Source organism: Chrysoperla carnea, chromosome 4 (genome assembly GCF_905475395.1).
Source record: "Chrysoperla carnea chromosome 4, inChrCarn1.1, whole genome shotgun sequence".
NCBI classification, from domain to species: Eukaryota; Metazoa; Arthropoda; class Insecta; order Neuroptera; family Chrysopidae; genus Chrysoperla; species Chrysoperla carnea.
The window spans coordinates 37,581,607-38,158,322 of record NC_058340.1 but is presented as its reverse complement, the minus strand read 5'-3'; the positions used below and the strand labels follow the sequence as shown (position 1 = coordinate 38,158,322).

The window sequence follows — 576,716 nt, the reverse complement described above, 5'->3', positions numbered from 1 at the left end:
ATAACAGTCGTGAACTTAGTCAAATAATACAAAATCTGGTTTATGTTGACACTACCAGAGTTTTAAAATAACCAGAATAGTTTGTTAGTGTAAATAATTTTAAATAATTACAAATAAAAATTTGTTTTATTAAACAAAGTCTCTTACAACTCTATCCAAAATTATAATTTATTAAATAATTCCCAAATAACATATATCGAACATCCCACTTCTTTTTACATTAACAATTATATACCAATTAAAAATATGTAATTACTAGCGGCCCCGACGGACGTTGTCCCGTAAAAACGTAACTCCAATTCATGAATACCTATACTACGTTTAGCCTGTCCGCTAAACCCATCCCGCTAAACCCCAATTTAACTCCTATTTATTGGACTGGCCTGACCTTCGACCTTTGGCCTGACCTTTGATAGTAGAGCTCGCTGCGCTCGCATATGGCTCTAATAAATGCCTATTGACAATACCTGAATACTATTAAAAATACATAGTACACATAGTATACATAATATGATATGATTTATATGCGCTCCCACCATTTAATGAAATTTCATTTTTTTGGTACGGAGCCCTCAAAAACAGTTGTAGTGGACCGAATGGTAAATCTAAACCATTCTCCAATCCTCTTGAACTCACACAAAAAATTTCATCGAAATCGGTCCAGCCGTCTAGGAGGAGTTCAGTCACATACACACACACACAAGAAATATATATATTAAGATTTTATACTCTGGAAGTCTTAAAATTATTGAATATTAAAAAGCGTGTGTATATCAAAATGTGGTGGATGTGGTGGTAAAGAAAAAGGAAAGTTTCTAAAATCAGTTTGGATAATCAATTTTCACAATATTTTCTTGTGTTAGTTTTTCTGCGAGTTAAAACTCTCATATAAATATATAAAATATTAGTGTCGAGTATATGAACTGGCAGGCACATGGACAAAAAGCGACTTATAAAATACCTTTTTCGGTCCTCGCGTAGTTTATTAATTTCAGTCCTTGTAATTTTTGGTAGACGGCGGTTAAACGAAAAAAATTGTTCGACACATACACCGACTGACATTTTTTTATAGTTTATTATCTTAAAATATTAATAGTACTCTCAACGAGGGTATGGCCTAGTGATCAGGAGGCCTGCTCCTCATGCAGAAGGTTGTCAGGTCGACAACCATCCACGTTAATAGATTTTTTTAACAGAGTTCCTACTGAATGTCCACGTCACCTCTTGGTTTTTTTCGTAACTGTTTGTGCCTATGATTCTTCCACATGCTATTATAATTAGTATGAAAGGAACGGCCTATTAATAATCTACTCTAATGCTATATTATATGCGAAAAATATTACAAGGAGGAATAAAAACACACAAACCGGTTATCATGTGAGTAATAAGCAAGTATTTTAATTGTTTCCAATAAACGTTTATCTGTTGAAATTAACTTACCTTATTATCAAGAAATATTATGTTAATTGAAACAAAAATTGAAACACTTTTTCATTAAGTATCCATTTACCAAAGACACAAATAAATATTTACATAAACTTAAACCTAAGATAAACTTCTGATTCTATTGAGGCATTGAATTTATACAATGTGTCCACCATTAGAGATAACAATAGACTAACTACAGTGTTTTGGAGTAATTGTAGAGAGCTGTAATTTGTGACTACTTTTTGGTTTGACTTAATTTTTTTGAGAAAATTTAAGAATGAATACTGCTACTTTGTTGACAACGTAAAGTCAGCATACTTATTAGTAGTGATTATTTCAGTTTTTTATATTTTTTAAATTCTTTTGTAAAATGGATAAGTTTTTTTCATTGAACTTTTTTACAAGACTTTCTTTTATTAATATAAAAGTTTTAAAAAGAATTGTTTTGTTATACTATGTACATGAAATATATCAAGGTATACTAAGTTTAGTCCCAAGTTTGCAACGCTTAAAAATATTAATACTATTAACAAAATTTTGGTATAGATATTCATAAAATCACCTAATTTGTCCATTTCCGGTTGTCTGTCTGCCTGTCTGTCGTCTATCTGTCCGTCTGTCATCACGATTTCTCAAAAACGAAAAAAGATATCAAGCTGAAATTTTTATAGCGTGCTATAAATGAGCAACATAGGTCAATTGGGTCTTGGGTCCGTAGGACCCATCTTGTAAACTGTTAGAGATAGAACAAAAGTTCAAATGCAAAAATATTCCTTATAAAAAAATACACAACTTTTGTTTGAAACATTTTTTCGTAAACATCACTGTTTACCCATGAGAGCGCAAATTAAGCGCAAATTGTATAGTATGTATTATATGGGAATATCAGTTATATATGTGTGACATGTATGTGTGTGTAATGTGACTCAGTCAATTGTTTTTTTTCACTTGTTTGTTTACTAAATTTGCTTTTTTACAAGTTTACTTTTTTTCAATTCTCTTAAATTTATATTAAAGTTTGTAATTTCCAGAGACGGTTGGCGAAGCAACTTATCCATTGTCGGAAGTACTTTCATTCTTCTCGCAAATATTTGCAATGCGCCTATTTAAAACAAATTGAACTAAAATATTTTTAAAAAAATGATATTGAGTTATGTTACCTCTGTCGGTGGAAACACGGTATATATAAAATGTACTTTCATGTACGTAAGCATAATAATATTGTTGTAATTTCACTATGCTATTACATACAATATCATTGTTTCTAAAAGAAAGCTCTGTATACATGTTAGTAAAAACAAAAGCTTTTTGTAAACAACGTTCCATGACGGTTGAAATCTTCTTGTTAGGTAATATAATTTTATATTGTTTAAGATTAGTGCGTAAGTAGTACGAACAAAAACGAAAGGATTTTATTTTTAGTGTTGTAAAAGACTGATGACGTGAATATACATTAACGAATAAACGAAGTACAATATTGAATACTTCTATCGTCATTTATTTCAGTTTTGTAAGATTCCCAGTTTTCTCCACCGTGTGCATAATTTTCCACAATCATCGTTATATATTTTTTTTTTATATCAAAACGTTGAGCAAAAATTTAGTATCAATATAGACCATGAGACAGAAAAGGCGCTTTGTAAAATTATTAAATGAACATTATAACTTCATATATAAACTAACCACTTTCGGATACTATAACCACTTGATAACATTAATGATTATTAATTAGGTCAGCAAAAGTGAACCATATACGTATTCAAATTCATATGAATGTTCAACGCATGTATGCACTCAAAAACATAAATAATTAAGTATGGCATGTTCGAGGTGCTAGTGAAGCTCATCGGTGCAGCATTTTAGTCGAACAAAATATTTTATTGTTTAATAATTATAAATGTTTCCAAGTGGGTAATGTGTCACACAAATTTGCTGCTGAGTTTTTTCAGATCGGTAGCCTAAATATGACGTTATCATGCTCATTTGAAAACGCAGCACTTTCGAAAAAAAAGTCATAGAGAGCTTGGTGGACAAAAAAGGAAGCCGCTCACGAAGTTTCAAGCATGTATTAATTATTTAACAAAACATTCTTTCTGTTTCCCACAATCTAAAAAAATAAATTCAAAGTAAAAATTTTGAAAAAAAAATGACACTAGCTTTTTTATTCCATAACTCATTTCTGAATATGCATGAAGTTTTCACAAAAAATCAGAGAATCGTCCCCGATTTTCGAACGGTCCCAGCCAATACTACAATAAATGCTTGATCATCAAAATTTGAATACTACATATCAATTCTTATCAAATTTAGAAAAAAAAATTTAACCGATTTGCGAGTATTTCAACGAAAAGATAAAATTTCGTACTCAATCTCTTTCTTGCTCGAATAAATGTTTCGAATACATATTGTTTGATTTTATGCGAGAAAATTCTTTCTAATTTAAAGTTTTCACGTATATTTATCAGTTATGAACAACAATCAACTTTTGCATTGCAATTATTTTCTAAAATCCTTCGATTTCGAGTTATTGTGCTGTTCCGATATTTTTTATCATGCAGTAGTTTGATAATATATATTATTCAGTCATATACCTTGATTATTCATCAGATAATTTTTCTATTAAAACTGTTTAGTCATTTGTTGTTGATGGGAACAATATATTGAATGCATCTACATCGTATTATTTTTATGAGACCATAATTATTACTCCAGGTTAGTTTTGATACCCTGTGTGTATGAAATATATATCAAGGTATACTAAGTTTAGTTCCAAGTTTGTAACGCTTAGAATATTGATGCTACGAATAAAATTTTTCTATGGGCGTTTATAAAAACACTGTATTAGTCCATTTCCATTTGCGTGACTGTCTGTCTGTCGTCTGTCCGTCTGTCATCACGATAACTCAAAAACGGAAAAAACTTTCAAGCTCAAATTTTTATTAGTGCTTAGGATGTAAAAAGTGAGGTCGAGTTCGTAAATGAGCAACATAGGTAAATTGGGTCTTGGGTCCGTTGAACCCATCTTGAAACTAGTTAGAGATAGAACAGAAGTTTAAATGTAAAAAATGTTTCTTATAAAAAAATAAACAACTTTTGTTTAAAACATTTTTTCGTAAAAGTCACTGTTAACTTATGAGGGCGCAAATAAGGAGCAAAATGAATAGTATGTATTATATGAGAATATCAGTTATGTATGTATGATAGGTATGTATGTGTAATATTCCAGTGTAATCTGCACTGTCCTACAAGATATTTGATCAGCTAACTCAGTCAACTGTTTGTTTTCACTTGTTTAAATATGATATCCACTCTGCAGAAGTCATTAGGTTCATTTTGATCGATCTAAAATGTATTTGATTCTAGTACCAAAGGCAACATGTATAACATTTTTATTTGTATCATTACATTTTAACATGCAGAAATTGTTCTATACATATCGTTATACATATACATATGAGTCGTTCTGCTTTTGATACATATTTTCGATATCAAACTAAAATTATCAAATACATTCCTTTAAATTAGATAGTAAGGTATTTCATGTGAGTGTGACTCTTATGGTTCACAACATTAATTTCCCGGATGAGGAAAACAACCTTTCATAACGAACACTACAATATTCATTATTTTAAAACAATAAGTAAAGTAGGTCAGAAGAGAAAAACACGCTTTTTAGGGAAGAATTACGGGGATCAATACCCGAATCATACAAATTTTTTAAATGCTATTCAAATTCATAATATTCAATAAAATTATCTTCCTCTTTTCGATAAAAAGTTTTATTTTTCTCTTTCCCCTTTCGATTAAAAAGCAGGTATGATCAAATGAACAAGATCTCCGATACTCGAGAAGAATCAAGAATCTCGAAATATGGTACAAATAATTAAGAGTACATCCCTTGAAGGCAGTCAAAGATAGAAGAAGAATTGCCACCCACCTGAATTTTGCTTTAGATGTCATTGAAAATATAATATATTTTCCTCTAGTGGCTACATCTCGAAACAACAGCCATGGGGATCGATCAAGGAGGTCTTTCACTGAGGTTGGATTTTGATTTTGCCTAGACCAAAATTTGGATTCAATCTTTAACTTGATAGTTTACATTGCTCAACAGCTTACACAACTGTGGAAGTGAGATATATTTAGACAAGGCAAACATATTATGAAAACGACTTGATCGTTCAGAAGTTACATGATTACAAACAGGCATACCGACGATTATAAGAATTTATAAAGATATAATGTATTTTCTGTATAAATCTTATAAACTTTACTTCAACTTAAGAACATATATCTCGGTTATAAGCTCTTCATATTCACTATATATCCACAAGACATGTATTGTACGATAATTTATTCGTATAAGAAACGATTGTAATACTTAACAAATCTGAACAAATATCGGGTGAACGTGATGCGGTTTACATAGAAAACGGTAGTCCTTCAGATAAATATTATCCTTAAAACTTCTTATCGTTTGTGGAATAGTCAAAAGTTTGTTCTTGAACTTAATATTATATTCAATTTTAACATAAATCTTATCAGGTAATGAGCATTTTGTAATTTACTTGCATCAACGTATTGATTATACCATGGTTCAATTATTCTAGTCCTGTATCCGAGTACTTTTTTCCAAGTCTCTTATAATTGGCAAATGGTCACAAAAAATTAGCTCTTAATGTCTTGGAGAGAAAGAGTACTCGAATGCAAGACTATTCTCATGTTACATTAAAAACGTTCTTTTTAAGGAAGTAAAACCGAAATGCCACCTAAAAATTCGATGACGTTCGATGACAAGTGAAAAATTTATAACTTTTCTTATGCATTTTTTATTATTTATACAGGAAAGATTGATAATGTGGCCAGAACTTTAAACTACGGCTAAAGAATTAATTTTCTCAACTGTCAAACTAAGCTTTATCAATACTTAGAAGAAAACAATAACATAGAATTTCCACTTTATTACAGATACCAGATTTGGACTTGGTGTTTTTGACATTTGACGAAAATCCTGAACGTATGTATTTATCCACCAGATGTTAAAAATCAATATAATTTCTTTGTACGATCATGAACTTTAATGTAAAATGTACACAATAGGACATTACTGACATCATCAACACACTACTGGTTTATTATATCCAACTTGTACATATTGTTTCAAAGTTAAAACTATTAAACACGTGGAAAGCCCTAACAGGAATTGACTGATGTACAGAATTGTTACATATCTCTAGTAGAAAACTTTTGTGAGTCGAATGACCTGAGGATGTTCGTTGATGTACATGCAATGCTATTGTTATGGAAATATTATACTCTGCTCTTACAATAAGTTATTTTGATATATAAAATCTCTGTTCATAGAACAATACAGGGTGTTTCTCTAATAAGAAAACTTCAGAAAGATATTTCTTAATTGGCATATTTTCATCCGGAATCATTCTTTAGCTCTTAGCTACTAACTTGAAAGCTATTTACAGTAGAAAAACTTGATTCAACCTAGAAGTGGATAATCAAAAAGTTTTTTTTGTACTCCTTTTTATATTTTAATGATTAAATTTTAAATAAACAGCCTGTAAATATTGGATTCTTTTATCAAAATTGGAACAAAAAATTGTTATCTATTTTCAAGATAAAAATTTCATTTAAGATTCACAAGAGGACGTAAATACATTAATTCATGTACCCCTTCATCAAATTTTTCAGTTTTATTCATTGAAAGAAGTTATTATAGTAACGTCAACCCTGATCTTTGAAACTGGTTTGACATACTTTAGAAAAAATTTTCTTCTTGTAATTGTCATGAAATACTCTATATACTACTTTATAGATAAGAATTTCCTGGTAGAAATGGATTAAAATTTTCTTGTTTATTTACTGATGAAACAAAATACGTTGAGTTTTAAAATAATCACCAAAATAAAATACTCAGCTTCTGACCTGTAACCGAAAACATCACGTACAATGCGTAACTCTATTGGCTCAAAATATACTACTTTGATGGCACAAGTAAAATTCATTTTCTCAAAACATCCGCCGTTTATTGCAGTTGCGTTTTTTGAGTTATTAAAGTTATTTTTTTATGATTTCAATATTAAACGGATTTTGAGAAGATTAGAGTTCAGAATAAATTTTCCGCTTGTTATATCATATTAATTATTCTCAAATCTTGATAATTTCTACCTTTCTAGAAATTGCTTCAGGAATTATGTAAAATAAACCACTCCGTGCTTATTTTCATGAGCTAACTTTGAACATAGGTAGTACGTTTAATAGCAATATAACATTAGATTATTTCTTAGCCAAAAAACCTAATAAAAAACAAGTGAAAATAAACAATTGACAGAGTTAATTGTTGAAATACCATGCATAGACAGTGTTGATGACTCTGCCACATTACACATACATACATGTCGCACATACATAACTGCTATTCCCATAATTACATACTATACAATTTACGCCTAATTTGCGCCCTCACGCGGAAACAGTGATGTTAACGAAAAAATGTTTCAAACAAACTTGGTTAACTTTTTATAAGGAATATTTTTGACCTTTAACCTTTTTTCTATTTCTAACGGTTTACAAGATGAGTCCTACGGACCCAAGACCCAATTGACGTATGTTGCTCATTTACGAACTTGACCTCACTTTTTACGTTTTCAGTACTCTTTAAAAATTTCAGTTTGATATCTTTTTTCGTTTTAGAGTAATCGTGATGACAGGCAGCCAGGCAGACGACAGACGACAAACAACCAGAAATGGACTAATTAGGTGATTTTATGAACACCTATACCAAAATTTTTTACTTAGCATCAATATTTTTAAGCGATACAAACTTGGGACTAAACTTAATATACCCTACATATTACATATATGCATGGTATAAAAACTTGGGACTAAACTTAATATACCCTACATATTACATATATGCATGGTATAAAAACTTGGGACTAAACTTAATATACGTTACATATTACATATATGCATGGTATAAAGATGTTATCCATACTGTTAAGAAAATTTTCTTTTCTAGTACAATGACAACCGCAAACGTGGAATCACTGCATGTTTTCTTTTAACATAGTTTTAGGTATAAGGTTGGTTTTATCCTTAGATACACTTGAGTAACTTGAGAAATTATTTCCTGTATTTTACAAAAGATAAACTAAAACAATTGAAGTGCCTTGCTTTTTGTGAATAAACATTTTTCTCTTCGTATACAAAAGAAAAACTTATTGAAATAAAAAAGTCGATTAAAAACTGAATTACCCTTATATAGTGCTTAAGTTTTTTGAACCTTCTTTTAAATGTAAAAGGTTAAAACATGTTTATTATACATAAAATAAACTTCATATTCTATTCAATCTGTTAAAAATCATCGAATTTTTTTTGAAATATTTGCAACCATTCAAATATCTGCGTGGATGTAGTCCTAAAGCAACATTCACACGATTAATTTCTGTATATAATAAATGCGAAAGTAAGCATGTTTGTTTGTTTGTTTGCTTGTTACGCTTTCACGCTAAAACTAGCGAATGGTTTTTAATGAAACTGTACAGCAATATAGCTCATACTTCAGAATAACACATAAGATATAATTTATAAAGATATATTAATAAAAAAATAATAATTAATTTAATTTTACATTACCAAAAATTCCAGATTTCTGTAAAAATAGTCAATATAAAATATTTCACGGCCATCTTTTCTTATATACTAAATGAATAATTACGGTTCATGAAATTTAGTAAAAAGTCAACTCGTATTCTTTACTGGTGAGAGATAGAAAGAAGACTATTTTAAATTATTAAGAGAGATTTCTCTTATAAAGAAACTAATATTTTTTGTTTGTAATAATTCGGTAGAAATTAGAAAAAAAGAAAGTTGTACTATCGGCGTAGTAGGTGAAAAACTGAAAAAATCCGAAAATTTGGAGCACATTTTTTTTTTTTTTGCTTGCTAAACCAAATGCTGCTTTACATCGCGTATTATACAAATATAAAATAACTATAATTTGGTTAGATTTTCTACAGTCGCATAATTTTCAAATTTGGGTACGCCTAAAATTGAAACGATTAGAAAAGTTCTGAATAGACATTAAGTTGGTTAAAAAGTTTAATGAAATTAATCAATTCATATGAATTTAGTGCTATAGATGTGACCATTGAAGTTGCAAATACAGTTAAAACATTATTTAAAAAAAAAAAAAAATGGGTAAAACTTTCAATATCGATGCAGATTATATAGAAAGTATACCAATTGTTGAGGTATGTACACATGTTATGTTCTCTTGAACATACGGGAGATCTGCTTAAATATAGCTCCAAGATTTGTAAATATATTATTATATGGTAAGGTTTATAACATGAAAATACACAAATACGAAATATTACTTTGATTCTACCCAAAGGAATTTCATAAGTATTTTGATTAATATTGTGTAAAGAATATTGACTTGGCATTTTCTAAATTGGTTTTCTTTACCTGAACCTAATTTATTTTTATCATAAAGCATGTTCTTCATTCCTTTGTGTAAATGTAATTTTTTTATTTGCTTATTAAAAAAACATGATTCTCAATGATGTAAAGAACATACAAGTAAGTCAATTTCCAGTCTGGAATTTATGACACTTTTAGAAAAATCCAGATTTTAGCTCGAACGGAGTATTCGGATATTTCCTTGCATTGCCCTATACTATTTTAATTTCTTCATATAGAGGTATTGTTGAATTTTTTAGATACCCCCACAGAAAGGCTAGGTCAATCTAGTGCCCAATTCCATCTGTTTGAGACTGTTCGTTCAAAAAACATTTGTTCTACTTTTAAGTCGAATTATTATTAGTTGCTTCTGCGAGGTTCCACAAAAACGGAATTAAATTTTCACAGTCTGACAGAGAGCAAAACAATCTCTACGTTGCAGAAAAGTTAAAAAACAGTTTTTTCACATTTGTCCTAAGAATTTGAGTATCAATATACCTAACCTAAGGAATAGAGTATCAAAAATTTTGTCAATGTAGGTGTGAAAAAAGAAAAGAAAATTTAAACGTGTAAATTGAGTGAAGGATTTTGTTAATATGCTATAAAAGGGATTGCATGAATGAATGATGAACGACTTTTTAATTTATTTTTACTTTCATTCGAGAAAAATTAAAATCCATTAATTTTGTACGAACCTATTACGTATAGTCTGCATGCCCACACCATAAAAACTTACTGAAAATATCATCATAAAGGCTTTGTATATATGTTAATTATGTCCTGTTAGACATCTTTTCACAAAAGAAAATTATCGGTCGTTATTTTTCACGGGTGGCCTCAAATTGACGGATATCCGTTTTTTTTATTGCTTTTCTAACATGATAAACGGAAAAATCATTTATCCTGAAATAAAATGCAATAACGGGGTGTTAGTTGACCGATGACTATCGGTAAACGTCCTGTTTTATTGTATGTTCTAGTTGTCATTATTTCACGCTTCCAACTCGGCAACGAAAATTTTCTCATGTAAATGCTACCCAACAAGTTCCTACGGTTATGGTATCTGTAAATTTTTTAGGCGTAAGCCTGAGGACTAATACCTCTACAGTCTTATTTATTTACTCGTTAGTAATTAAAGGTATATCAATTTCTTCTTTTCACTTGAAAATAAATAATAAATACACAAAATAAGTACTTTCTAATATAACAAAATTTTAATTATAAAATGTTTTATCATATTTATTTTCGAGAAATTGAAAAATTTTCTCATTATCTGTGTCTAAAGAAATTTTAATTGATTTTGAATTACGACATCAAAAAGAAAACAAGACAATTTTTTACACGCATTAAAATCAATTTATGTAGACAAATAGTCATTAAAATTTGCTTGTGTATGCTAATAATTTTCTCATTATTCTTCTCTTGATTAATGAACATAAACAACTATTTGATCTTACAACACATGCCTTGTTTTGAATCGTTGTAATCTCTATTTGTTAGAAAAGAAATAAAATTCAGTACAAAAAATAACACGAAAATGTAAAAAAAAAAAAAATTTTGTATAAAAAACTATTCAGGATATAATTATTATTAGGCATATATGTTTCTATAGAAGTCTTTTACTTAATATATTTTGCGCTAATTTTGTCCCAGAAGAAATCGGACATTTACGGTTTTGCATTCATTATATTAAAAACTATTTTGTTTTTAAAATATGAACAATTTACTGGAATTAGAAAGTAATTTGTAATTTTTCAAACACTGTACTTTTCAAAACTGAATAACTTATTTAAAATCTATATATATAAAATTCTTTGTCTTGAATGACTGACGGATCATTGTACAGCCTAAACCGCTGATCGTACGGACCTGAAACTTTCAGAGTATGTTCTTTGTATGACGTAGGCTTCAAATAAGAAAGGATTTTCCAAAATTCACCCCCTAAGAGGTAAAAAGGGGATGCAAATTTTGTATATGGAAAACCCATGTTAATAATTTTATAGACAAATATAGATCAACGTATGCATGTTTGGTCGATCTTCACCCATCTGCTAACACGAATAGACATATATTTTACGAAATTTCATTGATTTTTTAACACTCCTGTTTCATTTTTTTATAACGAAAGGTGTTCATGGCTATTTTTAATGAAATTAATTTTAACCAATTTTTCCATGAGGGTTTTTTACAGGCAAGCCTATACCATTATGATTTTCGTAATTAAATTATCTTTTTTCTGATATCAATTTGGATTGGTTAATAGATCGATGTAGTTGCCTATATAGGCTTACACCTGTTCATTTGGTATCAACAGTTGTGCAACGATCTGTTAACCATGGTGGTTTTGGCTTGCTTTCATGGCCAAAATATAGTCCAAAGTTAATTAAAAATTTTATTTTCTCATCTGATTATCAGATGGGTGAAGATCATCCATAGACCGTTTCTTGCATTGAAGGTATTTTTTAAAATTTATCCCGTTAGGGGTTCAAAATAGGGATGAAAGGTTGCATGAAACTTTATCAATTTCGAAGTTAGAATTGCAAAGAATGATATATGAGCTCATTATTCAAAAGAACAGTTTACTATTTTCGAAAAATTCATGGTTCAAGGAGCTAAAATAGGAGGAAAAAGTTGATTGAAACTTTTTTAGGGTATCATTGTAAAAAATTTATGTGCTCATGGTTTGAGAAAAAAGCATACTGTATCACACTTTTATTTCATTCTTTAAAAGAGCACAGCGAAATACGTCATCGAATGCTGCCTTAGTTTCTAACGGGATGTAAGGTGACCTTAAGGGAGCGGACTAAGCGGAAACAAGCGGGTTGAAGGGTAAAATTTGGGTCTTCAAAGTTGACATTGTGTATGTTGCAGTATATAGAGGGGATAAGTAAAAGAACGGTTGGACCTCTAAATGAATCGACGATTCACTAAATGAATCATTATCACAAGCGATAGAGAAAAGTATTTCTGTATCACTTTTTTATTTCATTCTTTAAAGGAGCACAGCGAACTCCATGGACTAATTCCACGTTGTTTTCCAAGGGGGTGTAAGTAAAGTCTGTTCTCTTAGTCTCTTAAATTTCTTATCTAAATGAATCAACGATTTATTAAATGAATCATTTATGCAATATGTTGAAATGAATCATTAACACGAGCGAAGCCGTGGGCAAAAGGTAGTTTAAAATAAATAAAGTAAAAAGGTTGTCCATCGGCTTTTTGAAAACTTGAAGCAATATTTTTTTATATGAGCTACCTACGCATATCAGCAATATTTAAAAAAAATTTTAGTTAATATTATACTGTAGTAAAACAATCAAACCTGAAATTTATTTAAAAATAACATAGAGTAAATCCTGTTTAAGGACATTTTTCCTAGAAATTTGTTACTAAGCTGACTAGAAACCTATTTTTGTACAAGAAAAACAGAAAATACCTACACAGATCGTTTAACAGATAAAATAATAACATTGAGCTGATTAAAGAAGGTAAAAATGTTTCATTTATTTTTATGAAAAGTATATATTTTTGTATAACAACCTAAGGATCATAATTTTGTATAATATTTCAGTAAAATATTTATTCAACCATACAAATTTCTATATTATTCTATTTGTTACCTGTTTTTTCAAGCGAATTGTTCATTAAGCTTAAATTGAGTGCACACTCAATTGTACAATATGAAGTTAAATTTCATTATGTTATGTAGTGGAACGTGAGCTTATAACGAACAGTTTCTACGATTGCTCTTGTCAATCATTTGGAGGAATGGTAAAGATATGTTTGGCAATAAAAAGTTTGGTTTTTATCGCAGTTCGAATGACGATTTGATGAGTATCGATTTTTTTTTTAATTTTAGTGTTTTTGAAGGCATAGTTTTATCGTTGACAATATAATACAGAGTTAACAATATCCGGCACTTTAAAACTGTCTAAAAGATTGAAAAATAGAGTATAAAAAAAAGAATTATTCAATCCAAAAGATTTGTTAACCTTTTGATAGATTTTCTGCGTTGTTTGTAAATATTGGGTTGTTAAAAGTTTTTTTAAATGTATACGGCAAACAAAAAAAATCCCTGATTGTCTGTATCTTTGAGACGTAGTATTTTTTACGTGGGTACGTTTACGTATAAGAGGATACTATACTAACCGACTTCGTTCACTTATGTAGTAAAAAGAAAACTTGGTCGATATAGAGGTTCTTATGGCTCTTTCTTATACTTATCGAATTAATTTACTTATGCACCAACAGTTGACGTTTGAAAATATGCACCTGTTTACGAAACAACCTTCTGTTAAAACCAAAGAGGTTATATATAACATATAGAGGCTGAAAAGCATAGGAAACGCAATAAGTGAACTCTTTGTCTCTCAGCCTGACAAAGCGCTAGAATAAATATTATGAATTTTTGTATAAACACGTGCATGTATTTCATAAAGGTAATAAGACAGACGAAGGCAGATGTAGTTTTTCATAAATTTACTTTTTGTATAAATTTTTAACTTTTCTTCGCTACTAAACTTACCTTTATCAATCCTTCAAATGACAGGCAACAAGGATCATGGAATTTTTGCATCATTATGGGCTTACAGTCTATTATATCAAAATATCATTAAAAAAAAACAAAAATGTATAAAACATGGTACATGGGTGTTTCTAATTTTACTAAAATTTAACAAAATACACATTTGAAATACAATCTATTTATTTGTATCATATCTTTTCATAATAAAATTTTAGTAAACAGTAAACAAAATGTTCGACATCGCTCGTAAATAAGTTACATGCTAGCTTAATAATAATAATTCACATTTTTCCTCACACGCTGAAAATAGTTTCTATATTCAAGTATGCATGTGAAATGGACTTCGCAAAAGTAAAAAAAAAAAAAAAAAAAAAAAAAAAACGGTTTTCTTGCTATTAAGAAAAGTTGAAAAGTTACGTCCAATGGAAAAGTTATAGATCTCAATAAAACCTATTGATTGTCGTCTGCTAAGTCCGATTTAGATGAGAAGATGCCGAGAAAATTTGAAAAATAAGCGAAAATAGTCGTTTTTACATTGTTGACCAAACTTTAGTTTTTTTTAGCTGTGTATTACTTACTCTTCAAGTAGTACGAGGGCCAAGGCAAACTTAGTCTTGTGGTTGAAATTATTTTTACCTTATTTTCAACTTTGATGATGAACTTTATTATAACTGTATGAATGTAGACGAAGTAAGCAGGAAATTTTTCGAAAAATGCCTTGGTTTTCGAAATATTGAAAACTAAATAATTTAATTTTTGTCTTACGTTGTCTAAGTTGAAAATTTAAATTTTTTTTAAATTTGTGTCCCCACTACCGTAATCATACACCCTTAATAAGTCGGGCGAAAAGCATTGTTTTTCAATAATTTATTAAGGCTTAAGAATTTAAATATTTTTTGTTTTTTAATTTCCACCGACTAGTTTTGGAGAAATCTATGAAAATATATCCATATACTGTTTTCCCCTAAGACCAATGTTTAATATGCCTTATACTTTTTAAGTCGGTTATTTATTTAATTTATTGGGCAACCTTCCATAAAATTTTCAAAATTGATTTTTACTTAGTCCAACTTCAACTCCAACAATAAAAAAATCAACCCTTTTATCCAAAAGTGTCTTTGTTCACATAAAATACAATTTCTTAATAAGAGCTTGCTTGAACTTTATAACACAATAATATTATTTTGAATTGTACAAATAAATAGAAAATAAATACGTAATATTAAAATAAATTTACTGAAAATTTTAATGAATTTATAACCTATGTAAATATAATAAATTGACGTCTTTAGATGCCTTGCTACATAATTATATTCAATTTAATATGACTACGTTAGCGCATTATAAAATGTTATTAACCCTTGAGATGATACACATTCACTCTGAATGACGTAAGTCAAATAAATTATACCATCGAATGTCGAATGTCGAATTATTCAGATTATTTACGAGTAGAGGATATCAGGTTCGAAAATAATAATGTAACTAAAAACAATTGAGTTGTTGGGTGGAATTAGAGGACCGAGATGCAAGTTTGCTTATGCTCTGTTTGCTCCGATTTAGATTCCTTAGTGCTTTTTAAATTCTTGTAGCACTTACCTACATATTAAAAATATTTATCCTAGTAGCGAATTTTAGAAGGAAATGGACCTATTGCTTTTGTACTGATAATGGAATTTTGGAAAAATGCTTCAAATGTTCATCGAACCTACCTAAATTTGAAGAAATTTTCCCAATTTTCCATCATCAGTACAAAAGCAATAGCATCATTTCCTTCGAAAATACGCTAATAGGATAAATATTTTTAATATATTTACTTTACTTTGAATACATGGAATGCATCTATACATATTTTAATGAATATTTTTTGTAAATAAACGGTATTCAGTCAGTTGAAAACTTTTAACGGTTAACGTTCATATATAAATATAAGATATAATTTTTGAAGGATAACAAACCAAGATACGAACCTAAATAAATTATATAAGACTAGTGTTAACGCAGCTCCTACGCTTTGCATTTTGTATGAGCATTTTTTAGGAATATAAAAAATCGAACGCCTGATAACCTCCATCAACAAATTCAAATTCTGGATTAATGGATTATATTCAGGGATTCACATCCGATTTTTATTCATAAAAATATTTTAACTTTCGTTGGTAAAGTATTTCTGTCCAATGAACAAAATTGACATTTTTTCTAATCTTCACATAAATATTTTCCACATTTTGTCCAGCATACAGACAGCCTTATACTTGCGATTATGATTTACAGCTCTAGTTTTACGTAAAGAAATAAAATTTTGAAGTATCTACAGTAGAAAATGTATCCAATTTCAATATATTTTACGATTGACCAAAACACATTACGCATTTTATGAAGTCGCCATCATCGCTTTTGTTCAAAAATTGCCCATTCCTTACAACAATATGAATTTTACAATTTTATTAAAACAACTGACAACATTAGAAAATCGTATTGTCCGAGAATCCCCCATTCTGGCTTCATAGAAATTCTGGCAGTATACGTAGTCTTGATGTATTGAAAATAGATATAATTGTTTTATCAATTTTCTCGAAATAATAGTATGTTATTTACAATCACCAAGAAGAGTCAAACTTTTTCCAATAAAAAGGTCAATATATAATATTAATATTCAACCTTTTAAGATGATCCTAAGAAAACTTCTTTGTTTAAAGAAAATATAAACTTATACGTATAGAGGTAAAAATAACATTTAATTTGATCAAAGATGAATTCACTTTATAATATCATTTCTATTTTATACACGTATTTACGTTGTAAATATTCAAATTTGATTTAAGCGTTTGAAAGTACAAAAAAATACTTTCGTGAATTAACGTAAATATCTTTGGACGAAGAAATAGAATTTACAATAAAATATTTAATTTAATATGCAAATCTGGAATGGTTTTATAGGCCCTGAAATGTTTGTATAGGCATCTGAAGCTGGGTGAGTTATTCTCGTCGTCACAACAAATTAATAATAAGTGGTTGTGATGGGTTGGTGTAGTGCATGGTATATGCATGATGGAAGTGCACTCAGCCTTTCCAAATTATCGAGGAGCTGATAACTGAAATTATAAAAAGAGAAGGTAGTAAAACACATATATGGAATCACAATGGGCCCTATGGCCTGAGTGTGTCTCTCGTGGACAGCCAATTTAACCTTACCAAACCTATAAGAACAAAATTTGACAGTTTATCAAGTTTTGTAATCGTTTTATCCCTATCTTAATATATATATTTCTTGTGTGCGTGTGTATGTAATTGAACTCCTCCTAGACGGCTGGACCGATTTTGATGAAATTTTTTGTGTGTGTTCGTGGAGATTCGAGAATGGTTTAGATTTACAATTTGGTCCAGTACAACTGTTTTTGAGGGCTCCGTACCAAAAAAATGAAATTTTATTAAATGGTGGGAGCGCATATAAATCATATCACATTATGTATACTATGTGTACTATGTATTTTTAATAGTATTCAGGTATTGTCAATAGGCATTTATTAGAGCCATATGCGAGCGCAGCGAGCTCTACTATCAAAGGTCAGGCCAAAGGTCGAAGGTCAGGCCAGTCCAATAAATAGGAGTTAAATTGGGGTTTAGCGGGATGGGTTTAGCGGACAGGCTAAACGTAGTATAGGTATACATGAATTGGAGTTACGTTTTTACGGGACAACGTCCGTCGGGGCCGCTAGTATATTATAAATATGAAAGTAAGGATGTTTGTTTGTTACGCTTTCACGCAAAAATTACCGAATGGATTTGAATAAAACTGTACAACAATATAGCTCATACATCAGAATAACACATGAGCTATAATTTATAAAAATAATTTTTTTTTTTAAATTCGATTTAAAAAAATTTTATTCGATTTAAAAAAATTAAATCGAATCTGGCATTGCTCCATCTAGGATCATCATTTTGGATAAATTAAAGATTTGTGTAAACATTTAAAATGGTAAATGTAAAACAATTCATGGTTATCTTTTCTGATATATTCAATGAATGACGAGTATTTTACATTTAACAAAATTTAAAAATGTGCATAAATTTTATGTGTGAAACAATCCCTTCGAGTGTTATCGAAGGGGGATAAGAGAGATCAAGTGAGGTGGAAGCTATAATACGGTGGTTTTGATTTAATGCAATCATAATAATCTATATGCAAATGCTATTTATTGGTAAGCACCTGGGCATAGATAAATAGATTAAACTATAAATAGTCCAAATCAGGTTTTGCTAAGAAAAGTTGAAAATTCCATCCGTAATGTTCGTCTTAAATCTAGGACAATAAAGGAGAAACAGGTGAAGGAGGCTTAAAGGTTAGTCAGGTGAAAAGAGCTTAACGATGGAGGAGAGTGAAGGGCAAAAAGAAATATTGCATTATAATATTTATTTGTAAAGTTGAAATAGTGCTGCGAGGTCAACGTGTAATGTCTAGTTATACATAAATAAATAAATGTTAGTAGTAATATAATTATCATATCACATGCCAGACAAACGACTACATAAATTAAATACAATTATAATAATAACAAGTATACATAATTAATTATGAAATGAAAATGTCACTTTTATATGACTGACCAATACACAGATTTTATATTATACTCATTTCTAAATCTACATAATTATGCTTTTATTTATAATAAATTTAGTTGGATTGACGTAATTCAAATTTTATAAATTATAATAATATGGATATAATGTTGGGGAATTTATCCTACGTCTGTCAGATCATCATATTATCTGTTTACAATGGCAATTAAAATTTATTAGACATAAAAACATTTCATACAACATACATTTCATATAAAGATATTCATACAACCAAGTTTACGCTACCAAATGTAAGAATCAATGCTTATCAAGTAGTCTATAGAGCTTCAGCATACATAGTCATTGATCAAAATATCTATAAAAATTGGTATGTAGCTTAATTTTGCTTAGCCTTACAACAACGAAAATTCTTGTAAATGGGGCGTTCTCTTTCACGTGACTTGAATAGTTTGCTATACCTTTTTTTAGTCTATAAGGAAGATCATTGAGTAGCAAATATACAAATAGTTTTAAACGGCACTAAATTCATTAAGGGGTATGAGAATTGTCTGCGGAAGTAATCGAAAAATTCCCGAATCACGTGCAAAAAAACGCCCTACTTATAAGAATTGTCGCAGATAAAAAATTGGCTCGGCTAAGCATTCACACTCCATATAAAGTTTTACACGTGTATTGATGACAATATAGGCTGATGGGCACAGGGACTAATAACAACATACATTCTTAAATTTGAAATAGTGAATAGTCACCACAAAATAGTGATTTTTTTCAACTTATCCAAAAGCAGTATTTGTTGAAGAGGCTCGAAAGAGTGAAAGTAATCTTAATACTTTGTTCTCAAATTCAAAAACGCGAAGAGTAATAGCAATAAACTTTGCAATCGAAATGAATGGTAATTGAAAATAGGAAACAGTTCTATAATAGGAAGCTCTACCCAGTTATGGAAAATAAACGATCTATAATAATGATATATTATCTTCCAAGCAATTTAGACCTTGAAACTTCCAAGACCTAAAACCTGAGATGGATTTTTTGAATAACAAGGATACAAGCAAATGTAATTTTATTTTAAAATTCTTTTTGTTTCATTTTTACTTCACAAAACTTTATTCTTCTTCGAATATAACACATTTTACATTTTCCTGTTATTTCCCGTTAATATAACTTACATAGCTATACATTCAAAGAGTTGTTTTAAATATATGAAATGCACAAATATCAAGTCACGACTTTGAAACATTTATGTACTTGAGGCCTTTGATAATAAATTGGTGGTAAAATAACAAAGTATAACCTTACCCCAACCATTTTATAATGTTCATGAAACATAAATAGTTTCTTTCTTAGGAATATACCTTACCCATTTTGAAAACATTTTATTCCTACAAAAGAAAATGTTGTACTTCGTAGTAAATTGGTTAATGAAATTTAATTATATTTTAGATTATACAGAAAGTTTTTTAAATATTGAAAGTCATTTTATGATAAAAATATTGATAAGAAATGCGAAAATAAAGCGAAAAAAATTTTCTTCAGTTCATTAAAAAATAAACTTTATAACTTTTATTTAAAACTTTTTCTATTCATTTTTTTTTTACCTTTTCCAAATAAATAACTTTTTAAACTTTTTTTTGTTTTACGTGGCTACGTAATAAAGTTTTTCATAATAGAAAATAAAACTTCTATTCCATTTTCTTTGCCAAAAAACTTTCATGACTGCCAATATGTAGTACGCAAGCAACAAATTTTAGTAATTTTTAATTTTAAAAAATGGAAATACTGATCGTAGTTAATTTGGGTATACATTTTAATAAAATAACTCAACTCAATTCCATCGTTGATGTTGAAACCTTTGACCAGTGGTGGATTTACACTAGGGGCAGTCGGGGCTAGTGCCCAGGGCGGCAAATTTTCTAGGGCGGCAAAATTTGGAATGTGAGAAAATATTTTCTATACAATATATAATTAACTAATTCTTTTAAATAAACATTTTATTTTTCAAGAAATATAATTTATGCATTATGTATCAAATCAAAACTTTGTATATTATAATATAGGAAATTTAAGTGAAAACTATTAAAATAGTTTAATTAATTTATTTCCATAAAGGTTTGCAAAAATAAAATTTGATATTTTTATTTTCTGGAATTGATAAATTAATATAGTTTTTTTGAAGAATTAAAAATATTTTCAAATTATGTATGTCTTTTTGATAACAGAAACTTTAATTGATCAATGAATTTTCCTAAAATTGGAGAATTATCAAATAATACTAATTAATTTTAATTTAAAAGGACAGTAATAATAATATGTAATACATAATAAATTTTCTGCAATTAATTAGTTATTCTAATTTTTTAAAAATAAGGTATCAAAACTATTAAAATAAAATTTCAGTCATAGGGCGGCATTTTCTAAAGTGCCCCAGGGCGGCAGAAATTTAAATCCGGCCCTGCCTATGACTCCACGCATTTTATTGCAGTCTGGTCTGTTACTATTGCTTAAGGTAGTATTATCGGTAATAGACTTTGCATTCAGAATTTAATGAAACTTGACATAGTTGTCGTTTGTTATATCATAATTAACCAGTTAAATCTTTAGGAGCTTTCAGACAACTGAAAAAAATATATTTTAAAGATATTTTAACATAAATCCTTATGAGAAATCACAGATTTTATTTTAAAAATTTCTAAAAATTGAACTGGTTAATTATGATATAATAATGGACAACTATGCCAAGTTTCATTAAATTCTGAATGCAAAGTCTATTACCGATAGTAATACCTTAAAAGCCAACAATATTTACATGGTTAATTTTTCTCATCGCTTGTCTCGGTTAAAGTAATGGCAAATGCGCAACAAGAACCTTTCCTAAACAAAAATTATTCAGTATTAGAGCTACTACATCCCATATGCTTCATATGAAATATTCAGTATTTCGTGGTTTATTTTGAGCATGATTATAAGAACACGTGATGACGCATTTTATATAATATCGAAATTTGTGTGTTGTTTTGTCAAAATTATAATGTAATTATTATTATAATATAATGTTTACAAATTATTAAATTACAAGTTAAATAAACAAAATCACAAATCTATATACTACATATTATATATAGTTATGTATTAGCCTTTGTATAGTAGTGTATATTTTGATAACAAGCTTTGGCGACGTTCGTATAAAGACCATGTGCCCATATGAAATCGCAATTCTATGATTATTTTTAACTATTTTATTTAGATAGCGAGTGAGCATCCATTTCGTCAATTGAATTGACTTTCACTGAAAATAAAGCTTACTTTACTATACTGAAAGCATGGGAGAGGTCACACGAATGTTTATGAAAATGTTAAAATGACGATCTTCAGTATCCTCTAATACTGAGTATATATTTATATATATATATATATATATATATATATATATATATATATATATATATATATATATATATATATATACTAGCAGTCCCAGCCACGTGTTGCTGTGGCATAGCATTGTAGTAAAATATTCAAGGGGAACAGTAGGAAGACATCAGTGATGAAGACTGTACACTGTACACGTAGCCGGCTATGCTAACACCAAAAATTGAAAAAGTAAGAACAATTGAATTTCACTGTATTTCGTTTACTACAAAATAAATTTAGGTTATACCTTAGCCTCAGCAAAACATGGTAGTTATCTTATATGAAACGTTTGTACTTCTAACACAGCACTATCTATTGAATACATACTTAATCCAGTCAACAGATATCGCCATCGGTTAGAATCGTTTGGAGCTAACAGATAATGGTGACTATGAAATAATAGACAAATAAGGTTCAGTAGTTTAGGAGTCCATAGCCGACAAACAGTGTGACATATAATTTTTATATATAAAGATAATGCGTGTAAATTTTGATATTGAAGATATAAAAATGGTGGTTGGTTCGACCATATCGCGGCTTAGACCCAATAGAAGTTTGTATTCCATTTTAAAAGATTGCTGTTTCGAGATCACAATGTCTCCTTCTTCTTTTATTTTACAAAGTCATTAAAAAATGGAATGCTATTCATTTAATCCTTTCGATAGTTGAAAATTTTCCAATCCGCCATTATATACTCATTTTTCTTTATTGCTAAGATTGCCTTTTTTAATCCTACAAATGGCACACAAAAATAAATATAAAAATTTCGTTTCAAATTAAGCCTTTGGTCGAATACTACGTTGTTTATATTCAAAACATTGAGCATACGTGTATGTTTATTCATAGCGTTAATATGAACTATTTGTAAATAATACTAATAATGAAGAACTTATTATTGATGATTATAAATGCGTATTTTCTTGTTCCTTAATTACAAATTCAATTATTAATGAATAATAGAATATGGAGTCTATTTGAATCAACTACTATTTAGAAGAATTGATTCATCATATTCACTTAAGTTTTTAATAAAAGTTTTTATTTTCAGTAATAGTCAGATTTTTAATTTCAGAATATTTTTCATGAAGTAGATTTTAAATTGCAACAGAGAATAGTTGTTGTCATGGTTTGAATTTTTTTTAACATTATTTTAATGTAAATAGTACGTCGAACTGCAGGAAGAATTAATTTTCTTAAAATATAATGCAAAGCGTTCTTCTTGAGATTGAGATGAAACAAATTAATTGTCTTGAAAACTTTCCTACATTCGAGACTACATTGTACACAGAATACTCTATACATATAAAATGCATTGCCCTGAATGATTGACTGGCGGATCAATGCACAACCTAAAAGGCTGATCTTAAAGACCTGAAACTTGAAGGATGTGTTCTTTGTTGACGTATATGCATCCGATAAGAAAGGATTTTCCGAAATTCGTGAAAAGAAAGATAAAAACTTGAGACATGAATATAATAATTTTAGATAATTATACATTTAGGATAATTAAGTTCAATACTTATGTTCCTTTCTCTTATCAGTACCTCCTTTTTGAAGCTATAAAGTGTATGGTACATAAATATTGATCGTGATTGCGTTTTAAAGTGGAAATTTTATGATTGTCTAGGCCTGCCTAGGCCTTACAGTGCATTCAAAGCTTGGTAATTAAGAACATTTTGGCTTTTATCGATCTGCTTTAATTTTAAATTGTTTTTAATTGAAATATTTGAAACATTTAATAGTATTTATGAAGAAATAAATGATGCCTATTCAAGCCCATTCAATTATACAGCCAATAAATTCATTTGTAAGAAATCAAACAGTGTCTACGATAAGCCTCAAAAAAAAACTTTCAATGTTTGAGTATTGCCTACATGTAAACATAATAAATCAAGAACGAATGTGCTACATGCAATAATCAAAATAATATACAAAATAATGATCTTATTGCAAAGAAAATATTAAAAGTCAATAACAACTCATAAATAATTCAAAAAGGATGTTTATCTGCTATTTGTTGCCATAAAATATAAATTTTTAAACCATTATAATATAAAATACAAATTCGTATAATTTTATAGTATAACTGGTATATATTTTATATTTAAAATATATCATCTTGAGTTAATGATGTACTTATACTTACCAAAATATTAAGTCACATATTTCTATTATTTTCAAATATTAAAGTTGAGTGTTTTAATAAACTTATATTATTTATATCATATTTAATATTTAATATAATAATATTTAAGATAATGTTGACTTTTGTAATAAAAAGTAGATATGCCGACGATTCAACCGATTCAAGATATTAATGAAACAAATTTCATAATAACAGCATTAACTGACATAGACAGTAGAAAAACAAGTGAAATCCAACAATTAACTGAGTTATATGTTGAAAATGTCCTGTATAGACAGTGTTGATTCTGCAATCGTTTGTTTGTTTGTGTCATGTAAGTAAAAAAAGATAGCCACTCTAATACACAAAGTAATAAGTGTATCTGGTTAGTCTTCAAAGTACCTAATAAACTGAAGACTCTGGGGTTCTTTCCGTCTGTTTTTTAGAGAATTGGTGCAGATAAGTTTGAACATAAAGAAAAATATTTTTTTTGCTATATATATCAAAGATATTAGTAATATAATACGATAAAAAGGGCTGGAAAAATTAACCCTTTTCAATACTGAAAATTTCTACTCCAAGTTCGATAAAGTTTTACTTTGGGCCTCTATTATAACTTCAATTTCTTTTATAACCAAACCTAATACCGCCAGAAGAAGCCTCAAATTTTAATAAAATAATATGTAAGTTCATTAAATTTTCTTTTAGTAAAAACATAATCACTCAATCCCCTTTATTAAAATTGATAAAGGGGCAGCATCGAATTTGTTTACCAATGAAAAACACTGATAAAAAAAAGTTTAATATACTTTATTGACGAAACACTTAAATGATAAAATCAATTAAAGGAATTTGGGTTAAACTAATATTTTAGTTTGATTAATTTTATGTATTTGAACTTAACATTTCACGCTATCATGTCAATAACTCTGTATTCTTCTACAAAATTATTATACGTGCAGGTAACAAATTATTTCACGTAACTATATACACGTAGAAATATACCAAGGTAAAAAAGTTTAGTCCCAAGTTTGTAACTTAAAAATATTGATGCCATGAACAAAATTTTGGTATAGGTGTTCATAAAATCAAATAATTAGTTCATCTATCTGTCGTCTGTTGTCTGTCCGTCTGTCATCACGATTACTCAAAAACGAAAAGAGATATCAAGCTGTAATTTTTATAGCATGCTGAAAACGTAAAAAGTGAGGTCGAGGTCGTAAATGAGCAACACAGGTCAATTAGATCTTGGGTCCATAGGACTCATCTTGTAAGAGATAGAACAAAAGTTTAAATGTAATAAATGTTCTTTATAAAAAAAAAACAACAACTTTTGTTTGAAACATATTTTCGTAAACATCACTGTTTACCCGTGAGGGCGCCAATTAGGCGGAAATTTTATAATATGTACTATTCTTGATTATCAGTTACGTATGTGTCAGATGTTTGTATGTGTATGTGATAATGAAATCAACACTGACTATGCATGGTATTTCAACAATTAACTAAGTCAATTGTTTGTTTTCACTTGTTTTTAATTCACATTTACAAAGAAATAAAAAAATGAAAAAAAAAATTAATTGCAATTTCAAACAAAAGGTTGATCATTTGAAAGTCTCGATCAATTCCAAATGCTTGTTGACTTTTAGGTGAATACAAACACTGTATCGATGCTATTTGAGCAAAAAATAACAGATTGATTGATTTCTTATGCGAGAAAAAAAATACGTTAAAAAAACGTGTCACAAATGATTCAATCATAAAAATTCCATGATTGAATCATTTTCAAGCTTATCGTGCTGGCTACTGTCGACAAATAGACCCACGGTCTAAAAATGTATCGCTTAGTAAAAAATAGGCTGTAGAAAAAATATTAAAATAAAATTTTTTTCTTTATATAATTTGTATATCATGTCTGTAACAAAATTGCCCATAAATAAAACGAAAGTCAATTTTTGCATTATTTATATATTATTTATCCAGCCTGTTTTAATCACAGGTACCGCACTGCGTAATTTCGGATGGATCGGGTTAGATTTATTAAAATTTACATTTGATAGAGACAAGTAATCTGCCACAGAATATTAGTACTTAAAATCTTCATGAAAAACCGTTTTTTATATATTATTATTGAAAAATATAATAAAAAAAATCCATTACATCCCTCCAAGGATTATTTATTATTTGCTTCTGATACCCACTTGTATGAAAAGCATATTATTTTTTTAGAAAACTTCATAAATTTTTTTCCTTTTTTTTTTTAGGTAAGCAGTAGTATAATACCGTTCAAATTCAACTTTGAATAGAGAAAAGAGAACCGATCTTTTATCATAACATCCGTACGTAACGTATATTTTTCATTTCCTGTATGTATAAGTAGTATTGTTTTATCAAAAGAGTCTATATAAAATTTATTTTGTGTTATGAGTAGCACTTGAAATTTTCTGTTGAAGTTAATAAAATAAAATTTTGTATTTTTGTTTTGTTTTGTTCAGAACTTTGTTTAAATTTAAAAATAATTTCTTTTTTGATATTACATGGCAAATTAAATTATTCCCATGACTTGTTTACATTAAAAAATTTCCAATAGCTAATTCAAGTTTTAAGAATCTAAGTATTTTATTATTATTGAAAACTAAAAGTTAAGACAGAAAATTACTTTTTATTACCTCCATATTAATGCTGCTAGCGTTGTTAGAATTGCTTCCTTCCGCTGTAAAGTTAATTCAAGAGTGTTTAAAAAGTATCCGAACTTTAATTGTGAAAATACGTTAAAATTAATTTATATTTATTTTCTCAAAATTATCCCCTGTTTATTTTCCTGACGAAAGAAGTGATGAAAAATAATTAATTAAGCAATTTGAGTGTTTATTGACATCAAAAACAAGAACAAGGAAGAAGGTGACTTAGACTTTTATTTTGAATCTTCCTTGTCAAAATTTAAAATAAACGGGCATAAATTTTCCCACTGCAAACATGTAATAGGGAATCGGACTAAATTTTTTTTATCACTTCATATGAAGAATTCTCACTTCGAGGATAGAATTGGAACTAAAATGGAAATATATAATAGAAAACTTAATTATTAAAAAAAATTTAATAAAATTATTTTTTGGGGCAAGCTCTTATTGTACTAAAAAGTAGAAAATAATTACATTTTCTATAAGTCATTCAACATGACCAAATAATCGCGCATGAGTAACTAATTATTTCCATCTTTTTATTAGTAAAATAAATGCTTGTGCTATAAAACTTATTTTAAAATTGCGCTATAAAACTAAGAAGTCAATTTAGTATTACTTTTCATTTTGGATTAACTTGAAAATTTGCGCATGTTACAATGTCCAATGATACTATAAGAAATTAATACTTTTATTCCAGTATCCTAAAAAAGAACTCCAGTAGTAATTTTACATTATTATATTAATAATATATTGAATATAAATAGTACTCTCAACGATTAGATGGTGTTGCTATCTGGTCGAAACCAATCCCCGCCAACAAAATGTCTTAAATAATACTTTGGTACTGCAGATATTAAACATCGCACATAAAGTAAGTACTAGAAACTATTCTATAACACGTTTTTCATTCAATTTTTATAATACATGTATCAACTAGAAATTATTTTCAATATAGAAAGTTTTGAAAAACTGGCAATTGAAATTATAGTTTTCGTTTCATCATAATATCTACCCACAGTACTATTATTTACTTAGCATTCCAATTTCAAACATACTTTAAAACATTGTCTATTCATTAATAAAACAGTAAAAATGAAAACAAGATTTTATGTGTCATAAAATGTTAAAAAATTAATCTTAATTTGTTGATAATTTTTTATGACAAACAAAACAAAGTTAAAAACGTAAATTAATTCATTCGTTTATACATTCTTTCTTTCGCAAATACGTCATAAATGCTTTTAAAAGGTAAATTATAATAAAAATTCTGTAAATGTTAACACAAGCGTTTTTTAAGAGAGTATGTTTATATTCTATTCAAGAATTCTATAGCTTTGTTCCTTAGTCGCAGTCCTCAGTGTATTAGTCATAATTTTTATTGCTTGCCAAACTTGTAAAACTGCTTTCGAAATGCTCAAGCAGAGAGTAGAAATGTTTTATTTTTGTAAGAAATGTGAGAATAGAATTGAAATGCAAAAGTATTATTTACTGTGGCTTCAAAAGTTCGTCTACGTCTCCCGATAAGAGAAATTTTAACTAGGTGTCAATATTGAAACAAGGAGGAAATTATTTTGTACTGTAATACATAGGTTTATTATTACAATATAATAATAAACCTTGACACTGTTTTTTCTGAAAGATAAAAATATAATGATTCTCTACATTTTTCTTTCTTTGTTTTATGTGTTTGTAATTATAAGAAAAATTATTATAATGGAAAATTACGAATATAAAATTGTGTAAATAAAGAATTTTTGTTTACTTTTATCAAAAATTTTAAAAACAAAGTAATAATTATTATATGGAAGGCAAAATGTTTCTTTTTCATCTTTTATCATAAGTATAACGTTGTAGGTGTAATAAACCTACGCAGTTTAAAATGTATTTAAACAATTCTGAATCAAAAAAAATTATTCTAGCTTATAAAATATATGTCCAACTGATAAGGACTGAAAATATACTAATTTTTTTTTCTTCGTGAAAATAGGAATCAATAATTTCTTCTAAACAATTTTAAACTTATTAAAATTATTATTAACTCAAATATTAAAACGAACTAAAAAATTATTCGAGTATTTTTACTTTTCAGTTCGTTTTAAAAAATGACATCTTTTTTTTTCTAATAAATATCAAAAAATGGTGGAAGCGAAGCGAAGAAAGAAGTTATTTAGTTTTTCAACGTTTTCTTCCATACTATCCATAATATTTTTTATTTCCTTAAAGTATCATCCGATTAACATTTGATCTGTCGTTTTCAACTCTACATTCTATTGGAAAGTACCTTAATTTTTGTTTTTTTTTCTGTCCACGCACAGAAAAGAAACTAAAACGCATGAACAATTCAATAACTGACGAAAGTGAGTTATATTGCTTAAATAAAAATTGATTTTGAAATAGAAAATATAGGTAAAAAAAATCAAATGAAAATTAAAGAAAATAAATCGCACTCCGGTGAATTTTCTTTGCTTATTCAAACTTTCACAAAACATGGTTAGTATAATGATAAATACGATGATACTAGTAAATAAATAGAAAAAGACTCAATAGGTTTCTTAGGTTCATGAACCACGAGGTTTATTATTTAAGACCTCGATAAAATTTTAAAACTCGAAATACTAAAATTTCGATTTTACGGTTGTAAAGCAATTTTTCTCAAATCACAAACGTCTTGGTATTAAACAAATATTGAACCCTTGATGTATTCACATCCAGACAGCATTATTACATCTCGACATTTTGATACAAATATAATACACAGAATTTACAATACATAGTGATAAATCACAAAATAAATATTGTTCTAAAAAATAAAAATAAAACGAACAAGGCAAACACTGAAAAAAGTTGGCCAAGTGTGTGTGTATAACAAGCAGAAAAGTGTTTCAACATCGTTAACATTATTTAAAGAAGCAACATCAATATTTCAGAAATGGTAGCTCTCAAAATATTTAGCTAATGTGAGTCCAGCTTCTTCCCTAATTAACATATCAAGTTCAAAATAATTTTTTCGTTAAAAATCTTTATCGAGTAATACCTTTGACACTTTTTCCAGATACGTAAAAAACATGGGTTTAAAGTTGGAAGGTAGGAGACATACAATTTTTGCATTCTTTTGAACTTCGTACTTGGAGCTTAGTTCATTTGAGATGAAAATTTATTTGATTGAAACTTATTCTTCTTATTATTATTCTTCTGTGAAAGAGAATTCCAATGATATACTATTTACCAAATTTTACAACTAATGCGAAAGGTACAAAGGCTTGAAGTTTTTTAAAGTTTGATTTTTGTAACACAGACGGATTTTGCGAAATTATAAGGGTTCCATCTTTGATGACGGAACCCTAAAAGCAGGCGAATAAAAAAAATGTAAGATAAAAACAACATCTACAATAAATTTTTTTTAACATAAACTGTTAGAATATCAAACTACTGACGAAGAATATATAAGATACCACCATCTCCTTCACCACCAAGATGAAATTCAAAAGATATGTGATTTGACGTGCACACCAAAAATTTGTTTCATAACTTCCGTTAATATTATATGCGGGATGCATTTTAAAAGAGTATTAAACATGTTCTGAGATTACTTCTGTTAACCCACAAATTTAATCAGAACCTGACATCTAGCAGGGACATAAGACTTACAATAGTTCAAGAAATTATTTTTTAGCCTAGTCTATTCGGCAGGAATAGACATTAAGGTTTGAGCAAAAAAAACCCAGCAAAGAAAACAAGCTGTCAATTGAAAAACGTATTTTTATCTAAACGCCATGTTTGCAATATGTATGTACAATGAATAGACAAGCGCTGTTTTATATGAAGATACAAAACTATTTCATTTTTCTTACTAGAACAATGCTAATGTTTTTTACTTACTTTTTTTAGCCTGACCTGCAAATGTGTATGAATTTAAAGGAATCTTTCAACGCAATATTCCTTCGTCTAAAAGTTAGGGAACTACCGATTTGGTAATGAAATCCAGGCGGTATTATTTTGCAGTTTGCTTTGATAATTAAGTAAAAGATTTGATAATTTTATAAAATTTTCGTGTATGAGTGTTTTTTGGAGTAAACGTTTATAGAAATTATTCTTCTTATATATAGTTTTTGCAAAGTAATGTATTTCTACAAAAACTACATGACATGAATTAATACTTCGTTTAAACCAAATATGTAGGTACTAAAAATGACACTTAAGATATGATAAATGAATTTATTGAATAATCTTTGAATTTTCATACAAAATAAGTATAGTGAGAGTCGTTTTAAACGTAATCAAACTTCTTTCTGTTTGTTACAAAATTATGATTGACAAAAAGATATGATTATTTCTTCACCTTTATTTTATTAAAAAAATTAATTATTAAAATTAAAAAAGCCGTTGAGAATACGGATTGAGATAGATTTCGCTTCGAATAATTCAGAATGATATTTTCTTTTTATGGTTATTAGTTCATCATTGATCTTATCGATTTTTCTCCGCAAAACCAAAAATAAATTTAAAAAAAAAGCAATTTTATTATTTCCATATTAACATACGGGTTTAAATTTTATTCAGGTTAAAATTACATATGGAATTTAAGAACAATAAAAATTCTAAACTTTTAGAATGACAAATCGTATAATCCATAATTTCTAGATTTCTTTTAAGTCAGGGCAGTTCTGAATGAAACTTAAATTTATTGATGAAACATTTTCGATAATCAATAATGAAAGACATCATACCCGACTCTTACTGTTTTTTCGTTTTTATTACAAAAATAAATTGCTTTTCCAATGGAAGTGCCCTATATCCTAGATAGAAAAGTATTTCAGATCATTTTTATACCAATATCATCGCGACATTTTGACATGATATTACTTATATGATACACACAGTATATTTTATAAATTTATTTTTATTAAACATTTTTTTGTTGTTGCTATTTTCAAAAAAAATTTAAACATATGTATCGCACTATATAAAAAATGTCTTATATACAACTAAACAATTTACTGTTTATAGGTGATAATGGTGTCTGTATTTTCGTTTCTCATACTTTCATAAGCATTTTTTAAATATTAAACTTTTACAGATGCTTCTAGACAAATCAATAAGAGACTATCGAATCCTATATATGTTCCCGCAAGGCAGTAGTTTTTTCGCATTTATACAGATTCTCTTAGGAGTATATTTTTGTCGACCTTCTTCATAAAATAATAAACTGCCTGCTTATTCAAGTTAATTGAAGTTAATAAAAATATTTTTATTGAAGTTAATAAAAATAAAGTTGAAGTTGTGACTGGATGCTCAGAAAAAAGAATATTGTAGGGTTTTCAATGTTTCAAGAGAGAACTTGCATTAATTTGTTTTTAAATGAATTCGTATATAAATGAAAGAATAATTCATCTTAAGTATATTTAAGTAATTTTTTTTTTAAATTATTATTTTCATTTTGTTATTAATTATCAATAAAAAAGGAGTTATATTTTTGAATAAAAGAAACGGTAGTGACATATTTGCATCCGTGGAGGCTGCGAGCCAATCAGAAACACGCTAAATTTTTCAGTTTGTTACAATGGAAAACTACGTTTAATTAGACAAACCATATTTATAATTCTACATGTTATTTTATCATTTCTCTGTGTGGTAGCGTTGCTAAAACGATGTAATGTTAGTATTCCTTCAATATAGTATACTGATACAGCATGGCGTTCACACCGATACTGACACCCATAAAAATTTTCTTACCGCTTAGCTAGACAGAAAATATGCTTGACGGTCACATTTTTAAGAGTTTATTATCATACAGTTTTAATAGTATTTTTAATGCCTATGGTCTTGTGGTTGTGGTGCTCGCTCCTCATACGCAAGGTCGTCAGATTGAAAACTATCAACGTCTATAGCTTGCTAACATGAAAATGGCGGTAAAATGAAGAATTGGCATGCTACCTAAATTTAAGTTTCTAAAAGCGTTTATAAAAAATTGTTAAATATGTGAATATTTTTCTTTAAAAGTATATTTGCTTCTAAGAGTGTAAAATATTAAAAACTAAAATCTATGTTTTTCAGCATCATTTTATATTTATATTATTATTATTATATGGCTATTTAAATATAAAATAATAATGTATTCATTCATTTATATTAAATTATCTGAATAAAATTTTATATTTTTGAATAAAATTGGAATAGATATACAAAAATTTGCATTTTCCTATGATATAAAAATGAAATATGTGACGTTAGTTACTATAATATGTTGTGCTTATTATAAAAACTGACATAGATAGCGCTTGACTTCCTTGTATGTCGCAAACACTAATTCAGCAAGGGGCAAAAAGAATAATTCTTTGAAAATAAACAAAATTGAGATTTTTTTGGTACTGCTACCTATGTAGCAATATCAAAAAGACATTCGAAAAAAAAAGATGTTATAATAGTACCAAATACTAAAATTTTATATTTTACGACTTAAATAAGCTGTTTCTCAGTGATTTTACGTTCTAAGGTAGGTCAAATACAGAAAACTGTTTCAAAGAATTGAAACAAATATCTTATTTTAAACGTGGAACATAAGATACGATTTTTACAGTTAAGATTACATGATTTCTTTGTAAGTATTTCGATATTTTCTTCGATAAAAATTTTGGGGTATTTTAACCCTCGACTAAAGAGAGGGATGTTATACATACAATCATTCTTTTTGTTTCTTACTGTCTAGAATCTTCATATAACAACTAGCTAACAGATAGCGCTTGTTGAGAAACTAGAGAATGTATCGAGAGTATCTATATTTGAACCGTGGCACCACATCCTATCTTATACATACAAAAATAAATCCTATATATGGTGGTTCTGCCATTTCAGTTTTAATAAAGAGAGCTCTTTTCAAAATAAACAAGTAAATTTAATTCTAGTAAATAGTTATTATATAACTTTGTTGTTAATAAATAAATGGATTTCAAACTACTCAAATAATAAGGTAAAATGATGTACCTGAAATTAAAAGATTCATTCGCAGTTTCCCAGCGTATATTAATATTTACTGAACAGCATTTGTATTGGCATGATGTTACTAAATCAGAATGTAGGTAGGCTTAAAGCTGATAATCAATCTAGTTTTCTTGGGTGAGGGGGCATTGGGGTGTGAGGAAGCATGGTCCTGTGTATCCATGTTTTTATGAATTTAATTCTCAAAGAAGGGTTGAAGAATTACAGTGCTACAAACAAAGACATTTTTCACTGTTATATTTAAAGAATAATCGACAGCCACGTGTACTTTGTCAGAAGTTAAAACTCTAGAATAAATTTTTTTTTTGGATTTTTAAAATTACTATTTAAATAAAATTTCATAATGAGAAAATTAAAATCATTAACATATCAGCTAAATCCGGCTGCGTTTTGCTGTGGCTTTCGTCACTCGTATGACTTGCATTCTTTTTCATAACGATTGAAACCATGGCGAGCATCAAACTAGAATCTACTCCTATCTATTATAATTAAATTTTGGGGATAAAGAAGCACTTCAAAAATTGCCTTAAAACACAAAAAAAGTAAATTTTCACCCTAGGTACTACACCTTCTGCTATCATGTTGTATTATTCAACTACACAATCCATGTGTTGTGCCGTCGTATTTAAAAAGGATGATTTCTTAGAATTACTACTGCATAAAATTTAAGCTGGAAATGTGAAAACAGGTGTTAGGTGAATCTTGAATAGGAAATATTTAATGTAAAACAGATAGTTTTAAAAGCTTACGTGTATTTACATGTTTATAACAAGAAGAAGACTAAAACTTTTCGAAAGATGTTATCATTTAAGTTGACTTTAAATAGATCTAAAATATCATTAACCACTCTAGCGTTCCGATACTAATATTTTTTTCGCTGAATTTTATTTGGATTAATTTCTTACCTAGGATTTTCCTACGCAATCGTGATCGTTTTGTTGTACAACGGAAAATTTTTTTGACTTGCTTCTCTAATACTCGCAATATTATCAAAATTAACAAGCCGTGAAGTGGGTCTGATGCGACCCTTGAAGTTTACATAAATTCCTAGTATAATAAAGAGTTAAAAACAAAATAGAACTTCGACTGACTCGAAACGAATCAACCGAATGTCATGAGAACTTTTCGATTCATATGCCCGTTAATTTGCTGACCAAGAACGTAAGTACACACTCACAAACATACTGCTTCAAATTGGTGCCAATGTCTTGTCCTGATCATGAAACATAAAGATATGTAGAAATTTCAATTTCGAAAATCGGATCCATTACAATAACTTACTGGGAAGTTCAAAACAGGAGGGTGTTTTTTTCCATGCCTTCATTTGTGAATAAAATAATGTATGAAGGTGGATTTTTAACCTCTTAAAAAATTTCGTCTATTCGTCTTGATTATTTATAACTGGCACTTAAAGCCAGAAAATTTTGTAACTAATACCGAAAAATGGAGTGTAAAAGGTTTAAAGAACGAATGTTTACTACTTTGGTAAAAGTTGACAGCTCAGAAATTATGAAGCAATATGATTATCCCCATTCAACAAGATCTTGTAAAATAATTACATGAAATATGACTTGTTGTATTTGTTTAAATTTTTATTTTGAACCTTGTAAAGTTATTTACCCAAGGTCATTCGTTAATAAAACGTTCACAAGTATATTTTTCTTTTAAAATTATTTTTAAAAAACTTTTTCAAAATAATCCAACAATTCCTTTCAACTTTACCAATTCAATAATATATACTTAATTAAAAAGTTGAACGAATTTATTTTTCTATTTTAAAGCTTGCATTTCTAACACACTTATTATTTGCATTTAGAGCACGTAGTTCTGAAAGATAGAGATTTTTGTACAGTCACTAAAACTAAAGATTAACTTGTAATGATGAATTTTTCTGCGAATGAAGGAAAAACTTTTCATAAGGTTATTTGTAAAATTATTTAAAAACGGACAGAGAGAACTAGTATTAATTTTTTTTACCTTAAGTTTATATATAAATGAAATATAAATGAAATAATAATTCATCTAAGTATATGTAAGTTTTTTTTTAAAATTTATAATTCCATTTGTAATTAATTATTAATAAAAAGAGTTATATTTTTAAATAAAAAAAAGGTAGTAACGTATTTACATCCGTGCAGGCTATGAGAAAATGTGAATCACGCAAAATTAACATTTTTCTGTTTGTTTCTATGGAAAATTGATTTTATTTAGACAAACCCTTTATCATTCTGCAAGGATGTGTTGACGTCACTGGCGTTTGAATTTATAGTTTTATACTTTTGTTTTACCTTTAATGGCTAATTTACGAACTCTTTTTTAACGTCCTGCGTGTTTACGGATACACAGGCGGACATACGGACACACAGACATTGAGGCGAACAACCGGAAGTGGGTTTTATGAACACCTGTATTACAATTTTGTTCGAAACATCAATATTTTAAAGCGTTGCAAACTTAGTGTACCTTGGTATAATTCAAAACTAAACAATTAGAAATTAACAAAAAAAAAAAAAAAAAAAAATGTATTTTTAATAATCCAAAAGTTAAAACAGATGAATCAAACATTATTTCTTATTATAAAAGCGACAAATATACATAGAAAAGTACTTGAGAACAATTTTGTGCTAACTCAAATTAAAAGCATTTATCTCCTTGTAAACAAATTGTTTAGTGTATGAGTGTATAATTATAATCCTTCTTTTCAAATTCACATTTTCAATCAGTATGAACAAAAGACTAGTATTTATCTATGTTGAAAGGAAATAAGAATTCAGTAAGTACTTTTCATTAAAACAGTTATATCTACCTTGAGTTAGAAATGGTGTTATCTCTTTCAATTCTTATTGCATATTAATTCATGTATAAATAATATCAATTGATAAATTCTCAATGTTATTTGGAAAATATTTCATTGCCGGTAGCTATATGTTACCCGACTGTCAAGGAGTGGCTATATTTTTCGCGGTTATTTTGTATGTATGTATATTTGTTTGTAAATTTCTTTATTACCTTGTATCTTCTAAACGACTCAATGGATTTAAAAATTTAGGGTATCCTTATAATTTTATCAAAAAAGTGTTCTTAGGTAGGTGTTTGAAAAACAATACGAAATGGCGGATTTTTGGAGCGAAATAGTAATAAAATTTACCAAATAAATCGAATAAGGTATTAAATAAAGGAAACTAAGAGAGGATTACAAAAATATATATAAGTTTTAAATTTAATCAGGAATAATAAATTGGTTAAAAAGTTTGGTCCTCAGTGGATAAATAATGTTTTTTAATATTAATTTTTATTTGAATTTTCAGTATTACATAATAATAAAAATTTTTTGATAAAAAAATTTTAATTATTTGATGCCAATACTATTTTGTCGAATAATAAATCAAGTTTTGGATATAAAATCATATACTGTACTACCTACCTCATTATTTTTCAAATAATTGGAATAAAAATTGAACAAATCTGTGTTACTGTTTTATCAAAATATGACTAATTAAAAATTTTTATGTCAAAATATTTTCATATTTTTGTTTTTTTTAATTAAATCATCTCGACCTGATAATTCTATTCAAGCTTTCTGTCTTGGAGTTACTGAATAGCTGTCTAATTAAAAAATGTTCATTTATTCTATTAATCCGATTAATTAAAAATGTAATTAACAATTGAAATTTGGTATGTGGATGTCTATTGTATTTTTCTGATTGATTAATAAGTAAGATAGACCGTTTGTCCGTTCGAGACCGTGTGACGGTGTTTTGTTTTTTTTAGTTTCGATAAAATTCAATATACAAGGTATATTTGATCCTAAAAAATACAAAATTCCGGTTCATTTGATAGTTAAACGAGTAGTTTTCGAAATCATTTAAAAAAACTTAACGTAATCGATATCTCGGCAACTGGCAACGTAGTAATCAAATATGTTATTTTAGGGGAGAGAAACAGGCTCTAGAATATCGCCATTTAGGATCTTAATAAGTATTTTAGAAAGTAAGTTATGTATCTTAGTAGGTATCTTACAAAGTAAGTTAAGTATCTTGGAAAGTACCCGTTCAATTAATAACTCAATCGGATTTTTGTATTTTTTTCGAAATTATCTTAAAAACTCATGTCAAATTCTGGGCAAAATATTTTGTGATTCTTCGAATGATTACAATAGGAACCTATCTCATAAAAAAATCGCTGAAGGGGAAAATTTGTTATTTTCGATTTTGATAAAACTTAGTGTATAAGGTAATTCGAAATTCAAAAATCCGGTTCCTTTAGCGATTTTACAAACAGTTTATGCGATTTCATTCAAAATGTCTGTACGAAAAAACAATATCTCGAAATTCAGTTTATTCAATAATTGCATCAGAAATTTCTGGAATATGTCTTCTTGATACAATCGCTCTAGAATTTCGGTTCTATAGGCATTTTAAGCTATATCCTGAAATTACTCGTTCCATTGGCTAATAAATCGTATTTTTGAAAATATTGATTTAGATTATATCCCCCAACCGAGTAATTTTTGAAATTTTTTGAGCTTTTTAGCTGTATCTCGTTCAATCAATAAATTTAAAGGATTTTTGTATTTTTTTTAGGTACAAATTACCCTAAAAATTGCCTTAAATGGAAAAAAATTTAGCCTATGCAAAATATCATATGCCTTCTATAACTGAATACGAATAACTTTTCCAGTAAATAGCATCATTTACTTTTCTTATTTAAAAAAACAATTATTTATTTTATTTAGCAGAAAAAGTCAAAACTTTAAAATTCTTATCTGATTTGATTGCGAGCTTCATATGAGTATGCCTATGATTGGATCAATAGCTAGTACGGAAATGTTGAATGGCTATCCACATGGAATATTTCCTTTTTGTATTTACCGATGATAAATACCTACCTAGTGTGTTTACTAAAATAAACATGTCTTTCTCAAACATAAACAAATTTTATTGTGAAACAACAAAATAGCTGAGTAAAATTAATTGAATATTGTATGTATACGGACATATTAAATTATTGTTTGCATTCGTGTACATAACATACGGTAAGGAGAGTGGGGTGTTGTACCATGGGGACAATGATCACATTTCAGTATTTTTAAATACATTATTACTATCTAAACACGAGTTTACTTAGTTGTAGGTAAAGGACCGCTTGGATGGTTGTTTTTCTCCGTAATATAGATAGTGTTATAAGTTTGACTGCTATGTGTGTGTGTCTGTGTGTTTGTCTGTCTGTGGCATCGTAGCGCCTAAACGGATGAAGCAATTTTAATTTTTTTGGTTTTATACCCGAAAAAACTAAAAAATTGGCGATGATCATCAAAATCAATTAAGTTTGGGAAAGGTATAACTTATAATTTTAACATATAAATAATTACTATGGAAATGAATGGTCAAATAAACCTGGCTCCAATCATTTCGAAAAGTGAAATGGTAAAATATTTAAGTAATTCAAAGCAATAATTCAAAAGAACATAATCAACTCAAATAATTCAATTTCAATTAAAATATTTCCAAAAATTTGTCCCAAAAAATGATTGTTCTATAAGTTTCCTTTTCATCTTATCTGATGTCCTTGACCATCACTTTGATATTGATTTAAGAAGAAGTGTTATAAGTTTAAAGTGTTTATCTGTGCGTCTGTGTGTTTCTCAATGGCATCGTAGCCCCTAAACGGTGGCAAATAAATCATATTTGTTGGGGGTTGTTTAAATTTTGTAAATTTCACTTGTTTAAATCGCATTCTACCTAATTGATATTCCACTGCTTGTTGATATTCCATATTTCTGTTTCAAACCTAACGTTAAATATTGAAGGAGTAAAGTATTAAAGTTTGAAAAGAAGGACTGTCAGCAAGAAAATATTTCAAATATTGTTTTTTTAAATCACTTTAAAAATATATATGGAAACGTAGGAATTGTGTTTGAAGGTACAACAATCTCCCATTTATAACATACTGTTAGTAAGGTTAGTATAATCACTAATATAATACAATGGGTATTATATTTATAATTATTGTACAGTGGTCCCTATAACGTTGAATATATATCATTGACCATTTTGTCAACTTTAATCTCTAAGTACACATTAAAAACATTGATCACTAAACTCTACCTAATTTACAACAAGAGGCTCAATGTGCCTTTCTTGGGACGTCAAATGATTAAGTATGTAACACTAAAGGTTATCAGTATTCATCTATTTGTTAAACATAAGTCTTTATATATATCCTCTTGTCCTGCATAATTTTGTTAAATTATTATATTACACAATTTATCTTTCTAGTCTGTTTACAATGAAATTTGAAAAGAAAAATGATATTGAGATTTGTTGGTACTAAATTTTTTTAATTGAAATTTTTTTTTTATCGGATCCTGTCTAAATTTGATAGAAGAAAAACTGGCATCATTTCACTCCATGAGCTGACGCACTTCGGACCTCATTCTACGTTTCAAATGCTATTAGAGCTAGCATCGCTACGAGAAAAGTTGATTTCAAGACGAATGGATTTTAAAGTGTTTTCTTGATGAAATATGATAAGGATGATCTACATCGTCAAACAACCTTCAAAAATTACTACTAATGATTTTAAAGTCATTATAAGAAAAAGTTTCTTTTTCATCTTTTAACCCAGTATAAACCATAATTTCCAGTCAGTTTTACTTGTGCTAGTATCGCACCAGATATAAAACAAAAACAGACAAATATATCGCCTTGCGTGGCGTGTTGCGAAGATTAAAACTTGTGTAAGAACAAGATTAAAGTACAAGTCTAAGTGTCAAAGACACAGATAATTCAGTATCATTTAAGCCTTGCTTTTACTCATTACTATTACTCCTTACTAAGCTACCGACATTAGAAATCGACAATTTATTGTTGCCCTGAAGTTTCAAACTAGTTTCTGCTTTCCTTTACGCTAGATGGTCCACAGTTGCTTCGAGTAAAGAAAATTCAAAATAACTACTCTCAAAATCGTTTATGGTTGTTGCCAAAAGTTTGTCAAATACTCCCTTAAATTGAGACATTTTGAAATTCGCAAACTTAAACTGTACCTGCCCAGTTAAACAACCCAACAAACAGGGAGTGAATCTTTAATGCTATAGTTTTTCATCGAGTTTTATCATTATCATATACTTTTACAAACAGAATATAAAAAATATTGGGAAAATACGCCGTTCTTGCTGGAGCACTCTTTATTCAACTAAAAAGCCTCATGAATCTTCTATAAAAAGTTTTAAACTATAGTCATGTTTGTATATTTACGTTGTTGTTTTATAAGAATATATGATACACTTCCTAGACTATTCATTTTTAAAACCTTTTAACTGCATATTTATGCAACGACTCATATAAATAAATGTACTATCACTATTTTTTTTTTAAAGTTGAAGACAAATAAATAAATTATATGGCCTACACTTCTGTTATCCTCTTTAAACAATGCAGAAACATAAATTTCTTACAACATTTTATTCTGGTGGATGTCATATAAATAAACTTTTCACAAAATGAAAATAATTTTACTTAGTTTGAAAACAATTTTAGGTATACAGAATGTTCGATTTACATCTAGGCATATAAATATCACGAGTATGACAAAATACATGCGTTAAGCAATGCATCTAAGTAAGAGGTATTAGATACATGTGTTCTATATGCGTTGAGATAGCTGTAAGATACTTGGGCAATGGGAGTTTCTTAGTTATATAGATGAACTACCAAGAATTGTTTTACAAAAATAAGGAAAAATTATTTAATTGCTTATATATTTTATGCTTATCAATCGATTTTAATTTTGATTTTAGATCTTGTCATCTATTCTCGCTCTTTTACGAATGATACATTGAAATTGACACCAGGACAAAGGCTATAAATGTATACAAACTAACATTTTCAAATATAAATTACCGAAAATAAATGGCTGTATAAGTTCCGTAGAAATATAATTAAATAAATAAATAAATATATTGAGATTTCAAAAAATGAATTTTGGTCTTAATATGTGTTTGTTATCGATATGAAAAACTGTTTTTGCAAATTTAGGGAAAATAATCCATTTGTTAGTTTAAGTCTAATTTGACGTTGTAAAATTATTTGGAACTTTTAAATTATTATTTTTATAAATATATATTTTTTAAATTTTACTTCAACAATAAATTTTTCAGATTCAACAGTGAATCTATTGCGAAACACTCCATAATAAAAAAACAAACCTTCACCCAAAAAGCAATATAACTTTTTTATCGTTACTGGATTTCTGAGTAGGTATATTATAAAATTTATATATGTTATACAAGTCTATTAAAAAATATGAACAATCCATTAAAAAAATATAAATATTCTATGCTCGTACTATGTAGAACAACTATATAACTATTATGTCGTTAAAAAGAAATCTTTCTCCACTTTAACGTAGTGTAAGTAACGTCCTTTTAATATACCATTAGTAATTTATAAGTGTTATTTTTTCCTTTTTGAAGACTTAAACTTACAAAATCAATTTTATTTATATAAAAACTTTATATATCATACAGGGTTGTCCAACATTATTTAAAAAGATGTAACCACTTAGTTAGGGAAATTTGTATTTTAAAAATATAATATTTTATATTATAATAACTTATCCCAATATAATATATTCGTCTTATATTATATTCTTGAAATACATTACCCTCCCATTCAAGTCATAACATCTCTTTGGAAAATGTGTCCCTCCCATTTACGTGGTGACATGTTTTCAACAGAATGTGTCCCATTTACCTGGTAACATCTTAAATGGATATAAATATTATCAAAGATAGTAAATGATAACTCTAGGATATTTCAAAATAAATTTCGATTTTGCCCCAATTTCCTAGAGATTTTTTGTATTATATAAATAAGTATTTCGACTACTAATTAGCCATCATCAGCATGAATTATCTAATCGTAATTACTCTTATTGTGTATGTTATTCGTTGCCAAATTGGTGGGGTTCTGCACATTGATATTTTCGTGTACCAACAATTTATACCTTTCGAGGTATCTGTCAAATTGTAATATTACTGACGTCAACCAATTAGATGACTAGTGCTTGGCCAAGTCGCATGATCCTTATGCGCAATGATATTCGAGTATTTTTTGACGTTTAAAATAATAAATTACAAAATCAAACTTAAATTAAAAATTATAAATAAATCATTAAAGTAAATAATCTGTTATTTCCACAATCCATCACCAATTCTAGAAATTTAACTTTGATTTTGCAATTTTTATTAAATCCGTTATCCCTCTTTTGTTTTGATGGATTTTGTGTGATATTATTCGTATAAAAATTCTTATTTTTAGTATTGTCAAATTTTGTCATATTCCATTTTGTGTTACATTCTCTGAATCAAAGAAGACAAGACTCAAAGTGTGATAAAACAAGAAGAGATACCATACAGACGATTCCCTGACGCGTGATGTCTATTTTTCTTTTCAAGTTTCGTGGATAGTTTATAGAACTTCTATTCATTGGATTGTATACATGAGGCTATCTAAAACTCATTTGAAAACATTTTCATGGTGCGTGAGATATTATCAATATCTTCGGGTTAACGGTTCGGTTTTTCATAAAATCCAATTTTTGAGTTATCAACTCCTAAAAACCGTGATAAATATCATATTTCCAGGCAGACTCGTAGCAAAATAACTATGGCTTTATTTTGTAACAAAATGTCTGATGATACTGATAATAAAAGTGATTTTATAAAATTTTCCCATTAAAAATGTGAACTCTATGTTTCAGAATACAATCAGAATGAAACAAATGACAATTAGTGGCCGCCTCCAATAATTATCGTTTATCAAGTATAAAAAGTAATTGACAACATCAATTAACCATTTATTGTATACATATGCATTTCATTTTATTTCATATAAAACTTTATGTACCTATCATCTGAAATATATATAAATTATACACTGCGAATATAAATCGAAAACCATAATTATTGGTTGACGATTCGTTACTGTACGTGAGCACAGAGAATGTCACAGAATCTACGGTTTAAAAAATAATTTGTTGTTAAATTTTATGTCAATGATTTAATGTTTGAAAAAAAAAATTCTGCCAGAGTACTGCATACAAATTATAAAAAGAAGGTTTGGGCGGTGAATAAATTCGTTTATAGTAGAACAGAGCTAGCGTCGAAAGTAGCAATTTTGAAAATTAGAATAAGTGTGGACACTCGTAGTATGTAGACTATTTGAATGGGTGAAAACTTTATTTAGGCTATTTTTTGTAAAGCTGAATAAACCATTATGGTTTAAATATAGTAATTAGCGATTAGACAATCAATCAAAATACTTTACTGATTTTTACGTGCAGAACAGTTAAAATTAAATAAATAACCAACTTATAAACCTTTTTCAAAAAGTGAACCAGTATTCATGGATGATATGCTTAAAAATTTTTTTAAGATATATTGTTTTCAAAAATATTAAGGATTTCCGAGCGCCAGAGCAATTACGGATAAAAGACATGATTTTTTTATATATGAAGTTGGACTAGGTTAGGTTAGGTTATACTGGCTGACCACGAAGGACACACTTAGGCTATACAGCCCATTTTGATACCATATATTTGTTTTACCACCTTTCCGCTGATAACTTCATTTATCAGCTGCTCAATTTCAGAGGCTGAGTGCACTTTCTTCAGGCACTACACCAGCCCATCACAACTAGTAATTAAATTAATTTTTTGCGACGGCGGGAATCGAGGCCGTTACCCTAAGCATACTGCGGACGGATTTGGTTACGCCTTAACCAACTGAGGTAATAGGGTGACAAAGGCGAAGTTAGACTAAGTCTTAATCCATTCTGAAAATATTAGGGGATGTTGCCAGATTATTTAAATAAATAAATAACTTCAAAAGTAGACATATTTTTTATTTAGCATTGGTTTTGTGGTAAAACGGTAGATGCTTGATTTAAATTAAAGTTAAAATCTTAATAAATTATTGAATGATGTATGAGCACGAGAGAGGGGACATAAATTTGAAAAAATATATATGTTCTATGTTGGTGGTGAAATTTATTATAACTTGACAGTATAAGAAGAAAAGGAAGATTAAAATTATTCGATATTTGGAGTAATTTTCAAAATATCGAAAATTGTAAATTTTGTTACATTCATGAAGTTCGCAAACAAAGTTGAAAATAAGGTACAAATAATTTCAACCCATAGTCTAAAATTGCCTTGGAGCTCGTACTACCTTAAATGTACATGACTCTTTTGAGATGAGGGTCATTTTCGTTATAAATTTTTATTTTTCAGATATCATTGTCCATATTTGACGAAAATATGTTTGATAATATTCATTTTTGTAACATGCTGTGATTTTCAATAGTACAATACGGTTCATTTCATTCGTTACAGTTCATAGAGTCGATACACAATTCACAGAAATAAATGTGGCGTCGATATAATTATATTTATATTTTAGAAACAATGGTATCGTCTATACTATAATTACACCAAAATTTATTCATTCATTATAATTTATTTAAATTCTGAGAAAAATTTATTTTTCCAAAGAATTGTTGATAATAAATGAAAAGTGAAAACAATCAATTGACTAAGTGAGTTCTGAAAATACCATGTACAAACAGTGTTAAGTACGGAATCGTTTGTTTTTTCACGTCATATAAGTAAAAAAGAGATAGCCACTCTTAGATAGCGAAGCATATGGACATGTAACACACACATGATTGATATTCCGATATAATACATACTATATTATTTACGCCCTAACGCGTTAACAATGGTGTGTCTGACTACACCAAAAGCCACCAAATTACCCACGAGTAATATACACAATAGGAGTAACTACGATTAGTTAATTCATACTGATTATGACTACTTGGTAGTCGAAATACGTATTTATATAATACAAAAAATTGCTCTACGAAATATCGAAATTTATTTCGAAATATTGCTAGAGTTTAATATCTTTGATAATATTTATATTTAAACATTTTTTCTATTACGGTTTACAAGATGGGTCCTACCCAATTGACCCATGTTGCTCATTTACGAACTCAACCTCTCTTTTTTCGTCCTAAATACGCTGTAAAAATGTCACTTGATATCTTTTTTCGTTTTTCAATTGTCTTATTGTCAGACAGACAGACGGACAAACAGACAACCGAAGAAAATGAACTAACTGGGTGATTTTATGAACATCTATACCAAAATTTTGTCCGTAGCATTAATATTATAAAGCGTTACAAACTTGATATAAAACTTTGTTATTGCATTTAATATCTTTTGGTAATTTCTGAAATAGTTTATGACCTGTATAGAGAGAAGTTTATAAAAAAAAAAACGTTCGCAAAATCAAATAATTTTTTATGTTCGTGTATCATATTTTGAAAATTGGTTTTTGACAAACTGAAGTAACTTGATGTTTCCAATATTGTAATGCCAAAACATTGTTGACCTAATTTCAACCTCTATTGAAATTTAAAAATAAACAAAGTGGTTCCCAGTTTTCTATTTTCCATAATTTTATTTCAAAGGACTGATATGAATTCACGAACAATTTTAAAACTGTATAAAACAATAGTTTTAACTGAAAATTATTTAAAATAGTTCATTAACCAAAAGAGATCTTACAATGTAGAAAACATATTCACTAAAAAGGTGGGCATTTTAATAGCTAATACCTTTGAAAATCCAAATTTATTTAAATCTCTAGAGATTTACAAATAGCTGTAAGTCCAACAAGAATATTATAACAATAATGAAAATTAAATCGTAAATTCCCTAAATATGTCTGCATAGAGTACGTAAGTTATTTTCTAGACTTTATACACATAAAGATAAAATATGTCATATTTTATGGTAGAATATTATACTATTAAAACAACTACCTTACTAACCCTTGAAGCATTTTTAGCACAGAACCATCTGGCTACTTTGTAAAATGTTGTACGCTACTATAATAAACATAATTCTATTGAAGGTTCGCTGCGAAAAAACATCTCCATCTGTTTGTAAACGCAGGCTCACGTTGGCAGATTTATATTACAATTTGATAGCTTTCGAGATTATTATTCACGCACAAACAAAATTTATATTATAAACAAGTGAAAACAAACAATTGACTGAGTTAGTTGTTGAAATACCATGTATAGACAGTGTTGATTACGATGTCACATTACACATACATACGCATAATTTGCATAATTTGCGCCTTCACGGGTAAACAGTGATGTGTACAAAAAAATGTTTCAAACAAAAGTTGTTGTTTTATTTTTTATAAGGAACATTTTTTTAATTCAAACTTTTGTTCTATCTTTACCGGTTTACAAGATGGGTCCTACGGACCCAAGACCCAATTGACCTATGTTGCTCATTTACGAACTTGGCCTCACTTTTTACGTCCTCAGCATGCTATAAAAATTTCTGCTTGATATCTCTTTGCGTTTCAGACAGACGACAGGCAGGCAGGCAGACAACCGGAAATGGATTAATTATGTGATTTTATGAACAGCTATATCAAAATTTTGTTGGTAGCATCAATATTTTTAAGCGTTACCAACTTGGGACTAAACTTAATATACCATGTATATTTCATATATATAAATGTTTAATCTGTGACGAATGACTAGCGAGAACCATTTAGCTATAACAAGACGTTTTTGTTTTGGAGAAGCCAATCTCATATTTTGATTTGATTCGGAAAGCTACTCTATTAGACCGATACTAGAATTAAAGGTTTCTACAAAAACGGGTGATATACATTTTTATCAATATATAGTTAGTTGTAATATATAAAGTATCAATATATAATTAAAAATATAATAGAGTTATCAAATACAACGTAAGCTCAAAAGTATTAAAAATTTGTGTCAACCGACACGCTACCTCCAATGAAATATCCAATGAGAGTGTTCTTAGCTATGTTTCAAGTGCGAGTTAAGAGTTCTCGAAAAAACTAAAAAATTGGCGACGATCTTCAAAATCGATTTAGTTTGGAAAAGGCATGACGTATAATTTTAACATATAAATAATTACTAAGGAAATAAATGGTCAAATAAATAGTTCGTTTTGAAAAGTGAAATGGTAAAGTAATTAGGTAGGTAATAAAAACAATAATTCAAAAGAACAAACTCAACTTAAATATTTCAATTTCAATTAAAATATTTCCAAAAAAATTTGTCCCAAAAAATGATCGCTCTCTAAGTATTTTTTTAATCTCATCTTTTGTCCTTGACCATCACTTTGATATTGATTCAAGAAGGAATGTTATAAGTTTAAAGTGTTTTCGTGTGTTTCCTAGCGACATCGTAGCCCTTAAACGGTCGAACCGCCTTGATTGAGAACATTTTATAGCTAAGTTTCCAAAAATCGGTTTACAAGGAATAAATCGCATTTGTCGGAGGTTGATTAAATTTTGTAAATTTCACTTGTTTAATACTTTTTTTCTTTCAACGAGTAATTTTTTTTATATAATAATAAAAGGACATTTTAATTTGTAAATATAATTGTTTTATGTATAAATATGTTAATGTATAATTTGTTTTTGCCACGAACTATAATTGTCTGTAGGTTACTAATTTTATTATTTACTCGGAACAATAATTAAAAACAGGTGACGTTTTTATTCATGTTTAAATGGTGTAGTTACAATATTTTTTTGAAATAATATTAATTATTTAGTTAGTAAATTTGAAAACATACATGGAATAATTAACCACAAGTATTTTAGATTCTTGATTGTAGCCTAAAAGAAAACAGCAGTAAATTACGATTTAAAATAAAAAAATGGCATATGCAGTTTTAGGAGAGCATCTGTAACAACTAATATGTTTTCCTAATGAAGTTTTGAGTGTTATATGTCTAGAGTATTAGTAGAGTATGCTTTCCTAATAAATTAATCATGGATTTTGATCAAGGAATAAGGAAGATAAAGGTAAGGCAGATAAAAACTTGCGACTATAATATATAAGATATATGATTTATATGCGCTTCCACCATTTAATGAAATTTAATTTTTTTGGTGCCGACCTTTCAAAAGCTGTTGTAGCTGACCAAATAGTAAATCTAAACCATCATCGGAACCACTTGAACACACACATAATATTTCTTCAAAATCGCTCCGCCCGCTTAGGTATTGGTTGTGTTTTTTTTTTAATTACACGATATTTCCGTTAATTATGAACCAATATAAATTATTTTTTATGATCTTAAAATGGAGAGAGCGCTTACATGTGCTTCTGGGTCAATGAAAGAACAAAATCCACTTTAAAGGCAGATGGGAAGAGAACAAAAATAAGGAATGGAATTTTTGGAAAAATATTCTAATTTTAGGTATTTGTACTGTGTGCATTAATCGTTTAAATGTACAAAACACATTTTTTCCCCCAAAAAGAGAGCTTTCTTGAACTAATTGTACAAAAAAGAAACTAATATTTTCCAATAATAATCTTTGCTAGAAATGGCTTTATTGGCGTCCACATCGATAGAATTATCCTGGGTCCGTAGGATTTTGTAAACCGCAGAACAAAAGCTTAAATGTAAAAAAATGTTTCTTATAAAAAAATTAAAAACTTTTGTTTGAAACATTTTTTCGTAAACATCGCTGTTTACCCGTGAGAGCGCAAATTAGGAGCAAATTATATAGTATGTATTATATGGGAATATCAGATAAGTGTGTACGTATGTATGATGTTTGGTTATCTTTCTTTACTTATATACCGTAAAAAAACAAACTTTTACGAAATCAACAACACCTTTACATGGTATTTCAACAATTAACCCAGTCAATTGTTTGTTTTCACTTTTTTGTGCAATTTTTTGTTATATTTTTATAAAATAAAAAAAAAATAAAAAAATTAAATAATAAAAATTAAAATATGAATCAAATTCTAGGATATTATAACTCTCACGAATCTTTTAATATATGATTAAGCACGTAAGTAGAATATACGTATACATTTATAAAATGAACTTAATATTAGGTATAATATTGACATTAAATTTTGTATTAAGTATGATCACATGAACATGAACAGAGCAAGCACAACAACACCATACTTATAATTAAATAAAACCGCATTTCACTATAAGCTTAAAGTCGACAATCAACAATTTTGGTTTATAACAACTCAATTGTCAATTAAGTTTGTAGGTAGTATAAACGTGCCATGTTTTACTATCATTACTTTAGTGAACTGTTTTAAAGGGTGGTTTTGTTGTTACTTAGTAAAAGACAGGATGATTTGTCATTCTTTATATAAATTTGATGTGAAGCACGTAACGAGTTGTTAAAACAGTAACGATACCATTTTGTACTTAGGAAAAAGTGGTCTAGAATGATTCCTCGTGGTAAAGTGATCCATCGTTGTTTTAAGTGAATTATTAAAGCTTTTTAGTATATTTATCGATAGATGGTTTCCACCAGATCAAATTAATCTTTGAACAAAGACTTATGGTGATGCAAAAGCTAATTTTTGTTTCGTAGCAAAAATATTAATTTTACTGCTTATGATTTATGTTAAGACAAATTTCAACGTAAAAGTGTTAGTTTTTGCCGGCTGGTTGTTTTACTCTTGTCATTTGTTGACTTTTAATAATATTATAACACATTTTGTTAGGCGTATAATAAATTTTACGGTCAGTTTTTATGCCGATAATCAAATATGTCGTTGCGGGTAAAACGATCCCTGTTTTGTGTGCAAAAATATAATAGGTAAAATGATCTTCCATCATGTAATGGTTCTTGCATGTGTTGTTTTAGATGATTTTACCATTGATTTTTGTTTTTGTACTAATCGTTGATGCAATGTAAAAGAATAGTTAATATTTTTTGTGAACTGTTTGGTAAAAAATATGATGGGGTCCAATATTGTAACATTTAAATAAAAAAACCCAAAATATCTTCTGGTTGCACATATTTGGAATAAATTACATTTTTTCTTAATGTAAAAAATAGGATAAGAAAATGATATATACGATTTTTATCATTATTAGCACATTCCAAGAAAATAATTATATAGACGACAAAATTCTAAAAAGAATATTCCTTGACAACTTTTGGACCTAATGCACGTTTTATGATAGGACGCTCTATTGATTTTCGTTTTAAGAAATTTTCAAACATTATTAGTGAAATTGAAATTTTAATAAAAAGCAAAGTTTTTGCATATATTGCTAAGGTACTTGTTAATATAGATTTAATAAAGTTGAACAGAAAAGAGAGAAGTTTCATCAGTGAAGAAAATGTGACTAAAAAAGGACTGACCGAAAAAAGTAACTCTAAAAAGTAACTTAAGATATTTTGCAGAGAATTGAGAAAAATATAAATGAATGGATCTCTGTCATGTTTAAAATAGAAGCAACTGCCATTCATAAAAATTGGATTTCGCGAAAAAACCAGACAATTACTATTTCATAGCATCACCAAAAAAGCTTCCAACCAATCCTTTAAATAAACAAGCCGAGGGTATGGTCTCGAGGGACCCTTGTGGTCTATATGAATAACTTCCCAGCAAAATAAATAGTTATAAAAAAAATTCGACCGATTCGAAACGACTCAACCGAATGTTATGAAATTCATTCATTCGAATCATTTTGTCGTTTATACGCTTCGATTGACACCTCCAAGAAGTCATATCACGTTTTGTTCTCGCGATATCCATGATGAAAAAAAAAAACACACACACACACACACATATCTTCTCCAAACTGGTATTAAAGCCTCGCCCTAACCATGAAACGTAAATATATGTTGAAAATTTCGATTTTTAATATATGTCTTCAGAAATTACCATTTCACATTTCATTTTCGAAAATTTTTACAATAACTTCCTATACTGGGAAGGTTTATAAAAACGAGTAACATCGAGACAACATACAACATTCATAGAATAATCGACTTAAGAGATCATTATATACCATTTTCAACCTCCTTATAAGACATAAAACACATTATTCATTAAAACTTCTAGTCTATAAAATCTTCAATTAAACTTCAAGTAAGAAATAATATCTTTATGTACTAACCCAATATTTCTACAAAATTCTATACTTATTACAAATAACATCCCAGTTGTTGCTTTTATTACAAGGGTCAACCACAAAATAAAAAATAACGTTGCGAACTGAACAATTTCTTTTTAAAATAATAATTGTATATTATATCTTATTAGTTGAAATCCCTATATATAATAAATGTGAAAGTAAGGATGTTTGTTTGTTTCTTACGCTTTCACTAAAAACTAGCGAATGTAAATATCAGAATATATAGTTCATGTGTTATGTGTCTGATGTATGAGCTAGTTTTTGAGTGAAAGCGTATCAAACAAACAAACCTTACTTTCACATTTATTATATATAGGGATTTCAACTAAGATATGTATATATATTGACATTTTACGGCCAAATCTATTATCATCATTTGAAACCATAAATTACAGATTTCTAAAAAAATTTATAACAGTAAATGTCAAACATTTCATGACCTTCTTTTCTGATATACTGAATGAAATATGACTATTTTACACTTTAAAAAATCGAAAATTGTGCAAATATTTTAGCTGCGTAAAACAAATCCTTCGAGTGTTATGGAAAAGGAATAAGTGAGAATAAGAGAGCTGGAGGCTATAAAGCGATGGTTTTTACTTTTAAGCCCAATGAAACGGATGAGTATCAAGCCAGTATACCATAAATAAATGCATTGCCATGTACATGTACAAGAAGATAAATTTATTTATTAATACATATAAACAAATACTTTTTATAATAAAAATAATATCCACAAAAAATAAAAAATATATAAAATATACGCGTATGAAAATAATATTTAAAACTTATTCGAAGTTAAAATATTTTTTATCATATAATTTTGGTAATACAGAATTAATTTATTTGTACCTCTACGACAAATATATGCTCGTTAATAGTATGAAATAAAAATTCCTATTCACAATATTAAACCAAAATTTTAATCAGCTGTATCTCTTCAAAAAATAAACTTTAATAGCTCCACTTGTTGCAATATTCCTAACCCTTTCTGCATTGTACGAAGGATTGAATGGGCGAGAAATAAATAAATTTTATATGAAGTTTGGAAGCGTTAGAAAATGTTAAATCATTTATTTTACAACAAATGAAACAATAACTTCAAGCAATGTTAACACTTCTGAATTTAATATCCTGTGACTTCCGAAATTACCATTGCACTGAAATGTTCTATATTATTCAAAAACATAAACTACCTTCCTTCTTTAAACCCATGTTTTAAAATATCTGCACTTTTTTTTCTTGAGAACCAAACTTAATTTACTGATAGATAATACCAACTGTTGTATTAATGTCGGTATAAGAAAATTCATGAAGAAATTAAATAAAGAGGGAACTGTGAGGAATAAAATTTTTTTTTCTACTTAAGCCGAAGAATATCACTATGTTCTCACCTAACTCATTTTTCTTAAACTCTGCTTGCTTGAAAAATGAATTTTCGAAGTAATAAACTGATATCTGGAAAATTCACCAACATTTAATATTATTTATTCAATAACTAGAGCGATACCCACCCGCTTTGCTGGTTTTAAAAGTAAATATTCATAAAGATTGCTCCCTCTTATCCCTTTTCTATAATACTCGAAATAATGGTAGGGATTGTTTTACACAGGTAAAATATATTATTTTTTTAGATGACTAATAGTAATTATTCATTGAGTATATCAGAGAAGATGGCCTTGAAATATTTTATATTGACTATTTTTACAGAAATCTGTAATTTATGGTAATTTCAAATGTCAAATTAAATTACATTTTTATACCATGCATATATGAAATATACATAGTATATTAAGTTAAGTCCCAAGTTTGTAACGCTTAAAAATAATGATGCTAGGAAAAAAATTTTGTCATAGGTGTTCATAGAATCGCCTAATTAGTCCATTTCCGGTTGTCCGTCCGTCCGTCCGTCCGTCCGTCTGTGGTCACGATAACTCAAAAACGAAAAAAGATATCGAGCTGAAATTTTTACAGCGTACTCAGGACGTAAAAAGTGAGGTCAAGTTCGTAAATGAGCATCATAGGACAATTGGGTCTTGGGTCCGTAGGACCCATCTTGTACACCGTTAGAGATAGAACAAAAGTTTAAATGTAAACATTGTTCCTTATCAAAAATTAAACAACTTTTGTTTGAAACATTTTTCGTAAACATCACTGTTTACCCGTGAGGGCGCCAATTAGGCGGAAATTTTATAATATGTGTACAAACTATACACTAAATGTCGGTCGGTAATGCAGAAACCTATAAAGTCATTTACATATGTACTATACTTTATTAGTTATGTATGTGTCACATGTTTGTATGTGTTACGTGATAAAGAAATCAACACTGACTATGCATGGTATTTCAACAATTAACTCAGTCAATTGTTTGTTTTCACTTGTTTTATTTTTTTTTTTAATTGTTTTTTTAATATATCTTTATAAATTATAGTGCATGTGTTATTCTGATATATCAGCTATATTTTTGCACAGTTTCGTTAAAAATCATTCGCTAGTTAAAGCGTGAAGGCGTAACAAACAAACAAACATGCTTACTTTCGCATTTATAATATATAGAGATTACTTCTATCAAAAAAGTAAATTCCTATAAACAATTACTTTTGGGAGTTAACGTTAATCGATTTCTAGATTAAAATTAATGGCGACTTTCATAAAGAAATCATTTTTCATAAAGAAATTAATTGGTGATAGTATTGATTTTAAAATGATTTTTAACCATTTTTAAATTTTTAACCATTTCAGTTTCATCATTATTAGAGAATATATCACGTAGTAAATAAATAAAAATATATGGGAGAGATATTATTTTTTAAGTTGTTACCAATACTACTAGATTTTATACGATGAAATTTATACCTTCATAAGTTTTGTTGTGCTTCAATGAGCTTTTGTAACATGCTAGGACTACTTAAATTTAATATCGAAAGATCCAAGATTAGTGTTTTTTCTTCGGAAAATTAACTTTCTTTCTTCTTGTGTGTTTTGAAGTAGTTGTGTCAAAGTGTCAACTCAATATAGAAAAGCAAACTCAGTTCACTGTTTGTCATACTTGCCATGTGAATTTATTATTTATGATTATATATTACTGCACTGCATCGTATCCTATGTATCACGTGAAGACAGAATTACGTCTCATGCTGCTCATGTAATGCATAACTGTAAATGAGGAAGTATTGCTTCCTTATTATGTTATTGTTTGCAGCAACCAAATGTCTGTATCATAATTAAAACTATTTTTAACCCCCGAACTAAAAAAAGGGGTGTTATAAATTTGATCGCTATGTGTGTGTGTCTGTCTGTGGCATCGTAGCGCCTAAACAGATGAACTGATTTTGACTTTTATGATTTTGTTTGAAAGGTAATTTAACGGGGAGTGTTCTTAGTGTTCCATACCAAGTGCGAATTTAGTGTTCCATACCCGAAAATACTAAATATAGGCGATGATCATCCAAATCGGCTCAGTTTGGAAAAGTCTCTAAATACGACAATTTAATGGAGAGTGTTCTTAGATATGTTTCAAATGTGAGTTTAGGGTTCCGTACCCGAAAAATTTGTCTGGGGTTTTTTAAATTTTGTAAATTTCACTTGTTTTAAAGTAAAACTAATAACAGAAATTTGTAGGATTGTTTTCATGCTGAAAACTTAACTTTTTTTCAAAAATTTGAATAAATATCCTAATTTAGACACATGGTTTACATATTTCTTGTTCTTCAAATTTAAGAGCGAAGTGATTACGATATCGTTACTTTTTGGGGCTCTGTTCAAATTGGTAACTGTTATTTTTTCATAATATTGAAGTCTTATAAAGAAGTTTTTTTCATAAGGAAACAAATCGATTACCTATTATTTTACTACAATTGGTATGGGAAAACGGATTTAATGTAGTGTATCTACGATGTATTGAAATATATGTAGAATTGTTATTTGAATCGAATACGTGCCTAATTCCATTCATTGCAAAATATACTATCGAAGAGGAATTTAGGTATTATTTATGATCCATTAAATTATTGAAAATCATGTAGATATAACAATTTTAAATCACAATAACAATCACGTCATGTATGTTCATAAAATTTGTCATTTAAATAACCATAAGCAAACAAATTTATGTGTTCTATTACATATAAAACGGATGTCTATTTACCTGTCTGTTTGTTTCTCAAAATTACTAACCTGATTTGTATTTTGTAAAACTGATATATGGGGTAAGCCATTTAACTTGAGGCCAAGCTGTAAGTATCTACTTCGCAAAAAAAAAAGGTTAAACACAAAAAAATATAGAACATTTAACATTTTTTAGAAAACAAATACATTCAACAGAGATCTAAAATATAATATAATTTTTTTATAACAAATTATAGAATTTTTAATGAAAAATTTTAATTTTCTATTAAAATAAGCAAGAATAGATACCCTAAATGATCTTAAAAATGACCCTACAATACAAAAAAAGCTGGTATTTATGAAAATATTACCATAAAAATTTTCTATTTTTTGCACTGTTATTCTTTGGCATGGTGTATTTTTTTATCTTCTTCAAAAAAACCTTGCTTCGGCAGTACATATACTAAAATTGGAACGATACAAAGTAGATTAGCATGTATGACTCGCAAAATCGTGAAGCGTTTCACATTTTTTTGAGCCTAAATGGCCGAGCGGTCTTAGGCGTTAGACTTTGACTGTTTGTCTATTTAGACTTAGGTTGCGGGTTCGAATCCAGGCAGTAGCAGTGTGAATCATTAAAATTAATGAGGGCGGAAGAATTGATCACATTGTCGTCGCTTGGATAAGAACGAAGTAACCGAATCCACCCACATCAAAATGTAGTTATACATATGTATGTAGTTAAGTAAATACAGATTAACAAATAATGCTGTGGGTGGCCTCTGTTGTAGGCGTATATGTCAAATAAACGGAGGTAAAACCCTTTTTTTTTGTTGGTGTATTTTTTTGAGAGTTTCAATATTAAACAACTAGCGATAAAAACAGCTGAACCATGGTTAACGTATTTATAGAAGTGAAAACACCTCTAGAGGCGTTATACTAAATTTAATTTATATGCAATAAATAATATTCGATAGGGCAAAATCTTATGGATTCGCCTCATCAACATGCTATGAATATAGCTACATGTATAACACCGTAACCTAAGAAATTAAAACTATTTCACTCGAATAACAAATAAGTGATTCTGATCTAAATAACTTCAGATTACTGATCATAGATGGCGTTTTTCTAATTAATTAAAATAATTTTTTATACACACGTTAATAATTTCAATATACAAACTATGAAATTTTAATAATTCATACGATCGTTATTTTCAAAAAATAAATTTAAAAAAAAAACAAAAAACAAGGTTATTCAAAAGTTTTAAGCTTCCATCAATAATTCTTATAACTAACTGATCTTTTTTTAAATAGATATTTTTTTGGTTACCCTTGCTAAGTATTTACTATCAATTCCAAACATTGTATAGGAAGACAATTTCACAAGAGGCTACTTTGATTATAAAACTATGCCATGGAATAAAACAAGGTCTGGTACAAAAACATAATTTTAAGGATAAGGTTTGAGCTTTGTACAAAATAATACTCTTCTAAAAATACACTTTGTTTTTATCAAGCTGTGAAAATAAATTTTTTTAAATTAAATATGCGGTCGCGTCTGTTTATGACATAACATATCTTCAATTACAATACTTGTGAGTTTGTGTGTAAAACAAAAAGTGTTAACTTCATTATAAAATATCATGTTTGAAAAAAGTACCACACTATTGTTTGAAATTTTTTTTTCTCTTTTTATTATTCAGAAATACTATTTGCCATTTGTTGTTCCTACGTAAAAACGTATGACAGTTGTTTGTATCTACCACAGTGGAAATTGCATCTATGCAATATTTAAAATATTTACAAATTATTTCACAGTAACTTTATTTACACCTTTTTCTAAAGGAAACATTTTTTCTCTTACTTATTCCAAACCAACTAAAGACAAATTTGTTTATAAAAAAGTTAGCCAAGGGGGCTATCGATCAAAGTGTAAACTTTAAAATAGCTTGAATATAATTTGGAAAATCACCTCATTCCACTGCCTTAATATTCCCAGAAAGAGTTATGGTATTAAATAAGGTCTTATTTTTTATCTTTCATTGTTTCAGAGAACCCTTATGCAAAATATTTTATGTCCCTAGCTTTTCTTCGCAACCGTAAGGGATAGATGATCTCCGTTTGATAGAACGATTCAATTTTTAGTTTTTATTTTATTCAAGGTTTATGATGCCAAATTTGACAACCAAATTTGTGAGAAATTTTATTTCATCGATTTACCCTTTAAGATTATTTAATGGAGATGGTATAAAATTAAGCACTATACAGAAATATCAAATTCTTCTTGCATTTCTTAAATCCAAAATTTGATGATTGTTTAATCTTGTTTTCCGGGACTAGATTACAACAACGACTATTTAATCTTTTTGCAAAAATGAAAATAAACGTTAAAAAAGACAACAAGAGATTTTTAACAAGCTTTTAAAAGAAATTGTTATTCAACTATACTTCATACAACACTATGTTTTAACAGCAAAGTGTAATCAAACTTAGTAATTATTTTTTTTATATCAGTAGTAGCAAAAATGCAGCTTGTATTTTGTCATTTAAAACTTTAATTGATAAGTCATGATCTCTTACTACATTCGAGAATCTTATAAAGAAATCTTTTGACGAAATGCACCCCGAAAATGTCATTTAATATTTTTTTTCACTACTTCATGAATATGTGTTAATTTCAAAAGAAAATTTAAAAAATAATCATATTATCGTCCTGAAAAACTAGGGTAATCTTGTTCCTTAGAAAGTTGTGACTCATTATGCATTTATGAAGGATTCGTTTCCAAGGTGGAAAGTATAGTCTTAAAGAAAGAGCATGTCTTAAATTGCATCCTTCTGTATAAATATTCGTATGTGATTTTAACTTTTGAAGGTTAACCTCAGTTGCAGAAATTCACCACGAAGATGTCTATTCACCGTAAAGTCTCCGCGAGTATGCCTCCTTCATCGGTGTATTAGAAACTATTCTTTTCAATTGGTCAACGAGTACTAGCAAAATTGTTTAAAAAAAATAGTTTTTCATGACGAAATCAAGTATCCACAAAATGTATTTAGACAACCATTAAGTGAAATGGTAAGTTTCCTTTAAATGATTTTCAAACAGAATACTATTTACCATTTTCTCTCATAAAAAGAGGATTTTACTAAAAGATAAAATTTTTTTTTATATATAACATAAAAAAATATATAAAAAAATTTAATAGTTTTCAATCCAAGAAACATATTCATATGTGTGTACTATGGATATTTTAACGACCCTTTTTTCATTTTCATTTTTTTGTTTTCAAACAGTAATGATGGAAAATACAATAAAAAAAATGTTCTGTATTATTCTAAAATCCAAGTGAAGGGCACTCCTAAAGCATGTTGAGTTTTTTGTTGAAGGTAGGCATTTAAATTAATTTTTAGTTTTCAAATAAAAGTTAATACAGTAATCGCTTCATTAAGTTTTTCCATTCATGTTTTACTTTTTTGTAATGAGAATCATAATTACTTGAAATAAAATACATTAAAACGAAAGGACGCATTACTTTTTAATCGACGAAAAACGAGAAAGACTCTGAATTCAATCCGTACATATTGTTTTAATGTATGATCACGCATAGCCTTTTATAGAGTAATCCGGTTTCAATACTCTTTTTTATGAAATAACTAGAGTGATACGCACCCGCTTCGCTGGGTTTAAAAGTAAAGATGAATAAAGATTGCTCCCGTTTAACCCTTTTCTATAACACTCGAAATAATGCTGGGGATTGTTTTACACAGGTAAAATATTTTATTTCTTTAAATGTATAATAGTAATTATTCATAGAGTATATCAGAGAAGATGGCCTTGAAGTATTTTATATTGACTATTTTTACAGAAATCTGTAATTTATGGTAATTTCAAATGTCAAATTAAATTACATTTTTTTATTTTTTTTAAAAATATATCTTTATAAATTATATCTCATGTGTTATTCTGATATGTCAGCTATATTGCTGTACAGTTTTATTAAGACCATTCGCTAGTTTAAACGTGAAAGCGTAACAAACAAACAAACATGCCCACTTTCACATTTATAATATATAGAGATGTAGAATAATTTCACCCCCAAAGGTAGACAAATAGCAACTGATTGGTTTTCATCTGCTGAAATTTCCACTTAGCCTAATAATTGTTTCATTAAGATCGGTTGAGTAGTTTTTATGATATGGACCAATATGTGAACACGACATTGTTTATTACGTACGAAGCTACGTAATTAACTTTAACTAAAAAATAAAAATATTTTGCAAAAAGTAGATGTTTTATGAGTCGGTTTCAGCCAAGGGAACAACTTTGAATAGTTTGCTACATTAGCTTGGCTGACACTGACTCCAAAAATAACAATAATTTTAACCACATTATATTATCGTTATTTTTTAACTTTTTAGTGCACATTAATTTGTTTTGGAAAAGTTTTCTTTTGGAGTCGGTTTTCTTTTAGTTAAAAGTTTTTTGATATAATGTGATTTTTAGTGAATCTGAAGTACACTAACTAATTTGTCACTAAAAAAGAATCATCGAAATCGGTTGCCGTGATATTGAGTTATTCATCCTCTTGTCGTGCATACTTAATACAAATTTATGACTTTTATGGTTTTCTCATGGATGCCGTTGTCAGAACTGGACCTAAATTAAATGGTACTATACGGGAAGAACCAGTTTTCAAATAGATAAACAATCATCAAAATCGGTTCACCCAGTTGAAATTTCTGAGGTAACACACATTAAAAAATACAGTCGAATTGATAACTCCTTCTTTTTTGTTTGAAGTCGGTTAAAAAGTTTTAATATAGTGTAATAAGAAGATTTTTTTGTACGGGGACACTAAAAAATTTAGAATTAAATAAATATTTATAAAAATGAAATGACTGCGTTAAATAAAATATGAAAAGGTAGAAAAAAACTAGAGTGATTTATACAACGCCTTTAACAGTCGGGGCCCGTCATTGGAAAGTTGGAAAGTTTTCAACCCGGCTAGATTTTATTAAATGATTCATTCGAATTTTAGACATAAACGAAAATAACATAATAAATATTTCATAATTATTAAACTATTCATAAATTTGAATATTTTATTATTAATGATCTGTTTTTCATATAGTTTTAACAGCAATTAATAATAGATAGATATATACTCCATAAATTGTTTATTATGTTATGCTAATTTATTAAATTTATGGATTTATAATACATGATGGAATGTGTCTGTAAACATTATATATTAAATATAAATAGATATTTATTTGAAACACGCGTGTGACCAAATTATGTTACAAGTTCATTTATAAAATAATGAAAATGTGCACCCAAATTATTTTCATTTTAAATAATTTCGTTTAAAATAAATTATGTAGATAATGTGTTTATCTCATTCTTTGATTTAACCTAAAATGTCAAATATATGATATTGCGAAATTTCACACTATTTTGAGTAAACAAACGCACATTTAAACGTTTAATTATTTTCAATCAATAGTCAACGACCGTTATATTATTTATTTTTATACCATGCATATATATAATATGCAAGGTATACTAAGTTTAGTCCCAAGTTTGTAACGCTTAAAGATATTGAAGCTACGAACAAAATTTTGGTATATGTGTTCATAAAATCACCTAATTAGTCCATTTTTGGCTGTCCGTCTGTGGGCACGATAACTCAAAAACGAAAAAAAATATCAAGTTGAAATTGTTACAGCGTACTCAGGACGTAAAAATTGAGGTCGAGTTCGTAAATGAGCAACATAGGTCAATTGGGTCTTGACCTATGGGTTCGTAGGACCAATTAAGTAAACCGATAGAGATAGAACAAAAGTTTAAATGTAAAATATGTTCCTTATCAAAAAATAAAAAGACTTTTGTTTGAAACATTTTTTCGTAAAAATCACTGTTTACCCGTGAGGGCGCAATTTAGGCGTAAATTGTATAGTATGTATTATATAAATTGTATACGAATGTGCAATGTGATATAGTAATCAACACTATTTATGCATGGTATTTCAACAATTAACTCTGTCAATTGTTTGTTTTCACTTGTTAATAGTAATCATGCCTCAAATAAGAAGGAATATTTTTTAATATACAGAGAAGAAAAATCGTTTCATCCGTTTAGGACCTATACGATGACACATATAGTAGTTTTTTCTTACACAATTTCCTTTTTTTTTGTCAATATGCCAAAAACATTCTGTAAAAAACTAGCCAAATCTCGATGGAGCTGCTTGTTTATCTCTAAAAAGTAATGAAATTTAGACAAAGTCGTGCCAAGTCTAAGGTTCCTTACTGCGATTTCTTTATTATTATACTTAATGTTGTGTGACTTGGCCGTGGACGTTGGCGTGGTCTCAGATTATTATAGTTAATGTTGTGTGACTTGGCTGTTGAAGGATATACAAGGGTACAAAACCAGATGCTCCATGACGCCATTGCACCAATCTGAAACCACGTCAACGTCCACGGTCAAGTCACACAACATTAACTATAATAATAAAGAAATCGCAGTAATTAAGGAACCCTAGACTTGCCACGACTTTGTCTAGATTTCAATAATTTTTAGAAAAAAAGCAGCTCCATCGAGACTTGGCTAGTTTTTTACAGAATGTTTTTTGTGGGATTTCACTTCTTTTTGTAGAAACGGGGGCATATTGATTTATTTTTTCAGGGTCACCAGGTACTCCAGATCTTCGATTATCCTAGTTTTTATAGTATTACCTTAATGTGGCCATTAAACCCTAACTCTCTACCAAATTTCAGCTCTCTGAGCTAATAGGAAGTACTAGTTCTATTCTGATGATCATGACCTACAGACTTGAAATTATGGATTTTAGAATGTGATTATATCTTACTGGATGACGAAAATTTCTGCGTTCTGGTCTTATCCAGAAATTCTCAAATAAGGGCCTGAAAATGCGGCGAAATGGTTCCTTGACTTGACGTGGCAACTGCCGTGCCCCCGATACGATTGATAAAATTTGATGATAAACTACTATAATTTGGCTAACGATTGGTGTATTTTTAAACGTAATTTAAATAGTATACCTGCACTATTGTTAATTATCTTAATGGGCCAACTGTGTTTCAAAAGGAACACCCACTCTAAGCAGATTTGTGAGTTTTGTTTGTAAGGAAACTTGATATAAATTTATTGCCGTTAGCGTGAAACGTATCAAATTTAAATTATCGTTCCATACATCAACAATGATTATATGAAATGCAGTGATGTACGAAATTAGAGTAACATATAGTCCGAATAAATCAGACATTTGGCCATAAAAATTCTGAAACGAGCATTCTCGTAAAAATGTAATTTTTTTATTTTAAAAATAATTTTAGTATTATTTAAACTTCAAAATGACGGGACAATTCTCAAAAAAGACTATAATGCATCCTAAAAAATTTAATATAGGGTTTTTTACTCAAATATGTTGAATATACATATTTTTATCATTTTCTTCTCACGATTTTTATTCGATGGGTACTGACTTTACATGGGGACGTTTTCGAATTTAAAGAAAATACACTAATAATTTATTGCTAATCTGCTTGGACTAATGTACAACACATCACATCTGGTGAAAATGCATTTAGAAAATGAAGTTAACTCTACAGTGCTCTATAATGATGCTTACTTATCTAAAATATGTTTACGTTTTCCAAGAATAATTAACATGTTAAATTTCTAACGATAATTTATCTCGAATGTAAGTAACACCATCACATAAAGCTCTTGCGTTAAATCAGCCTGTTCAGCAAATTGTTCTTTTTTTTAACATTTAAATATTTAACAGTCAAATACAAAATTGTTAATGTTCTTTTAATAAAGAAAACTTTTAGCACAAAGAAAACCGACTTCAAAAGAACAACTTTTCTAAAACAAATTAATATACATTAAAAATTAAAAAAAAAACGATAATATAATGTAGTTAAAATTATTGTTATTTTTGGAGTCGATGTCAGCCAAGGAAACAACTCTGTCAGAACAGTTTGCTACCTTAGCTTGGCTGACACCTACTCCAAAAATAACAATAATTTTAACTACATTATATTATCGTTATTTTTTTTACTTTTTAGTGCATATTAATTTGTTTTAGAAAAGTTTTTCTTTTGAAGTCGGTTTTCTTTTTGTTAAAAGTTTTTTTATTTTGTGATTTTTAGTGAGTCTGTAGTACACTAACTAATTTGTCACTAAAAAAAAGAATAATCGAAATCGGTTGGCGTGATATTGAGTTATTCGTCCTCTTGTCGTGCATACTTAATTCAAATTTAAGACTTTCATGGTCTCCTCATGCCGTTGTCAGAACTAGGCTAAAATAAAAAGGGACCACACGGAAAGCACCAGCTTTCAAATAGATAAAGAATCATCAAAATCGGTTTATATAGCCGAAAGTTTAGAGGTAACTTAAAAAAAAAACCAGACGAATTGATAACCTCCTCCTTTTTTGTTTGAAGTCGGTAAAAAATTGAAACTTTTCGAAATATTATAAAAGTAGGGGCATGTGATGCTAATGGACAGTAGACACTTCTTAGGGGCATTTTATACGAATGGACAGATAAATTTATAGAAGCAAAATGTAATTTTTGAAAAAAAACATTGAGTTTCGCGAAAAAGAAAATAAAATCCTGCAACCATCGATTCAAAAATATCGAAAATTAGATAACTAGTAGGTATTTAGTTAAGATTTTCGAGTATTTAGTGACCCAACCTTATTAGTCACGTACTTGGCTTGAAATAGTTTGGTAATTAAAAATTAGTACGTGTTTTATAAATTTTGTTGTTTATAATTTTATATTAGATCCCCAAATTTTAAAAAGTTTCTTATATTTGTCAAAGAGCACTAAAAATAATTCCATGAAAACAATATATTCCCGAAAATCGGTTTTAAATGCGATTTGATGAATGACTGAATGTTTTTGTAAATAAAAAATGATTGTATTTATTATTAAAAAATGAAATCATTTAGAAAGATTTTCATTATTCAATTTTCCAATCAGAAATGTTTTCAATTTTGTGGATTTGAAGGAAATTGAAAACAGAAATAGTTTCTCATAAAAAAAAAAGGTAAAACAAATTGATTCACCTAGAGGCGCATAGATTTAAATAAAGATAAAATAGTTGTGTGAACTTAACAATTCAATATCCGTTTACAATTGTATTCGTTTTTATATTTTTTCGTCTTTCAATCAATAAGAGTCAATATTCTATTAAGGGACTGTCTATCGGGTGATGTTACTTTTATACAAACAGCTGTTGGGTTGCGAGCTCGTGAACACGATATTTTCAAGACGTAAAAATATTTTTGTAAGAAAATTCAGATTTTATTTATCAGGTATCCATTTTTTTCAACAAAGAAAGTTTTTTGATTTTTTATCCCCAAAATCACCGTCATTTAAGTTAAAATTTCTTGTTTTTAATAATTTCAATCTTTAAGATAACATGTTTATTTGGCTGATTGAAGTTAAATGATTTAACTTCAGTCAGCCAAATAAACATGTTATCTTAAAGATTGAAATTATTAAAAACAAGAAATTTTAATACACACTTATCGGGTAATATTGTAAAAACTGTAAGTTAACAAAATACAAATATAGATAATTACACAAGAAAAATGTACAAAGGTAAATTTACAAAACTTAAAAAACGCCCAACAATTTTTCGGGTACAGAACCTTAAACTCGCCCTTGAAGCATATATAAGTACACTCTCCATTAAATTACCTTTTAATTAAAGCATTTTGAAGATCGTTGCCAGGTTTTTCGTGTACGGAACCCTAAAATCGCACCCTAAACCCTAAACATAGCTAAGAATATTCTCCGTTAAATTACCCTTCAAACGAAACCAAAAAAATTGAAATCGGTTGATTCGTTTAGGCGCTACGATTCCACAGACAGTCACACACACTGACATACACAAATAGCGGTCAAACTTATAACACCCCTTCAATTCTCTTGAACAATTCTTTGAAAATCTACATAACGTTGATGTGAGATGTTGCTGTTCTTAACCGAGTAGCTTTTTTTACTCGTGGAAAAAATTTGTGGTATATAGACCCTCCTGTTTTCTGGAATCTTCAAGAATTTTCGAAAAAGCAAAGGCAACATTTTTTTTAAATAATCTGTGAATTATTAAGTATTAAGTATCAGTCAGGGATTTCTACAGTAAAATGTGTGGCAAAAAATATTTTGTAAAATATTATATTCATGATATAGTTTCTATGAAAAAGAAAGTGATAACAAACCTGACAAGCTATTATTTGATTTATAACTTGTAACGATACAACATGAGGTTTATAATAATTCTTCACAACAAAGAAAAAGACAATTTAGAAAGAAACATGTAAAACCCGTAGGGTCTTTAAAACACACTTTACTCAATCTTGTGGGAGGTAGTCAACGCCATGTAATTTTATGTATTTATTTATTTCGTATACTGATATCTCTCATCAAATTAGATTTGTATTTTATCTTTTCAATGTCTATTGTAGTTTGCTGTTCCACAGAGTCTTCCATTTAATATTTACTTTGTAAATAAAACAAGTAATTTATAGGTTTATTTGTTTACATAATCAATATCTTGTGTCAAATCGTTGTTTATTATTCATATATCTTTCGCATCCTAAATTTTATACTTACACGCGCTAGAAATATATAGATCTTCGTTCACAGAACTTTATTAAATGGCGAAGTATTAATGTTGCGAAAATTTTTATTTAATAATATTTAATAATAAATTTAAAGAAATGCCCGAAATAAAAGTAAGTCTGATTGATTCCATCGTTGCTCCTAAATCGAATACGGAATCCTTAACTCGCAGTTGAAACATAGCTCAGCGCACTGTCGCAAATTACCTTGAAAAAAACAAAAAATCTAAGTTCACCCGCTTAAGAGCTACGATACCACAGAAAGACACACTAATTCGTTAAAAATATAACACCTCACTTTTGAAACATATTTAAAATGCTTCTCTCTGATCATCTTTGATGGTAAAAAACGTGAATTACGATCTACACACTTTTAAGCAAAACATAATATTTAAGCATACAAAATAGATATTTCAATGGCCGATAATTGCTACACTTTCCATTTCCTCTCAAAACATAATTTCGAAATTAACCCTCTTAAAAGATAATTTCGAATAAACTGAAACACAATAATTTCTGAATTTAAAAAAAATTGTGTAGTTTGTTAGTAAATTTTCAGGGTATTAACTAAAATCTATGAAATTCTTAATCAAAAATTATTTTCTATATTTTAACTCATTAGGTGATGATTTTCCGAAAGCCTTTTAACTGTCTATTTATTCCTACTGAATATCCTCCTCCTGAATATCCTATTCAACTTGAAAACCCTATTTAAAGCAGCCTTTAGTGTAAAAAAATACAATATGAGTGTTATGTATATCCTTTCTTTGTCACAATAGGATCTCCCTCCGTCAAAATATTAAAGCAAAAAATATCATATTAAATTAAATCAACAAAATACAGAAACTTCTTTTAAAAGCCTTAACAAAATTGGTGTATCCGTTTTTGAGAATAGCGAAAGCTTATATTAAAAAAATAAGTTTGTATTATTTGAACATTTATTCAGTTATTTAGATATTTATTAAACCCAGAATATTCAAATTATTGCAATAATCAAATATTAATTAATGATTAACATTTAACAATCAAGACAACATGAATAATCCTGTGAATGACACCTATACTGACCATCATAGCAATTAATTACAAAAGTATCCTTTGTCAATCAAGCTTGGATACAAATTATCTAAGCTGCCCAATATCATTGTTGTTAATTAACATCATTAGTTGGTGTTTACATACTATTAGAAAAGGAATTGTTACCGAAACACATAGCTCTGACATTCATACAAAATATAAATATTTTTGTCTCCAGAGAAATAAATCACTTGACTGAAAGCCACAATACATTACGCTAAAATTATATTTATTCACAGAGAAAAGGCTTCTGTTTTATATACATTTTCAATTGCATGTTTCTCTTCTCTTTCAAATATATTGATTAAAAATGCTGAAATACTTTTAATTCTCTGTAAAATCATTTTTAATTAACTAGACTTACACTCTCCAGTTCAACTTTATACAATTTTAGATTTAATCGAGAATAATGAATAGAACAAGGATCAGTTGTTTTAAAAATATGTACGATTACTCTAGCAGTTCATGAAACGAATATTATAGCTACAATGTCACATTATAGACGTGGAATCAAATGAAATTCAAAAGGCTACAAAAAGGATAACGAATATAACAAGGAGAACACATTCAAGTAAACGAACTGATCAAAAATCAACCTGCAAAGAAAGCACAACTTTTGGCATAAATAATGGATAGTATTCTACCAGCTAATAAAGCAAAAATGTTGGAAGGTGTGCCTTTATGATTGAAATGCTTGACAAATACGGAAGTTGTCATGGAGCTTTTAACTATCAAAACGGTAAAGACCATTTCCTGAATCTCGATGACTCAGTTCAGTTCTCTCTTAGTTCAATTTTATGATAATTGAGTACGAATCTATTCTAGGCTCTTAGGATAATGGTTGCATTCAGATGAACTGAGAGTTCAGTGTCGCACGATTAGTACTAGCATCCGAGCACTACCGATTGCTAAGTTTAATTAGTTGCGCCGTATAATTTATCTAATACTTCATTTAAAAACTATTAAAATTATATTTGGGAACTAAACATATTAGAATAAAAAGTAAGCTCCAGATAAATGTTTTAAAATTCTAGAATTTCAGTACTCCTTAATTGTATTTGTGGATTTTATTTACAAAACTATGTAAAATGAGTGATACCTACATTATTAGACATGCAGAGTCAGTGTAAATATGTAGTTATAATAAAATTAAATACTTCTAGACGTAATAAAATCAAGACCAGATTGCAGAAGATTCAATTGCCGCGTCGGCAATCAATGAATATTTGCAAACTATTTTGTTGTTTCATAATTTGTTACTTGAAGTTTAAAACAATTCATTTTGAAATGACATCGTAAAAGACTGAAAAGTTCCTAAATTATTTTCTAGCCACTTAGTGTTAGAATTTTAAATGACATTTTATTAAACAAATATAAGAATAATTTTTATTTTGAAAAAAAAACTTTTCCGTTGCACCCCTATATTTCTAAAACGTATTGATTCGTAGGTAACAACTTTGCATTTCTTTGAAATGGAAGTATAGATTTTTTATAGCAGATAATTCTTCATCAATACACTTTGCCATAACGCATTAGACATCATTACATATACTGTAGTCACCTGGTAAGTTTTGCTCTCCAAAGTGCCAAAGTGAGGAAAAAAAAAGTCCCATATTTACCATTTTCTAGAATGATTTTTTTCGAACAGGCGGTTGACTCTAAAAATAAATTGTATGCCGAGAAAGATAGTGACTTTTTTTTTCACCTAGATTTTGTTTGATTTTTTTTTTCTATTATCGGTACTTAATAGACTTTTTAGGCCGAAGAATGTAGTTATTGAAAAAAATAAAAAATGTTCTTGTTGATTTAGCTCATTTAAAAAAAAATATCATGCATTTTAATTTTGGTAAATACTTCTGAGCAAACTTCAGGTCTCGAAACAGTGGTTAAGTTTTTAGGTTGTAAAAGAAGGCCACGACATGACTTTTGTCTTCGGCTGTTTTATTTTCTTAGCTGGTACCGGAGATATTGGGCCTACCGAAATTGGGACAAGAAAAAATCAAACAGCTAGTAGTTCAGCTAAAAGTGTACACATCTCTATTGTTTTTAGGCGCCGGCAATCAAGCTCCTTTGTAACTTTATTATATAAACCTTGATAAATACCATAATTTTGTAGCATTAATAAAATAGCTTATATAAAGCAAAACAGTAATTATTTATGTGGTTGAAAATCTGACCCAATTTTTCGGTCGTTGAGAATGAAATGTGCTTTATTAACCCTTTATCGTGGAAGATTCTATTGGAGAAAATTGTTTCTCTTGCTTTGTAATAAATGAATTAGTTTAAAATTCACTGTAAAAGAATTCACGAGTAAATAATGTACATTTTCTAAAATGTTGAACCCAACATCGAACAACTCTGGAATTGAATTTTATTCACATTTTTTGTACCCAATTTTTCATGCAAGAGACATTACTACGATCAGTTTCTGAACGAACAAGTGAAATTCACAAAAATTAAAAAATCCCCGACAAATGCGATTTATTCCTTGTCAACCGATTTTTAGAAACTTATAAAATGTTCTCAATCAAGTCGGTTCGACCGTTTATGGGCTACGATGTCACTGAGAAACACGCAAACGCACAGATAAACACTTTAAACTTATAACACCCCTTTTTAAATCAATATCAAAGTGATGGTCAAGGACATCAAATGAGATGAAAAGGATATTTAGAGAGCTATCATTTTTTGGGACAAATTTTTGAAAATATTTTAATTGAAATTGAAATATTTGAGTTGACTCTGTTCTTTTGAATTATTGTTTTGAATTACCTAATTATTTTACCATTTCACTTGTCGAAGTGAATTGAGTCAGGTTTATTTGACCATTCATTTCAATAGTAATTATTTATATATTAAAATTATATGTCATGCCTTTTTCCAAACTGAAGCGATTTTGAATATCCAATTTTTTAGTTTTTAGGGTACCGAAGCCGAAGCTCGCACTTGAAACATAGCTAAGAACACTCTCCGTTAAATAACCTTTCAAGTGCAACTGTTTCATCCGTTCAGGCGCAACGATGCCACAGACAGACAAACACACAGACATACACACATAGTGGTCAAACTTATAACACCCGTGTTTTTAATTCGGGGGTTAAAAATGTAAAAGATCGCGCATAGAATTGTATAAGATACATATAATTTTATTTCTATAAAATCAAAATCCAAGTTCTGAAAAGAGATCAAAGTCTTGAAAATTCAAAAAATACAATATGTATTAAAATAAATATTAACCATTTTAAGAATAATGAAAAATCAAATCATTCTTCATTGTTTTAAGAAAAAAGATAGTTGGTCATTATGGTTCTACTATCGTTAGTTTCTTTCACATGATTATTGTTTTTTGCTAATCTTATCTTCTTAAATTAAATCTGTTTAAATATTTCACAAAACAATGTTAAATTTATAAAACTTTATTTCAATAGATAAATATAATGAACTCGGGTAATAAAGGGTTAGTTTTCTTTATAAATGAGATTTTCGAATGTCCAATAGACATTCGATACAGAATATAGTTGTAACATATTATTATTGTTTTATAATAAATAATTATTACGATGGTTGTGAATATCGATGGTTTACATATTATCCCGTGGGACTTTATTATATTTACAAAATATCTATTATATCTATAGTATTCAATTGAACACTAAAGATCGGATTCAGAATAATAATAATTTGCCTAAAGTGAATTATTTTGTTTGTTGAAATATTAATTAATATTTCTCTGAATGTGTTGTTAATAAATAAATAGTTTACATATAATATTGACAGACCAAATCTATTTATAGAATAATAATCAAAATTTGTTTTCATAAGGTTTAATTACGATAAATTATCTGAATTATTGTCAATAATATGAAATAATATTTTGATATTAACTAACATTCGAAGTGCAATTCTTTCAAATAGCTATATCTCCGTTAAACATCATTTGATCTAGATCACTCGCATCTCTCTCAAGTAGAATATCAAATGTTAATAATATTTCCTTTTTTAAAATAGCGACTAAAACATAACTATTCGAAAAATCGCTCGAATGTTTGTTATTGTGATTGTTTTATGTGTAGACATAGGATTTCGTAATGTTTATGTCAAAATTATCTTAAAAATTAATATAAATGATAACGACAATGCGCAGTTTTGAGTCGCTTTTTAACGTCGGGATCATTAACGACTACTAGTTACAAAATATAATGGATTAAATCTTATTTAATAAATAATTGATTAATTCTTATTTAATAAATTTACACTTTTAAAACGGGAGATGGCTTGACATTGCCCCAGATTATTGAATTATTATTTTCTTATTGTTTGACAGACCCACGATTCTTCTTTGCTGTTGGAGGGTTTTTTCACATCCCACCATTATATGTAGGACGGTCAGTATGGCGCCACAATTTATGTTAAGATGCCAAATTACATTTTTATAAGTAGTTTTTGAGATAAGTAATAGGCTCTCAGAAATTTGAAAATGTTTGTAATAAATTATAGACACGAAACCTTAGTTCTTTAATGTAGTTAATGCCATCAGCGTTTTGAAATGGCTCCCACGGCATCACTTCATAACTTTTATGATCGTCTTTATCCATCCAGTATATTGGATATTATTCAATATCTATGCAAATATTACAACAACCAAATGATTGCAATAAGCCGTGGTGATTATGTCCTTTGGAGACAGACCATCTTGAACCATCAATTTTAAGCAAGCCAAGAAATTAAAATTTTCTAGGCCCAAGATAAGTTCCTGGTCATACACATTTTCTCAAAAGAAAATATTGTTAAATATGACCTTGAAAACAGCCTCTAAAATTTCGAAGCGTTCTGAAATGACTATCAAGAACAGTAATTCGCTATTTTTTATAGATTATGATCTTGATATATTCATAGTATTCTCAATGAGGTATTGTGTTCTTGTGGCTACAGTGCCCGCCCGAATCGGGAAGACCATCATGTGAAAGCCCATTCATGTCAAAGGTTTTAAATTTTAATTTACAAAAATTCAATTTTTTTAAATAAATATAAATACATAAATTATAGCGAGCAAATACTTTCCACCGGGTATCCTACGACACTTCTCACTCTGTTTTATGTCGATTTTTGAAATGAGAACAATAACTCTCTATAAGAAAGTTAATAAACAAACATGGTATAGTGCATTACTGCATTTAAATAATAAAAACAACATCATTTCAGAGTTATTTTTCCAATAACCATAAAAACAAACATTTTTAATAGACAAACTCAAAGGTTTATTAAAAAAAAAACAACCGTGTATATAGCTTTTATAATAGACTCATTAAAATGCATAAAAATAAAACTCTAAAATTCAAATAAAAAATATACTGTAATAAAATGTAAACTAATATATACTATACAGTTAATACTTTATTAATAATGTTATTTTAATAAAAATAATTTAATCATATAAATGTACAGGAGATTCAAGAAATATAGAAGAAAGTTCGCTATATCGTCTTACCATTTAATTCTAACAACTTTCAATCAAACTTCAATCAAAAAAGGAGAACGTTATCAATTCGACTGTATTTTTTTAATTATTTTATATGTGTTACCTCAGAACTTTCGACTGGGTGAACCGATTTTGATGATTCCTTATCTATTTGAAAGCTGGTACTTTCCGTGTGGTCCCATTTTCATTTCATGGTCCAGTTCTGACAACGGAATATAATGTAGTTAAAATTATTGTTATTTTTGGAAATGTCACTAAAGTGTTTAGTTTTAGTAATATGGTTTTGGTATAAAACATTTTGGTAACAACCTTTATATCACTAAATATATTTTAGACAAAAAATTATAAATCTTTTTTTACATTTTCTCAGTGCCGATTTTGTGACGCACATTGAACCCAGTCTGAATAATTTCGCTACCCCAATTTATTCAGTACTTTAAGCTAAGGACTTCCAAAAATTATTGTGAAATACAAAGTAAATCTTAAAAATTTATTCGTAAATAAAATTTACAAAAATGTCGTTTAGAATATTTTCTAAACTCTATGTATACAAATTTCTATGTTTATTACCGTTGGGACTATAATTCTACGTGTATTCTAATTCGTAATTGTATATAATAATAATGTTTGTTAGTACAAATTTTATTATAAAATATAATTTCAATAATTTTATAAGTTTGTCTATATATATTCGAAATTTATGCACGTACAGGATGTACTATAAGCATTGCGAAATTTCTTTGACTTGACCGGGAATAATAAAAAAAGTTATTATTATAAATTATAATAAATAAAACATATTTTCAGGCCCATTTTGATTAAAAATAGTTTTCTAACAAAAATATAACGATAGTAAGAAACCAGTCCTTAACTGCGCTATTCATTGCGCTCGCTATTCGAACTTCATAAAAAAATATAATAACACATTATTCTCCTTTCCTACTGACTTGAATCTTTGATATTTCTTTAACTCCTCTCGACCTAAAATCCCATCCCATAAATAATTACCATAAAAACAATTTTAGAACTTTCAGGAATAGACGTTTACAATAGCGATGCGCTATAGAAAATACTATAATCTAAATGTTTTATTTTTTTATTTAATTTTTTAAATGAAAAAACATCTTTAGCCGCATTGATCCATTTTATTTTCATAGTTTTTAATTATTGGAGAAAAATTCTAGTTTGCTGGTCACCACGGAAGCGATATGCTTAACACGTTAATTAGTAATTTTCTAAAACGTAAGCAAAAATAACTAATAAGAGGATGAAAGCGCTACGTAGCTTTAACTTCTTTCAGAAATTATAAGTATATATGTTTAATTTTATGTTGTTAAGTTCCTGTTATTATTTTAATTAATAAAGTAGTTTTTGCTAAAAAAACGGCCAGTCGCTGAAGTTAAACAACATTAGGTACAATCAGAAGACTGGGTAACCACTTGAAAACATTGTGTGCTATTGCGTTTTTATTACTTATAATAGTTTTTGAAAGCTATCGTATATCGTATATATAAAAATTTGACTTTTGTATGTATATGGTCGCAAAACTCGAAAGGTTTTTTTTTGCATTTATTTTGTATTTGTAAGAGCGAATTTTTTTGTAGTAATATTACATAAATATTAAGAGTATTTCAATATTTTGCGAGATTTTCGTTTTTTATTTTATAAAATGACCGAAATACTACTAGACTTAATTAGATAAACACTCGGTATATCATTTATAAAATTATCTAAATACTGAATATAGAACAGGTACATACATTTACTTTATTGATAATGTAGTTTATTTTGTAATATTATATTGTAATGTTTATTAGTTAATTAATATCATAATCATCATTTGCCAAATGAAATTTATTTAAATAACAAATAAACATTAAATTTTATAACCACACATACATATTATAAGCACTTTTAATAAATACTCATTCATTATAAAATAATAATAAACTTTATTGATATGCCAATTGGCTAATCAAAGTGATACATTATATAACTTAAACACAAAAAATATAAATAAACTAAAAGATAACACAGCACACACAAAGAAAAAAACATCATGAAGCATATCTATAACATAAAAATGAATCGCAGAATGTGTTGCTAAACGCAAATCTTGAGAGTAGCTGAATCGATTTCGCTAATTCTTTTTTTATAATATTCATTGAAGTACGAGGATGGATCTTACGGAGAAAAAAATTAAAAAAATTGCCTGAAAAATTCTTAAAACAACACTTTTCTATATTCAATTTGAACTTTAAAACCATAACATAAATTTTAAGTGTTAGTAGAGGGGTTCTGGGAAAGCAAATCAATTGAATGACGTTAGTATCGTATAAATATTAATGTCAATATTTATCAATATTTATACTGTTGTTACATTACTAGAAAACAAATTGTCTATGGTTAAATGTAAATTGTCTGTGGTAAAATGTCAATTGAAATGTAAACGTCTCTTTACTGTGCATCTATAATATTACTAAATCTAAAAGCTACAAATTCCTATAAAATTAAAAAAGTGTTGTGCTGTTAGGTGGTACGAAGGTCGCCGGGTCAGCTAGTAAATTATAAAAATTTTAAACTTAATCGCATGTCAGAAATATATGAATAAAATGAAATCTGGTCACAAGTACAACGAGGCAGAATGAAATTCAAAGATATTCTGAGCGCTTGTTCAAGATGAAGCGTAAATATCTAAATACTACTTTAAGATCTACAATTTTCTTAGCATCCAAAATCAGTTTTGTATAATTCAACCCGCGATTATAAATATCGTTCCTTTCTTTTCCTACTGTCCCATAGCACTCCTCTATAAGATATTCGACCGTTTCACTTCCATTACACAAAACACAAATCCTCTCCCTGCTTCGATTTTTTCTTATTTTCCCGAGCAAACCAGTTCATTCTGGAAATAGCAAATGTTCTTCTTACATCCCTGTCTGTTAAATTTATATGCATTGCTCCACTCTCATAGTGATTCAATTATGAATATAAATCCAATGAAATTTTATTCCTCACATCCAGTAGCATTTCCTTCAGAAACTACTGATGCACTTTATTTATTTATTTAAATAATCGGGCAACACTCTTCCTAAAATTTTCATAATTAATTAAGATATAGTCTAACTTCATATAAAATAAAATCAAACCATTTATCTAAAATTGCCCTAGCGCTCTTAATATTAGCAATTGTATGAAACAAACAACATTTTTTTTTTTCCCATTCACGGCATATAATTGAGCTTAACCAAATGAAACAAACCAATCAAAAACAAATACATTTTAATAAACACATAAAAAGTTCGATTTAATTAAAAAATATTCTATTCAAAGTTTGAAAATGAATTGAAAAGATATTTTCAATAAAAAATATTTCAATAAACTTTAACTTATTGAGAAAAAACATTACGTGTGTTTAATCCTTAAAACAGCAACAGCTTTTGTTCCTTTAAATATAATATACTATACTAGCTCGACCCGTGGGAAATTAGGCAATGCAATACGCGCGGCTAAAAACAGGCTAGAGATAAGGGATACTAAATATCAATAATAATTTATATATAAATATGATTTACAAATTACATAATAAGCAAAATTGAATCTTAACAATATTTCTCCAGCATGTTTTTTTATTAAGTGGTACACTTTTATACCGAGAGTCTATTTTTCTTAACCAGCCCGACAACCTTGAAAATAAGAGGTGAATGATTGAGTTTGATAAAGGAATACAGAAGATCTCACTTGCACAGGAAAAACAGGCTAGGGAAATAATATATAAGATTTACAAATTTTAACACAAATTTACGATGAAAAATAATAAATATCAAAAAAAACTTTGTATCTCACATTGTGCTTTTCCCACGTTTCTTTCAAAAACTTTTCATAAATTTTATGTAAAATCTATCTACGCATTATTTCATAATTTATTATATAATTCCTAAAATACATGGAGGATTATCATTTCTAAATAATTAGTTAACACGAATTGATAAGTAAAATATATAATAAATGTTTCCCTCTTATTTAAGCTTACCATTCCAACACTGAGGGAACTAAAATAATTGTTACATACATAAATTATTGGAAATTTACAAAAATTTCTAGTCTATTTCACTAATTCTGAATCAGAAAAATTCATTTAAAAAAAAGTTAATTATTATAATAGAATCTCTGATGCCCGGTTCACTTCGAGATATAACGTATTGAAATGTTTTCTAAAAAGTATGGCCATTCATATCAACATAAAGCCATTTATATCAACATAAATAAATGACGTATTCACATTGTTATCCCTGTATATTATAAATGTGAAAATTAGGTTGTTTTTTGTTTGTAAGTTTGTATGTTTGTTTGTTTAATTGATTATTTGTTTGTTACGCTTTCACGCAAATACTACTGAATGGATTTGAATGGAGCTTAACAATAATATAGCACTGACATGAGACTAACATATGAGCTATAATTTATAAAGATATATTTAAAAAAACTTAAATTTGTCTTTTACATTTCTTTGCGCCATCTATGAACGCCATCATTTTTAAGGTAAATTAAAGATTTCTGTAAAAATGGTAAACAAGATACAATTTAAGGTCATTGGTTCTGATATACTTAATGAATTAAGATTATTTTTTATCTAAAAAATAAATTAAAAACTGTACATATTTTTTACACGTGTAAAACAGTTAATATCCCTATTTCCAGTGTTATGGATGGGGGATAAGTAAGAGCAAGGGAAGTGAAGGCTATAGTGCGTGGTTCTTTACTTTTAATCCCGGCGAAGCGGGTGGGTAACAAACTAGTCTGTAATAAAACAAAATATTATATTGTTTTAAATAGTTTAAGAATTTAATATGTAAAATGCATTTCAAGTATTTGATATTAAAATGTCATAAACAATGGAATTACAATATTGTATTTTGTTCCTATTGAAGTTCGTTGGATGGTTGCATAGCAATTGTATTGAACTAAATATGTATATTAAACTAACATTTACAGAAATATATTAAATTTATTAAGGTTGCTCTTATGCAAATAAACTTTTCTGTTGGTTTATGGCTACCATTCATTTAGATTTGAAAAAAAGCGGTCTAGGTGCGACCCGAAAGGTCCACAAGACTAACTTCTCAGTGGAAAGGATAAAAAATTTCATATGTTTAAATATTTATAATTTTTTTGTAAAATTTTTTTCATTTTTTCGTGGACCCCCAGCGGAAGCTTCGTCTCCTGCACCCCCCATGACGTTAAAACTATATATAAATGATAAGTGATAATAGTGACAATTATACAATTTTTCATTCGGTACAAAAAACGGCTTGACCGGCTGAATCCTAAAAACCTAAGGGCTAAGTTACATAATTATGCGTTAAATGAAACTGGTCCCATGCCAATATCATCATTTGTTCTCGAGATACATACATACATACATGCATACATACATACATACATACATACATACATACATACATACATACATACATACATACATACATACCAGGCAGCTCTCTGTTACTACGCCTGATATAGTGATATCTCACCCAAGATTGTCGACTGTCGAGATCCGAGTTTGTATAATCGTACTAATTTAAGTGATTTGTTTTTGCACATAGAATACATATTTTTTATTTTACATTACTATTTATTTTCTCTTCTTTCAATATACATATAAACTTTTAAAAATACCTACATAAATTTTTACTGCAATGGTTTTAATAAGCCGATGGCGATTTTCAAACATTTGAATTTACATACACATAAGTATAATAATTCAAATAATAATTCTTCCCCTTTGTGTTTTCTAAAAAGGTCTGGAAATATAAATATAATATTTACATTTTTTTAGGATTCCGCAAAATATTTTCATTCAATATATTTGAGTTTAATACATATGTAGTTTTGTAGATATTAAAAAAATCAAATAAATATAGTCACGTATAAGTGACTCGTACAAATAATTATTTTTTACTTTTGAGTACAATAACAGCTTATCCTTCAATTAATAGTTTTTATTTAAATTTTTAATTTAAAAGTAAAAAATTTGGGCATATCAAATATGGTAGAAGTAATGGCAAAATCAGGTTATGTTTACCTTAAAATTGCATGGCCAACCGACTTTCCATATATTATTCCTAAACTTCTCAGCAAACCTTTTTATTCCATACCCATATCATGGAAGTGCATAAAAAATTAGTATTATCTACGCCCGTGAGAAAAGTACTTTTCTCACTCAGTATGAGTGGGAAAATAGTTTATTATCGTCCTAGTGTGATAATGAATCACGGTGTTAGATAATTAATTGTGTTTTCGAATCTGGCACAGGAGCACTTATTTCCGTTTTTCCATGGTCTACCCTAAGAAGTAAATCCTCGAATTTAAATAAGGGCATCAAAACGAAAGGCGGCTTTACACTTAAAAATGTAAAATTATTTATATATCAGATATATTTGGTGGCACTACACAAATTAAATATTTGATATATAGATAAAGTTTCATTTTTATTGAGCGCACGTATATATTGTATTGTATATATAAGAAATCCTACGGGATTTATATCAGATTCTTTATCAAACAAAATAGACCTTTAGGATATCATCGATTAATAATTCAATACAAGTAAATAAAATTAACTAGCTCTGTAGACAACAATGCATTCAATAAACAATATCCGTAATACGAGAGAACATGACTGTCAAAGATTTTTTTTCCTATTCGAACCATTAGATTGTTCAATATAATGTTTAGAATCAGGAATTATACCCAGAAACATAAATACATACAAACCTTTATTTACAACATACTAATAAAAAAAATGAACTCTTTCATTTCGTGTAGATATTTATTTTTATTTCTATTTTAATTATATTCAGACAAAATAAAACCACATCAAAAAAGCAAATTATTAAAAACGAAATATTACAATATTATGTGTATATTTTCAATATATTTTATATTAGGTGCCAACCAAATACGATTTTCGAAATAATTCAGGGAATATTCATGAAATTTAAATTTGGTTCAAATATTTTTCTTATGTAACTTTAATGACTGGACATTTAAACTAAACCATTCTTTTAGTAATTAATATCTTTTGAACTACTTAAAATTAATGAATAAAAGTACAAAAGCAGTGAGAGCATTTAAAAATTTCTAATTTTAAAACGAAAATTCAAATTTTTATACGGACGTGACATCATAGTACGGGCTTGTAAAATTTGTTGACATACTGTATGATATTAATTACTTACATTTTATATGGTATTTTATTAAATTATACTATTCTACGACTATTATTAGAAAACTTAATAATAACGAGTGTAAATTCTGTGTTGTAAGTTCATTTTTTTTAAGTGTAAATTATACCTTGAACTGTCACCAATTGACAGATCACATACTTATACGTCATCAACAGAGAGTGCCAAAAAACTGCGTTTAAATATCTCAAAATTATAATGTATTTTAAATATTTTTTTACACTTAAATACAGCATTTTTAAGCGGTATTTATATTTTTTAATTTGTTATAACGGTGTAAACAATGAATTAAAAATATTTAAAAAAAAAATTTTTTTTTCTCGTATTTCAAAACGCAACCCTATTCGCGGTCGAAATATATTAAGCACTAAATATTTGTATTAATTTCCTTTAACGTAAAAGAATTAATTTTTTTTCATATGAAACAATAAATGTTCTAGTGGAAGTGCCAAAGGCATTAAATTTTGAAAAATTTCCAAAATTTAACTTCATAACATTGGTGCATATACTAGACTTTGATCTAGTTATTTTTACAAAAATGGTAGTTGGTTTGTTACATAAACCACAGACATTTGATTGACAATTTTTGATTGCACATGAAGGAACTTGATGAAATATTTTACCAACCAAAGAGTTAGAGATTAGTTTTTGTTAAAGGATTTTCATTACTAGTCTACAATATTTAATAACGAAAAATAATATTTTTTCTCTTAGGAAACTTAATTATACTAAAATATAAGACCAGGAAGTATAAGTATCATCGTTTACTAGTAGGTACTATTTCCGGCGAATTTGAGACGCCATCATACTTCTTCGTAATTCACGTTTCTGTCAACGGATCGGTGCTGCGTATGTGTATCTAGAAGTCAATTAATACACATCATCGATAAAACCGACCAGTACTCGAAAAAATTATAACGAATATTTCTATAATGGTTATTTGGAAGCTTCTCAAATTTTTCAGCCTCTTTGTAAATCTCCGTTAAGATTTCTGAAGAATTTTCCTTTTAAAGAAAAAAATAATAAATTTTTTTTTTTTTGTTTCTTTCAAAAAACTTATTGTACGTCCGGTTATTACTACGTCAACATGTATAGACATTTTAATGAGATAAATATGATTATAAAATTAAATCAGCTATATTCTCATAACTGAATTAAGCCCGTTTTGTTTTTTGTTCAGGTATAGTTTTTGAATAAGTATTATGATTGTCCATTCACGTACAAGCTATTAAGGAAACAATACATGTATTATAATCCAACAATTAATTCGATAAATTGAATTTACGTAAACATATGTTTGATTAAACTCTGTTGTGTGTTTCTGAACAATTCAAATTGTACTGCAGTTATTAACAACATTAATTACAATAATACCCAGTATATCTCTTTCTATATTAGATAACTATACAAACGTATTTAATAGAGATGTGCCGACTATGACTTTGGCCATCTAGTCGATTAGTCGGTTGGAAAATGTCCAACCAGTTGGCCAATCCGAACACAGTTCCGGGGATATTCGAAAATTTCTATGACGCTTCCTATACAGCTTAAATCGCAACCACCGTCTGTGAGCATGTTGGCTTACTTCGCGTTGTTTCTTTATTTATGATTTTGCACGGGTCTGAGCACTGTTTTTGTGCAAACATAAAGACTTCTCTAAATAAGAAAGTCATGCATGGATTTTTTTTACCAACCGGACAATGATTCGCATAACGTCAAGCCGAAGAGTCCGCGCTCTTTGCCGAATAGTCACGGGCAACGAAAGTGACCGGAGAGTCGGTACATCACTAGTATTTTACGATAATTATTGTGATACCGAATCTTTTTCAAAATCAGTCAAGAAAGAGAATTCAGGTAATTACAAAACTGCCATTCAATCGTATTAGTTTGTATTCATAAATATTGTTTTAGAGGTTTAACCGAATCAGTCGATAATCAGTATAATGCTATTATCTATTTTAAGAATCTCATGCGTATTTCTCAATATAAAATTCTCAACGTATTTCATATTATATTGTATCGAATTATTTTAAAGTAGCTATATATTCAGGTGTTTTTTTTTTTAACTTGGCATAAGTTTAAACTAGAAAAATTAGTTTTAAAGAAATATGCTTCAAACAAAAATGTTGCGTGAATACGAGCACATTAAGTACAAAAATTAAATTCGAACTGGTTTTGTAGGTACAACGGAATCAGGGAAAGTTAAAAATATGAGATTGCAGCCGTTTTCTTGAGATTTTGAGGTTATTTTATGTTCATGCTTCGATAGCAGGCAAAGTCGATGCAGAAATTCAATAAACAATTCATTTTCTTGTTTGTCTCAATCCGATCAATAGAAGCAGAGATATTCGAGAAAATTTTATCAAAGAAAACAATGTTCAGATAAAACCGCGTGCAGAAGTTTGCGTGAATCGTTTTGGAAAATTCCTTTACTGTATTTTTTACAACAAAAAAAACCTATTAAAAAAAATTATCCATTTTCAAAAATTTATCGATTTCTTTATCAAAGTCCGATAGATTTATTCAAAATTTCGAAGTAATTAGACTATAAAATATTCAGTTTTATTTTGCTTAAGTTGTTTGCTTAAATTTTTAAAAACTAGTTGTTTTATGCGATCAGGTTTATGTTGATATTTTCAATCATATGTATATAACAGAATCGTAACTGAACAAAGAAACATTTTTAGAAAAAATATATGCATGAAAAAACATAGTTGCTCGAAAAAAATATTAGAAATATAATTCCTAATAAAAAGATATTTCCTAATTAATTATTTATTTGTTTCAGGATACCTCTGTTTCCAAAGTAGGTAAGATTATTTAAAATATATAAAAAAAACAATAATAAAATTAATGATTTGAGTTTACAAGAGCAATTTTAATTATTACAAATTAATATTTCTCTTTTAACAATAAGATATACAGACAAACTTCGGGGCTTGCTATGGGCTCCCCATTAAGTCCGCCCTTAGTCGACTTATTTATAGAAAAGTTTGAGAATCAAATACTCGTCTCACATAAAGCCAATCAACACACTCGTATCGTTATGTTGATGATATTATTGTATGTTTTGATGGTACTCAGAGACAATTGGAAACTTTTTTGGATATGACCAATACGTTCAACAAAAAGATGTATTTAAATTTACCTTGGAAGTTGAAAGCGAACATCAAATTAATTTTCTGGACTTAAATATTAAAAAATTCAACAACAAACTGGAATTTAACGTTTACTGGAAATCTACTTTTACTGATACCATGATCCACAAATGTTCGGTTCATCCCATAAACCATAAATTGGCAGCTTACCAGTCAATGGTAAATATAGCGCACTTAATATATCTTTATCCACTTCCAATTTCCTCAAGGAAATTAACACATTAAAGGCTATAGCCTCTTATAATGGTTGTGATCCGGGCATAGTGGATAACATGGTACGTAAAATAAGAAGAGCTATTACTTTAAAAAATTCAATTCCAGAGTCCAGAAATATTAATAAAGAAAATATCAAGTTGATAACGTATTTTGGTGAATCATACGAAAGGGTCTCCAATATTCTGAGAAAACAAGATATAAATACAGCATTCAAACTCCCGGTAAAATTGGGTAACCTCCTTATTAACAACAAGGACAAATTGGACAAAAAACAAAAATCAGGAGTTTACAAACTGTCGTGTGCTCAATGTCCTTCTAGTTGCGTGGGGCAATCTGGAAGATCTTTTGAGGTCAGAAAATCGGAACACTTACGCTCTTTCAGATTGAAACGGACAGATTCGGCATTTGCTAACCATTTGTTAGAAAATAACCACAAACCAAGTACTTCACGTTGCGAAAAAAAGGCTTAGACTTGATGTGTTGGAGGGTTTAGAGATCCATAAGCATAAAAATGGATCAAACATCCTTTTAAACGAACAAATTGAGTGCTTTCCATTAAAACTATTTTCTCTGATCTAATTTCATTTTAATCATTATTATTTACTTAATTTTTAAACTAAAACAGTTTATATATCTTTTGTAGTAAATCCATTGATAAATATTTTCAAAAAATTTTTATTTTTATAATCATATAACTCATTCAATGAAGGTGTATTTTACACTTTTATTGAATGTTTAAAGAATTCATGTTACATAATTGATTTTCGGTTAAAACTTGCCTTCAAGATATTTTTTGTGACGTATTTTGTTTTTAATATGTACGATTAAAAATTTTGATATAAATAGGGGTCACCTACCACTGCACCTACTTGAATATTCATAATATTGTTTTCGACAATGGATTAATTAGCCGAAATATGTTTAAATAAAAAATAAACATAAAGTGGAATTTGCAAATTAAATACAATAAAATAAAATTTTTGAAAAATTCAATTGTAAAAAGTTTTAATTTTTTCCAAAAAATTGTTAAATATGGACTTCCACAATATGAACTAAAGCTCACAACAATTAATTAAATATTACAAATACTTTTCTTATTGAGAAAGTTATACTTAGAAGAGCCAGAAGTACATTTATTCCATTATGAAAATTAATGATAATAAAATTGTAGAAAAACGAATAAAATAATATATGGAAAAACAATAAAATAAAATATGGAATAATGAAGAAAAAAATTTTCCATTTGTAAAAACAAAGAGAATATTTTATATGTAAAGCTACAGAAATAATAACGCTTTAGTAATTTTATTTGAACATGTTTATTTAAACTCTGATGTACTTTTATCAGCGTGCATAGTTAGTGAAGTCTTATTGTATGTAAAATATGAAAAACTTTTGCATTCGATTTTTCTCAATATGATGCAATATATTGTATCAATACTAGAATTCTAGTTAATATTTATTACTAGGAAACTTATTGTGAATGTATCCTTTATTCAAGAAAAACCTAAACGAAGAGATGTAAAGCCCACTTTCATATCCTGGTACCTACGTGAATTTCTTTTATAAGCTTAATATAAACTAAAGTGGAATATACTTGATATTTTAATAAATTGTTAACTTCCGTGTGAAGGTCAAGGTTCATACGTTAATTCAAGGCACGTCTCTTTGTTTTGGTCTAAACAAATTGCTATGTTATTTAATTTAATTTTGTATTATTTAGTGTGTGTTACCAAATAGCACAAAATTAAATTGTACACTTTGATAGAAATACGAAATAACGTAAAAATTAAATAAAATAACTTAGAATTCTTTATAACTTCATGGCTCTAATTGTCATATTTTAACGTGTAACTCGGTTATTAAAACAACAAACTTTTCCTCTTCGATAGTATGAAATTTCGTCACTACTATTTTGTCATAATCAGAAACTTTCAAAATGTTCGTTAGGTTATTCAATCCTAATGCAAACACTCTATCGCTTTCTGTTCCTCTGGTACCAATTCACAATCCATAAGTGAATGTTGTCCAGATTTTAGCCCACCACCTAAAACACACATCTTGTTTCCTAATGAATTTCGAACATTGTTCTAGCTCTAAGTGTTTATAGGTATGGTGCGCCATTTTCTGAAGTATACATACTTTAGAGTTCACTTCGTCTCACACTTTTTTAAATAGTATTCCTGCACTTGTTTTTTATTCTTGTGTTTGTCCACCTGTCGCAATTTTCAGAGGTCATTTCCACAACATTCAATTGTTCTTTTATATTTATTTCTAACCCACAAGCAAGACCTGCTTGTTGTAATTATGAGTTGCCATTTTAATTCTTCCATAGTAAGTCAAAAATAGTGAGATAAAATGAAAAACTAGAACACCGCTGTTGCATGATGATTTTGCTATCCCTAATATTTCTTTATAAAATTTATTACAAAATACTTTTCATATTCAATTTTTTGTGCTCCCCAAATTTGGCTACCATACGATAGAATGGGTATAATCAGCTCATTAAATAACATCAGAATAATCTTAATCGGTAAGTTTTTGAGTTTATAGATATACTTTCTCATAGATATGAGTGCTTGTTTCGATTTAAGTATCATTTGCTGTTGATGAAATTTCCAGCTACCATTATGTGATAAAAATACTCCTAAGTATTTAAATTTATTAACTATTTCGATTTCCCTATCTCCAATGAAAAACTATATTTTGCTGATCCTGCTTCCTTTGCTTATGATTAACATTTTGGTTTTCTGAAAAAATTGATTGAAAATGCTAACTCTAAACTCCAAGCCCGTCTAGAAGCTTTTCTGACAACTTCCACGTCAATTTGACACTTATACCCATATGATTTTTTTTACAAGAAAACACCAAAATGTGGTCTTTTAGTATTTAAATTTATTAACTATTTCGATTTCCCTATCTCCAATGAAAAACTGTTTTGCTGATCCTGCTTCCTTTGCTTATGATTAATATTTTGGTTTTCAGAAAAAATTTATTGAAAATGCTAACTCTAAACTCCAAGCCCGTCTAGAAGCTTTTCTGACAACTTCCACGTCAATTTGACAGTTATACCCATATGATTTTTTTTTACAAGAAACACCAAAATGGGGTCTTAGAAGTAAAAATTCTAAGCAAACCTGTACGTGAATGTGTATGCACTGCCAACTTCCATATGAACTTTGCAGTGCATATATCTATTATAGTGGAAAAATCGGAAATTCGTCAAGCTTAAAACGAAACGATAAGAACGAAAACTTTGTAGTTCATGTCATGTTTGACTAGGTTCTCTTCATATCGATGTATAAAGTATGAAATTTTTTCACCCATATTACCATGTTATTCCCCCCTCCCATTTTTGGGGTATCACTTAAAAAGGATACTATAATTACACAGAAAATGATAATGTGTTCAATTGAGTATAAATAGTCTTTTCTCTCTTACCAACAGCTAACAATTGTAAATATTAAATTAAGTGATAAAATTTTATAAAAACAATGTTAAAGTACTCTCAACCAAATAACTTTTCCTATTTGCATGATTATAATATAATATTAATAATTGTTATACTTACTTTATTATTATTATTATTATTTGTTTTTTATGATACTTAAAATAAAACGAAGAAGACTAAAAATATACGTTTCTAGAATTCTAGAACGAGAAAGTATTTCCATTTAGTTAGTAATAAATGCAAATACCTACCTATCTATAGCGCCTTTCTTTGTTCATATGAAGAGCAATTAAATGATTATAATAATTTTATTTTATTTTATTTTAATTTTTTTTGCTCTTAGGGAAGGTGGAGTGTCTAAAATTAATACATTCATTTATTTTTAAAGCATTTTTTAAGTATCATTGTGAAAATTTTTCTATTATTCTTAATAATAAACAAACTATCGATAAAAACGTGTTAATCATGAGAGGTACACAGTGCGTGGCCAATCAAACAAGATGGCCACACCCTAATATACCTAGAATCATCCCTCCAAAAGTTACTAGAGTCCAAAAATTACTTAATCCTAACGGAAGTCTGCATTACTCGGCAGTAAAATGTTGATTTAATTTCTCGTTCAGGGTGGCAAAAATGAAACTACAAATGCACAATACTTAGATGATTCCAAATTTCTGTTTCAGTTATATATTCGAATAGACAGTGAATTTCTAGACAGTACCTAATAATTGTGTAGCAATTTAGAACTTTCAAGGGCACGAAAAGAGTTCAAATAAGCAAATAAAATTAACGCCAACTTGTAGAATAACTAAAAAAACAACTTACTATTTACTGTCTAATTTGTTTTTGACTTTATATGACGAAAATTGTTATTCAAAAATTTGCTCAAAATTTTTTATATAAATAAAAGCCACATGTTACAATTTTCTCAAAGTTTCGACACTAACAGAAAGCTACCTGTAACAATATTCTCAAATCTTTGGGATAAAATTCGAAACATTTAACAATTTTATCAAATAAAAGTGGAATGCAAAATGAAAGTTTCACAAGGTAACTTATTTTTGTCTTTGGCAATTAACCATCATTATGGACTTCCACAAATTGAAGCTCTCAACAATCAATCTTATAAGGGCATTTTATATAGCATTTCTTGTACACTCACAAAGTATGAGATTTGGTACATTCACAGAATTTAGTTCCTTCGAATAATTTATAACTTTAAGTATATTTCATCAATCACTTCCAACTTAACTTGGAAGTTGTTGGAATAACTTGGCCTCAATTTGAATATTTACTGGGATCGATAGATATTAAAAATAATTTACAGAAAATCATCGGTGTAACACCCTATTAGCTGACTTAGAACCCATGAAAAAAGTTATAAAATTCCAAAAGATAAAATCTAACGGCTTTATCGTTACGAAATTGAATTATAAAAGATGATTTATTTATAGAATAAAACATGAATAAATTTTCATTTTTAAACGATGGAAGTAATAATATGACTTATTACAAGGAATCCTTTTGAATTTTAGTGTAAATATTAATAATTCATTATGTAAATGAAGTAAGAACCAAACCTCTTATACCACAAAACTTTTTACTCTTGTATGTTGTATACATTTTAATTATACCAGAAAAATGAGAAAACTCGTTTATTTATTCTTTAAAAATATAACAATTTGATCATTATTATATTTTTAATTTCATTTAGGAAATAAAGTAACATAATCATATACTTTTTAACAATCTTATTTTCTTTGAATTCAGGCCACGGCATATTTGTAAAACATAGAAAATATGGAATCAATAATGTACTGAAAGCAATTTCAAAAGAATTTTAAACAATAAAAATCTAGAGTATTTGTCCGTAAAGCTGACCGTTTACGAATTATATAGAGCTTTAAGCAAAAACCAATAGCAATTTTCAAAACTGAAAAACACTATTTTACAAATATCAAACAAACTTGCCGAAGACATGTAGCCTTGCAATAGCCTGTAATAAAAACTTTCTGTCGTGTTTGAATTCTCTCGTGTTTGGTCGGTATTTATATTCGTTTGACCTCTCGTAGCTTCTAAACTACTTATCGAAGTTGGAAATATGAGGTACCGTTATAAGAGTCTTGTTGATTTTTCTCCGGTTATAGGCTATGTAACGTCACATTAAATTGAATATAACACCCTCTGGAAAACATAAAGTCATCAACTAGATAAAAAATTTAATAATACCGTATCTTAAATAAAAATGTAGGTGTAATCAATGGGTCTAAAATCCAATAATTGACTTCAACGACTGGAGTATTTATTTATAATTTTAAGCAATAAGCATCAATTTGAAGTCAATAAAAATTCATTCTAATTGTTTACTCAGATTTAAAAAAAAAATTCAATTATCGCTTGCAGACAAACAGTTTACGAAGAATTGTTAAATGAAGCTAATCTCTTTTTATGTCAGGCTCTCAACGTGATGGTATAGTACTTCCATAAAAACATAGCATAAAATCAATCCAATAAAATTTCTACAAATTAAAGTCATTATTTTATGAATAATGAAAATATGTTCGTCTACTTACTGTTAGTTTCTGTTATCGTTTAGATATAAAGTACCAAAGAAAAAACATCGTACTATATCTGCTACTCCTTGTGTATTTTTCTTTGAAAAATTGCGAGTAAAGTAAATTTTTAAGGTTTGATTCTCTTTTAATATTTGAACACTTAGGAAACATGAAAATCAAGTTTAATCGGTCAATTTGAAACTTTATCCACTTTATAACCCAATATACCCTTTCAAGCCTAGTTGATGGGTTAATCTCTATTTGAAGTAATACCACAAATAATCGTAATAGTTTCATCTTTAGTTTACGATGGTGAACACTGCAAAACAGAAGCTTGACAAGATTGGAACGGAAATTTTAGAAATCTTAAAGAGTAAGGTTTTTTATATCGGTAATACCTGAACTTAAAAACTTGACTCTTATAAGATATTATCCCCACTCCTGTCTACTGATGACACCATTACTCCCGATTAGCAGTAAATAAGAATGGGTGAATTGGGAAAAGCTGGGACAATAGTTTTGAACGATCAAGGAAACTAAATTAAATTTGCCTTTATTTATTTGTGGTGTGATTTTAAAGCCTACCATGACCGATGAAAATTTCGATACATTTTTATTATGGAAGGCTTTTACTTAGCAAGACTAAAATATAAGAAAATCAATTATAGTTTAAAAACTGAAAAACGTTCTTTATTGCATAAAAAAGTGAATAATATTTTTTTTTCGGGTGTTTTCATTCCTGTTTTGAAAAGTTTTTTAAAAACAGTCTGTAACTATAAAATTATCATGAAAAAGTAAAGAATTAAAACATTTTTGTTATAAAACTTATACATAACCTTTCAATTTTTATCAACAACAAAAATTTGGTTCAAAATCCCAATTAAAATTATTATCCACTTATTAGTTTGATGAAGCGCTTTTTTTTAATAATCGTTTATCAAACCATTGTTGGTCAATGATTCCTACAAGGTTATGCGTAGCTTTATCTACAAACGATTGTGATTACGTTACTTATATTTAAGTATATGTCTGATCAATTGTAACATTTTTTGCTCTTTTAACTCTGATCAGGCCCGGATTTAGAAATTAGCCGCCCCTAGGCAGTTGCCAAAATTGCCGCCCCTCCGCCACCCTTGAAATTTCTTAAATGGTGGAATTAGTTTGTTTTATTCAATAGAATGCATTTTTCTGAAAGCAAATATTTTATTTAATTATAATCAGTAGCCTTATAATAATGAGGTATATGACTTAATGTCATTCAACAATACCATTATTTATGCTATTGTCTTTTGTACAAAAATTACTGCTTATTGGCCCAAATTTAGCTTATTGGCAGCACACGTATTGTTGACAATGAATTAACACAATGAATTCTCGACCGCCAATGTTCGTAAATAATCACAGAGGAGGTTATGTTTTATTTCACAACACGTATAGGAGAAATCAACATGATTATATAGAAACTTATCGAATATTCGATATTAAGTCAGTGTCGATCTCTATAAATCGATTTTTTTCTCGATTCAGACATTTTCCACTTTTGATGTTGGTACGCGTGCCAACAAACCAGGCGGGAAATTCAATTCCCGCGAATTGAACAAGTTTTCGAAGTTTTCGCTAAAATTTGCCGCCCCTCAATTCTTGACGCTGTAGGCGACTGCCTACAATGCCTGCATGGTAAATCCGGGCCTGACTCTGATGAAAAACACACTAGGGTGGTAATGAAGATGGGTACCTACACTAAAAATACCTCTGACTTGAAAAATACCTTAGATTGTTTCGAGTAATAATATTAATAGACAGTGGGTATATTCTTATTTGACCATCAGAGTACATAAATCAAAGACTAACCAACCAACCAACCAACGATAGAGTATACACAATTAGGTATACTGTTTTGATCTGTTTGTTCGACATTAGATAGGTGTTTGTTCTAAATTTCCCGTAAGTTGTTTAATGAGAGGATATGATACCTAGAGCAGCTCTAGCTGCTTGAATAAATAAACTCACTAAAACCGAAAACTCAGGGGATTTCACAATTAGAACAATATTTACCTTAAATTATACATTTCCTATCTCAAAATAATAATAATGTATAATAAATAATACCACAAATTTATATTAGAATCAAAATCAAATTTATAGGGCTGTTTTTTAACTCGCTTATATGCGGATAAGAAACAATTATAAAATGGTACAATTTTGACTTACTTCTAATTGTCTGATTAAGCTTGAAGCATATATTATCATACATATCAAGATCCGATGACAAAACAATAATTTAATAATTCTATCCTAGTATCCTAATCAGGATCACCACGGTAAACGATTTTGTCTATATTTATTTAGCAATAATATACATGGTCGAAACTCATTCACGTTAATTGAATTTTCTAATAGGGCTTTTCAGTTAAAAATTCTTTTGTATTGGACAGATGTAAATCAAGTAAAAACATATCACATATCTTTCATCTTTGTAAAAAAGAGCTGTTTGATGAAGGTAAAATATATTCGTTTTTTGACAACTGTCCGAAACAAAAGCAAATCGATAATAAGGCCTATTGTATTTTGCTACTCAAAAAGAACAAAATTTATAATTTTGCAAGACTAAAATATAACAAAAAATAAATATCGAATTGTCAGTCAAAGAATCTATTTTTCGAGCGATTTTTGAATCGATTTTCGAAAAGGACAAGATATTTACAGAAGAAGTACGTGTACGGTTATGTTCGTACGTACGTACGTACATACGTCCGTAGTCATTTTTTTCTTCGTCGATATTGCGGGAGCAAATAATAATATCGACTTCGTTGAGGTGTCGATCGAAGCCTCTTAACAGCAATATGATCCGAAAATAATTTCATAACATTCAGTTTAGTCGTTTCGAATCGGGCTAGTTTTTTAAAAAATGTTTTCCTCATCGATTTCGCACGAAAAAATGATATGAACTTCGTTGAAGTGTCCATTGAAGCATATTAACCTTAAGTGGACCTCAAGATTCGCACCAGACCATACCCACGTCTTGTTTATTATAAAATTGGGAAAGATCTTCTTGCCACATGAAACCTCTTTAACAAAATGTTTCCAAAATGATATACGGCAAGAAAAACATGCAGACAAAAGTTCATACATCTCATTAAATATTTTCTCAAAATATGTAATCATTTCTCGCCTTTTGAAAGAAACCCTGAATACATACAGTGGATGATGATTAATACCAGAGTTTTTTTACATCTCTTGTCCCAAAAATTATACAAACATCCTTCTTTTATGATAAAAGACAATTGTACCTAATTTATTCTGTTTTAGAAGATTATGTCTAAGTAATATACTTATAATATGTATATACTATATTATTATCATTTATAATACAATCTTATGATCCTTCAAGGATTCATGTAGACAAATAATATCAAAACTTGGTCCTTTGATACATACATAAATAGAACACACATACATTTATTAATAAATGCTTTTAACAATGTCTGCCTGTGTCTTCTAAAACAAGTCTTTCTTGGCATTATGGTGATGAAGTAATAAGGCACTTTATAAGGCCTATATAATGTAGGTTATAATTGAATCTTGATAATATGCTCTAGTAGATATTTCAATTGTATGTTGCTTTGTTATCAGAATGTAAATTCTTTGTTTATTATTTCGTATAAATTTGCGTATGAAAAATATATTTTAGGAAGATGGATTTATGCAGAGAATCTCAAAAATGAGATGATATATGGAGTGTACAAAATATGGAGCGTATATATGGAGTGTACAAAATACAAACTAGACTAGTAACCCACTCTGTGTATTCAATACTTAAGATTAATAGATGTAATTATAATGAAAAATTGGCAGGAACTTCCATTCGGACGTCATTTATTTCAATAGGGTACTTTCAGTAGTGAAAAATAAATTATAAAATTTGATAAAAATTAAAATTTATGTAGAAATATACTTAAAAATTCTGATTTTGAGTCATAAAAGCACATATTTTTTTTATTATAATAAAATCAAAAGTGGTAATTTTAAATCTGTATATCACATAACCTAAAACTCCAGTAAAAATCCGATTTTTGAATTTTTTGTATCAAAATTACCTTATATAACACTTAATACCTTATTGTTTTAATACCTTAAAACAATAATTCTAGCAAACTCCGATAGTTTTCATTCTTAAATAGTGCGAAAAATAACAACTTAACACAATTTGAATTGAAATGGCCATCTATTATAACCAACGATAAAAAACTCAAAACTGAAAAAAATAGATAAACGCCGAACGGATTTTTAAAATTCATTTCAAATTAAAATCAATTGACTACAATGCTCTTGCTTTATAAGTAACAAAAGAAATTTCAAAACAGAAAACAGATTTATGTGACTCGGAAATGTTTCCTCATTTTTAAAGGCTAACAAAAGATGTTCTCTGATCTCAAAAACATTTCAAATCAAAGTGCACTCTCCAAGAATATTTTCATATTACGTAAAAATAAAATAAAATTGCAAAAATTGATAATAATGGCGAACTAACTGGAACCCAACCTATACCTAGTGTCAGATACCGGTCCTTAAACCTTTTCATTCCAATTACGATTCATAATTTTCTCGAATAGACAGTTATAAGTTGAATAAAGATACAAGACATTTGATACTCATTCTATCACATTACTTTTTTTGACAAAATGTCGGAAACAAATGGTAATCACTTTTAAAATGAAAAAGTCTATTAAGTTACGGTAAAAAAACGTTTTCTTTAAATCAAAAGATCGCAAAGGTTGTACCAACTTTGGTTAACTTTTAAGAGTATATTCGGCGAGAATATTCCGTGAGAGTGTGTATCGACTACCGCGGCTGACTTAAACGAGTATGTGGGGTAAGATTTTGAGGGGAGTTAGCAAAAAATCATTATATACATAAATACAAACTAAGTTCTACCGTACAAAGAAAATTATATAAAGTTTGTGCTGGGTATGTAATTTGATAAAATTAATTAAGACATAAAACTTGATACACTAACATTGTCTATAAAGCTATCTAAAATATTTATATCCATCTGATTCCAAAAAAATCATAAAATATTATTCTATGATTAACCAGTTTTATAATATAATTCACAAAAAACACGCAGTCCTGTGTGATATGGGTTTAACGACGCTAAATAACATAAAAGAGGTAAAAGATTTATTATAATAATATAATAACGATATCTTCCATTTATTATCCATGTATATAATTTTAATATCCGAAAAAATATCAGAGAAACAGAATAAATCTTAATTAAAACCAGAACTTATAAAATTTTTAGTATAAGGATTATGTTTTATCATTATTATGAAATATAAGGGACTCTTGTGCGTAAATATTTAATATATATATAACAACATGTACTTATTAATTTTCCATAGAGAAGTTATTGTAAGTACTACAGTAGGGAATCTCTGTGTCACAAAAAATGCACAGATTACATGTGATACTATTTGTAATCCGTGCATTTTTGTGACACTGAGATACAATTGAAATGTTTATAACATGACTAAGCTAACAGTACAGTACGAATCGGCGCATAAGTACAAGAAACTATTCAACTTTAATTTCTTTACACGATTTTCTTCAGATTGTTGCTTAATAAAATTGCGAAAATTATATAGTATGCCTTGGGAAAAACATTTTAACGTTATTAGGACAATTTAGAACAAAAGTGGTCTCTTACAATTTTTCTCTAAAACTAATAGTTTCACAGATAAATTTCAGAGATTAATTATATAAAGTTCGAAAAAATTGCGACATTAGCCACTTTCAATCCTTAAAAACAATATGAAAAACCAAAAATTTTAATGTTTTTGTCACATTTTTTTCGAACTTTAAATAATTAATATCTCTGAAACTATTAGTTTTAGGGAAAATTTGTAAGAAGCCTTTTTTGTTCTAAATTGTCCAATCAACCTTTTAAATTATTTTCCCTAGAATCTAGAATCGTATAAAAAAATTGAGCTGGTAAAGTTGTTTGTACTCTACTATAAGGCTTTATTTTTATATTTTTGGTTTATATTCTTAGTTTTACATGCTTTATAGCTTTTTTCACTCTTGGTCTTGTCTCTTCATTCTTCCCAAACACTATTTTAAGTATTAGAAACTTTTGGATAGTATCCAAATGTTGATGAAGCGAGTATTTTGTTATATATCTAAAAGAATGTTTTATGAGAGAAATCGTATGTATAAAAATTGCTCTTACATAAACACTTATAGTGTTTACATATGTAATGTATATCCTGTTAAATTAACTTAATGTTAAATAAATATACTTAGAAATAGTTTCATTATTATAAAAATTATAAAACTAAAATTATAATTATTAGAATATAATTGAATGAATTCTTTATTTTTTGTATTAGTTCAGTAAAATAATACATTGTGGTATGCAAAAGGTCGGGTAGTTTTGATTTTTTCCTATGTTGTTAGTGTTAGGCCCATGACTTAAAATTCAAATTTTCCACCTCGGGGTGCCAAGGCGCGCCGCGGGGCGCGCCACTTTTTAATGAAATATCGAAAATTTGACCATTCCTAAGTGAAATCTCGCGAACGGTTTATTTTACAGAAAATATTATTTTAATAAATTAAAGGGTAATAAATTTGTGACAGTTTAAGCCCAACACCAGGTTTGTAGCGTAAATAATGGCTGAAATACAAACCTTCAAAATAAACCAATTTTTCAAAGATTTGTGAAAATCGTGATTTTTTAAAAATATTTCCACAATATAATTGTTTAAATCAAACGCCGTATAAATTAATTGTGTATGTTAGTTTATTTGCTATAAAAGAATAAAAGAAAGTATTAATAAAATTACGAAAGAAAGAATGAAAAGTGTGTTTGTAGGAGTTATATATTAACATTTTTTTATCAATGAATGTCCTATTTAGTTAAAACAATACAGTACACTTTGGAAGTATTTGTTACAAATAACGATAACAGTATCTATTTAAAGTTTTCGCATTTTTGATGGGCCAGGATGGAAATGCTCAAGCTCTGCCTGATGCTCCTTGTTCTCTTCATCCAGTGGAAAATTTAACTCTCCTATATCTTCATGTTTAGAGTTATTTATTGACGCCAGCATGTCGTCTTCGTCTTCAAAGCTCCCCTCAAACGGATTTATTTCCGAAACGTTTTCGCAAGATTCTCCTAGAGAACAGGTGCATAGAGAAGAACATATAAGACCAGCTTTACGGCAACCACATGAGTTCTTGCACGCTTTCTTACAATTGCAAGATATCATTTTAAGAAGGGATTCAGGAGCTTCATCTCTGTCCATTTTGAGGGGAGAGAGCCCAAATCTGGTAGATACCCAGCCCCATTCAAGAGGGTTTTTCTCTTGACCTAGCCACTTCTGTATCTTAAAAATGATACTTTTAAGCAATAACCATGCACGAACATTCAGATCATTTTAAACAACAAATCTGACAATAACATGACAATAGAATTAATTTGTTTTAACTAAACTACTAACACTCAGCTGATCAATTAATAATGCAGGTTTACCAACCTATATCATTGATCCCAATTATCTTAGTTAATTTATTTTGAAGATCTATAATTCAGCCATTATTTACGCTACAAACCTGGTGTTGGGCTTAAACTGTCACAAATTTATTACCCTTTAATTTATTAAAATAATATTTTCTCTAAAATAAACCGTTCGCGAGATTTCACTTAGGAATGGTCAAATTTTCGATATTTCATTAAAAAGTGGCGCGCCCCGCGGCGCGCCTTGGCACCCCGAGGTGGAAAACTTGGATTTTAAGTCATGGGCTCAACACTAACAACATATCCAAAAATCAAAACTACCCGACCTTTTGCACAGCAACCCCATATTTTCATACATATTTACTGGATTATATAGTATAGATTTTGAGTTAATGAATTCATTGAAAATGATAATTTCATAAAAGTTGTACAATTCGTAAGGGGTAGGGGTAAGGGAATTTGTAGGGGTTTTCTTAAGGGGGCCATTTTAACTCTCATGGATTAAAACATCTCAAAAATATCAATATCTTCAAGAATACGACACTGCCTAATGAGGTAGTGATGTAGTTATATAGAATACAGTTAGTTTCTCAGTATATTGTAAAATATCTATATAAATATTGAAATTTGTATCATCATGTCTTGATCGATTATCTAAACGGTGATCAGGTTCGATGGCGAATTAAAAAAAGACCAGTAAAAACTGTGTTCTTTTCGTTGTAATAATATTTTTAACTAGCAGATACCCGTCCGCTTCGCTTGGGGCAATTTTTCCTTTAAAAACAAAGACTATCCCTATATAGCTCTTACTTATCTTCCCTTTTGTTCACAATTTTATAGATTTTAATTTTTTGGTGGTTTTGGACCTATGATACTCGCTAACATTGTAATTTTCTATAGTTCCAATCATTAAATGAACCTGATTTTTATACTTTTTGGATCAAAATTACCCCTTCCACTGAGTTTCATCAAAATCCAAAACAAAATTTTACCCCTTCAAAAAAATTGCGAAAAATCGAGAATTTTTTTTATCTCCAATTTCGATAAAACTCAGTTTATAAGGTAATTTTGACTCAAAAAGTTTAAAAATGGGGTACATTTGATAACTGGTCGAATCTTTTTTGAGATACGGGCTAAAATCGACAAAATGATATCTTAAAAACTCTGCATTCACTCATTGAATTAACCCGATTTTTATACTTTTTGGATCAAAATTACCCCATCCACTGAGTTTCATCAAATTCCTAAATAAAAATATTTTTTGCGGTTTTCTCGCTTCCCTTAAAAAAAATGCAAAAAATTGAGAAATTTTTTTCTATCTCCAATTTCGATAAAACTCAGTATATAAAGTACTTTTGACTCAAAAAGTACAAAAATCGGATGCATTTGATGACTTGTCGAATAGTTTTTGAGATACGAACTCAAATCTCTCATCTGTATCGTTCGATTTTGCTTATTATATAAATTATCGAAAAAATTGTCTTTCAGAATTGTGAATTTTCGTTGTGATATTTTAAATTATGCTGTTTAGAAAGAAATAAATTTCAATGTAAATTACGATTCCAAGAAATCTTTCCTTACTATAGTTGTTAAGATTATACAGAGTTTATTTAATATATTTGTTTGGACAATAAAAGATGCTGAAGGTTTTATATCATTTTACAAATATATACATTTTCTTGTTAACAGAATACAATAAAGCAAAATATTGTTATGTATCTATTTTGTTATATTGAATTAATCATAACGAATTTGTATTTTCGAATAAATTGAATTGTAGAATTTCTGATTAAGATACTTGTAAAAATTTCATGAATTTCTTGGAAAAATTATGTCATATAGATGACAATTACACAAAATAATTCTACAATCGCAACTTCCAGTGGTGAGGAACAAATCAAGTGTCGAAGCTCTTGGAAGAAAAAATTAAAAGTATTTGCGAAACCTCCGTACTAATAATTATTGTTAAGTCTTTCTAGAAACAGTCTGAAAACAAATGCAATAACTCGTTTTATATATATTTCAAATAAGTATTTTCTCAATTAATATATATTGAGTTTTCAATATTTAATTATTTTTAATAATACAATTAATCTTTGTTAAATAATTAAAGAATAGTTATATTTTTATACCCTGTATATATGTAATATAAATCAAGGTATACTTAGTTTAGTCCTAAGTTTGTATCGCTTAAAAATATTGATGCTATGAACAAAATTTTGGTATAGGTGTTCATAAAATCAACTATTTCCGGTTGTCTGTCTGTCTATCTGTGATCAAGATATCTCAAAAACGGAAAGAAATATCAAGTTGAAATTTTTATAGCGTGCTCAGGACGTAAGAAATGAGGCTAAGTTCGTAAATAAGCAACATAGGTAAAATGAATCTTGGGTCCGTAGGACCAATCTTGTAAACCGTAACAGATAGAACAATAGTTTGAAACATTTTTTTGTAAACGTCTTTGTTTATCCGTGGGGCGCAAATTAGGACACAATTTTAATGTACATATTCTCCAAAACTATAATATACGGGGAGTTGAAAATTTGCAGGTAGCTTCAACTCGTGATCTTATGAAATATTCTCGAAAAAACGAAAACAAATATATACTTTCGAAAATTTCGAAAACCAAATGAAAAAAAAAAAATAATACAAACAAACATTGAGATTCAACACTTTCTCTACATGGTATTTCAAAAATAAACTCAGTCAATTGTTTGTTTTCACTTGTTTATGTTTATATCATTTTTAACTATTAAAAATATTATTTACACCTATCATAATGAAAAGGCATAATAATATTAAAAAAGTTTTTATTTATAAAGTTTATTCGCAACAAAAAGTATAAAAAAGATTTTATATTTTAATTTATTTTATATGGTTTTTATTATATTTTGAAAATGTTTTGAAAATATGTGCAGGATATGTAAAGAAGTTTTGAAAAAATGGGTTTCGATCCACTACTTTAACTAAAGAATTTTATGGACGCATATATAATTGTATGGATTGCATTACAATTGAAAATTTAATATTATTGTCTCACAAATTTAAATTGATAATTATGATAATTTACATTTGAAAAATAATATTTGTGCAATTTGATTTCTTATTTTCACAATTTGCAAAAAGTTTAATTAATTAGTGCTTTTCAATAATTTTAATTTGGCATTTTCTATAACATTAACAGGTAAAGAACTGCAAATTAGTCATAACAGCCCCCTTTATCGCCAAAATTTTTCACTGGAAGCGCTGGCATCGATTTTATTCTCCCTACCATGACTACACATACAACGAATACGGATTAACCAATTTTTTCTTTCTGAAAAAAACTAAAAGGTAATTTGTTCGGGAGTGGTCTTAGCCATGTTTCAAATGTTTTCAAAAGAGTTTAGAATTTCTAACTGGATAACCATTAGAAAAGAGATGATGATCTTCTAACGGATGACCAGATTTTCTGGAGACATAGCTAAGAGCACTTTCGCTCAAATTACCTTTCGAATAAATATAGATTCAAAAATCAGTTCATCCGTTTAGAAGTTGCGATGCCATTAACGAATGAATTTGATCTCATTCTATGTTGGAGGCTTCTTTCAATTTTCAGTTTATTATACCATGTATATGAATTATATCAAGGTATACTATGTGTAGTCCCAAGTTTGTAACGCTTAAAAATATTGATGCTATGAACAAAATTTTGGTATGGGTGTTTATAAAATCACCTAATTAGTCCATTTTCGGTTGTCTGTTCATCTCTCTGTAAAAAATATTCCTTTTAAAAAAATAACTAACTTTTGTTTGAAATATTTTTTGGTAAACACCACTGTTTTCCCGTGAGGGCGCAAATTAGGCGTAAATTGTAGAGTACGTATTATATGGAAATATCAATTATGTATGTGTGACATGTATGTATGTGTAATGTGATAGAGTAATCAACACTGTACATGCATGGTATTTCAACAATTTACTCAGTCAACTGTTTGTTTTCACTTGTATGTTATTAAATTTTGTAAATTTCACTTATTCTATTACCAGTAGCAATAGTTATATTAGTTGAAAACTGTTATTCTGTTATATTTTTCCAAAAAAATGAAAAACACCATAAATATATGAAAATATATACAAACATTGTATATCCATAATAATATAGTTCATACTAAACATCAAATTGTGACGCGTTCCAATGTTACTGGTTGCTAAGTGACAACACCTCAGAAATATTGTGTACCCATAACGACCGATGCATATTTATTTATTTATTTCATACGTCATATTTTAACCTATATCATAACGGGTGTGTCACATAAAGTGTCACATACATATTCAATTATTTTAGACCCATGAAAAAAATAAAAATCGATATTTATTTCTATATCTACTATTCTTTGTTAATATCACAAATTGCGGTTATTATTGTTAGGTTAGGTTAAAGGATTTGTTGCGCTTAAACTCACTGCCAGTGAAATACACTGCTTGAAAACCAAAGATCCATGAACTCCATTTCTACAATTTAAGGTCCGTTAATATTAAAAACGTTTCGCCTTAAGATAGAGCGTTTCTACGTAACTACTCCGATGGTATTGCATACAACATCTGTATTTATCAAAGGCCGCATTGATTGGACTATATAGCAATCCAAGCCATTTTTTATTGTTGATCGATGGAAGTAGTGACTCTTAAGATGTTCACTATTTGCTTTGCCATAGAGTTTGTTTTCACATTACTGCAACTGGGAATCCAGCAAATACAACTTTGTTCTATTTGATGAATGACTGACTGATAAATAAGCACTCAATGTGACAGTCGTAAACAAGCTTCGATAGTAAGAAAATAGTGGTTCACTACGGAATTTAATTCAATCATAAACTTGAACAGTATAATTGTAAATAATTACGGTTTCTGAATATCCATTTATTTATTAAACGGAGTTTAAGCCTGTTATCGTTGTTCTATTTTTACCCACGAAAAATTTTTTCCAAATAAAACAATTTATGGATTTCGTTACTGCCACTTTATCCATTGTAGATAGCGACGTTTTTAATTGATATTTTTGTTAATTTGTCTGATTGCCTTATTTTTTTGCCACTGTTTGTACCATTTTTTCGTTGTAACAATCTGTCAACTCTGATGTTGAAAGCTTATAACTCCTGAGCTTTACTTTTGCCACGTTTTATGTAATACACCTTGTTTTTCTCTAGATATTGTCCTTCCATTATTAGTTATATTTATTTAGCTGGCATTATAAATAACGTACAGTTCTGCTATAATTACTATAATGTTGTTTGTTTATCTACAATGAGTCTTTATTATATTTCTAATACTCAGTGGCTATTCCAATGAAAAATAAAATTTATGAGACGCAGAAAATTATTAGTCGCCCACACAGTTCAGCAAAAAATAATTTTTATATAAGCTACTCATTGTTGTTTAACCGATAACAAGAAAACTAACAGTTGGAAAAAATCCAATGACCTTGATGCATTCTTATCACTGCGCCTTAAAATCGTTGCATTATGCGCGTCTTCTTGAACTCCAGCTTTCTGTTTTTGAGATTTTGCTTCCTACCATATTTGATACTCGAGCTGTGTAGTTTGATGACCAAAATGTTGCAGAAGTATATGAGGAAATGTAATATTTTCCTCCAAAAATTATGGGACAAATCAAGATCCTCTTTTCAAAGTAATTCGTACACTGATAGTATTCAACATAAGAGTAAAGGCAAAATGAGGGAGAGTTGCCATAATCGTGTGATTTTACCTTGTAGAGTTTGTTTATTTAATTAATAAACGTTGAAATTTTTTCAAATGATAGAGTATCAAATTAAAGTATTGATTTCTCGCTACGTTTCCGAGCAAAACAAGGAACTCATTACTCTCCTAAATGGTACTGGGGTATTTTGCACAAGGAACTGAATAACCTCCAAAATCGAAATTTTGTTGATAATAAATAAAGTAAATAATACAGAGTAATACAAACAAAATTGGATTAAAATTGTAATTATTATTAATATATTCATTGTTCGTTAATAGGTAACAAAAAGTACCATATTGGGTATTTTGATAAACCATGTATGTAATTCTACTAAATTTGGATCATACTTTTCAAATTTGTGATCAAAACTAACCTAGCTCTAATAGGTTTCAAGCAAGTCGAGTCCTGTTGCTGGAATTAAGCACATAAGTGATAGCAAGGGAAAAATTTAATTTTGCTCTATCACATCCAAATTTAATCCAATTTCGATAAACCAAGTATGTATCCCTACTAAATTTGGATCAAACTATCAAAATTTGTGAGCAAAATTAAGCTAGCTCTAATAGGTTTCCAGAATGTGGAATCCTGGTCCCGGAATTAAACACATAAGTGATAATTAGCGAAAAACTAGCATGGCAGTTGGGAAGAATGACCCAATATTAGTGGGTTGCAACAAAATTCCAATAAGATCGGATCAAATGTGCCTGTGGTATCAAAAACATCGAATTTTTTTAACTTTATGACGTCTTTAGAATCCAAAAAATTTAATTTTACTCTATCACATCCAAATTTTATACAATTTTGATAAACCAAGTATGTAATCCTACTAAATTTGGGCCCTGTTCCTGGAATTTAGCACATTAGCGATAGCTAGCAAAAACTTTTCATCACAGCTGAAAAGAATGACCCAAAATTAGTGTGTATCAAACAAAATTCCAATAAAATCGGATCAAATTTGCCTGTATTATCAAAAAAATCTAATTATTTAACTTAATGACATCATCAGAATCAGAATAAATTAATGATCGCCTTTTACATGATTCTAACTTTTTGTTTTACGTATAAAACACACGTTTTGTTCTGCGCCTCTATTTCTTGGTGGCAGTTGCCTTCTTTGCCACGCTCTAGTTACGGACCTGGCTATAGAGCAGAAAATAATACGTACAGGTATATAAAGAATAATCAAGAAGGTAATCAATGAGTCCACAAACATCAAACCAAACAAAATAATATTTTGAAAAACTCAATAAAATAATAAAAATATAAATTATACGAAAATATTTGATCTTTCGTCGATGTCAATGGTATTTTATTGATAATAATAAATTATTTATAAAAGAAAATATATGTATCTGACTGCTTTTGATAGGCAATTTGATTTTACGCACCAAAGTTTTTTTTTATTGCGTTCGAGAATTAAATTTATGATTTTGTTTCATTGGATATAAAAATAAACTTGCACTGTTTTATTTGCGTTATCATGTCTTTCACCTTAAGTAAAAAACTCGTGAGCAGCAAAGTACCATCTCTAAGGTCATATCTGTCCTTGTTGGATGCTGTTTATTGATATGGGTTTTTTGAATTTTTAAGTATTTAGCCCGATAAAATAAAAAGAGTGAAAGGTAAGCAAAACGCACTTCCCTAACATAAACTTAATTTCCAGATATATTGTTAATTTTCCAACTAATTTTGATGGGACTATAGAAGGGGGAGGGGGTTGATAATTTAGAAAGAAAGTAATTGTAGGGACTGGGAAATTGTCAACCCCAAAAGGCACTGTCTTGGCCATTAGTTAGCTCAATCTCAAATTTTCATTATTAATGTAGATGAAACTCAAGAACATTATCTAAAGGTCTATAAATACGAGCGCCAAGGCAGGCTTATACTTGTGGTTGAAATTATTTGTACTTTATTTTCAACTTAACCCTGCTACCGTGCTCATACATCCTTAATTAGTCAGACACAATTTAATTTACCGACTAGTTTTGGAGATATCTATGAAAACATATCATCCATCTACCGTTTCCCAATAAGGCCAATTTTAAATATGCCTACTTTTGAAGTCATTTATATATTTAAATAATCGGGTAACCGCCCTAAAATTTTCAAAATTGATTTAAACTTCCAACTTCATATAAAAAAAAATCAATCCTTCTGTCTAAAAGTGCCCTGGCGCTCTTACATCCTTAACTATGAATGCTCAATTTATTTGTTATCCACCAAGTTCACTCGCAAATCCCTTCTCATTTTAATCAACATTAAAATACTTTCCAAGCCTATGGAAACAAAGGTGAGAGAGGGAGGCACCCAAATGTGTCACTTTCTTCAATATTGTTTAGTAGTAGCGAATTATAAATGTATCGAATCATCCAAGTCGCCCGTTAGAATAATTATGTTGGTAATTGGTAAAAAATTGGTTATTACACAGATAATTTAGTAACTAAAAACTTCATTATTTATGTGACAGTACAATGGGCCTTGAAAAAATATTTGTTTTGAGTTTTGAGTTATTTAAATAGAAAAAATATATATCAAAAAAAGGTTAAATTCTGTTTATTTTCAAACAACATTTCGTCTCGTCGTAATATTACTATGTAAAATATTGGTTTTATCGCAAAATATTCAGCATCCCTATAACTTACTGATTTTATTTCAAAAGACTACCCCCATATTTTGATAAAAAGTAGATTTTTTTATATACAGTGTGTCCAATTAAATCAACACCATATGGAAAACTTTTCTATTATTTTTTTTATGCGAAAAAGTTATTCTTGATAAAAAGTCCTGCGTGGCCTAAAACGCAAAATAAAATAATCAGATATCAACTTGATGTATTCGTATCCGAGGTGTAGAAGTACTTCTGTTTTTTATAATATCGAGAATCTTTATTATGAAAAATTAATTCTAATTGAAAACTACAGTCAAATATTCTTTATTATCCATATACAGATCGGTATTTAACCTATAAGATGCATTGAAAATTGTCTACAAGTCAATATGTAGAAATAAATTATCAATGGCATAGACTACAAGACCATGCTAAAATTTTTCGGATGAAGTGACCCACCATTAATCATATAGTAAAAGATGCTCCTATATGTAAAAGTAAGTTTAAACACCATGGGGTCAGTTTTGCGCGGTACAGGTGAGTACCATCAAATATGTACGGCATTGGTGGATACTAAATCTGCATAGGCATTCGAAGCGAATTATATAAATACCGTACAGAAATAAATACGGTACCGAAAGTTTAAAAAAACTTTTTGATATCCCGTCCATTTCCGTAGCCCTACGTGATTTATTTATGTACGCCATTTATGTATTTCGCTTCGAATGCTCCTGCAAAGTAAGCATTCAGCAACGCCGTATATATTTGATGGTGCTCTGGATATCTGTTTATTTGGTTATGCGTTTTAGGCCATGCTAGACTTTTTATTAAGAATAACTAACTAATGGTGCTGACTTATTTGGACACACTGTATATTTCCTTTCAAAACTGATATATAAAAATACTTAGGTATAACGACTTACAAATAAAAATATCCCTCTTAATAATATATTTGTTTATTTCTAAAAATATTATCTGTTTTCTTATTAGGAGTTCATTACGGATTTTATATCGAACAAAAAATAACAATAATTTCAGGTAAAAAACATATACAGAAAGGCACAAAAATGGAAATACATTTAACAGTGGGTAGTTTTAGAAAAGCTTTTATAAAATCATCGTAAAATAAATTCAGATTAATTAAGACAATATTTCAAATATTCCGTTTCAAAATGACTATTTTTTCGTTTTCGTATATACATGAAGTGTACTAATTAAGGTAGTCGAATTGAGAGCGCAAACAAGAGCTCTAAACTATCTCTAGAGCCTACCTTTCGATTTAGTTCGATTCATTAGTTTATGCATGATTGCGAAACAGACAGGCGGACAGACAGAGTTACTTTCGCATTTATAATATTAGTAATGATTATTTTACAAAACGTGCTTTGGGGCTCGTATTTTAGATAATTGACCTTTAGAATAATATTGTTCTTCAGTAACTATTTTACATCTCTAATTGTAATGAGTAAAAATTAGAAACGTACATTATAAGAGTTGCACTCACGTCAACGGAATGTTGTGAAGGTAATTTTAGTTGAAGGATAACTTCAAATAAAGCACGAGTAGGTACAATGTAAAAAGGTTTACAAAAAAACAGTTAAATAAAAGTTGTATATGAATAGAGAGTTAGAAAAATCATAACAATTTCTATTTAAACACATAACGTGTAGGTAATATAATTCCCTTTTACCGGATCGAATTGTAATGATTTCATTCAGAAGTATTTAGATATTTATTTCTACATACAAATATTGGTACTTGTAGTTTAAAACATACACGTGTACGAGGACAACTTGTTTCTGTTCCAAGTGCTTTTGTTGTAAAAATCATGCTGTGTATATAAATAGCAAACTGTGGTCTATGTGGCTCCTAGAGGCTAACCATTAACTTTCTAATTCGTGCATTCAGATTTTAATGTTTTTATTTATGACACAAATTTCAAATTTTATGTTTGCAATTTTCCCCAAAATCGTTCGTGTACATTATTACAATTTAAGGACGAAAAATTACTGAATGAAAATATCTGAAGCTTCATTTTAAATTTTTAGGGTGGATTCTGTTAGAACTTGGAAAAGTTTGACGAAAATTTAGTGTAAAATTTTGTGATATATACCATAGGTTTTTGATGTCAAAAATAAATAACATAACAAATGAAACAAACAATTGACTGAGTAAATTGTTGAAAAACCATGTATAGGCAGTGTTGATTACCCTGCCACATCACTCATGCATACATGTCACACATATATAACTTATATTCACATATAATACATATTATACAATTTGCGCATAATTTACGCTACGAAAATGTTTCAAACAAAAGTTGTTTATTTTTTTATAAAGAACAGTTTTTACATTTTGTTCTATCTCTAACGGTTTTCAAGACCCAATTGACCTATGTTGCTCATTTACGAACTCGACTTCAATTTTATGCCCTAAGCACGCTATAAAAATTTTCGTTTGATTTTCCTTTTTGAGTTATCGTGATGACAGATTGACAGACAGACAGACAACCAAAAATGGTCTAAATAGTTGATTTTATGAACACCTGTGACACTTTTGTTTTGTTCACTGGCAGATATATGTATACACAATTGTGTAAACATATGTGAAGATATCGTAAAGTCGTTTATTTCGATTTTTAGGTTGAAAACAGAAACTTTCTGCCAGAAAGTAAATAGATTCAATTCAAGAAACATATATTACTTGTTACTAAGATATAGATAGAGTGTTTAGATAACTTTTACATCATAACAAACGAACTATAACAAAAACATTAAAACGTTAAAATTTTGTTTTGCTTGTTACCTTAGTATTATTCTTCTATGACTACTAGAACGTAAAATATTGTCTTCTACTTCTACTGAGCCCTCTTTGTAAATATATTTTTATTCTAGAAATATGAACTAATATAAACACTTGAAATTGAAATGTGGAAATAGTATTACAACACAATAAAGACCATGTTGCTACTAACAATTCTAGCGTAGCAAAGATTGTCAGAAAACAAAAAGAAAAACAGTTGATATACTGTAAATTTTTTGCAATAAATTTTATTTTTGTAATACCTCTTTCACACTTTTACAAAGAAGCATGAAGTTGGTTGAGGAACGAGAACGTGGAGGTAATACTTGTAATGTCTCCTACCCTCACCTCTCTTTGTTCGACTTCAAAGAAAACACGAAACCTCTTTCTGCTATTGTGGCTTGAATACAACATTGGTTCTCAAAAATTTTGTTATAATGCACATGAAGCTACCCAAACAGTTGATACTAAAGTTCTATCAAACCAAAATATCACTGCGAAAGAGATATATTTTATGTGTACTCTCATATACGCTCTCTCTTGCTCAGTGCCATTTTGGTTTGATAGAACTATAGGTCGGCGTCTTTGCCATAGCAATGAGAGATTTGTGAAGTAAGGCGATAATGTGGTACTGAGTGCTTCAGATCCGCTATCTTTGGTCCGGATGCTCCACTAAATCTGTGGAAAATCTAATCAATTTTATAGCTTGCGAATCATAGCCAACGATTCCTTTTTTGTTCTTTTTTTAGATAACCAATTTATCATTTAGTATAAAAATTGATCGTCAGATTTCGCATAAAAACCACCGGTTGTGAAGAAACCGTCCGGTTCTATGTGGCAGGAAAGGACAATAATTCTATTGAAAATATAAAATTTGATTTTATTATTCATTATTTTCGCTATCTGACAAATCGTTTGTCGTTTGATTAAGTATTCATAGAAAAATACATTTTTTTATTAGAAATTTTATTTATGTTCTATATATATAAAAATTCAGAATAAGTATGAACATTTACTTATTCATGTGCATGCAAGGGCTTAAGCAGGATATTTCAAGTATTATTGAGAATAATATATTTATTGAATTTCATTCGATTGTATAAATCTGTTCAATATTTTTACTATATCCGATTTTCATATCAAAATCCATTCACAACGAATTTTTCTTCCTAAATATTAAATATAATATAAGAAAAAAAAGGACAAAATATTATTCTGAGACTATCTGAGTTTAACATGCATGTATTATGTATCATCTAGGTATGTTGTTGGTTCAGTAATATGAGTGTAGTCGACGAGTTGCAATTTTTATTTACATTTTTATGCAACGGAAAATAATATTTACATTTCTGATACTATAAGGTTACGTTTCATAAATAAAATATTTAAAAAATATTACTTACATTTAGTAGGGGAGCCGATCGTATAATAAACTCTCCCTGAAAATAAATAGATGGAGTAATTTCAGCAGAATTAAGAATCTGATGACAGAAAATGGACTATTTATTCAAATCATATTCACGTCTAAAAATAAATTTCAAAGTTAGTTTTAATAGCGCTAAACCGTGCCAGTACGTATTTAAGGACCTAAAAATGCTACTGGATTAAACTTACTTTAATTGATATCTTCAACACTAAAGAATTAAACATAAAAAATGTAAGAAACCTTTCATTAAAAAAATTTTAAAATATCGGTGGAAAATGAAAGAAAATTCTAGACTACTTACTTGTTTTATCGACATCAGTACAACATTACCTGGCACATAAAAAAAATCAAAACTTAGATATTTTAATAGGAGCTCAGTCAGTATAGATTAGATTTCCAAATGTTATTATCTTTCAGAATATCTTCGAAGCAAACATTACTTCTGTTTAAAACGCGATAAAACATGTAGGTATTCATTTAAAAATTGGTTGAAATTTTTTCAACCCAGAAGTGTTTACTACGATTGGTTCTTGAACTATAACGATCTATAAATAAAATATTGAAAACAAGTTTCCAAATATTGTGAATGTTTATTAAGCGATAATAAATGTGCAATACCCGGTGATAATTGAACATTTCCCAGTAGAGTCTTAAAATAATTTATAAGAACACAGAAACAATAGAAGTAATATCACTAACCTCTGTGTTCGTGTGTTGTTGCTCAAGTTTATTTTCTCATCAATCTAACTGATTTGGTCTTCTTTTTCACTGTTCAACTTTCCAATAAAATATTCCCATTCTAACTCTCTGTGTCATATCAGAGGTATTTTTAATCATTACTCTTTCAAAAACACAGTTTTATTATACTAGCAATACATCTTAGTTCAAGCGAGAGTGTTTGCTAACTTAGACAACCAGCCCCAAATAGATGGTAACAATCAGACCAAAATCGAAAAAAATGTTTACTCTAGAAATATATACTATCAATTGACTTTTCTTTGTCCCTTCAAAATCTATGAGTACCAGTCCTGGCTTGTTTTTTAGTTGATTATCTCCTCGTATGCGATACACTGACGTACCCGTGAGACTTCATACCCTACTCTTCTCTATCTCAGTGGAATCATCAAATCGTCTTCATTCTTCTATTTCTTAAGAATATAACATGATTTCCAAATAAACACGTATTGTAATGTGTAATGTATACGAAAAAAATCTGCGCTTTAGGCCTGTCACAAAGAAATGCTTTTATTTCATTGTAGAAGATAGATATTGGAGCACCAGGTATCCAAGGCTTTCAAAGATAGAATGTTTATGATCTGCTGAAGAAGGTTGGATTTAATTTTCATTAAAATAAACTCGTGCAAATATTCATCGATTAAATTCAACGATAGTTGTAGATATTCATATCTTATTTTTACAAAAACTTCAATGTGAATTTTCACCAAGAGTGTTTTTTTTTTAATTCATGTGTAAACGTTTACCATTCTCTAGATATGTAGAACACTTTACTTATTTACGTATTGATTGGTATTAGAACGAGATTACCAGTAGTAAATATTTATATCACAGAGTGACCTAATTTTTTTGAATACTTAGTGCAGTATACTTCGTATTTTAATTAAAAACTGCATCTTGTTTCACGAAGAAAAAATGTTTACAATTGTTTTGCTAATAGGAAAAAAACTCTATGCTAAAACTAATGTAGAAAAAATATGACTTCCTTGGACACTTGCATGAATTAGTCAAAATTTATTTACGAATAGATAAAAAGGAATTTTTTATTGAAAATCGAAAATTCTATACATTGTATAAGGAAGTACCTACACAAAAAGAGATACAGAGCTATATTCTTATTAAAAGTTTTCAAAAGGAAACGGTTAAGGTAGTTTGGTCAGGCAAGCAAAATGTTAAGAAATCTTCAAAACTTTTAATATAAATAATTAAATTCTAATGCACACGCTGTTAAAATTTGAATTAAATATGACCTTTTTAAGTGAAGGGGAGTTTTGACAACAAACTAATATTTCGTTGAATATATCGAATCATAAAAAAAATGAAAATTATTCATCTTTTACCTTTCAGAAAATATTAAATTCAATATTACATTTAGAGTATTTTTTTTAATGGAGGATTGCATGTGTGTCTATTCATCCTACTAAATATGTTCTTTTCTTAATTGTATTGTATTCATTAGTAGTAGTAATACTACAGTAAGCAATAAAAAATTTGGTAGTAACCTATAGTTTTATACATATGTACGTATAGCAAGGGTAATAAGCCAATTATCTTTGACTACAGTGCTGGAAAAAAAAACGTTAATGGTTTCTAACTGATACGAAATATCGAAATTTTAAATATCCACTATTCACAAACAAGTACAAAAGTACAGATGCACAACTCCATGTTACAACACTTTTTGAAGTCATTGAAATGCATACGATTATATCCTTTTAATAAACGTCAGGTCGAATCTAGTCAAAAAGAACTTGCAATGCGTAAAAAGAATATTTCCGTTGGAAACTACTAAGCGATTTTTTACAATGCTTTCTTCTGACAGGGACTGATTTCCGTTGATTTTGTCATCAATACGAGTTCTATGTGCATGGGAAAATCTCTGTCTCTTTCAACCGACATCATCACATGGAAAGAATTGGTCTCCACTCAAGCGAAATAAATATTATTTTAGATGATAGGCTTCTAGAGCATCTTTGAAGCGAAGGAGGTACAATTGATCAAACTGGCCGTAGTACAAACGTTCGTCTCAGACTTACTCCTAACCCAAACATAATTTAATCTACAATGCTCCTTTAACTTTTACAGAGAAGTAAGAATATTTCAATGTTTATAATAATTATGCTAGCGTAAAAAATTAATAATAAAAAAACCAACGATACACTAATTAACCAACGAATCGTTTCTAAAAAAAGTTCTAGGTATAAATGTGAGTACTGTATGATGTTATTCGGACAATGTCGAATATTGATTTCTATAACTATTGCGTTCATGAAAAAATCGGTAGATAATTACATTTACTGTTTGTTTACATATTTTAAAACGACTAAAATTATTCTTGAAATATTTACGTTTATCTAATTGCAAGTGAACACAAACCAATTTATTCCGTAAATATTTTTGACTTGATAAACTTATTTCTCACTTGTTTTGAATCACTCAGATACTTTTATCTTTAGAATATTACAAAATTCTTTTTGTTTTGAACTCATTAAAACTAATTATGAGAAGAAGGTGTATTATTACATTCCCCCAATTATTTTATTCAGTGAACCATATTTTTTGTACTTTCGAGAGAAATATTATTGATGACACTATTGGATATTTAACATTTACACACATATCACAAACAAAATGTAAGTTTAGATATAATGTTTTTCGAGTTTGACAAAGCGAAAAATAACATTACAGAAATTATTTTAAAATTATAGTCAAGTAAACAAGTTCAAATTGATGATATATAGAAATAATGATCGTAAAAATACGTGTGATAGCTCGTTGGATTCGGAATGATGTCTAGAAAAAATGCTGTAAGCATTTTTTAGCACAAAAAAAGTTGTAAAACAATTAAAATTAAACACAAAAAGACCTATTTTCAGCTGTTGTTGATAAATTCTCATACCGTAGTTTTATTATTATTATTATTATTATTATTATTTATTTTCACCATAAGATACAAACGTACATAGGTATAGTCAACATGAAAAGTAGCTCACGTTTAAATTTTGGCATGCTCTCTATGTTTTTTAACTCTCCGGGAAGCTTATTGTACAATTCACTTCCAATAATTTCCGGGGAGTTTTTGAACTTTTGCAATCTATAGTTTGCAATGTGCAAATCATTATTATGACGAGTGTTATAATCATGTATTTCATTTCTAAGTTATAGATTTTGAAAATGATTAACAAATGATTCTCGATATTCAACCACTCATGAAGTTTCGTAAGAGTGTTAGTCAGGAAATCATACCCCCTTCTTTACTGTAGACCACTACTTAAGAAAACCAATAATAATAATAATTATGTTGGTTTAAAAAAATACTTTTATAAATATTTTCGTCAACCAAAGTATCCAAAGAAAAGAAATTATTGTTAAAATATGGCAGGTTATTCAGAATACGTTCACAATCTGTTCCTCAACTAATTAATGTCCAACAATATTAAATAAAGCACATGGATTAAAAGACCAAATACATCTTTTACTATTTTTATACTTGTATATAAAACGGAATATTTTATGTATGTTAGTTAGTAATACTCGACTATCGCAAACTTTTTTGGATGGTGATGTAAATGAAACCCTGTTCATGTTAATTTTACCATCTAGTTTTTGGTTACATAACATTATAAATATAATTAATTTAGAGCCCAGGAGCAGGCAGTTAAGTACGCAAATTATAAATTTAGACTCGGGAACGGTGACAAATTTCACTCAACTTTTTTATTTTCTTGCTCCTCATGTCTCTGAGAATTAAAAAAAAAAAAGTAATTATTATCGACAAAAAATTTGAGAATGAATCGATTTTGTTGAAATTTTTAATTGCTGTAGAAATAGCGACAATCGATGAACGTAGGGTCAGTAAGTTCACTTTCATACCTTAAACTCATTCTTTCCCGGTGCTTTTAGGTAAGTACTCAAATTAATTACTACATTAAGCAGCTCAATACAATTGTTGTACACTGCAAAAATTAAAACGAATTTTTTGAAATGATAATCACGCGGCTGCTTCTCAAATATTTCGACAATAACGAGATATAACGATAAAATTATCTTGTGAAATATGTCACTATCTCCCAGTCCATAAACAAACTGTAGAAATACGTTTATCTGAATAAACACCATACAGGAATAATATAAATTGGAAATAATTATTAAGGTACGCATCTTCTTATTTTTTGTTACATTCGAAAACTGTAGATAGAAGATAGGATATAATTTAATTGAACAAACATGTAAATTAGTAACATTAAAATAATTATTGTCCAAATGCATGTTGTGCTTCGAAAATTCCGAAAATAATAGGTAATTTTAAAATAATGAAACCTTATGGTTATGTAGTTTTTTTTTTGGGATAATTACGAAAACAAAGATTATATGATTACTTTTGATTTTGATTAAGTTAAACAAAAAATAAAAAATTTTGTCTACCCGAAGAAAGTGGTTGGAATACCTTTTTTTAATTAATATATTGTAATGTTTAACCCCCCACAGGTTCGATAGAATAAAAACATTATCTACTTAAATTATTTGAAAGCTTTGATATATTGTTAATGTTTATTGCAAAGGCACATAATTATTCCACGCTAAATAAATTTAATTCATTTTTTCTAAAAATATTATTATTCACAACCAATTTATTTGATAATAATTCGACAAAAATTCCTAGAACTATACTGTTATACCTGCCGCCCACATTACTATCCGTAGAAAACTATTGTTTTCACAGCACCTATAAGCATGTATGTCATTTCCATTGAAACAACGTTCTATTTTTGTTATTCGCAGAAAGCTGCCTTGGCTATCAAGGTTTAATTTTATTCTTTCTAGTAACGACCTTCACAGCCACCCACAATACCAGACTCAGACAATATTTTGACTTCGGATTATGAATGTTTAAGCCATTATCTTATAAGTATAATTAATTTCGTTTTAATTTTCAGAAGCTGTATCCCAAAAGCTTGTATATTTTGTAAAGATTTTTTCCAAAGTATCGCCTGGAAACACAAGCACATTAAATTCCAAAATTATTAGTGAGAAATAGCATTTTTGTTTATATCAATAACTGTTTGGAAATTGATATAAATTATAATTCGCGGGAAGAAATTCGAACTGTTTTAAAAAGCGCTCAAAACTGACAGTTGAATAGTTACATTCATTCATTCAAACATAAAAATTTTGAACACCCAAACTATTTCATCGAAAGCATGTCGAAATCATTAAAATATATTTAAAATAAAAGCAAACCACCATAAGTATGGAAAATACATCATTAAAAATTCATTTTGTCGGCTGATTTATGCGTAGTCATGCGAATTCTTAAATATAGATGATTATCACAAAAATGAAAAACATTTGGCTAACAGAGCAAGCAGGAAGCACAGAATATGATAATGATAGTTGAATTTTTTGATGTAATGTCATATTTCATAAATAATGATAGTAAAAGAATGTTTGATATTATTCTTCTAACATAAAAAATATCGCGTCATGGTGTATGTTTTCGCACTCTGCCGAAACGGCTCGCCCGATTTTATTGAAAGCTTTTTTGTACCTCCCCAACCTAGGAGCTAAGTGGATGGGAGAGTGTTGCCTTGGTGTGTTAAAAAAATCCGTCATTTTTGAATCCACTACTTAACCGATTTTAAAATTATTTCGCCTAATGTATCCTTTATTTTTAGCAAGCCAATGTCAAGACTATATTTTTATTAAAAAATGTTAAATGCTCAAATGGAAAACTTTTATTATTTCATATAAAATAAAAACTTTTTTGTAGGTTTGTTTTTATCTTTCGAAAAACACATATGAAAACAGATAATTTTTTCATGCTCTTACTTTTTAGTTGTGGCAAATAACAACTTTCCGAGTAAAATTGGAAAATATTTACTATCGAAATCGGAGGTGACAAAAATTTCAACGCGTACTTCTTGAAAAAATCGACATGAATACGAAAATATTTTTGTTTCGATCGAAATCCGATGAAAGAATTTTGACCTACTTTAATTGTAACTACTTTGACAAGCTTAGATGAATGAATCTAATTCTAAGCAATGAATTTAGCTGCCCAGACCTAAATGTTATAATTTTTTTTCAAAGTGAATGTGCGCATATTCAAAATTTTTCATCTCATAAAATACATTTACGTGTTTACTGAACATTTGATGGAACAATACTGAAAAATTTTTCATCTTTAATGGAAAATTTCTATTTACAAACTCATTGAATTTAATAGACAAAGCTTTTTTTAAATTATATAAAATTAATAGCTTATACAAATATTTAAAGAAAAGAAAGAATATAATCGTTTTAAAATCCATTAATAGTACAAAGACATATTATTGCAATGGGAAAACGTATAATAGTCATGAAAATAAGCTTGCAAAAACAGAAATCGAACAAACTTGCTTAAAACTACTTCTTCGTCTTTTTAAATTATTGGTATTTTTTACTATTTAGATGCGGTGAAAGTATGACCTTATAACTGTACAAAACACAGCTATTTTAATTTAAAATAATGATAGGCACTAATGAAGATTACCGGAAGAAAAGAAAATTATTAATACGTCAGCTTAGCCCGGTTACGTTTCAATGTGTTCACGGTTTTTCAGTTGTTTTGAAATAATCGTTCCAGCAACAACTGTTGGGTGCAAAATATAAATGAGCACCCTTGGATATAAATGTAACGATCTGTCAAAATTTCAAATAAATCAATCTACTACTTTTCGAGTTTTGAAGCCATCGATATTCAGAAGCCAAATTTTTATATGCAAGATTCTATATCTTATATATAAATTTTTATATATAAGATACAAAGAGTATAAAAAACTATTACAAATAATATAAAGACGACAGCACACAATGTCCTTCCACTAAAGTACTGACTGAGCAAACAATCCTCCATTCAAGTACTGGCTATGCCCAATGTCAGTGGCCGGTCGTGATTTAATATTACCTTACCTTATGAATACTTTTTCCGACAATATAACATTAAAACCACGATATGGGCTGATAAAGGATTGAAACTTCTTGGACATCATAACAATCACATAGAAATCTCTATGATGCCATAATAGAGGATAATCCTAATGTCGAATTGGCCATATTACCCATAAAAATGTTAAACTAGACTACCATTACAAAATTTTAAAGTGAAATTTAAATTATAAAACGAAGAAGTTATAAGCAATCAAGATGAACAATCTTTGATTTGGCATTAAATGTTAATTATTCTGTTCAAAAATTTTACTATTATTTATAAACTATTTTGAACTTTGTTCTAGACTGCAAAACGTTTTTTGAATGCATAACAAACAAAATGAAGTGTTAGTAAGTACGAGTAAATAAATTCGGTATTGCTCCAATTCGTTCTGTTTTCACTAATTTTCTTTACTATAAAATGAAAAACGTATATAATATAGTAAAATGTTCATTGCTAATATGGGTAGAACATTAATAATAGCAATAATAGTAAATTACTTAAATCTATACGGGTTTGAATAATGGACATTTGTAAACATCAATTTTTTTTTTATTTGTTAATAAAGTAAACAGCTTTTTGTAAATATTACAGATCTGTATGTATTCTTTCTTAAACGACATAATGTATTATTTATATAACTGCACTTAATTTTTCTACTACGGATAGTTCATCAGGACCATTTCATTTAATTGAATAGCATATACACAACTAGTGCCGTAAATTTTCGACAGCACGCGAGAGTAAAGCTAAAAGTACAAAGGATGTGAATACTTTTAACAATCGTGTATGCAATAGCTGAAGCTCTCCTTACAAATTTTCTAAAATTATCAGTTCCACATGTAAATAAAGCTGCAGCAAAACGACAATAACATATTTTTACTTTAGAAGGCGCTTGTTATCTACATTTGAGCGTTAAAAACTTGGCGATTGGCGATCTTTATCTGTAACATCTGTACAAAAAATTGCAAGAATTAGGCTCAAATTTCTGTTTTGTATGTCATGTTACCCAATTTGAGGTCAAAATTGATAAGCATTCCGTTTTATAGTTAAAAAATGATTTTGTTTCAACTTTGTGTAATTTTTTAGAAAAATGTAATATTTTGTTCTACATATTTTGTAGAAAATTCTGTGGTAAAATTCTTTATAATGTTATTTACTATCATATTAAATCAGAATATTCCAAATTATATGGCCTGGAAGTTTTATTTCTGGAATACTAACCTACATAAATTCAATATAATAATAAGTGATTCATTTCAAGATACTTTTTCTAAACTAAAAACAACATATATACTAAAAATACATATATACATTTTTAAACAAAATTTTCTGGTTATCTTTGTTTAGTTTGGAGGCACATTTTTGACTTAAGAAATTTGTCAACAAATAAAATGTCGTATTTGATCTGAAAATCCATCTGAAGAGATTCAAGACCTACATCCAGACAAAATAAAGCCTTAATCTGGATTATTATATGAGCCGGTGAAATATTCGAAACACATTTCTTCAAAAACGAAAAATCTTAACTGTCAATAGCTACCGTTATCGTGCCATGATGAAAAACATTTTCTTGAAATTGAAGTCCGTGATCTCCGGCTCAGTTAGTACCAGCAAGACGGCGTGACTTATCATACAAGATGTGAAACCTTTTTTACGAGATCAATGGCTTTTTTAAGAGAAAAATTTATGGTGAGAACATTACTTGCATTATTCGCCAAATACCACTCAAAATTATCGGACGCATCATCGAAAATTGTAACTACAAAATGCGCTATGTTAACCGTAGTTACGGACATCATTTGAAAAACATAATTTAAAAAAAATAAACGTCAAGAACGGTTCTACAAATATCGTCAAGAACGGTTCTACAAATAACATCAAGAACGGTTCTATAAAAGTACCTACAAATGAATCACCCATTTAAACCAAGAAAATGAATAAATTCAAATAATATTCTAGTATGTATAATAAATATATAAAGATTACTCATGTCTACGTGTTATCTCGTTTTTACTATGACCTACGTAAAAAAACCAAGATCATAGAATGAGAGTTGTGTACAAACTGGTACATAATGTAGATCTTGTATCTATTAAAACGTAAAATTATCATTTTTTCAATTCTGCCACGATCGGCGCTAAAAATATTCGACTATTAACTAAAATAAGAAGAAACTTTCTAGAGATTGGCGTGAATAATATATCCAGACATGTGTTTTCTAAATTGCTAACTTAGCCAATCGTTTACTTAAATGAACGTCGCGGTATTCACTTTTATTTTTTCGATTTGATTTATCTACTAAAATGCGAAAATTCCATGTTTTCTTACAAAACCAGATGTTCATTTCTACGTAAGAGCGTAGAGCTAAAGCCTTGAACCTGGAGCATATCAGAAATCATGGTCTAGGTTTTGGTATTGCAAGTATTTCGATATCAAGACGAAGACTGCAAGATCAGCATAGAATAACTTACAAACATAGGAAAAAATAATTCTTGAGAAAGTGAATTGTGTTTTCTTATTACCGCAGAGAGTGTAGAGCTAATGTGGATTTGATAGTAATACTCTACGGTACATCTTCCGTTCTATGAAATCTCGTTCATCCTGCTCGCAATTACCACCGCCGATGCCATGTCCACGCTAGTCGGTTTTTGCTGGAATATGAGTAATGGTATACTTTATGGGTCTTTTTGCTTCGCTCACTATTGTATAAAAGTGTGTATATGGTTTAATATGTAAGATTTGGTTTGCTTGCAAAATATCATATAATAACTATTGACAAAGACTTGATTATTTCAAGTTACTCGGCGTACAGTATTAACTGACTGTAAAGATTTTTTATGTAGGTACATGAAGCTTTTGCTACGTAAGGAAAGAAAATAATAGAAAATATTTTTACCTTAAATACAACCAGACACCTCGAATATCGAATATTTCTCATAGGGTTTACCATAAAAGCATTGAAGATTTATTTTAAGGTTGTCATGTTTCTTTTCTATTTTATATTTTTTTGAAAATGTGTTTATCAGGTATTTTACGAACCCATAAAGTTTTACGATAGTCTTTTTAAATCGTTTTAAGCCTTATGCGAATCTAAAAACATAAATATATAAAAAAAGTAAATCCAGTAACTAAAAATAATTATTATTTAGTATTTTTGTGGTTTTCTTTCATGCTGTTTTAGAAAATAATCTAAAACTTTTTATCAGTGATTTGGGTGAAAATCATGTCATGTATTGGTATAAATATTCTATGGTGTGTATATAACATTGTTTCAGAGACGGTGCCTCGATGGTACTATCTGCAGAGAAAAGGAAGATGGTTTTTCCTCCTTCAAAAAATTTTTCATAAAAAGCTTGAAAACCATGCATTAACTGTAACTTAGAATTTACTGTAAGTAGAAAAAAGTACCAAGTAACAACGCGTAATTAACACACAGCAAACGTTTTCAATAAATAAAGACAAGAAAATATGTTGTTCTCTTTATAATAATTATATCAGCTTCATTTTTTTGTCGCTGCGATTTATTTCGATGTGATGTCGAGTAATTAAAAAAAAAAAAAAAAAAAAAAAACTGCATAAAATCGGCGGTTTCGTAGAAAGTCGTTTAATTATGAAAGTGTGTATAATTGAAAGTCAGTTAGAGCTTTTGATAATTATTTTTAGTTACCCCAATAAAATTGAAGCTGTCTATGATGGTAAAGGAAGAAAATTATCACCCTGCTAGGATGGGCTAAAAGAGACTGCCTGAGTTCATTGAATATTCATAACAAAAAGCATCGTTGAATCAGCATCCATCATTATTTTGGCACTTACCATCCGTACTATATAACTATAAATTTTAAATATATCTTGAAATTATTTAAGTTCAACGATTTCTATAAATAATATTAAAGTAAAACCGTTAGATGACGGTACACATTATATAATGTAAAATATATTTCGAAACAATTAGAATCGCTTGCAGACACTTTTCAAGATACATAAATGATTTCAATAGAAATACTTTCCAGAGCAATAGCTTCGCTTTAGAATGATTAATAACATTATTAAATTCACATATCGTTCGTTGAACTTAGCTAATGCTACTGCATACATGTTATTTAAAATAACAAATTGTAAACCCTTAATAAAGTCATAAATTTTGTGGAAGTGTAAGAAACTTTACTATATAAAGTCGACATACTTTTCTATATATAGTCGACAAACTAGACTATCAATATTATTTTTCTATCTTATGTAAGAGAAATAACGACAATGAATAACAGTATTAACAACTATACGCAGTGAACTGCGGTGCTGTTACATTGATAAAGTATAGGAGAAAGTGTTGTACCTAGATCAAAATTGACATTTATTTGTTTTGAAGGCCATTCAATAAAATATCACAATAGAAATGCCTGTAGCTCGATCTCTGTTTGTAGTACTGTTATTCTTCAACATTGTTTTTTCTGTGAGAAGTTTATTATCAAACAACTATCGACAAATAAGTAAGAACCAGGGTAGGTAAATGAGGTGTGAATCATGGTATAATATCATAATAAACGCGCACATCCTAATGAAGGCGCTCTCTCCAGCATGTTATTGTTACAGTTCGCTCTAGGGAACGGCACTATATACTCGTTTCTCTTACAGGAATCCACTACCCTGAGAATCTAGGAAGATGTTATTAATGACTGGGGATAAATGACACTTCTTTTTCCCACTTCTACTTCGCTTAACTGAACTTGAAAACTCAGAAAACGCAAGAATATAGTTATTGTAAAATTTAATGCAAACATATATCAATGGTGTATTATTTTGTTAGATTCTAGGATCATTATCTTGCTCATTTGAAACTTTACTTCAAAATTTAACGATTGTTTAAAACTGCAATTGTTTATCTTGAAAATATACAGTCAGAAGAGTTAAAAAAATTTCAACACAAAACCGTGTTTACTTTGAGCCTTCAGCCTACTTGTATTCTCATAAAATACCGTCATATCAATCCAAATACGGCCAATAAATATCAATATCTGTCAAAAAACTAGAGAATTATTCTATATTCTATTCCAGGTACTACATTTTCCCCTATATGTAGAACATGAGAAAATATAAGAAAGTTGCAACGAAATGGCATTTGCACATTCAACTGTTTTTCTTATTCAATTTCTGGTTCCTGTAGAATATGTAAGTAATAAAATTCGATGAGAATGTCACAATGTGGCTGTGTAAAATTTACAGTATTAGACCGTGTGCCCATGATGAAACGTTTCCATGAGGTTTTCATGTTCTTGAATCGCAGTTAAGCCATTCAGTTTTTTAACTAACGAAATAACATTTATCAATCCACAAAAAGGAGAAACAAAAAAAAAACAAAAAAAGTACACCTCTTTAAGCTATTTTACTCAATTTTAAAGAAAAATACGAAATTTTTTGTAACATTTTCGTAACGAAAGATACGTTTTTCAAATCAAATTTCTATGTTTTTTTTTATTTTGTAGACTTGATGCACAACTATCTGACCGGAAACGACTCAAAGAGTAAAACTTAGTTTCTATTAGAATCTACTCATCAAAAAACACATACTGTTCTCTTTGCTGAAATATAATTTTAATCGACTCTTTGGTTAGTTAAAAGTGAACATTAAAGAATAACAGCAATCGAATAGGGTATTCTAACACAAAATTTAGAAAAGGTTATTTGTTATAGAAAAACCAATCGAATAATATGTCGAAACTTTTTATTATTTAATCAAACAATAGCCCGTAAATCCACAGAACATCCATTTATCTTTGCAATGCAATACAATAATCAAATTTCGTTAAATATATCAATTTTATTGCCTCAAATATTTTTTCTTTTTCCTTTTTAGGGAAAAATAATAATAAAAAAAACATTATAACAAATAAAGATGGCAATAAATTTAATTATGAAGACAAACTTATGGATTTATGCTAGTTTGCTTACAAAGAAATGTTTTGGTAGAAAAAAACAGGCTCTAAGCTCATCTTATAAAAGAAAATTGGATGATTCTTTTTGTCTGAGTTTAAAGTAGAAAAGAATGGGCTCTATAGCTAAAGTTTGTTCTTCGTGAACAGACAATATATCCTAACCTAACCTAATGTAAAAAAGCAAATAATTATTAACAGCGGCTCATGAGTTAAATCTATGATAATCGAATTTTTATATTATTTTCACCTTTTGCATGCGACAAAATAAGTTCTTGACCAAACAATACACTAACAAAAGTGGTCGGTAGTTTGAAACTGTTGTAAGGGAGGAAAAGTAGGGTGTAAAAAAATAGTTATCTACATGTGTTGTCAACGATTTTCTCGTAAACGCATACAAAAAAAACTAAAAAACGTGAAAAATTACTTTGACACTGAGCGCATGATGACAATTTGCATATTCTTCATTACCTAGGTTACCTTTGTCAATCCTCAAGAAAGCAGTCAAAAATCACAATATTTGTACACCATTTTGAATATAAGTAAAAAATAAATTTATAGGAAATTTCATTAGATTTTGCGTGGCTTAATGGTTACAAGCGCAAAAAAATATTAAAAAAAACTTTTGCTTCCTAAATTAATATATTCTAAATTGTTTATGGTAGGGGCAAGTAAATAAGTAAATATTTAAATACTACTGTAAAATTTTTAACTAGAAATAATTAACCTTATCTAATCCAAATTTACAAATTTTAAAAAAACGCCAAAAGAATCTAGAAAACCTCTTTAAAACTTGGGTATTTTCATTGTATTGAACCTAAAAAAAACACTAGGAAATTAAAACAATCATTTTATTAACATTTAAATATTCTACCCTTCTTCTTGCTCCTACACAGCAAGAAGATTAATGCGCATAATTGAAAGATATTGTCTCAAAAGAAATGACACACAATTATAGAGTTTTTTGGGTTCAGAAATACTTCCAGTTTTCTTGCTGAATTATTACAATTAATATGAAAAACTGCATCTGGATATCTTCAGTAGATTGTGTACGACACGGGCACAGAAAGAGTACATGCCATGTTTGTATCATAAATTACTTCATAATAAAATTTTAAATAGTTTTTCTGTTTGTGTTTTTTATTTTATGGCTTGGGCAAAACTTTTCCGTCATCATAATCTTATAAATTATTCAGTCGATTATGACAACTCTTACAGCTAAACAACTAAACTTTTAACAACTAAACGAGAAGAATAGATAATCACTTGATTTGAGTAAAACACACAACAATTTTCGAATTAAAATGTTTAATATAAACCATTAAATATAATGACATTTATCAAGAGAATATGAAAGTATGGCATTCTCTCTCAAGAGAAATGATAATTTGCTATAAACATTAAATAAACCCTTATAATTTTTATTAACCAAGGATATGGCGTCTATCAAAGAAAAATTTATATATGTTTTAATGACTAAAGTATTTACTACAACATAATAGATGTATAATACGTAATTATTTATTTTACTTGTTATTGTGAGAAGAAAGATAACACCCTCGAGATTTTTATACCATGTATATGAAATATATACATGGTATATTGAATTTATTATACCATGTATATGAAATATATACTATACCATGTATTAAGTTTAGTTCCAAGTTTGTAACGCTTGAAAATATATGCTACCAACAAAATTTTGTTACAGGTGTTCATAAAATCACCTAACTAGTCCGTTTTCGATTGTCTGTCCGTTTGTCTGTCAACACGGTAACTCAAAATCTAAAAAAGATATCGGGTTGAAATTAAGCGTGCTTAAGACGTAAAAAGTAAGGTTGAGTTTATAAATGAGCAACAAAGGTCAGTTGGGTCTTGTATCCGTTGGACCCATCTTGTAAACCGTTTGAAATAGAACAAAAGTTTAAATGTAAAAAATGTTCCTTATAAACAAATAAACAACTTTTGTTTGAAACATTTTTTCGTAAACATTACTGTTTACCCACGAGGGAAGGAATAGGGTGCCAAATTTTTAGTATGTATTATATGGGAATATCCGTTACATGATATCTATCTTTATTTACATGATGTAAAAAAAAAATGATTGGGTCATCAACACTGTCTATATATGGTATTTCAACAATTAACTCAGTCAATTGTTTGTTTTCACTGGTTTTCGTTTATTTTTATTTTCATTTTTTTGATAAAGGTTGATGTGGTTTATTTTAAGTTATTTTGAAGTATCATTTTTTTTTTTTTTAGTTAAAAGGCAAGTAATTTATTTTTTCTTATCTTTGTTATAATGACAACATTATTTGACAAAAGCATAATAAGTTTTTATGGTGGTTAGAAAGAATTGCTATTCTAAATTGGTGTTAATGATGTAATGAAAATATATCTGACCTCATTTGAATCAAACCCCTAGAGAACAGTTAATTTTGTATTTTTTCCTTTGATATTGAACTTGAATGTTTGTATTATTGAACTCCCGATGAAAGAGAAATGTTATTCAATCGGTGTAGAGAATTATAACTTCAACCATATATGAGCTAAATTCAACTGGTTTGAAGGTAATGTAATTTACCGTTTTAAGGAAATCGATTGACGATTTTACAATTTTTAAATCTTCTTTTTTAATTGTGCAGGATCTTTCAAAAATTTTAGAGTCTGAAATTTTGAGACCCGCTTGTCACGGCAGTACCCAAAAACTTTGTCGACTAAAAATTCTTTCATAAACGGTGTCCTCACTTTCTGTGAATTTAGCAAATTTGCAACTGAGCAAGCTACTAGCACTTAATGAATTATATATTAAGGACGATATTCAGATAATTAATTGATTAAATAAAAAATGGAAAATAGTCTTTTTTGTGACATTCAACAAAGCAAAGTATCCTTTTAATTTATCGGAATATTTGTCTACTTTTTTTTTTTAATTTTTTAAAAAATTGTTTTCAGTAGTTATATAAATTTATTAAGTTATAGTTAAGTTTGACGTAAAGTTGTGTAGTCTCTTCAACAACACTGCATTTTATCTAATAAAATCATGTATATGCAATCCTTTCATAACTAATAAAAAACTTTCCTTGTTCATACGGCTTTTTTCTTCATAATATCTTTTAAAGTACTCAAGCTTCAAGTTCGTACTTCATAAGAGACACGAAAGATGATAAAAGAGATACTTTTTTTATACAAAAAAAATTTAAAGGAAAAAAATTATAATCATATCTTAGTGATGTAACTTATATATGCGAAGAATAATAAATAGTTGTCTTTTTACTATAATTTAAAACTAAAGGAAACTGTAGAAAATTCTTTTTAATCATCCCAGTATTGAAATCCCGGAAAATTCTTATAATCGATCCGAAAATCCAAATCAAAATTGCCACCATATCTTTACGTTCCATGACTGTGTGTACGCTTTTGTGTGAGTATTTCAAAATATTTTTTTGTTCAATATTTTTGGTTAATGAAAAGTGATAGGACCCTCAGCTTTGCGCTAATAATTGCGTATTAATATGAAAATGTACTGAAAAGATTAAAAAACGTGCAACGGTAAGAAATTTTTTGTGGATATCACTATGTCAGAATCAGTGTGAACGCCATACTGAGAGAATGCCTGTTTTGAGAATTATGGTAACATTAGCAATATTTATAGCGGGCGAGTCAATGCAGTATATGCCCTTTCCAACACTGCAATATTTAATCGAGCAATTCTGGTATATATACATATATATAGGGGTAAGTTTTTAGATAACGTCGTTTTCCTTTTATCTCGAGCACTTAAAACTCGGAAATGGCTCCAACGATTTTCATGAAATTTATTATGTAGTGGTTTTCGAAAACAAAAAATAACGAGCAAAGCTCGGCTATCCAGGTACTATTACTCATACTAACATAGATACCACATGTATTTTAGGAGTCTTATTCGATCTATATTTTCAAATTTTTAAACTACAGTCCATCCCGCTTTTACGTGACGAGGTTGTTAGATTATTTTTTTCTGAGTACAACAATTTTTTTTGATATTCTTGTGAAATAGCGCAATCTATATGTTTACAACTTCTTATATTATGTAGCAGTGTTAAGGACATACATAATACACTACAATTTTATCAAAACGATACATGTGGTATAACATTTAATAAATGATTCTACAATCAAAAATAACTCAGTTTATTCTAGTATTACAGTATTTGCTTCATAAATAGACTTCGAAGATGGTATTCGGGAAAATGAATGCAAAAACACCGTATCCGTAGAAAACAATTATTGACGTTTTGTCCACGTTAACATCGTTACTTTTCTCCAAAAATTATTCAAATCTCGACAAAAAAACGAATGGTAAACTTTTTAAACTGTCCCAAATATATTATTTACGCGTCACAACTTCCAAAGTATATATATTTACGCTACGTACTGTGGTGTTTACAATTAACCCGATAATATAAATAATCCATCATTATAAACAACCCGACGATAAGTTTATTCATCGGTTCACACACATGCAGTACTATCTTAAAAAAAAGTGTAATTTTGAAATAATATAGCATTATCTAGAATTCTAGACAAGTCTAAAAAGAAATAATCAATATCGTTTTAAATTACTTAAACAAAGATAGAAAACATATACCAGTAAAATATATGCAATAGAACATGACAGTTCTAGAATTTGCTAGACTGTACGGTAGCAATTGATTGTAACTGTATAAACAGCGCACAATGTGCGATACTGGGGAAGGTAATAATACAGACTCTTCAAGTTAACTGCAGAAGGAGTCAAGTTTTATCATCTAACAGAATAAAATTAAAATAAATTGTGAATTATATTTTATTTGTATGTAGTTAAAAAACTTCACAATAAAAATTCGTGAAAAGACAGTTCATTTTTTCATTACACAAATTTTATTACGTTAAGCCCGCTACAGTACTTATAAAAGGTTCTGATGACGTATATAGAGCGAGAGTCTTTTCCTATCCTAAGATCCTTTGCAAAACTATATTATTCCATAACATTGCGTTTATTTCTTCTGACACTGACATAGGAACAATTTTATACGATTTTGGAGGGTCACTGTAAAAGTTCTTCAGCTGGACAGTTTTTAAAACTGTTGTATAGTAGTCTATTTTTTCTTCATTTATGTTTCGTAACAGTGTCCGAGCTTTATAAAATGGTCATCGTTAACTCACTAATTGGGGAAATTTATCCCTGTGCGTGCTCTTCTCAACGTGCAGATCTACCATAAAGTGAAGAAGAGCCAAGACAAGGCTACGGTAGCATACAGAGTATTTTTATTCCTTTAAAAAAAAGCTAAAATAATACTGAGTTTATTATTTAAAATTTTCATTATAGCCGCAAGTCTATCATTAACTTTGTAGATTTTTGACTCATCACTAATATATTGTATATATATGACACTCAAACAACGAAACAAATAATCAATGGGGATAACTTTATTTTTCCATTGAATAACCCTGTGTTTTTCTAAAAGTCATCATACTCGGATACCTTTAGATGTTACATGTTCCTTAATGCTTCATGATCTTCTATAGAAAAAGGGCTTCACTTCCCTTGATTAATTTTATTTGAAGAATTCTATTTTATATACATACGTAATGCAAGTGATGTTGTATATTCGATAAGTTAGTTGTGACCCTATTCACGCAATGTTTATTATATTGACAGTTCAATTGACAGCTCTTTTATGCTTCACATCTTTCACATTACTTACTACGAATTCTATACTCTACAACAGCTCCTTGTTGGATAGCAGTTTACTTCATCATCAGTTTTACTTTTTTATGGTTTTTTTCTTCTTTCCTTTTCATATAACATACTATTTTTTGTTACGTGTGCATGTTATTATTATCAACAACATTCGTTTTCTTTGTCATTTAAGATCACTTACTATGACCATTTTCAAAATAATCGCAAACCTTCATCAAATGACTAAGTGATTTGTTATCAATTCGAAACAAATTGAGCTTTACAAATTTTTTAATGGCTATCACACTTTTTTGAAAAATTTGTTCTATTTTACAACTATAATTAGCCATTAAAATAATCAATTCCAGCAATAATCAAGGTGTATTTCCTTCCTTTTTGTATAGCCTTAAGCCAACTGTAGAAATTTTTCCTATTCAAAATCTGCTTTGTAATACATAAAACGAAAAATTTTCATAATAATGTTACAATTTTCATCAATGTACTGATTCGAAAAATGGTAGTAAATCCTCTTTGACTCCTCCGATCGTCACAGTTTGAAAAGCGCGTTGGAATTTTAGATTGAGGATTGTAACCATCTTTAAGATTGCTGGTGCGAATATTCTTGGAAAATAGGGCACTCATTTCTAAAAGTTATGTAAGCTATGGCATGGGCCAGCTATGAGTCCTTCAACTAAAGACTAAATTTAAAAGCTTTGCGAAGAGATGATAATGTAATTCAAATAATTTTCTTCTCAGATATATGCCATGTGTCTGCCACGTATATAACAGAACGGCCCTTTTCGAAATAGAGTTAGATTAGGGTGTAGAAATCTGAGAAAAAAGTGGAACCTGACCGCCTGGAAGCAACGGTAAGTCAAAGCATCCATTTTTTATAAACGGAGAAAAATAGTGGCAGGCAAAACTTTATGGCGGTTTTGGCGGAGTGGTTGAAGTAAATGGGAAAATGTAGACCCTTACCGGATAAACTCAAGAATATAATTCGAACTAGTTCAAGTAAAAAACCCATTTGTGATTTTATTATTCACATACAATTGGCTTGGTATTATTATTCTACATTATTTTTGATTTGAATAAAAAAAAAATTGAAATTACAAACGAAAAACTACCAGTAAATGTTCGATTTACATCTGTGTATCTATCTATATACAAATATATGTTTTGGTAATTTTTCCGGATGAATAACTAAACACATGTGTCACACTTGTTTATCGAATGGCCGTCAATGAATGACACTATGTTATGAACTAGCATACATGTAAATGTATGTAAAATAAATATTTATTCATGTTGAACAATTTTATATCTGACTTTAATCTTAATCATATTTTACCATTTCAACCTAAAATTTACCAGCCTCTTTTTATTTTGTTTATGAATTGATTTTTTTTTTCATGAATTTGAGGTTTTGCGTTACATTTTTATTACATTTCGAATTGTTACATTGGTAAATCGCAAAAAATTAACAGGATTGAAAAGCGTCGGATTATTAACAAACTAACGAAAGATGAATTTTGAAAATTCACATACTTATATTTAAATTTGGTACGTACCCCATAAAAAATTGCAAAAAAATGAGAAATTTTTTTTATCTCCAATTTCGATAAAACTCAGTATATAAGGTAATTTTGACTCCAAAAGTACAAAAATCCGGTGCATATAATAACTGGTCGAATAGTTTTTGAGATACAGACTAAAATCGATCCAAATATTGCGATATCTCGGAAACTTAGCATCCAATCATTAAATTAATCTAATTTTTATACTTTTTGGATCAAAATTACCAAATTTTTTGTGCGATTTTCTCAATTTTATCAAAGGGGTACATTATAGTAAATAATAAACGACGCGGTGTGGCGGTACAGTATTGCCAACTTTAACTGTATTTTGAGTAACCTAATGAAACTCGCGATCAATGAGCGAACATAATGTCGTTCAATTTGCAAAAACTGGAATGTAATAAATTGCTTTCAACTCTGATAATATCAACGATGTGACACAAAACTTTTATAGGTAATTTAATTTTTTCCTAGAAGAAATAAAATTGCATGTACTAGTTTTGTCTTAGAAAATTATTTCATACAACCTACAATAGAATACCTTATCCGTTTCTTATTTATTCTTTTTAAAGGCTTGTAAAATTTCATCTGACATTCTAAATATAATAGAAAAATTCTTCTTCTATTAACGAACAAAGCTTGTTGTATATTATTATAACAAGTTATATATTGCTATTGTAAGACTATTACATGAAACGTCATAAAATAAAGTCCAAAAACTTAAACCCCGACTCACTTACAAAATCTTGCTCTTAAAATTATGAAAACTAAAAAATATTTTCGTCTGAAATTGTTATGATCAGTAAAATCGTCATTACAGTCGGGGTACCTCTAAGATTAAACAATTTTCCACAGAACGGAAAAGAGGTTTCCCGACTGTAATGATGATTATACTGATCGTAACAATTTCAGATGAAAATATTTTCTTATTTTCATACTTTTAAGAGCGAGATTTTGTAAGTGAGTCAGGGTTTTAGTTTAGTTATAGCTTTTCGTATTTACTATGCGTTTTAATTTTAGCTTTTCATTTGTAAGCTTGGATTTTCCTACTTAAACCAAAACGGACATTTGTCAAAAAAATGGTCAACAACCTTCCCATGTATAAAATGTTTATTAAAGTAATAATCCAGAGCCCACTCCCAAAAATCTTACTGATTTTTTATCGTTCCCCAAAATTTCCAATTGAAATATATCCATGTTTTGTTTTTTAGTATTACAGGTATTACAGGTAGATCGAATAGCAAATGAAAGATGAGTTTGTCCAATTTTCAATAGAACAGAGCGGAGCGACTGTTGACTGACATTTTAATTATTTACATTTTCTCAGTGTTGATTAACGAACACTTGGTGATCATCTTGAAAAATCTACCTCTACCAGAACTTTTTTTATGTAAGACGCAGACTCCATGGATATATAAACAACATAGTATATACAAAGTCTTAATACTCATATAATGCAAATTTGAAATCTTGATAGTGAATTTTTTTGGGCTAGGCCTGTGTACTATAAACATTTTAATGTGAAAAAGATCATATTTTGTAAAATATAAAAATATATAAAAAAAATACACCATCTTATTCTTTATTTTGTTTATAAATCTTTTTCGTCATTCGCGTATATGGGCTAAGATATCGTTACCAAAATTGACATGTCAATATTAAAGAGAAAGATTGTCATACATTTAGTATTATGTTGGTTTTATAAAATATATCTACATAAATACAACTTGGAAAGCTTTAATGTCAGTCACTCAGATTTTATATAAATCTTCATCGGATGGTCGATAAAAACGATATAAACTATAATCAGTAATAATGTTTCTACATATAAAACAGTTCATAGTTTTTAGGGTATTTTAAAAAAATTAAGCTACCTTTGGTCACTCGTACCCAGTTTTTTATCGTTATTGTAGCACTGTAATCGCATGGAAATTTGTACAGATGTTCGATATTGCTAACGTATAAACGTTGGCCTCTGTATCGGTTAGAATAATCATGCCATCGTTTGATTGGCGTAATTTGTAATTGCAGGCAGTACCCTAAGAAATGAAGTAGTCGAGTCTCAGACCAGAGTCTTATCATAATTGATATTATTAAATTTAACCGACTCATGTTTGAATTTCTTATTTTATTTTTTGTTCTTTAGGTTTAAATTATTTCAGTTCGATTACATACTTGGAACCACGATTTTAGGCATGTTGGGTTTCTTCGGCATTGAAAATGTTTGAAATGTCTCAAAACAAGGTTCAAAAACAATAAATTAACCTTCGCTCTCTATACAGCATTCAAAGAATACAACAATTGCAGTCGGCGGAATTGATTGAAAAACTTTTAGTTACCTAGGTAACCTACATGTCGGTTTTTGGTGTCGTATTTTGTTGTTGGAATTATTTTGGTTTTACCTCCCAACAGCAAACAAATCATAATGTGCGATAGTTCCCACAAACAGCTTTGCTTTGTGAGTGTACCATTGAGAGAGAGGGATAATTTTTTATTAGATAGTTAATACCTATATTGGCAAAGTTCTAGTAATTATTTCTGTTAAAACACTTGTTTTCAGAACCAAACATTATATAAAAATACATAGTCGTTTTTAAAGACCACCCGGTCAGTACACGAATTGTAAATTGTTCCAAGAGAAGAAAAAAACAATGTTTTAATAATGAGTTTATGAGAGGGTTGAGTTAATAAGTGAAATAAAATGGGGTTTTAAACAGGGCAAAAAAAAACCACCACCATGTTTTGTTAACAATGTTGTCATTCATAAGATTCATAAGATACATTTTTTTTTATAAAAAAAAAGTGATGAATTTTCATCAATCTAATTGTGTATTATGACATGAAAAAACACATCATAAATTTTTTTTGTTGTTGTCAATTTTCATCCTCTTAAAATAGCCTAGCAACGTTAAGGATATTATATTTTAAAATAGATGGCAAAAATAGGCTCTTTAAAAAATAACTTAATGTATAAAAAAATGGAAATTTATAAATAAAAATGTGTGAAATATAGGTGAAGACATTAATTACGTTATAAATTTAAATATTTGCCGACCTTTTATCTCTAAGGTGACAAAAATATTCATTTTATAATAATTAATGAAGATGTTTTATTTTTTGTGTAATATAGGCTGTAAGAAAAATAAATTTCATATATTTTAATAAATGCATACAAGCTTAATATCCACAAATTAAGTTGAATATGAATTTCTGTTTCGTGAAATAATCATGCCGGATTGATCCAACATATTTTAGATTACAATTTCAAGCCACAACAACTTATTTTGATCACATTACAAATAAACCATAGAGAAACAATTAAAATTAGATAAATTGTTATGAAGTAATTAGAAATTGAGCAGACAAGTGAAAGATTTTAAAAATGCTCAAATATTTCCAAAATGCCTTTGTACCATCTTAAAATACATTAAATATCATTTAAGAAAATTATTAATATTTACATTTTATGAATTATTTAAATTAACTGTTAACGTTACTATCTTTAACACTATAAAGTGTTAGAAAAGTCAAATAATGTTTTGCAGTAAGAAAGTACGGAAAATACATAGAAAAATTTATTATCTGATTTGTTTGTAAAAACACATCTCTTTGTCAGAACAAACGTTTTTAAACATCACACTTTATACACATATTTAAGTTGTTACCTGCTTATAAAAAAATAAAAAATTTCCCACACATTTTTAAAATAAAATCAGAGACAATTATATTCTTCTAAGGTTAGTAAATTCTTTTTTAAATATGTTTGTTAAACGAATCATTATGTCTATTAAAATATCCCTAATTAATGTATGATAGAAACCAAATTCAAATTAATTAATTTACCTTTAATTACTCTATATTCTGTATTTTTAGTCTCTTTTAGTCTCAAGGTTAACTTTACATCGTGGTTTTCTACTCATAGGGTCTGTGGCGGATTTGCCAAAAGGTTCTGAAACCCAATTTAAGCCTATTATAGTAGTTTTTATTAAAACTCGTAATAATTTTCCCAATAGAAAGGTGAAAATATCAACACCCTAAATATTGACCAATAATTTTTCAACGAGAGTTTCATCACGTATATCACAATATCCATCAAATATGTAACAATATTGTACATTTTTCATTTATTCATCAAATATTTATTTAGTTTTGTTTTTTGATCTTTTTGGTAAATTTAATTTCCTATTTCATATTTACTAGCTCCCATTTTTAAAATCGACACGTTATATACACCACAAAACAATATCCGACATGATATATTTCATTTATGTGGAAACACTTATCGATTTTCTTAACACGAATTGGTTTTGTGTGAAGTGTTGTTGAAATAATATATGTTGAGACTATTATAAATGTGATAATGCCTCGCGTCGCGTAATTACATTTCCGCCATTTATTCGAACCCAGGTGGGTAAAGTTATTTTTGATAATAACTGAATTTTAAAGCAATTATTGTCAACAGATTGAGCGAAAATTTTAGTGTACGACAACAACATTTTTTTTATTGTATATTATCTCCAAATATTAATAGAATTCTCAATGAGAACAGGGTCTTGTCGTTAAGGTGCTCGATTCTCATACAAAAGTCCAAGACCACTCACATCAATAGCTTTTTTTTTCGATTTACAATTTTATTACCATTACTTCTACTGGTACTTGTTATTCAATAATATATAATTTATAGCTAAAATAACATAGTTTCTATCGGGTTCCCCACTATACCTCTCGCTCCTTTTTTTATGGTAAGCTTTACCTGATTTTGTAAACGCTTCCACCATATTTGATATAGATACATAATAGGTGCTGCGAATCATCCCTCGCCTCACGTGGACAACAAATCGCCTCAAACTTAATACAAAGCTTGGCCCATAAAAAGTATTTTTATCAAAAAATGTTCTATGCCAAGCTTTATTATCTTGCTTTTAGTTCACAGACATATTTATATTTAATCTTGAATACTAATAATAAATAAATTTAAAAAGTTTCTCTATAGAATTGAATTTCGAGTATTTGAACTACAATTACTTGAAGGTTAGTCTGTTAACTTTTTGTAATACAAACTTTATCGTATCGATAATTTAATGTATTAGAAAGTAGATTTAGTTCTGCTTCATATTTTATCGGTCAAATTTTGTAAAATTCAATTGTTATCACATCGTTTATGATAACTAATTCTAAGGAAATTTTTGTTGATTTAGCCGATGATAAGAAGTCGAGAAAAACTAATTTAGGAAAAAGGGTGAGCTAAAAATGAGAATTAAAATCAACCATTTAGGAAAAATGGCATAGAGGAACATTATTTTGAAAGTTTCTTCATCTTCATTATACCATGTATATATGAAATATACATAGTATTATAAGTTTAGTCCCAAGTTTGTAACGCCTTAAAATATTGATGCTACAAAAAAAAAATTGGTATAGGTGTTCATAAAATCACCTAATTAATCCATTTCCGATTGTCCGTCCGTCCGTCCGGCCGTCCGTCCGGCCGTCCGTCCGTCCGTCTGTGGTCACGATTACTCAAAAACGAAAAGAGATATCAAGCTGAAATTTTTACAGCGTGTTTAGGACGTAAAAAGTGAGGTCAAGTTCGTAAATGAGCAACATGGGTCAATTGGGTCATGGGTCCGTAGTACCCATCTTGTAAACCGTTAGAGATAGAATAAAAGTTTAAATGTAAAAAATGTTCCTTACCAAAAAATAAACAACTTTTGTTTGAAACATTTTTTTGTTAACATCACTGTTTACCCACGAGGGCGTTTATTAGGTACAAATTTTATAGTATGTATTAATATCAAAGTGAGTATCTTTTGTTATTTACGTGACGTCAAAAAAACAAACGAGTGCGCATCAACACTTGCGCATTATATGAGAATATCAGTTAAATATGTCAGATATGTATGAATGTGCAATGTGACAGAGTTATCAACACTGCCTATACATGGTATTTCAACAATTAACTCAGTCAATTGTTTGTTTTCACTTGTTTCGTTTATGAAATTAGAACTACGGTTCTCCATTATTATAATTAATAAAATAAATAAAATGAACACTAACATTTTTTTAAATATAAAAATGTCTCTATACGTAGCGTCTGATGCCATTCTTTATATGTATAATAATTGAATACTCTACCACAACGAAAACGAATAAAAATCAGATAACATCAAGTTTATTGTACAGAATACAATCGCGTTTGAAAAGTACACACCAGTAAAAGCACATGTTTGTGTGTGCACTTAGCTTTTCAACATTTTCCATACATTCTTCGGCAAAATCTATTCTTAATTTCAAACTAATATAAAACACATCGAATAAAATGAGAAAGTTTCTGTCACTAATTGTCTCTACAAAACTAAATGGAATTATTGAGATGTCATGTCAGTATGAAAGATTCATACATGTTGTTTAGATATAAATGGCTTTATAAACTTATTTTATGTGGAATGTGAAGTACTAAAGCTGTTACAAAAACATTTTTCCCCAAGCTCTCTTAACACTATACAATTTTTGTAGTTATTTGGCTTCGTTTCTAATTGACATTTTATTACAGAATGTAGTTAATTGTGCAAATTTTTCATTGATGCAATAAATAAAAAGTGGAAGCGCAATTAAATTATGTAATCTATTATATCAAACTATATATTATGTGTTTTTTTGCGCTCCCACCATATTTATCAACTAACTTTTGACATAAAAGTTATATTGAATTTTCGAAAGTATTATAGTTGGAATGGATCATTAAAGATTAATAAGTACAAAATTTTGAGTCGAATGTCGAAGTGCGAATTTAAGGTTCCGTACCTGAGAAAACTAAAAATTGCCGATGAACATCCAAATCGGCTCAGTTTGTAAAAATCTTTAAAGAGAAAGGCAATTTAATGGAGAGTGATTTTAGATATGTTTCAAACGCGAGTTTATAAATTTTGTAAATTTCACTTGTTATTTGGGTAGATTCGAAGTTAACAGTTGGTCATTCTGTACAATTACACTCTGTATCGCCTTTACACAAAGCATATATACTACGATGTGTGGTTTTTTTTTGCACAGGGTATATGTGTGGTTTTTTTTTGCACAGGGTATACATTAAATTGATTATACAATGTAGACAATGTAATGAATATGTTATTCGTAATGTGTATTGTGGCATCAATAGTAATAATTAATTTCACTTATATATACCAATGAACCCTTTATATTCGAACATTTACATAATAATGTGTTCTTTTAACTTTAAAATAATACTGTACTAATTACAAATAACCTTCGTCTGTCCTCACTAACTATAGAAAAATAAAAAATAAACGATCGCTTGAATGTAACAGAGAAAGCTTGTAGAACTTATAATTAGACCATTGGTCTTCATTTAAGTTTGACGTCTGAATAATGCCATCGGCACTCCTTTTTTAGATTATTTTTTAAATACGGACACGAGAACAATGACTATCACTATCGATGACTTATCACTATCTTAGATCTTGGTATCTTGCTTAATCTTTTATATGTTTTCCTAAAAGATGAGCAGGATTTTACCTAACAACATAAGCAATAGTAGGTATATAGGAGATACCTTCCCCTTGTGGTGTGTACTTTATTGTCTTTTTTCTATCAGAACTGCTATTCTTGCTGGTCCAATCATACCGCCATTTAAATCCCATCACTTCTCGATTGTCGTTAAAATAATCTGTTTTTTCAATAACGATAAGTTTTAACAGATATCATAAAAATTTTAACTTACGAACATTTGATTGTTAGTAGTATTTCGTATAAAGTATTGATTATTTAATGAAAAATCGGGAAAATGGTAGCTTTAAAAGGTGGTACAATAGCCAGATCTAATCCATATTATTCATAAAAATAAATAATAAAATTAATTAATTAATTATATGTCATACATAGCTTCATGAAATAAAAATGTTATCTTATCTTGATTCTACTCAAGTGACTGAATAACTAATATGTTTCAAACTAGTAAATGGAAAGGTGTTAAAGTTATAGCAATAAATTATTCAACAGTAAAAGTTTTTCTTGTAAAAGTTTAAAGTTTATTGTATCCAGACATACTCTATGATCCATATGGTCACAGCATTTAAAATGTATAGACAAGAATAAATTTGACCATTGCCTTCAAGAATAAGTTTTATCACATCTGTGTTTTATGTATCAAATAGGAAAAATTCTTTATGTTAGACATTCTTGGATACAAAAATGATTGTTGGACAATGGTGAAATTCAAAGTTGGCATGTTGCTTTGAATTTTAATCAGTCATTGTGTCTTTAATATAAACATCTTCGAAAATATTATTAAATTTTTGTATACGTAGCATATTTTTTTTAATTTTGCAAAAACTAGATAAAATATGCCTTTAACGAAATAAAAATTTTTGTCAATGTTCTTTAGTTTAGTAATTAAAAAAAATTATTTGCTTAGTAATGAAATTGAAATTTGTATCAGTCAAGTTGTAGAAAATAAAATTTACTAAAATGGATTATTATTTATTTGAGGATTGAAAGAGAAAATTAAGCCCGCCACTTGAAATGAACTATATTACTCATCCGGAATATGTATTGCCTAGTCGAGCAATGAAAGCACGACATTTATTATATATAACTCTCTGCTTCCGTGACCAAATAACATCTTACTGTACTTGATCGACAACGTAGCACTATGAGGATGGTGGTAGTTGACGCATAGCCTTAATTCGTTAATTTTAAAACTTTCATGTAACATATTTTTATATTTATTAATAGTTGATTTCTCTCTGTTTCAGATTTTTGGAAACAGCGCTTTAAAAACAAACGAAGAAAATAAAGCATGTTATGTAGAAAGGAAAAATTTATGTTATTATTTACTCACAAATATCTAAAAAATATTTTTCTAAATGCATATAAAAATGGAAATGTTTTATTAAATTTCCAGTACCAAACGAAGATAGAAAGACGAACAGTGTTGTCTAATATAATAAGTAAAGAAAATTATACTTTTATGTAATAATTATACCTAAAAAAATATGTGAAAAAAGTATAAATTTCTCTCCACATAAATTTCAAGTAGTAAATTAATTTTAATGAAATAAAATAATTTACAACTAAGAAATAATAATGAAAATAACAATTTTTTTAAAATACTGCAGAGCCCCAGTATTTTCATTAAATTATAATTCTATCTTCGTTTGTTATTGTTTTAACTCTTTTTAATTCTATATTTTTTCTTCATTTAATTAAAAAATGTTTGTGGAATATTAAAAAATTTATAATATGCGTATAAAAAATTATGACGAAAAAATAATTAGAATATGTTTTTGTTTCAAATCATTTTTTTGTTTGGAGGATATTATTTTAAATTTCTTTAACAGATGTGCTCAAAATATAAATTCACTGTTTATACAGACTGAATTTTTAAAAAATTGAACCTCTCTAAAAGCATTTTTAAAGTATCACCTTTTTAATCGATAGATGAACTATGAAAAAAACACAAAGAAAAAATTATTTCAAACCGTTCATTTACTAGATTGCAGTTGATAAAGTGATAGGTAACTTATAACATAAAGAGTTTTGTACAAATAAATTTTTACGAACTGAGTTACAGAAATTTTTTTGGGAATACAAGCAAACAATAAGATTGCATTATTGCCACATATAATACATACTACACAATTTGCATCTCACGAGTAAATAGTGATGTTTACAAAAAAAGGTTTCAAACAAAAGTTGTTTATTTTTTATAGAAAACATTTTTTACATTTAAAATTTTGTTTCTATCTCTAACGGTTTATAATGTACAAGACCCAATTAACCTGACCTATGTTACTTTACACTTACGAATGCGACCACCCTTTTTACGTCCTAAGAACACTTGAAAAATTTCATCTTAATATTTTTTTTAAATTTTTGAGTTATCGTGTTGTTAGACAAACAGACGGACGGACGCAAAGACAGACAGTCGGAAAAGGACTAATTAGGTGCTTTTATGAACATCTATACGAAAATTTTGTTCGTAGCATCAATATTTTTAAGCCTTACAAACTTGGGACTAAACTTAGTATATCTTGATCAATATTACATATATATACATGGTATAATTAATTTCATAATTTTACCCGTGATATGTTCACTATATCTGAATTAGTTGGTTGTGACATAACATGCAGCCAAGTCTCCGTTTCTATATAAATTTTTAGCTTCTCTATCTGAAAAAATACGCTTTTTCTACCACCCATTTGTGCCAAAAATACGGAAATGGAGACTTGTGTTTAAATATTTTTATTGTATCCTCATCATACATCATAGTTATTTAATTAATGGGTGGTAGTAACTAAACTATTTCAGGTAAAGAATCAAAACATACCTTGGCAACTTTTCTCCTAAAAATTTTATTCAGAATTGTACTACAAGAACTCGATTATTACGAAACAATCTTTATACATTCGCAAAGCTTTCATACAACAATAAAATATAAATAAAGTTTTCCATCGTTTTTTGCTCTCAGGCAGGTTCATTATTTTTTTAATCGTCAGTATTTCGCAAATTTATAATGACACAATAATTCATGTATATTAATGAATCATTTTCATTGTGAAACGGATTAGTATACGATTACATTCTACTTAAAATCCATACAGATTTATCCAGACATTAAAACTTGATAATCCAGATTTTTTTCTAGTGAAACATTCTATCAATTTTTTTTTAATTATGAAAATGGATAGCTAATAAATGAAATTTAATTACTTATTTCCTTTCACCCTTCAAAACTAATAATTTTTTTATAAAAAAAAATTTAAGTTTAATAATAATGTATTAAATAAAAATCTGTGCCAGACATTTTAATTATATTATTTATAATATATCGTAAAATAAATATAATCTGTATTTTTATAAAAATATTAAACAATATTATTGATTTTAAATAACTTCAAAATACATTTATATGAATGTATTTATTTGTATTATATATTATAAATATATTTAACTGATAAAAATATTAAATATAATATAAAATTTACGCTTATATATTTACTTAAAAAATATGTATATTATATCTTTAAATTAAACAAATTATCTAGATAAATAATTATGTATATTGTATAATGTATTATTATTATTATATGTTTGTTAATCAATAGGAAATATAAATAAATTATAATATGCTTTTATTGTTAGGAAAATGTTAGACGATGCCTTATATTTTCGAAACTTAACAATTGATGTTAAAATATTTGAATTCAATTAGTGATATGTATAATTTAAAAATGGAAATATTTATAAAAAAAAATTAAAAAACAATTACTTTAATTTTGAAAAATTATTTTCAAAATTGAAGAAATCATATATTTGTTAATTACTTTAAAGGATTTATATGAGATTAATTTTGTTGTTGATTTTTAAAGAATATAAAATACATTTATAAAATATAAAGAAAATTTGTTACAAGGGAGTTGACTAAAAAAAATATATAAAAACTTGGAGAGAAAATATTTTTTCTCAATTATCAGGGACGCATCTTCAATTCAGAATTTGATTTAAAAATTATTTTCATTATTGAAATGTAAAATCTACAATCCAGGCTTTATCTAAAATCTGACATTGATTTTTTCCCAGAATACATTAATAAAAATAATCGTCGTAACAATAAGGAAAAAATGTTAATACTAAAAATCTTTGATATTAGAAAAACCTAAACTAAAAGAAAATTATAAGAATTTATAATTAGTTCCACCAACATCATGAGTTCCATCTCTTCATGAAGATTAAGAATGCGTAGCACAACAAAAATTAGCTCGAATTGACATCGTGGACATCACCAGCCATTGTCCCAAAGGGGTAAAATTGGTGAACAGATTAAATTTATAGATGTAAGATATAGCACACTTTTGAATTCGATAAATTGGTCGGTACTTATATACGATATATCTTACTATAAATATTTTTAGTTAGATATATCACATTTGGTTATATTGCTTTCAATCTTTAGATGGGAGGGCAGTTACCCCTTCTTTATCCTGGTTTTATATAATAAACGCTTCCAAGACATCCAAATTATCTTAAATTAACATGTGGAAACAGGCAGCATAATATTTTTTTGATCCTGTTGTATATTGTAATAAATCTATTCTTTTTCGATTTAAATATTTTATGTTTGAAGATTAAAGTATTTGTCTTTGTAAAATATTGTAAAAATAGTGTACTACATCATACAGCAGTGGTATGTACGTATAGATATGCTTAGCACACTCAAAAAGTATTAATTTTAACATGATTTTTACTCGACTGTCAATTTATCACGTATTCTGTATGATAATAGCATGATAATAAGCATCTATAATTCTGTATATAATAGACATCTCTCTTACACTACTTACACTCTAAATATAATTGTTTTTATTATACAACAAATTTAAATACCTTTGAGTAAATATCTCAAGAATGAAGCGGTCAATAGTTTTGATTTTTTTTTTAAACTCACATGCACAAATTCATGAATGTTCAGTTAGTTTTTTGAAAATATCTTAAATCTAGTTTTTTTTCTAGAATTAAAAAACTTCTTAAAAACACAACAAAACGCAACCTTTTCTATGCTCTCCATGTTAATTATCCTAACTTTAATTGTATTTAACTCGAGTTAGAGACGGTCAATCGACAAATTTTTTTGATTAATGTATTATTATATTCCTAATAACTATACACAAATTTAGAATTTTCTGTCGATATGCCCATAGAAAGACAACTACCTAAAGTGAATATACTGACTGCAGCCAGGAACATTTAATTAAAAAAAAATGTTCACGTATCACGATATATTTAAATATTGATAGATTCGAAATGAAATTGTATAAAACGTCAGTCTTTGAACAATAGAACAAAAAAATCACAATATTCATATAGAAATATTTTTTAATCAATATGGAAATATTTGACGTTGTAACCATTTATTGTTATGCAATGAACATGACATAAAAACTAATGTTTAATTATTTCTCACAATAATACATACTTTTGAATACAGGCAAAAATGTCAAATTTTTAGGTACGCAGGGAAAGCCGTTTAAATCGTTCCAGTTTTCAGTTACAGACTTAAATATTTAGTTATAATTATAGACTCAAATATTTAGCTAAGAATAACAGCTATGAGTACAAAAATAAATATGCATATCAAAGTGTAGTACTTCGACCACCATTCACAAAAAATTTGCATTTGAACCAATTTCAATCACCACATTACCAAAAGAAAAAAATCAAACCCTTAAAAAAGCGTTAAAAAAAGGTAAAAAAAGTATTGAATTATAGATTAGAATATTAAAAATTTTTCTAATGTTATTAACTTGTTGACTCTGTTATATACTAATTTTATTTATGAACATTCTTTGCTAATGTCATTTCTCTTTAAGCGGCTTCAGGTGCTAATTGGATATAGTTGAAGCCAGAATAGCATTAAATTCTATAAGAGAAACTCTTCGTGAGTTTATGTAATTCTTAATTATACTATGCATTAATGCTGAACTAATTTTCTTATATAAAACCTGTAGAGAGTATGTCTGGGACTACTTAATTTAGTAATCAATGATTGTTGATTTAATGAAACAAACGCTTATTGGTGAATGAATATACATTGTAGGACTCATTTTCAATAATACATGAATTTATGTAGTTTTATTTCATTTTTAAAATTATTAAGTTAATGATGGCTATTACATGGGCTAATGAGCAAATTATGATTTATTATTATATGAATTTTTGTTATTAATTAGGTACAAACAGCGGTGGTTTTGTAAAATATTATTAATTGATTCTGAAAATTGTTAATAATCTACTTATCAGCAGTCAGACCAATACAAAGCCTACGCCAACAACACTATGACGTAGGGGCGATCATGTTATTAAATTTTCTTAAAGCCTATTTATTTGAATTTTTTTCGGGTAATCTTAGCGTATTTAATAATTCTTGAAAAATGGTTGATAAATAAAATCTAAACTAAATTTTGTCTACAATTTTGAAGAAAGTATAATTTTCTGGAACCAAAAAAAGTTTTTAAAAATAGAAGAAGGATTTAAACTAGTTTTATGGAAGAAGTGCCTCCCTTGTTTTCAAATGTGTGTTGCTTTCGATTATTATATTTCGGTAATTTTGTAAATATTTAAAAAAAAAAATCGTTAAATTTTTTGTTATTTTATAGTAAACTACCTTCCAACAATTTTTCTGCAAATTATTGTATAATTAGATAAGAAATGTATTTTTTAAAATGATAGGTTTTTGTTTTTTTTAAATTTACTGATTATGTTCGAAAGTTTCTTAAAATATATAAAATTTGTACATATTAAATAAATAATTTTAAGAAAATCACAATATTGGACAATGGACGGAAAAATATATGTATTCTTATAAATTAAATACCATAAATTAATACATATATATAAAAAAATAATATTACTTAATAAAATATATTAACAATAAGTCAATGTATAAGAAAAAAATACTAGCAAATGTAAACGCATAATAATTTAAGTATCTACGAACAATTATATTTGAATAAAACGTCTTTTGAAATTATTACCTTCATAGTTAATTGGAATAAACAGATACTTTTACTGAGCGATATTAGATATGTTTACTCTACCATATATTTTTGATTTAGATTTTTAATTGTAAAACGTATATCAAAATATAGTGGAAACGATGGGAAAAAAAAGCAACGCTTCCACAATATTTATAACATTTTATTGTGATGATATACTTTACACTTACGATATAATTTCCCGTTCTCTATCTTACCGAGGAAAACCTTAATTTTCAAATTCAATTTGCGTGGAACGGTCACGTAAGTAATTCAAAAACAGAAACATGACATACATTTTAATGCTTGTGTTGAATGTTGGTCATAGTTGTGGTCTTTAACGAAAGATTTTCCATCAATTCCATGCATTGAATTTTTAGATACTTAAATAAGTCTTATTTCATTTTCTTTAAAAATTTAAAAATATATTTTATTTGCCACAATAAAAAATTATTTTAAAATAATTATTATTTACTTTTTCACTTTTTATATTACCATTTTTTTAAAACTAAAAAAAATTAACAAAAATATCGTAATTATTATCTCCTTTTTCGCGTTTTAATTAATTTTTTCTTAAATAAAAAATATCATTTTTCATTCAATTAACGGCCATAATTAAAGAAAGATAATATTATAAATACATTTTCTAAAATCAATTCATTATGATCAGTGCCGCATTTACCATTTAGGCAGACTAGGCGGCCCTCTAGATTCGTCCATCAAGCAGAAACAAACTTCGATCTACAATGCTGCAAGGTCAGTTCAACTCTTTAGTTTTTTGAATAATTAAAGAAATTGATCTTATATTACCTTATATTTATTATATTGATCTTACATATATTATATTATATATTATTATAAAATTTAAATTATGTGTTGTATAAAGTAATAATAAATTTAAAAAGCATTTATTTTGATTGAATTAGTCATTAATTGGAACTGATTTTTTAAATTTACAAATTTACTCCTTTTAAAAATTTATAATTTTAAATTTATAAAAATCCGGGCAAAAACAATTGTAAATACGGCACTGATTAATTCAGTAACCAATTAATAATTTAATAAACAACTACTCATTACAAAAATTATAAACTATATTATTATTTTAATATTATTATTTAATTATATAACATGACTCTAGAAATATAAAATTGGTATATAGGGTGTATAATTAATGTTTCAAAAATAATTTAGTATGTACCCCCTTGCATAAATCTGCATGTGCTTGTCTATAGAATTAAAAATAAACGCTCATAAATAGCATATGAACACAAGAATATTAAAATTTTTTTACCAAATATCTTGATAATGAAAGAACTGTCTTTCATCAAAGTTTTATAAGAAATATTTTTTAAATACATTTTTAATATTTTCAAAACGAAACCTTTGCTTAATCTATTATTCATATCCAACGATTTGAACAGAGATAATTGTCTAAAATTTCGTAAGAATTTTAAGATTTGAAAGTGTGCTACTTCAAATTTTAAAGTAACTTTGTTACTCAACCTATCTGTCTGCCTGATTCCTAAGGCTAATTTTGTTGGAATTTGGTACGGGAAGAGTGAAAAGATTATAAGAGATCGAAAAATCGTATTACTTAAATGGATCTAAAAACTGAGATTATTGACTTAAACTTGAAACTAAAATAATTTAAGCGTCTATCTGTATGATTCTTGTAATTTATATTTATTTCCTGAGACATATTTAAAGTTTTTTTTAGTTTTTTAAGCGGAATCTCTTGAAAATTATGAGGGCGTAACGGGGTCAAAAGCACACGGTGAGAGATATGCAAATGAGTTAAGTAAGTATATTCTGTGTTGTACTTCAAGTGGGCGGCTAACGGCTAGTATTATTAATAGAAATGAATAAAAATATAAATACAAAATCTAAAACATTATCCATGTTGATAATACCTAGATTGATTATGAATATTAGTAATATTATTATTATTACTCATTCATTACAACGTTCAGAGAGAGTTGTGGGTGAAATGCATGGGATAACAAACATAATATTTACTATAAATGGATTTGTTGTCAGTTCTGTGTTACACTACATAACCATTCATTGTCATATTTAATTAAATTTCATTAGTTACTTATTTCTATATTAAAAAAATAACATAACATGTCACACACAGTTTATGGTAGAGAAGTATGCGATTTTGAAAACGTTGTAAGAAGTAATTCTATAAAGTTTTCCAAATTATCTTTCTACCACCAAAAAAACTTCAAACAAAAAACTATTTAAGAAAATTATTTATAATTTTTTAAGTTAATTCAGTTTAATGCCTTATAACTTTCAGCTCTAATAAGATGACGTAGATATGTCTTGGTTTAGACATTTTTGCAGAAGAATGATGAAGTTATTCACCACATACGTCAGTATTCCCATTGGGATTTGAACTACTTCTTATAGGATCGACTGTTTCAAAGCTTTAATATTGTTTTAATAAAACTTTTTTACAGGTAAGCGCAGTACTATCACCAACTGATTTCCATTACAATTACCAACATCTAGTTAAAAACACAACTAATTTTCTTCAGATAGTTTAAGGTGGTAAAAGTATCTATAATTAGGAAAATTTGATAAGATTTAATTTTGCAGCGTTTTCAAAATTGCACACTTTACTGTCGCACTCTGTACATCCTACATCATATTTTATTTATAATATTGTATGAAAATGTTATTTATTTATGTGGGATAAAGCACATTATAAAAATAATTTCCATTTATTTATTTACCTGAAATAACTAACAACCATATAAATTATATATAATAATTGATTTTTATTAATAAATATTATAATAAAAATCTTGGTAAATTTAATTTCCTACAATGGATAATATAATAACATGAATCTGTCAAAAACTAAACATGTTTAAAAGGACATTAAAATATATTACATTTCATTTTAAACGTTGACAACTATTCTAATGAGTATACGTTATGTGATTCTAAAATATATTATCTGGTCTGTAACGGAATTTGTATAATTTAAAATGTAGCTCATATTTAAATAAAAGTTTAAATCTAGAACAAAAATGCCGCTGGATTCTTACTCTGGAAATTCACTTGAATTTTCTAACTAAATAATAAAATGAACAGAAAATTAATCAAAGTTTATAATACGAAAATATACAAATATTTTGAGTTAATAAGTGCAATTACATTTTTCCATTAATGTGAAAATTAAACTTTTCCTTTTTTTTATGATATTTTTACCAAAAGAGATAAAGAACTGAAAATTGCAGAACACATGTAAATCGGATGATAGTGAAATATTTTGACATAGTAAATAATAGAAATAAGCTCTACTATGTAAAACGTATATTGATTTTTCTTACCTGCGCTTCCACCATATTTTGATATATACATACGCTTTCAATTAAAAATTGAACTAAAAGATTCTTTTTAATATTGAATAACTCAATAATTATAATTTTTATGAGCTGGTTGTATTATTATCAGTCTTCTCTACAGATTCTGATAACCTCTTCAAGATGTTACTTCGAAAATAAAAAGGTTAGTCTTTGTTGAATCTCTAAATTCAATTTTACATGACTGCTAATTTTCTATTTGTTAAAAAATTTATTTAAAGTTTTATCTCAATATGAAAAATAGTTTTATATTATATAAAATTCATATTCAAAATATCATCATTTGCTGATCCAATTAATTATGAAAGTAATAGAAATAATAGCTAATACAGTTTTAATTCAATTAACTCCAAATTACCATTAAAAATAATAATTTGCGATTAAAATAAATTAAAATAATAAAACCAATGAAATTACCAACCCACAAATATTAAATTAAATTTTATTTCTAAAATACTATTTGATTTTTAAATCTTTTTATTAATTTATTTATACTTTTTTTTTGTAATGAGGCCTAAAAATGTTAATCGAACTAATAAATTATATAAAACTCTCTTTTTAATGAATCAAAAATTTTGTACACATTTCTAAAGTTACGAATAATAACTTAGATATAATAAGAATTAACATTAGTAAATAAGTAGTTATTAATCAATCAAATCTTCCTAATTAATAAAAATATCAATATAAATTAATAAATGTTTCTGACAGATTAAAAAATTTATAGGTACGAAATGAAAAGTTAATTTTTGCTTTAATTTCATAGAAAATCAATTGTAATCAAATGTAAAACCTGATAATAAATGTGTTTATGTATAGTTTTAAATAACCAATGTATACCTGCAAGAAAATAAAAAGAAATCAAACAAAAACTTTATGTATTACTAACTCATAATTCATGAATAAATAAATATAATAATATTAAAAAAAAAAATTATTATATTAAAAAAGGAATAAAAGTATGTATTTAAAGAAATATATGTATTTATTTATCCCAATCCATTCCTTGTTTTGGTCTAGACCCAAACGCAGTATTTGACATTCAATGCATAATTTTTTCGAGGCTGTTGTTAGAGAGAGATTTGTCATACAAGGCTCTCCTTTTTAGGAGGCCTCAAAATTTTTTAATTACGAGTGAGGTTTAAAATTATTGAATATTCATGGGAAACTATCAAAAAATAGAAATAAAATATTTAAAAATCTTCTCCGACACGCAAAATTCGTCATCCAATTCCTGTCAAAGTGTAGTTTTCAAAGAGTCGTACATTCGACTCTCTGCTTTCTTGAGTGTCAAGACTAACCAGATTTTTGCACTTTTGGAACAATTTTCCTTATCGCGCTAGATAAGAAAACCACGCACTGAAGCTATAATAAAAAAAAAATTCCCGTAACCAACCGGCTTACACTATTTTTATGGTTTATTATCTGGATATATTATTAGTATTCTCAATGAGGCCGTGGTCTTGTAATTATGGTTCCGGTTCCTCCTTTTTGACAGGCTTTGGACTATTTCGCTCCTGGTTTGACAGGCTATGTCGCTTTAAAATATTTAAAGTATACGTGCCGTAAATCAACTTCGTTTCAGAAATGTTGTTGGAAATAAAAGAGTAGGGCCTATGTATGGCGTACTAATGGCACGCGTGCCATTAATGGAACACAACACAAAATGAACGCGGCATTCATCACAAAGTTCTCTGTTCAGCGCGAGAGATCGTAAGATCGCGTGCTCGTTGTTTATTTAAGTTACAATTCCTGGAATACAATTGCTTATGTTTGTTTACTCTTGGTATAGTAGTCAATTTCGTTGAGGCAACTACATTTTAAAGTACTCTGCCGTGACTCAATTTGATAAACTTAACTTTTCCCAATTCGATTGCGTGAAAATTGAAGAATTTGAAATACAGCTTATTGATTTCTAGTCTAGTTCAATATGAAAGAACTGGAAAGATTGACAAGGAATATAAGTAAAAATGCCAATAATAAAATTTTTGAAACATGGAATTCTTTACCAGGCACATTTAACTGGTTATTATTTTCCCAATTATCACGAACTTAAAATTATTTCTAAGCACGTCTACGACCTCATTAAACATTACAGAAAAAATCACACATTGATACAAAAATAAATTAATTAATTAGAATAAGGTTTAATTTTACTTATAATTTTATAATTATCGTTATATTTTTCTGGAATAAGAATAATAGTATAAAAAATATAAAGGATGTGAACAATAGATTCACGAAGACTCGCGAAAAACAACAACCACCACGGTCTCCAACACTATAAATCCGGCCCTGACTTCAGTCACTGTCCCCTCTCCCCCCAAAATTTAACTCTAGACTCACGCCTAGTACGTATTTGCCTGAAATAATCTTGTCGATTGCTACCTAAGAGCATTAACATATTATTTCATAGATACATCAAAATTGCAATGATGGATTATTACTTTCAAATTCAATACACACTATAGCTACAGAGTATGAATATCTGATTGAAATACGTCAAGTGCAATCATGATGGACCTCGAGGTTGCATTTATTGAATATTGAATAAAATAGTTCATAATTATTCCACTAGAAAATATTTATAGAGGCGAATATTATATATTTACATAACAATTAAAATATTGTAATATATTCAATAAATAAAACAACTACACAGGTCCGTAACTAGGGCGTGGTTATGGAGGCACCCGCCACCGGTGCATAAAAATAGAGGAACAATTTTGAGCCATTCTTTTCAGCTGCTATGTCAGTTTTTCGCTAGCTATCACTTATGTGCTTAATTCCGCAACCAGAACTCCACATTCTTGAAACCTATTAGAGCTAGGTTAATTTTGATGACAAATTTGAAAAGTATGAACCAAATGTAGTAAGGTTTATCAAAATTGGATAAAATTTGGATGTGATAGAGCAAAATATAATTTTTTGGATTCTGATGACGTCATAAAAAAAATATTTATTCTAGACAGAGTGATAACAAATATAATTTACTGAATCAGAAAGTTTATATAGGTACAGGTTTCCCAAACGTCATATACGTACAATTTAGTTTCTTAGGACGTAGAGTTTTCAATTAACAAAACCATTTCAATTATTTAAATGTACTATAAATTTTCTTTCTGATCTATTTTCGTATAATATTTTAATAATGGCTGGCTAGACAAGTTAAGATTATTAAATTTATCTTTTGTAAAATACGTAAAAGGAATATTAAAACTTTGAATAATATGTAAATTAATGTAGAGAATCATATCAATCATAAAAATAGAATAATGCAAATAAGTTGTCTGTCAACAAGTGTGTGAAACAGTGTACAGATGTAATAAACTTTTATTATTTTATACCATAGAAGTAGACAACCGTAATGTGGGCATTACATTGGCTGCGTTTGGCAGAAAAAAGCGTTTGAGAGCGCTTACTAGCGCTGAAAAACAAACTGTCAAGTTTTCGGCCAGGACATGTTTGCTAACTTCAGTTGCGCTGACATATTCTTCATCATTCACAACATTATTTAATATATTATTCATTATTGGTAATTTTTTAATATGAATAATTTACAAACATATATTTAAATTAGGTTAGGTTCCCCGGTTAAAGCTAACTTAGCGTCCTAGAGGAATATAGCCAATCGCCATTTTGCTTACAAGCGCTTCCTAGTGCTTTTTTCTGCCAAACGCAGCCATTATGTGGCCATCCAAAAGGGTAACATAACCTCTTTGCTTTATACAAACATCTTTTAGTACAGTGAAAATTTTTTGTAGTTTTTTTATGAATAATTTTGTTGACTTTTTATACCATGTATATATGAAATATATCAAGGTATACTAGTTTAAAGTTTAGTTCCAAGTTTGTAGGTTTTCATAAAATCATCTAATAAGCCCATTTGCTGTTGTCTGTCCGTCTGTCAACACGATAACTCATAAACAAAAAAAGATATAAAGCTAAAATTTTCATAGCGTGCTCAGGTCGTAAAAAGTGAGGTCGTAAATAAGCAACATAGGTCAACTATGTCTCGATTTTATGCAATTTTTTTAAGGGGTACCCCTTAGAAAAAATGGAAAAAATCAGCAAAAAGTTTTTATTTCCGATTTCGATAAAACTCTATATATAAGGTAATCTTGACCCAAAAAATACAAAAATCGGGTTTATGTATCGATTGGATGCACAGTTTCTGAGAAAATCGCTCTTTGTGTCCAATTTTGGATTATATCTCAACAGCTAAGTATCCAATCATTAAATAAACCCGATTTTTTTATTTTTTGGGTCAAAATTATCTTAAATAATTAAATATTATTTAAATAATTTTATCGATATCGAAGGCAAATAAATTTGAAATTTTCTCAAGGGATACCCTTAGAAAAAATCGGGAAAAATGTTTTTGTTATATTACTGAAACAGGAATGATTTTAATTCATGCAGATAAAAGGAAACGTTTTTTTACATTAAAAAGCATGTTATACAAAAAATTTAATATTTATTGCTATATCAATGTGTGTCGAGCACTACAAACTCAAATACTTCGCACCAATTTGGCTATTATGTTATTAACAATCATGTGTAAAAACACTTAAACAATAGACTAAGTAAATATAATGGAAAATTATTATCCTGAAGAACAATTAGTGGTTTTACTGACTTAGAATATTACATTTCTTCGTTTAGTTTCAAAACAAATCTACCATAAAGTAAAGTGGTATATGTATGGATTACCATGAGAGTGTTTTAGGACGCTTCAATATATCTATCATTATCGTTTGAAAGCTTTATGTTCAAAGATGCATTTGTAGGTCAATAAAGTTAGCAGGGAAAACTAGAAATTAGTATTTTATATTCCAAACGCATAATGTCACAGAAGTTTGGAGTAATTACAGTCGACCCTAGTAGCGCAGTTGGTTAAATCGTAACCAAATCCATGTAACGCATGGTATATGCATGACGGTGGTGTACTCAGCCTCTGAAAATAATTGAGGAGCTGATAAATGAAATTATCAATGGAAAAGTGGTAAAACATAGAATGGTATCACAATGAGCCCTATGGCCTTAATGTGTCTCTTGAGCACAACCATTATAACCTAACCTAACTATCAAAAAACATAAAAATCACGCTCACTTGGCGATTAGATGATTATTTTTATTGATATATCCAGAATTAGTAATAAATAGCCGATTTTCGCGGAGAATTTTATGACGATATCTCAAAAGAGAAGGTTCCGAGATACCGGCTAAATTCGTTTCCGATGGGTATTAAATTAATATTCCTGTAATATCTTGATATTAATAAATATGTACTTCAATCCCTAAATCTATCAGATTTTTATGTCGTCCACTTATTTAATATAATTATTAAGGTCCACCATAAAACTTATCTGATTTTACTATTAGAGGGGTAAAGTAAAAGTTTTCGAGATATATCCATACTCACTGCGAGATAAAAACCTAATATCGCACAAAGTTTTAGGCGATAATATCTATCGTTAAATGAATCCGACTTTTTTTTTGAGCTCTAAATTATCCCTCGTACTAACCAAGTTTTATAAAATTCGGAAACAAATTTTTTTTTTTGAAAGTTAATTTTTTTAGATTAATTTTATCCCAATTCTGTTGGTTGAATCTTCTTTTACCGAACTAAAGTTTATTTACCATGAATACAGGTATATGTATCTATTTATGTATTGAAAGTAAGACCTTCATATAAAGTGCATTCGCCCATAATCACATGGATAGATTGTCGATAATAGTAAACCCATAAACTTTACTATCACGCAATAAGTGTCATATTTTACCATGAGTGGCATTAGTGACTCTCTAAAATGCAAAGAATCTTTACAGAGTATGTGTTATGTGTATTGTAGTTAAGTTTCCATTATATTATATTATGAACTATAATTTTCGAATATATTTTTACACGTTAATAATATCCTCCGAAAGAATCATCACAAAATTGATTATTTTTGATATTTTTAAAATTAGTAGGTAGGTACAGTAAATCCAAATATTATTTTCGCCAATTTTGTCAAAAATGACTACAATGAAGTGGTGAAGATAAACTTTAGCGTTAATATAAAGTAAAGTATAATACCCCAATAATTAAAAGATTTTGAAAGAAAAATTTTTTCTTTCTCCGGCTGTCATGAAATCATCGTTTTGGATCAGCTTCTCGCAATATCATCTTCACAGAGCTCAAATTTAAATTCCAATAAATGGATTTTAAGTGTGAAAATCCATCATCTTGAAATAGACAGACAAAACATTTTTTAATAAAAATTCAATTTAATAGGTTCTCCCATATTTTATGAAAGAATAATTTTGGATTGGGAAAATTTGTGCAGAATTACAATTTTTGTTACCTTAAACCCCGACGCTCTTACAAAATCGTACTCTTAAAAGTATGAAAACAAGAAAAAATTTTCATATGAAATTGTAATGATAAATAAAATCGTCATTACAGTCGGGGACCTCTTTTCGGTCCTGTGGAAAACTGGTTACTCTTCGAGATCCCCCGACTGTAATGAAGATTTTATTTATCATTACAATTTCAGATGAAAATTTTTTCTTGTTTTCATACTTTTAAGAGCACGATTTTGTAAGAGCGTCGGGGTTTTAGTTTTTGAGCTTTATTTTATTTAAACTATTTTGGGGTTATAGTTTCGTGACAAAGTATTACAATACATATAGTTTTGAAAAGTGCTAATTACGCCCTATAATCGGATACCAAACACGCTATCATTAAATCGAAATTCGTTTTTCGATTATAACTTTCATAACTTCCTCTAGAGGGCGCCATATTCAATTTAATGTGACGTCACATAGCCTATAACCATCTGGCAATCAAAACACTTCTAACTATACCTCATTTGTCAAATTATGATAAATAGTTTAGAAGCTGGGTGGGAACAGACGAAAATACATACACTTTAAACTATTTTGCGGTGAATATTTCGTGATAAAGTATAGCAATATATATATTTTTAAAAAGTGCCAATTACGCTCTTTAATTTGATAGTTGATACCAATCACGCTATCATTTAATCGAAATTCGTTTTTCGATCATAACTTTATGTCCTCTAAAGGGCGTCATATTCAATTTAATTTTGACGCCACATAGCCTATAACCAGCGGGCAATCAAGACGCTTCTAACGATACCTCATTTGCATAATTGTGATAAGTAATTTAGAAGCTGGGTGGGAACAGATGAACATACATACATATGTACCAAACACATAGCCCACGCCATTGTATAGTCGGGGTAAAAACTTAAGTTACATTTTAATATTTAGTTATTAGAAAACATAAGTTACAAAAGTTACATTTTTAAATTTTTTTTATAGCGCTACCATCTCATAGAAAAAAGCTAAACTATATAATAAAGAGTTCGTTTCTTGTCTCATGCTTGTAAACACAAGTAAGAATCTCGCAACCAATTATCGAAGCTTTGACTTAGTTCCAATAGATAGCAGCACTTTCAAGACAACTGTCAAACTGTCAACATATAAGACAACCATAAATATGACTATTTATAAATAATCAACTTATTACAAATAATATAAATTATTGAAAATATAAATTATCAGAAACAAATTGTGGCTCAGAAAGGAGAATGATCATGACAAAAGTGCAAAAAATAATTCCACCTATAACAATGTTGGACAAACGTATCACAAATGTACATTGTACAGAAATAGGTTGTAATGGTATATTCAAATCGAAATCAAATTTAAATATGCATTTATTACGACACCATAAAAAAGAAATATTACAACCAATTGACAAAGAAATTAAGATGGAATATCATTGTCCTGTTGAGAATTGTATGTATAATATAAATCGTGATCAGTATTTTAACAAATTTAAACTTTTAAAGCAACATTATTTAAAAGTACACTGTTCTAAAGAAATAATCTGTACTAAATGCAATAAAGCATTCACTACAGCTGTAAATATGAAAGAGCATGAAAAATATTGCGGGATCGAGTTTTATTGTTTAAGCTGTTCAAATAAATATACATCATACGAAGCGCTACGTACTCACACTAAGCGTAAAGGACATGGTTTTAAAGAAAAGAAAGCATATTTGGATAAAATGCAAACTCCATCAACACCTGATAAAACAACAATTTTATATACTGATAGAATACTTTTACCAAAAATAGAAACGAAATCAAGCAATGAAATTGGTATTCAAACAGATTTCAATTGTTGTAAATTTAAACAAAAACGAATTTTACTACGAAAACGAAGTATATCGTCTCAAACAAATGAAAATCGTTTAAAAACAATTGAAACTCAAACGTCTGGTGACCATATATTAAAACGAGCCATGGAACAAGCGGACATACCTCTTCTAATAACAAAACGTATGAATAATCAAGATATGCACACACAAACAACTACGATAACTGCGGAAAAAGCAACTGAACCTTTATTAACACAAAATACATTACTAGCTAATTCAAATACTACATTTGTAGATGGTTCAAATCATTCTACATGTTATTCGTTAACTGTCGATGCAAATTTAGAAGATTTATGGAATGATTCGGGCACTCAAACAAGCCCACAACAAAATGTATTTGATAACATTACTCAATCTCAACGGAACGACAATTATTTAGCAAGTAATTGTTTTATGGGAAATTATGAAATCGATCAAGAAACTATTAATGAGAATAAATTTTGTACTATAGAAACACAAACTGATATGAATTCATTATTTAATGAAAATTCATTGTATCCATTTTCAAATATGTGTACACAAACGGCGAATACAACTTTATTGGATTTAGAGTTAAATGATATTGAAACTCAAACTGCTTGGCCTATTTATCGAGACGATTATCTTGTGTCAACAGAAACTCAAACATCTAGTTTTGTTACAGAATTTAATCATACAGAAACACAAACCGATTTGGGTTTGTCACCTTTAGATGTTTCTTGACAGGAAGAAGAATTTGATTTTATGTTTTTATTCGATTTGGTTGGCTCGGCAGATAAGTAAATTAATTTAATCGATATTATATAGCGATCTTTATTAATGTTATTTATATTTTAATGTTGTTAATTAAATGTTATTTTTGTTTTGCTGGAATTAACTAAATATAAAGTCTTTCTTCGTAAAATGAGTCGAAAATGATATTTTTTAATGTTACTTTTGAACTTTTGTACTCCAATTTCAGTTAAATCAAGTTTTGTAGCCATATCAAACTTTTCATATTAAGAAGCAGGCGCTTTATTTGCTTTTTAATAACTGACTTATGCTTTCAGGAAAAAGATTGTTCTTAAATTACGTATTGAATAACATGCCAATCTCTGTCTTTACTAATTTCGTTGAAGTTTTTTATGATCAATTCAGAGTTGTTCTCTTGGCTGACACCGACTCCAAAAATAACAATAATTTTAACTACATTATATTATCGTTATTTTTTTACTTTTTAGTGCATATTAATTTATTTTGGAAAAGTTTTTCTTTTGAAGTCAATTTTCTTTTTGTTAAAGGTTTTTTTTTTTTTATTTTTTTTTATTTTGTAATTTTTAGTGAGTCTGAAGTTCACTAACTAATTTGTCAATAAAAAAAGAATCATCGAAATCGGTTGGTGTGATATTGAGTTATTCGTCCTCTTGTCGTGCATACTTAATGCAAATTTAAGATTTTTGTGGTTTTCTCATGTATACCGTTGTCAGAACTGGACCAAAATGAAATGGGACCACACGAGAAGCGCCAGCTTTCAAATAGATAAAGAATTATCAAAATCGGTTCACTCATTTAAAAGTTCTGAAGTAACAAACATTTAAAAACAAACAACAAAAAATACAGTCGAATTGATAACCTCCTCCGTTTTTGTTTGTCGGTTAAAAATAAAATCATCATAAAAACTTCAGTTACTTTTTTAAAATAACAAAAATATTTTTGTCGTCTTGTTCATTTCATTTAACACGAAAAAAAATATTGATTTTGGTGCCTCAATAATAATGGCTTTCGTTAAGTAAAATTCAAATTACTCTATCTATATCTGCTTGTCGTTCATCGGTCAAATTAGGTTACACCGTACCTTATATTTTACAATATTTTAGACAGCTTGAATTTCGATACCTTATCATGTAACAATGTTCGAATAACCATCAATTATTAAATAGCATCATACCATTATTTATATATTCTTGATTACTTTCAATATTATTACAAAAAGGGGTCAAAGAACGTCATCCGCTTTTTCGTTTATGTCTTTTAATAGAGCACATTGAAATTTAATGAATGATTAATTTCAACGAGAAAAATTTATATATTTTTGACAATTTAAGCATTTATACCTATTTTAAATATTATTAGTTTATTTTCTACAGTTCATTAAATGCATAAAAGAACGAGAGGCCTATTTAGCAAAAATTTAATGTGATATCAAGGTAGACGTAGTCCGATACTATGATCAATAAAGCATCGGTACTGTTTCTGTATTTCGATAGTTCAAAAAAATGAATGGAATATTCTAGTTAATTTTTAAATGAAACTTTTATCTTTACTTTTACAAATTTTTCTACCTTATTTATTTATTTTTATTAAACTATAGTGCATATACTCGAACATAATCTATTTTGAAATTTGCGTTATCATTTGAATTTAAGTTCCATGTTGGTAACCAATTATTTCGACCATTCCAAAAGTCACGTGCAGCCTAAAATACAAAATAACGTAGAACTATTTTTAAAATTATAATTTTGATCGTTCTTACCGTTGGTGAAGTATTACTCCATGGTTTTCCATTTGGATTTGATACTCCATCCGGGAAAAATCCATTTGTACCACCTACAGCTAAATTGATAATAAGATAAAATTGTTGATCAAAAGGTGCCATTTTTGATGCACCAGACCATGGGTTTTGTATTCCAGAGTTTTGGAAACCACCTAATTCCCAAAATCCTCCACCAGGAGGTGCCACAGTACCAACTAATTCATTATCGTAGTAAAATTTAAGAGAATCTAGAAATGATTATCCAAATTGACTAACCTTTGATAATTAAAAATTTTTGATTTAACTTACCTGGCGACCATTCTAGTTTATAATCATGGAACGTATCGTAATACCCATTATTTGAATTTTTTTCGAAATGTGCATTCAAAAAACCATTATGATTTGGATCTGGTCCAAAATGTAAAGTGGATGAGACTTGTTGAGCTCCAATTTGGTTACCATTTTGTGATAGTTGTAAATTACCGCGTGACTCGAGTAAATCAATTTCACCTGATGTTGGCCAACCCCCGTAAGCATTGTATCGTGGCATTAACCATATAGCTGGCCAAAGCCAATCACCTTGTGGTGTTTTTGCTCTTATTTCAATTCTTCCGTATCTAAAACTGAATGTATCAACAGTTCGAATACGTGCTGATTTTATTGGATTTAATATATTATCGCCGTTTCCAGATCGAATACATCCATAAAATGCCGCATTTGTGCATCTGTTTAGTAGTTTAAAAAATAATCGATTATTTGAAAAAAGGCATTATTTTATTAACTTACTGATCAGCTGGAGCTCCACCGTTAAGATCGATTGTTCCACTAGTTAAAAATCCTTCACCATATTGTTCGGATAACAAAGTAGGATGAATATTAAGAGCGCCATCTTTAACAAAACTATTTGAACGGTTATTTGTATACCATTGAAATTCCCAATTCTGCAAAATAGCGATTGTTATTGACATTTTGTCTCTCGAGAAGCTCTAAAGAAACTTACTCCACCTCCGGCTAATGTGTTTTCATGTTCCCATTTTTCAAAGTCAAGAGTATCAAATTCGTCACTAAATATTAATTGGCCGGAACATATTTGTGCAGGTTTCAGAGTACCACTTACAGTAGTTTCTGTTGGATTACATTCATCGGTAGCTGTTTTGAAAAAAAATAAAGATATATTTAAAGAATTCAATGTCTATTGAAAGTATTTTCTTTACCAATTGTTGGATTTACAGAGGATGTCGTTTTTGGATTCGTTTTCTCTGCCGATTGATTAGGTACTTTATAAGTTTGAATAATACTTGGATATCCACGGACTCCACTACCATCATTGTGTTCCACATATACCCAATAATATAAAATATCACCAGGTGTAAGTGGTGTGGAATTGTCAGTAAATACCCATCTACTCTTTGTTGCTGATCTAATGTCCTGCGAAAATGATCCGGCTTCCGCTGATCTAAGTGCTGTGTTTATTTTTCCATGGAACGCAAATAATACAATACCTTGTTCATCTACAAGAATATATGAGAATTGACTAAATTTAAGCAAATATTACATATATTAAAGTATAGAAATATTCTACAGTCTAATTTGTTAGAAATTTTTTCATTTCCCATTTTATTTATGCCCAATCTGCCCATTTTATATTTTTGATTTTTTTAAAATAAAGCGAGCATCAGACCTTAGACGATTGATTGAATTTATTCGATTCAACTGTGGGATCCAATACAAAATGTCATTATTCTACAATTTGAATTGTATGTGTTTTTATCGAAAAATGCAGATTCCGGTAGACTCACCGAGCGGTGAGTTTTAATTTAAAATGAACTAATTTTAAAATTTTATTCACACACTTTTTGCACCCGCATTATTGGTATAGTTGATCGGGCAATAAAATGAAATTCAACAACAATGTCTTTGAAAATTAAAAAAATAGTATTACCTAAGTTAGATTAAAACAATTATTTACCTGGAATTGAAACTTCAAAGCCTTTTGGCTGTAATACTTTAACACTCACTTCTGGTATTTGAAATGCGGCATTAGAAATATGCCCAACACTAAGCGCAACGATTAATAATGTAATAGATAACATTTTCAATTTTGAAATACCATAAAAAAAACGTTGCAAGAACTATTTATACCTACACATCAAATTTATACAATTGTATCAATAAAATCGTGAAATATTAACAAATGAAATCATTCATTAAACAATAGCAGATATTGAAAATAAAATACATAAATTATAAAATTATAATAATATTCAAGTTCATTTACAACTAAAAAAAAGTTTATAATTAAACAGGTTTTTATGTTTGAATTTAGATATATTAAAATTGGCTATATTTAAAACAAAAAACCCAATTCATTCAATCATTTATTCAACCAATAAAAAACTTTATCAATATCATTTTTACGAATAAATTATATGCATCAAAAACTGTTATTAAAGAATGCTGTGGATATACCTAGGTAAATTTCAGAATATGGTAAGTACCGAGTAATTTTTTAAATTAAAAACAGGACGTAGCAGTTTTGTTATCACGAACAATTAAAATTATTTTATTGTTTGTTTACAGAAAGCGGAAATGGGTAAACAAATAAGGAACATTATGTTGAAAATTTTTTGATAATAAAGAGAATGTTTATGCTCATAGATAAAATAATTTATATGTCTATGGTTTATTCCTTTAATATATGTCTATGGTTTATCTTTTATGCAAGGTGCTTAGTGCTTTACGATATTACCTACAGTGAATTATACCTACACTTAAATACGATGATGAGCTTTCAACGGATTTATAAATTTTAAGATCTCGTGAATCCAAAACCAAAGAAAGTTATTTTCAATCCTTTTGATAGTTTCATATTTCGGCAATTTTTTATACCCTGTATATGTAATATAAATCAAGTTATATTAAGTTTAATCCTCAGTTAGTTTGTAACGCTTGAAAGTATTGATGAACAAAATTTACGCCTGTAATCCCTTGAAAGAAATTAGGCAATACATAAGATTGATCGCAAAGTTCTCTCATACTATTCATACTATTGGAGTTATATTTCATATACTTATTCCATGTCGAAAAAAACCTGTACGACATACGGCACAAACCGAGCAGATTTGTTTTATATTTTTGAATTCTAAATTCTTTGAAACGTAAAATGCTAAATTCCCGATGAGGAAGGTTTTTTGCGCATGTGATAAGTTAATTCAAAACACCTTCCTATTATTGTTATTTCCAAAAATGAAAACGGAAAACTAAAATCAATAAAATCGTTGTAACTTTGCAAAAATTACAACTAATTCCCAAATTGTAAACAAACGTAAATTGATAAACAAGAGAAAACAAACAATTGACTGAATTAATTGTTGAAATACCATGCATAGTCAGTGTTGATTTCTTTATCACATAACAACATACATGTGACCAGTGGCGGATTTACCAGCAGGCTGAGTAGGCTGGAGCCTAGGGCGGCAAATTTTAAGGGGCGGCAAATTTAGTTCATAAATTTTTTATTTCGATTGACAAAATTTAGAAAAAATTATAATACACACACAAAATACGACTACCTCCGATCGACTTTAAGTCAAGAAAAGCTAAACGCTTTAGCTCTCTTGTGTAATCTTCTTGTGTAAATAGTATTGTAATGCTTTTATAATTTGACTTGAATTATAATACTAACAAATAATTAAGAAAGGATATATTTATTGTGTTGTTTTGTAACTGTAAGTGTAATAATAAATATTTATCAACGTTCGCCAAATCTAGATTTTTTGTGTAAGCTTTATTCCTATTACATAAGTATTGTATAGTTTTAACACATACCTTAACTTACTTTAAAATTGGTACATGTTTGAGATATTTTTTGCATAAAATATTGTTTTTTGATAATTCTTTGCTCTAAAAATAATCAAGGATCTAACACGGTACCATAGTTCTCGATGATACTAACCATACGGGAAAAGTTGATGTAATGAGGATAATGGAGCACAAATCATAAAGTTGCAATTTTATTGATAGATAATTGATATGATTGTGAACTAAGATATCAAAATTTAGAGGCGGCAAAAATTGAATAGCCTACGGGCGGCAAATCTCTAAATCCGCCACTGCATGTGACACATACATTAACTAATTGGCGCCCTCACGGATAAACAGTGATGTTTACAAAAAAATGTTTCAAGCAAAACATTGTTGTTTATTTTTCTATAAGGAACATTTTTTACATTTAAACTTTTGTTCTATCTCTAACGGTTTACAAGATGGATCCTACGGACCCAAGACTCAATTGACCTATGATGCTCATTTACGAACTCGACCTCACTTTTTACGTCCTGAGTACGCTGTAAAAATTTCAGCTCGATATCTTTTTTCGTTTTTGAGTTATCGTGTCCACAGACGGACGGACAACCGGAAATTTGCTAATTAGGTGATTCTATGAACACCTATAGCAAAATTTTGTGCGTGGCATCAATATTTTTAAGCGTTACAAACTTGGGACTAAACTTAGTATACCTTGCATATTACATATATGCATGGTATAACAGGTAGCTCCATTTACTATGATGTTTCATAATATTTGCGTTTTATATGTTAAACATTTGTTGTATTTTAATTTCAAGGTTAAAATTAATAAACTATCAATAATTATTTACACAATTGTAGACAATTATTGTAACTATAGGTACAATATTATCTAGCATAGTCAAAGAGGTGTCAACCTGCTATTTTATAACGTTTTCGCAAGGGAAAAAATTTGATATTATTCGGAAAACTGGTTCAAAAAACTGAAAATTATTTCTAAACAAAACTATTTTGGAAATTACGCAACAATATCTTTTGAATGAATTATTTTAACTTTATTTTATTTTTTTGAATACTTTCAATTTTCTTAGCGGAAAGTTGAAAAATCAACTTACGATTAGATTAGTCGAGAATCGATCTTTCAATGTTCGATTCGATTGAGAATGCTAATGTGATAAAAGAAAGAGTAAAACTTTAAATACAATAAATGTTATCCCTTGAAATAATGGGTAAAGCTAAGTTGTATAAATATAGATAGCATAATTAGTATCTCTGTTAATACTTATGTACCTATACTGAACACTTATTTATGAAATATTTTTGGAAACAGGAAACCGAAAGCAAATTGAGAACAAATTTGTATTGAAGTCATCAAATTTCATATTTTAATCACCAAATAATTTGAATCGACATTCATCCCATCTTTTCGGTTACCGATAAATAATTCAAATTTTCGTTAAGGACAAATGTTAAAAAATCGCCTTTTAAAAATAATGTAAGTACTGATTTTTGCTCTTGGACTATATGTATATTTTTATAGGAAGTACTGTACGGAAATTTAAAAATTGTGGTTAAAATTCTTGCTAGTTATATCTACGTCATAGGCAAATGGTTCTCCGGGGTTTTCAACGATCTATATTGTATATTGAAATAGTTACGGGTTTTCAGTTCATTGTATCTAATCGTAACTCTGAAATTTCCTTGAGAGAGCAGTGTGAATACTATGAATTGTAGCAAATTTTATTTTCTACAACTTACGCTGCTTCAATTAGCTGTGTTCAATTTATAGTTAAAATGAATTTTGTTGAACAATTAAGTCATTCACGCAATAATTTTATTTGAGTGATAATAAAAGTAAAATAAAAATTACTTAGCTTCTCACATATTTGTTCGGCAATAATAATTATTAACAACCTTTGAAAAATTCTTATGACTGCTTATTATTTTATAATTATAATATAATTAATTATAGGGAACTGTAATTGACTCAGAATTTTTAAGTGTCTGAAAATTTTGAAACATATCAAATTTACTCCAGTAAACGAGGAGCAACCTTTTAATCATTCTAACTCCGTTAATTTTCGTGGAAATGACTTGACTGATGATGAATTTTTCATTTTTAAGGGTTTTTTATTGTAGTGTACGGTATACTTTTTTCAACAAACGTTAAATTTTTCAGTTATTTGACGTTAAATACTCCGAATGTCAGTCACCAATAACTCGGAAAGTATTGACTTTTCGAAATATACTTAAAAATATCACTTTTTGCATCACTATTTACCCGTGGCGCATATTAGGTTAGAAACAATATATAGTATCTATACAGATATTGAAGATATTTTAAATTTATAGGTTACTAATATTATGTGTGTGTTAGTTTGCTATAGCATATACTATATCCACTGAGAAAGTATTAAAGTAAGAAAAAAGATACTCTATTAATTTCTGTGTAAGAGTGGATATTTTTTTAGTTCTGTATCATTTTATTTGAAAGATTGTTTGTATTTATGTATTGGTACAATGGTAAACTTTTCAAATGGCTTTTTGCCATCATAAAAGAACATTTAAAAAAAATTAGACGCATCTAGCATATACCATGTAGCTTAACTATTACACTCGTAGAATGGAAAGGTATTTTTTCTACTTCAAACTTGGTTTAACACATGATTAGCCTAATAGTAAAAGTATGTAAGAAATTTGTATAAAAATTTTTACTACTAGAAACTATTTCGATTTTGAATTATTTATTTTTTTTATTTTTAATACATATATAAATTATACTGTATTTTCAATAGGCAATGTCGTATATACTCACATATTTGAATTCTTTGTTAATAATACTTGGAACATAATCATTTTAATGCCATTTTTTATTACATTTTGGTATGTAAGTAATTTCAAATAGAAATTTATAAACAACATAATAACGAGAAACATTTTCTTCGAACATAAAAAACATAAAAGCGTAATATACAAACAAAATATGAACGTATTAGAATATTAACAGTAATATCATTGAAATGTGTCTGGTCAAAAATACTATATTTGTACTCGTAATGTTTGGTAAGTTATATAAATAATAAATCAAAAGATTTTAATTAACACTAATTTTTTGTTTTAAAAGAATGTACCTACTTTTATCAGAAAAAATTGAAATTTGAAATGGGCTTTTGAATCATTTAAATTCGAGTTTCTCATTTTGACTTAAAATATTAGGATACCAAAAAAAGAAAAATGATCCAAAAAAATTGAAATTTAAGTCAAATAATCACCTTTTTAAGTCAGTTTTTTACAAAAAAGGGTACATTTCTCATAAACCGTACAGAAAATCGATATGAATTTTTCACAAAAGACCTATGCAAGGGTGATTAATTGATAAATAAAATGTTAAATTTTTATTATCATTTTCATTCCAATTCTTTAAGGTATTTCGATACCATGAATTGAAAATGATACCAAAATTTTGAAATTTTATTTATCAACTAATCCTTTTATACGTCTTTTGTGAAAAATTCATATCGATTCTCTGTACGGTTTAGGAGAAATTATCTATCAAAGTTGGTGTTTTTACAAAAAAAAAAAAAAAAAAATTTCATTTTCATGCACAGTTGCAAATTTTGGTATTATTTTAAAGCTTAAAACTTGAGGAATATTGATAAAAAATTTTAAGTAAATGGTAACACTTTTAAAAGCACTTATTGACTAAAAAACCAAGGTTAATTTACGACTTCTTCATATACCTACCACCGAAAAGTGCTAAGAGAAAAATATATCAAATGACAAATATACGTATAAGAAGCGCTAGTACATGATACACAAAAATTCGTCAGATATTAGCTAGATAAAATTATTTGAAATAAACATTTAACAAGTGAAAACAAACAATTGACTGAGTTAACTGTTGAAATACCATGTATAGACAGTGTTGAGTACTCTGTCACATTACATATACAAACATGTCACACATACATAGGTAACTGTTATTCCCATATAATACATACTTATACAATTTGGGTATAATTTGCGCTCTCACGGGTAATCAGTAATGTTTACGAAAAAATGTTTCAAACAAAAGTTGTTTATTTTTTTATAAGGAACATTTTTTACGTTTTAACTTTTGTTCTATCTCTAACGGTTTACAAGATGGGTCCTACGGGCCCAAGACACCTATACCAAAATTTTGTTCATAGCATCAATATTTTTAAGCGTTACAGACTTGGGATTGAACTTAGTATAGTATACTTTGGTATATTTCATATACATGGTATAACAATGCATAATTTTTACGTATATACAAAAAAGAATATACTGAAATTTGAGATTACAAAGAATCAACATTTTGTTGGAAAAAATATTTCTTTAAAGATCAGGTTTCACATAAATGAATGTAAATATCTTTTTTTATTCATTTTATGACAAATCTATTCAATTTTATCCACGAACAAATGTTTCCAACAAAATTTGTTAACTTTTTATTCATAATATCATTTTATTAAACTTTACTATTTTTCGAGGGAGGTCTGGATTTTTTCACACCTTTTTAATTATACACCCAATATATAATTATATTCTTTAATATAATTTTTAGAAATTAATGGAGGAATATTTATTAGTAGCCAACTGGATGAATCCATTATCCAGTTGAAATTATTTACCGAACTTGACATGAATGACCCATTTGAAATCAATAAGAATAATATACCCGAGGCTCCAATACACGCAGATTGTCCAATAGAAATATTAATTCATGGCTGGAGAGGTAGCTCAGATTCAGATTGGTTGACAAAAATGAAAGATCGATTACTTGAAGTTGGATGCAATAATGTGATAGTTGTTGATTGGGGTCAATTAGCAGATAGTCCTTATGCTGCCGCTGTATCAAATGTTTCTATTACTGGAGAATACATTGGAAAAGTATTAATATCGTTAGCAAATAAGAAAGGCGTCCAAATGGAAAAAATCCGCATCAGAGGGTTTTCTTTGGGTGGACATGTTGCTGGATTTATTGGTAAAACAATAATTTCGGAAACAGGCACTAAAGTAGGACGTATTACTGGATTGGATCCAGCTGGACCTTCATTCCGACTTGTTGCGCCTAAACTCCGTTTGGCTAAAGATGATGCATTATTTACGGACATTATTCATACCGACGGAAGGAAATTGGGAACGACTAGAGCAATTGGAAATGTTGATTTTTATCCAAATGGTGGTTCTTTTCAATCGTGTTCCTTGATTCCATGTAAGTATCAAATTTAAAACATTCCATTCTCATAAGTATAATGTCAGAATACATTTTTTAGAAGTTTTTGGAAAAAACAAATTCTGTTAAGATGTAGTCCTTAGGTAGCCTGACAATACTGAGCAAAGGCGTTACTGAGAAAAAGGCATCTTTAGAATAGGCCCGCCAAATTTGTAATGGCAACGAATTAAAAATATTTTTTTTTGTATTCTACTAAGTAGTTATTTGAATGAAGAATGGAAAAACTGCAATTATAGGAGTATCAGACATTGTACTTTCATTTTGTCAGGTGTCAAACACATTTGCACAATGACTCTGAATTTGTTTGTTATTATCTTATTAGAATAATAAGAAATCAATTTTAAGGTCACGAAAATTAAAAAGTTAGTTTTTCTCAATAATATCCTGGCTCCGTGTTCTAGCTACTATCTAAGGATGGCGTTTCATAATTGTTAGGCTTGTAATTATTTCATAAAAATGTGAAATGTATATGTTACAGGAAAAGTTGATCCTCCAGTAAGAGTTGACTCTTTCTAGGTAAAATCGACTGTTACTGTTCTCATAGTAAAAGTTTATTAAAACCGAAAAGTATTGAAATTTGATTAAACATTTACATTTATTTTTATTAACATTTACTAGTCAGTGTTAACTATAGCTAGGTAAAGTATACTCTTCCTGCCTTGAGATAGTAAAAGTTGAGTTTTTGCAACACTTCACGCTATTCACACGGATTTGTGCGTATATCCTTACCATACAAAAAACTCATAGAAATGTGTACTATTATTTGTTTTTTAATGAGGAATGTGACATTATTACACTTAAACTAAATTCATTTACGAGTAAAGGATGGGTATCGATTAGGCCTCATTTCCGCCCCCGATTAACGAAAAAAAACAAAGTCACACGATTTGATGTTTTGTTTATATATTCTGAAAGGAGACTGTGTTCCCTTACGAAAGAATATATTTTTAGATAAAAAATTCAATTAAAATTACTTGTTGGACGCAAAACTTTAGCTAAACTGTAATTTTTGCTTAAAATGTTACATTTTCAATATCATTTCAACTTTCAACAAACAATATATCAATCAATCAAAATAAACGCACAATCACAACACAAAATATGTCTCTGTCGAACTTCTCAGGGAATTAACTTTTACTAATCCATTGCAGGCATAGTTGACTCTTGCTAGGAAAAGTGTGTAAATTACTTATTTTCAATCAACTGTTTCCAATGTTTGTAGTAAGAGTTTACTCTGCCTGGGAAGAACCAAGTCTTACTAACAATCAATTTTTTCTGTAACATTTACATGTAATTAATTTTTTGGGTAAAATTTGTAGTTTTAATCAATACATGCAGTCACAATAGAGCTCATGAATATTTTACTGAGTCTATACAGTCTGAAAAATTTATTGCAACGGCCTGCAATTCGTATAAAAGTTTTCAGAACGGTAGATGTAGTGATGGAAGAAAAGTTATTATGGGATATCACTTAGATACAAATGTTAAAAGTGGAAAGTATTACCTGATGACTAATTCATACCCACCGTATGCACGAGGATAAGTGGCTTATGGCAAAGTAATGGAACCTAGATAGCCCATATTAAAGAAAAAGCATTTAATGACTAATTTATCATATTTCATGGGCATGCGTAAAAACTATCACAGACAAAAGGGTAACCCACCTATATACAAATACGCCGCCATTTTAACATTGGGTTCAGGGACATAACAAACAGTGAGTGCATATTTTATAACTTGTGAATATGAAATAATTAAATAAAAAAACTAAAATAGTTTAAAATTATTTTAATATAAATAGTAAATTTTCATGAAAAAACGTTGTGACATTGGAGAGGGGGTGTTGTTTTAAAAAATCTTATCATGTGCTAATGCGCCCATTAAACCCATTCTTACGTAAGATTTTATGAGTTGAAATTTAATATCAGAAATAATGTATGCACGCATCGCGAACTAAAGTCTCTGTGCTAAAGAATAAAAATCTTTAGTTTATGTCAAATTGTAAGTTTTAGTGGAACTGGTCCTTTTCTAGCAACGTTTTATTATTCGGCAAAACGAATTTGAATCTTACGTGAGATGGGGGAGGGTGGTTCGAGGAAACTTATATATTTTTACGTGAGGTGGGGGGTCAATATTCGTCAAAATTATGCATGGTCCCTAAGACAAAATAATAAGATTATGCTTGTGGGTAATTCATGTTGATGATGATTATTCCGAATCATTACTAGCACTGATTTGATGTTATTGAAGCCTCTCCATACATTTTCGTGTTTAATAATTCTTCCATGACCAGTCATAAATCAGACTTATTTTAGAATAATATTTTTAGCTTTTTAGTAAAACTATATGAGCATAACAAACACTGTATACAGAGTGGTCATCAAAAATATAACACATAAAATAATGAAAAATCAATACCTATTGTCTTTATTAAGTTGTTTGTGTACCTATGAGTGCTAAGCTATGAAGTGTGTGCTTTAGTTTAAATTAAAACATAATATCCTGAAAATATTATTCATGAAACAGTTTGCCAATAATTACCGAAGCCCCTTAATTACTAGGAAAGCAGGTACTCCATAAGAGCATAGAGGGATATTACGTAGTTACGAACGTAATATCTGTTAATTGCTGAGACTAACCTAAGATAACTAAAGTGTTTCACGTTTTGGTGGTTTACCCGGTATAAAATATATATAGTGATATCATAAGTAAGAAAGTATGTTTCATAAATATTTTGTATCTAGATACATAAGAATTACATAAAAATGTACATAAAATATAACACTTAAATGTAAGAATAAATGTTTATAAGTCAAATATAAATTATGATTGTTTACCCGCAAAACCACATATTTTCTTGGTCTAATATCTCGTAGGAACTTGAATCATCCAGGGAAATCTTTCAAATGAGACATAAAACATCTAATGGTGTAGTTGTGTACAATAATAGCTTGTATACCTATAATTTCTTCTAGTTACGGTAGAAAATTATTAGAAACAATACTTTAGATATTAGGAGAAGGTGGTCTAAAATGATCCCCCTAAGAAAAAATGTAATTTATAGTCAAACTATTCGACATATGTACAACGTCGAAATATTTTCGAGTTCTTTATTCAAATGTTGCAATATTGATATGTTAGTTTCTTTTGATCTGTTCAAATTTTTAGAACTATAATTCAATACTTCTCAAAAGAAATCGACTTTGTAAGGATAGTGGGTAAAATGATCCCATTGCATATTTTATTTAACAGTTCACATAAAATATTAACTGTTCTTTTACATTGCATCAACGATTAGCAAAGGGATTATTTGGGATGCTGATTTCAGTTGAGATTTTTTTCCAAAGTAGGTTTGCCGAAGCCAGTTTTTCCAAAGGTAAGTCAAGAAAATTATTTTAAGTTTGTTTTAAAATTTATTACTTATAAAATAAATACAAGATTCAACAAAATTTTTGGTTTAAAATGTTATAATGATTATCCTTTTGAATACGGTTCCCGTTTGTTTGTTCGTAGATAATATTTACCTTCCGTGGCTTTAGTATTGATATGAAAACCCATAACCACTCTTTTAGTTTCATCACATTTACCTTTCTTATAACTTTTCCAAGAAGTGCAACGTGTAGCTAGAAAGTTATTTGTGTTAATTGATTCCGTGTAATATTCGTGAGAACGTCCACGGCTGCAAAGATCTGGTAGCAAACGAATAATAAATTAGTACATTAGCCTTCAAAAGGCCCTAAAATTATTTTACTTACAAGGAGTTAATCGAGAACAGCCTGGTTGGCGTGCAGTACCACCATTTGGGTAGAAATCAACATGACCTATTGCTGATTTAAATCCATAATTTCCACCACATGCATGAATAACATCCACAAATAATGCATCTTCCTTCACTAACCGTTTCTTTTTGCTGACTAAAATTGGAAATTCATATAAACTTCTAGCCACATCCAAACCGGTGATACGTCCAATATTCTTTTCAAGTGTTCTTTGAATAGTTTTACCAACAAAACCTGCAATATGGCCACCCAAACAATGTCCAACAATATGTATGTCTTCTGGAACTAATTTTCCACCTTCAATCAATGGCGTTAAAACTTTTGCAATGTATTCTCCAATTGGTTTTACTTTATAGGTGGCTAAAGTGTATTCCCATTTTGCATATTTGTCCCAGTCAACAACAATGACATTGTAATCACCATTTAAAAAATATTTATCCTTCATGCGCAATACCCAAAGTCTATCAGCATCGTTTAACCAGCCATGGACGATTATTTCAGTTTTTAACGTTGAATTTAATGGCGCATTTTGGTAGTTGTCCATGGTTAATGTAAATGGATAATCGGGATCTTGACGACGATACAGATTTAATGTTACATCTTTCGATACAGAGAATATATCTGATGCTACATCGAAATCTATTTCGGAATCATTATTGTAGTTCTCATCCAAGTTTTCCAATAAGGTATCGTCTATATCGTCATTATCATTGGCATCAAAATTTTCCAATAAGGTATCGTCTACATCGCCATTCTCATTGGCTACATTAAGAGGTGTAGCTAACACTGAAATATTAAGATATTAAAATTATTTATTTTTCTTTCCAAACCTCAAAGAACGTGTTACACCACGGTTTTTTTTTTAAATGATAAATACATACCTACTTGAAAATTCTCTAGCGACTTTCTTTTGACGAGCCCACCAAACTTTCTTTTACGATTTTTTTTCGAAAAAGCTGCGTTTTCAAATGAGCATGTGTCGCCATACTCATTTGGAAGTCACACGTCAAAAGGAAGCCACTTGCGCAAATTTTTAAGTATGTATTCATCTTTCAAAAAAACCCTTTTGTACCACGGTCTATTGAATAAAGAATCAGACGGAATTTTCGGCCAAAATTCGTATAACACGGCTGAGATACGGTTCAGATAATATAAATTCCTATTTTTGAAACCTGTAACACAACTGTTGAAGCTTTTGGATTCGATAGAACATCTCGCAAATGGGACACCGAATACACAAACTGCAAGCTTTTTGAATGGAATGTCGATGTAGAATTGCTGGCATTCCTTTGTTTGTTAATATTATTAATTAAGAAAATAATTTTAATAAATACTTACAGAAATAAAATAAATTAAAAAAGACGATAAAATGTGTTATTTTCATTTTTCCAATTTTTTCTCAGTCTATTTCATTTTCAAGTTGTATATATACCATACCAATTTTTGATATGATTCCGAATCACAAGTGTCTGTTTGAAGGGTCAAGATCTTGAACATAAATAATTATCACTTACCTGCGTAATCATTAAGTTTATCTCAAATTTAAAGAATACCATATACTGATGTGAATAATTTGTTCTGCAAATATTTTTCGAAATATTTTCTACCAAATTCTAAAATTTTGAATCTCTTAACAACTAAAATTTAATAATTTTAAAATATCTAATAATAGATTGAAGTCTTTCTACAAAACTTAGTGGAAATCTTGCAAAATATACTTATTAATTAATTCGGACATGGTTTTACACAAATTAAAAATAAACACAATTACTAAAATAGAGTATTTAATATCCAGAATTACAATGAACAGGCAAGCAAATCAATATCAAATATTTTTTCTGTATGTTTTTAAAATGTTCTTTGAAGTAACGCATTTCGTCAAATGCTGTTTGTTGCCATATTAGAGCTCGTATAATGCTGATGGCAACTACTATAAGCTAAATGTCTAGGTATAAGATATATACTTATATTAAGATTATGAATCATATCGAGTCGAAGATCAGGACCCTAAAGTTAAGTATTTGCGTTAATTTATTTAGGGCTTGTTTTTCTTTAAAAGTGAAATAAAATTGTAAGCCATACAGAGTTCAAAGCAAGCATGGCTGTGTAGAATATTAGTTTTTCGTTATCGTCAATAAGGAGAGATTGATATTGTGACATCCATTATACTTTGTGTCGAACAATATGTTTGTGTGTACATGGACTTGTTTATATAGTTTCTAATTATAACTATCACAAGATATAATTCTAATTTCTGTTCTGAACTTTGATGTTTTGACTAAACTTTTCAAAAATCGTGTGAGTTTTTTTATTTAAATGGAAAATCCATATCAATTTTTATGCAATTTTCTATATAAATATGGAAAAGTGAATACTAAAACAGTATATGGCTACAAGTTTTTGTACTAAAAGGCTCGATATTTCACGAAAATCGATTGTGATGAGGATAATCAAAACTTGACTGGCCCCAAAAATTTATCTCAGTTTCCTTTAAATTGTATTAACAACGATGTAGAAGCGAATATTTCGACATCTTCAACAATGTTTTTTGAATAAAATATTCGAATGAAATATAAAACCAGCTTTAGGTAAGAAAAATAGCAAAAATTGACCGAGTTAATTGTTGAAATACCATGTAAAGACAGTGTTGAATATAAATGCTTGTTTTATTTTATAAAAAAAAAGTATATAAGATAAAAAACTATTTTTTCTCCGAAATTTTTTTTTAGGAATTGTTTTTGTTTTTTGGAATCTATGAAATGAACTTTTAAACAAAAAAGATCTTCACGAGAAAATGTTTCATACAAAAGTAGTTTATTTTTAAATAAGCAATATTTTCGGTTTAAAAGTCTGTCATGGTTTAAAAGATGGGCCATTCAGATCCAGGACACAATTGATCTGTATTGTTCGTTTTCGAACTCAAAGTCACTTTTTACGTCCTGAACATGTTATAAAAACTGTAGCTCGATATCTCTTTCCGTTTTTGAGTTATCGTGATGAGGGACGGCAGCAGACCTATAAAGGAAAATGGACTAATAGACTGTGATATACCTAATAGACTGTGATATATATAGTATGTCATAAATAAGGTATAAAAAGGAGAATTAACATGTTATTAAAAGAGAGATTCTACGCGTTTTAAGTTTGCGATGTTTTCTGAAATTCCCGACAGACCCTTTGTATATCTTATACTGTTTACCTTTTGAGAAAATTTTCTTCTAATATCAAACAACGATATTACTTTCTCCGGAATCAGTTTTTAGTTTTTTCATTTAAGAATAATCTTTATCGACTTTTCCACAAAATTTCTATTCCATTTCGAATTTCTCGATATCTCTATTTTAATATTTTTAAAAATAAGCACAGAAATGCTAGATAGCTTTACATCTGTTTTTCATACAGAATATTATAACAGGTTATATTATTTTAAGTGACAGTCTTAGATCACTTTAATCACGTTTCTGCCGATCACTTTTAGATCGATAGGACAATTCGAAGTGGGTAAAAATAAAAACAATATTAACTTGTTCAAAGCAAAATTTTTATTATTGTTATAAATATACAAATTACTTGAGTACGTCATTTTAATAAATAAGAAATTAAAAATCGTTTTTTTTATCTTTATTTTTTCATATTTTTATTTTTCCGGAAAACACATTTTTCTTACACAAATTTAATACCAAAGTATTTACCCTTTTGAAAAAGGTTCTCTTTTATTTTTTCGTAAATAATATTTACTACCGGGTAAGGAGGACGCTGCATTCACATCAATATGAAAACCCATAACCATTTGTTCTACACCATCACATCTACCTTTTTTATAATTTTTCCAAGAATCACAGGGTGTAGCTTGAAAATTTTTTGTATTAATTGACTCCGTGTAATATGCAACTGAACGCATTCGACTACATGACACTGAAAAATAATAAAAATTCATTTAATTTTTGAAATCGTTAATAAAGGGAAATTGAAAAATTGAAATATAATCCTTAATAAAACAGTAAAACTTTTCCGGAATCATCATTTTATGTAACTAGAAAAGAAATAAAATTTAGCAAACTAGTTTAACTTATACCAGCCTGTAAAAATGCCATCGCATTGAAATCGAGACTTCAAAATGGGCTACTCTTTTTGACGGTGGTTAAAAATAATTATTTAACTTACATGGCGTTAAAATTATACATCCTGGTTGCCTAGACGTACCACCATTTGGATAAAAATCTGCATGACCAAGAGCGGATTTAAATCCATAATCGCCCCCACATGCATGAATTATATCCACAAATAACGCATCATCTTTCACTAATCGTTTCTTTTTACTGATCATCCATGGAAACTCATATAAATGTCTGGCAACATCTAAACCCGTTATGCGTCCAATATTCCTTTCAAGTTTCCGTTGTGTATATTTACCAATAAAACCAGCCATATGCCCTCCCAAACAATGACCAATAATATGAATATTTTCTGTGTCTAATTTACCACTTTCAATTAATGGAGTTAAAACTTTTGCAACGTATTTACCAGATTTTTCAACTTTATTTGAAGCATATATGTAACCCAATTTTGCATAACTGCTCCAATCAATTGTAATTACGTTATGATCTCCATTAAGAAAATATTTATCTTTCATACGTAGTACCCAAGTGGAATCACCACTATTTAACCATCCATGGATGATAATTTCCGTGGATAGATTATTATTAATGGGAGCATCGTTAATAGTGTTAAGGTCTAAAACATATGGATAATCGGGATCTTCTCGCCTATACAAATTTAATACCACGTTCTTCTCAACTGAATCATCAGAATCTAATTCTGCGTCTTCATTTTCAAAATTTCCCGCTAAGAGTTCTTCTTCAGATTCAGAATTTAAAATTTCACTGGAAGTATTATTTGGACTCCCAAGCACTATTTCATAAAATTATTTGATAAAAACTGTTTCATTTTTAGTTTCATTGATTCAAAATAAAGGTACTTACAAAAATAAAATAAGTTGAGAAAAATTAATAAATTTAACACTTTCATTGTCACCAATATTTAATAATCATTCATACTAAACTGTTAGTAACTGTTTGATTTGATTAAATAGGAATTTTTTTAATCCTTTTCGGTGTAAAAACTAATAAACAATCAAGTATGAATTGAAGCAAATAATTAAGGATTCCGATATATTCTAAGGATTTTTATAATACCGTTTCATTTTTAAAAAAAAAAATCGAATCAAATATAAATTAAAATCTTTTTGGCCATATAAATTTTTTAATTTATCTTCGAAAAAATAAAAATAATCATAAATGGCTCATTCTTTTCATCCATGAGGAATTCGAATTTTTAATAGCATATAAGCTCAGAAGAAAAAAATTTTTTTTTGGGTAGGTTTATCATTGGAGCTGCCTCGTCTTAAAAAATCTACAGCTTAGTCTAATACTCACCACCTTTTCAATTGTGTTACCTTTCGAATGATTAACATCACTTGCTTTTAGATATTTTTTCAAATTGCTTTTAGGTACTTGTTCTAATTGCTTTTAGGTACTGAATGCTGATAATGTTTTTGAAAATTTAACCGATGTAAATAAGTTCGTCAAATTTTTGGTGATTTCATATCGTTTAAGCATATTAAAGTTCAACAATCAGGTGATTTGCTGCTTTAAAGATAACCATATATTCAATGAAAACTAGTTTTTATTGAATAAAGTTACTGACAATTTTCAACTATTCTATAACAAAATGTGGAGCTTCTACAACGTTTAAAGCTTATGAAGAACTATTTGAATGATTCTTGTAAAATTACAATGTGGAAGGTGTTTTCTAAACTGAGATATAAATAAACAACCGAGCTGAACTTAAACAATGATCGAACAATGATCGAATAACCAATAAGTTCCCAAATTAGAAATTTAGAAAAATTATTTCGACATCTAATTAATATATAAAATAATTGAGAAGGAAACTTAAAAACTTGGATGGGATGTTGAGTTGTTGGTTGTATGCCATAGTCTTGTAATTTATCGGATTTTCAAGTCACTTTTTGAGGTGCATAAATAAATTTCATTGAGAACAGCAAGGAAATATGGCTTCTGATTCTCAAGTAGGTGAATGTTCTTGATGTGTTCGATTTTTCGCAAAAGCTGTTTTCTGCTCTTTCTTTGGATGAAGTAGTGATTTTTGCATTGGCCTCATAATATTATTTAAAATGATGCAATAGACAAAATCAAGATGTTTAGGTATTTGTCTTTGTAAAATATTGTAAAAATAGTGTACTACATCATACAGCAGTGGTATGTACGTATAGATGTGCTTAGCACACTCAAATGAGTATTAATTTTAACATGCTTTTAACTCGACTGTCCATTTATCACGTATTTTGTATGATAATAAACATCTGTAATTCTGTATATAATAGACATCTCCCTTACACTACTTATACTCTAAATATAATTGTTTCTGTTATACCAAAAATTTAAATAACTATGAGTGACTATATCTCAAGAATGAAGCGGTCAATAGTTTTAGTTTTTTTTAAACTCTCATGCACAAATTCATGAATGTTCAGTTAGTTTTTTGAAAATATCTTAAATATAGTTGTTTTCTAGAATTAAAAAACTTGTTAAAAACACAACAAAACGCAACCTTTCCTATGCTCTCCATGTTAATTATCCGAAGTTAAAGACGGTCAATAGACTACAAATTTTTTTGGTTAAGGTATTATAATATTCCTAATAAGTATACACAAATTTAGAATTTTCTGTCCATATGCCCATAGAAAGACAACAACCTTAAGTAGTATGAATGATCGATTAAGGATCTGTGGCGGAATTTGTAATGTTTTGGAATAATAATACAAATTAGATTTGTTGATTTGTTCCAATGTGTATATACTGTTTTACAGATGATGAAGAATAAATGGGTGTAACAAAGCACCCTGTGTGGTCTGTAAATATGTATACAAAATAATTTCGTAAAATAGTTTATGGAATCAATACATTATTTAGTTCTACAGAATTTACATTGTTTTCAATAAAATACATTTATCTTACTTGCATGAATGAAATACTTGAAAATTTTGCCTTCGAAATAAATAAACATTACTGAAAATAAATTCAACAATATTGTTTAGATAAAAGGTATTAACTGTGATTTAATTTATTGACTAATTATTATTTTTTAAATAAATATTTTTATTTTTGATGATGTTGTCAAAGTATCTTATTTAACTTACATCACAGCTGTTATCACTGAAATTGATAAGTTTGATTTAATTTTTATTAAACTAAAATTAATTTTTTTTGATAAATTCATCAATAATTTCTTTTTAATAATTATAGATAATTATAGGAACTTAATTTATTAGTTCCACTTTCATAGAGTATAATGGTATATAAAATCTCACACGAATAAGTAAATTATAAAAGAGTTCCAGTTAGAAAAAATTTTATTCTAATAATTACACGATTGAGAACATAATCAAATTGATTTTTTTCAAGCTTTTTGTACTTTGACTAAAATGAAAAGTGTATTTATTTTTTTCGAAAAATCTTCGTTTGTGTAATTTTTCCTTATATTGTGTATTCCATTACCTAAAACAGATCAAAAATTAATAATAATCGATAATCATCAAGGATTATAATTTTACGATGTTTCAGAGGGGATGTTTTGGTTAATTTTATTAACCAAATTTAACCTTGATATTTTTCTATTCATTAACTAACTATAAAAATCGTTAAGGTTTTACCGAAGCCTAAATAAAAATTAAATTTTCGTAAAAATTCAATTAAATAATGGGTAATGTAAATTTTAAGAACTTTTGTTTCATTAAATAACTACTATATCAGAAAAATGTCAAATAAAAGATATATGAAAATAATTTTAGCAAAATAAATTTTAGAATAAAATCACCCAAAAAATTTACAAATGATTTTTGAGGACGTTTGAATATTTTTTAAATGTGTAAACCACCTTTTTTTCGATATGAACAGAATTATTATTAAGATGTGTTCATTGTTTACTATCAGGGCCAATAGCTTTACGACTATGAGTACTACCCTCCTATTTTATTTACGGATTTTTTTTTTAATCTAAGGATTTTTTACGCAAGAAGATGTCCGGATTTCTTACACGTATATAATGCTGCATTTCATTCTAATACTAATTTCAAAAGTGAAATTTATTACCAAATTTCAAATATCTATCCTAAATAAATTCCATTACCCTTTAAATTTGAAATGAGTTTGTTTGTTAATTCTTAGTCGCCGGTGTAAGGTGGAAAAGTCACTGGACCAACATCATCCAAACCCTTTAGTATTCCGAAATTATTATCACGTGTGTAAAAAAATGTTTGGACATTATCGTCAGATAATGGTTTCGAAATTATATTACTAGTATCAGCATTTGGAACAACCTCATAAGTATTTGGAAATGTATTTATTCTTCGTACAATAACATTTTGCATCGGGCGAATTGTTTTCACAATTGGTATGTCATTTGAATTTTCAAGTGGTGCTTGGTTCGATGTAGATGTAAAAATTGAGAGAATAATTAAAATTTGAAAAAGTAAGAAATTATTCCAAATTATTCTCAGTATGCTTTGCCCCTGAAAAAGAAAAATGAGTCAAATTTTTATTTTGGGCTATTCTAAAGAGGGATTACTTTATTTAACATTATATATTAAGCAATCAAAAACTTATCATATTATTTTATCTACTTTTTAGTGATCTTTGCCAGTTATATTTACAGAAAAAGTGCGGACGAGGCCGTGGATAAAAGCTAGTATTTATTTTTGCATATTTACAGGAGTTTTGCTTCATTAGTAGTGAATAATATGATAGAACTTAAAAGTTAACATACTTAATTATTTCATTTGCATTTTGTCTACATTTGGGAAGCTTGCTACTGGTTTAAGGGCTGGAAACGAGACGATAAAGTTGATTTTAATACGCCTGGAATGTGGATATTTCTTTTATGCCAGCTCTCTTTTCTTATTGATTTTATATTTCTGACATCCGAGAACAGTTGTATTAAATGAGTTTATAAGTGCCATTCCCAAAAAAGCTGCAAGAATTGCTTATTTCAAAATCATAGTTCTTTTTTTAAAAATCATGCCCTTTAAGTAATAAAAATGATAATAAGTTAGTTTTTTTGTTGTTAATTTCATTTCACCTCAGATATTATTATAAAAATAAATCCTATTCCAATAATTTTAGTGGAACTGAGCTTTAATATGATTTAATTTTAAAACTAAATAATGCTATTTTAATATGCCCGCCAGAAATTAGGTTTCTTTACTTGCTCGCAATTACCGTTGTTAAATGCAAGACAGACACTATCCCTATTTTAATCCAACAAGGAAAGAAATATCCAAAATTTAGCCGTATTAAAATAAACTGTAGAAAACGATACCAGCTCTCATACCATACATACGCACGTTTAATTTAAATAAAATTATAGTTAATTCTACTTACTTTTAATATAATCATAATATTGCTACTATAAATTATCCAAAATATTCGAAATAAACGTTGATAAGAAAATTTTCTACAAGGTAAAATATTTTCCAACTGTCAGTATTTAAGTATGAATATCAACTAAATTTAATTTAACATAAATGTACATTATTTATACGATATTATTTTTATCAATATTACCAACAATGTTAATAATATAATTGTGCGATGGTAGAATGAACATTTTATTTCCCTGTTCCGGTACTTACAGCATTGAACATACTAGAATAAACTTTAACAAGCTTAAATGAGATTATTATAGATGCGTTTTAATTTAGATCGTAAGCCAACGATTAAAAAACTTACCTATTACACCAATGTTGAGACTTTTCGTACATAGACAGATAGCAAATATTTTGAGTAAACGTGGCGTTCTATTTCATGTTTGCGCCAATAAAACGGTTTGTCTCTTAACTAAAACATTGAAAAGTACAATTTTCTGATTTTCGTTAACGGACATTCGATAAACGTTTCGGGGCACAATAAAATTGTTTCTAAAAATTTCGTTATATTCTAACAATCGTTAACTTTCGGAGAAAATGCGACTTAAATATGCCATTTTTGCAATTGATCGAAAAAAATCAGGCTAGATACAGACAATAATGCTTTAGCAAAAAGTATAAGCCACAATAGCTATTAAACTTTATAATTATTAGTCACAAGAATGTTTAGATGAGATGGTCTTGTTGTCTTTCTTTCGTTCTTTTTTTGTTGTAAACTTTAGTAGGATACAAAAAAACGCTTTTTAGCGAAGTCGGGCAAGGCGAGGCGGGACTCTCCTAGGATCATTTCCACATTCTCGTTTATCGCCCACCTTCGTGCTAATTCGTGAGGGTATAGAGGAGGCATACGGTGGTGTAATCGGTAAGGCGAGTGCATGCGGTATATTTATAGTTTATTTAAATTTAACTTTTGATTAACTAAGGCAGTAAATTAAAATAAACATGTTAGAACGCCTCGTTTTTATCAAAGAAAATAAATTGAAATGGGCATTTTATATGATATTTGTACTTTTTTAACTTTCCAGAAGAAGTTAATGTAATGGGGCCGATTTTGAAAATCTCCAATTTTACATATTTCTGCCGTTTCAAGGCCACAATATCCGAATCAAACCTTCTCAATGTGATGTCCGTGTGGGTGTGTATACGTATGTGCATATGTTCGTATGTTCGTTCAGTCGCTTCGTTTATCTCGCGAACCAGTTCTGACATTATCATACTGGGTTTATTCGACAGATAATCGTTTATTTAAAAACTGAAAGAGTTTTCAGCAGAATTAGTTTAGTCGTTTTTTAATGGTAATAAAAAAACTGGAAAAAATTGAATAAACCGAATCTGAAAAGTGGATAAAACATCATTTATCTAAGGAGATAATGATCGTTTCAATGATGAAGCTGCAGTACATGTTCAAGGAATAATCTATGAAGGCTAACAAGACCTTTTTTTTAATGTTTTTTCTCCTCTGGGAAGTTAGTCGTGTGGACTACATGGGTCGCTCTCACACGACTTCAGTACCACACCGACTATTACATTTCATTGAATGATCAAGGAGATTCTTGGCTTTTCATTTCCCACTCTCTACTTTAGTTAACATTTGTTTTTGTACTGGTTTTATAAGGAACTTCGTTCCTATCGAGGGTTCCATTTCCGCAATCTTTTTTTAATCTTAAAATTGAAACTTTAAATCTTACTCTACAAAATCGCATTGAAACTTGATCTTTCTCCAAGATACAAAAGAATTAAATTAATAAAAATATAAACTTAAAACTTTTTTAATTTAAAATGTTAATAATCCTGATCCACATTTATATAGGCTGTAAAGACACAATTAATTATAGCATTTTTCGAGTTAAAGAATTTTGAAACTATTCGTAATCAAAATGACCTTGAAAATGTTTAATGGACGTCTGTAGGACAAATAATTTTTGCACTTTAGATAACATAAACTGCCTGTAATTAGCAATTTTCAAATCGTTTTGGAATTCATAGGAGTGAAAGAAATTTAAATAGTTTGAACAGTAGTAATTTCACAGTACTTTTCGAGAAAATGTGTATGTACATATATATATTTATTTTTTTCTTCAGAATCTGATGTTTTGCGCAAATTAAACTATAAAACTTTAGCTTTTAGGAAAATTTTTGAAAAATAAATAAATGTGTAAATTTTTGAGACCCGTATTTTGCTTTGAGCTAATCCATAAATGTTCTTTTCAAAGCGATGAAACATTATACTTTTTAAACTTTATAAAATCTGAATTCTTAACAAGTGAAATTTATAAAATTTAAAAACCCCTGACAAATGCGATTTAGTCTTTGGAAACCGATATTTGGAAACTTGGCTATCAAATATTCTCAATCAAGTCGGTTCGACCATTTAGGGGCTGTTTAGATAAACACTTTAAACTTATAACACTCCTTCTTAAATCAATATCAAAGTGATGGTCAAGGACATCAGATGAGATGAAAAGGAGACTTAGAAAGCTATCATATTTTGGGACAAATTTTTGGAAATATTTTAATTGAAATTGAAATATTTGAGTTTACTTTGTTCTTTTGAATTATTGTTTTGAATTACCTAAATATTTTACCATTTCACTTTTCGAAATGAATTGAGCCAGGTTTATTTAACCATTCATTTCCATAGTAATTATTATAGGAACCCTAAGGTCGAACATGAATAAATAAGAACACTCTCCTTTGAATTACCTTTCAAATGAAACCAAAAAAAATTAAAATCGGTTCATCCGGATCGGTTCAACGGCCGTTTAGGTGCTACGATGCCACAGGCAGACACACACACAGACACGCACATATAACGGTCAAACTTATATATAACACCCTTTTTTATTTTGGGGGTTAAAAATGCAGTAAAACGAATAATATCAATTTTTGTAAACTTTAATCAAAATCAAAATTGCTTCCAAACATTTGGTAACAATAATTAAAAACAAAACAATTGAAATTATAAAAAAAAAAAACATTAAAGAATTCAAAATAAAATTAGTTAATAATAAAAAGCTTGAATTACTGTGTCCGTGGGAAACTACGAACAATCATATTCAATAAAATCCACGTATATAGGATCCACTATGGCCATGTCCGGAATAATGGCCATGGTGATGCCCATGATGGTGTTTATGTTTATGTTCTTCTTTATGTCCATGTTTATGTCCATGTTTATGTCCATGTTTATGTTCTTCGTGATGTTTATGCTCATGTTTATGTTCTTCTTTATGTTCATGCCCGTGTTTATGATGATGATCGGCGTGATGTTTATGCTCATGATGGTTCTCATGTTTATGCTCGTGTCCATGTTTATGTTCTTGAACATGTTTATGATGATGATGCGCTTCATGTTTATGAGTATGATAATGATGTTGGATATGTTTATGGATATGGTGATGATGTTCTTCGTCTTTGTGTTCATGTTTGTGTTCTTCTTTATGTTTATGTCCATGTTTATGTTCGGCATGATGTTTATGTTCATGCTCTTCTTTGTGTTTATGCTCATGTTTATGTTTATGTCCATGTTCTTCTTTGTGTTTATGTTCATGTTTGTGTTTATGTCCATGCTCTTCTTTATGTTTATGTTCATGTCCATGCTCTTCTTTGTGTTCATGCTCAAATTTTTCATATTCTACTTCTCCTCCGAATTTTCCACCATTTAGGAGTGGTTCAAATTGATATGATTCGTATTTTCCACTTCGCGCTGGTGTAAAAACCTGAAAATACAAAAAATAAATATTGAAAAACTAGCTGATTGTCGTCCACTTTGCTACCCGGTTGCAAATCACAGTAAGAAAATGTTTCGCTAGTTTTTTGCTTTATTGCCACTGTTTATGAATCTTCCATAAAATGACATTTTAAAATTATTTACATCCTTTCAGTGTTAAATTTCAATTTTGGGAGAAAATTTTTGTTCTAGAAATGTATATAGAAGCGAAGCTAGTGCTTGTGTGTGCTAATATATGTGTATTTTAATTAAAATGTTTCTAAATTGAACACTTGATCAAATACTAAAAAAATATATGCAAATATATAATTTTCAATTATAAATATCGGAATATCTTTATAAATTTACGCCAGAATACTTTTGAGCTACTCAAAATCATTCGTTGGAAGCTTTTATCACGTTATACAGTGTATCGCATTTAAGATGAAGACTTGTATGACTATGGAAAATTTCCAATCGATATTCCTATAAATAACAAAAATATTTGGGTGTCTTAATCTTGAATGCGACACACTGTATTGCAAATATCATCACATTGTATTTCGAAAGAACATTGATATACCTGCAAAAAATAAAAGTTTAAAGAGGAACCAAAAAACAAAATTGTTGGTTCTTCTAAAAGGTAAAGATCATTATCTATATAGAAAATATAAGAACAAATTATTTACTTCTCCTTTTATCGGCTCTGCACTAAATTGTTCAACTGCTCTATAGGTTCCACCATTTTGTAATGTTGAAGGTCGGCCGCCCACTGAATCAACACCAAAAAATTCACCAAAATCGAAATTACTCAACTGTCGTTTGTCAAGTTTTCGATTGTTTAGTACAGGTGCTGGTTGTAATGGATCGACCACACGACCATAAATGCATTTGACAAGTAAGACTAATGACACCAGCGACAGTAATCCCTGGAACACAAATAAACGAAAAATTAATAAAACATATTTTAAAGCTTGAACTAAACTTTTTTAAGATTGGAAACTTACTAAAGTTCTCATTTTGCTTTACAACTAAGTAGAACTGTAAAAGCAACTGTAGAACTGTGATAATACAAGTGATTTGTAGCCTTTTTATAGTAAAAGAAGTTCCTTCTTCACATCGCTGATTCTATAATTGCACCGTTTGAATTATATTTTATTTTATTGAATTATAATCATGCAGTTATTGATACATATAGGGGAAATATGGATAATTGTCATCGTATATCATGTAGTTAAATTATAATTGAGTGAAAATTCACGTGAATATCATCTAAAGTGCTTTATTATCGAAATTTGGCACTAGGACAAAGTGGTATCCAAACATAAAAGCACATAAATTATACGTTCACCCATGATGACACCAATCCATTAAAGTACTAAAAAACAGTTCATAATTTGGTAACACATTTTTATACCATGTATATGAAATATACCAAGGTAAACTAAGCTTAGTCCCAAGTTTGTAACGCTTTAAAATATTGATGCTATGAAAAAAATTTTGGCACAGGCGGCAATAAAATCACATAATTAGTCCATTTCCGGCGTCTGTCTGTCTGTCGTCTGCCCGTCTGTCTACACGATAACTCAAAAACGAAAGGAGATATCAAGCTAAAATTTTTATAGCGTGGTCAGGACGTAAAAAGGTAGACCGTGTTCGTAAATGAGCAACATAGGTTAATTGGGTCTTAAAAAAAGATTAAATGTAAAATGTTCCTCATAAAAAAATTAAGAACTTTTGTCTGAAACTCATTTTCGTAAACATCACTGTTTACCCGTGAGAGCGCAAATTATTCGAAAATCGTATAGTATGTATTATATTGGAATATCAGTTATATATGTGTGTCATGTATGTATGTGTAATGTGACAGAGTAATCAACACTTTCTATACATGGTATTTCAACAAATTACTCAGTCAATAGTTTGTTTTCAATGTTACTTTTCACCAACATAAGCTTTTGATATCAAGGTTCTTGAGTTGCGAATTGTAATTTATTTATTTTTTTTAATTATCTTTTAATTATTGTAATAATTAATTCCCTTGTTTCTCGGAATTAGTGAGGCCGCGAAAGTATTATAAATCAAGGATTTTCTTAAAAAATTACCGTAAAAAATCACGTTTCTGAGATTAAGTAAGAATATAAACAATTTATTATTATTAAAAGGGATGTTTATTGAAACAATAAAGGCTATAGAAATCAATATAGATTGAAAGGCAGATTTTTTGTCTGTTTCTCGAATATTTAGTGAAAATGAATTTAATTTTTGCCTCGTTTCTTGTTTGCTTATTGTCTTTTTCGTAGTCTATTTCAGACTCATTGTTCATTTTCGAATTTCCAAACCCATAAAACTATTTTTAATTTTATATTTTTATAAATTAAAGTTTTTAAAACAAAATAGTAAATATTATTTTTTGAAAACACATTTTCCTCTATTTTAATTATTATAAGGTGATTTATTATAATTGTTAAAGGCACTTAGAATTATTGAGATTTATTAACGAGATGTATTTAAAAATAAATTATATTAGCTTTGGCATAATGGCTTAGGATCTCACAGAAGAATACTAGAACTTACGGTTAAAGGTTACAAGAAGATGGCGTACGTAATACGTAGCTTTTGGAGCAGAATCCTAAAAAATCCTTCACATTTTCATAATCCCATTTTTATCTGAGTTTAAAAACTTTCTGGAATTTTTGAACAGTTGCAAAGATAATTTAAACAAGAGAAAACAATTGACTGAGATAATTGTTGAAATACTCTATATAGACAGTGAATAATATTAGTGTATTATTTTTATAAAAGAAGTTGAGTTTAAATAAAGCACAGGTTTCAAATCTATATGGAAGGTAATTTCTAAACAAAACAAATTTCACGAAAATTGACCCTCTCATAAAAAATCGATAAACTCACTATTTGAAGCTACCTGCAAATTTTCAACTGTCTATCTTTTATAGCTTTTGAGAAACTTAAATTTTGCCTTAATTTTTTTGAGCGTAAATAAACAAAGATTTTTTCGAAGGCCCAATTGACCTTGATGTTGATCATTTCCGAAATTAAACGTACTTTTTATGTCCTGAGTACGTTTAATTACAGCTAAATAGCTCTTTTCGATTTTGATTAATTGTTCTAACGAACGCACAAACGAAAATGGCTTAATTAGATGATGTTAAGACCACCTATACCACTATTCTCTTAAAGATAATGACCGTTCTTTTGTTTAAAGCTATGCCAAATTGATCAGCTTCTTCTTGTCTTCAATATACGAATATAAGATGTAAAGAAGGTAAATATCTTTACAGGTGTTTTAATAATATTTTACAGTAGCAAGCGAAGTGGGCTCTGATTCCGAATAGTGAAGTTAGTAAGACAGATGGCATTTTTCATGTGCTTTGGGGAAAGGGGTCAAGTCACAGATTATAGTTTTAATTTAGTTACGTAATAAATTATAATCTGTGAGTCAAGTGTGTTTTAAGAAAGTCAATAAGGCAAGACTGAATATTGTGTAGTGATATTTGTTCACAAATTTGTATTCAATTATTCATCAATACTTTAGGTACATGGCATAGGAAGCGATTTTGTTACGATAATCGAAATATATTTCATCTAAAATTCCATATTCAATTATTCATATGTGATTTAAGTTCTTCATTTATGAAGATTTATTACTAGGAAAACTTCGTGTGAGTTTCCATGCCTGCCGTATCGTTGACATTTCGTCATGCTTTAATGAAAAGTATTAGTTCCATTGATTTTATCAATTACGGAATAACGGTATTTATTACAGCGTTACAATAACAATTTATCCAAGTAACATAGCCGGGTGGTAATGATAAATCAAAATATTAAAAATTGTTAAAAAAAACTAGGTAAGCTTGTCATATTTTTTTCTAATCTTTATAAATCACCTTATAATAAAATAAAATCGATAAAAAATATTTTTTTTAATAAACACGCAAGTACAAGTACATAAATCACCCGACCATTGATTAGAAATTTATACAAATAATAATACATATTATTCTCTTAATATATTCAAATCTTAATTACATTCTTATTAAAAGATAGTTTTGTTCAATTAATAAGTGTAAACGAAATAGTTCTTGTTTAACATCGTGTTTGCTGCTTTTTGTACCTATAGTTGTTGAACAAAACGCGATGTACTACCAATCTGTTTAATAAAAATATTTAAAAAAAAAAACAGTTTTATGCAAATATTCTTAGCATTATTATTATTCTTTATTTTTTCCATGCAACAGCCAATGCACCAGACAGGTTGATGATACGAACTAGTCGAAGTACCTCATGTTAAAAAAAATTGACCCATACTAAAATCAAACTATAAAATTCAAAGAATGATTTATCCACTTGATAACTAGATATTATAGTCTACAGTACAGAGAACGGATATAGTTGCGAGATTAAACACTTACGAAACTTCATGAGTCGCTTGATTTCAGTGTAACCTTCAACATTTACATTTACGAAAACTTTGAAATTGGGGCGTTTTCGATATGAGGAAGACGGGAAACATGTCATTTAAACGACCTATTGAAAAAACATGAACAACCGTTTGCTTTTTTCTTGAATGCAAGATATATGAATATAATAAGAGAGAATAATAGTGGCCTACAAAAATATTGGGTCGTTTGGTGTAACCTCTACGGGAGTATCAAAATTTATGAACAACCGGCTAATTTTTACACAATTTTATAATAAATATAAGTAAAATTAAATGTACTTACTGGCCTACATATTTCATGAGCCGTTTTCTCAGACCTAAGCCTTATACATCTCAGTTTAACGACTATATGTTTTATTATGATAATGCTCCAATTTCCAAGCTTTCCGTAAATAAAATGTTGTAGGTTACACTAAAATGAAGCCACTCACGAAGTTTCGTAAGTGTGTTAATCACGAAAGTATACCCCCCTCTTTGTACTGTAGACTATTATATACCTATAAGTGTATAAAAGGGTATATTATCGAGAAAATTTTCTCGCCACTCTTCTATGAAATATTATTCTTACCATAAAATCCCTGAAACACGAAAACGGTGGTTCAGGACAGATCTCAAATCGATTAGAATTGTGAAGTTATGTTATAGGTTATAGTGAGACAGTGTGTCTATTGTCTACTGTCGGCTTGCTGAATTGCTAAATCGAACCGTATAAAAACGGAGCTAAAACCAGAGGGTCTGATGACCGGAGCTTGATAAAATTTTTGGCCAACATTTCTGGTTTTTTCCCAGCTTAAGCTATTAATTTTTAAATAACTATCCATAGCTATTAATTTTGTATAACTATCCATACCAGCCTACGCAACATGTTAACTGACCTAGGAACAAAGTAGATTGGCGTTTCTGTATTTTCAAATGATTTTTTATTAAATACTTTTCCTTACCTGTATACTTTAAGAGTAAAGATATCGATAAGTTATTAAAAACGATCTTCTTGATCTAAAGAAGAAGTTTATCTGACAATTTATTTTGATGATGGGCTTCAGTATATGTAATTCGATAGAAAATATCAAATTTTCGACCTGGCATGGTATCACACAGTCGCAATGACAAAATAGTAGATAATACGAAATTTTTTTTTTTTAGATTTTAATTTAAAAAAATTGCATAATTCAATAAGTTTCAATTATTTTGAACAAACTCGTACAGTGATACCGTTGAGATGTGTTAGCAGTAAACATAGTGATTTGTTTCAATTAATTAATCATATTTTCTACCCCCTATTGCAATTTTTATATAAAAATAAAGGTAATCAATTAATTTTTATCAGTAGTAGTTCTTTAGTTGCTTGGTTCAATACCATTTTGTTATTAATTGAACATCATGAGAACTTTGGTAAGAATTCTTAGTAAATTTGAATTGTGAATTTGTTTTGTTTATTGTGGAAATCGTTTTAGTTTAGAGTAACACGCGGAATTTGACAAGTTTGGTCTAATAATCCGAATAAAATTGAGTTATGAGCTATTGGTTATCTATAAAAATCCATTTTCAAACTGTTAGAAAATTAAATGATTCGAAAGCTTGTTTAGCAGATAAAAAACTGCATCAAAACGTTTAACGATCAGCCTATTATGAATGCAGTTAGTTTATGGCAATGTTTTGTTATTAGTTATCGATTATCTATTGAATTTGATAAACAAGTCCAGTTTATAAAAATTTATATTCTATAGTTTAGATGATATAAAGTTGAAATCCCATGACCATTCATTTAAGCTCAATTTTTACGGATGTTTTCTTGACGTACATAGTGCTAAATATTGCTTAAACGTTAATGTATTGTACATTTTGATGGTTTTGTGATCGTCTTACAAGAAATGATTTAATTACTAACCTTATCTAATAGTACCTGTAATTACTAAATCCAAAATATTTAGTACTTTCAGTTAAAAATAGTTCATATTTTGTTTTATTTACAGGAATTACTTCTACTGGTGCAGTCAGTCTTTTTCGTTTTACTTCAAAAAGTTGGATGTATGTTTATATATGATGGTATCACATATCCTGGTCAATTGCCACGAAATTTTAAGCGTCAATTGTCTATCACAGATTTTCCGGTTCTAAATGCACCGTTAATTGATGATAGTAACACATACTCAACGGCTGGTTTAGGGTATGCTTATCCACCTACGTTAATTCCGTATCATTCGCAACCAACAATAACGACTTTACGACAGCCAAAATCATTGCCAAAAATTATTGTGCAAAATATAAAACGTAGTCCTACACCAAAACCAGCGTTACTTAAGCCTGTGGTAGTAAAGCCAGTGGAGACATATGATAATTTTCCAGAATTTGAAAACTTAAAATCAACTATTGCAAAAGAATTTAGTGATTTTAAACAATTTAATTTTGATTTTGGCAGTTCTCCGTCACCGTCATCTGATGTTAAACAAACAAAAAAAGAAGTAAGTAGTAAAAAAATTGCATCAGGCAGATTTTCTAAATTATCAATCTTTAGAAGAATTGTCAGCTAGTGCTAGTGAATTACGGTCATTTGGACATTCCAAGGAATTGTCCAGCTGACGAATTCTTCACAAATGCCATAAAGCTGTGCGATACAGTCATTATCAGATATTCATGTATATATTTTACGAACTGCTGATACTTTCTGAATAAAACCGTTATAAAAAAGGATAGTTTTATCCATAAGGTTAGTTCTGCAAAATATATCATTTTCAATGGAGAGATTTTATGATTCAGTTGTGTTTCTTCCCTGAATAGCATCAGCGTCTAACCTAACCAGAGGCATTTAAATTTCTATCAGCGTATTATGAATGTTTTGAACATTCTGGACTCCAGGCAGGAAGGTTGGAATATCCTATAATAAAACGCCTAATACCGATTTTATTGCTTCTGAGTTTATAAATCTCGCAAAATTACGTATATCTAAGCATGATAACATTTTTGCAGGTGCTGTTACCAGTAAAACAAGAGGCATATAATACAAACTTAAAGATTAAATATAATACTGGTAATTATAAACAAGAAAAATCCCCAGAATTATTTGTTCCAAACGATCAATATGACGAAGGTGTTAATCCACAACAAATAAAATCTCAAGAATCAAAGCGCTCAAGAGACTCATATAGTGGTGAAATCACACAATCAAGAGATGAAAATAGTGCTGAAAATAATGGTAATCAAAATTATAACAGTCGATATTCTGCTACAAATATTGAAGAAGTACACTCGACTGTTGGTTATTATAACCCACAACCAAGATATTACAGCCAAAATAAACAAAATTACGAAGTTCATGAGCATAAACATGAACAGAAACACGAAGAAAAACATGAAGAGAAACATGGACATAAACATTTAGAAAAGCATGAACATGGGCATAAACATTCAGAGAAACATGGACATAAACATGCAGAGAAACATGGACATGAGCATAAACATGAAGAGAAACATGGACATGAACATAAACATAAAGCTGAAAATAAACATGTGCATGAGGATATCGAGCATCATCATCACGAGCATAGACACATTCAACATCACCATCATTTACATAAACACGTTGGGGAACATAAACACGGACATGTAAATAAACATGAGCATAAACATGAAGAACATAGTTGGAACGATCATGAACATCATCATAAGGAAGAACATAAACATGGACATAAACATGGACATAAACATGGACATAAACATGAACATAAACATGAGCATAAAGAAGAACATAAACATGGGCATAAGGAAGAACATAAACACAAACACGAGAATAAACATTCTCATCATCATGGGCATGAACATAAACATGGGAAATACAATGCAGGCTATACAAGTTTTGGTAGTCCAGTAATAGGTGCACCAGCTAATATTCATTATCGAACCGCCAACAAAGCTAGTGCTGCAATTCACGAAAGTTCAGTTGATACACCGAAAACTCGTGAAGAATACTATTATAGATATTTAGGTGGAACAAAAATATCATCTGATGGAAATGAGGATTTGGAAAGTGAACGTAGTGAACAATATTCAGATTATGCACCGCAAAGTAGTAATATTTCGCAATACGATGAGGCAGAACAACCAATGGCAGACAGTTCTATGTCCGATTTAAATGTTTGGAAACCGTTATTAAATTCCAATCCAGTATTAAAACAAGTGAATGAAAAACCTAAAGAATAATTTTAATCTCAATTGTATTTTTTAAATTTAGGTTATTTGTTTTTTAATTTTTGTTTTTATATGCCTCACTTGTGAGAAGTAAGCCATTCCTGATTTGTTTTAGTTTTTTGTTTTTAATATAATTAAAGTATTTGATACAATTTAATTGAATTTTTTTGTTGTTGTGATATTTTTTTGATACCTTAATCCAAAACTTATCTGCTGCATTGTAGCTGAAAAAAAACTTATTCTAATGAAAGGACGAGTAAGAGAGCTATAATAACGCCGTATAATTTTTTTTTGTCCAAGGCTTTGTAGCAAAGGATACCTAAGTTTTTCATCTAATGTTGGTTTTTATTTGGAGTAAATAGTACTTGAAGTTTTAAAAATGAATTCTTTGATAATACAATAATGAAATCTTTGATATATCAAGTAATTTTTATGCTATAATAAAATATGTAATTTTTTATCCCGTCACAGCGTTGATTTCCAGTGCTTAGTGTGTCTTATTATTAAATCCATCACTGATGGAAAAGTCATGCTTTTTAACTATCGATACAAACGTAGCACCTAAATGGATGAACCGATTTTGTTTTTTGTTTTTGTTTGAAAGGAGATTTGATCGAGAGTAGAGACTCCTGCGGAGGAGATGAGAATTTGGAGGTTTTTAAATTTTGTTGACTTTAACTTTTCGGGTGTAGTTATATATAAAATTTTTGTCTGTATCCCACGAAACTGCAAACTAACTATGCATAGCTAATTGATTTAAATGTATTGCAAGGATATTGAAAAATTCATTTTCCCTTTCTCGAAACAGTTGCCCACTTTGGCGAACTTGCTCAATCAATAAATTCTTTGATGAAATCTAGCATCGGAAAATAACAAAGTATTTTTGGTTAGTTAACACGCTTCTGCCAATAGAAAGTATGTATGTGATTGTTTTGATACCCTCAAATATCAGCACTTGGTCTGCCAAGTAATTTTGGATTTCAATTTCTTCGATCTTTTATGCATTCATATAATTTTTTCTCATGTTGAAATAGTTTTCAGGTTTGCTTGGAATGAAAACCGTCATTTACTATATTTTATTTACAAAAATTTATGCAAATACTGTATGTAATTTAAAGATATGCAAATAATTAAATGAGGAATTCCCGTTCTTACCACTGTCAAACATTATTCAATCCGTCTTTGGTGGAAAACAATCTTTGTTATTTTCCCATCTTATATAAAAAATTGGATGCGATTATCCCCTATAGGAGATAAAAACTATCTAAGCAAAGAACCTTTACTAGCCACTTTATTCATACATACCACCAAGAGAGAAAATTTCCATGAAATGACACATAAAATGACTACTTAAATTGTTTTAGCTTCTTTACACCCTGTATTTAAAGTTCACTTAATTATAAAGAAAATAAAATAAAATTAAAAAAACATTTATTTCCATTTTTCAAACAAATTACATATAACAAACATTAGCAACTACCTCTAAAATTAAATAACTACAACACTAGCAACTAAACCGTTTTCTATCTGATTAGGATTGTTTCTTTTGCATACACTATTTCCACTCGCTGTAAGTAGAAATAACAGTGCTACTATTTAGCATATTACAAGACTAGCTTTTTCTACGTCGATTGAGTCTAAAAGTGTGAGAGTCTGAATAGAATATAGTTATGAATATCACAATAAATTATAAAATAAAAAAACATAAAATTATTAAAGACTGAGAGCCTGTAAACAGAAGAAAATCATATGAATGAAAGAAATATTTCTAGTGATTAATAGCTACTTAGAAAACTAATAAATAACGACAGCACAAGGATGGATAAAGCCTTAATATAAATGAACGCTAAATCGTTCTATCGATCAGCGAAAGCAAGTCACACCGAATTTTAAATCTCTAAAATATGAGTTAAAGAACAGGAGGCGTTATTATAAAGAGTTAAATTAAATATCAAAGTTTTATGCCGATATTGGTTCATTCACATCGATTTTATTTGCTTTCCAGTATATAATTAACTTGAATTTATTATAAATCCAAGTAAATTTAGGATGTTTTCGAATGACCGCAGTTAGACATGGTGCTATACAGGATAAAATCCTATGACGAAAATTAAAAGCAAATTCTTTAATCCAATATTGGCAACTAAATGCTTTCTCGTCACTGGTCTGTGTTATCAATAAATTTCTCTTCGAAGCCCTTATCCAAATATCTTAATCCCACTTTTTTTTTGGAAATCAATGTTGATATGTTGCATGTACTGTGAAATAGCCATCATCGTCATCATCATAATAGTGGGGGGGTGGTGGTCCATGATAATGATTATGTGGAGGACCATGATGATGCTTAAAGGGTACTGGAGCAGATTCAGAATGTTCGTAATGATTATGGCGATGATCTTCATGATGATGGCTTGGATGTTCATGATGATGCGATGAAGAATGTGGTGGGTGTGGAGATTGATGATAATGTTCATCATGAGAATCATGTGGTGATGAAGAATGATAATAATGATAATGATGAACATTTTCATTTTCATTAGATTCATGGTTATTAGAAGAATGATGATTCTTTTTTGGTCCTTCGTCATTATGGTGAGACGGTTTTGTAGTCTTATGATGTGAATGGTGATGACTGGATGAATCTTGATTGCTGTATTGATGATTATGCTTAATGGTTTTTGGATGACTTGATGACTCTTGATGGCTGTAATGGTCGTGGTGCTCTGTGGTATCTTGATTACCAGAATGATGGTGATGTTTAGTACTTTCCTGTTTTGGTTTTCCTTTCTTAGGCGGCGCGTGTTTACTATCATGACCTACGCTGTACTCGTAATAAGAATGTGAAGCACCTTTGTCGTCATTTTGTACGTGATAACTAACAGGTTTCTCTGTTGGCTTATGTTTGTTGTTGGATTTAATTTCTTCATGAAATTTATTATAATCGTAATCAAAATTGAATGTTTCTACATGACTACCTCCGTTTGATTTAGATGGCTCTTTACGAGGTGGATGTCGATCATGCCCATGCGATGGTTTGTGGCCATGATATTTTGGTTTATTTGAAGGAGGATATTTTGTTTTGCTTGGTCCATGATGTTTTGGTCTAGGAGGTGGAGGATGTGGTTGAGGTTGACCCAACATTTGCTTAAGATTATTTCGTAGATTATTCATTGCTTTTGGTACCAAGCTATTGTATTGGAAAGTGTTACTGGCTTCATACGGATCACCTTCATTATCAGAAAGTGTTTTATTCTTAAGTTGCTGGCCAAAATCTGAACCACTTGGTACGGGAACATATACTTTTACCGGAAACGGTACTGATTGCTTAACACGTATTGGTACAATCTTTTCAACTGGCATTGGTACTGGTACTGGAATGTGTTTAATTACTTGTACTGGTTTTGGTACAGGTACTCGTACAGGATATGGAACATTTTTGGTTACCAATATTTTCATCGGTACATGCTTGATAATTGGTACGGGGACCGGCTTTTCAACAGGATACGGTTGTGGAATATACTTATTGACAGGAACCTCTACACGTTTTTCTATGGTCAATAGTTTTACTGTTTGTTTATTTGTTGGTTCATATCCACCATCGCCCATTTTTAAGTCCTCTAATGTAACATCCATTGCTACACCTAACGGAAGTACGACGGATGATTTTTCCGTGTCGATCGATTCATTATATTCTTCATTGTCTGATTCATTACTCTCTACTGGCACAGTTACTGTGTTGTATACTTTTGATTCTAGAAGTATTATTAGGACCTAAAAGCAAAATAGAAGTTATATTATTGGATATTAATAATTTGGACATAATTTTTTTAAATTGTATAGGTGAAGCAATGAAAAATCGCCTGGATACAAAACAGTCTATCTATATGTACGAAATCTAAATATCTAACTGGATGAAATCATTTGAAATGAAAGAAATACTAAGTCGTCATTTGCATAAAAAACGCATTAAAGAAGTTATAATTTTGATAATAATATATTAGAGACACTTTTAAAAATAATTGTTAATTGAGCGTACCATTTTCACGTTTTTGTCTCCTATATTTGGACTTGAAATAACTTATCAAAATATTAATTAATGATGTGCTAGTCTGTTTGTTAAAAGTTGCCCAGCCAGTTTCATTGAGTCAGTTCGTTCCATCATACGCCGCTATTGAAAGTCGTTTTGCATAAGATAATGAATAAATATTTGTAAATATACGTCTTCCTAATAAACTCTTAGGATTGCTTTATTTAAATTCCAAAGAATCGACAATAATGAACTAAGTAAAATATATAATCCATTAAGTCAAATGAAGTCACGTGCGTAAAAAAAGCTAAAAACTGTGTTTGTCCTTATTAAAAATTTTAGCAAAGTAGCCCTTTAAAATTTTGTTTCTTATAATTTATATTCTGTACCTTTTGAGCTGCCCCCCTCTGGTCTATTGACTGGCTACGTCCCTGTTTGTCGAAATTTCAATTATAAAATGAATATTAAAAATAATTTAAAATTTAAAGTAGGGAAATTTATTTATTCTAGTTGCATTCTATGTATTATAAAAAATGTGCTACTTATTTATGATTTTCATAAAAACACATGGTAATAAAAAAATAAATACATGAAAACACGGAAAGATTATAATGCGTTTAATTAATTTTCTAAAATTCATTAAAATTAAGTGAAGTAAATCAACGATTGATATCATTTCATTTTTTTTAACTGCATACAAAATTCCAAAGATTTACTATAATTTAGAAATATTTTTACGATACTTTCACTGCATTCGTATTTAATGTAAATATAATAAAGACCGATTATTTATCAAATGATTAAAATATAGATCGTTAAACCTTTGTAGTTTTAATCGAAGGACTTTTCGATGAAACTTTTTTACTCAAATGTGTTCGAAAATATTGAATATGATTAGTTCGAAAGTTTAGTTTTCAAATAAATTTAATTCTGTGACTCTTAAAAATAATTCTCCTTCTACATCAAATAAATAATTGATTGAACCAAGAGTTAACGAAACTAATTTTTACCACTTGTTTATACTTGGAGAAATTTTGCTTACATTCAGATTTTAGGAACTTCAGCTAAAAATCATAAGTTTTTTGACGCGATTTCCTGGTATAGGTAATATATTTGCACTTTTTTTACGAAATTAATTTAGTACGGAAACAAATACAGTTCCTTCAACAGGAGCTGGCGAAAACTTTCTACTATATTGTGAATCAACAATACAATTCCCATTGCGGTATCGTACGTGGAAAATCTCTTCGCGAAAAATTACTCTAACAATAGCAACATTTTTCAAGAATAATGTTTTTCTTCATTATTTACATCAGGTTTAATTTTCTGTGAAAAACCAAAGAACGCTTTTATTTTCAAAATTTAAATTTAAGAAAACAATAAATTCAATGGAAAAGAAAGCCTTTTGTTACAAAGAATCACATTATTTTTTATATGCAGAATAACACTGTCACTTTACTCCAATAGATTTTAAATATTTAAGAAAAAAACACATTATTATACAAAAAATTTCCAAATAATTTTAAAAAAAGCCACTTTCACTAATTATTATTACCTTGAATAAAATAACACGATAATTCATATTTCAAAAATATCAACACATTAATTTTTTTCGGAATAAGTCTTGATTTAAAAATTTTCTATAAAAAAAAAATGAGAACGCGTAATATGAACACAAAGTGAATGTTTCCATTTGTATAATTTATCTATAATATATAGATGTTTATGAAGTCTCCCACTTAATGGACTGAATAATGTACCAATCTCAACAATATTTCTTTTGCAATTTTAATATTTAATAATTATTTATTTTAATTTCAATCATAAACTCTTATGATTTATTGTGTAAAAGACAAGGCACAAATATTTATAAAATATGATTGCATTCAATTTTCTCGACGTGGCTTAACATCCGTTGCCATCAGATATTAATCAGACGCTTTTTTACTATCGTCAGAAATGGATGATTATCCGACTCACTTCTTTACACCTCTGAAAATCCTGAAGTCTCAAAGAATTTGACTTCAACCTCATCTAAAAATTATTTTGTACGCGAGTCAAGTTTTTTTTAAATATTTAATTTGTTTTAGGTGGTTATAGATGGTGGGAACCTAGAAAAACAAACTTTTATTGAAACTTTTGGCGACATTTTTATGATTGGAGACTTTTAGCTATATCGTGCTACCATAAAAATGGTATAACTCGTCCATTTTCCACGAAGTAATCTATTTCTTCGAACAGATGTCATTTCAAAATTTTTGTCGCAAAGCTGCCATTGAAGCATTGTTAAGCGTTATTATTACTGAAAGAAAAATAGATAATAATAAGAAAATTTAGATAGTGGCATGATTTCAATGGCGGTACACAGTAAGAAATGCATGGCGTTTACAACAATGCTGGTATGGTATAGAGACAGATACTATAGTATCTATGTTGGCATAAGTTATATTACAGTATTGAATAGGGCAAGCCACCAGAAGTATTGTGGATATCGCCAACCAGTTTGAGCCTGACGTCCATACTGCATTAGCTAATGTTACTATTCCCTCAATATAGTACACAGTATGGCGTTCACACCGATAATGACTAATTGATATCCACAAAAAATTTCTGACCGTACACGATCTAATCAATTTTTTCTTAATTCTAATAAAATATGTGTGTTTGTGCGTATCTTTACTGCTACCTGATTCATTTTTTCGCCTCGGATGCATCAAAGTAAAAGATGATCTTGGTTGGATATACCGAAACAAATTATTCTTTTTTGGTGAATTTTTAGGAGTGGAGAATTCGTTATATCAGAAGAATCTGTAGAACTTTCGACATACTGGTGGTGGATACCAAGCCACAGTGCTTTTACTATTATTATAAAAACATTTTATAATCTGCTAGTGTAAAATTTGCTTTTCATATTCATTTCATTTAAATATATAAACACGCATTTTATATTTTCACTCTTGTATTGCAATTTTAATTTTAATTTCTTTTTTATTTTAATTTAAGATAAACTTATGTTTATTTCATACGTTTATTTATAATATTTGATATTCAATAGTTTGGTACTTGAAAATAAATTTTAATGTTAATATTAATTGTGAAACCTGGTAGTATTTATTATTGGTTTCTATTGTATTTCCTGTCGGTTTTTTTTCTGATATTCTTTTATAAAATAAAATACACAAATATCGCGTAAAATTTCGACTAAATTAAGTTTGATTTGCAAAACACATCGTATATTTTATACGTAAAACAAAAAGTTAGTAAAGAATCATGTAAAAAGCGCTCATTAGCTATTATGTACTAATGTGCTTAAGTCCGGGACCAGTACTCCACATTCTTGAAACCTATTAGAGCTAGGTTAATTTTGATCACAAAATTAAAAAGTATGACCCAAGTTTAGTATGATTACATACTTTGTTTATAAAAATTGGATTAAATTTGAATGTGATAGAGCAAAATCAATTTTTTGGATTCTGATGACGTCAATCGAGTTAAAAAATTCGATTTTTTTGATAACACAAGCAAATTTGATTCGATCTTAATGGAATTTTTTTGGAAACGCACTAATTTTAGGTCATTCTTTTCAGCTAAGATTCCAGTTTTTCGCTAGTTATCACTTATGTGCTTAGTTCCGGGACTAGGATTCCACATTCTGAAAATCTATTAGAGCTAGGTTCATTTTGGTCCTGGTTATAAAAAACGAAAATATGAGGGTGTCTCCATCTTTAATGCGACACACTGTTATGAAAATACAACTATCACATATTAACAGATTTTTTATTCGAGGCTTTTTTTAAATATTTAATTTTATTTAAGTATTTAAGTACCTATTCAAATTTTTCATCTATTTACTTTCTCAGAAAAATTTAATAAATATTTTTGCACCATCTGGTCCTTTAATGACTTATTCAGTGCGTCGGACATATAATAGCAAAATTATCAAAATATTTCATAATTAAATATTTGCTAAACATTTATCTGAATTTACTATCTAAGTCTTCATCTAACACCTTACGCTACAATTACATGACGAAGCAATTAGTCAGTGATTGTCATTAACAATAATGAAATATAGAAATATCTGCACACAATAAAGTAAATTATTTCTATTTACCTGTACTTTTACTTTTAATGAATTATTATAATGAATTATTATATTTAAGCACTCAATAGGTATAATTATCATAAATAATTAGTTGTTTCTGTTTTCCTTTTTCCCTATGATTTATTATTTGCATGTACAAGTGTAAAATAATTATATTTATGAAAATTATTCCGTATACATACCTATAATTTGTATATATTTAACACATGATATATGATAATACCAGAAGTAATCTATAATTGTTTTTATTATATGGATTATAGTTTAAGAAATGATCGTCCAAAGGTGTGTTTATTAAATAATTGACTCACTTTAATTACACGATTAAAAACAAGAAGTAGAATAAAAAAACATGAATTTGGCAAGGTCTTTTTTTCTAATTCATTTTCTACTACAGCTAGTACTTGATTACTTTACCGATTTTCAACAACGAATCATTTATATAGAAAGTCAATTATGAAAATATTGCAGAAGTTGTGCCGATACAAACAAATTTTTTTGAAAGTACTACAATTTTCAGAACATCTGATGTCACTTATTTCAAGTGATGTCATTAACATATACGTGTGAATTTATAAAATGTTCTAGATTGCCGAAATGTCTGTGCTGTTAAACAGGCATGGGCAAATGTGACTCAGAGAAGTCCCTCACATTTCTGTATCTAAATTACGAGCAAGACAGCGACAACCTTACCAGTGTCAACCAATAATACGAGTAAGACAGAGAGACAGCATTTTTTTTAATTATCTCATTACTATTAGAGAAACTGAGATGGGTAGAAGAATCGTATACCCGTCTCGCTTCCTCCTCTATGAGCAATGCGGACTTGGATAAAGAGACACGCAATAAAGTTTATGGCACACAATAAAATTATAACAAATGGTGACTTCGATTTAAAATAACTCGCCCATGCCTGCTGTAAATCCTTCGTGGATACGTTTTAATTTGCTCCTGTAAAGTCATTGGTCGGTTAAGCTGAAGTGATTCAGTAATTTTTTTAACAAAGCTTTAAAGTAACTTTTAATAAGAGATCATACTGTATATAAAAACATATTTAGCATATAAATGGAAACTGTATTAAAGAAGTTTTATATCAAATTCTCAACAAAAAAATTTCAAACAAAAAGAAACAGGGCTTTATTATCAATTTTAATATCAGAAAAGATGGTATGGTTAGGTGTATTCATAAGCGGTTTATCAAAATAAATCATCGATCAAGCTTGAGATATTCAGACAATATTTTGTACCCTGAATATATGAATAATGTTTGTTTTCGATTTAAATTTAATCATTTGAATGGGAGTTACATTAAAATCAGTTTAAAAAGAGCAACTGTCACACCATTTTTCGGAAATGTTTCGTTGGATTGTAGAAAAATAAGATGCTGCGAGAGACAATACGAGAATAAAACAACGAGAGACGATAAGATAATAAGATAAGTCTCATTTTCGATAAATATCCGAGAGAAAGTTGATAAATATTCGACGGGCAGGTTATATATATTCACTAGCAGATACCCGGCGGCTTTGTTGGGCAATTTCTCCTTTAAAAACAAAGACTATCACGTTATAGCCTTCACTTATCCTCCCTTTTGTTTACATTTTTATGGATTTTAATTTTTTAACTTATTGAAAATGAAGTTTTGCCCATGATACTTGCTGACATTGTAAGTTTCTATATGTACAATGATTAAATTAACCCGATATTTATACTTTTTGGATCAAAATTATCCCATCCACCGAGTTTTATCAAATTCCAAAACCAAATTTATTTTTGCATTTCTCTCGATTTTTTTAATACTCCTTAAAAAAATTGCAAATCAAAACGATATGAGATGATTGACAAACTATGTCAAAACAATACAAGATGCTATAAAAATAAACTGAATACAATGTAGGATATTGAACGGACGCAAATTTGGTTCGTGATCGCTTTTGTTACAAAATCCTAAATTGTTAACCTACATTAATTTTATGATGAGTATATATTTTGATATATGCCGAATAATGCTCATATAAAAAAGTGGACTCCTCACAAAAAAAAAAGCGAAGTTTAGTTCTATAAAAAAATTCAATAATATTCAATGTGAAATATCTGAACAGAACTCCTAATTTTGTAATATTATTATCAATAGATGACATACGTTTCAAGTTATAATTTCCTCATTTTTCTCCACCTATTTTATATAAAAACAATGAAATACAAATGGCGTTTATTGCCTTTAATATTACACATATTACACATTACAAGAAAGTATGATATGATAATTTTCTCGCTTTAATAATATTGATGCGGTAACATTTGGAATTGAAACCGGAATAAATATAAAATTTCTTAATGTTTCTAAAAAAGTGACCTTTTTTATTTATCGAGAGTTTTGTCTGTGACTTCATTCTACAATAATAAATTTTGGATTAAGTATACCGACAAGACAAATTTAGTTATTTGATTGAAATTAAAAAAATTATCAGTTTGATTGCGATATCTTGAGGTCCACACGAATAACTTCCTTACATAATAAATAGTTTAAAAAAAATAAAAATAATAAAAACTCAACCGAATCGAAACGACTCGAATGAATATTATGAAATTCTTTTCGAATCATAATACCGTTAATATGCTTTGTTCGACACCTAAAATAAATAAAGATAAAACTTTTTATTCGCGCAAGATCGATCAGAATAAAATATAAAAAAATAAAATATACTCGCACGACTCGAATGTTATGAAATTATTTTCGAATCATATCGCCGTTAATATTCTTCAATTCACACCTCAACGAAGTCGATATCATTTTTTGTTCGCGCAATATCGATCAAAAAAGAATTTATTTTTAAACTCGCCCGGCTAGAAGCGACTCGACTGAATGTTATGAAATTCTTTTCGGATCATATCGCCGTTAATATTCTTCGATCCACGTCTCAACGAAGTCGATATCATTTTTTATCGAATGATGCGGATGACGAAAAAAATGTCTACGGACGCATGTGCACACACAAACACACACACACACACTCACACACTCACATAGTTGTTCTCAAAATTGGTATGAAAGCCTTGTTATAACCATGAAACGTAAAATATGTTGAAAATTTCGATTTCGAAAATCGGACCCATCACAATAACTTCTTATACTGGGAAGTTAAAAACTGAAATTCAATCGAAATTAGGACACCTTCGTTCCGAAAATTGAAATTTACGATTTTTTACTTTAATGTGGGAGAGAGTAGATGTGTAAACATGGTTTTTACTTTTTTTGGTGACGAACGATTTCGAACATATGGTGGAAGAAAACAAGATCTTGACAACAGTCTCTTGAATTTCTGTCTACGATAATGAGTGTTGCTAAAATACATATTGATCGTAGACTAAATGAAAATGAAAGAAATAATACTAATACTGAAGAAACTCAATGTAAATGTGGTTACTATGGAATTTTCATGCAAATATTGTATGGTTTCTTGTAAAGCGTTTGTCATTCCATCTGTCAAATAAAAATGTCATCATCTGCAGATCAAAACGAAATTTTAAGTTATGAATCTCAACATGCCTCAATTACACTACTCAGTAAATTCGAAAATTCCGGAAATAGTCTCGACAATAGTTTCATTAACCGAGAAAGTTTCAATAATATTGTACAACGAACACATAGTGATATAGTAACACTGCGAATTGATGAGCCAATAGTAAATAATGATTTTAAAGCGATTATTAGGCAATATACATACTCGCCAAATTTCCATTTGCAAAGATCAGTGTCCGATCAACTGATTGAATCTAATAAGCCACCGAATAAAGCCGAGGGTAAGGATAATTGTGGAGTCTTCGCCCAAAATGAACATTTGAAGCAGGTAATAGAGATTTTGCGATTTAATTAAATTGTTTAATCAAAGTTTTGTGTAACATGTGAGTGTCAAGTTGTGAAAGTTGTTTCTTTAGATGTTAATGTTAATATAAAATGAACGGAAACGTACAAAAACAAATCTGTGGATAGTAAATTACTTTTTTTTACGCAATCAAAATGTATTCAGGCATCCTTAAAGTGGATATTTTGAATAAAATGGGATGAGCTGGTGGCATTTTGAGTTAAATGTGATACTTACATATAGTACAGATGTCACGTCGTAAATAGCCAAAATGGATTCTGTTAATCTTCAAAGAATACTTGCAATGAAATACGAAATATAAACTTTTATGTGATTACAATAATTTTTTCACTTTCCTCTACTTCGTACGAGGGAGTAAAATAGAAACAGATATTGGCACTCCTAGATTCTTTACCATTTTCGTATTACTAATATTTTACTGTCTTTTTTGTTATTGTTTTAGGTATCAAATGATCTTAGACCTAATGACAACCGACATGTTCAGATTGGGGGTAGTGGAAATATTGTTCAACGAAAATTACATGACAAGGATATTATCAATGCAAAAAATAGTTTTGCGATGGGCGTTTACATTATATTAACAATACAATTGTTAATTTTCTTAACTTTTTACTTATTATATCAAAATAGGTAAACCAATTACAAATTTTTAATTAAAAAAATAGCATAAGTAGCTCCAAAGATCAAATCTGTTCGTCATTTTGTAAAGCAGATAATAATATTATTCATTATTTTTTAGTCCAGCAATAATGAAATATTATAGCAATCGTACAAAGAGAGATCAAGAATTACTTATTGTAATCGACTGGTAAGCAATTTTTGTTCACTCATAAAACAAATTATAATTATATAATATGAGAGTTCACTGGCATTTAAAATAAGCCAATCACTAATTGGATTTCAGCTTAGACAGTCGAAAAATCGATTATGTGTAAAAATCGATTTTGAACAATTTGTATAAAACTTGGGAAAAAAATTCTTTAAAATTTCAGGGATCTTAATTATACAACTTTTTAAATTTATATTTACAGTAATAAGTAATCTGGAAAAAATTTAATATTATAGAGGCGCGGATAGTAAAGTATTAATTTTTAGTCATGATCTTTTTTCATCTCAATGTAAAATTTGAGTGAAGACTTTATTTTGCGCATTGGAGAGAAAGCCAGGCTACAAAGACTAAAATATGAGAAAAGCTCATGATATAGGCTAAAATTTTGCTTGTTTTCTTGTTTTTCCCTATCCTTAATTTATTTTTAAAAACTCGAAAGATAGTTTTAACTAAAACCGCAAGTGTCACTTCTATATAGTTCAATTATAGATTGATTTTTGATATTGCTGAAATTGAAATAGATACTTTATCTCAATAGTAATTTATTTTCTGTTTCAGTTTTTTATTTCTAATATCAATTTGTATGTTTTTCCCGTGTACAGTATGCTTATTTAGCCCTTTTTGTAAATGGTCATGTGTAGTATTTCTGGTACGGATGTTTTGTAAATTTATGAATTGGCAACTTCTCTGGATCATTACACCAATATTTTTTATTTCAGACATTAACAGAATTGCTAGGATTCATTTTAATAATCCTTCAATTTGATATATATTTTGAAGTTATTTGTGGCCTTGTAATACTTATAATTTTTTTTGCAAATTTCGTTGCATTAATTGTATTTTTCCCTCATGTGGTAAGTCAGTTTTTGTTTTTAATTATGATTAAATTCGTTTGGATTATTCGGCCCTGGATCGAGTATGAATCGTTAGCTAATAAGTACTTTTTTAACTTTCCATTAAATTGTTACACTGACGTAATAATATAACACATATAACTCAGTTGGACATAGCAGCTAATGGTGTATGTCTATTGTAGCGCAAAATTTTTTCTTGAAGCGTCCAACAGTAGACAAGAAAGGCATCACCATTGAGAATTACGCATGCTAAAATAGGACTGACTCGTATGCTCGTATATAATGTGTTAGGCGGCCATTTTTATGGCTACTACTGGGAAATTTCCAAATTCAGCCTCTGGTTTATTGCCCACGAGTAGATTTTCTTAATGCGAGAAATACACAAATCAAAACTCAATTTTGTTTTACAATAAACAATTATAGACTTTTTTTTTAGAATTGGACACATCAACGAATATTCTATACAGTAATTATACCTCTTATGGTATTCTATTTGGTGTTATCAACTGTTACTATTATCTATCCTGGGAGTAGTCAAGAGATTGCCCTGACATTTTTTGCAATTCTGCTCACAATAACGGTAATGAATTTTACACATAGTAATGGTGATAAATTATTAAACGTTGTTTACTTTTTGCAGTGGGTCATGTTTGATATTAGCCGCGTATCTGGTGGTAGATACAAACGAATAAAATCTAACGATTACGTCTTTGGAATTTTCTGTTTGTTTATTGACTTAATAGTAACTCCGTTTGATTTTTTTTACAAGTGTAGTTTGCATGTCACTAATAAAATTGGGTAATTTTTTCCGAGTGTAAGAAATATATTTTTCCATTTAGTCATTTTAAATAATTTTGTTTCCTTTTTTTTAGGTCTTTTTCATAGCACAATGGTCATCGTACACAAGTCATAATTACACACATATCGTATAATTCTTACAAATAGCTAGAAATTGCCTCTGTTGCCAACACAGATACTAAATACTTTCATGTGGAATTGCGGCATCTGATAATTTCCTTATTTGTGTTTAAAATATAAGTCATTTTATGCTGAAATGTTTAATGTGTGACTTTTTAAACTCCCTGGATTCTATTTTAACTGGCTCAAATTCGGTTCATATCCCACCTTTCTTTATTTGCGCCAAAAGTAATTATTCATTATACCAGATAGCAGTAGTTGAGACTCAAAATATACACAACTAGAATTTAGTTATAAAAACTTTGAACCGATTTGATTTTGTGGTACATGGAACTAAAGACATGGAAAAATGTCACGTGCGGCAAAAAATTTCTATCGACGATATCGCAAACAATTGAAAATATAGTATTTCGCAAACGATATTTTGTAGCATATTTTTGGTTATTTTTGCGACACCGACGAATAATAAAATTATTGGTATGTCGAATTCTTTGAGAAAGAATTTGTAATCAACCGGTGAAGAGAGATAGTTTCTATAATTAATCAGTAATTTTTTTATGATGCTTATTGTGTATACTTACACCTTGGATAATGGAAATAAACATTTTTATTCGGAAATTTTTTTTATTGTTATTTTTCAATTTTAGGTAGTTTTAAATAATATTTTTGGTAACAGAACTTGGACACTGTAAAAAAGTTTTCACATTTGGATGAAGTCTTCTTAGTAAGTAATTCAGAATTTGTATAGGTTTTCAATCAATTTTTTTTGAAAAATTACATCAATTTATATAAAGTATAAATCTTTTTTTTTTTTGACAAAAATACAATTTTTATGTTTATACTCTTTGCAGGTAAAATGAAATACGGAAATATTTTTGAAATGAAAAATGATGACAAATAACAAGTACCGATTATTATGGTATGTAGTAGGTGGGTGAGTGTGTTAGTAGTGTTCATATAACAACAGGAAATATCTAGTTACACGTTTGTGATATACAGGTTCACGATATCAGAATCAAAAAAAATTGATTTTGCTCTATCACATCAAAATTTTATCAAATTTTGATAAACCAAGTATGTAATCCTACTAAATTTGGGCCATATTTTTAAAATTTGTGATCAAAATTATCCTAACTCTAATAGGTTTTTAGAATGTGGTGTCCTGGTCCCGAAATTAAGCAAATAAGAGATAGCTAGCGAAAAACTAACATCACAGCAGAAAATAATGACCCAAAATTAGTGGGTTTCAAAAAAAATCCAAAAAAATCGGATCAAATTTGCCTGCGCTATCAAAAATTCGAATTTTTTAACTTTATGTAGTCATCAGAATCCAAAAAAATTAATTTTTCTCTGCCACATCCAAATTTTATCCAAATTGGATAAACCAAGTAAGTAATTCTATTAAATTTGGGTCATACTTTCAATACGATCAAATTTTTGATCGAAATTAATTTAATATTATAAGTTTTTTTGGAGTTCACTATAGTATTTTTTTCTACAAGTTTGATATTTATATTATTGTAAATTAAGGAGCGGCTTTTACATGATTGTTTAGGTACTAGCTTTTTGTTTTACGTATAAAACATACTTTTTGTTTTGTGCCTCAATTTCTGTTGCGCCGGTGGAGCGTGCCTCCTTTGCCACGCCTTAATTACGAACCTAGCTATTGCTATACTAAATATATATATTACATAGTCCTATCAAAACAAAGTAGCATTATGAGTGCACATACATAGATATATATACCTTTGTCGTAGTGCCACTTTGTTTTGATAGACCTCTAATAAAATTATTAATAAAATCAACTTTTGTGTGGCTGGCTTTACAGACGAACGGGAATAAAAACCGGAATGATTGCATTTTGAGTATTGTATTGTAAATAAGTTGAAGGTTGCTAAATAATCGTATGAGCAAATAGCTTCAGTCACATTTCCATTTCTTGGAGTTTAGACTCCCCTGAATTTACCCGAAATATATTCATGTTTGCATGAGATGTGTGAGAGAGATTTATTACTTATGTCAAAGTTAACTCTTCGTGAATAATACAGCGTAAACTGATTTCTGAAATGTAGAAACTAGATATAAGAGTTTTGGGTTCTCTTTCATACTATCCCTGCCAACGGCTTGCAAACGAAAGTGTCTGTGGCAAAATTCATTTATCAATTTAAACAAATGTACCATTCCTACTTGACAAAATAAAAACGTGAGGTGGAAAATTAATATATCGTAAGCTTTCAAATCCAAGCAGGTCTCATAGTAAAAATTTGGGCAACGAAGGTGCGAATATTTCTAATTAATTCAATATAATAATGACACTAAATATTATCACGCTATCGTGCAACGAGACATAGCGAAATATAATAATTTGTGGAGTACACATCCAACCGATATACTTAAGCCCCTAATTCAAATATTAATTTTTTTGGTTGGTTTTGACATAAATATGTTTTATGTGTATTGTTATGATCAATAAATTACAATTAACTTTCGGTACTTACCTACATCAAAACATCAATTGATATTTGGTTGAATGAATTTTTTATAAATGGTGGCTGGATTACCTTTTTTATATTTTATTAAAAGAAAATACTTGTCGATTGCAGAAGTACCTACCTTGATTTTCATTTATTTTGTTTGTTCAAGTTCTCTTACTCTTAACGTGACATGATGTCAAAATTCAATTTATACATTGACAATCGAAGTTTATTGGCCAATATTTAGTAACAATTATATTGTGAAATCTATCAGAGACGTAATCGTATAGTTTTGCACGCTCAAGTGGTATATATTCCATGAGGTGTGGAGATAAATAGAACATAAGTAGATTTCCAGCTGAGTTGAGAATTAGGCAGATATATTTTTTGTTTAAAAATTGGTATGTTTATGAATGAAGTCCGAAGGAGTAAAATACATTTTTTTTTCAAACACTATATTTTTCCTAAAACTATTTAACAAATGTGATTTCAAGTAGCGTTTTAAGTCCGAAATCCTGTTTTCTGGTATTTTAAATGGTTACTGGGTAATGAAACAAATAAAAGAAGGGGAAATATTTACTTACTTTAAAAGTTTATATGGCGATTACATTTCATTTGAAACTGTGGCAGACTATACTGCAAATGAAAATGCAATATTAGGTAAATTAAAATATTTAACAATGCATTTAAGGAATGATGCTGAAAGGTGTAAAAAATTTCAGGCAGAGGCTGGCTAGACCGAATCTAAAGCGGAAAAACTACAAGCGTTAACGTATTGACAGTGTGGGTACGCCTTTAAAAATATCTTATATGACATATTTTCTTAAAAAAAGTTTAAAATTTTATTTGTGATCTTGAATCATGATTGAAAATTCTATAATACTCTTATATTGTATTCCAAAGAGAACGTGCCTAGTATATTTTTTATAGACTTTATAAAAAAAATTTAAATTAAATATTAAACAACAAACAAGATATAAAATAAATACATCGAAAACAAAAAAGAACTATAACACATAATGTTAGAAAACGTGTAACTTGTAAGGGGAATTAATGGATTGATGTGGGAAATGGTTTGTCGGTTCGATGGAGGTCAGCAGCTTAGTATAATGAGATTTTAGTGCAGTATAATAACATATATATACAGTACACAGCCGTATATATTATAAATGCGAAAGTAAGGATGTTTGTTTGTTTGTTTGTTTATTTTTTCACGCAAAAACTAGCAAATGGTTTTTAGTACAACAATATAGCTCATACATGAGAATAACACATGAGCAATAATTTATAAAGATATATTTTAAAAAAAAATTAAAAAAATTAAATTTAATCTGACATTTAAAAATAGTAAATGTAAAAAAGTCATGGCCATCTTTTCTGATATATTCAATGAATTATGACTATTTTATTTAAAAAATTTAAAACTGTACATTAATTATTATGGAAGTTATGGAAGGAGAATAAGTGAGAGCAATGGTGTTGAAAGCTATAACGAGGTGGTCTTTGCCAGTCTTTACATGAAAACCCAGCGAAGCGGGTGGGTATCATGCTAGTAACATATATATACAGTACACAATAGCACATTATATACATCCATTTTACACAACTTACAAAAAGTTCTGAAACGGCTTAACAAATTTTCAAGAAAGCACTAATTTTGGAACAAAAGTATTGAGATTTCAAGATATCTATTTAGTGTATGTAATTCTGAAATTCTTTGTAGAAGCTCGGGTAGTTGAAATTGAAGCTAAAATTTCCGTATAAAATGTTTTTCAAATGCGTACCGCGGAAAGTGAATGTAATGTCTTTGACAGAATCTGGTCAGTTTTCGAAAAAAATTTCCAACCCTACGTGTTCCCCACACCTAATTGATATATATTTTAACAATAAATTCAGCACGCGATGAAAATTTAGTCGGCAGTTTTTTTGTTTTAAGGAATTGAATGAAATAACATTCCTTAAAAGAATAAATTTCGGGCATTCAATTTTCGGTGAATGTATTTGGTTTCCGAAAATTGTATGGCAACTTAATACTACTTAATTTCTTGGAGCGGTTACGAGTAATTTTTATTTTAAAAATTTTTTTCTTGTCTAAGGATTTTGCTGTTTTGGAATTTTTGGTAGTTCTGTGTACATAGAAACTTGACTAGAGATACAACTTTCAATTTAAATTTTCCGCTTCGAAACCTCATTATGCTTGTTTTGTTAAACATACCATACACCACCATCTCTTCAATTCATTCAGTGGCGTATTTTATATTGTGGCATATACTTTGTAACAAACATTGAACCTTTTTTAATTTTACTAATGTCTTCTGAAAAATTAAATTTTAAATAATATTATGTATTTTAACCATATGGTTTTATACGTATATCGATGCCTAATTATTAACTTTATTGTCAATTTAGTTTAGATAATATTTGTTTTTAGGCAGGATTAATTTAATTCGATATAAGAACATCTATTTCTGTATTCAGTTAAAACTTAAATATAATAGAACATATTTTTGTGCCTAACTCTAATAAGGTATAGAGAGAGATGTAATACATGTAATTAGCGAATTGCCGAAGGATATGGAACTATTGCTTTTGTACTGATGGCGAAATTTGGGAAAAATTTCTTCAAATGTCAATCGATCCTACCTAATAGATGTCAAAAATGACCCTTTAAAAAAATCAAGAAAAACGCAAAAAAAAATTTTGAAATTTGATGAAACTCGGTAGATGGGGGTAAGTTTGATCCAAAAAGTATAAAAATCAAGTTAATTTAATGATTGGATGCAGAGTTTCTTAGATATCGCAATATTTGGATCGATTTTAGTCCGTATCTCAAAAACTATTCGACCAGTCATCAAATGCACCCGATTTTTGTACTTTTTGGGTCAAAATTACCTTATATACTGAATTTTATCGAAATTGGAGATAAAAAAATTTTTTCAAATTTTTGCAATTTTTTTAAGGGATACCCCTTTGAAAAAATCGAGAAAAACGAATTTTTTTTTTTTTTTGGAATTTGATGACCTGTCATTACTTAATATACCGTATTTTTTTATACAAAATCTAGTTTTGAAAAGAATGCTAAGAAATTTTTTTTTTAATTATAAGTGCAACAATAGTTTGTTCGATATCGCATAAGTCATTTCAGTGAACACATCGATAATCAAACAAAAATAATTTAAAGTGAACGCAGCCATTCGGTGTCAAACGTCAGTAGAAGAAGCAAACAACAACAAAACCGACTGTCAGTGTATTTTTCGTCAAACAAATTATATTTAAGTTGTAAGTACCTTTCAATTCATCATTGGCAGAGCGTACATTCAAAAAATGACCTAACATAATAGATCTAATCTAATAACAATAAAAATGTCCGTTATACATAGCAGGAAAACTTGTAATTGTACTTTATAAAAAATCGTAGAACACGTAAAATATATTCCAAGTAATAAGTTCCCCAATACTTAGTGTACCTACTTAAAAGTATAGTATATTCAATTTGTCAGTTTCAAAATATCTAGTAGATATTTATAAATCACACCCAAGGAGGTAGAGTTGGAGAGATGATATTGGTGAAAATATCAACAGTATAAATTCTTACTTAAACTTTACACATAAATTGTTTATTGGAATCTAATACAGTTTGGGTTCGTATAAAACACGCCAATAATTCCTTAATATAAAATATATTGGCTAAAACCAGTGTAAAATTTTACCTACCTATAATACTTGAAAACAATTCACTGGAAAACAGGTATGATTAATTGTTAATTTACCTTTGGCTTGACATTTGTTTCGAATATTTATTGGTTCCAATAAACAATAATAAATAATCACAGTAGAAGGACAATGAAATTTTCTTTCAAAAAGAAATCTAACCACAGTTGATAAATGCCAAGTTAGGTACTAGTCGGTTTCTACTGAAATTATTTACAACATCAAAAATTTATGTAGATATAGTCCTTGGGTAGTTTAATAACATTGAGCAAGTTATGGGCCTAGTTAAAATTAGAAAAAAGCAAATATTCATCAATTTTAAGCTGATGGTGCAGTTATAGATTTGTCGTGTCCAAAACTTAGAAAGTGCAGCTGTCTCAAAAACTCAGTGAGACGACAGTGATACAAACAGGCACATTTTTCATTTGTTTGCAAATAAATTCAAAATCCCAGTACGCTATTTTTATATCTATAATATGTCCGAACTAAAAAAAGGGAAAAAATTTATAATGCGTCAGCTATGATTATAAAGCGTATTCAAATAGAGTTTATTACTTGTTTATTTACTTTGAAACTTTACTTTTTGTTTAAAACTTGAATTAAACAAAATAATCGCAAGTTTTGAATTAATTCAAGGACAAATTCAATTGTCACCTCAGATCACATTCAATTATCGGGTCTCTTTCAATTTGAAATAATTCTAATTGAGATTCAATAAGGTCAAAAATTCTGCAAACCGAATCGAGATATCAAAATTTGAATTTTAATCGATTCTTCATTCCACTATTCCACGTGTATTTAGATGAGAACTATAACAACATGGCTCAATATTCAACTGTAAGCAATTTTAAATTTTTTATATTTCAAACAAAATTTCGTAATTGTTTGATGCTCAAATTTTTTTGTTTCAACTTTTCTTCTGTTTATACCAAATCAGGGTAAAAATTCTTGTAAAATTATTCTCTATTTTTTTTTTCAAAGCAAATTACTATATATAAGTTAGAATTTGGGCATTTTTTCGTAATTGATTTTTATATTAACAATATTTTTGTAAATTATGATCTAAAAATGGCCAAATGAAATGGAAATATGGGAACAAAACAAGAAGAAACTGGCATATTTAAAACATTTTTTCCCACTTCACTTTATATCTACAAAGTTTCCAATATAAGGGTTGACCTTTTAAAACTAAAATTATGCAAACATTATTTGGGGAAGGTGGAATTATTTTACCCAGTTAGTCGCCACGAAGGCAGACAATTATGCTTTATTATCATAGTTCAAAATAAAAGTTTTCAATATTTTGTAAACACTTGTCTCTAATTGAGGTTTTCTAGATGCAAGATGTTTTTTCTTAGGGATTACCATTATGTTTTTAGTTTTATCAATACCACTGTGATTTGATGAAGTTTTTGGTCCACTTATAATTTTAATATTCGTTAAGTAATCAACTAAATAACGTTCAAATTCGTCTTGATTGTAACTTCTTACTGCCTTTCCAACTGTCGATTGGCATTTACAACCCGCGATGCAATATATTTTACTTGTACAATTACCATCCATTGGATCACATTTTGTAAACGTACATTTATTTTTACAATAACCATTATCTTGTTCAGTCTGGATGCAAGAATAACTATTAAATGGGCAAATTATATCAGCGGCTAGAAAGGATTAAAGCTATTTTTAAAATTTAAAAAATTGGCAACAATTTATTTTTTGGTTTCCAATGGGAATAAGTATATTTTTAAAGTAATTTGGACCTCAAAAATACAAAAATCGGGTTATTTTGACGGTCGAGTGTGTATTTTCTAAGACATCCACTGAAATATATCTATTATGTCAGAGGATATATTCCAAAAACTTATCATTGAATGAAAAAATTAACCAGAATTTTGCGCCTTTGAGTTGTTAAAAAAGAAACAATAACTGGACTCGATTTCGGCTTAGCAAACTTGAAATTTATATTCAATGGCAGAAAAAAACATAGTTAAACAAAGTTTCAACTTGCTTCTCGAAATATTATAAATTTCTAACTTACCCTTAACTCGAGTACAATAATCAGTGGAAATATTTTTAGTTCTTTCAGTAGTTGTCTTTCTATTGGACAAATCAGATAATTTATCCAGAACAATTAATTCAAAATTCCAGCAAAAATTGAATATAAAAATAAAACTAGCAAAATAAACTAAACTCATTTTTTATCGGACTTTTTTAAAATAATTAGAAAATTAAATTAAAACATGTTTTAATTAAAATTAAAAAACGTGTATTTATTTTTATTTATTTTTTTTCATTATTTTACAAGCTTTAATGCATTAACAATAGTTATTTTTGAATCAGGTTTTATACTAATTACCATTTTTTTAACACTTATTATTTGTAAAATAAAAGCAGAATTATTTCTTTTTTAAATTAATTGTATACACGTGTGAATTTTTAAGGCGATATAATACCATTATTGCAAACAATAATTTAAGAGTTTCTTTACTTTTTCATATTTTTTACTATTATCAGAGCCCTAAATTATTTGTTATTGGCAAGCTTAAAACATAAATTTTATCATGCCCCCAACCCAAAGAAGGATTATTAATAGGTAAAAATCATAATAAAAAGCGAATTATAATTTTATTTGAAAAAGATTTCTACAGCAAAAGTATACAAAGTGTCTGAAAGTAAAGATAGAAAACTAAAAGATATAGAGCGGATATTAGTTTGACTCGAACGTGTGTCTTTTGAATGTCGAATCGTAGGTCTGAATTAGATTAATTTTGTAAATTTGTTCTTGTTTTCGATTATAAACCACTTTTTTTTTGTATTATTGCGTTTAACCAATAAATTAAAATGTTACTAAATCTGGCTTACATCTGGATTCTTTTACGCAAAGCTTTGATGTATAATTTCGTACATACGGCTGTTGACACGCGCATCCTTTCACACACAAGTTTAACAAACAAAAACTTCCCTCCGATTTTAACCTTCGTTCACATGTCGGTAAGCAAAAATAATTACATTTATCATATTTTTCTTGTACCAAGCCACAATGTGCAGAATTTGTACGACGTATTGCTCCAAAACCTAAAAGACAGATATATTTTTTGAAAAAATAATATATACATATATTGAAAAAGTTATTATTATGTAAATTCAGAAGAAGAAAATGTGATAATATATTATCATGACAAGCAATTGTAAAGTTAAAATAATTACATAGATACTGTTCACCAGAGTGAATCAGAAGGGGCACGTGCATTCGTTAAGCAAACATTTTTTAATATTAATGTAACATTTATAATCAACGTATGGATGATATGCAACTAATTTTAATAATAAAACATAAAATACAAATTTAAAGAAACCCCCGATACAAAATCAGGCTGATCGATTTGTTTGGGCTATCGTAGCTCTTAAACGGATGAACCAATTTTCAGGTAATTTAATGAAGAGTGTTTTTGTCTATGTTTCAAGCACGCGTTTAGCTCTTTTTAGTTGTTATCGAGTACGGATCCCTAAACTCGCAATTGAAACACAGCGAACAAAATGTCTACCTTTCAAACAAACAAAAAAGTCAAAATCTGTTCATTCGTTTAGACGATTCGATGCCACAGACAGACACACATACTCAAATACGCAGGCACGTTAACCTTATAACATCCCCTCCACACCCTTTAAGTCAGTGTCTAAAAAAAGTAAGGAATGATTAATTAGAAATGTTTATAAAATGGAAAATATCACTTTTAACTTTTAGACCTAAATATATCATTTTTTTGTTTTATTCAAATATTTAAATGGTAATAACACGAAAAAAACAACAACTAACAAATAATAACTGCCAAATTGATGATTCTTTCTAGAAGCGTGTTTGTATAGCCTTATCACCGTCACTATCGTATGACTTTTTTGCCGATTTATTTTTTTTAAGCACATGCCAAAACTTAGGTAAAACATTAAAAAATAGGAAATGAGAGTGTGTCATGTTCTGGGTAGGTAAACTGGCCATAAAAACTACATTAGAAAAATCTATCGTTTGAATTATGAGCATTCTCCTTAAATGGGAATCATCTTGTGTTTCACACCCTTATGTTTAATTGTTTTATAATTTATTAAAGTTTATTTACGATCGCACTCTGCATCCATTAATGAACAAAACAATTTGAATAATATAATAATTGAACTAATTGAAGTTTTCATTTTATTATTGTTATTAAAGTTTTTAATGTAGAATTATAAATTTTTAATAGCTATTTTTCCACTAATACTGTAACTATAATATTTGTATTATAACAACCAACTATAACACTATAACTTGATGATGATGATTTGAATATGGTAAATATTATTACTAATTATTAATATTTTAACATAGTAACATGTATGCGTTTAATATTTTATGATTATAATGGAGAGCATAAAATGTAAATTAATTAATTAATACATAATAAACATAATAATCTAATTTGAATCACTTTGAAGTTAGTTCAGTACATTTAAATGAGCAATAAAGAAATAATGTAAAATTTATTGAGGAATAACAATTACCTGCATGATTCGCTGACCAATTTCAATTTTAAAAAAAAAGAAAACATCGTAAAGCTTTCACTTACCTCTCCTTAATTACTAACTTCCTAGTATAGGAAGTTATTGTAATAGATCCGATTTTTTAAATCGATTTTTCAACATTTCTTTACGTTTCATGGTTAGGACAAGGCATTAAGACCAATTTGGAGAAGGAGTATGTGTGTGTGCGTAGGTATATACGATCGTGGTTATGGTTTTCTTGATCTATATCGCGTGAAAGAAAAATTATATTGACGTCATTGAGGTGTTGATCGATGTGTAAGCGTATTTTCGGCAATATGATGAAGAAAATTTCATAACTTTCGGACGAGTCGGACGAGGATACTAGGAAGTTTTTCGTGTGGTCGCACTCAACACACACCACGGCTTGTTTTCTTAAATAGAAAAAGCCTATTTTAAGCATCTATACCAAATTAGAAGTAGATATCTACGTCGTATAGTTCATTTATTGATAACCCTATAGGAACCTACCATTTTTCCTGGAAAAAATCCGTTGAATATCGTTTGTGTTAATCAAAGAAATAAATTATTCGTATGCCAAAATTCATCCAAATCCAATGAGTATCAAACATCAATACATCCAAACACCCAAACATACACACTTTCACGTTTGTAATATTAGTAGGTTACACAATCACAAAAGTTAAAATTTTAATATCAAAATTATATACATAAAAAGAACGCCAGTGCCATCCTTCATATTGTCTTACTGAAAAGCAAAATTTTATGTAATTTGTGCAGTCTCTATATGATTTTGCGTCTGAGGCAATCCTCAATGGTTCGAATAAAGTGTGAATGATGCAAGAAAAAAGACTATATAGAGTTAATTTGCCCCATAAATAGACCTACGACAGCATAACGTTTTCAAAAAGGATCGATAATTTGGAGAGGGAGAGTGGGTATATGCGAAGTAGATGGATTATGTCGATACACAGATGAAAGCCGCCCCTGACTGCACTATAAATGGTAGAATATACGACTTTACAATATAGTACTAAGTGCATAATTTGAAACAGCAATTTATCTCATAATTCTTATGTTTCAATTTGTAATTTTCAACCGCGGTATACAATGTTTTGCTTTCTACAAACAGTCAGAAAATAATAGTATTATCCTGTCAAGATATTCTGTTTCATTACATCTCGGATTCAATAAATTTTTATGTTAATCAGAAACAAAGAGGTTCAAAAAATTTTTTTTTGTGAAAAACTGGTCCAAACTTTAATTTTGTCTATTATTTTATTTTGTAAAATAGCATCCATTATCAATTACCGATTCTTGTTCGTATTGTCATTGTCATATTTATTTATCGAATTTTAATTATCTTTTGAAATCAATCAATTTATTCACACTTAACAGGAATAGTGAGGTGAAAATGATAGATGTATTTATTTTCATCTGGTAAAATAGATGACTACGTTATAAATGAAGGAGTTAACTTGTAACAGTGAAATTTCATATTTTGCTGAAAATTACTATGCATTTAAATAACATTAAATTATCTTCAAAGGTAAATGATTGAATATTTAATAAGTTTAATTAATTGATTTGTGTATTTATATATACACCAGTTTACATTGTTTTCCAGAAAATGTGTCTGCTCATATTTTACTACCAAAACAGAAGCATAAAATATATAAATAGGTCAATCAAAGTGAGAAATGTGAAGCTAATTTTCAATTTTTCAAATGTAATTTTACTTCAATTAGTGAAAAAACAAACAAGTTTTTATGCAACCTCACATGTTATTATAATTTTTGTTGACTGTGGTTACTATAACGTGTTAAAATTACTAAAAAGTACAAAATATCTAAAAGCCTTTTTATAGAAAATAGAACGAACCTAGAAATATACACAAAAAAGTCATGATAATAATTTTGGAATAAATACTACTATCAATATTTTCCTTGTGAACAATTGCATTTTGAAGTCAAAGCCAACCATAGCCATAGTTGGAAAACGATTTATTGGCATCGACTTCAAAACACAATTCATCAAAAGGAAAATATTGATAGAAATTTTCATTTTAAAGTTATTTTTTACTTTTTTGGATGCGATTTTACTTTTGTTGCTAAAACTATTTTTTTTTGTGACTGTCTAAAGATTAAAATAAATGTTGTTCTGTGATACCATTTGACAAGATTGAAAGATAAAAATCCAGAACAAAAATTCTACTTAATTTTTATTTTAAGTTGGCTAATTTGAATACGTTAAAAAGACACCTTAAACCACAAAGATTATCATTTTTATGAACTTTTGTAAAGTAATTTAGATAATACTTCTTATTAGTATTATTTTGCTGTATCGTCATATACAAAAAAAAAAAAAGAAAAATGTAAATAATTTTTATACAAGATGTGTATTTGTGGGTGTGTGTGTGTGTTTACAGGATGCCCAAACAGTTCCAAAAAGGTAAAGTAACCCTAAAAAATTTGTGAAAACATTTGCTATAGTGCCATTGAATTCAATTTTCGCCTGTGAAGTTCTACAAATTTGTTTTAGATAATGGAAATCATCATATTTCCTTCCTAATTCTAAGCGATAAAATTTTTCAAATGAGATGAAACTGTTTTTAATAGCAGTAGCATCTGCATAACAATTTTAAAAAATGCGTCTAAGGGAGTTTCGAATATTACTTCTTGATCTAGATAATTCTTTGATAATTTTTTGACTTTTATCATTTTAATATGAAGATGCTACATAAGCAGCTAGTTTTTTCTCATTCGAAAGTTTTTAGTTACTACTAGTAAAATTAGCAAGCAAAAAATACTTTGCGAACTTGGATACATTAGTGTCTATTACAGGACACTAGCTAGGCGATAGGCATTCTGAACGACTGGACATTTGATAGTGGGGAGAAGGAAACGGTGTGTCATATTCTCTGTCCAGACCTTGCATGTGAGGCGATGTACTCATTTGAATCAGCTTTTATTTGACGATCTCTCCGACCTGAAATTCGTTGAACAAAGCACCCTTGCTATTCTTAAACAGCCCCAATTGGTTCTTAACCCTATGTTCTGTGTGTGCCCTACGCTAGACCAGCCACTCTAACCTAACCAAACCTAGAAAGATTACGTATAAACAAAGTATAGGCCAATCAGAAGCCTGGGAAGTTATGTTTAAATCCAACAACTTGGGAAATATTTTTTCAGGGAACAATCTCCCGTAAAGTTACTTGTTTGTTCCGTTACTTTTCGTTACCGTCTATGTGTGTACTTTGCCAATGTGTTTGTGCATTTGTAAACACAATTACATCACTTACATTAGAAACATGTGCAAATACCTACATTTGTTAACATTGTGTTAAATTGCTGACTTTTAAATAAAGAAAAGTAAAGAAAATAAGAACACAAACATGAGACCCATGGGAAATCATCAAAATTAATTCTGTTACATACAACAACTATATGTAGGTTTCTACTATTTCTGTTGTAAATGAAGCATTTTACCATGGAATCCGGTTACTATGAACCGATTGGGATGAAAGCAACTGCATTCGATTCCTTTTCACAAGAAATAAAAAGGTTCAAGGAGAAAAATGTGCTTAATTATGCTTAGTAAGTTTGGGATTAATACTTTATTTTGTTTGATCAAGAACCATCATCAAATTTTTATCATTGGCTGGTATAATCATCGAAAAGAAAATTAAAGGTTCTGACGAAGAAATTATAATTTTACGAGCTGCAGGAGAAATTAGTAGAAGGAATATATATTAAATCAGAAATTTATTGCAATTAATTTTACACAACTAATGATACATTTTTTGAAAATCAATTCAAGTCATTGAATCAATTTCATTGAATCAATTCCGAACCAAATTCTTTTTCTGTTTCGTGAAATAATTTAGACCGATAAAAAAGGTAGAACAGGAAACCTGAATTCATATGTCAGAAAATATACTTCAATTTTGCATGCAATTCTCAGCGCAATAAGACCAAAATTTTTTTAAAGACCTTTGCATGTTGCTGTGTTAACTCATCGAAAATGAGGCCTTAAAAAAATTTTACAAATCTGCAATGAATTTTGTTTCTGTTTCTACAAAATTTTTCAGACATATTTCCAAACCACGAATCGAATGCATTTGGTTTCATTCAAATCGATTCACAGTAACTAGAGTCCAAGGTTTGACCGTATTTTTATGTTGCCGTATTGTACTATATAGAAATCGTATATGTGTATCATATGAATGACTACTGTACGGCTTTCTGGGTACTATCTCTTAGTATTTATGTGAATAGGTACATTGTTGTTCTACTTACAATGCTTCATTGTTGTTGACTATTGCTGTTACTGCGTTGACAATATTTTTTTTTTACATAAAATAAAATATATATAAAACAAGCTGATTGTAACAATTGAGATTTGACAATTATATACACAGTGTTTCAAAATAATGGATATTCTGCATCTAGATAGAATTCAAGATGCTTCTTCAAATAAAGTTGCAAACACTTGTTCAATTTTTTTTTGAACAAGTCAGTGTAACATTATAAAAGATTCAACTTTAGACTTTTCTAGTAGCGCCAAGTAAACTTTCCTGGGGCTTAGGATCAAATTTTTTGGAAACTAACATTTTGGGCGGTTTACGATTTGTATTAAACCTAGGCATTGATCTTAAAATGAATGATCAATGGCACTTTTTCTAAGGTCAGGATCAATATTATTATTACTAACACTGGATGGTAAATAAATTTTAACTACTGAAAAAGAGTTTTTGAAAATTATACTCTATGTAACTGGAAAAGTCACGATAGATGTTTTAGAATAATAATTACTTAAAAATTTGTACTTATTTTAAATATTTTCAAAAAATAGCGTATGTTCAAAATTTTCTTATTATTCTGACTATTGCATGTGGAATTATGGTTTTACCTTATGATCAAGTACGCCATCAAGTATACAATTTATTGCTTTTGATCAGCACACAAAGCCCGTAAGGTTTAGGCAAAGTCCTTTCCCCGTATGGTGCTTTGCCAAATATGTTCACAATGGGTTATTCCTTTAATTTTAAATTAAATCAACCGAATAAAATATAGCGCTATCTAATATAAGACGCATTTTTTGAAATTGAAATGAATTTTAACCGATTATGGATTCTGACTGTGGCATCAAAAAGATAGTAAAATAGAGTTTTAGATTGTATTATTCTAAAAATAGTTTTGATACCACGTAAATGTTTATTTTTAGGCTTCAGTTATCTTTATTTACATTTGTGTTTTAGGTTAACAAATATTTTTATTAGGCATTCTTTTATAATAAACACTGCGGAGTATTTTTTTCAAATATTTTTGTTTACACAAATAATGAAGTAAGGAGTTAAAAACAGGAAATAAGCGGTCATGAGTGAAATCATTTTCTTATCAAAATGCTACTAGAAATATCATTTCTACAATAAAGTTTGAATAGATCGAGAGATATAAACTTTTCCTAGATTAAACTTTCTAAAACCTTATTTTTCTTTTGAAAGCAGATACAAAATTTCGTACATAGTATCTATAAAATATGTAATGTAAAAATTTTGTGGAAATTTGTTTTAAATACTGCTTACATTTCGTTTTTCTGAAGTTTTAGTTTCTGAATGCAAATTATTATTTTTCTTGTACCGAACTGAAAAAAAAAAACATTTTGTTTTTTTGTGGTCTTAAGATGAAGAACTTTCATAATAATAATCTAGCCAATTCGAACAAAAGTTATCATTTTACAAAACAGTATGTATGGTTCAAAAACTGTAGTTCTATATCGTTCAACTTATTTCGGTCTCAGAAACTTTCTGGTCTCTGTTTCCCAACAATTTAAAAGTGGATCAGCGCATTCTCAGATAAAAGAGTCACAGTTAATTGATAATAGACCTTTGCATCGATTTGCTTTTGTTTCGGACAGTTGACAAAAAACTATTCAAGCTAAGAAAGCCCTATATTTCCATGTAATTATTCTTAAAAAATTTTGATGATGAGAAAAATTTATCAGGATCCGAAATAGAGATGTCGTTGAAGCAAGGTTGTGCTCAGGCAAAATGTTGCCTAACTTATTCAATAAATAAATATAATTGAAAATTTCAAATCTTTTAAATCTTATACGAAATAAATAATGCCTTATCAAACATTGAAGTTGCATTCTACGAACATAGAGTTAAGGGACAAAATATGTTTCGTTCAATTGTTTAAAACAAGTAATTTATTATTTATAGACGAGTTGATACACAATCAACCTTTTTTATCACTCACAGAAAAATCGTATTATGGTTATTTATTTTTGTTAAAAAAGATTTTCTATATAGAATTCCTAGTGTATTCATCAATGTCCATTCAACCATTTTTCTATACAAAATATAAGCCATGGTGGATGTGAACTTTAGAGTTTAAATCAACAATACCTATGATTTATCAAATTTATTTATTTATTTATAAATTTTAGTAATAATATTAAATAAAAAATTTAAAGAAACACCCAACATAAAATGAGGTCTAATCGATTCGTTTGTGGCATCTTAGTTCATACACGAAAAATCGGTTCAATTTTGATTAATTGTTTTGAAATGCATTTTGTTTGAAATGCATGAAGTTTTTAAGCAATGTTTCACTAAAGTCTATCCAGTCATTGAAGATCCGGTCGCTTTTATAATTTTTGGTGCGAAGCCCTAACTCGCACTAAGCTAAGAACATTCTCGATCAAATTACCTTTCAAACAAAACAAAAAAATCAAAATATGTTAATCTGTTTATCATCGGTTAATAACGATGCCACAGACAGACAAACAGATACAGAGACACTTTGACCTGATTACACCCCAATTTTTAGTCGAGAGATTAAAAAAGAACCTCGTTACTTGCGGGGAAAGAAAAATTCAAGTTAACGAGCTTAAATCAACTTCGAGTTATAAAGATAAATAACGAGAAACCTTTGCAATTGAGGAGAAGAGAACCTGTCGGAGTGACAAGGGTCAAATAGGCATACTTTTAAAATTGAGGCAATTGTATTAACATTTTTAATTTTCTACAACTTCAAAAAAATTGGGGTTATAAAGTAGATTTAGAAAAAATTCAAAGGGAAAAATCGAGTTTTCATGGAACTCGTGTCATTTAAGTTTGAGCTATATAAAGGATCTACTGTATGACTAGTTTCTTCAGCTTTTGTTGGGATTTTTATTCCGATGTTAATATTTACGTATACACACATTCTTGATACAGATGTACCTGCTCACTTTAATTTTCCGAATCTTAGGTTATAATAAAATTAGATATTTTTTTTTTTATTTTCAGGACGCACATAATAATGTTCTTCCGGAAAGCTAATAAACCTATATAAAACTGTCCGATTTATTGTGCAGGCGAGTCCCGTCTACATACCATTGTTTTCAAGATTGGCAATAAATTATTTAATATAATTTGTTCTTAAAAAAAATTAGGTAATCTTATAAGAAATGTACATATAATACCATCATGCATAAAGTGGTTTTTCTTTTTGAATTTTCTGTATGAAGGTATTGTTATCATCTCGAAAATTGAAATCCAATATTTTCGGTTGATATTTTATGTTTCTACTCTTGTAGCGTTTTATCTTTCAATTGTTTATCATCTTTTTTTAAAATTTGAGCCTGTTAATGATTGGATAGTGGAGTTTTATCAAAATTCGAACAGATCAAACACTCCATTGAGATTAAGATAATGCTATGAATTATGTTATGAAATTGACACGTAAAAGGTGGGAATTAATGCCCATGATACACGAGCCCAGTGTTGAAGGCAGCACAGTAGTGTTTTTTTTTTCGGGGATTATTACGAGGGCAAGCAATTCAAGCCGTAAGTTTGATTGTAGTCTCATGTAAGTGTAAATAGAGAAGTGAGCCCGTATTTTAGCAAAAATTAAACCCGCGGTCTGATCTTTTTGGATTGTATTTACCACGTCTTGTTAGAAAAAGGTTTTGGAATTTTTGTATTAGAAAAGCTAAGGTTAGTCGATCGGATTAGTTTAGGTATACCTATATGGATACAAAAAGCTTTCTTTTTTTGTGTCGTTAACTTGTAATATATACAAGTAATCAATAATTTATTTGTATAAATAATACCCTTTGGTAGAAAAAGCAAATCATAGAATTTTCGTCAAAGAACAATCAGGGACGTAATACCCGAGTGTGTACGGAGTGCGTGGCACTCGAGCGCATAATATCCCAGTTTTGAAAATAACTCAACAAATATTCATTTATCCTCATAAAAATATAGACAACAATCTATTTAACGAGTTCAAATTGCTGTCTTTATTTTTTTTAAATAAAAACACAGCTGCACTCAAAATAAGAAATTATATTTATTCCAATAATTTTTAATGCCTGTGTTTCTTAATGTTTCAACATCCTTAGGTATGTACGTATATACTTATTTAACACTTGACGAATGGTCGTTTGTCGTGTGAAAATAACAGAAGAAATTATTTACGATGAAGCATGACTCCAAAGATTGACAAATTTGGCAATATAAAGTATCGAATCGAATATATTTTTCAAAACGGGCGATACTCTTAAAAGTTAAAAAACTAAAAGGCAGAAAAATTTAATTTGATGATTAAAAATATACCTTACTTCTTATCTCTACCCTCTTGTTTTCTATCACATTTACAACAGTGAAGCAAATACAGTTGCATAAGAAATTAAATAAACATAATGTGTTTAATTCTACATACAGTGTGAGACAGAGAAGTGTATCAATTTGAAAAAGTTGCATCAATAAATAAAAAATCATTCAAGAAAATTACATAAATTGAATTTTTAAATAAATTGTATTTTTAACTAAATTTAGTTAATAACGAAGATTTGAAATTGGACGGATCTAACAATATGCGACTACTTTTTGCTAATTTCAATGAAGAATATCTAGAGAGAAAGAAACTATACCAGGATAACCGAACACTAACATTGCAAGCACTAAAAGAACCGTTTTAAAATCCGTTCTGAATTTAAGGAAAACTATAAAAAACTAACTCATATGTCATTTGATATGTAATTTATCAAACACTTGAAGTTATAAGTAGATATTGCGATCGGATTTAACAAAAAATAATATCGTTATTTTTCAACGTAAAAATAAATGAAAATTATCTGCCCCGACCCATTTTTCGGTCTAGAAACCAGACTAATTTTATAACTCAACAGTTTAATTGAATTATTTCCTGGAATTATCAACATTTCTGGACATTATTCATAGAAAAATAAAAGATTTTATCATGATATAAAATAAAATATCCATTGTAATAATAATCATAACAATCGTAATGGCATAACGGAAAATAAATATGAAAAACAAAGCTAGACACAAAATTTAATTCAAAATGGTTGTAATAAAGTGTATAAAGATAAATAGAATATCACAAAACTACCTATGTAGTTAATGTTAACTTATAAAAACGTAATCGGTTTCAAATTTATAGTTATCTTGTTGTTACTGGATCTACATATCTAGTAGTATACATAGCAGGTTGAATATATCTTACTCGTACTGAGTGGTCCATTGAGTAAGCTGAATTCAATTTTTATATAATACATATAAAAATTTGTATTCAACAAAGTATTGTCGCTTGATTTATGAATAGATTACTAAATTCTCCTAAAAACAAACAATTATCCGCATTATATTTAAAAAAAAAAATTGTTTTTGGCTAGTAAAATTAGTTCACCCAACCGTTTTTAGAATTCCCCTTCCAGAACGGGACCACTTAAAAATATCTGCATAATGAAAATTTTCGAAAAGACACAGACTATCAATTATTCGTGTTTATCAAATAATTTAAAACTATTATACATGTGTAACGTATACGTGATTCAAGTTACCTATTTATTAATTTTGTAAGTCGACTTTAACATTAACCGTATCGTTGAATTAACAATTTATTGTATATTAACAAATAGAAGCATTTGCGCCAGTAACTCATGCGTTACTAATGATATTTGACACCTAAGAAACACATTCCATGAGTCTTTAGCAAAATGCGTGCGGTTTCTTTCATTTTCTTTTATTTGTAACATCTCTTACTATTTGTAACTGTACTAATCTCGGGATTATGTAAAACAGATGATTTGCTGATTTGGTAATCCATCTGCGACATATACATAATGTAAATGCATTACTTCATACAGTGGCAGTATCTTCAAACTATATATATATAGGGGAATTTTTGGGGCGTCAAGTCGATCTACCTAGGTTTCATTTTTCAAAAAAGTAGCTTTATCTGTATTTTCAGGATAAATTAAGACATACACTGCAAAATATGACTAATTAACGAGATAAAGTACATTATCGTGACATTCAAATTGACACTTGCATGGAGACATTTTCAACGGTTCTTATGTTATGTTTACTTCAGACGTTTCCTATGGGACATCTTGTATATACATATACATATATGTAATTTCAATTCGTTACTTGGCGTTTTGCCCACAAAATACAACACATAGACGAGAAAAATACCACTTAACTTGAACAAGACGAATATACAAATGTGTGTATCATCATCCATATACATGTCTTCTATTACACGATCCAACAACTTTGTGTGCTCTACTATGTATCTGGTATCTTTAAGCCCAGACTATTTGGTGTGTGGTATCTAGATAGAGATATCTACATATCGAATATTACTTACCTCATAACTATTCTGAATTACATTAAATTTTACATTTATATTCAAAAAATAAATATGCAGTTTGAAATTTGTTTATCCAACACATTGGCTGGTGTCGTCACAGAATTTGAAATTTGAATCGTGTTCAAAAACTTTTATGGAACACAATATTTTCGATAAATTAAATGTGTAATGTCACAAAATATTTCGATGGACACTTAGAATTTGATTATATAATGAGCGGTATAAAGTGGGTATGCCAATAGATGAGATGAAAATGATAAAAATATTATTTATTAATAATGGAAGAATACAATTGGCTTTGATCAACTTACTCCTGGAGTTGAAGGCACTAGAAAGTTTGCAGATTGAAAACTTTGCAATTGGGCTTGAGTTGAAATGCTGTTGAATCGAAATTTCATTTTTATCAAACCGAAATCTTTTTCAGTTATTATTAACAATTTCGTTTGACAAAATGATGTTTTTATCTGCTAAGACATTCGTCTGTGATGTAAAGCATTGATAAACTTTTATTCTATTTTTGAACATCTACCCAATGTTGGCTTTTGGATTTGACAGTGTAAAATAAAATGAATTAAGCTTCAAATGAATGTTTTATCATTAGTCAAGTGGTCTGATATAATATGTATACAAGTGAAATTGATAAAATTTAAAAAAAACCCCGACCAATTTTGTGGAACTCTTAACTCGCACTTGAAACACATCTAACAACATTCTCCATTAAATCCACCTTTTTCCGAAAAGCCTTTTCCAAACTGAACCGATTTTGAAGATTATCGCCAATTTTTTAGTTTTTTCGGATACGGAATCCTAAGCTCGCACTTGAAACATAGCTAAGAATACTCTCCGTTAAATTATCTTTCAAATAAAAAATATCAAAATCGGTTCATTCGTTTAGGCGCTACGATCCTACAGACAGACAGACAGACAAACACACACACATAGAAACTTATGTTTTTAACACCCCTCTTCTTAGTTCTGGGGTTAAAAATTTCAAATCTCAAGAACGCGATCGTTTATATTATATATATTTATATAAGTCGAATATCTTGGTAAGTTTAGTTTATAAAATCGTTTTTCCCTAGGTTGCTTGGGCATCAGTCTTATTTTTATCTGAGTTGGATCTTTGAAAGAAAGTTTTTTACAAAAAACAAAAGAAAAAATTATCAAAAATTATAGAACTATACTTGTGGAAGGGTAAAGGAAAATAGAAGTAATACACAAATTTTACGAAATAGTTGTTTAATTTTTGTCCGTTTTCGGTTGTTATTTTTTAAATTCTAAAAAATAAATACAATTTACAATATTATTTATAAAATGATAAAATTCAAAATAATGAAATAAATTCGCCAAACTATACAAAATTTGGATTGTTTTTAATCGTAGAAAATTCTCAGAAACACAATTATTATTTTTTCATAGAAATTCATTTTCTATTTTTTCTTAGAAAATATGTATGAAATGAAAATATAATACTGTTGTGAGATTCATTACGAAGAGGAAGCACAAAAATTCGGTATTCAAAAATAAAAACAAATTTTGTATGCACTTCGTGTACCTCCAATCATGAACAGTAAGACTCAGTAATTTTTTTAATAAACTGAACATAAAAAATTGCTACGAACTATAATTAATATAAACATTTCTAGGTACATATAACAAATTAATTGAATTACTAGTAGTCCCCTTATTTAGTATTTTCTTCGAGATAATTTTAGAAAAAAAAGCTATTGAAAGATACTTTATGGATCAATTTAATTTCAATAATCCGAAAAAATATAAAAATATGATTTTTGTGAACATACCAAAGTCAAAAGAAAAATTTTGATTTGGTTTTAAAAAACTCAATGTATTCTGTCAAATAAAAAATAAATGTTTTTTTTCTTAACTGTATTTCGAAAACATTAAATAATTAATTTGAGATAGAGTACTAATATACTAAAAGCCAGACTTGCCAAACTTAAATCGTGACTTACTCTTCATGAAATTACAGATGGCAAAGGATGACAATTATTACAGGGTTTTTTTACTTTAAGGTTCACTTGTTATATTCCAGTTCACAAAAATATGCTAAAATATTTTATTGAACTGTGATTCGATAAAGTTATTTACTTTTTATTAATATTATATTAATTTATTTTGTTAATTATCTCGCAAACTAGGCCTTAGATGCAAAATTGGTAAATAACTTTTTCCTTCGTCTTTATGAGCTTATTCTGTAGGCCAAGGATCTGCAGTCAATAAGAGAACGTCCTGTATACTACTATACAAGTAGGTCACATTGTACATGTAGGTACCCAAAAAACATACACAAAACATTGTTTATTTTATTTAAATAAATCAAATTTATTCATAAAAATTATAATCATGAATCAATAAAATATTACCTATTATTTAACGAACGAACAATTTTATTGCTCATGAATGTGCTTTATTGCGTTTTCCACAATTATGTATATTATGTTTTTGAAATGATGCATACAAAACAATCGTTTTTAGGTCTCTTAGTTGGCATTATGGTTTAATATTATAAAAAAATCAATATTTTAAATTTATTATTGAATCATAGACTTTAAATTAAAATACTTTTTTGATAGACTTAGCGCGGGTCAAAATATGGACGCTACTCGCATAAGTATCCTTTCTTAGTGTTCTTTTAAAAACATTTTAGTCTACTTCGTTAATTTTCATTCAATTTGCTTCGAAATATAATAGAAAATTATTATTTAAACCTCGATATTGTAAAAGAAAACTCAATTTTTTGTAAACTAATCAATTTTTTTGATCCCTTTCCTCAGAGTCTAAATTTTATTTAATTAATATACAAAGCCTTTTCAACTTAAACCAATAATTCGAATAATTTGGACATTGTGCCTCTAACCTCAAGTAATGTTTTGATGACCTCAATAACTCATAGCATCTATATTTTAATTCGTAGTTTAGCCTAGTCCTCATAATACATATATATTCTGCGTCATAAAATGTACAGTAATATCACTTAGAATGGTAAAACCGATGCACATTTTGTGACGCATAGTATACATAACACAATACGCATAATCAATAAACAAAGATCATAAATAAACCTCACTAAGTAAAAGTGTGAACCATTAACAACTTCTTAACTTAACCGATAGTAAGCTAAAAAATCGATAACTCAAATTATATAATATTTTTAACCCACTGTTTTTAACTTATCGAGATTCTACTGTATAACGAAAGTACTTGATAAATCTTACGTTTGTTAGTTATTAAACGTTTCGAAAATATCCGAAAATTTAGTTTTAAAACTTTTATCGATAGTATAATGGCGTCAAGATTCAATTGCGCGACAAAAAAAAAAATGAACCGAAAAAACTTTATTCTTGGAAGTAATAGTTAAAAATTATCGGAATGGGATATAAATTTTCTTTTAAGTTTTCAACAAATGATGCGTCTGGCGTCCAGATCAGAATCCCAATGCTTCGGGCTAAATACAGCGGAAATATACCAGAACGCAATAAATATGTTTTTTTTTTTTACAATTTCAAAACTCCGACCTTGAATAAATAGGATATCAAAAACCATAGTAGTTTACAACTATACTATTCAAGTGTATGAATATACCACTGCTGATTTTTTAAAATTTAAGCCTGTTTATGACTGTCATATTGACTGCTTGATGTCATTCGTGATTTTCCCAATAGCTAACTATTTCTGTACCATAGACCATACTTTTTGAATTACATTTACAAAAAAAAAACAATCGATACATTTATTAAAGTCTATAATTAAATAAAAAAAAATCCACAAAATATATAATCTGCATAATAATAACAATAAATAACATTATCTTTTTTTTTTTGTCGATAAAAATATTAATGAAATAAAAATTGTAAAATATGCATGGCCCATCAAATATTTTTTTTTAAATATTTATTCAAATAGAAATAATATGCACATATTTTAATTTTTTTATCAAAATATAAATATATTAAGTAACAATATTTTTATTTAATTTTTTTATTTTTTACGTTTTATTACAAATATTTTTTTTTATTTAAAGATTTTTTTATGAAAAAAATCCCTAGTTATTTTTTTTAAAATAACTTTTAGTATGTTTTTATAATAATAATAATAATAATCGTTTTTCATAAAAATATGAATTTTTTTTAATTTTAGAATAATTGATATCATCATTTTACATTTATCATTTTTTTAAGTATAAGGCTAGCGGAGACTTTTTCGAATTACTTTCAACTGGTCAAAAAATTGTAGTAGTTCTTCGGTAGTCTAATAACACCGACCAACGGCTTGTTAAAATTGCTCAATTGCTTCTTCACGTAAAAATCAGACAATGTGGACTTATCAAACTGGGGAGTTTACCTTTCAACACTTTGTAACTTAAAATTTTCGAACCAATGTCTTCAGCATTGGACAGTCGATTCTTCCTTATAAAATAAGAATAAAGCAGATATCCATTATTTTTTAGCTGGCGGGTCAATTAAAAACTTGACGGTTCTATATAACTTATAAAGGACGACTTTTTCATTTGGGATCTTGCTTGGTGTTGTTAGGACACTGATTGGGCGGTATACATGCTGAACACCAGGGCCTGGCAGTGTATCATGACTACTGCAGGAGCTTTCACAGTGGTGAGGAGGAGGAGACAATGTCTCATCTTCTCTGTCACTGCCCAGCACTGGCCAACCCTTTTTCGGTATCACAACGGACCCTATGGTCTAAGTGTGTCCCGCCCCAGGACACCCACTCTAACTCTAACCTAACCTAACCTTGGTGTTGTTAGACTACCAAAGGACCATGTCCCTAGATTTTTTTGACTGGTCGATAAATTCTGCTAACTTTATACCTATTTCTTGTTGTTTATATATATTAAGAGTAATTTAATAATTCTATAAATGAACAATGGTTTTTTTTTTGGTTATATGTATGGTTATCTTTGTCTAAATTTTCTATTTTCTTTTTTTAAATATTTGATATATTCATATATAAACGATTTACATATTATTGCTTATAAAATTTTCGTATATTTCGATTTTAACACAAATAATTATCAATTTTATAAGATACCACGACTTTTAACAAATAGCTGTCACCAACAACTGTTTCCTTTGACTTTATTAACTGCCATTATTTTTATTTAATGAAATTGTGTGTGGATTCTTGTTATGTTTCTTTGTACCGATTTTGATATAGCATTTTGTTGAGTGATATAATTTGTATAAAAAGTCGTTAAACGGAGTATCAAAGGTCAAAGTACCACATTTGTTATTTGGTATTGTGTTTAGGTAATTCGATTTTATATTCTTTCCGTGATTTTTTATTAAATATTTTGCGAAAAAACTCGAAGTTTTATCACAATTGAAAATAAAATTTTCATTTTAAAAATTTTCGAAAGGGGTAGATTTTCATTCGGAATTTGATAAATCTTAATTGCAAAGGAAATTTTGATTAAAAAAATACATAATTCGGTGTTATTTTTCAAATTGATTGGTTTTGTAAGTTGGAATTCTACACAAAGGGCGAAGTAGCCTGAAGCAATTTCAAGCGATATGATACTTCGAAATTTATTCTTCAATCGTGAAATTATACAATTTTAAGGTTGTAGTTACCTTGAAGACTAACGTATAACGAAATTGAATATGCAATTTTTGTATTGATTTTTTGGAAGAGTAAAGCGCCTTCGGAAAAAATGGAAAATATAACCAATTAGAAATAATATTGTACAAAGGAAATGCGTAAGTTTTAATTATATTTTCGAACTTGAAATAAATAAGAAGAGTCAAGTGGCTACCTTTATTCTAACGACACGAGTAAACAACAAAAAAAGGCCTCTTCACGAAATAAAACAGCAAAACCCTTATTATTATTATTTTATATTGATAAAATAAAAAATTTTAATACAAATTGAAAAACTACCTGTTTTAAAAAGATAAATACCTGAACACAACCCAAGAATACAACATTTACATTGAAAATATACTCACAAAAAAAAATAAAAAAAACAAACAAGCAAACAGTAATTGAAAACTTTCGTGCTTTATAAACATTTTATAATTTTTAATAATATTTTTGGCGATTGTATTTTAAAACTTAACAAATAAAAACTTCAATTACATAACAAAGTTTTTAATAACTGACAATAAAATAAAAATAAAAATAATTTTCTTATTCTTTTAAAGTTGTCAACAAATATACGGAATGTTCTATGTAACATTAATTAAATGCCGTTTTGATTCACACCCAAGTAATAAAATAATGGGGAGAACCGAGCAAGATAAGAATTGGGGTAAGACTGTCTAAAGATACAGTTCCGCCAAGATACAGAACAACTATTTCGGATTCACTGTAAGAAAAAAACGAATTTTTTAAATAATTGGTGAATGTTAAAGTTTAAGTATTCAAAAATTGTTTTATTTACTCTATTAAATCGTTGCATCAGTCTAAAGTCTAAATTTTTGGTATTTTAAAATCACCAGCACGAAGGCTTCTGACCCATGATCAACATTAAAAGACTGATCAAGATCAATAGCGTAAATAAATAGCTTGAGAATAAGAAATCTTTAAACACTGGAAAAGATTAAAATAATAGGCGCTTTGCCATTGCTGTCCCTTTCTACTGGTTGTTTGGGGGAAATTTTGCATCAATTTAGGGGAAAAGGGAAAATTTTGGCATGTTTTGTTAGATATTCTAGTAGATACATTTGATGGTAACTTCACCGTCTTGCCTCGGCCTCCCCTATTGATTTGTATCAACAAAAAAAAGTTTTATGTGCGAATTATTTACAAATTTTTATTTATTTATATATGGACTCGTTAATTTTATTTACACTTATACACTTTTGGAATACTCTTAGTTGGTTTTCTTTTAAGGTATAAAATTAATGGGCAGTTTTGTTTCTTTAAGAAAAAATATAGAAATTGTAGTTAAAATTTCGATTACTTTCTTCGAAATAAGAGCCCTTGAGGTATATGAAATCTGATCTACATTTTGATAAGCATCTTCTTGTCTTTTGTGAACCAAACTGTGTTGGAACAATCTGTAAATCAAAAATTGCATGCGTTTATCCTTTAAAGTATTGAAATGTTGCGTATATAAATTGAAAATGTGATTTAGGCCATTTATCGAATAACATTTTCTTCTCAACTTCTGCAAAGGACCATGCGTTTTTCTTTTAGTAAATAGTCTTCTGGCCAAATTTTCCCTCTTAAAGATTCATTTATTAATTTCTGATGAGTAGATAGAATCACAATGAGTCCCTGTTTTCCCAGTAAGCGATAATTTCTCAACGGGAAACTTTGTTTATTTGCCACAAAAGAATTGGAAGACTTATCTATATTCAAATACACTTCAGAAACAATGAGATAAAAAAAATTCATACACCTGTTTTATTTATAAAAATAAGATTATATCTATAAAATTGGCAGGTAAAAATTTATATTTTTTGCAACTCATTCTGTTGGTCTCTGAAAGTCTTATATAAAATATAAGATATAATATAAAAGGTCTATTTATAACTTTTTTCTTTTTGGATTTTATCATCAAAGACTATTTTATAGTTTCAGAAAACTTGGTCGAATGCTATTTATGATATGAGAGAATAGTATGAAACGCTTATGCCCTTAGAACTTTAAAAGTTTCGTGAATATCTTTGAACTTATCAATCGACAAAAATTTTTGTTTAAAGCTGGTCAAATTAAAATACTTGGTTCAGTATTCATAATTTGAATAAGGTTGAAAGCCCTAACTTGGGAATCTATTTTTTCTTTTTTTATGCTTCAGAAATATTACTTATTGTAGACGGTAGCAACATGATTACAAACAAACTGACACTGGGTCTTATTTCTCAGAATTTTTCCGATCAAAATAAATTTTCATTTTTGTAACTATACTCAATTTAGGAACGATTATACCACGACTTTCATAACAATAAATTAAAATTATTACAAATAAAAATGGAAATGATGAATACTTAACAAACGAAGTATCGAGACTTGACACTAATTATTTAATTGCATCATAATTGCCTTCATAAAATGACTATAATGAAAATTATAGGTAATAAAATTTATTTTCCGTCAATTCCGCCGTATAATTCACGCTCTCTATTCATAACATAAAAATTTTATTTAATAATAATTTTATTACGTTTTAATAAAGTTTATAATAATCTTAAAGTTATCCGTTTAATATGGTTTACAGGTATATTATGAATAATTATTTACAAGTTTATTAAAATATTGAAATATTAAATAATTTTATGAATAAATATTATATTATAAAAAAAAAATTTAATTATATTTTTATCACTGTACTGTACAAACCCGTTGTACCCGATGAATTTTTTTTTTTTAAATTTTAAAAATTAATTACGAATTTTTTTATAAATATTTAATTTTATATGCGGATTATGTGTAGTTTGAAATGACGAAACACTGAGACTAACACGAATCGTTTTAAGAGAATTTCTTTTTAAAATATATTTAGGCGATAATAAATTTTATACATATGTGCACCGATATATAATTGATTGAGGATCTTTTTATGTACCCCCATATATATACACACTGTTATAACGTGTACTTATCTTCACTTTACGTATTATCTGTTGTTTATACACAATTCACTAAGAATTTTGTGTGATGTGAATTAATGTATCAATAACGCCAACGCCATCTTGAATATGTAATATTTCTTCATTGTCGTCGTCTGTTTGTGGCATTTTATTAATTGAACCAATCGTACAAGATTTATAATTCACATTCTGTTGTAATCACGTGCCCGTATAACGGCAATATGTACGACCCATTACATCTTCGCGTGGTATGGTATCTTCTAATGGTTGTACACCAACAGCTGCTAATTGGTCCCGTACCTGTAAGAAAACAAAAGAAAAATGTTTGTATTATTACAAAAACAACATCAAATAGAAAAATTACTTTGGGAAATATGAAAAATATTTGAATTACAGGTATACTAAGTTTAGTCCCAAGCTTATAACGCTTGAAAATATTGACGCAAGGAAAAAAAATTTGGTATAGGTGTTCATAAAATCACCTAATTAGTTCATTTTCGATTGTCTGTCCGTCTGTCTGTCAACACGATAGCTTGAAAACGAAAAAAGATATCAAACTGAAATTTGTATAGCATTCTCATTACATAAAAGTGAGGTCGAGTTCGTAAATGAGCAACATAGGTCAATTGGGTCTTGGGTCTGTGGGACTCATTTTGTAAACCGTAAGAGATAGAACAAAAATTTAAATGTAAAAAATGTTTCTTATAAAAAAAATAAACAAACTTTGTGTGAAACATTTTTTTGTAAACATCATTGTTTACCCGCGAGAGCGCAAATTACATAGTTTGTATTAAATGGGAATATCAGTTAAGTGTGTATGTATGTATGTTTAGCTATCTTTCTTTACTTATATAACGTAAAAAAACAAACGATTTCATGATCAACATTGTCTTTACATGGTATTTCAACAACTAACTCAGTCAATTGTTTGTTTTCACTTGTTATATACATGTTTTTGTATGTATTCGACTTACAAATTTAGGCTTTCGTACCCAAAACTTAAAACTCATGAATTTGTGAGTAAAAGGTAGGATGAGTGAGAGCACCGAAAGTGAAGGCTATAACGCAGTAGTCTATCAAAAATTAATTTTCGGGGAAGCAATTGTTAAGACACATATTTTCAAGAAGCTTCTATCAGACGAAGAGCATTTGCGCTGATCGACTGTTTGCAGTCAATTTATTCATTTAAACGCAAATATCCTCTAAAGAACTAAATTGGGCCCACGACTGTACCCGATTGACTTGTATATTGACTGACTTATCATATGTGAATTTTCATAACGTAGATTTCAGTATTTTTTTTCGATTTTTATACATCCTGAAACATTTCCACTTTTTTTATCTTTCTGCCACGCTCTCATTTAGAATGATTCCACTTTTTTCCATTTTCAGAAACATAATATTTCGGATGTTGGCTTTAGAGATTTATCCCTTAAAAGATTTTCACCAAGAATAATCCACTTTATTACTTAACATTTAAGAATTTTTGCATAGAACTGGAAGATTACTTTATCCAAACATTGTTAAATTTTTTCTAGAAATGTTTCGAATTTTTGAGACAGAAATAATTTGATATAAAAAATCCAAATCACATTCAGTAACGTGACACATTTTCATCATTCATCATCAATCAAAGATAATGTCTGATTAGCCAGACGAAACTGAAGGTCTTGTAATTTTTCAAACTTGATTAGAGAAACAAACCAACTTTGATTGAGTTTGATATTAAATTTATTGAATTTCTCTTCTCTTTTCATGAATAGTTATTTAGTAATGTTTTAGTTATACATTTTGTATTTAAAAGTACATTCAAGCAATTGTCAATAACTGTCAAAATTGTGCTAAAATGTCTTTTAAATTGAAACATAACAATTAACAAATATTTTGGCAAGATACAAAATAGTTTAAACCGATTTGTTTTGGTGTATAAATGTTTCGTAGGCAAAATTATTTTAGGTAAAAGGTTTTAAGTCTCTTAGGTATTGAAAATTAATGCATACAACAATTTAACTCTAGGTTAAAAAGATCGGAACAAAGCGTGAAAGAGTATGCCAGCAAATGAAATAGTGTTACATGGCTTCTGAATAATGCAATTCCATAATCATACTCTGAGGAGCTTCCATAATACAAGAAAATTGCAAAAAGAAAGAATAATGGTTAGGAGAAGTTAGAAGAAATTTTTTATTTGCAAATACCGAAATAAGAGGTTTATTACCAAAAAAATTTTGCGATTATCGATACACAATAAATTTAATCATCAAAAAGTACCCTCGTTAGGATATCTAAAAAGTAAAAGCGTAATATTCGTGTCCGTGAATTGCGAAGACAATTTATTTTGGCATCCTAATTTTTAAAGTAATTTACTATATGAAAATGGTGTAGTGTATTGATAACCGCTGAAATTTGTAAGTAAAAAGCCATGACTTTCTTAGTTCGAAATTTAGTCAGAGCTCTTAAACTTTTACTGTTATGGCAGAATGGAAGCTAGAGGATTTCTTACTTGCAGAGAGCATCTAATTTTGTAGGCAAGTAAATATGTTTGTATATATGGTATTGTTGCTTTCAAATGGGGAAATCGAGTTCTATGAACATAACTTATTCCAAAAATGATTAAATCGGGATAACTGTTGATTTTACTTGATGGAAATCTTTCGAAAATCATTAAATTTACCCTAGCTGTCTAAGGAATGATGATAACTTTGAATTTCGTTAAGAAATATAAGTTTAAACACACGACCTATAAAAGTTTGCTTTTTAAGTCATAGAATTATTAAAGTTTCTAAATTCTTAGACTATTACAGATCATATTGCGTTGAACATATCTGCTTGTAATAAAAGATATTACGGCTGCAGAAATACATAACATTCCTAATCTAAATTTTCTACCAAATAATGCCATATGGTTAGTAAAATAATTATTTATCGAAATGTACTCGATGCCTATATTCGACATAATATATATTTACACAATACCATTAAATAATAATGGTTCGAACTTAAACAGGATTGGGTAAATGTTATTTTGTTTTCGATACCTCTAATGTTCTGCCATCTACTCTAAAGGTTGTCAAAGTATTTTACACAATTTGAAACATTTACTTCTAGTCTATTACTTACTACCAGATAATCAATCATTTGTTTTAAGCACCATATGTCTTTTATAAAACGTTTGAAGGAAACTATTTATACTTTATGTGCATAGGTAAAGAGCTAGGCTATTGATCTAATAGTTTATGGCACTTTCAACTTGATTGAAACAACTGATGATAAAGTTTAGAGAAAAAACTTATGTAATAGCTCACGACTTCTATCTATAAACTATAAAGCTTTACTGAAAAGATAGACTAAAACCTTCCAATTTACCCTAAACTTTCAACCGCGTGGTATATAAGCTTTTGAGTCAAGGAGGAGTATTTTCTCTTATAGCACATATGTATAGCAGAGCGGTTATTTTCTAGTCAAAGGAGCCAAAGAGGAAATAGAATGAGTTAAATTTGAAAAAGTTTCTGCTCCTTGCCATATGCGGTTCCCTAACGACCGCACTAATGTTACGTAATGCTAGCAGACATATCCCTCCTTCTCTTTTCGACTATTATGAAGCAAACTATGTTACCCTTTTTCGAGCATTTAGGAGGAGAGAAAGTGCGGTAAATGTCTGCCAGCAGAATGTAACGTTTGTGCGATCATTAAGGAGCTAACTTGGTAAGGGCCAAATTTTTCTCAGTTTTTACGAATTTTATTATATCGCTCCCTCTTCCCCTTTATCTCGAATATGGCCCGGCGAGAAAAAATGCTCCACATCGACTCAGAAACTTACTTACCACGTGGCAGAAAGTTAGGATCCATGGGTTTTTTTTCGTACCATATCCCAGAATAGTTGTATTGTAATTTGAACATGGAGGTTAAAAATAGATAAACTATTGTATGGATAGATTTTATAATAAAAGTTTTATGTGTTCGTAATCTTTGATTTACAATAAGAACAAAATTTTTTTGATAATATTGTACAAGCTCGTATTAATCAAAAGTTTGAAATTAAATTTGTCTTGAAAAAAAGAGTATACGACGCGACGACTAAATAAATTTGTTTTTAAATTGGAATACATTTTTTTTCAAGATGATTTTTTTTAATTAAAAAATGAATGAAAAATTGTAAAGCTTTATTATGTAACAAGTACAGTAAAACGTCATTTATTAGTTAGTATAGGTAGATAATTTTATAGGGTCATCTTTTAATGAGTTTGAAACGATTCACAAGTTATAAGAAAAGCTGTTTTTGGTGACTTCTAAGACCATTTTTTGCTCAACAATTTTTAATATCCTTAGCCTTTTGGCTTCTGCCATCGGTAAATATGAACAATCCATCTTAACTGACACCGTCGACTCAGAATTACCATCTTTTTGACTCCCAAGCATGCTTTTGACCAAATAGCTTTTTCTCGATAGATATTTAAGGAAATATTCCTTTCCTCCAAACAAATTTACGTTTTAAATATATACAAGAAAACCGTGAACCTTCCTGTATAAATTTACGCAAATCAGAAAAGCTGTTATCGAAATTTCTAGATTAAAGTATACCCCTCCTAGATTTAGTCAAAATCGGGCCCGCTTCTTTGCTAGAGAACCTAAGAGACACACAGACAGACAGACAGACAGGCAGACAGTGAAGTTACTTTGGTACTTATAATATTGGTAGGGATTCACAACTTGATAGTAGCGCTTGAAGTCGTTTTACTGTATTTTGGTGTCTTCGATTTTTGTGCAATCTAGCGTTGGTTTTTTTGTACAATAAATTTTTTCTATAAAAATATAGATTAAGATTCGAGATTAAATTATTTTCGAGAAAGAATTTGTCAACAGATTAATTTTATAAAAGAATTAAATGTAGTTCTTCATTCCAGTGTATTATATAAACCATGTCCTTACTTAGAAAGCATATCTATGCTATTAACGAATGCAAAAAACTCTTGAATATATATGTGTTACAACTGTAACATAAAAGATATTATATTATAAAAAATTCCAAGTAATGGAAGCAAACGATCTATCTATTTTAACTTACATCAAGGTACTTTCAGGATGATTTTTGAGGTTTGAGCTGATAAATAATTTCGTACATGAAATTTTAGTTTCGGTATTTTATCTTCTTTATAGTATTTTTAATGAAACAATGGTGGAGTTATATTGCATAATTGCATCATAGTTTTTTATTTTCATGTCTCGATATTTCGCATGAAACATTTACAAAAAACATTCATTGGAAATCGGCTTACATCACGCCATACATATTATAATAAAAATATTGAGTTTAAGATAATATTTATATAAATATTGAATCCTATAAAATATTCAGTTGATCTTTAAAAATGATATCAAAATAAATGTGTATAGAAAATCTCTAGGTAGAATTGAACAATATCTTGGCATCCACCACGTGCTAAATATACAACAAACACTTTAGTATATATCGCTGGTCCGGAAGAAAAATGGCACAAGTCAAAATGATACATTTTTCAGGAGGAGACATTTAAGTTTATTATATAATCTTTTTTTTTTTGTACAGCTAATGATAAGAATTTTTGCGGAACCCTTAGGCGATTAAAATTAAGGATATACTATTGAAATGCGGTTACGATGTTTTCAACTTTTAATAATGAAAATTGTGAGATGGGGAATAAAATTAGTCAACCAACTTTGACTTGTGACGTTTTTCATGCTTTCATATCTGAACATAAGACAGCACTTATGACGAAAGATTATGCCAAAAAAATGATATTCAGGACTGCAGAGTAATTTGTCTGCCCTTTACTTACCTACCTACTTATTTTGTCTGTAGTAATCTCTAAAAAATTAGGAAGAAATAATGCTTTTAAATAGGCTATCTTTTTATTGTTGTAAAAATCACATAAAATTGTTACACATCACAATATAAAATCACATAAAATTACACGGCGCACGGCGAAAAGACGTAGCGTCTGATAGGGGCCTTAGTACAAGGAAATTCATTTTAATTCTTTACAAACTACTGTAGAAATTGTTATAGCACTGAGGTACACAATTTTTTTCTATTAATGAAAGAAGTCCCCTTTTCTTCGAATCGGTAATTCCGACCTTCGTGTGGTAGGCTGGCTTTGCTTTAACATTCTGTGATCGCGTTCTCTTGCTGACAGTTATTTCATCATATTCAGGGAACCCAAAAGATGTTTTATAATATACAGTGTTTGGCTCTTCTTTGATTACTTTTAAAATTTTAATATCTTTTAAAGGTATTTTAATTTGGATTCCTTGATCTTTCGTCAGTTGCTTTATATCTATAAAATCTTTGTGGCATAATTCATGAACAATATAGGGGTCTCCTGTTTTCTTGGCTGTTCTTATAAGGGTGTAATACTGATCCGGTAAATAGATAGGCCCTGCTTTTCTAGCTCTGGCAACTTGCCGTTCAATAATAGAGTGAGCAGCGTCGCCTTCATTTTGCGTATGGCCAGTTATGAGATATTTGTGAGAAATGCTTCTAATATTTGGAAACTTTTGAATAGCATATAGGTACATGCCTATAATAAATTGATTCTTTTGTTGGCCTGCGCAATTGTCACTGTAAAAAATTACGTCTTCTGGAGCAGTACTCTTGTTATTTAAGAGAGACAAATAGCTTAGGACACAACTCCCTATTTCTATTGCTCCCCTATGTGCTTCTCCTTCATGCCAGGTGTAGCAGTGCACCTCATTGTTTTTAATATTGCAAATTGTGAAATTATACACCGCTAATTTACTAACGTAATAAAATGGGGAAGTTTGACCAATTGGGCAAGGTAGCACTGCTTGTAGATCGTAAACAGCAACGGTAGATTCACCATTCTTGTCTGTTGTCTTTTCTTGTCGGGATAATTCTTTTTCCATCAAATGAGTTTCGTAATTTTCTTGCATTTTGGCTTTAGCTTCATCTTCGGCATGTTGGTAGGATGTGCACAGTTCACACTGATCCTTCTTAGGAACAAAAAAAGCCATGTTGTACTCCTCATTAAATATTCGCGAATACATAACGTAATTTCCAGGTGTTTTTTTATTTTCACGACACTCCTCTAAGTAATCTCTGTGTAAGTCTCTAATTGTTTTTCCTCCTTCAATGTAAGTTTTTTTAGAATCTGCCCTGCAGTAATGGCTTTCAATGCGTGGGATTTTGTCAATGTGGTTCCTAATGGACTGTTTTATCTCTTCAGGAACAGTTTTGTGGTTTCCATGCCTACCACGATTGTCTTGAAACACATAAGAACTCTTTTTTGTCAAAATCGTCCGTATTGGCCGATCAGTAATTGAAAGTGTGTTCTTAAAGAAAGTCTTGCAAACTCTCACACGTACATTGTCTCGAGTATGGAGAAAAAATGCGTTATTGGGAATTCGCTTGCTGTTTTCTCGCTTATACTCGTATTTGGGGTGTATTTCCTCAATACTGGACGATATAAAGCTGTGCTGTCGTTCAGTGCTTCCTAAAGCATAGAAAGATTGAAAGATGTGGGTCCTATCTTCATCTTTCATATTTTGGTAGCATTTTAGTCTGCATTTATTTTCACAAACAGGGCCGATTTCTTTGGCTAAAACTATACTTGTACTTTTGCCGAACGATGTGTAACTTTTTCCATGTGCCTTAAGTAATTTAGCTTTCGTCTTCTTCCACTTCTCTTCATGTCGAACTCTTTTTCTTCCTTTCTGAACTATTTCAGTCGCAGAATTTGTTTTTCTCTTCTTCGGAATTACCACATTATTATCATCATCAATATCAGTATCATCAGTGGTGACATCAGAAGGTGGCATGTCATCCTTAGGGACAAGAAAGTCTGGGTCCTTCACGCTATCATCGTCACTAAAATCGCTTTTATCACTTGTATCGGGAGCAAGCCCTTGTTTAGGAACTGGTGCCACAGAAAACATCGTAGCCTCAGAAGTTTCTGTGAGATCAGACTTTCCACTCTCGTTCATTGCTTCGTGAGACTGAAGTTCTGAAACTGTTGTTGAAGTCACTCCGATCGGCAAAGTTTCCGTAAGGGCAGTCTCATCGGTCTCTGTAAGAATTACGCATTGGTTTTTAAAATACCGAACCATGTAAGGAAGAAATGCCAACCTAAAGGCAAATGGATTCAAATTTATTACCTGCTTGTCCGGTAGAAAGGACCGCCATAATGCGTTTACTTTCCAGGTTTGTACTATCACCCTTTATTGTCCATTGCATATTCTTCTTAGCAAGTAGCATAAGAAGTTTACTTCGCTCGCTTGGATTTCCTGAAAAATGTGCAAATACTGGTCATTATTCCATAAGACTTGACTACAATTATTTCCTATGTATACTCAGCTCCAAAGAAAACCGACACTAAAAAAAACCCTATTTACAAAGAACTCGATTTCGATTGTCTGCATATGAATTTTTATATAGTTAGTTAGCAAGAATTTTATTCATAATTAATTATATTAAAGCAATTATTAACTAAAAGTCTAAAAATTCTTACACAGACTATCCAAATCGAGTTTTTTGTAAATGGTTTTTTTTTATTGTCGGTTTTTTTCTTTGGAGCTGAGTATACGTCACAAAAATAACAATAACTTTTTCGTTTATTAAAAACATAATCACTAAAAACGACACTTTTTGAGATTAATCCGGAATATTACTCATATAATAGTAGACATTTCACAAGAAAAACGTCATATTTACGTATGTGTGTACAAGAAATAGTAATAATGTAACTTGTGCATCATGAAAAACGACATAACCCAAATTGTGTCGTTTTTGTCGATTATAAAACATGATTATTTATTTAAAAAAATACAACTTACCAACTTGTGTCGTTTTTCTCGACATTATGCATGTACATTCATTAGTAGGTCTTAAGCACAACTGATGTGTGTCGTTCTTCTTCCTAAGTGGGGAACGGTTCACACCATAATGATAAACGACATAACTGCTCCATGGCGCCGAAAAAGAACACTAATATTGTGACGTTTTTCTAGCACAAAAAGTTATTTTTTTGAAGTCGCTTGGCACCAAAAGGTTAAAATAGTGGTTTTTAGACTTGTGTCGTTTTTCTTCCGGACCAGCGATATGTTATATTTTTTAAGGTTGTTATACTATACCTACCATCATGCATGCACAAGAAGAGTACCATCTCCTTAAAATATATATATAAACGTTTTACCAACGTAGAAATACTTAAAGTAATTTAAACGTAATCTTCTTTTTTACATCACATTCTTTTTTTATTATCTGTGTATTATCTCCTCTTCAGAAGTATTAAAAAAATGGATTGTTTCAAATAGCAAAATATACTACACCAAACTGTCAATATCTACATTCAGTATCAACTATCGTATCTATCGTTGCAGTGTTATATCAATAAAAGTAAGCACTAAACAAATATGATAAATTACTTCTGTATTAATACAGTAACCTTGTCATGTCGTTTGAAAGTATGGAGTATTCTGCATCAAATTCGGTAGTTCCGATTTTTTGCAGACATATTTATTATGTTGATCTCATGAATAATCCAAGTTTGTGACCTCGAGCGCTCAACGAAACTTTGTCAAAAATCGAAAAATCCGTGAAAATTTTGGATTTTGGCGATTATAACCCTAAAGGAATAGTTTTTTGATGAAACCTTTTCAGGATGTTTTTAAAAGTCTAAATTTGCTACAATATGAGTCGATAATGAACTCTGTACACCCAATACTTTCCGAGTTAAAGTCTTTCAAAATTTATTGACGTAACTTTATGCACCAGAGTCAAATCCGATAGTTCTGATTTTTAGTAGACATGTTTATGATGTTGTCCCAATGAATAATCCAAGTTTGTGATCTTGAGCGACGTACGCAACTTTGTCAAAAATCGAAAAACCCGTGAAAATTGCAGCTTTTTTCAGATTTTGGCGATTATAACCCTGAACGGGTAGCTTTTGCGACTAGCTAGTGGTCAGGTTTTTAAAACATGATATTCTTTTTGATTTGAAGTTAATTATAAAGGCTTAAGCTTTCTTCCTGTATACTTTTTTTTTTTTATTAAATCGTTCAAACGTACCATACTTTATCTGTAAGTACTAATGTCAGCGACCAATGTCAGAAATGAATGGTTATAAAGATTTTGAACGTAAAGGAATATTTTTTTGTAATTATTCCATTAAATAGAAAGTAATAGTCGAGGTAAAACAGCAAAAACAGACTTTTATTCAATATTCCCAAAAAAAAAAAGAATACTACCAATTAGGTTTAGCAGGAAAACTTGTAAAAAAAATTCATTTTAGCCAAAATTTACATAGATTTTAACTAATAGAACATGCACATAGAGGTTGTATGGATCTACATACACTATTTCCCGAGAATTTTTATCCCTAAAAATTTTTTATTTTATTCTAAAAGCGTTATCACTTATATAAATATTGATGTTTTGTCAATGTAAACAGTTGCTAAATGGTTTTTTTCATTCCGTGTAATGGTCTTAAAATTGATGCTTTTTCGTTTGAATATTGTAAATGTCTGTTTGCTGTTATGCATACAATAATATATAATACAAATATTTATTCAAATTTTTTATTTTATGCCAAAACTTTCTGCCAAAATTCAATTCTACCAATTTCATAAAATTAGGATTTAGGCAACTAATTATGAAAATGAAGAGTTAGGCTACTTATTCGCATCATAATTTTTATCATTTAAAAGGAAAAACACCCTGTGCGCGAATAAAAATTTCTTTATAATTCTATTGAGCATAGAAATTCTATTGACCATATTTGTTTTTGTAACTTAACGGTTTAGTACAGCAAGAAACTATTCAAGGAAAATACATTCTACCCCTTTCTTTATCTTTTTACACAAGTCAACCCGTATCCAAAGTAAATTTTATGAGACAATTATATTAGTTATGCAAGAAGAATTCATAAAATAACTGAAAAATTATATAGAAAATTTTATATTAATCGTGCGAAGATTTCAGGTTAACTAGTGGGGAATTTTCCTAAAAAAATATAAAAACTATCTCAATTTGTATTTATATAAATAATTTCAGCGTTGGGATCAAGAAACGTTTATAAACGGGAGAAATAGATTATTTTTTAAGATCTCAAAATTATTATACATACATGTTGAATATAAAAATATGATTATATTTATATATGAATGGCTGGTTATAAAAATGATGGTACGTTTGAATTTTATAGTTAGCTATTCTTTTGTGGAAATATAAGTTACTCCATAACCGGTGCCGAGAAATTATTTCAAAGTATTTCTATCGTTGTAAAAATAAATTAATTTTAAAATTACAAAAATTTCAGAAAATAAACTGCCACAATAACTTTAGCCTTCACCAATTTAGAACTCAGATATTTTACTTAATCAATAGCCTTCGGAACGTACTTTTATCTACTTAATCAATAGCCTTCAGAAAATTTAATGAAAGATATATGAGCGCCAGGGCAATTTTGGATAAAAGGCTTGATTTTTTTTATATTAAGTTGTACTAAGTTTAAATCAGTATTGAAAAGTTTAGGGGACGAAGGTTGCCCGATTATTTAAATAAATAAATGACTTCAAAGTAGGCTTTATGGGAAAACGGAAGATGAAATGTTTTCACAAATTTCTCCAAAACAAGTCAGTCGAAATTAAAAAAAAAACTCTTTAAATTAGAGTTTAAATCTTAATAAATTATTGAAAACAAAAAATAACTCGTTATGCCCATCTAATTAAAGATGAATGAACACGGTAGTGGGGACACAAATTAAAATAATATATATTTTTCAATTTTGAAGGTGAATTATGTGATAGCTAGACAATATAAGACGAAAAGTAAGAATACAATTTTTCTTTTTTTTTTACAATTTTCAGTAAGAAAATTGAAAATTTGGTTTCATTATTAAACTTTCGATATTTTGAAACCAAGGCAGATATCGAAAAATTATATTCTTGTTTTTCTTCTACATTCATGAAGTAATAACAAAGTTCATCATCAAAGTTGAAAATAAGGTACAAATAATTTCATCCACAAATCTAAACTTGTGTAAACACCCCGAACACATGTCGAATTTGAATCATTAGCCGTTATGTCTTATGATAACAGATACTTACTCAACTTTCATTCTTAGTAAGTGATTAAATTGTAAAAAATATTCATTTACACCGGCACCGGCGAGGGAGCTGCTTCTTTTTTTTGTACATGAAGAAAAATGTAAGGTTTGTGAGGTTATGTGTAATAAGAACTGTGTTTGTGTATTCTATCATGTGAAATAGAATAATAAAATTTACATAAATTGTTACATTTACGCATATCTATTTACAAATATTATTTTCCGAATATCGTAAGCCTTTCGTTTGAATACATACAGTAATTTACACAGAAGTTGTGTTGTTTTATCTTTGTGTTTTGGTACGTTTTGTGATATGTTAAGAATAATGCGGTAAATTGTATTCCTTTAAGGTACATCAGAAAATGAATGTAAATATAAAATAAAATTTTGTTTTTTTATATAAATGGGCTAATTTCGCATTTTTTATTCATGTTTTCATGAAAAATATCTGCATTGTTTTTTAGTAGAATGTCGTAAAAAAATTACAACGTTTTGAAACTCATTTTCACCGTTTATCTATTACCCAATTGTGCTGAAATGGCTTGTAATATAACATGATAATACAATATTTGCGAACCTTCTGAATTACTAAACTTTATAAAAGCGGTGTAAAAGATATATAAGAGTATACCAATGTATGAAAAGTATTCAAAATTAGTGTGAATACTACTGCTGGACTGGACAGAAATGACACGAAAGCTGCATAAGTCGCGGGAAACGACAAGAAGAGAGCGAGAGATGAAAAGTTTCATTTATAAAATCTTTTGTATCAAACAGTCCATCTGTTGTACCAACTGCCTAAATAGGCGGGAAGATTATCGTTGGCCACATTTACACAAAATATTTTTTATTTAGAATTTTTTATCCAACTAACAAGTTCCTAATTTATGTACTACTTTTAATACCATAATAGTGGAAGTGCAGGATAAAAATTTATTTATTTATTCAAATAATTTATCCCATTATTTTATACTAGTAGATACCCGCCTGCTTTGCTGGGAAATTTCTCCTTTAAAAACAAAGACAATCACGTTATAGCCCTCACTTATCTTCCCTTTTGTTCATAATTTTATGGATTATAATTTTTTGGCGGGGAACTGTAGCTTCTTTGAAAATGAAGTTTTGCCCATGATACCCGCTGACATTTTCAGTGGTTTATTCGTTCGAGGTAACTTTTTATGACTTGCCGCCAAGTTGAGGGTGTTATTTTGGCTATGACTTGGCGGACGTTAGCTCTTAGGTGCCCCAACGCTGTTGATATAGTGCGTGTCTTAAGAAAACCTTACAATAAGACGTCTCAATACGATGATACAAACGTCTTACCATATCTCAAGTGCTTACGATTTCCTCGAATATTTGCGCAATAACATGAATTCTTCGCTCACTTAGGCGATTAAATTGGCCATAACGTAACATAACTTTAACCGAAAGTAATTGATTTAATTACAATGTTACTATACTTGAGCCATTAGATAAAAGAACAAAAGATAGTGCGAAGAACAAAAGTGTTTAATTACTTACGTGTTCTACCTGCCGAAATACCCGAATTAAATTACGCCCAGCAAGTTTTTGAAGATTTTGTTCACTCCAACCAGTATCCAATAATTCCGCTAACAGATACGGATACCTTGATACATCTTCCAATCCTAATGGAGTTCTACAACAAAAAATTTGATGATGTTAGGTTACAAACAGTTATATATGATTTTCAAAAAAAAAAAAGTGAATTCAGGAAAAAATTGGTATATATTAAAACTGAACGACAAGATAAACAAAAACGGCGAAATAGAATCTTTAAATATTTATGGTTTGAAATACTCAGTGATACTTACAAATTAATTCCATCATAACCAGCTCCAATTCCTACATGATCTACACCTGCTACATCACGAATATGATTAATGTGAGCTGTAAAACAAGAATAAATAATCAATGTTTTTCAAAATATTAAATAGATATTAAGATATAATTACTGAACTAGGTCGTATCCAGAGAGATTAATCAGGCGGGAGGGATATAGATAGTGGCTATTATACAGTGTGTCCAATTCAATCGGCACCATATGGAACATTTTTTACAAATTCTTATTGTATTATGTTTTTACGTTATTCTTGATAAAAAGCCCTGCATGGCCTAAAATACAAGGAATAAGCCGGAAAAAAAGTGTCGAAGGTGGAACAGTGGGGAAACAGCATCAGTTTTTATGGGACTCAAAGAAACATTCAGTCAACTTAACCTAATCATAAGGGGGCATAATTTGGTCGTTATTCTGCGACGTATTCTGAAAACCATACCATTTTTTTTTTCAAGAATTTTCCTTTTTTGGCACGAAAATGAAACTAAGTATTTGTCGTCCAAACTTTGCTCTAGGAGGTATTATTGGCCGGTTATTACGAATCGATTTCACGGATTTTGCCCATTTTTCGAAAATTGTGTCATTTTTGGCGAAGAATTTCACTTTTTTGGCACAAAACTGCAAAAATCTTTTTTCAAAACAAAATATTTTTGTCATGGTAGATGTGTAATTTTGGAAATCTGATCTTAGTTTTCAGTTTGGATCAACTAATGTTAATAAATCTTGTCGAAAGTGTAATAAATAAATTTACTTTACTCCTGAGAAAAATTTATCGTTTTCGAAAAACTTCGTATACGAATGAAAAACATGGACATCTGGGGTTATCATATTGCGTTCTAACCCATGCGAGAGTTTTTATCAAAAATCACTTTTTTATAAAACACATAATAAACAAATTTTCTATATAGTGTCGACTCAATTGGACACACGGTATACACTTTGTTTACGTCTTTAGAACAAGAATCATAATTTAAACAGAAAACAGAACGTAAAATTATGATAGGGTAGTGGTTCTCATTTTTACGCTTATGAAGGATGAAAGGGAGTCCAGTGTAAAATAAAATAAGAAAATAAAAGAAGGGGTTTGTAAGTGAGTCACGTGAGTATCTCTTTATTGTATGAAAATGACTTTATTTCAATTTATTGAAGCTTTTCTTAGGTATAAGGGAGTACAAAATCAAAACTCCCATTGTCTCTCTCTGGGTACGTGCTTGGAATGAAAAATAAAAATAATATTACAAACACACGTTATACATAAATTATTTTTAATTATTATAATTTTAATTGGGTATGTAAATAGTTAAAAATGTGTGATTAAAATTATTACCAACTTTAGCTCTGCCATAAATTTGGTGCTATGAAGCTCTTTGTACATATAGGGTGAATTTTTATTCATAGTTATTAGTTAATCTAATTACACTGTAAACGAAATTCTGGATTTAAGAAAATATGTATTTGCTTGCTAAAATTTTCTTGAATAAATTTGCTTGCTAACATATTTTCTTGAAACTAGTACTTTTATAAAGTGGAAATTTTTTTAGCCGCGCTATGCGATTTTGGTAGGGGGAAAAATTCTAGTTAAGTGGTCACCGTAATTTGGATCGTCATTTCGTCAGCGACAATCATATCACGTGACAATACTAGGTTGAAAACACCGCTTCACTACCAATCACTGTAGTTAAGCACCATTGGACATAGTCAGATTGAAAATATTGTGTGCTGTTCCCTATTTATTATTTATTATAGTTTTTTATACTCAGTGTATATCTTATATATAAAAATCTAAAACATCCGTAATATAGCCGCAAAACCCAAAAAGTAGTCGATGCATTGATTTAAAATTTTGACAGGTTGTTGCAATAATACCCAAGAGTTTTTACACATACTTTAATAATATATTTTAACAATTAATCAGAAAAGCTGCAGTGAAACGTCAATAGGTGAAGTTTGATTGTTCATAATATAATCGCAGCAGCACAGCCTATTTGCAAAGTTTTAAGTTTTCATTTCCGACAACAATCTCTATCATTTTTTTACAGTGTATTTGTAAAAAATTATTACTATGCTAGAGAGACTTATTAGAAGATTTATAAGAATTTTAAATTCTTATAAATTAAAGTTACTGATTTTGAAACGAATGATTTAGTAAGTCTCTGCACTTTTAAATAGCTTGATCCCGTTTTTTTATATAAGTAGTTGTTTAAATATTATTACGAAAAAACCTTAAAACCTAAAAAAGAGAATCATTTTTAGTCAATATAATATGTTCTATATGGTAATAATTTCTTGAAATGAAAAAGAAAACCTATTTGCAAAAATTTGTATGAAATTGATACAAAAAATGAATTATGACTTCTTACAATTGTTGAAAATACAATTGATTGTAAAAAGACTAATGCTAAGGAAAAAAACATTAGGAAATTTTCGCATGTACAATCTCAATTCTCTAGAGGTATTTTTGAAAACGTTTGTTCACGTGCATGCAACATATCAATTTAACAAAATAAAGGTATTTTAACAAAAAGAATTTAAAAACGAAAAACCGTTCGTTTTTACATATGAACATTTAACGTATATATTCAGGGATCATTTAGGAATACGGGATATATGTTTTTATAACATTTACATGTCTCTTTTCCGTATAAATGCTTTCAAAATTAAATAAAACCGAAATATCACATACATATCAAATACACGTTAAAAGATTTCATGTGAATAATTTATTTCTTTTTTTGAGTGATTTTTAAAATAAAACGTTTCATGCCTTAAGAAGGTAAAAAAATGCACAAATATTTATTGGATCACATACGGGGCCTACCTGTCGCGAAAAAAAATCAGATTCGATTTCTTTGCATGATTCTGTTAGATAAGGACCAAGAGTTTGTCAAGCTAAAATCTGGTATAATTTTTTTTAATCAATTTTCTTTTGTCATCTATCAAATATCAATTTTTTAAACCAAATAAAATATATTATGGACTTTTTGGATCATTTTGTATTAAAAATGGTCTCTTGATTTTCGTTATTCTCACCGTTTCGGTTCAAATTTTACTTGAGCACTTTTAGCAATGCTTTTCAGCTTTCAGTGTTGTATTATTCATATTTGAATGAGTGGTTTTAAGATATATTTGTTAAAAGATCCGCAGTTTGAAGTTTATGAGCTCATTTTGATATAAAGGATTCCAAGTGAAATAAAAATGAAGCTGCGGTTGGAAAAAAAATGTTTTAGTTATATTTAAAACTGTACGAAAGTAGCTTTGTATACATCTTATTCCGGGTCATAGTTATTTAGCATATTCTTTAAAAAAAGTTTTAGTGCAAGATATTTTACTAAAAAATTAGATCAAATTTTAGAAACCTTGATATTGAAATTTGGTCTTTTCCCACACCAATAACAAATTTTAGATTTCCTGAGTCCAACACTTCATTTTTGTTTTTATTCAATGGGGCATAGGAGCTCAGCCATATGTTTTCCAAAATTTTGTTTGAAATGCTTATTTTGGCTTAAAATACTAATAAAGAATACGAATCAGATTTTAGATTACACTAATTCTGTCACGTATTTCGAAAATGGTTTTTTTGGCACAAAAAATTTCACTCTTTTGATACAAAAAAAAAACGGCACAAAAAACATAGTCACAATCATTATTTTCTCAAAATAATATTAAATATTGACGTTGGAAATACTAAATTTCCCATTTACACAATTCTAGGTATTTGTAGTCTCAAAAGATTATGTTCAGAAGAAAATATTTAATTTTTAGTTACTGGAAAAAATGACATGATTTTCGGAAAACGAATACAGAATCCGTGTAATACGACATCGGATTCATATTCAGCGACCAAAAATACCTACCAAATGACAATTTTAAGCGAAAATAAGCATTCCAAAAAATTTTGTGGTACATATGCCTCCTATTGGTCTCCTATTGTCCTTTTGACTAGATTAAGTTGGCTAAATGTTCTTTGGGGTCCTATAAACACGTTACAAAATGTTTTTTACCCACTATTATAATTTTTACCCACTCCAGTTCCAGTGTAGGTATATCTTGTTAAAAGAAAATGAAATTGTGTTTCCATAAATCACGCAAATAGAGACCGCTATCAAAGTCGAAAATAAAATTATAGTATAAACGTGAAAATTAACAAAGCGAAAACGATATATTGAAAACTACTCGTAATTTTTGATGCTGTGAGAATAGCAATTTAAAACATACAATTGCCTATCTGGTACATTTGATCAAAACATATAAAATATACTATTATCACCCAATTTTTTTCGAAGCTTTTCCATTAAATAAAATTCATAACATAGAATTAAATAATATTTTTCTTCAATTTTAATGAACAACCAAACTATTTTATTCCACGGGTACAACCTTGTTTTTAAATAAATTTTTGTGTAGTAAAAACATGCATAACTAATGTAATAATAATAATGTAATGTAATAATATGAAGATTTTTGTAAAAGATATTTCATGTAAAGCATGAAATATCTATAATTTTTAAATTTAATAACAAGAAAAAAGTATGTGTATGTAAGGACTACATTAAAAATAATATATATTTGTTCCTTTTTTTTTTCTAAGTTTTCAAAAGGAAGTTATTGTTTTTATCCCGAAAATAATCTGAAATATTTTACGATTACGAAAATGGATTTAGCATATTACTAAGCCTAATTTTTACAAACATGATAGAAGTGTATTTGCAGAAGTATAAGAAATTGGACATATAAATTCAAAACGTTGAAAATTAGTAACTAGCTTGAGTTTTATTCTGCGTTCCTATTTTTGCTAAAAAATTTTCATTAAATCATTTACAAACATATGCCGAATATAGTGCCGAATCCAGAATCGGCATTTATCGTATTTATCATTATTTCTACAAACCCTGTGATTATTTAGTCTGAATTTTTGCCTTTCTTGGGGTTAAAATACCTATGAACATGAGTTCAATTACTAAAATTTAGCACAAGTAAAAAAGTTTCACTTTAAAAAGAAAACGAGAAAATCGGGAAAAATTTTTGGACTAATTTCGTTTTCTATTGAGGTCGTGATGAATTTTAAACATGACTTGAAAGGATCGCTAAAGAGAAATTGTTTTTGAATTTTTCTGAGGTGTATTATTTCAGGTCAAATATTTTCACGAATCCAAAGTACCGAATCCAGAACCGAGTTTTGAACCAATGATGATGGATCCTGACTCCATCGACTAAGAATTATCGTTTGTTTATTATATGATAGCTTAGAATATCATTATTTGGATTATATAAGCTTGTGGTGAAATAATTTGTTATTTTTATTTCTACTGTACCACTTAGCTGTTTATCATACAGCATATAGTGTGCAACGATTCGTTCGATGTTTAAAATTTTATTAATATAGTTATTTCTCTTCAAGCACAATACTCTAACAATATTTGTTTCTGTGGGATTATATGTTAACAATGAAACTGTTAGTTAGTTTTTTTGTCAAGAATTAAAAAGCCTGTAAATAGAAAAAATAGAACTATTCCTATGCTATCTGTGTTATTGATCAGAACTTTAATTAGGTTTGTTTCGAGATAGACACGATCAATTGACTACAAAAGTTTTAAGAAAAATATGAACATAGCGAAACAAAAACCTTAATTATTTTGAAATGAATACACCAGTTTTCTTAATCGAACAGTTATTGGTCTGGTCTCTTAAGATTATATTCACCACGCCTTATTTCTGGTTAGTATAATAAAATAAAATTTATATATTATTTTTGATTACTGTATTTGATATTAAAGTATGTTCTTCATTCTTTTATACAAGTAAAGTAATAATATATAGGATAGACTACCAGAATATGTGAAAAAGTGTTATATATTTTTGTGAACGTGATATGTTTATTAAAAATACGAAGATGGTTCCAGCTATATATATATATATATATATATATATATATATATATATATATATATATATATATATATATATATATATATATATATATATATATATATGTATATATATATATTTTTTTTTTTGATCTATCATCTACTATAATATAATTCTTAGAATTTTTGTACGTCTATTGTTGGATAGTTACAGGATGTAAGTTAATAGACCGATGTTACTATTAGGAAATAAAAATTTCCTAATTTTGGTTCGAGTTAATGGAAATATAATTTTTCTATAATCATATTTTGAGACAAAGTTTTTGTTTGTCAAATATGCTAAGAAAATTCATTGATAACACAGAAAATTTCATTCAACAAAAATTAAAAAATTACTATCCAATTTTAATGGTTCCCGTCCAGAATAAAACTTTCAAAATTGAACTTGTTGATTTGAATTTAAGTAATTTGAATACTTGTACAATAAGAACTTTTACAATTTGAATTGTAAGGAATAAAAATTTTCGAAAGGGCGAACGCACCACTATGCAAGCTTCAAATCGCGTTCAAATGTGATGCACTCTGTGATTCAAAGGTCGGACATGCTTCTAATGACGAGCTAACAATTGCCTAAGAATTTTTTGTGGCTTTTTCGTGCAATGTTTAGTGGCGGCCACCCTACCTTCCTTAAATTTTCATAAACTCTTCTAAAGCTATCATTGCTTAAGGTTGAAATTGTTAAGTTCTTATTGTACAAGCTTCAAATTACAAAAGTTTAAATTTACAAGTTCAAATTACCAAAGTTATTTTGGTATAGAAGTGTTTGACCTTTGACTTGTTTTTAACAAGAATAATTGACACAAAAAAGTCGAAAAATATGAAAAGCCACAAACCTGACTCCCAATATTCTGTAGAAAGAATCTTACCTTTATCAAACATACGAAAGGTAGGTAAGAAAATTCATGGATCTATCATTACAGAAATTGCAATATGCTCATACCTATTCCTTCTATTGTCCCCGAAATCATTCTATTTTGCTCTAACATATTTATTGGGTCGTTTGGTAGTTAACCATTGAAAAAATAACTTAAACAAAAGTTGCAGAGTTTGATGGAGGAACTCATGTTCTGACATCAAATTAATCCTAATTCTCCGGGTTGCTTTAATATTCAATTCTCCGGATTGCTTTAATATTCAATTTAGATTAAAAAGGGTAAGAGATTATAAAAGGTAACTTTTTAAATTATAAAGCTGATCTTCATAGAAAAACTGACATTTTTTATTGGCATCCTGTTTATTAAACTTACTACAAAATAAATCAGATTTCTGGTATGAAAGCGATTTTAATTCTTTGAACTACAAAATTGTTCATAAATTTAACGAGATATTGGTATGGTACATTTTGTAGATAAACCCATTTTTCGTTATGAGAAGCAAAAATGATATATAATAGGAAGTTGTTATATCTAGATAGAAATTGAAAAAAGCATCATCTGTCTGCTCATTGTGAAATAAAAGCAAGGCGTAAAAAACAACAATTATTTATTAAAACAATTATCGATAATTGGATATTATATGTTTTTATGAGTATTTCTGAGAAGCAACTAATTATGAATTCTAATCGAGTATAAAATCCATTTTCTCTGTTTACTCACTCTTTGTATTTTTAAATTTTGGTTCATTACTTGAAATAATTTTTACAGTCTTCTGATTTTGTATAATTACTACCAGATACCCGCCCGCTTTACTTGGCAATTTGCCCTTTTTGAAACAAAGACTATCACGTTATAGTCCTCACTTATCCTCCCTTTTGTTCAATTTTTATGGATTTTAACTTTTTTGAGAATGAAGTTGATACTCGCTGACATTGTAATTTTCTATAGGTCCAATCATTAAACTAACCTGATTTTTATACTTTTTGGAACAAAATTACCCCATCCACATTTAGTGTTTTTCTCGATTTTTTCAAAGGGGTACGTACTCCTTAAAAATATTGGAAAAAATCGAAAATTTTTTGTTATCTCTAATTTCGATAAAATTCAGTATGTAAGGTTTTTTTGACCCAAAAAGTACCAAAATCGGGTGCATTTGTTAACTGGTCGCATAGTTTTTGAGAGATACGGACTAAAATCGATATAAATATTGCGATAACTCAGAAATTCTGCATCCAATGAGTATAAATAATCTTTAAAAATAGAAAAAAAACTTTGTATAACCAAAAATAGGACCACATTTTGGCTTGTAATGATATACCTTTCTTTAACCTATACCCAACCACTTTTGTTTAATGTATTTTCGAAATGATCTTGACCCATTTGACTATAAGGAAAATAGAATACTAGTCAAGTTTGCAGAATTACATAATAAATTTATCTATAAAAATATTATTGTTCCCATATTACATTTGTCCGTATTTGTTTGTATTAATGTCTCCGGACAATTTTTTTTATAGAACTTTGATGTCCACGCACAGCCGTATATAGTATCCATTCTCTTCGACAACAAAATATATACTGCGCACATGTGTTAGTTATTCTCTGTAATACAAGCCTAAAGTTATCGAGTGGTCACCGTATTACAACCTAGATATTATAAATTATTAACGAACAACAGTAAATATCAGGTAGAATTTCGTAATTTACCTCGAAAGATTTAATATAAAAAAAGGAAACCGGACGTTTTTGATGGTTTTATATATGTTTTCACTTATGAGCTACATTTTACTATAGGTTATATTATAAAGTATATTTTATGTGACTTTTTAAATGATTTTGAAGGTATAAATCAAATTCAAGCTCATCGAATGACTTGCTTGAAATTTATGGCACTGTTTATTTGCTTGTTTCTTCGTATAATGATGAACAAGTAGACGAAAATAAAAACATTCAGGTGCTTAAATTTTATTTCGATCGAACCCATTTAGGCCCACCAAAAATTTTTCGAGAGTTGCTCAACTCAAGGTAATTTTTGCGTATTGTGTTGTCAATGACTTCTTTATATTCCTTGATTCCTTGATTCCTTTGATTGACTTATTTATATTCCCAAACAAATAAAACAATCGGTGAAATACAAAAATCAAAAAATTGTGTCGCATTTTTTATGTTCCAAGGCTCCGATCTTGAATCAACACAATAAACAAAAATTTAAAAGAGAGGCATACATAATACGACCAAAACAAATTTTTGCTAGTTGCTGACGGTTTAAGCTTAATACCTAAGAAACCACTATACAATAACTATACCAACATATTTGGGAATCTATTATCCCTTTTTCTACTGTTTATGCTAGAAAAAAATAAAAAATAAAATAAAATAATTACAAAAATTTGGTAATATTTTCATATTTAACATTTCCTTTTTACAATAACATCCGTATATTTCGGGAAGTTTAAAATGAAATTTATTTACCAAATTAAAATGTTTTATAACAAACTTTTTACTATCATCAATAATACCAATCCAAACTCTAGTACATAAAGTCTATATATATTATAAGTGTTGTATAATGGGATATATTTGTTCAAAAATTTTACAATAAATTAATAAGAAGAGAAAATGGGTGTGTTTTTTTTTATATAACATTTTTACTAAAAATTTATTACAATAAACTTTGTAAAAGAAAATTTAAAAAAAAAAATTTTATACATTGAACACAATATATGTGTTATGGAGTGATTCGTTAGCCCTGTTCACAAATTTGATTGATGTGATTCTTTGATAAAATATAATTTAAACTTGGGCCTTATTTTGAGACTTAGAAGTTATAAAAAACTTTTCGTGAAAAAAGCGAAAACGAAGAGTTTTAAGAAAAGTAATCACAAAATCTAAAACATGACACGATCAACTTTCAAAATATAAATAGCGAAAAAGGTAAAAGTTGCTTCATTCTGCATTATACGACCATAAAGTTACCAATTTTGAAATACTAATATAACGTTTGATAAACTAAGCACTCTTGTATGGTGAAAAAATTATGTTCTTTTTTCTCGGACCGTTAAACTTAAACAATCACTTTCTACATTTGGGCAATAATAATAACAAAGTATTTATGTATTATATAATATAATATTTCTATGTGCTTTTAAAAAATAAATCCAGAAATTTTTTTAAAGAAAAGTTAAGACATAAACTTATTCATAAACATAATTTCAACATATTATAGGCGTAAAATAAAACATGAAAACATCTCGATACCTTTATATATACGTGAAATGAACGGCTCAAATTTTCCATTCTGTACTACAATGTTCAATATAATTCTATCCCTTTTTATGATCTACTCCTTAATCTAAACGCCGAGTTTATTTGGTAAGTCTTGTCATTGTAAATTGCTTTATGTACCATAGCCTCATTCAGAGTTCGTTTCCCATTTACAAAATCTTTGATACTTGTGTTTGTTTGACGGATTTGTTATTACAATAGCTACCTTAATCAAGCTCATAAAGCATTCAAATTCTTTGCACATTATACTCCAAGGTAGAAAAATTTTTGGATTGTATAAATAATTTATGGATCGTATCAATAAGCCACTGGTAACGTAAAAAGCGAAATTTTAATTGATTTCCAAAGTTTATCTTAAACACAATACGGAATCCTAATTGAAAATTTTAAAAAATCTTTTAAAAGCTTTACATTATTATTATATAGTTTTACTAGCCGTTGCAAGGTGCAATATGGTATTTACACTTCTAAAAATTTATTTATATATTATTTACACTTGTTCGATATACCCAGTGAAAGACTGATAAATCTTGAAAGAATGATAAATGAAGAAAGGCAGTGAAGTCAAAGAAGTCAGATTTTGGTCATTGATCTGGGTTATGCACTCAGCTTTTCGTTTTGAACGTGTTTAAAGCACTTGAGGTGAGTCAAGTGGCGGAGCCCAATATTGGGAAAAATATTTTGTCATGCGACAACTTGAAAATTAAAATAGAACTGTGATTACAGGCTTAAACAGCAAATGATGATTTTATAGACAGATGTTAAGAAAAATTAGTAGTTTGTAACAAAAACTGTTCACATATGATCTTAGTTGTTATTCATAGCCCATTCCTTTTTTGGTCTAGTTAGTTCAAAAGACTTCAGCTGGTTTTTAAAGATTTAAACCTAATTTTGCGTGCATTTGCCTTAGATCAAGCAACTGGTTCCCAACTTACATCAGTGCAAACAGACGCTCCAACGATTAAATCTATAAAGATATTAAATATTAAAAAAAAAAAGCTATTAAAAGACATAATATATATATATATATATATATATATATATATATATATATATATATATATATATATATATATATATATATAAGTTTTAGTAGTAAATAAGTACATAAGATGGCGTTAAATGAAGTGTAAATTATTTTCATGAACGTAAAATAAGGACTACTGACTGTGTAGCTGTAGATTCTGTAGAATAGTTTGTGAGTGTGTGTATATGTTCTTTCATACTTTTTAAGTAGTTATATTTTCGACGAAAGTATAAACTTATGTACTGTATCTAAGGTCAACGGAGAGGAATGAGGGGTGTGTTATAAATCCATTTTTGAATAGTTTTTTACAGCCCCATCCAACTAAGAAGATGAAAACTTATGTGGTAGTTGAAGCGCCTCCATTCAAAACCTGTATAACCCCCGAACCAAAAGAGTTGTGCAATAAGTTTGACCGATATGTGTGCGAGTTTGTCTGCCTGATTGTGGCATCATAGCACCTAAACGGTTGAACCAATTTTGACTCTTTGTTTTGTTTGAAAGGTAATTTTTTGAGAGTATTCTTAGCTATTGTTTTAAGTGCTAATTTAGAGTTTCATATCTGAAACAATAAAAAAAGCTTTAGCTATCTTTCAAGGACAAGTTAACGGTTTCGTATCCGAAACATTTGTCAGGGATGTTATAAATTTAATTTGGTCGTAAGTTCAGATGTTCAAAAATATGAACAAACAACAAAAATCCTATTTCCATAAAAGCGTCTAAAAATCGAAAAAGCATTATATGAGGAAAAATATAACCGTTTTGCTGGATTTCTGCTGCTCAAAAGTTCTTTTTGTTCTGTTTTTAATACATTTATAACAATACATAACATAGACAACACAGAATATGGATAAAGATTGTGTGGATATTAATAAAATGGAATGATGTAAGATCATAGAATCGGTAGGAGTGTGATGATTCAAATATAGTGCAAACCGTTTATAGTAACTACATGTTATTCGGTACTTATTTCCTTGAAGAGAAAATGAAATAATGGACTTTACTTGTATTTTGACTTTCAAAATGCACTTTATCAAGAAATGATAAAACATAAACGTTAATGCTTTGGAAGTAAAAATCATAACAGTTTTATAATGGAGGCAATGGAAAATAATATATGATGTCTCATCAGAGTTGATGAACCAATTACGAAAAAAGTGGATGAACTTGAAAGGTACCATCAAACAAATCTTATTTAAAAGCAGAAAGAAGTTGTTTGGCAATGAAATTAATGCGCTTCATTATCTTCTAGAAAACTACAAGCCTAAGCCAAGTAGGAAATATTTCGAGAGTCTTCAAGGCCAAAGATTTGAATATTTGAGAATGGAATAGGATTTTCTAGAATTGGTAAATTGATTAAAGCGAATACTTAGAAATAGTAGTCTGGTTTAACAAAATAATCAAATAAAGATTTTTGGAAGACTCAAAATCGCACTATGCTATTTTTACTGCATAAAGACTTCCCATGAAAGACTGAGATAGATCAATTCTCTAAAGTTAAGCTACAAGTTAACTTTTTTATAGTATTGTTTGAAATTTTTTTTATATAAAAAAAAAAGCGGATACATCTTTTTTATACTGTTGGTTATGTGAAGAAAAATCTTAATCAATATTTTAATATTACATACTTTAGTAATCATAGTCTGCGAGGCAGCACTCTTTTTGTTAAATGATTGATACATACTTTATACTTTGTGAGTGGCTTCTATTTGGCGAGTCTATCAAACTTTTTTTTCTACGACTTGTTTCGAAAGTACTGTGTTTTCAGATGAGCATGATAACATCATATTTAAGCTATCGGTCTGAAAAAACGCAGCGGGGAATATGTTGGTCACTATGCCCATTTGATAACATTAATAATTTTAAAACAATAAAATATTTTAAAATCATACCTAGCCCATTTTTTTGTGCATTATATAGTTTGATAGACTTGCAAAATGGAAGCAACTCACGAAGTTTCAAGTATGTTCTAATCATTTAAAAAAAGGATGCAGTCTCGTGGACTATGAATTTCATAGTGCTTTGGCATGCGGTTTTAAGAATATTCATTCAAACGCACATGTATTGTTGTTTTATTATTTGAAAATTGCATACCTGATGGTTGTAATCTTGCGTTTGTTTTTTGAAATTAATATCATAAAGAAAAAGAAAAACATAATCAAAAACAGAGGAAATAGTTATTACGTGCAGTTTACTATAGAGACTGTTTCGATATTAACCTTTGAGCAACTCAGACTAAATTTTAATTGTTTTAACTTATCTATCACTTCCTGAGTCTTTGAAGATTTTAGAAAGCGAAGTCTGATAAAATTTTGATTGACTTGTCTTGATTTGCAAGGAAACATCCTCGAGGTGCGATTCACACGACTTGCTATTGATAAGAATCTAAAAAGAAATCTTTGTTAAAGTTTTACACAAATTTGAAGAAAAAAACAGCTATGAAAATTAGCTGCAGGTAGATTTAAATGATCAGGATTGAAAAATTTTAGTGCAGTTAGCAATTACAGAACTAATTGCTAATTTTCATAACTGTTTTTTTTCTTCAAATTTTTGTAAAACTTTAACAATTGAATAATGCAGCAATTACTTAGCAATGCTAAGTTCAAAATGACGTACTATTCATTTTTTCCATGATATGGGTATCAAATGAAAGGGTATGCTGAGAAAAATGCAATTAACAAATAGAAATGGGGTGACAATGTAATTTTATGAAAGCATCATCTGAATTTCCCTCGCTTCCACCATTTTTGATATACATGTATAGCTTTTTTAGTTTTAAATAAAAAATACTTTTTAAAAGACAAGCTACTAAAAAGTATTAAAAGTAGAAAATAATTATTTATATGAGCCATTCATATAGGGCTATTTGTGAAAGACTTAGCCGGTCTTTGATATTTTAAAATGAGTACCTCCAGCTTTTACAAATAATCAAATATGAGTGCTCATAGAAATAATTATTTTATACTTTTTGATACAATTAAAAGCTTTCCCTTTAAAAAGTTCCTTAATTTTTTTTTTAATGTGATAATAATGAATATATCTGATCTGATAATGAGACACCACAATTGTGTGGTTTCTCATATTGAAGTATTTTTTGTTGCTATTTGTTAAAAGCTATTGTTAATGGATACAATTTAATAGAAAAAAACTACTCTCTAAAGCCATGAATTTTTTTTTCTTTTATATAGTCATTAAAAATTACAACGGTTTTATTATCGTATGCATTTTTATTCGATCATTACACTTTTAATGGTGTCATACAAATAGATAGCATATGTGATAAAACTTAGTTTGAAATTAAATTGATTTTGTTTTATATTTTAAAGAACCATAATAGTTATTGAAACCACTAATAGACTACAAATATTTGGGGTACAAAATTTTCTGCTTATAGTAAAGAACGGTTTTTCTTTCGACGTTCACATGTTTGGCTTGGCAAAATTGGATTGTCTGATAAGTTTGATAACCGATTTAACAGCAGACAGTTGCTTTGTGTTTAGTTTGGTTTATCATTTAATAGTGAATAGATTCACGTCGGAGCAATGCTTGAAAATTGATAAAATTTTGTATTTTTATGAATATTTAGGACATTCTTTTCTTCCATTAGAGTCAAGTCAAGATGATTTAACCCTTGGATCACAATCACACTAGCCGCGAGGACAATATAATCGAAATCATTTTCAAACATAAAGGGAATAAAATTATCTTTCGAAAAATGTCAATTTCTATAAAAAAAACCGTTAGTTTAAATAGTAAATATAAGATATGATTGGATATCCGGAAAACGTGTCATCATTTCATAGTTTATGCAAAAAATTGTAAAGAACTGTATAAATTATAAAAAACTAATCTATAAAATTTTTTTATTTAAAATTTTATCGTCGCCACGAGTCTGCCTGCAATAATCCATCTCGATTGGATCACGGGAAAATAGTTTAAAAAAAATAGATCCTAACCTTTTTCGGCAGACTAGCAGGCAAGCGGACGAGCAGACACTACAAGAAAGACAGTAAAAATTTAGCTAACAGAGTTCATTATTAATAACTAACAGAGTTAATTATTTAAATACGCATATTAATGTAAATAAACTATTGAAGTAATTGAGAATTTTAAGATCAATGGTATCAAAACTTCGTTTCTGTCAATATTTCCAGTACCAGCAAACGTTAGATTGGATTTAATAAACCCCTTTACAAATTATAATAATGCAATTAAAATAATACAAGTTTAAAAATTTTGTATGTTGTTTTAGGCTATTTTCTACTTAGCAGAGAAAATCTCACTTTCTTCAATGAAATGGGAAGAAAAAATCATTGTAAATTCAATATATTTTAACGCGTGAGTTGAAAATTAAAATTAATGATTCGAAATTTTTCAATTCATGAATGAATTCATGAAAAATATGAATTCATTGTTGGTTTCATATTTTCCAAGAAAATGTGGTATAAAACTTTTTCATTTGCATGTATTTTTATTCCTACCTAATTTTTTAATATTAAATACAAGGCTATCAGTTGTTTTTATAAATATAAAAATATAAAACCGCATTATACTATGATTAATTTTCTTATTTTTTTGTTTAAGCTTTTAGCTTTTTTATTTTTAATATTTATTTGCCTTATATATGTTGAATTTGGGTTAATGACCAACATTTAAATAACAATGAAAGAGATTTTCCGTATTTAATATTTGTAATTTCATTTTAATTGTATTTTTATTTAAATTGTAAGACAAAAAATATGTTTATCATTGTTTATTATTATTGCTATATAACCGCGATATTAAGTTGTTATTAAGCGTATGGGTAAATTTATTTCATAGAAAATTATACAAACAATTTCCTACAAATAACTAATTATAGAAATATCCATAGATTTCGGACAAACTATAAGTATGATTTTTGATTCCGTTACTTATTCCAGTACATACATTCGAACAGAGATCCAACCAACAGCCTTTGGATCACCTTTCTGATGTTTTATTATTGGTTTACCCGGTTTGACATGAATTTTTGTGTTAAACAATTTTTGAAATTTAATGGTTCGATAACCATTAAATGGGATCGAACGCATTGATTTACCATCCTACACGTTTGGTCAGTAGATCATAAAACTTAAAACCAATTAAGAATTTTGACTAAGTTATAAAAATTCTGTAATTTTGTCAGTGGTCCTGCTCTATAATAAAAAATGTTTTAAGATCTGGTATGGTTTACTAAAAATATTTTTAAACAAGTGATAACAAACAATTGATAGAGTTAATTGTTTAAATACAATATATAGACAGTGTTGATTATGCAATCGTTTGTTTAAGTAAATAAGTATATATAACAGATATTCCCATATAATACATACTACATAATGTTATAACCATATTTTCGACCTCACGAGTAAAAATAGTTGACTGCGAAAAAAATTTTCAAACAAAAGTTGTTTATTTTTTTATAAGGAACATTTTTTAATATAATTTCTGTTCTATCTCTAACGGATTACAAGATGGGTCTTTCAGAAGACCCAATTGACCAACGTTGCTCATTTATGAACTCAATCTCACTTTGTACGTCCTGAGTACGCTATAAAAATATCATCTTGACATCTCTTCGTTTTTGAGTTATCGTGTTAACGGACGGACAGACAGACGGACTGACAACCAGAAATGGACTATTTAAGTAGTTTTATGAACATGTATGCCAAAATTTTTTTCGTAGCATCAATATTTTTAGGCGTTACAAACTTGGAACTAAACTAAGGATGCCTTGATATATTTCATATACATGGTAAAAAAAATATCAGTAAATACCTTGCCAGACCATTTTTTCAACGATAACTATGAATTTTATCTGCGAATCCCATTGTTTGGGATATCGTTGAGAAAGAAAACAGTGCATCTAAGCAGTTCTGGTTTGTTGAAAATTGATAGAAAATTGAATGAACCATATTTGAATGCATTTCAATTCATATAGAAATACATTTGTAAGGCAAAACATAATTAACTAAAATGTAAATACAAAAACAAAAATTGTTGAAATGCGTTCAACTTTATTTCCCTTATTTCCTGTTTTTTGTCATATCTCAAAGGACATTCAAAAGTTAAATAATATAATGTATTTCTCATGTTTTATATTATTTTCTTCATTTAAAATCTGGGTACAAAATGTCACTATACAGAAATATGATTGACATGATCGTATTATATATGGTTTTAATTCAGGAACATTTTTGAATGATAACAATAATAATAGTATCTAAGTTAATTTAATTTAAAAGAAAATTTCCTAACTTTTGTAAAATTTATATGGAAAATGGAAAATACTATACAAATATATATGACATTTATTAAGAAAGAATATTTTTTAATTGAAAGTCCAAAAGAAAAATGTCTTATGTCAAAAACAATTTGGAATATTCATAAACAAAATAAATTACTTTGAAAAATTTTTGTTTACTCAGATGTTTGTTTTTTGTTGATATTTTTAAATGGTCGATGTTTCCAAAATATGCAATCAAACGGTTTTTTAAACTCTATGGGTTGTCAGTTAATTTTCTTTTCTTGTGTCGATAGAATTATTAAGAGGCGTATATTTTTGATCGTGTAAAATTCATGAAAATATTAAGTTTTGCATATTGACGGTAAACAATGTATGTTTGAAGAATAGATTGGCACTTTTACTTCTGTACAACTTCTGTACAAAATTCAAGTTTCACAAATACTTGTTGCTATAACTAAGGAAGATTCTTAATTAACTATGATAGTGTGTAGTTATTCCAGTTTGTCAGGCGCGTGCTAAATATGCTCCTAACTCGATGTGGAGCATTTTCTCCCAAGGGACATAAAGATATATATATATATATATATATATATATATATATATATATATATATATATATATATATATATATATATATATATATCGGAGCGTCCATTTTCAAGATAGACGGGGCAGTATAAATAAAATCAGTAAAAATTGAGAAAAATTTCTGCCCCTAACAAAATAACTCTCCTAATAACCGCTCAAACATTACATACTGCTTGCAGAAATTTTTTTCATCTCCCTCCTCCCAAACGCGCAAAAAGAGGTAACATAGTAGTCGAGAAAGGAAGGGGGTATGCCTGCTAGCATTACGTAAAATTTGTGCGGCCGTTAGGTAATTTATTAAACAAGGAGCAGAAACTCTTACAATTTTTACGTGTTTTATTTTCAACTCACCCTCTATCTCAAAAATGGCCGCTCTGCCATATATATGTCCAAGGAAAGAAAATCTTCTACATCGACTCGGGAGTTTATTTACCACGCGGCAGAAAGCTTTCTTGGATTTTTGGCAGGTCAAATCCAAGAATAAATAAGATTGATTTCTTGGATACGTAGAAACGAGACGAGACAAGATGCTAACAAATTGCAAGAACGGAACGAGTCTAAACTCGAAACTAAAAATTGCGAAACGATAGGAGTGACATTTTGTAAGTATGCAATTAAACTAAAATATTATAATTTTTCATTTTAAAGCGACTTGATTCACGTAATTCAATTAAAAATGATAAGACGGTATTGGTATAGAACCAAATATTTTCCCATATCAATTTAATACCAATCATCGGAAGTAAGAAATATCATATTATTACAAATTATCGGAAGTAAATGATACTTTACTGTACTTTTTCTTTTTGTGTTAAACTCTTATTTTATACATGAAAGAAGGGGAATAATCATATATAAAAATAAATATGAGAAAATTTTATGTAATAAATTCTGTACAGGTTGTAGAAACATGTCATTCATCTTATATTCGAAAAGAATAAGATTATATCGAAGTTTATTCTATACTAAAATTCCTTTACCGGAAATAAATTTTTATACGAGCAAGAAAATAATATCTATTATTGTAAAAGTTTAAAGTGTAATGAAAAATAATTTTAAAAATTTTCTGCATCATTTTTATTTTTTCCTCTATAGACGGCTAGCATATGTTTTATTCCGATTTTCTATCTTGAACGTGGTCGTAATTTTAATGAACATTTTCATGTAATTTGATCCTACCTGATACTTAAGTACAATTGTTTTAATTCATTTTCCTGAAAAATAATATTAGTTTTTTGGAACTTGCTACAAGTTCGAGTCAAAATACCATCATTTTGTTAATCTTAGTTTTACGATGAGCTCAATCGCTCCGAACATAATTCTCATCATCAACGGTCGAATTTCATGCTTTAATTTCTGTTTATGTGTATTATGTAAAAAATTTTAAGAGAAATCCCTTGTTTCTCTTTCTTTTCTAAACATCTTGATCATTTCAATGCAATCGAAAGATGGGCCAAAGCATTTTTCTTGAACGTGTGACTAAGGTCGTTTGTTTTTTAAGGAAAAGTAAGGATCATAAGTTGAGATACACATAAATCTCGTAATACTTGAAGAAGTATTCGTTCTTACTGACTAATCCCTCTAAGTGGCTCTTAACTTTAAAGTATTTGTGTTGGTTTTACCTGGGTTAGTTTCAGATAATTTTCTGCAGTTTCAAACAAATTTCAAACAAAATTTCAAACAAATACTCGTTAATAAATAAACTAGTAAAATTTACAAAATTAAAAAAAAAAAATCGACAAATGTTTTTTCGATGTAGCTCTCTCCAAATTGAACTGATTTTCTGAAAACATAGCTTAAAACACTATCCATTTAATAATATTTCAAGGAAAAAAAAATCAAAATCAGTTCATTCGTTTAGGTGCTACGATGCCACAGACACTCCCATATAAAAAGTCAACTTAAGCCCTCTTTTTGGTTCAGGGGTTGATTATTAAAGAAAATTTTTAATATGGTTTTTCTGACTATCTACGGTCACATTACTTACACATATATAGGTTATCGGACTATTTACTACCAAATTTTTATTTAAAATTTCTCACCGGAAATAAAACTATATTTACTTTAAAAACATTCTCGTATATAAATGAGTTCTTAAAACTCCCTCCCTTTTTTATATTTCATTTCACAGTCGTACCAAGTCTGTCTATAATTTCTAACTATGTAGTCTTAAAACATGCAAATATTGGGTAGGTATATTTATGTTTACACAACATACACACATATTCACATATATAAACATTGACTCAATATATTTGAATACACAAGTATAGGTATACACATTAAACCAGAATATCAAGAACATTGCAATATCAACACAAAATAGCAAAAGAAATATAAAATTGAAAAAACGAGCGCTTGGGGTAAGACTAGATACGATTTATCATTTGCGGAAAAAAGCAGGGGTTTTCAAAAACAGACCATGATAGATAGTAATAAATTCCGTAGCTTTTTTATCACATTTAAAATAAATAAAAATTTAGAACCTGGTTTCGGTAAAAAAAAGGCAGCTTGAGTCTTAGAAAGAGTTAGTAAAAATTTCTCCGCTTGGAAGAATAATTCTTTCTCATAAAATATGAGAAAAAACGCAAAATATATTTTTTTTCTAGAATGTGTTAAAGAGTTTTCTAGAAACTAAGAAAATATTAAGAAGTAGAGGAAGGTGTAAAATTAAAAATGCAATATTCGATTTTAATGTATTATTTTTTCTTTTTCTGAGGGAATTCTTTACGAATTTTTTTAATTTTATAAAATATACTGTATTTTCAACAGACAGTGCACATATATATTTATAATTTGTGTGTTATTTATCGTTCATTGTATAGGCATTGTACCTATAGGCTATTTTTATACCATGCATATGAAATATACCAAGGTATACTAAGTTTAGCCTCAAGTTTGAAACTTTGTAATAAAATCACCTAATTAGTCCATTTTCGGTTGTCGGAACAATTAAATACAAGTTTCCTCTCTACTGTATTTTCTAGTTCTATGATTGCACACAATATTCACATTTATACATAAGTACGCACACACACATACACACACACACACACACACAAGATGTAGAATATTATCTTAACAAACACAATGTTAGTTTAATCCAAATTATGAAGTGTGCGTTAAGTAAATAAGATAAACAAACTAAAAGTCTAATATTGTTCTACGTATTATACTACTATATACAAAGTATAAACAATGAATGGGTGTGTGTTGTCTTATGTCTCTTATAACTCCCATAAAATAGTATAATATAGGCGAAAGTTACAGACAGTAATACCACCTATTCGCACCGTGCATGAGTTTTATAGGAGGCGTTTTAATGGTAACGATACACTACTTAAATTATAGAATTGTATGGATGCATATATAATTGTATGGATTGCATTTATGACTTACATTGAAAATTTCATGTTATTGTCTCACAAATTTAAATAAATAATTATGATAATTTACATTTGAAAAATAATATTTCTGCAATTTGATTTCTTATTCTCACAATTTTTAATGCATTAAGTTTAATTAATTAGTGTTTTTCAATAATTTTAATTTGACATTTTCTATAAGATTAACATGCAAAGAACTGCAAATTAGTCATAACAGCCTCCTTTATCGCCAAAATTTTTCACTGGAAGCGCAGGCATTGATTTTATTGTCCCTACTATGACTATGCACACAACGAATACCAAGTTTTTGGTTATTACCAGTAGATTAGAAATTATCATCAGATGAGCAGAAAAAAACAGCATTTTTTCGGAAAAATCTACGGTTTTCCACGTTTTTTCCAATTTTTTGCAGTTTATTCGAAATTATGCCATATGTATTTAAAGAAAAAAAGATCAGCCGAAAGTTTATGGTCGAAAAATTTCTGATCGAGTTGGATATATAAAATTTTCTTATCTTGCAAGTCTTCTGAAAAATATACATGAATGTATAATTTTCCACCAAAAAAAAAAAACATGGAAAAATGTAGTTTTTTCAGAAAATATAAAAGATAAAAAAAACTTAAGATACTTAATAGAAATCGATTGGAAACTTTGTTTTTTTGCGTCCGATAACTTTGAACTGAACTATTTTCTCTAAAATGCATAGTTTTTGAGAATATTGCAAAAAAAATGGGGTAAAGCAGAGAAATCGTTGATTTTTCCGTAATCACACAATTTTTTTGTCTGCGCATATGAAAAAAAATTTTTTTTCTAAAGGTAAAAAGTTAAAACTTTAAAAGGTAACATTGCTGCCTCGAAGATTTCAGAAAATCATATTAATTTTATGGGAGTATATACTGTGTATACCTTAAGTAAGTACTATATACAGGAGAAAACATATAAATAATTTAATATATACAAAGACAATAATAATATATGTAGCAAGCTATGGAGATATGGGTTAGACCAATAACTTTCTGACAAATTAAATTATTGTATTCATTTCAAAATGAAATTGTTTGAACTTTTTTACTCAAGCCATTTATTTTTAACCCCCGGCTAAAAAGAGGAGTGTTGTCAATTTAACGTGTCTGTGTAGCTGTGTGTCTGTCTGTGGCATTGAAGTTCCTAAGTAGACGAATCGATTTTAATTCTTTTGCTTAAAGGGTTATTTGATAGAGCTACCTTTTAAGTGCAATTTCAGGGTTCCGTATCCGCTAGTAACTATAGAAGAAGTGACAACCATTAACCGTTGACCATATTTTTTCTTGATACACAGCTAAGAATCGCTTCATCTGCTTAGGAACTATGATGCTGCAAACGAATTGATCAAATCTGATTTTGTGACATCGTAGTTCTTAGCCAGATGAATCTAATTTTGATTTTTTGTTTGTTTGAAAGTCAATTTAATCGAAAATGTTCTTGGCTATATTATGAAGAATAGAAGTATTTTTTTAGAAGCTTCCAGGAGGCGAGAGAATACAAACGCATTAAAGGAACAACCTTAAATGTATACCACAAATATTGCTGTGTTATTTTTTCGGGATGAAAACAATAGCTTCTTACCAGGATATTCACGAGTACAAGGATACTGTCATTACTTACGATAGTGTTTGTAGGTGGTATATCTAAAATTACAACATGAGTGAATGATAATATAAATGAATACGCACTAAGTTGTTGAGTTTGTATCATTTATTATAACAATCATAAGAGATACCTTTTTTGTACAAGATGCTAAGTGATAATAGTAAAAAAATGAAGAGAGAAAAAACAATTGAAAGAAAACTTTGACTTGTAAATGGTTAGTCTCAATCTGATATGTGCATAGCCACAGAATTTTTCTGAAAAAGTTAATTCCCATTTACTCGAAAATATAGGCAATATTATTATATAATTGACTAGCTGTACCCTTTCACGCTTCGCTGTGGCACATTATGATGGCATGAAAATAGGTGACAAGTTTAACAGCTTGTAAATTTTATAAAATCTCCCGATAAAAGAGTTCAGATTGTTTATCCCCACTTCCATTCCACTCCCATATCCCCTTGCGTCGGGGGTTATAGTTATGTAGGTAATGTATACGACATGCTCTTTTATTTCGATACCTTACTTGGGTATATTTGAAAATAATTTATTGTCCATCCCCACCCCCCCCCCCCCAATACCCCACTTGCGCCGAGGGTAAAAATAAATAAAAACCATTCTTTTAGCGGGTTGCATATCGTGTAAAAATTTGAGCTAAATCAATGCAGAATTTTTGATTTTTTGAAGCGTACACAAACCAGCATAACATTTTTATTTATATAGATAGACGTATTGTCGAAAATCTTTTTCCGTTTCCAAGAATTCATGAACCCATGTATGCTTATATATAACAATACTTAAAATAGTACAATAACAGTGTCCTTGGCAGGTTTAATGATTTTGAAAAGGCAATATTGTATGAAGAAATAGTTTTTAGGAATAATGAAATAATTTTTCAAAGAATCGACTCCTATATATAGACACAAATTCTCATGAATCATTCTGTATTTTATTTATTCTAGTATTATTTAAATAATTTTGGTTCATAAGTTTATTTTAAAAGAAGGAATCTTGTGAATCGTTGAGTATGGATATGTATATGAATAAAATTTAATTTTATTCAATGTTACCTACACACATTAATACTTTTTCACCTTAAATTCCTTAGTTACTACTGCATATCATTTTATCAGTTTTGTGTTGGTATTTTCATGAATTACTATTCACGAAAAAATAAAACTTTTCTTTTGTTATTTCATTATTTAAAATGAGGAATTTACTTTAAAAGTTTATGAATACTGTACAAAAAATTTTTATTTACTTTTTAAATAATTTACAGGATTTTTTTGATTGTGTAAATCTTTCTTGATTCATAGTTATTATCAAGAACAAGTGAAATTTGCAAAATTCAAAAGAACCCCCGACAAATTTTTGGATACGGAACCCTGAATTCGCACTTGAAACAAATATATAAGAACACTCTCCATTAGAATACCTTTTTCCTTGAAGCATTTTGAAGATCGTCGTCAATTATTTAGTTTTTTTTTGGATACGGAACCCAAAACTCGCACTTGAAATAGCTAAAAATAAATTAATTCCGTTAAATTACCTTTCATATGAAACCTAAACAATTAAAATCGGTTCAGCCGTTTAGGCGCTATGATGTCATAGACAGACACACACAGACAAACACCCTTTTTTTTAGTTTGGGGGTTAAGAAACAAAAGTTTTTCTGTGAAAACATGGAGCAGAGTTTTAAAAAGTCAGCTGTTTGAAGTCGAATTTAAAACCATTATGTAAAAAAAAAATAATAGAAGAGTGAAATTACGCCTTGTTACCCCAAAAACCCCTTTATACGTCATAAAAATTTTGAATTTGCAAAAAATATGAAAGCGGGAGGGGAAGGGGAGGATGTTGTAAAAAGTGCTATATTAATAAAAGCATCTAAAATTTTGGGTTACTTTAGCATTTTAAACTATTTTGACCTCTTTTTAAAATCTTTTAAGACACATTTATTTCATACACCCCTTCCCCCTTACAGCGCGGGGGTTAAAACTTAAAAATTTTGCTTTAAACCATATAGACCTCTTTTAAAAATAGTTTTCTCATGCCAAAGCAAAAAACACCCCCCAAAGCCAGTCCATACACCCCCCAAACAATTATTTCCAGAAAGTGCTAAATTTTCCGTTTTTCGCAAAAATATGGATCAAGGAGTCATTTTACGGGTAAGCCACTTATTATAAAATCGAAAGATAATAAAAAATGCTACAATTTAAAAAAAAATTTAACCTCGTAGGACAAAATGGCATAAAATGGCAGCCATTTTAAACAATTTCCTAAATTGGAAATTTTGGCCGAACTATTTAACGGATTTCGCTAAAATTTTAACCGAAAGTTGTAAGTAATAAAACCTACTATTGATATTAGTTTCATTAAAATCAATCGAATATTTTTCAAGTTATAGTCAAATGAACTGTTTTACCATATGTATGTATACATATATATATAACTGGGAGGGGAAGGGACGAAACCCCACCAAAAAATTATGAGGAGTAGTTCTTAACATGGACTACAAACCTACCAAATTTGGATATGCACCGATGCCTCCTTTTGCGAATATAAAATAAAAATGATAAAATTTCTGAAAAAAATTTCATTTTTGACGCCATTTTGTTTTTTAAACATGTTGCACCACTCCGGGAAAGTAAAAAATTTCAAAAAATACTTATTTTGATGTGAAAAGAAAAACCCCAAAGTTTCGTTGCTCGAACTTTTAATCCATATAACAGCCTTTTTTTGCTTAGATTTACTCCAGTATAAAAAAATATTTATTTATTTATTTATTATAATTATGGTGGAAGCGCAAATAAACTGTACATTCATATAAGTAATTGATATAGTAGCTAATTTATTTGCGCTTCCACCACTTCCACTTATAAAAATATCATAAAATGAAACGAATAACTTTGTGCTTTAAAACTATTTATTGAAGCTATGAATTTAATTCATAGGTGTTTTTTAAAAGGTTTGGAAGTTTAAATCCTTAAAAATTTGTTTCTCTCTTAAACAAGCGAATTTAATAAAATATATTAGAAACGCAAATGAAATATTTAAAGTAATAACGCATCAAATGATAGAAATATAAGATTTTCTTCTTCTGTAACCAATTAGAATACTTAATTGGTTGTTAATATGAAAACTCGCAGATTCTGCCGCATAACCATAGTAGTTTTGCTCTTGTTAAAAAGTATTTGAGTTGAATTTTTTCTTGGGACTTTCCGACTCAGTATTTTATTCTATATTTCCACATATACCATACTTTACTTAGTAGTAAGAATTTTTAGTTATATCATGTAGTGGTCTATGTGTTGACCAAGAAATTTGGAAATACAAAATAAATATGCGGCAAGAAATGGTGATTTTGTCTGCAGGCACGTGTAGTAAAATTTAATACATTTATGGGTCATAAGACCGTCGTATAATAATATTAGTTAATATGGTAGACCATTAAAAGTTAGGCTTAAATAATAATGGACGTTAGTTTATCTTTTGTTTTACATATCTACTTACAACATTTCTTAGTATCTAAATAAGATTCATAAAATAATTTTATTACTTACCAACTACATCATGAAGCGTCGCTGTATCACTACAACTAATGAAATGGGGATAAAAAGCGACCATTACAAGGCCACCATTTACTGCCTGTAACAAAAATGAAAAATGGAATGTAACTAACTAAAAATACTTCGAAAAAGAAAAAAGTCTTCCTAGAGCACCATAGTGCATCAAAGTTATTTGTTCGATCACTAATTTTTCAACAAAATTGGTGAATATATTTAATTTAAAAAAAAATTTTCAATTCAATATTGCGTGTGGGTTTCTGGGAAACATTGAGATAAGTAGATTATATTTATAGAGCTCATAAATATTGTTAAATTCGTTTCAAATTTTTTCAAAAAAAAAAAAAACGAATAAATATAGTCAACCCTACAAAACTATTTTACTAGAACGTATGCTATGTTCTAGTCGTTAAAATTTCTGATGTCATAAACAGAATGTTGTATATTTACTAGAGTTGGCAACAGGAAGGCTAAGATAATGCCACCATTTTCAACCAGAAACATTTGGTTCTGTAGTATTATAAAGACAATATAGTTAATCGCAGACCAATAATCAGGCTGCATATTGCCAAATCAAAAATTATTATATTAGTATAATTTTCCTTTAAAAATTTTTTGTTATATCGTCACTACGGCAGTTAATATAAACGCTTTTAAATCGCGTAACAATAGTGAAAAACTTTTTTTGTGTTTTTGTGACATATAATCCCTTATTTTTTGTAAGAATACGCTAAATATTCTAAAAATCCATATTCTACAAAATTTCAAATCCCGTTTTCTTATTTGATTAATTTGAACTCACGAGATGTTCCTGTTCCAATTCAATATATTTAGGACAGCGATGTCAACTAGGCTCAATAGGACATTGCATTATTGTAAGCGAATACTTTATCAACAATAAGTTATTAACTAATGTCAATCAAAATGATAACGCTTTTGGGTATGTTAGTACTAAAAAATAAGAGACGTGTCGTGAAATGTAGAAATTTTGAGTACGTTTCGTAGCATAAATACTCATGGAAAAATGTGCAAGTATTTATTGTTAAATTTTATAATTACCCCCATTAATAAAATTTGAACTTATTCTATTATTGAACATTCAACACATTATTAATAAAATATTGAACATTAAACGGAATATTTTGTCTTGTTTGATTTTATTTTACAATTGTATGATTATTATCACTATTGCCATTATTATTACCTTTTGTACAGTTAGTAGTTTACAATAAGTGTGTTTAAACATTATTTCACTTACATTAAATGTCTTGAACTCTTACCCAATAGTGTAGTGTTTAAACATATATAATATAATATGTATATGCAGTACAATATAGAGTGTTCTAAATGTACTACCGCATTAGAAGAGCAAAACGATACGTTTCTAAATGGCATCGTATATCAAAATAAAGGAAATGGGCATTTATCCTAAAATTCAGCAAACTTGGAAACACTCCGACGAGTTTAATAATAATTGGTATGCAGGAGTTTTTTGAGGCGAAAAATCGATCTAGCTTGGTTTCATTTTTAGAAAATGTCGTTTTATCCGTGTTTTCAGGTAAAACGGAAACAAACTGAAAAAGCGTGACCGCCATCTATTGGCGAATAGTAATACTATTATTTTTTTTTAAGTTTGGAGCCGTCTTACCGACATTGAAACATTAAAAATAGGTTTCAGTAGATGACGTTACACGATTAGTATGCAGTAGGTTTTTGGGACGAAAAATAAAGCTAACTAGGTTTCATTTTAAGAAAACGTCGTTTTCTCTCGGAAACTTTCATCGCGGAAACGGCTCCAACAATTTTCATGACATTTAGTATGCAAGGGATTTCATGGTCGATGCTTTTATGTTTATGCATCGATTTTAATTTTGAATTCAGTCATATCTTGTAACTGACTTTTACATCATCTCTAAGATATCTTTAATCATTTAAGTTGAAATTGAACATGATAGTTCTGTTCCGATGAAAATGTATTTTGGGACAATTTTCTTTTTTTTTAGTGAATGAGAGGGGGGGGGGTTTGGTCAAGATGAAAAAAGTCTCCGGCACCAAAATACTACAGTAAAAACCTTAAAATAAGTTTGAAAATGTATTTTTTATGAAAACTTTTTTAATTCCAAACATGCTGGTATTAGGTTGGCAGCAAAAATCGTTCAAAAATGACGTTTCCCAAAATACCAAAAAAAAGTTTTGATATTTTTATTAAGAGAGGATTTTTTTAAACAACCCACTGTAGGGATATTTCTTTACATTTTATATTGCATAAAAAATTAATTTCATTCCGCTAGCAGATGGATAAAGGTCGATCTTATTTCGTATTTTTAAGTGGATAAATTTTAGTACATTCTAAAGCACCGAAATATTCTCAAAACGATAATTAGCAAAGTCATTTTTCGTTAATGGTACATAAGATCTGAAAGAATTTGATCCTCTATATCAACCTTCTCTTCTTATGCGGTAGTTTTGTGGCACTCTGCATATTTATTCCATGTATGTATGTAACAGTATAGTGCACAGGATGTAATGTGTAACATGTATACCCAATCAATTTATCTCCTTGTTAAATGTATTATGATGGTAGACATACATATACAATATACATATATAACATCACAAGTACGGGTAATATTATACCCTTTTATATTGTATAGAGTGTATATTGTTTAAAAGCTCTTATTACTTACTATATGCGTTTTACAAGCAAGATCGTTATACTTTCAATCTTACATTTTTATTATGAGGTTGTTAGCCTTTCACGAAAGGTGACTTTCTCAATGCAGCTTACAAATATTTACTCCTTTTTTTTTTTAAATTATGCTTGTTTAAACATTATTGGTTATTACCTTGATACCCACCAGCTTCTCTGGGTTTCAAAGAAAACATTGCTAAAAACCACCACCTTGTAGCTTTCACTCTTCCATAACACTCTAAATAATGGTAGAGATTGTTTTACACAGGTGAAACATATATACAGTTTTCAATTTTGTTCAATGAATATATCAGAAAAGATGGTTATGAATTGTTATACATTCACTAAATGTCAGATTAAATTTAATATTTTTTATATATTTTTATAAATTATGTCTCATGTGTTATTCTGATGATTGTTAAGCTTCGTTCAAATCCATTCATTAGTTTTTGCTAGAGAGCATACCAAGCAAACAAAAAACAAACAATCTTACTTTCACATTTATCATTTATAATATAGTCATTATTCATTGACTCTATCAGAAAAGATGGTTAGAAATTGCTTTACATTTACTATTTTTAAATATCAGATTAAATTAAATTTTTTTTAACATATCTTAATAAATTATAGCTCATGTGTTATTCTGATATATGAGCTATATTATTGTTAAGTTTCATTCAAATCCATTCATTAATTTTTGCGTGAAAGCGTAACAAATACACAAACAAACAAACAACTAAGCAATTCACACTCATAAAACAACTAACCAATTACGAAATTTTAAAAGTTCACATTTTGTTGAGTAATTAACATGATAGTTGAAGTTTACACACTACTTTTGCTATGGTTTTACTAATTGCTTCAAGTTCTTAGAGATTAAGAGACACATTAATTAATACAGCTCGGATTTCATTACAAAAACTAACAATACAAATAGCTTTATTTCTTATTCATTTATTCACGGTTAAAATATGGATATCTAGCAGCTGAAGCTCAAAGAACTCGTTAAAAAGTTTCAGTTTTTAGTTTTTAGATTATGTACTTAGTGAAGTTTCCTCCGCCGAGGCAAGTATTCTGGGGATGAATGCTCAAATCATTCAGTTTATAAATTATAATTAGTTTTTGATTATTCAGAATTTTATTTTTCATTTATCATTTTCTAATTCAAACACTTTGCAAAAAGAAATAAATTTTGTAAATTTTATTGCAAAATGATATAAAATATGAATATAAAAATTTCATCATTTGAGTTTATTTTCTGTTTGATCTACTGTGTGTACGAAAAAAATTGAATAATGATGATTAATGGTCAAATAAAACACAAGTTAAAATATAATGTTCAAACGAATAAAAAAAAATTTATCTAAATGCCAGTGGTAGGGTAATAAAATAAATAATCGCATTAAACTGTTTAAAAAAAACTTATTTAAATTTTTGTCATCTAATGCAATATTTTCCCCACATAAATGATCCATAAAATAATAAAATAAAAAAATACATTCAAGTTTTGTGAATGAATTATAAATCTAATTGAAACATTTGCCAAAATTATATAATTTTTTTGGCTAGCTAAGACTGTACAAATAAATATAAATGTGTACCCATTTTTCTATAAACATACAGGATGTGAATACTAAATTTTTAAGCGTCCAATGACGATGTTAAATTTATTATTTAATAAATTAAGTTTCATGTTTGACTGAAAGTCGTATGAAAGTCGAAAACAATTTTTCGTTTTCAGTTCTTAAAGTAATATTTTTAATAATTTTGATAGTTTTAATTTTTTTTAAATATATATTTTAGTCTGGGAGCTCATAATAAAGTCAAATCGTACCGTTATTCTTTTTATGATGCTTCGGTTTTTAGCTGTGACAAAGCACTTATAACCAAGCGTATGTTTATCAATTCCTCAACTGGGGGATAGAAAAAAAGAACTATGCATTTTTTATGGGCTAGCGCCTACTTACATATTGAACAAAAGAAAAAAAAAACCAGATTGCGGTCGTGAGACCTCCGTTAGGAAAGAGGTTCCTTACATATAGGTCATCTGTTCAATCGGTAGTGTCAAGTAGGTAGGGTTCCAAGCCGCACATAATGAAAGTACACAAATTTTGGCCATTTTTTTACCGTTTATAACCAGAACTAGTTATGCATATATCCATAACTAGTTTTGGATATAAATAGTACAAAAATGCAAAATTAGTGTACTATAATGAATAAAAAAAATACAAAGTAGGATAATATATCGTGCTTGCCATGGATATGGCACACACAAACACACATACACACACATATAGCATATCTCATTTTCTTGCATAAACATTTTTCCAGTTTGCTTACCATGGCGAGCCATGTTAAGGAACTTCGATCCAAAAATGACTTCAACAGGGCAGGGCAATAAAAGATAAACGTACCGTATTACTTAATATATGGTATTTATACTATAACTGAATATATATGTATTTATTCAAAATGGCATTATGTAAACTATTGTGAAATACATGTTAACTACATACAGTGTAAGTCTACATCATGTACTTATATTATGTACGGTGTATAATATGCATGTACCTTATAATATTACCTATATACATTATATAATAAACCTATGCTCATTATGACAGTAGGAATAATATAATCTTACTTATAATGGGGGTGATCAAAATGAATATTTACATTTTGGATTAATGTTTTGAAAATGTAATCCATATTATATCAATTGTTTGTATGCATATTTTATTATTTTATACTTTGGAAGAAGGTTTTAATAGTATTTTGTTATCGGAAAATCGTTTCTTGGAATACTTAAAAATAAATTACCCTAATACATTGGCAAATATAAATAAATGATATTTTGTGTTGATCGAATTGCATATACTCTTCAGTATTTTTGTTATTTGATTTTGAGAACTAATTACTGACTCTGATATTTTAAATTTAACTTGGGCGTAAAAGGTAATATTTCGATATTTGTGAATAAAGGATCTTTTAGCCCTAATATGTCAAAAGAAAGTCCTTAATCACATAATACGTCAAAAGCAAAGAAGCAAACCTTCGAAAGGCTTGAAAAATGAAGTACACTTTTGAGAAAAAAATCTGATTTTTTTACGAATTGGGTATTTGACTTTTTATTAAAAACTTATTCATGTAAGAAACAGCCGAGAAAAGAGCCTTTTTTCGAATAACTATAAAAACAATCAAGATAAAAGCCATCAAAGTTTTGTTTTTATCTCATTCTAACAAAACAGAATTTAACATGGAGTAGCTATGGTATACCATATGTAGCTATGCTATGGCATATGGCTGATAGACGTCATTGTTCTTATCGGATCTCCCTATTCAATACCTGTCTTTAAAATGCTTATATCATCAGTATTTCTTGGCTGATTTTAATTTTAATTATACTTTTTGTCATCTCGCTTAAGGTTTTTTTTCATATTTTGTTAAGAAATTCGAAAAATAAATTTCATGCAAATACCCAATTAAATAAAATTATTTTATTGTATAATACAGAAAAAAATATTTGAAACGGGAAACATAATATTGAAAAAATTTCGGTTTAAAATATCTTAAGAAGTTGAGCATTGAAAAGTTTTGAAAGCCAGATGAAAACGAAGCAGAAAAATAGTATTGCTTGGTTGCTAAATGGAATGATCATTTCTTTTTTGAGCATGTTTTTCATTATTTCCTTTCATTTCGAATTTAGTTTTGGTAATGTTAATCACAATAAAGAGTATGTCAAAGAGGAAATGCAAAATATACAAGATTGAGAGCTAATGGCAATTTTCTTACAAGCATTCAAACTTTACAAGACAACCCAACATTGAAATCATCGCATATGAGATAAAAGTAAAGAGTCTTTATAGAGTCAGTGTAATATAGTCAGAAGAATTTTATTACAAGTCGAGATAAACTTAATTAATTAAATTACGGATCATTATTACGGAAAATCTAGCGGTCTCAGAAGAAACTAACTGAAGATTGGATACTTTCTTCTCAGTTGAAAAAAAGCCAATAATTTTTGACCATTGTTGAGATATAAAAACGCAAAATTAACCAATGTACTCTATATATTGTATAAGAAACAGTTGAGTTGTAGAGATGAAACTTATATACTCATGAACACAAGAGCCTTAATACGTGATTTAAATATAAATACCGGAGGCTTATACCGATCAAATTAATCAGTTAAATGCCATAGAATTACTAAAAGTCATCGTGAAACATCTTGTATTTTTCATGAAATAAAGTTGAGAACTAAATACTAAAATCAAATATTGATTTAATAATAATATTTTACTTGTTTTAAGAGACAACAACAAATAACTTTTACAATGTATTACAAGCCACCTTTATAATAATAATAATGATAATAACGATATAAAACTATTGTTACAAACAATAAACCAATAATAATGGGACTAATTCAATTAGATTGTTGGGTTATTACAACGTACGAATCTTTCTTATATCCGTTCCTAATACTATTATGATAACATTTTCTAATAATAATAAAGGGTTTATCATTTAAGATGATGTAATTCTAATTAAACAATTTGTGGATGAGAAAATTCCATGATTTTTTTTATTTGAAGCATTTTATGTTGATATTGTGATGATGCCAAGTATGGATAGTCCTTTGAGAGGTGAAAAATACAGTCGACCGCATAGATTCTGTCCTTATCAATATAATTGACATCGTTGACTTTCTAGGCACTTGATTCAATTGTACGTTTCTACGGCTTACCTTATAAACTAAAAAATGACCTTATAAGAAATTGGATATAAAAAAAATTTCTCGATTTCTTGCAATTTTTTTAAGGGGTACTCCTTTGAAAAATCTTTAATCCAAAAAGTATAAAAATCAGGTTAATTTAATGATTAGACCTATAGAAAGTTACAATGTCAGCGAGTATCATAGCCAAAACTTCATTTTCAAAGTTTCCCACCAAAAAATAAAAATCCATAAAATTGTGAAAAAAGGGAGGATAAGTGAGGGCTATAACGTGATAGTTTTCGTTTTTAAAGGAGAAATTGCCCAGCAAAGCGAACGGGTATCTCCTAGAAAATGCATATAAGTAATCTGTTCAATCTGTAGTGTCAAGTAGGCAGGGTCCCAAGACACATAATTAAAGTACACGAATTGCCATTTTTTTATTATTTACATCCAAAACTAGCAATGGATAATAACAATTTATGGATATAAATAGTAAAAAAATGCAAAATTGGTATACTATAACAAATAAAAATAATTCAAAGAAGGATAACATATTGTGGTAGCCGTGGATATGGAACACACACACAAAGCATATATCATTTTATTACGTGACGGTTTTTTCACAGTTTCCTCACCATGGCAAGTCGTATTCCAAAAAATTATGATATTTTATATTTTTTTGGTTTAGTTTTATCATTTTAAATGAAAAACCCTTTATTAATAATAAAGTTTTGTTCTCTCTTTATTATAAAGTAGTTTAGAATGGCTCCCGTTCAAAACATCTTGTAATATTAGAGTAATGATAATAAAATGATAATTATAATTAACTTACCAGTCTTTTGAGAACATGATCAGGCACATTACGTGAACTATTACATATAGCATGCGCTGATGAATGTGAAAATATAATTGGTGCACGACTTGTCATTAATGCATCCAACATTGTTGGTACACTAACGTGGGATAAATCAACCATCATACCAAGACGATTCATTTCTTTTACTACCATCTGAAAAAAAATTAAATTCATATATTTATTGCACTAATTGTTTGTAGTCTTCTTATAATTTTAATTTAATAATTTAACTTAAGGTAGTACGAGCGCCAAGGAAATTTAAGACTTTTGTTTGAAATTATTTGTACCGTTTTCCCCGTAGGACCAATGTTAAAAATGCTTATTTTTAATTCATTTATTTATTTAAAAAACCGGGCAATTTCCCCTAAAATTATCAGAATTGATTAAGACATAGCATAACTTCAAAAAATCAAGCATTTTATCAAAAATTGTCCGGACGCTCGTACATCCCTAATTGCGTTACTAATTCCAAATATTTGAAATAACTTAAGCCTTTGAATTATTCGATGATGAGCTAAAATTTAACTAGGAAACATAATACATGTGAAAAGGATAAAATTAGTAAAGGATAAAAATAAATTTAATTCAGTTTAGGTCAAACCACTGGGTGGTTGATTTGGAACAAGAAATCTCAAAATTTTTATATATAAGCTATGTTTGAGTACAAATAAACTGCCTTAATTTGTTAAGTTTTATTACCTAGCCATCTGAAATTCCAAAACCTTGATTGTGAACACTTTGAAAGGTAATTGTTAAGTGCAGCAAATTTACTAAAAACGAGTGCTAACAAACAATTGGCTGGGTTAATTGTTGAAATACAATGAATAGACAGTGTTTTTTTACGGAATTGTTTGTTTTTTTACGTCAGGCAAGTAAAGAGAGCTAGCCACTCATAGGTAGCCAGGCATACATACATGTCACACACACATGACAGATATTCCATATAATAAATACTATATAATTTTCGTCTTCACGGGTAAACAGTGACGTTTACGAAACAATTATCGTGTAAATTATTGATTTATCGTGCTGTCAGACAGACAGAGGAAAAGACAACTGAGAATGGACTACTAAGGTGATTTTATGAACACATGTACGTAACATATAAATTTTGTTCGTAACGTCAATATTTTTAAGCGTTACAAACTTGACACAAAACTTAGTATACCTTGATATATTTCATATAAACATGGTATAGAAATATACAATTTTATATACATTAAATTGAATATTTATATAAAGAATTGACGATAATAATTTGCATTTTTATGTAAGAACAAACGATAAAAATGCAAATTATTAACGTCAATTCTTTATATAAATATTCAGTTTAATGTATAAAAAATTGCATATTCTTTTGACATTCATAACCAACCTCTATGTAAGGTTTTTTGCTAATATATCTACAGACATAAAATTTGATTAAAAAAATCTGGCGTTTGCTGCGTTGTCTAGTACAAAAGTTGCTAGTTCGTAAATCAGTGGAAGTCAATTTTTAAAATCATTTTTTTAGTCAAAAGTAAGTAATTAGGATTCATAGCAATATCATATTAATTTTAATTTGCTGGGCAGAAATTTGATTTTTACTAGCACGCACTTCGGGTTAGTTAGCGCAAACGATCTTCGATGCAAGTTAAATTTCATTTCTACTTTAGTTCAATAAGTTAAGAAATTTCCAAACTTCAGGCGTTATAAAATAAACTTCAGGCGTTTTAAACGAAAACTTTGACAGCTCGTAATATATATGTCATGATTAGAGATATCGAAAAAAAAAAACAATTAGAAAAAGTTGCTTAAAATATTTTTTATACCCATAGACCCATTTTCATGACAAAATTCCCATTTATAATTTTTTCATTATTTTGATCTAAACTCAAAATTATTACAACTTTATTGAAATATTTGAATGCACAACACTATTAAATTATCAATTTCTACAGTTTAAACATTCCATAGCACATTAGTTATAAAATTAAAAATTAAACTTTTTGAATGTACAAATTGGACAAATTGATAACTTAATGTATTCAAATATTTTAATAAACTTGTAATAATTTTGAGTAAAGACCAAAATATTGAAAAAATTAAAAATTGTAATTTTGTCATGAAAATCGGTATGTGGATATTAAAAAGTATTCTAAGCAGCTTTGTCCAAGAGTTTTTTTTTTCAATACCACTGACGCTAGACAAAATTTGAAAAATTTGCCCTTTTTGTCAATTTATAGTAGACTGAGTTCAAAGTGCAGACTTTGGTTAGGTATCTTAAAAAATTTTAACCCACCATCCTGTATGACTGCAAAATTTCTTAAATTCGACACACTGTATGGATAAAGGGGTTTTACTCAAGAAAACATTTAATTTTTGCATATTTGTCTCTACGTTATGATATATGAATTAAATGCATCCAATTTATAGGGGCAAAGATTTTATAACTGAGAAACTACAGAGAAATAAAATGAATTATTTAAAAAGAAAAAATCTTTTATAATGAAAAATGTGTCTATATAATAATACCAACATTAGAATATTATTATAAAAGTTATACCTATCATAATATAATTTTCAGTTTAAGTAAAGTCAAAAATAAATTTCAGGTAACTGCACCATTGACTGCTCAATGAGGTGGAATACCACTTCAATTGGAACGAACAAATATTCCTTGTTTCTTCTCTTTGTATGTACTATACTTACTTCACATTTTTTATAAGAGGGTATCATCCTTATACTTTTTCTTATCTACTACACTTTTCTATTTGATTGGGTAATATGGGCGTTGTCGAGACGAAGTGAATTCAGGTTGAATTATCTCATTCGAATAAGTTACTGCAAAAGATCAGAAAGGATGATATCTTTCACTGGTGCTTAAATCTTTATACAGCTATCGTGTACGGATTTTACGGAGCATTTCTTGAACCTTATCATGCGATAATGATTATGAGAATTCATACAACCAGGCAAATTTTATCCTTCGTCTATCTCGTTTGAAACAACATTAAAAAAAAAGATTAGATCCCCAATTTATTTCTAATGTTCTCTAAGTATGAACAAAATTAAAACAGGCTCCATTACCTCCAGAATACAACACTGGCTCATATATTTTGTTTGACAAAATTCGTCGTCGGTTTTTAATTAATAATTTTTGTTCGGTAAGGTTTCATTCAACTTGTCTTATGACTGCATTCGAGCTAAAACAAGTTTCTCGAAAAACTAATTAAAGTAGCTTATAGAATAGAGACGCTTGGAAAACAGCTCCAATAAAGATCAAGGAAAAATATTTCAAAAAATTGGCAGCACATAGTCGATGTGGCACTGAAGTTGTGTGAGTGCGACCCCTGTAGTCCACACGACTAACTTCCCAGAGGGGGGAAAAACATTAAAGAAGGCCTTCTTAACCTTCATAGATTATTCTTCGAACATGTATTGCAGCTTATACTGGAAGGATCATTATGTCCATAGATAAATGATGTGTTGTATCCACTTTTCAGACTCCGTTTATTCAGTTTTTTCCAGTTTTTTATTACCATTAAAATGCTACTCAAGTAATTCTGCTGAAAACAGAATGCTTACAGTTCTTAAATACGCGATTACGCGTCGAATAAGCCCATTCACGTGTTAATGTCATAACTGGTTCGCGAGATAATCGAGTCGAAAGAATCCGAACGAACATACGAACATACGTACATACGTACACACATACACACACATCATATTGAAAAGGTTTGATTCGGATATTGCAGCCTTGAAACCGCGGACATATGTTAAACTGGAGATTTTCAAAATCGGCCCCATTACATTAACTGCCTCTGGGAAGTTAAAAATATTATAATCCAAATACGGATTGCCATCGCCCAAACGACCTATTTTACTGTGAATGAGTTGGTATATGATACTCTGAATATGCTATATGTGCCTTGACTTTTTTTTATTTTTTTTATTATTAGACATTTTATACATTCTGCTGTCTAAATTATGATAATAAATAACGTTTTGAAATTTTTTATTTTTCGTATTTTCATCTTACGGAAAATTTTTTTTTTAAATATTTAATTATTTTTTAATGGTTTTAGTAATTTATCAGAAAAAGATTAATAATAAAAAAATTTTCAAATGAAAATATCATGCATTTTTTATTTCGAAACGTTCAATTTGCTGTAAATTTTAATCGGCATACATTTTTAGAGTTTGTACTTAAATTTAAATGGTTAAAAGAAAAAAAAATTCAAGTGAAATTATTTTTTAAATTTCCTATTACTTCATTTTTGATATTTCAGGTATCTAATGCGGTTTCTGTTTTTAACGTCAAGCGCAAATTAAGAGTGGGAAGTTCGTAGGCTTTGTCTTACATCCGTTTCAAAACATTAAATGAGAGCAAACTAAAAATTATATAATTGTTTTTCGTAAAAATAGTTAAGACAATATCCCCAATCGAATCTTTTCTTCAATCTATGCTCGATGTATTCATGAAATGATATTAAATATTTTTTTCATCCTTATCTATTGCTAAATTTGAGCGCACATATCTACACGCGAGGAAGTAAAAATATATAATCGAATGTAGGTACTTAATAAAATTTGGTACACCGAAACTTAATAAAGAAATGAAAAACTTTCTATGCATATAGGGCCATGGTTGAAATTTTTCAATGAAGCCTACGTCACACCCTTCGTTTTTTTAATTTTAATTATTTATTTACTATACGGTAAAAGAAACTACTAGTTGTAACAAAGTATGTTTTTGACATGGTATAGTAAGAAAATATTTCCTTGGTTCAAGAATAGGTTTACTTCCTATGCTTTGATTTATAAGCACTCAAATACTATTTTCTTGAATTAAATATTCGCATGGTTGCCTCAAGAAATGTTTATTAGTTGTAAGCACATCACCAGCCAACTAAACTCATCCACTCGAATCAAGAATTTTTTTGTATTGTGTAGTGCTGAAAAATTACATATTACGTATTTTTCAAGAATGTCAACGCAAATATCGAACCATGAAACTGCACAGCAGCAACAAAAAACACTACTTCAAATTAATATCAAAAATCGATCGAGTCTTCATCGTAAATGATTTATCATTTGTCCTATAATATTCTGATAGTAAATTTTTAATTTGTTTAAAAACTTCGTAATAACAAGTGAAAACAAACAATTGACTAAGTTAACTGTTGAAATACCATGTATAGACAGTGTTGATTACACTGTCACATTACACATACATACATATCACACATACATTACAGATATTCCCATATAATACATACCATAAAATTTGCGCCCTCACGGGTAAACAGTGATGTTTAAAAAAAAAATATTTCAAACAAAAGTTGTGTATTTTTTTATAAGGAACATTTTTTACATTTAAACTTTTATTCTATCTCGAACGGTTTACAACCCAATACGGACCCAATATTTTTAAGAGCTACAAACTTGGGACAAAACTTAATTTACATTGATATATTTCATATACATGGTATAAAAATTTAAAAAAAAACTTTTATGGCACACGCGCAAACGGAGTCAAAGCTAAACGAAGGGCATGGCCAGTTGAATATTATATAAAGTTATTTTCTACATAAGTTATTTAATAGATAATATTTAAATAAATTATATAAATGTAAAATATATTAGTAAAGTTAACGATTTCAGGATGTAGTAAGTAGATGTTTAGTAACTATAACTCGTTTTGAAAAAGGATGTTTTTCCTACAACGATACTTTACTTCTATATACGTATACGTCTCTACTATAGCAATAAAACTTATGTGTTTGCATGTTTTAAAATAAATTAGGTTTGTTATTTTACATTTTGAAAAATTTGAATATATTTATGTTATACATATACGTATATTTGAGTATACATACGAACTACGATACTGCATTAATCTTTTTACACAAATAAATGTGTCAAATATATATTTTCATTCTCAAATTGATTAAGTTGTAGACATTTTTCAACCAGAAATTTCATTTAATGGATTTCATTTCTACAATAAATGTTTATTTTTTTTTTTTTTTTTACATTTGCGGTGTTTGTATGAAAAATGTGTCGAAATTTTTGTAATTCAAAGTTTTAGCTATATATTACTTTTTCCAAGTTTTATTTTACTATTTTCGTTCTAAATACAGTCAAAATTGATTATAACGATGAAACAGTTATTATGACGAAAAGGAAAGTTCCTGACCGAATCCTTATATAAACATATATATGATTGTATCAGCTATAACAACATCAATTGTAATGACATTTATAGGAATTATAAGCCGACATATTGGCTATAACGACCAACGCAGTACAAACATTTTGTTACATATTTTTTTAGGTTAAGCAAAACAGCATCATGATACCTACTATTTTGAAGCTTATTAACTTTATTTAGGAATTAGTCCGAAATAACGACTCATATATGTACCCATATCCCTATTCACACATATACCAATTCTTCCACTTTATAATAAAAATAAACGCATTGGTTATAACGACTATTGGTTGAAACGAACATTTTTGGCCCCTTCAATGTCGTTATAAACGTTTTTCACTGTTATATTTTTTTAAACTCGTTTAAACGACTTTTTATATTCAACCTGTTTTTTTTTTTTTTTTGTTGAAATGTAGATAAGTATAGATGGAATAATACCTACCTTCAATAAGATCAATTTTGAAATGGAGCAAGCAATGCCATATGACAGGAGAAGAACGCATTCAAAATTTAACTCAGCCTAAATTAATTGAATTATATAGGTCTTTGAATCCAAAATGGCACCAAACAAGAGAGAGTGTAGTTGTATATGCATGTGCACTCAAATCTGCACTCTCTAATGTTCAGTGTCATTTTGGATTGAGTGGCCTTCACTTTATGTTTTGTAAAAAAATCGAACCTCCTCTCTTTCTGACTTTTATTTTGAGTTAGAAATTAGTTTGCGAATCACATGCCAACGTAGACAGCCAAACACAAGCTCTCTATGAAAAGCAATGACTTATACTAGCAAGATGTTCAATATTATATGTCTATGTTTAAAACTAGACGCAAAAGAAAAAGTAATTTGTTTACAACGAAAAATAAAATAAAAAAAAATGAAAATAAAAAATTATAAATCGTCCAACATAGAAAAAGAAATAAAATAATATTTTTAACTATTATGTTTGTAAAATGAAAATAAAAGAAACATGTAAAGAAAAACCACGGATGTTTAAACAAGAAAAACAAACTTTACAGGAACGTTTATTCGTCTTGATATGGTTACTTGGTCACTATACAAGTTGATTTAAGAAGAAATAATGTTTAAAAAGTTGAAACACCGGTCTCAATACTTAAGGAAAATAAGTATTTGACTGCTTAAAAATTAAAGTATAACAAGTATATAATTTATCGAACCAAGAAAAAATTCACTTGCCGCCGTGTGAGTAACATATTTACTTGCGACTATTACTATTTTTTTCTGTGTATGTACCGCCAAATGTAAGATATATTATAGGTACGTTTAAGTAACAGTTTGTTCAATAACCTTGTATTCAATGGTACATTAAAATATATTCGGCAAAAACTAAAAATTAAAATATGCGTTAATGTTACAAAAATAGTACCAAAAAAAAAAAGTCAGGACAAATAAATATAGAAGCAATATTAAAGTGCCCTCTAAAAATAATGATAATAACAATAATAAAGACAATAAAAATATTATAATAAAAACAATTCAAATGGTTTTCACTGTTATCTTCAATTGTTTTTTTGCAAAAACAAAAAGCAAGTAGAATATATGTCAAGTGTGTAATGAAATTAGTGGTTCGTAAATACATTTTTTCGGAATATCTCCTTCTGGAGTGTCGAATAAAGTAAAGTGAATTGACAGATTGTGCGCAATAACAACAAAGATTTTTCGAGTATATGTTTGTTTGCGAAAGATTGTATACAATAAAATGCTCACCGATAAAATGATTGTGCAGGTTTTCTTTACATTTCCATCATATTACATCCAAGAAACACTTTTCCACCAAATAATGCAGTTTTATTTTAATCGTTTCTTAAAGATACACATCATACAAATGAATGTGTGTTTAACAAAGAGATTCCCAAACTACAGCTTCGTTCTTTGCTAATATTTTTCGAACCTTTAGTGTCTAGCTCAGATGGTTACATCGTATGCCGGTATGTTAGTTTTTTTTTTCCGGTATGTAGTCCGATCGCGGTATGCTAGGGTAGCGGGTTCGATTCCCGCCGTCACAACAAAAATTAATTTAATTAATAGTTGTGGTGAACTGGCGTAGTGCATGGTACATGCATGAAGGAGGTGCACTCAGCCTCTGAAAATAATTGAGAAGCTGATAAATGAAATTATCAGCGAAAAATGTTGTAAAACACATATATGGTATCACAATGGGCTCTATAGCCTAAGTGTGTCCTTCGGGGACAGCCAATACGAGTAGTCAATATAGTCAAGAGTCAAACTAGACGAGTTAAATAAAAATAATTCAAGGAAAAATAATATTATTTCGTTCTACATAATCCTAAATTCGTTTGGATCGAGAATGGTTTGGACTCAATCAAAAATTGTGGATACTGCCAAGAATGTTTAAAATATAACGCTCTTGGTTTTCTAAATATGTTCTTTATACTAATACTGATGGACTGTTCAACGTCCCACGTTTATGAACACTGTATTTTTAAATTTTCACTATTTCGAACGATTTTATATGGTATATCAACCTTATATGTGACAAACAAGTGAAATGCAGTTGGTTGAAAACTGCTTTTTTTTTTAAATCCTTCCGTACTTGAACCATTGTTGAATAAACTCTCTATTGTCAAGGACATTTTTTAATGCATATGCTAGAGTTTTATATATTCAGAAATAAAAGATATCTCAAACACGGAATACTTACGTTTAACATAAGAAAATAATTATTTGAATTAAAAAATTTTAAATCAAACACCATTGAATTTAGCTCGCATTTAAATTTCGATTCTAATTTTTTTACTACTGACTCTCCACAAAACAACACAAACATAAATGATTGGTTAAAATGTTTATCAAAAAAACAAAAAAGAACACGTAAGAAAAACCTTAGAGAAAATAATAATGATTATTATAATAATAAACTCGCTGAGATGAGGAGCAGCAACTTAAACATTAACTGTACCAATTTAATAATGGTTAAAAAAGTAATAAGAAGTATATAGGAGGCAAAAAAAAAGAGGAATTATAAAAATATTAATAATAAATGAGAATGACTCAACAAGCTCAACCAACATCAACATTGTTGTTTCTGTGTGGTCACTGAAACAACATAACCAAAAAACTTTTTAATGTTTATACAGAATCGTCCAGAATGAATATTTATGCCATTCACAATATGAACTAAAAAAAAAAGGGTTTTATAAGTTTGACCTCTATGTGCGTGTGTCTGTGTGTCTGTCTGTGGCAACGTATCGCCAAACGGATTAACCGATTTTAATTTTTTTGATTTCGTTTGAAATGTTATTTAACGGATAGTATTCTTAGCAATGCTTCAAGTGCGATTTCAGGGTTCCATACCCGAAAAGAACAAAAAAATTGGTATATTTTTTTTAGTATAATTAAATGAGCTTTCGCAATTTTCTCAAACAACTTTGTAAGCTCATCAGTATTTGTCTCAAGTAGACATAAAAATGAATCGTTTAATCCAAATGCACCCATTTGTATTCACGAAAGATTATCAATTTTACTTCTTCGTTATTAAGCGTTCAAAGTTTGGGTTTAATTTTTTTTAAATACGCCCTTAAGCCCTTAACTCTTATCCAATCTTTTAACTAATAATACTTGATAACTTAAAGAAAAACATTCGCCGTTGAATTCATCTCTGTGCCTGGACCTTAATTCCTGAGTAGTTTTATCCCTTCTGCTAGAATGGTCATGTATTTTCTTATTTAGTGCGTCAATACTAATACTATTTGAGTTTCAATGCAAGGGAAAATCAACTCATTCTCACTTTCCATGATACATTTCTATTTGAATAGGTGTTTCGCCTGTTCTACTCCACAAATCGTTGTATATAACTGCGTGTGGCTTCCACAATCGAAAAACTAAAAAGTCTTATAATCCATAGACATTACAATTGCGATTCATTATTGTTTTGAACAAACAGTAATAAGTTAGACAAAGATACAAGATATTTCTTATTCATTTGATAACATTAGTTTTTTAATAAACTGCCCGAAACAAAAGGTAATCACTTTTTAAAATGAAAAGGTCTATACATACAACTTAAGTAATTTACTTTCCCCCTTTGTGGAAAACCGACCAAAATTATATCACATTGCTTTTACTACTTAATTAAAACATTTACTGTTTCTCAATCTCTACTTCTGGTGACGGCTCTCTGCTGGCTTTGTTCTGCAACCAACTTGATTGTGCTGCTGTTTGAGATTCAAAGTGGACAATATCGAAAAATAGGTCCACAAAAATTGTTGCATTGTTAAAGAATATACAATTATTTTAATTTTTGAAGGATAAGATTAGTTTTCCTTGGACATCTAGTAGAATGTAATGTTAGTGTATATACATGTGGATATGTGTTCGTCGAAGTGGATAAAATGAGGATAAAACTATAGACATATTCTATATGTAAGAGAGTACTACGATAAATGCATTAATCTAGAATTATAAAAGTTTTCTGTGATGGAGTAAGTTATTGATGACAATTGTTCAAGTTTGTTTCTTTGTTGTTCAAGTACAAATAATAAAAAATTGAATTGAAAACAAATAACAAACACGATATGTTATAAATGGTAAAATGCATTTTTCTTTCGCTGTAGAATAGAAAATTGTATTTTCCGTTACATGTGTATTTTTTGAGATCATTCAATAATGTAAAGTATACCATATCAAACCATCCATGATAAATAATTACATGATCTTAAATATATCGAAAGATGAAATATTAGAAGAAGGCCAAGGTTGGGGCTTGAAGTAGTACTAGTATTAGTAAAAATTTTATTCGAGTTTTTAGAAAGCTTTTTTGTGACTTCTTAAATTAAAAAATATATTTTAGGGTATGGTGCGTCAAAAAATAAATGAATCATGATTTTTTGCCACGTGGTTAATAAGCTCCTGACTCGACATGGAGTAATTTCTCTCATAGAGCATATATATGGCAGAGCGGCCATTTTCGAGATACAGGGGGTGGGGATGAAAATAAAATGAGTAAAAAATGAAAAAGTTTCTTCTTTTTACCAAATCAGTTTCCTAACGACCGCACAAATGCTAGCGGGTACGCCTTCCCAATTAATATCAACAAAACTATGTTACCCCCTTTTGGGTGTTTGGGCGATTATTAAGGAGCTTGTTTGGTAAGGCGTAGAAATTTTGCTAAATTTTTACTAACTTTATTTACACCCTAAAATTTCATAAACTATAAGATATTTTTCATCAATCATTAAAGTAGTCGCAACCAGATATTTCACCAAATTAATAAAAACTGATTGAAATCGGCCACACTGACATACAAAAAAATATGATCAAGTACTATAAACTATTTAATATCATTTTTATTCGAAATATAATATAAAAAATGAATTTAAAAAAATTCAAAATCAAAAAATAGTTCTCTTTGAGAAAAAAAAACTTGTGAATCACCTTAGGATGATGGACTTAAACAGTTAAGACATGAATTAATTTAAAAAAAAAACTTTGCGGAATCTTAAAATTGGTCACCACACCATATTTAATCGAACAAAAAAACGAATCCATTTAATAGTATTTATTTTTTGATCGTTAGTGTGGCCAAAAAACTTATTGTTGTAGTCAATGTTTACAACTTTTTATTTGATTTTAAACTAGCAACTATTTTTGTGGGTATCTATCTATCTAGCTTTCTTAACTTCTATCCCTTATATTAGATCTATTACATCGGTTATATATATTATCCATCGGATATGATACAAAGACTACAAAGAAAACATAACCTCAACTAGAACGATGAACGTAGTAGTGGAATATAAGAAGTAAACATCTTTTTCTTGCACATTTACTCATGGTTATGTAACTTGTAATTTATTTATGGTACGAAAACCTGTTGAAAAATCAATGAATATTTTAACCCAGATTTTGTTGTCAGCAAACACTAGTTATTTCGATAGTAATTTTGAGATTCGACAAACCCCTAGATCCCTGCTTTTGTTTTTATTTTAGGCCTGTCACTTTTAAATTCACTTGCTTGATGTCATTTGAGATTTTACTAATGGACAAAAACTATCTAGAGTCGGCCTATATCAAGAAATGGCGGCAGTTCATTGGAATTTGAATGTAATTTAGGGACGGACAAAAACCGTAAAATACATTAAGTGAGATACTCTTCATAATCTTAGTAATATTATAAATGGGTCAGTTTGTTTTCCTGCATCTTTCTCTGCTAATAAGCTAAACCTATTTCGATGAAACTTTGTATGGCGATATCCTGATATCGTCTTAATATATAAGCCATGAAGATGAGGATCATTTTTTTTAAATCAATTTGTAACGATTAGGGAAGTGAAAAGGATAAAAAAGGTGTATACTTATCAGAATATCCAGCAAACCAGATGGATAACTTCTGGTAGCTATTTAAAAATAGGATACATAGAAGAAAGCAACTTTAAAAATGATTTTATTGAAAAAAAGGGAATGCTTTAAAACATAAACATTTGAACAAATGTTCCTTAGACATTATGTATGAAATTTCAATAAAAAAATATTATTTATCATAAAAAATTTTGTTATTTTTCCTTGTGTTTTACATATGAGGGACTATTAACCATTAGACAGAGGATAACTCGGGACAATTACATACGTATAGGATTCGGTACTATATGTGTTGTATATGTGATGTTTTATCACCAGTATACGATCTGATAATTAATGAATGTGTCCTTTTCTTGACACATATATTTTACTTTTCCATATTAGAGAACATATCACATGACAAACATCCTTTTCTATTTATTTTATTTGTATGGCTGCTATCTATTCGTTACCCTGCTTGCTTCGGAGAAGCTTCCTTGCTTGTGTTGTTTCTATATCATGAATCATTTGATATTTACGTTATACAGAGGTGGTTGTTATCGCTCTCACATATGAAAAAAAACCGTGAGTAGCAGGATTTCATCGATCGGGGCATATTTCTCCCACATAAAATATGGATTTTTGTCAAAAAAAAGGACGGTTGTAGACAAGGGAGTTGGCAAGAGTTCAAAGTCTAAAAGACCATAAAAAAAGAATTAAGGGCTTTAAAGATTCACTAATCCACAAAAAAGACGAAAAAAGTTAATGTTCTTGAATAGGTATACAAGTAATTCATACCAATGCTCTTCGTGAACTTCTAACACACTTCATAATGGGTTTTTGTCGGTTTAATGTTTAACGGAAACATAAAAAATTGACATAAAGGGACGAAAAGATGGTGAGGGAGGTCATACTACGAAAAGGCTCATAATTAAAATTGACTCATTGCACAGCCAAATTTTCTACCCTCATTTTGGAAGATCTGTGTAGGTGATCAAAACTTTAAATATTATTAAAATGACTTGTGTTGACACCTCCAATAGACAATTTGCTCAACATTAAGGAAAAGTTATAGTGGTGCACAAAGCTATTAAGTTGCTGAAAAACGGAGTTCCGGTGAGTATGACCATCCGGGCATTTTCAAAATCCCATTAATAATATTTCATGAATTATAAAACGAGTTTATACTGCATCCACACTCCTTTCTGTTAACTTTCTAAACATTGATTCATGAGTCTATATTTTCTTGGAAAATATAACTGAAAAGGATATATATGTTTGATGGTCCTTCTTATAGAGGGTTTTTTTTGTGTGTGCCTTTCAGGTGGTTGTTGTTTTTTTCTCTTTCGTGCTTTTTTGAATGCTTGTTATTTTTTGAAATTACTTTGCTATTTTATCGTGAATTCATTGTTTGTATTAATTGTATAGTCATTTTTAAAATGGTCTCTTTCATCAACAACGATTGTTTTTTTTTTGTTCTGATGAGTGATATTTTTGTTTATAATATGATGCTGGTTTGTATAAAATACACAAAAACACCAATGGTTTTTGTTTTGTGATGAATTTTGTTTGAATAATGTCTTCCCATTTTGTATTTACAAGAAATTAATTGTTGTGTATGGTTTTTAGGATGGGGTTTTTAATTGTTTTGAATTATTGATATTGATGAACCGGCTCAATGGTCGCGTAATCTAAATCGTCTTTTGAACTGACTAGGAGGCTACTGACTAGGAGGTTGCGAGTTGGAAAGTGGTTCTTAAAAGGTGAAGATCAATTTAAATTAGGGAAATATTAGTCCTCAATTCTAGCTTGATTCAAAATTAAATACACGTTCCCTTACAGATTAACCACAAAAACAAGTTCCAGATTCTAAGCAGAGCATAAAACAATTCAGTACTGTTTTTCAATTTTGAGTATTTATTTATCCTTTCACTTTCTGGGGATACTATTTTTGCCTACTTTTTTTAAATTCAGTGTAAATATCATCAGACGCCTCTTCGGTTTATATTGCCAACCCTTATTCACGCAACTTTATCTACGGATACAATAGAGGACAGAGTGTACTTCAAGACTAGTGAGCTTATCTTTAAGCATGTGTACAAATAGCTACATATCTCTTCTACATACAGAGTTTGTTCCACAGGAGTCACGACTACAGTACATAATTCATCTAATCGATACTAACTCGTTACCCATTTTGCAAATAAATGACGATGAGGTGGCTACTGTATATTTCCTTGCATTAAATTTTGGTTTTTATTCATACAATTTTCTTCCAATATGATTTGATAAGCCTTAGTTTTCTTACTCTACACGAATATAACAGTATCTTTTTCGTCAAAAAGCTTAAGTTTAAAGCGAATGTGGATAATATCCCGTGAATTGACCCGATTGTTATGATTTTTGGGTCCAATTTTTTGTTTCGAATAAACTGAGAAAATTATGTAATTTTGTTTAATAAAAGTAGACAGTTTATTATTTCAAAAAACAATAGTATTTATATATTCCTAGCTGCCGTTTAATAGCTGTTTTTTAGCTCTACAATATCTGCTAGTGAAGTCCCATGAGTTTTTATACAATAACCGTTGGAAAACTATAAAATTTTGTTATTATTTGATCAAGAACAAAAACAAAAACATATATTTTACAAAAAGTATATATGAAATTATTATATCTATCGTTTGAAGTATGAACAACATTTTGTTCTATCCATTTTCACAAACAACATCGAAAAGTTTAAAATAAATTGAACTTTTTTTTTGTAAGATTGTACTAGAAAACTTTTCACGAATGAAGTTTTACCACAAACATAATATTTATAAGCTTTTTTCTACGCAACCAATCACTAACATGATTAAAGGTCAATACAAATAACAGCACTTACCCTCAGAGAAGCACAAAAAAAAAACAACGGTATTGCTTTTGACACATATTGAAGAAGCTTCATGTTTTAAAAAAGAAGAAGAAAAAAAATGTAACCATCAATTGACACACTAACAAATATTTATTCTAAAAGCGTAAAGTTTAGGGTAAAATATATATAAAAAAAAAAAAAAAAAAAAAAAAAAAAAAAGACGGAAGAAACATATTTTTTTGTATGTACAGCATACTAAAAAGGAAAATATATCCTATGTATTTCAAGGTTAGAGAATATGTTTTGTACAGTGTGGAGAGCAAGTCAGTCTAACCAACATATCCAAAATTGAATTCAAAGTTGTAAAAAGGAAAGACGACACTGTGTGTAGTCACTAAATACGAGAATGTTAGTAAAGTGGATTGTTTTGTATAAAAATATAGTAAAACATTCTATGTATTTTTCACAGTAATATTCAAAAGTTACGAGTTCAGTAAAAATATATTTTAATCATTTTTATACTTTCACGGAGTCAGACTTTTAAGAAGAAGAAAATTAAATTCAAATTAAATATACTGAAATTAGCCATAGGCACAATAAAGTCTGTAATAATATTTTATCCACGAATAAAAAGACGAGAAGTCTCAAAGAATATAGAGATGAGATTCTTTATGAGGCTCGGTAATTTCGAAAATTTAAAAGTATAAAATTTGATTCAAGATAATGTTAAGAAATAATATGTTAATGTAAGCTGCTTAAATTATCCATTAAGTTAATGATACGGATGAAACTTTCAAATTCGTGTAACAAAAGAATTAGCGAAAAATGTTGATTTCCTTGACGTGCTTCAATATCCACAATCAAAATATCTCCAAAAAAGTATTCCCATAAAAAAATATTCTCAGAAAGAACTGTTTCGAATCTCGATAAGCAGGAATCAGTTTATCGAGATTTGAGACAGTTCTTTCTGTTAATATTTTGCTATGGATTTATTTTTTGTGATATTTCTCCACATTTGTGGAACCGCGTAACCAAGTTTATCACTTTTGCAGATTCAGATATAAATTGTAAAAATTACAAGTAATGTCCAGAGCGTTTTCAGTTATGCATCATTTCAATTATAGATCGTTAGACGTCTAAGGCGAGAAACGTTTCAGATTGAAAGGTCCCGATTGTAGAGGTTTCCTTGGAGTAAAATGACTAAATTTTTCCAAAATCTTTTTTTAATTATCTAATTCTTGATTATTCGGACTAGAATATATGCTCTATTGAATAAACATGTTTTAAATTTTGAGCATAAGTGTAGAGATAAAATTAAATAAAAATAGTAGTCAAGATATTCTCGAAAGGTTTATATGCATAGTAAGTGATACAAATAACTCATTCAGTCAATAACATAAAACAACAACTAACTATACCTACGTTATAGTAGTAGATCGTGTGCCTATTTGATGTTTTGAATTTTTTGATTCTTTTACCTGTCTTGCGGTACAATAAAGATTGTTAAAATTCTCGCGTCACTGAAAATAGTTTTTCGACAATTTTTTTTTGTTACCGTATATGTAAAAAAAAAAGTAATCAACAGAAAAGATGAAAAAAGTTGGCAAAAAAGCATTGACATATTTGAACCCTTTTGAAACTGATAGGTCAGCATGCTTTTTTCCTGACTGTCAAGGAGTGGTTATCATTTTCCCGCGTATCTCGTATGTATATTACAATCGTATATTTGTAACTTTCTTTCTTACCTCGTATTTGTATCTCGTATCTTTTCAGCCGTTACGAGGATGAATTTCGACAGTTAAGGTATCGTTATATTCGTCTTAAATCTCGAGTGTCCTTAGATAGGCATTTGAAAAGAAAAACAAATGTGGAATTTTGGCACGAAATAGTAATACGTTAATAAAAGCATAATCCGAACCTATCGAATAGGGTCGCAAAATAAAAGCAATAAAGGGGGGGGGGGGGTAGAAAGTTATGTTAAAACTTAAATAGGAGTGATAAATTGTATTAAAAACTTTTGATACAGTTTTAAAAGGGAGTGTTTTTTAGTACCGAGATAGTAAAAGTCTAAAAAAACATAAGTAATTAAATAATCAAAAATTTGAGTGTTTAACAAAACCTGAAATGAGAGAAACAAGTCCAGTAGTTTACATACCGACTTTAAAAGTTGGGACCTATTTCTAGATCGTCTCAAATCTTCCCAAAAATGGACCGCGACTGTTAAAGTCGCTATGTAAACTACTGGACTTGTTTCTTTCTTTTCAGATTTTATTTAACTGAATCGACTTTTGGTTTTTTTAATAATTTATTTTATCACATATTTGACTTTCTGATGATACACATGGCAAATATAAAAATGTACATGAGCTCGCAAATCGTCCTTCCTGTCTATATGGTTCGCAAAACGGTCGACGGTTAGAATTTCATTATAATTAAACTGTTCTTTTTCAATTCTCGAATACGATTTAAAACAAAACACAAAATTGACTTCATTATGGGCTTACAGTCTATAAGTATTACCTTCTAGTGATTTTGCCGAGTGAAGTTTTCATCTAAACGATGCCGTTTAAATTGTGTCTACTGTGCCATATATTTTTCCATAATAATAAAAAATAAATAAAATAAAAAAAGCAGTTCATCTTCAAAGGATGATAAAAATAATGTAATAATCGTTATATGAATGCCAATTAGCAACTTGGTGTGTTGTTGTGACAGGTACAGACATTTTTTTTTTCATTTTGTTTTATAAAATATAGGATTGTTTGATGTGAAAAGTAATTAAAAAACTGTAAGCGCCTATACTTCATCGTTAAAGGTTCGAAAGTTACTTATGTATTTATTTTATTTCAAAGTTTTTACAAATCAACATTTAAGTCCGTTTTTAGGATGTTTTAGGAGGAAGCCATGATATCACCTTTTTTTAAAAAGACAAAAGCAACATTAAATACGACAAAATTACGTTTCTCTCAGCTCAATGAAGCCAAGCTAGGTAAAAACTTTTGAAAGAAAGTACTTCCATTCTTGTTATATGAATACTTTAGATGCGACAAGATGGTATAAAATATTTCATGTCATTAGCCGACCTAGGATAAGTATACTTACGTTATAAATATTAAGTATTAAGAATATATTTTGAAATGCGTATTTTGTCCTGTCTTTTTCGTAAGTGCAGAAATGACTTAAACAAGCTTCGTTCCTATTAATTCGAGAGTACATTAAAGTAACGTACAACCTATATTATCATAGAGAAAACAAGAAAGCATGTATGGGAACAAGGATCTGGAAGATGGAAACTTTTTTCTTTGCTGAAAAAATTTTCTTCTTGTATTCTTGGGTCAAATATAGCTTTGCTGTTGTAATTAAACTACTGAAATGTTTTCAGGCACTTTTAATTTTTCTTTAATGTTATGCAATTAATTTTTTAAACTTCAAATGCTAAATATGAAAAAAAGTACTGACTTGATGTCAAAGTTGATAAAAAAAAATCAACAAACATGGAACTACAAAAGGTTTACGTTGGCAATTGAAATTACAAAATACTGAATCCTACAAAAACTAATAAAAAGAACATTATTTTGAGCTGGTATCTTTCTAGAATCACCATTTTGATTTATTACGTGAAAATAATTATTACATATTATCTGCATGAATTTATTAGTGTACCTACCCATTCTTTAAAATATTATTTTTATTTTTTATTTTAATAATACATTACACAGGTTAATAGGTTATATTCAGATTGAAAAGTTTCAAACAAATCTTCAAAAGATAGCAATATTTTCAGAATGAATAACGCTTTCAGAATTAAAAACAATAAATATATAAGAAAATAGTCTTACCTTTCCAAAATTTGATAAACCACCAATATGGGGCACCTTTCCTGGTTCATCCACAATACAACAGTCTGCCCTAACAATAATGTCAAAAATTAGTTAACAGATAAATAAATTAGCTAAAACTTTACTAAAAAATTTCACTCATAACATAATATAGTCTCATTTGTAGAATGTTAGGTCTTATTAAATCATAGTATATATTTTTATTACATTGTATTAAAAAAAGTAAAGCAAGAGTATTTTTTGTTTTCAATTTTAACGTTGAATAATTAATTTCGTTTTAAATTATTTACGAAAGGTATGTTGAAAAATAACGAAAATCATTTTTATTTAAACATATTGTCAATCTCTTTTATAAAATATCATATTTGCTATCATTTTAAACTTGAGTTCCAGGAAGTCGATATCTGCAGAACCATCATTCTGTACAAATTTAGTCAACAGCATCGTTTTAGCTTGTTTCAAACTAGCTTAATTGGAAGGAAAAATTATTCTTCGAATTTTTACGATTTTTTTATCTCTCTTTTTGAAAATTAGTAAATGGATACATTGAACAAGGTAATTTTAACCCAAAAAATATTAAAAATAAATTACTTTCACATATTTTCTGCCTACTTTAACATAAGATATGACGAACGTAATTTTAAATTTGACCCCTTCGAAGCTGATATCCTGAGAATCATAAAATTGTCGTTTTCATGAAAATTATTAATCGAATTTTTTAAGAAGAAAACTGTACAAGATAATTATTTTAAACTTGATCTCCAGGAAGTCGGTATTTTTTATCTTATTTTCTTATCTCTCTTTTGAAAATTAATAAATTGATACATTGAATAAGGTAATTTGAATCCAAAATGGATTTCTTTGACATATTTCCTGCCTACTTTAAATTTGTGCCCTTCGAAGTTGATATCTGGAGAATCATAAAATTGTTGTTTTCATGAAAATTATTCAACTAATAATCAAATTTTTATGATTTTCTTAAGAGGAAAACTGAACAAGATAATTTTGACAAAATAAATTACGAAAATACGACGATAAAAGAATGAAAAAAAAAAGGTGCCAACCAGCTAAAGTTCTAAAATAGAATAGAGTTCATTCTAGTGTCGCCTTTCATTATTTACGTCCCCATGATTTAGGTTTAAGAAACAGTGGGAAAAAATATGTGTAGATAATCTATTACGTAATCCATTAAGAATTATACAACCCAGAGTATATTTTCTAACTTAAATGTCAAATAAAATTATTTCATAATGACAAATCCAGTAGATACACAGTTTCTACAATACTTGACTTTTGACGAAGAACGATCAACCCAAAAAATTAATATGAAGAATTACATTTCTTATATATATCTTCTCAAATATAACATTTATATTTATCCAATAATGAGCGAATGTTGTCACATATCCAAAAAGAACATGAGATAATAGAATAAGAAAATATAATATTCCAGAATGTAGTTCCATTGTAATTTAATAACATATAATGAATAATAAGAAATAAAGTACATAATTAACTACTTATGAGCTATTGTCAACCCTTGTAATTGTTTAATAGTGAGTTTATTAATGTTTGTTTATTTTACTACTGCTTCCCCAAACCGATTGCCAGTTTCTGGATTTATTAATATAAGAAGCGAATGGTCCCTTTTGTCAACGGTCAAACAACTGTAACAAACTTTGTTTTCAATATAAAAAAAAACTTTTAACAAAAAGAAAACCGACTTCAGAAGAAAAGCTTATCAAAAACAAATTAATATGCACTAAAAAGTAGAAAAATAACGATAATATAATGTAGTTAAAATTATTGTTATTTTTGGATTCGGTTTCAGCCAAGGAAACAACTATGACAGAACAGTTTGCTACATTAACTTGGCTGACACCGACTTCAAAAATAACAATAATGGTAACTACATTAAATTATCGTTATTTTTTTACATTTTATATTAATAATGTGCATATTAATTTGTTTTGGAAAAGTTTTTCTTTTGAAGTGGGTTTTATTTTTGTTTTATGATTTTTACAGAATCTGAAGTACACTAACTAATTTGTCACTAAACACAGAATCACAGAAATCGGTGGACGTGATATTGAGTTATTCGACCTCTTGTCGTGCATACTTAATGCAAATTTAAGACATTTATGGTTTTTTCATGAATGCCATTGTCAGTACTGAATCAAAATGAATTGGAACCACACGAGAAGCACCAGCTTTCAAATAGATAAAGAAGCATTAAAATCGGTTCATTCAGTCGAAAGTTCTGAGGTAACAGACATAAAAAAAATACATTCGAATTGATAACTTCCTCCTTTTTTTTGTTTGAAGTCCGTTAAACCGTTAAAAAAGCGAATAGTCCCTCTTATAAATTACTTTTTTATCAAGGATTCGTTGGTCATATTTTTTTAATAAACACCCACGATACCTTTCAACAATCAAACAACTCCAACAAACTTTGTTTTCAAAAAGAAAAAGGATATATTTTAAAATAAGAGGTTTTTGAATAAAACCGAAAGTTGGATTCTTACTTCCATACACTAGAGTGGAGTAGGTGTCAACTTTGAAATTTTTAAAAAATGTAAAAATAAATTTTCCTCGAAACGTTTTTGTTCATTGGTGATCTAATGTAATCGCTAAAAATTGTTTTAAAGATCTTTTTAAAAATTTTGTGAATTGAACCTCGATCGGAGATTCATGACACAAAAAAACCTACCAAAGATTGTAAGTAGATCATTCGACGGAAACTAATACGGTTCTTTACAGAATTTAATTTTCACCCCATCAAACTTTTCGATTATGGTAAGAAAATATATTTCTATTATTATTATTTATTATGGCATGGTCGATATAGAGTCTTCAATAAACTTGATTCTACCCTATTTTCCCTCAATCCAAACTTAAACGATAGACCCGCGCCTGGAAATAAAGTACGTAATTAACTACTCATGAGATATTGTCAACCCTAGTAATTGTTTTATAGTGAATTTATTAATGTTTGTTTATATATTATCTTATTAATTTATAATAGCAGGTGTTTTAGAAGTGTATCTTATATAATAATAAAGATTATATAATCTCATATATTACTCGTATATAATATGGGTATGTTCCTTTTGTACCATAGTGTAAACACTTTTTTAACTGGAAGTAAATAGAAAAAGGATATAAATGGATTGTCGCCTGCTACCGAAATTAAATTAAAATTGAATAAAAAAAAACCATGAAGGCAATGTTCATGAGCTACGTGACTTAGTTTCAGCCATTTTGAAAGCACTCCCTCACCCCATATAGCCTATCGTAGCCTTTACTTCGACTGCCTCTCTCAGATGCAGCGTAGTTTTTTTATTAATAATGTAGGAAGAAATTTTATATTATCTGACAACAAACTTTAAAAATATTAACTTGTTTAAATACCGGCATACCGTGGCATGTTGGCACACGTACATACGGCGTTATAAGCCTATAGCGCTGTTAAATGCAAAAGTAACCAACATGTGAAATTAAATATCCATATTTCGCAACTACAATTTATTTTTATTTAATACAGGTAAATTAAGACTAAACATGACAGTTTGGCGACAAAATATGCTATTTTCCCTGAGCTTATTGTGCAAACAATATATCACGAAAATTACGTAGATTGTTTGAAAACTAACCCTTCTATTTCTTGACCCGGCCACATGATTAATGAATGATTCCGAAATTTGAAAGTTTCAAAGAGTGATTTTCGTCTTTATCTTGCAAAACGAAGTTTTATATTAAATTAAATTTCTATAAATATTCATACCAATGATGGCACTTTTAGTACATCCCCTCTTTGTTTAATTTAAAATTATAAACGTTCATATTGTGCGTATTTCCAAAACAGCTTCAAAAATTAACTTCACTACCCCGCACGTGAAATAATTTTTGATCTTCATCATCTTTATCAGAAGTGAAAAAATATTTAAGTAGTTATCATTCCCTATTGTGTTAAATCCTTTGCTTACACTCAGTGTAATTTATTGAGCCAAAAAGAACAAGTAAGGTGTAGTGGTACTACTAGATTTGTATACTCGTAGTGAAATTTACGTACTCAATGTGGTACTCCATTTACATAGTGTTAGTGTATAGTGTTATTATGTATCTTCATATACATAGTGTATAGTGTTATTATAAACACCTAAAAATGATACAAATGTCATATAAAATTGTAGTAAAGGAACGACGTTGAAAATTTTATTGCATTTAAAAATAAGAATTGAATAGTTGCAAATAGGACGCTTTTTATCGTAAATATAGTTTACAAATTTAAAAAAGTGAAAAGTATAAGTTCGTTTTTTTAAGAAAAGTATACAAATTTCTTCTTTTTTCTTAATTGAAAGCCAGTATTTATTCTAAGCGATTTTAAATAAATAAATAAAGAACAAACTTCAGAAAAATTATCGGAAAGCTGGATTTTTGCATGGACCTTCTATTTGTGGTTCTTAACAAAATTTCCAAAGTCCCCATTATATACCGCTACAGAAGTTACTTGGAGTCAAATATCACAAAATACGATTTTTTGCGAACGGTTGTTTTTTTTAAAATATATCAAGGTTTGTTTGTAAAATTACTTTTTGTTGTAAACACGCGAACTGAAAATAGTATGTATTCCTGCTCTTTATGTGTTCAATAGTTCAATATATCAGTTTTTCTTCAATTTTTAACCCCCGAATTAAAAAAAGGGGTGTTATAAGTTTGACCCGCTATGTGTGTGTGTGTGTATGTCTGTGTGTTTGTCTGTTTGTGGCATCGTAGCGCCTAAACGGATGAACCGATTTTATTTTTTTTATATCATTTGAAATGTAATCTAACGGAGAGTGTTCTTACCTATGTTTCAAGTGCTAGGTTCCGTTCTCGACAAAACTAAAAATTGGCGATGATCATCAAAATCGATACAGTTTGAAAAAGACATGACATATAGTTTTACCATATTAATAATTACTAGATATGGAAATGAATGATCAAATAAACCTGAATCAATTCATTTTGAAATGTGAAATGGTAAAATAATTAGGTAATTCAAAACAATAATTCAAAAGAACAAACTCAACTCAAATATTTCAATTTCTATAAAAAAAAATTCCAAAAATTTGTCCCAAATAATGATAGCTCTCTAAGTATCCTTTTTTATCCCATCTGATGTTCTTGGCCATCACTTTGATATTGATTAAAGAAGGAGTGTTATAAATTTAAAGTCTTTATCTTTGCGCCCGTGTGTTTTCAGTGATATCGTAGCAATTAAACGGTCGAACCGACTTGATTGAGAACATTTTGTATCTATGTTTCCAAAAATCGGTTTCCAAAAAATAAATCGCATTTGTCGGGTGTTTTTTAAATTTTGTAAATTTTGCTTGTAACATGCATCAAGGTTTGTTTGTAAAATTACTTTTTGTAGTAAAAACACGAACTAAAAATGTGTTCAACATCGAAAGGATAAAATATTTATAGCAGTTTTTCTACAATTTCTACAACATTACATGCCATTGAAAACTTCTTCTTTGCAGAATTACGTGTAAAACTACTTTTAGTCGCATGTATGTCGTTAGAAATAACTTAATAATTGTTCAAGATCAGTCGGTCTTACCTCTGACAAGTATCCAACAACAACCGTATATGCTATAAGTAAACGTTTATATGAACCACCACTGCTCACTCTATGCAACAGTATAATTAAAATGAGTTATTACATAAAATAAACTTTATATAAAATATGTCACTGTTGTTAATTGTTAATACACAATTATTTCATTGTAAATATAGTCAATGGTTCCGTATACTTGTCCTATATTTCATGTTTATTCAATGTATAAATAGTTTATTACCTTCATCCAAATAAATGTATGTATTTTATATGAATATAAATCTGTTATGGCTGTCTCAAACGATTACCATTATTTTGATTTTATATATAAATTATTAATTAATTTGTAATTATAATTTATATTGCAACCTATAAATCAATCTAAACTTTGAATAAATAAATAGTTTGTAAGTATTGAATTGCATATTACTTGAAGTAAACTTTTAGGAAATGAACTTTATGTTTTTATTCGAAGCGACAAAGGATTTCTTACTAATCTTATGGGGATTGAGGCTCAATCAAATTTGCGCATATTGCACGATTTTGTAGAACTAGATATCCTCATCAAGAAAGGCGCATAATGATCAAAACGCTAACTTTTTTGAGTTATGAAGTTTTAAATGTGAATAATTACTGTGAATTTGCAATTTTATAAAAATTTGTTCTATTAACTGGAAAAACTTGTTGGCAAAAATCTTCTTGTTGGTTCTTGTTGGGATTAATCGTCAAGATTCTGACGAATATTCCTAAGGCAACATTTCAGAAACTAGATATGCAGTCGTTAAAGAATCCTGATTTTTGTATTTTTTACGTTTTTGTATTTTACCCAATTAAATTATTTTTACCCAAATCAATGACAATTATTCTCGATTTCTTGCAATTTTCCTCCTTTTGAAAAACTCGCACAAAATCACAGAAAATATTTTGTTTCAAATTTTAATGAAACTTGGTATACAGAAAAATTTTGACCCAGAAATACAAAAATTGGGTTTTGTTTCCGGTGAGTGTAAAATTTCTGAGATAATGTCTAAAATGCTTTACGAAGAGCTAGAATTTTCGAGCGATGTTGAGATATCGTGGAAAATACTAGTTTAATGTTCAAATGGGCTAGATGTTTTTTTTTTGTTCCAATAATTTTAAATAATTTTAAATCTGGAAAAATGATTGATTTTCCGATTAAACGACAGTTTTCTGAGATATCGACTAAATAAAATCGCTCGAGGCATTCATACTTTACTATTTTAGTCAATATCTCAGAAAATGTAGATTCAATCGACAAAGGCTATAGTATCAATGGGGTCAAAATTATCCAGGAAAATTATTTTTTACTATGAAAAATTTTTCATTTTTCGGACTATGGACTATGGAGGCTATTAGACTTTTAACAAAATTTAAAAAGACATAACATGAACAAATAAAAGGTTTTTAAAAAGTAATAAATATTTATAAGTAAAATAATAATATTTATATACTCACCAAGGAGTATTACATGTATGTGTTAAAGTGAGATAGCGTGCACCAAGTTGATAAAACATTCGTAATACTGCTAAACTATTTCCTATTGCATGGCCACCTTCTACGCCAATCAAACTTGCTAAATGTCGTGTTTCATGAGCTTTTTCTATTCCTGTAAAACAAATAATTATAATTTAATATATTTTATACAGTATTTACTTAGTATAGTAATATTTTAATGTATTTATTAGAATTATTAGTTCTTTTTAATTATATTAAGCTAAGGGTTGGATTAATCGATTTAGGTAAGCATGGTAAATTTTTGAGATCTATAATTTCGAGGGTTAATTTAGTCGAAACTAAATGTCATTAAAAACTAGCTAATAACATCAAAAGTAAAAAGATTTCGTTCACTTGTTAAGAAATGTTACATCAAAATGGAAATTTGTAGCTTTTGGAAAAAACTTTCTATATGAATCTACGAAGTCAATTCATGTTTTAATTAAAGTTATCCCCAAATAAACGAAAATGTATTGCTTGAAGCCAAAAATTGAGGTACATACAGAAAGATGCCTCAAATTTTTAGCAATATTCTTCTTCTTTGAACATGGCTAAAATGTATACTAGCTTCGAAATATTTGAAACAGTAAGTCACACTCTTTGTGTTCTTATCAAATGTACCTAATGTTTTAGTCAATTCTTTCTACATATACCGAAGAAGATTATTAACTTCTTAAAATAAGAACTAGGAGAACATTTTAAATTGTTTATAAAACTATTATACCTTCAGACGTTGTAACTAACGTCATATGTGAAGGATATTTGGCGACCAATCTTCGAATTACATCAATTTGTTCGAGCGTTAATTGTACTGCATCTAGGTACTGTGACGAGCAAGGAATATACGCTGACCAGAACTGCAAAAATAAAAATATAAATTAGTTAAATATCCGTTGATCTAAGAGAATATAGAATTTTGTTTATAGAGATCGCAACTAGAAAAATATCATTGGAGGAAAATTATAGCAATTGATAACTGGGAGTTGTAACTCGCCAACTGGCGATAATAATTCGTACTAATTACAAAAAGAAGTAGACCTGAAGTCAGTAGTTGCAATTAAGACTACCAGATGGCAGTAATTGCACTTACCATTTTTTAAGGCCAACAAAAATATTCAAATTCAAATAATATAAATCCCGCCAGCTGGCGATTAAAATTTATACTATTAAACAATAAGTGGACCGCTTTTTCAGTAATTCCAATTTAGACCACCTGATTACTTATCATTTATCAATACTGTTCATTTGTATGAGTGTACTGCCTTATTTAAAAGAAAAAAAAAACTTTTTAGTGGTCTAATCTTTCCATAGGCTTCTGCTGTGTTTTTTAAGATAATTAAGCCGGCTGCCGGCATGTTAAGAGCTTGATATCGTTAATAATTTTTCTAATAACGATGTGTACTGATTATTATCGCATAGTTGGTATTTTTATTAATGGACCGGGAGATCTATTATTTTTTTTATTTTAATATTTACATACACTAAATGAAGTCTTAGTGCTTATTTTGTCCAAAGCTTGCGATGCGATTTGTTTAGTGATTACTATTTCTCTGTAGCAATATCTCTCCCATTTAACAAATGACTTCACTACAAACATTTCACAGTTTCATAATTCCAGAAGATAGACTTTATGATGACTGTATTCATTAATCATGTGAATTAATGATTAAAACACAAAATGTTTGTTGAAAATAATTGTAATTGTGAATATTAATGATAAGCTAAAAAATTATTTCATTCAAATAAAATAATGATCATTATCAACTAAATGGGATTGTAATTTCAATGCCTTTGGTTTTGTATTTAGTATTTTTGAGAGTATAAAAGGATGGTGTATCATTTTATATACAAATTTGCTTGAATATCCTCTGTTCTGTTTTTCTCACATCTTCAAATCTTAGAAACCCAAAACCGTCTTAAAATGTGTATGACTTGTAGTTAAAATGGTGCTAAAAAATTAATTTCTAAATTTAAATTTAATTTGCATGAAGTATAACAACGCCTTCCTAAAGAAAAACTGTTTAAGGTTAAATGGTTTTTTCGCTTTCAATGCGGAAGGTTACTTTAGCGAATTGCCAAAGGAAATGGAGCTATTGCTTTGATGGAATACTGTACTGATTGGGGTGAATTTCAAATTTTATTTATTAGTTAATTATCAATTTTTTTATTTATTTTTATATTAGTTCTAGAGTAGTTACTAATTAAAAATAATATTTGATCAAATTTTAACCTTAACCTTTTACATACTGGACAAATTCAAAGTTTTTTAGATTTGTAGTCAGAGTAAACGGGACAAATTTATATGAGAAAGGAGAAATCTTAAACAGCTGAGACCTATATCTTAGGCGACGCGTTAAATAAAGTTCGATTCAGATGATTAAATGTACAAACGGTATGTTAAGTTTAAACCAAACTAAAGTATCGCTAGATATTTCAACAGAGTACTCGCAGGATATTTCAACCGTTTTGTATTATTAAAAACTAAGTGTTTATTATTATTATTATTATTATTTCTATTGAGTTCAAATATAATTCTCATGGAGTATAAAAGTAAGTTGATTACATTTCATTAATCATTTATATAAATTTAATATGAGATTTCCCTTCTTCGTTTAAGTGATCATCTATTATACTTTATGTATTTACGAATTTATATATAGAGTGATTCAAAATGCGTATGAAATAACACAAGAATAATAGTTAAAATTATCGAATATGTAAGAAATGATTTTACGAAAAAAAATGACTATTCCCCCAAACCATTTTTGTTATCTACGATAATTGTTCTAACTAATTAAAAACACTTCCATGAAAAATGGGTATAATTATAATTATGGCTTTAATAATACTATTAACAAAATTTTTCGTTTGAATCTTCTAAACGTTATCTAGTTGGAATTCGTATCAAAAAAACAACAATTTGGTGTTATTAACAACATCTTTTAAAGTTACATAAAAAGGTTAGACAACCTTGATTTGGTTATATCAATAAATTTTGTGTTAAGATTAGGCTGAATACGAAAAAACCGCATCAAACATAACAATTAAGAAAAATTTAACATGACGTGCATTTTGAGAGAAAATGAAAAAAATTATCTGATTGTTTTTGGTTCTTATTTTCTGAATATCCTATACTAATAAAGGTTAGGAAATACGCGAAAAAACCGCATCAAAATACAAGTAAGAAAATTCAAAATACCTTACATTTTTAACAGTTTGTTATGTTATTTTGTTTTTGGTCCCAATGTTTCTTATTTCATTTACGGATATAATTGATTTGACCCTAATTCTACAAAAAATGTAAATTTCACATTCAAAAGTTTTTTATTTTGCTGGAGGGTAAAATTTGGCATCCAAAAAAATGGACAAAGAGTCTCAAAATTCTAAATTAATATATTTTTATTAAATGTATTATAATACAATTATCATAAAAAATTCCAATCGATTAACCATCTCTAACGCAAGATAACGTTAATTAGAGTTCGTTTCATTAATCGAATAGAGGAACTTTTGTTTTTCACAAATTTTTTTAATTCAAGAAAAAAAGTGGCATAAATTTTTAAAAAACTTGTCGGGATATAATATTGAAAATTTATTTGTGTTGTGATTTAAAAGAAATAACTATGTTATCAGAATTTTAAACGACTTATCGCACAACACAACATTTGAGTTGTACAGGTTAGTTAAAAATTAAAAATTGTTTTACCACAAGCTTATATACGCTTACCGAGCATATATTCCAAAACATTTTTTTGAAACATTGTGGAACGACGACAACCTTCAGTACGATTAATAATATTCAAAAAAAGACAAAACTTTTGAATTAAGCAAGGCAAAAAAACATTCGCTTATCGGACAGCCTATATAGACGTGTAATATATTACTTATGAGCACATGTGTTGATATATGAACGTTAATTTAACGAATAAACGAAACTTGGCACGTGTTCATTTGTCATCTACTGTAATACACACCTACTGCTTTTTATTAAGTTTTATTGTAACATCAGTTCGATGATATTCCTCTTTTTTTGTTCGAACATTCGATGATTAGTTTTTTTTTCTTCTGCCATTGAATGAAATTACGAAAAGTTTGATACTTGCTGGAAATTTGTTTCAAAGTCGTACTTTATAATAGAAGCCGGTTAAAAGGTTCATTGATGAATACTGACCTTTGTTAATTTGCTCTATGATATTGAGATTTAAAGGGAAAATTTTTGGGTAAACTTTATAAACGGGCTAAGCTTTGGAGGTATGTCAATGGGTAATAATTGTGAAGTAAAGGAAATCAAGAAATTAATCAATTATTCTTCAGAGTTAAAAATTTATTCTTTACTTTCTAATTTCGAGCAGATTGAACTTTGAATTGAATTAAAGTCAGTAAGAAAATGTTCCTAGAACTGAATGAATTAGCAATTTCTCGAAATAGACCAATATTTTTATTTTTTTTAGTAACAGGAACTACGAACTCAAGTCCCTTCAAAACAGGGGTAAACAATAATTGGAACACTAGAAAAGGAAATAATCGGAAGACAATTATACAACAAGAATTTTCTCATACTTTGATGACTAAAATTTAAAAGCATACAAAAAGAACTCATTGACTTCTTTATTTTCTTCTAACTTACTAGATAAATCCAACAACATAAATAAATCGATTAAATGAAATAAAAATGGTGTTATAATTTATGAAACTCTTTTTATTTTGAAATGAAACATTATTTCTACATAACGATAACAGATAACAGATAAATTTTGTGACTTTAAAAATATGACAGAATTAACATACTTCCAACAAAATAAAGACGTATATTTTGTTAAAAGAAAAGTTGTAGTTTGTTCCCGATCATGAAAAACATTACTGGATTGCAATATCTAGTTTCATCTTCCATCTTCATTTATTAAAATTATATTTTTTCCCTTTTGTAATAAAAAAATGACCTACTTACTTACATAAAAAGAAACATAAATAATCAACCTTTCCAAAAGAATTTTTTTAAGATTTGGAATATTTGAAAGAATTGATTTCATAGTTTTCTGTTACTTTTTTTGTTTTTCATTTTTTTCTGTTTCTTCTTTTTCGTTTAAACAATCTCGTTCACATTTTCCACCACATGTTTTGATACATTTCAGCTCGAGACGATCACATTTAATTAATTTGTCCTTTTCCAACTGTAGTCTCTTGCGTTGACTCTTCTTTGACCTTTCTTTTAAAAATTTTTCTTTGCACTCGTCAGCTGCGTATATTAAATCACCAACAGTTTCAAATATTTTTGGACATTGATTTGAAACTCCTTTACCAATACCATATTTTCTACGAGAAAGTTTTTCTGAATAACATAGTTTTTTTATTGAGTTACATGAAACCTCATATTTAATTTTAGGCTTTTTACTACATTGCTTTTTACATTTACAATTTGCATTTACTTTTTTACTAACACATTCGTATGGTTTTTTTAGAGTACCATTTTGTGGTTCAGATTTGGTTTCATCGCATACTATGGGTCGGTATACAGCTGGTGAATGAAGCAGCATGTAACGACAATTTCCTTCACATTTTCCTGCGGTACATTCATAATGCTTTTTTATAATTGGTGGGGGTGGTGGTATTGCGGAACAGCAGTCGTCGCATAGATTTGATAAGGATTTAGTTTCAAGCATTTTACTTAATTTTCTCAATTTACTTTGACTGTTTTCAAGGGCTGATTTTATTTCCTCAAAGTTACCTTGTACTGGAATATCATTTTCAAAACAGTATTTGATATTATCCTCGGGAGAAATCGGTCTACATTTATTTGCCTCAATACGATCAAGAAGTATATTTATTTTTTTCATTTCCTTTCTAAATTTTTTAAGAATACACTTATATTTTGCCTTAGGACATTCTGGTTCTTTGAATGCATCACAATCTGTTTGTTCATCACAGCATGGTTTATCATCTTTCTTTTCTGGAATCCAAAACCATTTTTTATTAGCTATACGTTTTGCACAGCATGCTCTTTCGCAACCATCACAAGGATAATTCTCACTTTGAATACGCGAGCCATTGCAGAATTTTTCATCTAATAAAAGATCTTGTACTATTTTCCATTCTCCTGAACTTTTACCCGAAGATAATCTAATTACTGTTGAATCTGCTTGCAAAGAGTTTGGTCCAAAGATGGTTCTGAGATCAAATTTATTAATGTCATTTTTTTCGGATGTATATTCTTCATAGATGTCATTTAGTTCGTCGAATTTGCTTTTGAGAAATGCTATAATTTCACTAACAGTCTCAGTTAGTTCGATATATTCAGTGTTTGAATTAAAAATATCATTATTTTCTCCGTTGATTAATGAATCCGATGGAATAAAGCACACCTTTGTATCAAAACAAATATAATTGGATGGTTTAGAAGAACATTTCACATTGCTTTGTTCAAAAGGTAATTTTACACGATTTTGATTGGAGTCAGTTGAATTTCGAGTCACTCTGTGCCAGATAGGGCCAGGCAGTAAATTTTCCTCAGATTCCGTGTTATCAGCGTCTGCTTGCACTTCAAATTTAACAACGTCAGTGAATTCCCTACAAGCTTCTTTCTGCTGCTGTAAGTTTTTATGAAAACCTTCGTCCTCTTGTACCATTTTTTTAATCAATTTAACGTGTTTTACTTGAGTGAAGTTTTTCTGTTATCATTATTCTCATAACATTTTTTGACTTTTGTTTTATATTTTTAAATTTTTAAACATGAATAATAATTGTGTTTTGTACACATTTCTCTACAATTTAGAAATTACGTCAGACATAAATGTCAAATATCATGGACTACTTTGTTTATAATAATATTTTTTAATACGGAAAGATTTCTATTTTGTCAGAGCCAAAATGAACTTTTGGTGGTTTTTAGTAGTTTTTTAATATTAAATGGACAGATAAAAGAAAATTATTGAATACTTTTCTAATATTCTTTGCTGGATTTCTCTTGCTCATTATCGATCTGAATTCTAACGATTTGTATTCATAGTACAATATAAGAAATAGATTTAAAATTAATGGGACAGATTGTTAATAGGGGCCAACACGAAGATTAAATCGATCCCTTTTAGATGCAAATATCTTGACGTGCAAATGTCACGATTCTCAAATTTAGAAATAGGGTAAAGTATCAGAGCAAAAACGCGAAACTTTCTTTTTCTGATGGAAGCGGTAGATTTTGACCGATAGTTGAGTTATCTCGAGTTAAAACTTTTTGGTGCCTTCTTTTCATCCTGATTAATTTTTTTCACCATTTCTGATCAGAATCAACCTTTTCCGAAAATAATTGTTTAAAAGTTCCGAAAAAGATCCATTCAATATGATACGATTATAAGTAAATGAGAATAAAAAAATAGTTCTTTACAGCAATACGTTCACGCTACGAATGTACCGAATCCATTTGGGTTTGTACGGCGTAGGTATTAATCAATAGATGACAGTTATGAAAGTATCATAAGACAACATATTTAGGTAAAAATTGCTTATTTTTAGGATAAATTACTGCCCGGAAATATTTTGAATTCCGGAATTCAGAAATGTTAGCATAGATAACAATAACCACTTGTTTTATGATTTACCTTGTCTTAGTATGGCTACGGGTTGGCAGCGGCATAATTGCGTTGGTTATAACGTTTACGATGTCTAGGGACTCTTATACTGGCTGTTGCAGTTTTATCGAATCTTTTTGGGTATGTACGGTGTATTAATCAATAGATGACATATATGAAAGTATTATAAGATAACGACGACATATTTAAGCAAAAATTGCTTATTTTTAGGATAAATTACTGCTTCGAAACGGCTATATATTACTGCTGGGATAAATTACTGCTGTCTGTTGCAGTCTTATTGTTAGTATGCTGACCAAATTGGCTTGCCAAAGGCTTACCAAATCAGATGCCTTATAGTTGTTTCTGAGTCACCCTGTAAGATTAATTTAAAATACTGTCGTATTTATTTATATAAGCAAAACTACCATCTATACAACAAACAGTTCATCGTATATGTAAATGATATGCTGCATATTGGTAGAAAATATTTACAAATAATATATTCGGAAAATGATATTAGAGTATATGAAAATGTATTTTCATCATCATCTATATCATCATCATCACCGTCATGATACAAAGTATAACACGCTTTTAGAATATTCTTCCGTTAACGGAACTTATGAGGATGCCTTCTTATACTACCTAGAGAGTAGAGTCTGGTGTAGTGGGTTACGTGCTCAATGTATCATCATAATATTAATAGCATAGCTCTTACATTGCTTTATATACTTCTAAATGAACTGTTGTTTCCATCTTGAATACTTTATATATGGTCTAGCTACATTTGTGAATAACAATAAACATAGATTTTTATTTTACTTTTTTGCCAGTTTACATGCCAGTGTTGAGAGCAAAAATGCGAAGCGTGATTATAAATATATCTTTTTATTTTAAATCATTTAATTCATATGAAATAAAACAATGAAATGAAATAAATAAACTATAAAGGTTTTTCGTTTCATTTGTAATCAGTTACACAAATATAGGAGAATATTTTTAATTTGTGTATTATAAGAGAAACAGAAACATTGATTGCTAATGTATTCACTCTACAATAAAGTGAGTCTTACAATAACAATCTTGCGATAATATTTTAAGAATGCAGGGGAGATAAATTTAGTATTGTACTCCAATCCAAACAATAAAACATTAAAAAATCGAACGAAATTTGCTTTTTATTTCATTCAGTTCAATTTGCCACACTATTTTCTATCATTTCATTTTTAGTATGTGTCTTTCTATTTTCAATGATGACCAACTTTGACCCTTAGTCTTTCGTAATTTCAAATGGCTTTTTATTCGACTTTTTTTGCCCAATCAACTTTCGATATTTGAAAAAATACTAATTTATTTTACTGAACTTAATATCAATGAACCTAAATTTTCCAAGTTCTTCTTAATCGAAAAAATGATGGAGAAAAAGAAAAGAAGCCGACCATTCCCAAACATTCTAATAAACTAAATGTATCATCTATAAATATAATTTATTAAATATTACCTGGGCAGCAACCATTCCTTCACGTAATCGTCGTAAATCTGTATGTGACCATGAACTATGTGACCAAGGTGCAACACCACGTAAATCTTCATTAAACCGAAAATCACGTAGTTGATTCTTTAAAAATTTTCTAATATTCCACGGTAAATCGTTGTGGCTATAAAAAAAAGAGAAAAAATAAATTAAAGTATAACTATTTATCTTTGTTTAGTTTGTAAACTGTTTTAAAGAATTTTTGTCAAAAATCAGTGTTAAAGCAAGTAGAAATGAGTCTACAAAGACTCGCCTATGTAGATTCATTTCTACTTGCTTTTATTTAAAAAATATATCTTTATCTTTACGTTACGATTTGATTGCATCAACTATTTTTGATGACTCATTACATAAAATTTCTGAAATCATATACGAAAAAAAAAATTATTTTGTCCATAATAGTAGAAACAAAAAATGTAAACCAAAAGCGAATAGTAATTTAATAACAAAAAAAGAAAAGAAGAATGATGAATAGGAAATATTACAAAGTCACTTTGTGCGTAAGATTTTTTTAACTACAATATTATTCTGCGGAACACAACGGGATGCAAAAGAGTACATACTGTTATGTTGATTTCAACGTGTAATTTTACAGTGTGTTTTAAAAATAGGATAATGGTAATTAACAAATCGTGTTGAATAAATAGCACCGTGGCTGTTTGAAATTGCTTACTTTTTCACTCTGCTTCTAATGTTTTCCAAACCTTTTGTCCTTAAATCTTGGCATTCTGAGAGTCTTTACTGTTGATAAAGGCAAAAGCTAGCGCTATAAACAATTTTCTTTTAGACCGAAATAATTTTAGGATAAAAATTTTTAAAAGCAAAAGATATCTGACTAAGTTTATTCTTTTTTAAGTAAATCTGTTAAATATTATAGTCGTAAAAGTTTATAAAGATGTCTGCTTGGATATATGGATGTTTGTTACTTCTTCACACAAAAACTACTGGACGGATTTGGATGAAATTTGGAAGACAGACATTTGGAAGACATTTATAACCTAGATTAACATATAGTTGCTATCCCCTATATAATGTTCCCGTGAGACAATTATTGTTAACCTTTTTTTGATACTTTATAATACTTAACAATTACTTACAATAATTCCTAACAAGCTTAAAATATTTCACCTATTGAGGGTTAAATTATCAGTAAGTATTACGGGCTTATTGAAATCCAAAAAGTTAGGTCAAGGAAAGAGATATCTTGTGAACCATAATGCTATGTTTATAACTTTTCAGATTTAATAAATTGAGCATTGAATTTAACATTTTCCTTGGAAATATATGATGATAAGGAAATACAATTCTTTCTCAATATTCTATTTCTCTCTTGAGAATTCTAGTCGTTCGATCGATACAATCGAATTCTTCGTTTCCAGTAAGTCACTGGAATCGACTTACATTAAATTACTTTCAGAACATTTGTCTGCATGTGCGATTATTATTGATTTAGTCGTCTTGTAGAAACCACATCTTAGTTGTTAGGATCACAATGTTTATCCTTTAGTTTTCGCATTACCGGTATAAACAACTACTACTATTATATAAGCATACTTTTTGTCTTAAACATACATAAAACAAACTATATTACATACAATTTTTCCCGAGAAAAATCTAAACGTTCTACGTTTTTTTTCTATGTTTTTTATTTAAATGTTGTATATTTGCTTACACATGCATAGTTTCTGTTCAAGATGTGGGAAATTTTTTATGACATGAAGAGAAAAAAAACCTTTACGATTATTATTATTTTATCTGTTATGACATTTCTCTGTTTTGGCTAGAATTCTGTTGGGACACAATTATTCATTTTTATATATAATATATATATACGGATATATATGGTGTATAACCATTTAGTTTTTTTGTTGTTTCTTCTTCTTGTTTGCTTATTTTTTTAAATCAACATTTTCTTTTTTTTTTATTCATAGTTATTCAGCAATACTGATGTTTACACATAAAAAGTGTTGGTATAGAATTTATTTTTTGATACATTCTAAAATTTTTTGTTTTTGTTTTACATTTTCGAATTGGATTTTTCCTTGTTTCCCTTTATTTTATAAAAAGAAAAATTGAAAAATAATTGTTGAAAGAAAATTTTAAAGTTGATTTCTTGGTTCAAATATACAATCTAGGTGCCCGCATATGCTTTCATTGATAAAATGAACCATTGTGTAGCTTTATTTGCTTTGAAACTTTATTCTGTAACCGTTATCGCTTTTAGAATTGAATTGCAAGCATAAACAACATTTCATACAAAAAGTGGAGAAACTCACTAAATTGTTTTTATTTCGGAAATTGATAAAACTTTTGAAAATGGGTAATTTGAACCCGAAAAATTAAAATTTTTTGTTAATTCATTGATTGGACGAGTAGTTTTGGAGGTTCCATCTTAAATCGGGTACAAAAAGCTTTTATATTTGAGCGATTCATCTATCGAAGAAGAAGCTTGATTTTATATTTTTTAAACATTATGTTTTGTTTTTTATTTAGGTCCTTAATTTCACTATATAAATTACAAAATTTATATTCTGATTGAATTTTGTAATTCCTCGGACAGTATATTGTAGAAGTTTGATCCTACAAGTCTAAGACCTGCAAATTGAACAAATTGAATACAAATCAAAGAAGTATTTTTAGATATTTTTTAATCCGCAATAATGAAGTGCAAACAACAGGCGTTGCTTAAGTAATATTTTTCAACAAGGCGCATGCTCTAGAGAGAGAGAAAAACGCAATTGTAATGTCGTTACAATATCACCAAATATTTTAAAAACAGCATGTCAAATCGTATAAAAAAACTCAATTTTTATAGTTTTTTGGATCAAAATTACTCTACAAAAGGATTTTATCCGAATATCCAAATCGAAAACAAAAAATTTTACTCACATTTTTTCAATTTTCGCGAAAGGTACTTCAAAAGAAGTTCTTAAAAAAATTTGAGAAAATTTTGTTTTGAAATTTGATGATACTCAAAATGGATTAATCGGATTTATCTAACGATTAGATGAGTTCTTAAATTTCTCCTTCAATCTGGTACGAAAAGTTTTTATTCAAAGTGATTACAGAAATATCTCGAAAAATACTAACTTAATGTCAAATAATCTGAGTTTACTTTATGTTTTTGGGAATTAATTATGCGTAATAATCCAAAAACACACATTTTATTGACATTGTGGTCGAACGACAAGTTTTTGAGGTATCAAATGAAGAAATGTCTCTGGAATATGACCCCTCATGTATGATTGCAGGTTATTTCTGAGAGAGTACTTGTCCAGGGTCCCTTTATAAACTTTGTTTTACTAAAAACCTCAATAAACGTTCAAAGAAAAATTATAATTCATGTTGATAATTTCGTTTTCCCCATTTTCCAAAGAAGTTAAATAATGTGACGTTTTTTAGATCGATTGAAAGTTAAAGCTACATTTATTTTGTTCAGTCTTGTATAAACAGTGTTGAATCGTAAGAGAGTATCCAGCTTTGGCTTACGCTGAGTAAATTCAGTAAATAGGGTAGCTGAAAAAAATGAAAAATTGACAACCTAACAAAAAAATTGTTACACCAATCGTTTAACCAAAACAAAAATTCCCTAACACAACAGTTTATAAAATTATAATACTAGCAAAAAAAGAAAGAAGAAGATAGAACAATAATTCGATGATCTAACTATGCAGTCTATCATGTTTGATTGGATGATAGACGTGATGATGCTCCTATGGGTTGATAAAACTTATTATCAATCATTGATATTCTAAACATTCACATATACTTCACTTGATATTCTATTCAGGTTTTGTTTAAAGTGGGTTTCCTTATACTTGTATATAAAGATGAACATCCACCAGAAAGAAGAACACACACAAAAGAATAAAAGAACAAAAATGAACATTATTATCAACATATAATAAATAATATATGGATAGGAGAGAAAGTTGAAAGTTGATAGGAAAATATTAACTTAATAACTATGCCAAAATACCAAAACTTCAAATACAGCAAAAAAAGTAAACAAAATGAAATCTTTTAGGAAACTATTAAATATTTCACATATTTCAAATTAATAAAAAAAAAAAAGGTTTTTGTAAACATGGTATTATTTACCTTTCATACCGACTGAGCATACCTGTTCACGATATAAAAAAGATGTTGATATATCAGTGAGCAACGTTACGAGTTGATTTACAGACGGCTATATTTCGAATATGTATTTTGTTATTGAAATTAGGTATGGATTGGAATTTCTTATTGATATTATATGTATGTCTGAATAATGAAAGCGATTCGTTTACTGCGTTTACTCGTGCGCATAACCGAAAAAATTTGCAAATATTGCTGATTTTACAATCATTTTAGACAAATAAAAAATAAAAAACTTAAAAATATTAATAATTATTATTTTCAGGTAGTTTTCCGTTGCTAACACCGCGGCAAATATTTTTTTTTATAATTAGAAAAACAAGGAAAAACAAACAATTGAATGAATTTATTTTTAATATATTACTTACCAAAAGTGTTGAATGCTTGTATTATGTTTTTATAAATTAGAAGAGTTTACAAAAATTTTCCAAATTATTCTAGAATTGTTCTTTTTTCAAAAATATTTCATATGACCGCTAGTGGAAGCTACCTGCAAGTTTTTAACTCCGTAATAGTTTTGGAGAAAATTGACACCAAAGTTTTGTCCTGATTTGCGCCCTCACGCTAATCTTTTGTTGTATCTGTCACGTTTTACAGGATGGGTCTTACGGGCCCTAGATCCAATTGACCCGTGTTTTTCATTTACGAACTCAAACTCACTTTTTACGCCCGGATCATGTTATAAAAATTTCAGCTTGATTTCTCTGGATATTATTTTGAGTTTTTGAGTCTATGGATAGACAGAGGCGCACAATGGAAATGGACTATAAGTGATTTTATGATCACTTGTTTCAAAATTTTGTTCATGGCATCAAAATTCTTAAGCGTTACAAATATATGTTACGCATATAAACAGGGCAAAAAAAAGTTTTCAAATTATTTTAGTATGAGTGTAATATATAATTTAGGTTTATAATTAAAGAATGTAAGTTTTTTACACACAGAAATTCGATTGCTTTTCCAGCTCGCATATAGCATTAATTAATGCAACCGCTCTCAGATGCATGGCATAGATACTTCATACTTATCAAAGTTCACTATAAGGAAAGAGAACGCCCTGTCAACTTTTCAACCGTAAATACAAGCAGTGTCAAGGAGAAAATAAAATACGAAAGAGTTTATTTGACAGAGTTTATAACTATTTAAAACTGTGAAAACTATTTTAGCAAATTCAAAAGTTTTAATTTTTACCACTTAAAGGACATTCGAAGATTTAAATATTAAAAAATAGTTTGGAAGCTAATAAAAAAAAAATTAAGTTTGCTTTCAGAGTTGTAAGAGTAAACTAAATAAAGTGATTTTAAATTGGAAAAATCATCAAACAATACGAATTTATTTGGATTTTGATTTGATTTACAACATTGAATTATAAGATATTTTGCTTACCCGTCAATAAGAGGCACTTCATGTAGTATTTTTCTAACAACATCCAGCCGATCTTCTAAACGCATACCAACTGATAATCGCATTATTAATAATGGACCGCAAATTAATACCCACAACATGTTTACACGAATCTATAATAATACGTTGTATACTGTTGTCGGTGTCGAATAACCTAGAACAATTATAGAAAAACACATATTACTATTATTACAGGTATACATTAATTAATATATTTGTTTATATTATAATTAGTAACCATTATTTATCAATTATATTAATTAAATTAATTAGAGATGTTAATTTTTATTTTCGTAGAACGAAAATAATTGTTTTGCATATAATCCATATATATTGTTAAATTCAAAGAATTCGAGGTGCTATCCCGGAAGCTCTGCAATCCATAAGCTTGTCATTGATAAATTCATTCTTATTGGAAAAACTACTACTTGGTAGTCGAAAATACGTATTTTAAAAATACAAAAAACTGATAGTGGAAATTGGGGCAAAAATCGAAATTTATTTCGATATATCCTAGAGTTCTCATTTATTATCTTCGATAATATTTATATAATAAGAATATAGTGTAAAAAACTTAAAACACGCTTGTTGCTTGTTCTGTGTATAGTATTGTTATCGGTAGTAGAATAAATGTATAAAACTGATGATGTCCTATGCATGGGTATGCTGTTAGAGAGTTACATACAAACATACATACATACATAAACATAGGTGAAGCTAATATAAGTGTGTTAAAAAAAGATCGATGTAAATAATGAAAAGGTGTATAAATGACACAAAAACACAATGCCGTAATGTGACTTTTTATTTATTTTCAAAATGTTCTAGTAGTTAGTTTTCTAATGGATTAAAATTATTGTTGTACATAAAGTTCACCAATAAATTTAAAATTATACCATAGAGAACAATTAAAAATATTAAATACCATGTCGAATATTAGTTGAAGCATTAGATGTCATTTTTCAAGCCACTAGAGACCGTTCAATGGTTTCCGTTGTTTTGTTTTCTACACTTTTATCAGTAATAGTTGTTTTCAAACCCTTTTATTTACAGTTTAAAAAAATATATTGAACAGTTGCTTGTTTTAAAACGTTTCCTATAAAAAAATTACCGGAATTTTAACATATTTTTGCTAACTGATAAGATTTAAAAATTTAGATTTTTTAAAGGATGTGTTTTTTTTTTATTTATTTATTTTTTTTTTAAAGAATTATTTTTGTTTTGTTTGAATTTAGTCCATAAAAATAATATCAATCGGTATAACATTTGGCTCATTGTTTCATTTGCTTAGCCAATATTAGCTTAGTCAACTTTATGTCATTTGTATCTAAACATGATTTTGCGTCTATGGGCACCGTGTCTGGCTCGAATGAAGCGTATGTAAAAAGAGTAAGATCCAAAAACCACATGTGACACACATGCTCAGTATGTTTTGCTGTTGCACCGTAGATAGTCCTCTTATTACTTTCTATGGGCTTATGTTGAAGCTTATATTATATATAAAAGGTCGAAAATATGATTTTCAGATTACGCTTTGGAACCAGCTACGGTGCTGTTAGTAACAAAATCATATTTAAGCACAAATGAGATTAGGTTAACTTTCCAATAAACCAGCAAATGCCATGACGATTGAATTTGTTTTAACCGGCTTAATTTCGATTTAGAGTTTATTTTCTTTAAAAAAACACAGTTTTGGTTGTTTCGGCCCTTGTTTATACGTTATCTATCAAAACTGAAAAACCATTATCTGTTTAATGTTTAAATTTTAGACTTAGGCCTTTCTGACATCTAGTTGTCCCCCTTGCTATTGATACTTACTGCCACATGTTAAAATTTGCTTTTCTCCGACTCCATTTTGAATAGTAAATAGTGAATCAGAAAGTCTTATGGTGTATACATCAGATTGATTAGAAACATTTTTGAAAAATTATCTGATTTAAATTTCTACTGAGTTAGTTTTGACTTTTAACTCAATCAACGGATTATATATGCAAATGGTTTTGTTAAAAACAAAAAAATTTCGAGACATAACAAATATCTGCTGTTGAGAATTCACAAACATTATTTCCGGCTTATGACCATCCACGTTATTGGATATATCCCCAAACAAATTATTTTCACAACCAAAATAATGACAAGCAATTCTCGTTAAGAAATTCGACCATAGTAAAGATAGATAAGTTTCAATTACAGATGAGTTGGGATATATAGTGCCTAGGTCAGTATTTTCTATAAAAATTATTATCCCCCAAATAAGTTTGTTGAGGTTTTTATAAATCATAAAAACTTTTATATAAATATTTCTTTTTCTTTTGTATAGAAATTCATTTTGACTTTGCAATAGTATACCACAACATTTCCGTATTGATTTTATTTTTCTCAAGAAATTGTAAAACTATGTGTCAGCATTTTTTTAAATACATATAAAACTAGCTTTTCCCCGTAGTTTCGCTCTCTATAACGATTCATTTCAGTCCATTAATTCACTAATTGATAAATTTATTGAATTATTTATTTATTTAGAAAACGTACCTTGTCCTCACTTATCCCTATCTATAGACCACTCGCAATATAAAAATGCCAACTTTTCAGGTAAATCCACCACATCCTATCCTTTAATTTACTTGCCCAACTTTTACCCAACTTTACTTCCATCCCTTGGACAAAGGTAACCGGTTTTTCGCAACGAACCTCGATACCCTCACAATTACTTGCAAGCTTTACTCCTCGAACAGCCACCACCCGTTACCATACGAAAAAAAACAGTCTATGAGTGTATGATTTGTAAATAAATAGGGAATAAAGAAAATTTGCGGGAGAATGTGGAAGGACAGGAAGTGGTATGTGGTGAAAATTTTCGATTCTAACCATAATTTTATGGAATATAGAAAAATAAAGAAGTAGTTTTGGCAAGTTATTTTTTACATTTTCATGGGGTTGCGTCGAAAGGAAAAAACCTTACCGTTGTTGCGTAGATAGAAGTAGAAAGAGTAGTATAAAGGTCTTTCCCTTTATAAGTATTAAAATGCATTATGTTCTATTCTGATATATAAGCTATAATACTGTGAATAACCCAACCCTTACTTGTTATTGATTCGCCATAAAAACTCCCATTCCTTTATTTAAATCCTTTATTCCCCTATTTCAGTCCTTTCAAATTTTATTTTCACGACAAAAAAAGCCTTTGTTTTTTCCCAAGATTCTATTTATCTCTAAACCGAAAATCATCAAAATTACAGACATTCAGCCAGGCGGACATTGCTACTTTCACATTTATAATGTTAGTCGGGATAACGAGCAACTACTCATGATATAATATTTATTGCATGCGTACACTCGTATAGAACGTACACGCACATGATGAAATCTTTTAAGTAAATATAGAAAAATTCTCGCTATTTTTCTTAAACGTAAAAAATAAAAATTCCTTTACCATTATTACTCTTAAAAATTACGTTTTTTTTGTTGTCCTTTACCTGTTGTGATTACCTGTATGCAGGTTTGTAAAAAAGATAGATTCGCTTTTTTAAGGATGTACGAGCACTAAGGCAATTTTAAATAAAAATATTGATTTTTTTATGAAATTGGGTTTGGTCTAAATTAATTAATATGTTTTCATAGATTTCTCCAAAATTAGTCGATGGAAATTGAAAAAAAAAAAATTTGAATTAAAGTTTAAACTTTAATAAATTATTGAAAACAAACCGCTGTGCCCGAGTAATTAAGAATGTGTGAGCACGATAGTGAAGACACAATAGTGATGACAATATAAGACGAAAAGTAAGAGTTGAAAATTTTATTATATTTAATTATTAAGCTTTCGATATTTCGAAAACCAAGGCAAATATCGATATTTTTTATTCTTATTGTTCGTCCTACATTCGTGAAGTTACAACAAAATCCATCATCAAAGTTGAAATTAAGGTAAAAATTATTTCAACCCTAAATTTAAAAATTGCCACTATGCCCGTACTATTTAAAGATTTTGTCTATTGTATTTATGACTCTCATTATTTGCCACAAATATTCCGCTTTGCCAAATTTGACTATGTTAACCTTTCATTCAGAAAAGGTACAATATTTTAAAATTTTAATAATTTTTAAGAGAAATTTTTGACGAGAAAAATTCGGCTCAATTAAATGAAGAATAATATTATTTAACATTTCATGATAAAGAACAGCGGTAGAGAAAAATCAAATTTGAACCCGTTAATGAAATGTTTATTTTATACAAGAAAATAAAGGTAGAATAAATTGCATAGTTGACCTTTACAATATTGAGCAAATCAAAAATTTTGTATCGAATCAATTACTTCACTATCATAAATGATGGTATGAGATTTTCAATTAAACATATTTAAAATAAGCACATCAATTTTATATATCGAGTGCTCAAGAATTTGATCATTTCACACACCGTTCACAACAAATTTCTATTACGTAGTGTATTTTGTATTTAATCGGGGAAGTATTATTTTGTGTCGCATTTATTTTCACATTGAAATCGAAAAACTTGAAACTGATAAAACTATCTGAAACGAAACATAATAATTGATCGAACAATAAATTATTTGATTTTCTCATTATGTTATTGTTTGAACAAGCATAAGCTATCTTACTACCATTTTCGAAACTTAATGCAAATTCCCAAGACGTTCCTAGGAAGCGCATTGGGGAAGTGTAATGCACAATTTTTCCCGAAGTACAGAAAATATACAGATAAGTAGTATAGCCTCGGAGCGCTGATCTGAAAAGTATCATATGTATTATCGTAAAAAGTGTGGAGTTCCTTTTAAAATATTTTATAATAATTTTTTAAATTGTAAAAATTATTTTCTGTCGTTTAGTTCAGCTGGCTACAAAATCGTGTTTTTTAGTTTTTTTAAACTATTATTTATTTATTCTTTATTGTACTTTGCAGTAATCCATTATAATTTAAAATTCTATAAAAAGTTGACTCTAAAATTACTATCAACTCTTCATAATAAAATTTTGAAGGACTTATTATTTGAGGATAGTATATATCCTCATCGATAATTCTAGCGCACACTATATTCCCATAATTGACATGTAATTATTAGTATACAATAATAATTTATTCTCATTTAATGAAATCCATTCATTCATTTTACAATCCAATATCACAATACATTTAAATGTTACTCTCTACTAACATATCATTCATATTTTAATAAATAAAACGACTGGTAGCTGGTGGGTATATAATATTTATTATAATCAACATTAAATTAACCGACTGATACATATTTTCCACAATAAAAGAGTTTTTATATGTACGCCAACAGTTATTTCCCAATACACAAACTGTTGTAAGCCGTTAATAATATCCATTAATGCATAGTAAAACCGCCTAAGAGTACTTACTTTTATTATCCAAAAGTTAATTTTGCTTAACTTACACTATTTTTAAGGCTTCTATTAGTCTTCAGCACTTTTTTTTATACGAAAGTGTTTCGCAATGATAAGAAAACTCTTTACCGATATATGAAAGCAACGCACAAATATAACTAATTTAGAAAGTTTGAAATAATTAAGCTGAGGGAATAATAATACAGTGGTTACAATTTGACAGCTTTCTTAAGTGACTGGCTAGTTTGTGAGTTGCAAAGTAAACACACGTGACCGCTGTTAAACGCAATACAAATCTGCGTCAAGTGACCATGAACAGCGCGATGTAAGATCTCCTGTAATTAAAACATCGTCAGAGACTTGTTTTTTCGGTATACGGTAGATTATCGCCTTTAAAACCTTTAATCTATCTTCAAAAATAAAGGAACTCCATTGAAAAAGCTAGGGCATAAATGTGAGAGGGACTTCAGTTTGAATTGTGTAAAACAGAAAAGTATATTGAGAGAAAGTTACCTCGCACCTAGATACCAGCAATATTTGTAAAATATTCTTCGGTAAAATACGAAGATTTCTCAAACACCGTATAAGCATTAGCATAGCGGAATTGATTCTTAAATCTTACTAGCAACCAAATTGTAACGTCTTGAATGGGTAGGTTTGTTGATTTCGTTCTGTTCATTTTTCATAAAATGGCATTTTTTCTGACTAAACGAAATTTGCCAGGAATTTTATTTTATAAAACAAAGAAAAAACGGTTACAGTAAAATGATTAAAACAAGCTGGACTGATCCGCCCTTTTTGTTGCTATTGGGCAGTCTTACCTTATGCACATGTGTTTATGGAGAGGGATTCTGAAAATATTCATATAAAGTGTGGTATACTAATGATCATTGTATCTGAATGTATAAATGTGTTGTTATTATTTAAAATTTGTGCTTATTTTGATAAATGAATGATAAATTATTCATGACATAATAATAAATAACAATAAATGATGGTTAAATTATTATAAATCGATTTATACATTATATTATACACATATTTATGAAAAGTCATCTTGGGCTTTCACCTCTCACTTTTTGCATATAAGGTAGACATTAATGAGTAGAATTTAATAAAAAAAGGACTACGTCTAATGTGAGTCCACATAAAAATTTTGGATATTTTTTTTTGAGGAAAACACCAACGAAGGTCTGTGTGTGTTTTTGAATTTTTCCTTTTTTTGTCCCAAAAAACGTTATAACATCATTGTTTACAAAAACCCTCAAATCATGAAAACAAAAAGTTACACATAAATGAGATATAAATCAAACTCAAGAAAAAAATACTTGGCTTTCTAATTAGTATAACTTTTCTCATTTGTTTCGTTTTACTACAGAAAACTGTGTGACTTCTTACTTCAGAAAAATTTACTCTTAATACGAGTTGAATTGTACAAATATTTTCAAATAACTAAAAAATGATTTCTATTTATAAAATTTTATTAAACATGATTAATTAATTATATATCTATATAACTATAATTTAATGTTGATTTGTATATGATGAAAACAGATTTTTAGGCTAAAGACAAGGTTGGAGAAATTATCTGTTTTAAATGATTGTAGTAGAATGTTTGTTTGGTATTAAAATGGTACTAGCAAGGAATTTACAAATTAAAAAAAATCATAGTACGAAAAATCACCAAGTCGATTTATTTAAAGCAAGAAGGGATTTCTACAACGTAGGAAATACTTTTTATTCATGCCAAATTTAATTAAAGTTGCATAGTTTCATTTTTATTTTTATTTTAGGAGCAGTCCAAACAATTAAGAAATAGACTTTTCGAGAATAAATATCACGAAATATGCTGGCGTATCTTGTGGGTGCAAGTTATTTCATATTGAAACTATCGTAAAAAACAAACTACGCATGCAACACACAAGTAAATTTTTTGGCGGTTAGGCTCCGGAAAATTTTTTTGTTTACATATACTCATTCAACTGAACTATACACGTTGTCTGATTTTGAAGGAAATAGCGGATGAACAAGAAAACCGGTCTGGAGAACTATTTTCTTCTATACTATAGATTTGATATGAGAACATTACAGTTTTCATATAGAGGTGTTAAAACCAAAAACTCTGCTTTCATATAGATCAGAGACCATTCGACACAAATTCAAATAATCAAATATAACATTTTGCATACTGATAATGTTTTGTCGCAAGTCATCACAATCCCAAAGGAGCACTATTCAATGTGCATATCACAAACTATATTGAGTAACTATTTGGTCGCTGTCAGTCGCGCCAATGGCATTATCCTTTACATACACAAGCGTCAATTGACACTATTGGCCATCCATACAATATTATATCGGGAATCTAATATATCTATCTAATAAATATTCCTGAATGTAGAATATTCTCTGACCACTTGCTAATATCCCATACTTATCGTTTAGGTCCTACAAGTAAAGACTGTACTTAACAGTAATATTCGCACCGTGCGAGTTTTATTAGAAGCGTTTCCATGGTAACGATACACTAATTTAATTGTGTGGATTGCATTTATGACTTACATTGAATTTAATATTATTGTCTCACAAATTTAAATTAATAATTATGATAATTTACATTTGAAAAATAATATTTGTGCAATTTGATTTCTTATTTTCACAATTTTTAATGCATTAAGATTAATTAATTAGTGTTAAAATATTGGGAAGTTTACATCTTTCAGTAAAATCAGATCTTTCAGTTCGTGGAGTTTTTTTTTATAAATACTGCAAGAACTTCAAGAAATTTATCCCATTTATGCATAAATCGCTGAAATTTTTCTTTCTGTTTACTATTATTTTTTCTCCTGCTTATCAGTTCTTTTACCATTCTCTATTTCTGTACGATTTGTCGCAGGGAAAACAGCGCAGAAAGAAATTACTTATCCCGCTTGAGTGAAGAAACAATGTATTGCATATTTCGTGTAGTTAGGTCAAGAGTTTAAGAGGTCAGTCCCAGATTTTTCAACAATGTTTAATTTCTATATTAATATACACACTTAGCATGAAATATCCAATAATACTCGTAACGTAATAAGATATGTTGATTGTTATTACTATTATTATCATTATTATTATTATTAATATTAATGTTATTGTAAATGAACTAACTGTTTGTTGTTTTTGGTTACAATTCAATCAATTTATTATTATAAATTTATCATTCATTACATTTTAAATTGATTATATAACTTGTGGTAATTAACAAATATGTTGGTACTGTTATTATAACTACTGTGTTCAGCACGTTATGATGATAAAACCACCGAAAATTTTAACACTAATCACACAAAAACTACATAAATAATTGGTTTTGTGGTTTGAATTAATGTTATACATTTATTTATTGGTTTACAGAGTTTATCAGGAAAAATGTGACTTATACAAGATATGGTTTATAAAGTAATTTCAGTTTTGACCGTGGGTTATAGTTCATGGAATATCTATGTCTATTTAATAGAACGTAAATTTACTACAGGTTTAATTTAGCCTATGAGTCGTTTGGTCCTTTGTAAATCTTCATATTATTTTTTCTTCACTGTTTTTATACTTTCTTTTTTCAAAACGACACAATATTTTGTAATTTCTGAAAACGAAAATTCTGAAAAAACCTCATTCCATGAAATTATTTCAACGGACCTCAAAAGAATGTCGAAATTTTACATATAGAATGCAACTAAGATGGCAAGCGTTATTATAATTTATATTTTAAAAACATTCAGTCATATATCAAAATATTTGTCTATATTTAAAATTAATTTTGTGAATTATCTAGCAAAAAATTCAATACTGGTTTTTCCTGAAGAAGAATAATAAAAATTCAACGAATATTTTGTTAAAAATTTTCAAAAATAGACAAACTAGAGGAGTCAGCTAGCCATCAAATGATAATCTGCGAAAAATTAACTCGAATAGTTAAGTTTATTAAATATAACGGAGTTTAGTATATGAACCTCTCTCTATATTAAAACTTAAAACGGATTGTTTCACTAATTTTTTTGATTAAATTACATTCTAGCAAAGACTATAGACAATTTTAGTGAATTAACCTTTTTAGTTAACATTGAAGACAAAAAAGGTTATCAGATATTAAAAAATTGTTGTATCACGTGAAGGTAAGTAATTTAACGGCTTTAGAATTAAAATATTACATGATTTATGTTATATTCGTGTTCATAATCTTGGTTTTGTTATAATAACTAAAAATAAAGAAGCTATATTGTTGTTTGATTAAAAATTTTTTTAATATGAATATAGTGTTCTAATGTCTATTTTAAATTATTGCAGCCTAGTAAATATTACAACTGCAAGGCATATAATTGTTTGAATACTCTGCGTATACTTAAGCATAATTGATACATTTATGATTATCTTTAGATAATAATTTGTGCTTATATTGTCACAAGACTGTACAGCTTAAGAAAAAAACAGTTGAACAAAAATTGGTCTCTATTAAAAATCATATTCCTTTTGTGTTTAGAATATTCTTTCATAGATGATTCTTGATTTATTTACAAAGCGGAAGTCTTTTTAGAAAAATATTGGTATGCTGTTAAAATTTTGACTCGCTGTTTTTTGTTGTTGTTTTTTTTCGTTTTATAGTTAGTCTTTTAGCATACAAAGAAAGTAAAAACATTCTCTTAGAAAGAATGAACTTATGAATCCTACACTATAATTTTTTATTTACCATCAATATTTCCAAACATTTCAAACTTGAGACCTAATTTACAAAATATTGTTTGTATATGTATTTTTTGTATATACTTTCTTTCTGATAAACCGAAAGCGCTTAAATATGATCAAGGAGAAAGCTTGCGAAATTATCAAACTTTCTGCAATCTACCATTTATTTGTAATAAATTTGAATTTAGTTATTTTAAATTAGAATGTGACAAAAGCTTTAGATTGAATCGGTAATCTAAAACCAAAAGTAAACAGGGGAAATATAAAAAATACGATAGCATAATAAAAATTTTTTTCTGCAAGTTTATTTTTACGCTGTAATTTTGACTCTTTATAGTACATATTTACCTTTTGGTAGTCTCATATGAGTATTTTTACCATAAATGACAATTCCAAATAAAAAAATATAGCTTGAAAAGGTAAATATAATAGCGCTATTTACAATCTAGGTGTATGACAAAATATGTATACATTAGTGTGTTACAGTATTATTCTAAATGATACACAATTTTCCTCTACTGTTTTTTATAAAACGATAACAATAAATTTTAGTTTTTATAGAAAACATTATCTTCTTTGAATGTATGTAGGGCATAGTTTTTTTTCACCGACTTTAATGAAAGAGAATCTCCTTTATTTGACTCGCAATATTTGAGCTATCGAGACTACTAGATTTCCTTTCATTAGAAACAAAAGCCAGAGCCACAGGCAATTAGATAATTGTGTGATAAAACAACTTATTATTTATTCAAAACATTTTTTTCGAAAATGAATCAACTATGTTTCCGAAGAGATCGAATAACAAATAATAACAGTTCAATTTCAAAATGTGAAACACATGACATTAAAACTGACAAAACTTTTGAAACAACCTATATAATGAATAGTTAAAATAAAATTATAATTTCATTCAGAAACTGTGGCCCATGGTTTTGAAATCAGTACTATTTCTTTTTTAAAAAGTTCTTGTTTTCATACACTTCTTTGTTTTGAAATATTTCCATTTTATTAAAACATAAAAAGCAACAAATCGTAAAACGTAACCAACGCACAAAAAAATAATATGAATACCGATTCTAAAAAAAAAGAAGATATTTTACATTTAAAAAATAAATTTATGTAATATTATAAAATATTGTCTTCTATATTATTTTTCGTCTTTTATTAATAAAAAAACGAAATTAAACGATTGTATATTTATTTATTATTCTATAGAATATGTTTTTTTTATTAGCATTTCATTTTGTTGCTACACAGTTCTTGTTTTTTACATTTATTTTTTTTTTTTTAATGTTTTGCAATCATAAAAACAATTTTTTGTTTATTTTTACAGAAATTAAATATTAGATATTGAATAATATTATTAGCTTTGTTATTCTTATTTGTGTAGGCTATTAAGAAGAGTACAGGAATGTTTCGAAGTATGGTTAGAAAAATTTGAGTTTGTAGTAAAAAAACTCCAAGAAACTGTCGGTGGCCTTAATGGCGGTTGAAGAGCTTATCCTATCTCCATGGTTTAAAAAAATAATTCATAAAACATATAATCTATTTTGTATTATTGATAACCAGTATGTCAACGAGTAGAAATTCCCTTTGTCATACTTTCTAAGATAATGCTACACCCTACCTATTTACTATTTAAATCAGTCAGATGTTAGGTTAGTATTTTAGAGTCGCGAATATTTTCATACAAAAAATTAAACAAGTGAAATTTATAAAATTTAAAAAACTCCCGACAAATTTTTCGGGAACGAACCCTAAATTCGCACTTGAAACATATCTAAGAACACTATCCATCAAATTACCTTTTTCCTTAAAGCCTTTTCCAAGCTGAGCCGATTTTGAAGATCATCGCTAATTGTTTAGTTTTTTCGAACGATACAATACAAATCAAAATCGGTTCATCCGTTTAGGCGCTACGATACCACAGACAGGCAGACAAACAGGTACGCAGACAGACACACACCGTAGTGGTCAAACTTATAACATCCCTTTTTTTTTAGATCGGAGGTTAAAAACACCCCATTCCCGTATCTTTGAGTGAATCTAAAAAAAATATTCCAACACAGAGGTTTACTATACACAATAAAACACAAATAATTTTTAAAATGTTTACATTTCGTCTGATTAAATACAGTTCATTTAAATTTTCTTTCGAGTTTTGTACCCTCTGAATTCTCGGAAATAATATAGTTAACCTAAAAAATTAAAAAAAATTATATTATAAAAAAACGTCTATAAGGATTTGCAAAAAAGGCTTTCAATAAAAGTAATTTTATTTAATATAATTGAAATACTCATTCGAGTAAAATTCTACAGAATATCATAAGCAAAATAAAGATAGCAATATAATTTTAATGAGAAAAAAATATTATAGCAAACAGTTTTTATTTTTTTAGATATTTATTTCTGAACGATGTATTTTTCATTTGAAAAGTACATAATTTAATAATGCTTGTAAAATTATTATTATTTTTTTTCTAAAAATAGTCTGTTATTTTTATATTGATGATCATTTAAATAAACTAATCGTCTGGAATCAACGATTTCTATAATAAAGTTTTGTGTTTCTATCTATTTAGTGTTTGAGTAATGTTTATCGAAATATAAGAGTTTTGATAAGTTTTATAGGAAAAATATTAGCAATTATTTCATCGCAAAAAAATTTAAAAAGTAATTTCGTAGAAATATATTTAGTGTTGGCAATTTCTGAGGTGAAATTCAGAATTTTCAAAATTTTTTTATCATTGACACTTCTAGGGGTAGGTTTAATGGGGTTGACCATCCTCAATTGTTTTTTGACCTTGAATTTGTGAACAGCGAACCTAAAAGCTCCACAAGAGACAATTTCTGAGAAATTGAATAAAGTTTTTGTCTATCACTTCCACGGAGAGTTTTAATGGGGTTGCAACCGTATTCAGTTTCTTTTTAACCTTGAATTTATGATCAGCGACCTCAAAAATACTCGCGAAACAATTTTCGAGGTGAAATATTGGTTTATTTTCACTTTTACTACTTGGAGTGCTTTGGGGATGGGAAACCCTAATTTACTACCCTAATTTTCCCAGTTTTTTTTTTGTTATGCCATGGTTAGTGCGGCTGAATTTTCCTGAAGGTCTAAGGAACACGTACACAAAAAATTTTTGAAATCAGAACTGTTCTACCACTTTTCCACATTTTTATAGGCTTATTAAGTGTACTATATTTAATATTTTACGAAAAGTTGAAACTGAATATATACTTTTACCTTTGTAAAACAATCCCTATCCCCATTTTGAGTGTTTTAGAAGGAACATAAGTGAGAGTAAGGTAAATGAATGCTTTAACTTGGCGGTCTCTCCTTTAAAAACCAGCAAAGCAGGCAGGTATCATGCTTGTATTATATAATAACGTGTGTGAATGTATGTTATGCAGCAATATTCCTGCACATATAACCAATGAAATGCCTTTGGCTAATTGCTAGTAATCGAGTATTGTCGCTTGTATACACTCTACTACACACATAGTTTATATTTTGTGAAATCTGTGGGATGTCTTCATCTGGTAAATGTAGAGTAGTAGGTATAATAATAGACTGTAAGCCGACTCCTAATCAGCTTTCCTATTAGATCTCTGTTGAGACATTGTATTATGTGTACTTTATATGATGTTGGATAGCTTTTATTATGAAAATATTTATCGCGAGATGGACATTTGCTTTCACCAGATCGGAAAACTTGTCTGCGTCACCCATCTTCAAATTATTGTATTAAGGAAATTGGAAAATTTTTGCCATAGACACTAACTTCCCGCTACCGAGACACAATATACAGTCTCAAAGCTGATCTAATCGCTAAGTTTTTAAGACGTGGGCTTGCGGTGTATAGCATCATCATCATCATCATCCAACAGATCATATTACCTTGTTGTGAAATTCAAATAGTATTTCCAGGAAGCTACTACAGAGAGTGGTGAGATTTGACAAGGTTATATTTATGAATATTGTGGTGTACTAATCATTTGATAAATGTATTGTCATTAATGGTGTTATAAATTATTTATTCTATATTAACGGTATTTTATCCAACGCATTTTGTTATAAATAACTTTAGCAACATTTTAACTACTAGGTCAGTGTACTACCAATCCATTAAAACGTAAATAAATGAAGGTATTCCTGAAACTACACATTTTTATAGTTCTGGAAGAGTACCTAGATCAAAATTGGGAGTATCAATCTGACGTATTATTTGCCTGAGCAAAAAAGTTAGAGGATGTCTTGTATTCTATATTTATAGATCCATCCATAATTACCATATCTACGTGCTGGATGCAAAGAAATTCAATTTCTAATCACAAGAAACCTCTATTTCTAAAATCGTATGAAAATTTTTTTACATTTTGAAAATGAAGACTTTTGAGTAAATAGATTTTGAAAAAATTTTAAAGATTGCATCAATACTTTTTTCGATAAGTTACTCATTGTTAAGATAATATTATGGATGTGCAGTATACTAATCCGATGTAGACGAACTAGGGGGTATTAAACTCCGTACTTAGTAAAAACAAACATAGATGTTACATATTTCGCTTCTGCGGTCCCTGTAATCTCAGTAGCTGGAGTTGTCAAACAAGGTTATGCTTAGTTGTTTTAACTTGGGTGGCGTCATCACCTTTGTGGAAAGTGACCGATCAGTACAAAGTTCGCTAGCATGAAAAATTGTGTTAGAGTTATTATAAGTAAGTAGCTTTGAAGTATTAACGTCATGAACACTATTACATATAGGGATAAAGTTGTTTTGCCCTATGTATGTGTGAACTGATCCTGAAATATCATGATATTTTAATGCAATCTGTCAACAGATTTTAATTTATGAGATTTTAATTGCAACTTTTAAATTGTTAAAAATAGAGAAAATAGAGGGAAAATTTGTGTTGTTTTAATGTCATGGTAACTTTATTTTTAGTATTCATACAGTTAGTTAATAAAAAGGTTATTTAGAAATGTATTTATGGAATTTTTACGTCAGATTTCATGAAATAGATGAACAAAATCATACATGTTGTGATATCTACTATTTTATTACAGAATAATTAAATTAATTAATTATATATGGTGGAAACGCAATTTAATTTGGAAGTATTAAATTGTGATGTAATATCATTTTGTGCTATTACTTATATGTGCTCCTACCATATTTGTCACATTGACCTAAATGATACTAACGTTAACCTAACTATTCCTCTCAAAAGTTGTTAAGAGTAAAGGTCATTCAGTGTGGGGCATACAAACTAAATATTTTATTAGAAAGAACTGAGTCATCAGAAAACGGTAGTTTGTTCATAATCAATTAAAATTACACTGGTTCCGTTCGTTACACAATCTAACATTGAGTTTATTATTTTTAGCTAGATAATCAAAAGGCCTCATTTTGACTTAATTGAGATTTCTGTTCAACTCGATTTTAGGTTGACTCTTTAGAGAGTAATGAGTCATTATGATTGATATTAAACTCAGGTGAAACTCAATCAGAAGCGAAAACAAGCATGTTGAATGAGAGTCAATAAAGAAAAAGAAAATGCTTCGAGTTACTCAATAAATTTTCATACTCCCCCGTTTACTAATTTCCTAATTGACGAGTTTCCAATAAACAAACACTTGGTTTTTTGGCTCCAATCTGTATATTAGAGAATTACCCAAAATTATTTTACATAGCAATCATGATATATACAAGATGATTTCTGTGGTACATAAACATTTTTTAAATCAAAAGTGTGGGCTTAAAATGTCTTATCAATTCAAAATAAATGTAATTATTTAAAAAAAAACAACAATTTTATACTGGATAATGTAGCACTCTTTATACTGGATTATAAAAGAACGACTGTTTTAAAACTTATTTATAGCAGATTCTTTAAGGGTTCTGCGAACAATTCCACGCTTTGAGTCATTCTTTTTATTTTAAATAGAAATGAAACAAGGAGGCGTGAGGGAATATCAGGTTAAGAGAGCTTAGGAAATGAACAGACAAAATGAACTTAAAGAATGGGGAGTCAAAAGACATGGAGGAATAAATATTCTGTTCTTGTGTTTCTTTATTTCGTATTAGGAGAAGTCAGGGAAGAATCAGCCCAGTCAAGAAGACTCAAGAAAGAATCAGGAAAAGGTCGTTTCATGGGTGGTCAGTCAAAGATCAACAAAGACGCCTTAATATGGAAAACTTCAGCAAAACAGACCAGTAATGGCTTAGTACTCAATATTATTTGGTAAGCATCCTTCTCATTTTCTCCATCAGAAAATTGCAGCCGTGTCAAGTGATAATGGATCGCCTGGTACTCTAAATAAATAAAAAATAAATATGAAATAAATTTTTTTAATAGGTCAATTTTTTAATGCTGATAATTTTTTTAATACCATTTATTTTAATAAACTAATCTATCAACCATGAAAATTGATTACAACCGAACAAATAATAAATAAATAAATAAATTCATATACAATAAAATCACATATCGGAAGTACTCAATAATGTATGTTTGCATGTATGTAGTAGACCAGAGTCAAGTTAAAAAAATTGGACTAGGTCTATTTAAATTCTACCTCTTTAATAATGAATTAAATTTGCATTCATTACTGGTTTTATTACAAGTTTTTTGCATTTTGGATTTGTACATTAGATTCGCTTAAAATTTTACCAACTATAAAGAATATAAAAAGTTCATAATTAGAAGACCATTTTTATACACAGTATACAGGGTTTTCAAAAGTATCCACAGAGCTTAAATTTTCTTTAAGGTATTGATAAAGTTACTGATACGCCATTAACTATGCATAATAAAAAGGAATTACTGGATTGAAGTAATCGCATTTAAAAAAAATTTAAGCAAATAAATATTTTCTTGAATCAAGAAATTAGAATCGACTCTTTTACAGTCTGTACAGTTAACTTCGTTGCTACAAGCTTTTATTTAACTTGCAATGTTCGTATGTATGTATGTATCTTTGTTTGGATCAATTTTTGCATTTTGAAGCGGTTGATTGTGCAGAAATTTTGCAAACAAGTTTAATTTAGATGATAATGCATCCATCATCAGCTAAGAGGCGATATTCTAAAAAATAGAAAATAATCATTTCCATAGGAATCACTCAGGCATGAATATTTGTAATAGCCTGAGGTGCTTCGAATCAACCTCGATATTTTAAATAAAGTGCTTCCAGTTTTTAAAAATTGTCATGTATGAGTGACAGGATAAATAATTATTTTCTACTTTTTAGTACAAACAAAGCTTGTGTCTTTTAAAATGTGGCTTTTTTTATTGCAGATAAATGTAAATACAAAATTAATAATAATATAATAATGAGGTTTAACTTCCGTTTTTCTGACATACGTCTATAACAGATGCCACCCACATCATTATTTGTTCATCTTTATTTATTTAACTACATCCATATTTTTACAATTACATTTATAATGTGAATGGAATCGGTTCCTTCGTTCTTATCCAAGCGCTGACAATGTGATCAATTCTACCACCCCCATTAAATGTAATTGTTCACTGTATTCGAACCCGCAACCTAAGCCTATGTAGTCAAACGATCAAAGTCTAACGCCTTAGACCGCTCGGCCATTTAAAGCCTAAATACATTTTGTTTTTACGCTTTGTAAATACAAAATTGAAAAAATTTAAATTATTTTCTTTGATTTGCGTAGACTTGTATTGTTACTTGAAAGCATCCGAAAAACCAATATGAAAAAAATACAGATTGGTAAACCTCTTTTAGTTCTAGATATTGGTCTATATATGTAGGTATGTATTTATTATTATTACTGAATTGATTATATTCCAGTACAGTGCACAAAATAAAAATCATCTATGTGTGATGATTTAAGTGTTTGAATTTGAATTAATTACCTTCACTCACTTCATATATGACATGACATACCTCAATCAACAGACCAGTATCAACCAATCAATACAGGAGGTATTTTAAAATTTAATTAATACTTCGTAAATAATTATTATGTAACAGTTTATATTAAATGGTTGTACGCTAAGCCAGTATGGGGCGGTAACTGAAGTATTTCAAACAAAAAATTTTAAAATAATTTTGTTTTTTAATGTTGCTAAAGGTCCCCCATCTTGAATTTCAGTGGATGAAATTTGTGTTTCCTCGGATGAAATCATTCATATTGGTCCCTAGTATCACTGGGTAAAGTGGCTTGCTTTCTGCATAAAATGCAGCTTCATTTTGCTAAGCCCTATGACTCACTTGCATTTTTGAAATAATTTTAGTATCCAAATAAGATGATAATTAATTAAATTAAAATTTGTAAGCACCCACCGGGAAAATCAGATCCGATTTGTGGCATCGTAGTTTCTTAACGGATTAATCGATTTTTTTTTAATACGACCGAGATTATTCTCAGCTATCCAGAAAAAAATATTGTTCCAAGGAAATCTGCTTAGCCGTTTGAAGCTCATCACCTTTTTTCTAGTTGTTACTGGTTACGGAAGTCTAAGCTCAAATTTGAAAATGCCAAAAAAACAATTTCGATCTTTATTTTCATAAGAATCTCATAATCGATTCATACGTTTAGGAGCTACGATACTACAGACAAACACACAGATTCACAAGCACGTTAAACTTATAACACCCCTCATTGTTATACAAAGACATTTTTTTAAAAATAAAACTGCTTTTGTTTTGGTTGTTCACCTGCTTTATTATCCAGTACTTTCTTACTTTGATTTAACCAGTTCAAAATCTTTTTGAAGTTTTCAGTTTATAGTAGTCATGTGAGAGGCAAAATTTTAGATTTTCAATAAACAATCGACGACATAGATACGAGAGACTGATATCCACTATTGATTTTTAATATTTAAAAACGTCAGCATTTTTTAACTTTGACCAGAAAAAATTTTTTTTTTTATTTCACATTAAATATAAATAATGGTCTAATATCATATTGAATACTACGAATGGTCCACAAACATTCTTATTTTACATTTTAAATTTTAAGGAATTTCGAAAGCACTTTTTGAACATAAACAATATATATTGTTTTTCATATACCTTACACTTTTTCCAAATGTACAATAGGAAGCAATATTTCATTCGTTAAAAAAAATATTTTATGTTCTATTTAACGAAAATAACAACATAAAAAGAATTCGTTGAAACATTTATTATATTTTTAAAGGTCAACATAAACTGTCAACCAACAGTTTAAAAATCTCACTCTGAAAAATATTTTCAGTAGGATATGAATGTTTATATATTTCTATCCAACTGTAACAATAGCCAGTGTTGGAAAATATATACTCGTCATAAATATACTATATCCACTCATTGCAGAACTTAATAGTCCTACAGGGTTGGAATTGGGATTGAGCTTTTATTTTACGATTGGACAGATGTTATACTTAAGCAAAAAGACTTGTCGTCCTATTAGCTCGGGTGGTCAAGGCGTAACCAATTCCGCGGTGTGCTTTGGGTAGTGGATTCGGTTCCCGCCGTCGCAACAAAATTATTAATTATTAGTTGTGATGGGCTGGTGTAGTGCATGGTATGAAGGAGGTGCATTCAATCTCTGAAATTGAGGAGCTGGCAAATGAAATTATCAGGGGAAAGGTGGTAAAACACATATATGATATCACAATGGGTTCTATAGCTTAAGTGTGTCTTTCGTGGACAGCCAATCTAACCTAACCTAACCTAAATGCAATACTTAGTAAATGCCAAGAACTTATTGGATTTCGTCAATAATGAAACCAATAGATTGTATCGACTTTCAAGTTTTTTAGTGGAATTTTCACTAAATAACTGTGTTTATTGTTTTCCTCTGTAGTTGATCCAATTTGTTGATGATAATGTTTTTAGCTATGTTTGCTAAAACTGTTATTGAAAATTGCTTAAGCCTAGCCACTAGAAGAATGTAAATTGATTGACGTACATTAATAACGGTTAAATATTCAACCATACGTCAATATCATGTGACAGTTTCCCCAAACTTCTCATCAAAGTCATATCCAACTCTACAAGGAATTTTTAAAGCAGTTAATTAAATTTTACTTAAATTTCGTAAACATATGTATATAATTAATATATAGTAATACTTATTAATTATATCAAATTGGTTTAATGTTTCTCAATCTACATGATTCAAACGCAAGGTTAGTCAAAGTTTTATATTTTTCTTCATTGCCTTGTTTTGTTTGAAAATCTAGAGATAGAGGCTTAAATTATAATTTGAAGATTGCAAGGAGAAAATATTTAATTTTAGGAATGATGGAACGATTTTAACAAATTCGCATTTATACATTGTTTTTCGATCCCGAATAATATATTGTTTAAGCCAGCCCTGTAACACTTGTCCTGTTATTATTAAATATAAAAACATATGAGAAAAAATACAACCGACTGTCGTGAATGCATGAAACAATTTTGTAGCTTGTGAGGGTATTCAGTATGAAATAAAAAAATTGAACAACATTCTATTTAAAATATGGACTACTTTCCGATATATGAAATACTATAAATTTTCATTTTTAAAGTTCTTATTTTCCATTTTTTACTCATAAATGTTATTTTTAGAGTAATTTATATGTTATAAAATAAATTAAAATTCGCATTAATAAAAAATTATAAGGTCCTGGAATAAACTATTGATTGGAATGATTATTGGATGAACTATTGATTGGTTGAAGTACGTCTGGCACTTATGTGTGGTTGCTGATTTGAAACTATTTTAAGACAATTTTTTAAAATCATTTATCATGTTCTTGCACCAATATAAGTTCAAATCCCCAAACAATTTTATGGTTGCATACAGATATTATTCTTAAAAATTAAAAACAAGTTTTTAAATCATTTTAGTTTGGTTGTGATATTAAAAAGATGTAGTTGGTCAGTTAAAGTAATTTTAAATTGTCAGGCAGAATTTCGTTTGCTTTACTAGCGTGTAACCACCTTTAATTAACGCACTCACTCTTAAATGGAAGTCGTACTTCATTCCTACTATCTAAGTTTAAAAAAAATATTCAAAATGTAGCCGTCGTAAAATAAACTCTGAAAAATGTTTCCAGTTTTCGTATTCAATGTATTGAACTTAATTTTCTTTTCAGAAAGCTTCAACAGTCAATAAATGTCGATAAACGTTATTAGAAAAAATCCAAGTTATACAGGGAATTTTACACAATAATATATAAGAAATTTTACATTTTGTAATAATAATCGAAAAAATAATTCCTATGTTGTGTTGGCAATATACGGAATCCTTAAAGTATATTTTTTTATTTGTATATTTTTATTACCACATTTAATAATGATCATATAATTTTTTATAACATTGTAATAACTATTTTGATATTAATCTAAATCCATATAATATACAATATTACCAATGTACGTATATTATTTTATTAAAAAAAGTATACACACACTTAATTAAACATGGCAATAATATCGAACAATATTTTATGTTATAATTTAAACAAATGTTTTTCTGGTATTTTATGACATAATTACAGGTTGCTTCAGAAAACCTTAGTTAATAAAAAACCTTATTTCATTGTGAGTCGTCGGTATATGTAGGTAATTTTGAAAAAGTTGTACTCCGACTAAACTCAAGAAAAGTATGCGTAGAAGGCGATTTTGAACCAAAAAAATAAAAACGATGTTGAAAATCAGATTAATGTAAAGATTGCAGTCGATGTAATTCAGTAGATTTTGGTTTTGTAAATGACTTTTTGGCATTTGGTTATCTTTTGTTTCACAAAAATTAAAAGAGGCTTATCATTAATACATGTTTAACACACTTAAGACATTCTGACTCATTATCAGTCAATAATTTTGTAATTTTTTTTAGTATCTACGAATATGCCATGATGTTTCCTAGAAGGAATCTAATTTGGAATTATTTGTACTGAAGATCTGTACTGAAGAGAGCCTCGTTGTCGGTGTTATCCTGCTCATTTGTATTTATACAAAAATGGAGTTATTTTAAAACATTCAAACTTTCTTATGTAATTTTTTCATTACTTCTACAAAAAAAAATTTAGAAAATTATAAAAACCAGTTAGCATGCCTGCATTTACATATTGGCCCACAGGGGCCATGGGCCTAATTTTAGGGCGGCAAATGGATCAAAAGGTCAAAATATTGACAAAAAGTGTTGAGTGTGAGATGCTGAAAAAATGTTATACTTTTGAATTTCATAATCATATTGTCGATCAAACGTATAATTTTTAAATCCTGGTTCATATGCTTTCTGAAATAATGACGAATTCTTGAGCATCGATAAAAAAAGATTTGTGTGGAATTTTTCTGTTCAGTTCAAATTGTATACAGAATGCTAAGTGAGAGGTATTAAATACATGTAAGACGCTTATAGCATATAGCTGTAAGACGCTTGGAGAGTGGGATTTTCTTAGTTGAATAGATGAACTACAACAGATAAGCCACGATACAAGTCACTTTTGCAATTTCATATAACACCTGTAATACCTCTTACTCAGATGCATTGCTTAACGCATGTACTCTATCATACTTGTGATATTTATATGTCTAGATGTAAATCAAACATTCTGTATATATTTTGCAATACCAAAACAAGCTGAAGAAACTCAGTGGTATTTTTTGCCGTTGCCCAAGGGCGGTGTTTTGTGTAAATCTGACCCTAGTAAGTAACCGAGTATATCTGGAGTATGCATATTAGAAATGTACAAGAAACGAAGTATAAGGTTTTCCTTTGATAATTTACACTTAATATAGAATAAAGAATAAAATACGTATCTATCCAGAAGTATTCATAAATCTTTAAATTCTTCGAATGCACCAACTCATCTTATAACTATTTTTCTAATAATATAAACTGTAATAATAATATATACTACTTGTTATGTATTCAATATTAAAATGCGTTCACACGTAAATTGTGCATGATCATGATCATGAATGATCACGTTTACGTATCCACGCCACGTACGTTCAGGTGTTTGTAAATCGTTATGCTAACATCAGCAACAATATGTAAGTATGGAGTACCACGTTAAACTTTTGTTCTTTTTTCATAAATAAGAAATTTATCGTTAAGATACAGTTTATAATATATGTTTTATATGTTTTGCATTTATATGGTTGCTACCTAATACAAAATGAAAAAAAAAAAATTGTATAATTTTTGTTTTTAACTTTGCTTTTAAAGCACGTTTATTCCAATTTTTTCTTTATTGAAATATGTATAAATGGGATTGTCTCTAATAAGTTATAAACCGGGCAACCCATAACACATATTAGCTATTCACGATACTAGTGGATTAACAGCAATATTAATGTACGCGTTCGAAATTTAGTGCGTTATCACACGTATATCGTACAAAACTTAACCTGACCAACCTTATCTACATAACTGATAATCCCATATTAATACATACTTTAAATTTGCATCTAATGTGTGCCGTCGTGAGTAAACATTGATGTTTACAAAATAATGATTCAAAAGATGTTGTTTATTTTTTTATAAGGAACTTTTTTTTCATTTAAAATTTTGTTCTATCTCTAACGGTTTACAAGATGGGTCCTACGGATCCAAGACACAATTGACCTATGTGACTCAACGAACTCAACCTTACTTTTTACGTCCTGAGTACGCTGTAAAAATTTCAACTCGATGTCTTTTTTCGTTTTTGAGTTATCGTGTCCACAGACGGACGGACAACCGGAAATGGACTAATTAGGTGATTTTATGAACACCTATACCAAAATTTTTTGCGTAGCATCATTATTTTTAAGCGTTACAAACTTGGGACTAAACTTATGTATATTTCATATATACATGGTATAAAAATACTAAATTAATTCATAATAATGCTAGAATAACGGCAGAAATATATTTAATAAATTTTAGCTTTCAGTTTTCAATGTGAAAACCATAATTTCATATCAGAAAAATTAATAAAGTCTAAATTGAATTACTTTACTATACACAATTAAAATAACAAACAAAAATTAAAATTCGTTTTGAATAAAACTTCTCTTGTTGTTCATTTTGGAATGTCTTTTTAATACGCTTTTGTAGTAACCTTTCAATTATATTTTCATGTTTTGTATACCTAAATAGAGAAACAGCAAATAGACTTAGAGATGCTGACAATAAATATTCAAAAATTCGTTACAGTATGGTAGTCAAGTTTATAGATTGAATTACGTAGTTAATTAAAGCAAATTGATATTCACAGCGCTGGTTGTCGGTACGTAATCGAAGGGCTAGTAGAAGATTCAGTCAACAAATAAATTTGAACAAGCGAATTCTTGCAATGAACGTAACTTTCGCGTTTGCGAGTAGTTAGTGCAGCTTTTCTATAAGGTTCGATTCATATAGTTCGATGAAATTCCAAAAAAACAAACAAACTATTTTTAGATGGAACTTTGTTATATTATAAAAAATGGAATAATATTGCTGATAATGGTTTAAACTACGGCTGCTGCTTTGACAAAATTGAGGTGTTCGAGCACGTTGGATGAACTGATAAGCTTTGTATCTATAAATAAGCCGTAAGTGCTCTGTTTTTAAGATTATAACCACACGATTTCCTGCGTTTTTGGAGCATATGTTGTAAGTGACTTCCAAGTCATGGACTTTTTGCCTAGGGCACCTTAAATAGCACGTTGTCATAATTAAGTTCATTGTAGCTGGTCAATTTTTCAAGTTTTAATCAATAAAATTAAATTTGTTTACCTGGCCTTTTAGTACTTACCTCGCCTTATAGTCCTCTTCTAATTTAACTTTTCGTCTAAGATATTCACCATAGTAGAATAATAATTGATTACATCATTGTCTGTTCCCTAAGTTTTCCCACAAAAAATTGGAAAATCAACTTACGTAACAGACAATAAGGGAATCAGTTACTATTTCACTAAGTTGGATAGATGGAGTTGTTCTCGTATTCAAGCAAAGTTTTTAATTGAAAAAATCAAAATTTTAAGCCCTGCGAAAAGTTCATGCTTATTCACCAAATTAGTTTACACAAGTAAATTCGTGCATATTGCATGAGTATGTATACCTAGACTTAGAGATATTTTTTATTCCAGAACCTTATTTTTAACTAACCATTTCCCTTCTGTTTTAATAAAAATCTAGGCAAACTTTTTTGATAGTTGAAAAAAGCCATGATACCACCGTAATTGTGCTGCCGTTTTATCGTCCTTCGATTACACCATGGAACGGTTTGAAACCAATAAATGGTTTGAATTTGATTGTCAATGTCTCCATGTCTAAAAAGTAAATGAACGAACGACAGACATAATACGTAACACATTTTAGGTACTTTTGTTTGTTATTTTAAAATTGATATTGACGGTTAAAAAGAGTAATATTAGAATATCACTTTACATTTTGTTAACATAAACCACAAAACAAAATTGTTTTGGAATATACATATAAATTATTGTGGCATTCGATAATTTTAAAATGTTTATGTATAGAGATATATATTTATGTTTTATAAATTATTTTTGTTTGTCTTGTCTGTCAGTGAATATGTATAGAATGGTAGATAAATATTACTTGTAATGAATAACAAACGCACAATGTTTGTATGTTTGATTTTTTTTATTGTACATTATGATTCGTGAAAATTTATCTTACAATAACCTGTTATCAATATGCTTAGCTGAACAATTTAAGTTAATATCTTAATTGTCGTTTCCACGACTATTCAGTATGTTTGAAAACATATTTGTAGGAATTAGTAGAATATTTTATGGGTATTATTATTTCGATATGGAATCTTAATTTTTGAAAATGAAAGACAGCTCGTGTTCATCGCACATAATGTCGCTTTTGCCATGATACGCTTCCTTGGCGAAACTTAAGCCATTGTGGATTTAAAAAAGATGGTTTTACATACAAACTTCTATACTTTTCTTCAGTAACTTATAATTATTACCACTCCTTTAAAACTTTAAGTATAAAGAATGAATAAATGCACGTGGGTGAAAATTTAAAGACCTATCCAAATTTCAAAGAAATCCATCAACGACTCCTCTTTTTATATATAAGGAATACAAATATAACATTGGAAACTAAAATCTTGGACTATTATTTGCGTTGACTTTAGTACATATATTATGCTTATCGAAACAAATAATGCTTCGAAGAATGCTGTGATTAAGTGAAACTGAAATAAAAGAGAGGCTTAAGCCATTAAAATGTTCTGAAAATTGAATGTTTAGAATATGATTCTGTTTAGATATGATTCCACCTGAGATAATTATTTGAATGAAATACTGCCTTTCGTTCCGATATTGGCAGCAATTAATAAACATGCTATACATAATTTTAACAATGTTTATCGACTTTAGGGGGTATTTTCACTTTTATTTTTTGAAATGGAATACTTTTTTTCTTAAGATATTGATACCATCGCCTTAAATACCTACTTTATTTTGAGATTTGTAAATAAAAACAAGTCATCATAATAATGTTGAATATTTATATAGTTTTTTAGGTAATAAGATAATTTTTCAACTTCTGCTGGTAAATGAGACATGTCTTTAGGCAAAAGGAAAGCTGATGAGTTAGTTGTTTGAGGCACCGTGGAATAATTTTGAAATCCTTATTTTATAATATTATGAATGAATACAAAACCAAATAGTTGCGGAAAAGCTCGTGGTATCGAGGAAATTTTTCGAATTGCGTTGAATTATCTCCTAATTAAGTCGTAATGAAATTTTACGACATAGAAAATTGAAAAAATTATATATTTTTTGCATGTATCCGATTGATTCCGTATACTTTCTGCTTATTTTACGATGATAGCAATGGTTAGAGTTCTTAGCCTATAAAGAAAATTAACTTTTACCGTGTTACAAGTGGAGTTTTACATAAGAAATAGAAAAATTTAATAAGGCTGCTACATAAATTATACTTATGTTTTCTGAAATCAGAACTACCACACAAATGTTATGATATTACCGATAAATTAGACATTAATTAAAACCTGTTTTTTTCATAAAACTACATGTAAGCTATAATATAATGTATTATATAATATTACTTTTTGCTTATTTATGTGTGTTTGACAGTTCTAATATAAGAAGCTGAGAGAATTATATTATTTTGAATGGTAATGGTAAAATTGTTAAAAAGAAATCAATATAATTTCCTTTCACACAAAATCACACTTGTTAAAGGAAAAAATGTAATTGAAATTATATACATATTACATATAAAATATAAGAAGAAAAATAAAGTTAATATAACTCCAAAAATAAATAATAAATGTAAAAGAAGGAAAATTGTATTTTCTATAAAGAAAACATTGTATAGAATTTAGCATGTTCACAAAAATCGTGTTCACTGAACATTAAATATAACAGCTTGCGTAAAGAAAGCAACAAACCAACCGCAAAGAAGTACTACTTTTCTACAGTCTATGCACACATATAAATACAAATTGTAACAAATTATAATTTATTACGTGCAATTATTTTAATTTATTTAATGCGTTTATTTTTCGATAACGATTACATACAGTGATAGTCCTTTCGAGATAAAGTCTTTGAGGTAAAAACTTGAAAGATGAAGAATACATAGGTTGATGTTTTTGGAGTGAAAACTTCTTTCACCGATTTCATAATAATAGTTTTTAGTTGCGGTTAGAAATGTAATTTGGCGATCATCATGATTCGTGACCTTGGAAGAAACATGCATCTCGCGTAACAAACATTCCCCGTAACCTCCTACCCCTAGCAGAAATCATATTGCATATACTTAACTTGATGTCTGTAACCTTACTAAGTTTAGTCCCAGGTTTGCAACGCTGAAAAATATTGATGCTATGCAAAAAATTTTAGTATAGGTGTTCCTAAAATTACCTAATTAGTGCATTTCCGGTTGTCCATCTATCTGTCTGTCTGTCCGTCTGTCAGCATGATAACTCGATTACGCAAAAAGATATAAGTTGAAATTTTTACAGCGTGCTCAGGTCATAAAAAGTGAAGTCGAATTCGTAAATGAGCAACGAAGGTCTATTGGGATTTTGGGGTTTCCGTAAACCATTAGAGATAGAACAAATGTTTAAAGGTAAGAAATAATTCCTTATAAAAAAAGAAATAACTTTTGCTTGAAACTTTTTATCGAAAACAACAATGTTTATCCGTGAGGACGCAAATAAGTTTCAAATATTGTATGTATGTATTATATGGAAATATCAGTCATGTGTGTATGTGATGTATGTATCTTTCTTTACTTACATGACGTAAAAAAAAACAAACGATTTCGTAATCAACACTGTCTATACATGGTATTTAAACAGTTAACTCAGTCAATTGTTTGTTTTCACTTGTTTTAATTAAAATAATTACTGAAAAAAAATTTATAAGAAAATAGTTCACGGCCGATCATTGAAGTTTGGCAATATTGGATACGGTCAGTATTTGGATGGGAGAACGCTTGAGAACATTGTGTGTTACTGGCTTCTTACTATTGATACTAGTTTTTTTATATCCATTGTATATTTTCTAAATAAAAATTTAGTTTGCGAATATTTATGGTTGCGAAACTCCAAGAGTGGTCACTGGATTGACTAAATTATATATAATAGATCATCGTTTAAGCATGTTGATAAAAGAAAGTAATGTTTGTATATTATATTTTTGAAGATGTTTTACGATCAATGTATGACAGGAATAAAAACGATGATTTGAGAACCCTTCAGCATAATGCTACTTGAAACAAATTACACAACACATTTTTTTTAAGGACTCGTTATACAATTTTTATATTATGCTTATGGTGTTTGTTACATTATAGCAAAACGTACAGAAAACACAATGTAAGACGGTTGTTATATCTTACAATAATAATAATCATAATAATCATAATAATAATATATTATATTGTTGTACTCTAACATTCAAGAATAAAGTGACTAGGTCTGTATTATATACTAGCAGATACCCGCCCGCTTATCCCCACTACCGCGACTATCGCGTAATAGCCTTCACTTCTCTTGCCCTTTTTTATCCTCCCTTCTGTTCACAATTTTATGGGTTTAAGGTTTTGAGTAGGTACCTCTAACTTTTTAGAAAATGAAATTTTGCCTCTGATACTGATATTGTAAGTTTAAATAGGTGAAATAACTTTTAGAATTGGTTATGTACTTAATTCAAAAATGACGAATTTTCACGCAAACTAATATCCCCTTTCCACTCTCAAAATTACGGAGTTTCATATAAACTTTCAACCTCAATTAGACCCTCTTAAAGAATGCATTTTTATGAAAAAAGTAAAATAAAATTTTGTCTCAAACCATGAGCCCATACATCAAGTTTTACATTTCTAACATCAAAAATGACAAAGTTTCATATAAACTTCCACCCTCCATTTGAAATTTTTGAAAATAGTAATACAGGAAAATTTTTGTTTTGAACTACGCTCATATATCATTTTTTACATTTCTTACTTCAAAATTGACCAAGCTTCATACGAACTTCCAACACTCATTTTACCCCCTTGAGGGATGAATTTCCGAAAATTTTCCTTTCTCAGTACCCACTTACGTTACTTAAGGAACGTGTGTACAAAATTACATTCTTCTAGGCCACGGGGTTTCAGCTGTGCGTTGATCGATCAGTCTGCTTCCATTCTTATATATATAGAGTAGATATAATACATTATGTATAAATATGGAAGTGCTGGAGAAGAAAAAAATGAAAATGGAAATTTTTATCCAAAATAAACACTTTTTACAGTTCAATAACATCAAATTGTGCGTGATTAATGGATGTGTTAACAATACATAATATGGTACTGTACATATTATACATATAATATATGATGTATGGATGGTATTATATGTCTTATATAATAAGAATTCAATATATTATATAATTCAGATTAAATGACAATTTGGAATATAATTATGTTCTGAGATACATGAATTAATGAGAAAAGCTGGCCGTATACACTCAAACATGACTTATTTATCTTCTAAATAAAAATAATTTGCTCATAAATGCTGTAGTTATATTTATGAGACAATCAACTTTTTAACTGCAATTAAAAAAAAATCAAGAATACGCCACAAAGTCACATTCACGAAATCTATTCAATGATTAAAATAACTGAGGCTGCTTGGAACAATAATACAATTAATATACTATTACCAACAGATACCCGCACACTTTGCTGAGCAATTTCTCCTTTAAAAACAAAGACTATCACGTTATAGTCTTCACTTATTATAATGCCCTTTGTTCACAATTTTATGGATTTTATTTTTTTGGTGGGGAACTTAATGATATTCGCTGACATTGCAACTTTCTATAGGTCCAATCACTAAAGGAACCTAATTTTTATACTTTTTGGATCAAAATTACCCCATCCACCAAATTTCATCAAATTCCATAGCAAAATTTTTAAATCTCCAATTTCGATAAAACTCAGAATATAAGGTAAGGTGCATTTGCTGATTGGTCGAATAGTTTTTAAGATACAGACTAAAATGATCCAAATATTGCGATAACTCAGAAACTCTGCATCCAATCACTAAATTAACCTGATGTTTATACTTTTTGGATCAAAATTACCACACCCACCGCGTTGCCTCAAATTCCAAAACAAAAATTTTTCAAAACAGTCCATCGTTGCCGAAATTGAAATTTTGTAGATAAAACCAGTGGCCAGTAAAAAGAGTGGAGAATAAAAATAGAAATAATAATAGTATGATGGAACACATAAAATGTGACCCTTAGGAAGATTAACTCTCTCTCTCCAATCTTACTTATGCCAAAATGTGTTTTAAAATCTGATTGAATATTTATTACACCTTAGACCATAATAAACACATTACTTTATTAAAGATTGATGAAACAACTTCAAAGATAAAGTATGATAAAATAATATTTATTTTTATTTTCGATATGAAAATGACACCTTTCTTTCAGATAATTAATAAAAAGTGAATGAAATACGACTAAGGCTGCAGCTATAAACTAATATCGCCATCATCTCTCCGCATAAACATGTCAATATGAACGTCACAATGAGATATAAAGAGAATAAAGCATTTAAGATGTATTAACGTAGTCTATCTACGTATTCGGATACTAAATTAAATTTACTTCTGGTTGTCTGATTTTTTTTTCTTCACACAAAGAATGTTATATGTTTTTTTGACACAATTTTAATAGGTTAGATATAGTATTTATCTTTTCTTTGTTATGTTTACTGCATTTACAGTACACAATATACAGGACGCTAAAGACAGTGCTATGATGCAAAATCATTTTTAACGTCAAACCCTAGTTTTTGGAACTATGTTCCTTATCGCACGTTATCGTTCAGATTTGATTGCTGATTGACAAAAAAAAAGAAAAAGACACCAAAAACCAACTTTTTGCATCTAGGTTTTATGGGAAATTAAGACTTTTTCAATTGATTAATCTCGCCATGAATTTTGAGAAAATACAAAAATATTTTTATAATTTGATTTGTCAATTTGTATTTTTTGTCAAGATTTTTGATTCTACAATTAAAAAAATTGAGTGGTAAAATTATCTTACTTTAAGAGTGACATTTTTTACTAAAAATCATCGATTAAAGCGATTGGGTGCTAGAGTAGTTAAAATAAATTTTTGTCGAGAATTAAAAATGATTTTTAAATTAGAAATAATAATGAATCATACTGTATTTGTTATAACGAAAAATATGACATGTGCTTGTAACAAAGTAAAGCAGTAACTTAACGATCTTCTTATCTTCCGCTCCTATTTTCTCTCAAGTATCGTTCAATTTTTATTTCATTTATTATTAATAATATCTAACGGACGAAAAAAATTATTATGTTTTAAAAATAAGAAAAAGAAAAGAAGCTCTCGACAACCAAATTATATAATGCAGTCTTTTTTGATCACGCACATAACTTAAGTGTTTATCTCTTATATTTTTATTCTCTCGTGTGTATTATTTCATACATAGATTATTTATTTCTTAGCTCATATTTCAAAGAAAACTTAAAAAATTAATTATAATACATTATTAAAAAAAATAAGATGTGTACAACCATATGACTTCCTTGTACGTCTAGTTTAAAAGGATATTTCTATTTAAATCTAAAAATCAAGAAATATGGACATCGTTGCCTGCTAAGGTAGGTACAAAAACATCTTTTACAGGTGCGTCTAAGCTAGTCTAGAATTTCAACATTAATGGAATACAAAATAGTTTTTGAGTTTGTCAAGACAAACATAAATATAGCAATTTGTAAACTTCTAAATGTCTTGTCAACATCATTTCCGTACTTCTTATTTCAAGAGATAAATAATAAATTCTTCCAATATTCTGATTATTATAGGAATTTGAAATAAGTCTTTAGAATCTTCCATATTTGCTGTTTACTGCTTAAGTTAAATGATTACTGAATTTGATATACTGTGCATCGTTAGTATCATTAAATCTTTGTAAATGACACTGGACTAAATAAAACTTGCTAAATAAAAACAAATACGATAACTTTTCTAAAAGTGACATGGCACGCGCAGTACGTCAAGACAAACTTTGAATTTACTTTAAATGTTTCTGCTTGGCAAAACTTTGAATATAATTGAAGCTGCGCATCATCAAGCTACTTTATTTATTCTTAAAATGAGCCCGGGCTTAATACAAAAGGTGTAATTATAACAAAATGACGTGCTTGCAATAATTGTGTATTTTAAAAAACTCTAATTCTTTATACAAGGAAGTAAAAATAAAGGAAAAATATTACAACGATTTAGAAAAACTTATCTATAAAAAAGAAAAAAAAAGATAATGATAATGTAAAAACTGTCGATAAATATTTTATAAAGAATAATATCATATTTCATTTTAATTATAAAAGTTTTATCACTGAATTTATTTTTTCCCTTGAAAATAAATTGTTGTAGAAGTCATTGTTTTGTTTACAACAAGAAACTAAAAATGAATATATATATCAGAAATAAATTTTGCATTACCTATTAATACTATTTTTAATGAATTGTTCATGAGGTTCTAGTTATTGATATATGTCAATCATTTGGACCTATTGTTAATGAGAGTAATTAACACAAAGGAACAATAACCAATTAGTGGTTAAATTTACAAACAATGCACACTATCATTATTATTTTATACCATGTGGGAAATTTTATTTAATGAATTCATGATCATAATTCTTGGGAAAATATATCTTCCAACGAATTTATTTGTTTACAGTAAATTAAACTTCATCTAAGTCCTCAAAGTTGATTTAAAAGAAATTCATGTGAAAAACTAAAACGGAAATAGGATAGCACACACTTTTATTAAACAGTATTCGCCAGAAAATTTTTCAGTAAATTAATATAGTATATAGGACTTGGCAGAAATATAGTGGAAAATTATTTATCTGAACTTACTTAAAACTTCAATTCGCGTATAATTATTTATTCTTTAGTTCAGTAAAAACAAAAAACAAAGTTTAAAGAAACCCTCATGAAAAAATAAGATCTGATTTGTGGCATCGTAGCTCTTAAACTGATGAACCGATTTTGAACTTTTTTCGGTGACGTTAAAATCAATTTTGACGGTAATCTATTATTAATGGTGACAAAGGCAAACATTAATTATAAGAAAGTTTTTAGTTTATTCTAGAATTTCAAATTTTTTTTTGCATTAATTTGGTTCCATTGAAATGAAATTAAACTATCTTACGGCTTTTGTAAATGAAATAGTTTCATAATGTTTACGAAGTTGGTTTTAAAAACATAATTTTATAATAATTCAATACATTAGCCTCTTTTATTTAACTCAGATTTATAAAATATAAATAACAATAATATTTACACAATAATTTGGTCTTTGAAAAAATATAATAAAAAACAAATTTTATTATTTTTAAAAGTATTTAGTTAAAAATATTTTCGTTTTTATACGTTTGAGGTTATTATTTGGGTGTTAAAATACATATTTGGGATTAAAACTCTTGTTTAAATATATTTACGTATATATATAAATGTTTTAAATTCGATAACAATTTCATGCATACACCTGAGACCATTTTAACTTTGTTTTTCTATATAAATTGAGTATAAAAGATCACAGGTGTATAATATAATGGTAAATATTTCCACAAACATGTGGTCAGAAAAGAATATACATTAAAATAACCAAAGATTACTACTTTTAATATTATTTGAATATTGTTTGTGTGCCTAAGTTATGTAGTTATTTTGTGTTTGTTATCAAATTATGGTGTCATAAATATTTGAATAACGTTTTTATGAGTATTCTCTAGTTATAAAAAACTAGTGGTTATCCGCCCGTGTCACTGGTAAATTTTCGGAAAATTTTTACACCATTTTTGACTCGTTTTCCCTCTTCATCAAACCAGGCCCTGTGACTTTAGGTCTGGCTTCTATTTCCAGCCTCAGAGCTTGGTTCGGCCGAATGTGATTGTTTGCCTTTAACAATATAGAAGCCAATTAGAAGCGTTTTTTAAACAACTATATGTGTGTATACATTCACTCAACGTAATCTTCCTTTTGATAGCTAACATGATAAATTTGAATTTTTACTTTTACTGAAAATAAGGGAGCAAAGTGTCCAATATTTTACAATTTCCGCAGTAGTCTAAAGCCAATGTTACTGCTGACACCATGAAAAATCCAATCCAGTATTTGAAATATTTTTCTCTATTCCAGAAACTATCCAAACTACATACAAACAAAAAACATCAAATTTTTGGTCTGTGTGATATTACTGAATATAAAAACCAAAATTTTCACGGCTAAAGGCGATCTGAATTACGAATTCTTTGATTTTAAATTTTTGTTGTTACGAGAATCAAAAGAAACGACAAAAGTGAGTCAGTTTAATATGTTATACAGCATGTTACCCATGTATCCCGCATAAGGCTACATTACATTTTTTTATTAATATTGTGATTTTCGAAAAAAATAGCTTTGGTAATTCCCCATATTTCAATTTTTCGTTTACTTTTCTAAGTCAATTACCACACGAGTATTCAATTCACAGTTATTTAGTAGCAAAAGTTATTTCAAAAACTTACACAATTCGAACAAACTTCAATCTACCGAAACTTCAAGTTAATAATTAATTGATTCAGCAAGAAAAATAAGAAATCATAATGTGAAAAACTACATAAATCACTTTTTTGTTTCATTTGAAACTTTTAAAAATTGTAAATTACATGAAAATACTTAGCAAAATAATCTACCCCGACTTTACTCTATACAAGGGCATGACTTCGATGGAAAACGGGATAGAAAAATATAACATGTCTTTCATTAAAATTCTATCGTAATTTATTTTACGGTAGTTTTTTATTTTTTATAAATTCTACTGTATTTTCAACAGATAATAATTATATACATTGTAAATTGGCATGATATATCTTGGTTATGAGATTTGATCATTCATTGTGTTATGAGAAAATAAATAAGTTTTGATTCGATTAAATAAATGAATTTACAAAAATAAAAAAAGGATTTTTTAATTCTGTAGCTTTATATCCGCGTAAATAAAAGTAAGTGCGTTACATAATTTTCAACAAAAAATATCTAATATCGATAAACAAATTTTGTATCATATTTATGTTATGCAACATATGAAGCTCTTCATACCATACAGATATAAAGGTGGTTGTAAATTGTATTAACGTATTGTGTGTCAGAAATATAAACATTTATTTATTCTATGTATTTGAACTAAATCGAATGTATACTAAATTGTACTATATTGTACTGTATGTACTGAATATCAACACCGTCAGCCCATTATAAAGTAAGAATTCTATGATTATTTAGTTATTCGAGCTACTGGTAATATTACAAGGAACTTCTAGACGGCTGAATTTTTGATATATTTTTCTTATCTAGAACCTGAGTTTGGTTAAAATTTTTGATTTTAAAAATCCTTTGAAAAAAATTGAATATAAATGTAAGTTTTAATTTCCAGGTAAAAATTAGGTTGCTTTACGAGCGCGTATGAAGTTTTAGCTAACGCAACCGCTTTTAGAAGGGAGATCTACAAAGCAAGAAATGCTTGGCGTTACCTACAATACAGGTATGGCATAGATAAAAACTTTAATTACTATGTTACCATAAGCAATATTACAATATACAATAGGGCTATCCACCAGAAGTATTATGAATATCACCAACCAGTATTGGCCTGACGTCCATGCTGCATTTACTTGTCCGTCATAGCTACTGCTTTTATTACTATTCTCTCAATACAGTACACAGTATGGCATTCACACCGATTCTGACTAGTAATAGTAATATCCACAAAATAATTCTTTCCGTGTATCTCACTGGACTGCTGGGGTATTAGGCATGCCAAAGGAAAGTTATACAAAAAAAAAAAAGCAATTTGTGCCAAAAGATGAAAAAAGTGCTGAAGGATAAAAAAATTATATTTATTAAAGTCTCTTCTCTTTGATCTTCTTCACTTTATTATCAAGTACTGTTTTATTAATTGCTACTCTTAAACAAATATGATAGTCCAAATAAAAAATACCATAAAGGAAGATTTCTATTTAAGCCTCTTGCCACAGTTAATTATTAAATTTTCTTTATTGTTTCCATCAAAAAAGCACATGAAAAGAATCTTTAAATTTTTACTGTACTTCATTGTCAGCTCACGATCGAACACATTTTTATGTTTTTTTCTATTCTATGCATCACTTGGTGTTAGTGTAGGGTAGTGGTTGTATGACCTACTCTATCGAGCAGTATAGGTAAAAGTTTTGCTGTTCGTAAACGAATTCTACATATCGTTTAGTTTGGTGTACATAAAATATTTTTAGAATAAAGTGTCATTTTTTTCATATCGAATTTAGTATATACGAATTTAAACTTTTGTGTCTCTTATATTTGGTTAAGAAGTCTAATGCTATGAATTCAGATTTTTTTTAAAAATATGTCTGGGTAAGATGCTCAGTTTTGCAAATTTAACATCTTTTCATATTTTCTTTTAATACTTCAAGATGAATTTTAGTCTATTTAGTTGTAAAGAGATAATTCATGATCCTAAACTCTTATTAGATTTAAAGAGCTATATTTGTATTGACGAAAAACCCCTCCAAATTTGTAGAAAAACTAATTTAAAAAAAAAATTATTTTAAAAATTGAAAATCTTTAGAAGTATGCAAAATAAAAACGTAAATATATACCTTAAAAGTGAGTCATTGTTGAGTGTTACCATAGAGATTACATATAAAACTCGATTTTACAAGAAATAGATGGACAGCAATCTTTGAATGCTAATAAATTCTTCGTTTTTTAGCAATTTTAATATAACTTTCAAATTTTGTAATGGTATCAAGCCTACTTTTACATTTTTATGGGTAATGTGGCAAATTCGTTATAATATGTAAAAAAATACTTTGCAAGAAATAAATGGTAGAAACGCAAGGAAATTATATAGAATAGCAGATGTTACTATGCACCATACATTTACTTGCGCTGCCACCATGTATTTTATCTATTGACAAACATACAAATAGGTCTGTTTGTAATCGTAACTTCTGCATTGACTTACCAATTGAGAATAAATTCACACAACTGTTTGTCTAGGTGATGGATCTTTTGTCTATTAAGGAACGGTAGTTTAAGTATTACTACCATATTAGAAGCTATAGAGCCGGGAGGGTAGATAATTTAATTTTCTACATTAAAGGATATTATTATTTTTGGTCTAAAGTGCACGGTTATGGTGACATAGCCTATAACGATTTACCTTCAAACGGAAGCACTTCCGCCGCCTATTTTGTAAGGATTTTGTGCATTTACTTTCAGTAAGTGAAACTGGAAACTATTTTAATAATAAAATAACTCCTGTAATTTAGTGTATTAGGGGCAAGATTAACTAGTTTCTATATAACCTGTAGTATTATTAGACAAATTATAAAACGATAAATTTGACAATATTTTTTTGTGTCAGTATATAAATAAGTGTATACTTATGTAACTATGGAGTATAACAATTTGTGATGTTCAAGAGGTAAATTGTAGTACTGCCATTATACGTAGAGAGTTGTTGTAACATCAACAAAAAAAACTTTTGTACATATGATGGAGTGACGATTATATAAATTGATGTACCAAATCACTGAACAGTAAATGGGTGGATGGATGTTCAATTAAAAAACTGGAATTTTTAAAATTGAATACATACATAATCTGACCTAATTATTTAATATCATTAAAATTGATTACTTTAGTCGTGTATAATATTCAGTTCGTTCCGGTAATTTTATGAAACATTTTAATCCGAAGAGCGTTAAAACTGATTGAAATTGATTAACATTTATTTTGATTTGTGCAAGCAAAATCTATTTATCCAAACTCAATATGTATTTGAAAATTACCATTTACTATTTTTGAAGTAATTTGCCGTTAAATCCTTTGAAAAAAGCAAAAACTTTAATTCGTTCGGATGTGGAATGGTGTATATGTCTTTTTTAACTACAAATATTTGAAATATTCGTCGTATTGTTAAAATAGAATTATTGGATACTTTGTATGAGCCCTATAAATGGTTTCAAATAATAAAAAAGGGTCAATTGTTCTAATCTTAATATATGAAAATCTTCAAAAGTAATTGAACATAGTCATAAAAATGGATTTTGCTTAAATGACTCAACTACCCTAAAGTTTATTTCCACACAAATCATTAAACATAGTATTTTAACCAAGTGTTTGTCGATTCTATTAGGAAATATTTTTTAAATTAATTCTGAATAAAATATTTGAATAGAAAATAAAATATACGGTAAAATACTATCAAATAATTTTCAATTTCAAACTTTTTTACTCTGGGTTCTATTATACACTATTTTGTATGCACAAATTTTTGTTTTTTCGCAAATGGCATTCTAATATCAGAAACAAACCAGTGACGAAGTATGGAAAATATTTTCAATTTAAAAGTTTTTTGTACTCGTATCTATTTGCACTGCATAGGATTTTTAATATTGCTTTTGTAATGTTTTACCTCTATGCACAAGGTATATTTTTTAAGATTTCTTCTCAGTTATTTACTTATGCTATTACTGTATTTAATTGCAAAACAGATCCTGGCTTGATATCTAGAAAATTTAGCACTTTTAGATTACACAATGTTTTGATATAATGCTGAAACACATAAGACATGAATAAAATCTATTGCTTTGAAGAAAACTGCAAAATATGTCAGTTACGATATAAGCGTTGATGCTTTTACTATTTCAAAAAGCAATATTACTGCTTGTCTGCATTCAACGAATGGCGTGTTTTTGAGATGTCGTAACTAGCTCTTAATACCAATTTTAAATAAAATATAATAATTTAAAATCGGACTCCTGTGTGTATTCATTTTGAATGACAAAATGCGTTTTTTCAAAAATTTACCCTTAATACCTGAGATTCAGGAAAGTAACCAAAATTTTGAGAGATTGTATGTAAATAGTTTGTGACGTGCCGCTTAATGTATCGAAATTAGATGCTCTATTCAGAAGTTAGACAATAATATACATTTGTGACATGAAATTCAAAATTTACGTAATCATAGACGTTTTCAGGTGTCTAATTATTGACTGATTATTTAAAATATAATAACACCCAACTAATTTTCCTGGGTGGTGGTAAATCACAAAAAGTTTTCGTCAGTAAAATGCATTGTATACAGTAGTAATATGAGTATTTTTGTACGATAGTTCTTTTTTCTCACTAAAGAACTATAAGTTTCATTTTATTAAAACAAAAAACAATGGGTATAAATATTGAAGCTATACAAAAGTAAACAATTTCTATTTAGTATATAAACTTTTTGTTTCATATATTACAACACAAAACTTAGATTCCTAGTACGTTTCAGAACCAAACAAACTATATTATTCACACAAATACAGTTTACACGTTTCACAAACTATAACAGCATACAGTTCCAGTACATGTATAATATTGTATACATAGTCAGTCCTTTGTCTAGTGAATGAATGTATGCTCAATAAACATGTAATATATATGTACTTAACTTCAATTGGAAATAGTATCATTTATGTCGCAATAATAATATTATTTAAAGCATGTTGGGTAGAGAGAGCTAGTGGTTGAAAATTTTATCTGATTTTTTATACAGGATTGTATTTGATACAAATAAAGTCGGTTTGATTCAATGCACTTTTAACACGATATGGCTTTTGCTAATTATACTCTTTAATTTTCAGAATTTTTCGTATATTGTTAGGAACATTTATGTGTGAAACAGAGATGTCAAAAATTAATTTTGCACAACATGTTATCATTTAACATTTTTGTTTCGTGATTGAACATGTCCAGAAAAGTTTACAATTAACGTTTAAAATAGGTACAAAATGAAAAATTTAAAGAAATCTTGCTCCTGAACGGATGAATTGATTTTGATCTTTTTGTGCGGTAGGTAATTTGATGGGTAGAATGCCTATTTATGTTCTGAGAAAATCAGCTCATCTATTTACATATATACAGTTACACATATGCACAGACTTGTTAAATTTATAACATCCCTCTTTTTTCATCCGGGGCTACAAACACATAGTTTGCAATAGACAAATTTTGTATTTAGAACTTAAAACGAAAATTTCTTTGTAAAAATTATCCTGAATTTTTAAAAAGGAAAAAGGAAGGACTTCTCATGATTTATAATACAGCCTGTATGTGGATATATTGTTTTGGAAAATCATCAAGCAGTAATTTAGATAAGATCCAAAATTGAGAAAATGTAAAAATCTTTTTATATAAAATGGAATTGTGGAAGTTATCAAGTTACATAAAACAGAGATAACTTAAAGTAAGTAATGAAATTTTTATTTTATGTCATATTAAATATCTTAATTAAACCAGACGTAATGAACTCACATATTGGGTTGAATACTAAATCAAAAGTATGCCTTTTTTAAACTAATACTACAATTATTTCCTACAGTAAAAACTAAGGTAGCTATTAAATTAAATTCTTTAAAGAATCAAACAGATATTTAACTTCTAAAATTAATAACTTAAATTTTCAGAAAAATATCTTGTAAATAAAAAAAGTAAGCGCTATATTTACAATGTACCAAGGTACAAAGTAAGTTAGTTCCTACGAGGTGTCCAACGACAACTTTCTATCTATATTTCAAGAAAATCATCCGATAAATTAACCCCAGACTCCTTGAAACATAGCTAAGAACACTCTCGATATACTTCATCACTTGCATGGGTGCTACAATCTTATAGGGTAAAGGGTAGCAAAATAAGTATAAATTGGAAAAATATACAAAGACGGATTACTTTTACTCATCCAGATATGAGAAATAGGATCTCATTAAGCGTGTAGGTAGGATAAAAGGTTCTATATACAAATAGAAAGACAAGAGTAGAGAGCAAAATATTTTAGTATATTATTTCTTTATGAGTTTTTTGAATTAGTAAATCCGTCGGGTAACAGCTAATATGACTTTGTGATACTCTTAAATGAATTAACGTTAAAAAAAAAAACATTTTTGCACAATTCTGTCAACACGTTCAGTTAAAATATTATGTTTACATGACACACATGTAGTAGCTACACAGCAATACAAGTTCTACTATTCATACATCAGATTGTTCTTTTTTCTCGTTATAGTACACTGAATGCAAGTAGAAAAGGATAGTGTGTTTATAGTGCTAAAATAATATATTTTTCTTCTTACACCAAATTTAAATAGTGTATACGTTGAGGTAAATGAAGAACATACTCCATATGAATCTGCAGACAAGAAAAAAAAACATTTGTGTAGTATATTGCTGCAATGCCCCAACGGCATCTAACATAATATCAAAATCCATTTCTATTTTGTGTGTGTATCATTTTTTTTTTTTGTTGCATTCAGAAAAATACTTTTTAATGGTATAGAGTTAAATTGAAAATGTATTTATGTATATTGAATTACATGACATCACTTGTATTATTTTTTGAATCAAACATGTAAAGTAAATATAATTCACTGCATTTGAAATGAAAACGTTTCCATATTTTTTTAAATAATTTAAACCAGACATTACAGAATTTTTTAACCTAGGTACTTATTTGAATATTCCTAAAAATACACTGGCTAATTGATTTATCTCGAATCCTGATTTCTATTTTACTAAAGCATATGAAAAAAAGAACGTGAGTATTGTTCACCAGAGCTTCAACAGTAAAACCATACCCCCTCCTAAATTTGATAGTTGATCAGCAGTTCAAAGTATTTTTACTGCTTAAAATCAGGAAAACTTACGTGAATTGCTAGTCTTCATCAACATCAAATTGAAAATTTGAACTATCTGGAACAAAATAAAATTTTATTAGTAAGTACTATATTTTATTGCGATCTTTAAAATATAATATTAATTGCATATTATTATTTTTATAATTCGTAGTAAAGTAATATTAAATCAAAAATTTTAAGAAAATCCCGAAATAAAATCAGGTCTGTGCGATTCGTTTGTGGCATTGTAATTCCTAAACAGATCATAACCGATTTTGGTTTTTTTTCAAGCAAATCTGCTTATATGTAAGAATATCATCACCTTTTTCTTGTTGTTATCGGGTACGGAATCCTACATTCGCACTTGCACCTTAAAACACTCCCGATCAAATTACCTCTCACATATAAACAAAAATCAGAATTGATTCATTTATTTAGCTACGATGCTACAGACAGACACACGGATACAGAGATATTCAGACACGTTAAACTTAAAACGCCCTTCTTTTTAGTCGGAGGTTCAAAAAAACTTGCTTTCATAATTAATGATTAATAGTGTATGATTTTCAATATGACAGTGTACATAAAACCACGAGCCGAAAGATCCCAGAATAGAATTTTTTTTTTTTTAATATTATACTGCGTGTAGAATGTTTTGATCCATTTAATATGACTTTTGGAAAAGTTCTATTTGGACACGAAGAAAATTAAGGCCTAATTTTTTTTTTTTTTTTTTTTTTTATAAATTTTGAAAGAATTAGTTGACAAAACAATACGATAAAGTGATCAACGAAGTTTGTCAAGTATGGAGAGTTAAAAAATGGTGTGGTCTTTCCAAAACTTATTTTTTATCTTAACTTTTTTGACTTATTTACAAAACATAACAATTTCTTTCTTTTATTATACACGAAAAAAGGAAAAGGGTACAAAACCAATAATCATTACCTATTAGCCATTAAAAAGCAGGTAAATATCATAACAAAATGTTCACTTCATTATTGACTCATGGTCTAAAGGTTTATTGAAAAGAAAATTTATTAATTTTCAATATCGGCGCAATACTTCGATATTTAATGGTTTAGTTTTGAAAAATATGATGAAGAAAATAACAAATTTTATAAATGTTTTAGAACAACAAGAATAGCATGTCTGTTTAAGAACAGCAAGATTACCGTATGTTTAAATCCTACGAAAAATGTTTAAGGAAGTGTTGTTGAAATCATTAAAAATATTTTAATGACCATCTAAAGTTTATGTGACAGGAACATCTATGAAATATTTTACTCAAATCGTTTTTTCCTCAATCCTTTACTTTATACATCGGAAGAATGCAAATATACAGCATGGCAAACATGAAATATCAAGGAAATGTGAGAGTTCGTTTTGCATTTCTTATGAAAATTAATTATATTGATTTGATTCTATTAGAAAGTTGATTAAACTACGTTTGAAAAATAAGATGATTAGATAATTGAATGGCAGGATCAAAAATCGAAGGTTAGTTAGTAAATCGACAAAAGTGGATTTGTCACTCAAAACATTAAAATTTTTTGAGTTAGGTTAAAAATTTCTCTATACCAAATGACGGTACATTTTTCAAAAACAAGCTAACTCATCTTGTTTGGACTGCCTTAACTCAAAGTCCAAAAAGTCTTTCAAGTATTTTCAATTAATTCAAAAAAGTTAGGCCTCACAATTGGAATTTTGAACTAAAATTTTTGTTGTTGAGAAAATTGGAAAGATCACATACAAGTTTTATAACAAAACTGTTTTTATTTTTTATGTTTTCATGATAGTTTTAAAGTTACAAACAATTTTAGAAGAATTTTTCAAAAGAGAAACGTAAACGCCCGACAAAAAAAAGTTCGTGAAAAATTTTGTGACATGATAATGTTAATTGCAAAGTATACAATGTATACTATTATTGATTAACATTATGAGATTACACGATCTTTTCATATTTTTTTTGTCGGGCGTTTTCATTTTTCTTTTGAAAAGTTCTTTTAAACCTGCCTGTAACTTCAAAATTAGCATAAAAAAATAAAAACAATTTTGTTGTTTTAAAAATTATAAATGATCTTTTCATTTTTGCCAAAAAAAGGAAAATTTTTTTCTTTCAAAATCCTAATTCTATTTATTGTTTGGAGGACTTTGTATAAATTTTGTGCTGACATACTAGCTGTAGAAATGATTCATATATTATATACCATTTCCCTACATCCGATATAAACATGCCAACAAAATGATGTCCAGTATTAAAGTGACAGTAAAAAATATCTTTATCCCTTGCATTCATATAGGTATGTATATATGGTATGATATCAGTGAGAGGAGATAAACCTTAGCTTACGGACTAACCGTGACCAGCTTTACTATATTCGTAACCTAAGTTTGTGTTTCTGATAATGTCATCGTAAAAATAAGCATTTTAATGCTTGTCTGAATATTATTTGACAACCATTACATCCCGAAGGATTGGTAAAATATACCAAAACATGTAAATTTATATTTCTCATATCTCGAGATTTTGTTATGTAATAATATAAGGTTGATGGTATTTTTAAAAATATAAAAATTCTTATCTTATGTGAACATTTTTATAAACTTATTTTGTTGGAATAACATGAGTTTCATTTTAAGTATTTAGTTTTAATTAAGGTTATTTCTAGCATTTCACCTAAATCGTCCTTAACGTTAAATGCTGGAGCCTTGTCCCTAATTGTAGCTTTACTCATAATCATGAAATAAAAAAACGGAATAAGCTCCTTTTAAAAATAAAAATATCTGAGATATACGCGCTTTGGGTTGAATGGATAGAGAGAATCGCTCTTCAGAATTAAGAGGTCACCGTTGAATACGACGAATATAAAGCGAAATTTTTATTGACTGGAAATTTGATTAGGAACAATGAATAAAACCTGGTTTTGAAGGTTTAAGTATCCCAAAAATCAATTTAACCGAACAGGAAATTGCTGTACTCACAGGAAAATGCAAAAGTTTCATTTCATTCCAAAGTTTATACTGCTTAGAATCAGTAAACAAAAAACTGCTTTTATTTGAAACTCGGAGTACGACATTTTGAGAACAAAGCAATTTACTCTAAAATTCTTCTCGAAACTTTTAAGTAATAAATATTAATTATCCAAATTTTTAGTTCGATCAAACTATACAATAAGTAATATTCCAAACCAAAATCATTGAAATAATACCATGAAATGAGAACTATTAATTCTACAATGAAAAGAGAAGGATCAGGACAATGAGAAGAGAAGGCAAAAATATTTTTGATTTTTAATTTTATTGTACCACCTATCTAATCAACTGAGAAAATCGTGAGAAAATAAATGACCTAAGTAATTTACAGTTTAGAATTTTATGTGCTGCTACTAAGTATCATTTGTATTCCGCATCCTTAATTGAATAACTATGAGTGATTCTCGGGAATATTTATATTTGTTAAAAAAGAATGAATAGATTGAATATGAATGGAATCAAGTTATTTCAATTTCAAAATCAATTGATTTGGTAAATGCGACAATTATCAAAAACCAAAGATAATTTTTCGTTTGCTGAGAATATCTGAACCAGTTGAAATATCTCGTTCGTCATATTTTGCTTACTCCTAAAGAACTTACTTAATCTATAATGCAAATTTTATTTAATTTTAAAATTTGTTGGTATCAAATTTATTTTCAGTGCAATATAAAGAAAAAAAAATTAAGTTTTAAATTAAATTTGTGATAAGTATATTCTACACTCTGGATAAATGTAAATATATTTATATATATGTGGATTGTACTTTTTGTGTATATAATATAATGTTCCCTCTAGTATTTCACATACTTTAATATATCCTAAGGGATATAATTTGTGTGATTTACAAAACCTTAACGTTTCTATTTGCCTTTTTTTTTATCTACTTTTTGTTGTTGAGTGAATTACTTAATACTATTAATTGATTCTTTAAAATCAAATCTTGTGATGTAAAGTGCCTTTATCGAAATTTTTCTATAACTGCTCCATTTCGATATTTGAAAATTGTTCACTTACGCGTGAAAGAAATCTTTCAAATAATTCTAAAATTTATTATCATATTTTTGCCACTACAGTAGTTTTTTAATATTTCAAGAAACCAATAGTGAAAAATTCAGAGACACTTGTTTTCAAGTTTTGTTAATTTTCCTTCAACACTATTATAAACGGCAAAAATTGAATGATGCAAAATTATACTTTCTTTTTTTACAAACAATTTTTGACGAATCTATTCGATAATTTTATCAAAAATTATTAATTACCGCGAAGACCAGGGTCAAAACTTTAGGTGTTAAAAAATGTTGCCATTTTTTTTTTATTTTGAAATTTTTATATTTTTTTCTACCCCATAACATAACTTGTTCACTGTGTATACCTGTTAGACTTTAACATAAGTAAATGTCAAAGAATCCAATTTAAAACATATTATACTAGAGATAAATATCAGCAATTTACCTGTACAATTTAAAATTACTATAAAAATAATAAAATTTTCCATTAAACATTTTTCAATTCTTTTTAAATACAATTTTATTTGTGTATCAAATGCAATAAAAATTAAATTAACACAAATAACATTAAAAAAAAAAAAAAAAATAACATCGTTGAAAATAAAACTAAAAACAACGAAAAGAAGAAAAACGAGATAAAATGAAAAAAAAAAAAAACATTAAACGATTTTGTTTATCATTTTTCTACACATATTCGATATAGGTAAATATAATACATATTTTCAATTCTACGTTAAATGCCTATATGTAATGTTCCCTGATCAGTATTTGAAGGGCTACTAAAGAATTTTAGAGTTAATATCTTGCATGAATATATTTATATCAATATAAATATATTGAAGAAAACCGCAAAAAAAAAATTGTTGGAATTTGATGAAACTCGGTAGATGGGGAAATTTTGATTCAAAAAGTATAAAAATCAATTAATGATTGGATGCAGAGTTTGGTTAAATTAATGATTGGATGCAGAGTTTTTGAGATATCGCAATATTTAGATCGATTTAAGTCCGTATCTCAAAAACTATTCGACCAGTCATCAAATGCACCCGATTTTTGTACTTTTTTTGTCAAAATTACCTTGCTTAGTTACTTAGTTCTTTAGTTACATTCAAAGCATACTACTGACCCGAACTATAAGATTGAACCCTAACAAATATAATTTATTATATATATATATTACATTCCTAATGCGTCAACTTGTTTATGCAAGTTTTTAGTTAAAAAAGCAAATTTAAACCATACATCGATTCTTAGAAATATCTTGTAGCCACCCACACTTTTCAATGAGTTTCCATTAATACCATTCTCTATATATATATAGATGAATCAAGTTTATTCTTCTGTGTAGTGCGAATAAATTAAAACTCATTTCAGAGCATTGACTCCCTAAGGCCATTACATAAATCACTTTGATTTGACACCAATAAAATGTTTTACTATATTATGTTGCTTGTTTGTGTTTTTTGTATATGTGTGCTTCATTACATGGTTGACTTCAATGGCCATCACCGTGGGCCATATACTTTTACATACCTACCACACAAATAAATATATACCCCAGAATAAAGAGAAAAGGTAATAAATACGGTAAAAGAAAATAAAAATAACATATCAACTTCAATATTAGTAAAAAAAAACAACAACAACAACAAAAAAAGCACTTGTAAATAGAAAATTTAATAAATAAATCAGTAATAATAAAAAATAAAAAACAGTATTTAATAAAATATCAAGAATAAAAATATACAAAACACAAAATTATATATAAAAATAAATAAAGTAAAATTAAATAAAGGTTCTTATATTATTTATAGTATCATCACATGGTATAATAATAAATTAGGTTATTTTCATTTAATTTATTCATTATATAAATTGTATACAATAGGTTATTGATAATATAGAAAATGTCGTTTAAATTAAATTTAAATACTGTTTGAGGAAAGCGCAATTTTATTTTTAATATACAGAATGTATATTAAATTTAATATATACTTTTTATATGCATACTTACAATTTTTTTTTAAATAAAAATTTTTAAACGTTTCTCTTTCGTAATTTTAGGGAAATAATTTTAATCGAACTCTAATTAATTTCAGAATATAAAAGAACACGTAATGAACCTTAGAGCGGTTGCCATGGTTTCATTTTTTAACCCCCGAACTAAAAAAAAGAGGAAGAAAGAAGTTAGAAGTTTGACCACTATGTGTGTATCTGTGTGTGCGTGTGTCTGTCTGTAACACCGTAACACCTAAACTGATGAACCGGTTTTAATTTTTTTCGTCTCTTTTGAAAGGTAATTTAACGGAGAGTGTTCTTAGTTATATTTCATGTGCGAGTTAAGGGTTCAGTACACGAAAAAAAAAAAATTGGCGAAAATATTCAAATTGCTTCAAAGGAAAAAGTAATTTAAAGGAGTATTCTTATATATGTTTCCAGTGCGAGTTTAGAAAAATTAAACGGGATTTTTTTAAATTTTGTAAATTTTACTTGTTAATGACTATTATTTATTTATTGTTTATTCATTCAAATACCAACTTTTTTCATTGAAATAAGAATTGCAATGTATGTGGTATAGGAAAAGGTATTGCAATAGCCTCTAATATTGGTAATTGGACTGCTATCAAAACTTGAACTCCTGTGAGGAACCACTTTGATAATAATAACTTGGAAAATAATTGTAGTGTTAAGTCGCAGCAAGGATAAATTTGATTTAGCCGAGCCGACAAGTTAGCTAAATACAACACAAAGCTATCTGAACTTCCTGTGTTTACCATTTGTGGATTCTTTTCAATGGAACTTTCCTAGTAAAGTAAAAAGACAAAAGTACTTGTGGTACTGCAAGACATATTTGATCGTTTTACGATTTGAAGCACTTAGGTGTAATTTTACTCAGTGAAGCCATCCTAGAAAGGTTAGTGGAGAAAGGAGCATATGCAGCTCGGGAGGATTTATGGTCTGAGTATATTTGACGATGTGCATTTCTGTTACAACCACTGTACGTTTATGATTGTGGTTATAGGAGCAGTTATAGGAAGACAAGCATACTAAACGATTGGACCTGATAGTTCATCACGGCCTCTGCAGGAGCTACCACAGTAGCTTTTACCATGTACTACAGTAGGTCGTGCCACTTGTCTTAGCCATTTTTTAATATTTCGGAGATAAAATCCATGAATGGACGTCTTATTTATTCTGCTGTTCTTAACCAGTTCCAAAGACTTTCAGCAATAGTAACTCCTTCTGGAATGTTTACTTCTTCAAGAAATCCAAGCATGCCTTATTGTATGAAAAATGTTTATCTATATTTTGGTTTCTTATAAAATTGACATCCTGTATAACTAATTTGAAAAGATATTGTAATAAAATAATGAATTTATTTTATTTATACATTCTCAACAACAAAATTATAAATGTATTTTATTTACATATCGTATATACTTGATCGTTTTACATACTTACACAGAGCAGCTTACATATCATTGAGAATTGTAGCAGTTGTTGTGTTACAATGAGGTTGAATCGTTGAATGTAATATGGATAAATGATTTTTATTGTTCATCTATTTAAACATTTTATGTGGTGTACCATATATTCGATTATAGTGACATTTTTCTTACATGATTTAGGCAAATAAATTTTATTTTCTAAAACAATTCTGTTTAAACATTACTTGAGGTTAAATTATATTTCATTCAAAACTGATTCAGAGTTTAGAATTGTTGACAGGTATGAACGATTAAAGAAAGCTCTTGGTTTTACAAATATGGAAAGATATGTCTTTAAAATGCTTTTCATTTAATTTGTTTTGTTGTCAGCTTCTGTAATAAATTCTAAAGCTTGACTAAAATAGGAGGGCTCTCCAAAAGGAATGCATGCAACTTTGACACTTAATAAAAAGGGTCCATGTTATTGACGCCACTATTATTTTGGAAATTATACTCATATTGAGTAAATTCAAAGTCATGCAAATCCTTAAACATGCAAATCCTTAAACTTCCAAAATGATGTATAATTTTTTATATGTACGGTAATAATAATAATAAATTCGGGTAAATGCAACCGACTGACAGTGTTTTTTTTGTTTTTAATAAAAAGACTTGAATCTAAAAAACTTGTTTTTCTAGTAAGTCAGGACCAGTTGTGTATTCAACAAACGTCTTATCCAACCTTCTCTTATATTGAAATGGACAGAAAGACAGAATATCATTTAGTCAATATTTCGGACCGTTATTGGTTTCTTAAAGAGCAAAGAAGATGATCAGGATGGGAAAAATTTTTATTATGAAACCCATGCAAAGATTGTTACCAAGTTTACAATTTCAGATTTTAAATTATTCAAAAGTTGGTAAAATAAATAATTATATATATTAATTCATTATACTTTGAAATTTATGACAAAATGTTTGTCATTAATTTGCATGTATAATTACATAAAGAAATAAACAACCCACACTTTTTTTTTATTTTTAGAACAAAATTTATTTAAACAAACTAATAATTAAACAAAATTTAAATCTACAATTTTCCAAAAAGTTTCAACTATTAATTAAATGATTCGAAATATAATATTTTGAAATAACGTTATGGTTCAAATAATTAACATACTAATAAAACAGATGTGTTATAGTGCTATACGATTATATTATGAAATATACCGAATGTTTATTTGAAGGGATTGTTACAGTGGTAGGTTTCATTTAGTATGGAGGTCCATGGTGACATATTTTGATTTTAAACAATCTTATGGTGTTGTAAATAAAAATTATAGTGAACTTTAAAAAATTTACTACAACAACTCTTTACTTACGTAGAAGAAATTATTCTTTTTATTTTTTAATTTTATCTTAACTGATGAAATAAGAGCTATACATTTTTAAACCGAAATAAAAACAAAACAGTATTACAAATATATCTTTATAATTAATTTTGATTTTAGACATTAATCATATGGATATTTTGTTCAAAAATGGTGTCATGAAGGTACTCGCCAGAAGATTTTCATGTACAAATATACATTCAAAAATGTCTTCATACCGCAGACAACACTTTTCAGTTAAGTTTTGTGTTTATAACAAATGTGTTTCGTGGCCATGTAAGTTTTTCGCAAAGGAACATGTGAGTTTTTAAGTACTAAAGCAGAAATTTCTGTACATTCACTAAAACCAACCATTTTGTGTGTCTTTAGATATGAAAGTTTTAGTTAACCATACTTACTACAAAAAAGAAAGAAAGTAACCTTGCTGCTACCTCTAAGAAGAATGTCTATTTAAAAATCATGTTGATATTGTAAACCGTTTTGTGTTTTGTCTTTAAAATTATAACTTCAATTTCATTACCCCATACCTTGGGTATATATTGAATCTTCATATTTTCAAAATTTTATTTAAATTTGAGAAAAAAATTTTCCACTATTGCCTATTGCGTTAGAATATATTGCCTGTATAAATTCAAAACGTAAGCTATATTGTTTGCGTTTTTTTTTTTTTTTTTACTCCATTCAAACAAACGCCTGAATTTTCATAAGACACTTGATATATATTTCTTTAATTTACGCATTTTGTACATTATGTATATGCGTATAAATAAGTACGTACAAATGTAAATTGTATTATTTAATGTTCTCAACAAGCAGTACCTATAGTTGGGTTCCTAAATAAAGAATAAGGTCCAAAAAATCATTTGATCTAAAAAAGAAAATGGTGGTCAGTCTTGAAGCAACTTGCAATCAGATCTACTGTTCTGTTTAAGTACTTGTTGTGTAACAGTGGTAAATTCAATTTTGCGGATTTTGTACACTTAAATAGATGAGTTTGCTAATATGTGTGTAAAAAATAAAATCGACCTTGGTGGTTCTTGAAGTTAGAGCGACAGACGGTATTTAATCCCTAGGCTCTATATACTTAGCTATTAAACTCTAAAAGAAGAAAGTTTCCCAGATTCAGTAATGAAGAGAAGTGGTATAAATAAGAGGATTACAAATACCCTCGTTGAATGGACGTATCTAGGGTAGGTTTTCACTTAGCGGTGGCTTGAAAATAAGGTAATTAATATTAATCTCATTTATTGCATTTATTACAGATCCCTGCACTTTTGAAGAAAATGCCATGCTCAAAATCATTGAACAGATGGATTATCATCAAATAATACCTAAGTCAGTTAAACCCAAAACTTATATTCTGCTGTAAGACTATATTCAGACTGAAAACAGGAAAGAAGTCATTCGAAACTCTGTTGCTGGAACTAAGGGAACGTTGCTGAATCTAGTTGTTACTTTTATGATAGTGCGATGGTCACGGTATTTAAAGGGTTAAGTAGGTGGGGGACAATAGTAGTTCAAAAAACTATTTTTTGACTTTGAATGGCCTTTAAAAAATTACTTGATAAGATTTTCGATTATATTATTCATTAAGAATTTTTTGTGAAACAATATTTAAACTCTAAATTGCGACTCAAAAATGTTGTTCTATACTTTCTATGCTTTTTAATGAGCTTTTTTATTAGTTTATTTACCTTACTTCATTAGTTTATTTACCAAAATTTAGAAAATCAATTGATCCAGAAAACATTATTTTTGTTAAATGGCACAGAAAACTATATTGTGTACTAATCCTACCATCAAGCTTTCAATTTTATCTAGATAATAATGGTTAAGTATATGTAGGCCGACTTTTCTCTGAATGAAATCAAAACTGTATTTTCTTTCAACTAAGGAATTATGCTATATATACTAACTTCGTATTTAATATAAAGTTTTCATCAGTGTGTGATATTTTCACTTATTATAATTAATACCTACTAATATATATGTAGTATATACCTAGCATGTGTATATACGATATATGAATACATTAGAATTGGGTAAAGAGGAATATGTAGAAACGTTATATATTATTTAATTAAAAGGCCTGTATATAATATTGTATATGTTATGTCATTATATATACACACTATTGTTAGGTAGGCTCGTGTGTTATAAGTGGGTAGGCTCTTGTATTGTCATATAATGAATCTCAAATTGTTTTAAAAGAATTACTTATATGCTGTTATTTGAGGATAGAAGAAAAATTTTATATAGAAAATGAATAATTACATCAAAATTTAGAATATATGATAAATGAAAAACTCATTGATTTCAAGGTGTATGAATTGGATACTACGTATTCACAATTCTTCATATTTAACCGATGTTTTAAAACACCAGAGTAAAAGTCATTGCAAATAGTTTGAAATAGTTATAAAAAAAAAATGTTTACCATTCTTACTGTCCGAGGAGATTGTGACTAAAATTAAGATTACAGCACGAGAAGAAAAGGCTCTCTAGGTAAAACAATCCTGTCTTATAGCATCATAGTTTTGTATAGAGAAGCAATTTATAAGTATTCTTTTCTAAAAATTTAAGCCATATTCCGCCTAATTTATATCGTTAATCGTATTAAATAACTTTGCATTTTTGATTTCTTAGTCGAAAAAAATCAATTCTACAGGTTAGAAAGAGGTGAATTAACACACAAGTATTTACGGTGCTGAGGCTCAAGAACGCCGATTATGCGAAAGAGTAATTGGGCATGTTATCATTCCTAGTTGTTTTTAAATCTCGAAAATTTCTCATGAAAATGGTACTCATTCAAATGACTTCCTATTTGAGGGAAACATTCTGTTACATATACTGATGAAAAGTATCAATAGCTACAATGATTGATTGCAAACCGTCGAATCATTACAAAATTTATACTGGCAGATTTAAAGGTGGGAACGGGGGACTGGGACAATAATTTAAAGGCGAAAATTAAAAGCAATTTCACTCAAAGCCATCTTTCTCTATCTATTATCTATAACAATCTACAACTAAAGTTTTATTCCTCTTTAAAGCTCAAAAATGGAACTTTGTAGAAGAAATTGATCATTGTGCTTTTGAAGATTAAGTATGCTTATAGAAATCATGAACACAATGTGGTGTTAGTTATTTAAGGATCTCTCCATCATATAAAATTTTGCGTGCAAATAGTTTTGTTGGCTCAATGGCTAAACTATGTCCACAGCAAACAAAATATTTTGATTATTGGACATTAAAACAAATTTTTTTTCCATTTTTTTCAATGTAAGTCTATGAAACTACAAAAAAATTATACATACTTGTGATTGAATTGTTTGAAAATTTTAATTATTAGTTTTAATTAAAATTTTTAGTTATTTGCATTGTTTTAAAAATAAATTAAATTTATTATATTATTTTATATAATGAATACATCTGTTGGATACCTAGTGGATACATTTTATTTATAAGGGAAAGTGTTGAACCTTTGAAAGAATGTATTTTGTGTCTTGTTGCAGTTTCTTGAATTATATGGCATTGTTTCTTGAATTGGCAGTTTCTTGTATTATTTGAACTATATGAAGACAAACTATAATTAACAGACTACAAAAATCGAGAGAATGGTTAAAGAAACTTATATATTTTCAATGTTTTAATCGTTTACTTTATGTGTATGTATCTACTGATCGTAGAAATTAGAAATATTAAATGTTAAACAGAACTTCCTCAGGTACAATTGATGTTAGTGATTCATTAGAAACGAATTAATAAAGAATTAATTTATTAATGATACTTAACCTCCGTTTCTCAGACCACGTCATTAACAAAGGCCACCCGCAACATTATTTTTAGACTTTTATTGTTTAAACTATTTCGAAAATACAATTAATTTTATGATGTGGGTGGAGTTGGTTTCTTCGTTCTTATCCAAGCGATGATAGTGTGATTCATTTACCGCCCCATTAACTATTTTGCCATATTGCAGCTGCATGGATTCCAACCCGCAACCTTCCAGCTAGTAGTCATAGACGAAGTAGGGACACCTTATCTCACTCACCTACTGAACTGGAATAAATAGAAATTTTTAGTTTTCAAGAAAACATAAATTGTAACGCCCCAATGATGCCATGAGAAGTAGCTATTGTGATTGTTATTCTCTATATATTATAAATGCGAAAGTAAGCATGTTTGTTTGTTTTTTACGATTTCACGCTAAAACTAGCGAATGGTATTTAATGAAACTGTACAGCAATATAGCTCATACTTCAGAATAACACATAAGATATAATTTATAAAGATATATTAATTAAAAAAAAAAAAATTAAAAATTAACTTAATTTGACATTACCAGAAATTAGAGATTTCTGTAAAAGTAGTCATTTGACATTACCATAAATTACAGATTTCTGTAAAAATAGTCAATATAAAATATTTCACGGCCATCTTTTCTGATATATTCAATGGATAATTACGACTATTATACATTTAAAAAAATAGGAAACCATACGTATATTTAACCTGTGTAAAACAATCCTTATTATTTCGAATGTTATGGAAAGGAGATAAACGAGAGCAATCTTTACTTATCTTTACTTTTAAATCCAGCTAAGCGGGTGGGTATCACTCTAGTAGCTTATAAATGGTATTAGAATATATAAATGTAAATTGGGATACTAGGTACGACACTCTCTGAAATAACGTTTAGTTTTCTACACAGAGACAACCAGATGAAAGGTATTGAATATAAATTTTATGTCACGTAAATGAAATGTTGGATATCTAACATGAATGCCTTCGGGTGAATAAAAGCACCACTAACTATATATGTAGGTAAAATTGATCAAATGAAACCTATATGGGTACATACATAGCTACTACATTGTTTTCGGGTTATAGGAAATGGTTTTGGTTGGTATTTTATTTATAAATTAATTTGTTTAGAAAATATTTTTATATTTTTAATGTTTCCATTGGATAATTTTGTGGTTTTGTCAAACAATTTTATTGTTATTTACATTTTAATAGGTACAAATTCAGGTAATATAAGAAATAAATTGATGTTAAAATAGTGTTGTTTACTGAGTTGTTTCAATTTCGTCCGGTTACTTCCTGTTACTAAACTTAATTAAATTTTTTAACAATGACTTTTAAGATACACTTAGTTCCTAGTTTATATATAGATGAGTACTTTATTACAAATATCTGGATAACCGAGCTTTGCTCGGTATTTTTTTCGAAAAAAGACTAAAAATTGCTAGTTTAAATATATAAAATCATTACAATTAGTAAAACATTCGAATGGTGCTAAAGTCAATTATCATAAAAAACATTCAAGATCAAAAAAACCCCAAAAAAATAATTATTACAGAAAGAGAATCCTTTGAAGAACTTAGCTTACCATTGCAATCATTTTTGGTATATCTAAGTCTTTGATATATCGTTACAAGGTGACTCTTAATTTTGAAATAGTGAAAATAGTTACTGTTGACTACCAAATAGTGAATAGTCACTACAAAATCGTGATTTTTTATACTTTTCACTATTTCGTTTTTATCAAATCCAAAGCTATAGTCCTATTTCTCATAGAATACCATGTAGTAAAATTTAGTTGTCTAAACTTTGCTTGCGATGAAAAAGCAACCATTGTGTTTCTCTAGTTTCTACTCGTAAATTTTGTCATTATTTTTGATATATCTAAACTACGTGAATTTTATGCAAATAAGAGAGTGCAGTCCGCCACCAAATTAGCAAAGAGTAACATTCATAATAAGAGTAATCAGGACTATCTAATTCTTACTGATGATGACTACTTCGAATTCGAAATACGTATTTAAAAAATAAAAAAAACTGATTTAGGAAATTGGGGCAAAAATCGAAATTTATGATCTTGGATGCAGAGATTGTACAGGAAATAATTGCCATATTAATCTATAAACTTACGCACATAAAGACAGAAAAGAATTACTTGAATCAACACAAATTCTGCCTTATTGATCTAAACTTGTCTTGCAAAACAAATCGGGTGTGTCTGGTACTTTTCTTCTATATATCTATAGAGAAGTGGCCCAGCTTTCTAAAGCGGTTGATTTTAACCGTTTGTCTACTAAGGCTTAGGTTGTGGGTTGAGACTTAGGTTGAATTGACCACATTGTCGTCGCATGGATAAGAACGAAGTAACCGACTCCACTCACGTCATAAATGTAATTATATATGGATGTAGTTTATTAAATAAAGATTAACAAATAGTAATGTGGGTGATCTCTGTTATAGGCGTATATGTCGACGAAGCGGAGGTTAAACCCTATTATTATTATTATTACTATTCTATATATCTATAAATAAGTTTTAGCGATTACATTTTCAACTTCCTTCTTGGAGTCTTTGTAAAATAATAATGGGTAAAACAAGTTCCATAACTTTAACCGATAAAAATGAAGTTAAAGCTTATGATTGGAAAAATATTTAACAAAAGACACAAAAATATACCCGAAGAAAATAAAGAATGTCTTTTCACAAATAGAAATTCCCTATATACTTGTTACTTTAAACACATATCTATATAGAGATATCAACCATATTTCATCATACATCGAATTGAAAAATATTACAAGCAATTCTTACATTCAACCAAACAGCCAACATACGTAGCAGAGAGTAAAGTATATATTTCAATAATAATTTTCACACAAATCATACTATTCGTATGAAAAGTGACCTTTTTTTATATTTGAACATGGTAGTATAACATACATATACAAACGTTATTATACCATGTATATATGAAATAAACATAGTATATTAAGTTTAGACCCAAGTTTGTAACGCTTAAAAATATTGATGCTACGAAAAAAATTGTCGTATAGGTGTTCATAAAATCATCTAATTAGTCCATTTCCGGTTGCCTGTCTGTCCGTCCATCTGTCAACTCGATAACTCAAAAACGAAAAATGATATCAATTTGAAATTTTAACAGCATGCTCAGGACATAAAAAGTGATGACGTCGTAAATGGGCAACATGGGTCAAATGGATCTTGGGTCCGTAGAGCCCGTTTCGTAAACCGTAGGTATAACAAAAATGTAAAAAATGTTCCTTATAAAAAAGTAAACAACTTTTGTTTGAAACATTTTTTCGTAAACATCACTGTTCACTCGTGAGAGCGCAAATTATGCGCAAATTGTATATTATGTATTATATGGGAATATCAGTTATATATGTGTGGCATATATGTATGTGTAATGTGACAGAGTAATCAACACTGTCTATACATGATATATCAACAATTAACTCAGTCAATTGTTTGTTTTCACTTGTTTTTATTTGAACATGGTAGTATAACATATATACATACAAACGTTATTTTAGTTTTTATGTGGTTTCACATCAGTTAGTTTACCATTGTATTTTCTTCTATAGGTGAAAATATGATTTTATACTGACCACATTATTCACCATATTTTCAATGAAAAATAATGGTTATTTATTACTAGAAATGTTTTTCTCTGTCATAAATGTGTTAGTTTTGTTTTTCTTCTATATAATTCAGCCACGATTCTATATACTGTGGTCATTTTCTTCGATATAGGGAATAGAAACGTTTAACTATGAATTATTTTGACATAGTCGCCATGAATTATATCGATCTGGGTTGGTATAGAATTTTGAAATTTAGCTTCTTTCATTTTAAAGAATGTTTCTTGCTTGCACAGGTGGGCACAGCAAGTGTTGCAAAATCATTTAAACCATTTTCTTCAAGGATATATTACAATTATATGAATATCATTTTTTTTGAAGCATGGCAGAACGACTTACCATCATTGCATATGACAATGGATCACACCCAAAAACTCTCAATCTTCAGACTTTGACACTCTAACAAAATAAGTTTTGCATTTGTTATTTTTCAGCTTGTTATTAGATTAAAACAGAAATCATCAATTTTAGACATGTGTATCATTTATTTAAAGTTTCAGGCTTCTTTTAAAATAAACTTTTTCAAGAGTTTAATAAATGGTTTTTCACTTTTTTAAGTGAAAAATTCTTTAGTGAAAACTTCCGAGTTGAGAAATTTTATTACAGTATTTTTTTGGTGGGGTGTACAAATTTTAGTTTGCTGGTCGCCATGTTTTGTATCGTTATCTAGGAGGCAACATTATAACAGTTTTTGAACATATTTTTATTAACTCGCTTTGGATGTTCTGGTAGAATTTTATTATTGATTTTAAACTAACTTCTGGATGAGCATAGACACTTGAAATTTGCACCACAGCTCAGAAGTAGAAAGTATGAAATAACTTTTACTAAGATTGGAAATGAAAAGCATGGAGAGTTTCATCATTTAAAACAAAACCAGCATCTACTCGTTCAGCACAATTTCAGCAAGGATTTCTACCAATTACATGCGCCCCATTTTATACCTTTTGTCCGCCAGACAGCAAAATTTATTATAATCCAGTTGAACTTTGAAATGAATTTTTTTTTAAATGAAAATTTCGTTATATTTTTACCTCATATTGAACTGCTTACAAGAGCTGTACTCTTTAGCAGCTCAAAAAAATTTTCAATAAGTGCTGATGGATTTAAGTTGTGATAAGTGGACAATAGGAGTTGCATCTCTGAACTCCTCACTGCCCTATTGAGGTTCAGCAAGTTTCCCCTAGAGATTTCACCAGACTAATAACTTAAAACCGAATAGTACTTAAATGTGATGCCATGCTTTTTGAATGCGCATGGGAGCTGTCGGATGTATTCAAATGATATTTTCTACTGTTCTTTTGTTCAACAAATTACATATATTTTTGTAGGAGCAAATATATCTCAAGTCAATAGATTGATTAGATATTAAATACAATACCAGGGTCAATGTGACCTTATAACAATATTGATTAATGTGTTTTTCCTTTGAATTTATTGTCCTCTCCCAATGCAATAAATAATTATTGCTTTATGATAATGGTGATAAAATTTTTACGATCGTGTCTCCATTTCTGAATTTAATGAATTTTATCTTCATTGAAACTTAATTAATAAAATAATAGCTCAATGTTAATGAAAATTTTTGGATCTAAAGAATAATATCATTTATATCATAGTACGTTCAGTTTAGTCTGTACTGGTGAACTTCTGATAGAAAAAAATACATTTTCTATGATGGAATCATCAAATAAATAGTCGGATAGGTATATATTATATTATTTGCACCATATTGTGGAATGTTTTCACTCCTGTAATTGAAAAAGATTGCGGATGTATTAGGTTTTATATTTCACCAATTATGTAGACATATTTCTCCAATTCATTCTATTAAATTGGTATTATAATTCACAAAAAACTGTATTGGAAAGTTTTTTCATTATTTAAAAATGTCTGGCTTGAACCGAAAGAAACCAAATTTACTTCCACGTTTTTCTAACGTTCTTGTCTCCAGTTTCTTCAATTACAGAGTAGCAATGTCAGTTTCGGGGTACATTAGAAAGTTATTTTGACCAAAACCAATCGGATTCATTTAGCGATTGAATGTTTTGTTTTTGAGATATCACACAAAAGCTTTTGTTTCGGAACGATTTTCGAAAAACCTCGAAAAATATCTAATAGTCTTATAGTCATCTAATAGTCAAAAGAGTTGAATATTTAGGTTTTGAGGCCTAATATCCTCAAAAAATCAAAAAATTAAATTTGAATGATTTTATGACTCATAAATATTTTTTTATCGACTGGAGAAATTACTCCATGATATTCAAAAACGATGTTATTCGATACATCATGAAGCACTTCGTAAAAGAAAACCAATTTTTTGAAAAAAAATTTTTGGAAATCATATTAAAATTTTTTTTTTGATAGAACTTTTTTTTACCTACGAATTCCAATATTTTGCGAATAATTGAAGTCATGTGAGTGGCTAAGATTACATTTTTTTATGTCTATATACAGCATATATATGTATTTACGTTTTTAGGGTAATATAGTTTTGACGTCTGTTTTTTACGATCAGTCGTAAATAATTTTTGATTCATTTCTACATCGTAGTATTGTATCGTGTACACCTAGAATAGAAAAACATTACATCAAAAATAAAAATAAAATGCGAAGATGAGATATGTACACGATGTGAGTAAATGTAGCTCTATAAGTACAATACTGTTCAAAAAACTGATCTCCAAAATTTGTTTTCTAGCACAAATTAATCATAAATATCTGGATGACCGAGCTTTGCTCGGTTATTCGCCAATAGATGTCAGCAAGAGTCATATTTTTCACTTTAGACTACTCAAACGCCTCCTTTTTGTTATGTTATAATTTGCATTGTATTTCATTAACTACGTTATACACCAATAGATGTCAGGCACAGTCCTATTTTACATTGTATGTTTCAATTTTTCATGAAAAGACGGATAAAACGACATTTCTGATAAATGAAACCTAGCTAGATCGACTTATCGCCCCAAAAAACCCCTACATACTCATTTTCATGAAAATCGTTGGAGCCATTTCCAAGATCGTTGATATATATATATATATACAAGAATTGCTCGTTTAAATATATAAGATTTCATACTTTGTACATTCAACTTGCATGGATATATATTATCATGTAATAATTGTTAATTATGGAAGTATGAAAGGAAAATAACTTCGAAAAATTATTACTTGCTATTTTATATGAAACTTAAAGACATGGAAGCGTGTTCATTTGAGCTCAGATGATCTATCAACAAAATGACAATTTTTTTTAGAGAGATAGATACTACGCACTAAATCGTTCTAGAGGAAAGCCGCCATTTTTAGTCAAATGGATTTGGTATCTATGGTATTGACACAACACCAGTAGGTTTAAAACTTACTCGTTTATTATTTTGTCATAGCGATAGCCAATTTAAAAACAGCAGCTAATAAATTAAAAATTTCATGGTTTTTTTTTTGTTTTTTTGTTTTTTTTTTTTTTGTTTTTTTGTTTTTTTTTTTTATGAATTTTCTATATTTTTTTGCTGGATTTTGATAATAAGATTTAACCCATTATCTATGTAGACATGCAAAACATTTTTCATGCTACGAAAAAGTGTTCTTCACGTGTTCATACGTGGATTTAAACAACTGTCCATCAAAAACTCTCCAACTGATCCAATTATTTGGTACATAAGATGTTATACCTACAAAATAACAATCAGTTGTGTTTTAGTAAGAAGTTAATTAAATAGAAACATAAATAATTTTTAGAACTGGTTGTTACAAATTATTATGTCTATGTGCGTACAATCAAATACAATGTTTATTTATTGGATAGTGACTATCGTAGTAAATATGTGGTTTGGTTTGTGTCTTCTTACCTCAATCTTTTCAATTCGGTCAGTTTACTACACTGTAGAATATAATACAACAAATAGATAACAACTTTTTTCGTTATCGTAAATTTTCGATCAAATTCATGACCGTATATAGTACACAATACTCTAAAGTTTTTCTTCATATATATCTATAGCGTTATCTTTATTCTTTATTCGAAAATATATTGAACATATAACATTTATCTACATAAAAATAAAAATCCAACAAAAGTGCACGACTTTTTCTTATGAACTCTAAGTCTATGACTAAACTTGCCATATTTTGTGATGTTACAAAATAAGTTCATAATTCGTCACACTCCGGTGTTTAATAATACCTTGTGTAGACCGAGTACTATGGTCTAATTAATAAAACTGTTTTCATCACTCGAGGCCTCCGGCTAAACTGTCTACTGAACACAAGAGTTGGTAAATTTTAAGTTTATTTTTTTAAATATTCTTGCTGTATTTTTTTTTTCTTTTATAGAAAAGTGAAGAATTTGAAGTGCTTCCCACCAATTCAAGAAACGCTTATTTTCTAACGGATTCTTTCAAAGTTGTTTTTGGTAGATTTTTTTAAAATTATCTGAATAACAGTAATTTCTATTTCAATATAAATTCTTTGAATGGATATATCGTTGGTCTAACATTGAATTTAGAATTTTTAGGATATTTCTAAAAAAATTATCCTCATTCATTTACCAATTATAAGCCCGTTTTCGAACAACCAAAGGAACAAAGTATCTTTGGCTGAAGAAAGCCTTTGAAGAAACCCTGACAAAAATTTGAATATAACCAATTAACCAATGTTTTTAATATGAAACCAAATTTGTACATATGTTTCAATTTTTGGGACTAAACATAAGACAAAGTGCCTCATACGTGATAGCTTTTTGCCATATATGATAGCTTTTTTAATAGCTTTTTCCATCTTCACACATTAGGCCACAGAACACAGAAGGCGCGACTGTACACTTCATTGGTTTAATTTATATTACTTATTTTCGCTTGAACATAAAGAAAGATTCAAAAGAATTGGAAACCGTAGCTCAGTCCTTGGTCCTCTAGATATGCGGTCTACGATGTAATTTAGTCCTTCACTTCTGTTCAATGTAAGTGTCTCATATAGATGACTCGAGTTGAAATATCAGTTTCTGTTCTGTTGATTATTTTTATAAGTTCAAACTTAAGCAATGGTAAAATCAAAGCGTTGCCTTTCAGAAACATTTTCTTCAGATTTTTCGTTGCATTATTGCTCAGTAACCTTTGTATCTGAGTTGTGATCTTTTCAGTATAATCCGATTAAATACTGTCCCATACTGTATTCGAAAAACTTAGAAGACATAACTCAAATTATTCCTTTTAAATTTAAAAAAAAAATCTTTAAAAACGAAGAAATAATTTGATTCATGTTGTGATTTTATATAATATAGGTATATATTCTAAAAATAGTTACCCCAAAATATTATTATACAAAATTTATATGTTACGGTTTATGAATGGTGTTTTGTTTATTTTATAAAATTATATAAACAAAAGGTAAATAACTAATGCGTATTCATTAAAACAACGAGAAATTTTATGTATGGGTAGAGTTTATGCATGTACCTATGATGTATAACCACCACATTATGGGTTGGTTGAATTTCACTTTACTGTCAAGTTGATATGGTCTACTAAATTAGTTAAATTAGATATCATCATGGAATTCGTCCAGATTTATATTTATTAGCTGTTAAAATTGTAGATTTACTATTTTTGTTTTGTCATAAATTTATTCAGTGTTGAATTCTGACATGCAAGCGAACACCTATAAACCAATAAATTATCAAAGAAAAAAATAAATTCTATATAAACAAAGACTCTTATTATCAATTCGCAAAATTAGAAATAAATGCTGAAAATATTAGTACGCCGCGGCCGTAAAGCTGCTTTTTTCGTATGTTATTTATTTGTAATCTTTAGAAGAGTGTGATACCACAATCTGCAAACAAAAAAACAAAAAACAAAAAAAATTGCTACCTGCGTAACCCGTGCAAAACTGCAACATTTACGGACTTTTCTCAGTTTTTGCAGTTTAATTCAAAAACTATGCGCCATGGTTTCCAGAAATTTTAAAATGTGTATGTGTAAAAAATGTTCTTTATAAAAAAAATACATGAACAGGTTCGAAAATTTCCGAAGTTTATATTTCTTGCTTGCACTTTTACTTTCATTGGAAAAATGTAAAAAATTCATAATTCGATAATAGATAATAGATTAGGTATATATTAAGATATAAAAATATTTAAAATATACGATTTAAAAAATAAAAGTTATTAATGTTTTGAATCAAGCGTGATCAGATTAATACAATTCAGTACCTTCAAGCTCGGAACGTTTTTGATCGTCTTCTCATTCTCAATTTAACGGGCATTTTTGTTATTCCGTTAGATCATAAATAAAAAATGTGTAAATCGTTTTTCCGACAATGTAAGACAATATACATCTTCTTTCATCGTATGCCAAACTAAACGAACTTTGCACTTGTCTTTCGAATCGAATTACCAAAGAAGATGTATATCCTTCAAATTGAAACCTACTAGGTCGTTTTCTAAAACGCATGAAGGAGAGTATTCACTTGGACAATATGTACCAATGAAAACTGAAACTAATACATATCTTTAAAGGAACTTAAGTGTAGACGTCACGATGTATTTTAAAAAACCCTGCGGATTTTTTAATAAAAAAAATGTAATAAATTTTGTACAATGTTTAACTCATCGTATTAAGAAAAACATTTTGCCATGGGATAATTGGTGGCTAAAAAGAGAACTGTAATAACACGGTTATATTTGTTTTCGCTAATCTTTGAATAAATAGATGAATATTCAGATACCATATTTAACTACAACAACTCTTCGAAAATACTTGAATAACCTGTCTATTAAATATAGCCAATTCCTTTAATGGTTTTGTCATTTCATTGACTACTACTATGTTTTTTTAAAGACTAACCATTCTTATGACTGTCATATTGACTGGTTGACGTCATTAGTGATTTTTTCAATAATACAGTAATTTTCCTATGCACCCCGTATAAATAAATTTCACTATATAGTCAATAAATACAATTTCTAAGCGGTCAAACTCCTTGACTATTAAAGGTTATATTTTTGCAGTATATATTCACTGACATTTGCAGTACATCAAATTGTAATTACAAGAAGAATGAATGTCTGTAATAATATAGAAATGAACATTGTTATACTGTTGAAATGAATGAAGGTACAACAATACATATAACATTATTCTGTTATTAAAAAACTTTTTTTATTACACTATAAATTTTATTTTTATAGTTGCGTTACATCTGTGTAAAAATAAATAAAATAAAATAAAAAATGTATAAAGAACACAGCCGTACAGTGAGTGCTCAACATTAAAAAGAAAGAATGTTTATTTATTATGCGATGACAGTTTATTAAAAAAATTTTTTTATCTTGTTTTTTATGAGAAAAAATTAAATATGAATAGTTTGTTTTGTTAATCATCAAAATTGCTACACAAATGCACTTAGTGATGTCGCGGGACGAGGCAAGATTAAAATAGTACATCTCGTCTTGTATCGTTTTTACAATTTTTTGTAAGTAAGAATAATAATTTCTAAATGGAGGAGGCTGATGAACCTTTTTGCCGTGTTGTGATTACATTATTTAATAATTGATTGCATCTTCGCTTGACTTCTTTTGACTTTCGCGGCATCACTAAGTGAATTATAATGTAAAGAACAAAACTGCATTTATTTTTAATCAAAAATGAAATTTTAATCATTTCTGTGCTTGTTTGTATCTTATAACATTTATGTCTATGTAATTTGCAATTCTAATTTGTTTGAAATAGAAATTCTCAATTTTTTTTCTTCTATAGTTAATTTTTCTTTTTGTTCGAAATTGAACAGGTATTCTCGAACTTTATTACCATATATAATATGATTTAAACCAATACTATATTCTAAGTTTATTCAAGGATCCCCCAAATTTTCCAATACATATCTGCAATCAAGTGAAGGTTTTTTGGGATTTTTTTTTGTCGAATGAATTGGTGTCTTATTGGTCAACAATATATGATGTGTTATGTTGAGTTAAAATATTAACACAGTTATAACACTTGCAACTTCCTTGCTTAGTTCTGATTTCTTCCGAATTTATAAAGTTTTCGAAAAAATGTTTCGAATAGAAGTTGTTGACTACTTTATAAAGAATAACATCCAGCTACGAACATGAGCCCTCTGCGCTTAGTAGATGGAAGAGAAATCGACAATTACTAGCAATAATCATCTTTTACAATTTCTAAATGCCGGTATAAATAGCAAACATTAGTTAGAAGATATATAAGTGTTGTTTGATGTTTTTAATCCTTACTCCTTATTTATTTAGAAAGCTGAAGAGTTTGTTGGTTTATTTGGTTGATCTCTACTGATGCATTACTGGATTGCATCGATGGAATTAAAATTTTTTTAAATTATTATTATATTTTATTATAATACACTAATTTTGCATTTTGATACTGTTTATCGAGCTACACGCTGCGAAATTTCTTCCCTCACTTTTGCGAAGTTGTACAGAACAGCTAGTTAATTATAAATTATAGAAAATCCATTAATTCGTGTAAGGGAATAAATAATTTGATTTCCAAGCGTTTAGAAAAACAAATGAATAAAATTCATTAAATTAAAATTATTTTTAAGACATTTTAAATTAAAGGGAAATTGATTTTTCGTATTATCTGCTGTTATAATATAATTCTTTATATATTATGTATACATATAAACTACATTATTTCAAATACTTCTATAAATTAAATTGAATATATTATATCTTCCGGCTATAGTATAACATGGAAAATTTATTGGATTCAATGAATACATGTTATATAATAAAATTATGAAAGAGTTTGGTTATAGTTATTTGTAGGTACTTACTTATTTTATGTTCTTAATTGTAGATTTATTTATAACGCCTTTGGTGATAATAATTTTAAGTATTAAACATGTTTACTTAAAAAAGTTATTTTGAACTTTTAACATATTTCATTAAATCTTCATTCAGATTAGGAAAGGGTACAAAGTTTCGATTATCGATATTTTTTGAAAAAATTATTCATGCACATCGTCGATATTTTTAATTGCGATACGGTTATTGATCAAACACAAATAATTTGATCGAAGTTGATTGGTTGACGTCATAATTTGTTGGATACTTGTTAGAAAAATATAAATTGCACACACATCATACCACCAGTGTGCAGACCGTCACCAAATTCGCAAAGTATAACATACACTATTAAAGTAATTACGATTTGCTAATTCGTACTGTTGATGAGTAAATGGTTGACAAAATTTATTATATAATATATTTATATAATGCAAAAATTGATCTAGGAAATTGGGGACTTATCGAAATTTAATTCAGTTTCCTTTGCCTTGATCACAACAAAAATTATCTTTGGTCTATGGTTCGAGGAATCAATACTTTTATTAATTAAAATAAAACTGCCAAATGTGTATATCATTTGTTCAAATTCAATTTTCTTTTATATAGCTCCTTCCTTAGTATCGTTACTGCTGAAAAATATCGATACGATATATGTCGATATTTTTCTTTCCAATGCCCATTCCCAATTCAGATTACGGATATCCATAATTTTTATTTGCTTGTAAATCTTAAGGAATTTTATCTGCTTCTCACACCAAAGCAAACGAACTAGCACTTTTTACATGTAAGTTAGGTTTCACTAAAAGCTTATAGCACTGCAAATAATTGTCTGATAGATATTGTATAGACTTTACAGTACACAGTTTTAAATATAATTGGGAGCATTTGGGGAGGAGGATGTCCAAGATAGACTGTCAAGGATACGCTTTCAGTAGCTGTAATACAAGATTATTATCTTATTTTGAGAGACTCCGCAACAAAAAATAGAAAATAGATCCCGCAACAAAAAATTGAGTAAAAATGAAATTTTATCATTTTTTTTCTCATCAAAATTTTATGAAAATAATTTTCACATTTCCAATTTTTATTTTCATGAACCCTTTATGTAAATCTCAGATAATAAGTCTTAAAAATATTGTAAAAGGTTTGGTTTTCCTCAAATATACAGTAACTCATACGTGTATGATTGTTACAGATATGTCCAAAAAAATAAGTAAATAATTTGGAAATTTCTACTTGGGCGGACCGAGCACGGTTGACGAAAAGTACTTTTTTGTGATTTAATAATTATTTATACTAGCAAAGCAATTATCTTTGTTATTACTTAGATTAAATGAGAATATGTGCCACATCAGTATCGATGAACTGACTAATGCGCTCGAATGCAGTCGCTTATGGAACGGCAAGCCCGATTATATACAAACCATTAATTAAAGTTTTCAAACTTATTTTGGTGTTTTTCAAGTTAGAATGAGTTATATTATAACCACAAACCACAGTCCTAACATTACATTCTTTCTGGATTTTGTTAAATTCCCTAAAACTCTCTCTCTTGCTGTTTTCAATTTTGATTGTAAGATTAAAAATAGCGATTTTCTTAGTGTTATTATTATTATTATTATTATTTTTTTTTTTTTTTATTTATTTAAAGTCGTTTTTTAACGTCGAGGTCATTAACGACTACTATTTACAAAACATAAATTACAAAACATTTTCTAAATTTTATCTAATAAATTCTCTTTTTTCAGTAATGAGATGGCTCGAAGACATTGTTCTTGATTGTTGAATGTTACTTTGAGATTGTTTGACAAACCAATGACTCTCCGTTGTTGTTGGAGGCTCTCACACTCCACAATTATATGTGGAACGGTCAGTATGGCTCCACAATATTATTATTATTACTTTCCTATATTTATCGTTTTCATAATAAAAATTGTAGATTTAATAGATAAAAATTGATAATTAATTTATTTTATTGGATATATTATTTATCGTAAATATTTCAATTACAACATCCTTTGTCTAAAGTATCTCATTTTTCTTACTTTACGTAAAACATAATTGAACATAACATAATAAATATTATATTGTAACAACATAAAATGAATAAAATATGACATAAATAATTTTATAATAAATTTATAATAAATAATCATATCTGAGAAAGTTTGATTAATATTTATTACGTAATTAATGAGATTTATTTATACATAACTAATTATTTAAAATATATCACACCAGTATTTAGTGTAGAAGATATAATAAAGTTAAATAATTCAAATGACTTAATTAATTACTCATTAATATTATAAATAATCATTTATAAAATATAATGTAGTTTTTGTTTCAGAAGTAGAGTATGAAAATTCATACGAGTAATAGTTTACTTCATTTAACCCTCTGTTATTTATCCTTACGCAAGCTTATTGAGGTTTTAATCTAATTTTAGAGTCTCCTAAATTTGAATTTCTTTGATCCACAATACCATGAGTCTCAGTTGCAAGAAGTATCATTTGTGTTGAGGTATGTATTTGTGATTTGAATTTGTTAACATATTCGAGGTTTTAAAAGTTCACTAAAAAAACGAGCTTGTTGAAATTTTTCCCGGGTGCATAGAAAGGTTAAAGGGAAAATGACTTAAATGAGACGGAATTAGAGATTCCGAGAATATTTCTTGTGTGTATTTAATCAAGAAATTGCCTAAAACTATATTTTTTTACTAACCTTGATCGATTGACTTCGAATAAAACTTTTGAATGAATATTTTTTGTACAAATACTGGGTTAGAATTGACATCTATATATAGAAATTTCAGAGCCAGATAGGTAATTTATTATTACGCGTAGGTACAATTTTGATTTTTGATTGTCTAACTATTGAGATCCTAAAAGGAAAAGAATTAGAACATCATTTGTCATATTAGTAAAATGTGAAACTGTATTTATTACACCTTACCGTCATAGGCATAGTAGCAGGTTCATTTTTAGTTTTATATTTGATTTTTTTTTTTTGTAAATAGAGGTGATTTGAGCAATTTACACCAAATTTTTTTTTCAATTCAACAAATAAGTTTCTATATTTGATTGTACTATTTTTTAATTTCCGAACTAATCAAATATATATATATATATACCGAGTCAATACTTAGAAAAGAGCTCAAACAAAACTTTTCTATTTTCTACTTAGATAATACAAAAGAAAACTAGAATTAAAAAAAAAAACCTTACAGTATTGTATTGAACTTTTTATTGTATTTCATTTTCTATGTGTGTAGGTATGCATGTGTGTGTTAATGACACAACTTCCTTTGATTTGGAGATACCAATGAATACAAAAACGATCCATGTGGATACGATGAATAATATTGGTTTGTAAAGTAGGTAATCAACATTTGATTTAAGAAAGAAAAGTTATACAATATATCGAGTGTCTAACATATTTTTGCCAAGATTTCTTTTGGAAAGCCTTCAATAGAGTTGCCTTTCTTGAATAGAAAAATTATTCAGCTTAACTTAGACTGGAGTCCAAGATTTAGTTAAACTTCTGATTGGGTTATGTAAAGATTTAGGCCTTTTGTTTTGAGAGCTATTTGATAACGTGACATTCATCCTATGTAAATAAAATTTTTGTGTTTAAAAAGTCCAAAATCGAAAGAAAATCATTGAATTTGCGAGTGAAAAATATCGCCAAAATATTAGTAATTACATTATGCTTAGCTTAGAAATAGTTACTTGCGAAGCTGTTAGGTTCGAAAAAAATTGCATAATCTTTTTTAATCCCGTCGTCATGTTTCTTTCAAACAGAAAGTGGGGTCAATAACATTTTTACAAAATATTAACATTTCTACAAAAGATTAAATGACCTTTTCATTGGCATTTTAAATGACCTTTACATGATGTGTCTCTTTGGTATCAAAAAGTTCCACACTTTCCTATGTTGAGAGATTATAAGATGAAGAAGACACCCGGTATAAAAGTGAATTGAGAAGAATATTACTTACTTAAAAGATGATCATTCGGTCGTCTCATGGCAGGATATTGAATGTCCGGTTTGGTTTCTCTTCAAGGAAGTAATGTTACCAATCCAACTATGGTTTATATTTTACTTATACATGCAGTTTATTGGGATGTGTTACATAATAAAGAATGAATAAAATACATTTACAAGAAAGTTAAAAAAGAAGAAATAAAAAGTATTTAGTTTGAAGGTTTTATTCAAATATTGTTACACGCGACATGTTGCATTGTGCCTCAAATACATCAAACTTTTTCGTTCATGTTATACTTTGGTATTGTACAATAATTCTTACAACCCGTCTTTATAGTTTGTGACTTGCGGCAAAATTTCTTAATAAAAAAAATCCAGATGAAATACTTTTTTCATACTTAACGTTTATTCGTTATTATTTGAAGAAAACAATTCCCTTAATGGTATAGTGAGCTAAAAGCTCTGCTACATCTCTTTGTTATTTTATCTAAGTACCGGAAAATATGAAATTCTGGATAACTTACATTAATTTATTTGACCAGATCCATAATCGTCTTATGGTTTAGTCCTGAGGAACCCTTTCTATGCAAATCTGTTTTCAATTATGCCATAATCTAAATTTTTCATGGTGTCCTTAATAATAACAAACAAAATGAAAAGTTTCTTCCTACGCCGAGAATTAAAGGTAGGAAAATATTTTTCCCCTTTAAGAATTGCAGACGTTACAGACAACAGTGTGTCCATTTGTTTGTTATGATATCTAGAAAAATCAACATCGCAATGCAGATTTTTTTAAATCAGTTTTTGGATTCAAACAAAACTATACTCTTTGAACTGTTGGGCTTACTATACTCTTTGAACTGTTGTGACATCCCACAGCTTTAAACGTCGAAAAATAAAATTTGATTAAAAATTGTATAAACAAGTTAAAGAAATTTACCGCAATCAAAATATTTTCAACTTTATTCTAGACCGTTAGAATATCATTACTATTTAGTTAATCTAGAAACAAGATTTTTTTACGATTTTCCACTATTTTTCCGGCCGATCTAAAAGTAGATTATACTATTCCTCAACACAAACGATGATAAAAATGTTTGCATATAATTTGAAATAATCTGTATTAGAAAATTTAAAAGAAAAAAAAAAACGTGATAGCATACATACTGTAAATGTGTTCACCATGATTGTACATTCATTTTAAGAACTTTTAAGAACATATTTCATTTTATTCTTCTTTTTTAAATACAATAAATTGATTTATTGATATTCACGTTCGATTTGATTTATTTAAAATAAATTTATAATACTTCTTTTAAAAGAAAATTGTTCACTTTTTTGTTTTCTTCTTATTTTAATAAAATTTTATACTTTAAATTCTTTACCATATTTATTTATTTTAAAGAAATTATTGAATTTATCTTGACATAATAAAAGTATTTCGAAAATTTACACAATAGAAAAATTTTACTTCTTAGATTTCATACATTCGTTGAGTATAATTTTGCAAATTTATTCTTCACACTTCGTTTTTTTTTTCGTTCTGAAACAAAATTGTGTTCTTTATCAGAAATTAAATTCGAGGTATCCTCTTAGGTCAGATTATTTCAAAATTATATTCCATACAAAACAAACTAGTTGTCTTCATATAAATACTATTATAAGTGTTGTTTCGAAATCATCTGGGGTCAATTAAGCTTTAAGTATACTTTTAAAATGTTCGCTTTTACCCCTAACAAATTTAAATGCACAGAAAGGGGTTTAAATTGAGGACTTAAGTACACAAATTTCTATCTCGATTGTGCTGGGCTCATGACCCAGAGGTCATAACCCATAGCCAATGTCGCTTAGAGCGAGACTCGCTCTGTTAAAAGATTTTTTTAAACAAAATCATGGAGGTTAAGAGCGTTTATGACAGGACCCAATCGCTAGAGACGTTGAAACTCGTGTACTCTTTTTAATGTTGCCAGTAATGGGAGAATTCTTAATAACTAATCATTGATTTTATTATTTAAGACTTTCATTAGTAATTATTAATATTACTATTAATAATATTTTAATTATTAATATTTTACCAAAATTATATCTAAGTATTGAATATAATTTTGGTTTTAATTGTATACACCATTAGTAATATTGACAAACTTATTGGAGATGCAGTTAGTAAATTAGTAATTAGTATAATAATTACATCAAACTATAACTACTTACTATTGTATATCGAATTTCAATATGCAAAATCAAAATACTTTATTGTTATTACACAGTGCGTTTACTTCTGGCTTACCTTAGGAATTTCAATGTTGGAAATGATGATATTTTTTTTTTTTTTGAAATTCATATTTATCTTATAAAGCTTAATACATGTATATCAATCATTGTGCAATCAACATAGAGAAATTTCAAACTGTTACATAATCTAGCAAAGAGAATTGTTTGTATTCACTTTTTGATGTTATATGATTTAATTACGGTTTTCTAGCTTAAGGTATGGTATATGTTTTTTTATTGTTGATTATAATTTTCTGACTATGAAACTTCTTGACTGACTGACTTCTTGAAACTGACTATGAAAGGATTTTTTTTATAAAGATTGCTACTTTTCTAAAATTTACTAAATTTATTAATTTTTCTATTACATAAAACTATTTAAGTTTTCTCGTACCTTTATGAAATAAAGATAAGAGTGGTGATGATTGAGGGTGATATTCAATTATTCCAAACAAAAATACTCATACTTTGAGAACGAAAAGTCGCACGGCGCTCACAGCTTTTAATGTCAATATAGGCAACTTATTAAAAGAACAGTAAGTAGAACATAAGCATTATGCAATTCTACTATTTTTCCAATGATTCGATTTTTTAAACAATTATTCTGGTTAAAAAGTTATGGGATAAGCGGATTATTCAAGCTTACTCCTTTTCCTTTTCATCGAGTTAAAAGTTCTGTATTTTTTTTTAAATCAAGTTAAACAGTTTTCATTGATTTCAGGTTATTAATATTAAAATAAACTTCGTTTGACATTCTGGCAATAAACGGATTGTAAAAATAATTGTATACAATAATATAATGTTATATGAAATAATTAAGATAATTCCTTGAAAACTTTGAAACTAGCTCTCTTATTATCTGAAAAGCACTTTATTCAATTAATTTAATTTGAATTTTCAATACATTTCAATTAGAATTGTCGAGAAACTATTTTCTCAATAAAAGTAATGAAGACTAATTGTATTAATTTACGATTTTTCTTTCAAAATTCATATTTAAGCTAAAAATAAGGTTTTTACTGCAGTCCTTTTAATAAGGTTTTTACTGCTCTAACTGCTATACAGAGAAAACAAAAACAATCCTAGTCGTTTAAAAGACTGTTTTTTATATCTACAGTTTCTTCAATTTTACATTCATTCTCAATTGTTCAGTAAATTCAAGGTAATCTTCTTATTTTCGGGAAAATTTGGTATATTAAGCCAAGGTATACTTAGTTAAGTCCCAAGTCTGCAACGCTTAAAAATATTGATGCTTTGAAGAAAATTTTGGTATAAGTGGTCATAAAATCATCCAATTAGTTCATTTCCGGTTATCTGTCTGTCTGTCGTCTGTCCGCCTGTCATCACGATTACTCAAAACCGAAAAGAGATATTTAGCTAAAATTTTTATAGCGTGCTTAGGACGTAAAAAGTGAGGTCGATTTCGTAAATGAGCAACATAAGTCAGTTGGTTCTTGGGTCCGTAGGACCCATCTTGTAAACCGTTGGAGATAGACCAAAAGTTTAAATGTTCCTTACCCGTGAGAGTGCAAATTAGGCGCAAATTATATAGTGTGTATTATATGGGAGTATCAATTATATATGTGTGACATCTTTGTATGTGTAATTTGACAGAGTAATCAACACTGTTTATACATGGTATTTCAACAATTAACTCATTCAATCGTTTGTTTTCACTTGTTATTTAATTGTTTTTGTTTTTGTTTTAACAATATAGTTATACTATCGATTAGTACAGTAAAATATAGTTTCAAGCAATACGTTTCAATTTATTTGTCGTAAATATCCATATTCATTTCAATGAAAATGTTTAGTTTATGCTATATATTTATTTTATACGTATCACGTTTGTTTTTTAATCTTGATTTAAATGGAAAATTTATATGTAAAATATGTAAAAATACATTTTACAACAAAAACACGTTGCATTCAAAAACAAATCAAATAAATTTTTGTAAAAACAACATGTATTGTAAATCGAAAGGGGAGAATGTTGTATCAACTTTGTATCAAAATTTTCATTTTATTTTATATTTTATAAAGTATAACAACAAAGCAATTTTTTTAAGTATGACGATGAAAATTATCCTAACGCCACTCATAATCTTATAAAAGGTTATTTTTTGTTTTTAAAATTAAATATGTCAGGAATTGAAAAGGTACAAATATCCACCAAACAACCCTTCCACCGATTGTATTTGAAGAATGCTTCTTTAACTTAATTAAAGTAAAGTGAATAGTTTAACAAACTCTACACTCTAGGATCACATTGAATTCACTTGAAGATTCTCTTCCTTTTCTGTACTCTTCCAGTGACAGTAAAATTTCAAATTCGTTCGAAAATTGGTCTAAGCATTCAAACGTTCCAATTTTCGTATAATAAATACGCATTTAGACTACAATGCAGTCATCAAGTCATCATCAGTATGTCACTTGTTGTGCTAATTTGTGTCACTAATGTGTGCAAGATTATTAATAAAAGAGGCAAAATAATTGAAACATTAAAAAGTTAATTAAATAAAATTTAATTCAATAGTAAAAATTAAAAAAATATGTTTCTTAGATTCAGGGTACATGACGGTTTATTTAAAATAACTTTACCTATTCAATTTACATTCATATTAAGATTAGAACTGAAATATGTCATAACAAAATATCCCGCAATTAACAATGATTTAGGTAGAATGATAACCGAAACTAATCAACTTTCTTAACTCAAAATTTGTTACCTTTTGCACCAAAAACTTTAACTTTACTTAAAAACAATTGCACATGGACGGTTATTCTCTCAGGTGCTTGCCATTTGTAAACTTTTCATAGATGCTGTCTTATATATATAATCAAGAAAATGAAGAATGATTCAAAATAGATTGTCTCCATGGTACAACAACTCACCCTTCTTAATAAATGTAAAATGTGTAGTATATTTTACAAGAATCGAATACCATTCGTTCAACTACATTTTGTAATATTTATTATATGGGGTGATTAGTTTTAAATACAATAAATCCATGAAATAAAATAGAAAAATATAATTGCATTTGATATGTCATCTCATAATAAACTATTTATTTATTGATAATGCCTAGCTCTATAAAATTTTTAATGATTCATTTTCCTCACGATGATCGAAATATAAATTCAATTTGGTTAGTTATTTTTAAGAAACGAAAATAATCATCAAAAATTTTATTTATTTGTTTGAATATAATTTTTATAGTTTTTCTTTACAAAATTAAAAGCGTTATGCTAACTTAATTAATGCTGTATTTCAACTACCGCACACTTCTCGTCTAACTCGTAAATCCTACTTGGAATTAAAAATTATAACAATAAGCTTGTGTTTCCAAGAGCTGCAATTTTTCAACAACAAGCTGTCTATAATCGCACAACCATGCTTAAAGATAGAAAGCTTGAAGTAGCTTATGAATGTAAACCACAATCCCATTGGTGGCATTTGTTTTTGATCGATAAGTTTAATGAATGAACACAAGAAATATTTTGTTAAATAAACAATTACAATTACAATTGCATCTTCAGCGAGGGTTTTTATATCTGGCCAGACTCTCTATGTGTCTGAAAAGATGTAAAAACCCTTATACGCCTATAGGAAGGGAATTAGTGGGTTAATTCATATTGGTTAAAACAAAAATAATGTGATTGGACGTGTCTGAAGAAAACTTTTGCTTTATTTGGTTGAGGTCCAGCCTACGATTGGCAAACCAAGTCTTGGATTTGTTTCAAAGCTCGACATATCTGCAATTCTTGATATGACCCAATCCCTATTATATTGTCAAAATTCACATTTCCCATTTGAAAAGCCGAACTGTCCAATGGGGATGTTACGAAAACTTATGTTATACATTAAACAGTACAACAGTATCACATTAAACAATCGCATTGACAAAAATAAATTTTCATTGTATTTTGAAATCGAACAGCATATAACAACAATACATAATATAACCAATGTTTTAATTACAAAAACATTATCGATAATATATATCGCTATCACATTCATAGTATATCGATAACATCAATTTTAAAATTAAAAATTGTTAACAATATCATGAAACAATATAAATAGAAATAGACTATACAAAAAACAAAGAGAACTATCACTATTTTCCGATTAATTATACAGTAAACCGTACATTTTATCTTTTATTCATGTTTAATTTTTTGTATGTTGCAATTTATCAGTTTAAGTATAGTTGAAACTGAGTATGAAGACATTGTCGAAAAATTGGTAAGATTAGTGACTCTTACTATAGAGTACCTGGATAACCGAGCTTTGCTCGTTATTAATTTAAAATAAAACCTCGCTAGATTGATTTTTTGCACCCGAAATCCCTAAACTAAATTTAATGAAAATCGTTGAACGTCGTTTTCTTAAAATGAAACCAATCTAGATCAATTTTTCTCCAATAAAACCCCTGCATATTAAACGTGTGTTACTTAACAACGCCATCTACCGAAACCTAGCTTTAGTGTTTCAGTGTCGGTAAGGCAGTAAACTCCACACAATTAAAAAAATAATAGCATTATTACTCGCTCTAAAAATGAAACCTAACTAAATCGATTTTTCGCCCCAAAAAACTCCTGAATTGGAATTTTCATGAAAATAGAATTGCTCGTTTAAATATATAAGATAAACTAGACGTATTATTATTATACTTTATAGGTCTAGTCCCTGTAGGTAGACTAGGGCTCATGTCTATCTACAAAGATGGACATTATTAAATTGAGGAGGATTATTAAACGACCTCAAGTAACTTTTTTTTCTCCCTGAAGCTAAAATATTTAATATATGGTTCACAGATTGCAAAAGACAAAATACATTGGATTTTAATACTAAATCTAAAAGCATACGCAAGTATTGTTTCGAAGAACAGACTTTTTCCATAGTCTTTCATTTGATTATGTTGATTAATCATTGATGTACCTATAAACAGTTTTCACTGTATACACAATCCTGAGTTAAGTTACACAACAAGCAATAAATGCTAAATTAAAATGTAGTGAACCGTACAATGTATTCATTCATCGAATTCAAAACAAAAAACATGCAACCAAAAAAAAAAAAAAAAAAAAAACACACTAAATTTATTAAACATTAAAATAAATAAATAAAAATAAATAAAAGTGTAATTTAAAATAATAATCAAATTGACAAAAAATTTTCGATTCACATTTAAATTATATATTTATGGTTCAATTATCCATGATCCAAAAAATTACATCCATATAAAAAAGGAACACCAAAAAAGCTTTTATCGTTAGGTAATTAATTAGTATTTGATAGTGACCTAATTTTATAGAGTTTAAATGAAAATTTTACATTAAATAACTTTTAATAATATTATTTGTACGATAAATTTAGATATTTTAAACTTTATTTTTAACTTATTATATGAATTAAAATCAGACCAACTGCCGCCATTAGTGAAAATCATTGCTAGTTATTTATTGTAAATTGTCTCAATTATTAGTCTTAAGTCATGAATTCTGAATCTTCAACTAAATACTATTTCAAACATTTGTTTTACTAGGGATTAAGAAGGTTTTCAATTCTACTGAATAATAATTTTTTTTTATCATGGGTCACGATGGTTTCAAAATGTTAATCTGAAAAGCAAGGGATTTTAAAGTTAAGAAATGCATTTTTTTAACTACCAATTTTTAACAACTTTTGTGCATAAATGGAAATGTCCATGTGAATACTGGATATAAAAATTAAGCGATACAAATTTTTTGAAAATTTTTTGTTATTAAGACGTAGTAGGCTTCTTGAATCACTTATTGAGTACAAAATGAAAATTTTAAAAAGACTCCCCTATTCTATTAAATTGATAACGATTTTGGAATTTTGCCCTTTTTAACAGAAATAACCCTGAGCAAAGACTTTAGATCTTGGACCTAAAAATGGACCACTGACAATGTATGCCTTGGTTATAATCTTATTAATAAAAGCAGTGTAGTGTGAATCAAGCTTAATCTTGGCAAATAGACCTTTTTAAGCCAATTTTATTGAGCATCGCTTGACTCTTAGTCTTCCTGGAACCTATCTGTCTTCTTTGCAAATAGCAGTGAATTGTTGCAGGTGGAGCTCTATTTTAGTCATACCGAAGACTAAACATTTGATGCTGGCTTTTCAAGGACATTTTGATAGAATATGATCTGGACTGTTTTTCTCATCGTCACAATAATTTGGTGCTTCAAAATTGCAATTTTAAATTGTTATACTATTCACTATTGGATAAAATATCCTAAAAGCTTTTGGAATATTATACATGTTTCAAACTTTCAAATTTTGAAAATCCGGTGTAACGATCTTGGCACTAAAATCCAATTGGTAACAAGGACCCTGTTTGCTTTATTTTCTGTTTATTTTTAATTAATAATGTTATTGTTGATAATAATTTTTGAGAACATAAAAATATTTTTATATCATAAAATAAAAGAAATAATATATTATAAACAATGATATCATGAAAATATTTTAATGTCATATAAAAATGTATATTATTAATAAATTAATATCACAAAAAACGACATTATGACAGTCGTTTCAGTCATATTTGTTTACTTCCTTGTAGTGTAAGGAAAGTATTATGGTCATGAAAAATTCGATGTCGAATTTTTATGTCTATACATAATATAAAAGTTGCTATCCATGTCGGTCTGTGTGCCTCTCTGTTTACCATCTTTCACATGCGCAGTAGTTATTAGAACAGTTATTAGAATTATTATCTATATTTTTGAACCTACACTTTTATTCTTTCTTTTATAGAGAAAATTTTCGACTTCCAGACTACATTGAATAAGTATTTTTTTAAGCCCAGCTCCAAACTAAATAGCTTACAGGGAAGTAATGTGGTGCACATCTCCGATTTTTTTTATTATTCGTTTATAGTAAATTCTTTCATTTAATAGGGACATTAAATAATCTCATTTTATAAATTTATAACATAAATAGAAATGTACAGTACAGAAGTACTTCCCAGTGCTTGCGGGTTGCTAAGATCTACAACTATCTAAAATTTTTTTAATCTATATATATATAAGAATGGATGGAAGCTGACTGATCGATCAACACGCAATTATTAGATGCAGAGATTCTGAGACATCGCAATATTTGGATCGATTTTAGACCGTTTCTCAAAAACTATCCGACCAGTCATCAGATGTACCCGATTTTTGTACTTTTTGGGTAAAATTTTCCTTATATACTGAGTTTTATCGAAATTGGAGATAAAAAATTTTTCGATTTTTTGAAATTTTTTTAAGGGGTAGTGAAAAAATCGAGAAAAACGCAAAAAAAATGTTTGTCTTGGAATTTGATGAAACTCGGTGGATGGGGTAATTTTGATCCAAAAGGTATAAAAATCAGGTTAATTTAATGACCTTTTGAAACTTACATTGTGAGACAGTATCATGGGCAAATCTTCATTTTCAAAAAGCTAGAGTTCCCCACCAAAAAATTAAAATCCATAAAATTGTAAACAAAAGGGAGGATAGGAAGGGAAGTAACAGTCTTTGTTTTCAAGGGAGAAATTGCCCAGCAAAGCGGGTTGGTATCTTCTTGTTGCCAATAAATCAAAAAATATACCCAATCCCTAAGCAGTTAATAAATACATAAATATAGATACAACTGCTAAAAAACAATCATACATTGTCACATAAAGTGCAGATGCTTGATTGGCACCTTATAGCCACTGGAATATCATTAATATCCAGCAAGCTTATGAATATCAAAATTTGGTTTTAATTATTATTCAGAACAATGCATTTCGTAAAATTTCATACACCGATTCGTTATTTTCGTATCACTCTATATTTCATTTTTATATTCAGCGACATTGGAGTGTTTACAGCTACAATATCATCCACATACGTCGAACAATGTTATTTTGAATATAATTCATGCACATTTTTAAATACAATTCCTCTTGACACTTGACATACGCATTTTTTATTTTTTATGTAGTGTGTCATTTATTATTGTCATTATATTTTACAAAACTCATACATAACACTTTTACACATATTTCGATGTTGTATTTCGTAGGTGGTTGGTAGGTTTATGAATGGATGGATAACAAAAAAACTTTTAACAAAAAGAAAACGGAATTCAAAAGAAAAACTTTCCCAAAACAAATTAATATGAACTGAAAAGTAAAAGAATAAAGATAATATAATGTAGTTAAAATTGTGGTTATTTTTGGATTCGGTGTCAGCCTAGGAAACAACTCTGACAAAACAGTTTGCTACTTACTACGTTATCGTTTTTTTTTACTGTTTAGTGCATATTATAATTTGTTTGGTTTTCTGTGAAAGTCGGTTTTCTTTTGTTAAAAGTTTTTTTATTTTGTGATTTTTAGTGAATCTGATGTACACGAACTAATTTGTCACTAAAAAAAGAATCATCAAAATCGGATGACGTGATATTCAGTTATTCGTCCTTTTGTCGTGCATACTTGATGCAAATTTAATACTTTTATGGTTTTCTCATGGATGCCGTTGTCAGAACTGAACTAAAATCAAATGGGGCCACGCGAGAAGCCCCATCTTTCAAATATATAAAAAATCATCAAAATCGGTTCACCGATCACGGTTCGAAAGTTCTAAAGTAACACGCATAACAAAAATACAGTCGAATTGATTACCTCCTCCTTTTTTGTTTGAAGTCGGTGTAAAAACCTACACACCCACAAAAAAAACAAAAAAAACAAAAAAACAAAAAACAAGGCAATATATTATTTCGGTTGGTTTTTTATTTGGTTGTGGCTAAAAATGTTCTAATGTTTATTTTTGAAAAATAAACAATAATTGTTCATACTTATTTGACATATTCTAACCCTATGTGCAAAATTAGTATTAAAAATTTTGGTATATATTTTTGTAAAAATTGATTACTAATTCCCATTTATGATAGAGTAATAGTAGTACCTCTAGTATCTCATGTTAATTGTACTTGTATAATTCTTGAAAGATATCAATATCTATAACACAAACTTAATTTACCAGAAGGCCTAGTAACCAAATGACAGTTTATTTATGTGGACTTATTTTCAAGTACAATAGAATAAAGTTTTTTAGTGCAGGAAGTAAAAAAGCAAGAAGGTTTCCTATTGTGTGTTTTAAATCATTTCCTGTTTAAATATCTATTTTTGGTGCATATTGTAACACAATATGCCATATGCCAGTTATTTTATCTCGGTTTTTAAATATTACGCAAAATGTTCAGGAGGATAAGTTTATAAACACGAAAGATTATATATAAACTTATCCTCCTGAAAACTTATTATACCATTGATCAATGATAATAGGCACACACCAAATTTTACAATTATTTAAGTAAAATTTGTTCTAGTGCTTCAAAACTTAAGCTTCAAAAATTACTAAATGAGTAAATTTTACGAAATTCACTAGACGACAATGCAACAAAATACCTTTATAAAGGGCGCCAATATTGTCTTTTATTCCGCCAAACATGGCTAGAGTAATCGAAGATGACATTTTCATCGATAAAAAAGCTTAGTAAATGGTAAAGAGGATCCACTTGGCTAATAGTTAAGAAATAAATCTGCATTTGATAGAAATTTTGCGTAATATAAATTTGTAATAGTTCATTTCTTGAAAATTAATAGAAAAAAGTATCCGACATTTTGCAAAGTGTAAAACTTGTCTACTTGTTTCTGCAATTAATGTATTATAAATTAGAGTGTAAGCAAAATATTTTTTATACATTTTTTTCTATTTTATACATAAACTAATCTTTTTCTAATGATCTAATAATGCCACATTATTGACAGATAATCGAAAGTAAATTAAAGCAATAAAAAACACTCGAATCCCCAATTGTATTAAAGGTTATTTCAAGTGAACACAAGTTTTTACAAAACAAAATATATAAATGACATTTTTATTGCAAATACATTAAATCAAATTGATAACATTTCCTGATATAATTTATTTTCAATATCCGAACTAAAAAAAGGGGTGTTATAAGTTTGACCGCTATGTGTGTGCGTGTGTCTGAGTGTCTGTCTGTCTATGGCATCGTAGCGTTTAAACGTATGAACCAATTTAATTTTTTTGGTTTTGATTGAAATTTTATTTTGTTTTTGGTATCCGTAGAAAAACTAAAAATTGCCTATGTTCTTCCAAATCGGTTCAGTTTGGAAAAGGCTTTAAGGAAAAAGGCAATTTAATGGAGAGTGTTCTAACATATGTTTTAAATGCGAGATAAGGGTTCCGTATACGAAAAATTTATTCAACCAATTAATAAAAACTAACTTAATTTGGTTGGTTTTTAGGTGTGTTTTCATAAACAGGATCAGTTGTCTGAAGAACTAGCTGAAAAATCATTGCCACCGATATCGAATTTTTAGTTTCTTTACATTTTATGATACACAACCTCTAAATGTCAGTTTATTCACTGGTGCGGTTATCAAATTTCTTATAACCTACATGGACATTATTTTAAACCCAAATCACAGGAAGTCTTCCACAAAATTCAATTTAGAGCATATAAAATTATGTCATAAATAAAATTCATTTTAGTAAAATAATTTATGAGTTCATTTACTTCTATAATAAAAAGAAAACTGCGTATATGATGTTGATTTTTCCATTTTCGAAAAGACGATGAAAGAAAAACCTATAAAATACATTTTGATTGTCTTTTAAAATGACATTTTAAATCTTTTAAAATGACATTTTAAAGGAAAGGTCACATATTTATAAATGAAAAGGATACCATCAAATAATAAATTCTAATTTTGTGGTAAAGAAGAAATTCACTCAAACACTCGAATTTTCAATAAATGAGGCCCTTATGGTGTCATATATCATCAGGTAGTATAACAGCAGATCTCCCTGGAAAGAAAAAAATTTAGTGAAGCAAGTGCAGGGATCCATTTTAAGTAAGCACAAAATAATAAAAATTTCAAGAAGGTTTACAAGTTGACTTTTGATTGATATCTGTCAATCTGTGTCACATCTGAGACCTGATAACATTATAGAGGAATTAATGGAATGATGTCAGTTACAGTACACAATTCCCATTATAGTTAGTATTTTCATTACATGAGAGCGAAAGGTCCTCATCCCTTGGTACCACAGCGATAACATGCAATTTTGCAGGCTGATAGTCGGCTTACTACTGACAGTGCAAGAAATATGTTCGCTAAATATTGACGTGTTTTGATCGAGACAGAAATATTTTTATCTAGAAAACACTATGTCAACGATTAAGAGATATCCAACCTCTTTCGAAGCTTTTCGTTTTGCCGTGCCGGGAGAGCTGCTTATAATATTACCACCATGTGTGTATTTATTCCTCAATCCAAGTAATAATATTCTTGTGTTTTTGCTGCCACTAAAAATAGGGATAATGACATATAATAAAAATAAATTTTATATATTTTTATGAAATGTGTATGTAGGACTTTATGTAAAAGGTATGTATGCCATTTGGGCATTATTTTTATTACCTTACTTGGAGTAAATAAAGGTTTGATTTGGGCATTAAATAAAAGCATATTATGATAAGTTATATTTTAAAGTTATAAAAATTATGTTGTATGAATATCCGTATATATTATAAATGTGAAAGTAAGGATGTTTGTTTGTTTGTATGTTACGCTTTCACGCAAAAACTAATGATAGGTTTGAAAAAAACTGAACAATAATTGTGCTCTTACATCAGAATAACACATGAGCTATACTTTATAAAGATATATTAAAACAAGTGAAAACAAACAATTGACTGTTAATTGTTAATTATTGAAATACCATGCTTAGACAGTGTTGATTACTCTTTCACATTACACATACAAACATGTCACGTATACGTAACTGATAATATCTCCGTATAATAAATACTTTACAATTTATGCCTAATTTGGGTCCTCACGGGTAAACAGTGATGTTTACGATTGACCTATGTTGCTCATTTGAACTTGACCTCACTTTTTACGTCCTGAATACGCTATAAAAATTTCAGCTTGATATCTTTTTTCGTTTTTAAGTTATCGTGTTGGCAGACAGACGGACAGACGGTCAGACGGACAGACAACCGAAAATGGACTAATTAGGTGATTTTATAAACACCTATACCAAAATTTTCTTCATAGCATTAATAATTTTAAGCGTTACAAACTTGGTACTAAACTTAGTATACCTTGCATATTACATATATGCATGGTTTAAAAAAACTATATAATGGTATAAAATTTAATCTGACATTTTACTGCTCCATATATGATCATCATTTTGAATTATAATTTAAAGATTTCTGTAAAATTTAAAAGAGTAAATGTCAAACAACTCATGGCCATTTTTTCTTATATAGTCAATAAATTATGACTATTTTATACTTTAAAAATTAAAAACTGCACATACATCAGCTGTGTAAAACAATCCCTTCGAGTGTTATGAAAGGAGGATAAGTGAGATCAAGAGTGGTGGAGGCTATAAAGCGGTGGGTGATCAAGCTCGTTTAATATACAGGTATTTTAGTGCCCTATCTTCATAGACTCGTGTGTTCTGTAAATTGAACATGTCTGCTAACTACATGGTGTATAACTCTCAATATACAGGAGAGTTAAAAAGGTTAGAGAGAATTTTGTGTGTAGTCACATATATATTTATCAAGTCAATGGAACATAGATCAGTAAATCATTGCTATGTTGCTTTCATGTCCACACATCCATATCCACATTAATGTATAGAACATACAATACACATGCACACATGCTAAAAATCTTTTGAAAGAACATACAATATGATTGTTAATTACTTTTTCGACAGCATAAATTCACCTAAAATTATTAATATAAACATTTTTAAAGCATACTTAAACAGCCAGAAAGATCTGTTCAAAAAAAGTTTTATCCAAATGGGAAAATATTTTAAGAGGATCCTTTGCAAAATTGAATAATTGACAAAATTTTTTTGTTTTGGAATTTGTCAAAACTTAGTTTCTTAGGTAATTTTGACCCAAAAAATTTAAAAATGTGGTACCTTGGGCAAATGAGCTAGTAGTTTTGAAGAAAAATGATATGTGGGATCGATTTTTATGTCTAAATGTTAAATAAATGCCATTTGTAGAATAACGATGTTCTTACAAAACATTAATTCTTTGCGCTTCCGCCATGAATTATACATTTGTAAAACTCGTCACAAGAGGTTTAACTATTTAAGCTAGAGCTCGTTTGTCTTTCGAAAGATTGTAATAAACAGCAGTATATAATCTCTTTTGTAAAATTATCGCAATTGATAAAAATTTAAAATCATACTGTTGAATACAAAACGAATTCAGAGGACGAATACACATATCATTGGAGTTAAAATACATTTTCAACAAACGTTACACCATCATCTATTTCATTTCATTTCAGCGTCGTTGCCTGCCTTTTGGTTTAGTTCTCGCTTCACTGAATACCAGTCAGTAGAGACTATTTCGTATAATACATGTATCACATATACCGGATGTATCGAAACAAATGGCCAATAATGTTGCGGCAATATATAGGCGATAGAAGCTTTGCTCGTGGTTTCATATCAACCAAATTCATTGGGATTCCGAAATTTCATTGATTTCAGCCAAATTTATTGAGTTTACGAAAAATTATTTTATACAAAATTTGTTTTTCAGGGAATATTTTTTGCTTTAATATAAAGTTTTGCTCTAACAGAAATTTTGAGGCTAAACTTAATCTAAGAATAACAAAACTTTTGAACAGTTTTTCTAATTTATATTTTCAATTATTTCAGAAAACTTTTAATAGTGAAAACATTACCCTGAAACATTAATTCGAAATCCTAGCTTTTGGAATAGAATTTCGAAACAATGTGTAAAACTTCTGATGCCTTCTAATGAAAAGCGTAGTTTTACCTAATATATGTTTCTTATATCAAACATTTGTTTCGGTGCATCTTCTTTATGAATTTCTGACGCTTGTAGCTCCAAAGGAGAGCATACTCAACATATTTTCTTCATATTAGAATGCTTTTTTTGGCGTCCTCTATCACATTATTCATTAATAACCATTAATACCAATTTCCTCTGATACACTCTGTATACCTTACCTATGTAGGAAAATTTTTCTTTTTCTTTTTTTTTTTGTTATTTTTACTAGGTGGAAATCTATTTGTAATAATCAACATGCTTTTACTTATATATATATTTTATATGTTATTTCATTTTCTTTCTATACAACATACAAGTATTTTGTGTGTTTTTTTTGTCGATATTTTCTTTACTTCTTTATATATAAAAATGTCAGAAATATCATATATTTATAGAGAGTGGAATTTACTCTATAGATTTTTGTACTTTTATTTTTTGAATTTTACTATGAAAGCTAAATAATAATTTCTGTTATTTTATTATGGAGGATCAAAAAATATTTGTAAGATATTTAAAACGCAGTTTTTGTGAAGTTTTTTTTTTTGGATTTTCAGTTCATTTCATGTTATTTATGATTGTTTGATAATAAAATTGTATTTATTTCTCTGGTTCATAGATCTTCCAATACCTTTTTCTTATTATACTTGACTCGTTTAAAAATTTAAAAAAAGAAACGAAAAGAAGAACTATATTATTCTCACTAGAGTTAAAAAAATAGCCGCTTGAGACGTTTTTAAAGGACATGCTCAGACGTTACTGTCAACATTATTATAAGAAAATCTTAATAATAATTAAATTTAAAATTTATATTTAAATATTAGATTTTGATCTATGAATTTTTGCTTTGAAATATTTTTTAGTACACCTACTATAGTCATTTAATCAGAAATAATCTCTTGATGGATAATAAGAAACAAATCACCCATACTTGCGATTGTTGCTTTTCCTTTCACTAATTCTATGCGATCGTCCACAGACTTTTCATCGAAGCTGGCTGAACTCGTAGCAACTACTAAAGATTATTATTATAAGAACGTCTACAATTTGTGTTTAAAGAAAATGAGTGTGTTGAACGAAAATAAAATCTAGATTTCATCTCGTTGGCCGGTTGAATACAAATCCGAAGGGAACGTTTGCGTTTTTAATGTAAATACTCTTCCAAAAGCCAAATTATATACTGTTAATTACACTTAACAAACTGCAATTAGAGGGATTGAAACCATTAATCTACCGATTTCAAGTAGAATAATACTTGCACGTATATATTTAAAGAATGAATTCTTTGAATATTATCGACTTTAACCAATTTATTTATTTTTATTACGGTAGTGAGTACCTATGTCAATTTAACGTTAAAAGGAAACGCTTTTCACACATAATATGTTTTCCATAATACATTTACAAAACGGAAATAGGCATAAAAATATTGAAATTATCGACCTACTTCACTTGAACAAGTATTTTTAAAGTAAAAATTATACCACAATATAAATGTAATAAACAGCATAATAAAAGTGTTTGCCGACGGACGCTTCATATTTTTTTCCTAGCCATTGCTTTGTATTATAGTTGTGTTATTAGCCAATATTTATAAATATATGGTATTAAATAATTATTTAAGTAGTCTTTAATCGATAATTAAGTGAAAAACCGTATTATAGACAGGGTCAATAGTGAATCCCTATCTATTATGCGGTTTTTTCCATAATTATTCATTAAATACTACTTAAATAACCATTTAATACCTTATATTTATAAATAGATACCCAGCAATGAAGTACGTTAAGCTGAGTGCACCATTTTCTGTCCCCTCTATTTCAAAAACGGTTGACCGTACAAAAAAAACTTCCGTACAAAATTTGTAGAAAATTTTATCCTCTACAACTTTTATAATTCATGTTAATACGATTGAATGCAAAAGAAACGAGATGACTACATGTGACTTTTGAGACAACATTTGTACTATCAAAAAATAAATGTTTGTACAAAAATTCAGCTAATTCCGTTAGATTCCGAGGTGAAACCCTAAGATTATTGGAGTATTAGACATGTAATTGTAAAACAAAGCAAAATGTAAAATAGTAAAAAGAAATATTCTATTCCTTTTATAGTTGAATGTGCAGCTGTTTAAAAGAAATGGAATGATAAAATGTTTAAGGTCGTTTTAGAGAGAAAAAGAGAGGGATAAATGAATTGAAAAAAATATTTTATCATTATAAATACTCCGATATAAAGAATAATAATATTCCTCATACTTAAGTTGTTAAAGTTGAAAACTTTTTACTATAAATTGTGTTACTCTTTACACACTGATTTAAAAAGCCACAATACTTTTTTTTTATATTCTTTTAACGATACATAACAGTTTTTCTTTCTCATTCTCTCGCTCTTTAAACCAGTGTTTTATTTATGATTAATGACAATACATATCTATGAAATATGTAGCACGTCTGTAAAACTTATTGAAGCTTCGCTATTTGTATGTGACACAATATATTATTTCAAATAAATTTTGAAATATATTTTATTAAATTGACAACATTAAATTGAAAAAAAAACTTTCTTTACACTTGTTTTTTATTGTGTGCAATTGCTCGTCCTGCAAATTGTTTAAAGGTTTGTCTCAATTAACAAATACAATGAAAGCAATCAAATGTACAAGCTGATTATTATGAATAAGATCGAAACTTTAGTATTTGGTTCAAATCAATACCCATACCTATAAAAAATAAACAATATCCATTTAAAAGTTTACGAGAGAACTGAACCCTGGACAACTGCTGTTCTTCCATCTTATCTGTTAGTTAATACATTGAATCGCTACATATCAGGCTAAAAAACTTTTGAATCCTGAAACCTGCAATAATTGTTACAGAAGAAATTTCTACCTTCCTCGTATTTAATAAACAAGAAGAAATTAAACAAAATGCTTGGTTGAGTCTTTGATACAACCGTAAAAATACGAATTACTGTTTCAATCTGAGTTTTATATTAGCTTCGTTTACAATAGACTGACAGATGGCGATGATGTACCTTTTCACAAAATGGCCTCAATTAAAACGAAAACATGGATGTAACCTTTACACTTCAACCAGAAATTTTACAAACGTTAATGGAAAAAGACTATTAACGTTCTATTAGCGTGTGGGAACTCTTGTAACACAAATATATGACCTACGAAAAATATTCTAATCACAAAATATTGTATTTAAATAATTACGCTCCTATAGATTGAACTCAATTGATATGCAATAAAAGTATGAAGTACATACTTTGTGAATATAAAAATAAATTTCTGTGTAGGACGTGGAAATTTTTTTTTGTTCTTGATTGTAAAGGTATTCTATGAAAAATGATAGAACTTTAAACTTCATTTAGTAACTTTGTGATATAAGATACCAGTCATATCGAACAAACGTAGCTATGAAGCTTCAATGGTAAGCACTTATAATTAAGGTATTATTTTTCGATTACTAGAACGAACACTAGATTCGATATCGGTTCGATGGTATTGTTTGTGTTGATGGCATTCTTAAAAGGCCACTCAATGAAACTCACGTTTTAAGGTGGGGCTTGTAGTTCCTAATTGATTGAAAATTTCTTACAGAAAGCTTAGCTATTTATCGTAGCTTAGCTTAGCTAATCGACTAGTAACATGTATCAAATAAATAGCCATAAAATTATCTTTCTAATTAAAAAAAATATATAATATCATACACAAGCTATATAAGTTTCGAATTTTTTCACTTTGAATAGGAAACCCTTTAAATAAACTTCAGTTTTATATAAAAAGTGGTACACACTACTAAATCAAAATGGATAAAAAGGTAAAATTGAATTCAGCTCCTACCTACCTACGCTACGATAAAAAGGTAAAATTAAATTCAGCTTCTACCTACCTACGCTTTGAATAGAACTAGAAACAGTAATATTTCACGTTTTATGTATGTTTAATTATTTATGTTTTAAAAGTACCTCATTTTCTACTCTTTTAGCTTATGCCAGCAGCAGAAATTTTATTATCTTCTTGTATTTTATACTTAATTTACATGTGATCTAAAATACTGATAACGAACTTCAGTCAAATTCACTTGTTTCCCCAAACCTTGAGCGAAGTTAGGTAAATAAATATTTTGAACAAGCCATTATAGCTTCCTTCGAATCTTTAGATTTTAGATAGATTTAGTATGCAGGGACGAAAAATCGATCTAGCTAGGTTTCATTTTCAGAAAACGTCATCTTATCTAGGAAACTTTAATCTTTTACTTGCCAACAAAAAAATAACGAGCATTGCTCGGTAATGCAGGTACTATATAAATTATACTGTATTTTCAACAGGCATCATCATAGATTCAGTGCAATTTAGCAATTTAGTTTTTAACAAGTGAAAACAAACAATCGACTGAGTTAATTGTTGAAATACCATGTATAGACAAGCTTGATGACGCAATCGTTTGTTTTTTGACGTCACGTAAATAAAGAAAGTCACACACACGTAACTGATATTCCCATATTAATACATACTACAAAATTTTCACCTATTTAGCGCCCTCGTGCGTAAACCGTGATGTTTACGAGAAAATGTTTCAACCAAAAGTTTTTTATTTTTTTATAAGAAACATTTTTTACATTTAAACATTTGTTCTTTCTCTAACGGTTTACAAGAACCAATTGACTCTGACTATGTTGCTCATTTACGAACTCGACCTCACTTTTTACGTTCTGAGTACACTGTAAAAATTTCAGCTTGATATCTCTTTTCGTTTTTGAGTAATCGTGATGACAGACGGACAGACGGACAGACGGACAGACGGACAGACGACAGACGACAGACGACAGACGACAGACGACAGACTACAGACGACAGATAGACAGACATGCGGAAATGGACTAATTAGATGATTCTATGAACACCTAAACCAACATTTTTTTCGTAGCATCAATATTTTTAGGCGTTACAAACTTGGAACTAAGGTTAATATACTATGTATATTTCATATATACATGGTATAAAAACGGTTTTTTTTTATGTCCAACCTTCCTCTAAATTGTAATATAGTGTTGTATACATATATATTAAGATAATATGTGTAAAAAATTTTAAAGGATGTAAAATGTAATTGTAAGAATACACATTACAAAAGTTTTAGACAAAAAAATTTAAGTTTTCTTCAACAAATGCCATAACACTAAAAATATGAAAAAACTACTTTTTAAATGGAAGCGAGTAAATTTTACTCACAATAAAGGTGTCCCACGTGGGATGTGGGACAAATGTCCAAACAAGATAAGTTTAAGTTGTGTTATTTTTATGATTTTGCAACAAAACCAATTGAGTTTTATAGACAAGAAAAAATTCAGAAAGATAAAAAACGCCTTCTATTAAAAACTAACACTTTTTGTTTACGATATTTTTAAAAGTAAGCAAATTAGAATTCAATATATAGTACATTTCAACGGGGCATTATTTCCTGAATTCCTTGTTATAATTTCATTACCATTTTGGAATTTAAATTTTCAAATAAAATACAATACAGGATTATTATCCGAAATATTATTACCACGAAATAAAAATAGTTATTTTATGAATTTTTACGTTATTTTGGAATTGTTAATTAATTTGAAATTAAAATTTCCAGGTTTGATTAAAAAAAAGGAATAGAAACCAGCATTTCCAGGAAAGTTTCTATCATTATCTGAGAATTTTTGTAACATAAATTATACTGCTAAAGTTAATTATATCAGTGGAGTACGCTTTTTTACGATACATCTACAAACGGTAAACATGAAACATTCTAGTGAGTAAAATATTATACATGCATGATAGACATGAGGATATTGCAACGCTTTCACAGTCGGCTATTCAACGTAATAATCAGAATGTATAATGTGGTACAAAAAGGAATGCACATCGTATGTCACAAAAATTTTGAATGGTAGAATAATAAAATGATGTAAAGAGCTTTGAATAGTTTTCAATATATCAATGGGGTTTGGTTTTCTAAAAAAAGATTTTCAACCAAATTATTGTTCAAAAAAACATTGAAACATGTCTATAGGTTGGTATGTCTATAGGTTGGTAACGATTCAATACTTTTGATCGATACAACATGATTTTTGACCATAGAAGTTATATGATCAATAATCAAAATATTCTCTGGCCAATAATTTCATGCATGCTTTTTAGTAAATAACAACATAGGATAAACATAAAATTTAAATTTTATGTAGGTACAGCCAGTATATTTAAAACCTTTACTGGCAACTAGATAATAATTATGAGATGTATTGTTGAACGTAAGGAAGCCATTATTGTGCATAAGCAAGTTATTCCTAATAGCCATTTGTAATTAAATGATTGATTGATCTGCTTATTAAATTAGTATTGTTGAATACTGAATATACTACAAAACCTCCAGCTATTGGTTATTAATATTAATTTCACACGAACATTTTCCAACTTACCTAGCATTTTTATAATAAAGCTGTTTATCAAGACAAAAAAGTGACTTAAGAAAGGGAAACCCTTCTTTTAAATTCTTGATGATGATATCCTTAAATTAAAATTCTTACCCCGACAAGAGATGTGTCATCATTTAAAGACTTTCCCTATCTACGTATCTATTTGTGGATTCAAAACTTGTGGAACCAAATAATCATTTACCCCCGGTCATACTAAGTATAACGAGCATTTGAAATGTTTTTATTGTTGTTGACAGTCTTTTATTTCGGAAACTGGCTTAGTTCTTTTTTTGATGCCAAAAATCAAAGCACGACTTCGTTAAATCAAATTTGAAAAGAAAGGAACCAGTACAGTAGTTTATATAGGGACATTCAACAGTCGGAGTAGTATTGATTTTTTTAATTATTTAATTTATTTTAGAGTTTTTAGTGACCCGGCGCTAAAACAACATTACTATACATTTTTGTAATCCCCTTTTAATTTCCTTTATTTTGATACCCTATTCGATAGGTTTCGTCAATTTTTTTAAATAACGTATTACTACTTCACACCAAAGCCATTAGGAAGAAACGAGGTCATAAAGAAATTTACAAACAAACACACATATATACCATACATATATGCAAGATCTACGCAAAAAACATAGCCACTATTTGACAGTCGGGTAATATCAGTTTATTTTTTAGCGAACGGTATATTTCCTTAATTATTCGTTGACTACATTGTAAATACGGGATTTAGTGAAATAAGTTGATGCTATTGAACTTTCAAAATAAAACTGTAATCATTTTATACGTAGAACATTTCTTATGATTTTATTGGTGGTTATGTAATAAAACATTTCTGGCTCAAACAAGATTAGCTTTACTAACAAGCTGGACAAATTGATTAACAATTCTATATTTTATAAGAGACTATTTTCATATTTTTAGGTGGAACAATGTAATATCATATTGACTTTTGCGATTAAGCAACGTTGTATTAAATTCTCATTCAGTGTATTATTTGATACTAATGGCATAGCAGCAAATTACAACAATTGTGTATGAAATCTGTCACATGAGAAGTTTTAACAAAATAGTTCATATACAAAAACAAATAAACAATATAAAAAAAAAAAAACTTTTCATTTGTAATGTGTTACAAAAATATTTTTCTTCACTGTATAACATGTACGGGACAATAGTCAATAGTTTGATTTATCTAAATCATAAAGAATTCCACTATCTCGTATATAATGTTCAATGTGTTTTCCTATACTGTACATGGTCCGGCATCCAACCGTAGTAGGCCCTCCCTGGTAAACTAACCCTCTCTTTAATAAAAAAATACTTTTTAGGGCACAAGTTTTATTGTAAAAAAAAAGTAAAAAATAAATTTTTCTATGAACCATTCATACCTGGCTAATCGTAAAAGCTATTGGCGATCAATATAAATCTAAGTTAAAATATTTCCTCCGAACAAACTTAGTTATATACATACATTGAGGTACTTCATATTTAATGATGAGCGCATCAACATTTTACGAATAGTCATGTGAGTCAATAATTTCTATCAGTGACTTATAGAAAAATCTATTTCTACTCTTTAGTATAATAAAAGCTTGTACTCTAAAAAGTATTTATCAAATATGGTGGAAGCAATGGAAAAATTAGGAGAACACTTACCTAATCATGCATTGCCATTCAAACCAAACGTGTATGCAAAATTTCAGCTCAATTTGTTAAGGATAACTGATTCAAAATTTGTTTATTTTTTGAGCAGTTTTAAGCAAAAAAAAGTACTCTTGTGATTTAAAAAAATACTATAATCGATTTTAAGAAAAATATGTTATTTTTCAATCTCTGCGGGAATTTGCTTAGCTAACTGCTTGAAGATATATGACTGTCTCTGATTGACTCCTATCAATGCACCAAATAAATTAAGATAGTTGAACTGCCCAAGCACACTTATGAAATAGTTTAATATATATGGAGCCAGAACAAGAGTCAGAGAGCCATTTTCCTCAAATTATCTGTTATGGAACTCTCAAGGCTTTACAGAGGAAAGTAAAAGATATTAATAAACAACTTAAAATATTAAATTTTCATAGAAGCATTATTTGCGTTCGTATTTAATTAATAAAATATGAACGCAAATAAGGGTACTAACGCGTATCGTTTAGGATTAATAAATGTGTCATGGGAGATGGGCCTTTTATGAGAACTTCGCGGTTCTTTGTCTTTTTGTTCATGCGTGTCCCTTTCCTGTAACTATTTGATTATCAATAAGGGGAGCCTATAATAATAAGTTGTGCAATTATATTTGCAGGAGCGTTGCAGTAAGGTTGTAGTAAGGGGAGTAATAGCCCAATAGTACGTATAAGGCAGTGATATTAGAAATATTAAAATAACTTTTTACTGAAAACATACAAGTTCTATTGTATTTTATAACTCTATAAATTCTATCTGGACTATCAAATAACATAAATATTGAACTTGTATGTTATCAGGCAGGGATAACTACGAATATCAGCATTTCTTTTATAATAAAATACTTGTTCAAGTTAACACATCTTTGTGTAATCAGCCAGCATACACACATATTATATTGAAAATATAACAAACAAATAGAAAAAGATAACAAATACATTTACTACTGGAAATGCAACTAAACAACAACTGCTTTTCTAGAATAAAGAAAGGATACAACACAACAGTCTGATATGAAATGAGTCAACAACAATAACAACATAGATATTATCCAAACAAACAGCTATAACAGATATACAATAGGGTAACGTGTTGTATTCTCGATAAAATATGCTCGGATCTATAGGCTCTTGGCATACATCACTCTCTATAAGGTAGCAACGTTATAAAGAAAAAGTTTATTTAATAGAAGGCATGAAATCGTGAGATAGAATATTCATGTACATTTTTTTTCTTTCAAGTAAAATAGAAATAGCATTTGTTAGTATTTCAATGTAAAAATTTTGGATTTACTCTTTTTGATGGGTATTCTGGTGCTAGTTTGAAGCATAACGTTAAATATCGAGGAGACGATGTTTACTCGGATCTTTATGTACCTTGAATCAAAAACAACGTGTTGTAAAACCGATTTTGAAATTGTAGAATGATTTTATTTATTAACCTATAGGTATTTGTAGCATAAGAAAAGCAGTCTGATTCACACCGAGTCAATAAAACTATGAGTGGAATCAGTTACTGGATGTGAAAAGAGGACGAAAGGAAGATCAATGAATTTCTCAAAAAAGTGGCCTTAAAATAACACATAAACGAAATTTTTGATCCCTGGTACAGCACTTTTCTGAAATACATAGATAAAAATACAGACATATATGGATAAATATAGAACCTGGCAGCAAGTAAGCACAAATGGAAAAACTTTTGAAAAAGTTATTTTTCTGTTATTGGTGTCGGGGAATATATAAAATGTATGTATTTACCGTTTGTCATTGTCTAAAGTATCATTTTGTTTATTGTTCAAAAAAAAAAAAAAAAAAACTTTAATTCATTTTGGTTTATTTTATTATTATTTTTGTAGATTTTTATTTTATATGGTTGAAAAACAGAGGAAATAGATGGTAAATTTGTTTGTACACAAGCTATTAGTTCGAGGCCTCTGGGTCATTATTATAGAAAGACTTAGTTTAACCTTGGCAGGATACATTTTTATTCCGTAAGATAGTCTAAAATTCTGAAATTCCTTAGACTTGCCCTTTCCTATAAATATTTCTTTTAAAATTTTAAGAATTTTCTACAATATTAGTCACAAACAATAAAAGTGATTAATTAGTACATATGCAGTTTTTGTACTTTTGTACAAAAGAGTATTTTAGCTTTAAAAAAATTTTCAAAAAGAGTGAAATTGGCGTATAATATCTTCTATACAAAAAATTAATTAAAAGTTTATTTGGCATCAACGGGTTTAATCAACTAGGATCAAATTAAGGGATCTACTATCAAAAACCGTTGGGTTACTAACATATTTACTAGATTAAGATTAATATACAAAATATTATCATCAAATTTCACCAAATTTTATCAACAAAAAATTCTCCGTAAATAGTTACTTACGATTTTCATGAGAATTAAGCAATTCCACCTTACCTGAAACAATTTAAAAACATTATTTCTACAGAAATCTAGTTAATTAGTTTAAAAAGTTTTATGAAATTTATTAAACATTAAGACATTAAATTATTAAAATAACATTTAAATTTCCTAATCTGATACAATTTTCACTTTTTTTTTTTCATCAAATCAATTAGTTTGTTAACAAACAAAAATCTAACTATAAAAACTTTTTTTTTTCTTGCACTTTTGCTTATCATTCCCTCTCCAAATTTTTCAAATTTTGTAATGGTTGAAAATTAAAACGGAATCCTAAAATAAATGTGCGAAATGTTCGTAAATAACATCTAGTTATAGTTTCGACAAAATTTTAAGGTACAAAGTTTTATTTCTCTTGACACTAAAACTTTTCTACTTATTCGATTATATTTTCGACATATACGACAAGTATATGCTCACCTTATGTAAAAGTGTACACATTCGTCCATTTAATATTACGTAGAAAATGGTTTTATACACATTTTATCATCATGAGATATTCTACATATCACGTGGGCTATTAGATAGTTCACGAATGAACAAAAAATTTTATGAGTTTCTTACCTGATTTTTGAATGGTTTATAAAAAGTTTGGTAATAAAAAAACCAAGATCAACTGTGAAAAACTTCTTTTTTTACAAACTCGCTGTTATTTTTGTTTCATTAGTGGCTGCCAATCACTTACTTAACAGGGTCCCTGTTTCCGTTAGATTTTTAGAAACAGCTTTTAAACTTAATCCAGTTTAAACTTAAATTCCAATCAAGATTATCACGATTTTTCGGAAAATTAACATGAAACTACGCTTTAAAGCACTGACTCTTTGTTACAAAAAAATAGTATTATGTTATACATTTTATTAAAGGTACAAAAAGTACACAAACAAATAAATCATGTGCTTTTTTAAAAAGATACCAACCATTTTTTATACGCATAAACAAATTTTTTTTGTATGCGAGTTCTATATGCCTACAAACATTCTCATGCAATTTTAAATTTTAAAATATCTATCTCATTTCGTGTCTGTACAAATTCGTTTTTCATTTTGTAATTTTGTTTATTATTATTATACCACGCAAAATTATTTTACATTATTCACACACGGAATTTTTATGTTCATTTCTTTCATTTTCGTTTTAATAAGGGTTCTTCAATAATATACAAGATTCTATTGTTTATTGCTTCTACTCGACAATGTTGTTTGGTTTTTAAAAGTCTTTGTTTCTTTAAACTATCTTATCAAGTCTTGATAAGATCGTTTAAAGAAGGTTAATGATTAGGTTTAATGTAGATTTACTGGTTGCAGACAGATTGGAGTAAGCTCCATGAGTATTGATACCAAAAAAAAAGATACACACTTTAACTTGTGTGAATATTCATTGCTTTTATTATAAGACTAGATTGATACCCGCCCGCTTCACTGGGCTTAAAAGTAAAAATCACCGCTTTATAGCCTCCACCACTTCTTTATATACACAGTTTTCAATTTTGTTAAATGTAAAATAGACATAATTCATTGGCCAGGATTTGTTTGACATTTACTATTTTAAATTTTTACAGAATTCTTTAATTTATGTTTCAAGATGATGATCATAGCTCCATCTATAATCAACATTTATTGAACCATAAATTAAAGATTTCTGTAAAAATTTAAAAATGGTAAATGTCAAATTAAATTTAATTTTTTATTATTATTTTTATTCGTCTTTATAAATTATAGTTCATGTGTTATTCTAATATGTCAGCTATATTGCTGTACAGTTTCATGTAAAACCATTCGCAAGTTTTAGCGTGAAAACGAAACAAACAAACAAACACACATGCTTACTTTCACATTTATAATATATAGGGATTAATATTAAACATTACCTCCTTAATAAATATGAAGTATGTACAAAAAGTAAATGTACCGTTCTTTATAAATCTGTACAAAAAATATTCCTTCCTTTTTTTTTTTAATAAGAAGCAGATATAGATATTTGAAATCAAGCTTTGATATGTTTTTAAGTGCAATAAGTGAACATTTAATATTTTAAATTGCACGGAGTTAGTTTTAATTTATTCAAGAATTTTAATAAAAATCAATTCATATATTTCTTATTCAGTTGAATGCTACTGAATAAGAAAGAATAACGACTTTTATGTAAATCTGCTGAAATATTTTCATATAAAATAATTATTACTATCTTTATTTTAATTAAACCAGCGCTATGGTTCATATTGTTTATTCATGTAGCTGTATAAATAGCGAACACAGTATGAGTGCTGGAGATGGGTGTCTAGCTGACCTCTTCTTGAATGAAATATTTTTAAAAAGCACACCCATAGAAAGTCATAGATTCGAAGTAGCCTCCATTCAATTAAAACAACTGGACTTAACCAATTTATTTGAATAGAGTTAAAGTGATCTGTACCTGCTCTGATAGCATTCACTGTGACAATGCAATTCAGGCAGGGGGTTAGTGGATGAGTACAATCTTATTTGGATGGCTCTAAATCAACAGTTACAAATTATAACATTCAACACTTGTCCTGTAACTGCAGATCGTTGGCCAACTGAATAAGCTCATAAAGACGAAAAAAAAGAAGCTCTTTACCAAATTTCGATTTTTTGAATTACTTACCCAATTAAATCAATTTACAATCAATTATTGTTTTATGATAATGAAATTCTAATCTAATGAATTTTATAGGTTTGTGAATTTATAAATCTTTCTATTTTTCCCATAGCCACAACCGAATCAGGCCTCAGATCGAAATTTGGTAAAGAGCTTTTTTGTTCGTCTTTATGAGCTTATTCTGTAGCATGTAATGACATTGTAATTGCGTTTCTATCGAATGTACATACATTCGATAGAAACGCAATTACAATGTCAAACATGTTTCATGACATTGTAATTGCGTTTCTATCGAATGTATGTACATTCGATAGATACGACTTTGCTTTGTATACAAACATTACCTTAGCAACGCCTGTTGTTTGTACTCCAGATAATTGCGGAATAAATTCTTAAACATAGTTCTTTTGGTTTTATTTCGCATTTTATTTCAGCCTTTTCATATGTAAGAGCAATCTCTTACAAGCACAACGATCTACAGTTAATAACAGAACGCCCTGTATATAGGTGCTTCAATAATACCTTTTGGCTGGAAGTAAGATAAAAGACTAGAACAGTGAGCATATATGTTCAAAATGAATACTTCAAGATGATTCCTAGTCAGATTTAGATATTTCAAACGGTTAGTTTTACGGACAAAGATATGTAAGCTTTAAGAATAAAATTTTCGTTTCATAAACCCTTCTTAGGTTTTGTTTTAAAAAATGGGCAATATTAAACGTTGTCGAAAGTTATAATTATTGTATTTGGATTGTTGATTTTATTGGATATTTGTTCTTGTAGCGCAATAATTGAATTTACAAATGCATACAATCTATATATTGGAATTTTATAAACAATGAGCTTTGAACCGTGTAATTTTTAAATTAAAATATAACTAACCATTAGATTCAATCAATCGTCAAATTAAAAATAACAACGTACAAAAAAAGAGTCGGAAAAATAAATAAACATTGAAATAATATTTAAAAAAAAAACAACTCAATTTTAAATGCATACTTAACAAAGCGTTCTATTAACATTGATTGTATTTAATTAAATTTGAAAGGCTTGTTAATCGAATGAAATAATAAAAAGAAAAAAGAAATAATAATAAAAGACTTAAAGACACAGTTTTTGGGCAGAAATTCTTGAGCCTCCTGAGTTTTGTTTCTTTTTGCAATGTTTTTTTTTAAACAAATCGAAAGAATTTATAATTTCAAAGTTTTAAACATGTTTGATTGTCACATTCCCGCACTTTTGTTTTGAAGAACGGGGAACAATATATCAGTTTTTACGAAAATGAAAAAAGTTCGTGATTCGGCAAGGGTACCACATCTAATAATTCATTTTCATTTTTCTTTCCTGACTTCCATTTGGAAATTTGCATATATTACGCCGTAAAACGTATAAAACTTTGAAAATTTTACATGAAATGCGTATCGTATTCTGGTGGTTGGTTCTTTTTATTTTTTTGATTCCTAGATAACTCATTTAGAAACCATGAGAGAACTAATAAAGTCATAGGGGTTCTGTTAATTCTGTTCAAACTTGAATTACTTTTACGTTTTGGAAGAACAGGAGTGAGAATTTGAAGTTCATTAAATTCTACTAACAATATAATTCCTTGTATAAATCCACCAAATATTATACTTTTTTATTTAATAGTAGGATGACCATTTTTATTCCGTAGCCATGGCCACTTATGCATCGATATCTTACTAAACCACCCCGTAAAATAGTCATACATTCCGGATTAAATTTATATTTTGTATTTTTCAAGCGATATTAAAAAAAATAATAAAAATTCTACCCACATGCCCACTTGAAAGACTCTTTGTATTTCGTCATGTGATTAATTTAAGGAAATAATAAAATAAATAAAAGCTAAAAGCTTCATAGACATTTAATTTACCATTTTAAAGAATTTTTCACAAAAAAAAAAAAAAAAAAACAATTCAACCACTTTTCTTTACAAATATCAAACCCACTTATTATTTTTAATATTTTTGTTTACAAAAAAAATCTTTTAAGTTCATTTCTTTTTTTAAAGACAAAATTTTTTTTTATAATGGGTTTTACATTATCAATGTCCGAAAATTTTCTTAAAAGCATTACGTGTTTGTGTTTTTGCAAACCACTAATCGATTTTCCTGAATCATAGCTAAGAACACTGTAGATCAAGTTACCTTTCAAACAAATAAAAAATCAAAAACCCCTAAAAAGCTACGATACCACTATGATTTCTTTGGCTCGTTTTGTCAATATGAGTCGACTAACCATCGAGTTTTAGACTATTCATCGAATAGTCAAAATCTTTTTATCAAATGTCTCTTTAAAAAACCACAAACAATACCATCGATGTTAATCCACCCCGATTTTTGTAATTGAAGAATTTACTGAAGAATTCAATTTTTCTCATAAGCGCAGTTGCGCTGTGAAGCCGAGGTCGCCATTATGCTGGTATTATATAACACACAAGCCTAAGTGGCAAAGTGGTCCAAGGCGTTAGACTTTGACCGTTTGTGTACTTAGACTTAGGTCGCGGGTTCGAATTCAGGCAGCGGCAATGTGAACAATTATAATTAATGGGGGGCGGTAGAATTGATCACATTGTCGTCGCTTGGATAAGAAAGAAGTAACCGACTCCATTCACATCATAAATGTAATTGTAAATATGTATATAGTTAAAATAAATAAAGATTACAAAATAATGATGTGGGTGACCTCTGTTATAGGCGTATATGTCAGAGAGAGAGAGGTAAACCCCATTACTATTATTATATAACACACAAAATGACATGAAATATTTTTTCAAATAAAAACATAAAAAAACAATGAGAAAAATGTTTCATATCCACCTCGTTTTAGTTTAGACACTCTTCATGGTAAACCATTTACAAACCCATTGCATATATAAATCCTATTTAAAATTAAAATATTATTCATATTTTATTCAATAAAAAAAATAAAGATATTTAAATATTGAATATAATAAAATGATATAACAAATTCATTAAAGTTTTATAAGAGAATATATTTTATTTATTTCTAAAGTAAAAATCATAAATTGAATACAAAATATAAAGTTTTTTATTATAAAATCTATTACTTGATAAATTTATTATTTGCATTATACATGTATTGGGCGGTACAAAAGTGACGAGATGGTACAAAAGCTTAGCAACGAAAATATTTCAAAAAAAGAAGATTTTTTAATAACAAGTGAAATTTAAAAAGCCCCCCACAAATGTGATTTATTCCTTGTAAACCAATTTTTGGAAACTAAAAATGTTAATAGTAAAATGATCTCAATCAAGGCAATTCGACCGTTTAGGGCCTACGATGTCACTGTGAAACATACAGACGCACAGATAAACACTTTAAACTAATAAAACTCCTTCTTAAATCATTACCAAATTTATGGTCAAGGACATCAGATGAGATGAAAAGGGTACTTAGAGAGCTATCATTTTTTGGGACAAATTTTTGAAATATTTTAATTGAAATTGAAATATTTTAGTTTGTGCTTTTGAATGATTGTTTTGAATTACCTAATTATTTTACCATTTCATTTTTCAAAGTGAATTGAGCCAGATTTATTTGACCATAATCATATACTTGTTGCTTTGAAATTACAATGGAAGGCATTGTGAAGGCATTGTGAAAAAATTATATTTTATACGATACATTTTTAGAAACCGAATAGTCATTCCAGAAATGGAACACAAAATTTGATGTTTAAAGTAAGGAAACAAATAGATATTATTTTAAATGGTGGTCCTTTTAATATAAAGCCAAGGTCATTTTGAATTCTTTTTAAACGAAAAATCTATGGGTGGCCTTAAATTTGATATTGAGGTTGACAAAGTCATTTGGAAATCATTGGACGTAAAACAATACCACTGTTTGCACTGCCAGTTTGACCGTTTTTGTTTTGTATGTTTGGTTTTTTTTTTTCAAACGTAATTTTTATTGCACTTTTATAAATAGATAATAAAGTTAAAAAAATCTTAAACGATTGCTTTAAATAAAATCTGCAGAGGAAAAAATAAGTAGTTTGCATAGCAACTTTAACAGTCGGAGTCCATTATTAGGAAAATTTGAGTCGGTCTAGATTTTAATGCGCCCCGACTGGTTAAGTTTCTATATAACCAACATGCTTCTTCCTTTTCAAATTTTATTTAACGCAGTCGGGTTTTTTATTTTTTTTATTATTTATTTTATTGATAACTTTTTAGTGTCCCAGCACTAAAAAAACCTCTAAATAAAATAAAATAAAATTGTAAGCCAATTAATTCTTCCTAATTAAATTTAAATATTTAACTTATATATATTTTTGTAACCTCCTAATTTTCTTTATTTTGTTACCCTACTCGATAGGTTTTGTTAATTTTTTTCATTAATGTATTACTATTTTGCTTCAAAAATCTGCCATTTTTACTTGTTTTTTCTGAAGTCTATCCAAGAATACTTGGGTTTTTGAGACAAATAAAATGATATCTTAAATGTTGAAATCTATTGAGCTGTTAGGAAGATAGGGATAGCAAAAAAATTTACAAAAAAATATACATACAAACATCACGAAAAACATTACCACTCCTTGACATTCGGGTAAAAATGCCTGACTCATACTGTATATTATAAGTACCTACTATAAAATACATTTAATTTGATATAATTTTGATGAGTTAAGAAACGAAGAAAGAATAAGAAACAAGTTACAAAAAGAAGTGAAAAGTGTAATAATAATTTCCAATTTACTTTCCGTTTTTGTACAAATATTCAATTAAATAATACTTAAAAAGTAACTAAATGTTGATAATAATATTATTGGCATATGGCCAAAAACATTTATAAAGCCCAAACATGTAGTACCCATATATGTATTTTATGTCTTATGTAGAAGAGATTGTTGAACCTTGGACCAAAATTAAAATTTTTATATTTGGAAACAATAGAAATATTCTTATTCACTATAGATTTTTTGTAAATTTAAACGTTAAATATCTATTTATATATGACTAATTTGTAATTCATAGTACATGATCATAATGTACCATGGAGTATATTAATGTAGATAGAACAACCTCTAACGACCGAAGTTTCTTTATTTGACTTGATGAAGGATTTTTTCGTAGTTCATTGTAAAATTCAATGCATACCAATTGTAATCGACTTGTAGTACATTTTTCAAGAAACATTCCTTATTCCAAAGTAAAAATTAGCCGCGATACTACATATTACCCTGTATAATATGTTTGTTTATATAAAAAGTCTGAACAAAGTATAATTATTATTATGTTTCCTGTTATATTTTTAAAAACATAAATTTTTTTTACTAATATTTTTATAATATCTTAATTTTGATATTTTAATTAGTTTACCTTATCAAATTATAGGAAATGAAATAATATTATTTTTTTTTTTTAATTAATTGGGCATGAAAATAATGTTTTGTTTCTAATGCCAACATTTGTTAAAATATTCAAAAAATGCATTACTTTTAATATTCGTCGGTAGCATTGCTATCAAATCTATTAACTTTTTGTTTCTTCGAACAAAGAATTCGGCGATTCTAAGTACGCACACTGCTAAATATGTATGTCACGTAGCTCCAATAACATAATTGTATCAGAAATATAAATTTTGAGCACTGTAAAGAACTTTAAATTTGATCATAGGTAACTGAAACAATGAACCATAACATGTCAAAGATACTTTCACTTGCAGCTTTTGGAAAATTAGAAATTTTGAAATAAGAAAAAATTTTTCCTCCAGTAACTCGAAATCTATAATAAAAATCTATATATTAAGTGGCCAAGACAAGCAGCATATTTTAACAACTAATATTTCGTATCATACTCGTAAGCGCTAAATTTCGTAGATAATTCTAAAATAAAAAAAAAGTAATTAACAGATTGATATTGTCTTTGTTTTACAAAAACTGCCAGTTACATTTTTAGCTATATCACCGATGTATTGAATCAATGAAATTTTTTCAGATTTTGTAAAAAAACCAAACAAAATAAGGTTTTTTGTAATCTAAATTTCTATTCCAGGCGTATGTGTGTCTTAGAGATAAATTTCCGAAAAACGTTAAAATCTGTGTAGCAAATACCTCATTTATTTTCAATTCACAAATTTTGAATAAATACTAGAGTATGACTGATGTGTGAAAATTGACTGCCAAAACCATAAACACAATTTTTTATATATTTACTCCATAATAATCATAATAAAGTCATTGACAACACCGACAAGAAATGGGAAAAATTTAACACAAAATATTATTACATAACGTATATATAAATTATTCTGCAGAAAATGTACTGAAAATCTGAAAATGTTACCTCATTTTTCAAACTTTTTATATGGTTTCTGTCAATTGCCATTGTCATATATTATATTTCTACATAAATATCTACAACATGGAGGACATGATCACCACAAATAATAATGGCAGCATTTGATAATAATTTTATAACGATATACTATTTTTCTTTTTTTTTGAAGAAACGATAATATATACAAACATGTTGACATTTTTATAAAGTAGACAACAGAAAAATCCATCAATTTAAAGAAGTTACAATAAAATTGATCCAATTTCTAGAAATACTTGTTTTTTGAAGGCTTAAATATGATAAAGTTAATGATGAAAATTTTTCAATATATTTATTTATGGCCAGAAAAGTACTATTTACTAGATTTACAATATTTACTAAGGACTATTTACTATATTTTTTGCGAATATTGCCAAAACGCCTGCTTAGAAAAATTAATAATTAGACAATTTAAGCTATGGATCCTTTATGCTTTAAAATTTATAGGGATAAATTACGAAAACTAGTAGTACAGACATGGGTGTGGCATCACCCCGTTCCGAGAAAAAATATCGCTGAATCTATTGTAAAAGTGTTATTATAGTAACCGTATGTTTTTGAAAGCCTTTAGAAGCTTTGTAATTTTGATTACAAAAAAAAGGTTGCATAGAAGTCATAGAAATGGTGGAAACGCAATTAAGTGCATATAACCTCATTGATATTACATGATTTAGTTATTTTCTGCATTCGTTTGTTGCTCATAAAAATATTTACCCATATTAAATTTAATATTTCAGTTTTAAGAGCCAAGTTTGACTGTGGTGAATTCGTAAGCTTTATGGAATAATATGACATGGAAAAAAATAAAGCATAAATTTGTACCCTTTCTGTGACTATTTGTTGACAGAATCGAATTCTAACTTTCCTGCAAAAAATAACTCAAAAAACCACTCTGATTATATTATCCAGCATACATAGTCTTAAGTTTATTTAAATATTTGAAGTAAGCAAGTAACACTCGCGAAATTCAAATATTTGTGAGAAAACTGGACTTTGTTATTCTGTAGGCAGTGTGATCGTAGCCGTAAACTAATGGTAACCAACAATTTAAAGATTACTTTACCTTGTCGTTTTTAAGATAGACCTGTATATAAAGAACATTCTGACTGCCCAAAGTCATGGGTCTAGGACTGAGAAAATATTTGGACTCTATTCAGGTGGTGAAAAAAGGATGGAAGATTGTACCTATCATTCTTAAGTCAACTACTTTTACTGATTTTAAAAATTATTTACTCTTAGAAAGCATCATTATAAGAATAAAAATATTTTATTTTCAATAGGTGTAGCACCAAAAATTGAAACCCATAAAGCTTTGAACAAAAACAGGGATAAGTGAGTGCAAGAAAAATGGAAGCTATAACGCGGGACTCTTTTTTTTTTTTTTTAAATTGCCCAGCAAAGCGAGTGGGTTAAAATTTAGTAAAATAATATGAATGATCAATTTTCAAAGTTTCAGATTTTTGTTTGAGTATGTTCAATTTTTTTATCGGTATTTTACATCAGAAAAAAAGAGTTTATTTATAAATAATTATTAATATTTATAATCAAAGTAAAAAAGTAACGATACTTTTAATAAAAAACAAATTTATTTATAGATATATATATATAAATAAACATAATACACGTCTTGTGGGTTTTGTGTTTCCAGATGGTTCCCTTGTTCAATTATTCGCATACATACTGATTGTAGACATACTTAATGTATTTCCAGACATTCTCCAATTTATTTACTTGCATATAAATTGGAAATATTTAGGTATATAAATATATCCGTAATGTGTGTATATCATATTACAAAATATATTTTTTATATAATATTTCAAGAAAAGACATAATGTTGTTATGCTGTAGAAATTCGAACTCAATAATGTCATTTTTTCAATTTTCTCTAATCATATGTAATCATCAAATATAGTCCGTCGCATGTTATCAAAAAATGTGCCCACTTGATTTAGTTTATTTAAATTGTCAAACTAAAGTATGTTTATTACAAAACATCTGAAAATATAGTTACTAGTTACAACTTTACCTATAATACGGCTGTTTTGAACCATATTGCTCACAAAAATGATATATCTTGTAAACAGTAAGAGATAGAACAAAAGTTTTAACGTAAAAGATATTCCTTATAAAATATATACAACTTCTAAAGTTTTTTCTAGGATATTTTTGTTTTCCCAGAATGTTTTACAAAAACGTTATTTGAAGCTTCCTGAAAATTTTCAACTCCCAATCTTTTATAGTTTTGGAGAAACTAAACACCAAAGCTGTATTAATTTGCGCACTCACGGGTAAACAGCGATGTTTACGAAAAAATGTTTAAAACAAAAGTTGTTTATATTTTATAAGAAATAACTTTTGCAATTAAACTTTTGTTCTATCTATAACGGTTTACTAAAATTGGTCGATAGTAAACGGTTATAGTAACGGTTATATTTATACCGGCGTGTGTGACCGTTAGCCACAATTGACCCTTCCCACTGCTTGTTTGTAATTTGTAAAAAACTCATTCAAACCAGAAAAATTCCCTCTGAGAGGACGACTTTTGGGTTTGAAATTTTTACAACCTTATAAACAACTGTGGAAAATTTTCAAGGATACAACACGTTTTTCCTTTTAGATCGTTAGTTTCATACTATAAGATGTGGTAATAAATTTTAAACAAAGAACCTATATTTTCACTATCCACTATTTTGACTGCTCCTGTGAGAAAGCACACTTTAATATATTAAAAGAATATACAAACAAAATTTAAAATAAATTTCTTTTTTTTTTAAAGTTTTACACACTAATTAGAAGCAGTGGAGGTGGGTTTTTAATACATAAATAATGTGAATCCATAATAATAATTTTGAAAGTAAATATAGAAGGAACATATACACAGTGATATCATATTATAAACTTTTTGCTTATAAGCTTTTCATAATAACGTTCCAATTAACAAGTTAATTAGTGTTCACTAAGTACAACATTATATTCCTACAATTGATGTCATATTCCAATCATTTTCTTTCCACAAGTAATTTTCATTTTCATAATGTTGATGATATCCTTGTTCGTTCTACCTCCTTTACTTACTTAATTAATTTTAAAGTGAAAGCAAGAAGATAACGCAGAGCAAAGCACTATATGTTTATACATATAGTGCTTTGCTCTGCTTTGCGTATATTTATCGCATAATATCCAGGGAAAAAAACACCAAGAAGTTTTTCTATGCTTACTTTTTGCATTAAATTTACGAAAAATATAATGAAAGTAAAAGTGTCGGAAGTATGAAAATAAAACATCAAAAATGAAAACTCTAGCGAATTAACATGATGATAAAAAATTATCCTTATATATTATTTCTTCAGCATGTTTTTTTCTGTCCATACCGTATCTTTCTTATATTCCATGATTTTTAAGTTTATCGTGCTGACTTCTAACAAAAATTACTCGCTATCTAAAAAGATACCACTTAGGAAAAAACAGGCAAGACAAATAATTTTAATGAAATATTATCTTAAGTTTAAAAACTAAGTGTGTTTGGTAAAAATGTTTCTAATGTAGCAGTTTTTATAGACTTTCTTCTAATACTGAAGAAATTATTAAAACGTAATAGCACCTTGTAAAGATGTTTCAAATTATAAGCTATTTTTAATCCCCGAATCAAAAAAATGGGTGTTATAAAATTGATCGCTATGTGTCTGTCTGTTTATCTATCTGGAACATCATAGCGCATTAACTTTTGAAAGGTAATTAAATGGAAAGTGCTCTTAGCTATGTTTCAAGTGGAAGTTTAGAATTCCGTATTCGAAACAACTAAAAAAAATACGCGAAAATTTATAATTGGTTCAGCTTGAAGAATGCGTTAGTTAAAAAAAAGTGTTCTTAGATATGTTTCATGTGCGATCTTAGGCTTCTGTACCGAAAAAATTTGTAAAAGGATATAAATTATTATGTAATGTAACATTTATTTTCTTAGTTCATGCAAGATTAGGGTCTTTCTAGTAATTTTGTAAAAAAACAAACACAAATGATCAAGCTCGACATGTGGGAAAAATCTTACAACACGATTACTTTATTAATATGGTGACAAACAAATCAAATTGTGATGGTTTTCTATGGCATGTGACAGACTAGTATTTATATGTAATAAACTTGTATGCATACTTCAAATTTACATTCTGATATCTGCCTCTGTGAGTTATTCAAACTTACATACAAGGAGAAAGGTATTAAATTCCTCCGGTAAGTATGTTTATACAAATCAATAATAGTCTATCATATAGCATTAAAAATCCCAAATTGATTCATTTCTACCGCCTAGTTAACACGACATGAATAAAGTAGTTCGAACGCGAAGGCAAGTTTTTTTTGGTTAAAATTATTTGTACCTTATTTTCAACTATGATGATGAATTTTGTTATAACTTCATGATCGACTAGTTTAAAAGAAATCTATGATAACATATCATCCATCTACCATTTTCCCACAAGACCAATGTTAAATATGCCTACTTTTGAAGTCATTTAATTATTTAAATTATCGGGCTACCTGCCCTTAAATTTTCAGACTTGATTTAGACTTTGTTTAACTTCATATAAAAAACAATCAAGCCTATCCAAAATTTCCCTGGCGCTCGAATTTGGTAAAATTGCGACATCATTTTGGATTAACAATATTTTAGAGATGAAGCCTACGCAGATATTAACTTTGTTAAAAAAAAAGTTCATTTTGGGCGATACTATAAAAAATATTCGCCTTATCAACAATTTAAAAAAAAAAAATCCTAGCTGAAACTCAATTTTTGTAATTTTTTGGATCTGGTTTTTTTTTTGTGAATTTTGAAATTTTGTACGCTAACTGTTTTCTGTATGAACGAATAGCTACTGTTCCCAAATCAATGAAACGAAATTGAGGTATCTATATAAATAAAAACTAGTTTATTGTTATTGTATAAACAAAATTCTATTGACTAATCAATAATTTTATTACCTATTGGTACAAAAGATTTCCTAAATGTATAAAAAACAACTATCGCTTCTAGGTAAAAGCTTTCTATACATTAAACATTAAACGATGTGGTATCTCTTTTCAATTTAACAAAACATAAATTTCCAACAATAGATTTTTTTACACATCTATTCATAAATATCTTTAATATCATTCTATTTTTTAGGTATATGGTCGGTCGTTGTAACTTTCTTTATGATTCGTTCTTTAACTCAATAGAGACAGAGAAAAAAAACAGTTTTTTAAAGACAAATTGCTAAAGAAAGTACCTTTCTTAAGAGAGGAATAAAATAGAAATAATATCCGTTACTTTTTTCTTCATATAGGTAACACATTTCCTTGCAAAAGGTGGTGGCGTTTCGATGGAGATGGTATGGTAAGAATGAAGTTTTTTTGTTCTGTTTCAATATGAAAAAGAAAAATGTAAAAAAAAACTGTATTTTAGTATGTTGGTTGATATTAAATAAATGAGATAAAATTTAAGATTTGAAATAAGAATTTTGTAGCAAAAAATTGTTTTAAGTAGTGTAGAAATAGTGCGTTAAAAAGGAGAGAAATAAGTAAAAATTTTGGGTTTGAATATAAAAGAAGTTGATATATGCAAGCTGGAATGGAGTACCTAGTAAAGTAGGTATTCATTCGAGAAACAGTTTATGCACTATGTATTACTGAGGAATAGTTAAAATATCGAAGAAAATCGAAAAAAATTTTTCCTTTTGCCTTTTAAGCTAAGCTCTGTAGGTTTTAAGAGTTTAGGCTATAAGAATGAAGGGGCATACCTCAAGCAACACTACCTCGTCAATTTTTACTTAAAATAAAACTAAAAATTTTGATATTAGTAAAGTTGGTGAAAATGAATAATAAACAATAATTTATCCCAGATCCTTTTTTTTTTTGTAAAACAAATATTTAGAGAAATATTTATAATTGAACTTTAATAATTTGTGCAATATTAAATAAATGTTATATGAAACTAGCTGACCACCCGTGAACTTCGTTTTACCTACAATTCATATATTTTATTATAACTTTCGATCAGCGATTATTATATTATCTAAATTAGCACACCTGCAGTTCTTAATTATTAATTCATAGCTTAGAAAAATTGCTTAGCCTGGCCGCTAAATACAAAATTTACTTCCAATTTCTAGGAAAATTAGACCTATGTCCCATTTGTTCATCTCTATTGCAAAATACCCTTTCTTAGTAATAAAGTGTGTATAAGAAATCTGTACTGGTAGCTTTAAACTTTAAACCATTATAACATAACCATTTTTATTAATTTATAACCATTGTTTCCAATTTTTATTGTGCAAAAGAATATTTATTTTCAAATTTAAATTATACATAGTATATTTACTTTTTTTCAATTACTACCCACTTGACAAAACATATTTTTCAATTTACAATATTCGTTAAAATAGGTATTTAAGTTTCCGATTTTCGATTTATAAAGGAAAATTCCTAACATACAGCTTGTCAAAATAATAATGAGAACTCTTTCTTTTTTTTACCACCTTAGATAGGGGGTTGGATGATAATATTTTAAAACCTAATCTCATACGTACCAAATGAACGAAAAAAAAATTTCATTAAAATCAGTCAAGCCACTTCGTAGGAGTTTAGTCACACAAACACCGTGACACGAGCTTTATATATTTTGAGTATTAATTTCAGGACATTTTCCGTAGAAAATACGCGCCTAGATGTAAAGTATTTCATGCTCTAAACATTTTTGTAATATTTAATATAATATTTTATATTGCACTTTCAGCATCTGGGAACTTGACTTCATTATCTAAAACCATAAGGATCACATTCATATGAAAAGTTTTTTAACTTTAAACATATGTAAAATTAATTTATTTAGAATATTAATTTATCATAATGATATCATCATACGTCCATTAACCCACAATCTACCTACCAAATAATACACACTCTCATAACAAATACTCTATTTATTTTACTCAGAGATTTTAAATGAATAGTTAATGCTGAAAAGTAAACAATTTTAAACTTACTTTCAATACAATTATTGTAAATGTATATTGTGTTCCGGTCCATTTCGAGAGTAGCTTTGTAACAAAATATTATTGTATTTTATTCCGGGATATGGCTATTGCCTTTACCGTAAATTATATATTAGTATATTTTTAATGAATAAAACATGTGAGAAAATACTTAGATTAGAGAGTGTAGATTAAATCATTCTACATTGTTTGACGTAGTAAAATTATCGAGACACGTCGATACTTTGTGATGCTTGTCTAAGAAATATGCGGCGAAACACGAATACGATCAGACTACCGAAACTCTAAAGGTTTATAGATTCGTCGCTATAATATCGAACAAATCACTGACTTGCGTCTAAATTTCATACTAAATGTGAGGTTTGAAACTAAGCTGTCAAGATTAACTTCAAAAAATGGGACACATACTGGATAAAATACAGCGAAAATCATTTTCCAGTCGCTCTTTTTGCTATTCGTAATTTACTTCCTTAGGTCTGCAATGCAACTTTCATATCGTTGATATATTAAATCTTTTCAGACCAACCAAAAATATATTTATGACTAGTCCGACTCGTGTGGAATTTCGTACCGTAGCTACGCTGTACCCGTGACTTAAAACCACAAATTTCGTAGAAAAGTGGAGAAAAAAATCAAATATTTTACCTAAATTAGTATAAGGAGAACATGTTTTTAAAAATAGTTGAAAAGTTTTGAAATATCTGTTGTTACTTCTACATGATATCTTCAGTGCTAGGAGAACATCTTAATTGTAACATTCGAAATATGTTCGACAAACATTACATTTTTAGACCGTGAGTCTATTTTTCGCCAGAAAGCAATATGATAAGCATGAAAATGAGGGATAAATCATGGAATTAAGGAAAAAAATAACGAAGATAAGTTATGTACAGAAAAACCAGCTGAAGAAATAATATACAAGGATTGAGTAACAGTAAATCGTATTCTCTTTCATTAGATAAATGGTATATCAAATATATGTTTTAGTTTTGGAAACATATTCGCAATAAAATGTAGATCATGCTTAAATTTCAATCACTTCCATTATTAAAGCACTATTAAATCTGTCTAATTTTCTATATTAAATTTATAGGTTATACTAATTAGTTATTGAATGAAATATAAATGTTTATACATACTACTGAGCCATTGAATACTGAGCTAACAATTGTGAGCTAACCCAGTGAGCTAACAATTGTATATGATCCGAAGTAAACATAACTTTAGATGATAACGATAGGCAAGTTTAGACTTGTGGTTGAAATAATTTGTACCTTATTTTCAAATTTGATGATCAATTTTGTTATAAATTTATGAATGTAGACGAAAAAAAAGAATAAAATTTTTCAATTCTGCACTGGTTTTCGAAATATCGAATGCTAAATAATTAAACAAAATTTTCGATTTCCGATATTTTGAAAATTATTTCAGGTGTCACCATCAAAATTGAAAATATATATCTTTTTTAATTTGTGTACCTTTAAACATCCTTAATTAGCCGGACACAACGGGTTTTTTTTCGGGAAAGGTTTTGGAGAAATCTATGAAAACATCATCCATCTACTGTTTTCCTATAATAACAATGTTTTAAATATGCCTACTTTTGAAGTCATTTATTTATTTAAATAATCGGGCAACCCTTCCTAAAATTTTCAGAAATAATTGAACTTCATCACAAAATTTCTCTGGCGCTCGTACCTCCTTAAACAATAAATTATTAGGAACAAGCTAAACCTACCAATTATTAAATTAACCTATATTTTGGTATTCATTACATTCGGAAACAAAGTATCTATGGTGATTTTTTCGAATTTTTCGTACATTCCTTTAGAAAATTCTTAATGTAAGTAGAAAACTTAATCTAAGTAATAAGTAAAACTTAATACCCATATTTTAAAACTTACTGGTACATAATTCATATCTATGCTATTAATTAATAATAATAGAAGTTATATTGGACGATATAAAATATACTTTTATTATAATGTACTTTGTTTCCTTCATTCCTATGGTTAGCGAAATGTTCCTTTTCTGATTACAATAGAAAATAATACAATAACCCCAGTGCTTGTTTGCCTTGCCTTGTACACTCTCTCTCTCTCTCTGGTTGGCTGGTGATATTAAATTAATAATTTTCGTTAACACTTTTACCACTAGAGATTTATTTTAATTTTGTTTCAGAAAATACAAATTAGATACATACACAGCTAACACACACACACACACATACTAGAATATAATTTGTTTTAATATTTATTGCTTATTAAAGATATCTTTTACAAGGTGGGTGATGGTTAGTTTTGGTGTATTGTGATATAAATACACAAAGGGAATTGAAATATCTATCTTCTATAGAGTAAAATAATAATACATAAAATTACTTATTACATAATGATATGAACCCACAAACTACACAATACTAACAAGCCTATGTATATATATATATCTGACAATGAATCCTTCTTTGAACCAGATATACAAAATAGTATGCTGTTGTGGTTAAATATTATTTATTAATTAAAATATAAATATTTCAATTTTATTATCAACATTATTTTAGTGAATTAAATTGAAATAAAATTAAATTAAATATTAAACAGGCCTCTTCTATTTAACGAGAAAGAGAAAATTCTTTTACGGGTTATTGTTATACCATGTATATATGAAATATACATAGTATATTAAGTTTAGTCCAAAGTTTGTAACGCTTAAAAATAATGATGCTAGGAAAAAAATTTTGGTATAGGTGTTCATAGAATCATCTAATTAGTCCATTTCCGGCTGTCCGTCCGTCCGACCGTCCGTCCGTCCATCCGTCTGTGGACACGATAACTCAAAAACGAAAAGAGATATCAATATGAAATTTTTATAGCGTACTCAGGACCTAAAAACTGAGGTCAAGTTCGTAAATGAGCAATATGGGTCAATTGGGTCTTGGGTCCGTAGGACCCAACTTGTAAACCGTTAGAGATAGAACAAAAGTTTAAATGTAAAAAATATTCTTTATAAAAAAATAAACAACTTTTGTTTGAAAAATTTTTTTGTAAACTTCACTGTTTACCCACGAGGGCGCTTATTAGGTGCAAATTTTATAGTATGCATTAATATGGGAATATCAGTGTGTGTGTAGCTATTTAAAAGTGGATCTCTTTTTTTATTAACGTGACGTCAAAAAAACACTGTCTATACATGGTATTTCAACAATTAACTGAGTCAATTGTTTGTTTTCACTTGTTGTTTGCTTAATTTTAGAATTTTAAAAGCAACATGAGCTCTTTTTTAGAACTTGAGCTTTAGCTAATTTTACGGGGGAATGAGACTATCGTATTTTTTTTCCTTTGCGGGATCGTCTTCCAAAAAGGGTCCTTTGAAGACAATAACTTTTCTTTTGTTTTTGTTTAATAAATTCTTATATATTATAAATGTGAAAGTAAGGATGTTTGTTTGTTTGTGTGTGTGTTTGTTGCGCTTTCACGCAAAAACTACTGTATGGATTTGAATGAAACTCTACAGCAACATAGCTCATACATAGGAATAACACACGAGATATAAATTATTAAAATGCCCTTTCCAAATTCCTATATATTATAAATGTGAAAGTAAGAATGTTTGTTGGTTTGTTTATGTGTTTCACGCAAAAAATACCGAATCGGTTCGATTGCTCATATGATTGTTCATACATCAGACTAAGACATGAGATATAAATTTCAATTATTATTTCTCTACTTGGTTTGTGCTGTTTCTCTAGTTTTTTGGATTAATTTAAAATATAAGAATGTGCAATTATTTAATGATTTTTTCAAGTTATAAACTTGATGCATCAAATAGGAAAAAAAAAACTTTTATATCTAACTTGGTTTAAGATTTGATGACTAGGTACAATTACGAAGTCTTTTATAATAGTGTATCAAAGTGGATAAAGTTTTTTAATTTTTATCTATAATTACTCCATTGACTTGGTTATTTTGATAAATATGATCAAAAATTTTGTAAGAAGCTATTGAAGTAAGTATATGTTTCTTTCAAATCGTATATAATAGCAATGTTTTTTGAATTTGTCAAAGAACCCCATGTGGTAACTAATATACATAAAATAAGAAATGTTGGAATCAGGGTTTTGTAAAATTAAGATTTATAGACATGAATTTAACCGTTATTAAATTTTAATTAAAAGCATGCTTTATTAATTTTATATGTATAGATTATTGTTACCATTTGAAGGTTGTATTCAGGTAACTAATATTGTATCAAATCCTCAATTTTAAAGATCAATGATGATAAGTTCAATATAATTTTGGTTTATTTACAACTATTTACGATATTCCTGAATAGGCGATATCTTCTGTCCTGTTCTCCAAACAACAGATAGCAAAACTATAAAATTTTTTCAAAAAAAAAAAATAAATAAATAAAAATTAAAATATTAAAAAGAGTTCTTTAATTAAATGAAAAATGAGTATTAAAATGATTGCTGTGAGCTGTGACGTTATCGAGAGTTTTTTTAAGAGGCCTTTCAGATATGTATTTCCTTCTAAGCAAGGGATGAAGTGTGCCTTGAATCTGTCAGTGGTTGCATTAATTAATATGAGAGTAGCAATGAAGTAAAGCTTTCAGACTAAATATCAATCCCTATTTTTAACCCCCAAACTAAAAAAAGGGGTATTATAAGTTTGACTCCTGTGTGTGTGTCTCTGTGTTTGTCAGTCTGTTGCATCTCAGCACCTGGACGGATGAACTGATTTTAATTTTTGGTTTCATTTGAAAGATAATTTAACGGAGATTGTTATTAATGGCCAAATAAAACTTGGTCAATTCATTTCGAAAAGTGAAATGGTAGAATAATTAGGTAATTCAAAAGAACAAAATCAACTCATATATTTCAATTTTAATTAAAATATTTTCAAAAATTTGTCCCAAAAAATGATAGTTAGATAAGTTTAAAGTGCTTATCCGTGCCTTTGTGTTTTTCTCAGTGGCATCGTAGCCCCTAAACGGTCGAACCGATTTGATTGAAAACATTTTAGAGCTAAGTTTTCAAAAATTGGTTTACAAGGAATAAATCGCATTTGTCGGTTTTTTTTTTTTTAATATTGTAAATATCACTCGTTATTCATAGTAAAAATGTCTGTAGATCTGAACGGGTTTCAATTGCTATATATCATACACAGTTTTCAATCAGATGTAGATAGATAATTATTTGTCACGAAATATATAAACGCAAGATGGATTATTTGTGGTGTTTATCACGTATTAATATTATGTTGTAATATTATTGTCTGACAGAATTATCATATGTCTATGCAAATTAATTATATTATTAGGTAGTACATAATATTGAAATGTAGAATATACAACGATTGTTATGTAAATTAGTCCGTTTGTAAATTATAGAAAGTATGTATTTTGTTGCTTTTACATGTTATCATCTAACTTTGACACCATGGAAACCAATTGTTCTCATAGATATAATTTCATATATATCACCACCTTCATATAATTTAAATTTTCATTCGACATCACGATACTTGATAAATCTATATATATAAGAATGGAAGCTGACTGATCGATCAACGCACAGCTGAAATCGCTGGGTCTCGAAGCCTGAAATATTGTAGACACGTTCCTTAAGTAACGTAAGTGAACACGGAACAGTGAACACAGAATTTTCGGAAATTAATATGAAACTATGTCATTTTTGAAGTTAGAAATATAAAACTTGATATAGGAGCTTATGGTTTGACACAAAAGTTTATTTTACTCATTAAGCTTGGTCAAATTGGGGATGAAAGTTTATATAAAACTCTGTAATTTTGGTGGTGAAAAGAGAATGATAGTTTTTATTAAAATAATAATATATAAGTTACCGTATCTCAAAAACTATTTGACCAGTCATCAAATTCAACCGATTTTTGTACTTTTGGGTCAAAATTACCTTATATACTGAGTTTTATCAAAATTGGAGAATTAAAAAATTTCTCGATTTTTTGCAATTGTTTAAAAGGGTACCCCTTTGAAAAAATCGAGAAAACGCAAAAAAAATTTTTGTTTTGGAATTTGAAGAAACTCAGTGGATGGGGTAATTTTGACATAAAGAGTATAAAAATTATGTTAATTTAATGATTGGATGCAGAATTTTTGAGATATCGCAATATTTGGATCGATTTTAGCCTGTGTCTCAAAAACTATTGGACCAGTCATCAAATGTACCCAATTTTTATACTATAAATTTTTACGTTACCAAATACATAATAAATAGTTACGTAAATTACATTTATATATAAATGTTTCCTACACTTATTCTTTTTCAACAATTTTCTATAATAATATTCATTTCTATGTATTATTTTCTTTAATTATTTACATTGGTTTTAAAAGTAATTAAAACAAAAGTAAATTAACAAATTTCAATAACTGTAATAAATAAACAACATAAACATAACTGCAACGCCATTCCTTCAGCTATGTTTTAATAAGTTCACTATTTTTTGTCTACGGATTGATCTAAGAATTTCTGACGACTGTTATCTTTTTATCACAGAAAAACTCTTTAATTGAAAATACTAAATTTTTGGTTGTTACATATTATACGAACTTTTATAATTCCACAAATTATTTGGTGAGACTAATTTTTTTTAATTTACTTGATGTATGATTAAACTCAATAATAATAATAGGATAAATTTTTATAAAGTTGTAATTATTTTTTGCATAATTTTTATAATCATCACAATATCATTAGTTAATTAAGTTTTTGAAAAGCTTTTGGATAAAAAAAGGTGATGGTGTAAGCCCACAAAAACAAAAAAACAGGGGGCTTTCAAAAAGAATAAATCGAGAGGTGTCGTGGAAAACTCGGTAGGAACTACAGTACTTTTGTTACCTTTGTACAAATGTAGCGCTAACTGGTTTTATTTACAAGATATTTTGCTGAAAATTTTAGGGAATAATTTTAAGTCCAGTACTTGTTTGGTTCTTAAGACTTTAATTCTATAGCTTCTTTTAGTTTTTACTGTATGGAATAATTGTAGTATTAGTATAAAAAAGAAATGCTTCTGATTTAGTAGTCAACCCAATATGTGAGTAAGTACAATACGTTTGGTTTGATTAGGACATTTATTATGACATAACAAATTGCATTGTACATACTTTAAATTATCTCTGTTTTCTTTAACTTCCGATAACTTTCACAACTCAATTTTTTTGATTGATAAAACATAAAATTTTGACAAAAATATATAAATGGACAATTAAAAAAATATTTTTACATTTTCTTAAAATTCATGGCAATCTGAATCGATTAAATTTTAGTTTCCTAAATATTCTAGATGTCGGTTTTTGATGTCTATTCCATATCTTGTCTGATTAGGAAAATAGTTTCAAAAACAAAAGTTAAATGAATAGCGTTAGAAATATTAAACATTCATTCATATAATATTTAATAAACATGAATAATCTGCATATATAAGTAATTAAATAAAACCGTATTTTATACATAAAATTTAAATCTTGTTTTGTAAATAATAATAATTATGATAAACTTTTAATACATTAAAATATTAGAAAATTTAATATTTTGTATAAAATATTTTTAATATCAAATTATGCGTGCCCGCCTGGCTACATACAATGAAATAATTAATTATACATATTCGCACCGTGTGTGAGTTTTATTGGAAGCGTTTGCATGGTAACGATACACTACTTTAATTATAGAATTGTATGCATGCATATATAGTTTTATGGATTGCATTTATGACTTACATTGAAAATTTAATATTATTGTCTCACATATTAAATAAATAAATATGATAATTTACATTCGAAAAATAATATTTGTGCAATTTGATTTCTCATTTCACAATTTTTATACCATGTATATATGAAATATACATAGTATATTAAGTTTCGTCCCAAGTTTGTAACGCTTAAAAATATTGATGCTACGAAAAAAATTTTGGTATAGGTGTTCATAGAATCACCTAATTAATCCATTTCCGGTTGTCCGTCCGTCCGTCCGTCTGTGGACACGATAACTCAAAAACGAAAAAAGATATCGAGCTGAAATTTTTACAGCGTTCTCAGGACGTAAAAAGTGAGGTCAAGTTCGTAAATGAGCATCATAGGTCAATTGGGTCTTGGGTCCGTAGGACCCATCTTGTAAACCGTTAGAGATAGAACAAAAGTTTAAATATAAAAAATGTTCCTTATAAAAAAATAAAAAACTTTTGTTTGAAACATTTTTTTGTAAACATCACTGTTTACCCACGAGGGCGTTAATTAGGTGCAAATTTTATAGTATGTATTAATATAGGAATATCAGTTGTGTGTGTGTCTATTTAAAAGTGAATATCTTTTGTTATTTACGTGACGTCAAAAAAACAAACGATTGCGCATCAACACTGTCTATACATGGTATTTCAACAATTAACTCAGTCAATTGTTTGTTTTCACTTGTTAATTCATTAAGTTTAATATATTAGTGTTTTTCAATAATTTTAATTTGTCATTTTCTAAAACATTAACGTGTGAAGAATTGCAAATTAGTCATAACAGCCCCCTTTATCGCCTTTTTTACTGGAAGCGCTAGCATCTTTTTTATTGTCCCTACCATGACTACGCACACAACGAATATACATAGTTTATAATAGTTCACTCTAAAAGGATGAAAAATCTTAATAAAATTTAAGGAAGTTACAGGAGAAAACTCGAAATACGGACTCAAAACTCTTTGAAAAACATATACAGACTGATTTTTAAAATGTTTCTACTGTTCAACAAAGGAATGGAAAATTAGAAAACGTGCAAAAAAATGTCAGCTCATTTTTAGAGTGAATGGAAATTCGATTTATTTTTTATGTATGCATGGTCAAATAAAGATATATTCTATTTTAAAGCGACTTCAAACAAAAAAGGAGGAGGTTATCAATTCGACTGTTTTTTTTTACAACTGGGTGAACCGATTTTGATGATTCTTTATTTATTTAAAAGCTATTGCTTTCCATGTGGTCCCATTTTATTTTGGTCCAGTTCTGACAACGGCATCTATGAGAAAACTAAAAAACTCTTAAATTTGCAGTAAGTATGCATCTACAAGAGGACGAATAATTCAATATCACGCAATATTTTAGTTAGTGCATATCACACAATATTTTTACTGACAAATTAGTTAGTGTACTTCAGATTTACTAAAGATCACAAAATAAAAAAGAACTTTTAACAAAAGAAAACCGACTTCAAAAGAAAATCTTTTCAAAATAAATTAATATGCACTAAAAAGTAAAAAAATTACGACAGTATAATGTAGTTAAAATTATTGTTATTTTTGGAGTCAGAGACAGTCAACCTAATAAAGCAAACTGTTCTGTCAGAGTTGTTATCTTGGTTGACACCGACTCCAAAAATTAATGGTACTTCATTTTTTTTCAAAAAATTTTGTTTGAAAAAGCTTTCTCCAAGACGAGAATTTTCGCAAATATGATTCTACGATTTTTGAATGCAAAAACTGTAAAAATTGTAAGAATTTTAATTTTTGTTCACAAAACTTAACTGTTGAGAACGAAATAAATTTACAACGTTATAAAACTAACGTACCCTACCTATTTGCTTTTAATTTAAATTTTTATTTGGATTTATTCTTTATTAAAAACTATAAATTTTAAACAACTGTGTTTGTACATTTATTTCTACAAATGTTGCAACCAATTACGAAAGATGTCTGAGAACATATTTTTCCGTTTGTAAGATATTTATATTAAGTTATAAAAAAAATGAAGTTAAATTATTAAACAGCATATTTTTATATAGAATAAATATGTTCTGCATTTCTATTGAATGTTCCCTTAAAAGAGTGTAGAACATCCATGGGCAAACGTGGCTTATAGATGTCGCTCAGACTTTTGTATCTAACATACGAGTAAGACAGTAATACCCTAGCCAGTGTCAACCAATAATACGAGAAGGCAGAGAGACAACATTTTTTTCTACCATCCTCATTACTATTAGAGAAACTGAGATAGGTAGAAGAGTCGTATACCTGTCTCACTTCCTCCTCTATGAGCAAGGCGTATTTGCATAAAGAGACATACAATAAACTTTATGGCACGTAATAAACTTATAACAATGGTGGCTTTGACTTAAAATAACTCGCCCACGCTTGGTGTAGAACATTTTTATACCATGTATATATGAAATATACATAGTATATTAAGTTTCGTCCCAAGTTTGTAACGCTTAAAAATATTGATGCTACGAAAAAAATTTTGGTATAGGTGTTCATAGAATCATCACCTAATTAATCCATTAGCGGTTGTCCGTCCGTCCGTCCGTCCGTCTGTGGACACGATAACTCAAAAACGAAAAAAGATATCGAGCTGAAATTTTTACAGCGTACTCAGGACGTAAAAAGTGAGGTCAAGTTCGTAAATGAGCATCATAGGTCAATTGGGTCTTGGGTCCGTAGAAACCCATCTTGTAAACCGTTAGAGATAGAACAAAAGTTTAAAGGTAAAAAATGTTCCTTATAATAAAATAAAAAACTTTTGTTTGAAACATTTTTTTGTAAACATCACTGTTAACCCATGAGGGCGTTAATTAGGTGCAAATTTTATAGTATGTATTAATATAGGAATATCAGTTGTGTGTGTGTCTATTTAAAAGTGAATATCTTTTGTTATTTACGTGACGTCAAAAAAACAAACGATTGCGCATCAACACTGTCTATACATGGTATTTCAACAATTAAGTCAGTCAATTGTTTGTTTTCACTTGTTTTGTATAAATACTTACTTAAAACTAATCTAAATAATTGAAAAATGTTAAGCAATTATTCTTGAAATTATAGTTGAATGTTCAAAAATAAGAATAGGCGACGCTTTCTATGCGATGCTTCTAGCAGCGCAACAAAAATTTGCGTACAAAACTTACAAATCGCAACTCATCAGCAGCCTCCTTGTTCAGTTTGTTTGTTGAAGTGCCTATGGATTACGCAAATTTGTGACTTGCAAATAATAATCTAAAAAATGTGCGCTAGCTTTATACAAATTTATACTTATTCTAATCGTTTCTGTACCTATTTTAGCATTATAATTTAGGTATATCGAAGGAAATTTTTCCAATCCACTAAGAAGGGTAAAAATGATGCTTAAAGCGTAAACAAAATTTTAATTAGCATTTTCATTTACTTTTAACTTGCTTGACAATTTGTGGTAGAAGAATTATAAAATAATGTTTCAATGAAAATTGCAATACATAGCTTGACAATCAGTAAAAAAAGTCGTGAATCTGATGCGACCCGATTCGAAATGACTCGATCGATTGTTATGAAATAATTTAATTCTGTTCGGACTATATTGCTGTAAATACGCTTCGATCTGTACCATTCGAAGTTGACATCATTTTTTGTTCGCGCTTTATCGATCAGGAAAAAATTTAGGAAAAAAATCTTTTCTCGGTACAATAAGTTTAAAACGAAAACTTTGTGAAAACTGGAGAACATTTAGGCAACATTGCTTCGAAAAAGAGATAAAATACTTTTCGGATCATTTTGCCGTTACTTTTTTTCCGATCAACATCCCAACGAAGTCGAATCGATATCATTTTAAGTTCGCGCGATATCGACGAAAAAAGTGACCACGGACGTACGTATACACACACACACACACACACACACACATGCTTCTTCTCCAAATTGGTGTTTTTGCCTTGTACTAACCATCCAAAGGCATGTGGAAAATTTCGATTTGGAAAATCGGACCCATTACAATATTTTCCCATACTGAGAAATTAAAAAAACTCTTTTTATGGGTATTAAAATTATAATTTAGCTAAAATTAAAATTGGATTAAGGTAATTACTAAAGTATTACCCTTCAATTAGAAAATGCATTTGATAACTTAAATTCATAAAATATATCTATAAACTTGAATGGTATGTATAACAGATTATATTCCTACTTGGAATCAGATAAGATATACTTACTTCCCTTTGTAATGCAGCTCTGTGCTTACACAGGAAATAGTATTCTTCGTCGGATGAAGGTTATGGTAGTAAAGCTATGCTTTTGTCTAAAAGTACTTTAACAAATAGGTTATTACAGGAATCAAAACGTTAATGGAATATTATTATAACATACCTGCAATTTCGATTGTGAGATTTAATTATTTCTTAAGCTTCATTTGCACGAACAGTGTATTATTTCTTAAAAATGCTTTGACTTTGAAAGATGAGAACATTTTATTGTGTAGAGGAAAATATTCAATCAAGAACTAGTTTTGTAATCATCTTTTGTTAATAGTCAAATACATGTCATCGTAAAAAAGATCTTTGAAAACTGATAAAAGAGAGTTGGATTGACCATTTCATAGACGCAACAATAAACATCAATCCTTCAAATCTAATGGTAACATATGTTGCCCATTTTCCAAGTAACAAGTGTACTTGGCCTCAATTCGGCTATTTTAAAATGTGGTACACATTTTTTTGAAAAAAAAAGAGCAGGTGTTTAGTAAAATATGATTAGCTACCAATTTAACAGGTCCGGGTTTCGAAAGTAATTTCGGTTTACTTTGGCCACGAACCTTACTACTTCTATAATAAAATTTCTAAAATAATCGCGAACAGAATACGTCTCTAGAACAATTTATTTCAATTCAGCAACTACTTTATTTTCAGGGCATTTTTTTCTGAATTGTATGATACTGTTTGTAAAACAATTTTGTCTTCAAAGAATCGTAACCCAAAAGTTACTCAAAACAAAATGTTTTTCAAATAAAAGGTGTTAAACTAGAAAACATTTTATAAATATATCAAAGTTAATATAAATATTGTCTTATCTGGATGCAGGTAGCTAGAGTAAATGTTAGTTTAAACAATCTCAATATAATTCTCTCAAATACATCTAAGGTAATGTTTAGTACCCCGAAAACAACGTCCCTTGATTTTCTATAGGTATTCGGCAACCATTGTTTGCTTTCCAGGAGATGATGGCAAAGATTATTTACTAGATAGCAAGAAATCAAGAGAATGATTGCCAATACATACTTTTTTTCAAGCAGAATAGAAGTAACATTACCGATATTTGATGATTTGATTGATAGGTACGGGTTAAATTTTACAAATATTGTCTGTCTCCTTTAATATAGGTTACCATTTTTAATTAGTGCGGTAAAAATGGAAAAAAGGAAATTAAATTATCTTGAGTTGAAATAAATACGTACTTTAAAGTATTACTGCAAGCACAGAGAATAACACACTTCTTGTAAGAGAAAGCTATGTGGTTTCCAATGTTCCAATTATGCGCATGATATGCTGTTACTTGACAAAATGAATTGTAATTGTAATGATACATACATATTGAAATGAGCTCAGTTATAATCGGTGGAAAGAGTTTTTGAGACAGTTTGAGATATGATTAATGGTATATTGTAGTCTTGAAACATGGATCACACGATGGTTTTATCGATTGCTGTTTTAAAGTATTCTAAAAAACCAAAAACATAGAATGTTACGCTATTATATAAAAGTCACATATATGTAAATTTTGAACACTGGTACTACATTCTCCCGTATATAACCTAAAATGAAATTAATAGGAAACAAAATAGGTTGATTTAGTATGAACAGTTAGTTTTGTTAAATAATATAAATTTGACTGTTCTGCTATGAATATTCGTTCGTTGTTGTTTATCTTTTATAGAGAAGTAATGGTTAACAGTCAGTTAATAATAAACGGTTAACGGTTAGTTTGTGTTATCCCCAACAAAACAAGAACTGTAGAACGGAACTAATTACAGTGAACTGTTTTAATTCGAACTTATATCTTCTACTCTGTTTAATTTTGTATTCGGTGAGGTAGGTAGTTTAGATTATATTATTACTAAATGATTCAATTCGATAATCCACATTATTGTTTTTGTTATTAGAAAAATTTCCATTTGATTTGAACTGTTAGCTTGATCTATTATATTTACAAAATTATTAGACCATGTGGAGCTGAAAGTTATAATTAAAAACTCGTCTTAGCCGGTGATATCCAGTTTTCAAGGTAAAAATTAGTTTAAAACGAAAATTTAGGCAACATTGTCAGGGAAAACAGAAAAAATATTTGAAGATAATTTGGTTTTATATTATATTTGAAAATATCAGTTAATTAAATTGTTTTGAACCAAATTTAAATAAAATCGAAATGTCTTTAGAGTCCTTAATTTCGAGATATAACGTCATTAATTAATTGCAGTTTCAAGAACATTCGAAGTTTCCGTGAACATAATGGTAAAAACAAAGATACCGCAAGAACCTGAGAGGTTTTGAGCGACGGTTTTCTTAGCTGGAAAATAAATGTTTTCCAAGAATAGAACGGATTTATAGTCAGTCTACACATTGAATTTTCCTTGGAACCCTTACTTATTTTAACCGACGAAAAAGGGGCAGGTTCTCAATTCGACTGTATTTTTTTACGTTTGTTACCTAAGAACTTTCGTCTGGGTGAACCGATTTTGAGGATTCTTTTTTTATATTTATTTGAAAGATGGTATCTACACGGAAGATCTCATTTCAATTTGGTCCAGTTCTGACAATTACATCCATGAGAATACCATATAAGTCATAAATTTGAATGAAATATGTGCACGACAAATGGACGAATAACTCAATAACACGCCAACCGCTTTCGACGATTCATTTTTTAGTGACAAATTAGTTAATGTAGTCAGGTTCACTAAAAGTCACAAAATAAAAAAAATATTAACAAAAAAATAAACCAACTTCAAAAAAAGAGACTATTCCAAAAAAAATTGATTAGTACAAAAAAGTAAAAAAATAACGACAATAAAATGTACTTACATTTACTGTTATTTTTGGAGTCGATGTCAGCCAAGTTAATGAAGCAAACTGTCCTGTCACAGTTATGTTTATTTGGCTGACACCGACTTCAAAAATAACAATAAATGCAACTACATCATTTCATAAGCACCTACTTTTAAACATTACTATAATTTTAAGTTGTGCTGCGAGTCTTATTGTTTGAGTATTCTCCCAAAAACGACAACATTTAATTTATTACTAGAATATATATAATAATTAGTAATACCTTATTTTATTTTCTAGATTGAACTATCTTGTAACGTGATTCATATTATAAGAAAAGAGCTAGATATTCAGTTGTTTATATAATGAGTCTGTTGTATTTTACTATAGAAAGTTTCTTCCGAATAAACTATTTTGCAGCTATATCATCAAAGCTGTTTCGTTCTAGGTTAGTTGGAAAATTCTGAAAAAAAAAATTTTTTTAATAACATTTTACATTTAGAATTTACAGGATACCTGAAGAAATTGTTATAATTTGGACAGAAAAAAAATCCAGTTTATAAATTAGTTTTTTTCACCTATTTCATATTTAATACGTTCAAAGCTAGCTAGCACTGTAAAATTATTAAGAAAGCGGTTAAGAAATCATAACTGAAACCAAAATAATTACTTACTAAAATAATAAACATAATTTCTTAAACCTATAACATAATTACTTACAATTTTGAATCAGTTATCCTCAACCTATTGAGCTGAAATTTTAAATAGGTACACGTTAAGTTTGGATAACAATGCATGGCAGGGTATCCATGCAATTATATCCATGACTATTTTAGTCTTAAATTAAAAATTAAAATAAAAATCACTTTTTATGCACAAGCAAATATAGACGGAAGGAAAAAGTACAAAATGGGCATCTTACATAATTGAGCATGTGCATAATTAATAATTAAAACCAGCAAAAAAATCAAAGCCAATCTGAGTAAAAAAGTAAGTGCCACATTTATAATATATAAAAATACAATAGAATCATATTTTTTTCATCTCTCTTTTTTTTTAGTTTTTGGTCCAATCAAATAGAAGGGGCATAGGTCTTTCAAGTGCATATATGGTCTAACTAAACCGATCTTTCTAAGAAGGTAATAAGACTGCGATTTGTTAAGCTTTCTTTTAGAACCAATTTACTCAAACATTTAAATTAACACTCTCATATAGTCTAAAACTTGAAATACCAAAAAACCTATTGAGGCAAATAAATGAAGCGGAAACTCTGTCTTTGCTCGTGACTAATCTGTTCTGGTTTCTATCTGAATGTATGTACAGAAAAATTTGAGGAATGGTTAAAGATAGTATCAAATTTCAGCTTAAACAATTCCTTGATACTACTAGCAAACGACTAGCCTTATAATACCTCAACAACTTAGACGCACTGTTGCAACTTTTATGATAGTAATAGTCATACACTGCACTCACTTACCTATAGTCTATTCCAGTAGTTATGAGAAACAATAATTTATTATTACTGAATTAGTCAGTATACTTGTAAATATATGTTTACAGTGTGATCATTTCAAAAGTATCCACCCTTAATAACTCTTGACTTGATGTGATTATTATTTTGAGTGAAAACACGTCGATTTAGTCATCAAGGGGGCAGTTCAATACTGTACCTAGAGAATTTTAAGTTTCATCACTTCGCCTCTAGCCACCCCAACTTAGAAATTTCAAATGGCACCGCCTACCTTGTTATACATCATTTGAAAGGGCATAAATATAATTTTAAGGGGCATAATTTTCTGTTCTCCATGATAAAAAAATGAAATCAATCGATTGGTTCTCAAGATAGACGACACAGAAAAAACCAGGTATCCACTCTTAATAACTCTTGACCTGACGTTATTATTGTTTTGAATGAAAACACGCCGATTATCGACGGTAAAGTTCCAAAATAGTACCTAGAAAATTTGAGGTTTCATTCCCGCCACCCCACCCACGGTAAATTTGAAAGTACAAATGGCAGTGGCACTTCCTTCCTAGTGACATGGCATAAGATTATTTCTTCAACCATGATAAAAAATTGAAATCGATTGATTGGTTCTTAAGATAGACTACACAGAAGATGGAAGATATGAATTCAATCTTCTAGGTAGTCTGTTTTAAGAACTAATCGATCGATTTAATATTTTTATGAATAGGCACCATTTTTTAACTTTCTCGCCAATACCTAAATCGACGTTTTTCCAATCAAAGCAATAATCACAACAGGTCAAGAGTTAAGGGTGGATCCTTTTGAAATGATCACACTATATATAATATCGTATAACAGAATCTATTTAATATTCTAAATTCATTCATGCACTTAATAGTAATGCAACATTTATTTGTATGAGTTGAAGATAAACACCAAGCCAACAACATCCATACAGCTACCAAGACGAAGAAGAAGAAGCACAAACATGTTCTTCGCTTGGTTTTAGATGCAAGTAGACTAGGTGGTATGGATTACAAAGTAAATTTGGTCTCAGTTGTCTTCCTGAAATGGGCTCAATATATAAGATTAAGAATATGTTCGTTACCAGACGGTAAGTTTGAAGGATAATAATAAAAAAAAATAAAGTTTAAATTCAATGGACAAAGAAAATTTCACCGGTCATGCATAATGATGATTTGATCGGTATTGCTAATTAATGATTGCAAAATTAATGAAAAATTTTTTAAAAATGATTGTTTTAATTTAAATTAATGAAAAATACGGATGATATAATTATTCAAGCTACTAGATAGATATTAGGTAGAAAGATCCGAGATAAAATATTCCATGCTAAATTAGATTTTGTTAGAAATAGATACAAACAAATATTTGATGGCTTTTATCTTGGATGCTTTTATAAGTATTCGAAAAGTTATTGTTAAAATAGAACTACTTGGAAATATAATATTGTTTAACATAATATTGCCCATAGAAGAATCGAAGTTCGTTTTGAATTGAATTCCAGATGCCAGCGACCATTTTATCCACTCTATAGTTACGATAAACTATTGTGTTTGTTATATACATTAGAGTAGAGACCCAGGGTTTTCTTTTTTTTAATGTACTTTAGTTTTGAAAGTTGAAACATTGAAACTATCTTATTTGTTATTTAACTTTAAATTCTCATTCATTATGAATTATGTATGCTAAAACATACCGATTGGTTCCTTTCCAATTATTTGAATACCCGCAATACGTTTTCATAATGTATGGATCTTCAAAATAAAATGATTAATATACGAAATTTATACAGTTTAAAAGTTTATACTCTATAATAACATGATAATATGCAAGTTATAATATTTATTGGAGCCACATAGATTGTCTACAGATCAAAACTAACATTTTTTAATATAGTTTTTTGTAGAGTAGTCAAAATAGCCACAAAATTCAAAATTATTCGGTTTTGACAAACTTTATCCAGAAGCTGACGAAATACATTATGTTTGTATTATATTAAATAAATAAGTAAGTATGTATTAAAAAAAATAAACATTAAATCGAAAAACATAAAATTACATCAATCTCCTGGATTGATTGAGCTCATTTTATGCCAATTCTATTAAAATATGACTAAGAGATCTAAGGGCACCATGTTCTTGCTCAAATGAAACATAAAGTATGCATGATGCGCAAACCACATGACACATTTGCCAGGTTAACAGTTGCCAGGTTATTTGTTCTTAATAAGTTATTCCACCATAAATAGACCATCGCAAGAATAACGCTTCAAAAATGTGCAAAATTTCACATTTGGGTGATGTAACACGATGATTATTTTCCGTAAGTTTATATGAAAGCGTCTCGATTGAGTCGGGCCGATAAACCACAAACATAAGAATGATTGGAATCCGAAATTTATTGTGGTATGTCCGTCGTACACCCGCAACTGTGGTGTTTTTAGGTTAGTTATAAGGTTCAGCGGGGTACTTAAAATCGATATTTCATTTAGCAAGTGTAATTAATCTTTAAGGTTTTCGAAAAATCAAACCAATTATTTGCATCATATGAAACAAATTAACAATGTAACCTAATGACTTTCAGTATATGACCATAATTCTATAGCTAATCCAATACCAAAACCCAACAATTAATAGTTTCTATATATAAAAATAAACAATTACCAATATTACATGATGGTAATAGGAAATAGACTCGAATCGTAAGTTGATTTTCTATTTATCGATATACGACCATATAATACCCAGTCAACGACAACATAGCGGTCGATGGAATGAACAAAAGCTTCATCTACAACTACATACATATATACATAGTTTGAGTAATTGAATTCAACATAATTACGTGTCGATCAATTGGTGAGTCATTCAACCAACACCAATTACAATATACTTTATCTTCGTCTCGATCATAGAAACTACCATATTAAGCTCATTTTTATTTCTTTATTCAAACATTGAGTTTTAGTAGAGCCATATAGTAAATACACAGGCACTTTAAGTTATACAATTTTAAATTGCAGTAAAAACAAAACGGTGTAAGATATCAATATGAGGAAATTTTAGATCATTAGATCATGACATTTATGTTTTAATTATTTATTTTATTTGACTCAAAAAATTATAAATTTCCAACGTTTAACATCATACATTATCTTTCCATAACATTTATATTAAATTTACATTATATTTGGTTAAATTGCGGGAAAAAGAAAAATTCTTGAATGAGGAACATTATCGCTTTGAAATAAAAAAAATTGTTCATTAATAATATTAACAATCACAAAATTAATTCCGTAAATACCTGGCAAATATCTTTAAAAAGTAAATAAAATAATATGCAATTTCTTTAATTGCCTTCAAGGTGATATAAGAATGGAAAAGGTTATAAATTGTCTTCTTTTATGTGTTATGGAATGTTAAATAAATAATTGGCGCTTAAACATATTAACTATTACTTACAGGTGACATAAAAATGAAAATAAAGATAAAATAGAATTAAACTAACAATATTTTTTTGTAATATGTGGAATTGATTATCTCTTTTAAAGTACTTCATTGCAATGAATATGCAATTATCAAAAGGGCATTTATTCGATTTTTACACAGGTAAAACTATATGTTCCAAATATTCAGTTTTCAATTTAAAAAAAATATAAACACCATGTCTTATAACTTTGATTGAATAGATGACCATAAATTGTTTCTCCTTCACACTATTTAATGAAATGTCAAAAAATTAAATTAATTTTTTTCAAGTCCCACTCAAATCCATTCTGTAGTTTTTGCGTGAAAGCGTAACACAAAAACAAACAATTTTACTTTCACAGTTTTTGTCTATGTGTGTAGTTACTATGTGATTACTGTGACGACAAACGATTATATAGAATATTAGTTTGTATGTGCATTATTGGGTATATAATTTCTTATTGAAAATTGTATTATTGATTTATTGTTAAAAGCATCTATCCATGGATGTTAAATAATGATAGGTATTGTTCAAATTATTTTCAATTCAACTCAGTTCCTTAAAAAAAACTAGATCGTGATCTAGTAGTTAAAATTTGGTGATAAAATCTAAATGTCTGTACAAATAGGTAATTTATAAAATATTATGTTTGAAAAATAAGAGATTTGCTTATTTTTCATAAGCTTTTCAAATCACTGCTGTGGTTTGATCTTTTGCAATATGTGTCAGACGTGAAATTACATATATGTATTTTAACAAAAATGTGCCCGAAATAATAGAATAAACTTGTTCAAAGATTAAGTGGACTCAGCGAAGTAAGTATTTTGGAAGTTATTACCCTCATACTCATTAAACATAAAATCAACCCACGAACCTTGTCGCCTCTTAAAAAACTTTTCAACACTTGTTGTACAAGCTACTATATTGTCTTTATTGTGAGGCATTTATAAAATATATAGAAAATATAATTTCCGTTTTTGTTTTGATTTCATCAAAAATGTTTATGATTTTTTTTCTTACAATTATTATTAACAATAACAATTACAGTATCATAATAATAATAATAACAATATTATGAATATAATAATAACATTTTGTAATAATACTATTTTAATGTCATCAACAAAACCACGAATATTGAAATGATATTAAATTTGATTTCAATTCGATTTATATTATATACAAATTTAATAGAATTCATGTTTAATATACATTAATTATTTTGTAAAATAGGGGAGAGTAAAGAGTAAGATCCAGAAACATTGATGCGATTTGAAGGCCCCGTTTTATACCATGTAAATATGTAATATATATCAAGGTATACTAACTTTAGTCCCAAGTTTGTAACGCTTAAAAAAATTGATGCTACAAAAATAATTTTGGTATAGGTATTAATAAAATCATCTAATTATTCCATTTTCGGTTGCCTGTCTGTCTGTCCGTCTATCCATCTGACAGCACAATAACTCAAAAACAAAAAGAGATATCTAGCTGAAATTTTACAGCGTGCTAAAGACGTAAAAATTGAGGTAGAGTTCGTAATTGAGCCAACATAGGTCAAGGTCTTGTAAACCGTTAGAGATAAAACAAAAGTTATAATGAAAAACTGTTCCTTATAAAAAAATAAACAATTTTTGTTTGAAGGCGCTAATTTGCGGATGAGGGCGCAAATTAGGCGCAAATTGTATAGTATGTATCATATGGGAATATCAGTTATGTATGTGTGACATGTATGTATGTGGAAAATGACAGTGTTATCAACACTGTCTATACATAGTATTTCAACAATTAACTCAGTCAATTGTATGTTTTCAATTGTTTAAATAAAAATTAAAAATTGTGTCACTTAATAATAATAATATTTTCCACACTACGTAGTTTTAAAGAATTAAAATTACGGAGAAAACTTTTGATCAACGACACAAGTTGTTTGTGTGTGTGATCCATGGTACAATACCAGAATGTACCACTGATCACAGCCTAAAAGAGGGGTGATTATAGTTATAGAATTGGGGGTGCCCTTCAACTTGTAAGCTTAAAAGTTCACTCTCAAACAACATTCAATAATAACGTAATCAAACTATTTTAATTAGCTAGCGCTTTATAATAAAGTACAATAATATTAAACGAATAAAATACAATAAAAATATTATTTATATTCTACTTGCAAACGGATAATCACGATTAATGCTGCGTGCCTTTCCGATCGTAAACTTTCTCTGAAACTTTATTTAACCATATCTGCCGCTAAAAATAGGGAGTTAAAATGTATTCGGAGTACTTTACTTTACCCTACGTTCTAAAAACTATTTTACTAATATTAGTGGATATATAGTTTTCTATATTTATAATCATAACAAAAACATTAATTATTATATTTGTATCAAAATTTTCATTATATGTATTTTTCATTAATTAGTATAATAATGAAGCTTTAGATAAAATGATATTGTTGATAAATATAATGTAACATTCAATATGTTAGTTAGTGATATAATCAATCAATCTTGTTCAGCAATAATTATTTCAATGAAATATTTTTGATGACTTTGATTTGTGTTTTTTCAATTGTGTAGTTTTATTATTAAATTCACCACATAGGCAATTTTTTTTGATGGGTCTGAAAATCTAAATTGAAATTTTACAACATATTATTTCTCGTGCATGAAAGGTTATTGTGGTCTAGAATTTAAACCAATTTTTGTGTGATAATATCAAGATGTCCTGAAAGGACATGCAAAAATGTTAACGTCACGTAGAAATTGAGGTGTAAGTCAAAGGGGAAAATAATTATTAAATTAATATTAAGAAACAGGAAATTTAAAAAAATTTAAATCAATTTTAAAATAGGATTAGAGTTATCGCGAGACACCTGGAAGGTACTATGTTCGCTTTATTATAATTGATGTGGTTTAAATTTAAAAAAATTTATTTATATGGGTGAGTTTTGACCTGGTGACCTTCCGTATGAAATTAGGGGACCATAATCACAAGACAACGCTCTGCTGTACATTTCAAAATTATAAATGATAAAGTGTCGACGGAACACTTTTTTTTTAATCTAGCTTCCATCCGCTGAATGGGCGATAAGGAAAATAATTCCAATTAATTTCCTTTGATATAGCACAAAAATGAAAATTGATTCATTGTATTACACCCTCCCCTATAAAGATTACCCAAACAGATATTCTTGGATCAAAGTACTTACAACACATCTATTCGACGGTGATTTACATTACATTCATGCGGTTAGCTCTAGATATAAATATAATTTTACTGCAGTCATTTTTCTATGTGTATGTTTACAAACACATGTGAAATTTGAATTACATAGTAATATTAATATCCTACCCTCATTGTAATTCGATTATCTAAAAAAAAAAAATAGGAAGAAAATTAGGAAAGGGAAGGTAGTTGTCCTACATATTGATTGACAATTGACAATTAAATGTTGATTTTTACACAAATTTATTATTTGCATATTCTCTCCTTTAACAGAAAAAAAGAAAATGTAAAAATGTCAGACTTTCTTGAAAACTTATAAAATCTTCACAATGGATTCATGAATAGTAAAAAACGATATTTCGTTACAAATCTGAAAAGTTTATTAGACAGAAGTACACAAAGAGTTAACAATACTTCCTTTACTTCGTATTAAAACGAAAAATCTCTTTTATATGAACTGTTGAGAGCATTTTCTTTTTTGAGGCACTATAGATGCTCAGATGCTTGTATATTTATGTTAATCTATGGAGTATGAACATTTAACATTGCCACAAATTTTGACAAAAGCTGGTTACCATCCATGTAAATTCAATTGAAAATAAAAATGTATTCAATTTTGTTAAAAGTTTTATATTTGGTTGAAATATTATCTACTTAGTGTACTTTATTATTTCGACGAAAACTATTATTTCAAGAAATTCGTATTTCAAGAAAGTCTTACTTTTAAACGACAAACGATACACGAATTAGTACCAGGATATCTTAATTTTGCAACAAATTTCTACCAAATTTAGTAAGTATTCTGTAGAATATTAAAAACAAAAGTTGTTTATTGTTTATAATATCATTATTATAAAAAAAACTAGCGGTAGCTCGTAGCACGAGCCACCCAACCATCAATATCCTCAATCGTATCTATCGAAGACATTTTTTTTCAATATAATTATACCATGTATATATGAAATATACATAGTATATTAAGTTTCGTCCCAAGTTTGTAACGCTTAAAAATAATGATGCTAGGAAAAAAATTTTGGTATAGGTGTTCATAGAATCACCTAATTAATCCATTTCCGGTTGTCCGTCCGTCCGTCCGTCCGTCTGTGGACACGATAACTCAAGAAAGAAAAAAAATATCGAGCTGAAATTTTTACAGCGTACTCAGGACGTAAAAAGTGAGGTCAAGTTCGTAAATGAGCATCATGGGTCAATTGGGTCTTGGGTCCGTAGAACCCATCTTGTAAACCGTTAGAGATAGAACAAAAGTTTAAATGTAAAAAATGTTCCTTATAAAAAAATAAAAAACTTTTGTTTGAAACATTTTTTTGTAAACATCACTGTTTATCCACGAGGGCGTTAATTAGGTGCACATTTTATAGTATGTATTAATATAATTAACTCAGTGTTTGTTTTCACTTGTTTTTTTTTATTATAAAATCATCAACATCAAGTAAAATGGTTGCAAGTAAAAAACAAAAAACCTTTTATAACATGTATATGAAATATACCAAGTTTAGTCCCAAGTCTGTAACGCTTAAAAATATTAACATTGGTCAATTGGGTCTTAGGTCCGTAGGACTCATCTTGTAAACCGTTAGAAATAGAATTAATTCTTTGTATCATAATAATTTTAATAACAGTAATTGAAAATTTAGTTTTTTCTTTTATATTGTTTTTGATTACTTTGATTTTAGTGTAGGTATTTAATCTGGAGAAAGTCATCCCTTTTAATGAAGTGCACAAATAATTGGTTTTCTTTCTAATTGTATCAAGAAAACAAAAATTGAATGAAGGAAAAGTTTTTAACGAACTGTGTATTTAAAATAAGAAAAATACTTTGGAATATGAATAAATAAAAATACATAAATAATACATTAATGCGATTTAGAAAATATTTCTAACGATTTGGGATTTTCCTTGACCTAAGAGAGTCCGGTTCCTAAAATGGCCCATAGTAATATCAAGTTGAGATTCGTGGTTGAAATTATTTGTTCTTTATTTTCAACTTTGATCACGAAAATACGAAATTTTTCGTTATTTGTCTTGGTTATCGAAATATCGAAAGCTGAATAATTAAACAAAATTTTCAATTTTCGATATTTTAAAAATTACTCCACATATCGAAAAATTTTAATGATAATCATTATGTTAATCATTTACAGTGGAAAAAAAAGCATTAATCATGTGAAATCTGTAAAAAAAACTTTTCGTATAAGAGATTAACTACAACATAAATGTAGTAAATAAACCGAGGAAAAACCTGATATTTGTAATAGAACATTTTATAATAGAAGCCAAAAATTCTTAATAAATAGGGTCTATGAATAGTTATTACTACACTGTATCCGAATGACTTAATGTGTTTCGGTTTAGAAGCATGTGTTTTCGGTTTATACTTATTCGGTTTTCTCACTCAAATCTCGGATAAGTATAAACTTTAATTTTTTTTTAATGAATTTATTAATATGATTTTTTGCAAATCAATTAAATTAATTTGAATACGCATTTATTTTGGAATAAGTTAAATTTATTTATTCATTAGGTTAATATAATTTTCTGACTGATATTGCCTGTTTAAATTGTATGTTTATATGTCGGGTCATATGGCGATGTGGTGAGCGAGTCCGACTCTTAGTACTAAGATCGTGGGTTCGAAACCCACTAAGGTACAAATTTTTTTTTTTCCCTACGTTATTAATTTAAGTTTGTGTAACAATCCCACAGGTGTTTTAGTCACTCAAAGTTTTTCATTAGGTTTGTACAGCTTTATCACCGATAATGTCTCTTGATATTGTTTCATCATATAAGAGGTGTCGCAGCTCGATGTTAAGCGGGTGCGACTCGTAGATCAAAGGTCTATGGTTCAAAGCTCGGGAAAATAAAAATTTTAAATTTTTTCTCTACATTTCATGTTCTGATTTATTCAAATTAATTTAATTAATTTAAATGCGTGTTAAATTTCCGCGCTTTTTTCGGGTGTGGTCAATCAAAATTATTCATTAGGTCAGTAGTGTTTCATCGTTCATAGTGGACAGTTGGTTACATTTGTGCTTTGTGTTTCACCTTCATTTGACTTCCAAACGTCAAATTTCATTTTCAAATTTGTTTCTGAGTAAGTTTTTGTTTTAATTTACATTTTTCTAATTCTTTTTTTGTACAAAATTCTATACTATATTTAATTTGTTTAACATTTTGTCCAAATACTTTTTTACACAAAACTTTTAATATTAATTAAAAAAAATTATGTTTGAATCATTTGTTTATTTTTTCCAATTGAAATCACATTCTAGAATTAATTGTTTTATTATTAGTGATTGACTACAAGTATTTTTATTTGATTTCAAAATTTTTCGAGCTTGCGTTTATTCCCAAGAGATTCAATCTCATTTATACAAAATTTATTTATAATAAATATAACAAAATGAATATGTACTATGGTTCGATAAAATTTTTTGACGTTAGTGTTATTTTAGCTGTAGAGTTTACTAATAAACACACAGTTTTAATATTAATAATTATAATTCTTATTTAATGACGTTCATTCATCAACCTGTTTTGCTATGTGCGTTTATATGAAAGTAGTATTTAAATTTTAAATAATTTTAAATTAGTAGAATTTTGAAAATTGTTTTATAATTCTATTAAATTTGTATAAATTAGATTGAATCTCTTGAGAATAAACGCAGGTTCGAAAAATTTTGAGATCAAATAAAAAAACTTGTAGTCTTATACTAACAATAAAATTATTTTTTATTATTTTAATTATTTATTACAATATAGAATGTTTTACCAAAAACCTAATACAAATTCAATTAATTATTTGTTTGTTTTGAATTATTAAATGATTAAATTTATATAATTTTTTATTTGAAGATTCCAAAAAATAAAATAAAGAATAAAAAATAGGGTCTATAATTTGAATACGCATTTATTATTGGGACGACTAAAATTTATTTATTCATTAGGTTAGTCCAGTTTTAACACCAATTATGGCCGTATAAATTGTAAAGTTGAGCATCAAGTCGTGTGGCAGAGAGTATAGCGAGTTCTAATCGTATTACACAGGTATGGAGTTCAAAATCCAGGTAAGTTATTTTTTCTCTACGTATCATGTGATAATTTATTCTTACTAATATAATTAACTTGAGTGTGTGTTTTACCATTCACTATCAATAGCTTATTTATTTGACATTTATCTACTCCCTTCATTTGAATTCCAAATCTTAAATTTCATTTTCGGATTTGTTTCTGAGTAAGTTTTTATTCAATTTATTTTCTGTTTTGTATTTTGTGTAATTCTTTTTTTGTGTTTTGTGAAATTCTATATTATATGTAATTTGTTATATATTTTTTTCAGATATTTTTTTTTTTACGCAAAAATTTCAATATTTAAACAAAAAAATTATTTAACTAGTTGCTTGTTTTTTTTAAATTTTTTTTTATCATATCCTATCCTAGAATTATCTTTTTGTATCATATCCTATCCTAGAACTTTCTTTCTTTTTTTTTTTTTTTTTGTTTATGCATAAATATTATTGAAAATTAAGCAATTTTTAACTTTTTTTGCCCAGAGATATTTTTGGTCTTTTTCACTTTATTTTACTCTAAATATCACTTCATTAATTTAAATTTGTAAAATCGGTCTGCCCTACATACTGAGAAGCGACGTTGACTAACTAAGGCTAGTATGATGTTTCTCAGGAAAGACTCGTTCGATTTGTCGCTTGTGTTATAACACTATGACAAATTGTGTAGTCAAAAATCAATTTTTTTTCGTTATGTCTGTCTTGAAGCTAAGCGCCTCGATAGGGGACTGTATCAACTCATGATGTCGTTCAGACTCATTTGCAACGTGAGCAGTCATCACTTAAAATGAGTTCGGTATATCTAGACAGATAATGTACGGAAAAAATTATCTTGATTACATGGATTTTTCGCCTGTGTTATAGCCTATGACATATTGGATTGGTTTCATTCTGGGGTAAGTCTACTTATAACTGGGTTGACAAATTGCCTAATTTTTCTTTTTAAATTTTTTTTTAATTTCTTTTTTAAATATATTAATTTAAATTTGTAAAATCGGTCTGCCCTACATACTGAGAAGCGACGTTGACTAACTAAGGTTAGTATGATGTTTCTCAGGAAAGACTCGTTCGATTTGTCGCTTGTGTTATAACACTATGACAAATTGTGTAGTCAAAAATCAATTTTTTTTCGTTATGTCTGTCTTGAAGCTAAGCGCCTCGATAGGGGACTGTATCAACTCATGATGTCGTTCAGACTCATCTGCAACGTGAGCAGTCATCACTTAAAATGAGTTCGGTATATCTAGTCAGATAATGTACGGAAAAAATTATCTTGATTACATGGATTTTTCGCCTGTGTTATACCCTATGACAAATTGAATTGGTTTCATTCTGGGGTAAGTCTACTTATAACTAGGTTGATATGGTTAATTCAGATGGACCTTCAGAAATATTTATGCATAAAGATTATTGTAAATTAAGCAATTTTTATTTATTCCTTTTCTTTTTGAAATAATTGAATTTTTTTCCAGAGATATTTATGCTTTTTCATCTCCGGCATTGTCATTTGTATAATTCTGTGTTTGTGTTTTGTGAAATTCATATCCTATCCTAGAATTATCTTTTTTTTATCATATCCTATCCTAGAACTTTCTTTCTTTTTTTTTTGTTTATGTATAAATATTATTGAAAATTAAGCAATTTTTAACTTTTTTTGCCCAGAGATATTTTTGGTTTTTTTCACTTTATTTTACTCTAAATATCAGTTCATTAATTTAAATTTGTAAAATCGGTCTGCCCTACATACTGAGAAGCGACGTTGACTAACTAAGGTTAGTATGATGTTTCTCAGGAAAGACTCGTTCGATTTGTCGCTTGTGTTATAACACTATGACAAATTGTGTAGTCAAAAATCAATTTTTTTTCGTTATGTCTGTCTTGAAGCTAAGCGCCTCGATAGGGGACTGTATCAACTCATGATGTCGTTCAGACTCATTTGCAACGTGAGCAGTCATCACTTAAAATGAGTTCGGTATATCTAGACAGATAATGTACGGAAAAAATTATCTTGATTACATGGATTTTTTCCTGTGTTATAGCCTATGACATATTGGATTGGTTTCATTCTGGGGTAAGTCTACTTATAACTTGGGTTGACAAATTGCCTAATTTTTCTTTTTAAATTTTTTTTTAATTTCTTTTTTAAATATATTAATTTAAATTTGTAAAATCGGTCTGCCCTACATACTGAGAAGCGACGTTGACTAACTAAGGTTAGTATGATGTTTCTCAGGAAAGACTCGTTCGATTTGTCGCTTGTGTTATAACACTATGACAAATTGTGTAGTCAAAAATCAATTTTTTTTCGTTATGTCTGTCTTGAAGCTAAGCGCCTCGATAGGGGACTGTATCAACTCATGATGTCGTTCAGACTCATTTGCAACGTGAGCAGTCATCACTTAAAATGAGTTCGGTATATCTAGACAGATAATGTACGGAAAAAATTATCTTGATTACATGGATTTTTCGCCTGTGTTATACCCTATGACAAATTGAATTGGTTTCATTCTGGGGTAAGTCTACTTATAACTAGGTTGATATGGTTAATTCAGATGGACCTTCAGAAATATTTATGCATAAAGATTATTGTAAATTAAGCAATTTTTATTTATTCCTTTTCTTTTTGAAATAATTGAATTTTTTTCCAGAGATATTTATGCTTTTTCATCTCCGGCATTGTCATTTGTATAATTCTGTGTTTGTGTTTTGTGAAATTCATATCCTATCCTAGAATTATCTTTTTTTTATCATATCCTATCCTAGAACTTTCTTTCTTTTTTTTTTGTTTATGCATAAATATTATTGAAAATTAAGCAATTTTTAACTTTTTTTGCCCAGAGATATTTTTGGTTTTTTTCACTTTATTTTACTCTAAATATCAGTTCATTAATTTAAATTTGTAAAATCGGTCTGCCCTACATACTGAGAAGCGACGTTGACTAACTAAGGTTAGTATGATGTTTCTCAGGAAAGACTCGTTCGATTTGTCGCTTGTGTTATAACACTATGACAAATTGTGTAGTCAAAAATCAATTTTTTTTCGTTATGTCTGTCTTGAAGCTAAGCGCCTCGATAGGGGACTGTATCAACTCATGATGTCGTTCAGACTCATTTGCAACGTGAGCAGTCATCACTTAAAATGAGTTCGGTATATCTAGACAGATAATGTACGGAAAAAATTATCTTGATTACATGGATTTTTCGCCTGTGTTATAGCCTATGACATATTGGATTGGTTTCATTCTGGGGTAAGTCTACTTATAACTGGGTTGACAAATTGCCTAATTTTTCTTTTTAAATTTTTTTTTAATTTCTTTTTTAAATATATTAATTTAAATTTGTAAAATCGGTCTGCCCTACATACTGAGAAGCGACGTTGACTAACTAAGGTTAGTATGATGTTTCTCAGGAAAGACTCGTTCGATTTGTCGCTTGTGTTATAACACTATGACAAATTGTGTAGTCAAAAATCAATTTTTTTTCGTTATGTCTGTCTTGAAGCTAAGCGCCTCGATAGGGGACTGTATCAACTCATGATGTCGTTCAGACTCATCTGCAACGTGAGCAGTCATCACTTAAAATGAGTTCGGTATATCTAGACAGATAATGTACGGAAAAAATTATCTTGATTACATGGATTTTTCGCCTGTGTTATACCCTATGACAAATTGAATTGGTTTCATTCTGGGGTAAGTCTACCTATAACTAGGTTGATATGGTTAATTCAGATGGACCTTCAGAAATATTTATGCATAAAGATTATTGTAAATTAAGCAATTTTTATTTATTCCTTTTCTTTTTGAAATAATTGAATTTTTTTCCAGAGATATTTATGCTTTTTCATCTCCGGCATTGTCATTTGTATAATTCTGTGTTTGTGTTTTGTGAAATTCATATCCTATCCTAGAATTATCTTTTTTTTATCATATCCTATCCTAGAACTTTCTTTCTTTTTTTTTTGTTTATGCATAAATATTATTGAAAATTAAGCAATTTTTAACTTTTTTTGCCCAGAGATATTTTTGGTTTTTTTCACTTTATTTTACTCTAAATATCAGTTCATTAATTTAAATTTGTAAAATCGGTCTGCCCTACATACTGAGAAGCGACGTTGACTAACTAAGGTTAGTATGATGTTTCTCAGGAAAGACTCGTTCGATTTGTCGCTTGTGTTATAACACTATGACAAATTGTGTAGTCAAAAATCAATTTTTTTTCGTTATGTCTGTCTTGAAGCTAAGCGCCTCGATAGGGGACTGTATCAACTCATGATGTCGTTCAGACTCATTTGCAACGTGAGCAGTCATCACTTAAAATGAGTTCGGTATATCTAGACAGATAATGTACGGAAAAAATTATCTTGATTACATGGATTTTTCGCCTGTGTTATAGCCTATGACATATTGGATTGGTTTCATTCTGGGGTAAGTCTACTTATAACTGGGTTGACAAATTGCCTAATTTTTCTTTTTAAATTTTTTTTTAATTTCTTTTTTAAATATATTAATTTAAATTTGTAAAATCGGTCTGCCCTACATACTGAGAAGCGACGTTGACTAACTAAGGTTAGTATGATGTTTCTCAGGAAAGACTCGTTCGATTTGTCGCTTGTGTTATAACACTATGACAAATTGTGTAGTCAAAAATCAATTTTTTTTCGTTATGTCTGTCTTGAAGCTAAGCGCCTCGATAGGGGACTGTATCAACTCATGATGTCGTTCAGACTCATCTGCAACGTGAGCAGTCATCACTTAAAATGAGTTCGGTATATCTAGACAGATAATGTACGGAAAAAATTATCTTGATTACATGGATTTTTCGCCTGTGTTATACCCTATGACAAATTGAATTGGTTTCATTCTGGGGTAAGTCTACTTATAACTAGGTTGATATGGTTAATTCAGATGGACCTTCAGAAATATTTATGCATAAAGATTATTGTAAATTAAGCAATTTTTATTTATTCCTTTTCTTTTTGAAATAATTGAATTTTTTTCCAGAGATATTTATGTTTTTTTTATCTCTTTCTTATATTTTAGGAATACCTGTCCTGTAATTATATTAAGTGATGTCAAATTTAGGCTGATAGTATTTGGGGATTGTGAATTTTTTTTTTTAGGAATTGCGATAATGTTATCCAATTTGTCATGTTCCGGTCACGACAAATTGGATGATTATTTATCTTTTTCTTCTGTTTAAATGTAACCGGATGCACTTAAATAGAAGGAAAAGATCGTGGATTAGGCCTATAGGGGATACCACGTAAAAAAAAACGCGCTGATGTATCCTACCTCAATGGTAGTGTGGAAACGGATACAAATTTCTTTTATAATGATTTTCTTTTACAGTGAGAATTTTGGGTTACAAATGACAATCTTGGCTAAAAATGCAACGATCTGCCAAAATTTCAAGTATATCCATCGAATATAAATAATATCAACAAACATTTAAACAAACAACAGACTTAACAGCACACGTGAGTATTTGTTTTATGTTTCTTGTAAATAAGTCATCCAAAACAACATTTATCCAACTCAAAAAGATTCAATGGTTTTCGTGATTCAATATTTTGTTTCATATAAATTATATTTGAAGGTATCATAAAGTTTCAATGCCGGAAAATATAAAATTTGTAATAAAATTTGTGCTTTTTATTTCTTTATAAATTAATAATTTATTAATTGATCACTAGAAAATAAATATTGGCTTAGGATATCGATTCTAAGTGCTGTTAAATTAGTTGCAAATATTATTTTATTATTTTAACATTTGGACAACTTTTGCTTAAGCATATTTCTGTATCTTGCGTTTTTTTTCCTTTCGATTCAATGCAACAATGATATATTTTTCGTATTTCCTCCGAAATCTTACAATTTTCGAAAGAATATTTTCAACCAATTTCCTGATTTAATGTGTTATGCTATCTCTTACATTTTAGGATTAAAATTGATTAATAAAGCAACCCCAAAAACTAGATTCAATCTGAACGAACTATTTTAACCATAATAGATTAAAATGTTCTACCCTGTATATCCAGAATTCATGTTCCCTATATGCGTAAAATAGTATAAAACGCGAAATAAAAAACCTTATTTGTATCTTCGATTGTCAAGAAAGAAACAAGCTTTAAACTTTTCATTATTTTTTTTATTTAAAATTTGCACTGAATTCTTAAGATCGTGTTAAATCGATCTTTACCGATGTCATTCACAGGTAATTACAGTAAAATTGCGTTATAAAATACTTGATATTAAATAAAATGACTTGCAGAGTTGCAGTACATGTAATAAATTAAGGGCATTATTTAATACTTGAAACAAAATATGTAATTATGAATATCATGAATTTATAAATAGGAGCCGAGTCGAGCTGAGCCGGCATCAAACAGTAGGTCTTAACAAAATTATTTACTTTCACTCATAGCACGTCGATCGACCACCGTTGGCATTGTGCATGACTGTTCTACGGAGCATACTGGCGGTGTAATACGTATTGTTTTCAACAGTTAAACAATTTTTTAATTTTATTACAAGATAATTACTTTAATCTGATTACTAGACTCTTTTTTTTTATTTGTTTTCTTTCAAATTCAGTTTCTTTGTCGATATGTCCTAGATATCTTTCTTATTTATTCCAAATATTTTGATACTTTGATTTTTATCTTAATTAAATTTTTCTTGTGTAATTCAATGGCACGCCTCACATAGTTCAAGCATCTTACAAAAGTGATTCAAGACTCAAACAGACTTAATACTCTTTCTATTTTTTATCAGGGTAAGCTTTCATTTGGGAAAGTGGGACCTTAGATTAAAGCAATTCTGGGTAAAATGTAAACGCAATTAGCAACTGTCTATGCATGGTATTTCAACAATTAACTCAGTCAATTGTTTGTTTTCACTTGTTTTTTTTTTAAGTTTTGAAGATTGATTTTTTTGAAACAAATTTTAGCTCAAATTGATGGACATATGTATAATGATTCTAGTCAGTATTTGTGAAAAAAATATATATATTAATTTTTTATAAAATAAAAATATTAAAGGAAAAAACACATTTTTCAACATTTCTCTTATTCAAATATCGAAGACTTGAAGCTTTTAAGAAATTTTGTACATTATAAGTTACTTCAAAATGAATATAGCTTAAGTACGTGCTTGAGATTTTATAATCTAATTAAAAAGTTAAAATGATAAAAAGTTTTTCCGAGTAAAAAGTAGATTTTACAAAGAACACATTTTATAAAATCAATGGCAGCCAGTATATTTTCTTTGTAAATATTTACTACTGCAGTAAATCCATAAAATCTGTTTTATTTTTGTTCAATATAAAATTTTTATGTATGCTTACTCGCTTTACATTCAGTATGTAATAAAATGTCAAGAGATACATATTTTAATAGAATGTAACTAATTTTCAAATATGTGTGTGTGTGTGTGTGCTTTTACCGTGCCCCCAAATTATCAAATAACTACTTTCATATAAAGGGGTAATATTTATATTGATGAGTTTGGAATTTCATCTTTCTGTAATCTCAAATCCAACCGGTTCAGTTATCGTGCGATCTAAATCGTCTTTAAAAGCTGCGAGTTGGAAAGTTGTGGAATCCAGTCAAGTCATTTGGAGAAGAACGAAGTAACCGACTCCACATCATAAAAATTTAATTGCTTAAATCCATTGTACCATTAACTTTCTGCCGCGTGGTAAATAAGTTCCTAAGTCGATGAGGAGCATTTTCTCTCATACATTGGACAAATATATGGCAAAGTGATCATTTTCGAGATAGAGGGGAACGGGGAAATAAGAGCAAGAAAAATCGAGTAAAATTACGGCTCCGTACCAAATAAGCTATCTAAAAATCACCCCTTTCCTTCCTGAATGCTCGAATAACATGGTTTGATTGATATTAGTCGGGAAGGGAAGTAGATATTTGCCTGCTAGCATTACGTAACACTTGTGCAGTCATTAGAGAACTTACTTATCAAGGAGCAAAAATCCCAATTCCCCTTTGACTCGAAAATGGCCGCTATGCCATATATATGTCCTGTAACCGAAAATGCTCTACATAGGCCCAGGAACTTATTTGCCACGCGAGAAAGTTAGGGTTCATGGATTTTGTACATGCTCTCTCCTAGAAAAAAATGCAACGAATCACGACGTGAATTGGGAGTTTCATCACAGAGGATCTTTTTCCCTTTTGTTATAAGATGCTTTTTATTGTTGATTGAAAATGCAAATTTTCTTGGTAATTGTTGTTGCCACCAAATTGTTGAAATAAATTATTATATCAAATATCAGCTAATTGAATTAAAGCTGAACCCAAAACTTACGGGAAAATATGTAAGACATTCCCAAAACATTCTATTTAATTGTGTAATAGGGGTTACAAAGAGAATTTAAATTACACCCCACCTTTCTTCGTTAACTTACCATACAGTGCATAAGTCTATATTTTCGTAGACAACATGACTTAAAACTTGATAATATATGCCTGAAGTAAACGAAATACTTTGATTAAAGATGAAAATCAATTTATGCAATTATATTAAAATTGCTCAGTAACCATATTCGGAATCTATGTTTATATAATTCATTTATAATATATTTTCGCTTATGATGTAAAAATATTTTGCATATATTAAAAAATTCATATCTAGGCTTTTAATATTAAAACAGAATTTTCATAGCGTTACATTATACAGAGTATTCTTTGTCTCAATGTGAAGACTTGAACTTAGCTTTTCATGGATTTAGGGTTGAATATCGAAAATAATTTGATAAAGTGGAAGAAGGAGGTCAATTTTACATATTTCACATACCCGAAAATTTTTATAATTTTCTCCCTTGCTAAATATGCCGGATACATGCTGCCGGAGGTGTGCATTTTTGACCTACCGTGGTCAAGAGAGTCTTAATTAATGAAACATAAGCCCCAATTTTAATGTATGTGTAAAAGACATTATCGTAAGTTTACCAAGAATCATTCTTTCCACGCATATCAAGAGGTGACATTCTGTATAAAATAATAATATTCACATATCAAATTATACTAAAATAAATGTTTAAGTAATTAAATATCCTAAGTAAGCAATGAAAATGAATTTTACTAATAAATTCTATAATAACATGTAAATTTTGAAACACACTGTTTATTTAGTAAAATGGTCGAGTATCAAACTTGTACATGATATTTCACTTAAAATGTAATGCAATGTTCAAAGATAGTTAATGCCCTTAAACGCATTTTAATCCACATATAATCATTTAAATTCCAGCAATTTCAATATAAAGTATTGAAATGAATCTTTTGATTGAAAAATTAACAGAGTGCATTAAATATTTTTGTAAATGTATTTCTAGAAATAAAATATTTCACATGCATTCAGTTTGTCCAATATATGTTGTAAAAGCCAGTTAGCTGTTCCAACAGAAGCAGGGAATGATTTCCTAGTCAAAAATAAACTATGTAAAATCTTTGATTGATTCCTAGAAACTCACTTTCACATGTACATCATTCCTACAAACGATCATCGTGAGCTCACTTTACTGCATGTAATTAGGTTCGACCACAGCAGCTGTTGCCATGTCGACGTCAGACATATCAATGAGATACTTCCGAAGGTAGCAAGCGCGTGTAATATAGTGCTTAACTTCGACTAGCTTTGGTTAGTACACGGCGAGAATAAAAGTGTAAATCAGGGCTAAAGATTCAGTGAAATAGGGCTGAAGAAAGATAGCTCTCAGTTTATCCAGTTATTAGAAATAGTGTTTTTATGAGTATGTACCAATTTTAAGTAAATATTTTTCCATCACAAGAAAATTAAAGGTATTCAAGAACCAGAAGTTTCTGCATTTAAGGCGGATCAGGAATGTGTACCTTCTTTGAATAAATAATGGCCTGCCAAAACTATTGTAACCAAACTAATTATGGAATATCATTTAAATCCTACTACCATAAACCATTCCTTTGAGATCATATAAGGAATATAAATGTCGAACTAATAAATTCAAACATATGATAACAATTAGAGAATATCTTCATTATAATGAAGATGTCTTTTGCCGTTCTTTGACTGATTTGCAAGATGAATACAAAAATTCCAAATGCAATGTAAAACTGAAGACACTTTGCGAAGGTCCAACCTTTTCAGCAATTCAAATATAATGAAAGACGTTCTGAGTTTAATCAACTACCGTTAACTAATATTATAGTCTCAGATCCAGACTACCAAAATTATTGTAACAAAACTTATTATGGAATATCAATTTCATATAAATCCTATTACTATAAACCATTCCTTCGAGATCATATTAGAAATATAAATGTCGAAGTAATAAATTCAAACGTATGATAACAATTAGAGAGCATCTTGATTATAATCAAGCTACAATTTGTACCATATTGAGTGAAATATATGGTAAATATATATCAAACAACATCGAACATATGTTATAAACATAAAAGACAGACCGTGAATCGTCCACACACAGTTCCGTTACAACTTCAAACTCGAAGTCGTAACTATTACATATTCAAAATAGAGTTATATTATGATGATATGAAAAGACATTATAGTAAAATAAATATGATAGTAAAGGATGTCTAGAGGGGATAGTAATGTACCCTGGATCACTATTTTCATTTGTAACAATTTTTAAAAATATAACAATGGAAGTAATATCTCTTTATAGCACCACTTAAATATTCACAGATGCATTTAAAATGTATCAAGCTACGAAAGGAAAATACAGTTCCTACCGGGTGCCCACGACATCTCTCGATTTTTTTAAAACTATGAAATGTTCTTTTCTAATCACTTATGATTAGCTTCATTATTTATTGACCAGGATATAGAAATTGGAAAATATTTGTTTTTTAATTAAAACAGAATATAAGACTAATGAATTAGAAAGAATGAGTACCGTGAAGAATGAGGGGTTTAATGGAGAGTAAAGCTATTTTTTACGGCTCCGCTCTTCGTATGTAAATTTTATTTTCATTCTGTTATTGGCTAGTTAGCTGAGGTTGCTTGACAAAACTGAGTACCGCCAAGGCACTTTATCTAACCTTATGTTATACTACAGATATAATATATTCAGTTGAGAGTATATATATGTAGAAATTGGTCTAGCCTTATTGGCCTGAGTTCAAATGGTTATTCTATATGGTTATAGTACATACCATTAAATGTATATGAAGAGACCATTAAACTGAAACTAATATATCATATTAACTGCATTTATGTATTTGTATATATGTAGATATATATAGCAAATATAAACTGCTGACCCAACATGGCTTAACCTCTACTGACCTTTATTTTGAATCAATCTAATTTATTTACTTAACAATTGTTTTGCATAATGCAGAAATTGTGGATATTAATTTCAAGATAGACAGTAGATATGTAGATTGAATTATTATATAATATGTGTATGATATATAGAGGGTGGGGCAGCAAAATGTGCATTTTTTAAATAGTTGTAAGAAAAAAATTCAACAATTTTTTCTCAAGTAGCATTAAAGAAAATGTCAATATCACATTACTTTGGTTATTATTCAGTCACAATGGAGCGATGGATTGTCCTAACATTGCAATTGTTGTGGAAACGTTCTATCAAAACAAAATTCTAAATATGGTCAATAACTTCAAAATTAACCTGAAAAAATTTTACTAAATTTTCTTAAATACTATTTTATGTAGTTTTGAAATTTCGTTTCACAGTATTTTCAAAATCGCAAACATCTCTGATCCATCCTGTATACTTTCATAAATCTATCAAGAGTATGGTAAAATTAAATGTTTTAATAATACTAGATACTATCATATCCATATTCCATTTATATCAGTCAATTTAGTTAATCATATTGTGATAGGGAATACTTTTCATTTTAAGTATACAGAGGGGACTAAAAACCATAGACATTAACAGATACACAGATACAAAAAAGACAGAAATAAAACTAAATAATTATAGAACCTACTCTTTTTAAGTTTCAAACCCAAGATATATCCTTTTCAAGATATTCTTTGATGAATTTTAAGAACTAATTGGTTTATATATACAGGATTGATCACGCTATACGACACAGAAGATTATAGCTCAACGGCTTGATTCTAACAAGATTTTCTTTCATGGCCAGATTGAGGGTTATTGACTGTACATTTTAAAACTATTTTCGTAATATACAGGGTGACAGGAAACGCAGAATGCATGAAAGTTGTATTTTTTTTATTATATCATATGTTTATTATATCATTTTCGGATTCTACGATCAAAATAAAGGTGTTTTTCATTGGATTACCACTTTAACTCTACGGTTTTCAAAAAATTCTGTATTTTATGAAATTATTGGAGTATACTAATTGGCTGAGTTTCTTATCGCAACTGTGCATAGTTTAATTACGAATACAGGTTGTTAGAATATTATGAATAAAGAATTACAAGTTTTAAACGATAATAACTTGTTTAACTTGAATAAAAAACATGGTTTATGTCAACAACAAAATGCAAATTTTAACTGTTAACTATCAAATATCATCTATTTTCCTATAGTCAACTGCGTACGTTTTCTTGCAAAATGAACATTTTTAGATTTGAACTGATTTTAACAAGAATATTACTATTATTTAACAGGAGAATTATATTATTATTATCTAAATTATTTTTTACAAAAAACAGTCGTATAAAAGTTTTATTTTCATAATAAATTCATATCAAGTGATAACAAAAGAAAATATTTTAGTATACTTCCTTATCACTGCTTTCCAAAAAATCAAATGAATTCTAAAAAAGAACTAGGATACTTTCCACGTTACTAGTTACTTTTATAGTCATTATGGTCTAATCATATCCTAATGAATGGTTCTTTATACACTCATGTGACATAAGATCAAGAAAAATTTTTTTTCTAGACACTCACTAAGACAATCACCATTTTTCTTTAGCAGATTTCTAGAAAATATGATAAATAGTAATGAATCTTACTATCAGAGAGAAATACTTGTAGAATTACAAGCTGTATGTTAAATTCATCGTATCAATTGAAGTGTAAAAGCAGATAAAATTCTAAGAATATTATAAAATTCTTTAACCATTATTCGTCATACAATCTTTCACAGTCAAATGAAATGATTTTATAAAACAGTTGTATAGAGAATTCATTTGAAATGCTTATTATACTTCTCCAAAAAGTTCATTTTTAAAACCATATGCTCTGAAAATTAAAAAGGTATTGTTTGAAAATTATTTAGGACAGTTCATACATCATACAGATATTTATTGTTTATACATTAGCTTTTCGTATTCAGTTCAACAAAAAGGAAATAGTGAATGAAAAATAGTTTTCAACATTGAAAAATTGTACCTGTTAAATTAATATTTCATCAGAATCAGTTGAAGTATTGGAGTTAAATAATGAACAAAAATAAAATTCAAACAGTTTATCTAAAATTTAGATTTTTTATATTTTTGATTTGAAATTTAAGGAAAACGGAATGATATATCGATACATTTACTTTTTGATTTGAAACATAAAATTATGATACTTTCATTAAAATTAAAGATATAACAAATTTATCAAAATTTGCCATATCCGTATCTCCCAAATTAGGCTTCAGATCCAAATTTGGAAAAGAGGTTTTTTGTTGCTCTTGATAAGCATATTTTGGTAAGCTGGATTTTTTCAGTCAATAACAGAACACTGTATATATAAACTGGTTATTTGACACTTTTCATATTTTGTAAAATAAAAAGGCACAAATTTGATACTGTCTACCATATATTCACTATATAAATAGTTATGAAAATAAATTTAATAAAGTAAAATCTAATATTAAAAAGTTTTTTTTTATTTATTTATTTATTTGTATTTTTCTAGCATATAAAGAGGCCATTTCAATACCCAGTTGGACAATTATTTCTGAATTCTACACTGTACTAAAAATGATAACAATACATTGCCAATATGTAAATTGTATTTTATAAACATTACAATATACCAAAGAATAAAAGTAATAATAATCTATTTAACTGGTATTTGTACATTGCTGATCAAGAAAAGTTATCGGTTGTACCATTTGTATAATCTATATATTAAGTTGTTTTTATGGTTGTGAAAAACTTCGATTTATAATGGAAGATTTGAGAGTTTATTTTGTTTATAATGTTTGAACTCATTCGAAGTCCAAAGGTGAAAAATCTGTATCGATAGTGCTAATAATTCATGTGATTTCATAATTGATACAAAGATTTGGCACTGGTAATATTAGAAAAAGCAGTATAGATTTAACGTAAAATTTATATTTATAGATTTATGATACATAATGACGACTGTCATACGAATAAATAACAATTTCGATACAGATTTTCCATATTTTGACTTCAAAAAGTAAAAACAGACATTAGTTCTAGCTTTATAATTTCAACCAACTGTCAAATGTTCCATTATAAATCGAATTTTTCACAGCACTAAAAACAACTTGATAAACAGATTATATACAAATTGTTCAACCAATAACACATTTCTTCCTGCTGACTGGCTAGTATTTAATCAAGATAGTCTTGATCTTAGCCTAGTAGGTGGTTTAAGGCAATTGATTATCTTCCAATCTCGATAAGTTTTCTTAATTCTACATCTAATTATTATTGACTTTGCAATAGGGTAGCTTCCTGATGTCGAATTTGCCACATTATCCATAAAATTGTGAAAGTAGACTTGGTAACATAAAATAATTGAAATTAAAATTAATTAAAAAATGAAGAAATTACATTCAGAGATTGCTGAAAATACGTCACAAGTCGGTATTTCCCTCTTTTTAATTAAAAGATTAAATGTGCATATTTTGGGTATTCCTAAAGATTTTGAAAACTAACTTTTCTATTCGTGAAGTGAGAATTCTTCACCTAAAGTGATTAAAAAAAAATTAAGTCAACATCCCCTATGCAATTCTAACAACACTTCATTTTTTAAAAAAGGTTCAGAAATTTGCGCTCCAAATTGATATGTCAGGGTGATTTACATCAAATATATCAGCTAGTAACGTCCAACGTATCGACTACACCACTAAGTTATCCAAACTGCCCTCACTTTTTTGATTATGCCTTATTTGTTCGATTATTATGCCAACTCTCTTTGAGATAACTCATATGGTAACAAAAATGGAAAAAAGATACAATTTTTGATTTTTTGCTTTATTGATTGATTTACCAAATCGCATATCTTAAGTTTTTGAGATTTCTTTGGGTCTTCAAATTTGGATAACAAGTGAATGACGGCCCTGAGATATACACCATAAAATCTAACCGTTTGAAGATTGAACATTTCATTCAAGTTTAACCGTAAATTAATTTTTTTTTCAAATAACACGTTTACGTCTTTCGATTAAATCATGTTTGTTTCTTGTTTATTTTTTTTTTAATTCAACAATAAAACTGGGCCTAATACCTTAATTAAAAATATGTATCAAATTCTGTTTACCAATTCTTCCAAATATCAGTTCATATTTTTGATCCTTCACTATACATTTTTATGTGAATATCTAAAACCATTTCTAGATATATATATATCCATAGACTGAGTAAAAAATATTTGTTGTTAAACATATGTCTATCAGTTTGGTGAATCTAAAAAACATTTGTTTCTGTTGATGTCCTAAGGGAACTCTTAAATTTTGTTTGAATCATAAAGTATCACTTTATATAGTTATATTATATTCGGAGTGAGAAATTCTGAAGGTGTGTTACTTGTTTTCTGCTTCAATATTCTTCTTTTTTTCTATATCCAGATGAATCCCAGCGGATATTTAAAAAGGAAACGAGCAAAACGTTTTATTTTTTGTTCTTATATTGTGTGTGTGTATATTATGACCCCTGTAAAATGTAAATTTAGTGCATTATTTTTTTAAGATATATAAAAATTGTATATATGTCATTACTTTTGCTTCTGATTTCTAAGAAATTGCTTTTAACATTTTTTTATGTGTGTTTTCTTCCATTTATTTTATATGTTTATTTAAGACAAATGTAACCAGTAACAATGGTATATGGCAAAAATATTGTCAAATATTTGTATTGAGGGAATAAATTAAGGCTACATGTTTCACGAAAATGAATTTGAATCTATTCAAAATATTTCTTTATTTGTTTTTCAAAAATTATATAATAACTAGATTGATACCAGCCCGCTTCACTACGCCTAAAAGTAAAAAAAACACCGCATCGTAGCCTCCATCCTCTCTTGATATACAAAGTTTTCAATTTTGTTAAATGTAAAACAGTAATAATTCATTGATAATATCAGAAAAGTTGGCCATGATTCTTGCATTTGACATTAACAATTTTAAATTTTTACAGAATTCTTTAACTTATGGTTCAAAATGATGATCACAGATCTGCTTCATCTATAAACATCATTTTGAATCATAAATTAAAGATTTCTGTAAAAATTTTCTGATATATCAGCTATATTGCTGTACAGTTTGCTGTACAAACAAACAAACATGCTTACTTTCACATTTATAATATATAGGGATAGGAATAGGGATTCTGTTTGTAAATTATTTTGTCTTATCGCATTCTTCAATACAAAATCATCTTTGTAAAAATATGATCTTATACCAGATATAGATATTGAAATGATGGTTAATTTTCAAAAGTTTATCTCTAATCTAAAATTTAACTTGAGACTCGAGACTCCATGAGGAAAAAGTAGATGGTTCAGAAAATTATCATTTCATGAAATTTGATGATTAACTAACAATTATATTTTCCGCTTTTACAATCTCACAATAAAAATTATATCAATATTTTATCATTGAATTTTTTTTACTGAAATTAATTTTTTTAATCGAAAAATTAAAGATGTTATATATAAGAACTAGCCTGATACCCGGTCGTTTCACTGGGCTTAAAAGTAAAAAGCAGCGCTTTCTAGCTTCCATCTCTCTTGATGTGCACAGTTTTCAATTTTGTTAAATGTAAAATAGTCATAATTCATTGAGTATATCAGAAAAGTTGGCCATGAATGGTTTGACATTTAATATTTTAAATTTTTACGGAATACTTTGATTTATTCTACAAAATGATGATTATAGATATGCTCCATCTATAATCATAATTTTGAACCATTAATTACAGATTTCTTAAAAAAAATTTAAAAAAGTAAATGTCAGATTAAATTTTATTAGTATTAGTGTTATTATTATTTTTTTAATATATTTTTATAAATTATAGCTCATGTGTTATTCTGAAGTATGAGCTATATTGCTGTATAGTTTCATTAAAAACCATTCGCTAGTTTTTGCGTGAAAGCGTAACAAACAAACATCCTTACTTTTGGATTTATAATATATAGAGATAGAGATGAAATATACGATTTTACTGTATATAACGATGATTCCCTGTATCAAATGGTAATGCATCTGATATTTGGTTGGCAATAACAATAATACTATGCTTTAGAGGAATATATAATAATCATAACCATTCTTATAAAATAAAGCTCCCAAAATATTAATGAATGTAGATACCACAGATTTCTACGTAGAAGTAATACAATGAGAAATGGTTATGGTAATTGATTTACATATAAAAGGTGTTTTAGAAATCTATATATCTTGTTTTAATAAAAATATTTTAATGAATCCCAACTAATCTTTGCATTCGAATCGTTATTTTTAAGCCATTGCTCAAAAATAGACATAAATATTACAAGCAGCAAGTTTTGAAGTTATACTTCTTTTTTTAACTCGGAATGTGTTGTTGGGGTCAACTCTTGCAACTGAATTTTAAAGCGCTTATCCTCAACCAATGGAGTTGAAAGAAAGAAAAAAATGTCCAACAAAGACACTTTTTTATAGCATATTTAAAAAAAATATAAATAATAGGCTAGTAGTTACGGTGTTCGCTTCAATACATCTTTTTTTTTTTAAATAGGTACATACGTTTTGAGGCTTATATCAAAAATTTTAATAAAAAATATTTTTTAAGAATGTACGAGCGCCAGGGCTATTTTGGGTAAAAAGCATGATATCTATGTCAATCAAGTTGGACTAAGGAAAAATTCGATAACCAGACTGATACAGGAATAAAATATTTCCATGTAAATGAAAATTGGAGGGACTATTTTCATTATATTATATATATTCAAGATGAAAAATCGATCTGTATTAATATCGATCCAGGAAAACAACAGCTGCGTTTCAATTAAATTAATAATCATCATATATAATAATAAAACATTACTTTAAATTTGATCCACAATGTACATTTATCTGCCTTTACCAGTAACTGAATGATTTCAATTTGTTTAACAACAGAAATGAAACAAGTTTGCATACTAAATCAAATTCGTTTATGAATTATTCAAAAAGTTTGCCTACCGTATTTTACATTGTATAATATAAAATACTTTCTGCAAATCTATATCCATATATAAATTTCCAAACATAATATATACAGATATACCTAATATTAAATGTTTTTATTATGTTTTACATCCCAAAAATTAATAGCAGGATTCTGGTATTTGCTTACTTATTCCTAGAATATACAAAACTAATATTAAATTACAAAAATATGAGTATTTCGAAAAAGATTTTAATAAGGCTGTTTGCAGCTCTGTTAAATAAAATCAATAGAGAATTTTATGGTCTCGTTAAACTCCTAAACAAATACCATTTAAGTACAAATTTCACATAAGGTAATATACATCAAATTTGATATCATTTCCGACGATGCAATATCATCTTACCTGCGCTGTCTTGAATACCGGTTGTTAACTCTTTAATCGAATTTGAGCTAAAACCAGTAAATTTTTTGCTCTTGTATTAATACTTCAGGTTATTTTTTACGCTTTTATTAATGCTGTTTTTCGAAAGTTTTTAAATTTTACACTTTTAAAAGATGAATTTAAATATATTGAACATTTTGAAACAGAATCAATTGACATTTTTGTTGGTTTAAATTTAAACCATTTTTGTTGGTTTTACACGTAAAGGAAATAAGACAATAACTTTTAGAAAGAGAATAAGAAGATTGAACCGAAAAATTTACTGGTTGCATGCTTAAGAACGAAAAAAAAGTATGTAAGATAAGACAACAGAATAATGAACTAATAACATCAAACTATAACTTTGTAAAAATATATAAAAACGAAAAATATACGGAGGCTAATTTAACTGAGCAAAATGAAGAAAGGTGAAAAAAAGAAGGAATTTTCTCTTTCTCGATTCAATATTAGTTTTTACTTCTAAAATCACAATCGCCGCGATAAATCAAAACCGAAAAGGGGGCGTAAAAAATGATTCTCATTTCGTAAACAAGATTTGTAATCCGAGATAAAAAGTTTATCCATTTAAAGGAGCGACTGCATTGAAAGGAATATTTTCAGCCAGATGACAAATAAACTGTTTACTGATGAAAATGTAAAATAAAAAGTTAAATTTTATCTAAACGTATACAAACCACCACTGTATTGTTATAATATGGTAATTTTTTTGTAAACAGTCAATTAATTGATTTTCTTATTCGTTGTTTTCATTTGCATATCTATGTAAGAAAAAATAAACTTTTAACAAACAAAAAACCGACTTCAAAAGAAAAACTTTTCCAAAACAAATTAATATGCACTAAAAAGTAAAAAAATAACGATAATATAATGTAGTTAAAATTATGTTTGCAGTCGGTGTCAGCCAAGGAAACAACTCTAACAGAACAGTTTCCTACATTATCACGGCTGACACCGACTCCAAAAATAAGAATAATTTTAATTACATTATATTATCGTAATTTTTTTACTTGTTAGTGCATATTAATTTGTGTTTTTAATTTTGTAATTTTTAGTGAATTTGACGTACACTAATTAATTTGTCACTAAAAAAAAATAATCGAAATCGGTTGACGTGATATTGAGCTATTCGTCCTCTTGTCTTGCATACTTAATGCAAATTTAAGACTTTTATGGTTTTCTCATGGATACCGTTGTCAGAAATGAACCAAAATGGGACCACAAGCGAAGTACCAGCTTTCAAATAGATAAAGAATCATCAAAATCGGTTCACTCAGTCGAAAGTGCTGAGGTAACAAACATAAAAAAAAAATACAGTCTAATTGAGAACCTCCTTTTTTTGTTTGATTTCGGTTAAAAATACACAAAAAAGAACAAAGTTTACTATTTTTATTTTTAAAATATTTGGCAGACGTTCGTTTCATTTCATTAACATAGTGTTCGTGAATGATATGACATTTTATCAAAAAAAGAAAAAAGAGCAGGGAGACACATTACGTCTCAGAAAGTGGTAAGATGGTATAATATTAACGTCTATTGCATAATTCCATCCAGTATTATTTAAGAAAAGGAATAATCACTTTATTTTGAAAAAAAGAAGAAAAAATTAATAGACTGGAACTAATTGCTACGATACTACCGTTGTGAAATTAACAAAATTTCGTTTCCACACGTACCTTTAGTTGAAGTTTTTAAAAAACTTGTATTCTGATGATATTGAAGAATAACTTGATCATCGCTAAACCAATTTTTTTTCTTCAAAATTTTAAAGGGGTGATTGTGTCCATACCTGAAACAAATTAACATGTTTGTAAGTATTTTGTTTTTCAATCAAGATTTTCTTATTTTTTAGTATCTAAATGTGGGTTTTTTTTTTTTTTTTTTTAAATATAGTATACTAGAGTGATACCCACCCGCTTGGGTTTAAAATTAGAAGAAATAGAGAATATAGGTAGAGATAGTCTGATAATCTGCTTTTTTAAAAATCAAGTAAAAATCTTTTTAATACTGTAATTTACTAAGCCTAAGAATTTTATATATGAAATAACTAAGTTTTCACAGAAGAAAACAAAATAGTTTAGATGAATTGCCAGTCTAAAACAATTGTTCCGAATAAATTAGAGAAAAATAATAAGAATAACAACCGTTTGCCTTAAGATAAATTACGTAAACAATTTAAAATATTCTATACATTATTTTAAATAATGATATTGAATTTATCATATAAGGGTCTTTCAATAAGAATGATACTTTAAACCAATTATAAATAAACTTTAGTTTAAAAAAACTAAAAAACACGCTTTACTGTACAAAATCAGCCTACAATATAATTCAAATCTTACAGTTTTTTTCACCTACGTGCTTTGAATTTACTTGAATAGTTTTGGACCCCTACGCTTCCGCATAAGGAAAGGAGACCATCACCAATACACTTTCTTTAACTAGGGCGTGGCAAAGGAGGTACCAGCCAACTACGTTTAAGAAATAAAGACGTATAAAAAATTCGATATTTTGATAAAACACTCGAATTTAATCCGATTTTATCGGAATTTTTTTTAAACCCACTATCTTTGGGTCATTTTTTACAGCTGCAATGTCTGTTTTTCAATCAGTCATTTATGTGCTTGATTCCGGGACCAGGACTCCACATTCTTGAAACCTATTAGAGCTAGGTTAATTTTGATCCCAAATTTAGTAGGATTACATACTTGGTTTATCAAAAATGGATAAAATTTGGATGTGATAGTGCAAAATTAAATTTTTTGGATTCTAATGACGTCATCAAGTTAAAAAATTCGACTTTTTTTATAACACTGGTAAATTTGATCCGATCTAATTGGAACTTTATTTGAAACCCCCTAATTTTGGGTCACTCTTTTCAGCTGTGACGTCAGTTTTTCGCTAGAATTCACTTATATTCTTAATTCCGAGGCCAGGACTCCAAATTATTGAAACCTATTGGAGCTAGGTTGATTTTGACAACAAATATGAAAAGAACGATCCAAATTAAGTAGGATTACATTCTTGGTTTATCAAAATTGCCAATAAGGTATTTTTTGATACTTTTTAATGAACAGCAAATATAGATTAATCATAATTACAATTATAATCCAATTTGGTTCTATTACTCTGTATTATTTACTTTCTTTATTATCAACAAAATACAATACGTTGAAAGATTCCGTTTCATTCATACATTCATACAGACCAAGCTAATTTTTTTTGTTTTAAAAAGTATCATTCTTATTGAAATGCCCTATATTATACCTACAAATTACAATATAACTCCAATGTATTTCAATCACAACTTTTTAACAATATATTCGTCATTTTGAACTGTTCAACCCGTGTATCTAATTGTAATTAAATATTAATAATATAAATTTTATGCTCGAACAGGTTATTTTTATACGTTGAAATATTTAATGCAATTTATTATCTTGAAATGAATTGTATATCAAAAACTTTTTCATACGTAAAAATTAGAATTGCTTTTCAGTTTCTTTTCAAAGCTTGGAAAACTTTTATTTGGTGTAAGAAAAGTAAAAAATAATGTTTTCATTACATCATGAAAACGATAAAAAATGATTGCCATTCATTGTTACAATGAAATTCTGGACAAAAGCTATATGCAAAACCTGTATCGAACTTATATAACTGGTCTTCCGAAGCAGGTTTTCACAATGGTGTTGCTTAGATGAGATACCTCCTCAACTTGTTTTAGGATCGATAACATTAACTTAATCTCAAATAACCGTAATTTTATCTTAATTAAATTATAAATTCCTGTTTCTCTCAGTAAACTTCTTCATTCCTACTACGAATGTTCCAAAACCTAAATTTACATTGCCAAACTCTTGTCAATAGATAGATATGCATGTAAAGTTCTTCCTTCTTGTGGAGTCCGTGGAAACTTATTTATTCGATTTACAACTGTAGGAATATGGATCTGCTGCTACATAGCTTATAAAAACCTCATCCAATATCACTAAATTTTTTACTTAGTATGTTTTCTATTTTAATTTTTAACTGGATTCGTAAATTGTTTTGAAATTTAAGTCACTGAATTGGGAGTTTTTAAAAAATATATTAAAATAAATAACAAAAAGGAAATTGGAGACAACGGGTTGTCGCTCAATTTCTTATAATGCTAATTAAAAGATTAATGTTAATTAATAATTTTGTCATATGTATTAATGAAATGAGAGTGTTTAAAAAAACGTTTTAGTTCCTAAAAAACGTTAATTCTTTGTTACAAAAATTTACACATTTGTTTGCTCGCTAGTACAAGTTAATTTTTTTAAGAGTTTCTGTAGTTTCTAATGGTCAATTTTGTTTTCATTAAAGTACTCGGCACATATGTTAGTAAAGATGCTTAAAGAATATCCGAGATAAATCATTTCTCAATGGACACATAAAGCAGAAGCCTTTTTCCTAGGCTATTACGAAAACTCTTGAAAGATTTTTAAAAATAACAAAAAAATAAATTCCGGTCGATGACGGATAGAAATATTAACTCAATTACAAGGGGTTTCGTTTAGATATAAAAGTAGTTAAGTGTAGATGAAAAAAAAAATAAAACGGTAATGCCAACATTCATTCTGACAAAGGTTTGTTTTATTTATTTAACAATTTGTTGATTACTGATTCACATATACCAACCTATGTACCTACTTATTCTAGGAAAAACACTCACTCAGGTTATATCTACTATACCTATATATGATATCAGATCAATAAATCACCAGGAGGTAAATAAAAGAACATGAATATATATTTTACAAGTGGCATTCATTTCAAATTGGATGAAGCAATATTTCATGAAAACACTAATAATATTTTTACATAGATTGATTTTTATGTTTTCAATGCAGAGAGGAAAAAAAATGGATAAAATATATGAAACTACAAGTGTTAGTAGCAATAAAAGTAATAATCAATAAATTTCAAAAACAAAAATTCACTTAGTATAGCATTTTAAATTAAATCAGATTAGTTCAAAAAATTTTGTCGGAAGTAGTAATATTATTTTTCATTAGCCAGAATTCATCAAATATCAGTAGAAAAATTTGAAAACTACAACATAATTCATTGCAGAAAAGCACGGTTTTCCCCTCACTCTAGACACCATTAAACTTATCAGAGAATATAACAAGAGAAGGATGCTAAGCGTTACAAAACAAATACACCATTATACATGAAGTAGATATTTATGTTTACTTGTGTTCAGTTCTAAACCTATTTCGACCTATTAAATTATGCATGGATTGGGAATAAAAATCTGTATAAAAAAACTATGTTCATCAAATTTATTAGAATGTTAAAATTATTAGAACTTTAGTTTGTGGAGCTTCACTTAGGTGTAGGATTAGACGTTTTTCACAGCAAAAATTTTGATAGGTGTAGACTTTTCTTCCAGGTGCAATTTTTTTATTTTCGTAGCAAGCTTAGATGAATATTCTTTGAAAATAGCATTTTAATACAAAGATAATGGAAATAAATACCTTAAAAATTATAACTTTCAAGGTGTCCGCCAAACGTTTTTTTTTTTGTATTCTTTTATTTAGTTAAGATCTTGCAAAATTTCTTCGTCAACTTGAAACAGTCAATGGATATGCAATTTTTCTAGAGGAAAATGTTGTTAGTTGTGACCTTGACAATTAGCTCTCAATTTTCCAGAAATTCTGAAATGATTGCCAAATGCTACACCTCGCTTAAGGTCTAAATAAAGAACTAATAAAGAACAGAAATATAAATAAAAGTACTTAAAATGTATTTTTATTTTTATCCCATAAATAAACCTCGAATGTATACTTTTTTTTTTATATTCACGTATCTTTTATTTTTTTGACATCTTGTACTTTAATATAAAGTGCTTGTGCTTGCTACAGAGTAGCAGATAAAGAATGGAATAGAATAATTGTATTTCATTTGTTGAACACAATGTGTGTGCAAAACACAAAATGAAATATAAAATAAAATAAATATTACATAGTTAGTGTTATAGACTTCCTGTTTGGTGCTTGTGTTGGGTGTCCTGCAATTGAAGTAAATTAATGCACTCCAATGAAGTTATTTTGCACACTGATCCTGGAGTGGAACTAGAGTCGGTTTAATTTAAAATTAAGGTGCCGATTTGATTGACTTCTATTATTTTTTTTGAGTCTTGGCTCAACCCAACGGTGTTAAAACCTAATTTAATTAGTAATTCTCTGAACTGGCTAACCTAATTATATTTAGCTTGAGTCCTTCCGTTATTATCCAAATATATTTTTGGATAGTAAGTATATTTTCAATAAAGGGAAGCTATTAATACTAAGGAGTTTGATCAGCCAGTTCAGGGCATTTCTAAATTTTAACGTCGATATGTGGTTTCTGTCGGTTTCTGTGCTTCTAAGGTAGGTCGGCGTATTAAGTTAACAGTTAAATATCAGATAATAAATAACTTATTCGAGTTTATTTGTAGATATTCGAGTTTATTTGTTGGTTCTTGAATGACAAAGTCGTTGACAAGACAAAACATAGACAAAAATTTCAAGGCAATACGAATACAAAGAGTTGTCACTGAGAGTGGTCTTAGCATTGTTTCAAGTGTGAGCTTAGGTTTCCATAGTCCGAAAAAACTAAAAAACTGGCGATGATTTTCAAAATGGTTTCAGTTGGAAAAGGCATGACATATAATTTTAACAAATAAATACTTACTATGGAAATGAATGGTCAAATAAACCTGGCTCAAGTCATTTCGAAAACTGAAATGGTAAAACAATTAGGTAATTCAAAACAATAATTCAAAAGAACAAAGTCAACTCCAATATTTCAATTTCAATTAAAAATTTCCAAAAATTTGTCCCAAAAAATGATAGCTCTCTATAAGTGTCCTTTTCATCTCAACTGATTTCCTTGACCATCACTTCGATTTTAATTTAAGAAGGAGTGTTATAAGTTTAAAGTGTTTATTTGTGTGTCTGTGTGTTTGTCAGTGGCATCGTAGCCCCTAAATGGTCGAACCGACTTAATTGAGAACATTTTATAGCTAAGTTTCCAAAAATCAGTTTACAAGGATGAAATTGCATTTGTCAGGGGTTTTTTAAATTTTAAAAATTTCACCTGTGAGTATATTGTCTCTTTGAGTGGTATTAGTTAAGCAATACCGCCAACAAGAGACCATTAAAATTCAAGGGCATCCTGTGTAAATAATATTGTTGTAAATGCCTAAATAAGTATAGTAATATAGTATATATTTCTTATAAGTGTGTAAAATACAACAATTGTGTAAAATATTTAAATTGTAAAGGGTAGAATTATTATGTTGTGTTGTGCAAGAGATATATTTAATGTATGTACGTTTATGTTATTGAAATTTTGTTTTATATGAGAAAATATTATTACGAGGAATTGTATGTTCTATGTTCTGAACTGTATAACATTTATACTATACACTTTTTATACAAAATGGAAAATGATCAAAAAAGTCAATAATTTTTATGTCTACCGTTTTATGTCTCAGATTCTGTAAGAAATCTGTGTAGCTTTTGAAGAAAAATGATATAAAATTATAAATACATTGAAAAACAAGTGAAAAAAAAAACAGTTAACTGAGTGAATTGTTGAAATACTATTTAAAGACAGTGTTAATTACTCTATCACATAGCACATCCATACATGTGTAACATACATAACTGATATTCGTATGTAATACATACTATACAATTTACGGGTAAACAGTGATTTTAATGAAAAAATGTTTCAAAAAAAATTTGGTTTTTTTTTCAAAACAAAGGAACATTTCGTTTTTGAGTAACATATATCTTTTTCGTTTTTGAGTAACCGAGTTCACAGACGGACGGACGAATAACCGAAAACGGAATAATTACGTAATTTTATACACCTATACACCTATACCAATACCAAAATTTTGTTGGTAGCATCAATATTTTTAAGCGTTACAAACTTGGGACGAAACTTAGCATACCTTGATACACAATACATATATAGGTACATGTTTAATTTTCTTTATTTTGATATCTTACTCGATAAATTTGGTTTATTTTTTTTACTAACAAATTACTATTACGCTTTCAAAACCACCATTTTCTTTTCAAACACCTATCTAAGAGCACGTTTTAAGATAAATATAACAATACCTAAACATTCAAAATCCCCCCAGCCGCTTGAAAGATATGAGGTAAGAGTGATGCTTGAGTATATCAGAATAGTTGGCCATGATTTGTTTGACATACTATTTTAAATTTTTACAGAATTATTTAATTTATGAACCATGAACTTTTAATTTATAAAGATATATTAAAAAATCTTTAATTTATGGTTCAAAATGATGATCATAGATCTGCTCCATCTGTTCATAATTTTGAACCATAAAGATTTCTGTAGAAATTTAAAAAATGGTAAATGTCAAATTTAATTTTAGTTTTCATTTATTTTTAATATATCTTTATAAATTATAGTCCATGTGTTCTTCTGATATATCAGCTATATTTCTGTACAGTTTCATTAAAAACCATTCGCTTTTTTTTAGCGTGAAAGCGTATTAAACAAACATGCTTACTTTCACATTAATAATATATAGTTATAGGGATACATACAAGATACGCGAGAGAAACATAACCACTCCTTGAAAGTCGAGTAAAAACGTACCAAAATATGAATCACTCTATGAATACAGTCAAAATATAAATGAACGAAATTCATTTCTGTATATCATCAAGAGTTACACTAATAATATTTTATAAACTTACCATAAAATACTACAATAGTAGTAATAATAATATGAAACAGAAGTAAATTTAATTTAAATGAATACACTACATAGAGTACAGAATATTTTATAAAATATTTGAATATATTTAATACATGATTATTATTAACAAAATTTGACATTTTCAGCAGTTTTATTATTTTACTTGGAACAAAATTAAAAATTTACTTGGTTTCAACTATAACATAGCGGAGAAGCTTAACTTTAATTTAAAAAAAAATTAATATGCACTAAAAAGTAAAAAAAAAATAACGATAATATAATTTAGTTAAAACTATTGTTATTTTTGGAGTCGGTGTTAGCCAAGCTAATGTAACAAACTGTTCTGTCAGAGTTGTTTCCTTGGCTGACACCGACTCCAAAAATAACAATAATTTTAACTACATTATATTATCGTTATTTTTTTACTTTTTAGTGCATATTAATTTGTTTTGAAAAAGGTTTTCTGTTTGTTAAAATTTTTTTTTTATTTTGTGATTTTACGTTAATCTGAAGTACACGTACTAATTTGTCACCAAAAAAAGAATCATCGAAATCGGTTGACGTGATATTGAGTTATTCGTCTTCTTGTGGTGCATACTGAAGGCAAAAGTTAAGACTTTTATGGTTTTCTCATGAATGTCGTTGTCAGAGCTGGACCAAAACTGGGACCTCATAAAATACTCTGAGAAGTTCCATAATGGCTATATTTTAGAAAAGATTCACTGATCTAATAAGTAATGAAAAGAGCAGCATATCGTCACAATTTATTTGTCTTAAAAAGTGAGAAAAAAAGGTATTTCCACAAAAGGAGTAAAATATATTTCCATTCAATGTCTTCTACACTCCTAGAATCTCCACCACGTTTCCAGTTTTGTTGAATGATTTTCATACGATACTTTTTTAATGTTCAGCGTAATGTAAAAACTATCGATGCAATAAATAATACAACTTCTATAAAAGAGTAGGTATCCATTATGTGTAACTTGTAATACTGCTGAGTCGAAAATAACAGAGACTCATTTTTCCTCATAATATATATCGACAGTTTTTTGTAGGAAAAATAATAATTTGTGAGAAAATTGTTTACAATATTGAATGTCGATTTATAATGTAAAAGTAATACACTAAACATGTGATTACATACCATACGAGTAAAAATAGAAGCTAGACAACCCACCTCTATATCGTCCTTACAATAGTTATGTATTAAAATATATATAGACAGGTTCTTAGTATGATATTAAAAGTGTACTCATCACAGTGTGTAACAGACGGAACAGAAAAATATTGATGATGTTGAAACTCGAACTTACTTTTCATCAGCATCTTTAACCGAGTTTTTATTCCATCCACGACTTTTTAAAGGTTCTCAAAAAATAAACACAGTTAGATATCACAAAAATACAGTTTTTTTGACGACTAGATGAAAAGTTCTCGAGATATCAACAAAAATATTTCTTACATGACTTCATGCTATAGAAAATAATCCACCGATCATCAAATGGGCAAATTTAGTTGTTTTTTTTCTTTCGTTAAATTTACTTTTTACACCTACGAAAATTTGTAAAATTCTGAAATGAAAAGTTGGATGAAAACAATTTCGGTAAAGCTTAGTGCATAGGATAATTTTGATCCAAAAACATAAAAAAGGAATTTGTTTGATGATTAGATGCATATTTTTTGTATTCCCTGAAAAAAATCCTACACTAAAATGAGCAATAAATTTCAGGAAATTTCTTAAGAAATTAACAAGATTTAAGTCAAAATTATTCCTTGACTTCTTATTTTTCTTGATGTTTTTCAATTTTTTTCGAAAAAAAGTTAAAAAATACACGATTATGAGGCTATTTAACGTAAGGTTGGCGAGAAATATTTTGAGATAATATAGAAAAATTAAAATTTTAAGTGAAATGTTTATAAGAACTACCTTATGGTTGCTTTTACGTAATATATAACGCACTCTTATGGTCTTTTGTTTAACGTAATTTTTTACATTCCGAATAGAGAGAAAATGATTGTCTCCTACCAGGCTCAATCACAATTATTCCTCCATTAGGGTAAAGATGTATCCTTTTCACGCATAAAAATTAATGAAACATGTTTTGAAATGTTCACTGACACATTCTGTATAATGACTATACCTAAATATAATAGCAAAGCTACCTACCTATCAAGCACGTAAACATTTATTGTACACAGGTGTCTTGACTCGTTACTGTCAGTGTTCAATGTTTTAAGTAGATTGCAATCGACACCCAACTAGAAATTTACCCCATTTTTATATCTTATGTAATACAGAAACAGGTGAAATGATGTTTCATACACAGATACATTCATTTCCATTAAAATGTGTAATACTTTATCGTTTTTTAATAAATGAATATATACTGTAAGAAAAGTTCGAATTGTACTCTCCCAACCAGGGTTCTAAGTTTCGATTAAATATTCCAAGGATTCAATAACAGTCAGAAAAATTCTAAAGAACAGGGTTGAGTTATCAATTCTATAAAAAAATTGGTACATAGCCCCTCTCAAAAACGTTTGATAAAAGAAAAACAATTGAAATATTTACATTTTTTGCTTAAAAATTTCATAGCACAATAAAACTGATCGAATTTTAATACCCGGTTTATATGGAATATATATCAAGGTATACTAAGTTTAGTCTCAAGTTTGTAACGCTTCAAATATTAATCCTACAAAGATAATTTTGGTATAGATGTTCATAAAATAACTTAATTAGCTCATTTCTGGTTGTCAATCCGTCTGTCTATGAAAAGGATTACTCAAAAACAAAAAGAGATATCAAGCTGAATTTTTTATAGCGTACTTAAGACAAATAAGTGACGATGAGTTCGTAAATAAGCAACGTAGGTCAGTTGGGCCTTGAGTCCATAGGAGCCATCTTGTAAACCGTTGAAGAAAGAACCAAAATAGTGGTGCCCCTTTTCTCCAAAACTATAAAAGATAGGAAGTAGAAAATTTGTAGTTAGTTTCAACTAGTAGTCTTGTGAAACATTCTCAAAAACAAATTATAAAAATTATCATTTAAAAAATTATGGTTGTGAACAATGAACTCAGTCAATTGCTTGATTTCACTTGTTTGTTAATTAATCAAAAATATGCAACCAATCGCGAAAAGTATACTACTTTTACGAAGATATCAATTTATGCTACAATCTATTAACTGAACATCTATTATTTTTTGAAAGTTTCAACAAAATTTTTAAAGCTTTTAGTATTTTTTAAGGCATTTCGATAAAATTTAAAAAATCAAGTATTAGATATGTTTTTGATTGAAAATTTTCCCTATTGAACATACGTACCAATTGCATGGGTATTGTGCATTGATACAAATATAAATCTGTTTTTAACATGCAAGTACGGAACGCAAAATAGTATGATATTTTATCCTTAAGTTAAAATTTCAATATTCGTAGAATAAGTATTGAAAACATTCAAAATGCTTGTCTACCTAAATGAGTAAAGATTTTCTACTTTTTACTTTTCCATCTAACATATGAATGAAGACTTATATTAGAACTCTATACATTTGATTCTAAGAAACCAATTAGGTCATATTTTTTGTACTATACGACAATTTTTATATTCGAAACCTTGAATAAAATTAAACCTTTACTAGTTATTTATACAAACTGGTTTCTAATGAAAGATGTTGCGCTACATTGGCAAATAAATTTAATAAGACGGCACAAATATTTCGACAGATATCTGTTTAATACTGCGGGGGTTTCTTTGGCAATATTTTTCAGGCGAACTTTGCACACGAATCCTTAGTTTAACTCTCAAGGAGTAGCGCTTATTTAGTGAATAGTATTTGTGAATTTCAGGAAAATAATCCATTAAACAAAAGTTTTATAATTTGTAACGTGAATCCTTAAATAAATCATATACCCATTCATTCGAAACGATCAACACTTATTTGGAAATAATTCAAAAACGAATTAAATAATACAGGAATATTTGTGCATAAAAAAGGATGAAATTTCTTTGTTATTTCAGCAAAATTTATGTATTAAAGATAATTGGATTAGATAAAATGTGTGTGTTGCTTTTTAAAACTCTATACATATTATAATTCTGTAAAGATAAATAAGTTAGCTATTAATTTGTTCTTTTTATTCGGTGTAGTACAATAAATGTAATTAGAACAAGTGAAAACAAACAATTGACTGAGTTACTTGTTGAAATACCATGTATAGACAGTGATGATAATCCAAAAAAACTAAAAAATTGGCGATGATCTTGAAAATCGATTCGGTTTGGAAAAAGCATGACATATAATTTTTACATCAATAATAACTATGGAAATGAATGGTCAAATAAACCTGGCTCAATGAATAGGAGTTTTCATTTGCAAAATGATTCTTTTTTGTTTCGGACTGTTTTCAATCAAGTAAAGACATTCTTATATCTTCTTTCCTTGTCAAAAAGCGCTGCTTGAAAAAGATAAAACATATTTAACTTTCTTAGATTGAATAGTTTTTTTATAACTGTTCGAAACAAAAGCAAATCGATGAAAAGGTCTATTTCGAAAAGTGAAATGGCAAAATAATTAGGTAATTCAAAACAATAATTCAAAAGAACAAAACCAGCTCAAATATTTTAATTTCAATTAAAATATTTCCAAAAATTTGTCCCAAAATATAATACCTCTCTAAGTATTTTTTTCATCTCATCTGATGTCCTTGACCATCACTTTAATATTGATTTAAGAAGGAGTGTTATAATTTAAAAGTGTTTATTTGTGCGTCTGTGTGTTTCTCAGTGGAATCGTAGCCCCAAAACGGTCGAGCTCACTTGCTTGAGAACATTTTATAGCTAAGTTTCCAAAAATCGGTTTACAAGAATTAAATCGCATTTGTCGGGGGTTTTTTAAATTTTGTAAATTTCACTTGTTGATACACATATTTAAGGTACTCTAACGTATGTTACTATAGTCGCGATTCTTAAGAAAACCACCAAAATAAATTCAATTTCATATTATTGGCTGAACGAGCACTATAATGATGCACACACCTATTCCTATCTCCAATGTTTCCAGTTTCCTGCAACTTTTGCACAATGATGCGAATTGCTCGTTCACTAGAAAAATTAATTTGGAAAAATTAAAATTATATTTCCATAAAAGTTTATACACAGTTCTTGCAGAGTTTTTATTTCCGTAAAGCAAGTGTACAATTTGAACTTTTGTTTGTAATCGAGTTAATCGTAACAAACTCTTCATTATTAGATATTATAAAAAATATCCGCCTCATTATTTTATTTTTAAGTATGGCAAAATATAAATATCACAGTTCCGGTTGGTATTTGAAACAAAATCAATAGAATTATTTCAATCAGTATGTAAATTATTGACAATCGAAAAAAGTTAGTGTTTTTTTACCAGGACAGATTTAAAAAAAAATTTTTTTTCTATTGTATTTTTTTTTTTATATTTATATTTTGTACGATTAAGTATCATACATATGTCATCTGTTAGCAAACAAACATCGATATACAAATAATATACAGTCATAAAAAAATTGTTCCCTCGTCAATGGTTACAATCAGTGTTCATTTCGATTTAATATTTATGTTACAAAATTTATCATATGATCATGAACTTATAAAACTTGACTAATATAACAACTGAAAAATAAATTTTCACAGAATAAAATGCTGACACCAGGGAATAAAGTAAAACTGTACTTAATTTCAAAGTTTTTGTACGTTAAATACATGTATATATTAAACAATGAAATTTATAAAATTAAATTTGAAAGATAACTAACATCAGCTAACAATTCTTTGTACTTCGGAAGTGAAAAATTTATTTATTTTTACAGTTAAAACGTTAAGAAATCCGATAGCTTGTCTAATTGATCGAGGAATAAAACCCAAAAAACAGTCTAACCAAGGAATCGAGTATGTTAGTCTGAGTGTACACAACAAAATCTTAATCATATGAACTTATGCTTTTTCGATTTACGCTCATATTGTGAGACAGAAGTACCCTATTTCCGGACACCACATTCTCTTGATTTATCATTTAAAACAAGCATTTTTTGAGCCCTGACATTTTTTACCTAACCTCGCCGTTTTTGAGATATATGAACATTTTTAATAAAGCATTGAAATCCATTAGATATTATATTTTAGACGATTGTAAATATATTTTGGTCCGTGACAATTTAAAAAAAATAAAGTACAAATTTTTGCTGAAAATTGGTTATTGACGAAAATAACGATTCTGTGATTCTGGACTTTTGATGACTTTTTATTTTGGGTAATACTAAGCACTTTTTGACTGAATTTTTTACCTAATCTTATTTACTTATTTACCGTAATTAACAAAAGTGACTTCTTCGATGTAGAAAAGAAATTGTACACGCGAATAACATTTATATCAAAGTAAAATAATTTAAGACTTTCACAATATCTGAATTAATTTTCGCTGTTTTTGTGTCGACTAAATATTTTATGAAATAAACATGTATGCCACAGGTGAAATTTACAAAATTTAAAACCGCTGAAAAATTTTTCGGGTGGGGAACCCTAAACTCACATTTGACACACGCCTAAGAACACTTTCTATTAAATTACCTTTCAAACAAAACCCAAAAAATCAAAACCGGTTCATCAGTTCAGGCGTTACGATGCCACAGACAGACACACATACATAGCGTTTAAACTTATAACACCTCTTTTTTTAGTTTAGGGTTTAAAAATGAGTCACAAGTATAATAAACACAATATATGCATGCAACTTATATAAAATTTTGGATGTAATTTTACAAAATATAACATTTTTCATGTAATTAGATGAATATTCATTAAAAAAAATATACCTTTCGCACTTGGAGAACATAAATATAAAAAAAAAATAATGTTGATGATAATTTATAAGTCTATGAGCGACATGTTTACCAAACATACGTACATACATACATACATACATAGAATAGAGAATTTATGTCAGGAATTTTATGCTTAATTGTGTTTTTTAGAGTATCTATCATGGGATTTAGCATTTTTAATGAAAAGTATATATTTTAAAATTGTAAACATATTATACATGGTAGTGTTACATGTATAACAATATTTATGTAAATTTTAAATGAAGGTATATATAATATAATTTGTATTATACAGCAGAGACAATCGAATTCGAGTAAAATAATCCGACCTCAAATCATAAGTTGACAGGCAACATTTTTATAACCCCCGAACTTAAAAAAAGGAGTGCTATAAGTTTGATCGCTATGTTTGGGTGTCTGTCTGTCTGTCTGTTTTTGGAATCGTAGCGCCTAAACAAATGAATCGATTTTAATTTTTTTGGTTTCATTTGAAAGGTAATTTAACGGAAAGTGTTCCTATTTATGTTTCAAGTGCAAGTTTAGGGTTCCGAGCCCAAAAATTTGTCGAGGTGCTTTTCAATTTTGTAAATTCCACTTGTAAATTACGAATTTAGGTAGCCTTTGGTTATATTTCTTTCAAAATACAAAGTTCGTTACCAACGAAGCTTAACAAGTTTAACTAATATTGGATATATTGATAAAAAATTTGAGGTACATGTATTATCTAATCACTTTTTATTAAAGTTATTAAAATCTAAATTTGATATACTACTGTGCCCAAAAACAGGGTGACATTGTATTTATTCTGAAAATTCTTTATTTATTCTTCCAAATCAATTTCATCCCCTTCAAAGTAATCTCACTTTCCGGGATTGCCTTCAGTTCCGCCTTCGCTGCCGCTTGAATCTCCTCTATCGTATCAAAACAGTGGCCTCGGAGCTTGAGCTTGCTGAACAGCCAGAAGTCGCACGGCGCCAGATCAGGTGAATACGGTGGTTGCGGAACGATGTGGGTTGAGTTTTTGACGATATGGTCACGAATTATAAGTGCAGTATGATATGTTGCATTATCGTGGTGTAAAAACCATGAATTGTCTTTCCACAATTCCGGCCTTTTTAGGCGGATAGCGTTGCGCAAATGACGCATAACGTTCAAATAATATTTCTTGTTGACTGTTTGCCCGGGCGGAAGGAATTGTTAATGCACAAAAAAAGCGCGCAGTTTAAATTCAAATGTCACCTTATTTTTTGGACACAATATTAAGTATTATAATATACACACAAAAAATTGCCAATTGCACACGAAAGTGGAGTTAGAAATAGTAACAATGTGAGTACTTTTACCACTTGAATGTGAAATGAACTATTCCAACGAGTCGTGTAGGATATTTTCTTTAAAATTACAGATTTAACTTCCCTTTCCTTTCCTTTTCTGCATAATTTTTCGTGGAATGACAGACTACCTTAGTGATAGCTAATTTGGGTCACATAATAGGTACGATCTATTTGTCGAACAGACGAATACAGTAATAACTTTTTTCTTTCTGAAAGATTTTCTTTGCAATGACGCACTACTAATTAATCTCTCTATGCGACAAGTAAACTTGGCTCACGCAGTAGAGGCTTTTTATATTCTGAGTGAGTACTCTGCATGAGTGAAGATAAATAAATTATTTCATCAATAGTTTAATCTCTAAAGATTATATCAACGGCTGGTTATCGTAAAGTTTAAGATAAAATTTAATTTATTTATTTCAATTTTTTTGTACCCGATGAATGAATGTGTATGTTGTTATATAACATTAAAATGTGTATGACTTAAACATATTGTGTATGCCAAGCCTCGAATAATATAAATTCATAATATACCTAAACGTATACATTTTATAAATAAAATATATATGTTTGAATCTCATCTATCTTTATAATCTAAGAGCTGAGTGGCTTTTTTGAGGCACATTGAAAACATTAAAGTTGATAACTTGCGAATGTGTGGATGGTGAAATCGACAAACTGGCTGGGAGGTTGGGGGGCGTTAGTGACCTATGAAATTTTTAATTTGCAATTTTTTATGGATTTTAATTTTATGGTGGGGAACTTTTTTGAAGCTCGATTTTTTCAAAGAGGTGTGTGTACCGCTTAAAAAACTGCAATAAATCGATAAATTTTTGTATCTTCAATTTCGATAAAACTCAGTATATAAGATAATTTTGCCCCAAAAAGTACAAAAATCGGGTGGATTTGATGACTGGACGAATAATTTTTGAGATACGGACTAAAATCAATCCAAATTTTACGATATATCAGAAACTATGCATCCAATCATTAAATTAACCTGATTTTTCCACCCCATCCACCGAGTTTCATCAAATTCCAAAACAAAAATTTTTCTTGCGTTTTTGTCGATTTTTGAAAGGGATCCCTTGAAAAAATTGCAAAAAATCGATAAATTTTATTTATCTCCAGTTTCGATAAAACTCAGTATATAAGATAATTTTGCCCCAAAAAGTACAAAAATCGGGTTCATTTGATGACTGGTTGAATAGTTTTTGAGATATGGACCGAAAATCGATCAAATTATTGCGATATCTTAGAAACTCTGCATCCAATCATTAAATTAACCTGATTTTTATATTTTTTTTAAATCAAAATTATCTTATGAAATATTTATATAAATTTCTATCTTCAGTGGTTTTGCTCTTAACTCTTCTTAACTAAACATGCATTCCTAAAATATAAATGTACAAAAAAGTTTTTGAATAAGTCATGTATAAACATCACATATAAATTAGTAAAGTGATACATGAAATACAAAATTTTTTTAACAATATATTCAAAACAGTTTTCAACTTTTATTTCCTGATATTGACAGTTTTCATCAATATGTACGACACACACACACACACATATGTGTATTGTATATGTTGGTATGAAAACAAAATACATGAATAAAATATAATATAATAATATCTCATAAATATAATATGTAAATTATTATAAAATAAAGTTTGAAAACTAAAACACCAACAATTACAGAGTCGCGCTCTTAAAAGTAAAAAAACAAAAAATATTTTCATCTGAAATTGTAATGATAAGTAAAATCGTCATTACAGTCGGGGGACCTCTTTTTGGTCCAGTGGAAAACTGTTTAATCTTTGGGGTCACCCGACTATAATGTCGATGGTATTTATCAAAACAATTTCAGAAGAAAAAATTTTATTGTTTTCATACTTTTAAGAGCACGATTCTGTAATTGTCGAGGTTTAAGTTTTCGATCTTTATTTTATTTTAACCATTTTGGTGTTATAATTTCGTTAGAAAGTATAATAACATATATATATTTGAAAAGTGCTATTATAGCTTGATGTCCTCTAGAGGACGCCGTATTCAATTAAGTGTAACGGTACATAACCTATAACCAGCGGACAATCAAGACGCTTCTAACGATACCTCATTTGTCAAATTATGATAAATGGTTTAGAAGCTTGGAGGGAACAGACATATATTTTAAACTATTTTGCGGTTAAAATTTCGTAATTAAGTATAAAATATATATTTTTTTGAAAAGTACTAGTTACGCTCTTTAATTTTATTCCAACACGCTATAATTACGACTTTGTTTTTCGATCACAACTTTATGTCCTCTAGAGGGCGTCGTATTCAGTTTCATGTGAGGCCACATAGCCTATAACCAGCGGGAAATGAAGATACAAGAATTCATGAAGGGAATAATGACCACGAAAGAACGAACAAAAATGTTTACACATCAATCTAAAAGTGGTGTTAATACATTGTCCTGAGTAATATTCGTTGAATTTTTTTTATTTTTTTTTATTTTTGGACCCTAATTTGAATGAATTCTTTTCTCTTAACCCAAAGGATCCAACATAATTAGGAAGAGCTTTACGCTAGTACTATATGTAAATATTAATTTTATTTGACAAATTCTACATGGGAATAATATAGGTTAGAATATCAAATGTTGAATATGTCAAATAAGATTAACTTTACTGTAATGAAAAATACACACACATGTATCTTACGTTCAATAAAAACGCGACATTATCTATATTTTAGATATGCTTGATGACACTATACACATAAAATATGCGTAGAGAAAAAATTACAAATGTATTTTTTAGCTTAAAACTGGTAAAAAAATACGAAAATAAAGAAAATGAAGAAATCTGGTGTTTACAAATTAATCTGTGGTGATTGCAATGCCCTATACATATTGGTCAAACAAGGAGATCCTTTTCTATAAGAAAATACGAACACCTATCCTCGGAAAGGTCAATAAATCAAGATTTTGCAAATCACAAACGAAAACAGGACCATACACCAAAAAACATTAACTTCGAAATCTTACATATCACTGAAAAAGGACAAAAAGTCTGCGAGAGAAAGGACAAACTGATCTAATCTGATCTTCTTTGTTTCAGCTATTGAAATAAACAAGGAAATTAACATTTCAATATTGGAAGCTATACAAATTTAAATCTCCACCTCCTGTTTTTAACTTTTCACTTAAGACTTACAATATTTTAATTAACCTGACAATATTTACTGATAAAAGCTATTTATGCAAATTACAACTGATATATTTACAAATTTTGAAAACAAAAAACAAATTTATTAAATAATTAGAATAATTTTTTTCCAATTGACCTTCAATGTAAATAGAAATAATTTGAGTCAAATAAAATGTATTTATAACAAAATATTGAACAAGTTGTTAACTTGTTTTTATTACCTGAATTACATAATAAGCAAACAGTATATAAACCTGTTAAATTATTTATTTTAACTTTATGTTCTAATGATGATCAAATAGATCGAATACATTTACAACAATTAATTTTTCGTTGGAAAAATTTAAAAAAAATGATATTATGCAAAAATAATTGAAAGTAATACAAATATAACATTTGTTGTTTCAATACACGTATCGTTTATACATAGACGTATAGATACATAATATATATAAATTTTAACGATGGTCATTTTTGACATGTATTAGATAGGATCGATGAACATCTGAAGAAATTTTTTCAAAATTCCATCATCAGTTCAACAGCAATAGCTCTATTTCTTTCTGAAATTCGATAAAAATGTGTATTTTTCAAGCACTAAATATATCTGATATATATAGAGATAGTGTCGCGTTTTTATTGAGCGCAAGTATATAGCCTACATGATCTATTTTTCCGTTGAAACATTACTATATTTTGTTCACGTTTATACAGCAAAGAAAAATATGTCGTAGGTGTCTGATTATAATAAAATAGAAAGTTATTTTGTATTCGAAATAGGATGATATTGACAAGGGTACAATGCACAAATGAACCCCAATAATATAACGTATTTACATCGAATAGAAAAATGCTAATTTAGAGTTATACTTTCAACTCTGGTGACAGCATATTATGCTCAGGATAGATTAGTTTAATAATAGAAATATATGTAAAACAATGGGTATAATGTGTGAATTTATTTAACTATATTTTAGGAGGCGGTTCTTTATTCTAAACCCAACATGTTGCTACCCAAAAAGGTCATTTCCATTTTATCAAAACAGAAGTATTACACTAAGAATTATCACGTTATTAGAAAATAAATAATACCAACTGATGTTGTTGAAATATTTATTCAATTTAAATAAAATAATTTTAATAATTTGAAATTGTATTTATACTTCCAAAAACAATAGGGATTTAGTACATTTTAATTATTTTGAAATATTCCTTTCATTTTTTTTAAAACTTATATTCTTTTAAGTTTTCAAATTAAGGAATTGCTTAGATGATTAATTTTATCAAAATAAACTTAAAGCGGTGATTTAGCCCCACAAACATTTTTGAAAAAAACGAGTCAGTTGTAACCCAAAGATAACTCTTTAGACCGTTAGACTACACATTCATAACACCCATTTTTTCAGTCGGGACTTAAAAAGATTGTGCTCTGCATGGCAACTGGGAAAAATCTATACCCATTTTTTAAGTAGATGTATAAATACGAAATGTATACCAAAAATATAGCTTTGAAATTATGTATTCAAGTTTACTTGTATAAACATCGTTATATCTAGTGGTTTAATTTAATACAAAAAAAGTAGAACTAAAATATGTGCTTACTTAATACACTTCAGTTGGTATCTTCAGACTTTCTTTTAACTAAATAAAATATTTTTCATAAAGCCAGAAAAAAGAAAAACATGTACGCTTCTTGTAATAAATAAATTAGTTAATTCCACCATATTTACTCAATGTATTGATTTAATTAAATAATATGTAGGCATTTTTATTATTCAAAACGTGTATGACCTAATCTATTTATATAAAAATAGTCTAATCGATTTAACGAGAAGAATCTACAAGATGTATTAAAATCTTGTCTTCCCTAAAGTTTCCACTACTAATTTTTTATATTCGATAAAAGTTCTATATTTTCTAATAATTGATATACTAGGGCACTAGGCTGGAGAAAAACATATCCTTTAAAAATAATATATGTTTACAAAAAAAGAAAGAAAAAAAGAAGGAGAAAGAAAGGAGTAAAATACTTCACCACATAACAAAAATAAAAAAATTGACAAGATTACTTCCTTACATTTCCAGATTTACTGATAATTGTAACTGTTCACAAAGCAAAGATTTAAGAGAAGTTGTCTGAAACTATTGATTCAGCTCTTCACAATATATTCACTCCAAAGCTAAAAATATGTTAAATCACAGAAAGCTTTTTAAATTTGTAATTTAATTGTTATAAGATTTTATCAAAAAAAAGCTGTTTTCTCGTAGGACGTGTATAAAACCATTATAAACGATCCAAACTGAGTAAATTATCGAGTTTTACTTTGAAAAACGTTTGGTTACATAAAATAATGCCTACTATAATAAAATAATCCTTAGTCAATTTTGTTTGTAGTTTATTGAAACAAGACGCAATATTTAAAGTCACGGATTATGTCAATTTAGTGAAAACTGAAAAGTTTTGAATTTAATAATGAAATATCATCCACATAATAGAACTTATACTTTGAGAAAATATATTGTAGACTTCGAAAAACCCGTTGAAAAATGTTACATAAGATTAAATTTAACAATTTTTTTTTTGTAGAAATGGCAAAGAAGTTTGGGGTTGGAATAAAGCAAAATCATCTGGTATAAATTATGTTAAATGTGAAATTTAAACAATATTTTCGTTTCTTGTTTAAGCATATGCCTCTGAAATTTATGTTTAATTGGACTATTTACTGACCCAAAACTCAACGGAGAAGGAAGTTTATTAAATGATACAAAGTGTGATGAATTATTCGTTAGTTTTTGACATTTAACTATGTCCAAAGAACAAAAATGTTTTTGAAATTCAGCTCTATACCTGTAACAACATTCAGCTCTATACCTGTCTCTAGAGTTGTGACAATGTACTTCTAAAAGCTTATGAATATAATTTTAAATAACAAATAAATCGATTGAGTATTATTTCTAAAAGTTGCAAAACTCCGATAAATTTGAGATCAATTGCATTATTCGAATATTGAAGACAAATATCGTCAAGACTAATCCATCTAGTCAAATTTTCTTGCTGACAAAAGACAGTTTTTCGCAAGGAATATGCAATTATATTTATTTTCCTATCCATTTAAAATTATTTCAAGTCGGTTTTCCACTAAACCAATAGACAAAAACCAAACAGAAACTCGTGTCAAAAAAAGCATAACTGCAACTTTTTACAAACTTTTTGAAGACTGGCAAGGTAATGACCATTATAGTTTCAGGTTTGATTCTGTTTTACAACAAAAACTCACCTATCCGTTTAGTGGAAAACCGGCATAAGAAGAAACCATTTATAATAATTTTGAATATGGCTTAATCCCTTTTTCTACCCCTCTACAACGATTAACGAATTTTTGATAATATTATATAGCATCGCTCATCGGAAACAATATTATACACAATAAAATATGATATTTAAATACTTTTGAAGTCTCCTTATTTCAGTCTGATATAATAAAGTTTAACAACTCATCTATAATAGCACATTTATCTCAGTTTAAAGATATAAATACTCCTTTACTTTATTATTGTATACATATATTACATGTAAATCGTCAACAATATTAATTAAGTCAAATATTTATTTTGGTTATACATAATTATCACATTAATTTATTAATAATTTATTCACTATTTTGATAAAGTATAAAGATATAATTAATGTAAATAAAAACATAAAATCCATCTTATCTTTTGGAATATTAGATAGTGTCAGTCAAGTTTTACGGAAATCAAAGACAGTTTTCTCAATACAAAAGTGTTACCAAAAAACCCTTCTTATAATAATTCTTAATAAACAAAAATGTATCCAACACATTGAAGAACCCCTAAAATAAAGATATTCGTTAATTTATAAGATAATAAATGGTAATTTTGCTAAAACTGCTTAAGACTAGCAAAACGTATTTACATCAGTATAAATTAAAAAAGTTAAAAACAAATGTCAATTTAGGTTTGCAACTGATGCTTTTAGATAAGTAAGAAAGCAAATTAATAAAAGCTTGTAAAAACACATAAATTAAAAGTTTAAAAAACCACCGACACAAAATCAAGTCTGATCGATTTGTCAGTGCGATTGAAACTCCCAAACCTATGAACAGATTTGGATTTTTTGTTTGTTTGTGAGAAATGTATTTGATCGATAGTGATTCACCTATGATTTAAGAAAATCTGCCCCGCCATTTGAAGACCATCATCCCTTTTCCAGTCGTTATAGGGTACGAAACCCAAAACTTGTATTTAAAACTTCATTAGTTTAGGAGGAATAATGACACAGACAGACACACAGATACACCGTTAAACCTATATAAAGTTATAAGTAGGAAATTTTTACAGATTTTCCTGAAAAGCATGAAGTAAGATCCTGATTCACCCTGTAAAAACGTTAATAATGTCAAGGATAATCTGAAAGTCTACAAACAATTTTAGTGAATAATGTGGATTTTATGAAATATCGTAATTAATAAATTTATACATTCATTCTGTTTGTGCGCTTTCTTTATTTAGGAAAAATAAACATCTTGGGTAAATAAATTACTTATACTTTGCCCACATGTAAAATATTTTCATATTATACTCGGCGTTAAGGTATATTATTTTATAAAACTTAGCAATTTACTTTTTTTGGTCAATTTATACTAAAATTGCGATTATTCTGTTATTTGGAGTCGGAAATTCAATCCAAAGTGAATGTAAGAAATTTAGTGAATTTTCCTACAAAATATGTATTTTAAACTAGTTTGTTATTACGGTACATATAACGTCAGGAAGTTTCTGACAATGTCGGAGTTTGTAATGTTTCCCTGACTAACGGAAAGCAGAAAAAATTTGTTTGAAAAAAAAATTGAGTGAGGCGTCGTTTCTTCCTTCAACCAATTTAATTGACATGCTTGGATTTCTTAACTTGATATTATTGGACGTTCTCTGGAAGCCTTTTTTTGGGTTATGATTTACCTTCCTTGCAAAGTATTAATTTATGAAGAAGGTTGTTCCAATTTATTCTAAATTTTTAATGCGATGTATTCTTTCAAATAGCATCCTTTAAAGTTATTTTAAATGTAACATAACGAAGGATTTCTGTAATTTAAAGTCATTGACACTTGAAAAATAAACATGCTTAAAAACTAACTATCCAAATGATTATTTTGTATAGACTATACAAAAAAACGAAGACAATTAAAAACCTTAATTTATCAAATTAAAAGATTATCCACTATTAGTAAGTGGATACCATTAAAAAGATCTCTTAGTGCTCGAAAATTTAAAGAAAATTCCATTAAATTTAATGTTTAAGAATTAAGTTTAAAGCACAATACCATGTACTACGAAATATTCACAAATGGGTGTGGTTTATTACCATAATAAGTTAATGTAAAAACTAATTTACTGTTTTAAATTTGTACGAACCATGAAGAATATTAACTTCAGTCAGATCAATAAAGTTTTTATTCAGTTCGTGAGGAAATTTTTTGATTTAATTATTAACAACCGAGGATTCCTAGCCCTAGAACCCGAATATTCAATAAATCTTTATAATTATAATTTAGACTTCTGCCGAATGTATCTGCTTTTCAAAAAAATACTTTAAACAAAAGTTTTTGATCTCGCTATGATGCATAGTTTCCCCCCTCTGGTGGAAGAAGGGTGCAAGTCACCCAAAATATTAAAATTGTTGATATTATTTTTGATGTTCATTGCAGCTTGCTTGATAGATAAAAATACAAAGAACACTAGTCGTCCAACTCTTTGAAAATATTTTCGAGCCTAGATTGAGTTTCTGTAACGGAATTTGATGACATTAAAATATTTGTCATCGGTTACTTAGGTAGCTTTCAAGTCACTTATATTTCACACCAAGGATTATCAAGAGATAATAGTATATCTCTTATCCGTAACAAACAAGAGTCGACTTTTAAAAGACTTCGTAGCGTACAGGTAAAATTTTTGATTAATTATTATTTTATTATTATTATAATTTTTTTTTTTGTAAAATCCTTTTTTTTCGAGTTACATCTAAATTTAAAGCTAAATAGGACACTCTGTATATCCCGAAACGTAAGGGTATCATGCAGATGTTACTCACATTCGCGAAAACGACACCTACAAACTTAAAAACTGTTTATTTCAACTCTCGGAATGAAAACCATAATTTCCTATCGAAAATTCTAAAATTTGTCTATGTGTGCTTTGTATAAGTACATAAAATATTTTTATTTATGTAGCCTCGCCTAAGGTTACATTTACATTCATCCGAATGTATCTGCTTTTCAAAAAAATACTTTAAACAAAAGTTTTTGATCTCGCTATGTGCAAGTCACCCAAAATATTAAAATTGCTGATATTATTTTTGATGTTCATTGCAGCTTGCTTGATAGATAAAAATACAAAGAACACTAGTCGTCCAACTCTTTGAAAATATTTTCGAGCCTAGATTGAGTTTCTGTAACGGAATTTGATGACATTAAAATATTTGTCATCGGTTACTTAGGTAGCTTTCAAGTCACTTATATTTCACACCAAGGATTATCAAGAGATAATAGTATATCTCTTATCCGTAACAAACAAGAGTCGACTTTTAAAAGACTTCGTAGCGTACAGGTAAAATTTTTGATTAATTATTATTTTATTATTATTATAATTTTTTTTTTTTGTAAAATCCTTTTTTTTCGAGTTACATCTAAATTTAAAGCTAAATAGGACACTCTGTATATCCCGAAACGTAAGGGTATCATGCAGATGTTACTCACATTCGCGAAAACGACACCTACAAACTTAAAAACTGTTTATTTCAACTCTCGGAATGAAAACCATAATTTCCTATCGAAAATTCTAAAATTTGTCTATGTGTGCTTTGTATAAGTACATAAAATATTTTTATTTATGTAGCCTCGCCTAAGGTTACATTTACATTCATAAATTTTAGGTAGGTATAACTTTTCCAGGAACAACATACCTTGTACTAGAGCAGGTAGAAAAGATAAATGTTTTACCAAATGTAATTATTAAACTCTTGGATTAATAAAATTGAAAGTTATTAATATCAAAGTTGAATTTATATATTTACTTAATACCTAATCATATCGAAAATCTAATATCGAAAAGGTCGAATTGAACTTTTATTTACTTTTTGAAAAATGAGAAAAAAATCATTATTATTCTCAAATATTAAATCTGCACTAACACACTTGAGCTCAAACTCATAAACCATAGGACGTATAGCAATAGGCGTAAATAATATTTAAACATTTACCCTGTATATGTCGAAATAGACATAAAAAGTCAAAACTGTTTTTTAAACCGGAAAATGGATTGTTTTTATTTCGTGTGTTATAGTTTGAAAACGATTATATGGTCATTTCTAGCTCTTGATTACTTCTACAAAGCATGCAAAGAACAATTTTGTATAGAAGTCTAATATGCGACTTCAATTTCTTTATAATCGTGCTGGGTTCAAAACGAAACTTTGGATACTTATTGGAAAAATACGAAATATAGTATGGCAGGTTCTTCTTCTATTGAAGGACCTTAATTGATACAGCACCTTATTTTTGAAAATCGTCTTAGTTGTCTCTTAGTATAAATGATTAAGTACAATATTCCGTCAAACTCGACCGTCATCATATTTTTATGGGACGCTTCATGTGATGAATTCAACTTTGACGTATGCCTCCCTGCACAAAAATACAGAATGGTTGCATATTAATCTCAATATATGTGTAAAAACCTTCAATTAAGCCATATACTTGCTTCTTCTAAACATTACTAAACAAATTACTCTAAAATTACTAAACAAACTTACTGTAAAATAAACAATATGGTTTTCTTGAAATTAAGAAAGAAAACAATTGAAATTTCTTAATTAAAAAAGATTATTTTATACCCATAAAAATAATTTTCATATAAAAAGTTTATTTTTTATGACTTTAGTTTGAAAGTAAAATAATATTGTCATGCAAATAGCTCTAAAAAAATGGCATACCGCACACGATAAAGCGTCTTTTTTTACAAAAAAAGAAAAACGTTTTTTATAAGAGAGATAAAAAAATTAATTAAAATATTACAGTAAATGAATATGCGTGACTAATTTCCTTGCTTGTTATAAAAAACACTTTTACCTGGGTGAAGGTAATTGAACTAAAAGTTATATTCTTAATATATACATTTTAATAATATCACATATATTTCCATGTAAGCTTTTATGAAAATTGATTTTCATTTTTAGTAATCATAAATTTAATGAATTTTTACATACATATCAGTGACAATAGTTCATATTGTAATTCAATTTTGAACGCAAAATGGTGTTTTTATACCATGTATATGAAATATACCAAGGTATACTAAGTTTAGTCACAAGTTTGTAACGCTTAAAAATATTGATGCTATGAACAAAATTTTGGTATAGGTGTTCACAAAATCATCTAATTAGTCCATTTCCGGTTGTCTGTCTGTCCGTGTGTCATCACGATTATTGAAAAAATGAAAAAAAAGTATGTCGAGTTCGTAAATGAGCAACATAGGTCCATTTGGTCTTGAGTCCGTAGGACCAATCTTGTGAACTGTTAGATATAGAACAAAAGTTTAAATGTAAAAAATGTTCCTTATAAAAAAATAAACAAAACTTTAAAAAACTTTTAAACTTTTGTTTGAAACATTTTTTCGTAAACATCACTGTTTACCCGTGAGAGTGCATATTATGCGCAAATTGTAGTATTATATGGGTTATATGTGTTATATGTGTGACATGTGTTTATGTGTAATGCGACTGAGTAATCAACACGGTCTATACATGTTATTGCAACAATTAAATCAGTCAATTGTTTGTTTTCACTTGTTTTTTTAATGAAATAAATTATTTACGGTATCATGGGTGTGGGTATGTGTTGAAAAAAATATCCTAATTCACTGTTGTGACATATTGTCGAATAGTTACAGTAAATTTACAATACAAATTATTTAACCTACAAATTATAACTTTTTTTTTATCCATGGTCATGAAAAAATATCGTAATATGGTAGGTATCATATACAAGGCTGGATTGAACGTTGATGACTAACGTATCAAAACATTAATTGATAACATGCTGATTTATAATTTGTATGGGGATGCTTTCAAGCGAGCTTTCATGAAATAACTGTAGTTAACCCTTCAGATAAGACAAATTCTTAATCTCATTTTATTGAATAGTTGTTTTATTTGTAATTGAGGCCCTAGCTTGTATACGTTTCGAAAGTGTTCAAACACCTAGCTTGTATACGTTTCTGACAATTGACCACTTCAAGTCTCAGTTATTTTAAAGGACTAACATAGTTTAAGAATTTACTCCTTTCAATCCGGTAAACATCACCTATATAATAACAACAATGTAAATTTATAAAATTTTAAAAACCCCCGACAAATTTTTCGTGTACGGAACATTACACTCGCATTTGAAATATATCTAAAAACACTCTCCTTTTTCCCAAAACACTCTCCATTCCCCTTTTTCCTAAAAGCCTTTTCCAAACTGAGGCGATTTGGAACATCATTACCAATTTTTAGTTTTTCTAGGTACGGAACATAGCTGAGAACACTCTTCATTAACTTACCTTGCCAAACTTACAAGACCAAAAAAATCATAATCGGTTCATGCGTTTAGGCGCTACGATACCACAGGCAGAGAGACCGACAGACAAACAGGCAGACAGACAGACAACTAGACACACACACACACACACACACACACACATATAGCGGTCAAGTCAAGACCCTTTTTTTTTGTTCGGGGGTTAAAAATATGCGCTAAGTTGAATATGGATAACGCTCGTTAAATCATTCTAATTTTGAAGCAAACTTCCGTCACATAGCTGGTTATGTGTACATCTATATATATAAAAAAAATAAATTTACTGATCGATCAGCGCACAGCTGAAGCCGCTGGATCTAGAAGCATTAAATTTTATACACACGTTCCTTAAATGACGTAAGTATGCATTAAGAAGGAATTTTTCGAAATTCAACTCATAAGGAGTTAAACAGAGGATAAAATTTTGTGAATAGAAACCCATGTAAATAATTTTATAGAGAAATATATATCAACGTTTTAATTCAAGAACTTAGTAGAAAAGCGTTCTCCTTAGATTGTCTATACAAAAATAATGTTTTTAAATAACATACAGTCTAAATTTTAGTTCATGTTGAAATCCATATCCACCCAAATTATGATACACAACCAACGCACGTATGATTAAAACACGAACTTGATAATGTTGCACGAGTATTATTAACTATTAGGATATATTCCTACTCATGAGCAGATGTTGATAGGAGGAGCAAAAAAAAAATTAAAAAAACATAAAAATAAATTGTTATCAGTGATAATTAAATTAAGTACATAAATTAAAAAACATACACGGTTTGAATTTTATATTAATTAATATGTGGTTAAATTTAATTATAAAATAATTACATCATAACTCTATAGACAAACATTGTTGTACCCCTGTTATATATCGTTTATAGAATAGATTAACAAATTATTGATCTATTTATAAACAACTGGAACATATTGTAGGTATCATAGGTATGTAATCATTAATTCATGTTATAAATGAAGTTTGTAAACAATTGGTAAATTTCATGGATAAACATAAAATTCGTAGGGCAGGAGCTGCGTTAGCTAAGCTATAAGCTAATTCCCCCAGAGATAGAAAAAAATATTTTTTTTTTTAATTGAATATTGCATTTTTTGTTTTCCAAGAATTTTAATTTCGTAAATTAAGCGTCTGGAGTACTTTTTTGCTTAAAATCAAAAAATAAAACACTGTTTTTTATTTTGAAAAAATTTAAAATTTTCTACTTTGCGCACCACCCCCTCCCATCCTTTGTTTACCAGTTGATTTGTTTTGTCGATTAACAAACTTGAGTGAAATTCCAAAAACCTTCATGATATTAAATTTTAGTTTAATTATAGATACATATGTATAAACTGCGTCACAAAATTTGCAGATATTTTACCATTCGAAGTGATATAGCAATATGTACTGTTATAGTAATAGCAATTAGAATGGTAAAAACCGTGCAAATTTTGTGTCGATGAGATATACATACATTTATACATATCTTAATATATATATTTCTTGTGTGCGTGTGTATGTAATTGAACTCCTCCTAGACGGCTGGACCGATTTTGATGAAATTTTTTGTGTGAGTTCAAGAGGATTCGAGAATGGTTTAGATTCACAATTTGGTCCAGTACAACTGTTTTTGAGGACTCCGTACCAAAAAAATGAAATTTCATTAAATGGTGGGAGCGCATATAAATCATATCACATTATTTTACAACTTACTATGTGTACTATGTATTTTTAATAGTATTCAGGTATTGTCAATAGGCATTTATTAGAGCCATATGCGAGCGCAGCGAGCTCTACTATCAAAGACCAGGCCAAAGGTCGAAGGTCAGGCCACTCCAATAAATAGGAGTTAAATTGGGGTTTAGCGGGATGGGTTTAGCGGACAGGCGAAACGTAGTATAGGTATTAATGAATTGGAGTTACGTTTTTACGGGACAGGACAACGTCTGTCGGGACCGCTAGTATGTATATACAAATTTTAACGATGATCATTTTTGACATCTATTCGGTAGGATCGATGAACATTTGAAGAGATCCGCAATTCCCTAATAAAGAAGGTATATTTAATGCTATTTTATTTACAATTGTTGAATAAAAAATAATAATAAATGTATTTTACTTCAATTCTTTATCATAAATAATGTTGAACTTTGGCAAGAAAGTTTTGTATAATTAAATATAAGAGAAATGAATAACTTTTAAAAAAGAGTTAACAGATTACAAACGTTATTTGGACACAGCGTGCTATGTTCGTGACGTATAAATCTTAACTTCTTGTTTTTTCAAATTCAAAGTATTAATGGATATATTTGTCATCAAGCTGAAATGAGATAAAATCAGATGCAATTGTTGAGAGAAAAACAAAACTATTAAAACGATTTCATTTCTCGAACAAGTTTTGGATGAAAATTATAAGAGTATAATAGAAAATTGCTCTAAAGAATCTCAACCTTCGATAATACTGATATCCAAGTCATAACTTTCATCTGTTTTTTTTTTTTGACGAATTCCTGTCTGTGTATAACATGTGCTTCATTAAAATTTGAATAGCCTCTGTACATTTTATAGATAGGTGATTATATACAAAAGCTAAACCGTAATTATTCTATGAGGATGATATTATTTTCTCTGCGTTCATTGAATGTTATGTTGTTTAGTTATTGTTGTAATAATATTTAATAAATAAAAATGAATAATTTAAATTGTGACATTTAACAATGTCTATCCACAAATCATGAATAATGAAAATGACATTAGTGTCATAGACATCTGCCATTTCTATATAATAATTTATGTTATAAATTATTTGTAGTAATGTATGTAATGATGTCTATGTATGAACGTACGTATGTGAGCTTGTAAGTTTACATTGTTATGTGTTGGATACATGTCAATGTGACGTTTCCAAAAAAAAAAATTAATAAATAAATAAATAAATAAAATAGAAACGATACTAATAGAAATATATGATTTTTAGGATTTTTTTTTAACATAACAAACAGGGAACTACTCGCTTGGCTAAACTTCACTTCATATGCCGTCACTCGTCCTCCATTTTTTCACAATTTCGTCGATTTTATTATTTTGGTGCTGAGCCCTAATTTTGTTTGAAAACAGCCCCTGACACTCGCTGCTAATGAAGCTTTCTAAACGTGAAACATATTTTTCAGGACACATTTTATTTTATATCAGACTTGGGAATATTTGAAAATATTCGATCGTTTATTCGCACTTTTAACCCCTTTCCCCATGTCGTCAGGTACCGTATCTTCCGCCGGTGTTCTTTTATTTGATAATCCATTTGGGTATATTTGAAAAATTCAATTGTTCTTATCCATCCCACGGGAACCGTATATTTTACCGGGATAAAAGGTAGCTTGTGTGATATTCCTGGCTATAGTATATCTAACAGGTCATCTCATTCAGATCCGTTCTAGCGTGATTAAGCAATAAGCATTCATTAATCCATCCAATCGTTCACAATTATCAGATATCTGATAAAGTGATAGGAATTGATTAGAATGATTTAAACTACCCGTTTTATTATGGATAATGGCAGGCATGGCCAGTATATAATCAGGATTTTAAGAAAATAGTAGAATTTAAAGAAAAAAATAACCGAATAATTGGAACTCAAATGTGACATATGTTAAACATATATAATACATACATCAAAAAAAAAAAAAAAAAAAAAAAAAAAGCATATATCCATATATCTAAATTTCACATTTATAATATGAATTAGAAATCAGATCAGATCAGATTTTAGCAGATAACCGATCGCGTTCCTGGACAATTTTAACTTTAAAAACAAAGACCACCGCGTTATAATCTACACTATTCTTCGCATTATGATCACAAGCTCATGGATTTCAATTTTTGGTACGGGCTCTAATTTAAGACAGCCCATGTTACTTGCTGGTAATGTTGAATTGTATAGCTGAAAGAATTTTTAAAATCAATTGAGTAGCAAATTCAAAAATTTCGGATTTTCCTACAAACTTTCATACCTTTTTTCAGCACCTTAGTGTTAAATTTAGAGTTAAATTTCCTAAAATCCGTTCTTAGTGACTAAAATAAATAATTATTTAAAAGGATAAGTAATAATTGGCAGCATGAATTTTTGATCCAAGGATGAGAACAAAAAATTATTGCAAGCACCAAGCCTTGAAATTAGGCCTTCCAACATTGTACCCACAATTATACAAAGTAATCAAACAAAATACAAAAAAAGAAATGTCCTTGAATTTAAGTTTTATTTTATGTAGGTTTTGCCAAGCGTACGGTCAATCGCTCATACAAGACAGGATCATCATGGTTTCTAAGCTTGAGCCAATGTCAGCTCCTATAAGCAGTGTGGGTGATAGGATGGTCTGAAGATGCTATCATTGAATGTTTCTTGACTATTATTCAGGTGAATCCGAACGTTTTATGTATTTTTTATGTCATATATTTTTTGTTCATATACAAAATAAATAATTTAATGTTGTTTGTAAAACATTTTATGAGAGATAGAAAATGTTTAAAATTTTGTAAATGACATTGTATTTTTCTTAGGGCAATGCTATTTTTAATTATATTGTTACATTTTGTAATTTGTTTGAAAATACTTTATTTCAATTTAATTTCCCTTAAAATTAATTAAAATAATTGTTGAAATTTGTTTTTACCTTAAATTAATTATGCTATCAGTACGGACATTTTTTTTAAATTTTTTTAATTAAATGTAGTCTTTAAATTAATAATTTGCCATTTAAACGTTTGTTAATGAAATGCCTAAAAATGACAGTACCTTTATTATAGGTATCTTTTCCATGTGTCCCTAAATGAAACAGAGCGGGAACATTATCGATTTATGTCCATAGAGTGTACAAAAAATATTATACAATTATTAATGAAAAGATAATCAATCGTAAGTGTACGTATTTTCTGGCAGTACTTAAGTTACCAGAAAATATTTCATAAGTGTTAATTTCTTATGATTCTATAATAATATTGCAATTAGAGCACCTTAAAGCTTGTTGTTGCTTTCAACACAATCCTCTAGACTAGGGACCATTCTGTATGCTGCCATGTCAAGTTTGGATTCATATCTATTTGGTATCAAACCAAATCGGTGAAGTTATTTATATAGGAAGTTTATACAATATAGGAAGTTTATATATTTATATAGGAAGTATATTATCCTCACTGTCTCAAACTTGATAGAATTGTTAAATTTTGATGATATCGAAAACTGAGACTTGATTCAACATATAACAGATATAACAAATACAGTAGAACCTCGTTAAGTTAAAAACCAAGGGAAATGAAAAGTAATTTAGCTATTAATCATAGCTATCGATTTTTAACTTACTTAGGGTTTAAAATAAGGAGTTTTTAATGGCTCATGTTTTTAATAATATTATTATTACATTACATACAAAGGAAAGGTTAAATCTAATTATATAAAAGGAAAGATATTATTTTTTATTTGCTTGTAATAGCAATAAAATCAAAAACTGCTGGCCAGATTTTAAATTTTTTCATCCCAATAAAGCTACATACTCAACGAGTAACATTAGCTGTATTTTTTTTAACAAAATATTAAAATTTATGAAATCGAGAACAAAAGTTGGCAAGAAATAGTCTATAACGCAGTACTCTTTGTTTTAAAGTTTACCACCGAATCGGCTGTCGTTTAGTTGACCAGCGAGTCGTCAAAACTTTGCTTGTCATTATTGAAGTCCAACGACGAAATTATTCGTTTAGACTATAGATGCTACGTATTTTAAAAGAGATTTTAGGATCTGAGAGAAAGGGAACAAAACAATTTAAGAATTTGTAGAGATTACGTTATCGAGGTTTTAGTTTTCGAAGTTCTACTGTACTATTAATTTTTAAAAACTTCGGCGGCCACGGTATTGTATTAAATAAAGTTGAAAAATTTTTGCTTACACAGCTAAAGCAACCCTATTTATGGTTTCAAGGTATTTACATTTATGTTGACGATTTTAAGTTTCCCTTCGTAACAAAATATCTTACAATAAGAATCTAACATAATTTTGTATTTTCTATTGTCAAATCATGATACGAATAAATATAAACTTTTCACAAAAACATCAACAAATTCAAAAGTGAATCAACGAAAAATAATACAAGCATGCACAAGATGTACAAAGCATGGGACCCTTGGAGGCATTCAATTTCGATTTCAGTTGGAGTCGAATATAAATGAAGGAGTTGAAATTCTAAAAATGTATGCTTTAAGCGTTTGCTTACTTGCTGTTTCTCTTTTGATAAATTGGGAACAAAAAACTAAAAACAAACGAACACAGAAATTCAGCTCTAAAAGAGCTATAGAATCTTAAATAGTGGATAAGATTTCAACCAAAGATACCTTGATTAAATAAGTTTGAAAGATCCACTTGGAGGCAAATGTTAACCATCCTAGTAAAGCATATTTAAAATGCATTTAGCTCAATTAAGGCTTTGCCGTAAAACGCTTCATATTGTCAAGTCAAAGGTATTGATACTGCAGAAAAAGACACAAAGTGATTTTTTCAGTTTAAACCTTCTTGAGAGGGAACATACATAGCCCAACTGCAGAAATATTCATGTGTTAAAAAACATTGTGCGAAAGTACACTATGAAGAAAAACAACATTGTTGAAAACAATAGATTTGACACATATTCAAGATCTTCGAGTTGCTTAACTAGTTTTTTAGACACTTTCTATTTCGTGTAACATCCTGTAAATGTTTATCTGTGAGGATATCCATTCCACTTAAACCAGAGAATCGAAGAAACATAAATTGGCCTCATTTAAACAGTTAAGTTTGTGTATAAGTAAAAACAAACTTTGATTTGATCATTAGTTAAAATTATGTTTTTCAATAAAAACTTTTTGGAAAATGTTATGAAATTATATTTATCTAGAAAGTAAAATAGAATAAAATGTAATGTTACAGGATGTGCTCCTTATAAATATTACACAAATAAATGTAAACTTTTATTCAAATTGACATGATGAAGTATATGAATATCAAATTAATATGAAACTACAGTATACAGGGTGAACTACTTAATAAAAAAGTAACATGTATAGAGTTAACTAACCAATTTCAGTTTCCTAAATTTAATTTTTTTAAGCACACAGCAAGTATATTCATTATATTTTTACTAATCGAATATTAACTATAATGCATTAAATATGAAAAATGATGCCAGCTTAATGGCCGCATCTGCACTTTATGTTGGTTCGTTCATGGTTATTTTCGATGACTTTTTCGCATGTAAGGTTTTGGGATAAGTTTCCATACACTTAAAAGATCCATTTCGCTAGCTTACTTTAGCTTCCAACTTACTTTCAATCATAGATGTAACGAATGATTGACTAAAATGAGTGAAGTGTACTCTAAAATGGAATATATTTTCTTAAAGCGCCCTTTGAAAATATTACATAATATTGTTCGATACAATAATAGGTCTATGGATGAAGAATTTTTGAACAACTAGTTGATAGTTGTTTCTTTTCATGTGTTACATTATTAAATGAATATTTTTGAAATGATATATGAATGTTTTCTATGTAAACATATTATATCGACTAAAACTTTTCTCATATTTATTTCTAATAAATATGCCTAAAGGTGCGTTTTATTTGGGGCTATGGTTCAAATTTTCTTTTAAGAAAGAAAACAAGGCCGTTAATTCTGATTGATGAAGACGTTGGAAAATATAAGATGAAAAAATATATTGTTTGTATTAAAAATGTTATCAATAAAATTTAGGTGAATATCAAATGATTTTTTGACTTAATTTTTTTTTGTTAAATTATTTGTATGAAGATAAAAAACAAAACAAAACAAAACAAAAGAGCTTTGCCAAAACCCGAGTGTGTGGGTGTGTGTGTATGTGAAGATATTACGGTTCATTATTTCAACAATATTTATAACTTTCAAATTACCGTGAAAAACATTGAAACGAACTTTTTTAAATTCGATTTTGTTTACCATGATAAACTCATTTGAAAAACGCCCGGCAAATTTTTCGAGTACGGAACCCTAAACTTGTACTTGAAATATATACAATAACACTCTCTATTAAAATACCTTTTTCCTTAAAGCATTTTGAAGATCGTCACCAATTCTTTTGGTTTTTTTTTTCGGGTACGGAACCTTAATTTCGCACATAGCTAAGAACAATCTCCGTTAAATTACTTTTCAAACAAAACCAAAAAAATTAAAATCGGTTCATTCATTTAGGTGCTACGATGTCACAGACACCCACACACACATAGCGGTCAAACTTATAACACCTTTTTTTTCTTTTTTTTTTTAGTTAGGGGGTAAAAAAAAAACTTTGCCTCCCCTAAAGAGACTGTGTGCGCAGTCCGCGTTAACAAATTCGTATTATAACTCTCTTGGAAGAGTCAGAAAAATTTAAATCATGTTTCATGAACTGTTTGAGCGTAATTTGAGGGTTGTGATCTTTCTCCCATACACACTATACTTGCAAGAACGACAGATATTAAAAGAAATTTTCAAAATTCCGTTAACAGTACAATATTCCAAAGTCATTTTTTCCAAACATTAATGGATTATTCCAGAACGAGTTATACTCATGATTTTCGTAATGATACCTATAGTAGTCCCCAAATTTGATTTATTAAAAAAAAAACTGAGCTTTTCCTTAGAAAACATGTTTAAACTTACTTTACATTCTAGTATGCTTTTTTCTATTATACACTTTAAAGTTTTTTCAATCAAAAAGAATAAATAGGGTAAACATTTCCCAATATACAAGTACACCTACAAATATTTTCAAATTGTTAACACAGCACAACACCGTCAATTGGATTTAAAGTTTTCACAATTTTTATATTAAAAAGAAAAAAGAAACTCTAGTAATACTGTTTGATGATGGAGAAATATTTTGACATAAGATGAAAGTTGGAAATTACGTTTCAACTCTCAATGAAGCGCAAAGTGGTGAGGACGATGTATTTCCACAAGAATTGCCATCAAAAAAAGCTTTTATAATAAAAAAAAAAAAATTATATATATATATATATGAAAATTGAAGATTTGAAAAATCATAAAAAAAATTCAAATATTAACTTCACACACTGTGTTGGAAAACGCTTTTTTTTTCTTTTTTTTTTTTTTTTTTTATTTAAGAATGTATATATTTTAAACACAGAGAAAAATAAATCATACTAGAGCCGAGATTTTCTAAAAAGGTTTTTTCTTTCTATTATAAAATGCGAAAAGTACATTCTACAAAAAAATAAATCAAAACTGTCAAAGTTCTATTAAGTATTTATCAATCATATTTTTTTTTTTTCAATTTAATCATAAAAATGATTCGATGTTGATGGGAATTGATGTATTTTCACATTTAGCATATAACATAATTAGTCCCGGTGCCCGTGACTTAATAACGTCATCAATCAAAAAATCTCTGGAAAATTGTTTATGACTTAGTTATGACTTAATTATGGTTTATAGCTTAAACAAAAATTCCTTTAAATATTTTTATCACGCGTGCTTTAAATTTACGAATGTTGGTTTTTGTATTTAACCCCCGAATTAAAAAAAGGGATGTTACAAGTTTGACTGCTATGTGTATGTGTCTGTGTGTTTGTCTGTCTGTGGCTTCGTAGCCCCTAACCGGATGAACCGATTTTAATATTGTTTTGTTTCATTTGAAAAGTAATTTAACGGAGAAGTGCGAGCTTAGAGTTCCGTTCTCGAAAAAACTAAAAAATTTCTCGATGATCTTTAAAATCGATACAGTTTGGAAAAAGCATGACGTATAATTTTAACATATACCAAAATAATTACTATGGAAATGAATGTCAAATAAACCTTGCTCAATTCTTTTTGAAAAGTGAAATGGGAAAATAATATGTCCCAAGAAATGATAGCTCTCTAAGTATCCTTTTCATCTCATCTGAGGTCCTTGGACCATCACTTTGATAATGATTTTAGATGAAGTGTTATGAGGTTAAAGTGTTTATCTGTGCGTCTGTATGTTTGTCAGTGGCATCGTAGCCCCTAAACGGTCAAACCGCCTTGATAAAGAACATTTTATAGCTAAGTTTCCAAAAATCGGTTTGCAAGGACTAAATCGCATTTGTCGGGGGTCTTTTAAATTTTGTAAATTTCACTTGTGTTTTTCTAATGTCGAGATAATAAGTGTCCGGCAACTAGCAGATTCCCGGTTCAATTTAGTGTCAGATAAAATGATTTTTATCAAACGAATACCGGATAATTAAAGCGTGATCACGAAATCAAATTTCTGAGCCCCGTCTCAGAGAATGATCCACATTCAATTTGTTTAAAAGAAAAGTTGTTAGCCTAAGATAAAACAAAACACATACCAATTTCTGCAGGTGTATCTATATATGACATTATATGCTGATCGGCACCGAGACTAATTTTTTTCATATTAATTCAGTGGTTTTGTATTTTTTTTTAATCATTTCAATCAATTAGCATTAATGGAATTTATGTAGATACCAAAATAATTATATTATTATTTTTTGAATTATTAAATTTTTAATAAACAAAAGGTTTTTCGTACGCTATGATTAGCGTATATGACATAATACAATTAAAAATTAAAATAATTTTATTATCCATTGTTTTTGTTAAATTGCATAATTAGTTAATTAATGCATCGTCGCATTAAAAAAAATTATTATTTTAACTAATTTATTAAACTGACTAAGTTGTCTTTATGAGAAAAGTCGGTTTAATTAATATGGTGTATCCACCAATAATTAAATGCAACCGACAATAATTTGTAAATTTAAGAGTTTTACCTTTTTTTAGTTAATATCATTTTTGGTTTTGACCTTTGAAACGGACATTCATAAGTAAACGATTCATTTCTGTATTAAAACAGTTTGAAATTAAAGAAGGAAAATGGCAAAACCTATTGCTTTTAGGGTAAAAATAAAACATTATCGAACAAATTTTGAGATTTAATAATAAAATTATTGCATTAAATCTCTATATATTATAAATGCGAAAGGAAGCATGTTTGTCTGTTTGTTACGCTTTCACGCTAAAACTAGCGAATGGTTTTTAATGAAACTGTACAGCAATATAGATATACTTCAGAATAACACATGAGATATAATTTATAAAGGTATATTAATAAAAAAAAATTACAATTCATTGAATTTGACATTATCATAAATTACAGATTTCTGTAAAAGTAGTCATTTGACATTACCATAAATTACAGACTTCTGTAAAAATAGTCAATATAAAATATGTCACGACCATCTTTTCTGATATACTCAATGAATAATTACGACTATTATACATTTAAAAAAATAGAAAACCATACATATATTTTACATGTGTAAAACAATCTTCTCCATTATTTCGAGTGTTATAGAGAGGGAATAAGCGAGAGCAATCTTTATCAATCTTTACTTTTAAACCCAAAGCGAGTGAGTATCACTCTAGTGATTAGATAATTACACATTTTCATATATTTCGTTTCCATAGAAACCATGTTTTTTTTTTTATTTGTAAAGACAAAGATGTAAGGCTTAATATCATTCATTGTCTTCTAGAAAAGACCTTCCACAGCCAATCTGATTTGTTACAAAATGTTTGAATGCAATACGATTTTAGCCTTAGATAAAGAAAAGTCTACTATTTTTCACTAACAGTCTTAATTTGTACAATTTTTCGCTAAAACCTATCGCACTGTAGGTACCCATAAGAAGGTCTGGTGGTATGTACGTTTTAGTATAAATGTAGATAAATTTTATTTATTATTGATAAAAATGAATAATAATACGTTAATGTAGTTGAATATTTTAAAATAATTAATTTTTTATGTGTTTTAATAAAAGCATCAATTTTGAATAATATATAATCTTTTAGTCAATGAATGGCTCTGTTGTAGACTGGCATCTAGGTCAAAAATGATATTACCATAACACATATTATGATTTTTATTTGGTTCGATTAGCTTGATTCGCTTATTTCCACTCGGCTTTATTTAAATAAATGAGCCATTTCTTTCAATATAAATCTGAGAGTAGGCACATAGTTCAGTCACCCTATTTTGTTATCAAAAACAAAAATCCAAAAATGGTTCACAAAAATTTGACCTGGAACGATCTTTTTAGGTGAGTTTTTTGAACAATTTTGAAAAAAGTGTTAAAACACTATTGATTTTCGCTGATGAAATTCAAAAGGATAACTAAAGACAATTCAAAAATACGTATTTTGAGCCAAAACTGGAGTCTATATCTTTATCCGTTCACTTATTATAATCAATTGAAGTTTTGGAATTTACAATTTTTACTCTCGGAAACGGCGGGAGTGGGAGATATAATAATTTATCTGTTTATTTTTGAAAATTGGTGGACCGCCGTTCATTTTGGTCGCAAACCTTACAATTGAGGGGGTAAGTGACCAAAATGAACCCCCTTACGTCGAAGGATAACTAAATATCTACAAAATAACAAAAAATTAAATTTTTTTATAAACTTGTCTGCCAGTAATTGCAGATATAATATTTGGGAAATTTTCAGTACATTCAGAGTCCAACCTTTCCATACTAATATTATCCCAATATCCTCGCCGTTGCCGAGACAAATAATGCCTATAACTAGAGAAAGGTAAAGATACAGGATCAGTCTTAGCTCAAATCAACAGTGTTCATAAAAAACCCAAAGAAACAGCCTTTTTTCAAAAATTTTTCTAATAAAACCAAAAAAGAGGCAAACTTGTGTACAACTTTTTTGAATTTTTGTTTTTGATAACATTTCGAACTCATCTCCCATGGTCCTGAAGTGTGCACCGCAAAAAGGTTTTTTTCCAAATAGGGGAACTGAACTACCATGATAAACAACGCTAACTAACATTTGATTTTGTAATGAACTCAAATAGAATATAGAGTTTTATTCAAATAGTAAGGCTAGAATAATTGTTCTTGGTACGAATTCTGATGAACTAGGAAGGATTCGAAAGATAGAAGTGGCGTCTGGATATTGGTCTATAATTGTAATGAATGTTCAAATTTATAGTAAAATTTTAATCGAAAACAAATTTTAAACTTTAATTATAGTGAGTATGTGAATCATTATTGGTAGTTGTAAATTCAATTAAAATTATTTATTATATATAAAATAGACAGATATAATTCAATAAGAGATAATTAATATAGTCAAACATTATGAATAATAAAATTGCATGCACAAAAAAATTAAAAATTGGTGACTAAAAAATTTAAAATTATATCTTCAACAAACGTTTCAAATTTTTATTCCTATGCATTCTACTATAAAATTATTATTATTTCGGAATTATTATTATTAACATAATATATTCCGAGATTTAAAAAAAAAAAAAAAAAAAAAAAAAAAAAAAAACTAATCTAATTAATGTAGTACTATATAACTGGGTAAGTGCCTCATTGCACAAAAAAACTGTGAAACTAGATTAGATACCATAATAAAAAAATTCATAGCGCTGGAATTGCGTTTGCTAAGCGAATTACCTCAGAGATTGAAAAAAATAACACACTTTTCTTAAAATTGAATATTGCATTCTTAGAGAAATATAGCATTTCAGGAATTTTTATTTCAAAAACTAAGTGTCTAGAGAAAAAATCACAAGAATACTTTTTGCTTAAAACTGATCATAAAATATGTATTATTTCGTAAAAATTAACAATTTTATACTTTGCGACGATTTTATTTGCCGATTTTTCTCAACAACGAAATGGATCATTGAAATACCAAAAGTTGCTGGGCAATTTCTCCTATTTAAAACAAAGACTATCAAGTTATATTCATCACCCATCCTCTCTTTTGTTCACAATTTAATGGAATCCAATCATTAAATTAACCTGATTTTTATACTTTTTGGATCAAAATTACCCCATCCACCGAGTTTCATCAAATTTCAAAACAAATTTTTTTTTTCATTTTTCTCGATTTTTTCAAAGGGTACCCTTTAAAAAAATTGCAAAAAATCGAGAGATATTTTGTGTCTCCAATTTTGATAAAACTCAGTATATAAGGTTATTATTTTTTCTTGCATTATTTGTACATTTAAACCTTTTTTTTAACTGGTATTTATGAAAAACATTATTAACATAACATTCAAATATCATTTATGAATAAAGTTCTTTGTAAAATAATTCAGTAGGTGTACACAAAAACTTATAAATAAGTGTCAGAAATGTCGCATGCCATACTTGCAGTAGGCATAATACGAGATGGTTTAAATAGGAGAAAATATTTGGAGCAATGATAAAAACAGAAAGTTTTAGCCATATATATGATTAAAGTATATGATTTAACTAGCTGTGAACAACCCGCATTGCTGGACAACGTCAATTTGAAATACAAAGATTATTGGGTTATAACCTTCAGCTATGGAAATCAACTTTTCAGTTTAGGCATTTCAAGTTTCGCACTCTTGCTTTACTTATGCGTCCCAATAATATCAAAAGAAAGTCATTGGCAAAACAATGAATAATGCAACTTTTTTTATATTTTAGAACTTCTGTTCTGAGACCAACTTTTTTGAGGTACACCCTTTGCAACCATGGAGCATTTATAAACAAGATATTTGCGACCATCGGAGTTCTTAATGTTATGAAAAGAAAAAAATCCAAAAAGTGTCAACAAAAATTTGCCCCGGAACAATCTTTTTTGGTGGATATTTGCAAAATTTTGAAAAATAGGTATTTTTGGGTTTTTTTTGAAAAAACCATTGATTTTTGCTGATAATAATAAGAAGGAAAGTTGAAGATAATTCAAAAATACGTATTTTGAGCTAAAACTTGACCATCTCTCTTTATCCGTTCTCTTAAGCAATTGAAATTTTGAAAGCGACAAATTTTTTTCTCGAAACGAGGAAGGTGGTGTATAATAAAAGTATGAAAAGGTAGTACTTTTTATGTACTTTTTATGGTATTTTTTTCGAATTTGTGTCAATAATAGAAAAGAGCTGATCCCTTTTTTGGCTGATTTGGCTGAATGGATCATGAGTTTCTACATATTATGGCATTGGATCTCCCGGAGAAAACCTCATTTTTATTAATACAGAATTTACCGTTATTAAATCTAGAAATGATATGACAGAGAAAAGAAAATTCGAAATTATGCTTTATTTTGAACTCACAATTTATTTTATTAATGAGAAATAAGAATGTTATAGATCAAATTTTTAAAAGAAAAAATAAATAAAAAGAAAAAACTATGGAAAAAAAATTTTTTCCACAACTTTTATTATTTGCATCATAAAATAAATATTACCATAACTTCCAGATCATATCAAATATCAAATATATTATTTTATAAAGTTTGTAATTTTACAAAAAATAATAAACTTTAATAAAATAAATGTGAAATAATATATACGCCAAAATAGGCATCATCAACAATTTTATGGGAAAGTATTTTTACGTGTTTAAACGAATGCAAGATCCTAGCTATTTCTCGGTTTTATACTTACCAATTTACGTTATAAGATCAATATTTTTTCCACGAATGCCTACTTAATAAGAATTTAAAGCTTTAAGGAACTATTTATTATGTAGCCAAATGTATTATTATTTTTGCAACGATTGAAACAATCAACAAAACAAGTATGAGCAAGAAATTAACTGTAAGCTTTAACTTGATTTAGACGTGCAAAGTTTTTAATTTTATTCTGGAAACAGATCGAGACGTAATATAGGGTAGCAAAACAAATGATTCATTACATTTAAAAATCATGTACTTTCAAATCTAAAAGAGATACTTGTTAAAACAACCAAACAAAAGAGGCTATTCTAAGAATCTTACTTTCACCGCTGCAGATTTCTTGGAAATTATTAACTTGAACAGTAACGAAAATAGCAAACCTTCAACAGAAATTATTTTGTTTGTTGATATATGTATGTGAAAACTGTGTGTTATAGTAGGAGATCATAATTCTAGTATAAGAAATAGCATTCAACCCATCTAAACAAGCTCTAAACGATCGAATAATCTTCGAGTGACCAGATGTGTACCTATAGCCAACCTGCATTCTCGAACTATAATGTTCTGATAGGTTTGTACTGAGTTTGGAAAATGCAAATATGATCTTACAAATAGCTCTACTCAAGTTCACAGAAAAGTAGAAACTTTTATCAACAAATATATCATCAAGTAACATTTACAAAATTTAGAAAACCCCCGACAAATTTTTCGAATACGAAACTCTAAACTCGAACTTGAAACATATTCAAGAACACTTTCCATTATATAACCTTTTTCCTTTGAGCCTTCTCAAAATAGAACCGATTTTGAGAATCATCGCCTATGGTTTAGTTTTTCGGGAACATAATCCTTAATTCACACAGTAAACATAGTCAAGAACACTCCCCATTTCATGACCTTTCAAACGAAAATGAAAAAATTAAAATCGGTTTATTCGTTTAGGTTCTTCGATGCCACAGACAGACAGACACTCATAAAAGCCACACACACATAGCGGTCAAACTTATAACACCTCTTTTTTGGTTCGGGAGTTAAAAAATATTAGTTTTCATGCTTAAGTCAATTGATCTTCGCAATGATATACTAAGAACTATATTCCGTTAGTCGAAAGCAACTTTCCGTTTGAATTGTGTAGGAACTATTATCAAATAACTTTTACAGTTTTAGCAAAGAAAACTTGAAACACTCTATCCAACCGCTAATAAAAATTAGATCAATATAAAAGAAAGAGCAAACATATAATACTTTGTTATAAGTTTAAAAAATTATCTTATACATCTTTCTAGTTTAATTAATATCATAAATACTATACTACTTTTTTTGCTACTTTATGGTAATATTATTTTTCATTATAATAAATAAAATATTGAATAAAGATACATAATAATATAATATATTATTAATATACTTCATCTATTATCTTATACGCTTTGTTAGAAAATATGACATATCAAATTATTTCTTATACATGTATATTATTTATATATTATAATTATAATTATAATTATAATTAATATTATGCATGTGACATTTCATAGATTACAAATAACCTTATACACTTGATAAATTTATTTTATATACGATATAAAATTACGAAATTCATATAAAAGTTGTGCGGCAAAGACAAGGGCGATTTTAAAACAACTGTAAAAACCTTAAGATGCAATAAAATGTTTCGAGAAAATTAAATTAAATTGTAAATTATACTCTTGGACAAATTACTTTCCTTTGTAGGTTTTTATTCCATATGTATATATATCAAGGTATACAAACTTTAGTCCCAACTTTGTAACGCATAAAAATATTGATGCTACGAACAAAATTTTGGTATAGGTGTTCACAAAATCACCTAATTAGTCCATGTTTGGTTGTCCGTTCATCTGTGAACACGATAACTCAAAAACGAAAAAATATATCAAGATGAAATTTTTAAAGCATACTCGGGGCGTAAAAAGTGAGGTCGAGTTCGTAAATGAGCAACATAGGTCAATTGGGTTTTGGATCCATAGGACCCATCTAGAAAACCGTTAGGGAAAGAACTAAAGTTTAAATATAAAAAATGATCCTTATAAAAAAATAAACAACTTTTGTTTCAAACATTTTTTCGTAAGCATCAGTGTTTATTAGTGAGGGCGCAAAATAGGTGCAAATTGTATAGTATGTATTATATGGAAATATCAGTTATGTATGTGTGACATGTATGGATGTGTAATGTGATAGAGTAATCAAAACTGTCTATACAATATACATGGTATTTCAACAGTTAACTCAATGTATTGTTTTTTTTCACTTGTTAAATTAAAATTTAGGAAATTATGTTACATGTATATCTTAGTGATAATATCAGCTACAGTTTGATGAATTGCGTTAAAACGTTGAAATTATGACAGGCACCTGGCTCAGGCCAGGCCACAATTATGACAGGCATCCGCCTTTTATAGCTGCGACACCAACGTTTACAGATGATAGGGGGGGGTCCATGTATGGAAATTTCAATATAGTTCCACTTATTTATGACACAACTCGAATCAATTTCAATAATTATACATAAATCACAAATAATAATTTCTATAGTGAATTAAAATATATAATCACAGGATATAATATGCAATTCTATGAAAGTTAAAATATCCTAAAGTGTAGGGTTGACCGAGAGTCACCAAGATACATAAAGTACACCGTATACATAAAGACGACCCTGGTTACTTACTTGGTATATACAAATTTGATATTATATATGATAGAAGATTTGATATTACCTATATATGTGATAGAAGATTTTCGAAATCGTTCATCTTGCTGTCCCACCTTGTATAAGTTTAAAATAGAAATAAATTTCTAATTAATAATGTTAATTTTAAAGTAACGATAACAGGAGCTCTTGTGATATATAAAATATTAACCAGCTAAAGGAAGAGTTGAACGGAATCAATTTCAATTAAAGACTTTAATCAAGACTAAAACAAAATTCAAATTAAAGTCAGTGCAGATTGAATATTCTTGATTTCCATTTCTTTTAAATCTTTGAGCTAAGATGTAAGTTAATAATTTTTTATGTGTATTACCTCTGAACTATCGACTGGGTGAACCGATTTTGATAATTTGAAAGCTGATGCTTCCTATGTAGTCCTATTATATTTTGGTCCAGCTCTGACAACGGCATCCATAAGAAAACAATTAGTCTTACATTTGCATTAAGTAAGCACGACAAGAGGACGAATAACTCAATATCACGCCAACAAAAAGAAAACCGACTGCACAAGAAAAACTTTTCCAAAACCAATTAATATGCACTAAAAAGTAAAAAAATAACGATAATATAATGTAGTTAAATTTATTGTTATTTTTGGAGTTGGTATCAGCCAAGCTAATGTAGCAAACTGTTCTGTCAGAGTTGGTTCCTTGGCTGCCACCGACTCCAAAAACAAAAATAATTTTAACTACATTATATTATCGTTATTCTTTTACTTTTTAGTGCATATTTATTTGTTTTGGAAAAGTTTTTCTCTTGAAGTCGGTTTTCTTTTTGTTAAAAGTTTTTTTTTCTGTCGCCCGAGGCTTACTCTTGCTCCCTAAATGTGTTGTAAACTATTTCGTAAATAATAAACTTTCGTGGACAATGGTTTTTTAATTTGTTTTACACAAAAATGATTTAACATTTCGTTGAAAATTGATTTGAAAACTCTAAATTGGAAAACAAAATCTATTTTTAATGTAATTTACTTGTACGCGTGTAAATGATAGAACGAACATTCACGTTATTTGAATACTCCACAAATAATTAAAACAAAAGTATACATAGGCTCAACAAATGAATACAAATCATCGAATTTGATTCATGATTGTTATCGAATGGCTGAATATTGTAATGTTTTATATAATGTTTATTGATGTATAGAAGAGTTTTATTGTTTAAAATGATTGATAACAGTTTTTGGTAACGACATCAAATAGCATATACCTAACAAGCAACAGAGCAACAAGAGAGAATTGCAACAACATGCTCTTATAACATAAATACATATATGTGCAACAACAATAACAATTTAACAACACAAAATATAATATCATGTAGCACTTACAGAATGTCCCAGATCATGCTAGAAAATATTTTCCCGGTCTTTAAAAGAAATGTTAATAAATATTTACTGTAATTCTACGAGGGAGCTTGTATTTCAAACTTCGATTACTTATCATAAAAAGTGAAATTTACAAAATTTAATTAATACCGAAAATGTTTCGGGTATGGAACCCTAAACTCGCACTTGAAACTTAGCTAGGAACACTTTCCATTAAATTACCACTTTCCTTATAGCCTTCTGAAAACTGAACCCGCAACTCGCACTGGAAACAAAACTTAAAACATTCCCCATGAAACTAACTTTCTAACAAAATAAAAAAATCAAAATCGGTTCATCTGTTTAGCAGCCACGATGCCACAGACAGATAGACACACATACATAGCAGTCAAACTTATAATAACCCTCTTTTTGGTTGAGGGTTTAGAAACAAAACGAATGGTAGGTGGGTGTTGCGAACAGTGGAAAAATGTACATGAACCCACTCACTTTATGTACTGTTATTGGCGAATTTACGGGCCTGGTTCAGGTTGTATTATTTTTCTAGTTCTTCTAGTCTAGCTAAAAAGAAACTAAGTAAGTTTATAAAATATTATTCTGATCTCTAAAATTGGTTTGATACATTCCCAATGTTTCGATACAGCCTCGACGCTGCACCATATTTTCACTGTACTAAAGAAACCTGCATTGAGTTGAACAGAAATATTTATTTTAACGATCCAAAAAATCTTTTTTACCAGTTTGCAAACGTACAGCTATGTATTATTCATCAGATTTTTTTAATTCCCATGCCTTTTGTTTGAGGCAAGACCTATCACAAAGTTAAACAACCAAGTGTACTGCTAAAGAAAAATTACCAGAAGAATAATTTATTATTGCCAAAGATAGCTAACGTAAATGAATTTATTTTTTGATGAATAGAATGCAAAATTTCTAAGGACTGCGGTTTGAAGACAAGTTTGATTATTAGAAGAAACAGTGAACAATTTCATGAGTATTTTACCAAATTGTATGACAAACAAGTTGGTTTCTTTTATGATTATTTACTACAAGTGGAATTTACAAAATTTAAAAAATCCCTGACAAATGTGATCCATTCCTTGTAAATCGATTTTTGGAAGCTATAAAACGTTCTCAATCGAGTCGGTTCGACCGTTTAGGGGCTACGATGCCACTGAGAAACACACAGATGCACAGAAAATACTTTAAACTTATAAAACTCCTTCTGAAAACAATTTCAAATGGTCAAGGACATCTTATTACATGAAAAGATTATTTAGAGAGCTATCATTTTTTGGGACAATTTTTTTGAAATATTTTAATTGAAATTGAAATATTTGAGTTGACTTTGTTCTTTTGAATTACTTAACTATTTTACCATTTTACTTTTCGAAATGAATGGAGGCAGGTTTATTTGACTATTCATTTCCATAGTTACTATTTATATGTTAAAATTATATGTCATGCCTTTACCAAACTGAATCGATTTTGAAGATCATCGCCAATTTTTTAGATTTTTTGGGTATTTTTTATTTGGTAGATATGTTCAAATTTAAAAGCTGTCCATTTTAATAAGATAATTACAAGATCTAGTACACTCGTTATTATTATATATACATATACACACATAGTCGTTACACATAAACATGTCACTCGACAAATCAGATCTAATTTGGCGCAAAATGATAAACGACTAATTTCATACATACATGTTTGTAGTTGTAATAATACTGTAACATCATCAGTAGTGGAAAACTAAACTATATATACCTACACATTTATATACCATGCATGTGCACCCTTGTAACAAAACATTTATCAATCTCCCACTGTATTCACAATAAATGAATGAATGACTGAATAGATGATGTGCTGCTCTTGCTCTTCACATATACTCTAAATACATCTATCAACTAAAACTCATGGAGTGTGTGGTAACATTATTTGGTAAGGCATGCTTGTATGAGCTTATAGATAACCATTATAACCGCAAATATACTTATACAAAAAGTTTTGAAAACTTCTAACGGAGAGTCTCCAGAAATCTCCTCTCGGTTTCTAGATAAATTATTTCCGCTGGCCAACTCAATGCCGGAGCCGCTTAAATTTTTTAAGCGGCTATACATATATATCCAATGTTTTTTTTTTACATGTTTGCTTATTTAAGAGTCATCTGGAGATATAAAAAAAGCTTTTGACAAAAGAAAACCGACTTCAAATTCCAAAACAAATTAATATTCACTAAAAAGTAAAACATAATGCAGTTACTTTTTAGCGCATAATAATTTGGTTTTTAAGAGTTTTTTTTGAAATCGGTTTTTTTTTTGTTAAAAGTTTTTTTATTTTGTGATTTTTAGTGAATCTAAAGTACACTAGTTAATTTGCCACTAATAAAAGAATCATCTAAATAGGTTGGCGTGATATTGAGTTATTCGTCCATTTGTCGCGCACATACTTAATGCAAATTTAAGACTTATATGGCTTTCTCATGGATTCCATTATTAACACTGGATCAAATGGAAATGTGACCAAACAGGAAACACTTTAAATCATCAAAATCGGTTCACCAAATCAAAAGTTCTGAGGTAACAAAAAAAAAAACAGTCGAATTGAGAGCTTTCTCCTTTTTAGAAGTCGGTTAAAAAACTCATCAATGTTCAATTTTCACAAAGCCTTTAGAGCGCCTGGAGTGAAAATTTTGAATAAAGAAGTACAACTTGAAATTTTGGTGTAGATTAAGAAAATGATTTTGAAGAAATAGCACCTGCAAATATGGAGCGAAATGTCCTTGGCTGATGTATTAATAGACTAGTTGGATGATTGATAGCAAGGAGACAAGCATCTACGTTTAAAAGATTCCTAGTATTACTTATAATTTACTAATTAGTACACCTTTGGAATGTATAAATGAAAGACATTCCTCCTTCAAGACTATTCGATTTCTATTTATCACAATGTTCTAGTATAACAAAGATAATGATAATAATAGACTGTGGTTATGAAATTTGGTTCGATTGTTTATTATTGTATGTTGAGCAATTTCCTTCGTCACAAGATACGGATAATTCGTATTGTATAAAATGGAAATATTATGGAAATTACAAATATTATGTATCAAATATGTTGGTATCTTGTGATTGCCACTTATTTTCTTGAGAGTATTTGATAAAAACTTTTAACTATCCTTCAAGAAAACGCTCCTTCTAAATATTAAATGCCATTTGTTTACATTATAAGAAATATAACTACAGGTACAATAATCAAAACCACAAAATAACAAAATAATTATAAACAAGTTGCAAGTTACAATAAGACTGACTAACACTTTGTACTTTAATCTTGAACGGATAAAGCATATGCATTAAAATTAGTAATTATATAAATAATTAATTTTCTTTAGAAAACCCTTCATGCTCTTTGGACATATTTTGCAACAAAATGCTAACTAGTTTATGGTGTTAATTTTCATTAAATAGTACTATAATACTTAACGCAAACCAGTAAATAGAATAAAAGAAATAATGTTGCTATAAAAACGACTACAAAATGAAGTTAGTAGGTATTACTAGTTTTATCAGGTAACATGAATAAAACATACAAAAAAAAAAAAAGATATTAAATTAGTAATATACGTTAATTATAAATTAAACGTACACTTTTGATCAAAAGCTTTGCGCTTGTACATAATGTATAGAGGTAAAGTATAGTAATTGTACAAAAAATTATTTTTGTGTTTTCCTCAATGTTTCGTGTTTTAAGGTCTCCTGATCAAAGTCTTCGAAACAAGATACAGTTATCCTGAAAAATATATATTGTGAATTAACTACATGTTTAGGAGCCTTTTCTTATCATTTTTTGCTCAATTTTATGATGTGTGTTCGTATAGTACTGATTTAATGAACACACCATAAGCCGCATCGCTGAAACTTTTGTACTCCGATTCAGTATATGTACCTACGGTGATAGTTTATATGAATTTTAAGAAAGTTTATATAGTTTATTACGGTGAATCCGTAATTTTGGTCGTGAATAGGACATGATAGTTTGTATGAAAATTCGTCATTTTTGAATGAACCACATAACCTATTTTAAAAATTATTTCACCCATAATAAGTTACAATGCAAAGTTTCTGATATATCGCAATGTTCGGTTTGATTTTAGTCCGTATCTCAAAAACTATTCGATCAGTCATCAAACGCAACTGATTTTTGTACTTTTTGGATCAAAATAACCTTATATATTGAGTTTTATCAAAATTGAAGATACAAAAAATTTCTCGAAATTTTTGCAAGTTTTTTAAGGCAAAAAAAATTTGGTTTTGGAATTTGATGATTTGATGGTCTTATCTGATCTAACAGTTTTAAGATAGATCCAGTAGGTCAGTCTTATTGCACTCCTAAAAAAGAAATCCATGTTAATAAAACTAATTGGAAACTTGAAAATGAGTTTTTATTTAATCGTCCTAAACGTGGACGATCGCTTCAAATATTTTGAATTCTATAGTATTCTAGGCAAAGTACACCGAAAATGACGTCAACATAAATTTATATTATAGAATAATTCAAGTAATAATCTAACAACATAACTCATTACAACATTAATTATGTAATGAAATATGTTCATCTGTTGTTCCTGTTCATATCATAAAAACCTTGCACGTCTTAAAACAATAATTAATCTTTTACACTTTTTTTTTTCTTTTTCTTAAAGACTAACAAACCAACACCATCTTAAATGTAAATTTTATTATGGATTATCTTTAATCAAATATTCTACCAAAAATTTGTTAATAAAGACTAAAGATTTAATAAGATAATTTTATTCATAAATGCTATTACATAAGAAAAAGGTACAACCATGAACCAATTAACGGAATGGTTTTTAATTGTGCCTAATTATGTACTGAAAAGATTACAATTAGTAAGTTTATTTGTTAACTTTTTATTCACATTTTTATCTTTGATGGTTGACATCAAATTAATATTTTTCGTAATTGCAAAAATTAAATAATTAGTTCTATTCTCGCAAGTTTTCGTCTCTTGAAGTGTCATGAGGTATCATGAAGATATTTTAATTCTGATTATGACTATGTGCCGTTTGATTGGGTAGTTTCGAGAAATATCACCGTACGAAGCAATAAGCGTCTGATATTTTTGTAAGAAATATTTTTTGTTACAGATATTTTTTGTTACAGTATTTAAATATTTTTTCAAAAGTTTAGCAGAGTATCTTTCGGATTATTATTATTCTAAGAAATTTTTACCTCATAAATACATTTAGTAATAATGAAACTTTTATATTTATTTTTCCATAATTATTAAAATATTAGTATATTTTCAAAGCATTAGTAGTTCTTAGAATATGAAATTTAATATTAGTTAAAGTCAATTATTTACATTAAAAAACCGTAACTTTGATTTCTTCCATCGTTAATAAAATAAAAAATTTACTTTTCAAATAGTAAGCCTCCGGTTGCAACTAAAAGCTATTATTTTACTTGTAATGTTTGAATATATGTATGTATGTCCGGGTCAGATCGTGCAACTTAATTTTCAACTCAAAATTTTGCCTTAATGTTTAGTTTGGCTTACAATACATGCTTAAATGACGCCATTCTAAATTCAATATGGTGAACTAGATATTATGTATGGACTTCCAGGGTTTGTTGAAAAGAATTCGAATAACATATGTAAATAGAATGATATTGCATTTTTATGGTAAGCATGGTGTAATTTTCCCATTTCCTCTACCACGTTTCATAATAATGCCTTTTTTTAAATTCATAATACTTTTGAACGGACAGGTTTTTATCGTACTAAAAAAGAGAAAGTAATTATCATACATAACTTGAATCGTCCTTGGATTTAAAATTGGCGCAACGAGATTTTACCAAAGTTAAAATTTTACCGATTTAAAATATGTGTAAAAAGTAATTATTTTTGTGCGATAAACTTTTACTGTTAATCCAAGTTCGAGCTTATCAAATTAGGGTAAATCTTCTTATACTTTTGTTCAACTTTTGCGAGATCAGACATCAGTTTTCTATTATTAACACCGTGAGCCAATTATGAATCAAAACATTAGTTTTTCTTTAAGGTGCCCTTTAGAAGATTGAAAAAAAAAAACGATTAGTTGGGAAATAATGAAAAAGAGGATTAGTGTTGATTTCGTTTTATTCGATTTTATTTTTGAATTTTTTGAAGTGTTTTTATCTTTAAATGAACTGTAGTAAAAATTCGAAAAACTTGAATTTCATTGATTTTCGACAGTTACTTAAGACATGATTTCTTAATATTCCAAAATTAGCTTCAGCAATCCTTCAAGTGACAAACATAGTCATCAAAATTTTATTTACTATTAGGAAAATTACAATAAAGTCCACTTCAAAGGTCTACGTAATTTCATAGACCACCGACTACTAGACGTTATCAGTGATTTTCCTAATAAATTCAAGGTCTATTTGTTTGATAAATCAAATCAAATTTCTGCTAATGTAGTCAACAAGCTCTATAAACGTGTATCTCTTATAATGTATGAAACCTTTTGAAACGTAAATGAAACCTATATGGAACCTATATGTAACTAATATTGCATTTAAATTACCTAACGGTACGATTTAAATTAGATGGGCTACACTATCTAAAACTAAAGGTGTATAAATATATAACTAGAATATATTTCTGTATTCAAAACAGTAGTTACATGCAGAGTGAATGCGTTAAACTCAGCTTCTGTACATAACGGATAACTGATTGTAAGTCATTACATGCATAATTTGTTAAATGTAAAACTAACATGTTCGTTGAGAAATGATGTAGTAAACTCGTAAATAATAACTACTTTATGGGTGCAAATGTAAAATGTTGGGTAAAAAGTGAATGATGTTCATGCAACTTTTCATTTTTCAATTAATCTCTCTAAATTAGATTCATCGAACTTTCTGATTGAATTTATAAAATAATATACAAAATTTTATTTATAAGAGTCATGTAGGTATAACAGAAAAATTTTTGAGTTGAATTAAATGAGCCTTAAACAATATTCTTTTGAAAAAAGGTGGAAAAAATTTTAATGGGTACGTACCCCTAAGAAAAATAAAGATGTCAATCTGTTATTTATCATAAGAACTCATTGTTCGGAATGGATTTTAGCCCAGGAGATCTTAGAAATCAGTAGGAAAAAATTTTTATCGAGTTTTTATGATTTTCTTAAGAGGCACAAAATCATTTTCAAAACTAATTATGACCCCCAAAATACGAAAATAGCATTTGTATGGACGTATTGTCAATCGTTTTTAAGATGTCATTGTCAATGCATTGGATTTGTGATAAAATATATTTGGTCTTATTTTCTGTTTTTTTCAAGATACGGTATTGATTGTTTTGTTTTTCTTTACAATAGTGTAACAATCAATCCGCTTCTAAAATTGGAATAGCAGAATCAAACGTTTCCTGTGATTCTCCCTTATTTTATATTAATCTCAACATCATAGTTTCTTTTAATAATTCAGTATTCGAAGAGTTGATTACCAAAACTCGAACTATTACCCGAACTAAAATATTTCATAATAGAATCTACAACTATTTCTAAATTTCGATAACAAACGATGATTAACCATTTATATTCTAAAATTTATGAAAATTTAATCATTCTAATATTATATCTAGGCTTTTAGTCCTAAGGCTACACATGATAAATTATTACATAGAGAATCATCGAATTTTCTAACCCAGTTTGTATAGGTTTAGGTAACATTAAAGTATATTTATATACATTAGTAAATATAAAGGAAAATCGGATTATGTTCATAAAATACAATATTGCAATACAACCGCCACGAAATATGTATTATTGCTATATATACGAACATAGGAATTATATGAACATAGAAAGTATAGTAGTATCTCGGGGTAGATGTTTGTATATTCACAACAGTATCAGAGTTATATTGCTAGTTTAGATGGTGTAACAAAAAAAGTGTGTCAGTGAAACATAAAGCTCATTTCTGTTAATTTTATTTATGATTACCAAATTAAATTAACTCGCTGCCTTTGAACACTGTAAAATATGCCACTCTAAAACATTCCAGGAAAAATTTTCAAATATGTCAACGTGCTTGTGTTTGAAACAATTCTTTATTGGCTGTACATTATTTCTAGGAAATACTGTAGAGAGAAAAAGAGAAGAAGCAGTTGTCAGACCGTATTTGGAGCTGTTCCAGAATAGGAGGATTACTTTGACGTCAACGGGCTTAAGGGTGGAGAGACCGTCAAAGAAAGGCTGGCACAAGTGAGTCCATCTCCTCGTGGCAAGAGCTGGGCAGTGACAGAAGAGATGAGACATTGTTTCTTCCTCCTCCTCACTTTGACAGCTCCTACATCATGGTACACTGTCAGGCCCAGGCGTTCAGTGTGTCTACCACCTAGCCGGTGTCCTGTAGAAGCCGCAACCATTTTTCTAATAGAGGCTCTTGAAAGTTGTGATATAAGATCTTCGGAACGCCTACGATTGTACTCAGACCATATCTGTCTTGCAGCTCGCAAACGGAACTCCCGGATGTCTATTGATGCTTGTGTCCGGCAGCACTGTGCCATTTGTAGCAAGCTCGTAGGCTTCACAATTGCCCGAAATGTCCCTTGGTCCAGGTACACATACCAGATTTACATTTATTTGCTCCACCAGCTCGTTCAAGGACGTCCATCAGTGCAGTGCTACCTTTAACGTAAGGTGGATTGAGCTCAAGGATTTTAGCGGTGCTTCGCTTTCGGTGAAGATAGTAATGTCGCTACACATGATAGTGTTCAGTCTTATACATTCACATACCTTGTAAATAGCCATTACTTCGGCTTGATACACGCAACAGTGGATCCGGTAGTCGCAATGATAACCATAATCCTAGATTTTCAGAGAAAATCCCATAACCTTACCTAGCTTATTTGAAATGTATAGTCTCCCTCTCTTATGTTAAGTGGTATAATGTGTTTATATAACGAAAGTTATTAAAAGTATCATGTAGGAGAGACTTTGACTTATCAAGTACACAGCTTGGAAATAAAGGTGAGAAGTTTAGTTTCAAAATAAAAATATGTGTGTATACCTACATGATTTAAAGTATGTATACATAATTATAAGATTACGTAATTCGTAACTGCACACTTTTAAAAGTGTTTCACAAAATTTTAAAATTTCACTTTTCTTGAATACACTTTGTACATTTCTAGTTCGAATAACAAAGTCTGTGTACATAATATGTTATAGAAGTGAGCCAGCCAATAGGATGAATCGTTGTTTAGAATATTAAGTAGTCACAAAATAATAATATATATATACATACAGAAACAGATAAAACAAACGTAACAAAAATAAATTTACATACCTTTATTTGCTTTCAAACTTTATTTTTCGAAATGAATAGAGTACTACTTTCTACATATATTCGTGTTATTAATTCACTCTGTGGTATGTTGTTACAATAGTAGGTAACAAAGGAATATTTTGTACAATGTCACATATGTTAAAATTACCAAAATCAACCAAATGTTTACACAATTACTTTTAATCATCATTAGAGTTTGTGTAGTGATTGTATATAATTATTTTACTGCGTTCGTATTCAAACATTTCAATACACGGAGTCAAGTTCGTTATTTATTGTTATTTCTTTATCATACGTTATTATACTGGGTGTTAAAAAGTTTCAGAATAATCGAAGGTCTCGAGAAATATTTTTGTAAAACGAGGAAATACATGTCCAATATGAAACTTATGAACACACAATAACACTCCTAGAGCTGGGACAGGAATCAACTTTAAAATATTAAATAGGAACCCCCCATTTTTGATTTTCCATGTTAAAGTATTTACTTTTACTCGAATCACTTTTCTTCAATTCACGTTAATTAAATTTCAAAATTCACGCTATAATCCAAAATAAAAGGTTTTCGTAGCTTTTTGAAAAATTACACAAAATCATATAAAATAATAAGGTATTTTAGGTTTAACCCCGAACTAAAAACAAAGGGGTGTTAAAAGTTTGAACGCTTAGTGTGTGTATGTGTGTCTGCTTGTCTGTCTGTGGCATCGTAACGCCTAAACGGGCGCGTCGCTTTTGATTTTATTCATTTCGAAAGGTAATTTAATGGATAGTGTTCTTAGCTATGATTCAAGCTCAATTTTAGGGTCCCGTTCCTGAAAAAAAATAGTAATTGTTTTTCAAGGCTATTTTTCTCCATGTAGATCAATTCGAATATTCATTGAAGTTTTCTATTTTAGTGTGTGTTATATTTCAAACCACTATTTTGTTCACAATGTTAAAATTTTAATTATTGGATCAATACATTTTTTTTCAAAAATTTATCGCGTATTAAAATTTAAAAACTATGTACGAGTATGTACGCTATTAATTTTTATTTATTATCGAACTTCGAAATTAAAAAATATGCGCTATCCAACTAATTACGTGCATTTTAAATTGAAAAAATACGAGGTAAGTAATCTGATTAATATTGCATATTTTATATTAAAACATTTATTGGCATAAAAATTTATTATCTGCATAGTTTCAGGTCATACATTTCAAAAGCTGCATACCACAACCCAATTTTAAATCTTTCTAAAAGAATACATACGAAGTTTTACTAAAAAGAAACTATCGTAAGAGCTATCATTTTTTTCGATCATGCACTTTCGAGATAGGAATGATTTTTTTTTTTCTGATGTTCATGAAAAAATAATTTTTTATTTGTTTTTCATGACAAAAATAGTGTATTTTCTTTATAACGGACTTAATTTTCCCAAGTACTTCCAAATGCTTTCCTGCAGTGATTCGGACTATGTTCCGTATTATTATATCATGCATATATGTAATATGTAAAGAATACTAAGTTTAGTCCCAAGTTTGTAACGCTTAAAAATATTAATGCTATGAACAAAATTTTGGTATAGGTGTTTATAAAATCACCTAATTTATTCATTTTCGGTTGTCTGTCTGTCAAAATATTCAGTGTTTCGTAAATATTTTCAATATTTTTATAATTAAACAAAATTAATTATCTTCCAGGTTTTTTGATAATGGAACCAAATGATTACACAATTTATTACACAGTGCTCTAAATTATTGTTAATGAATAAACAGAGTGAAAACCATAATAATAAACAAAATAGATTTGTAAATATTTCAACTCACAACAGTTCTCTCACAAAACTTAATGTGAAATAATTATTTTTGAATAAACACACAAATAACATACATTTCACAATTTTAATTGAATGTAAATTATGACAAAGTACAAGTAGGAATCATACAATATGATATAATATACTGGGAAGTTTATTTTTATGTTCATAAAATTTCAATCTAATGATATATATTATTTACTTTCATTTTATGTAAATTTGAATTTCATATTTAGAGTATTCGAATGGAAGAATTGACTGCATTGTCCGTCAATGAAGTATGCGGAGAATATTACAAAATGCGAAAATTTTCTTCTAGGTTCTTATTTCAATGGTAAAATATTTATCAACAGTAGCTATTTATAGTTGTGGCTTATTACTTTTAAGAATGATTCAAAACTTTTCGTCTTCACTTATCTCTCCGTTTTCTTTGTAAATGGGATATTTGGAATCGAAAATATGCAACAAGTGAAATTTACCAAATTTAAAAAATCCTCGACAAATGTGATTTATTCCTTGTAAACCGATTTTTGGAAACTTAGCTATAAAATGTTCTCAATCAAGTCGGTCCGACCGTTAAGGGGCTACTATGCCACTGAGAAACACACAGACGCGCAGATATACACATTAAACTTATTACACTCCTGCTTAAATCAATATCAAAAGGATGGTCAAGGACATTAAATGATATAAAAAGGATACCTAGAGAGATCATTTTTTGGGACAAATTTTTGAAAATATTTTAACTGAAATTGAAATATTTGAGCTGACTTTGTTCTTTTTTATTTCTGTTTTGAATTAACTAATTATTTTACCATTTCATTTTTCAAAATGAATTGAGCCAGGTTTATTTGACCATTCATTTCCATAGGTTCATCCGTTCAGGCGCTACGATGCCACAGACAGACACACACACATAGCGGTCAAACTTATAACACCAATTTTTTTAGTTCGGGGGTTATAAATACCCTTAACTTACCTTTTGGAAAAAGTGAGGTGAGGGAAAGTTGTTTGAAAATTTTCATTTGTACGATTATATATAATTCAAAATGGTTTCTATGTTACGTTTGTTTGTTACGCTATTTGTTTGTTTCTATTCTATGGCTAATGTTTTTAAATTTTGGGAAAAATGTATTAACAAGAAACACTTTAAATGGATTTGCTTAAAACTCAGCAGTCAGAAAACTGATATTCTACGTTTAATTATACGCAATCGATAAAAACTAAAGAAAATCCGAACATATTTTCATGCATATAGTAAAAGCGTCGAAGTTCACTCGTCGAACATGAGTAAATTTATAAAACACTAGCTTGATACCCGACCGCTTCACTGGGCTTAAAAGTTAAAAAACCACCGCTTTATAGCTTCCACCTCTCTTGATCTCACTTATCCCCTTTCCATAACCCTTGAAGGGATTGTCTTACGCAGCTAAAAGATATGCACAGTTTTCAATTTTTTAAATTGTCATAATTGATTGTGTATATCAGAAAAACTGGCCATGATTTGTTTGACATTTACGGTTTTAAATTTTTACAGAAATCTTTAACTTATGCTTCAAAATGATGATCATTCTGCTCCATCTGTGATCAATATTTTGAACCACAAATTAAAGATTTCTGTAAAAATTTAAAATAGTAAATATCAGATTAAATTTAATTTTTTCTTAAATATCTGTATCTCTATAATTTATAGCTCATGTACTATTGTGGTGTATGAGCTATATTGGTGTACAGTTTCATTAAAAACCATTCTCTGGTTTTGGCGTGAAAGCGTAACAAACAAACAAAGAAACAAACATGCTTACTTTCACATTTATAATATACAGGGATTCAAGAAATTAAGACGTCTAGAAGATGAGACTTTCTGATAATTATATAAACGAGATACAAAAAGCTTTATTTGGAATATTATCAATATAAAAGATAAACTTGTCATTATATGTTAGTGTTACTGACCAAGTCACACTAAAAGCATGAATAGTGTATATCATCATCCTTTGAGTAAGTATATTACCATATGTTTTGTTTATGGTGTGTTTGTTGACTGATGGATGGGTGTTGAATTTAATGAGAATCACTGTTTCCCATTTACAACAATCATATTCTATATATGTTTGTTGTCATATATGCATTTGTATTATATAATAACTAACAAATAGTTGAATACACAAATTTGTATGCAATGCGATTATGTTAGAAATTACAAAATATAGAAGTGTACAGAATAGGGTTATTTATCGAAAATGTCAAAAGTCTTGAAAAATGTTCTATAAGGTTCTTGGACAATAGAAATTAGACCGCAAATCAAAACAAATGAACCAAAAAAGAAGGAGATGCTTTATCTTTACAAGTAACAAATAAAGTATAAAAGAAGGCTATTGTGAGTAGTCTCAGAAAATCTTGCAATGAAATGAACTTTCGCAAGTGGAAATTTATTAATGAAAACTGTTAAAGAAAATGAAAATGATAAAAATAAATGAAAAAGTATTCAATATGTCGTCCCTGTGGTTTAATTTCATTCATAACGTTTGACTGTTCCGAATATTCATTATTGATTACGCCAAAATATTAAGCTACTCATACAATAAAATATCGTATTCACAAATTTCGATTTTACGATAATTTTATAACGATTTCAAAACTAAATTTAACAAGTGAAATCAATCAACTGAATTAATGAGTTAATTGTTGAAATACCATGTATAAACAGTGTTGATTACGAAATAGTTTGTTTTTTCACGTCATGTATGTAAAGAGCGATAGCCAGAGCCATACATACATTTTTAGAAACGTTTTTATTACTTAAACTTTTGTTCTACCTCTTACGGATTACAAAATGGGTCCTATGATCCCAAGACCCCATTGGCCTATGTTGCTCATTTACGAACTCGATCTCACTTTTTACATCCCGAGCACGCTGTAAAAATTTATTCGTTTTTAAGTTATCGTGTTGTCAGGCGGACAGACAGACTGGCGGAAATGGACTAATTAGGTGATTTTAAGTAACATGTGCTTAAAGGAACTAACTCCATAAACACGTTCTGGTTCTAGGATAGTACCTTGGACAAATAACCTATATAACAAATCCACCGGAACTTAGGTAACAAACATTAGCATATATAAAATGAAATTAAGAAGAAAATGAAATCATGCTCAGCCCTTTATAGAATATGAATTTTTTCAAAAATACTACCTACTTATTATCATGGGTAAACTTTGCGATAAAAGATTTTCCTGGCTTTGTTTCGTTTAACTAATTCCATACAAAACACTCACTAATCAAATTATTATTGTTTGGACAACCAATATGAAAATTTTAACGTGCGATAATCTGTGTATATAAATAAATGCGTTCGTTCATTCATAATACATATAAATTTAGTTTGTGTATGCATATAGTATTTATGTCTATCTAATACCAATATACTAAACCGTAAGCTTATAATGAAGCAAAATATATGCTTGATCAGAGGTTTTTTCCATTTTGAATAGCGAAAAAACACCCTTTTTAAAAAAGTGTTATGTTTAGGTTAGGTTAGTTTAGGCTAGATTGGCTGTCCACGAAGGACACACTTAGGCTATAGAGCCCATTGTGATACCATATGTGTGTTTTACCACCTTTCCGCTGATAATTTCATTTTTCAGCTTCTCAATTTTAGAGTCTGAGTGCATCTGCTTCATACAAGTACCATACACTACACCAGCCTATCACAACTATTAATTAAATTAATTTTGTTGCGACGGCGGGAATCGAACCCGCTACCCTAAGCATACCGCAGCCGGAAATGGTTACGCCTTAACCAACTGAGCTAATAGGACAAATTGTTATTTTTTTACAATGAATCTATTTAGGTATACTATCTATTTAGCACTACGGTGCTACTCCAGTAGATATGCACTTTTTACCTGGAAAATATTCCAAAGTTAATGAAGTTTTACTGGATATTTGGAGGTACCCTAAGACTCATTCCTAAATTTTCGACCTCTAGGACTCTGTGCTAGCTTGAGGGGGCCAAAAACCACAACATTTTCGGACTTCTTTCAGTTTTTCGCTTATATCATGTTCCTTGGGCCCATTTTGTGTTCTATAATATAGTTCTTATAGTTGTAGAACAATAAATTTGCTAAAATTTGCAATGTAACACAAATTCCTAGACTTAATAATAACCACGATAAAGCCGATCTATAGGAGGGCGAAGGTAGGCCTGAGATCATAGTTTAGTACAACTATGATCTCATGCCTACCTTCCTACCCCTTCTCCAACTTTCCCCCTCTACTAAATGTGAAAGTGTCTCATTTGAATGTAAGAAGTGCATTTTTAGAAGTCTTCACTCACACCAAATGAAAACACAAAATTTTTTTTGGGTGAATTTACCCCTGTATTAAAGAAGTACTGGAAAAATTTTTGTATTTTTTAGTTGATTGTCTAGTTTTTACCGTAAATAATAAAAAACCGTTTGTCTTTTAAAGATCGGTCGCGTAGACTACGACAAAAAAGCCGTACCAGATTGTAAAAATCCGCCGTGTATAGAATCCGGTTCATGTATATGGCTTCAACTTTTTTTTTCTTTGTTTCCACGTATGTGTTGCCAAAGACGTTAACATAGTGGCCATATGAAGCACAAAAATAAAAAATATTGCTTTTCATTATTTGATACTTGAACAACGGTTAAAACTTGATTTTTATTTACTTAAAAAGTAATCTTTATCAATCATCCAATTGATAGACAACAAAAGTCATGAAAATTTCGCTTCATTTTGGGCACACGGTCAATAAATCTACTTTATATACAAACCCAACACAAAATAACTGAAACAGATTTATATTGTTCCAGAATTTATGATTTCGGTTCTATCTGTGGCTAATTTCATGACACATTTATTTATCTATACATAACACAAATTTGTTTATAAATTAATATGTCATATTTAATCAAAAAAAGATTAATCCAATTTAGTATTATATTATACGAATGTATTCCATGAATTATTATTATATTTACATTTTTAATAAATATTATGATTATTATTGTTATGATTATTTTAAGATATTAATGGTTATAATTTATTGTCAAATTATTATTATTTTTTAGGCGAGTTTCTTTTTAATGGAAAGTTAGCAATTTGATGGTATAAAAATTGCTCACTTATTTGATAGAATAACAAAAATTGTCATAATTAGTGCTATCTGCATATATAATGGTTATTATAATATTTTTTTCGTAATCTAACAATAAATAAATTATTTATTTAATAAAATTCCGAAAACTAAACCTGTGAGGGAGTCAAATAGGGATGTAATCGTGGATTTAAAATGGAATGTTGCTATGCGAACGCAAATGGTTTGTTTTAGCTGCCTTGGTGACGAAGTATAAATTTGATATCTAATCGAGGTTGCAGGGGAGATTTATTAAAATTTAGTTTTTCGTTCGGCTATATTCAGTCTGATCATAAGAATACTCTATTGGCTGCAACTTTTATAATACCAAACCTTTCTGACTCTGTGCAATTTACAAAATTAAAAAAACCCCCCGACGAAAATTTCGGGTACGAAACCCAAAAAATCGCACTTGAAACATACCTAAGAACACTCCCCATTAAATTACCTTTCAAACGAAACAAAAAAATTAAAATCGATTCATCCATTGAGGCAGTACGATGCCACAGACAGATAGACACACACATACCTAGCGGTCAAATTTATAATACCCTTTTTTTAGTTTGGGGGTTAAAAAAGGTTATGTATTAGGACTTATGATAAGTTTTATTGAGAATGAATTATTTTCATATAAAAAATTGCAAGACCAATTTATAGTTTTTATAACTCCTTTTGTTGGATAATGGCTGTATAGCAAATTTGCTGAAGCCTATTTTAATAATAAAAAAAAAAAACTCCTTTTGTACATCTCTCGGAAAGAATTTTTTGAAATTCCCTATTTAAATTACCGTATACCCTTAGTAATTGTAGTATTTCATTTCTATAATTTGTCAATACGGGGCATTTTTCCAACATAAAATTTTACTAATAATTATTTTTAATGGCACTCGTTTAGTTTACGCAGGTCTTGGGTGTTCTTTTCTGTATTTGTTAATGCAAAATTTATAATTTTATTTTATAATACACAGTATGTTTTTAATGGATTTGGAGTGTTGTTTTTTTTTTTTTTTTTAGATTACTTCAATTAAAATAATGTATTTGTATATAGATAATATTCTTTTTTTGTGTTAGAAAAATTTTTCATGATCGACTCAGGAAAAATAGTTGTTTTAGGAATATTCTACTACCAAGAATATAAACCATTATTTAATATTTTTATCAGAAAAAGGCTCTAAATATGTAATAAAATAAACAGATTTGCCAAAAATTTCCAACTGTCGGGAATTTATCTGATCTAAGATCATGAACAATTTTAAAGCAATTACAGATTTACTATATCGTTTATTGAATTAGCAAATCCTTTTTATTAACAATTGCCTGTTTTTGGTTTACAAAACCCGCTGTCAAACTTAATAATTACACTTATTTCTTGTTTCTCGCAATCTATTATGAATGTGAAAAAATATTATCAGGGTAGTGTTTCACTGTTTGTCACTCATACTACGTGTTATATATCACTAAAAAACATTTTTTTTTTCCATAAAGAAGTTCATTACATCAAGAAAATTGTTGAGTTGTAAACATATAAAACAATATTTAAAACAAATACTTATAGGGCACAAAAACAATTATTGATTATAAAACTTTGATAACTAGGTACTGCTATAGTAAAAGTAAAAATTGATTTCACCGAACTGTTTTCCTATAATTCGTAAACTTAATTAAATATTTTTATCAATTTGCGGAAGTTTTCCATTTCAGGCATTAAATTGGTAGTTTCTTATTATTTCTTCGATATCAGGTAAAAAGTAATGAAGCCAGAAAAAAGACATAGCACCCCATGCTTTTCTACGATAAAATGATTTTTTTGAAGTTAATTAAATTCTTTTTTAAATTTGTTAATGATTCTTACCTTTAATATGATAATACTCGTGTCATTGGAAGATAATGTGTCAAATTCGTTTGTAATACTGCATGTTGTTTATTCATGTTTTCTGTAAAATAAAGGTACACAAATTAGTCGTTTACTTTCTAGATTAATGTCATTTATACTCAATAGAATGATAATTGACATGTGAAAACCACTGTTAAACAGAGAGACGATTTAACATCTGAATCAGTGAAAAATGTCACATATGACATATAAATTACAAACTGTTTATCTTGAATGAATGCAAAGGTGATACACAAACAAAATTATCCAGATTATCACAGTGGATTACATATAACTAAGTCCGTTTAATAAATTTATTTACCTATGTTACTTTATATTATTTTATCGTAATTTATTATTTAGACTAGGTGTGCTTTCACGAAGACAGACTTTTTACGTCATGTGAATTAAATTTTCAATAGTAGAGGCCTTTGTATAAAATTGTATACAACGCCACTTATAGAGAGCATGGTTGAAAGTTTAATTTGTTTAGTTTTATAAAACCAATGTCCTAAATAGCTTTGTAAATGTCGTTGAAAATATTTATAAACATACCTCTACCATAATTTTATCCAGGTTTTTTAGTTACACGGCTAAATTGGGAAGAGTGAAAGGTGAATCTAAGTATAGAGGCCAATAATTAACAACATTTATCTTAGGGCAAACACATCTAGGGAGCAAAACTAAAGAATGTCTCAGATCTCATGTTTATTGCCGTACAAGGCGAAGACGAGGAAAGCAAACATGAGACCTGAGACATTCTTTACTTGATCTCGTGGTGTGTATACTATTTTTCTCTCCAACGGAGCCAGAAAGCGACAAATTTTGCACAGCTAGACGAAAGTTTATATTTTCTTCACGGAGGTGAGAAAAGGTGTTTTTGTGCAACATAATAATCCTTAAAAAAGGCCATTCGTTTACTTTGGTGCAAGGAAAACAGAACATGTTTATTTACAATTCTTAGCTATTAAACTAAAATGCAAAAATATACTAAGACGCTTATAGAGAATTTTAAGCTTTAACTAATTTGGGTCACGCGAAATAATGTTGAAAGCAATTACTCTTAACGTATATTCTGTAAGAATTCCTTCCTTTTTTTCCAATATAATATGCGTCTTATTTGAATTATTTTTTTTCAGAGTAATGAATTAAATGGGATAAATTATGAATTCTTTTGAAATTAAATAATAATTTCTCCTGCAAAAAAACTCAAAATTAATTATTTTAAATCGAATAGTGTGTACAAGAACTGAACTGGAAGGCCTGATGCGCTTTATTTTGCTTATGTGGTCTATATAAACTGTGCACCTCAAGATTAAAATGTATCTCATCGTTCAGAAAAAAATTACTTTTTACTTTTCAGTAAAGTTATAGTTATTTTATTATTAAATAAGGAACACTCAAAAACATTTTCTACAGCAATATGGAAGTAATAAGAAAATATAAACTCTATGCAGTTCTTTTAACTATATTTAGATTAATTTTGGCATCTTGTTTACCTGTCTTACAAAAAAGCTTGGAAAAATAAAAATAAAAATTTGAGTAGTGGCAAAATAGTTTTTGTAATTGACAACGTAAGTAATCTGATATAGACACAATAAATAAAATAAAAGACAATCTAGAAAACTGTAAAACTAAATTTTCAAAACTATTATCAAATACTGTATAATATAATACAATATTCGAAAATTAGATGACAATAAAACCAGATTTAAAGGATAAAAACAAGACGTTTGGAAGAATCTTTATTGGTCAGTAAAGTTTAATGGTTAAATACCCACTTGAATAAATATCAATGGATAATAAAGTCAATGAAAATAAAAGTGTATTATATTCTATATTCAAAAAAATATCAATACAAATAAATGGAAGCACATAAAATTTAATTTTTATAAAGTTTGTTCAGAATGCTAATAAAATTGATTTTTTGTTTTCAATGATCATTAAAATTCCGTATATACAGTGTATATACATATAGCGTGAGACACAGTTTGATACGTTTTTGAACTAGCGTTTAATTTTCCATTTTTCTAAGTCTCCATTTTACCAACACATACCTTTAATAATAGATACATATTTATTTTTACCCACATATTCATATAAATATGCCTATCTATACAAATTTATTTATGATAACTTCAAATAATTCCTTCACAAGTTGCGAGACTATAGTTACCTACAGTAATTTTTTTATTGAAAATAATCTAGAAAACTATTTTTTACATGGAAGAAAAATCCTTCAATTTTATGAAATTTTTAAAATTATTAAAGAATATGTACCCAGTTTGAAAATTGAATGTAATGAAACCTACTATTTAGAGTGATTCTCACAAAAAAAACGCAAAAATCAGGTTCCTTTAAAGATTGGATAACTTAGAATAGCAACAGATTGTTACTTATAAAAAAGTAACATTCTACAATTTTTGTTGAGGTAATTTTTTAATAGGTGATGCCTTGACATGATATTTAGATGCATAGATTAAAGTGGTCCACCCTGTATATAGGTATCCTGATATTTTTATCGATGATTGAATACAGAGAGATTAAAATTTGTAAGGGCTGGTGATAAGAAATTATCAGGACAGATGCAGCTGAATAAATTCCTGTGCAGATCGCCTCTCTTTAGAATCTTAGCTCTAAAATTTAAAACCAGTATTTATTTATTTTTTCTAAGGTTAATTTGATCGAGAGTGTTCTAAGCTATGTTTCAAGCGCTAAAATTTATGTTTCTGACGATGATAATGATGATGATGACGTGAATCCACAAGACTTAACAATACCAAATGTCGTCTAACGCGCTTTATATAGAAGTTTTCACTTTCAAGCAATCAATATCAGTTCATCTAGTTAGGAGCTACGATGCCCTAAACAGATCAATAAAATCAAATGTTATGTTGGGGATTTCTTATAACTTTTAATTTAATATTATTTATAAAATTCGTATAAGAAAGAATTAAATTATGTTATCTGTTTTTGGAAAGTTATTTAAAAATATCGAACAATTTCCTAATTATAAGCGATGTAGGTACCGAAGAGTGTTTTTCGCACATTTGAAATGTTTAACAAAAATTTATTTCAAAATGAAATAAGGAAACATCATATACAAAACAAATATCGAAAAAACAAAAGGTAGTGTGTTGTCAGGTTGGTAGTGATGATATATTCCAAGAGAAAAGTAAACAGAATTTACCACAAAATTTTTATATGTTTCCTTGTGATAACACATGAAATAACACATCACAAACAAGAAGAAGTAAATACCATTGAGGATATCTATGTTGAAAATGAAACCGTAATGTATTTTTCTGTTTCACAATAAATATAAAATGATGGAAAAAAAATCACAAAACAAAAAAGAAATCCTTTGATGTGTTGTTAGGTTTTATAAGAAAAACAAGAGAACGAAATGAATATACATTTAAGATGAATAAATGGGTAAACATAAATTTCTGTTTTTTTTTATTTTTATTTTTACAATATGAAGGATTGCAGGTGGGGATATATACAGTGCTGTATAGTGATGATGAAAAATTTTGATAGAGTGAGATGGTGTCTGTATTTTTATATCATAGATTTATATCTGATGTAATCATTAAATATATGACATTATTTTTTTGTAAAGTCTATTGAGGATTTATTTTTTTAAATTTTGAGAGAATTGACCTTTTAAAACTATTTGTTTGAGTATTTTCGATACTATACAACTCTTATGGTTGGATTTATCTATAGATCTCTTATAGATCTCGCTCATAATTTTTCTAAGAGAATTAAGTTTGAGACAGTAACGTTTAAGATAAGAGTAGATAAAATTTTTAGAACCAAAACAAGTTTCAGTGTCTTTTGGCCATAAATATTTAACAAAAATAATAATTTTTTGGCTATTTAATAAATGAATAACTTCTTTTATTTGTACTGAAAAAATGTATTTGTACCAGAGAGAATTATTTGAGAGAATTAAAAAGAGGCGGTTGGTTCTAAAATAAATTGAGGTTTTGCCGCGATTCTAGAGTTAAATTTATGAAAATTTAATTGTTTGATTTAATCGTCTATTGTTAATATTAAAAATTGATCCTTGAAAGTGGCAGGAAGATCAAAACAAGCGACAGGCTTGAAATAGCTGAAATTGAATATAATAATAAAAAGTTTGAATAACTATACTATTATTCAATCCTTTCAAAAGTTACAAATCCCTCGAATTTGTTTACGACTTAATTAAACATAAAAGTTTGGTAAAATGAATCTTATAATTTTCAATTTACGACGTAATATTTTTTATTTAATATTAAATTTGGTTTATTACAGGAATCGTGTTGAAACACGGACCAAGGACTCTAGGATGTACGTAAGTCATTGGGAATAAAATATTTTTTCATCAAAATATTTATAAAATTTATGAAACCTGAAGGTGTCATCATACTGGTTATGTTAGAAAAACAGAAAAATCTTGGACTGGAGTCCATTAAAGGAATAAAGTGAATTTCTCTTAAAAAAAAACATGGGCCCTAAAAAGAGGGGGTAAGACTTTTGTTTGTGTTAAGATAATCTATTGAAGAAAGAAAATTGATCTCGTAATTCATCGAGTTTTTATATTACCGAGCCGACGCGTGTCGATGTCAAAATTGAGTAAGTTTTAGTCAAATTAAACTAATTTAGTCGTATATAAAAAAAAAATTGGAAAAATTAAAAATAAAATATGAAATTCCAATGTCAAATTTATGAAAGCTCACTCGTTTTATGAAATTCAGGAAAAATGACAACCTATGTCATATTGAATCATTTTTTTGGAATGCATTCACCAGAAAGGAGAGTCTGAATTTATAGATACTATTCGAGCAATCTTTATCCTGTTAAACAACACTAATACCCAAATTATCAGTTCCTATTTTGTTTGTTTGTTTTTTTTTTCGGCGCTTTAAATAATGTATAATCTGATCCTGTATTTTAAAACAAAAACAAAACAAAAATATTAAAAAAAAAAATTCGATAAATTTCATGAATAAAACAAATCCTATTATAATCAAATTTTATACTCAAATTCATTTGAATATTTTATAAAATGACTAATTACAAAAAAAAAAAAAAAAAAAATTCATTAACTGGAATGTAGTACGATGATAGTAGTAATGAAAATATTTTTAAAATTAAAAATGTGTTATTTTATAATTGTAACCAGTTAAGCGTATTAAATTAATTAACTACAAATTCATTAATTAAAAATGTATATTGTGCATGATATTAAAAATTTTAATTTATGTTCTTTTTTAATCAAATTATAAAAATAATGAAAATTGATGAAAACTGATGAAAACTGATGAAAATAAAAACAAAAAATCTATAAAATTTAAAACGATTTAATCTAAAAGTAAAAAAAAGGAAATAAAATTTTAATTGTATGTATTTTAAATTGGTTAGAAATTTTTTATTTGTTTTATTTAATTGTTTAACCATGTTTCTCTAGGCTATATGAGCAAACGTGGCAAGTACCGAAATTTTCAATTATATTGTTTTTTGTAGTTCATTTTTTGTTGTTTAAAAGTTTCAAACTTTTTTCATAACCTCCGAACCTGCAGCCAAATACAATCAATGCACCAACTAAAATAAATACAACTTCTACAACTCGAGTCACGCTTTTATGATTAGATACTGAAATAGAAAATAATGCCATTGTATAGAGCGGATTCAATGTAAAAAGAAATATAGTTTTAATTTTTAATAGAGTTTGATATTTTGGAATGATTTGCGATTTATTAACTTTGTATGTTTTCAAATCATGCTAACAATAATTTTTAGCAATTCGTACCAAAATTTTAACTAATGCTAAAGAAATGTATTTCAAGCTCATAGCTTATGACTGTTTGCGTTGATTCAACGATTCTTTTTAATAAAATTTCATAGTTTTCACTTCTTGAGAAAAATTTAAAAGACTACAAATAACTAAACGCAGAGACCTTATTTTAATATTAAATATAAAATTTTTTGTTGTTTTAAAAATTTGAGAATAAGTATTTTCTTAGAGCATTTAAAGGGAAGCAAAAATTTCGTTGTGTGCTTGCTACTACGCAATCTAGCACAGAATAAAACTTGACGAAAATCAGAACTGGTTTTTGAAAGTTTGAATATATTTATTTCTTGGTTTGAAAAATACAAAATATAATTGTGTATTTGATACTATGAAAGTTTTAAAAAGTTGAAATTATTTTCACTATCTTGTTCATCGAAATTGAAAAAAAAATTAAAATAGCCAATTGTTTTAAGACAAATAAAATTTTAAAAATATTTTTAATATCTAACATATTTACATAAAGTTGATTTCAAAAATAAACCACCAGAAGCAACAAAACCAAGACCCGACAACGTAAAAAAAAGGGAAAAGAGCTTTCAAATGAAACAAGATTTTGACTTTCCATGTATTTTATGTTTGCATTGGTTTTCCGTATATCTTTTTTATTTTACAACATTTATTTTGTTCATATTTTTTTAATGCAAAAATCATAATTTTATGGCAAATCACGAGCAGCATATTTTTATTATATAATGTATTATATTGTTAGTACCTAAATAATGCGCGACTGAAAAGCTTTCATTTGATTGTTGTAATATTTCAAAAAGTTAAGCCCACGTTACTGCGGGGCAGTTGCTATAATATAAGATGAATTTTTTATTAAATGAGAGTGCCTTAAGCATTGTAAAAAACATCTGAACACATACACGCACTCAAACATTGAGTTTTAAAATCGGAATCCTCCTTTCTAAGTATTAGAAGTCGGGTAAAAATACAAAAAAACAAGACCAAATATATACATACAATAAATAAATAACTTGATAAGCACATTCCACTTACTCGTAACTTGAACAACAACAACGTTTTAGTTATACTTTACAAAGCATTAGACCGTGAGTCTATAATTAAACGTACTTTTTGTCTGCCTTTTTACGGCTTTATAAAGTTAGGTAAAAAAAGGAATTAAAATGTTCTGATCAAGCTTCGAGTGTCGAAATTATGGCAATCGTGTTTTTCGATGTTTGTATTTTGCGATGATTTTTTTTGTCTATTTTTGTTTGTTGTATATGATAGATATATTGATAGATGTACTGTTGGATGGATGGATTTGTTACTCTTTCACGCCAAAACTAACGAAGGAATTTTGAAGAAATTTTCACACAGATAGATTGTAGCCTGGAATAGCACGTAGACTACTTTTACGTAAAATACGCAAAAAAGCAGACCAAAAGTATCATGCAAATTTCGCTTTAAGATGGACACACGGTCTACTTGTTTACGTACGTTTATTTAGCTTTATAACAACAAACAACAATTTTCATCATCATTGATGATGATTTTCATGTGCAGAATACAAAATTTCCATATTATGTAATAATAACATATAATAACGTTGATGATGATTTACTTTACTACATGTACAGGGTGGAACGGAGAAATGTGCGATTTGAAAATCACAAATTCGTCAAGCAGAAAACTTTGGTTATTGTTTTTTTCGTAAATAAAAAATATTATTACTATTATTTATATATTACTATAATATTTTAACTATTAATTATATCCATAACTAGCATATACCCGCCCACTTTGCTGGGCAATTTCTGCTTTTAAAAACAAAGACTATCACGTTATATAAGTGATAGGGTTTATCCTCTCTTTTGTTCACAATTTTATGGCATTTTAATTTTTCGGTGGGGAACACTTACTTTTTTGAAAATGAAGTTTTGCCCATTATACTCGCTAACATTGTAATTTTTTATAGGTTCCATCAATCATTAAATTAACTTGATTTTTATACTTTGTGGATCAAAATAACCCCATCTATTACCCTTGAATAAATTGCAAAAAATCGAAAAATTTTTTTATCTCCAATTTCGATAAAACTCACTATATAAGGTAATTTTGACCCAAAAAGTACAAAAATTTGGTGCATTTGTTGACTGGTCGAATATTTATTGAGATACGGAGTAAAATCGATCCCAATATTGCGATATCTCAGAATCTCTGCATCCAATCATTAAATTAACCTTTTTTTTATTCTTTTCGGATCAAAATTACCCCATCCACCGAGTTTCATCAAATTCCAAAATAATAATTTTTTTCGCGATTTTCTTGATGTTTTTAAAGGGGTACTCCTTAAATGAATTGCAAAAAAACCAAAAAATTTATTTTATCTCCAATTTCACCCTTTTTTGCTTTTGAACCCCTTAAGGGATGAATTTCCAAAAATCCCAAATATATATATATATATATATATATATATATATATATATATATATATATATATATATATATATGTATATATATATATATATGTATATATATATATATATGTATATATATATATATATATATATATATATATATATATATATATTTATAAATATGTTCATATATCTGTAATATATGAACATTTGAAGAAATTCTTTCAAATTTCCATCATTAGTACAAAAGCAATAGCTCCATTTCCTTAATTCGCGAAAAAAAATTTGAAAATATTGATGGAATATATTTTTCAAAATCGCACATTTATGTCCCGTAATGCATGTGTGTGAGTGTGTCAATGGGAGGGTGTATGTGGGTACAGAAACATCCCATAATATAAACACATTTAGTTTACCATGTATATACCATACCTATCAGTATTACATTTTGTGCGAATAAAGTGTTGGCTCATGTGAGAATTGTGGCAAAATATGCAATGTGATTTTAAACATCAACTCTGACACTTCCAACCGCGGATTCTTATCGCCCTTTACACGTTATCGTGAAACCAATATGTATATCTGGTCGTACACTCTTATGTTATAATAATTCCTCAATAATTTTTCTTCAATTTGTCCCTATTTTGTTATTATGTGAGCAAAAAATTACTTTTCGATCAGCATCACAACGAAGCATGGTGAAGAAACGAAAACTAATCTTATAGAATCTATGATCGTGGCTGCCATAAAGTAAAAAACGATTGATAAAGTACTTTTTGTCTGCCTTTTTGCTGATTTATAAAGTTTGGTAAAAAAAGGAACTTTGAATGTTCTGATACAGCTTCGAGAGTCCAAATTGTGAAAATCGTGTTCTCCTATTTTCGTATTTTGCGGTGACTTTCTTGTCTGTTATTGTTTCGTTGTATAGGGTAGATATATATATATATATATATATAGATAGATGTACAGACAGATTACTCTATTTCTAAAGGGCAAATATACGTAATCGTGAAAGTTTGGATGAATGGATTTGTTACTCTATGACGCCAAAACTACCGAACGAATTTGGATGAAATTTGGCACAGAGATAGATTGTAGTTTGGAATAGCACATAGACTACTTTTATTCCCAGTAAAATGTATGGTTACCAAGGGACAGATTTGTTTTAATTTTTCATAGATCAAAGGATCAACATGATTTTTTGCATAGGTAGTGGTAGTTCAGAAGTCAAAAAATGACATATTCTCCGTGAAATTTTACTTTAGAATATAGAATTGTTGTCATATTTGAATATGAGCGTATCATGTTATTAATTATAAACTTTATTTATTTTTGTTTAGTGAGAAATTCGGCAGTTCCCAATTTAAACGTCCACACCATATGTGTAATAATAATGTGTTTATGATGATATTTAACATTTAACAAACACATAATATAAACAGTATCATGGTTTTCTATTCAACACAACACATCAATTCTTTTATATATAGTCGTATAGTTTAAATTCTCATGACTTTATGAATATTCATTTAAATACATTCGACCAAATTGTTTATTAATTCTGCTGATATATGGTGTGTTTATTGTGTCCATGTGTGAAATAATATATATACAGGTTGGGCCATTTTAATTAGATTAGATTAAATTAGATTAGATTATAGCCTGAATTAGCTCCGTTGGACATAAAGTTGGACATTTCTTCACCTGTTGGTGGCCGGCCCCCTTTGCGCTTGAAATTTAGTGGTACCCATGAATTACATCTGGTCGTCCATCTATCATCTTTTAGTCTGGCAATATGATCGGCTCATTTCGATTTCAATTTTTCAATACTGACAGTTACATCTTCGAATCTTTGTTCTTGAGCTAATAGTTTTTGATGTAATCCTGTTAGTGAGCTTGTGGTTAGGCATAGATATCTTTCCATACTTCTCTGGCAAGTTCTTAATTTTTTGTAATTTGAAATGGTCAGAGCAGATGTGGCCCATTTTAATATATACTCTTAAATATACACTCTCGTTGTAGTTAACTAATAAATAAATAATTTAAACACGTAGCATGTGTCGACAGTTCAATTGCAATACACACTCCTTACTAGAGTTTCGCTGTTCTGTCGTCAATAACTTAGAACAATTTGCCAATTAAGGACTGTTATAGGCGGTGTCATTTCCGTTTGCTTGTAAACGATCTCAAATACGAACTTAACAGTGAACGCAATTTCCCAATTTGTAATCTACTATAACCGGATGATTTGAACAACTTTTGTTCGTTGTGCTTCATATACAAGTAATAGATCACAATATTTATCATCAGTTTTATATGGAGTGTGTTGATAAAATGAAAGAAATTTTTAGATTTTCAATGTCGGTTTTCGGTTCCGTCCAATTTTTTATAATTTAAAGTGCTATTAATCTCTTACCGTTTAAAATGGGCTATTAAAGAAATCTGAAGTGTTAGGTCCAATCTGATGTCAGAACATGGTTATCCATCAAACTTTGCAACTTTTGTAGAAGTTATATAAAATTTGATTGGTTAGCTACAATACGCGATATTTAGGTGTATAGATTAAAATAGCCCACCCTGTAAATACATAAACATTTTACATATCGCACATAAAGAACATTAACACTAAAATCATATGACGGACGTTGTTTGTCCGATGCACATTGTATGATGTCATTTTGAAAGGTAAATAGGCAACGTAAATTGGTAAGGTAAAATGTTTTAGATGTCATCTTATAAACTGTTTTAGAAAGAAGAGAAATTTAAAAAATTTATTTAAAAAAAAATATTCAAGGGACAATCTTTCGTTGTACTAAATAATAGACAATAATTATTTCTATGAATCAATCGTACATAATGTTTGTAAAAGCTGGAAGAGCTTAATTTAAAATATCAAGAATGATTTGGAACGTGACAAGCTCTTACAAATAGACATGTTTCTATGAGTTAGTCATAGAAATCAATATTTTCTAATTTTTACTGCCATAAAAACTCCATTTTTATACCCTGTATATATGAACTATTTTCCAAGGTATACTTACTTTAGTCCCAAGATTGTAACGCTTAAAAATATTGATTCCACGAACATAATTTTGGTATATGTCTTCATAAAATCACTAAATGAACACTAAATGCGCTTGAATTTAATAATACACTGTTCGATTTTGTTGTACCTACTGGCTTAATAGACCTATACTTGAGTTATTTTACCGAGACTAACTATTAACGAAACAAAGTAGGTACGTTTTTAAAGCACACAGTTTATTTTCAAAACAAGTATAGTGGTTTGTTTAAAAAAAACAAAAAATTTTTTTCAACGAGTATTTTATTCTGTAAAGAATAATACACAATCATAATGAATAAAAAGTTTTTTTTTAAACAGTGAGTGCAATGTGTGTGTAAACCAAACACATTCAATTGTAAAATTTGTTTAACCACAAACTGTTTTTTGTTGTTTTTTTTCCTGTAGTTTAAAATTATGATACCACTTTATCATGAATTTTGTGATATGATTATGTTATTTTAACATTGTTGTGCATAAAATTAAACAAGGGCTCATTACATGCAAAAGGTGTAGTAACTTTATGTATTGATTTTATTTTTGTGAATATTTTCTATCTTCTCTGCAAAATTGAATCATTAATCCTTACTATAGAAACAATTTTTATGATTTTATTTAAAATTTGAGATTTTCAGCCTGTTCAATAGCTTACAACAAAATTTACAAATATACAATTTGTTAACCACATCGTTAACCATTTATATTATATGAAGTAGGAAGATTTTTTACGGAGGTTCTTGCCTATAAAACAAAGAGAGATATGTCTATACATGAACTCACAATTCAAGAGATTTGATTTGCCGATCACATTCAAGCCGTTGTACACATTCAATACCAATCACACATAGCCATAATATACCACAACACATGGTACACATTCCTTCTTTGTTTTACACATAAGAACGTCCATAAAAACTCTTCTTACTTCATATATTTTATATGGCTAAGAACATAGCTTGCAATCCGTATAGTCGTAAGAATAGTAATTAAAGAGGACCTGACAACAAATGTTTTTTTCTCGAATATGGTATAGCTCGAATCTTTTATCATGAAAATGTATGACTTTTATCAAAATTAGAAAACTAATGTTTTCCAATTTTTTCAAATTTTCAACAAAATTTTGACTTGTTTGTTTCTAAATTTGACATAACGTTATTGTTAACCACCACTGCAAGAAGTAAAATTAGTTTATATACGACATGTATTTATCAATTATCGGCCCAACAGCGCTGTAATAAGTCTTTTTTAGCATTTATAATAAGTGGGTTAATAATTTTTCAACTAACATGACTGATATGATGGACGTTTTTCTTAATTTTATATAATTTTTGTCAATTTTGGAGAAAGATCATTTTAAAGAAAAAATTATTTTTGTGCAATTCAGATATAACAAAAATAATACCAGTGTGACCTAAAATACGATCCATAAATTTTTTAACATTGTTTGATTGTCTTAAATTTAGATTTTTAAAAGTACAAGATTCAAAAATTAAATCCGTGGATGACTAAGACTAGTTTTACAAAATATATTATCACCGTGACACTATTATTGAAATGCATGGTAATTTCATAAAAAAGGTGCGACCATCGTTTTCAATTTTTATTAAACGATTACCATAATAGTAAAATTTAATACCTTTCGTGAATGCAATGAACTAAAGAATTATTTTACGTTTAATACCAGCTTTAGAATAATCAAAATATACTACAGTTATATTAATAAAATTGTATTGTCTGTCTGCCTGTTTGTATATTTTCACTAATCTCGGAAACGGCTAATCCGATTTCGATGGAAGTTACACGGAAGGTTCAGTAGTTTCTTGGCTTGGTTTTTTCACCCGAAATTTCACTGAAACTTTCATGGACGCTTTCAGTATTTTCTTTAATATTGCGTTGTCTACTTTAAAACTTGGTAATACAAAAGAGGAAATCAAATACAAAGTCCCGAGGTACAGTTAGTAATATAATAATAACATAGTTTGTATATGTTATATATTTTTTACTATTACTATTATCATCTTAATAGTTTTGAAAAATAAGGAAACTATAAATATTAAAGTTTTAATTAAATTTTTCACTTATACTCTTATGTAGTGCTTTTGTATATTTATCATAAACGCTTTTGTTGCAGTTTTTAAATTAATTTTATTTTGTTAGTTTTTCTAGCTTAAAAGTTTCCTATTATAAAAACATAGATATTATCAATCGTGCAAACCGCTATTGTATGATATCAATTCATTAATGGCTTTTTAGATCTCCATAAAAAAGGTCGTTATGAGTTTATGGCATTAACTTAATTCTTTTACTTGTCATTTAAAAATTATGTAATTAAGATGATGTTTAAGTACTTTATACAAACATTTATGATTATTTGAGGAAAATCAACGCTTTTCTTATTTCTATAAGATTCATATTCTGTAAATATGAAATCGTTTTACTTCCTTATTTTTTAAAATGGACCAATGGTGGGGGAAAATCCTCCTCGGGGATGAATTCATGCTCTCTTTATTGCAGCCATTATTCTCTATTGTATGCCTACAACTTAAATTATAGGAACAACTTTAATTTTCCTTTGTATAGTATCTTCAGAGTACAGATAGAGATTATCAGTTACAGAGATTATAATTCGTATATAGAGATTAATTATTTCAATTGATAGTCTAAGCTTCACAATCAATGTTAAAGCTTTCTAGATTTCAAATATTGATTTTGTACTATACCTAGTCTATAATTCCAACAGGTTTGCACACAGTTTTTTGTGATAGTAAATAATTTTTAAAAATCATTTATAAATAATGTCTTTTAATTTTTGATGGACTCACTTTACATTAATAGGCAACCTTGCCATTCATTCAAACGTCGAATGTTCATAAAATGGCCTGCCGCCTTAATACTACAATGGTATTGTAATATTGGTCCCTACCCAAAATCAACATAAAAATGTTTTGTAAAAAACACCATTTTGATATTTTCTATCATATACGACAATCCTGTCATGTACCACAAGCATAAAATTTTGCTACATCACAAATCATCAGCGTTTGATCCAATTTATAATTAGTTTTATTTGAAAATCATTGCACTGTTAATAATTTGTTGATTTTATTAATTAGATATTGAAAATAAAATAATAATTATATTCTGAAACAAAAAAATAATTATTGATTATTGATTATAGAAAATGTTTATTTAATTACAATATTGTAAAAACAATTTATTCGTATGAAAGATTTCAAAAATATGGAAGGTGTATTTTTTTATTTTTATTTTTTTCCATAAAAACGAATTTTAACATCACTGTACGCACTTGTCTGTGAGGAAATTATATAATTAAAGAATTTATCTATACATTTCAGTCTCGAATCTGAAAAAAAAATTCTGAGCTTTATTAGAGATCAAAGGAAATTAGACAATTTTATTTTGCTCTTCTTCCATTCATACTTATTTAAATTTTTGAATGAAATGAATCTGAATACCAGTTTCATCTTGAAAATAAAAGTTTTAAAGGATCAAAGACTAAATAGATAAATTGGCAGTACATTATAGTCGGTGTGTTGCTGAAGTCGTGTGAGTGCGACTCCTGAAGTCCACACGACTAACTTCCCAGAGGGGGAAAAACATTTTAAAAAAGTTCTTGCTGGCCTTCACAAATTATTCTTCGAACATGTGGGAATGATCATTATCTCCATAGATAAATGATGTGTTTTATCCACTTTTCAGATTCTGTTTATTCAGTTTTTCCAGTTTTTTTTTATAACCCTTAAAAAACGGCTTAACTATTTCTGCTGAAAACTCTTTCAGTTCTTAAATACGCAAAGACGCGTCGAATCGAAAAAGTTTAATTCGGATATTGCGGCGTTGAAACCGCGGAAATATGTATAACTGGAGATTTTCAAAATCGGCCCCTTTACATTAACTTCTTCAAGGAAGTTAATAATGAAGACATGAGTCGCGATATTAGTATTAAAAAATTTGGCATTTTATCAAGTGTTGTTGTTTATTGAAATATATTGTTTTATTATGCTCGTGATAAATACAAATGCAGTTTAAGTAAATATTCAACAAGCACTTTGAATGAAAACAAATACAGATTCGATAAATATAGTGAAATACCAAAAATACAACAAATATAGGCCCAAAACCACAAATTACTGCGCTTAATGGAAGTTACAAATAGTGTATAGTGTAACTGGAGACTTTCTATACCCTAGACAAATGATACAACAAACAATATTGAACTATTTACACACTAAATGTTCAATCAACTGTGAAATTAAACCTTATCCTGTCAATCTGATTGCTGTTGTAGATTTAAAGGATATTATTCAGATATATGAAGTTAATGAACCTATGATATGTATTTAGTTTATAAAATCTTATCATCCTTGTAAAGTATCATGTAAATAAGCTCTCATGCAATCAAAACTAATTTTAAGACTTAATCGAAAACAAACAAAGAGCATATTTCTAATAATTTTTGACATAATCGATACTCAAAACATAAGCACTCCATGATCTTAATCTTATAATAACCTAGAGTTTTGTACCGAGAAAAAAAAATTTTTTTTTCTTTAAAAGTAAAAAAAGCGCGTATATGCTCTGAAGATTATTTTCCTAGAAAACGAATAATAGAACTGGAAGCTTGATTTCAAAAACAGTTTTTATACGTTCCTATGCCAGTTTCTTTGATCTATTAATAGCGATAAAAGCGAAATCGTTACTATTTGCTATTAGCTAATCACCGTACAGAAATCGGTCTGACACAACTCTAAAGCTGAATTTGATTACTAGCCCAGGCACCGGGTAAGTCAATTCGTCCCCCGAGGTGAGGAAAAAAATGTATATTTTAAGCGTGATATTAAAATTGAACATTTTTTCGGTTTTTTTGAGTCTGGCTTCGAACAGAGGCTGAGGCTCTAAGTGTGTATAATTTGATAAATATTTATTTTTTTTGTCTTCATTAATAAAAACAAACAAATATTTTTTTAGTATTCCCTACTCAATTAAATCAATTTACAATTAATTATTGTTTTATGATAGTCCCCTCAATATTCTAAAGGGACGCCTGCTACGTTTAATGAGTTTGATTGGTCGGTGAATGTGCTAATCTTTCTATTTTCCCCATCTACCTATATACAATTTAAACGGAAAAGCTCTTTACCAAATTTAGATCTGAGGTCAAATTCGTGGGCCACATCTCAGATCGAAATTTGGTAAAGATTTTTTCCGTTTGTTTTGAATATAGGTAGATGGTATAACATGAAACCATTATTATTACTATTTGTTTTTTGGGAATAGTTTGTAACAGAAAATTATAAATGTATACAAAATTTCGGCAAGAATCGGGAAAGAACATACATTTCTTCAGTCTTCAACCAAAATTGTCTTCAGTCAAAATGAGCTTCTATACAAAAGCGTATAAGAGTATGTATAACAGCGCAAGCATAAAATATGTTTAGGTCATTAAGTTCTTTCTTATTACACTCAACTGTTCACATTGTCAATCGATTATTCAAACTACCTATTCAAGTACCCTATTTCCGTATATTTTGTGTAACCAATATTATTTGTGTATTAAATGTAATGTTTATGTTGTTACTTTCAAATCAATTCGAATTTTAATACGCGTCAGATGTATATGTTTAGTTCTCCTCTAACATCATCACCCTACCCTATATTCTCGTTACATTTTCATCAGCATTATTATATACAAAGTGTTTCCTATAGCCACTGTCTACAAATGATGATTGCTAAAAATTTCTTTAAAAAAAATTACCTAGAAATTATAAGGCAGTTTTGGTCAAGTATCAGTATCATTTCGGTCAGTGTACATTTTTTTGAATTACTTTCATCATAATTTTTATATTATGTATATGAAATATATCAAGGTATACTAAGTTTAGGCCCAAGTTTGTAACGCTTAAAAATATTGATACTGCGAACAAAATTTTGGTACAGGTGTTCGGAAATTTTTATACCGTGCTCAGGACAAAAAAGTGAGGTTGAGTTTGCAAATGAGATTCATAGGTCAATTGGGTCTTAGGTCCGTAGGACTCAATTTGCAAACCGTTAGAGATAGAACAAAAGTTTAAGAGCAAAAAAAGTTCCTTATACAAAAATTAACAATTTTTGAGAGCGCAAATAAGACGCATGTATTAACGCAAATTATATACATGCATTTATATGGGAATATCAGTTTAGTATTTATTATATAGATTTGAAAAAATTCGTAGCGCAGGAGACATGTTAGCTAAGCGTATTGTCTCAGAGATACATAAAAGCATGGATACATAGACATATATATAAACTTTAACGATGGCCATTTTTGACATCTATTGGGTATGGTCCATGAACGTTTGAAGAAAAGTTTTATCTATAGTACAAAAGCAATAGCACCATTTCCTTCGAAAATTCGCTAGTATAAGGAAGTCCTGTCTCGTAAAGTGTACATCGTCGCACTTTCTTCTACAGTCAATGATTTCGGAACACTCTGTATAAAAATAAATAATAAATACTTGCGTTTCTATTGTAAAAGCTCTGCATATCTCAAACATTTAAATTTAATTTTATACATTATTTGTATATTATTATAAAACGATTGTTACAATGAACCCATTTCATTCATTTTCAAACGCTCACTCACTCAATGAATTACATATTGTTTCATTTAATTAAATTTTATTTATTGTATTGAACACATGTACTAATATACAGCTTATGTTCCGGGAGGAGAGTTGTCTTGGTGAACTCTGTCGAAGTAGACACTCTCACAATTTCAATTTAATCGATCGCTATGTGTGTTTTATTTATTTTATGAATCTTTTTCGTGTCGTAAAAAATTTGGAAAGTCTAAGCAATTTGTGTCAACCTAAGTAAAACTATTTCATTATTTCAAATTATAATTCGGAATAATAAAGCTCTATTATTAACAAAATTAATATTTTCATTCAATTTATTTTTCACATAATTTTCAATCACTTGAGTATATATTTCGTTGGTTTTCAGAGCTCCAAGCCTAAAGGTTACGGGGCAACTTTTATTAGTTTTTTTTTAAATACTTTTTGCGTTTTCATTCTCTATGCTATCGATTTGTAAAATATCGTTAGCCAAAGTATAGCTGACCTTAACAAACTTCTCATAAGTATTTTATACACATAATTTATCAGTATAAATAAACATATAATTTATTGACATTTTGTCACATATTGTAAGCTAGCTGCATAATAGTATTTTTACTAGATTTACATTTTTTTCTGCAATTTATTTTTTCCATTATTCATTTACTAAAATAAATTGAAACTATATATTATTGCAATACACCATAAGTTTTAATTTATCGAACAATCGTTAAAAAATTTCATGATATACCAACCACATTGGCAACAATAATTTTTGATGTTGTAAGTTAGTGTTTAACTGAAAAGTTCAACCTTTTTACTCCAGTCTAAATACTTTTTACTTTTAGTCTCAGAGGCAAATTATGCTTGTAAAGTTAATTTAACTTAAAAAAAGTCTGTTATGCGAATTATGGTCGTCAAATCTAAACCGATGTTATCGTCATAAGTTAACAAAAGACAATCGAAAAAAAATTTGCGAAACACATTACTTGTGTACATTTTATTTAAGCCAATTTTCTTCCTACATGATATTTTTAATATCTTGTGCACTACACAATAACAAATGATGATTTTCGGCCTCGACAACACCGCAACATAAATTTTAAGAAACTTTGGTGAAATTCCATCATGAATATACAAAATTAATTGCTACATTTTGAGAAATAAAATTGACCAAAAGAAGACTCTAAAAAGTACTTCTTCTTTGAAAGTCTTTGTCTCAGGTATATAACATATTATTATCAACATGTAGCGCAAATACTACTTTTACTAAGCTCTTTAGTAACTTAGCTCTATGTTGCTAAACCTGCCAAACCTCCACCTGTATTTTGTTTTACACTATAAACGAGGTTGCTTATTTTTTGAATTTTAAATGTAACTGCAAGTAATGTCGTTAAATGAGAACTTTTTTTTTTTGTAAAATATTTCGTATTTTGTACACAAATGTAAACAAGTTTCCATTAAGTTTTAATAAATTAAATAAAATCCGAAATATGTTCAACGTTAACTTTGATTTAGTTTAATATACACACAACTAATTTAATTTAAATCGAATTAATATATTATTCAAACACCAGTAAAATATATTATAATAATTGTAAATCAATATTAATTATTATTTACATTTCAAATAGCAAACTCGGGCTTATCCCAACCAAACATTTCCTTTTCTTTCTTTCTTTTTCTTTTTTGGGACTTCATATACACATTTTTAATTCACGAACTGTGAAAATGAATCAGGGTTTTGATCTTCCTCTATATTTGAAAGTATCATAACGGTTTTATGAGACCGGATATCAGTGTGATTTTTAGTTTTTTACAATAAGTATATCAAATAACACAGCTTAAAATCCTAAAATTTCCAATGTCACCTTTTATGGTCTGTTGTATGTTGTTTCTAACCATAACAAAACTATTATTGAAGAAAAGGTATATTTGCTTTGTTACCAACTTTAAAGTTGAGATTCGGTTTTCTTCAGTGCTTATAGAAAGGATATCATTAGTGCATAATATCTATTACTAGAATACGATAAATTATTTATTAGCTACATGGTACTGATCTTTCTATATTACATGCGTTGGTGAACTCTCTAAAAGGGGTAATATAATAATAAATACAGACAAAGTTCTAAAGAGCAAAAATGGAGGGTATACTTATAATATGTAGTCAGTTAGGTATTAAAACTCTTTCATCCTAGTGATTGTATAGGTAGGT

The 576,716-nt window shown here is 28.5% G+C and overlaps 9 protein-coding genes and 1 pseudogene across 10 annotated transcripts; 3 read left to right on the top strand and 7 right to left on the bottom strand.

The window, feature by feature from the left end:
* The first annotated feature begins 56,829 nt into the window (after positions 1 to 56,829).
* On the top strand, positions 56,830 to 56,919 carry LOC123299402 (annotated as a pseudogene).
* A 99,761-nt stretch (positions 56,920 to 156,680) lies between these two features.
* LOC123298113 lies at positions 156,681 to 158,299 on the top strand. The gene has a single exon (XM_044880018.1). The coding sequence runs from the start codon at positions 156,792 to 156,794 to the stop codon at positions 158,127 to 158,129; it is 1,338 nt and encodes a 445-aa protein (XP_044735953.1). The 5' UTR covers positions 156,681 to 156,791; the 3' UTR covers positions 158,130 to 158,299.
* Positions 158,300 to 159,653: 1,354 nt separating this feature from the next.
* On the bottom strand, positions 159,654 to 162,118 carry LOC123297270 (beta-1,3-glucan-binding protein-like). The gene is made up of 7 exons (XM_044878869.1): positions 161,888 to 162,118; positions 161,133 to 161,429; positions 160,919 to 161,067; positions 160,705 to 160,859; positions 160,228 to 160,643; positions 159,919 to 160,166; positions 159,654 to 159,861 (listed from the first exon to the last, which is right to left on the bottom strand). Exons 1-7 carry the CDS (start codon positions 162,009 to 162,011, stop codon positions 159,751 to 159,753), a joined length of 1,500 nt encoding a protein of 499 aa, XP_044734804.1. The 5' UTR covers positions 162,012 to 162,118; the 3' UTR covers positions 159,654 to 159,750.
* A 4,557-nt stretch (positions 162,119 to 166,675) lies between these two features.
* LOC123298300 (phospholipase A1 VesT1.02-like) lies at positions 166,676 to 171,704 on the top strand. Its single transcript, XM_044880262.1, has 3 exons — positions 166,676 to 166,788; positions 168,314 to 168,964; positions 170,305 to 171,704. The coding sequence occupies exons 1-3, from the start codon at positions 166,746 to 166,748 to the stop codon at positions 170,526 to 170,528; spliced, it is 918 nt and encodes a 305-aa protein (XP_044736197.1). The 5' UTR covers positions 166,676 to 166,745; the 3' UTR covers positions 170,529 to 171,704.
* A 721-nt stretch (positions 171,705 to 172,425) lies between these two features.
* Positions 172,426 to 174,162, bottom strand: LOC123298159 (pancreatic lipase-related protein 2-like). Its single transcript, XM_044880078.1, has 3 exons — positions 174,103 to 174,162; positions 172,741 to 173,550; positions 172,426 to 172,674 (listed from the first exon to the last, which is right to left on the bottom strand). The coding sequence occupies exons 1-3, from the start codon at positions 174,146 to 174,148 to the stop codon at positions 172,460 to 172,462; spliced, it is 1,071 nt and encodes a 356-aa protein (XP_044736013.1). The 5' UTR covers positions 174,149 to 174,162; the 3' UTR covers positions 172,426 to 172,459.
* A 2,220-nt stretch (positions 174,163 to 176,382) lies between these two features.
* Positions 176,383 to 178,382, bottom strand: LOC123298708 (pancreatic lipase-related protein 2-like). Its single transcript, XM_044880801.1, has 4 exons — positions 178,301 to 178,382; positions 177,747 to 177,770; positions 176,929 to 177,675; positions 176,383 to 176,679 (listed from the first exon to the last, which is right to left on the bottom strand). The coding sequence occupies exons 1-4, from the start codon at positions 178,380 to 178,382 to the stop codon at positions 176,453 to 176,455; spliced, it is 1,080 nt and encodes a 359-aa protein (XP_044736736.1). The 3' UTR covers positions 176,383 to 176,452.
* Positions 178,383 to 180,255: 1,873 nt separating this feature from the next.
* LOC123298553 lies at positions 180,256 to 182,342 on the bottom strand. 2 transcript variants are annotated; one of them, XM_044880584.1, is made up of 3 exons: positions 182,226 to 182,342; positions 180,976 to 181,357; positions 180,256 to 180,344 (listed from the first exon to the last, which is right to left on the bottom strand). In XM_044880584.1, exons 1-2 carry the CDS (start codon positions 182,238 to 182,240, stop codon positions 181,010 to 181,012), a joined length of 363 nt encoding a protein of 120 aa, XP_044736519.1. In that variant the 5' UTR covers positions 182,241 to 182,342; the 3' UTR covers positions 180,256 to 180,344; positions 180,976 to 181,009. The 2 variants fall into 2 exon arrangements, with proteins under 2 accessions (XP_044736519.1, XP_044736518.1); XM_044880583.1 differs by lacking the exon at positions 180,256 to 180,344 and having other exon boundaries at positions 180,890 to 181,357.
* Positions 182,343 to 185,325: 2,983 nt separating this feature from the next.
* Positions 185,326 to 186,997, bottom strand: LOC123298707 (histidine-rich glycoprotein-like). The gene is made up of 3 exons (XM_044880800.1): positions 186,986 to 186,997; positions 186,668 to 186,907; positions 185,326 to 185,988 (listed from the first exon to the last, which is right to left on the bottom strand). The coding sequence occupies exons 1-3, from the start codon at positions 186,995 to 186,997 to the stop codon at positions 185,326 to 185,328; spliced, it is 915 nt and encodes a 304-aa protein (XP_044736735.1).
* A 9,863-nt stretch (positions 186,998 to 196,860) lies between these two features.
* Positions 196,861 to 200,801, bottom strand: LOC123298706 (histidine-rich glycoprotein-like). Its single transcript, XM_044880799.1, has 2 exons — positions 200,778 to 200,801; positions 196,861 to 198,396 (listed from the first exon to the last, which is right to left on the bottom strand). The coding sequence occupies exons 1-2, from the start codon at positions 200,799 to 200,801 to the stop codon at positions 196,861 to 196,863; spliced, it is 1,560 nt and encodes a 519-aa protein (XP_044736734.1).
* Positions 200,802 to 239,296: 38,495 nt separating this feature from the next.
* Positions 239,297 to 556,665, bottom strand: LOC123297941 (dipeptidase 1). Its single transcript, XM_044879779.1, has 12 exons — positions 556,598 to 556,665; positions 371,301 to 371,346; positions 328,917 to 329,088; positions 323,361 to 323,517; positions 315,019 to 315,151; positions 314,256 to 314,406; positions 307,178 to 307,247; positions 287,949 to 288,125; positions 279,705 to 279,789; positions 253,146 to 253,221; positions 252,835 to 252,970; positions 239,297 to 239,515 (listed from the first exon to the last, which is right to left on the bottom strand). Exons 3-12 carry the CDS (start codon positions 329,033 to 329,035, stop codon positions 239,414 to 239,416), a joined length of 1,206 nt encoding a protein of 401 aa, XP_044735714.1. The 5' UTR covers positions 329,036 to 329,088; positions 371,301 to 371,346; positions 556,598 to 556,665; the 3' UTR covers positions 239,297 to 239,413.
* Between the last annotated feature and the right edge of the window lie 20,051 nt (positions 556,666 to 576,716).

What these genes read in the sequence shown, in the direction of transcription:
- LOC123298159 (XM_044880078.1), bottom strand. Translation starts at nt 174,148, where the DNA reads ATGAAAATAACACATTTTATCGTCTTTTTTAATTTATTTTATTTCT. An exon ending in TTTTAATTTATTTTATTTCT is followed by an intron (nt 173,551 to 174,102) that starts GTAAGTATTTAT and finishes TTAATATTTCAG; the next exon opens with TGTTAGCTACACCTCTTAAT. An exon ending in CTGTTCTCGATTAACTCCTT is followed by an intron (nt 172,675 to 172,740) that starts GTAAGTAAAATA and finishes GTTTGCTACCAG; the next exon opens with ATCTTTGCAGCCGTGGACGT.
- LOC123297270 (XM_044878869.1), bottom strand. Translation starts at nt 162,011, where the DNA reads ATGTTATCTATTACATTATTAATCGTTGCGCTTAGTGTTGGGCATATT. An exon ending in GGTGGAGCTCCAGCTGATCA is followed by an intron (nt 160,644 to 160,704) that starts GTAAGTTAATAA and finishes ACTACTAAACAG; the next exon opens with ATGCACAAATGCGGCATTTT. An exon ending in GGAGTAATACTTCACCAACG is followed by an intron (nt 159,862 to 159,918) that starts GTAAGAACGATC and finishes TTTGTATTTTAG; the next exon opens with GCTGCACGTGACTTTTGGAA.
- LOC123298706 (XM_044880799.1), bottom strand. Translation starts at nt 200,801, where the DNA reads ATGTCGCCAAAAGTTTCAATAAAA. An exon ending in CGCCAAAAGTTTCAATAAAA is followed by an intron (nt 198,397 to 200,777) that starts GTTTGTTTTTCT and finishes TTTTGCTTTTAG; the next exon opens with GTCCTAATAATACTTCTAGA.
- LOC123298707 (XM_044880800.1), bottom strand. An exon ending in CAGAGCCGATAAAAGGAGAA is followed by an intron (nt 185,989 to 186,667) that starts GTAAATAATTTG and finishes TTGTATTTTCAG; the next exon opens with GTTTTTACACCAGCGCGAAG.
- LOC123298113 (XM_044880018.1), top strand. Translation starts at nt 156,792, where the DNA reads ATGATCATGACAAAAGTGCAAAAAATAATTCCACCTATAACAATGTTG.
- LOC123298708 (XM_044880801.1), bottom strand. Translation starts at nt 178,382, where the DNA reads ATGCTTAAACGATATGAAATCACCAAAAATTTGACGAACTTATTTACA. An exon ending in AAAAACATTATCAGCATTCA is followed by an intron (nt 177,771 to 178,300) that starts GTACCTAAAAGC and finishes TAAATTTATTAA; the next exon opens with TTTTTCTCAACTTATTTTAT. An exon ending in ATGTATAATTTTAACGCCAT is followed by an intron (nt 176,680 to 176,928) that starts GTAAGTTAAATA and finishes ATTATTTTTCAG; the next exon opens with TGTCATGTAGTCGAATGCGT.
- LOC123298300 (XM_044880262.1), top strand. Translation starts at nt 166,746, where the DNA reads ATGTGTCTGGTCAAAAATACTATATTTGTACTCGTAATGTTTG. An exon ending in ATTTGTACTCGTAATGTTTG is followed by an intron (nt 166,789 to 168,313) that starts GTAAGTTATATA and finishes TATAATTTTTAG; the next exon opens with AAATTAATGGAGGAATATTT. An exon ending in ATCGTGTTCCTTGATTCCAT is followed by an intron (nt 168,965 to 170,304) that starts GTAAGTATCAAA and finishes TAAAATTTGTAG; the next exon opens with TTTTAATCAATACATGCAGT.
- LOC123297941 (XM_044879779.1), bottom strand. Translation starts at nt 329,035, where the DNA reads ATGTTGTGGGTATTAATTTGCGGTCCATTATTAATAATGCGATTATCA. An exon ending in GTTAGTTACAACGTCTGAAG is followed by an intron (nt 314,407 to 315,018) that starts GTATAATAGTTT and finishes TTTGTTTTACAG; the next exon opens with GAATAGAAAAAGCTCATGAA. An exon ending in GTTTATCAAATTTTGGAAAG is followed by an intron (nt 288,126 to 307,177) that starts GTAAGACTATTT and finishes ATTTTTTTTCAG; the next exon opens with ATGGTAGTAAAAGAAATGAA.